General features: G+C 43.7%; 5 protein-coding genes across 20 annotated transcripts; all 5 read left to right on the top strand.

The window, feature by feature from the left end:
- Positions 1 to 10846: 10846 nt before the first annotated feature.
- Positions 10847 to 118603, top strand: pik3c2b (phosphatidylinositol-4-phosphate 3-kinase, catalytic subunit type 2 beta). 2 transcript variants are annotated; one of them, XM_052034875.1, is made up of 34 exons: positions 11029 to 11159; positions 22622 to 23713; positions 32824 to 32924; positions 34752 to 34906; positions 37355 to 37475; positions 45915 to 46026; positions 47181 to 47260; positions 47556 to 47619; positions 49484 to 49630; positions 52613 to 52646; positions 54083 to 54136; positions 55188 to 55380; positions 62537 to 62659; positions 65753 to 65920; positions 71055 to 71166; positions 79495 to 79637; positions 85642 to 85830; positions 89505 to 89598; positions 89836 to 89930; positions 95862 to 96042; positions 96618 to 96725; positions 98067 to 98159; positions 100051 to 100180; positions 101741 to 101877; positions 104108 to 104277; positions 104717 to 104873; positions 104967 to 105076; positions 105857 to 106058; positions 106519 to 106643; positions 107264 to 107375; positions 112695 to 112776; positions 114149 to 114255; positions 114873 to 114998; positions 115264 to 118577. In XM_052034875.1, the coding sequence occupies exons 2-34, from the start codon at positions 22694 to 22696 to the stop codon at positions 115456 to 115458; spliced, it is 5040 nt and encodes a 1679-aa protein (XP_051890835.1). In that variant the 5' UTR covers positions 11029 to 11159; positions 22622 to 22693; the 3' UTR covers positions 115459 to 118577. The 2 variants fall into 2 exon arrangements, with proteins under 2 accessions (XP_051890836.1, XP_051890835.1); XM_052034876.1 differs by lacking the exon at positions 54083 to 54136 and having other exon boundaries at positions 10847 to 11159; positions 115264 to 118603.
- Positions 118604 to 125013: 6410 nt separating this feature from the next.
- LOC127580743 (protein phosphatase 1 regulatory subunit 15B) lies at positions 125014 to 135192 on the top strand. Its single transcript, XM_052034552.1, has 2 exons — positions 125014 to 126367; positions 131303 to 135192. The coding sequence occupies exons 1-2, from the start codon at positions 125018 to 125020 to the stop codon at positions 131492 to 131494; spliced, it is 1542 nt and encodes a 513-aa protein (XP_051890512.1). The 5' UTR covers positions 125014 to 125017; the 3' UTR covers positions 131495 to 135192.
- An 18293-nt stretch (positions 135193 to 153485) lies between these two features.
- Positions 153486 to 444903, top strand: plekha6 (pleckstrin homology domain containing, family A member 6). Of its 15 annotated transcripts, none has more exons than XM_052034354.1 (28): positions 153486 to 153680; positions 153788 to 153864; positions 153966 to 154023; positions 356683 to 356766; positions 364928 to 365063; positions 366668 to 366772; positions 373612 to 373684; positions 376612 to 376712; positions 388771 to 388886; positions 391158 to 391616; positions 400308 to 400788; positions 402413 to 402493; positions 405267 to 405320; positions 411095 to 411160; positions 414160 to 414240; positions 414997 to 415146; positions 417196 to 417297; positions 417542 to 417656; positions 419381 to 419517; positions 421939 to 422118; positions 425372 to 425486; positions 426820 to 426926; positions 428808 to 429005; positions 431082 to 431243; positions 433339 to 433472; positions 435080 to 435222; positions 436170 to 436274; positions 438445 to 444903. In XM_052034354.1, the coding sequence occupies exons 1-27, from the start codon at positions 153616 to 153618 to the stop codon at positions 436268 to 436270; spliced, it is 3681 nt and encodes a 1226-aa protein (XP_051890314.1). In that variant the 5' UTR covers positions 153486 to 153615; the 3' UTR covers positions 436271 to 436274; positions 438445 to 444903. The 15 variants fall into 15 exon arrangements, with proteins under 15 accessions (XP_051890314.1, XP_051890312.1, XP_051890317.1 ...); XM_052034352.1 differs by having other exon boundaries at positions 426817 to 426926; positions 428811 to 429005; XM_052034351.1 differs by having other exon boundaries at positions 153487 to 153680; positions 425375 to 425486; positions 426817 to 426926.
- A 5099-nt stretch (positions 444904 to 450002) lies between these two features.
- Positions 450003 to 485987, top strand: LOC127581030 (vesicle transport protein GOT1B-like). The gene is made up of 5 exons (XM_052035086.1): positions 450003 to 450027; positions 453236 to 453327; positions 463231 to 463409; positions 466015 to 466096; positions 485850 to 485987. Exons 1-5 carry the CDS (start codon positions 450003 to 450005, stop codon positions 485985 to 485987), a joined length of 516 nt encoding a protein of 171 aa, XP_051891046.1.
- Positions 485988 to 535843: 49856 nt separating this feature from the next.
- On the top strand, positions 535844 to 575473 carry ren (renin). Its single transcript, XM_052035085.1, has 8 exons — positions 535844 to 535906; positions 548435 to 548558; positions 550588 to 550706; positions 552649 to 552845; positions 554644 to 554766; positions 558510 to 558654; positions 571530 to 571628; positions 574075 to 575473. Exons 1-8 carry the CDS (start codon positions 535844 to 535846, stop codon positions 574234 to 574236), a joined length of 1032 nt encoding a protein of 343 aa, XP_051891045.1. The 3' UTR covers positions 574237 to 575473.
- Positions 575474 to 575698: the final 225 nt, after the last annotated feature.

Raw genomic sequence — 575698 nt, 5'->3', positions numbered from 1 at the left:
TTGTCTGACCTAGTTAAATACCTTGATAGACAAAAATCTTGCTCTAATTTTGGGTTTGACTGTACAGGAAATGGAATAGGACCATCAAATCTCTCTATAAAAAATATTGTTTCACAGTTTCTGCTACATTTTGTCTGCATAGAAATGATCAGTGTACTCCAAAATATTTCATACCTAAAGCACTTAAAGTCATTTCAGCAACATTATCAAATAGTGTGTAAATGCACTTTTTATTTGCTCTAGCTTCCATTAGCCATTCTCCCCTAACCTTGAAAATGAACAAACCACAGATGGGGGTTACTGTTAGGGTGAATAAGATAACATAATATAAGATATTTATTTATTAGTCACATTTACATCAAAACACACAGTGAAATGCAAAGATGCAAAACGTCTTTAGTGCTTTAGGTATGAACTATTTTGGAATACACTGCGGGCTGCCCCCAGCACATTCTCAGTAATGCAAAAAGACACATTTCACTGTGTGTTTTGACATATATGTGACTAATACATAAATACCACAGTTCTGGGGGCAGCCCGCAAGTGTCACCACTCTTCCGGAGCCAACATAGCATGCCCACAACTCCTAATCTGTACATCTTTGGAACGTGGGAGGAAATCAGAGCACCCAGAGGAAACCCACGCAGGCAACGTACAAACTCCTTGCTGACAGCGGCGGGAATTGAACCCGGATCGCTGACACTGTAATAGCGTTACGCTAATCACTAAACTACTGTGCTGCCCCACACAGGTAACTGTATAACTGTACAAGGGTTTGTAGATTGCTTATTGACTTAGCTAGTTATCCACGTGAGGGCGAGGAATAGCAACAACATTGTGAACATTCACCTGAACAACTCCTGTTTGACCTCTAACAACCACAACTATCTTCCTTTGTTCAAGGTATGATTCCATTCACTAAGGAACTTTCAGTCCAGCTGAAACATCTCAATCCAAAACATTGACTGTCCGTTTTCCTCCGCAGATGTTCCCTGACCTGCTGAGTTCCTCCAGCAGTTCGTTTTTTGCTCCAGATTCCAGTATCTGCAGTCTCTTGTGTCTCTAATGAGGAACTCTCCCCATGATTCCCATTGATATAAGTTTTACCGGGGCTCCACTCAGTCAAATGCTGACTTAATCTCACACCTCACTGCACTCTCACCCCATTTGTTCATATTTGGACCAAGGCAGGAATGAGTTCTGGGCTGGATGTGTTGTCCCGATTTTATTTCCCACTCCTGCCTGCTGCAAAGTTACACAGTGCCACAAGGTTGATTCAGTAAAAACGTGGCTATTAGCAGTATACCGCTCGTAAGAATCCTCGTCAGCATTTGTTGAGAGTCGCTACCCAAGGCCTCCACAATACAGAGGAACAGACAGTAATTTATACAGACATTGTCACGTACACTTAATGAATGCGGCTCCGCGAGTTTCGGTCAGGCCTCAGAGATTCAAAGACAGACATCGCACTTATTGTTCAGTATAATTGATTTACAATCAAGAGATTCAAAGACAGGTATCACCCTCATTGTTTAGGACAAGCTTCCCACTTACTGTTTAATGCAACCATCACCCTTATTGTCTAGTATAATTGGCTTGCAACCAAGTTCCAGACATAGTAATTACCACCTAGTCCTGAGTCAGGGGCTTGCTTGCTCTTGCTTTCGAGGTATTTTTTCATCAGTTATATGTACAGTCACAATTTCTTAACCCTTTATTTCCTCAGATGGACCTATAAAACTCAAAATGAGCATCTTTGTGTAGACCTACTAATGAGTAAGTGCTGCTTGATAACACAGTCAAAAACACCGTCTATCACTTTGCCAGAGATTGAGAATGAACTGATGGAGTGGGAATGAGCCAGATTTACTCTGTACTTTGTGAACAGGAGATACCTGGGCAATTTTCCACAAAATATCAAGTAAATGCTAGTGTTGTAGTTATAGTGGAACAGTTTGGCTAGAAGCGAGTCTAGTTCTGGAGTGCAAGTCTTCAGTATCACAGCCAAGTCCCATTGCTTTGCTTTATCAAATGCCCTCCACCATTTCTTGATATCACAAACTAAAGTGGCTAAAAACTGACATCTGCGAAAAAGAGGGAAGCCGAGATGAATCAACCACTCGGCACTTCTGGCTAAAAGGTGCTTCAGCCTTGCCTTTGGCACTGATGAGTTGTGGATCTTCTTGGAGCCGAATCCTACCATTAACTGTCCATCACCAGTCATGACTGTATGTGGCTGGACTACAGAGTTGCAATCTCATCTACTGGTTGTGGGATGATTTAGCTCTGCCTATAGAATGCGGCCTTTGTGTTGAGTGTTAAGCATGCACTTTGCAGCTTTTTGAACCTGGCAACTTACTCTGTGGGTCAGAAGTTGCTTCTACACTTGTCATGAAAATTATGTGGGAGGACTTCACTTTGTCACAAAGTTTGAAACGACCTGTAGGGAGCCACCACCCTTCTTTCGCAGTCCATGTGCTCCTTTTGTTCTCTACTGCCCTAACTTTGAACTCACACATTCCTCTATCACCTCCTCTCGTGCCCGCTGCAACGACATCTGAACCATGTTGCTGCCCACCCATTTCCCATTAAAGTTCTGACCATCTGTCTGTCTTTGCTGGCCACCACACCAGCTGAATTAGTGAATTGTTTCCTGTTATACCAGAACCTCCTCATCCTCAAAACTCTCATCAGCAACTCCTTCTGTGGAAAACCCTAACCTTATCCTTTTGCCTTTGCAAACTTCCACCTTATCTCCCACCTCTTTTTCCTCTCCATTAACTTTTGAGGATGTTGTCACTTCCAAACTAGCAACTAACTTTTCCATTATTCTACATTTGAGTTTCTTCAATCAGATTGGCAGGCAGAGGGCAGGCACAGTAGTGTAGTGGTTAGCGTAACGCTTTACAGCGCCAGTCACCCGGGTTCAAATCCGGCCACTGTCTTTAAGGAGTTTGTACGTTCTCCCCGTGACTGTGTATGTTTCCTCCGGGTGATCCCACATTCCAAAGACGTACGGGTTAGGAAGTTGTGGGCGTGCTATGTTGGTGCCTGAAGCGTGGCGACACTTGTGGGCTGCCCCCAGAACACTCTACGCAAAAAGCTGCATTTCACTGTGTGTTTCGATGTACATGTGACTAAGAAAGATATCTTATCTTATCTTAGATTCCAACCCTGCCCTACCATTTGGAGCAGCTCTAGGCTAATTCCCGGTAGAAACAAATTCCATCCTTTGTGATTCTCATTTTCCCTTCTCATAAGGCAAAATTCAAAGGGTAAAGGTGAGATAATGATCCTCTGTGGATCACAAACTACGCTGGTGTGGCTGTTAAAGAATTGCATCAGTGGTATCTATGGTTTCCGGCCAGCTCTCTTTCACTACAGAGTTTGGCAAGACCTGTTAGGAAGTATAGGAACTATTATGTAAATTGCTTCAATCTCTTTACAGACATATTACAAGAAGCATGTCAACATAGTTCCATTATGATTAAAACACTGAAACAAATCTGTGTTGCTAACTTTTCAATCCTGAGTCTAAAAGATTTCAAAACATTTTTGTATGAAAACTATATCTTCTACGAGGACACAAGAAATTCTGCAGATGCTGGAATCTGGAGCAATACACAGTAAGTGCTGGAGGAACTCAGCAGGTCAGGCAGCATCCGTGGAGGGAAATGTACAGTCGACGTTTCGGGCCGAGACCCTTCATCAGGATTGGAAAAGAAGAGGGCAGAAGCCAGAATGAGGTGGGGGGAGGGGGAGGAGTACATGCAGGCAGGGGATAGGTGAGTTCAGGTGAGAGGGGGAAGGTAGTGGGTGGGGGAGGGGGAGAAGATGTAATAAACTGAGAAGTGATAGGTATTGCCATTGTTTTTAATTTAGATAGCCCCCATGGCACTAGACTGTCAGAATCTGTTTGTTCAAGTGCTTTTATTGGTCATTCACAACTCTTATTTTGCTCCATTTCTACTCACAAAAGGTAAGAGGAAGAACTTAATTTTGTTCAGATATTTAACAAAATGGAAATATGAATTTAAGACATATTTCCTTCCTTGATGCAGTGTCCAGATCCTGGAACTCCTTGCTCAATAGTACAAAGAGAGTACTTTCACAAGAAGTGGTTCGAATTAGCAGCTGATCAGCACCTTCTCAAGTTCATTAGGAATGCGCAATAAATGTTGGTCTTTCTGCTAACACCCACATCCAACAAAGAATGAAAAGAAAATGTGGAATCATGCTGGGCATTTCCCCAAGATTGTTGTTCCAGTGAAGAAAATACAATTTTTTTGCAAATTAATTACAGGCGGAGGTGTCCATTTCTGAGTAAGACCAATGCTCAGCCTTTTCTCAGTGAGTATCATTCTATGCTTCGAAGTCAGAGGTTGAGGTCTGCAGCTGAGAGCTAAGCACCTTGTGTAGACTGACAGTCTAGTGCAGTACTAGGGGAGTTCTGAACAATTGGAGGTAATGCTTCTTGGACGAACTACTAAACAAAAGCATCAAGTGCTCTCAAACAGACATAAATGGCAGTGCTGCTTCACTCCCTGACAAGCTCAATGCCTGTTATGCCCGCTTTGAAAGGGAGAATAACACTACACCTGGGCTAATTCCCACAACATTCAGCGACCCTGTGATCTCTGTTTTGGAGGCCGATGTCAGAACAACCTTCAAGAGGCTGAACCCTCACAAGATGTCAGGCCCCGATGGTGTACCTGGCCGGGTACTGAAATCCTGTGCCGACCAACTGGCTGGAGTGTTCAAGGACATCTTCAACCTCTCACTGCTGCAGTCTGAGGTTCTCACCTGCTTCAAAAAGGCAGTAATCATTCCAGTGCCCAAGAAGAACAAGGTGAGCTGCTATTGCCCAGTAGCACTCACATCTACTGTGATGAAGTGCTTTGAGAGGTTGGTTGTGGCTAGAATTAACTCCTGCCAGACAAAATATTCATTGCAATTCACCTACCGCCACAACAGATCTACAGCAGGCGCGGTCTCACTGGCTCTGCACTCTGCTTTGGAGCACCTAGACAGCCATGAAATATACATCAGGCTGCTGTTTATCGATTACAGCTCAGAGTTCAACACCATCATCCCCTCAGTACTAATCACCAAGCTTCAAAACCTGGTCCTCCGTACCTCCCTCTGCAACTGGATCCTCAACTTCCTTATCGGGAGACCACAGTCAGTGCGGATCAGTAGTAACATCTCCTCCTTGCTAGCAATCAACACAGGTGCACCTCAAGTAGCCCACTGCTCTAATCTCTCTACACTCATGACCATGTGGCTAAGCACAGCTCAAACGCCATCTATGAATTTGTCAATGATACCACTGTTGTTGGTAGAATCTCAGATGGCGATGAGAAGGCTTACAGAAGTGAGATAGATTGGCTGGTTGAATGGTGTCACAATAACAACCTCGCACTTGACGTCACCAAGACCAAGGAACTGATTGTGAACTTCAGGAAGGGGAAGTCAGGAGAACACACATCAGTCCTCATTGAGGGATCAGCAGTGGAAAGGGTGAGCAGCCAAGTTCCTGAGCATCAATGTCTCAGAGGATCTATCCTGTGCCCAACACATTGATGCAATCATGAAGAAGGCACGCCAGTGGCTCTACTTTGTTAGGAGTTTGAGGAGATTCGGTATGTCATGAAAGACTCTTGCAAATTTCTATAGATGTACAGTGGAGAGCATTCTTACTGGTAGCATCATAGCCTGGAACGGAGGCTCTGATGCACAGGATTGAAAGAGGCTGCAGAAGGTTATAGACTCAGCCAGCTCCATCACGGCAGAACCCTCCCCACCATCAAGGACATCTTCAAGAGGCGGTGCCTCAAGAAGGTGGCATCCATCACTAAGGACCCTCACCATTCGAGACATGCCCTCTTCTCGTTACTATCACCGGAGAGAGGTACAGGAGCCTGAAGACCCACACTCAACATTTCAGGAACAGCTTCTTCTCCTCTGCCATCAGATTTCTGAGCAGTCCATGAACCCATGAACACTACCTCATTTTTCATTTTTTTGTACTTTATAGTAATTTTATGTCTTTGCACTGTACTGCTGCTGCAAAACAACAAATTTCACGTGATATAAATCACTGATAATAAACCTGATTCTGATTCTGAACAGACATAAAAGAGCTGGGGAGGTTTTCCCATGGTTGTGGTCAAAGTTTATGCCACAACCAGTATCAATAGAATCATATACCTGGTAATTCTAACAGGAGCTTGCTGGGTGTCAGTGGGCCGATGTCTTTCCTGCACAACAACAGCAACTGAAGTTCAAAAGCTTGGCTGTAAAGCTCTTTGACATGATGTTGTGTGGTAGGGGCAGGTTGGTGAAGGAGCTTTGTCTTCCATTTACTTAGTGCAAAACCTACCCTCTGGTGTGCTTCAAAGAATGAATCAGAAATTATTTGAAGCTCACCTTCCAAGTGTGCCTATGACTTTAACAACCTATGTTCCATCAAACAGGAGGTGGAGGATGGTGTCCAGGTTTGGGAACAGCCTTATTTAAGACGAATCCTCCATAATCCCACTCAGAGTTAAGGGCTCTTGTGAGGTCTCTGCACATTGCTTGGAATCATCTGAAGATGCAGTTCAATTCCACCGTGCATCCTAATGGAAGGAATCTACATTGCGACTCTGGGAAGAACTCTTTGGCCACTGGGTGAGGAAGGGGCTGAGGATGGTTCTTGCAATAACATTCTCTGTGTCAGACATCAGGGTCACTCCTCGGCAATTACTGCAATCAGACCTCTCTCCTTTCTTGAAGATGGTCGTGATTATGACATCTCTGAAATCCCTTGGCTCTCTTCTTCCTACATGAAAGGGATAAGGTCAGCAGCTCACACCAGATGTACTCCCAAGTTTTAGTGTTGCAGCAGGAATTTTATCTCCTGCAGAGGTATTTCAGCTGATGGACAGTCACTAGGGGTGGTGCTGAGGTCATCATGGACAGCACATTGTGTAATGGAGGACCATCAATGCTGTCTCCACAAAATCTTCCAAGTTCAATGGCAAGACTGACAAATCAATGTCAGCGTTTTCAAACAAGCCTACATCCCCATTTGATAAGAAGGCCACACTATCCACATGCCTCCCAAAGCAAGTGTTCTGTCCTGGCAAGACAGGAGAACAGGGAAAACACTGCAAGGATGTTTTCAAAAGCTCCTCGAAAATGTCACATCCTCAAGATCATGGGAATCCCTGGCTAAGACTCCTCAACTTGGCAGAGAAGCCTCTACAAAGGCAGTTTCTTTGACAGAAGCCCATGAAGATCAACTGCAAACAGTAGCAGGCATATGCAATAACCCAGTCAACCTTCCCACCAGCTGTGTCAAGCACCACTTATCCTACATACGGCAGAGTCTGCCTATCTCTCATGGGACTCGGCAGCTACCACAGAACCAGAGAAATGTGGTGAAAGTAAGTCAGCCTTGTGACTGATAACAAAAAACGAGCTGCTGCAGGAACTCAGCATGTCAGACAGCATCTGTAGAGTGAAATGGACAGTCAATATTTTGGGTTGAGTTCCTTCGTCCAGATGAAGGGTCTCGATCCCAAATGTCGACTATCCATTTCTCTCCATAGCTGCTGCCTGACCTGCTGAGTTCCTCCAGCAGTTTGATTTTTGCTCCATATTCCAGCATCTGCAGTGTCTCCACATGACTCAGAGACTGCCTAAGAAGAGAAGATAGAGAGTGTTTCCAGCATTTTCTCTTTACATTTTTGATTTCCAGCATCTGTAGTTTCTGTTTTGATCTTTAAGGACTTTTTAAAATGACAGAATCACAAAAATGAAGGCCAGTACTGGTCTCATGGAAGATCAAACCAGCTGCTCCCACCCACTTGCCCTGTCTACATGGCCCTGCAAAGTCAGGTACTTATTCAGCTCCCTTCTGAATGCTACAATTGATTCTGTATCCACCACTACCCCTGGCAATGCAATTCAAATTCCGAGCACTTTTTTTTTCCATACCAATTTTTATTCTTTTTATCCTATGGTTTTTGACCATTCCACCAATGGAGATAGTTTCTTAGTTCAGCAAAACGAGCTGCTGGAGGAACTCGGCAGGTCAGGCAGCATCTGGAAAGGGAAATGGACGGTCGACGTTTTGGGCCGAGACCCTTCATCTGGATTGCTTCTCCCAGTCTGCATTTGGCCTCACCCTCGCAGTGGAGGAGACCGAGGACAGGCAGGTCGGTGTGGGAATGGGGAGGGAAGTTGAAATGGATGACAACCGGAAGGTCCAAGTGGCCATGGCAGACAACGCAAGGGCTCGGTGGGGAAGGACTACAGTTTAGGGTTCTTCTGCTACTGGAGAGGGAGGGGCGGGGTCAGGCGAGAAAGCCCCTTAAATACGGTAAATACAGGATTGGGGTAGCACCCCAGGGAGCCACACGAGTGGCATCGGTGCTGTGCTTTTTATATAAAAAGGTAACACTAAGGATTGATCCATACACAAATGTAAAGGTTTGCACTGTTTTACTGTTGAATATAGAGTGTTTTTTTAATGATAAATAAAGTTTATTTTGGATTTTAAAAAAAGACAGAGTGCAGGTGTGGAGGATGCCATGGTACTTGGTTCATCCCCAGCAGCTGCATAACAGTCTGACCCATGGGCTGTTCCCAGGAGCACACACCAAGACAGACATCAAGTGCTGCTGGAAGGTCATCAACTCGGTGAAAGATGCCCTTTGGTCTGCCCGAAACTTGTTGGTCTTCCAGCACAGCGAGGTGTCAGTAAGGGGACACTGCCGACTGGCACATTCCAGGCTGCAGGAGTACGTGCTGAGGGACGCACTGCAGTCAGTGCAAAGGCTCTGTGGGGAAGGACCACAGTCTAGGCTCCTTCCGCTACCGCACACAGAGGAGCTGTGTTGGGTGGGGAAGCCCCTCAAACAATGAAAGGTTTATCACCGTAGGGGGCCACATAAGTGGCAATGGTGCTATGGTTTAAAAAAAAGTTAACACTAGTGAATGTAATGACCATGAATGTAAAAGTATTGCACTGTTTCTTCTTTTGCATATATTTTTTATTATGAATAAAGTTTATTTTTGAAATATAATAAAAAGTTGCCTAGTCTGCGCCTGGTCTCACCGATGTAGACGAGGCCTCATTAAGAGCACTGAATGCAACAGATAAGGTTGGAGGAGATGCATGTGAATCTTTGCCTCATCTGGAAGTTTAGGATCCTGGATGGAGGTGAAGGAGGTGTAGAGACAGGTGCTACACCTTCTGTGGTTGCAGAGGTAAGTGCCAGTCCAGATGAAGGGCCTCGACCCGCAACATCAGCTGTCCATCTCCTTCCACAGATGCTGCCTGACCCACTGAGTTCCTCCAGCACTTCGCTTTTTGCTCTGGATTCCAGCATCAGCAGTCTCTTGTGTCTCCATAGTTTCTTTATTATCTGGGACCTTTCTTGATCGTAACTACCTCTATCTGATTCCCTCCCAACTTCTTCTGTGCCAAGAAAAATGGCCCAGCTTCTCCAGTCTATCCACCTAGAATTACTCTGATACCTGGAATGGGCAGGTTGCCTTTTGCGTTTGGTAAACTTGTATCTGCTGGAGTTTAGGCAAGTGGGAGGGTACTTGATTGAAACATATCACATCATGAATGGTCTTGAGAGGATGAATGTGCAGAGGATGTTTCCTCTTCTAGGAGAACACATAACTAGGGATCACTATTTAAAAATAAGGTACTGCCCATTTAAGAGAGAGGAGGAAAATCTTTTCACTCAGAGGACTCTGAGTCTTTGAAATTATCTTTCTTAAAAGGAGCTAAAAGCTGAGCCTTTGAATATTTTTACGGCAGATTTAAATATATTCTTGATATGCAATGGAGTGAAAGGTTGCCAGGAATAGGTGGGAATGAGGAGTTGAGATTACAGTCAGACTGACCATGGAATGGCAGACACAAGAGACTGCAGATGCTGGAATCTGGATCAATAAACAATCTGCTGTGAGGAACTCAGCGGATCGAGCAGCATCTGTGGGGGGAAAGGAACTGTCAATGATTTGGGTCGAAACCCTGCATCAGGACTGAGAGTGGAGAGGGGAGATAGCTGGTATAAAGAGGTGAGGGGGAGCGGTGAGACAGGAGCCCGAGGTGACTGGTGGACTGAAGAGGGGTGAAGGATGACGGGCAGATGGAGCCAGGCAGAGGAGGGGTGGAGTTGCGTGTCAGACACAGGTGGATGATATATGGAAGCAGACAAAAAAATAAGAGGTAGATGGAGGGAGGAGAGGGGGAAGGTGGAGACAGCAAGGGGGGGATAAGCAGGAACACAAAGGCTATTGGAGCTGGAATCTGATGAATAAAGGAGGTGATAATGGGGACTAGGACAGCACGGTAGTGTAGTGTTAGCATAACGCTATTACCGCCCCAGCAACCCAGGTTCAATTCCAGCCGCTGTCTGTAAGGAGTTTGTACGTTCTCCGCGTGTCTGCGTGGGTTTCCCCCGGGTGCTCCGGTTTCCTCCCACATTCCAAAGACGTAGGGGTTAGGAAGTTGTGGGCATGCTATGTTGGCGCCGGAAGAGTGGTGACACTTGCGGGCTGCCCCCAGCACATTTTCAGTAATGCAAAAAGACGCATTTCACTGTGTGTCTCAACGGACATGTTACTAATAAGCATCTATTGAATGGCAGAAGAGGCTCAAGGGGGCCAAATAGTTTCCTGTTCCTAAATTATAAACTTGTATGTCCCTCATCCCTGTGATCATTCCAGTCATTTTTTCTGCCAATTCCAACAGCATGGCAATCAGAATTAGACACAATACTGTACTCCCCTGGTGGCCTGACTAGTGTTTTATGAGGGTTCAACGTGACATCACGATGAGCCAGGGTTCTGTGCACGACTCGGGGAAGGAACGTTGTCCTCATTGTAGCTCCTGTGAATGTCCAGCAGAGGCCAGCTTTTTCCTAACCATCTCTCGGCTGTCACTCATCCAACCCCTCCAGGGGCTTTCTGTAAACCGGAAAAGGTTTCGCTCTCTCTCTCACACATACACACAGACTCTCCGAGTGTATGCTAATTGTGAAGCCGCAGGAATGGAGAGCGCAAAAGACCTGAGAGATGTTGAGATTGCTTTAATTCATCTGGAATTTTAAAAGGCGATTTGATTGTTTTGAGAGCGACAGAGACACCAGGTAAAATATTCTTAGCCCATTCTGGATGGATCTGCTGTTTTTTTGCTCTCAGTGGGGTTCATGTGATATTGATGTTGTTTCACATTGGGGAAAGGGTAGGGTGTGGGTGTGGGTGGTGCGAATTCGGGGTAGAGCAAGGGAGGGATTTTCCTTCCCTTCTGGGAGTCTCCTCGATCAAGCTTCCGAGCTGCAGGTGGATGGATGGATACTTGGTCTGATACATTCATTTCATTGTGTCGTTGAAAAGAGGGAGCTGGCGGAGGTTCCTCCTTCTTTCTACCCCGGAGTGTGGCAGTGAATTTGGTTTACAGCAGCTCGGCTGGAGTTGAATGTTGTGGGGTTAGATCCCGCATTCATGGTTGGGGGGGGGGGGGGGGTCGCTGAATAAGGCAAGAGCACTTTTCGGGAGGTCTGCTAATTTTGGAGGGGCTGCTGTTAAAATGACCGGGAGATTGTGTGTTTGTCTGTGAAAGAAAGAAACAGAGGTGAAAAATGAAAGGGTTGCCCTGTTAGCGCAAGGGACCTTAATCAATTGCTAATTTCAGGCACGAATTCATTGCTGGAATAAAGAAATGGGATGGGGAGTGCTTATTGAGCAATTGTTTTAAGAACGAGCGAATATACTGAGATTAAAAGGGAGAAACCGAGATATAATTTTAAATTATTTTTCAGAGTGTTATTTTTTAACGCAGTGAATTGGAATGGATGCCTAAAAGAATGGAAGAAACGGATCCTTTAATAAATTTCGGCGGAAAATTGGACGTTTACTTGGAAAGAGAGAGTGGGGGAAACCTGCAAGGCTGTAGTAGAGGGATGCAACTAATTGGATAGTTTAGTCAGGGAATCAACACCACCTCGATGGCCAGAAAAAAGCTCCTATGTTGCTAGTATCAAGAAATAGTAGTTAAATGATTCAAGAGAGGGTGCTTTCGAGTAAATTTAAAGAGAGGTTTGAAACTGTGCCTGCCTTCAAGATCCTGGGAGTAACCAATTACAGTGCGAATACTTTTATTTCTATACAATGGCGTGTGTGAGACAGGAAGGCCGGGTTTGATTTAACTGCACCATTCTCTTTATCTCCTTGTGAGAAAGTGCACTTTTGACCGATTTGTCTTATAATAATGGCTATGTGTATAGCATTTTATCACATTGTCAAAATGGTTTGACGGTGCTTCACACAATAGGGTAAGACATTGAAACTATGAATAGTATAAAATGAACAGTAGTTAGTCTGGCAGCCTCTATCTTATTTCTGATATTTTATTTCTATAAACTTCAATGGAAGTAAAACAGAAAGATTCAAAGGGGCTATTAATTATTAACTAGTACCATATTATTAAAATTAAACCCAGCCACCTATATTGTTCAAATGCCTATTGTTAAGTGAACGACATGGACATGATGTCTCCTTGTTATGTCATGAAAAACCAGTGCATCTTTTTTCTTTACAAAGACAGAAGGTTGCAGATTCTGGAAATCTGAAATAAAACCAGAAAATACTGGAAATACGCAGCAGGGCAGGCAGCATCTGTGGAGAGGGATTGGTTAGCATTTTGGGTCGTTGGTTTTTCACCAGAAATTTCTGATTTTGCTGGTTAGACTGTGGTCAGAGTGCTGGCACATTTGAACCTTCTCTAAATTGTGTTGAGTCTTTCCCACACATGAGCAGGTGGACTAAGTTCTCAGTTTTAATCATATGATCTTTGGGAGGAATATTGAAGGCATTTTATTTTGGCACATTTCGTTCTGACTTCCTGTGTCATGAGAAGTCACAATTGTTTGGAGTACGTGAACAACTTTCCATTTGAAGTCCTGTTTATGTTTGGTGTTCAGAATGACTGTCATTCATTGTTATAGTGGAGTCACAGGTTCATTGTGAATGGTATTACATTGATTATTTTAATTCAAGCTTGATAATCTCCTACGAAAAAATATTGTGCACTGAACCAGTTTGATCTTCCCCTTTTTTATTTTAATTAATTCATGAAATGGCAGTATTATTGGTAAGGACAGCAATTATTTCCATTCCCTAACTCCCCATGAGAAGTGATGGTGAGCCGGCCTCTACAACTGGTGTCTGACGGAACACAGCATAGGAAAAGGGCCCTATAGCCCACAATGATAAGACAAGATATCTTTATTAGTCACATGTACATCACAACACACAGTGAAATGCATCGTTTGCATAATGTTCTGGGGACAGCCCGCAATTGTTGCCACGCTTCCGGCACCAACATAGCATGCCCACAACTTCCTAACCTGTACATCTTTGGAACGTGGGAGGAAACCGGAGCATGTGGAGGAAACCCACGCAGACACGGGGAGAACGTACAAACTCCTTACAGACAGCGGCCAGAATTGAACCCGGGTCACTGGCGATGTGAAGCGTTACGCTAACCGTTACACTACTGTGCCTGCCCTATGTTTGTGCTGACCAAGATGTCAATTTAACCTACACAGTTGGTACACATTGAAGCTATGGGGAGAAATGTTTAACGTCATTGGGATGTCAACCAAGCAGTTACTTTGTTATGGAGTTAGGCTTATTATGTGTTGTTAGAGCTGTAGTCATCGAGATGAGTGGGGAGTACTCCAGCATACTACTGACTTGTGCCTTGTAGATAGTTGCATGGCTTTAGGGGGTCGGGAGGTGAGTCACTCATTGCAGGATACCCAGTCTCTAAACTGTATAGCTACAGTATTTGTGCAGCTGTTCTAGTTATGATTTTGTCTGCTGATGACCAGCTTGTTGGTGGGAAATACAGTGATGATTATGTCACTTAACATCAATCACAGGAGATTACATTCATGAGATAGTCATTATCTGTTGCTTATCCAGCACCTATTGCTTACCACATCTCAGTCCAAACGTAAGCTTTGTCTTGGTCTTAACTATATGTAGACAATATCTGCGGAATTGCAAATAGAATTTAGCAATGTGTAAGCATCACCACTTTGGACCTTATCAAAGATGGAACGTCATTAATAAGGCAGTTGAGATAATCGGACCAAAGATACTACCCTGAAGAACTCTACGTTGATGTCCTGGGGTTGAGTTAATTGGCCTTCAACAATGACCACTCAAGAGAATCCAAACATAAACCCTTGATGTCCAATGCTATAACCACCATCTAATTCTCTGCCACATAACAGCACCGAGTAAGTCTATTTTGGACAATGTGGTTGTGCATTTACTGTATTCTGAACTGCTGTTCAAAAACACAAGAAAATAGTCGGAGTAAGCCATAGGCCCTTCAAGCCTGCCCCCAGCATCCCGATTTATTCAGTTCCTCCTTCACCCATCACCCTGTTTCTTTCCCCTCCTCCACACACTTCATTGGCCCCCGACCCACACACTCCTCCCACTGGTTCCCCTTCACCTGCAGTTCCCATCTGCCCACCCCATCTCCCTTATTTGTCTCCATGCTCCACCTTCCTTTCCTATCAGGTTCCATGGTCTGCAGCCCTTTGTTGCCTCCATCTATCACCTCCCAGCCTCTGTCACTATTTCCACTCTCCCCTCCTCCATTTGCCTATCACCCCTCCTCACCTGGATCCACCTATTGTTTGCCACCTCTTGTTCCACCCCTTCATCTCTTGCCTCTTTATACTGGCCTCTATCTTTTAGTCCAGATGAAGGACCTTGACCTGAACCGTCGACTGTCCATTTCCCTCTACAGATGCTGCCTGACCCACTGAGTCCCTCCAGCATTTTGTTTGTTGTTCCACATCCAGCATCCACAGTCTCTTGTGTCCCCAACCTTTAATACGATCATGGCTGGCCTCAACTCTTCTTCTGTGCCATTTCTGTGTACCCCTCTGTTCCTTGATTTATCAAATGTTTATTCAACCATATTTTAAATACTCCCAATGACCCACCACCCACCAGGGCAGCGAATTCAGGAGATTCACCAAACTCTGCAAGAAGAAATTTCTTCTTACCTCAGTTTTAAATGACTGGCCCCTTATCTTGTCATTATGTCCTTTGGTTTGAGACTTGGAGGCAATAATCGCACACTACTTTTTGTATTGGGAGTTTCTTGAATCTTTTTAGTATTGAGTAGAGGTCAAGTTTTATAGAGAGTGCTTAAGGGAATATTTGAACTACAGTGTTGGTTTGTATACTGTTGTCATTTTGTGGGCTGCTATTGGGCAAATTTAATGGAACAAGAATATAACGTTAGCAGGTGGAGCTATGGCTTGAATTCTTGCAGGATACTTGTCTAATGGCAGGAATTGAGTATTTTGGGTGACAAAATGCCATATTGTTCAGGATGGCTAATTGTATTGATTTTGTGGCAGGTTCCCTTTCTGTAATGCACTTCCTGGAAGATATTTGGATTTGGCTTGTATGTAGGCTGTACTGATGAATATTGCTTTGCATTAATGGATCATGGCTTTTTTGGTGTATTGCTTGAATGAGTCTGTCATGCAAAAGATTTTGTTGAGACGTGTTCACTGTGGTTATGTTTTGCTGTATTTCCTCTGCTCTACATCCACCACCACCCAACCCCAGGGCTTTGTGGTGAATAGTCAGTGGCTCTTTCATTTACCAGTGAGCCTGCCTCTGGTTGCACAGAAGCCTGTGACGATTACTGGCACTGACTTTCAGCAATACTGTAGGTAGACTGGACTACCTTTTGGCTCAGTGTAGATGTGCTGCATCCAAAGTGTATCAGCCCTGTTTCAGGTAATTCCAGTGAGTGGAGAGTGGGATATGGTTGGCGTGCAAGGGGTCAATGCTCCGAGTAGCCAATGATGCGTGAAGCTGAAAGCATCAGGCCTGAATGTAGTGTTGACATCAGAGAGGTCCGTTCGCACTGAAGATCCTTGGCCTTGGTTGCTGCCACACCATTTTAATGTGAACCTTCGAGAAATTCTGTGATGAATGCAAAGAAAAGCAACTTCAACTATTTAAACTCGGGTGGCAGGGTTGTGAAGGATGGAATATTAGAGAGAGAGAAGAGACTGCAGTGGCTGGAATCTGGAGCAATCAGTCCTGATGCAGGATTTCGACCCGAAACATTGACAATTTCCACCACCCCCAGGTTATCATTTGTTCTTATGCCCCAAGATAAGCTTGCCAGATGGGTGCAAGCATTCAATTGATGCACATTACCAGAATGCAATTAACAGTAAATGATGTAAAGCACGTGATACAATTAACAAGGGAAGTTGCATCTCCACAGGTAGTGAAAATTTAATTAGTTTAGAACATGAATGGGTGTAATATGGTGGCCATGTAAAAATAAAACAATTCAAGTTTAAATGAACAATTTAAAATGCTCATTGGTGCAATGCTCATAGCCATTTTAGGAGTTAATGAATAGAGCTGGAGTGAAGAGCAGGTGCTCCACCCAAAGTGCATTGATGCTTGTACAACATAAGTGACAACCACACTAGAGTTAAACATCTGCAGTTTTTGGAACTCCTTTCACAAGGACCGGTGACAGGCCAATTGTCCCCTGTATCTATCATCACTAAGTGTGTAATTTTTAAAATGTTTCCTTTGTCACTATTAGTTATGGCTTCTTTACGGCAGCATGGTAGTGTAGTAGATAGTGCTACTGCCACACACTTCCAGCAACCTGGGTTCGATTCTGACCTCTGGAGCTGTCTGTTTGGAGCTTATGTGTTCTCTCTGTGACTGCGTGGGTACAGTGTGCTCTGGTTTCCTCCCATATCCCAAAAACCTGCAGGTCGGTGGGTTAATTGGGACTGTAAATTGCTGCTAGTGTATGGCATGGGGGGGAAGTTGATGCCTATTTGAGAAAGAATAGGTTAAATAGAGTCATAGAGTAATACCACAGGGAAACAGGCTCTTCGGCCCATCTGGTCCATGCCAACCCATGCCAATCCAAGCTGGTCCCATTTGCCTGCGTTTGGCCCATAATCCTGCTATACCTTTCCTATCCATGTACCTGTCCAAGTGTCATTTAGAAGTTGTTAAAGTACCTGCTTCAACCACTTCCTCTGGAAGCCCATTCCATATACGTACCACCCATGTGGAAAAACATTACAAAAAAAGTTGCCTCTCAAGTTCCTATGAAATCCTTCCCCTTTCACCTTCAACCTGTGCCCTCTAATCTTTGATTTCCCAACTCGGGGTGGGGGGGGGCGTTGGTGGGGAAGACTGAGAGCATTCACCCTATCTGTGCCCCTCATGATTTTATACACCTCTATAAGGTCACCCTTCAATCTACACACCAAGGAAAAAAGTTCTAGCCTACCCAATCTCCCCTGCCAGGGCATTAAACTGATGGGATTGCTCTGAGAGCAGATTCGAGGGGCTCAATGGCCACATGCCTTCTAAAAAGATACAAAATTAATATTTATTTATATAATTTATTTGCCAATTTGCCTCAACCACTGTGCTAAAACTTTGAACGGAAGTAGATTTCACACTGATATTTCTTGCAGGAATGAGTGTGAGGGTAAACTAGAGATCAGAGGACTTTATCCCACCCGCACTCTTGCTCGTACCCTATCGTTCATTGGAATAGATTCATGCAGCAGACTCCTATCAAAAAGAGTAGTGTGGTATTGAGAATCTGCAGAATTTCTGCTAAAGATTTTAGTAAGGCAAGAAAACTCCTCTAGTAGCTTTAACTAACTGAAAATATCCAAAAGCAGTGACGGATTTGTGAAGCAGAGGTCAATTTAGGTATCGAAATTTAAAACCCAACTTGAGACCAAAGGCACAACTTTTCTGATCAGCAACCCAACATGCATAGGCAGACTCAAGTAGACAGACTCTATCCACTGACAGCTTTAGGCTGATAGTCATGTCCCATTTCTGGTGGCATCCGTTAGTCTCGTGAGACCATGATATAAATCATATTAATTCAGACAAACCCACAGAAAAGTTACTAAATAGTAATGATCTGTGTGCAAAAATAACATTTGATATAAATGATCTAAAGATGCTTTGGATTTATGTCTTTTCAAATTTTGCACTTACTAAAACTAAAACTTTAAAACTCACCGTGAGCCATTATTATAGATGCCTGTTAAACCAATCTTTTTTTTAGGATATTTGTCTTCAATGTTTAATGCTGCAGGTGGAAAGGTACCAGGCTTCATCAGGTTGGGAACTCCCAGTGCCTTTCATTGTGAGCATTGCCCTAAGGGCTCCCATCCCTGGGCTACTCTTTTTGGTCATGTGCCCAATTTAAAACCACCACCTGGTCTCAGTTGCTTAGTATTTCCTCCTAGCTTGCCAGTATGTGGGCTCCCACTATCACACATACTATCACCCATCAATGAAGTCAAGCAACAATGATTTTTACTTGTAAATGAGCTGGTGTGGCCTGATCTGTCCTGAGCGCAAAGGTTAAGGTCAGATGGCCAGGATCAATTTTGAAGACTGGATGCTGTTATAGTGTAGAAAATGCAGCAGCCAATTTGGAAATTTATGGGTAACTATAGTCTTTATAGATCAGAAACTTTATGAAACACTATAGTTGCTGTGTTCTTGAAACAAAAAACATTTCAACTGGTCCAATTTGAACAAGTGTTTTGTTTTGAAACTTTGTGCTTTCTTTCTCTCTTTTTGGTCACCATGTTTCATTGATCTTGACATCTGAGCCTTTTGCTGATGACTTCACCTTATTTAAACCAACTTCCTTCACTCTATATATGGCCTCTACTGTGGTGGCTGAATCACTGCATTGTTACTTCCACGTTCTTTGAGCAATAGAGGTCTTTTTAATCGATTCTTCAAAGGCTGATTCATGTCTCTCAAATCTAATCAGTGACTATATATCTTATTCTTGGCTGGGGCCCTTCCTAATATTTCTACATCTTTTAGGTTTTTATCTCGCTCACTCCACTGTACTCAAATGGAACACCCACATGAATTAGGTTTTATTTTGTCTTTTCCTTTTTTGTTTCCATCTATCACCCAGCAGTCCCTGTCTCTTAACTCCCCCATCTGACTCCATCTGCCCGTCATCCCCCACCTCACCTGGTTCCACCTATCATCTACCAGTCTATCTTACCCCTCCCTCTCACCTCTTTATTCTGGCTATCTTCCCTCTACGCACATTCCTGATGCAGGGTCACAACCCAAAACGTCGACTGTTCCTTCGCCTCCATAGATGTTGCTTAATCCGTTTGTTTTTAACTCATAATTCCTGGTTTTCTCTTGTGCTGGACTCTTTGCTCACCTCTTTAGTTTTCATTTTGTTTGGGTGACTGTATTTTTATTGATAGAACTGTTCTGTGAGCCTTGTTCCTTCTGATCACCCATGTGTTTTCCCCCTTCTTGCACCCTGGTCTGATTCAACAACAATCTCCATTTATGTAGTGACTTTACTGTAGTAGGAACCCTCCTCTGCACTTCACAGGAGAGTTGTCAAATTAAAGTTCATGCTGAATCAGAAAGGAGATATTGGGATAGGGTTCCGGAAAGCTTGCTGTAAAAAACAGGTTTTAAGGGGGACCTTAAAGTCAGAAAGAGAGTTTGGGAAAGTTTAGGTGAGGAACTCTACAGTTTTAATCCTTGGCAGCTGAAGGCAAGGCTGCCATTGGTGGAACAAATGAATTTGGAACTGAGCAAGAGCCAGAATTAGTGGAAGGTTGAGACCTCCAGAGGGTTATAAAGCAGGAGGAGGTAGCAAAGATAGGAAAGCCTGACATCATGCAAGAATTTGAATACAAGGATGATAGTTTTAAAACTGAAGCATTGTTGAACTTTAGGCTAACGTATGTCAACGAGCACAGTGGTGAACGAGTCTTAGTGTGAGGTGGGACATGTGGCAGAGTTTTGGATGAACTCTGGATTACTGAGTTTAATTCAGTCAGTCTCTGGGCATCTGTCTTTTCTTCCCACAGATAAGTTGTTGCTATTTTACCCGGGGTTTTTCTGCGTTAACCTAAGCAAAATGGTTAACGCATCAAATTTCTGTAAGATTTTTCATTTTTGGAAATTGAATTTGGTAACTAGTTACTTGGATGATGAGAATGGGGAGGATCCTTAACTGTGTAAAGTATGCATTGTGGTTGATTCAGCAAAGATGTGCATTTGTACAAGCAATTAAATTTGCTTGCCATTTCCAACACAGAATCATGGTTTTGTGGATGAACGTTAGCAGAACTGCTGGTTGCCCTCCTTGTCATTAGTTACACTTCTTGTGTTATGCTGCTGCCATCCGTAATGAAATGCTGCTGCACATTGTGGCAGGAATTCTTGAGATTAGCAATCCTTGCCCGTAGCATTCATTGACATTCACTCACTCAGACAGGCAGTAATGGGAAGCAGAAGCTGAGGAGAGACTGAGAGGATTAACTAGAAGTCGTGCTGAGAAGGAAAGTGATCCCTATTGGGAGGTGGGTGATGTGGAAAGGAGAAAAGAAATCGGCAAGTGTGTGTGTAAGAGAGAGAGAGAGGCAGATGGGGGCGCTGGGGCTGGAAGGTCAGAAAACAATACCAATCTGAATTAGTTGGTTCTATTAGAAGGAAGAGGAAGATGATGAATTTACAGGAGGAAAAGGCATTATTGGTGTGAATATATAGGGAATGAAGAAAAAGGGATTGTCCAGGTAAACTGGAGAAGGGAGAAGAGTAGCAGTGTGAAATGCACAGAGGAGATAAAGCTAAATAAAATGAAAAAGCCAGCACTAATCCTGGAGTGTTTGGGATGGCAACTTGAGATGGAAGAGGAGGAGACAGCAATTTTGAAATGGGATGAAAGAAAGTTGTTAGCCAGGGGGTGGAAAAACGTAATGCTTTTCTTCATTACTTTTCGCAGTATTGGTGAGGTGCCGTACAAGAAGCTGGTAATTGTCAGTGTGTGGGTTCAGGTAGTATAGTGGTTGGCACATGGTCACCAAGCAAGAAGCAAGATGGGTGCCAAACTGTGTGATGGTGGGGAATGTTCTCATTCCAAGGGCACTGTTGGTGGAATCATTCCGAGGGCACTGTTGTTCACCTTGCACATTAAATACCTGGAGTTGGGAGTTGCAAGTCTGGTGTTAAAATTTACAGATAACGCCAGACTGGATGGTTTAGATATGATGCAGAAAAGTACAGTGAGATGTAAAATGGGTTACAGGATAGACTCTTAAAGTAATTGGATTTTTGGGAAATTGGTATGTTGCAAGCATATTACCTTTGCTTCCCAGCTGAAGAATCTTACTGTTTTTAAGTACTGTGCTAAAATGTAAGCAAAGTACTCTATCTTACTGTAGAGGGCCCAGTAATATTCTTAGGTTCCAATCTTCTAAGTGCATCTTCCCTTTCCCAGATGCCCTGTGGCGGTGAGATTCTCAGTTTGCCATAGGGTTATTTAGGGCTGTAAGCACATCCCCACTAGAAAATGGATTGGACTGAGATTGCTTAAATGGGACTCCTGCAGCCAAGAGACACTTCAGTCAAGTCTGAGTGACATTTAAAACAGAATGAGTGCCTGATCCATTGCATCACAGTGTTACCCTTGCTGTGGAAATAAGATGTAGGAATAGAATTAGGCCTTTTGGCCCATCGAGTCCTGGTCCTCGGCACTGATTTGCGATGAGCATTGCGATAGGGTGGTGATGAAGGTGTATGCCATGCTTGCCTTCATTGATCAGGGCATCGAGTATAAAAGATGGCAAGTCAGCTGCATAAAACTTTGCTTATGTCACATTTGGAGTTTTGTGTGCAGTTCTGGTCACCACACTGATAGGAAAGATGTGGAGGCTTTGAAGAGGGTGCAGAAGAGGTTCACCAGGATATTCCCTGGATTGTGGCGTATTAGCTAAGGAGAGGTCAGACAAACTTGGATTGTTTTCTCTAGAGCATCGGAGGCTGAAGTGTATAAAATTATGAGAGGCATAGATTGGGTCGATAGTCAAGAGTCGTTTTCCCAGGGCGCAAGTGTCAAATATTGGAGGGCAGAGGTTTCAGGTGAAAATGGGAAAGCTTAAAGGAGATTTGCAAGGCATGTTTTTTCACACAGATAATGGTAGGTGCCTGGAAGGGCAGGTGGTAAAAGCAGATGTGATAGTAATATTTAAGGGTCATTTAGACAGACACATGAGCAGGCAAGGAATAGAGGGATATGGACCATGTGCAGGCAGATGGGATTAGTTAGATTGGCATTGTGGTCAGGACAGACTTTTTGGCCAAAGGGCCTGTTCCTGTACTGTACTGTCTATGTTCTAATTTTTTTGTATGTATTTTTCGTCTATCTGAAGAGAGAAGGCTAATTACACCTTGCATTCAAGACTTGGCCTCCATTGACAAATCAGAATTTCTTGAATAGGTTTCCTGCTTCTATTGCATCAGCTGCTAAAGTGAGCACTTTATTACAGAATGAGGAGGAAGGGGTGAAAATATTCCATTGTTTTATGACTCTCTTGATACTCTTGCAAACATGTTACTTTCTGTTTTATTTTTGCTGCTAACATTGTCTATTGTCCTTCACCTCCCCAACTACACAGAAATAGATGATTTACAGCCTCAATTGTATTTTGTTTAGGTTGAATCCACAATGACCTCTTCGCTTGGTGAACCATTCCAGAAGTAAGCTTCGCCTATACCAAGCATTAGGATGTCTCAACCCACGAGCAGCAAGGAACATTGGAAACCATGGGAGTTTTCGGGAATCAGCCGGCAGGAATTGGCCTTGGCAGAAGCTCTTCAGATGGAGTACGATGCGCTTTCAAGACTTCGGCAGAGCAGCACGACAGCAAGGGACGATGGCAAGCCCAAACACATTAACAGCCTGCAGTTGATATCGTTTGAGGACCCTTTGTTGGAATACAGCCAAATGAGAAATGACCGTAATGTCATTAAAGGATCTCATGGTCTGTCAGGGTCAGACCCTGGTCTCAATTATAGCAAAGGATCCCCGCTGCCAAGTGAAGGCACTGCTTGTTCTTCTACCTCAGCTCCTGGGCCGCCAGATCAGTGCCAAGAGGACCAGGAATACTATCCATTGTGGAAGAGTGTGTCCACAGCTACCATTACCACAACCACCACAAACTCCTTCAACAGTGACTCAACTCCCCAACCCATGAGTACAGGCCTCCTTGCCAGCGAGGGGACATCTTGCCAACAAGGAGATTGTTCCATCACTGACTTTGTTCCACCAGTCCCACCACGAGTTCCTCTCGGCCCTAGTCAAAATGCCACATTAATGGACCATTGGCCCAAGGGGTTACCCAGCGAGAGCATTGAGAAATTGAATATACCTAATGATATCAATCTCTTCTCCCCCAGCAACGATGATTCAAATGGAAAAATCGTTGAACCTCCAAACATTTACTCTGGCCAGAAGTTTTCTGATGATGATTTTGAATTGATTGACTATGATGATTTGAATGACGCCATAACAAAGCTGAATTTAATGTCCACCTACGGGGAGAATACAAAACTGATACGAGTTGGGAGCATTGGCCCTAATTCCGCCTTCAAAGGAAAAGACAGAAAGGGGGAGACATCTGGGAAACCTGTCAGCAGAAGTAAGACTCTCCCACCTCAGGTCCCTCCAAGGACCTATGTGTCCAGAAATGGGAACCAGAACAATGCTGTACATCAGGCCAAAAATCGAAGGGTCTCCATTGATCCGGTGAGATTTAAGTCTGAAAAAGGATGTAAGCGTAGCATGTGAAGAAAGTTGCATTGTGTGGCTGGATAAAGGTTTAGTCTGGGTTCTCTACCCAGCAGGGTAGTAGGAATACCATCAGTAGTGACTCTTAAAGGGATATTGGATAAAAATTGTGAAGAACAAACATTTACTTACGGATTTATGGGGAAAGAGAGACTAATTGGATACTTCTGCCAAAGAAGGGACCAGTGTCTAAATGTGTCAAGAGTCATAAAGGGAATAGACAGGGTGAAAGCACTTCGATTTTTCCCAAGGAGGGGTTGCTAAGAACAAGAGGGTACGGGTTGAAGATCAGAGGCAAGAGATTGAAAAGGGTCATCAGGAGTCGCTTCTCCACGCAAAGGGTGGGGTGTATTTGGAATGAGCTGCCAGAAATAGTGGCAAATCAGCAACATTTAAAAGCCATCTAGATAAGTACATGGATAGGAGGGGTTTAGAGGGCTATGTGCCAAACACGAGCTGATGGGACGAGCTCACTGGGCAACACAGTCAGCATGGATGAGCTGTGCCGAAGGGCCTGTTTCCATATTCTATGGCTCATTGAGATGTATAGCACGGAAATGGGCCCCTTCAGCCCACTGAGTCTGTGCCGACCATCAACCACAGATTTCCAGTAATCAAACATTTGGCTCAAACCCCCACTCCCACCACCCCCCCCCCCCCCCCCCCCCCCCAAGATTTAATCAAATCTACACACTAGGGGCAGTTTACAGTAACCAGTCAACCTACCAGTGTCTTTGGGATGTGGGCAGAAACCCTGCAGTCATGGAGGAACATGCACACTCCACACAGACAGCACTCAAGGTCAGGATTGAACTTGGGTCTGTGGCCACTGTGGGGAGGCAGCTCTACTCGCTGCACCCTTGTGCCAGCCTAAGATTCTCATCTATGATTGTCTCAACCTTGTATTTTTGTTTCACAGAACATTGTCAAGTTTTCTACCTCTTGGCTCCTTGATTTTTTTTCCCCAAGAGTCTTCATTCTCCTTTGTTGGCCACAGGTGAAAATTGCCTTTTGTTGTTTGCAGAAAGGCCACTCAGTTTTGGTTCCTCTTTACTGTGTGCACTTCACCTGGTGTCACTTGTATCAACCACGCTGATGCTCCTTCCTGTTATACTGGGCTGCATATTCACACGTCTCCTCCCTCCAATTCTACCCATCCCCAAGTTTTACCCCAATGATGAGCTCAGCCCTATCTCTCCCCTGCCCATCCATCTTTCCCTTCTTTTCTCCAGCCATCAACCTCCATACCTGCTGAATGTTTTTTCTATTGACTAGTGACTTCACTGAGGAGTGGCATGTTGGAGGTTGCAGAGATGGTGAGAAAGTTAATCGGCACATTTCTCTGGGAAGTTGGCAGCACCTGCTGACAGTTTCATTTCTGATTTTTGTAAATTCCTGGGCAATTTGGGAGGGTTTGATATCTTGAGTGAAGGAAGTAGAGTTTGGTCTGTTATAAGGTGAAAAGATTGTATTGTCAGCTAAAACTGAGTTCAGAAGTCACTTGTATAGCCCCTTTTCTGACCTTAAGCTAGCTCAACAGAATGAGTGGTGACTTTATTCAAATATATAAGATCCTAAGGGGGCTTGACAAGGTAGACACAAAAATATTTTCACTACTGGAAGTCTCAAACAAGAGAACGTAGCTACAAAAGAAGGGGTCAGTCATTTGAAACAGAAGTATGCAGAAATTTCTTCTCTCGGAGGGTAGTGAATCTCTGGAATTCTCTGCACCTGAGGGTGGTGGAGACCAGATCATTAGATATATCTAAGGTGAAGATAGATAAATATTTGAAAGATTAAGTGTTATGGGGAACTGGCACAGAAGAGCAGTTGAGGCCAGCATTATTATATTGAATGGCAGGGCAGGCTTGAGGGGCTGGTGGCCTATTCCTGCTATTTTCTTGCGTTAAAAGTACTGTAGAGCCAATCAAATATTTGGTCTGTTATCTGTAATGTCACAGGGAGGGACAGAATTCTGGTGCATGCATATTAGCTTTCATAGCTGCTTTGTTGCAATCAATGGGCATGGGTGTACCTTTGAGAATTGCAGTAAAGGGAAATTGAATAGTATCAAAAGTGGCGCACAGCATTCTGCACTGTGCAAGAATCCAAAGGAGACATGGAACCTCGGCATGAAGTCTAATCTGTCACAGACTTAAACACAACAAGAATGGCAGCAGCACGTGCCAACGTACCTTTACAAATTCAAATCTCAGCAACATCACTAACGTGACTTGGCAGGACTCCTGACATTTAAAAACACTATTAAAATCTCCAAATGCTGGGTGGAAGGAGCAAAATCATTTTGGTGGTATACCAAAATCCAACAAAAATCTAATCTCTTGCCAAGAGTTTTACTTATTCATTCTTTGTCGTTAGAAGCTGCTCTGTTTGCAGTATTTAAATCTTCACTCTTTAGTTGTCTGAGTGTCAGTTCTTTTGCAATGATTTTTACCTCTTGGGTTCCAGACAATTGTGAAAGATGTGGGGGCGATAGTTTTAACTCTGATCTTTTACCACTCCACCTTTCCATACTTGAAGATCATGGTTGGAGTATGAAGCTTTTGAATTTGTATCATACTTTCATAAATTGTGCACCCAGCAATACAATTACTTGATTCATTCATGGAATAAAGGGGATGTCTTATGAGGAAAGATCAAGAAGTTTGGGTTACACTGAGAGATGATCTTATTGAAACTAGTTGAATAGCAAAGCAAGCTTAAGGGGTTGTATGGCCTACTCCAATCTCTTTGGAGTTCAAATGCATCTCATTATTTGGGCTATACCCCAGATTTACCCCTTGACTGCAGAAAATGTGTAGGGCTTTGGCATTATCTTTTGTAGAATAATTTCAGGCTGTTGTGGATACCTTATTTCTTGTTCAGTTGTCACAGTGACATTAGAGTACCTATCTTTTTGTTCACACTGCAAGTCTTTCACGAGTCGTTCTGTTTCTCCTTCACCTCAACCCCCAGCAGTTTATACTGGCACTCTTCTCCTGCACTCCAGTTTATCCTGGCACTTCTCTCCTACCCTTCCAGTTAATGCTTATTACCCTCTGCCTTCATCATGGCTTATATTGCAACACTAACTTTCCCCACTAGTTTACTCTATTGCTGTTCTGTCCCAATTCTACATTTGCCTAACCAATCCTGGATAGCTCACAAGATCAAACTGTGGATTGCTGTGTTGGCAGGAAGTTGCATTGCAAATCTGTTCACAGTGTCAACTAGGAATCTGTGCCTGGGATCTTTACCACCTGATGCTGTTTTCACAGTTGGACAGTGCATTTAAAACCAGGAGATTTTGGTTGGGGAAGAGAGTGGGAGGAATTGCAACTTGGAAAATTGTCTTTCTAAATTAACCCTTCGAATAGTCCATGATAGTTGGCTGTCTCTATGCAAACTTTGCCACTTTGGAATTGAGCCAAGCTACAAATTTCCATTCCCCTTCTGCTTGCTGTTACTGCCTTGGCAACCTACTTCATAGAGACGGAGATGGGCATTGTACCAGCTCACATACTCCCCCTCTCATATTTTCTTAGACATGATAATGTGTTATTGCATGTGATTTGGTGCTTATTCTGTGTAACTGATGCTGGTATTTCACCATGAGTGACGGGAACCAGAGATTATCTGACGTAAGGCCAACTTTTAATTGGATTTGACCAAACCGCCCTTTCACTAATGCTATCGTACGTTGTTGAACAAACTCTGGATGATTATTCTCCCTTTGCCTGGTCTGCTCTTTCTGGAGATGGGCCAAGCCACATAAGTTTCTTCTTTCTGTTTGACCACACTGCTTCAGTAATGCATTGTATAAAGAACGGGAAGTGCTATGTAGCAGATGTGTATCAGCCCAATATGGTCATCATAGAGCTAACACATTATGGCCCTAGAAACTCGAAATATCGGCTCTTCTCCCCACTGCAAGTTTGCTGAATCCACCACCCCAATCCTGCTCAGTTACCAAAGTCAGCAAGAAATTAGCAATATTTTTCATCAAATCAACAGACTAACTTTGCAGAAAGTAAAATATCATTATTTGTTGGGATATAGATATCGATTTACAGTGAAACCAAGCAACAGATGTTTCTGTTCAAGCTAGTCTGCAAAATAAACAAATTGATCAAATGAGGCTGGATTTTCTTTCAATCGCTGATTTTCAAAAAGGGCTATTTAGCATGACTACTTCTGTCAAAATGTTCCCTTCTGCATAATTTTATGGTTTAGAGTAACCACTAATGCAACAGACAAATCTGAAGCCTCATTATACTAATATTTTTTCTAATGAATGATACTCTGCAAGTATGATCACTCGCATTAGGAAAGTGATGCAGTACAACTTTCACTGGACCTTAGCTCAATAAGCTATGAGCCCAAACCAGCTGTGCTTTCAACTCGCTTATGTTGACACACTGGCGTGAAATCTCTGCTGTGCTCAATGTGTGACTTGTGTTTTGTTACAGTGTCACCTACCAGATATGTGACATTATAGTCTCATTTCATAATTAATAATGCTTTTGATTGCCACATTATTCCCACTATCACTTAATTATGTATTCAGCATTGAACTGTGCCTTCTAATCTACGATTTCAGTTGCTCAAATGTGTATCACTATAATGCATCACTACAATTAGCTACCATTTGCTTGTGTATGCAACTCTGCTCATGATTACCAATCACCAACCCACCTGTCTAAAATTGTACGGCACTGTTGCCTGCATCCTTGTATTGCAATGTTCCTCACCAATGCCTCTTGTAACCCACCCATTCATCTACGAATCCGAAACCTCTCACCAGCCCAAGCATGCAATTAAATACATCCATTATTGCTCCTGATATTTGCCACTGCTCAGGTGCTGGGCAATTGCTGATGATTTGGTTTGCATCCCTCTTCTGCATGCTTGCATATCTTCTGGATTAAGCTACCTGCTCAATGAGCTGCATTAGTGTCCCTTCCAACTCTCCTTTTGTACCATCTTCTGCGCAGGATGTCAAGGGTACAATCTCGTTTCTTCTTCTCCTCCAGTTTCCCTTTCTCCCAGTCATAAATTCGTAACTCTCCCAGATCACACCCCTCCCCCATATTGGCCCCACTTCTTCTCCCTCCCCATCTCCCTATACACGTACCCTCCCCCCTTCCCACCCCCTCTTACCACCCTCTCTCGCTCGCTCCCCTCCTCCCCCTCTCTTCCCCCTCCCCCTCTTCCCCACTTCCCCCTCCCCCTCCCCCTCCCCCTCCTCCTCTCTTCCCTCCTCTCTTCCCTCCTCTCTTCCCTCCTCTCTTCCCTCCTCTCTTCCCTCCTCTCTTCCCTCCTCTCTTCCCTCCTCTCTTCCCTCCTCTCTTCCCTCCTCTCTTCCCTCCTCTCTTCCCTCCTCTCTTCCCTCCTCTCTTCCCTCCTCTCTTCCCTCCTCTCTTCCCTCCTCTCTTCCCTCCTCTCTTCCCTCCTCTCTTCCCTCCTCTCTTCCCTCCTCTCTTCCCTCCTCTCTTCCCTCCTCTCTTCCCTCCTCTCTTCCCCTTCCCCTCGTCTTTCCCCCCTCCCTCCCCTCCCCTCCCCTCCCCCTCCCCTCCCCTCCACCCCCTCTCCCCCCTCCTCCACCCCCCCCCTTCTCCGCGGGCGGTCAGATCCTCGCCCGGGTCCCTGTCGGGTGTGGGCGCCGGAGACGTCCCGCTGATATGCTGGAGCTTGCGGCCGCCGTCACCCTGGCCGTGCTGGTGCTGAGCATCGCGCTGTTGGTGTTCCCCGCGGCGAGGTGGTGGGGAGCGCGGGCGGGCCTGGCGTCCGCCTGGTCCCTGGTCACCCTGGTAACGGCGGGGCCTAGGCCCGACACTTGCTGCAAAACTCACATTAATCAATGATTTCTGTAGATTTCTCTTGCAGGTGTCTAAAATCAGTGCGCAGATTCGCTGCAAACATCAAGGATACTGCAGAAAAAGATGTTTTAATAGGGTTGTTGAATTAGAGAAATATTGTCTTATTCTTGTAATTTATACTTAAAGTTGAGCCCAACTGATTTGCATCAACGTGTATTCTCCTCCAGCCTCTTCCCACCCTACTTGATTGAATTCTCGTATCAACATAACCATTTATTCTTTTTCTATTTAATGTTTAAAGTAGTTTAGTTACTTTCCTCTGAAGTGTAAAAGCACAACTGGTTCGTGCCAGTGCAAATTCTTGATCACAATCTCCTTTTATCCTAGCTGACCCAAAGTGATAATAAAACGAGTCATTCCTTCTTCTCTCATTTGTTTCCTCTTAAAGACATCTATTTGAGGTATTTGCTTCAACTATATCTGTAGGTGAAGATGTTCCTCTTGAATACCATATTGACTTTATTGGGTCTTGTATTCATAAGCCCTAGTTCTAGTTTCAGCCATAAATGGAAACAGGCTTGCATCTATCTTATTAAATTCTTATATAATCTTAAAAGGCCTCCTACCATGGTTTACATTTTTTTGTGAAAACATTTTCTTCCTGCTGCAAATGTCAAAGTTAACTTAAATCTTGGGCCAATCATTTGAAAGCAAACACTCTGCATCACAGCAGTTTCTGAAAAAAATCAAATTGTGATGCCAAGCTCTTGATTTTTGAGCTGTAATCTGACAAAAGTTTGTTCAAAGGATGTGATTAAAACATTCTTAAAATGATTGCAATCTTGCAAGGTCATTGGATTTTATCACAGTCTCGTTGTCAGGCACTACTAAATGTCCCTTTTTTGTGGGGACATTTGCAAGCAGTAGAGAAGGGTATTGACTCGATTTTGATGTCTCGAGCTGAACAGCTTTTGAATAGACTTGCAAAACATTCAGTGGAGGAATGGGGTGGAAGCTAATTAGACTGTAGGTCCTTGTTTTAAATAAAGCTCCTTATGAGTTGAAATTAAAGCCTCACCCTTTTGTTAATAAATCTCACTCTTAGGTTTTTTTTTGATTTTTGTGTGATGTTCAGATCAAATCAACAACTGCTTTCTTGGGGTGCAGTTTGTATGTCAGTTGCCCATCACTGTCCCATGGAAAACTGTGGGAGTTCTCTGTACGCTTGTTGACTTTGATGAATCATATTAGACCCATGTGACAAACCACATTAGATCTACGATCCAGTGCACCATTTTATGTCTGGCAGCTCTGATGCACAACTCTGTAGCATGAGCCAGGTCATTTGTTTACTAACTCTTTCTAGCCACATTCTTGCTGTTTGTATACAAACTACTGTTTGAAGAGCCTGTGTTGATTCAATGGACTGAATGGTCTCTTGTTCATTGCTCAATAGTAAAACTTGTGGATGGGTATCACGTTCAGTGAGGGGAAATGCCTCGGAGGTACAAGAAGAAATGTGATTGTCCATTCGACAAAGTATGTCTTGGACAAGATGATCAAAACTCCTATTGAGATTGATATTAGTGGAAGGTGAAGAAGCAATGGGATTACAGAGGCCTATTTTCTAAATATGAATACTAATGGTTGAATACAAAGCTTCTCACTTTTAGTGAAGAGAGTATCAGGTGTTTAATCTGAGAATTAGGGGGTATGGTCTTGGGTTAAGGAGACAGCCACAAGGCACATATTACGGGGATGGTTGAGAATTTTTGGAATTCTACACAGCAGAGAGTTGTGAGTGCAAACTCACAGTGGGAATGAAGTAGAACAACAAAAGTTGGATTTTGTGGATGGGGATAGTGGAGGAAGTGTACCAAGCAACTAGAGAAAGATGTTTGCAGTATGATATCTGGTGATAAATATGTGTTAGCGTCAGAGATTCTATAAGTTATTCACATTTTCAGAATAACTGCATACTGTGGTTATCTTTGCTCTTTAACTAAGGTTGTGTGCAAGTTTTTCATTTCCTCCTTGCATTTCTGTTGTACACAGCGTAAAATTGCAGTAATTTTTTTGCCATGCTTTTCTCTACAATAACTGCTATTTTTATTGCTTTGGTATTTAAATGTGTATTTACCTTCTGAATTCTTTGAGAATGATTGCATTTGTTGATCTATTTGTTTGGATAACATGTTACCAATGTACTCTAACAGCTCTGTGTCAGAACATTATCCCATCTAACTTTCATCAAATAGCACAATACGGAAGCAGGCCCTTTTGCCTTGTCAGTTCATTGCAGCATTTATGCTCCACTCATGCCTTGTCCCATCCTTCTCCATTCAGCAATGAACATAAACCTTTATTTTCCCCTTGTGCTTATCTACATTTATTTTAATTTAGTGCTGTTTGTAAATTTCCTTGTTATTGCTCAATTTTTAACAGCAAGTCATTTCTGTATATAATAAATAAAGCCAAGATGTGAGTAAGCCACTGTTTGCTTTCTAATTGTTAACTATCTCATTCCAATCATCGTGTATCATAATGTTCGCCATATGTCTCTTTTTGTGTGGTATTTTAGCATTTGTGGGTTAGGTTATAGATAATACTGCTTACTGAAGCTGATCTAAAGGAAACAACAGTATTATGAGCTGAAGTAGGTTTTTTTAAATCATAAATTGAATTCACATTCTTCAACACTTTAAAGTTCTGCATGAAGTGTGGCTTGATGAAGCATTACTTATGTATGTCTAGTGCTAAGAAGAGTAGTGCTAAGAAGAGTCCCACGCAGTTAAGTGCAGGGATATATATAAAAACGAGACTGCAGATGCTGGAATCCGGAGCAAAAAAAACAAGCTGCTGGAGAAACTCAACAGGTCAGACCGCATCTGTGGAGGGAAATGGACGATCAACGTTTCAGGTCGTGTCCCTTCATCTAGCAGCGTTTTTTCTTTTGCTGCAGTGATACATATGTGTAAAGGGGGGAAGAATATTATTTTCCGGGCATCGCACAAAACAAATTGGATTTCCTTGAAGCACTTGTATTTGCTGTAAAATTTGACAAAATACAGCTTTCTTACTGACTGTGAACCTTTCAAAGTTAAGCGGTTATACCTCCCTCCCACCACAAAAGAACCAACTGAGGAGCCACTATCAATTTTCCATTTTATTCATGTCTGTAAATAAAAATGTTATTAATAATTACATTTTAATAGCAGTTGCAGTATTGTTAAATTTCTTCTGTTACAGAGCTCCTTTAACCAAACCTACGAGACAGGAAGTTACGAGCTACTAGAAGTCTCAGAAGAGCGGAATGAAGAGGTTGCAGCATTCTGTCACATGCTGGATGTGTAATTATCTTTTTTATTGGCACACTTCCACCTTGTTGGCCTTGAATAGTGCAGCAAATTTAGTGCTTGTGTGATAACGTTTGCGTTATTTCTTAATTTTGTAAGAATGTCTAACTGGCGTACAAATACACTTTACACCTGAAAATTCAAAGTTCTTTATTTTTCATCTTGGAAGTATTGAATTAACAAGAATTCACATTTTCAGTAATGCAATAAGGTGTGAGTTCAAAATAGTTTGATTAAGGAGAAAGAGCATGAATTCAATTCTGTGAGGGATCCTGCTCTCCCTTATTGGTGGGGCCGGGGGAAATATCCAAAAACAAAATTGGAAATATGATATATGTTGAGAAGACTATGTCTGGGAGTAATGGCATCAGACATGCATTTCATAAATTTGCAGACTTTGCAAGGAAAAACTGGAAAGCTTAACATTTCCACAGTTTTAATATCCTAGATACAAAAGTTGGATTGGGATTTCAAGCCAGGGGCAATTTGGATAGAGAACAGAAAAAGTTAGATTGTCCTATTTAATCTTCTCAATTTTATTCAGTATACTTGTAAGTGATGGAATTGTTCTAATGATCTACAATGCCCTGATGATGATGATGATTTTAGTAATGAACAGCAGGAGTTCTTGGATGCAGTTGGATTGCACAATGCTTTCAACAGTCTCAGTCTGGATCTTGTTCCGATTGGAATAAGGTTCCTTATTTGAGTTGTAGTAGTTAATTTACTTCCTAATCGGTTTTGCTCCATCAACAATCATTGACTGAAGTCGGCACAGTTTAGCAAACTCACTCAAAGATGCTGGTCTAGAAATTGGGAGCCTTCACATTGTAGTATTGGTATTAACATTTTCAAAATAGGAGGAACCTTGCATATCTATCCTTGCATTTCTTCATGTCATATCTCTTAATCCAGGTGACATGAATGCATTGTTTTCCATTCTCAATATACATTAAGTTAGAAGAAAAATAGTTGTAGCAAATAGCAAATGAGGAAGCGTGAAGTAATGGTACTAAGCAAATACATGTTCAGCAAGCAATAATTCAACACTGGATTTTATAGAACTTCTGTTTGAGGAGAGTTTCCACTTCAGATGCAGCCAGCAAACTCAGAGAAGTTCTCATTAACACCATAGCCTGAGTAAAAGATTGTGCTATTTTATACCCTTGTGCTTGCAGATGCTGGAAATCAGAATCAGATTTATTATTACTGACTTACGTGACATGAAATTTGTTTTGCGGCAGCAGTGCAGTGCAATCTAAAATAAAAGCATAAAATGTTGGATATAGCTAGTTCAAAACATCTGTGGAGAGAGGAACAGGGTTAACATTTCTCTTGAAAGGCCATTAACCTGAAAAGGGGAAAGTTCAAAATCAAGCTAGTTTTAAGCTGCATGCAAGAAGGGGTGGTGAGAACAATGGGCCTATCTGTGGTAGGGTAGAGAATGTCTGTGGTAGGGTAGAGACCAAGGGAAAATGAACAGTCAAGTGGTGGTGGTGTTGGCTGAGTGAAGGTAGTGAAGGTCTGTTAATTTTCTGTGTTCATTCATCATCAATTTGAGTAATAATGCAGACTCTGTGGTTTGATAACATGCATTGGTCAATGTCCTGGCCTACTCGTGAAGAATTCTATGAACTATTGGAGAACAATGGGGTTCCCTTGTTACCAATTGGCAAAGAGTTTTTCAGTAAATGGAAATACATAGTTAAGAGGTTAGTTTTTAAACATCTGTGTGACACAATCAGTATGATAATGTGAAATTTCTCGAGAAAGTCAGTGGAGTAAAGTTTAAAATCTTTTTTTTCCCCCTCTTTTTATTAGGCTTCGAGATGGCTACACCTGTGGAAGTGGCGAGAACGTGGGATTAATCTGGAGTCCAGTTGTCATCCGAAATGACCAGCATGGAGATGGCATCAGCGTGAAAGTTACTGTGTCCGCTAGCAGTCTCTCAGAGCCACTTACGTTCACGTGTGATGGTGAGTTTCACATTTGGCACATAGTTATTCCGTTGTTAGAAAACATCTAATGTATGTAACAAGGATTACATATTGTTTAATTGAGCCATGTGGATTTTTTTTACTTTGTTTATACTATTTGGAACACACTAAATGAGCTCATTGTTGGGTGCATTCTAGTCCAGTTCAATAAAATGTCAGCAAATGTGTTTCTTTTGTTAAATGATCAAACCTTTATTGACAAGAGACTCCATGAAATGTTGTCATTGTGCTTTTTGCACTTCGAACTGTACTTGTCCTGTGATTCACATGACATTTAATCCATTGCATCAATGAGTTTTATTCATGGACATCAAATCTGGCTTTTTTATTTGTTCATTGCATGCTGCGTTGAAATGGCTAATATTTATTATTAATTTCCCAATTGTCCTCTGAACTGAGTGGTTTGCAGGGCCATTTTAGAGCCAACCATTTGGTGAGTATGGAATCATCTACAGGATAAAATCAGATTTCTTTTCCTGAAGGACATTAATAGGCCACATGGCATTTACAATAATCCAGTTGTTTCGTGGTCTTCTCTATTGATGCTTGCTTTTTTTCTCAGATTTACAGTTGCATGACTTTCAATGCCCCAGCTGCTTTTGTGGGATTTGGAAGTGTGTAATCAAAATCAATAGACCAGATCTCTTGGCCCTAGTTCAGTAATTCAATCACTATAATTCCAATAACCACTTGAAAAGGTGCTGGTCAGTGATTTGTTTAATCAGCTGGTCCTAGCCAGTTTGGAAACATTTGAGCAAAACATTGGCCCCTGTATGGGTATTTAATTGGGACAAGATCGATTTGGCTCCTGATTCCCAGCCCTGCTGGGACTCTCCATTTATGCTTGCAGTTGGATAGGCAACATTGTGCAGAGTTTAGAATGTACACAAATGGGCTTCAAACTGTACACTACTGAGAGACAGTCCTTTCAGAGGAGGGAACAAACTGGAGGAAAATGTTTTCAGTTTCCTCGGATTCACTTTAATCAATCTTTTGCAAAAAAAAATTAAAACATTTTGGTTTATTTCTAATACTGAGAGATAATGAAGAACCTCAGTACGATACAGGACAAATTCACCTTCTTGACTGGCATACCATTGGTCACCCTTAATATTCTCTCCTCCCAACATCACTGCAATGTGTACCATCTACAAAATACACTGTATTTATTCACCTAGGCTACTCTGACAGCACCTCCCAACCCCGCAACCTCTGCCACCACAAACAGCAAGCACAGTGGATGCATAGGAACACCACATCAATGCTTCTCTACTAGATGCATACCATCATGACCTGGAAATAAGTTACTAATTCTTCATGATCACTAGGTTGAAATCCTGGGCTACAGTTGCTTGCTTTGCCAATGAAACCCACGACTCATTAATGAATTAAGTAAAGGTGAGGCCCTCATCAGGGAAATGGGTATTAATCTCATCTGGGAAGGTTCCATTACACTAAATTATCTTAAAGTAGACACAATATTAAAATACTAAAGTGGAGTTACTACTTCATTGCAGATTAAATTGCATTTAGAAGCAAAATTATCAGATTGTCATCAAGGAAAATTTGTTTGCAGGTCACGAATTCTGCTCTATACCTTCCTAAACTAATTTATTAACATTGTTACAGTACACTGCCCACTGAGGTATGACTGTAGATTTTTCATTCTGCCCTTCAATATTTCAATATGCTCAGCCTTCTCTGTAATCTAAGGTTCTTTACAGATTTACATGTTGGGACATTATGTATGGGTCCTTTATTTACAAATGCAGAGTTCATGCTATTTAAAGGCTGGAAGTCCACTCACTACCATTTGTGTATCTTAAAGTGCCAATTCCCACTCGTGCGAGTAAATAAGGCAAACTGTACATCCTTTTTAACTGAGAAGCTGGGATTTAATGAAAGGTTATCTGATGCTGCAGGACCTTAAATTTTTATCTCATCTAAGGTTAAAAAAAAAATTGCCATTTACAAACCTATTATCTCTGCAGGTGTGGCTTTGGGAAATAGCAGACCTGATGTGCCTCGTGGGGTCAATTTGGTTTCCTGATGCAGGATTTTTAATTCCACCTCTGTAGCATTGCCTGTATCAATTTATTTGATGTTGAAACTCTCACCTGTGCTTTTGTTACCTCCTAAATTCTTTTGGCTGGCCTTCTATATTGTCCACTATGTAAACCCAGGCTTACTTAAAATTCTTCTGCCTATGACCTAAGTCACATTCGTCCATCACCTTTGTGTTGAGACAGTCTCTTAATTAAGAATATTATTCTACCTTTCAAATATTTCAATATGCTCAGTCTTCTGTATAATCTAAGGTTCTTTACAGCTTAACATGATGGGACATTTTATAGCCAATTGGTAAAAGACCATTAAGAGCACTTAATGAAAGTTGTTCATTGGTTGTGACTTTGCCTTGTTTTCCAGGGGGCTCCACGGTGGATCTTATTATCTATCAAACTCTCTGCTATATTTATGACGATCTCAGGGGCATAAACGTTGACAATTTTGTCTTGAAGATCTATGGATTGGAAGAATTTCTACAGAAGTAAGTTGTTTGTTAAAGATTTAGCATGTAAGTGAGTGGTCCATGGGTGGACATGGAAAATCCATAAAGGATTCGGTGTACTGCATTTGCAGAATGCATTGAGCCATGAATGGTTAAAATGGCTAGTTCGTTTTGAACATCTTTCTGTTAATTGTGTCATTCTATAATTGGAATTGGTGACATGCTTAGAATGTGAGGATCTTTTTTTCCCCTAATTTTTCCATTTAGTTTTTTTCATTCTTGCCTGAAATTGCTGACTCTTCCCTGGATGATTACTGACTCTAGTCCACACCATTCTTCATTTGTGAGCCCAAGGGAATACAAAGCATTGTGGTTAAGTTACTGGGCTAGTATCCAGACACGAAAGCTATTGATCTGGAGGAAAGAGTTTGAATCCCACCATGGAATCTGCTGTGGAATTCAAGTAATTAAATAAATCTGGATTAAAAAGCTAGTAACAAAATGGATATCACCAGTTGGGGCCATGAAGAGACCAGATCATCATTTCCTTCTCACTAGTCTTGCTCTTAATTTATTTACAAATACCTTGAAATGAGAGTGTTTGCTGCAAAGTCCTTTGAGGCTGATTTAAATAGTCATAGTGCTATGCTGCACAGAAACGGGCCCTTCAGCCCAACTTGTGCATGCTGATTAAGTTGCCTGACCGAGCTAATCCCATCTTCCTATGTTTGGCCCATATCCCTCTAAACCTTTCCTATCCATGTAACTGTCCAAATGCCTTTTAAATGTCATAATTGTCATTTGCGGGCATTAATCCCTTTGTTGAAAAATTTGCCAAGCTTATTTTCTGCATGTAGCGATACTTTAAGGGCTTGAGAAAGATATGACAGGATGTCAGAATGCAGTGACCTCCTTAATATAGTTAGAGATCAACTGGCGCACTAAATTGAAAGCCACGCTTACAATAAATTTGCCAACTTTTGCTAACTCCCCAGGTCAATTTTGGACTGGTGTGATGGATCTATTACAAATACTCTGGGAGTTTTGGTGACTGGATATCATTCCACTTTGGTAATTAATGACCTAAAATTGAACAAGTAGTGAGTACTAATATGTAGAAAAGTTTGCAGAGATCTGCAGAGCTGTTCCTCCTATGTGATACTTTCAGTTTCAATTGGTATCATGTAAACACTAGAGCTTGCTTGGCAACTTCTCATTTCAATTTTTTTAAAACAAGATTCTATTTGCAGTTTTTAATTTTTCAGTTTGTTTAGTGTGCAGCAGTCTTGAATGCAGCTGTTAGTTTTTATTTTGGAAACAACACTAGTAATAGGCAGCTGGTGTGCATCGTACTCTCTTTGTGTGTACATGGATATTTCTTAACCTTAATTTCTTAATCTTCTTTTGTCTGCCTGCCTGACAGTGTATACACTTCTATACACAGGAACATGTGAGCATAGATAAAAGCGCACAGGCACCATATGCACATGTAGACTGAAATATGACACTGGTGTGGACAGACACGCACATGTAGAAAGATGCACGTGAACCAAAGAACAGGACTTCTTTCTCCATGAGCATGTGCCTTGTCTTTTTCTCTGGGTGCACATGAATTCTGTTTTGTACTTGCAAGTGCTCAAGTGGTGATATTTTCCCACATGTACATACAATAATTTTGTGTAGTGTATACTAAATGCTATTGTCTCTGACAGAGTACTGCTTGAAATACATGTAGTCCAGTAGAGCTACTTTATGGGGAATGTTCTGATCACAATGCAGTCAAAGCATTTTAGGGAGTGTGCAAGGGGACTTCCATTCAAACATAAACAAAATGTTAAAAGTAGGTAGATACGTCTTTGTGGCTGCCAACCACACACCCAAATGAACAACTTTTCAGAATGAGCATATACAAAACATTCAGCAAAAACTGCAGAAGCTCCCCAGACTCTGTTTTCCTTCACTGTTCTTATTAATGCAGAAACTGAGTGTAGTACTGAACCACATGGGCAAGGACATCCCAGACATAGTTGTAAGGGAGTTTGGGGGCAGCAGCATATTTGTGGCTAATATTGAGCTGAATGGGAAAGGTGCATTTAAGTGGATGTAACATTAATGTGTGGGAATAAAGATTAGAATAATATATTGATGGGGTTGGATGAAAAATGGTGAGAGCAGGTTTCCGTGAAACATTAACGCTGTTGTGGGTCTATAAGGTTGCATGAACAATATCTATATTAGGTACTACAAGATAATTCAATTCCCTGCTCCAGGACTAAGGGAAAGGAGGAGGAAAGGAATCAGTCCTGATCCTAAGTGGTGTTCAGTCCCCCTTCCAGGACAATTTGTATATGGATGTGAGATAAGGACAGGTTTTTCTGTGAGGGCCTTTCTGATGTAGCATTTGCTGGCACCAGAGTTGCAAAATTAAAGAGATTATCAGTAACTCTAGTGCCAGCCAGCTCCTCGTGGAATCTCACCTACTGGAGGATGCCATTCAAAGCTAAGGAGGATAACTAACTATGAGCACATGAAAATAAAATTTAAAATTTATGAAATTCCCCTTCTCAGGCTGGGAACAAGAATAACTCTTTAACCCCTCAAACCTGTTCAGTCATTCAGTGTTAATCATACATGGCTAATCTATGCCTTGAAGTGTTTCTTTTGGATAATAAGGGAATCAATGTATATGAGGAGGTTGCAGGAAAGTGCAGCTAAGGTCAATCAGATGTAATTTTATTGGTTGGTGCAGACTTGAGTGACCTAGTGGTGTTCTCCTCCCATGTCTTTGTTTTATTCCTAAACTTAGGCTGACGGTTGAGTGTTACTGCTTCTGTATTCTTTCAGGATATGCATTGCTAGATATGCTCATGTGATTCAGGCATCCACTGGGGCAATTACTGGTGCTGTGTGCATGTGCAGCTGAAACTCTGTTACTATGTGAGAGGGCTGCAGAGATTAGTCATGCAGCTTCCACACACAAACCAAAATACTAGCATTTTGACCAATGTGTGCAGTCATGCCCAGCAGTGGAAGTAGACCTCCTCCTCATGACAGGATATGTGGCATTGAAAGATAAGCGCAGATTTGATTGTTACTCACAGAAGCATGGTAGGTGCAACATCCTGTGTTTCAAGCAGTCCCACTGGGGAGGTGGCAAAACACAACCCTTGATACCTCCCCTCAATAAACAATTTTTAGAACTCAATGTAGAGTTCAATTATTGTCCTATTTTAAGAGCACTTTCCCCAGCACTGAAGAATTTGCATTGGTACTGAAGTCAGAATCACTAAATACATAGAGTTGCTTTTCCCTTTCATGGCATCCAAAGGACAAGACTTTCTCTGTCAAAGTGTCGCCAAAATGTTGTCCATTGTCTGACAAAGCACTGATGGTCAGAATTTTCGTTTCTTTCAGTATGTATTTAAGTAATGAGGAAAGATTGCAGAATTTCAGGGATAGAACAGGAACATTAAGTAGGTAGCTCAAAGAAAGTAGTACGAGCCCGGTAAACCAAACGCTCTCCTCTCTGCTGTACAATTCTGAGATCTAATTTATTGAATCGCACATGGTAGAAAGAGAAATACTTGTGTGAAATAGGTTATTTTAAATCTTATTTAGTTCACTTTGAGGAAGTTCACTTATGACCAACTTGTGACCCAAATCTTACTGAAACAGCCCAATTCAAACATCCCCAGAGAATCTCGTACCCCTGCTTGAAATAGATCAATGAGGCCTCAGTGTAAAGAGTCATTTGGAAGACATCTCCGCTGACAATGCAAGACATTCTTTGTACCGTACTTAACTGTCAGGCTTAAGTTACTGTTCTCAAGTCTGTGAATGGAACTTGAGCCCATAATGTCAGATTCATGTGAGAATGCCAAGGCAGATAAACCAAGGTGATTTCAATCAGCTGATACCATAGGGTAAAAGTTATGGACTAGAAGTTCATTCAAGTGTTTATAGGAATTATGATAGGACTCCTGCTGAACTTCAGGGTCTAAATGTTATGTGTAGAGCAGAGAATGTCTTGCTTCCAATATAATTTTCCAAGGTGATGATCAATATAGATTCAGTCCCCAAATACTTGCCCTCCCTTCTCATGAGCAGCTGCCTCTATCAAGTAAATCACACTGACCATTTACCATTCTTACTGAGACTGTTGATTACAAAGGTATCGCTTGCGACACTTTAAGGGCATTGCCAGTCTTGGCAGAACTTTGTTATTTCACTTCTTTACTTGTCACTTCAGTTTCCTTGCAGTTAATTAGATAACTACTTTCTCTTGTCTCCCCCCTCCACCCCCCACCCCCCACCAACCAAGAACTTCCTTGCAGTATAGTCAATCTATTAAAATTGAACTTTACTAGTATTCTTGGTCTTATAGTTGCATGAATGACAGTGTAATGAGAATTCAAGAGTGAGCTGTGTTATAACTACATATATCCTCTGTGATAACTGGAAAATGCATCAAATCTAGGACTGCAAATTCAAATGGTGTTTTCCCTGTTTTGTAATGAAGAGTCTCAATGATCACTTATTCAGAGGGTCACAAATGGGAGTAGTGGTACACAGCTCCATGCCTGCAATATCCCACTTCTGACTTCTAGTACCCTACATCACATACTCATCAATTCCCCTTCTCCTGCTTCCCACCTTCACTACAGGTAATTTACAGTAGCCAATTAACCAGCATCTCTTTGAGATGTGGGAGGAAGCCAGAGCACTAGAGTTGGGGGGATCCCACATGGTCACAGGAAGAACATGCAAACTCCACGCAGCACTCGAGGTTAGGAGCTGTGAGACCCTCCTTCTAGGACACAACCATAACATGAAGCTTATAATGAATACTCTGGAAGGGATTCAGTGGGGAATGAAAAAAAAAGTAAACAACAGTCCTTGCTCTCTGATGAAGGTTTCTGAGGCATTACCATGTCAGCAGTCATCTCTCCCCTCTTTTTCATTGTTTTATTGCGACAATAAAAGTGTTCAAATCAGTGCAGCAAGAAAATAGATCCCAACGCAGAACCCAAAAACACTCCTCCACCCATGTGATGTCAGCCCAAAAAAAAGTACCCTGTCCCTCTGTCTTGTATCCCTTCTATTTCTCTGCTGCAGCTTTGCTTCCTTTAACAGGTGTTTTAATTTTTTTTAGTCTGCCTTTTGCATGGCATCTTGTCAGACCCAAAACCCATATGCACATACTACATTTTTTTTAACAGTAGGCAATTCCTTTGCAAAGTTCCATTAATCAGGCATGACCTATCGTTAAAACAAAAATCTGTGCCTGGTTACTAATTCAGTTCAAATAATGCTTTACTAAAGCTCCCAATTTCAATCCAAGAGCTGGACTCCCAAAGATTGTCCACAATCAGGGTAATAATAACTGGTGAGCTATGTGCTAACATATCCCTTTATCTGTTTCTGAACATGATACAACAGCTACTAACCTACAGAATGCCATTTTCAAAGACTTTTAGGGAAGTTATAACCGATGAATTTCCTTCCCGACTATTTTCAGCATTTCTCCTTGATGTTAAAGCTATCATCTATTGAATGTGGCTCTATCAAATCTCCCTTGAAAATCTGGATGGCTCAATTTCCGAATGTTATTTTGAAACCAGTACTCCATTATGTTCACCAACCCCACATTAGATTATTTTGCTTGCAACTGGTTTAGTCAAAGTGACTGATATTAGGCTATGTGATTAGAGGAATGCACTTTTAATGTAGTTCTTAGAAATCGTGCCTGCACTGTCCCATGTTGTGTCACTTCTCTATTACTGTTGCTGATCTTACAATAAGGATATGTTAGAAGGCAAAAGGACATGATGCTGATCCTATTCTGATTAACATTTTGCATTTTCAAAGAAAGATGATTCATAAACAAATTAATTGAATTCATCAAATGTATTAATCTATGTGAGTTGAGAATTAGTTTATTTGGGTACCTAAGGTTCCTTTGGGAATAATTTATTCTGATTTTTGGCTATTAGTTAAAATAAATTTGGTTGCAGTAAAATTCCCACATCTCTCTTAAATTAAAGTTAAGCGGTTGCTTATATGAAGACTTGTTCTTTTTTTATAAAAGATGTATTGTAATAGTTGATGGGAGTGGCTAAAGATTTTCTTACTTTGTTTTTCCTGTAATCTAGGTACTATGACGTAGTCTCTCACCCCACATTGTATCCAGGCAGTAAGCTATTGTTCTAAAACTGATGTCTGTCTTATTACTTCAGTCCTTTGACCTGGTGTTTCTAGGGTTTCTTAAACCTGCCTGCCCAGTCTCATCTGGCACTTGAGTTCAAAGCCATTAAAATGGCTGGTAATTGGAGGTGAACACCTGCTTATGGCAGTTGCACAGTCTCTCAGCCTTCCTTTACTGTTACTATATATGCATGACTCATAGCAGGAAATATTGCCCTTTACTGCCAAATTGCCTTTCAAAATCTAAACATGAGCATTTTTTAAAAAAAACTATTTATTTTCACCATTTTATTTAAATTTGAAAGATTTTGGAGATAATAACCTTGCATATTACATATTTAGGCACTGGAATAGTGGCAGGTAATGCTTGTGAATCTGTCAATTAGAATGTGGAACTCAGTGCCTGAAAAAGTGGTGGAGGCTGAAATGCTCATCACATTTAAAAAGTACTCAAACAGCACTGGGCATGCAGTTGTCTGCAGAGCTAAGACCAGGGAACTGAGAAGAGAGATTAATCCAAGTATTTTTTTTGGCTTGGGGTCCATGATGGTATAAATGGCCTAATTCGGTGCTGTAATCTTCCGTGGTTCTTTGAATTTCTTTCACATCTTTTAGTTGAACAGCATTCAAATATACAATCCTTTGGAGGTTGAAACCTCCTTCCTTATCTTCCTGCTTAGAGGATTTTAGTTGATCCTTGTTAGTCAAATACTCTGGTGTATCTCCCTTTTTCCACCCTAAATTAGCTTAAGCTCATCTGCAGCTGTGCCTGTTTGGGGGGGGAGAACAAATCATGCCACATTGACCCAACATCCCATTTATATTGGCTCCCAGTCCACTTGTGTTCGAATTCGTGACCTTGTCCCCTGTTTATCTCTTTGACCTGTAACACCCAACATCTCACCATAACCCTGAGAACGCTACAGTTCTCAAATTCTGGTTGCATATCCCCCATTTTTTCCCCACCATCATTGCTGCCATTGGTGACTTCGTCTTGAGGTGTTGAGGCCCTGAAGGGAGCTTCCTCCCTAAACCCTTCCACTCCCTCCCCCCTCTTTCCTTGAAGATACCCGATGAAACATACTCTGTCTGAGATGTTGGTCACTTCTGCTAATGTCTTATCCTTTGGCCTGATGTTGGCTTTTGTAATGATTACATTATCATGAAGTACAGAAGTAGACATTGTCTCAGAGGATGTTTCATAAGGATGACAAAATGCATGGCCATGATCCTGTTTCTAAAGAATACCATTGTTAGGTCATTGCTTTTTTTTAGTGTATTTGCAATGGAAGATGTTTCTTAAATATTTAACTTAGCAGAAGTGAATTAACCTTTTTGACTATTTTGTTTAATGGACTGATTTCAGTGAAGGCAGTGTTTATGACTAATATTCAGGTAGGTATGTGAATGGATTGAGGAAAAAATAAGGGAAAGGGTTATTTGTTAGAGACCTGGGCTTGCAAATCACAGAAGTTTAATGCAGCCTTACCTTGGGACTATTTTATTTATTATGGCCCAAACCATCAGCTAGACTTGTAGACCAGAAGTGGTTGCATAGAAAGTCAATGGCACCATGCTGGTTTTTAGGAAGCAAGTTATGTGTCTGAATATACAATATAGTCAACTTGTTATTTGTACTACCAGCTATGTTAGTAATGGCAGACAGAGGCAGAATTTAGGGCCCTGGGTACAGGTGGCCAACCCATTGCCTGTGCCAATTAAGACTTAAAACTGGTCATGGACCACCTTTTATGTAATTGGTTTGTGATGAATGCAGCTGGCACTAGGTAAATGAAATCTGTTAAGTTACTGGATACTCAACAGTTGTATTGCTTAAGTAAAATAACATCAAAATTGTGATAGGAAAAAAAGCTCTTTTACCAAATGGTGTTTGAGGTACTGAAGCAAGAATTATTTTATAGTACGCTTCAAAAGCCATTTAAAACAGGAGATTGGTAGCTCTAAAGGTGCATGTACTGATCCACTGAGCTGAATTGCTTCCTTCTATGTTGTATGATTCTCTGAAAGACCAAGTGCCTTACCCTGAACCTTGAACACCGCTGAACAAGACTGGCATCAACAGATGAGACATTGGTTATTTTTGTTTTATTAAAAATACGTTGTACGTGAAATTTCTGTTAGTGGGTTAAAGGGTGATAGTTATCAATGGTTGAAATATTCTATAATAGCTATTGTTGCAATTATCTTTTCCAAATTATCTGAGAAAGGAAATAATTTTTACCTTGGATTGTGACTAAATCCATTCTTTTATAGTAAACACACAATCGGAAGCCACAAATATGTTCAGTTTTGCCGCAAGTTTGATGTGGACATTAAGCTTTACTTGATGGAGCTTAAAGCAGTTTGCAAGGACTTGATGCGCATCGTAAGTGATTAAAAGTTTTATATTCTGATTCCATCAAAATCTTTATCTTAAAATCACCAATGGTATAAGCTGAAGAATTCAGTTGCATAATTGCTTGCTTATCCTAACACCTGGTTATTGAACAGATTGAGAAGGAGGAGATTCAAGTGCATCATCCATGTTTCACTAGTAATCCTTTTATGTTAATGCGATTTTGAATGTGAATCATCTGGGGATTCTACTAATTCTACTTGCATGCATCTCTTGAGATTTCAATGCATGATGTCTTGCCTCCATATCTTTTCCAATCAAGTAGTCTTCCTTCTCAATCTCTAATTTTCTCATAAATAATATTTATCTGAATGTATTTATTAGTTATTTGTGCCCCGATAATCTTCCTCCTGGGCTGCACCCAGCCATGTGCTGACTGGCCTTCAATTACTGGAGAACTGACAACTTCAGAGTGCTATAAGATAGCAGATTTCATGGTTAGAAACTTGTGAGTTGGTGCACTTAATTTAGTAAAATGCAGCTGAAGCTCAACGTGGCAAGTTGTCACGTCACACAAAGTGTCCGGCTGGCATGGCTCTTAAGCGAGTAGGCTGATTTAACCATTGCAATTTAAAGTGAATGGAGTAGATTTTAAGTGCTAAATGATTTTGGGGACAGTGGAGCAATTTATATCCCAGTTTTCTTGCTGGGTGTCATGGCAGAGTAGTGTCTGGCATGGAAATAGTAACTAATTCACATCGGGGGAGTGTGCTTGGTCATTCATTCTGCAGAGGAGATGATTCAGCAAGATTGTAAAAGGAGAAAATGCAGGAAAGGCTCAGCAGGTCGGGCAGCCTCCATGGAAGGGAAACAGAGTTAATGGTTCAATTCTGTTGAAGGGTCTTTGACTTGAAACTTTAACTCTGTTTTACAGGTGCTGCTTTACCTGCTGAGTGTTTCCAGCATTTTCTCCTTTTATTTCAGATTTCGAGCCTCTGCAGTTTTTGATTTTTCAATCAAGATAATAAAAGGGTTTGTTAATACTACCTTAATTTTGTGCCTCTTTCGTCTGTCTGCACTGTCCTTAGTGCAATGTTCCTCCTTCTTTATTTTCCCACTCTCACCAAAGGATAAGGGGTGTAGACTGATCTATTTTAGTTCCAACTAACGCTTTGTTTTCACAGGCCAGTGATGACAAAAGTCCATCGACTCTTAATCATTACATACACCTACAAGAGAGACCCTTAAAACAGACCATAACCAGGTGAGACTGTGCTGCAGACTGCAGTGGTCTGTCAGTGTGTGTTTCAATATTGTTACTTGAAATTGATAATGATTGATGTTTTATCAGTTTCTCTGTATGTGTCAATGTAATTCCTTGTGTGTCCTACTCCTATCTTATCCATAAAAGTGACTAGTAGTTACCAAATATCTCATCTCTTCATACTGTTTATGCACATGTAATGGCCCGAATAACAGAACAGTTCTGTCCACCTCAATTTACCTACATAGGATAATGTCACTGCTTGTTTTATAATATTTTCTTTTATTTCATGCAGGCAAGCTCTGACCCTTCTCTTTAACACCTACCAAAACGAGGTGGATAGCTTTCTGCTGGCAGAGGTATGTTGTGTGGCAACAATACAATGCTTTGAGGGCCTTTTATTTTCTGTCCCGCTAGGCCTGTGCTTATTATGCTGGATGCATGGCAGTCTTGGACAACTCGCTAACCTGTAACACTGCTCACGGTCAACAATGTGAAGAGATATTTATTTGATCATTTTGTTCCCCTGAAACATCCTTTAATTCTCTCTTTCTTTTCTCATAAAAGAGCTGATTCCTTCAGGTTTTTAAAGCATGGGTACCTCCAGGAGTGACCTTTTTTTGTGATTTTTGTATTTGGCATTGAGTATTGTCAGAAAGAGAGAATAGCAACAGAGTGAGGTCCTGCCTTGCATTGATCTAGCCCAAGGTCTAGGTTTTTCAGCAGTGGCCACTAGACAAGGTAACATGCTGTCCAGTCACTCGCAGTGTATGGATTGAATTTCAAATTTCAGTTCAATCAGAAAATTTTATACAAAACGCATTTGAAATTGTGAATGTGACTATTTGCATTAAAAATGGTTTTGCTTGAGATTTAAAGACCGGTAATTGGTGCAACTGTATTAAAACAAGTAAAAATGGGTTTGAACCATTTTACCCATGATCTAAAATCACTGAAAATCATTCAAAAACTGTCCTGAGCTTTGAAATAGTCTTCTTATTGTGCACTAATTATTTTCTGTAAATTTTCTCAAAATTGTGCCCATTAGTTAGTACCTGAGTGTCGTCCCGAAATCAATTTCCCTTTCCGTCTGCTGTAAATAACTCAGTGCCACGAGGTCGATTCGAACAAATACCTTTATTAGCAGTGCACCGCTAGGAGAATTCTCTTCAGCACTCACTAAGAGTCGCCTCCCGAGTTCTCTCAGTACAAAGGGGTAGACAGAGATTTATACAGGTATTGTCACGCACACTTTAATGAGTCAGGTGCCGGAGTTCTTGGTTGAGCAGGAAACGGACAAAGGGCTACTGCAGATGGACAAAGAGCAGCCTCACACCACAGGCTCAGCTAATCATTTTGCAATCGGGTGAGACAAAGGCAGGTATCACCTTCATTGTTTGAGACAGCCTTCCCATTTCCCGTTAAGATTGACCATCTCCATAGTCAAGCATAATGGGAATCCAATTAAGTTCCAGACACAGCAATTACCACACAGCACCCAGCCCAGGTAAGCAGTGGTGTGGCTGTTCTGGCCTGAAGGACACTTTTTAAATCAGTATTTCGAGCAGCCATAATTCTCATCCGTCTTAAGATATCAATACAGTTATAGTTTATTAATCCTACACCTCCTCATGAGTACCTAAAACAAACTGTACAATTTAAGAGGCTTCATAACGGCGCAATCAGCTGATTCTCGGTTTTGAAGGCAGGGTTTGATTCCAGTGAATTAAAATGTAAACCAGTGCTTTCTCACAAAAGTGAGATTGTGGAATATATACTTAATCTTTCCTCAGTGTTTTCTGCTGCTCTGGTCAGTTCTACCTGTATTGCACTGACCCTGCCAGCTTAATCTAGCAGCATTGCTACATGAACAACCACTCTTACTATGGTGTTTGGTTCAAAGGGGACGTGTAAATTTTAAACTAGCCATGACTGTGAGATTACTGAGGAAAAAGTCCTCCTGAAGAAAGCTATTATTGACACTGAAGTAGTCTGGCTTGGATATTTGCACAAATTTTGGATTGAAGTTGGTGTGGCACATGACCTCTGGTGGATGGGGATCCACCTACAATGTTAAAGAGGCGAAAGATTACTCGTTCACTGTGGCAGTAATTCCAGTAACCCTATGAAGAGACTACTATGCACGCTGTGTTCAATTACTGAGTAGGAAAGGGTTTGGGTAATCTTACTCTTGTTTAGCTAAAGTATTTTTGTTATTTGCAGGTTGATCATTCACAGAAAGCTGAGAGAGTGGTGCAGTCTGTGATGGCAATTTGTAATGCACTTGCCTTAATTGAAACACAGGAGATAACCAATGCCTTGAACCAATTGCCACCCTGCCCTTCACGGCTGCATCCCAGGATACAGAAGGTGCGGAAACCCTCTTCCATTTACTTCCCATCTCCCAAGAGCTGTTGTTGCTTTCATCAGCACATCATTATCATTCTTTAAATTCAATAATTGAATAAATATCTGTTATTGAAACTTTTAAGTTTCTTCCTCTTATCTATTTTAATCTCGTGCTTCTATTTCTGGGTGACCAGTTTTGTACTGATTAGTTAGACGGAGATGACACATAACATGCTGTGTTTCCGGCCGGCTCATGTCATAGAATGAGCTATGTGCTTCCTGGCTGTTGACAGAAAACCCTTCAATCTTTAAGCACTGTGTGAAATAAAGAAACTTGCCGTTTTCCATGCATTTGGCAAAACCAGCAAGCCCCAGCCTGCTTTACAGTTAGTTAAGCATTTTTGAAGTGTAGTCATTGTTATCAGTTTAAAAAAAATAAGAATTATAGTTTGTCCATGGTGTCTTGCAATGAGGTGCCAACCAATCTGCTTTGTTAGCGATTGTTGATGAAGGGATAAGTTTGGTTCAGGACATTATGGAGGGGAATGTGGAACAGACCTCTTAAAAGTAGCGTTAAAAAATATTTTGCATTCTCGCAAGAGTACAGGCTCAGAGTCTTATCCAAAATATGTTAACTCCAGCAGTGCAGTATTCCCTTATTCCTGTACACAGTCATACTGGATTATGTGATGAGTCTCTGGAGTTGAAACTCTAACTGACAACCTTTGATCCATTGCTACTACGCTACAGTTGACACCCTGTTACTGTAACGTTTTTCAAGACTCTTATCTGAATTTAATTTTCCTCGGTTTTGTCATTGTATCTACAGCTGTTGGTTCATCTTTAGGGCAAGATTGCACAGGTCTGTCTTCTCACACCTTACATGATTATTCTTCATGAGTCATGTGCAGCTTGAAGCATTATTGACTCACCATCTGCCGTATACTAAAGATAAACTGCGTTTCAATTAGAATTTTTACAACCAGCAAACAAATTGGACCTTCGTCCCTTATGTCTAGATTGAACCTTGGGGGAATGGTGAGCTGTTGAACTCACTTTGCCACCTAATAATCAATTTTGCACCCAGATTAAGTAATAAGTCATATGTATTTATGAATTCCTCAAATAATGAAGAAATCCTCTGCATTTTTTCCAGGATTTATGCTTTAAGTAACTATTATTCTCAGCTGTTGTGCTTTGAAAACTCTTCACATTTTAACTACTGGAAGAGTCGTCATACTTCCAAACCATTAGCAGCACAACATTAGTGCTGTTTGAGAACAGAGAAGGTTGATTCAGAATCCATTTCTTCCCAACCTATTCCCCCCCACCACCATCGCAATTTTTGGAATTGGTAATTTGTGGGACTCCTCAGGAAGTTCTACCATATTCTTAGCCAGCAATACTCGAGGGTGTAGACTTAAGGTGAGAGGAGAAAGATTTAAATGAGACCCGAGGGGAAACTTTTTCTCACAAAGGGTGGTGGGTATATGGAATGAGCTGCCAGAGGAAGCTGTAGAGGTAGGTTCAATCACAATGTTTAAAAGACATTTAGACAGGTATGTGGATAGAGAAGGTTTAAAGGATATGAGCCAAATGCAGGCAAATGGGACTAGCTTGGATAGACATCTTGGTCAGCATGGACAAGTTGGGCCGGAGGACCTGTTTCCGTGCTGTATAATTTTATGGCTCTGACACGGGCCTGTGTTTCAGTTATAGAAAGTGCCATCAGATTCTTCTTGCCTAGAAGTGAATGTTTTGATGATGGACCTATTCCTATTGTCCAGAAGCTCTTTTTAGACCATGTCCTTTTCATTTGTGGCACTTACCATACCTGTCCTTCATGAGCATCTCAGGATTTTGACATTCTCACTTTCATTTGGATTTCCAATAACAGACTTTAAGAAATCACATGAGGAACAAAGACATTGTGTAATAATCAGAAAGTTACTCAGTCTATTTTAGTTAGTTGTGCCAGCAAATTCAGACACGTATGTCTCCTCCTCCACCACCACCGTACCCCCCCCCCCCAACCCCGCTCTCCACTGTATTATCTTTTATTATTAAATGAATACCAAGGTTTTCACCTCCATGATTCCTTCATGGAGTTTATTCCACGTTTTAATCACTGCTTGTGTGGAAAAAGTTGTACCTGGCTTCAAGTGCCTTGGGATGTTTCACTGTGTTAAAGCAGCTTTCGAAATACTGTTTTATGTTTCAGTCCCCAATTTGCCCTTTATTCTGTATCATCACTTGCCTTGGCCTTTTCCATGATATTTATTAGCTTGTATAAATCTATAAGATAATGTTTGAGTCTTTTGGTTTCCTTTCTAAAAAAAAATTAAGCCACTGACTCCAGGGATCAATCATGTGACTCTTTGAAGTCCTGCTCCAACGAGGCGGATGACTGTCCCAGCTAATAAAATGACCTATTAACATGGAACATTGTAGTAAAACAGCTGGTCCATTTCATTTCTTATCCTGACCATCAGGAAATGTTTCTCCTCCATGTGACTTGTATTAGGAGCTCACTGTGTAATAGATCCTATGGCACAATTTCAAACAAGTGCATGGAAATTCAGCTGGTTTGCTGGCCAAGATCTATCCTTCAATTAGCACCTAAAGCAGATTATCTGGTCATTGCTATTTATGGAAGCTACATGTGTACAAGATAGCTGTGGCCTTTCCTAAATAAAAACAACACTGACTTCACTTCAGAACTGGCTTTAAGTTGCATTGGAACATCCTGAGGTTGTGAAATGGAACTAAACAAATGTAAGTTTTTCATTCACTCTTCACTGGAAAGGAATCAGGAGAATTTTCTAATGAAAAATCTGGTGTGTAGTTTAGTACTTTTAAATGTACAGGTACATATATATACCTGAAACTATCCACATTGTTGTGGAAGTTGAAAGAATCATTTGGTAGTGAAAGGCTGAAGCCCAAAGTATTATGTGTCCTGCAGGCTGGCTAATTAATCTGCATCCTTTCATATTTCTGCAGGATCCTAGCATGCTGGCAAGAAAAGAGAATCGAGGTATGTGATTAGACTTTTCATTAGTTCTACATAGGATAGTTGATTTTGTGAGTGCAGTCCATCAGGAGGAGGAAATAACAGACATAGAATGGATTTAATTACCTCATTCTGCAATGGTTTCTGTTCTCTCCCAAGGGATCTTTCATGTTCTGAAGTGTTAATGATTATTTTGTTGTAACTTCAGAAAATATCTCAATATTGTTCCCAGCCAAGACTTGCTTCACACGTCTTCTCAGTGGAGTGGTGAATATAAATTGTTTTTTGGGTGCAGCCATTGAAAAACAAACCTTCATTCCTAGTGTCAGCCTTACAGTGAATGGACACTTTATACGTATCAATTCCATTGTTCCCTTGATTTCATTGTGTTGCCCTTAATTACAGACTATTTTCTATCATGTTTTTGAAATTCATTTCACCTCTGCTTCAAACTCTTTCCACAAATTTCTTCCTTTGACCATCATTGGGATACAGATCTGTGGGCATTAGCAATCTCATCTAATTAGTCATTCGTTGTCTGAGGTGTACGAGGTTGCTTAGCTGTTGAAGACATGATGTGGAAATGTCATCTAATCCTCACTTGACGTACAAATGTGAATTTTCCAGCAGGAGTCACTAGTGATTCTTCATGGAGAATTGTGCACTGTGTCAGGGGCCTTCTGTCACACACCAACTAAATCAGCACGCACATGGATCTTTACCTGGGATATTCTAGCTTAAACAACCATGTACAGATGGCATTGGATAGTTGGCATACTTAAGTTTCTTATATGTTCAGCAGTGGAAAGTGAACTGAGAGAATGTCTTTTGTGCACAGAGCTTCCTGTTAAAGCTGCTGGAAGGAAATGATTGAGTTCAGGAAAGGATTAAATAATCAGCTTTGTTTCTGAAATTCACACCAAAGGAAAAATTGAAAAAGATTTCCTGTACCAGTTTTTTTGCCATCTGGATAAGTACAAATTATATACAACTTGGCAAACTGTAGCAGCCCACCCAGCCCAGCTTTGCAATGATAGAATGATTCCTCCTTATTTCCTCCCTGCTTTTTCTGGCTGGGCTGTTGGATTTTTACACAAACCTCCTTTTGCCGAAAGAAAGAATAGGTTAAAGGCATCTTCTAGTATAACACAGGCTCTAGATGAAGCTATTAGAGTTGGTTGTTGTCCAGACCATGTGTCTGTGGATGATGGAGCCAGCTTTACTGCACTATAGATTGTCATCGAATGCCGACAACCCCACCCCCACCCCTTCAACACTGAATGTTAGGTAAAAGATAGAACAAAATCCGGTTCTGAGGAAGGATCTCAGACCTAAAATATTAAGTGTTCCTTTTTCTTCAGATGATGTGTGTTTCCAGCATTTCCTGTTTTTATTAAACAATAGTAAAACCTTAGTTGCAATGACCTGTTTGGATGATAAAGAACCAGTTCTCTTTGCAGAGGCACTTGGATGTCTGCTGGCACCAAAGGAACTTTTTTTCTGTAGTGGGACAGGTAAGGGCAGTTTATGACTTAATTCATCCTGTAGGAGGGCTAATTTCACTTGAATCATGATTACTGTCACTAATTTTGAGGCGTAATCTCTGTAAATCAAACAAGCCAAGGCAAGCCTTCGATTTTTGCATTCAAAAGATGCAGCCAGGCTTTGTGCTTCTGATTACACAGAGGGTCTATTTCACAATCCACCTGTTTGCCCCCACTGTGGGAAAGGCAGTTTTCTAGGGCTAAATGGGACTACATTTTATTTGTTCTTTCAATTTTAATGTTGTATCATCTCAAGAAATCTTATATAATTGAAAAATTTTGAGTTTTTCTGCCTTGCTTCAGAACCTTTTATGCAATGTGGCTTTCAGAGTACAGATATCAAGCTAATAATGAATACGTTAGCATAAAAAGTGCATCTTGACGGTTAATTAACCGAATACAGTTAATGAAATCCATAATTTTCCCATAAAATCGCATTCAATTTTTAGTCTTTCTTTTAACTAATTTATTTTTCAAGTTTTATTTGCCACCCTAAAAGCACTTATTGCTGTTACTAATATTTCCATGGAAATCAGTCACCTTGTAGCATCTCACTCAAATAGTCATTCTTCCTGTATGTGAATAGTGAGTGGGTGCAAGTCATTTTTTCTCATAATAACTGTGCTTGCAGTGCTGCATAGGAAAATTAACCCTTGTTGGAGCTTTCTTTCCACAGCCTACGAGTGGTGTTGCCGGTGATGAAGACACTGCTGCAGCCACTCTGAGATGATCTGAAATAATGATTCAACTGAATCTAACAGCTTCATCTAGAGCCTATGTTATTACTGGAAGATGTTTTTAACCCATTCTTTCCTACTGCAAAATAAGGGAGGAAATAAGTTGGAATCATTATAGAGGGTTATTACTGGGAATCCTATACTGTGCCAGGGTGAAGGAAGTCAAAATCCAGGACGTCAAATGACCCATTAAAAGAACCCCTCCATCTAGCATAAAAATAGCATGATGTTCAGAAACGCAATGATAGAGCTAGATTCCTTACTGTCTATTTTTCTCATAACAGCTATAATTGGGGAGTCTTTAACGGCTGCCATCTTGGACCTGGTGGAACTCTACTGCAACAGCTTCAATGCGGATTTCCAACCGGTGGCTCCAAGTCGGAAAGATACTCAAACACAGAGTGCTCGCCTCATTGATAGTCCTCTCACTTTCACCATCTATGCAGCTCACAGGATTCCTATCACATGGGCAGCTAGGTAATTTATCCTGTAACGTAGACATTGGCTTCATCCTGTTTGAAGAGCATCAGTGGTCTGGAAAAATGTTGATTGTTTCTGTTAGGGATGGGAGTTTTTCCTTTGGATTTCCATGGCTGATGAACTGTTGCTTTCTTGTTTTTGAGGAGGAAAGGATTTGTCAATAAATGTGAGACTTCCAAGTTGAAAATGAAGAACCAAACAAAAATACTTGTATTTATATGGTGCCTTGTCCAAAAGCATCCTAAGGTTCAACAGTGGGTGTGATGATGGTGCAACAGCTGAAATACTGGACTAAGTAGGAATCCAGAGGCCATTATTAACAAAAGAGACCTAAATTCAAACTCTTTTAGTTAAATTCAGTTAATAATCTGGAATTTTAAATGGGACTGGTTATTACACCCATATCCTTTGATTCCCTTAATATCTAAACATCCATCAATCCCTGTCTTGAACATGATCGCAGCCCTCTTGGGTAGAAAATTCCAAGGTCTAACAACCTTTTGAATGACAACATTTCTTTTCAACTCTGTCCTAAATGGCTGATCCTTCATTTTGAGACTGTGACGCCTGGATCTAGAAACCATAGCGATCTACCCTGTCAAATTCTAGACCTTTACCTGTTTCATTGAGAGCACTTTTCATTCTTCTAAATTCAAGGGTATAGGCCCAGTCTGCTTAATCTAAGTGCTACCATGGCATCTGGGGAATTTAAAAAAAAAATAATTTGGAATGAAAAGCTGGTGTCAGCAAACAATGACCATAGAATTACTGGATTGCTGCAGAAGCCCATCTGGTTTATTAATGTCCTCCTTCAGGGAAGACATCTGCCACCCTTACCCGGTCTGGCCTATATATGACTCTAGGCTCTTAAATGCTCTCTGAAGTGTCCCAACAGGCCACTCGGTTCAAGGCTGGTTAGGATGGGCAATGAATATTGGCCTTGACAGCAATGTCCAGATCCTGGAAAATAACTAAATATACATTGAATTATTTTTTTAAATAGCAGCATCCCACACAGAAGCAAGAAAGAATTCTGGATCCAGTTTGTATACCCTACTTTAAGAAAAGTGTCAAAACAATATCGAGGAGGCAGAAGAGATTTATTGTGGTATCAGGAATGAAGGATTTTGGTTATCAGGATTGACTGGAGAAACTTTCACATTTTCCATTAAAACAAAGAAGCTTGAGGTACTTTGACAGAAGCACATTGAGAAACTGTTTCCACTTCACCGTCAGTTAAGAAAGAAAGACTAAAATTCAAAGTCTTCAGGAAAAACAAAGTTCATTATGCAGGGGGGAGTTAGCACACTGAATGATAGAAACAGAGGAACAGAAAAATATATGGAAAAATTGCAAAGGACAACAAGAAAATGCTGGGCAGTGCTACCAAGTGGTTACTTTTTACTGGACACCCAGCTTGGGCACTCTGTTGAATGGTCTCCATCAATGCTATTAGATAATGTGAGCCCAGTGGTAGAAGCCTAGATATTGAATTATGTTTTATTTGAGATGAGTGAAGAGGTGAAGTGGAACTGACCTGAAAATGATCTAGTCTTGTAGGTGCAGAGCACTTCAGAAGAAAGTTGAAGGTCAGTGCTTTAATGAATGAGAGGAATTACATGTGGGTACTGATGGAAAAGACAAGTGGGTTGTTTATGGTACTCCAGCAACTTCAGGGTTAATTTTACAGACACTAGACTTTTATTGCCAAATCTGGCCTTTTATTACCTACTTTATTTTTTAACCAGTATTTTAAATTCTCAATCTGCCATGGTATGACTTTAATTCTCTGAATTATTAATTCAGTAACAGAATCAGAAAAAAAAACAAGTTTCAGCACTGCAAACCTCAGGAATTTGAATCCAACAGACATCTTAATTAATTGGGCCATCTGATCTTGATAGTGCCTTAACAGGGTTGGTGTTTGATCCCTTCACGTGAAATTAAGGTGTAAGCTATTCAGTTGATGGTCAGCCAATCACAGTTCCAAGTGCGACATCTAAGCAACATTGACTGTCCACTCAACAAGCTGACGAAAGCTTTGATGAAAGCATGCTTGAAGCTAAATTATAGGCAGAGAGCATAGGAGGGGTATTCTGGAGGACAGACTAAATTAAGTTTTTGATCATATGAACAAACTTTTTCTTGCCTTCATGCCCAATGTAAGTGCTGATCTTATGCATGTTATAAAGACTAACTTATTGGAAATCTAAAATGTTTAGTCGTTATCTTCATGTTCCTCCATGGCTTCAGCATTCCTTATTCCTGTCTCCTTCAGCCTTCGGAAATCTCTGAACTCCCCCAATTCTGCTCTTTTGATCAATGTTAATTTTTATCATCTACCATTAGCAATTATGCCTTCAGCTGCCAGGGTCTCTGGAATTCCCCTACTAATCCTCACCAGGTTTCCACTTCACAATCCTCAAAGTGCTTAAAATTTACCTCTTTAATCTTTTGGTCATCTTTTCTAATATCGATTTATGAGGCTCGTTGTCCTATGAACCACTTTGGGACTTTTAACTCTTTTAGAGGCTATATAAATACAAGCTGTAATTGTTGAGCTTGAGAGTACTGCTGGGTAAACTGATGTGGCAGCAGTGAACAATAAAGATGAATTCATCAGTAAAATCTTCTTGCTATCAGTTAGTAGTTTCCCTGTCTAAAAATTGTGGACAGATAACATAGCCACTTTTTCCATGTACAACTTATTTCCTTAAGAATATTCTCATACTGAAACATGGTGGTGGTGACAATGGGTGTAGTGTGGTGGGGTGGGAAGCTTGAGAAGTGATGGTGCGATGGAGTTTAAGCAATGATTGCATTCCAGCTGATTTGCACAGCCTCGTTACAATTATGTTTGTTTGCTTCTGAATTCAAATTCATGCAGGACTGAAAAGATGGTGTTTTCTCCTCTGCTGTTGGAAGTCAGCACCAGTGATGTGGCAATGCTCCCTCACTGCTGCATTGGAGAGTTGGCATAGATTTGAAACTCAGCTGTTGAAATATAACAGAAGAGAAGTGTAACATTGAACCAGGGCAAGAATGATTGTGGCAGAAAGAGGAAATAACAAAAAAACTTGCATTTCGTTATGGCTTTCACAGCCTTGTAGTGTTCCCCAGTCACTTCACAGGCAATGAAGTACTGTAGTTAGTGTAGGAAACATGGGAAATGATTTTTGCCCAGCAAGCTCCCATTAACAGCAATGTAATAATGATCACAAAACATATTTAAATGTTAGTCAAGGGGAAAAAAAACTACTGAGGAAGGCACCCCAGCTCTTCTTTGAAACAATGTCTGGATACTTTTATGTCCACCTGAGGTAACATTTGGATTTGGTTTAATGTCTGATGTGAGAGACAGTACCTCCCACAATAAAGCACCTCTGTATTATACTGAAGTGTCAACCTGTATTAGGAGTTCTAATTTCTGGAGAGGGTCTTGACACCATGGCATTCTGTACAACATGTAATATAAATTGGGGGTGGTGGCTGGTGAAACTGCAGTTGATGGGGACTTTAAACTTGCAACAGATTAATGGTGGTAGGCAATCCTGGGATAGAAAAGGTGATACAGTCCGAACTCCTGTTCACCATCCAGTGGTACTGTTGAGGGGATAAAAGGAGTTTTCATTGGCAGAGGCTTGCATCAAGTTTGGATAAGCTGCCATTCACGTTCATTTAGCCTGCTTTCTCTTACAAGACCCACAAACACAAAAAATTGGTCGCCACAACCTGGTTCCTGGGAATCTGAAACTGCAAAATCAGTGCCTTTCAGAGAGGAAGGGAGACACAAAACTAAAGGCATTCGGTTCAATTGCTAACCAATGCTATCCGCATAATATCCTGGGAATGAAATCCTAGGAGAGCAGATGGTGCCCAGTAGGTGCTTAGCGACACCGTCAAATAAAAAGAATCAAATCACAGACACAAGGTGAACTGTCCAAAGCAGAAGTCCGTGTGATCCTGTGAGCATCTGTGTAATCACAATTGGCTGGTGAAAGGGTTAATCCTCTGCACTGGCCTGTGGCTGAAGCTGCAATGTGAACAATAGACCTTCTTGCTGTTTTTTTATTATTTATCCCCTCTTAACAAATGGGAGACAGCATGACTCAGTCTGAAGGGTAAAGGTATCAGCCAATGCCTGTTGACCTGCCACTTGCTTTGGAGTAGCCGAAGGGGTTTGTTCGAATCTTGGGAAACTTCCCACAGTGTTTTTTCTCCCCCTCCTCTTTCCAAGGCCCCGTGTGATAGAAAAGGCTGATAGAACTGCCGTGCCCCTTGGGACCTCTGCCATTGTGTTGCTCTAATATATGCTGATTGACGATTGGCTCTGATAAATGATGTACCCTGGGAAACTCTGTTTGCCCTTTGGCCTTTGTCCCCAGATGTAATCCGCCCCCCTACTCGTCGCCAGGCACCTGTCACATGCTTGGTCTGTGCTGAGAAGTATTTTCTGTGCAGGCATCTTGAATAGACAGATGTCCTTCTGCCTCTTGCTGGCTCCCACACCCCTTGAGGTATGGATTTGAGGAGGAGGGGAGGGGCAGCAACTGCTCCTGCACTTTTTTTTCTCAACGTGAAGTGACAACTCTGAGAACTATGGTATAATTTCAGAAGCAGTTTGTTTCACCACTTTGTAGTAAATGTGTAAAATTTAAAACTCTTTCCTTCCACCCCCTCCCCCCCCCCCCCCCCCCCCCCCCCCCCCGGCAAGGAATCGAGGACCACTTGTATTTTATCAAATCACTTTTTATAACTAGCATTCAAAGTCTTTACATTGTCCCCATTGCAAGAATTTCTTTAACTGGGATCCAGCCTTGGTGCTAAATGATCTTGCATTTTTTTGTTAGCTGTCTAGGGAGCCATAGAATTGTTAGGGTGCAGAAAGAACATCAAATGTCAAAATTTATTTGATTATGCTCCTGTGAAGCACCTTGGTATAGTCTGTATAAATGCCACTATGTAAATATGTTGTAGGAATTTGTGCTCCATCCCTGTAGGGATAGTCAACCCAGAGTTAAAACTGCCCCAGTAAGTTGGTTTGTTATGCTCAAAAGTTGGTTAACTATTGTTTTTGTTCATCCTGCACGCCTACCATCATTGAAAAACGCCTGCTCGGTACCTTTAAAAAGAACTCACACTATGCAAAAGTAGAATGAAGTTACATTGTGAGTCATCGTTGCCCGGCAGAATTGACAGAACCTCTCCATTTACACCTTAATTCAAATTTGTTTTGGAGCAAAAACGGTCTGCGGTGTTGTTTGATTAAAGTTGTTCCTGGTTCATAAAATTGACAAAAACATAAGTTTGGATTTTAATAACATTATGAATAATCCTTGGTTTGTTTCATAACTAGCACAACATGGTTATGCAATCAGTAGCCCCCACCCTGCTAAATAAATAACTCCCATAAAGAAGTACTCAGCGATTAACCCTCGCATTGCTGTTATACATTTATTCATTTCATTCTTCAGTCCTCTTGAAGAAATAGTTTTTCCAGTTAGCACAAGGAATGATTAGTATTAATACCTTAGAGAGGAGCACTCCTGAATGGAATGAGTAATGACCTACTAGCCCATGATAGAAAGTTGTTGTAGTTTGCTAAACTACCAACCGTATGGTGTGCAATCCAGTATGTTTAAGTTTGCAACTCCGAACATGTGAACATAAGTGTGCTATTCAGTCCCTTGTACTCCCGCATCATTCATTTAGATCTTATCTGATCTGCATCTTGGCTCCATTATCCCGACTTTGCCTGATACCTGTGCTCGACAAAACACACCTTTTGGTCTTGAAAGCAAATTTCCAGCAAGCTTTTGAGAAGGAGAATTTGAAATTTCTCAACCATTTCTGTGAAAGGGATTAGTGTCCTACTTGCATCTACCTTTGTGACAGAGAAAAGGAAATTTCTCACACTGAATATCTCACAGCTTGGCCGTGTGGATTCAGAATTGGCTTGCCTGTAGAAAGCAGAGGGTTGTGGTGGAGGGAGTGCATTCAGATTGGAGGGCTGTGACTAGCGGTGTCTCACAAGGATCAGTTCTGGGACCTCTGCTTTTCATGATTTTTATTAATGATTTGGATGAGGGGGTAGAAGGGTGGGTTGGCAAGTTTGCAGACGACACAAAGGTTGGTGGTGGTGTGGATAGTGTGGAGGATTGTCGAAGATTGCGGAGGGACATTGATAGGATGCAGAGCTGGGCTGAGAAGTGGCAGATGGAGTTCAATCCGGAGAAGTGTGAGGTGGTGCACTTTGGAAGGACAAACTCCAAGGCAGAGTACAAAGTTATTGGCAGGATTCTGGGTAGTGTGGAGGAGCAGAGGGATCTGGGGGTTCATATCCACAGATCCCTGAAAGTTGCCTCACAGGTGGATAGGGTAGTTAAGAAAGCGTATGGGATGTTAGCATTCATAAGTCGTGGGATCGAGTTTAGGACCCGCGAGGTAATGATGCAGCTCTACAAAACTCTGGTTAGACCACACTTAGAGTACTGTGTCCAGTTCTGTTCGCCTCATTATAAGAAGGATGTGGAAGTGTTGGAAAGGGTGCAGAGGAGATTTACCAGGACGCTGCCTGGTTTGGAGAGTATGTATTATGAGGAGAGACTAAGGGAGCTAGGGCTTTACTCTTTGGAGAGAAGGAGGATGAGAGGAGACATGATAGAGGTATATAAAAATATTAAGAGGAATAGATAGAGTGGACAGCCAGCACCTCTTTCCCAGGGCACCAGTGCGCAATACAAGAGGGCATGGCTTTAAAGCAATGGGTGGGAAGTTCAAGGGAGATATCAGAGGGAGGTTTTTTACCCAGAGAGTGGTTGGTGTGGTGGTGGAGGCAGGTACATTGGTCAAATTCAAGAGATTGCTTGATAAGTATATGGAGGAATTTAAAATAGAGGGATATGGGGGAGGTAGAGGTTAGATAGTCTTCGGCAAGGTTTAAAGGTTGGCACAACATTGTGGGCCGAAGGGCCTGTATTGTGCTGTACTGTTCTATGATGCTGAGATGCAAGTTGAGATCAAGCGTGAAAGGTTGTTGATCTGAATTGCTGACCTTGGATGTTTGGTGAAATTTGGAGCAGAACAGATACCATTGCTAATTTTTGTTAACGGGACTGAAAATAATCTTTTTAACCCGTCCATCCTTTTACAGTTATGAAGATTTTTATCTGTCGTGTGGCCTCAGCCATGGAGGGAAGGAGCTTTGCAGTCAGCTGCAGACAAAGAAAACTCACATCTACAAGTACCTCTTCCATCTTCTCATATGGGATCAGAAGTAAGTAAATTAAACCTACTTTTCCCACATGTAAATGTTTATTTATAAAAATTATTCTGGGAGTATTAATTTTGGTTTGCAGCACTTGGGTCAATCGGCCTGTCTCACGTTCCCACTGTTCTTGGAAGTTATTGTCCAATCCCACATCCTTCAACAAATTCCTTGACTAGGTTGTCGGCTGTCCTTGCCCAACTTTACTGGAAATGAATGCTTAATTCCTCCATTCAAATTGCTCTTCCTGCTACAGTACTGAAATGATTCTCATCAAAGCATACATGATCATGGTGAGCTATCTCTCTGCATTCCGCTTAACCTATCACCAGCCTAGAGAGCATTCTGTTATTAGTGGGCGAGGATAATGCTGGGAATACTCAGCAGCTGGAGTGGCACCAATGGAGAGAGAATTAAAGAAAAGTCAATGATTTCAGCTTGATGACCTTTCATTACAACTGGAACCAAAAATAGAATTCAAGCATGTCTTAAGTTGCAGAGACGTGGGAGAGATTGAGAGAACATAGGGAATGTCTTTGGAATGGAGATCGGGTGGTGGTACAGGCTGAGAGTGGGTGACAAAGGCTCGTTAATTAGAGTTGATCTGTCCAGAGGAGATGTAAATAGGAGGACCTGAATTGAAACAGAGGAGGAATGCAAAGAGAAAAAGTAGAATGCTGGAAATACTCAATGGGTCAGGCAGTGTCTGTGGAGAGGGAAGCAGTTAATTTTGCACCTTTCATCAGCACTGACCAATTCTGATTTGATCTACAAGACTAGTGGTCTGAAATTGTTGGAGACAATGGTCCCATCAGAGTGCTGAATGAGGGGAAGATGTGTCTCGTGACATCAGGTTGAAGGTAGTTGAAATTTATGGAGGCTGGTGGAATGAGACAAAGCAAATGCCATTTTCACCACTTCTCTTAACTACAACTTAGAACTAACTGTTCTCATTTTCTGTAGGGTCATCAACCTGAAATGTTAATTCTGTTTTCCTCTCCACAGATGCTGCATAACTTGCTCAATAGTTCCACACACACTCCATTTTAATTTCAAATTTCCAGTGTCTGCATTTTGTCTTCCCAATCCATTGCCTCCTTTGACCAGCTGAGTAGAACTGCTCATGCCTGTTTCCATAATCTATTGATATAATTTGAAAGGTTCTCTTCCTGTTCTTGCACATCTGGAGTTCCCCAAGAACCTGTCCTTGCAGATGTGAAATGGAAGGGGTGGGGGTGGGGGGGGGGGGGACATGCTGATCCCAGTAGCGTCAAATGAAAATGCACTGGACTCAAGAACAAATGCAGGTGCCACAGTCCTAACTCGCCACCAACTTTCTTGGCTCTTCTGCTGTCTGTGGTTTCTAATACTGGTGGTTTGGCATTCAACAGTAGATCAGCAAAAGTTCTTCCAACTAAATACAGGAAAGACAGAATCCATTGCCTTTGGTTCTTGTCACAGACTACACTCCCTGATCATTCCTTCCATCCCTGGTAACAGTCTGATGCTGAGTCAGATCACTTGAGAGCTTGCTGTTGTGTTTGGCCCAAAGATGAATTTCTGACTTTGTATCCTTTCCATCATGAAGACCACCTTCATCCACAATTGAAATGTGACTGGACTCCATGCCCCCTCAGCTCATGTGGAAATCCTTTACCATCCCTGCGTAACCTCCTTTACGTAACTATTCCCATTTTCTCCTGATCAGCTTTCCTATTTCCACTCAAAACATTTGCTCCATAGGCTCTTCGTCCACTGGAGTTAACCCATGCAGTCCTTCCCACTGTATGGTTATTCCAGTTTGCTTTTCTAGTCCACACCCCTCTTCTATCTCATTAGTAAACCAGAGTTGGTGGAGGCAGTTCCTGGGTTACAAGCACCTGAGTTGTGGACACCTCTATATTCGAACGAGCTCCCATAATATTATTAAATTCAAAAGTCTGACATAAGTATATATGTCCATTCGTATGAATAGCAGAACTAGTCCCTCTTCCCCCCCCTCTTCCCCCCCCTCTTCCCCCCCCTCTTCCCCCCCTCTTCCCCCCCCTCTTCCCCCCCCTCTTCCCCCCCCTCTTCCCCCCCCTCTTCCCCCCCCTCTTCCCCCCCCTCTTCCCCCCCCTCTTCCCCCCCCTCTTCCCCCCCCCTCTTCCCCCCCCCTCTTCCCCCCCCCTCTTCCCCCCCCCTCTTCCCCCCCCCCTCTTCCCCCCCCTCTTCCCCCCCTCTTCCCCCCCCTCTTCCCCCCCCCTCTTCCCCCCCCCTCTTCCCCCCCCCTCTTCCCCCCCCCTCTTCCCCCCCCCTCTTCCCCCCCCCTCTTCCCCCCCCTCTTCCCCCCCCCTTCCCCCCCTTCCCCCCCCTTCCCCCCCCTTCCCCCCCCTTCCCCCCCCTTTCCCCCCCCCTTTCCCCCCCCCTTTCCCCCCCCCTTTCCCCCCCCCCTTTCCCCCCCCTCTTTCCCCCCCCCTCTTTCCCCCCCCCTCTTTCCCCCCCCCTCTTTCCCCCCCCCTTCCCCCCCCTTCCCCCCCCTTCCCCCCCCTCTTCCCCCCCCTTCCCCCCCCTTCCCCCCCTTCCCCCCCCTTCCCCCCCCTTCCCCCCCCTTCCCCCCCTTTCCCCCCCTCTTCCCCCCCCCTCTTCCCCCCCCCTCTTCCCCCCCCCTCTTCCCCCCCCCTCTTCCCCCCCCCCTCTTCCCCCCCCCCTCTTCCCCCCCCCCTCTTCCCCCCCCCTCTTCCCCCCCCCCTCTTCCCCCCCCCCTCTTCCCCCCCCCCTCTTCCCCCCCCCCTCTTCCCCCCCCCTCTTCCCCCCCCCCTCTTCCCCCCCCCTCTTTCCCCCCCCCCTCTTTCCCCCCCCCCTCTTTCCCCCCCCCCTCTTTCCCCCCCCCCCCTCTTTTCCCCCCTTTTAGTAATTGTTTTTATCAGTCTTGTGTGCTATTGATGCCATTCATTACAATACTGTGGAGGTTTGGTGACCATATTGACTTATTTTTGTGCATTTTCTGACTTGCAGACAAAATTGACTTTTGGATGTCTGTAAAATCGGAACCCATTAGTTACCCAGTGATTGCCTCTAGTTCAACAGACTGTTACTTATGTATTCGTATGTCTCTTCCAGGATCTGTTTTCCCATTAATATTAACCAGCTGCCAAGAGAGACCCTCCTGACGCTGACACTCTACGCCTTTCCTGTTCCTCCTCCTGGGAGCTCGTCAGAAGCCAGCAAGCAGCGGCGCACCCCCGAGACTATGGGATGGGTGACTATGCCACTCTTCAACTTCAGACAGTAAGCACTTTATTTTGAGTAAGAGTTGGGCTTCTTTGTAGGCCATCCAGAGAAGGATAAGTCACAAACTAATGCCTTTTCGCATGAGCACACTGGTTGGCTTTACTCATGCTTTGTCTTGGTGTTCATTTGCTTACTACATTGCTTACAATAAAAGCCAGTGTGGCATTCTAACTGATTTGATCCTTAAAGACTGCTGGTTTATGCTGCATTGCTAACCCATCTTCTTATGAAGAGCTGTATTAATGTTGTATTTGGCCACATTGATTAGCTGCAGCAGCACTGACTTGTAATGGTAAGACTGCCCCTGGCTCACTGCTGCCATGTGCCTGTGAAACGGATCCTACAGCATTTCAGGCCAGTGATGGGACAGCCAACCCTGCAGTGATTCTTACCAGTGGTGCTGATTACATGTCATTGTGGAAGGATCACAGATCACTTATGTTGGTTGTAAGCTATAAAGTTGCAGGCTGCCATCTGCTGAACTCTGTCAGACACACCAATGAAGGGTTTCAGTGGGACTGCCTCTCAGCAGTATACATGATGTCATTTCTTTATGCATCAGGAGATTTGAAGGATACACTGTGGCTGTCAATCTGAGTAACTAACCCTTGGGGTGTATTGACTGCTGGTTGACTGACTGATCTCAGAGGAGTTCAAACTATTGATAAACAACTGATTTGGCCAGAATTCAACAAAAGTAGCAGAAGTGCTGTTCAGTATTGCTACTTACTCACATATGTGTGTCTTGTGTCTTTAAGTTGCTACTTTCATAGTCTACAACAGCAGTATTTAGTTATGGTGTTTCTCACATTGGTTTTATGGTCCAATATGTTAAAGAAAACATATTTTTGAACAAACAGAATCAAAAATTGAGAGAAGCCTGCAGCTGTTTTCATATGTTCAAGTTTGGATGTTACTTGGTGAATATTAATAAATCTACTGCCCCAGATGAAATAAAGATAGAGGATACAGGAGGATGGGGCTGAGCATACAGTTGTAACAGCCTTGAGAAGTTGGGAAAATGAAGGAAAGACTAGCATAATACAATGCCATCATAGCAGTAGGATGTAATTACATTGTGACATCTTTATGTGGGCAATTTCCATTCTAAAGGTTGTTATACGGAATAAAATGAAGCAAAATTGTAACAAAATACAATTTCTCAAGCAGAAAAAGAGCTTGCGGACCTAATATACAAGTACAAATTACAACTTCTTGGTATTTGTGTTTTCGTAATCACTGCTGTGGATCCCGATGAATTACACTGCACTGCTATGAAAGCTGCAAAATAATAATCGACAGTTTCTCCCAGAGATGTATATTTCTCCATCCTCTCTTGAAAGTACAGGGGTTCCCAGAGTAACAAATGACCTGACTTACAAATTCTCCCATACATTTTTAAAGCATTTGTCAGAATCCGGTTTATTATCACTGACTTGTATGGTGTGAAATTTGTTGTTTTGCAGCAGCAGTACAGTGCAAGACATAAAATTACTATAAATTACAAAATAAATTGTGCAAAAATAAAAGGAAAAGGGTTCATGGACCATTCAGATATCTGATGGTGGAGGGGAAGAAACTAGCATTTTTCATACTATTCATTAATGTCTGGGTAGAGTATATATTCCATTAGTTTAGTTATGTGTACTGTTGGCGTGAAATGAAAGAATTATAGCAAGTGTATGTAGAGTGATACAATATGAGTAGCTATAGAAAACGGACATTTCTAACTTACAGCAAAATTAGCTTACGGACAGTTCTCTGGAACGGAACCCTTGGGTAACCTGGAGACTGCCTGTACTGACTTCTGCTGGGTTTCTGTTGCATGGGCACTGGCAGCCCTTCAAATGAACTTTGTCCATGGTTAAGCTTAGAGTCAGTATCACTATGCTGTTTTACTTTGAAGAACATTACAGCTTGCACATGTTTGCTGCATTTAACACAATATTTGATCCCAGGGACCTTTAACACAGAAACTAACAAACCTGGTAATTGTCCAAAAGCATGTTTGGGAAATGAAACACCTTTCAAAGATGAAAGGGGGAATAACAAAGCAAAAGTTTTGAGAAATGAGTCCCAGAGAATATTCACTGCCGCCCACACAAGCAGTGATTTGGAGTCAGAGGCAGGAGTCAGTTCCCTCTCAGAGGACACTGAGATCGGTTGTAGCACTTGAATGAAGACCTTACCTCCGTCTATTTCAAATGTGTAATATCTTGTTCAAAGCCGATGCAGTCAAAGTGGTTAAATTTAGAAGTTTCTGCAGAGAAATTAGTTTTTGGCCCTCAAATACTAGTGCCCCTTGTTGCAAACCCCGAATAACAGGACACTATGGAACTGGGTGAAATAAACAAACCAGTCCCCACCGTCTTCTTGCCACCCCCCCCCCCCCCCCCCCCCCACCTCGTCAGGCAGACCAGGAGCATTCCTTGTTTGGATATTAGACATGCAGACCGTATGTCAGTACACAGTCCAAGGACAGCTGTGGTGCATAAAGCTCCAGTTGAATGGTCACAAGAGGTTTTCACAAAAATGGAGCAAAGCATTAGTAAAGATACAAAAGAGATCAAGGGGCCCTGTTTCTTTGTAGAATAGAGATATCCAGAATTCCAGCCAACTTTTTTATATTTTAAAAAAAAACTTTTGGTGATTTTTTTTTTATTGGTTGGCTTTAACAACAGTCAGAATGTTTTTGACCTTCGCACCCCTCATCAACATCATCAAGTATAGATAACAAATCAGAAGCAGGACAAAGTTCTGTGCTCTTTTTGCCAACAGTGCTCCTCTTCCTGTTTGACTGAGGTCTCCAATTGATTTGAACTGTAGTGTTTTTTCCCGTTATGTACCTGTAGAAGATTTTTATTTCTTCATTTCTTAGGTTGTTGGCATCACTGGCAAGCCTAGCATTTATTGCTGGTGCCTTTTTGCTGTTGACCAGATATATCCAGAGTGTTGCTAGGGAGGAAGTTTCTGAGTTTAGACTTGGCGACGACGAAAGAATGACGGTCTATTTCTAAGTCAGGATGTCCCGTCACTTGGAGGGGAAATTGCAAATGTTGATGTTCCAAGACACCTCTCCTGGTCTTCACCAGTGTCTCCCAAACCACTGCAAGTTTGGAAGGTGCTGCAGAAGAAATGTTACTTAGTGCACTTTGTTTGTACGTACACCAACCAAAGCCACAGACCCCTGATGGTGGAGGGACTGAACGTTTAGGGTAGTGGCTGGGATGCCAATCAAGCTGCTGCTTTTTCCTGAATGGTGTTGAGCTGCTTGAATGTTGTTGGAGATGCACTCATTGAAGAGGGCTGCAAATGTTCGGACTTGTGTTTTGTGGATAGTGAAAATGTTTTGGGTGAAAAGGTGAATCGTCACTAGGCCCTCGGACTTGGATTTGTTCTTGAAGCTGCAATATTTACGTGGCTTACAACAGAACACAAGGACTAATGTTTTGAGTAGGACTAATACAGTCAACAAAGAAAATTCAGTCTTGCCGATCCCAGTTTAAATCTGACTTGAAGAGATTCCCCCATATACAGCCGATCACCATTGGACTGCTAATATTGTTTACTTTCTTAATAAGGAATAGAACGGACAAAATTCTTTAAAATTAAATCCAGGATTTGTTTTCAATTCCTATTTAATACCTTCTTGGTGATTATTCAGGTCTGCCATATATCCTCTTGTCTTTAACACACAAACCCCACCCTAACAGAAAGCACGTAATGAATTCAACAGGATGATGGCAGAGATGGGAAATCGCAGTCATGTGGAGGAATCTGAAATACAATGAAGCAGAGAAAGATCAAGGGAGATTTATTATAGAATGGTATGGTGAAAGAGGAGGCCATTCAGCCCACTAGGATTGTCCTGGCTCTTTCTCCATATCTGTGCAGTTGTTCTGCTTTAATTATTTATGCAATTCTTGCTTGACAGCTGCTATTGAATGCGTTTCCACCATTCCATACAAGGCATGCACTTTATCTTAACGTGAGCTCTGGTTCATGTATCTGTGCCCTTCGGTGGTGTTTTTGTCATTAAATCTCTCCTGCCTTCCACCCTATTGCAGACCTTCCCTCTCGTGGTCTCTGCCCCTTCCCCTCCCCTGGTCTGTATCTTAACATCTTTATCTGTAACTTCTTCTAGTTCTGATGGTCTTTGACCTGAAAAGTTAACTTTTTTTTGTCTCCTTGCAGATGGTGCCTGACTTGCTGACTATTTCCCAGAATTTTCTGTTTTTATTTTAGATTTGCAGCATCCAGTGTTTTGCTTTTAAATTAAAACTGAGCCCTATGGTTATTGATCCTTAAGTCATTGGAAGCAGTTTTACTTTAATATTTAATTGGCTTTGAAAATAAAGTAAGGATTTTATCTGAGTAAATATTTCCTTCTGGTTGAGGAGGCAGTGATGAGTTCAAAAATTATAAATGTTACTGAGAGTGGGAGAATTTGTGTTACAGAGGGTTGTTGATACGCAGACTGTTTTGCTACAGGAAATAATTGAGATAGAGACCATTTTCATCTTTTAAGGTATAATTGAAGAAATACTTGAAGCCAAAAAAATAGACAAATCTCTGTGAAAGCAGGCAATGGGATCAGTTTTGAAGAGTTATCATAAAGAAACTACACAGATGCAATGTGTTGAAAACTTGTATGGTTGTATGTTTCTGTAGTCTCACTAAAAACCTAACAAATAAAATGTTGGCCATGTGTAGGGCGAAATTGTTTGATTTTCATTCTTTGTAATGTTGAATAACTTAAATAATTTTGTTTCTCAGCCATTGAGTGGAAATAATTTGAAGGGAGTTGGGCAAGACTGCAGGAGGAACAAGATCATTGGATTCTTAGTGTAGGAATTGGGGGGAATGCTAATGGGGATGAAGGAAGGGATTTGTATAGAGCAGTGGGTGCAGGAAAGAGATGAGTAGCTTTGTTGCACAAGAATATTGCAGTTTGTGGGAGCTTGCTATGTACAAATTAGCTTCCATGTTTCATGCAGAACAGCAATGGCAACACTTTAAAATTATTTTAGTTTGTTGTAAAGTGGTTTGTGACATCCTGAAGTTGTGTGAGTTGTCAAGTATGTGGTTTTGACACATAATTCAGTTATGTTTTTCTTGCCCTGTTCTCCAGTGTACTGTCATGTGGTAGAAAGCTGCTTGGATTGTGGCCATCCTGCCAACGAACCAGCCTCACCACGTCAACTGACTGCAATTTCATCCAGCCAGACAGTGTCATCATTCAGGTAAGTTACACAACGTCAACGTCAAACCAAGAACTGCTTGTCAGTGTTTGAAAGCAATTTACCTCATGATAGTTCAAAATCTTTCATCGTTCAAATTGTTTATTGCATGTACTTTTTCAAAAATTCTGCCCATTTATTACCACTTGTTTTTTATCTTCGAATTTATTTGGCTGTATTCATTTTAAGGAAATGGTAACACTGCAGCAAAAGCGTAATTCATACTCAATATAACCCTCAGCATGAACCGGTTGGACTTGTTTCTGTGCACTGCACGAGGTGAAATTCAGAACAATGCACTCTATAACTTCCTTGCTCAAGGATTTAATAGCTCTAATAGGAAAGGGGATCCATTAATGTAATGGCAAGACTGGTAAGGAAAATGGTACCAATTATATACAGCAGCAATAACAAATATTTGTAACACTCCTGTAATGTGCATATGCCTTGAAGAAAAGGAAGTGGGGTCAAAGAAAAAAAAAATTAAGAATGAGTCTTGTAGGTTCAAGGATGGAGACTTCTAGGCAAAAGATTTCCAGACAATGGGGGTCTCAAGACACAGCTGCCGGGAGAAAGTAAGGCAGTAGGGTCAGAGGAATGGAGGCTATATGTGGAGAGCAGTAATACTACAGTGGCATCTAAACATGAAGGCGAGGGTGATAGAGGGGCGAGACATGATATGGAAATAACCATGGTTGAATGACTTTTGGACATGCTGAAATTTATGGAGATCATGTGGTAAGTAGGAGGGCACAGAGTACAAATGATTATGGAGAGCAAGAATAGAGGATGAAAATAGAGTTGGTAGTTCAGATAGTAAATCTAGTGTTCTCTTGTAATTTATTCCCTCATGCCCTTTCATTAGCCAATGATAAAGTAGATAGCAAAATCCTCTCAGACCTTTCCTCTGTCCAGGTCAATGGATGCTATTGCCTGGTTCCGTCCTCATCCATTTGATCTATTTTAACTTGATTTCTAATTTGCTTTTAGAGCAGCAAGCCATTTTGGCTGAGATGTGACTTGGTAAGATTTGGCAGTGGGTGGCTCAATTGTTTGCATTCCAGATATACTGCTTGGAATTTGATATTAAAAATTGAAAGTTGGTAGTAATTGAATATGGAAGTGATAAAGGCTTGGGTGATGTTTTCCCCAGTGGATGGGTTGAGTTATGAATGGGGCTGGTAATGCAAGAGATGGAAGTGTGTGATCCTTGTGATGGAGTGGATGAGGAGTCAGACACCCCACTTCTGGTCAGGGTGAAAAATAATCAGGTTCAGCCTCAGACAGATGCCGGGGTAGGGTTGGTGGTAGTTAGACTTTTCATAGTGGAACTGAAAGTGATGGCTAAACTAAAACTGAATGTTGAAAAACCAGTCTGACAGCACCAAAGTAGTGGAAGGAAGAGTGAAAGAAGTGGTAGAGGTATAAACCTGGATGCAGTGACGTCAAACATGTCAGATATGGGCAGGGCAGATGATAAAAGGGGAGGCAAAGAATCAATGCTTAATGGTTTCCTGAAGTAACTTAGGTGGGAAGAGAAGCCATTAATAGGTTGCTGCTTTGATAGATCAAATGGGAGAGAGTGGAACCAGGCAACAGCAGTCCATTGACCTGTACAGAGGAGAGGTCCGTGTGGATTTTGCCATCTACTTTGTCATTGATGAAAGAGCATTGGGGAATAATCCATTTGCATTCTGAAGGTTCTCAAACTTAATGTACATCATGTTCCAAATGTGCCAGTTGCCCGTGGGTCCCTATTAGCTTATATTGTTGGGGAGGAGCAATAGCAATGATGTCAGTCAGGAACCAGCCTCGATGGCCTTAAGTGAAGATAGCAGAGGACAGGGGAACTCCAGGGAGCTGGGTTACATAAATGGTTCACCAGCCACATCCTCTGAAGGATGTGGCAAGATAGGTTGTTCATTAGGTTGGACTAAAGAGTGACCACAGTTGATTTGTCCAGCCCTGGTTCTCTGCCCTACAATGTTCTGCCCTTGACCAACAGTGGGCCATACAAGTGGAATGAATGTCAGAGACAAGAGGCTAGTGAGTCAATCCTGGACACTCAGGAAGTGACAAGGGATTGGATGAGGATTTTGTCAGCAGGCGGGTTGAGTTGTGAACGGACAGGTGATGCAAGAGGTGGAAACAGGTGATCTGTGTAATGGAGGGAACAGAGCCGTACGTTCCACCTCACCAAGTCTGACCAGGGTATACAGGCTTTCCTGGATCTAGAGAGCCCGGTGATGACCTCACCACCCACTTCCCCTCCCAGGCCTGTCAGCAAGGACCAGGTCAGCTTGCTGGTAAGTATCCATAGCCTTGTGCAATGATGAATATTATATCATTGCTCAATTGCTCAAGTGCATTTGCCACCCCCACCCCTACCATCCCCAACCCTGTTGAAGACCTTTGTATCCTCAACAATTTGGAACTTCTGACGTACATTTGCTGTTTAACCCCTGAAGTGAGGCTTGAAACTACTTCTTCTGACTTGGAGAAAAGTTCTACCACAAAGCCACGCTGGCATTTAACAATTTAGCTTCTCAGCATGAAGGTTGTACCTCCAATTAAGTAAAATTTTACCAGCACCAAAGGTGAAATGGTGAGACAGAATTGTTTGGGAACTGTACTCAGACTTGGTCTTGAACTGGTAACAAAGTGGGTAATAAGTGAAGCGCTCAGTATATCATGTCATATTTCTGAGGGGACATTATTGCTTCCATATTCTGATGTATATGCTGGTTAAGATTACAATACTATCCTAGGCTTATGCTTGTGCTCATAAAGTCTTTACAACAAATTTCTGGCACCTAAAAAGAGTACTTTTTATTTATGAGTTCAATTCTTTGGAAAGTTCAGCGTGCACTGCAGCTGGAGAACGCACTGACAGAAATGATTCATGCCCTACACCCAGTGTATGGGGAGAGAAGTATATTCCTCTAAAGATACATTCTTCCAACAACGCCCCCAAAACAATGAACGTTTTTAAAGAGGGGATCCTCCATGGTGAAATGGAACAATCCATGACTTTACAATCAAAAATGTCAAACTTCTGGCAACAGTAAGGCTTCAGAAATATTTCTGGCTTGTCATTAAAGATACCAAAATCCTGAGGTAGTTTTGAAAACAGCTGTTTTCTGTTTGGAATGAAAGTCAGATTCACATAAAAAGGAAAAGTGTTAACCATATAGACATTCAATTTCTTTTTTAAAACAAAGGACAAATTGATTTCTTATGGCATTGCAATGTGCGAAGTAAAGACCCAAGTGTTGTCTTCAGGTGAAGCAAGCTCATGGTATAATTGGACTGGGTTCTGATGTAATATTTTATATATCTATATGACATAGAGAGAGACCATTTGGCCTATTTGAGTCTTTGCCAGTTCTCAGCACAATCCCATCAACTTGCTTTATTTCCCTGCAACCTATTCTGTCTCACACATGCCCAGGTTGCAAAGGAATAATTCATTTAATGTTTTTGAACTTTGTGCTCAGCATATTTTTATATAACACTTCTGGTTTGATATTTATAATTACTAGCAAAACCTGCAATGGTTTTGGAAGCAGAAATATGGATTTGGTCGGAGCCCTCAAGGAAGGCCTAAAGCTAATTGCCACAAATCAAGTTTTGCATTGCTGCCCAGATGAAGGGTCTCGGCCCAAAACATCGACTGTCCATTTCCCTCCATAGATGCTACCTGACCCACTTGAGTTCCTCCAGCAGGTTTTTTTTCGCATTGCTGCCACTGATGGAAAGGCAGAACTGCAGTGTGATAGTTTAACATGGGCATCTTCAGTTGTGAGTACTGACACGATACTTTTATAGAAAACATTAATCTTTAAATTATAGCAAAAATATGGCAACAGGAAGCTTTGCAGACCAGAAATATGGCCCAAATAATGCTTTTAATATTAACAAATTAATTCAATCTCCCCATCTTCATCTCACATTCTATTACCAGATGAAGGTGATAGATTTTTAACTTGCACAAGTCTTTACTGGAAAGTGATTAAATGCAGATATGCTCAAGAGGTCAGACTTGGAGGACCACCAATATGTCGAGGATTATGCAATTGGAGAAAATCACAGAGATAAAAGGGTTAAAAGCACAGAGGTAATACATAAGATATCTTTGAGTCGCATGTACATCAAAGCACACAGTGAAATGCATCTTTTGCGTAGTATGTTCTGGGAGCAGCCCGCAAGTGTTGCCACGCTTCTGGAGCCAACATAGCATGCCCACAACTTCCTAACCCATATGTCTTTGGAATGTGGGAGGAAACCCACAGAGAACATACAAACTCTTTACAGGTAGCAGCGGGAATTGAACCCGGGTCGCTGGCACTGTAATAGCGTTACGCTAACCAGTACACTACCAGGAAGCTAACAGGTGGTGGGTTTTGGTTCAAGTTCGAGGCTGTTTGGATGGGTTTGTTTATGAAAAATAATAGGAATACTTATTTTTGGAAGTAACTGTTAGTCTTCATCATGTCTCCAACCTGAAACTATGATCAGATTATTTTTTTCAAACATTTGAGGTTGTGTCAGAGGGTGGAATGAAAATTTTGGTATTTAACAAATCAGTGGTGATTAACAAATACCAATTTCATGAAAATCTGAAATGAAAAGCAGAAGTAAGAAAAATTCTGGTCAGGTAGGACCTGTGGAGAGAGAAACAGTTAACGTTTTCTGATTTAAATACTGTTTACAATTGAAGAAAGTTCTTTACCTGGGAACATCATTCCTTCTACATCAGCAGGGAAGGACTTGTGTTTAGAACGCACCTTTCATAATGGTGGTTGAGCTGGTTTAGCCACTGCCTCTCGGCACCAGAGATGGAAGTTCAATCTTAACCTCTGATGCTGTTTGTCTGGAGTTTGCACATTATGCCATGACCATGTGGGATTCCTTTGGGTTCTTCCATTTTCTCCCACATTCCAACGATGTGGGTTGACAGGTTAATTGGCCACTGTAAATTGCCCCAGTGTGTAGGTCATTGGTAGAATTTGAGAGGAGTTGATAGGAATATGGAGGAATAATAAACGGGATTAATGTAAATGGTTGGTTGAAGGACCCTCCAAGCGATCCCTCTCCAAGACCCCATCACTATAACCATGAGAGGTCCAAAGTACTTTACAGCCGATGAAATCCTATGAAGTATAATCACATAATGTGAGGAAAATAAAAACCAATTTGCACAAACTAATGAAGTAATTAGTATTCTTGATAAGTGGAAGCCAGTACTACATCAGGAGTGTTATACTCAGCTGAGAAAGCAGTACTCTTTTGCTACTCATTGAAAGAATCAGCTTGAGTGATGTGCTTGAGTCTCTGCAGTGGAACTTGCACCTTTTATCTCCTGACTCAGCTGCAAGTCATACTCAGCTATGTCTAACCTTCCTGTCATTTTGAATAAATAGGACATTCACAATTTCTCTGTTCCTTTCCAATCAATATCTGGACATTATTGTGGCTTTTTTTTTAGGAGTTTGTTGTGTGCAAATTAGCTTCCATCTTGCCCATTTTGTAACAGTGACGGCAAAGCGCTTTGAGACATGCTTTATTTAAAGTAAACTTCAGCCAGTAGATACAGTAAGTGAAACTTGAAGCTGAACAGCTCTTGCATGCATTTAGCTTCTGATGGTGGTTCCAAACCAAATTAACTGAGTTCTGGCACAAGACCCCACACATTCTCTCCACTCTATACGATGTATGCCAATCTATGAAAGAGAAAGAAAAATAGAAAGTATGATGGTGGGGGTGGGGAAACTGAATCTTTTAAAAGTATTATTGGGGCAAAATCTACTTTTAAGCCTCAAGAAAAACAAAAACTTTGACAGGATTTGTCGAGAAAACATTTGTGACCTAAAGTGTATTGTTCTCATATGGGTCTGATAAAGCAGGCTGCAAAGATTCCTGAATTGCTTGCTCTGGCTCTCTCTGCCTCGTGTGCTGATGTGGCACTCAGTTAATGAGGAAGATCAACTACAATATCGTCTTTCAGAAAACTTTTGTTTTAGCTCTTTGTTTGGACTTAAATTTAAAAATAGCAAAATAGAATCAATCTGGAATCTCATTTGTAACTAGAATTTTTTTTAAAGGTTAACTCTTTCCACCTCTTGCCTTCTGATTAAGTGCAGTTCTGATGTCATTCAACCAAGGTGATTTTCAGTCATTATATTGTCGACATGCTTTTCTCCCCCGAGTGTCACTACAGTAGCATTGTAGTCATGTTTGGGCTGCAAGTTGCACTCAAGGGACTTTTGAGTGTATGTTACAGGCTGACCCTGCTGTACTAGAAAAAATCGTGCACTGTTGGAAGTGCTGTCTTTGGAATGAAACTTTAAACTGAGGCTCCTTCTGCCTTCGTGGGTGAACGTGAAAGATCCCATGGCACAACTCCAAAGACAGGAGAGTGTTGGAGGCAACACCTTAAACACTGATGTCATGATGCAGGGTTTCAACCCAAAGCTTCCACCCCCCCCAGATGCTGCTTGAACCGCTGAGTTCCTCCGGCAGATTGCTTGCTGCTCTATATTCCAGCACCCGCAGTCTCTTTTATCTCTAAACATGGATCATTTGTATTATGACGAGGCTGTTTGTGGTGTCATACCGTGCACGAATTAGCTTGCGCCTTTACATTCATAACAAGTGACTGTGCTTCCAGAAGTAATTCATTGGCTGCAAAATATCTGGTTCTATCCAGGGATGTGCAAGGCTCTAGATAAATGCAGCTTCTGTTCCTCCACTGATGGTATTAAGGGGGGGGGGGGGTGGTTCTCAAATGGGAGAAAAACCTTTCAAAGGTGAGGAGGAATCCTCAAATCAGATCCTTCACCTTCATGTAGATGTATATAATGCAAAGCCACAGGGTGATCAAATAAAAAGAGGGTTAATTCAGTTCAAGGAAACTTTTTTTTGACAATCTTTGCCAGTTCTTGCTAACTGATTCCATTCACACTGATACTGAATTGCTTATTTGTTTGTTTTAACCCTGACTGATCAGAGGGGCCATGACTAGCAACTGATTTTTAAAAACAGATGGACTTCCTGTTATCTTTCCAAGAATCCACCTGAACTTTTTCCTTTGTAATCCCACTGATACGTGCAATTTCTGATTGGTTGGTCCAGGTCCAAGACTTGCAGCAACAGAATCCTGTGGTCAACTTGTAACTTACATAGTAGTTGTGTCCATCAGCTGTGTTGGACAGTGTTCTAACTGATACTCATCCTGTAAAAACACAAGCTGAAATACATCCAGCAACAACTAACCTTTGCTTTTGAGGCATGCATAGAACAAGTTCCAAGAAAGGAGGAATGGTTGCTTCAAGAATGAAGTTTTACTTGTAGACAAAAGTGACTGCAAGTGCTGGAATATGGAGCAAAAAAGCGTACTGCTGGAGGGGCTCGGTGGGTCATGAGTTTTGCTTGTGTGCATTGCATCTTCCCGCAGACTTGGATGTACCTTACCACACAGAATATCTGTTTCACAGCTATGGCCATGAACAGTTCCCTTCTCTCATTTTCGTTTAGTCCCCGATTTCTCTAATGTCCCATGAAATGAAGAGATAATAGGGCTGTTTAGAAATCCTTGATTGATATCTTTCCTTTATCACCAGACCCTCTTCCTGCAACACCATCTATGTGTTATGACCAAATCTCTTGCTTTGCCATAACCACCTGACCTGGTAACTAATTGTGGGATGGGAGATGGTGTGGAAGCTTTCAAATTTACTCTTGTGAATAGTTGCTTCAGTTGCAGAGCTTTGTTCACCCAGCCATTCAGTTTTAATGGACGGCAGATCTTGGGGCATAATGCAGATTGACTATGGCCATTGCCAGTGAGCACACACACTTAGCATTTACTCTGCATCTTTGATGCTTGAGGACCAATATAATTGGTTGGATGCAGTTGAAAGAAGGTTACTGGACTAATACCTGAAATAGGTGTAGATTAAACATGGAATTTACAACACAGAAGATGAACATTTGACGTATGCAAGCTTTAACAGACCTCACTTTACAATATTTTTTATCTTTTAAAGTTTATGAATGAATCCGTTTCCACCAAATTCTCGGACTGCTTATTCTACTCCATAACAATTCTCTCTTCACAAAAAAAATCTCCTCGTACCCCATCTGACTTTTCTAGCCAATTGCCTCAAATCCATACCATCTGTGACAGACTCACCTGCTCTGTTAACCCGAAAGCAGTGAGGTTGTTCACTTGCTTCACTACTTTTTGCAACATTTTTGTTGTTTGTTTGGATCTTTGGTCAGCACTGTAGAGGATAATACTTCAGTGACCTTTCATCCTTTTATTTACAGATTGATTTCCCGACCTCGGCATTTGAAGTCAAGTTCATGACACCTCCTCCAGCAGAATTCAGCCCCAAATACGAATTCAGTAGCCTGGATAATGAGTCAAGGAAACATCTGAAGGAAGTGATGCAGAAGAAGTCCCTCTTCTGGTAAACATGTTGTTATGATGATGATTGTTGATATTCTGTGAGGAAATGAAGGAACAGCTGTTGGAAGTTGACTTTGCCAAAGTCCTGCTTGGAGCCTTGGTGTATATGAAACAGAGTGTTTCAAGTGGTAGATGCGCCCCTTCGTATCTAGATGTTTACAGAACATGGCAGGAATGACACAACTGTGTAGCCTATTTTAAGAATTATTTATTCTGATTGATTAAAATTAGGATCTTTTTTCTTGGAGTTCTCTGAAACTTATGGTAGATGGACCTAAGCAGTTTTTTTTTGAACTTGAGTCCCACACTTGCAATTAAAGCAGGAAATGTTGGAAGGAGTAAGAAGGTTGTGAAACATCCACTGCAAGTGAAACGGCATTGATGTTTTGGGTTGATGACCTTGTATTGGATCTGGAAAAAGTTAGAGGTTCTACAATTTTTAACCAAGTGCAAAAAAAAAACAAGTTTCGACCAAGGAAAAGAGTAGGTAGTGAGGTGGGAAGCTGAGGAGAAAGGTCTGTGATTGAGTGGAGAACCTAAATGGTCGAGTGAGCTGGGATGATGGTATAAGGCTAATGGACAAATAAAGAAACGAGGGATGTTTTTAGAGAAGGTGTAAATGGTTGCAGGAGAACAATTATAGCGCTTGCAGTTTATGTTGGAAATCTTAAAATGTCCAATTAAAAGATGAGTTACTGTTTCACAGGTATCATTGCGACAATGTATAAGGTTGAGGGCAGTGTGGGCTCCGTGGGGGTGGAGTGGAAAATTAAAATGTCAAGCGACCGGAAGCTCAAAGTTGTGCTTAAAGATTAAACAAATGTGTTAAATAAGTTGTCGTCCAATCTGCACTGAGTTGATGGTAAATTTGATTCATCTGAATGAAAACAGAGCAACTCAGTCATTCCATTGACGATGTAAAGAATTACAAATGATGTTTGAGAGACTGCAAAGAAGCCAGTTGTGCCTTCCCCTTTCCTTTTTTACAAAAGTGTTGGGTGGAGGGGGGGGGTGGTTATATTGGGTTTAGATAGTAGAGGTTCAGTTTTAACTCCTTCCTTGCCCCAGAATTAATAATTTTTAGAACATAGAACGGCACAGGAACAGGCCCTTCAGCCCACAATGTCTATAGCCAGACGCGATGCTGAATTAAACTAATTCTCTTCTGCCTGTACGTGATCCATATCCCTCCATTCCCTGTATATCTGTGTGTTGATCTAATAGCTTCTTAAATTGCTATCATATCTGCTTCCAGCACTGCCCCTGGCAACCTGTTCCAGGTACCTAGCACTGCGTTTAAAAAAACTGCCCCACACATCTCCTTCGAACATTCAACCTCTCACCTTAAATGCATGTCCTCTAGTATCTGACATTTCTACCTGGGGAAAAAGATTCTGACTGTCTACCTGATCCATGAACCCATGAACATGACCTCATTGTTCTTTTTTTTTGCACTATTTATTTATTTTTGTAATTTATAGATTTTTATGTCTTTGCACTGTACTGCTGCTGCAAAACAACAAATTTCACATCATGTGTCAGTGATGATAAATCTGATTTGATGCCTGTCATAATCTTATAAACTTTTAAACCTCTTTTCTTCAGAATATTTCTAGATTGTGTGGAGATATGATCATATGAGCAATTAATATTAGCTTGGAAGTAACACAGCCTTTCTGTTTTCTCCCTATAAACTATGTCTACTTTGTAACTATCTTCAGTTCAGCTCCTTGTTGTGCAGAATAGACTCTTCCTTTTCATCCAAACTTGAGAGCCCACAATGCTAGAAGTGCTTAGCCGGTCATTATCTAAAGGAGATATCTCATCCAGAATGTTAATTTGCGCATTTTATCAGGGTAATATATTTATGCTTCATCCATGTTTAAATTGGTTAAATTCTGAAATCGCTTAAGAGGTTGAGATACCTCATCCAAACAATTATTGCTCGGTGCCCACACACTGATGTAGGTAGCTAACACTATTTGTTCACATAAATCACTTTGCAACTTCTTGAAGAATTTGTATAGAGGTAAAAGCTGACGTGCAGGGGTTGGCCTTTTCTCCATGTTGAGACTCTATTTCTGTGCTTGTAATTCTGTTAGTTCATATGACTTTCAATTCTGTCCTTATTTTTGTGAAATGTTCCTTGCAGAGTGGCCTTGGTGGTTATGAGAGGGCTTGAGTTGGATGGATTGTAATGGTGATGATTAGTAACGATGCACATTAATCTTCCTTGTGTCACAGGAACTGCTGATTGCACATTCTGAGTTACAAATGTAAATTGCCATAAAATAATGGATTATGTTTTGATTGTCATCCCATATTTTTATGAATCATGTAACTTGGCCAATTGGCTGACTCTGCATTTTTTCTGCAGCAATTGTGTAATTTTTTTTCTGATGAGTTGCTGCATGCATTAACCATCAGGTAGCCAGGCAAACCTTGGCCAGAAGCTGCACCCAATTATACACTAAACCCAGCATCATTTTTCAGAGATCAAATAGCTGAAGCAAGTCACTAAAATAGCTAATGGGATCAGGTGTATGTGCAGTAGCCCTGTGGGTTGTAATTGGATCAAGCTCTAATGTGCCAAGGAAGCAGAGTAATCCAATAACTTCTGACAGATAGGGTAGAGACTAACAATGAAGGACCAGACACGTGAGCTTTAGAACTGCCCAGCTCACCGCTCACCAGCTGTGTTCCTCTCCACCTATTCCTACATATATATTAAATGCTTGATTGTAAAGTGAAATTGATTGAATAATAGATTCATCTCTCATGGCCTCAAGATGTCCTGGAGTGATACGCAACCAATGGAGTGCTTTTGAAGTGTAATCTCAGTTGTAAAGCAGGAATAATGGGGAAAGACGTGGCCATTCACCCAGGACAGAATGGAATCGAGTGTTCATACATGCCAACTGATTTAATCCTCTGCAGTATCCCCTAGCTGGCATTACATACCTCTGACATATGAGAAGCTAGAGCTCTTCATCAACCCATACTTGTCACAAGGAAACTAGAGATGTTGAACAGGGTTGGGGATGTGGAAATGTACTCTTTTTTAAACGAAATTAGCAGCTGTACTGCAGATATCTTTCGCAATGGAATTGGGAAGATCATGCTCGGAGAGGCTACAGCAGTAGGCAAGCAAAACCATGGTGTTAACCTTGCTCAAACCAGAACGTTTGCACTAAAAATAAGTCAGTATTCTAATGGTTGCTGTTGGTGCATACAGGGGAATTGGAGTATGTTCTTGTTCAGTGTTGACATCTGTGGAAGAGACTGCCCTCCAGTGTGGAAGATGACTTTTGTGGAAGACACTGCCCTCTAGTGTAGAAGATGACTTTTGCTGAGTTGCAACACAAAAGAGACAGTCAGCAAAAAGCATCAGAAAATGAACTTTGAACAAGAGGACGCAGGTCACGGGACAAAATGCTATTGATCTGATCAGTAGACTGTGGTGTCAGAAGCAGCTTGCAATGTTTTATTTTGTTGTTAATTTCTGATTAAAAATGCTCTTTGTATATCAGGTTAATTGAGACCTTGTATTCTTTTTCTTACCTTTCTTGGACTCCTTGTTTCTTTAGATTCTGGGATGGATTCAGATTCTATTTCCAAGGTAGAAGACAAGTTATTATTTTGTTAGTTGTAGCATTCACTGGCTAAGAATAGTCTTGGAAAAGCTGCAGTTATTACCTGTACCTAGTTGCCCTGACAACCTCCATTGTCAGTAAGTTTTAAGATTCAGTCATGCAGTTGGAGTCAAATGCAGGTCAGCGAGCTGGAGTGTCGAGCTCTCTTTAAAGGACGAGTGGGCTTTAATGGCAGTCTGGATGCTCTCAAGGTCCCTATTTCAGCCTAAAATTTTCAATATATTTAATTTGATCACTTGCTATCAGTTGGCTTTGAGCAGTTAACCTCTGGAACTAGATCATTACTGTAACTACTGTACCTCTACACAATTGAAGGGTTAGGAATCCTCAGGTGCTGCAGAAAACGTAGTATTGGATTGGCCACCCATTGTGCTCAGTGCCCAAATTTAATTTCATTGATTAAAATGGAGTTAAATACCTAGTGGTGTGGTTAATAGGTGGTTTATCTCGTGCTACTGTTTTTTTCACCCTCCCCCATTGCAAATTTCTACCCCTCAAGAAGTTTTGAAAATAAAAGTAATTTTCCTTTGTACATATTCCTTCCTTCCTTCCCAACACATTTTAAATATTCCCTCCAAACCCGTATCATTCTCCAGCTGGGAGAAATGGGCACACAGAAGGGTCCCAGACCTGAAACATGAACCATTTCTCTTTCCAGAGGCTGAGTGATCTGTTGAGTTTCTCCAGCATTTTATATTTTATTCCTGTTTTTTAAGTCCTGCTGCTGCCTTGTTGGTTCAGCTGACAGAGAGGGACTGTTAAGGTTTATAGGTTGCTTGTTGTTGAGGTACTATTCCTGCAAGAGTTGCTGTGATGAAACTTTCACGGAAAATATTAATGTTTCACAGTTTTTGTTGCTTGCTGAATTGGGGGAGGGGGAGGCGGGTAGGAAAACAAAAGAATTGCAAATAATGTCGGATTAATGTAATACAAAAGTGCTGACCTAAGAATTTTGTGTCCTGTGAGGATAGTAAAACTGATAATCCAGCACACTTCGGGTGCTGGACAGGCAGACTTTCCAGACTATGGGTTGTTGCTACTCTTATTACTATAATACACTTTTAATTCCCTTTGTTTGTTAGATGCTACACAGTATTATTATAAAATTTCCAGCAAACAATCAGTTTTAGGGGAGGAAGGGAAATGCTGCTTGTGAGCCAGATGCTGAATCATCATGATTTCCGAACAGTCATATGGTGGATTATTGGAGTTTTACTGTGTATAGTTTCTATCAATGGCACAATCTATATTTTCCTTAACATGCTCCAGCCCAATGAGATAAGAACGTAGGAAAGAGCAGAAGTAGGCAATTAAGCTCCTTGTGCCTCTTTTTTTTATTTTAACCTCTGCATATCCACACTACAATAACCCCTTGATTCCCTTTATATTTAAAAATCTACCAATCTGTCTCAGCAACTGAGCATCCACAGTCCTCCAGGCAATGAATTCTAAAGACTCTCCACCTCTGGGTGAAGACATTTCCTCTTGGCTCAGTCCTGGGTGGCCAACCCTTTATTTTGAGATATGACATCTGATTCTAGATACTCCAGCCAGGGGGACTATCAACTCTGCACCTACCTTGTCAAGCCCTTTGAAAATGTTGTAAGTTTTAGTGAGATTCTCTCTCATTCTTCCAAACTCCCAGGGAGTACAGGCCTCATCTGCTTGATCTCTTCTTGTACGATAAGCAGACCATTCTAGGAATCCATCTGGTGAAGTTCACTGCATTCCCACTATTGTACGTTTATTCTTCCTTGGATATGGAGAGCAGATCTGTGCACAATATTCCAGATACAGTCTCATTTAGGCTCCATGTAACTGGGCTACGATCTGTGCTCCACCAATTCTGACCTGTGGTGCATTCCTGGTTTAATAACTCCATTATTGGTGGCTGTCTCAGGCTGAAAATCTGGAATTCCTTCCACAAACGTTCCTTGTTTTCTTGTGCTCTCTCTCTGTCTCTCCCTTTCCCTTTCCTGTTAGTTGCCTATTTGTCCACACTATCATCTCCTCATAGATTTGGTAGAATGAGGGTCTGATTCATTACCTTTTTTCCCAGGCCAGATTCTGACCAGTCTTTGATTGATGATAAGTGTGGCCTTTGGTATAACATTTTGCAGGATTTCAAGTTGGTGCCTTTCGTGTGAACCTTGTATGAGCATTTCTAGCAATGAGCTTGACCTTGACTCACAAGACTCAGCGAATGTATCTCGGGTGACACTTCTGTTCTCTGGTTACTCTGAGGGTATCTACAGCCAGCTGGCCTCCTGCAGTAATTCTGTTGTGTCTTTGATGTCTGCCACTGATTACTGACCCCTGTGCTTCTCTTCACCCCCAACCCCCTCCCTGCAGGCTGACTGAAGCAGACAAGAAGCTGTTGTGGGAGAAACGATACTACTGTCACTCAGAATGCAACTGCCTGCCGATGGTGCTTGCCAGTGCCCCCAGCTGGGAGTGGGCTTGCCTGCCTGATATCTACACCTTGCTCAAACAGTGGAACTGCCTAAGCCACCTGGATGCCTTAGGGTTACTCCACGCTGCGTGAGTACTAGAAAAGTATTACCACACTAAGATTAAAGTTCATGCCCTAAAATATCGTGGTGGGGCAATCACTTAAAAAATATTGGGAACCATTTGATCTGTTATGTTTATGAATCCATTGTAATTTACCATCCCCAACCTCCACAATAGTATTTAGTGGCTTCTGAAAGGATTCTTTGCCTCCTTTCAGAACATGGAATTTTTCACTGGTGTCCTGGCTAACATCTATCCTTCGCCTTGGGTTATCTGGACATTTATCTGCTTAAAGTTTGTGTGACATTACTGTATGCAGATTGTGCTGCATTTTCTACATTATTGTACAAAGCATTGCTAACTGGGCTTTAAACTGTTTTGGAACATCCATATGAGTGCAAGGTTATTCTTTAGTCCTTTTTTTTATTGCAAAGACACAAGGCCAAATAGCACTCCCACCCCCATTCTGTACATTTTTATGATTCTCTGCTTCTATTGCAGCTTTTGATAATTTTTTTGTTGCTGTATTAAAGCCATCCTATAACCAGTACTAAGCTTATCTTTTACTGGTTTGTGCCACGTGTCTTATTTACCTCATTTATTTACTGCATGTGTACATTCTGGAATTCTTTTCCTAAGATCCCAATTTTTTGATTACATCTTCTCTCTTTTCTCCCCCACCATCTTTTTCACTTTGCTATCTCTCTTGCTCGCTGACTAGTTACAAAGCCCTCTTGTTATCTTCTTTCCAATGAAGAGATTACATTAGTGGCTGCTGCCGCTCATCTACACTGTTACCCTCTTTCCCCCATGTGAGCTTTTGCTCTGAGAAGTTCAGCTGAAGTGCAAAGGAAATTTTGTTTTGATTAGTTGCAATAAAATGTTGTGGTACCCCTATGCGATTAAATTTGTCATGTTAAAGGTTTGGCTTCACAAGCCACATGAAGTACTAAACTCACCTTTGCATTAAATGTACTGGGCAGCAGAGTGAACTGAAACTGCTCTCCTAACAATAGTATTGAGTACCAACAAGGTAAAGGTCCCAGCTGAACTTAAACAAATCTTGCTGTTGGAAGTGAAACCCTCCTACAACATAGGTTGTCTAACAAATGATGCAGCTAAAAGTTGTCATGGTGCTATGGCAACTGAAAGAATCGTCAGGTCATACATGGAACTGTTATTAAGTGTGACCTCTAAGGCCACATTCATAGTTTCCATATGCAGAAAGGCGTGAAGTGTTTATTAACATCAGCACTGGCTTGCTGAGTGATTGTGACCAACAATTAGCACTCCCTGAGTGTGCATGCCTACTTTGGCTCCCAGTTGACGAGAGTTTCAACCTTCATTTTTCCTTTCAGCCTACTCTTACCTTCCACTCTGACCCTCTATATCCTGCTTTGAGATCTCCCCACTCCTCAGTTCTGACCTTGTACATTTCCCCGCTTCCTTTGTCTTGCTGTTTGTGGTTATTTTAAATGTCTGTGTCCTGTATTCTGGAATATCAATCCTATAATTCTATGTGCTCCTTAAAACTTATCCTTTTTACCCAAGCTTTTAGTCACTTGTCCTTGTACCTCTCTGTGGAGTTTTTGTCTCAACATTCCTCTGCAGTGTCTTGAAACATTTTACTATGTTCTGACTGTCTCAGTTGTTATTAATGATCATGCAAGGCCAAATAACTTGCCAGCAGCCACTCATAAAGGATGAAACAGTTGTTTAAGGGGTTTGAAAATTCCAATGAAATTGTCTCAATGAGAAGTTGATGCTTTTGGAAAAGGAAGTTACAAAATTGATGAGGTGTTGAGGGGTAGAAATAGATGGATGGCTATCTTTAGAAGGATAGGAACAGGACAAAGCCAAGCTCCTCAAGCCTTCTCTAGTTTTTAATTAGATCACGGCTGATCTGTATCTTCACTTCTGACTCCCTTCTTGCTTCCATTTCCGACATACCCTAGCCTAACAAAATTCTGTCAATCTCAGTTTGTAATTTTCAGTGATCTTAAACGTTTCCGGGGAAGTGGTTAAAATTCCTCATTTCCTATAACTACTGCGTGAAATGAGTGCTTCCTGATTTTGCCCTTAATAGCTTTTATATAATTGAAAAGTTCTGCCTCTTTGCCCTGGACTGTCCCACTAAAGGAAACCACCTCTTTTTAGATGGAATTGGAGTTGGCTTATTATTGCCACATGTACTGGGGTACAGTGGAAAAATTTGCCTTGCATACCATTCATACAGATCAATTCATTACACAGTGCATTGAGGTAAAACAATAACAGAATACAAAATAAAGTGTAACAGCTACAGAGAGTGCAGTTCAGGCGGACAATAAAGTTCAAGGTCATAACGTGGTAGATTGAGAGGTCAAGAGTCCATCTTATCGTTCTAGGGAACCATTCAGTAGTCTTATAACAGTGGGATAGAAGCTGTCCTTGAGCCTAGTGGTACATGTTTTCAGGCTTTTGTATCTTCTGCCCGATGGGAGAGGGGAGAAGAGAGAATGTCTGGGGTGGATGGGGCCTTTGATTTTGCTGGCTGCTTTACTGAGGCAGCAAGAAGTGTAGACAGAGTCCATGGAGGAGAGGCTGGTTTCCATGATATGCTGAGCTGTGTCCACAACTCTCTGCAGTTTTTTGCAGTCACGGACAGAGTTGTTGCCATACCAAGCCATGATGCATCCAAGTAGGATGCTTTCTACGGTGCATTGATAAAAATTGGTGAGGGTTGACAGGGACGTGCCAAATTTCTTTAGCCTACTGAGGAAGTAGAGGCGTAGGTAAGCTTTCTCGGCCGTGGCTTCTACCTAGTTGGACCAGAACAGACTGTTAGTGATGTTCACTGCTAGGAACTTGAAGCTCTCAACCCTCTCAACCTCAGTATCGTTGATGTAGACAGGAGCATGTGCACCGCCCCCCCTTCCTGAAGTCAATGACCAACTCTGTTGTTTTGCTGACATTGAGGGGAAAGGTTGTTGTCATAACACCATGTTACTATGCTCTCTGTCTCCTTCGTGTACTCCGACTTGTCGTTATTTGAGATACGGCCCACTACGGCGGTATCATCTGCAAACTTGTAGATGGAGTTAGAGCAGAATCTGGTCACGCAGTTATGAGTGTATAGGGAGTAGAGTAGGGGGCTGGGGACACAGATTAGTGGGCACCAGTGTTGAGAATAATCGTGGCGGAGGTGTTGCTGCCTGCCCTTACTGATTGCAGCCTGTTTGTCAGGAAGTCAAGGATTCAGTTGCAGAGGGAGGTGTTGAGTCCCAGGTGTTGGAGTTTGGTGATGAGTTTGCTTGGAATTATAGTACTGAAGGCAGAGCTGTTGTCAATAAACAAGTCTAATGTAGGCGTCTTCTTTGATAGTCAGATCTTTGAATCAATCTTAACCATGCAGCCTGTTTGTCAGGAAGTCAAGGATTCAGTTGCAGAGGGAGGTGTTGAGTCCCAGGTGTTGGAGTTTGGTGATGAGTTTGCTTGGAATTATAGTACTGAAGGCAGAGCTGTTGTCAATAAACAAGTCTAATGTAGGCGTCTTCTTTGATAGTCAGATCTTTGAATCAATCTTAGCCATCCATTCAAATCATCCGAAAACATTTACACTTGAGGAAGTACAAGCCCAGTTCATACAAGATTAGTGCCAGTTAAAGATTGCGCTAAATGCAGCCAAGCCACAACGTTGATTCCTTGACTGTTTTATGTAGGTTCCCTGATCAAGAGCTTCGCCGCACTGCAGTGCAGTGGATGGACACCATGTCCACATCTGAACTTGTGGATTTTCTACCTCAGTTAGTACAAGTGAGTATCTTACAATATTAATTTGAAAATCTGTGCAAGTAAAATTTATTTACAGGACTGATGCAGGGTTTTGACCCAAAATGTAGACAATTCCTCCCCGCCCCCCCCCCCCCCCCCCCAGATGCTGCTTAACCCAATTGTTGCTCAAGAGTCCAGCATTTTCAGTCTCTTGTCTCTGTGGCTACAGAAGGAGTCATTTTGAAGTACTTCTGAGATCTGTGCTTTTACGTCTTGCAGGCCCTGAAGTTTGAGTGTTACTTGGACAGCCCCCTGGTGAGGTTCCTGCTGCGGAGAGCCATCTGTGATGTGAAAATTGCTCATTATCTCTACTGGTGCGTAAGTTGAATGTCTCTACAATCTACCACATTTTGGCCAGAATTGATACAAACACAAAGACGTATACTTTTAGGCTGCTTCTGGACTTTTAAAGAAGCTTCCTGACTTCTCTCCGGTTCATGTGATTTTTGATTTGGGGAGATTGTACATTCTCCAATGGTTCAGCACTTCTGAGTTAGTTGGTTGTGGGCTGCCCTCGCGTCGCCAGTGACGTACAGGGCCTATTCCTCAAGAGAAATGTTCCATTTTAACAATAGAAATGGGACAATTGGAGGTAGTGAATAACCATTGATTTTGGGACAACGAGGAGCTTTTGCATTTGGTCAGCAATGTTATGATGGTGGGATAGCAGGTAGTGGGGAGTACTGAAGTAAATTCCAGTGTTGCACTTATCCAAATTCCTCCCATGCAAACAGTGACTGAGGCTGGTAGCTGCCGAACTCTTTCTTAAATCCAATGGATATTTGATGTGACCTCAGTTCCTCTAAACCTCTTGATTGCTGCACCTTGCACATTGATTTAATGCTTTGTCTGTGCAATCAATATAATGTGCGTTTTTATTTGCCATGATGTGAAGGTGTACAGTGCTGCCCCTGGAACCAGTAACCCGTCTTATAATGGGCTGAAGCTCCACTCTAACTATGATGCCCAGTCATGAATCAAGCTCATTAATGAACAGTGATGTAGATTGTAATTTGGCTTGTGTTCAGAATTATGATTCCTTCGTTGTTGAATGTTAATTTTGCTATACTATGATTTTTTTGTTTGTTTGAGCCACTCCATCCTTAAAACTGTAGTGGCTGCCATTTAATCTGTCTCTGAAGGAATACCTTCAATCAGAACTGTAGTGCCCATTTGGTGGTGTACCTTGAACTCCTCATTTCCATCCTTCTGCTTTAGCATTGCTCACCAACTGGAAGCAGCATCTGTGCACCAGGTGTTAATGGGCAAGGTTGCCACTCAGCAGAGAGTCATTGTTTGCCAAACTGGGCAGTACCTTGTAAATTCCCAAAATGGTTGGAAGTCTTATAAGCCGGCAGGATATTTGAGTAATGAATTGGAAACATCAAAACCCCATCCGGGCAATGTTAGGTGTACTTGTTGATTGTATGTGATTCCTTTCCCACTGCTACACATCTCCTGAGGCTGTCTTACTTGCCTAAATTTTTGAGTCAGTGGCAAAGTAACAGTGCTTAACTCAGAACAAAGCCCTCAGAAAGCTGTGGTGCGGACTTCCATACTACCAACATCTACTTGTGTCAAACACAGAGATTCCTGGCATTCAGCAGCCATGATGTCATTGACTTGGCTGAGTATTAAAAGAATTCTCGCAGACGCCAAACCAGGAAGGGAAAAGAAAAATTTTTTTGGCTGATATTTTGACAATTTAACAGAGCTTAAGTAGAGAATGGAATATGTACTTAAGACAAAGGTAGAAAATGAATACCTGAGCCTTCCTACTTTGAGCTGCTGACACCTATACGTGATTCATTTTGTGAAAGGGTCCAGGTTTCAAAGCATGTTAAAAGAATGTAGATGATAATGTATGTCCTACGCTTCAAGGCCAAATTAATTCCGAACTAGCCCCAATTTAACAAGGACGCTTTTATGTTCTTGACAATATGATAATATATTTTCCAAGAATTGGAACAAAAAGTTTTGATCAGTTGTTGCATGGACTTTAAGGGAGAATGCTTTAACCAGTTTCGTTAGTGTTTCAGAATTTAAGCATCTCAGGCTATTTTTAACGTAACCTTGCCTGGTTTTATTTGTGTTTGCTACCAGCTACAGTAGAAAATGGTGACGTCTAAATCAAATGCAGCGAGTTTTGGAAGCCTTTTCCTCAAGAATGGTTGCTGAGCTGCCTTTAGTAGAAGTAGGACACAAATTACTTGATAAACTTTTTTTTAAAAAAAACACCCGGTGTAATGTGAAAGACAGGAGTACTCAGAGTGCTATGCAAAGTGCAGTCAAATGTTATTCCTCCTGCACGTGGACCTCGGGGTACATGCAGTGTTCGCCAAGTCTCCATGAGAAATACTTCATGCTTGCATTTGCGTAACATCCCATGTAAGTTTAAACAGACACTCCATGTGCCCTCATGGTGCATGTGAAAATTTCCATGGCAGTATTCCAAAGTCAACCAGAGAGATTCTTATCAGTGTCCTGGCTGATATTCATCCCTTAGATAAAATCACGAAAACAAATTGTTTCAAAGGCAAACTACTGCAAATGCTGGTGATTTGTCAGAAGATGTTGGCAATACTCAGCAAATCAGCTGGTATCTGTGGAGAGGATACTGGGGTTAAAGTTTCAGGTTGTAGAGTCACAGAATTATACAGGCCCTTTGGCCCAACTCTTCCATGCTAACCAAGACATCTATCTGAGCTGAGGTTGATGATCTTTTATCAGAAGTGGGGAAAAAGCTAAAAGTGAAACGAGTTTTAAGTTTCGGACAAAGCAATGGGGAGTTCAGAAAAGGTAAGGGAAGATCTTTATAGGGTGGGGATTGAGGGAGGTTGAATGACATGAGTGGTGGCAGTGCTGGCAGTGAAGGTACAGCTGAGGGAGTTTAAACTGGAGGAGATGATTAAAAGCAGAAATTACGAGAATAGAACAAAAAAAAGTTGGAAATGTAATAGATTTGGACTGGTTGATCGTTTGTTTGAAATTTCTGAATTAAATACAGAGTCTTGAAGGGGGCACAATGGTACAGCTAGTAGAGCTGCTGCCTCATTGCTCCAGTGACCTGGGTTTGATCCAACCTCTGGTACTGTCTGTGCGGAGTTTGCACGTTCAGTGTCTCTGTGTGGGTTTCCTCCACATTCTCTGGTTTCCTCCCACGTTCCAAAAATATGCTGAATAGTAGGTTAATTGGCAACTGTAAATTGCCCCTAGTATACAGGTAGGCGGTAGAGTCTGAGGTAACCTGATGGGAATCTGGAAAGAATAAAAATGGGTTGGGGAAGGATTCATATAAAAATGGGTGCTTGATGGTTGGCATGGACTCGGTGGGTTGAAGAGCTTGTTTCTGTGCTGTATCTCCCCATGACACTCTGGCTGTAATACACAGACTTGTAAGATGAGGTTCTATTCCTCACTTACGGCAAAATTTATTGGAGCAGCGTAGGAGGCCCAAAGTAGGAGTGGGATGGAGTGAAAGTCAATTGGAAGCACTAGGTTACCCTTGCAGACTAAATGGAGGTGTTCATCAAAGTGGTCACCTCATCTGCATTTAATTTTCCCCCAATGTAGGGGAGACCAAATTGTGAGTGCTGAATGCAGATTACTAAATTGAAGTAAGTATGAATAAAACTCCGCTTCACCTGGAAGAATTGTTTGGGTTCCTGGCTGATGGGAAGGGCAGGTATCTCCTGAAGTCTAAGGAGAAGGGGAGTAGGTGTTGCTGGAGATGGGAGAGTGGTCCAGAGCATTATAGAGGGAATGGTCTCTTCAGAATACTGAAAAGGAAAGATGTGTCTGCTGCTGGGTGTCAGAAATTTTGGTGGGGGTTGTATTGAACGTGGAGGGTGGTAAGATGACAGATGAAGGACAAAGGGAATCCGATTCATGTACAGGGTGGGAGGCAAGGTTGTGAGAGCAGATGTACAGGAAATGGAGCAAATGCAGTTGAGAGATCTGCCAAGTATGGTGGAGGGGAAACCACAATTGAGGGAAAAGGAAAACATTGCGGAAACACTGGTGTGGAAGGTGGCATTGTCAGAGCAGATGTGACGGAGGCGTTGGAACCGGCAGAATGGAATGAGGTGAGAGGAAGTGTAGTCAGGCTGGCTGAGAACTTATAATGGATATGAGTCACGAGCCGAGATGGAGAACTTGAGAGGGGAAGGTTATAATAGACCAGATGAAGTTGGCATCAGAGGTGATGAAAATTTTAAGTTCTGTATAAGAGCAGGAAGTAGCGCTAATACGGTCTTCGATGCCCAGTTTCTGTCTCCTCCCTAGAAAAGCTGGCTTTTGCTAATAGAAACATGACCAAGAACCCAGCCCTTGGAGCTGATGTATTAAATGTACTGGCAGATAATTCCGCCCTTCCCCCAATTGTCTCTGGTGATATCACAGTGATTCCACCCATTGAATAAACAAAGTCACTTTGGTGGAGAGCAAATGTTCCAAAGAATTAATAGCCCAAAGATATCAGTCGTAGGCAAGAGCTACATTATAAGCCCCACAGTAACACACTTCAGTAGTAACCTCATACTGACCACTGCTTGCAGAATCAGGTTTGTTATCACTGACGTATGTCGTGAAATTTATTGTTTTGTGGCAGTACAGTGCAAAACATAAAGACACAAAAATTACTATGTTACAAAAATAAATAGTGCAAAAGAGAAATAACGAAGAAATCTGATGGCGGAGGGGAAGAAGCTGTTCCTGAAGTGTTGAGTGAGTGTCTTCAGGTTCCTGTACCTCCTCCCCGGTGGTAGTAACGAGAAGAGGGCATGTCCTGGATAGTGAGGGCCCTTAATGATGGATGCTGCCACCTTGAGGCACCGCCTCTTGAAGATGTCCTTGATGGCAGGGAAGATTCTGCCTGTGATGGAACTGACTGAGTCTACAACCCTCTGCCACCTCTTTCTATCCTGCACATTGGAGCCTCCATACCAGGTGGTGATGCAACCAGTCAGAATGCTCTCCACCGTACATCTGTAGAAATTTGCAAGAGTCCTTGGTGACATACCAAATCTCCTCAAACTCCTAACGAAGTAGAGCCATTGGCGTGCCTTGTTCATGATTACATAAACCTCAGGCAACACAGAGTTTGCAGTGATACAACAGAACTGAAGGAAAACTAGGTAGTACTGTAGACTGTGAAAGTGTGTAAATGTGTTGCCGAACACAATGAGTTAAAGATTTCTCACCCCATTCTAAACTGGGGCATACGGTGAGAGTGTCCTAGGTACAGAAGTTAGAACACGATGATAATTGTAAACGTACAATGTGGCAGCAGCTGCATATTGTACTCCACTTTCAAAATTCACTTTCTTTGACTTCAGGACAAGGTGCAGCTGCTGCTGTATGTGCACATTTACAGTAAGCAAACGAGACTGAATTTCCAACCACCTATGTTGGTTGCGTAGCATAAATCAGAATTAATGGATTTTGAAAGGGAGTAAATGGGAGAAAATGGCTGCCAAGGATTGATCCGTGTTGGATGGAGGTCAGAAAAGATTTTGTGGAGATAAAAAAAAAATCAAAGTTAGACCTCACTAAGCTTCTGATATTCCTCCTTAGTAAATCTCTGTTGGACCTTTCATGAGCAGGGTGTGAGTTATCACCTGAGATTTGTATTGGTGAAGATGAAAGTAGTTGTAATAGTTATCCTGCTGGTAATAAATGTCCTTGATAAGGAGCTACTGACAAACAGGAATAAATTCAACATTATTCCATGTATTTACAACAGTAGTGGCAACGTGGCCCACTGGCTTCAAGCAGCTGTTACTACTCTACATTAGCTTCCAAACACATTTCTTCAACTAACTGTATTGGCATTTCCTTCCATTCCTTTCTCCCTCAGTCTGGTTAGCTTTTTCTTCAGTGCATCATGCAGCTTTCTTTGACTACTCTCTGATTGCAAGTTCCAGTAGCTAAAATATTTTCCTGAATTCTCTATTGTATCAGTCAGTGACCATCCTATGCCTGTGGTTACCCTCATTCTGGTCTTGTCTTCAGATGGAAACATCTTCTCCAAGTTGACCTTTCCATAATCTTAATGGCAGGTTAACAGCACATTAAATTTGAAATACTCTGCACTAGGCTGCAATTAATAGAACAGCAATCAGTATTTAGGATATGGAACCAAATTTGTGAAACCATTATTCACTATCACATGACTTTCTCAGTTTAATTGTGCTATACTGTTTGTAATGTTATTGGTGCTTGAGTATAATTTTATTTCTTTCCAGGTTACTGAAGAATGCGTTAAATGATTCCCACTTCAGTGCCCGATACCAGCATCTTCTCGGGGCCTTGCTTTGCTGTGTGGGGAAGGGCATGAGGGAGGAGTTTGATAAGCAGACCAAACTAGTTCAAATTCTGGCCAAAATAGCACAGAAAGTCAGAGACACTACTCTCTCCGCTCGCCAGGTAAGTACACAAAGGGTCTATGTAGCACTGCCATATTCTAGCTTAGTACATGGAGGGTTGATATAGTATTGACTTCTTGTTGTGCTTTTGCAGGAAGGGTTATAGAGCACTAACTTCATGCCAGATAATTATACCAAGGGTTAATAGAGCCATATACTCAATTTGTTCAATACCATCCACTGTTAAATTTCCCCATGGTCACAATGCCACCTCTTTTTCTATTTTTACTGACTTTAAAAAAAAGAATGTTTGAGCTAAATCCCCAAATTCCATTGCTGTTCTGATTTGTACTAAACATTGATAGAAATGAGACCAGTGTTGTAGACCCCTTGAAATGCATTAGGATTGACTGATAAAACTGGGGTCATCTTCTTTGCTCTGTACCTTCCTGGTCTTACTGGTTGTTGCCCCTCTCCTAGAATACCACATTGACACCATCTAATCAAGGGGGTGTGCGTGCTTGGGGATTACGCGTGTTCTGCATTGTAACTGATGTGAAGTGTTGTGTGCTGCCTCAGATTTAACAGAACAGAAATTCTGAATGCAGTTCATTAATCCTTTTATCTCTGCTGCAGACTGTTCTGCGTGAAAACATGGAGGTAGTGCAACAGTTCTTCAGCTTTCAGAATCACTGTCGTTTGCCTTTAAACCCCAGTCTTTTAGCCAAAGGTGTAAATCCAAGGGTACGTATTTTTCTGTAAACTTATTTTAAGTTTGCATTTTCTGTATGATCATTTCCTCCTCGTATTCATTTCTGTTTTTCTTCAAACTGTTTCTTGAGCTTCCAAGGATTTTTTAGTTAATTGTAATTGTACCACCCACAGGAAGTCTATCTGACCCATCACGCCTGGCTCCCTCATGTTTTCCCCATCCCCTTTGGAAGTGTACATCTAAGCATTATCTCCTCATCGGTTCCAGGCCAGAACCATACACGCAACGATTCTGTGTCGAGGACTGGTTTGTTATTCTGAATGCAATGATCCAAGAATAGGTCATTGGAGTTTGCATGTACAATGGCTTATAATATGTCAATGCCTAAATAACCATGGAGTCTTCAACACAACCCAGCCTGTAAAATCATTATTGAGGATGTAAAGGGTTTAATTGAACATGACTTGGAAAACTGTAATAAGCTGTTCAGGCCCTGAATCATCTCTGTTGGACTTGCTGATATTGCGTTACAGCAGATAAAGGGCACTGTGATTGTTCTCAGCATCTTAAATGTAGAGTTGCAAAAACTTGACAGAGTTCAGATTCCTGCGTCATTGTCTAGTGAATGCTGCCAGGAAGTTCATCTGCGTGAATTTTGGCAAAGTGTAATCCTCACTGGATCTTCTCTTTGACTAATAGTCTGCTGGCACTCGGTCAAACCTTGCACGTGAATTATCTTCACCAGAGAAGAAGGTGTACTAGAATGCAGCCATCTACGATTGAATCCCAACATGGATCACTGAGTATAGCCCTTGGTTGTTTGTTAGGTGAAGGGTGACGGCCCATCCCTTAAAGGGGGACACCTTTATTGTTCTGTCTTATCACTGAAGATAAGATCTCTTTATTAGTCACATGTACGCCGAAACACAGTGAAGTACATCTTTTGCATAGTGATTTGGGGGGCAGCCCGCAAGTGTCACCACGCTTCCGGCGCCAACATAGCGTGCCCATAACTTCCTAATCTGTACGTCTTTGAAATGTGGGAAGAAACCGGACCACCCAGAGGAAACCCACACAGACACAGGGAGAACGTACAAGACTCCTTACAGACAGTGGCCAGATTTGAACCCGAGTCGCTGGCGCTGTAAAGCATTATGCTAACCACTATGCTACTGTGCCTGCCACACAAGTGAAGGGGGGGTGCCTTTGAAACTTCATTAACACTGTCTGTAGCAATCACCCTGCCTTTGGATGTCTATCTTTCCAACTGAAAAGCATCAGTACAGATTTGGATTGCAAAATTTTTTTTTAGAGAATTGGAGGAAAGCTAGTTACTACCACGTGACAACTGGTTATTATTATTGCATCTGCAGGCTTGCTCTTTCTTCAATTCCAATGCTGTGCCTCTGAAGATTTCCTTCCTCAACGCAGACCCTTTGGGGGATAACATTAACGTCATTGTTAAGGTAAGTTTATCTAATTTGGGATGCATTTTGAAACATTGAGATTGAATCTGTGCTAGTTACTTGGGACATGGCCAGAAAGTACAATTCATCTCAAGGCAATGATTTCATGGGTACTGATTGACTTTGAATAATTTACTTGGCACAAAATGGTACGATGCAAGTTGGTACTCGCGATTCCTCACACTGAGATTTGCCAGGCTTGGCTGGAGTGGAGGAAAGTGAAAGGATGATTGTAAAGCCAGTCATCTCCGATTACACTGACAGCTAAAGAAAGACACTGACTGATCTGGAAGCAGTTCCTCTCACTGTGCGTGTCGATGAGCATTGTGTATAGAGCCACACAAGTGAAAAGAGGAAAAATCAAATGCATTGCCTCTTGGAGATCGAACAGTAAACAGAATGGATTGATTTGTTCTTGTACGTGCTTGGCTAGTAAGCACAGACGGAGTCATAAATGAATTTCTGAGAACCTGTTGTGACAAGTCAGGATTGCATTTTTATTGGTCCAGTGGCTAAGAATGTAATGGAGGTGACAGCAGCCAATAATTATATTTCTGAATTAAATAAGTTTAAGATCTCTTGGGTTGGAATCAAGTTTTTCTGTTCTTGTATTCTTTACAATAATAGTCCTCCTCTTGTTGATTAGATCCCAGAAACACAGCCAGGTCTGGCTAATGTGAAATCAACGGTTCTTGAAATAAACACATACCTTTTGCTAGTGATTGCAAAAAAAGTGATTCAATGTATTTCTTGAAATTTAAATTATTTCTACCAATCTGAATTGCTCATCTGATTGGAAGGGGTGCAATATCCTTGGACATAGAAGCCAAAAAAATTCACCTAGGATTAAATTTCACAATTTTTAAAAATTCATTCATATGCTCAAATTTATTGCCTGTCCTTAACTGTTCCTGAACTGAGTGCTTGCCTGTGCACTGCAGAGGAAGAGTCGACCACATTGCTGACAGTAAATGTTGGGGAAGTGGAAATTACCTTCCATAAGAATATTAAGGAATTTAGTGATTTACCTTTTAGTGTTCTGGTAGATCTGTGCTTATCATTTAGCTGGTGCTTTCTCATTAGTTTCTAATTAATTAATTAATTAATTGGCTTTAAATTCCCCAGCTGCTAAGATGGGGTTTGAGTTCATGCCACCAGATCATTGGTTTTCAAAGTGGGAGTCATGACCTTCAGGAGGATTGCGGGATGTTAAAAAAATGTGTGGCCAAGATTGATTTTACTCACGGCTCAACCCTGCGCAGAAGGGTCAGAGTGACTGCACGTTGTGTGACGTGTCACCAACTGGTCTAATAGAGGGTGATATTTGCTTACACAGCTGCACTTCGTGACTTTGAAATGTATCACTGCTTCTAAGTATCAACACATTCATTCATTCGATTTTACCTACCATTAGATTTACAATTAGCTTGGTTCTTTTTTGAGTTGTGTGGGTGTGAACTAAAGTTGGTTGCCTATAAAAACCACTGTTCTAGATTACTATTCTCCAAACAATTCTACAGTGAAGGTACGGAAAGAAGCACATGTGCAGATGTTGGTAAGATTAGCAGTGGGAGTCATTGACACAACCCCTTTGAACAGCCAACCAAACTTTGCAGTCTGGATGCAGAGATGCAAGATGATGAAGCTCTGTTCCTGTAGAAACTCTACCCCAATAACAGCTGCCGTCAAGGGAAGGGGGAAAATTGAAGGATACTAGGTGACTTAGACTTGCTATCTAGACTCAGGCACAATAAAGGTTGCGTAGGCTCAATAACATAGACCTGCTGTCATGTATGGAATTGAATATCTTCAAGAATCACTGCCTCAGGAAAGGAGGAGAGAAAACTGGGATAACCAAATGTGCTTACCCTTTTTCATGATTATTGTCCAGACTGGGGATGACTTGCGGCAGGACATGTTGACGCTTCAAATGATCCACATCATGAACAAGATCTGGATTCAGGAGGGCCTGGACATGCGCATGATCTTCTTCAAGTGCACCTCAACAGGATGGGGACGAGGTAAACCTCATATTCTTCTTAAGCAGCCCCTCAGTATCAAGGAGGTGACTGATGAGGTCAACGTGAGATCTACAGACTACCACAGATGGGTGGGGAGGTAGCTTGTAAAGTAATGCTCTCCTTCCACTGTTTACACTGGGCTTCTATGTGATTCTGAAACATGGACTTAAGGTTCTCAAGGGTTTTTCAGGGACACCTTTTAGTGGCATTTTTCCATTGCCTTGAGTTGCCTGCCATAGTTGGTCCAGGCCTCAGAAGCATATGAAGGCAAGGATCATTGTTGGTTAATAGACCCATCAATTAAGGCAAGGTTTGAGGGCTCGGTCTTTGCACACTCTTTTCCTCTGCCAACCATGTTGAATTTTATCATTGATGTCTGCCTTTGCTGAGAGTAATGTGATCAGGAAAGTCCTGTAAAGTTCGGAAGTGATGGGGAAACTTGGCTGCACCCAGTAAATTTGGCTGAACTAAAAGCTCCCCCCAATAAAACTGGCCCAGGTTTACTGGTGCTCTTTATAATGTCTATAATACTTACTGAACCTATCAAGTGACACTAGGGCAATTTTAACTAATCTGGCTCTCAAATTTGGTTTTGCATCCTACCCAATATTTCTTTCCATTAAAGAAAATTTTTTTCACAGGAGCAAAACCAGCATTCCATCTGATTCAGTGTCTTTTCCTAATTTAAGTTAAGAAGACCCCTTTTGACATTTGTTGTACATCATATTAAATATATCCAACAGCCGGACTCTCAAAATATTTTACAATTCCCAAATCTAGCTAGATATTGCAACTTAAATAATATCTAATAGATTTGCTCTGTCAGCCCTCAACCAAGTGACCAACCAGTCTGATCCTAGTCATGGTCTGTCAGTAGGAACTTGATGGGGGCGATTACAATGTGCTGTATGTGTTGTGACGTTTGACCACCTTCCACCTCCTTGGTAGTACTCCTTAGTGTTGAAAGAGCATTGTCTTTCAGGTGAATGTAAAAATTCCCCCGAAGTTTTACTTCGAAGAAGGACAGATACTTTGCCCAGTTTCTTGGCCAATAATTATGCTCAAACAAAATAGTAAAAATGGATTTGCTGGTCATTATTTCATTACTGTTCTTGGAACTTTATATGCAAAGCAGGTTGTCATATCTCCTGCATTAGAATGGTAATTACTATTCAAAAGTACTCTTTTGATTGTAAATTGCTCTGAATAACCTGAGATTGTGAAAGGCACCATAGAAATGAAAGTTTTTATTCTTTCAACTGGCCTTTCCCATTCAGTTTCCTGCTGAAATCAGCTAATTTAGTGCAATGCAGGGATTAAATCTGCCAACTCCCTATGTATTTCACTGGGTCTAAGTTCTTCAGCATCAATGATGCTAAATTGGACATAGTACACCAAGAAGGCAAATGTGAAACTAAACTGCAGCAATAGTACAATCCATGGAAATGATGCAATATCCTGAATTCATCAATTATTTCTGGAGTTTAGCAAGGTAATAGCCCTTGCCTGCTGTGTACATTGTTGCATGCCTGTTCAGTTGCTGCTGTTCGTGTTTTTCAGGAATGGTGGAGTTGATTCCACATGCAGAGACTTTGCGGAAGATCCAGGTGGAGCATGGGGTGACGGGATCTTTCAAAGACCATCCGTTGGCAGAATGGCTGCAGAAACATAACCCAAATGAAGAAGAGTACGAAAAGGTGAAAAGAAGCTGTCAGTTTCTTTCCCTGCATTTTGGATTTTCTCCTTTCCTTCCATTTGCTTTTCACCCGACAGTTGTGTGCAGAACTGAATGACTGTGCAATCTTGTAAACAACTGCAGTGGGCTTGACGTACCTGCCAAACTTCTGTTCGTACTCAGCCCAGCTTAATAAAACAGTAGTGTCCTCTTTGTACTGCCTGAGAAAATCAAATAATTTTCAATCTATTTGCATGAGGCTTCAACTCTTTCTCATTTTGGCAGTCTGAGTTAGGGAAATGGAAAATATTGAGACCCAGTTACATTGCCGTAGCATAATGAAAGTTCTGCTCTGCAGCTGGCTGAGTGATACTTGGCTGGCAATGCATTGTTGGGCCTGGTCTCTGAAATGAAGTGGATTCATATCACCATTCTTCATCGTTCATGTTAGTGAGCATTATAAAGACAACTGGTATTTCCAACTGCCGCACGCTCACTGTGGAGAAATAGCCAGCTCCCAGTCTAGTGTGGTAATGCCTCTTGTTTGATATTTCTACCGACCTGAAATTACCATCTAAAGCCCGATTTCATGATGCACTTTCTATCGTCTATCACCTTTGGTAAGGGGGTTAAGGGTTACGGGGAAAAGGCGAGAGAATGGGGTTGGAAAAAAAATCAGCCATGATTGAATGGCAGAGCAGATCCGATGGGCTGAATGGCCTAATTCTGCTCCTATATCTTATGGTCTTATGTGGGACCCAAGTTGGATCATTATTGTGGGAAATTCAAACTCCCCACTCATAGTTGTATAATACCATCCTGAAAAACCTTGCTGTCTTTGTATTCTGTTCCAACATAGGCATAATGGTTGAAGTGACCTTCTCCAGATTTGTTTAACTTGGTCTAGAGCAAAGATGTTAATAACTAACTTGTGATTGCTGATAAAGTTTAATTCCGTGCTCCTGGATAAGTTACTGATGCACTTGCAGCTCAGTCCTAATCAGCGTGTAACAGAGGTTGGCTTACCCTGTTTCCCCCATGCTTCTCAGTAACTTTATTTGCTCTGTTATTCTCTCATTGACAACTTTCCAACTTTCTCATCTTCCCCATACTGTTCTTAGTGTGCTAGCTGCACAAAGTACAGCTGTTGGAATAATTTAAGAAATTGTTGCATGCTACAATTGGGATTTTTATTTTGGATTGATGATGTTGTATTTTTGCTTATCAGTATGTACTTGTCATCTTTCAATGCAAATAACAGACCATCGGATCACAATGTCATACAGCACAGAAACAGGCCCTTTGGCCCAACCAGTCGATGCCAACCAAGATGCCCATCTAAGCTAGTCCCATTTGTCTGCGTTTGGCCCATATCCTTCTGAACCTTTCCTAGCCATGTACCTGTCCAAGTGCCTTTTAAATATTGTTAATGTACCCACCTCAACCACTTCCTTTGGCAGCTCATTCCATATACAGACCACACTCTGGGTGGAAAAAATTGCCCCTCTGGTTTCTATTAACTCTCTCCCCTCTCACCTTAAACCTATGCCCTTAGTTCTTGATTCCCCAACCCTGGGGAAAAGACTGTGCATTCATCCCGTCTATGCCCCTCACGATTTTATACATCTCTATAACATCACCCCTCATTCTTCTACACTCCAATGAATAAAGTCTTAAGCTGCTCAACCTCTCTCTATAACTCAGTTCCTCAAGTCCTGGGAACATTCTCGTAAATCTCTTCTGCACTCTTTCCGGCTTAATGGCATCTTTCCTATAGTAGGGTCATCTGTGTATCACAGCTCCAAAGTGTGGAGGTTACAAGATGATAAGGGGCATAGATCCAGCGGACAGTCAGAGACTTTTTCCCAGTGCGACAATGGCTAAGACAAGGAGACATAATTTTAAGGTGATTAGAGGAAGGTTATAAGGGGGATGTCAGGGGCAAGTTTATTTTTTATACAGAGTGGTGGGTGCGTGGAACGTACTGCCTGCAGAGGTTGTGGGGGGCAGATACATTAGGGACACTTAAGTGACTCTTAGATAGACACATGAATGATAGAAAAATAGGGGGCTATGTGGGAGAGAAGGGTTAGATAGATCTTGGAGCAGGATAAAATGTCGGCGCAACATTTTTGGCCAAAGGGCTTATACTGTGCTGTAGTGTTCTATGTTATGCTTGAAGGGCTTTTCTCTAGCTTCTCAGACAGGACAGCACTGAATTTTGTTTTCTGCTTTTCTCTCCCTCCCACCAGGCTGTGGAAAATTTCATTTACTCCTGTGCAGGCTGCTGTGTGGCCACTTATGTCCTGGGCATATGTGACCGACATAATGACAATATCATGCTGAAGACCAGTGGCCATATGTTCCATATTGATTTTGGCAAATTTCTCGGCCATGCCCAGATGCTGGGCAACTTTAAGAGGTGAGTAGGTCAATGGTTTTCAGTGATGATCTCATCTGTAGCTGATGGGCTATTCTGCGTACAAACGACCCCGGGTTGCGAGGGTTGGGGTTACGTTCCTAGAAAATGGTCCATATCATGATTTTTCCATAACGTGAAGCTGCATCATCGGTGCATTCATCAAGAAATGCAATTGAAAAACATAAATTTTGGGTTTACTTACTTATTCTTTTTCCCTACCTAAATTCTGTGAGAGTGAATTTTATTCTACATCTCAAAGTTTTGAGTAGTAATTTGTGAATTCTGTAAGGGCGAATTTCCACAACCAAAATGGCCGTAATGGAGGGGTCACCTGTATTCAGTTGTCTTCCCAATGTATTCTTCCGTACCTTCTGCAGATGTATCAATGTACAAAAATAAATTCTACTGCTTAAAACAGTCTCGCCTTCTAATTCCACAGAGACCGAGCTCCATTTGTTTTCACCTCTGATATGGCCTACGTCATTAATGGTGGTGACAAACCTTCCAGCCGGTTCCATGATTTTGTTGACCTGTGCTGTCAGGCATACAATCTCATCCGCAAGCACACTGACCTGTTCCTCAATCTCCTGGGACTGGTATGAAGACGTGCCTTACATTTATTCGAGAAAGTATTGATTTTTTGATAAATTAAAAATTTGGTAATAACTGGACATTTTTCCTCTCTGCAGATGCTTTCCTGTGGAATCCCAGAGCTGTCTGATGTCCATGACCTGAAATATGTTTATGACGCCCTTCGACCACAGGAGTCAGACGCTCACGCTACCACCTATTTTACAAGGTGGGATTTCTTATCTAAATCTGTACTTTTAGTAGTCATATATTCCTTCACAGGATGCAGATGTTGCTGGCAAGACTTGTATTTATCTCTGTTGCCCCTGAGATTGGCGACCCAACAGACTTGGGGTGCTGGAATCTGGAGCAACAAACAATCTGCTGGAGGAACTCAGCGGGTCTAGCAGCATCTATTTGGTGGGGGTGGGGGAGGAACTGTCATCACTTTGGGTCAAAATATTGACAATCCTCATCTTCCACGGATGCTGCTCAACCCGCTGAGTTCCTCCAGCAGATTGTTGAAGCTGAGATTCCGCTATTATTTCTAATTTTCTTAATTGTATGCGTCCACTAAGCCACAGCAGATACACCAAACCCAATTTTCTTCCAAGTGACTTCATTAAAAGTAAAATAAAAAGTAAAAATTGCCATGCTGATCTTTGTAGTCTTCTGGAAAGAAATAAATAGGGAGCCATTCATGGATGTTGAAGTGAGGAGGTTTTCAGCTGTATGGTGGAATTCGGTTTTCGGTAGCAATAGCTATTATTGCTCCTGAGATTACAATTTTAGTAACTCAATTAACATCTATTATTTTAACTAACCTCTTATTTTCTTACGCATTTAAGGGCAAGCTAGATGAATGAAAGAAAAAGTAGTTGAAAACAATGCTGGTTGGGTTAAACGAAAAGATGTTGAGGAAGCCTTTGTGTAAGATGAAAGTGTACGTGCACCAAATGGGCCCGTGTTGTACTTTATACTCTGTAATTCTGTTCTCCCTAACCTTCAGGCTAATCGAATCAAGTCTGGGTAGTGTGGCAACCAAGCTCAACTTCTTCCTTCACAACCTGGCCCAGATGAAGTTTGCTGGGAGTGATGAACATCCAACACTCTCCTATGCTCCAAAAACATTCACAATGAAGACCGATGGGAAAATCAAGGAGGTGTTTGTGTGTCAACATCAAAAAATATTTAACCCCACTAAAGGATATGTAAGTGAATTCCTTGTATCTGTATTAGTTTATTTAAACCCACACTTTTGTACACTCATTTATCTACACTCAGATCCACAGAACTGGTTTTGATTCGGATCCTCTACTTGCCTGTCAATTATTAAACTGTGGCTCTAAGCTACAAATGCAAAGAACATTGACCTTAGGGTGGCCAAACTGCTGCCTTTTAGATTTATCTTGATGGCTAATTTAGCCTAAAGGAGTCAGTGTAGACCATTCAGCCCGTCGAGTGCCTTATGGTATTAGATCTTGGCTGGTCTGTATTTTGTCTCCATCTATCCACTTTGATTCCAGGTCCTTTAAAATCTTGGCCCAACAAAGCTCTGTCAGCCTCGGACTCAACTGCCTATGGGTGCCAATTATAATTTAATGGGAACTGAATCTTCTTGCACGAGGAAAAAGCTTTAGTTTAACAGTGCGTGTATTCTCTTCTCTGAAGGCTTATGTTGTTAAAGTGGAGCGAGAAGGACAGCACGATGCTACATTCATACTGAGAACCTTTGAGGAATTTCATGAGCTCCACAATAAACTCCGCCTCATTTTCCCATCGTCCAAACTGCCAAGGTAGGAAGTTACCAGGGATCTTAGGAGTGTCTTGGTAATCATCTGTCATTCACCAATGTGTCTTTTTGTCCTAATTCATTCCCTGAGAAATGGAAAGGTTAGAAGTTCAGTATTTGAGCGAGTTCCACACTAAAAATTAATTTGGGAGAAAAAGAAAATCATTGTGTAGAAACTGAAGAGTGGAAACAAAAAATGAAAATACATTTTTATACTATTCTTGATATTAAACTTTCTAAAATGTTTCATGGTGAATTTTGTTTGAGTTGCAGTGAACAATCATTGAATGTGGTACTAATAAAGTGAAATGAAAAGATCAGAAAAGACTGAATAATTACCACTTCTGTGGTATTATTTCTGAAATGCTTTGTTTCCAGTATTACCCTAAAATCATCAATGCCTTGCTATGATTTTTCTTTTGGTGTGTGCCTTTGACTTTACCAGTGTTATTTCTGCCCGCTGCTTCCCGAGCAGGTTTGTGCTTGGTCGAGGTGCAGCAACGGCAGATAGATGCAAGGAGGAACTGGATGGTTACCAGTATTACCCTAAAATCATCAATGCCTTGCTATGATTTTTCTTTTGGTGTGTGCCTTTGACTTTACCAGTGTTATTTCTGCCCGCAGCTTCCCGAGCAGGTTTGTGCTTGGTCGAGGTGCAGCAACGGCAGATAGACGCAAGGAGGAACTGGATGGTTACATCTGGCACTTAATACACTCCCCCCCTGAAGTGGCTGAGGTGAGACTCTCCCTTCTGATCAATCAGAGGTCAACATTAGCTGGATCTGTAACTATTTACCAGTAGATCTCTTGTGATGTTGCAACAAGTGTGGTTGAAGGCTGAAGCAGGGAATCAGACTAAGATTAAGAGAGAGCTGCGAGAGTAGAGCTTTAAAGCTAAAGAGGTTCAGGTGGAGTATGCATAGCGGTGAAAAGGAGGAAATTAGAAGATCAAGTTAAAGGAGGTTCAGGGGATTAGCAGAAATGGAAAGTGTGAAAGTGAACATAATAGGAAGCAGGACAATAATCAGATGTCCAAGATGTTTGGGAGGGAGGGAAATGAAAGTTTTTTTGGTTCTGATGCTGGGTCTTCATCCAAAACATCGACCATCTCTTTGCCTCCACAGATGCAGCTTGCCCCGCAGAGTTCCTCCAGCATTGTTTGCTGCAAGTTTTTGAATATTGTCAGAGTACAGCTGAAGAGCTTGCATTGCAGAAAACAGTGATGCAAGTAAACATGGCCAGAGCAGAGGTGGGAAGAAGGCTAGAAAAGGAATGGGGTGGGGGACATAGAGAGAATGCAGGAACAGGGCAAGAAGAAAAGGTACATAATTTAAAAAGAACTTTAATTTATTAAACAATAGGCATCATCAGATGGTACTGCTTTTTTTAATAAGGAGATAATCTATGACAAAAGACATTGGCATCATGGTCGGCACAGACATTGTGGGCCGAAGGGCCTGTTCTCGCGCTTTACTGTTCTATATTCTATGTAAAAGATCCCCAGTGTTAGGCACTACTGGAACCAGGGGTGGCTGCTGTATCAGAACACAAAAGAAAATGTTGGGGGGGGGGGGTGTGGTGTGGGGAGGGACGGAGGCAGTATTTAATCTTTCAGCTGCTGTCAGAGCTTACACCAAGAGAACTTAGTGCTTTAGTGTCATCAAATAACAATGTCCAGTTTTCTGCACAAAAATCTGATAACCTGTTTACTGTTTCATTTTCTATATCAATGTGACCTGTGTTTCAATGTGTTTAACTCCAGGACAATTTGGTTTAACTTTCCTTTGATGTACGGCACATTCCCTCTAAGGTGATGTGCGAGGGGCTGAAGGATACTAATAATTTAAAATTATTAGTAAAATTTTATTATTAGTGCCAGGTGCAATGTCAGATTTGTTTTTAAAATGCATAGAAAAAAAACATAAGGATTTTGTTGAGAAAGGAGTAAGGGGATGCTAAATAAATGAAATAATACAAATTCCTACCTTTTTAATTTTAATCAAAGGCTTGGGGAATTTTTTTATTCTCTCCTGGGACTACAAAGGCTTTGGAAAGTTTGGTGTGCTTCAGCTGCAGGGAAATGGGTCTTCTGAAACTCCATCTTGTGGATGTGCAGTTCAAGGCTCAGTCTGTGTGTGGCTTGTTCACTTGATGGGAAATCCTACCAATGTGCCACCTAGAGGCAAAACAGACATAGCACGGCATGCATGGTGTATTCTAATGCTGTCCAGTACATTAAAAATTGTATATAAACTGCATAGCTCAATGTCTTCAAGTACTACATCTTGAAACTTCTTCCTAATCACAACAGTTGGGTTCCGATTGAGCTAAGCCTCTGTTTATTTTATAAATTCTAGGTGCGAGAAAGAGTATTATTTAAGCAGGTTATAATATTTTGTTGGCTTGCTTCTATATCAAGACTGCATTTCTAATTAACAAGAGCAGTGCCATAAATCTACTAGATATACAGCTTACATTGGTCAGTTATAATACATCATAAGGTGTTAAAGCATTTAAAAGCATTTTCTAATGTTATATTGAATTGGACAATGTATAAGCAGTGGAGATTTATAATATATGGAGATGTGTTTATAGCTTTGAATTCACCTTAGGGATATGTCTTATTCAAACTATTTTACAGCAGAAATGTACAACCCATGATTTGTGTTAAACACAGTTCCCTTATAGCCACTAAATGTGACAGTGATGCTAGTAACCCCATTGGGAATTGGCTAAGTAAACGATCCAAGGCTAATTATGGTCCTGATATAAATGTATTGATGTTACTGTGCAATTTGATCATGTCTGAATATTTACAGGTTTAATTATTTCTGATTCCCAAGAAGATGATTATAAGGAATGGCTTCAATTATAAGAAGGACCTCTTTTTTTTCAAAAAAACATATCATGGAATCATACAGGATAGATTAGGCCATTCACCTGTATCAGCTGATTATAAGTAACCACTTCCCTCTTTTTGAAAGATTCTGCTTCATTCTGAATCACTGAAATACTTGCATTTATATAGTGCTTTCCAATACTTCAGTGTCCCATGGTGCTTTATGTCAAATGAATGTACTTCTGAAGTGTAGCCTTTGTTATGTTTGACACAAATAGCAGTGTGATGATGATGCAATATTCTGTTTCTGCAATGTTTTCTGAGAGATAAATTAGCCAGGGCACTCCTTTTCATAACAATTTGTGCGTTTTAAGAAAAACTCTGTCTACCATCTGATTATACCTATAACTGTTTTGTGAAATCTTGTTATTCATTCATCTGCCTTAGGAAATTTTATTGTTTTTAAATTGCTCTTCAGTATGTGCTGTATGGACTTGGCCAAGGGTTGCATCATGCCTCTGTTCTTATCTTTGTTTGTTCAGAGTCCGGCACAACTGCTCTTGCTGAGGAATGTAAGCGCCTGTAAATAAACTCCTGCCAGACCAATAGACATATTCTGTGAACAGTTTACACAGAACTACCTGTTTTATTGGCAAAAGATGCAGCGTTATATTGTAAATTCCCTTGTTGCAATCTGGATGTGAGAGAGAAGTCAACAGTGCATTAATGTCAAAATTATAAGGTCAGGCAGTGACAGAAGTTTTTATGAGCACAATTGTTCTGAAGAGCACACCTTTTACCTAAAGTCTTTGTAGATGCACGATTCATCTGCATTTTTGTTGATGACATTAATAACCTCAAGCAAGCTGTTTATTTCCTAGTTGCTGACTCATGGTGCAAGTGTGAATTGGGCAGGGCTAACCACTTACTATTTAAATGTCGTCATAATATTCAAAAGCACCCCATTATCCCCTGGCTAACTGGAGTGAAGTTGTATCACTGGTTCCTCTTGCAGGGTGTTGGTGGGTGGATTTTGGATACAAAGAAATTTTAAAATTGCATTTAAGCAAGGTTAAGCTAAGTTAACCTTGGAGGAACATTGAGATGACACAGAGGGTGGTGGCAGTCTGGAAATAGTTCTGTCAAAAGACCGTAGGTACGATAAACAATTGAACCTACAAATCAATCTATGTTTGTTGGCATTGTTTCTGTGGAACAATGTCATGTAAATGGAGCTGATTCAAGATCGGATACCACCTCATTGAAAGGTGAAGCAGCTTTGGAAATTAAATTACCTCCTTCTGTTCTTAATATTCCCATAAACTTTTTACAATGTTCAGGATGGTCCAAGACAAGGCTCAAAGAAAAGCATAGTGGGAGTGTGGGTTTGGTACCATGAATTCTTTGGGAGAGTCAGGGTAAATATAGTGTCGTAGAGTTGTACCGCATAGAAACAGGCCCTTCAGCCCACCAGATCTAGGCTGACCATTGTGCTTATCTATATGACTCCCACTTGCCTGCATTAATTCCATATCCCTCTATGCCCTGTTCATTCAAATACCTGTCCAGATGCCTCTTAAACGTTGTTACTGTTCTTGCCTCTACCATCTCTTTCCAGATGGCAGCTCATTCCAGATGCTAGCTACTCATTGTGTGAAAAATTTACGCCTCAGATCTCCTTTAAACCTTCTCCCTCTCACCTTAAACCTGTGCCCTTTAGTTTTAGACACCCCTACTATGGGAAACAAACTCTAACTATTTACCCTATTTATGCCTATCGTAACTTTAGATACCTCTATAATGTCACCTTTCGGCCTCCTTTGCTCCAAGGAAAACAGTCCCACCCTATCCAATCTCTCCTTGTAACTCAAGACCTTCAATCCAGGCAACATCCTTGTGAATCTTTTCTGCACTCTCCTTAGTTTAATCACATCTTTCCTGTAGTTTGGTGACCAGAACTGCACACAATACAGCAGTGTGAGATAACCAACCTTTTGTTCAACTGTAAAGTGACATTCCAATTCTTGCACTCTGTGCCTCGATTGATGAAGGCAAGCATACCATACACCACCTTCACCACTCTGTCTACCTGTGTGCCACTTTCAGGGAACTATATACTTGTCACCTAAGGTCTCTCTGTTCAACAACACTCGCCAGAGCCTTGCCACTCACTGTGTATACCCTGTCCTGCTTTAACTTTCCAAAATGCATCACTTTGCATGTGTCTGAGTTAAATTCCATCTGCCACTCCTTTACCCACTTGCCCAGTTGATCTATATCCTGTTGTAACCTTGGGCAACCATCTTCACTGTCCACTATACCACCAATTTTGGTGCCATCTACAATCAATCCACTTGCATTCTCAACCAAATCATTAATGCGTATGACAAACAGGAGACCCAGCACCAATCCCTGCAACACACCACTGGACATAGGCCTCCAGTCTGAGAAACAGCCCTCCACTACCACCCTTTGTCTCCTATCACCAAACCAATTTTATATCCAGTTGGCTAGTTTACCCTGGATCCTATGTGCCCTAACCTTCCAGACAAAGTGTACCATGTGGGATCTTGTCAAAAGCCTTGCCAAAGTCTATTAAGACAACATCCACCACCCTGCCCTCTTCAATATTCTTGGTCACCTCTTCAAAAAAAAAAATTCAGTCAAATCTGTGAGACATAATTTCTCACATTTCAAGCAATGCTGAATGTCCCTTAACTGTCCTTGCCTTTCCAAAGGTAAATAAATCTTGTCTCTCAGAATCCCTTTTAATAACATTCCCACCACTGATGTAAGGTTCATCAGCCTGTAGTTCCCTGTCTTATCTCTGCTGCCCTTAAGTAAAGGCATAACATTAGTTATATAAAGAACAACAGTGAAAACAGAGGGTGGAACATTTTAAGAATGCTGCTAGTGGGAATGTAAGGTGGTGAGGAACATTTTCTGCATCTCTTATCTTTTCTTTCTTGCCACCGTTTGCATCGTTTATTTTTTTGCAGGTCAAGTGAGATGTACTTGAAAAACAAAAAGCTTCAGATGCTGGAAATCTGAAATAAAAGTAGAAATGCTGTGGATACTTGTAAGGTCAAGAAGCATCTATAGAGAGAGAAGTAGATTTATTGTTTGAAGTTGATGACCCACCATCAGAACTGGAAGATCCTTTAGAACTTTTTGATCACATCACACATTAATGTCACTGTTTTTTATCCTTCTCAGTGTGATCTGGTCTACACCTTCTTCCACCCACTCCCAAAGGACGACAAGTCCATGACTGGAAACACGTTGCCAAAGCCAACAGGTGTGTTACAGCTTCTGTATCTCAGGAATGTATTTGTACAGCTTGTGATCTGAGACTTGAGTTTTTAATCTTGCTTACATTAACGCAATCAAGGAAAACGATAGTGGATTGTGTACATAAAGGCACAGCTGGTTCTCCAAAAAAGTGTCTTGTACAGAGCACAAGTAGGAGTTTGTAATCATTATACCCATGCATCGAGTTTCGTACATGAAAGAGTGCAAGGCCGAGGCACAGAGGCAGCTCCCTGCCAGAGAGTGAAGACTCACCTAAGTTACTTCCGTCCACCTTTGAGACTTCAAAGGCTGATTTTGTTAATATTTCATTGGAATATTCATACAATGTGCTAATTAAATTCAGAGTCTGAACAGCAATAAAGTACATAAGATGAGGAGATTTGTAATAATGTTTTTTATTGAACTTTCAGTTTTTATTTTCCCCCTCCTGTGGGTCAGTCTCAAGCCTACTTCAGTGAAATTTTGCATTTAGAATATGACCATTCATGATTACTGCATGCTGCTGTGAGTTATTCTCTCTGAATAATGTCTCACTAACTTCTCCTTAAAATGTAATTTACTGCTTCATTCTGGAATCTAATCCTTTCACCCCACCTTTCTACTTCCCCAATGCTGTAAACTGTCTTCTGCCTTGGTCATTTCTCAATGTCTCTGTGCTATTTAATTGAAACTATCAAATAGCATCTTTTGTAAGACTTCCTTGTAACAGCACGTTATAGAAGAATGTTGCTCAATGATGCCTTCTAGTTTCAAACACTTCCTGGTATTGAAATGTTACTGTTTCAGTACATAAACAAAGGCCCCAATCTCCTACCTGTTTCAGTAATGAATTACTGGATATGGTAACATGATAGAGTTACTGGGCTGACATCCAGAGGCCTGGAACACTGATCCAGAGTTTGAATCCTACTTTTGCAGCTGGGGAGTTTAAATTCAAGTAATTAAATAATAATCTAGATCAGTACTGGTGACCAGGAAACAAAATAAATGTAAAGGCCCATCTCTCCTCTTGAAACTGGCTGGCTTCCTTCTCAGTCCTGATGCATGGTTTCAACCCGAAACATTGACAATTCCTTTCTCTCCCCCCCCCCCCCCCCCCCCCACACCCTTACCGATTGCTGTTCAACCTGCTGAGTTCCTCCAGCAGATTGTTTGTTGCTTCAGATTCTAGCATCTGCAGTCTCGTGTGTCTCCGTGACGAAATTGGCCCTGGGCCTGCTAAATATGTTTGAACTAGCAAGGCTTAAGAAGAGAACAAGCTCGTGGTTTTAAATATTAGATAGTTAATGTTCTAGGATTGTAATTATTTGAGTGCAGTATTAAAATTTGATCTATCTTTTATTTTTATCACATCAAAGATGGACCACCAACACCACCAATGGGGAAGGTCGGAGGAGAAGTGAAGCTGTCTATCTCGTACAAGAATGATAAGCTTTTTATCATGGTGATGCACATCCGAGGCCTAGTAAGTACCTCGGTGCATACCATTTGCCTTATTATTGGCAGATGAGTATGATTACAGATTATAGCAAATTAAATTGAAATAGGGGGAGAAGACAAAGAACAAACTGAACAATAGACAGGGTGATAATCTGAAAGAAAAAGATCTATTATGTTTTTGTAATTTTAACTCACCAGCCCAGCAAATGAATGGAAAGAAACTGATTCTTTTCGTTCTTTGTATAGTACCTGTTATGAAGCTAAGGATTCACTGAAAGACTCGCAGTGTGTTACATGCAAGTACATGGAATCCAATGCCCGTTCAGTACTTCCTAGCTAAAGGACTGTTATGAGTGATTCACGGAGTGGAGGGCTGCCCAACTATACTTTAGAATGGAGTCCGTACTCGTACAGATTCGTATTTGTGTCATAGAGTAGTACAACACGGAAACGGGCCCTTCGGCTCAGCTCATCCATGCTGACCAAGCTGCCTACCTGAGCTAGTCCCATTTGCCCACATTTGGCCCATATCCCTCTCAACCTTTCCTATTCATGTTCTTATCCAAATGTCATCTTAGATATTTCTGTGTCTCAGTCAAAAATCCTGAACTAATAGTGCTAAAATTCATTGCCATCCCACAGGTTTTGCAGGATGGGACTGATCCAGATCCTTACGTCAAAATTTACTTGCTGCCAGATCCACAGAAAACAAGCAAAAGGAAGACTAAAGTGGCACGAAAGACTTGTAACCCAACATACAATGAAATGGTAAGTTTGGATGGATATTCCAGGAGAATATGGGATGGGATATGATGTTCCCGATGTAAACTAATTCTCAGTACATATACATGCAGAAACGTACGACTAAACTTCTGTCACAAAGTTGAAATGTGAATGGGTGGTGCTTTGAAATAAAATGTAGCTAAGGTTCCATGGCACAGTACCAGGAATGAAATGCTAGTCCACTTCCAGAAGATTTCACATCTTTTTGGCATTTGGACATCTGAAAAGTTCATTGTCATTTGTTTTCCAGTTGGTATACGATGGCATTCCGAAAGGAGATGTGCAGCAGCGGATTATCCACTTGCGAGTTCTGAGTGAGGAAGCGTTCCGGGAGAACATTATGCTCGGGGAGGTGCACATTAACCTCAAGGACTTCAATCTAAACCAGAGAATGGTTGGTTGGTATCACCTGGGATCGACAGCCCCACAATGTACTTCATTCTGAGCATTCGGAAACGTCACTAAAGGCTGTCTGTTGGACCTCGCCGAGATTGGGGTTAAGGGTGCAGAACAAGGAATAAGCAATTTGTGTTTCCTCTATTTCAATTTTATTTGTGAACAGACATGAGGTTAAAATATTCAAACAATATTTTTGAGCCTCTTTATATTGGAACACGTTGAAGAGACACTGCCCTCAGACCCGAGGATTACTGGGCATGATGTTGCATGCGTCAAGAGATGCAAACTGTTTGCTCCCAAGTTGTGTATTATTACACTATGAAAATGAAGGTAATTATTTGAACTGTTTATATGCTTTTAAACTGTGCTGTGGGCGACCATGTCGTAAAGAAGGACTTACTGCAACTTTTTTTTGCACTAAACATAAACAAGAGGAAGGATTAAACCCTTCAGGAATTGATCAAAGTTCACTAATAGGAAAGTAGCATAACAGACAGCTTATGTCAATTCTCTATATTCCTGCTACTCTATTCTCTCTCATGTCCCCAGATGAGAAGTGGATAGTTCATAGTCTTTTGGCTTTGAGATGTGAATGAAGCCTTGTGAAAGAAACTTTCTGGGGCGAAATTGCCCACTGTGTGTTATGTGACATCTTGGAACATGAGAACAGAAGTGGACGATTGAAGCTACCTACATGCTGTCCTACCATGCAAAACCCACTGAGTTTGAGATTGGTCTTGGTTGACAGCACTAAACAGATGTTACGCACTCACTCAATATTCGGTTGCACTGAAGAAAATGGAACCAACTGTTGGGTGGGGTGCACAAGAGGCAGCTCATGCAATAGTGCCTAGTTAATGCTACTGCATAAGATTCATTTCTTTCATTCTAAGGAGTAGAAAAATGCAAGAGCAACTTCCATTGGTTAGAATTGTATTTGATGCAAATTCAAAAACACACTGTCTTAACTAAACCATCAGATTATCTGGGTGAGCTTGTATAGCAGTTCTGCAAATATTGATGCCCTGAGAAATTAATAATAACTCCTTCAAATACCCTGGAGGTCTCTTGCTAAGTCCTTGTGTAAAAAAAAGATACGAATTAATGCAGAGTTGGTCTTCATCAGTTGGCCAGAAAGGTGAGACACCAAAGACCAAGACAACCCACGTTCAGTTCTCAGTCTATCCGAAGTTATTTGGTTTCAGCTGGGTTAGAAATCGGTGCAATCAAATTGACCTGTGATATCTTGAACTATAGAAAACAGCAAGGACTGGAGGATGGTGGGGGGAAGAGAGGTTGGTGGGTCTTGTAGCTGATCACTGGTCTCTCCTCCCTAATGCATACAATGTTGAAGATGGTAAGGTGGTGTTGGACTTAACTCCCTGGACCTTCATTGTCTAAACATTCACTCATTTCAATTCACGTGATCAATTTAGGTGAAATACTAGAGGATACTAGCACTTAAATGACAATCCTTCTGTATCTCTAATGATTAATGGGTTCTGTAGATGACGCTGTGCCAACTCACTGTTGCATTTAATTAATCAGATTAGGTTCTACCATTTGCTCAATGGAGGGAGCGTCTTTCTAAGTGACTTCATTGCTTTTGTCACCTGATTTTTGCAGGATTAATCTTGGAAGACATTGAGTAAAGTCTTAATTGCAGGATGTGACCAGCATTAATTGAAACCAAGTATTTGACTCCTAAGTGCTCAGATTGTAAGCCTGACCTGGTTTAAAATAACATTATAGAACCATAGAAATATAACAAACATGAGGTCATTTGGGCCACTGGAAAAAGTGCTGCCTGGTCTAAACCCACCTCCCTCACTAGGTCTGCAGCTTGCAGCTGCGCACCCAAGCAATCTTAACTAAACCATTGGAATATCTGCTTGAGCCTGTATAGCAGTTCTGCAGATATTGATGTCCTGGGAAATTAGTAGTAACTCCTTCAGGTATCCTGGTTAGTTTCTGTTGAGAGTTTCTGCTTCTATCGCCCTTCCAGACCCCTGTCAACATCTGCAAGAAAGAATTTTTCCTCATCCACCTTCTAATTCCTTTAAATGTTTTGGAAGACCTCCATCTTCTCTAATGTTAAGAGTCCATTAAAAACACTTATTGCGTCTTCAGCTTTCCTCATCTACCTGCATATGTTCTCCATAGGCTGCTGCTGTTGCAGAGAGGCATGGATGACAGGAGCTCCTGATCCACATAGCCACAGGAGCTCCTCAAGTCTGCCCTATCTTTCAGTTAGATCTGATTTTTAACTCCATCTACCCACCTTGGTCCAAATGCTTGAATCTCCTTAATAGAAAAAAATCTGTCCATCTCCTCAGATTAGATTTCATTTGGCTCCCAGCCTCAGCAGCTTTTTGTAAGAGGTTATTCCATGCCACCACTACCCTGTGTGCATAGAGGATAGAACATAACATTGGGAAAACAGAGTGCTGTACTCAATGTTACTTAAAATGGAGAGCAAAGTTTACGACCAAATCACTTCAGCGCTGGCTGTCATTTACAATCAAGTGCTGCCACTGCTCTGGCGATCTCAGCTCTTATTCCTTTCTTTGGTGGTGGGGGGATGAGGTGTGAGGGGTGGGTGATGCACCAGACCTTTAAGTGTCCACAACATATGCACTTTACTTTTCAAAGCAGCCAACTCCTGTTGCTCCCTCTTGCACCATTGTTTTACTGATAGGAACCCTATTGTTGTAGTACTTGGTAATGCTGTATCTAGGGCAAGTGTGGCCTTTCCTGTATTGTAGGATGTGCATGAGTAGGACACATTCACTGCTGAATCTCGGGAACTGAGATGAAGTTGCACATGTCCTGCCTCTGTCAGTTCCTGCTTGAACAAAGTGGCTGCTGAATTGCCACTTTCTGTATAGCTCAGTTGTAGTTAATGATGAGGACATTGTTTCTGTTGGGAAGGAGATTCCAACCAGCTGTGTTCCTCATTTATATCCTTCCTCCCAGTCTCTTTAACATAGGCAGCTAAGGAAGAAACTTTGTGAAATTCCCAGGTCTTGTTTCAGTTTACCCTTGTACATAAGGAAAGGCACCATTGACTTCTACTGAAATGTCCTTTTTATTAACTAATGAAAGTTATACTGTAAGATTTGTTTGCAGATCTTTTTTGCCTGTAAGTAATTTACTTTTGATTGAATGATACGCAATGCTGTTGAATATTTAAAAAAAATTTTAAAAAAAGTACCTCGTCTATTGTTTATGTAAACTCCATCTTATTACACACATGAATGTTATTGAGGAAGAGTAACTAAAAGGTTAACAAAACATCCGCATAACAACAAGGCTAGTATTTTAATGACACCTTTTTTTTAAAAATTGTATTTATATTGACCCCTTTTAACAGAGTAAAACATCTGATTATTCAACGAAATTTGACTCCAAGCCAAAGGCAGACAGTCGAGAACTTGTACTTTAGGAAGGAGTTGTGGTGTGCAGATGGAGTCTTCTGGAGTTGAAATGAAGTTCTGTGGTTTCTAAGAAGGTTACAGAAAGGGTTGAGGAAATGGGTGGGGGTGTGAATTTCAAAATAACTTTTTTTTAAGTGTGATACTAGACTACAAATCAATGCAGATCAACAAGAATAATCAGTGAGTGAGTGAATGGATCTTGATAATGGATTAAGAATTGCTTACAGCATGATTTATGTTGGGACAGAACTACTAAAATTCTGATGTGGATTCAAAGAAATCATTTTCCAGTCGAGGAGAGAGGTGATTCACAGCAGTGCCACCTTTTTTGCGATAGATCAACCCATCACTATTAATAGGTGTTCCCAGAGCTGGTCAAATTTTAGATGTCATTGAGGGAAAATGTCCAACGAGGTGTGGTATGTTAACCAGATGTTTTATAAAGATACTCTTCCACTTCCCAGTATTTCCTGTCCAGTACAAATGCCACCTCAGAATCAGAAAATGCAACCCATGGCCTTTAGCCCTTCGTGCTGATACAAAGTTCAGAATGAAGTAATCTACTCTACAATGCATTAATGTTTCTCATCCAAGCCTGAGAAACACATGGTGACAAATGTACACAAGAACATAAGTAGGAGTAAGAATAGATCTACAAGTAGTAAATATTGACCTGATGCCGGGAAAAACCTCCCTGCTCTCCTTGGATAATGCCATCCAGTATTTTGTGTCCATCAGAAAGATCAGGTCAGTTTAACATCTCACTGGAAATGCAGCACTGCCTCAAAGGTGCACTGAAATGTCAACCTCAATTATGACCTTGGATTTCTGGAGTGGGACGTGCCCATAGCTTTGTGATCTGGCAATCTCCAATCAAAAGGCGAAATCTAAAATCCGTGTGCAATATTTATAACTTATGAGACTTTACTAGAGACGTGAAATAAAAGAAGAAAACTCATGGACATGTAAGATTAGAAAAACATAGAGTTTTATTTGATTTGCCATGGCTTTTTTTTTATCCTGGAATAGGGTAAAACTGCCCTTGATTGAATGGACTAAGAAAAGTTTATAATGCAAAGAAACCTTTTTGAGTATTACTGCTCCTTTTTCATTTCTCCCTCCCCCATTTACAAATAAGTCATGCTAAACCTATGCTAATTATAAGAAAGTTCTTTGGTACAGCTGTGCATATTATCTCAATTGCCATTAGAATACACTTCGTGGTTTATCATCTTTTCATTGTGTTTTTAAGCTCCAGTTAAGTTCTGATGGTCGTAGACTTGAATCGTTACAGCACAGTAGGGCTTTTGCCCCATTGAGTCTTTGCTGGCTGCTAACAGTAATCCTGTCTGTTCCATTCCCCAGCTTTTTTTCCCCCACAACCCATCCAATTTCCTTTTGGAAAGCACTAACTGTTTCTATCATCCAGACAGCCAGCGAATTCTAGATCATAACTACATTGTGTTTTGATTTTGATGCGGGGGAGGGGGGCGCGGAAGCTAACCTTCCATTCCCACTCTTGAATTTGTTGCCCAAAACTTCAAATGTGCCCTCTGGTCCTTGAAACCTCCACTAATGAGAATAGCTTTCTTCTATCCTATTTTAACCTCTCATGATCTTGTACACCTCCATTGAATGTCCTCTCAACTAATGAGAACAACTCAGCTTGGCCCACCTACACTTGGAACTGAAATCTCTCATGCCTAGAATCACTCTTGGTCATCAACCTGAAACTTTAATATTTCATAGAATTTTGTCTTGCATGAATTGTCTTCAATTTCTGGAGACTTCACAGTAGTCCAGGTAAGTTAGCTTCATGATCTTAAGGCTCAGTCCGACTTTTCCCTCTGCTTTCTTAAAAGTGTACTTTTCTCTCCTTGTATGTCTGGCTTTTGCCTCAGTATTGTGTTTGTTCATGTGCATTAAACCTCAGTGGTAATAGTTGGAATAAAATCCCAGAAGGAAACCATTTGGCTCATCGTGCTGGTACTAGAGGTTGGGTAGAGATGGCCTTACTATCCTGGTGCTACCTGTATTTTTTTGTTTCTCTTCAAGCAGGTATTCAATTCTTTTTTAAAATATAACCACTAAATCTGCCATCATTCTTCCAGGCAAAATATTTCCAATGAAATCTGTGCTTCAGTTATTCTATGAAAAAGCTGTATTTCTCATGGCTATCTCATCCTTGCAATACGATAATGTGATCTGGTGTATTCTGAAATGCAATTACACCTTAATTGGCTTTCAGTAAGTACTAAAGCTGTAATGGCTGCGAAGTTTCCCTTTGACAAATGCACTGTAGCAAGGCTCCTTTCTTGCTTCCTTCATGGCGTTTCCCAAACCTAAGATATCTACCTGCTTATTACAGTGCCTCCAACCTTTGAACAAAAGCCACCTTTTGCTTGAATTTAAACAAAATACAATCAAACCCTTTGAAGTTGTGGTTGCTGCAGCAGGGATGCCTGACACTTGTTGCCAGTTCTATGACTGGGGCAGTTAGTATGTTTAGAAAGTTCACATTAAATAAAAAAATGACTTCAGTGTCATTAAAGCCTCCTGGTCATACATACCAGTTTAGTAACTGCTGACCTACAATAATTCTTGGAAATGATCCTTTATCAATATTCCCTCATTGTCACTGGGTCCAAATCTACCTACGCAACCCAATGCATCAAATTGGGTGAAAAACACTATAACTTTGGAGGAGCACAGCAGGCCAGACAGTATCTGTGGAGAAAAGGAGGTGGTCAACGTTTTGGGTCAGGACCCTTCTTCAGGACTGAAGATAGGAAAAGGGGCAGGACTGGTCTCTCTGCGATTAGCTAGTTCATTCCTTGCCCACACCACCCCCCCCCCCCCCCCCAACCCATCCTGCTCCCTCCCCGGGAACTTTCCACTGGCCCCACCATAGGTGCAACACCTGCCCCTACACCACCTCCATCTAGGGACCCAAACAGTCCTTTCAGGTGAGACAGAGATTCATCTGCACCTTCCTTAATACCATCTACTGCATTCGGTGCTCCAAGTGTGGCCTCCTCTACATTGGTGAGACCAAACGCAGACTAGGTGACTGTTTTGCAGAACACCTGCGCTCTGTCCGTAACCGTGATCTGCATCTCCCCGTTGCCAGTCACTTCAACTCCCCCTCCCACACTATCACTGATATGTCAGTCCTCAGCCTCCTCCACTGCCAGAAGAATTCCAAGTGCAAACTGGAGGAACAGCACCTTATTTTCCGTCTTGGAACCTTTCAGCCTAATGGCAGGAACATTGAATTCTCCCACTTTAAATAATCCCCATACACCCACCTACCCACCCCCAACCATGTCTCTTCTTTTCTTCCATTTCCTAGCTTATCTCTCTAGCCCCCTTTTTTTCCTCCTGACCTTTGACCCAGCCCCTGGTGGATCTGCTCTCCCCTCCTTCCCCCACACCTGCCTATCACTATCTCTTACCTGCATCTACCTATCACCACCTGGTGCCCACCCCGCCTCCCTTCTTTTGTCCACCTATCACTGCTCTGCTTTTCCTTCCTATAAATCAGTCTTCCCCTTTTCCTATTTCCCTATCTTCAGTCCTGAAGAAGGGTCCTGATCCTGAATGTTGACCGCCTGCTTTCCTCCACGGATGCTGCCTGGCCTGCTGAATTCCTCTAGCACCATAGTGTTTTTCATCTAGATTCCAGCATCTGCAGTCCTTTGTTTCTCTAAATTCTTGAGGATAGTTAGTGATTTGGACTTCTTGCTAACCTTTCCAATGATGCCCAGAGCCCTACGAATAATGGAGTGTTGCTGCTTTTTGAGGGCTGCCTTCCTCTGCTGCGCAATGAATTCGTTTGCTGAAGAGCTCCACTGGCCTCCTGCTCCCTGAAAGTTGATTCCTTTCCCACATTAAATAATTATGATGCTGGAAGTGGGTGTGTGAATGTTATGTGAGTATGGCTGTGATAGACCACCTTCATTGTTGCTGAGGTTTGCTGCCTTGGAAAACAACAATAAGAGGGCTAACACATGTTTCAGACAGACAAAGACATTGAGTACATGTTCATGTAAGGAGTTGTCATTGGAAAGAAAAAATAGACTGGAAACCTTCATACAAGTCTTCCTACCCTGGAGTCTACAGACATTGAAAGTAATTTGTATGCAGCCAAATATTAAAAGAAAATCCAGGAAATGGGCAGGCAACATTTATTGTTCATAATTCCAACATGTTTCTCTTTTTTTTATTTATCCTGTAACACTGAAGGATAATTATTAAAGCATGAATTGCCTTTGAATACTTAAGTTATTAGAAATAGGAGAGAGGCTGTTTGACCTGGTAAGTTGTCATTGGAAGGTGTAAGAAAGCACACGAATGCCTCTATTTCCTCAAAAGGCTAAGGAAATTTGACAGCTCCTGGATGACTCTTACCAATTTTTATGATGCACCATAGAAAGCATCCTATCCGGATGCATCACAGCTCGGTATGGCAACTGCTCTACCCAAGACCACAAGAAATTGCAGAGAGTTGTGAACGCAGCTCAGTCCATCAAGCAAATCAACCTTCCCTCCATTGATTCTGTCTACACTTCCTGCTGCTTCAGGAAAGCAGCCAACATAATCAAGGACCCCTCCCACCACAGTCATTATCTCTTCTCCCCTCTCCAGTTGGGTAGTAGATACAAAAGCCTGAGAGCATATACCACCAGCCTCAAGAAGAGCTTTATCAGACTCTTGAACAGACCTCTCATACACTACACTATGAACTCTTGATCTCCGAATGAACCTCATCATGGCCCTTGCACTTTATTTTGTCTACTTGCACTGCACTTTCTCTGCAACTGCAACAGCATATTCTGCATTCTGTTTACTACCATGATGTACTTAATTATGGCATGATCTGTCTGGATGGCACGCAAAATAAAAGCTTTTCACTGTATCTCAGTACATGTGATAATAATAGTAATAAACTAAGAGTTGGCAATGAGAGTCATAGTCATACAGCACAGAAACAAGCCCTTTGGTCCAACTGGTCTGTCCTGACCAAGATTCTCATCCAAGTTAGTCCCATTTGTCAGCATTTGGCCCATATTCCTCCAAACCTTTCATATCCATGTACCTGTCCAAGTGTCTTTTAAATGTCTTTGAACCTTCCTCAACCACTTCCTGTAGCGGCTCATTCCACATACATACCACCCTATGTTTAAAAAATGTTGTCCCTCAATTTCCTACTAAATCTTTCCCCTCTTACCTTAATCCTGTGCCCTCTAGTTCTTGATTCCCCAACCTTGGGAAAAAGACTGAGTCCATTCACTCTATGCCCCTCATGTCACCTCTATAAATCACCTCTCGGTCTCCTATGCTCCAAGGAATGAAGTCCTAGTCTGTCCAACCTCTCCCTGCACCTCAACCCCAACTGGAAACAAAAGAATTTTAAGAAGTGCTGGGGAAACTAGGCAAGTGATGAGAATTATCAGGAAAGCCAAAAAAAAATGAAAAACACGATGATGCTGGAGGAATTCAGCAGGCCAGGCAGCACCCGTGGAGAAAAGCAGGCTATGTGTGTGTGTGTGTCTATATATATATATGTATATATAGACACACACACACATAAAATAGCCTGCTTTTCCCCATTATATATATATTTTCTCCATTTTATATATATATGTAGTATTATATATATACATGTAATGTTATGTATATAGTATATTTAGTAATGATCAGAACTTGCTTAAAAGAATGTCACTGCAGCTCCCACTTGTCGCCGTCCTCCTGTGTAGGGGGCGTCAGCGTTCAGGGCCGCGGGTGGTTGGGAAGCCTGCTTGCGGCGCGGGCCTCTCGTCCGCAGCTGATGAAATCCCGGCGGTTGGCGCTCCCGCCCTTCAGTCCGCCTCGGTGACGGCGGAGAGCAGGGGTGGGGGATTCTCGCTGACAGGGATGGCGAACGGTGCGTGCGGGAGCTGGCGACGACCTCTTCATCAGCGTCACCACTCGCATCAGCACTGTGCCCACCTCTGCCTCACGCCCCACTCGCGGGCGGACTCCTGGGCGGCCGCGAGTTGAGGGGAACGGGCGCCGAGGCTCTTGTGTCCACAAAATGGCGGCGGCGATAGTCGGCGTTTAACGGGCCGAGTGGCGGGCGTACAGTTCATCCTGACGACACGTTTTGGGTTTGTTTTTGTTTCCTAAATGAGTTGCGAAGCTTTCCCCCGCGGCGGGGCTTCGGCGGCCGCCGGTTCCTGCAGCGACGGCGGAGCCAGCGAGCCCCCCGCCTTCTACTCGAAGCTGCGGACGAGGCTGCTGTCGGCCTGGGCCTGGCCCAGCTCGGTGCTGTTCCACCGGCCTCCGGACGTGCCCAGCCCGCTCGGGTCGCTTCTCCCGAAGATGGGAGGAGGTGGCTTGGGAGCCCAGGAGACCAAGGGCACCGGCCCGGCCGGAAGCCTCCTGCCCGCCATCGGGCAGTGGCTGGGCGTCTCCCATTACTGGATCCCCGAGGCGGATGGCGGGGAGGAGGCGGCGCTCCCTCTGCGTGACTGCCAGCCCTCGGCTCCCTGGTCTCAGAGCCTGTTGGGGAAGGTGTGGGGCAAGGTTTGGCTCGGGGCACTGGAGCCACATGGCTGGTATGGCTTAGCCCGCAGGGCGGCCTGTTACCCCCAGGGCCTGAACATGCAGACGTCGGACCAATGGCCCTGTCACCATCCAGCATCTTCTCGATATCACGAAAAGCTTGGCTTCAGCATTTGGGCGCATTCTGATCTGCCCTTTTCCGCCGTCCAGAGAATGGAGAAGCCCGCAGAACTTTCCCAACCTGACACCATAGACCAGGACCATGGTTATTTTAGTCTGGAAATAGATCACACTTTTCACAAAGAGCAGCAGCTCAATGCGGGCAATGTCGTCTCCCCTCCATCCGAATGTGCTATGGATCATTGCTCTGAAGCCGATGATATGAAGGAAAAGAAAGACAATTCTGTAGAAAATGAAGAAGCAGTTTTGTTGCACCTTGTTGATGTGGACTTGACCACCCGCCATCTTTTGGAAATTGAGAATAAGATTATTTCCTCGGGAGGTGATGAGTGGGGTAGTAGTGATGATGAAAGTGAGGATGATTCCGAGGAAGAGGAAATCAACCTTTCCATATCCAGACCACAGTGCTCCAATAAAACAATAGCCTATATTTTAGGAAGCCCAGGCAGCAATGACGATGACAGTGAGGATCAGGAGAGTGACTGGGACAGTGATGGATTTGACAGTGATGAAAGTTCTGAACTCTCAGACAGCAATGTAGATCTCTGGAATCCTTTTGCAGAATTCTCTGATCCATACAACCCTTTGAATTTTCGAGCTTCCATTAATACTCGACACAAGTTAGAAACTAGAACCGTGTTTGAGCCCAGTAATCCCCAGCAACCTGTGTCGTGCTTCCCTGTAATAGAAGACCTTGAAGACAGACTAGACAGTGGGTTTTCTGAAGTAATTCAGGACGAGCCACTGACACCACACGTGGAGCTGCCTTTGCGAAGAAAATGTTCCAAAAGGGTAATTATTTTCTACATTTTGCTTGTAATACATTCTCAGTGCCAGTGGATGTGTATTGGATCATGAGGTGGGGGTAATAGTTTTCAAACGTGGGTATTCAGTGCAATGGATTTCTGGTCTTTTGGTTTCCTGAGATTCCTTGATTAAATGTTTCAAGAAACTAACACAGTAAAACTCTGATAATCTGCTGTCCAACCGTTCAGAAATCCTGGTGATTCAGCACCTGGCTCACCAGGTGATGTTTGCCATTTTCCCCCTTCCACTCACCTGGGCCTCCGTTCCCATGCTCTTCCCCTTACTGGTGTCCCAGTTTCTGCGCTCTAAATGTACCTGGTTCACTGGGAGATGTATTCTAATACAGTGCAATATCTAAAAGAAAGTGAATTAAATGTGTGGTGGTATAACACGAATAAGTCTAAGGGTGTTGAATTATTGGAGCTTTACTGTAGTGTGGAAAGAACAGTTGAATTGGTTTGTAATGAAATCTAAATCTTTTACAAACTTATTTTTGTCCAAATTTGTTACTTGCAGGGCATTACTGAAAATGAAGTGTAGGCAGTGGCTGAAATATTGCTAGTTAAAACGTGTTCCTTTTTAATGTTTTGCTATATTGTTCAATGTGATGAATGCAGTTTCAGAAATCCAAAGCAATATATGTGTTGAGATCTGTATTGTATAAATCTTGATTCTCCATTTCTGAGTCCTGTAGACTTGTATCTGCCTTAGTTCTTGACTTCATGATATTGTAATGTAGTCAAGTTCTGCTAAGGGGGAAGAAGATTGCTATGTATTTTTTTTGGTGTTGCAGGGGTCTAGAGGGAATGCATTTCAAGGCTTCCATTACGTTGAATGTTCCCTTATGCAAGGTTTTTTCCCTTTTTAAAGGAATATTCTGATGTATTTGGTATTCTCTTAATCCTTCCACAGAATTTTTACATTGTGCCATTATTCCCTTTATTCCATTATTTCAAGAATGCCAAGCTTATCTTTCATCCGTCCTTGCTATTGATAAGTTGGTCATCTGTTTTCTGGGACTGCTGCATGTATAGAATGCTCCTGCGGTGCTTTTGGTCCAAACAAAACCCTTCACAGCTTCAGCATAAAAACAACTTTTACACCCCTTTTAATAAAGGCCAACCCAGCATTTCTTCGTTGCTGTACCTGCATGTCTATTTTAGTTATTCATTCTTGGGACAAGGGCATCATTGGCAAGGACAGCATTTTAATGCATACTCTAATGCTGTTGCCTCCCAAGTTGCACAGAGTGTATAGTATTGAATGTTATTGCATTTTTAAAAGTCTAATTTGGGACATTAGGATGTGTTTACAGAACAACATTTTCTATTTATTCACTTTATTTTTACCTTTGCTATTTAATTTTCATAGGTTTTTAGACACTTTGGTCTAGAATGAGCATTGGATGGTGATTTATATTAAAGACCAGTACATTTCTCTCACTAATTCGTCTGAGGGCTATGCTAGTGATATTTCAAGACTCAATCTGCTCTGTTCAGTTTAGTAAACCATTACCCTAGCTGATTCTGTAGTGTAGGTAAAACTTTTGAGATTCTAGTGAGCTTCAGATTTCAATATTTAAGTTTTGAAGTCATTTGGATTCCACTTCAATGAATTACATTGAACGTTTGGATTCTGCAAAGTTGTATTTCATTTTTTCCTGAGCTTGGCACTGGTGGCCAATTTCAACACTACTGTCTCTATTTCTGTATGTATAATTTAATCACAGTATCCACTTCAGACATTTCTTGGGAATGGCCTGCGTGGGTGTAATTTTAAAGTTTGGATATTTTAGACTCTTTGTGCAATGGTTTCTCAGTGTGAAGAGAGAGCCAGTTAATACTGATTTGTGGTTCACTTGGAGTTGATTTGCACAGTAGTAAACCTATATGGTTTTGCTGACACACGTTCCAGAAAGCAATATTGTAGACCAGCTGAGTCAGCTCCAGCAAACTTGCTGTATATTTTGAATGATTTAAGTCGTGCAATACATTTTCAGCATTGTGACACATTTTTAAAGACAGTTCATAATGCTTAATGCAATGTATTTTTCTGCATACTTCAATATTATCTGCTGTAACACAGCTTTCTTAATTGCAAAAATCAGATCATTTGGAACACTGACCATAATCAAAAGAAAATTTCTCAATTTCATGTCGTTAAAGGCCTTTTCCCATTTGAGAGCTTGATTTATATTCTTTCCAAGCAAAGTGCTTTTGTTAGTAGTGTTACAGTGGTGTGAGTTATTTTGTGATAATTTGAAAGCTTATTGAAATGCAGTTTCCTGAAATATGATTCATAATGAAACTGATAGCTGTTGCAGTTAGGATTCCGGGAAACCTGCAAGTTTCCTAATCTGAGTTTTGTACACAGCTTTTAAATTAAAACACACCCTAATCTGTAATGAACCCTGCTGCTATTTTAAAAATAAATACCCCAATTTCACAGAATCTTGCCTTCTGAATTCTTTTCCATGTTTACAGAATTGGAGATGCATTTCATAAATCAATTGTGAAATAGAAAACTGTTCAACTGACTTTAATGGTATTTGAAAGGCTGGTTTCATTGCATAAATATTCCATGTAACAATGTGGTGTGAAATGGTTTATTTATTTTATCAGGAACGGGTAAAAGTAACTTGCTTCTTGCTGGTATAGTCTGCTAATATTGCTGATTTGCAAAGGCCACATAGTGCACTGTGTGACTTACTTTCACCTCTGAGTAGTAATGAAGTGTGAATTGGGAGACTTTGGGGTTCATGCCGCTCAGACAGAAGCTCTTGTCAGTTGAGAATTTTTATAATTGCTATTTATTCTGCTTTTTACTGCATCCTGTGTTCAAAACACATCCTCTTCTGAGGTGGTCCAACCAAATTGAAGCTCACTTTCTTCCAGCTCAGTTTTGTAAATTCCAAGATGTCCGATGAGGGCAATGTTGTCCCTGCAGACACTGCCACAGGTGAAGCTGGGAATGCTTGATGGGTGGGTGGTGGCTAGTTTGGGAGATGATGAGCTTCAGCTGGTTACTCTGTTCTGCTCTCTACGCTTCGCTTTTTACTCCTGATGAACTGACTCGTGATCCCCAATGCCATCCCAAATGCTCCTCTGTTAATATCCTCAGACGGCCAGAAGCTGTGTCTGTCTCTACTGAGTGTGTCGCATAAGATAATAAAGTGGTCCTTGTTTTAAAGGATGTTGTTGTGCACCTTTATTGCTGGAAGACTGTGTTGAACGGTGTGGACAAGTTGGTAGGGGCCTTTGTTTTGGCGACGTTTAGAGAAAGCCCCATCCTCTTGTGTACTTTCCTAAATGAGTCCGTGATGACGTGGAGCTCATCTTTTGAACATGAAGGCATTATCTCTGCACCAGAGTTTAATGACTGAAGTTGGCATGGTCTTGATTTGGGCTGTAGAGTTGCCCATTTGTCCTGTAGATTAGTTCCATTTCCAGTGGAAGCTTATTGGGGGTTAGATGCAGTACACACATCAGAAGTCGATGTATCTATTTTCTTTTTGGGGATTAAACACTTATTTTTCGATCTCCCTCTACTTCCCAAGTTTGTGTTTCTGATACTGTGCTTGAGTGGCAGGCTTATTGTTGGAGCTTAATCAGTTGACTCATTTCATTCTTGTCCAGTACATCATTTCAGATTTTGTTCATGGTGAGCAATCTAATTGTCATCCCATAAATATTTCACCGAGATCAGCTAACTTGTGATAAGCAATTAATAAAACATGGAACCTTCTGATATGCCTGGTTTTGTATTATGTTAGCCTTAACCAAGTAGACATTGACAGAACTGCTCTAAGTTTTTAAAATTGTCTCCCTGCTTGAGCTGAGCACAAAATATTAATTAGTGTGTATTTTTATTCCTGTGTGTGCTTAGTCATTGTATAATCATAGTGTTACTTTAATTAGGGAGTATGTGCTGTTGGTGACAAATAGCATGCTGATTATTACTACAGGAGTACTCTTTACCTGACAAATGTCATCTGTAATTATTCATTATTAAGCCTATTCTTATTAGTGGGTGTTACTACATTGATGGTAATGGCTACAACAGCAGTACATCTGTTCCTCTTGCTGGTGTGCTGAGTTTCCAGCGTGCTGTTAGTGATGTTACAGAATTTGCAGTGATGCACTTAACAGCTAGGCTTGACTAATCTGGAGCATTCATCCAGTTTTACCCGCTCTTCTGTTTGTTACTTTAATTTTTACACGTAATTACCATGCAAAATCGCTGAAGGTCCTGGGGAGGGGGGTTGGATTCTTTCCTTGCAACAGTAAAATTCCAATAATCTGGTATGCTGGGGGTTTTAGTGGGCTGGCCTGGTAGATTTTCTGCATTATTCGATACCATTTGTTATAGTTATCTCAAGCACTGAAGTCTTGAATTGACTGTTAAGGAGAAAGAAATTGAGTTGAAATAGGATGCTGTTTGAGAAGGACTAAGAATTTCTTTAAAAGCAGGGAAGTCTTGGTGTTCTGGCATGTGCAACATATTTCAGTGAATATTGGAGTTCTCACCAGTATGGAACTCCAATTAGCCTCTGCATTTTCATTGTAGTATTGTCGCGAGGTCACATTTTTTTCCCCTTGTTTGTGGATGAGGGATTTGCAATTTGTATTACATTTCTAACTTTTTTTAATCACTGGTATTCCAGAATGCTAATGTGAGTTATGGATTAAAGCCATCTTGGCTGCCACATCACTAATGATTTCTGATTCTCTGTGAAGGAAGCTTGTTTTCTAATCACTTATCTGAGTTGCATAATGGACTGATCACTGTACTTTACATCTCAACATGCGTTGATATTGGGGAGTAAATTACATAGGAACTTGATTTTCAAAATCTGCCGCAGCTGCAATATTAAATATCTACAACTGCTAAAGCCACTTTTTTTTTCCCTCTTGCATTTAGGTTGCCTTTGATGAACATGTCACAGAATATTATGTAAGCAGCGAGGAGATCCGTAAAGGTCCTTGGGAAGAGTATGCTCGGGATCGCTGCAGATTCCAGAAGCGAATCAAAGAAACTGAAGAATGTATTGGCTACTGTTTTACCCTTAAACACCGATGGACTGTGCTGCAAAGAATGCAGCTGGGCAGCTAGTGATTCCCGAGCACAGATAGCATTGAGAAAAAAGAATTCACCTCTTTTGCTAATTAAAGACTAATGACAAATTAATCCTCAAGTTTGCCCAAACTGTGCAATGTCATTTGACGGGATGGTTGGGTGTGGAATATTTTGCACAGCCGCTGTGTGACTAACTTGGAGTAAAAAGCAGCCTATTATGAAACATGTCCCATTTGAGGTTACAGAGAAACTTCAAAGAAGTCCAATATTATTTAGGCACTATTTTTAGATTTAGTTCTAACTATTATCTGGTCTGATGCTTCAAATAGTTTTCACTTTTTGTGACCCATCTAGAGAGATTTATTTTATTACTCGTGGTGATTAAGCAAGTTTGTTCAATAAGTTACCCAATACTGGTGTGATATAGTAATTAATTCACTCCCCTTTTATCCCTGGAATTTGGATTAAAACCCAATCTGGATTGATGTAAGAACCATAGATCTGTTGACTAAATCCTGTCTGATATTCACTTTAGACAAAAAAGTAAATGTAAAGTTTATGGCATTTGGAAGATGTATTTCTGATTCAATATGGTGCTCAACTGCAATGGGACTGAGGCACTTTATCAAAGCAAAGAAGTTGAGGGGAAAATAATTTATTAAAGCATTTGAAGCTCAGATTGCATCAACCATCTGAGTTTCATTCTGAAAGTCACAAGTGTTTTAGGAATAATGTGGGGCAAAACCATAAAGGATCCTACCCAATTTTTAAAAAAAAAATTTTCTCATGACACTGAAGGAAGCCATTTGGCCTATCATGTCCATTCTGGCAAACTTTAAATTTCAGAGCTGCTATCGCAGATTTGATTTGGGCCTCAGGTTATTGGTACAGTAACTACACCAGACCGCGTTACTTAAGCTTATTTTTGTGATTGTTGGGGGGGCTCTAAAGTTTGAATCTTTGAAGGCTGGTCTTCACAACTGCAGTCTGAACAGTGGGGTGCTAGAAGCTAAGCTAAAGACCAGCGCTCATTTTAACAATTCATTCTTCAAAGCACAGAGATGGCTACTTTTATTTTAGAGGTCAACTAAAAGATTAAGTTTTAAATTGCTTTGGCCTTCATTATTCCTTTAAGCCTTCTTGTTAATTTTTAAATTTCTACCGCATTGAATTTCCTGCTGGTTCTGTGCTTATACATTTTTCCCCTTGTTGAAATATTTTACAATGCATTCCACATAATAACCAGATTACAGTGTAACAACACCAGGATCATTTCATTTTTCAATTTTATTTGGTGACTGTTTAATTTCAGTTCACAGCTATTGATTTGAACAAAATTAGTTGCACTAATGGGTCTTCCCCTTTCTCCTGTCCCCCAAATATCTTTAAGGATTTGGGTATTGTTCACCTCTTCATTTGATCATTTTGTAAGCTCTTTCAAATATGTCAGGCGAAAGGGAAATCTCAATTTGAATGAGTTGCTGAAACAAATATTTTGTGAATTATCAGGACCAATTCTTTTTCATTTGTCATTGCCTGGAATTGTTGCTTCAAAGCTGTCTGGTTCGATTCCTTTTTGGAGCTGATGTGTACCTTGTTTAAAAACTTTTTCAGTGCATTACAGTTGGATCATTTACCTATTTGGTTCAACTAGAATGTCCAGGAGGAATTTCTCACTGTTTCCTATCAGCAGAATTATATACAACAGAAGGAGACTATTTGGTCCGTCTCCCTTAAACCAAATGTTTGTAAGGACTATCGAGCATGTCCCACTCCCCTACTCTTTCATTGTAGTCCTGTAATTTTTTTTTCCTGTTTTGAAAGATAACACTGTATTTGCTTTCAGGCAATTCATTCCATGTCGTCATAACTCATTGGATAAAGGATAGCCTCTTCTTATTCTCTTGGGTGCAAAAAAATTGTATGATATTTTGATGCTGCCTGATTAGAAACATAAGATATAAAGGGAATTGTGGTGTAAGGTTGGTTATGTGGTCTGTGAGATACAGTTTTAGGTATTTCTCAGCTACCTATTCAACAGCTAATTTGATTAAAAAGACACCAAATATTGCAAATACTCCTGTAAGGAAGCATTTGAGGGAAAGAAAACTTTAACGTTTCAGGTCAATGGCCTGATAAAAGGAAATTGACCTGAAACCTTCATTCTCTCCACTGATTTTGCCTGATTTCAAGTATGTTGAGCATTTTCTGAGTTTATTTCAGATTTCCAAACTACCTACCCAGCTGTAATGCACTGTTGGTAACTATAAAATATTGTTACATGTCATCTTACAGCTTTTGTAAAAATTAAGCACTATTTTGTTCTAATAAGCACTAATTGGTTATACACATGCAACAAGTGCCATATTTTTAAATGTGGTACAAGTCGCATTCAGAATCCAGGTCTGTTTCAATCCCTTTCAAATCTTTATGAACTGAAAAATATTGGGTCACTTTTCATTATTTCATTTTTAAATGCTTGCTATGGGCAGATTATTGCTAAATCTGAGCTACGTGTAATTGATTTACTCTTGTGTTTTTAATGAAACTCTGCATAGCTACTTCCTCACTCATTTAGAAATTAGGGATTCCTTTTTCAATTTGTTGGAGATTGGGAGGGCATCAAATAATTCTGGATTAAAATCCGGAGGCTGCCAAGTATTTGAACTTTTGACCTAATTGAAGTCAAACTGAGATCAAACTTATTAGAATTCTTGTTTTGAAAATAAAATTCACAAGTGATACTGGTTTCAAAAGCAAGGTACAAAATCCAAATCTGTAAATTTTGTCTTTATGGATTGTGGCATAATGCCTTAGGAATTTGTCATTTCATTACTCAGAGCGTATAACAACCACTTTTAAGCTATCTTACTCACATGCTAATGGTGAATGGTGCTTTAAGTACCACTTGGGTTTCATTTCCAGTAACTAATGTGCAGACTTGGAGTCTAAAAATCCATCTACCTTTTTGGCTTACTGAAGTGCTACATTTCTCACAAACTTAGTGGCACTTGGACAATGGACTTTGATACTTAAGGTGCTCCTTTTTAAAAAAAAAGGGATTGGTGATGGAGTGTTGTCTCATTGATGGAGAAACATTTGTAAGCAGTCCTCTACCCTGCATCGGGGCACCTCTTGCCAGTTGATGAGTATCTATTGGTGAGTCTGCTCACCTGAAATAAGAGTCGTGACACTCAGACTAAAGGAGATGTAGGGAAATGCTAGCTGAGCATGCATTATTTGCAGCCATTCACATTGTTCACTTGACAAATGTGCAACCTTACTCTCTGATTTTTTTTTTGGAGAGAATTGGGTAAGCACTTGTAGCAGACCTCAGCAGTCAAAATGATCAGAATTGCCATGACACAAATCCACTATCGGTATCTGTTTTTCTTGCATTCTGTAATCTCCGTCTTTTATTGTGTGAAAGTATCAGGTATGGGAGTTCTTGAAGACTCTTGCAAGAGATGCAGTTTTGCACCATTTACCCTCAGTTTGTGGATTTTAATTTACCAAGCAACTAATTATTTTTATAATTTTTTTCCCAATTTGTAAAATGTGTAAAGAAAATTATAGTCAATTCTATTTTGTGTTAGATTTGTTAATTATTGGTAAATGGCTATAAAATTAATTTATAATTCCCCATCAAATTGTGTTTAAAATGGGAATCGCAAATGGTGCATTAAGCACTTAAAACAAAACCCTGAATTTACAAATAAAAGGAATCTGAAGCATGTCAAGTTATTGTTTCACTTTATGCTGTATTCCTGCAGATCCCTGCACAGTGATGTAGCTGAACAAAGATAGTATTTCCTTTTCACCAGGCTAAGTGTTGGTATTAGAGGCCAGTCCTATGACGAGACACTAAATAGTTTGGGTCTGTACTCCTTGAGGTTTAGAAGAATAAGGTGTGAGCTTATTTAAACAAAATCCTAAGGAGCCTTTTCGGAGCAGATGTTAGATGTTTTCTCTCATGGGAAAGTCTTGAACAAGGGGACAAAACTGCAAGATAAAGGGCCAGTCATATAAAACTGAAGTACGTAGAAATTTGGGAGAACTTAGTGGGTCAGGCAGCATTTTGAGATGAGATCCTTGTATGCCCAAAGCTAATAAAGCAAAAAATATCCTGGAAAATTCATCCCCAAGTCACAACACCCTCTCCCATCTCAAGTGCTGGAAACCAACCCAGGAAATCACATTTCACAGTGTCATACAGCATGGAAACAGACCCTTTGACCCATCTAAGCTAGTCCCATTTGCCTGTATTTGGCCTGTATCCCTATAAACCTTTCCTATCCATGCACCTGTCCAAGAAACTCTTGCTTTATGTATGATGTAATCACTATCCAAGGCAAAAATGAGGGCATGTAGACATTCGGCACACACCAGACCAGCTCGCTGTCTATTCCAGAGAGGCACTACCACCTGGGAAAAGAGTGAATAGCTGACACCCAGTCTATTCATTCTTAAGTGATGTAAATGCATGTTTACTGCTGCACTTTGATCTGTTAATCTGGATTACCATCAAAGAGGCCATCAAATGAAATAATTCGCATATGGCCATGTACTCTTGACAAATTCAGCCAATAATAAACTGGAGTGCCTTTGACTCAATTCCTTGCCAACCAAATTATCCCAAACTCTAATCTGATTCTTTTTAATTGATCATTAACAACTATTATTTTAAGGTCTTTGTTTTTATAGATGTCCTGTACTGAGACTACATATAGGACTTTCCATCTGTTAAAATAAAAAAGCAAGCAACAATGGCTGTTCAACCCATTGTGTCCACCTCTCTATCATGGATGAAGTGCAGCCCATTTAGTCTCCTGAGGAAGGTTTCTTCCCTTCAGAGAAAGATAAATGAAGGGTAACTCGACAATGTAACCCTGCAATATTTATCTTTGATGGTTATGATGTGGACTTCTCAATTACCCCTATATTTGTCCACATGAAATTTTGATTTTCTTAGCTACCTGACTATGATGAATTGTCTAGCCATTCACTGCTTATCTTTAGGGAAACATAACTAACATAGAGGCAGGGCAACACCACCATTTGCTGTTATCGTATGACCTCCTGTAATTCTACAGTTTCCCCCACTGAAGTAGAAACGGCAGTGATTTTGACACTCCCAGTGGGATTCCAATTCATTCACACGTTGCTCATTAAATTTTTCATTTGTAGCCAAGTTTGATGCAGGCACATTAGAAAGATGTGCTGAACCTTGGGTTCTTCATTCTATTGCAATTGTTACTGAAGGTCCCATTTTGGAGGAATGATACATTGTTGAAAGCTCTTTCACTGTACCTTGGCTGTATTGAGTTAATGCGCTATGTTGTCTTAAGATCAGAAGTTATAAATGCTGGAGTTGTCACTAGAAATTGTGTATTACATTCTCTTACGTATAAGATTGTTATTCTTAATTACTCATAAACACTATTTTAGAGAGATTTTACAGCATCATCAAATATTAACCAGAATAAGAGAGATTCCCTTTTGATTATGGCCTTCATAAATCAGGATACTGAGTACAGGAGTTGGGATGCTATGTTAAAGTTGAAAAAGATGTTGGTGAGGCCAAATTTATAGTATTGTGTGCCGTTCTGGTCACCTACCTGCAAGAAAGATGAGCTTGAAAGAGTGCAGAGAAAATTTACACGGATGTTGCCAGAACTTGAGTTACAGGAATAAATTGAATAGATTACGACTTTAATCCCTGGAGCGCAGGAGAATGAGGGGAGATCTTACAGAGGTATGCAAAATTATGAGGGGTATAGATAGGGTAAATGCATGCAGGCTTTTTCCCCTCAGGTTGGGTGAGACTGGAACTAGAGGTCATAGGTTTAGGGTGAAAGAAGAATAAGGGGAATCTGAGGGGGAACTAATTTACTCAGGGTGGTGTGAGTGTGGAACGAGCTGCCAGCGGAAGTGTTGGATGTGGGTTCAATTGTAACATTTAAGAGAAGTTTGGATAGGTACATGGATGAGAGAGGTATGGAGGGCTATGGTCCAGAAAACCAGGCTAAGCAGAAAACCAGGCTGACATGGACTAGATGGGCTGAAAGGCCTGTTTCTGTGCTGTAGTGGAGGATGGGACCGTTTTGTATAGTCAGTAAGGGTTTGAATGGTGTATCAGAAGGTATGGAACAGGTGAAAGATAGAGGACAGTAGTGATTGTCTTCATTTCTGTTGGGGCTGGAGACTGGCTTGTGTGAACAGAGAGGTAAGTACAGGAAACACCTTGAGGGTAATAAGGAACAAAAACTCGATTAACCCATGCAGTCCTGCAAGCCCTTGCTACGATTCAATTTCTAAACTCTCCTTCAACTCCATATGCTTTGATAGTTGTACCCAACAAAAATCTACAATTTCAGACTTAAATGTTAACTCTGTTTCTCTCTCCACAGATCCTGTCCGACCTGCTGAGTGTTGCCAGCATTTTCTGTTTTTATTTCAGACTTACAGCATCCACAGTACTTATGGGGGGGAAAAAAAAACTATTCTTCCGTTGCCCTCACCTCACCAGCTAATAGTGATCGTCTAAAACAGCTTAAAATTTTTTTTCATATTCCACCATAATTTTACAGTGTCTCAATGTTTGATAATACTATGGGGCGCATGATATGTAGATCTTGCTCACTGAAGCATCATTACATGCATGCTAAAAATTCTATGAATATAAATATTTTGATGATCAAATTGGTATTTATAAGCCTACCTAAAATTTTTCAGGAGAGTCGTGACGTATTTAATATCTACCTGACAAGAACCCTCACAACCTTTCAGAAGCAGTTGGACAAGCACTTGAATCACCAAGGTACAGTAGGCTACAGACCAATTGTTGGGAAATGGGATTGGTATAGATAGTTGGTTAGCATGGACATGTTGGACTTCTTTCTGTGCTGCATGACTTTATGACTATGACTCTGAGGACCTTGGTTTATCATCTCATTCAAAAGGTGGTACCTCTGACAGTGCAGCACCCCTGCATGGAGTCAGCCCAGATTATGTATTGAAGATTCTGGAGTGGGGCTTAAATCCACAACCTTCTGATTTATAAAGCAAGAACTTTACCCACTGAGGCAAGGAGAAACAACATTATTATGATCAGTCACTTGCCCATAGCCGTCCTTAAGAGATGGTGCTGGTCAATCCTATCTTGCACTTGGTGCCATTTGAGTACAAGCCAAAACCATGAGGTTTGATGTCAGCCTCATTTGTGTGTATCCATCTCAGCTGGGTCAACTCCAGTCTCGCAACAGACCATCAAACATGGGTGTGAAGGGATGTGATGTGATTGGCTAAGTACCTACATTGGCAAAATGTCTAAAGAACTGGAATTTCCTACCTTTGACTTGTTTCGGACAGAGCCAGGCATGTTGTTTTGACCTCTGTAGTGATGTGCTCATTGAAGTAGAGGAATGACCCCATCTCTGATCCATAAGACACTGCAGACAGGATATATGTGCTGTAGAAGGGGTCTTTATCACCATGGTGAAGCTGTGGTGCCAAATATTTCTGGTAAACTGTTCTCATGCACAATCAATATTCTGACTGTTACAAATGTGTTGGCATTTGCTGTTTGTACTTCAGGCAAATAGTTTGGCTGTTAATTAACGGTGTGTATTTTAATTTTAGCTCAGTTGATTTCCAGGATGAATTGGAGAGACTCATCTTGATCATCTTCAAAGCAAAGAGAACGCTTCAAGCATCTTGCCTAGCCAGGCAACACCCTGCATGGTCCAACTTGGTGGATACCTCTGCCTTGAGTTGCTCCCACCAAACCACAGTGAAGTGTGCAGTGCTGGATCAGGTCTATAAGGCTAAGGAAGAGGTCCATGGCAGTGGTGCATGATGCTGATGCTGGCAAACCACGGGAAAGAAAACAAAGGAATCAACTAATAAAATATAATTGCCCTTCTCCAAATGTGTACAGACCTGATTTCACCATTCAACTGAGCTAGCAATGACATTGTACCCTAAACAAATTCACTCAATAAAATCTGAGCTTGTTTTCTTTGGAACAGAGGAGGCAGTGGAGACCTTAATTGGTTTATTATTGTGACATGTACCAAGGTACAGTGAAAACCTTTGCATGCCATCCATACAGAGCATTTCAAAACATATCTACAGTGAGGTAGTATAAAGGGAAAAGCAATAACAGAATGCAGAATATAGTTACAGTAACAGAATCTCTTTAATTCATCTTGGAAATCAACTGGGCTAAAATTAAAATACATTGTGATGTGTAAAATTATAAGAAGCTCAGATAAAGAGAGCCTATTTCACTTAGCGGAGCATCAAAGAGGCATGGATTTAAAGTGGAAAGAACAGAAGGGATATAAGGAAAAGTGCTTTCATCCAGAGGGTTGTAAAGGTCTGGAACTCTGCCTGATAGGATGTAAGCGCAGAACCCTAAACACTTGTAAACAGGACTGGATGTACAGCTGAAGAGCTGTGACCTACAGAGCTAAGGACCCAGTGCTGGAAGGTGGGATCAGGTTGGGTAGGTCTTTTACGAACAGCACAGACGTGATAGACCAAATGGCCTTCTGTATTGTTAATTTGCTATAATTCTTTCTCAGTCCTCCACTTCAGGGGTTTCTTCATCCTCTGTTGACACTAGGGTGATACTATTTATTAAAGAGAAGCTTTACTTAAATATTTACAACATTTTCAAATTAAAATGTGATTATCCTTGTCCTGTCAGTGGTTAGAGTTCCTGCTTCTGTATCAGTAGGTTCTGGGTTCAAGTTACAGGCCAGAGACTTAAGCATTAAATCTAGGCTGACACTCGAGGGCAATGCTGAGCGAGGGCTGCACTGCTGGAGGCGTATCAAATCAAAACTCTGTCCTCTCAAGTAAATATAAGAGTTCCCCTGGCACCATTCAAAGTATAGCAGGGGAACTTCCAGTGTCAATATTTCTGGCTCAGTTCTGGCCAATATTTAACCCTCAACTGACGTTACTAGGTATTTGGGTCATCATTATAGTTCTGTGTGTGGGATCTTGCTGTGCACAAATCAGACACCTCACGTCTACGTCAATACAATGTTCAAGTTACCAAAGTACTTCATTTGCTGTGAAATACTTTGGTATGATCTGATATCATGGAAACCATTACAGAGACACGAGATTCTGCAGATGCTGGAGGAACTCAGCAAGTCAGGCAGCATCTACGGCGGGAAAATAAACAGTCAACGTTTTGGGTTGAGACCCTTCATCAGGAGTATAAGTGAAGTCCTGATGAAGGGTTTCAACCCAAAATGTTGTCTGTTCATTTCCCTCCATAGACGCTGCCTGACCTGCTGAGTTCCTTCAGCATTTTGTGCACATTAAACCATTGTGGAGATTTGCTCGAATCCTGAGCACTTTGATGTGAAATTAAATCATCCCTTTCATGGAGTTAGTCACAGTTACACACCAGCTCAGGGAGCAGACAGTGCTGATCTTTCCCTTTGCCCTCCTGGAACAGATCGTTCCTGTGGGTTTCATTTTCCAGAACGCCTGTTTTTGCTTTCAACTGTTAGATCATTCTTCCTCAGCTCCTTGGGTCCATTTGAGACAAACTTTAATTGGCCCCCTGTCACAGACAGCTGCTTCTCTCTGCAGCAATAAACAATCTGCTGGAGGAACTCAGCAGGTCGAGAAGCAGCTGTGGGAGGAATGGAATTGTCAATGTTTCAGGTTGAAACCCTACATTAGGACTGACGTTGTCTAATCCCCAAAACCATTAACCAACCCAGAGGTGAGGCACAGTCCTCAAGGAAGATGCATATTGCCTGAAAATGAAGAGGTTGCTGAAAACTGATCAGGCTTTGTTGTTTTGCTTGCGTTTATTGTTCAGGAATCGAAGAAAACATTGACTATTAACAGGAATATTTCCATGTGCACAACCCAGCTCTGTGTCCTGGGATTGGTAGGAGGATGCCAGTCCAGATGCAGGGTCTTCACCCGAAACATTGACTATTCCTTTGCCTCCACGGATGCTGCTCAACCTGCTGAGTTCCTCCAGGAGCATACTTCTTTGTTCCAGATTCCAGCATCTGAAGTCTCTTGTGACTCCATTCATTTTTCTGGTAAAGATATGACCTTCCTGCTCCTTCCATTCCGCTCTTTTTCCTTCCTTTACTTTCTCCTGTCCCACCCTCTGCTTTTTCCTCCCACAAATCACCATCTCCCCCTCAATTTCCCATTCTGTTCAGTTATGCTGGTTCTTTCTCCCGCAGACTCTCTCTGGCAGTTCCTTCTCATCTTGCCCTCTGTTGCTTTCCTTTGACCCTCTCTTTGGCCATTCACTTCTGTCCTTGCTCTTTATTTTCTCCTTCCTCTAGCCTTTCAGTCTTCCTACTGCCTACCTTTTGGACGATGAATCAGACTGATGTCCCGTCTGCCCTCAAGGAAGCTCTTAAGGGAGGTTCCCAAGCATCGTGGGACCATATTTATCCCACAACCAACACCTGAAAATTAATAAAACTGCAGATTCAGGAAATTGGAAATTAAAACAGAAAATGCAGGCAATACTCAGCAGGTCTGAGGGAGTGTCTTGGACCTGAAACATTAATTCTGCTTCTCTTTCCTTAATAGCAGATGGTCTGATCGTTAACACATTGCTGTTTTGGGAGTTTGTTGCGAACAGCTTATTTATCTCTCTTACAACTGTGACTTTTATTACTAATTTGCTTGTGAGGTGTAGTTATCACAGGCCAGGCCAGCAGTTATAATCTTGCTGGCCATTTCAGAGGGATAGTTATGGTCTGAAGTCACATACACCAGACCAGGTAAGAAGAGCAGATTCCCTAAAGGATGCGAGTGAACTGGGTGGGTTTTTAATGAGATCCCAGTAGTTTCATGATTGCAGCTTTTTATTCCAAATTTCTTAACAGAATTTCCCAGTTACCATGGTGGAATTTTTGGTTTTGGTATTGGTATTGGTATAGGTACAGTGAAAAACTTGTCTTGCATACCGATCGTATAGGTCAATTCATTACACAGTGCAGTTACATTGAGTTAGTACAGAGTGCATTGAAGTAGTACAGGTAAAAACAATAACAGTACAGAGTAAAGTGTCACAGCTACAGAGAAAGTGCAGTTCAATAAGGTGCAAGGTCACAACAAGGTAGATCGCGAGGTCAGAGTCCATCTCATCATATAAGGGAACCGTTCAATAGTCTTATCACCGTGGGATAGAAGCTGTCCTTAAGTCTGGTGGTATGTGCCCTCAGGCTCCTCTATCTTCTACCTGATGGAAGAGGGGAGAAGAGAGAATGACCCATGTGGGTGGGGTCTTCGATTATGCTGGCTGCTTCGCCAAGGCAGTGAGAGGTAAAGACAGAATCTAAGGAGGGGAGACTGGTTTCCGTGATGCACTGGGCTGTGTCCACAACTCTCTGCAGTTTCTTGTGGTTAGTGTGCCTGAAGGTAAATGAGATCTCACTCTGTTTTTGTTAAGTCCCTGCTCTCTATTTGTGATCGTCCCTGCTCTCTATTTGTGATCTGCCTTTGTGTCAGATTTCTGATTAACCTCTGGAGAAGCTTCAATCTCAGGCACCACTTATGCCTGCACGGAACTGTTGGATCACTGCAACACACAAGGTGCTGGAGGAACTCGGCAGGTCAGGTTGCATCTATGGAGGGAAAAAGGCAGGTGATGTTTCGGGTCAAGACTCTTCGTTTGAACCTCTAGACCCTCTGCGGAGGCCGATAAGCCCTGGGCTGGGGCAGTGAATTGAAAAGGCAGACAGCACTCAGTGTGCATTGGGCTTCCAGAGTGAACTCAGTAAATCTGAAAACAGCAAGGGATCTACCTGAGCTCTGTACTGTTGGGACACAGCAGTAAATACTTAAGTATTAGATATTAGATAGACCCTGCAACAATCATGACCTGAGGTATTAATATCAAGGATAATTTAAAATGGCCTTTAAAATAAAATTTGCATCTGCAGAGTACTTTCTGTGGTCACATGATGTCCCAGAGCATCCCCACAGCCAATGAGGTAATTTTGAAATGTGTTCAATGTTTCCATGCAGAAAACACCACATCAAATTTGCACTCAGCATGTCCCCACCGAGCAGCAGTTCGTAATGACTCAATAACCCGCTTTGTTTCTCGTGCAGTGAGGTCTTTTATGTGCACGAGAGATAGGCATCAGTTTAACGCCTTATCCACAAGACAACACCTTCAACAACGTAAGCATCTATTTTTATGCTCTTGTAAATTCACCATAGCTGTGAGCGAGCACCATAGCTACCTCAACGAAGAAACCTTTAGACAAAGAACACCACCAGCAATGCCTTTCATTACAGCTACAGCTGATTTTGGGGGGAGTGAGGGGTGGGTTGTGCTGCATAGTTGGGTAGGAGGAGAAATCATTGTTAATCTGTTGGGGGGAAAGGAATTGTTGATGTTTCGGGTCCTGATGCAGGGATTTGACCCCTAACAGTGGTGCACCTCACTGAAATATTTCATTGGTTGTAAAGTACACTGGAACTTCCTGGGGCTGTGAATTGAACTCTGTGAATGCAGGTCTGTCTACTTTTCTGATCTCCTTCTCTCCCCGCAAAGTAATTTGAATATCTTCATCTGTTTTGGTTAACTCCCTGCTAATGAGCGGAGTTGGTCTCAGCTGCCTGAACCCTTCTAACAATAAACAAGCCTTCATTTCTTTCTGCTTCACAAAGGAACTTTCGGAGACAAATTCCACCTCCCACTGCATGCCCTGACCTGCAATCACTTACCTTCAGGCACACTAACCAATTACATTCTGAGTTTGCAGCTGAGCTCTCCTTGTGTCGTAAACGAAACTCCTCGCTGACCACACCCATCCAGCCCTAGTTTGAATTTTGTGCTGAGAATTACAGGACTAAAGTTGCTTCTCTGAACGTTGCAGAGCCGAGTGTCCCAGAGACTGTCAACACCAACCCCAGTGTTAATTCAGACTTGCTTTGATAAGTTTCCTTGGTTTTATCTTGCATCATTCTTGTCTCTGAGTCAGTTAGAGTCTCAACCAGACACCTCACCACATTGTCTAGGTAGGCACTCCTGCTCAGTGTTGAGGCAGCTCTGCACCTTTGGAGATGCCACCTCTGAGCAAAGGCTATTCTGAAGACTACAGCACCACATGACTTACTTCACATATTGTCAGGCTCTATGTTCTAACCAATTTTTAAACTCCATTCAGTACCTGAAAAGCAAATTATTGGATTAAATTCATGCTATTTGAGGGAGCTTGCTTTGTGCTAATTATCTGAGGTGCATTCTTCATGACAGGAAAGACTACATTCTTTATTGACTGTAAAGTGTTTTGGGATGCAATCGATTGGAATGCAACGTGATAGATGATGGTTAAGATTAGGGAAGAAAATAGGAAGGAAGGAAGGATTATAATCTACAACTGGAGATTTTTTTTAACAAAATTAAAAACTAGGTAATTCTGAAGAGTTTATTAGCTAATTTAAGGGAGTGCTGTGTTGTGATAGCTGTGGTTTCTGGCTGAGCTGGTACAGATCGCCATCTAGGGGAATAAGTACAGACTGGATTGGTCATGAAGCATTTTAGTGCAGTAAAGAACTACTGTCAGTAGTTGCAGATTGGAACTCACATTGGGTTAAATGTGGACTTGGTTTGAATAGACTGCAGACTAACTCAGTAACTGTGAGCTGAAGGGAAATATTCACAAGTGTTATTCATGCAATGTCATTTTAGTGTAACACTTTATTCTGCATTCTGTTATTGCTTTTCCCTTGTACTACCTCGATGTACTGATGTGATGAAATGATCTGTATAGATGGCATGCAAAACAAAGTTTTTCACTGCACCTCGGTACGTGTGGCAATAATAAACCAATTTACCAATTTTGATCAGCAGGTTTTAAATCACTGTGGAGGGAAATGAAAATAACTTAAAATGCTACAAGTGGACCCTAAGAGATTTTCTCAGATTCTCGTACTGAATGGGTTTTTACGTCCATCCAGTTATGATCATAATGTTTTATATAGACAATATAGACAATAGACAATAAGAGCAGAAGTAGACCATTCAGCCCTTCGAGTCTGCACCGCCATTTTGAGATCATGGCTGATCCTCAACAATCAATATCCTGTTCCTGCCTTGTCCCCATATATCAAGCTCCTTCTTGAAAGTGCCCAGAGAATTAGCCTCCACTGCCCTCTGAGGCAGTGCATTCCACAAATTCACAACCCTCTGGGAGAAGAAGTTTTTCCTCACCTCTGTCCTAAATGGCCTAGCCCTTATTCTTAAGTGCCCCCTGGTCCTGGACTTCCCCAACATCTGGAACATTTTTCCTGTCTCTATCTTGTCCAATCCCTTAATAATCCTGTATGTTTCAATCAGATCCCCTCTCAATCTTCTCAATTCCAGCATGTACAATCCCAGTCTCTCCAACCTCTCAGCATAAGACAGTCCCGACATCCCCGGAATTAACCTCGTAAACCTACGCTGCACGCCCTCTATAGCCAGGATATCCTTCCTTAACCCTGGAGACCAAAACTGTACACAATACTCCAGGAGTGGTCTCACCAGGGCCCTGTACAAATGCAAAAGAATCTCTTTGCTTTTGTACTCAATTCCCCTTGTAATACAGGCCAACATTCCATTAGCCTTCATCACTGTCTGCTGCACTTGCTCATTCACTTTCAGTGACTGATGAACAAGGACTCCTAGATCCCTTTGTATTTCCCCCTTACCTAACCCCACACCATTCAGATAATAATCCGCCTTCCTGTTCCTGCTCCCAAAGTGGATAACCTCACACTTATCCACATTAAACTTCATCTGCCAAGTATCTGCCCACTTACCCAACCTATCCAAATCACCTTGAATTCTCCTAACTTCCTCTACACGTCGCACTGCCACCCAACTTTGTATCATCAGCAAACTTGCTAATGTTATTCACAATGCCTTCATCTAAATCATCAACATAGATCGTAAACAGCTGTGGTCCCAGCACCGAGCCCTGTGGCACCCCACTAGTCACGGCCTGCCATTCTGAGAAACATCCATTCACCCCTACCCTTTGTTTCCTATCCGCCAACCAGTTTTCTATCCATGTTAATACCCGCCCCCCCAATTCCATGAGCCCTAATTTTACCCACCAATCTCCTGTGTGGCACTTTATCAAATGCCTTCTGAAAGTCGAGGTATACAACATCCACTGAATCTCCCTCGTCTATTTTCCTGGTTAAATCCTCAAAAAACTCCAGTAGATTAGTCAAGCATGATTTGCCCTTGGTAAATCCATGTTGACTCGACCCAATCCTATCATTGCTATCCAAATATGCTGCTATTTCATCCTTAATAATGGACTCTAGCATCTTCCCCACCACAGATGTTAGGCTAACTGGACGATAGTTCCCCGTTTTCTCCCTCCCTCCTTTCTTAAAAAGTGGGATAACATTAGCCATTCTCCAATCCTTAGGAACTGACCCCAAATCTAAGGAACATCGGAAAATGATCACCAATGCATCCACAATTTCTAGAGCCACCTCCTTTAGTACCCTGGGATGCAGACCATCTGGACCTGGGGATTTGTCAGTCTTCAGCCCCATTAGTCTACCCATCACTACCTTACATTGAAAAAATCCTTTTAAGAAAACTTAAGATAATTTATCAAAAACAATTAAATGTAACTTTTAGGCAGATGGGCTGATATTTCATTCAGCCCTCATGTATGCTTTACTGTTCAACTAAATCTAAGCTTAATCCCCATTTGCCTATGTCGGCTCCAGATCCCACAGTACTCGTATTTAGCAAGAAACTGATCAGATGCACTCTTGAAAGCTTTGATTGCTTCTTAATATCTGCTTTAGCATTTACACTGAGAAGTTCTTTCTGATTTCACATCTGAAACTGCCTTTAGATTTCTTCACTTGAAGATGCAAATTTTCCATATCAGCCCTTCCCTCAATGAAAAGATCTTGATTAAAACTAAAGCATTGGATTAGCCTTTCTTTCTCCATTAGCACAGCCTGAACTGCTGGGTATGTCCTACAGCCCCACATTTCACAGCTTTTTAAGCTCTGTTATTTATATTCCCTTATCTTCCCTTATCTCCTGGCTTTTGTTAATTTTCTAACAGCCCCAATTAACCCTTTGACCAGATGATCTCCATGACTTATCCCCATGGCAGTCCTGCCCTCACCCTATCAGAGATATTTGCTTTGCTCTACCCAACCTTCCCCCACCTTCTCTGCAATGTAAAATGAAGAGTCCCATACTGTTTCTCTTTCTGCAGATGTTTCCTGAGTCTTTCTGTTTTTATGTCAGATTTCCAGAATCTGTTTTTTTTATTTTAATTAAAACTCTCCCCAATATCAATATTCAATGGAATAAAACCATGTTTTTGCAGTTCAGTTGCCCTTCTTAAGGAAAGGTACAGAGGAAGTACAGAAGAAATTGACTCATGAATGAGAAGCCTTCGTTGTGAAGAGAGACTGGGTACTTTTCATTGGTATTGGTATTGGTATGGGTTTATTATTGTCTCTTGTACTAAGTAACTTGTCTTACAAACTGATCGTACAGGTCAATTCATTACACAGTGCAGTTACATTGAGTCAGTACAGAGTGTATTGATGTAGTACAGGTAAAAACAATAACTACAGAGTAAAGTCTCACAGCTACAGAGAAAGTGCAGTGCCATAAGGTGCAAGGTTTCAGATGAGCTCTGATGGAGATTTAAAATTGATTTTTTTGTGTTAAACTGGGGAGGCTATCTCTATTCATCAGTGTGGTGATCTGGTGATCACTACAGAGCCACAGAAAGTGTAATTATCCTTTTGTAATGAGTCTAACAATGATTCTATTTTCCTGTACAGATGCAGAGCTTATTCATTGTTATACAAAGGAAAACACAGGGATAATAGTGAAAGGCTTGAGTTCAACCCTAATACGACTAAGCGGGGCTTAGTACTACTTACTACCGTTACTACTTACTAAACTGGGCTTGGAGGGATGTGGGCCAAATGCAGGATGTTGGGACTTTACTCTGCATTCTGGATTGTTTTACCTTGTACTACCTTAATGCACTGTGTAATGAATTGATCTGTATGAACAGAATGCAAGACAATTTTTTCACTGTATCTTGGTACATGACAACAATTAACCAATTCCAATTCCAGCTGGGTGGACAACGTGGTCAGCATGGACTGGTTGGGCCGAAGGGCCTGTACTGTGCTATATTGCTCTATGACACCACAATGAGTTTCTAACTCAGTGCTGACATAGGGGAGAAGATAAAGAGACCATCAATTCCCAATTTTAGAAGAGGGAGAGAGAGAACTCACATTGACTAAAATTACTCCTCAGTTTGATTTCCATCTATTTGAAAAATAGTGATGAAGGAGTAATAAAGTTTGTAGCACTCATAAGAACTTCTAAGCAGGTTGCACTGTCAGAAAAGTCCAACCAGTCCTTGGCTTTTCCTCATACCTTGCAAAAATGTCCACTTTCAAATACTTATTTACTTTTAAAATCTTTGAAGTATTCAGTTTCCGTTGTTTTAGGAAGGATATTCCACAGCCTAGTAACTATCTGAAAGTACAAAAAGTCTCCCTCTTGTATCTTCACTGACATTGCTGGTGTAAGATTCTCAAAACAGGACATAATAGTCCTAACATTTGGCATAATAATTACATTTCTTCAATGCCTTATTAAAATGAAATACCTCAGAGAGCACGGAAAAAAATTGTTATGAACAAATAGTTATTTCTGAAGGTCAGTGACTTTTATTTGGGCTTCCTCCTCGGTTGTAAGAAAACATGAGAACTACTATTGATACTCGGGTTTCGGCAAAAACATCTGACCTGCAGGGATGAGATAAAGGCTTCGGCCTACGTTGGTTTTGTTTTGGTGGAATGGTTGTGGGAGGTATTCTGTGAGAGGGAGAGAGGGAGAGAGGGAGAGAGGGAGGGAGGGAGGGAGGGAGGGAGGGAGGGAGAGAGAGAGAGAGAGAGAGAGAGAGAGAGAGAGAGAGATTCAAAGTCAAAGTGGAGATTATTGTCACATGCACAAGTCCATGGGTGCACGGGTGCAATGAAAAACTTACTTGCAGCAGCATCACAGGCACATAGCATCAGATAAGTAACATTCACAAGAAAAACATAAATTAAACATAAATTATACACAATTTTTACAAGAAAGAACACAATTAGTACAAATAAAAAACCAAGTCCATTGTAGTGCAAAATGATCAAAGTGGCCATATAGTGTTGCTAAACTTTAGTGATTAGGGATGTGCCAGTTGGTTCAAGAACCAAATGGTTGAAGGGAAGTAGCTGTTCTTGAACCTGGTGGTGTGGGACTTCAGGCTTCTGTACCTCCTGCGAGAGAAGATGCCATGGCCCAGATGGCCATGAGTAGCTGCGAGAAGATGCCATGGCCCAGATGGTGGGGATCTTTGATGATGGATGTTGCCTTCATGAGGCAGCACCTCCTGTAGATACTTCCGACGGTGGGAAGGGATGTGCCTGTGATGTATTGGACTGAGTCCTCTACTCTCTGCAGCTTCTTACAATTTCAGACAGTACAATATAAATTTGACGTTCCCTAGACCAAGGAATCTTGGATTTCTGTCAAATTTGAATGATGTTACCTATTAACAATCTGGATACCCAGTGAATGTGTCTTTCAGCTCCAAACTTAAACTGTCCTCTGGCTAGAAGGAAGAAGACATTGCCTTGGTTTGTGGTCTGTGCATCCTGACGTGCTTGTGACTGCAAGCTCCTTGACCAAAGGTGACCGCAAGAAACTGCAGAGAGTTGTGGACACAGCTCAGCACATCATGGAAACCAGCCTCCCTTCCATGGACTCTGTCTACACTTCTCGCTGCCTCCGAAAAGCAGCCAACATAATCAAAGACCCCACCCACCCCGGACATTTTTGCTTCTCGCCCCTCCCATTGGGCAGAAGATACAAAAGCCTGAAAGCACATACCACCAGGCTCAAGGACAGCATCTATCCCACAGTTATAAGATGATTGAATGGTTCCCTAGTATGATAAGATGGACTCTTGACCTCACAATCCACCTCGTCATGGCCTTGCACCTTATTGTCTACCTGCACTGCACTTTTCCTGTGGCTGTTACATTTCATTCTGCATTCTGTTGTTCTACCTTGTACTACCTCAATGCACCGTGTAATGAATTGATCTGTATGAACGGTATGCAAGACAAGTTTTTCACTGTACCTGTGTCAATATTAAACCAATCCCAATTCTTTTCTTATAAAAATTAACAATACATCAGATGGAAAACTAATTTTGGAAATCAGTCATTTGTTACACAGTACTGGAACATCCCTTTAAGCTCAATGATTTCTCTTCAGTCTCTCAGATAGCCATTGTTATGCCCAGTTATCGAGATGATTAAGTGTGACAGTAAGGCATGATGTCCATCCTAGAACCCTTTGCCCATCATTTGAATGTCAATGGCAATCACATCTGGCAGGACACGCCAACTCATACCTCCGCAGTGTAGTGGGGCAGCAGTTAGTGCTGATGTTGCATGGCTCCAGTGCCTCAGCTTTGACCCAGTCTGTGTGCAATCTGCATATTCTCATTGTGACGGCAGGGGTTTCCCCAGGTGCTTCCCCTCCTCCCAACACCACACCCCTCCCAAAAGTTAGGGATGTGCTGGATTAATTGGCCTCGGTACATTCTCCCAGGTATACGAGGGTGGCAAAAGAATTGACGGGGGGGAGGGAGGGTGTGAGAAACTGGAGACACAAGAGACTGCAGCTGCTGGAATCTGGAGCAACAAACCATCTGCTGGAGGAACTCAGGGGGTCGAGCAGTATCGGTTGGGGGGATGGGGGGGAGGAAGTGTTGACATTTCAGTTCGAAACCCTGCATCAGTGGAGAGGGGAGATGGCCAGTATACAGAGGTGAAGGGGAGCTGTGAGACAGGGGCCCGAGGTGATTGGTGGACTGAGGAGGAGTGAAGGATGATGGGCAGGTTGTGCTAGGTGGAGGAGGCGGTTTGGAGTTGGGAGATGGAGGGATGATGGGTGGAGGCAAACAAAGAGGAAAAAAATGACAGGCAGGTGGAGTAAGGTGAGGGCGAGGGGGGAGGAGAGGGGAGATTGGGGAGGGGAAGGGGAGGGGGCGAGGGGGGGAAGGGGAGGGGGGACGGGAAGTGAGGGGGATGGGAGGTGGGGTTACGGAGGGGAAGGGGTGGGGGAGGAGGGGAAGAGGAAGGGAGGGGGTGGGGGACGAGGGGATGGTGAAGGTTGGAGACAGCTGCTAGAGGAAGATAAGCAGGAACTCAAAGGGCTACCAGTGCTGGAACCTCTGAGAGAGGAAAATAAATAAGGAATGGAATAATGGGAATGTTTGAAAGCCAGCATGGATTTGATGGGTTGAACAGTCTCCTACATTACAAGGAAACATGAGAATTAGTATTGAAACTATTGCAACAGAGCTGTGAATGGAGGACTGTAGGACTGTTGAACTCAACCAGCACTGAGAGTGAGAAAGACGCTATAATGTCTGGCTTTACAGAAAGGCAAGGATTGATGAATCTCATTTGGAACAAGGGGTAGGAAAGACTGAGGTGGCAAATATTGGGAGGGGAGATACAGGTGTTCCCTGAAATATGAAAGAGACCAGAGACAAGCTTGGGGCACCTTACAAACCTCATGACACACAATTTACAGCAATAAAATACCTCAGAGCCATCACTGCTGTAACGTGGCAGCCAATTTGCATATAGGAAAATCCCAAAATAGCACCGTGATAATGGCCCAGGTAATCACATTGCTGTGGTCAGTTGAAGAAGAAATATTTCCAGGGGAGGTGCAAAGAATCATAGGGATGGGAAACTATCATCCAAGTGACTGTTTCATTGGCACGTGAGCACAGTGGTGGGCAAACTCTCCATGTCCCATCACCCGTTCCCACACCACCCCTTCCTCCCAATCATCACCTCTGTCGGCACAACATTGTGGGCCAAAGGGCCTGTACTGTGCTGTAGTGTTCTATCACCACCCCTCCTCCCTCCTCATTAACTCCCACACTACCTCTACCCCCCATTTCCCCTCCCAGCTCCCCCACCCACCCCCCGCTCACTCCCCCGATCACCCTCCCACCATCATCATCCCCCCACCACCACAGCCACCCCTGTCCCTCGGGACCCTTCCTCTCCCTTGGTCCCCCTTCCCTCCCCTCCCCCTGGTTCCCCTCCCCTCCGTCCCCCTGGTCCCCGTCCCCTCCATCCCCCTCCCCCCTCCCCTCATGCCCCTCCCCTCTCTCCTCGTCCCTCCTTCCCGTCGTCCCCCTCTTCCCCCTCCCCTCTCCTCTCCTCCCCATCCCCCCTCCCCCTCCCTCCCTCATCCCCCCTACCTTCCCCCCTCCCTCCCTCCCTCCTCCCTCCCCTCCTCCCCCCCTCCCCCTCCTCCCCTCCCCTCCCCCTCCTCCCCCTCCCCTCCCCCCCTCCCCCCCTCCCCCCTCCTCCCCCCTCCCCCCTCCTCCCCCCCTCCCCCCTCCTCCCCCTCCCCCCTTCCCTCCCCCTCCCCCTTCCCTCCTCCTCCTCCCCCCTCCCCTCCTCCCCCTCCTCCTCCCTCCCCTCCTCCCCCTCCTCCTCCCTCCCCTCCTCCCCCTCCTCCTCCCCCTCCCTCCCCTCCTCCCCCTCCCTCCCCTCCTCCCCCTCCTCCTCCCTCCCCTCCTCCCCCTCCTCCTCCCTCCCCTCCTCCCCCTCCTCCTCCCCCTCCTCCTCCCTCCCCTCCTCCCCCCTCCCCTCCTCCCTCCCCTCCTCCCCCCTCCCCTCCTCCCCCTCCTCCTCCCTCCCCTCCTCCCTCCTCCCTCCTCCCCCTCCCTTCCTCCCCCTCCTCCCCCTCCCTTCCTCCCCCTCCTCCCCCTCCCTTCCTCCCCCTCCCTTCCTCCCCCTCCCCTCCCTTCCTCCCCCTCCTCCCCTCCCTTCCTCCCCCGGTCCCCTCCCTTCCTCCCCCGGTCCCCTGAGGGAGCGGAGGGAGACAGACAGAGACGGTCCCAGCCCCGAGAGCAGCGCCCATAGTGGGCGGTGACCCCAACAGCTCGCCCATCCTTCCACACTCGGAAGCGAGATCCAGGGAGGGAAGAAAGAAGGTGAGCCGCTCTCCCTTCCCACCTCCCAGTTGGCTCAGGACCCCGGAGGACTCGGGACAAATGGAGGAACTGCCCCAACCCGGGAGTTACGGTGTTACCCAGGACGGCCGCGTGTTTTTCGTAGAGTTGAGTATTTGTTACTGTGCAGCCGCCTCCTTTGAAGTCGCAACAAGAATAGCACTGGTTTATTCATAACTTCCACACACATTCATTCTTTGGTTTGGTTTTGCAGCGATTTGACCCGTTCCACCACCTGGCTTCATCCCGGGACGGGACAAGCGCTCCGGACCGGACACCGGCGCCGCCCAGGTAAGCAATGGTAGCAAATGTGTTGACGTGCTAATTAAAAAGTTGCAATTGTTCGTCGCAACTTTCAAATATGTTGTATTTCTTTATATATTGAACCGCAGGACTACCTCGTGGGTGGGAGCAAGGATTCACCTTTGAAGGCGCCACCTATTTCATTAAGTGAGTGAAAATGCCTTAATTTAACCCAGACTCTCCCAGGTCAGAGTTTCTCCCGTCAAGAATGTTTTTGTTCTCAGTGTCTCTCTTTGATAAGATTTTGTCCTGTAATATTTTAGCCTCGGCTAGCTATTTGACTTTGGAGTGCATCACAGTTGATCTCAATCCTGATGTTGACATTTGGGGACTTTTCCAGGAAGGGTCAGAACTGGGAATGGAAAGAATTAACCTGACTATAATGGCTAATCCTTTGCTTCACTTGCCTGTTGAGTTTTGCGAACTGCCCCCAGGATTTATGTGGTAAGGTGTTCAGTACTTCCCATTCGCCCTTTCGGGAGTGAGATCCCAGTTTATTTACAGGCTGTCCAATGTCGAATAGTGAAGTGCTGGTCTATGTAACTTGGACACACACTGAGTATGGCAGATCCTTTTGTCATTGCAGGTAAAAGTGGGAAGGAAATATTCGAAGAAAAATATTCGATTGAACTCTCACTGCAGACAGAAGTACCTCTCTTTTAAAAAAAACTAATTATTTAAAAGCATCAGCAATTCCGGTGTAGTGTGTTGTGTCATGTATTTGCTACAAGTAGGATGCCTTTGAACCTTGGCTGTGTTTATTCTTGATTGGCCAGTGTTTGAGAGGGACCAAGTTTGGTTTTGCATTTTACCTGTAATAGTCAAGCACTCAATTCCATTTGGCTATACTTCATTTAAATTGACTTTGGGATCTTTAGTTAGGGACAAAAGGGTATGAGGACAGGCTTGTGTTCCTCCTTGAGCACACAAGATTGGGTGGTGGGCTGGAGGGCGACTTCATTGTTTGATATGATGAATGTTGACATGGCCATGTGTTTTCTGTGGAGGGGGGTGGTCCTGATCAAAGGAAGACAGTCCTCAAGATGGGAAACATCCTTACTCAAAAAATATCTCTTTTTGCCATTCAAATTCTTTGAAGCAGTGGGCAATATTTTAAGTGTATGGAACCAGAGAATGGCGGTTGCAAATCAGCTGTGAAGTAATGTGACGGTGGAACAGGTTTGAGGGGTTGAATGTTCTCCGTGTGTTTTTTGTCTCGTTCATTCTGATACTTGATTTGCTATTGTATATTCTTTGATGTTTCAGCTATAGGTTGTGGAGACAGTTGGAGCCGGGCTTCCAGTGATATTATCAAGAACATTTCCATTTTAGATGGTTTTTCAGGGGTTGGAAGGTAGTCCTGCTGCTCACACAATAGGAGCGTGATTGATTTGCACAGTAGCTTTAATGGGTTATGTTTCTTTTGAACAGGGGATTGCATATCAATGTATCTGTGTCTGAGCTCTAATCCATGTGCTGTAATGTCTGGCTCTGGCTCATTAGTTTCTTGAGATTTGCCACATAGATTGTGCAACTTTAAAACTATTTATAGAGAAAAAAATCCCTCAGCTAGAGACAGAGATTTGTGTAATTAAAGCTTTGCTTAAGAAACACTTGGCTATTCTCAGTTAAACCTTTTTGATGTTTGTTTGTTGTACAAATGAAAGAACCTGAACAAATTCTTCACCCCCCCCCCCCCCCCAAGCCTGCTGAATAGATTGCATAATTTTTTGTAGAATCAATTATTCTATTTAACATTCATTTTTCCTATATGTGTTGAAAAATTATACAATTAATAGTTTAATTTGCACTATTGTACTGTGGTTTAAAAATACTTTTAAGTGGAAATGACTTGCAAAGACTAGTCATGGTGCTTTCAACATAGTTGGATCATTGGTACTTTGTGAATTAGTGCTATGAGTGTTAGGTGGAGAAGAGAGGTTGGTCAGAGTGAGTGGTTATTGGTGGGTTTGGATGTAGTATTGGGTTGGGGACCAGAGATGATTGGGTGTGGGTTGGTCAGAATGAGTTCAGATGTAGAATTGGGAAGGGGGATGAAGGATGGCTGGGATGTGGGTTTTCATGAGTCTGATAGGAGATAGCTGGTATATTAGGACTTAGTGACTTGGGATCCCAGATAGTGGGGATTCTGGTACCCAGGACAGAGGGATTGCTGGGAATGATCTCTGATTGTCTGGAATTTCCTGCATTGAAGGAAGAATGCAATCCTTGTCCATGTACATGGCTAGGTTGTTGCCCACCATTCTGGGAGGAGAGAGAATGTATTATTCTGTGTCTAGCAGTCAGCATTGAAGCACTTGAACTCACCCCATCTCATGACCTTCTACGTGCGCCAACCTTCCTCTATTTTCCAAGACGTTTAGACTGCAGTACCTCTCTGAAGATAACACACAGTTAAACCGCACCACCCACAATATGCCAGTGCATCTGTGGTGCTCAAGACATCTCAGTTGGGTGGGTGAGGGCTTGGCAACGCTGGAACAGTCTGTATGAAATTTTGGTTCATTGTGGGAGAGGTAGGGATTGTCGGGTCATGTTTCAGTCAGGGAGGGGGAGCTAGATAACTGAAGGAAAAATATTAAATATTTTCAGAAGTGTAGGAAATGCCTGCCATGATGTGGTGAAGAATTTAACAGCAGCAAGAACAGGCCATTCCCTTACAGTGCATTTAGAGAGGCAGGAGAAAATAGTCCCAGGCCAAGTTTTGTGTGCAGACATCTCATAAAGAAGCAAGTTCTTGCAATGCTCATTCTCATTGTCCCCTGCACGCCAACTTGTGACCCATGTCCAACTAAATTCCCCTGTCCCATGTGCCTATCTGTCTACCAAGCTGGCTTAACACCCCACCCCTGACGGTTGAAAACAGGAGTTTGTGGCCTTTCCTTATGTAAGGCCCATTCCCTGTTCACACGATGTCTCGGACCATGTGTGTTACTGAGTTTCCCAAAGATGGGCTCTCAAACAAGATATTTATTGGCCTGTCCTGAATCAGTTGTAGAGTCAGAGAGTCATGGAATTGTACAGTATAGTTACAGGCCCTTCGGCCCACATCATCCATGCTGACCATACTACCCCAGTCCCATTTGCCTGCATTAGGCTCGTATCCCTCCACTTCTTTCCTATCCAAGTAACTGTTCAAATGCCTTTTAAACGCCATAATAATATTCACCTCTACCACGTCCTCTGGCAGTTCGCTCCATATGCCCACTGTCCTCTGTCTGGAAAAAGTTGCCCCTCAAATCTCTGCTTGTTTCGTTGCGACTTAATTTTTTTTATTTACAGTGTGGTAACAGGCTCTTCCGGCCCAACGAGTCCGTGCCGCCTATTTTAAACCCAAATTAACCCACCTGTACGTCTTTGCAATGTGGGAGGAAACCGGAGCACCTGGAGGAAACCCATGCAGACACGGGAGAACGTACAAACTCCTTACAGACAGCGACGGGAATCGAACCCCGATCGCTGGCGCTGTGATAGCGTCACGCTACCCACTACGCTACCGTGACACCCCAACTGGCACCTTTCAATGTATTGGTGTTGTAATCTAATCGCACACTTTTCAGATGCAAAACACCCCAAAGTCAGTTTGAGTGTGACACTGCTGTGCTGTGGGAAATGGGACTTCACAGCAACTGGGCACAGCTGTGAGATCTCCTCCGAGCCCCATTTTACAAACTTACTGTTGTGCTGTTGTACTTATTGTATGAGGAGGGATAGAGAAAGGGAACAAGGCTGACAGCTGATCGTTGAAACTGATGCTTGCGCTTTGGAGGCAAGAGCTGTGAACTGCTAGCTACGCTATGATGCCTCAACCCTTTATTTTTTCTGCCTCTCCAGCATCTTATACAGAGTTGACCTTGTAGCGGTCTATGGGTGTTTAATGATGTAGAGAATCCAGGCTAGGGCAAGGGCACCAAATTCAGGTGTGCAGCAACACTGTCATCCTCACGTGTAGAGGGAGTATTGTCAGCTTATTAAAAATCTCACAGGCAGCAATATGAATGCTCCTCCCTTGGCTGTAACCTTCTCCATACCGGTTGATAGACGACTCAGTCCAACACGGAAAGGGGGTTTATTGGTGCCACAGCCCAAATGATGAGGGGAGATCAATGTATCCGCTGGACTTGGATTGTCACCCTGTGGAACATCCAGAACTTGGAGCTGGAGATCTGGCATCCATTCACTGGGGCTTTCTGAAGTGGGGTTCGAACCCTCCATGACTCCAGTCTGTCTCCAAGGCAGGAATGCCTCCTCTAGTCCAGTGACTCGCGCTTGGTGAGATGGTGGCAGCTGACAGTGTTTGAATGCAGGGTACTCAATCAATTTTAAGATATCTTTAGATGTTGTGATGGGAACCTGGTGTTCTGAAAGAAATAGGTCAGATTAAAGTACTTTCTTCGTCTCAACCTCTGTTGTACCTAAAAACTATAGTTTATTAAATGGAGTACAGAAACATCTGTGGAGGGTATGGGATCGGATGATCAGACTGAGTGACAGAATCTTGTTCTGTTTTTGTGTATCTATGACTTGGGTCACTGTGCATCCACAGAACAATATGTTTGATTAAGTTCATCAGCACTGGTTTAAATTTCCTTACGTACATTGTGTGGAATTTGTGAGCTCTGTCTCTGTCCCTTGGTTCTAACCATTGCTTGTTGAAGGCAATGCTGGCGGGATTAAGGCACACTTTATTTTGGTGCTTTCAATCAAATGGCAATAAATTGGTGCTTAAACAACGTGTCACAGACATGACAGGTGATTGTCGAATCAAGAGCTGTGAGCTACTAACTATGTTATGCCTCAACCCCTTACTTGCTCTGCCCCTCCAGCACTCGATACAAATGGGCTTAATGGCCTCCTTATGTGTTGGAATAAGTAAGATCGTGAACTGTACAGTATTCAGCAATGCTGAATGATCTTTCTTGGGGATGTTGGGGAGGATGAAAGAGGTATGAGAGGCTGTGTCTATTATACACAGTGGATTTAAATTATGAATGTTTCTCATTACATTTGGAAAACTTGATTTTGGTTTGGTGGGGGGGGGGCGAGGAACGAAGGCAACAAAGAGATTTTACTTTGAATGTCAACTGACTCAAAACTCCTAAGGTTGCCATGGTGATCTCTGTCTGTGCCTGGTCTTGTCTCCTTGTTACACAGGTGGTGGTGTGCAGGTTGAACAGCTTGTAGTGAAGTCCTGTAGCAGGTGATGCCAGTGATGGCTGGTCACTCCTGGTGTTAGGTAGCTGGGATTTTCATCGAAGAGCATTTCAAAGAAAAAGCATTTAAATTTAATAGTGAATAGCAGAGTGGGATCAATGCTCACTATTGTGGACAGCATCGTGTTGCAATGGTTAGTGCTGCTGCCTCACAGCTCCAGCGACCTGGGTTTGATCCTGGTCTTGGGTGCTATCTGTGTGGCGTTTGCATGTTTTCCTGTGACTGTGTGGGTTTCTCCCAAGTGCTCCAGTTTCTTCCCATATCCTGAAGATGAGCTCGTTGATATTGCAAATTACTGTGAGTGTGGGTGGGTGGGAGGAGAGTCTGGGTGGAGTCGATGAATGTGTGATTAGGGAAATAAGTGAGGGGATGGGATTGATGAGAGTGAGAGCTGCAAAGACTCGATGGGACAAATGGCCTCCAATGTCATGGGAAACATGAGATATAAAGGACTGTATGACCTGCTCTTGCATCTAGTTCTTACGAGATTTCTGCAAACAGACTTTGAATTTCTAAAGAATTGGAACGGGTTGTGATGAGACAAGAGAACACCCAAATAAGAGCAACGAGGCCTGGCAACGCTTCAGGGCTGATGTAGGGACACCCGATTTGGGAGATCAGTCTCCAGAACACTGCCGTAAGCAACCCAGGCAGCAAATCATTGAGACGTTAAACATAAGACAGGCAGGTTTGGCTGTGGGTTGTGTAGATGTGGATGCATTTGTTCGTATTCAACGGGGGTTCTGTCTCTTTTCAATGTGCTTTGTGACAGTGAAACTACAGGGGGTGTAGTAACACCTTCCCATCACAACATCTAAAGATATCTTAAAATTGATTGAGTGCCCCCCTTATTCTTCTAACCTCCAGCGAGTACAGGCCCAGAGCCATCAGACGCTCTGCACACATTAATCCTTTCATCCCTGGGATCATTTTCGTAAACCTCCTCTGGACCCTCTCCAACGCCAGCATATCCTTCCTTAGATATGGGGCCCAAAATCTTGGGTGGCATGAACAGTTGAATTCTCCCACTTTAGGTAATTTCGCCCCCCCCCCCCCCCCCCAACCACCACCCTCCCCCCCAACCACCATGCTTCTCTTCTTCCCTTTCCTAGCCTCTTTTTCTACTTTTTTGTTCCCTTTCTCTCCTTACCTTCCACCTATCTTCTGGTGGATCTGCTCTCCCTTCCTCCCCCGCACCTCCCTATCACTACCTCTTGCCTGCATCTACCTATCACCAACTTGTGCCCACCCCGCCTCCCCTCTTTTGTCCACCTATCACTGCTCTGCTTTTCCCTCCTATATATTGGGCTTCCCCTTTTCCTATCTTCAGTCCTGAAGAAGGGTCCTGACCTGAAAAGTTGACCGCCTGCTTTTCTCCACAGATGTTGCCTGGCCTGCTGAGTTGCTCCAGCATCATCGTGTTTTTCAACCAAATTCCAGCATCTGCAGTCCTTTGTTTCTCTTGGTGGGTGTAAATTTTGTTACAAAGGATTTGATACAACACTTGGGCTACTGGTCTTCTTTGGTAAGGAAGGTTTTGCTTGTCAGAGGGAAAGCTCGATTGGTTACTGAGGTGATGAGAATGGGATTCCTCAGCTAAGGAGTCCTATTGAGCAAAAAGTGCCAAACTCTCTTGCACTTTTGAAAAATGAGAGGTTCTCAATGTAACTGCCCTGTGTAATGAATTGACCTGTACGATTGGTATGCAAGACAAGTTTTTCACTGTACCTCCGTACAAGTGACAATAATAAACCAATACCAAAATGTATAAAGTCCTCAGAGGGCTGGGGTAGATGCAAGGCTGTTTCCCTTGGCTGTAACTTGGTCCCTGTTCTCAAGGAAAACAGGTTGGCCATGTTGTATGGAGCAAGCATTTCTTTTCTCTCTCAGGGTTTTGAGTTTCTGGAATATTCTGCCACAGGGTTGTGGACGTGCAGTCGTTTTGTAGTTTAAAGGCTGATTTTTTTTTGGACACCAAGTGATACAAGGCAAGTGGAACTGAGGCAGAAGACCTTATTGAGAGTTGGCTTGGGATAGGGCTGAGGCTACTGTTGCTCCTATTACTTGTGTTCTCCTGTTTGCTTTCATACATTTGAGAGGCTGCCAAAATATTTGAAGAGGTGCAGTTGAAAGCAATAGAGAGTGAGGGCTGGGACTCTAATCTTGTTCCTGGGTGAAGGAAGCAGACCTGTCTGAACACGATCTGCAGAGACAGGCTGTGCCCTTGACTGGCTCCAGCTTGGTTTATTCTGACATTGAAACCTGTGACTTGAAAGCATACCTGGATAGCAAAATTGTTAGTGTAGCTGGTGAGAGCATCATCTTCACAGTTCTTTCCTGTATACTTGGTCTTTGTGTCAAACTACGGTGCCACCATTGAGCAAGAACCAAACATCCAGAAAATACACGGCAGTCTTTTATTAACTTGGAGTTACAAAGGTTTCGTGATGACAAGATAGAAGGTTCATTCATTGCACTATTTTCCATTGAAAGATATTGAAGTTCAGAGGGACCTTGTTACTTTTGTACACAACTCATTGAAAGTTAAGGTCCAGCAACATCAGACAATTAAGTGGCAAGTGGTATGTCGGCCTTTATTGCAAGAGGATTTGAGTGCAATGGAAGGGATACATTGCTGCAATTATATAGGGCCCCGGAAAGACTGTAACTGGGATATTGTGTACTGGCTGGGCTTCCCCACTCAAAGAAGGATCTCAGCTTTTTGGGTGACAGAAATTTGTCCTTATGGAATTCACAAATCAGTACCCAAAATCCAAGACACCGAATGAAATTTGCTCTCACCCATTTATGTGGGGGAAAATTAAATAAATAACCAGAAAATGCAAGGGAAATGACAAATTTTGTCTAATTTGACTTGGTTCAACCTGCATTTCTTGATGCATGCACAAATAATGTGGTTTTTGTTTAGTATGGTAGGTTCATTTTGCTATTTAGCAGTTGTATTTTCAACTTTACCATATTATTTAACCTCAAGATATCTGAGGCAGAATCAGCAAGTTTAAGTACAAGTTGTAAACTGAAATAGAACATAGAACCGTACAACACAGGAACAGGCCCTTCAGCCTTCTATGTTGTACACATACCTGTACTGACCATGATGCCAATTTAAGCTGCACACCTCTCTGCCATGGCCTGTATTCCTCCATTCCCTGCCTGTTCATGTGCTTGTCTAAATGCCTCTTAAAACGTTGCTATCATATCTGCTTCCACACCACCCTGGCAGTGCATTCAGGCACCTACTACGTAAAAGAAAAACTTGCCAAGCAAATTTCCTTTAAATTTTCTCCCTCTCACCCTGAGCCCTCTAGTATTTGACATTTCCATCCTGGGAAAAAGTCTCTGGCTGTTTACCTTATCTATGCCTCTCATAATTTTACCTACGCGTATCAGGTCACCCCTCAGCCTTCGATGTTCCAGAGAAAACAATCCAAGTTTGTCCAACCTCTCCTTATTGCTAATATTTGCTAATCCAGGCAGCATCCTTGTGAAACTCTTTTGTTTGCAACCTCTTCAAAGCCGCCTTCTAATGCGGCGACCAGAACACACAATACTCCAGTTGTGACCTGACCAAAGTTTTATTCAGCTGCAACGTAACTTTATGACTCCTATACTTAGCATCCCGACCGACGAAGGCAAGTATGCCGTACGCTTTCTTTACCACCCTAACATACATCTTTGCCACTTTTAGTGAGAAATGGACTTTCACCCTGACTTGCAATAAGTAGCCACTGTTATTTGTTATGAGTTATATCATTAAACTGTCTTATTTGGTATGCATTTAAAAGTGTATGTCTCTTGTTACGTGCCAGCAACAATAGAAACACAACGAGCCAAGTATAAGTGTCAGAAACTATTTTATTAATAGTTTCTTATTAATGTAATAATAAGAAAAGTAAAAACGTTAGATATTAAACATTGACCCCTCAAATATAAACTCTATGTGTGTCTGTCAATGGGAAATGGGGTTTTGTGTTAAAACTCTCTGTATCATAACTTTGTTTCTAGGAATGCAATCCCTTCATAATGTGGGGGTTGCTGCTACTTTGCAAAAGAGGGAGTGTAATGAAGATTAAGTCCTGGGGTGGTGGGTTTGATATGAAGTTGGAATTAAGTACACTGAGCCAATATAGTATTGAGTTTTGAAGAATGAGAGGTGATCTTATTGAATGATACAAAACTTGTATGAAGTTTGAAAGATGTAGGTTATGTTTCCCCTGGTGGGGGTCTCTAGAACCAGGCGTCACAGTTTGTCTGATGGTCTCTGGCCATGCAGGACAGAGATGAGAAGAAATATCTTCACTCAGGTGGTAACGAATCTTTGGAATTCTCAGCTTAAGATTGCTATGGAGGATCAGTTGCTGAGTATATTCAAGAAATTAGGAGATGTTGTTGATAATGAAGAAGGTTATTGTAGTTTACAGGGGGATCTTGATCAGTTAGGGAAGTGGGCCAAGGAGTGGCAAATGAACTTCAATATAGATAAGTGTGAGCTGATGCATTTTGGAAAGTCAAACCAGCGTAGGACTTATACTGTGAATAGTAGGGCATTAGGGGGTGTAATGGAACAGAGGGACCTAGGAGTACAAGTACATAGTTCGTCAAAAGCGGGTGGTGAAAAGGGATATAGCGTGCTGGGCTCCATCAGTCAGGGCACTGGGTATAGGAGTTGGAACATTATGTTGCAGTTGTATAAGTCATTGGTGAGGCTGCACTTGGAGTACTGTGTAGAGTTTTGGTCACCCTGTTGTAGGAAAGACATGGTTAAACTGGAAAGAGTGCAGAAAAGATTTACAAGGATGTTGCCAGGGCTAGAGGGCCTGAGTGAAAGGGAGAGGTTGGACAGACTAGATCTTTACTCCCTGGAACGTAGGAAAATGAGGGGTGACCTTATAGAAGTGTTCAAGTTATGAGAGGCAGAGATAAGGTGGATGGTGGCAGTCTTTTCCCCAGGGTAAAGGAGTCCAAAGCTAGGGGGCGTAGGTTTAGGGTGAGAGGGGAAAGATTTAAAAGGGACCTGAGAGATAACTTTTCCACACGGAGGGTGGTGAGTACATGGAACGAGCTGCTGGAGGAAGTGGTTGAGGCTGGTACAATAGTATCATTTAAGAAGCACTTGGCTAGGTACATGGAGGGGATGGGGCTTGGAGAGATATGGACCGAATGCAGGAAATTGGGACTAGCTGGGCGGGCACTGTGGTCGACATGGACTGGTTGGGCCGAAGGGCCTGTATCCGTGCTGTATTGCTCTATGACTCTTTGACTGAGATTGATAAATATTTTGGATATTATTGCGAAACAAGGGATATTGGGTTAGTGCAAGAAAGCGGCACTGAGGTAAAAGGTCAACCGTGATCTTATTGAGTAGGGAGCTGGCACAAAGCACTGAATAGCCTCACCCTCTCCTCTCTCCACAGACGCTGCCTGACCTGATGAGTGTTTCCAGCATTTTATGTTTTTATTTCAGATTTCCACCATTTGCAGTTCTTTAATTTTGTTCTTGTTTCTTGTTATCTTGTTTGCAAGCTGGAAATTGTTTTCAAGCTGTAGCCACTTTATTCTTCCAAAAATGTAGTTCTAGATACCTTTTAATGATATTTCACTTCTGTCACTGCTGGTTGTTCAATACAATCCAGCAATCTGAAGAGAAATAACCCTCTGGCAGAATGCAATATTTTCGTTAAATTGCAAAAATGTGAAGATGTTGGAGGTTATTTTGTGTCAAGATTGAGGACTGATTGGAAAAGTGTGGTGTGTTCTTTCCTTTTCTTAAAGGACCAGTTGGATTGATTGAACAGGGTCATTCTGGTTCAACTGCTTCTGAAACACTGGTTGATTAAATTCACAATGGGTTACTCGGTTTAATAACTTTATTGAACAGTGCTGAGAGAATTTAAAAGTTAACCTCAATTTCTGGGATCAGGGTTACAGTGCTTTTCACCAGCACTTTTCATGTCGTTCTATTAAGTCAGCAAATCTATTGTTGGTAGATATACAACTTGCATAGTTATCTGGCTAACCTCGTTTCAGCTAGAAATCCAAAGAGTGGAGCCTGCGGTCTCACAGCTCCTGCAGTTGGATTCAGTCCTGACCTCCAGTGCTGTCTGTGTGGAGTTTGCATGTTCTCCCTGTGACAGATACGATATCTTTATCAGTCACATGTACATCGGAACACACAGTGAAATGCATCTTTTGCGTCAAGTGTTCTGGGGGCAGCCCGCAAGCGTCACCACACTTCCAGTGCCAACGTAGCATGCCCACAACTTCCTAACCCGTAGGTCTTTGGAATATGGGAGGAAACCGGAGCATCTGGAGGAAACCCACGCAGACATGGAAGACATACAAACTCCTTGCAGACAGCGGCTTACAGACTCCTTACAGATAGAATGGGTTTCCTCTAGGTGCTCTGGTTTCCTTCGACTTTTCAAAGTTGTGCAGGTTGGTAGGTTGACCCAGTGTGGGGGAGTGAGAATTTGAGGGTGGGGGGGGAGGGGACTTGATGGAGTGTGGGGGAGAATAGGTTACAGGAAAATTAGTGGGACGGTGGAACTGCTCTGTGACCGGGGAAATGAGCAGCAGTACTTGGTGAATAAATGGTCCCAGGTCATACCTGGCTTTTGGTTCTCATTGAAGCTTTCTCTGTCATTCTGCCCTTGTGGGGAGGGATAGCCCCTTGACTTCATGGTCAGAATCGGATTCCAATGTAGGCTCAATAATGGAAAAGACTCTTCGATCTCCCTCCTCCTGATGGGCTTCACTTTGTGTTTAGTGTGTTCGTGGATGTATGATCTGAGCTATTGAGATGCAAGTCCAAAGGGTAAGGATTACCACGTGCCCTCCATCCCACACAGAACCATTCGTATGTCACTACATCGATTAAACTTCTAAATTATGATATTGTTTCTCTCCTTTTTGTTATTTCCATCTCTTCTTTTCTCCTCCTCTCTTTTCTCTGTCTCTCTATTACTTCTCTCTCGCTCTTGCTCGCTCTCTTTCCCGCTCTCTTCCAATTTGGATATATATGTCTGCTCTTGCGTTCCTCTACCACCAGGGAGAGCCATGGCTTCATTAAACTCTAGTCAGTGGTAAGAACACAGGAACTACTGCCAAACTCATGACAGTCAAAGGTCTTACTGCTAAGACCCTTCCTAAATTGTGGGATGGGCATAAAATAATTATAAGAAGGTTTCAGACAAGATGGAGAAAATTGCAGGAATGTAATATTTACTTTTATTCATTGTGGTAATTTGCAAAAATCAGCAAACATTTGTTTCAGGAGGGAAGCAACTTAATCTACATGAACGCTTTACATAATATTTTCCCCCTGTCCTTATTGTCCATGTGCACTGCTGCAGCAGATCAACTGCTTTGCAAAAAAGCAAGAGAGCCAGCAACACAGTAAGTGCACTTACACTGCGGTGCTGAAATTACAGATAACACAGTTAAAGAGCGTCGAGGGAGGTTGTTCAGCCTGTTGTACCTGTTCTGTGGTTATGTGGGTTCTTTTTCCAGGTACTATTTTCCCTTTAAATTGAATCCATTCCCACCACCCTGTCAGGTACCAGAGGGTGCACATTTAAGGTTAGAGGGGGTAGGTTCAGAACAGACGTGAGGGGTATGTTTTTTTACTCAGTGGCATTGCCTGATAGGGTGGTGGAGGCAAATTCATTGGGGGCTTTTAAGAGGGGCTTGGATGGGCACATGAATGAGAGGAAAATAGAGGGAGATAGGCATTCTGTAGGTAGGAGGGAATAGATATGTCGGCACAACGTTGTGGGCTGAAGGGCCTGTTCTGTGCTGTACTGTTCTATGTTCCAGATTGCAATAACTCATGTAACTTGAGAGAAAATGTTTCCTTGCATCACCTTGGCTTGTTTTGTCCATCACCGATCTCCGTCCTCTGATTACAGTGCCCATTGTTCATACAACTTAAGGTGCCTCTGATGTAACATGGCACAGAGCACAAATCTTAGTACCCAAATGACTTCAAGCCAAAGAAGTAGATGCAAAACATTGCAATTGGTTCCACAGAAAGTGACTAAATTGCATCATCTGGTGAAAGATCATCAACCTGAAACATTAACTCAGTTCTGATTCTCCGGATGCTGCCTGCCCTGCTGACTATTTCTGGCACTCATCATTTTATTTCGGGAAATTGTGTGGGGTACTGCGCACTCCCAGCGTGGAGTTTTGCGCGCTTACTGCGCGGAGTGACGTGCTGGTTGGTAGGTTAATTGGCAGGCTTCAAGTTACCCCTAGTGTTAGTGTGGGTAGGAGGAGAATCGAGGTGGAGTTGGTGGGCGTGTGAGAGTGAATAGGTTACAGAGAAACAGATGAGGGAATTGGATTGATGAGGTTGTTCTGGGATCTGGCATGGGCTTGATGGGCCGAATGGCTTCCTTCTATGCTGTTCATATTATAGTATGAAATAATATAAATGTTGTGGAAATGGGAGGGAGGGATGGAGATGAATTCCATGCAGTGACTGGTTGGTTGGCTTCTTTGTCCTGGAATGGTGGATTCCAGGGGAATGCCCAACCACTCCTGTGGTTATTAGTTTTGTTGGTCTCGGGGAATTGTTAATAACAGCGGTTTGATCCACCAGCCAGCTGACAGAATAGTGTCGGGCCTGTGGCCTCTCAGCATGCTGCTGGCACACTTGGCACCTGCAGTCATTTGTGGTTTTGTGGCTGATGAGAAAATGTTGGTTTTCGTTTAAAAAGGAAAATCACTTTCCCGGAACATGATGGGAATCAGTGGGGGAGACCTTGTACTGAAGACATTCTGGGAGTTTGTTTATGATGCTTAAAAAAAAATTGATGGAGGTTATTCTATTGGTGTTGGTTCTTTCTGTGAAAGACCTGTCCAATTAGCAAATGTTTTCCAGATGAAAAGTCTCGACCCAAAATGTCAACTGTCCATTTCCCTCCACAGATGCTGCCTGACCCGCTGAGTTCCTCCAGATGCTTGTTGTTTGCAGCAACCGTTTTCCCTTTAATAATAAATCCATTTCCCTGTTTGTTAGCTATTGTTGGATCCCCCCTCCTCCCGTCTCCCCCCTCCTCCCGTCTCCCGCCCCCCACCTCTCTCTCTCCCCCCCCCCCACCCCCACACTCACACTGTGTGAGTGCGTCAGGTTGTGATGGATATATTTTTTGACACAGGTTCCTGTGTGTGTTCTTTTCACCACCCAAGCATAGAATGAACAGAGGGAAAGGGACATCCATTCAATTCATTACGTAATGCACCCTTGGCTAAGGGAACAGAATATATCACCTTGCTGTGTCAGAACTCTGGACCTCCTCAATAGATTTATGGTAGTGAGTGCCTTCAGCACACTGCAGTTCATGGTGAGGGAAGGGCAGTAAACACTAGCTGGGCCCAATAGATTCAGAAAGAATAAATCTTCCCAACGATTTGTAGTACCAACACCCTAGGGTGGAAACACAAGAGACTGCAGATGCTGAAATCTGGAGCAACACACAAAATGCTGGAGGAACTCAGCGGGTCAGGCAGCCTCTGTGGAGGGAAATGGACAGTTTCGGGTGCAGCCCTTCATCTGGTCTCCCTTCACCAACCTCAAACCAACCCCCATGCCTAGGGTGGGGGTTGGTTGTGAAGTTGGTAGAGGAGAGGGGAAGAGATACAAAAGTGTGACCAGCACTCGGATAACTCAGGAGAGGTTCAGTCCAACACTAGAAGAAAAACTTGCTGTTACTTTCACAAAGCACTCTATGATTAGCAAGGAATTTAATAACGTAGCAGTCAATTTGCACACAAACAGTGTAGTGAGCACCTGTTCATGTCCCTACCAATGGTAGTGTTGCAGTTTGCTTGTCACGGGCCAGCCAGGCGGTTCTGGTAAAGATGGGCAGTTAACAAGGTCACTAGATGAGTGATTGATTGTTGTTGCAGAGATGAGATAATTATCTCCCCTCCTCCTCTTGACCGCACCCAAAAACTGCCCTTTGGACCAGACCCAACAATGATTCCAAGTACCCCGTGTGACACTGTGGAAAACGTAAGTTGCTGGAGGATACATTTTATTTAGATGGATGCTGTAGCATCACAAGAAAATAAGACTTGACCCTTCCTGCATGGTTGGCTGCACTGTTTGTTTTCCAAATTACGCTGTATATTCAAGAAAGATGCATTTCCAAAATTAAACTTAAAAATATTGTCTTCATTAACTCCACCTCCTCCCCCAACTGCCTTTCCCACATGCGGCCCCTTATCATTAGCTGAAGTCCCTACAAACTTTGAACTTCCCTCTGTCTTCACTCACTGGTTCAAGTGGGCAGCTCACCACCCTTCTCCAGGGCACTTAGCTGGGGCATTAGATGCTGGTCTTGCCAGTGATGCCCACATCCTGGGAATGAATTAAAAAAAATCACTGACCTCTCCATTTTTTTTCAAGAGGGTGGATATTTGTTCAGTCCGGTGCTCGTCCTGCTGAAGACGACTCAAGATTGTGCCAGTTTTTTCCGAGTTATCACAGGTCTTTCAGCCTTGAGCCTAATAGCTCTGTTCTGCAATAAGATCATGCCTGATCCGTAACCTAGCTCCACATCCCTTTGTACTTTGATTCCCTTACTGCTCAAGAATCTATTGATCTCATTCAATGGATTTGGCATCTACAGCCCTCGGGGGCAGAGAATTCTAAAGGTTCACAACTCAACCCTGAATGACTTTGAGGAGTTAAACACGGCACTTGTTTGGCGTACAATCCGGAAGCAATTGAGTTTCCTGTAATCCGATAGTGGCGTCTGCATTATCGGCCAGTACCGACCAATGGGACACACCCAAACATGCGGTCTGACTGATGGGGACAGAGCAGTGAAGAGCAGGCACGACAGCATCCCAAATTTCTGTGGGCTTGTTGTATCACCCGCATCAGGCACAGCATGAAGCTATGAGTTCTGTCAGGGACTGGGAGGGCTACTGTTTGTCAAACACCAACCAGCATGTATTTTTCCAACTTCCCACCTGCATAAGCATTAGGAGAGTGAGAACAATAATCCAGCTGCTTTAGTTTGTGATTGCACTGTTAGTATTTTTCCCCTGTACGGAAGTGGACGGTCATGCATTTTGAAAGAAGGAATAAAGGTATAGACTATTTTCTAAATGGGGAGTGAATTCAGAAATCAGAGGTGCAAAGGGACTTGGGAGTCCTAGAGCAGGATTCCCTAAAGGTTAACTTGCAGGTTGAGTCGTTGGTAAGGAAGGCAAATGCAATGTTAGCATTCATTTCGAGAGGACTAGAATATAAAAGCAAGGATGTAATGCTGAGGCTTCCTAAGGTGTTGGTCAGATCACATTTGTATTGTGAGCATTTTTGGGCCCCATAGCTAAGGAAGGATGTGCTGGTGTTGGAGAGGGTCCAGAGGAGGTTGACAAGAATGATCCAGGGAATGAAAGGTTTAATGTATGAGGAGCATTTGGCTCTGGGCCTGTACTCACTGGAGTTTAGAAGGATGAGGGGGGATCTCATTGAAACATACTGGATACTGAAAGGCCTGGATAGAGTGGACGTGGAGAGGATGTTTCCAGTAGCGTGAGCGTCTAGGACCAGAAGGGCATCCCTTTAGAACAGAGATGAGGAGGAATTTCTTTAGCCAGAGGGTGGTGAATCTGTGGAATTCTTTGCCAGAGACAGCTGTGAAGGCTGTCATTGGGTATATTTAAAGAGAAGGTCGATAGTTTCTTGATTAGTAAGGGCATCAAAGGTCACGGGGAGAAGGCAGGGGAATGGGGTTGAGAGGGAAAAATAAATCTGCCATGATTGAATGGCGGAGCAGACTCGATAGGCTGAATGGCCTAATTCTGCTCCTATGTCTTATGGTCTTAGAAGATTGTCGGGCTGAAGGAGGTTACAGAGGTAGGGCGGGGTGAAGCCAGTGAGGCATTTGAAATCCAGGGCAAGTTTAAAAGTGAGAGCTTTACTGGGGATGCGAGATAAACAGTGATGGGAAGTGACCAGTGTTGGTGAATCACAGAGCACCTGAAACCAGTGGTGGCCCTTGGGGAAGGTTTACAGTCATCAGCCATCAGTGCTGTACTGCAGTATTTAACAGGGACCTTTTGGGATTTCCAGTGTGGTTATGATGAAGTCACTGTTCAACTCTCACTGTAACCCAGGTCGCTTACACACCTGGAACAGCTCAGGGTCTCAATTCATCACTGATATTCTCCTCTCTTTACATTTTTCTTTCTTTTCCCCTTGATCTTTTTCACAATCCTTCTTTTCTTTCTTTGTTTTCCAGTTTCTCTTTCTCCCTCTCCTCTTTCCCTTATCTCTCATTTTCCTTTCAGTTTCTTTATTCTTTGTTGCTTAGAACTGTGGGTTCTGTCCTCACTTCATTATTTTGGTTTTGCCCTAATGTTTTCACCAGGACATCAGGCCACCTTCATATCCCGTGTTCTCTCGCGCTCCCCCTCTTTCTTGCGCGCGCTCCCCCCCCCACCTCGTGCTCTCTCCATGTTTTTGCCTCATTCTTAGCATTTCTCTCTCTCTCCATCACTGTGGGTGTACGTGCATGTGTCACTCTGTGTTCTTGCTCACTTTGTGTGATGCCGCTCACTCAGTGCGCACGTGTGTGTCTTTCCCTCTAAAATTAAATTTTTAAATTTAAATTTTTAAAATTTTATTTACAGCATGGTAACAGGCCCCTTCGGCCCAACGAATCCGCGCCGCCCATTTTAAAACCCCAAATTAACCTACCCGTACGTCTTTTGAATGTGGGAGGAAACCAGAGCACCCAGAGGAAACCGACGCAGACACGGGAGAATGTACAAACTCCTTACAGACAGCGACGGGAATCGAACCCAGATCGCTGGCACTGTAATAGCGTCACGCTAACCACTATGCTACTGTGCATTTGCACGCGCAAGTGTGTGTGTGTGTGTGTGTGTGTGTGTGTGTTTGTATCACTCTGTGTATCTCCCGCTCTGTGTATCTCCCACTCTGTGTGTGTGTCTGTCTCTCAAGCCGTATATTTGTATCACTTTGTTTGTGCCTCTTATCCTTCACATGTCCCTCAGTCTGTTTCTCTTCCCTTCCCTCTCTCTCTACATCTGCCTCGGATTTCACCCATCCCTCCTCTTCCCCACCTCTCTCTACATTTTGCTGCCGCCCATCGCCCATCCCCCATCCCACTACTGCTCACGTTCATCATTACTGGGGAGGGGGAGCACTTCCAACAATGCTGTAATACTTTCTCCTGACTGTTCTCCGGCTCAATGACTACAGTAGCAAAGATTGATAGATAGCGAAAGGATCCTGACAATTTCAGTAGCTACGAAGGCAGCACAGCTGAATTTTAATGCCCATGAGTAGATGGTGACATTGATTAGTGCATGGGACTAAGAACGGAAACGTATAAAAGATTTGTCTGATTATCAGCACCGTACGTGAAGCTATTATTGAAGAGCAAGTCAAATACTGTGATCTTTCTCAAAGTTTTTTGATTACACTCCAAATGTTTCTCTTAACCTTCATAAGGCTGTACTCCAATTTTGTGTGAGTTTGCTGCCTCGAGGGAGATGATTGAGGGAAGTGGTGAAGATTCTGGGAATGAAGATTAATGTCAAACCCTCTTTTGCAAAGTCCAGTGTATTGACTATCTTGGAAGTGGAATTGGTTTATCATTGTCACATGTACTGAGATACAGATGGAGATCTCCATCTGCCCAGCACTCTCATACCCTTCCCACTGTTTTCCCTTCCCACTTCCCGCCCTCTATTCCATATTTATTCCTCTGCTATCAGGTTCCATCATCTTCAGCCCTTTGTCACTTCCACCTATCACCTCGTAGCTTCTGACATTCCCACTCTCCCTCCTCATCCAGTTGCTCTTCATCCTCCTCACCTGGATAAGACCATAAGACATAGGAGCAGAACTAGACCATTTGACCCATCACCTATCACCTGCCAGATCTTGCTCCACCCCTTTCCTCCACCTTTTTGTACTGGCTATCTCCCCTCTATCTTTCAGTCCAGGTAAAGGGTCTCGACCCGAAATGTTGACTGTCCATTTACCTCCATAGACGCTGCCTGACCCGCTGAGTTCCTCCAGCACTTTGTGTATTGCTCCAGATTCCAGCATCTGTAGTCTCTTGCGCACAGTAGCAGCCATGGAGAATTTCCCAAGCTTCCTCACTCTCAGTAGATTGAATGCGCAGGAATGTGACCACTTTGATCACTTTGCACTAAAATGGACTTTGTTTTGGTTTTGTTCTAATTGTGTTCTTTGTGGTTTTAAAAAAATGTGCATAATTTATGTTTTACTTGTAAATGCCGCTTATCTGATGCTATGTGCCTGTGATGCTGCTGCAAGTAAGTTTTTCATTGCACCTGCGTACACATGTACTTGTGCATAGGACAATAAACTCGACTTTGACTTAACGTCCATTTTTAAAATTAACTGAAGGAATTTGTGTTTGTCCACAAATCATCCCACCCTCTGGGAGGTGTGGGGTCATGGACAGTACTGCTCCACTCCATGTGCCCCCCCCCCCCCCCCCCCCCGCCCCCATATCAGTCGTGAAGTCGCACTCAGTCAGTCATTGTGAGCACAAACTGCATCTTGTGTGGGTATAAATTATTGTTTTAACAAAATACTCAGTCTGAAAAATGTGTTCAGTGGCCATTCAGTGTCGTATCTCCTTTGCATCACTCCTTCCATTCTTTTCTTATGTTTACACACTCCTGCTTTCCATCTTGTCTCCCTCCATGTGGGTGAGGGAGTGTGTCTGTCCTGCTTCTCAGTCTGAATGTCTGCCTGTCTGTTTCTCCTTCCCTTGTGTCTCTGTTCTCTGTTTTTCTCCCTTCCTCTCTCATGTTCTCCCATCCCTCTCTTTGTGTGTGTGTGACCATGCTCTCTCTCCCTTGTGGGTGTGCGCTTCTCATAGTCACTCCTTCCTCAATGCTGTGCACGCTTTTATGTTTATGTTCCTCTGCCTCGCCCTTGCATTTGTGTGTGTTTGTTTATTTTTGTGTCTGTCTTCTCTCTCTCTCATTCTTCTGTTGTGCCTGTGTGCCTCTCCCTCCCTCGCTCCATTGCATGTGTCCCTCTCTCTGACTTTCTTTCTCTTATCTCTTTTCATCTTCCTGGTGCTCCCTCTCGTGCGCTCTCGCTCTCTCTGCCGGATTATCACAATCTGCTGCTCTTTTATTTGTGTTATTTTGCACCTTCCCTGTCTGACGCCTGCTCGTGCCAGCTCTCTCAGATTATGGCATTTAGTTGCTCTTTTATCTGTCTCATTATTTCACGTCTGTGCATTCGTGCTTCTCGCCCCAACTCTCTCTGTCCCTCTTCAACTCTTGGATTATGCGATTGTGTTTCTCCTTTTATATTAGTGTCAGTATTGTGTGCGTGCACTCTTTGCCCCCATTCTCCTGGACGCTGTGTGTCTTTTTCCATGAGCTGTAAGCACTGCTTTCCATGGAGTCGGAGAGAAGCACAAAAGTCAGCCATTAAGTGAGCCAGTGTATCCTTCTGTGCCCGTCAAATGACAGAGGCTTTTGATGAGGTGTGTGTGTTATATGGCTACAATTGTCACACCTTTTGGATGTGCCTCTTCAACAAACAGTTTAGTTATTAATTGGCCTCTTCTGAAGGTATTTACTCATCTGACTATTGCTTAAAACCTGGTAACAGTTACATTGTAAGAACTACCGATGACCTTCACTCGATGCAACGTAAGAATACTCTTACTGAAGTGCCTCCAGCTACCTTGTAGATTTATTGTCTACAAGATTCATTCTCTCCTGATTTTTATTTGAGCCCTGGATTTTCCAGCTTGAGGTTGTGTTCACTGGTGGTGTTATCCAGGTTCGATCCCTTGGGCTGAGTTTTCTGCTCCACCTCAAACCAATTGGTATTTAATAACTTGCCTCCAGCCACTTCCTGATCCCTTCTCTGACTCGAGGGAAAGAGCCAGCATGCTGCTGACTGATTCCTCCCTGAGGAGGCAGTCTGTTAGTGAAACTGTTACCCTGTGGCCATTATCATTGGATTGCAGGAATTATAAACATAGAACAGTACGGCACAATACAGGCCCTTCGGCCCACAATGTTGTAGTGACCTTTAAACCTCGCCTAAGACTATCTAACCCCTTCCTCCTACATAAGCCTCTATCTTAAATTCCTCCATGTACTTATCTAGTAATCTCTTGAATTTGACCAATGTACCTGCCTCCACCACCGCCCCAGGCAGCGCATTCCATGCCCCAACCACTCTCTGGGTAAAAAACCTTCCTCTTATATCTTTCTTGAACTTCCCACCCATTACTTTAAAGCCATGCCCTCTTGTATTTGAGCATTGGTGCCCTGGGAAAGAAGCACTGGCTGTCCACTTTATATATTCCACTTAATATTTTGTACACCTCTATCATGTCTTCTCTCATCCTCCTCTCCAAAGAGTAAAGCCCTAGCTCCCTTAGTCTGTCCTCATAATGCATGCTCTCCAATCCAGGCAGCATCCTGGTAAATCTCCTCTGCACCCTTTCCAACGCTTCCACATCCTTCCTATAATGAGGCGACCAGAACTGGACACAGTGCTCCAAGTGTGGTCTAACCAGAGTTTTATAGAGCTGCATCATTACCTCGCGGCTCTTAAACTCGATCCCTCGACTTATGAAAGCTAACATCCCATAAGCTTTCTTAACTACCCTATCCACCTGTGAGGCAATTTTCAGGGATCTGTGGATATGGACACCCAGATCCCTCTGCTCCTCCACACTACCCAGAACCCTGCCATTAATTTTGTATTCTGCCTTGGAGTTAGTCCTTCCAAACTGTACCACCTCACACTTCTCCGGATTGAACTCCATCTGCCACTTCTAGCCCAGCTCTGCATCCTATGTGTCCCTCTGTAATCTTCGACAATCTTTTACACTATCCACAACACCACCAACCTTTTGTGTCATCTGCAAACTTGCCAACCCACCCTTCTACCCCTTTATCCAAGTCATTAATAAAAATCACGAAAAGCAGAGGTCCCAGAACCGATCCTTGTGGGACACCGCTAGTCACAGCCCTCCAATCTGAATACACTCCCTCCACCACAACCCTCTGCTTTCTACAGGCAAGCCAATTCTGAATCCACACGGCCAAGCTTCCCTGGATCCCATGCCCTCTGACCTTCTGAAGAAGCCTACCATGTGGAACCTTGTCAAATGCCTTACTAAGATCCATGTAGACCAGATCAGTCTGTCTGGTCACTTCCTCAAAGAACACTATCAGGCTTGTGAGACATGATCTTCCCTTCACAAAGCCATGCTGGCCGTCCCTGATCAGACCGTGATTCTCTAAATGCCCATATATCCTATCTCTAAGAATCCTTTCCAACAGTTTGCCTACCACAGACGTAAGGCTCACTGGTCTATAATTCCCTGGACTATCCCTACTACCTTTTTTGAATAAGGGGACAACATTTGCCACCCTCCAATCCTCCGGTACCATTCCCGTGGAGAAAGAGGACTCAAAGATCCTAGCCAAAGGCTCAGCAATCTCCTCCCTCGCCTCGCGGAGCAGCCTGGGGAATATTCCGTCAGGCCCCGAGGACTTATCTGTCCTAATATTTCCTAACAGCTCCAACACATGCTCTCTCTTGATATCAACATTACGGAAAAGGGCAGACGCAGGAAATATTTACTGGGATGAATGTTATAGTCATAGAGCGTGGAAGCAGGCCCTTCAGCCCACTGAGTCCGCACCAACCATCAACCACCCATTTTAAGTTAATCCCATTTTTTATTCACCCCACATTCTCATCAACTCCCCCCAGATTCTCCACTCACCTACACACTGGGGGCAATTTACAGTGGCCAGTTAACCTACCAGACTGCACATCTTTGCGATGTAGGACGGAACCGGAGCACCCAGAGGAAATACACACAGTCACGGGGAGAACCTGCAAACTTCACACAGCACCAGAAGTCAGGACTGAACCTGGTTCTCTGGAGCTGGCTGCCAGGGGAAGTGCTGGTAGCAGAAAAGATAGTGGTGTTTAAGAAGTTATTAGAGAGATGCATGAACATGCAGGGAATGGAGAGATATGGATCATGTACGGGCAGGAGAGACTTGGTTTAATTCAGCATCATGTTTGGTGCAGACGTTGTGGGCTGAAGGATCTGTTCCTTTGTACTGTTTTATGTTCTATGTCCATTCGATGACTGGGTCTATGCAGGCAAGGTGCACCACCTTGTAACCTACCCACCTGTCTGCCTGTATGGTACTGGGTGTCCCAGCTGTGGAAGAGTCCCATATGGGCCTCATCAAGCATCTCAAAACTCTCAAAATGGAAGCAGGTCATCCTTGATCTCGAAGGGCTACCTAAGATGAAGGCTAGTGGGTTAATGACCAGGTAATCGGTTGTACTTCAGTGATTATACCTGACCATTATCAAAATATTGACTTGGCCACAAGGGAGATAATGGCCTGGAATCTTGGCATTCATCCAAGAGAGGACATAGCATTCCTTCAGTGCTGCACTGGAGAACTAGGCTCAAGTGTCTGAAGCAAAAAGTTATTGGTTCAAGATGCATTCCCTTTGACTGATGGTACTGAAGAGAATATAGGCAGCTAAAGCATGCTGAGATCCATGGAAATGATAAGTCGGTCCAATAAGCAAGTTGCTGATTTCTGGATTTTCTGGATGAATATCAAAAATATGGAGTTCCATCCAGCTTGAACTTTTACTTCCTTTCGGTCATTGTGAATTGTCAAAGACCACAAAACAGCAATTGGACAGAATCATTGAATGGTCGTCCTGAAATAGACCTGAAAAGTCCTGGAGTTGTTTCTGACCATCACCTCAGTGATGGCCCATCATGGGGGGTACAGTTAGGGTGAATGCACACGGTCTTTTTTCTAAGGAAGGAGAGTTTAAAAACTGGAAGGCATAGGTTTAAGGTGAGAGATCTAAAAGGGATCTGAGGGGCAACTTCTTCACACGGGGTTGGTGCGTATGTGGAACAAGCTGCCAGAGGAAGTGGTGAGATAGGCACAATAACGATAATTAAAAGACATTTGGATAAGTACAGGGATAAGGGGGGTTTAGAGGGATATGCGGGCAAATGGGACTCGCTTAGATGGGCACCATGGTTAGCATGGACCAGTTGGGCCGAAGGGCCTGTTTCCGTGCTGTGTTACTCTATTACTGTATGACCATGGGATTTGGCAAATAGTTCATATCAGAGAGGAGAGGGCTAAATGCGATGCAGCCGTTTCAATCATCCTGGCTGTATTCAGGAGTCCAGAAAGAATTATTATCAATGAGATGCAAGGTTTTGGGGTGGGTGCGGTGGAGGAGTTGGTGTGTGGTAGTAAAATATATTAAACCAGCATGTAATTGAAGACACTGAGCTTCTGTCCTTCATAAAGAAATGTATTCATTCATTTATTTTTTTTAATGATGAAATGCAAGGATAAATGAAGCAGTGTTTAAAAGCTGGTTCGTTGTGTGCGGAAGGGGGCTGAGCTCGGAAGGCAGATGTGAGCCTATTCTTGTGAGAGATTTATTGATGTTTGTATTTCTCCCCAGCAGGTGTTGGAAGGGTCTGGATCAGCCTGTTCCCCTGGATCTAGCATGAATTCCAGTTCAATTACAGAGTCTTTCAAACCACAAAACTCAACAAGCAACCAATTCCTTACAGCAACTTGCACGTAAAGAGTTGCAAGTCGTTGCAAGGACACAGTTTTTATGTGTTGAGCTTTGCCAGAGCAAAATACTTTATGGTACTTTGGAGGGGTGTAATCAGATGCAGTTTGATGTTTTACTAATTGGTAAATGTAAGTTCAAGTTTACTGTCATGGGCGTACATACCCAGGGTGTAAGTGCCCATGAAAATTAGCATTTTGCAGCAGCAACACAGTATTTTACAAACATGTGACATAAATTATACTTACACAAAAGTAAACAAAACAAACATAATGCATATCCATTGTATTGAGTTTAAGCAACTAAAACATGGCGTAATTCCTAGAACTGACATTTACAAAGTTGAATGGACCTTCCTTTGATGTGTTTGACCACTGCTTGCTCCATTTCTGTGGTATGTTGGATGGCCCAGTAAAGCTGCCGCCTTAATAGCTCTAGCAACTTGGGTTCAATCCTACAGCAGGGAAAGCAGGCCCCCGGCCCAACTTGTCCACGCCGACTGAGTTGGGGGCAGGCATGGTGGTGTAGCGGTTAGTGTAACGCTTTACAGTGCCAGTGACCCAGGTTCAATTCCAGCCACTGTCTGTAAGGAGTTTGTACATTCTCCCCGTGTCTGCGTGGGTTTCCTCCGGGTGCTCCAGTTTCCTCCCATGTTCCAAAGATGTACAGGTTAGGAAGTTGTGGGCATGCTATATTGGTGCCGGAAGCGCGGCGACACTTGCAGGCTGCCCCCAGCACACTATGCAGAAAGATATATTTCACTGTGTGTTTCGATGTACATGTGACTAATAAAGATATCTTACCTGAGCTAGTCCCACGTTTGGCCCACATACCTCTGAACCCTTCCTATCCATGTACCGCTCGTGGAGGTTTCACATTCTCTCCGAGACCGTGTGGGTTTCCTCTGGGCGCTTTGGTTTCCAACCACATCCCAAAAATATGCAGATTCATAGGTTAATTGACTGCTGTAAATTGCCCCTAATATGTAGGTGATTGGTGGAATCTGAAGAGAGTTGATGATAATACAGGGAGACTAAAATGGGTAGGGCTAAGATTGCTGTAAGGTTCAGTGCAGAATTGGTGGGACAAAGGGCCTGGTTCATGCTGTGTCTCTCTGACGCCATAATAACCATGATCTGAGTTTCAATTCTAAAATCTTACTGAGGGAGGTCATTCAGTCCTTAATGCACGTTCTGGAATAGAAGGAATTATCCAATTGTCCCTCAACATTGCTTTCTGACTGTACATTCCTCACTCCCAAGTACCTGTTCTGCTTCCGTAAGTATGGAATCAGCTTCCATTGTCTTTTTAGTTAAATTGCCCAGATCTGGAGCAAAAGACAAAACTGCTGGAGGAGCTCAGAGGGTCAGGCAGCATCTGTGGAGGCAAGGGGGTAGTTGACGTTTCGGGTCGAGACCCTGCATCAGGACTCAAATTACTCGTAATCTTGCCGCCTTTTTAGATCATGCCTCGTATGATGATTTTGTATGTGGACTGATACAGTCAAAGCTGATAACAACACAAGACCTGAGACTCAAACTTGCGTGTAAAATCGCTGTATTGATTTAAATAGCATCCAGGAATGCTGGAGGATTTCAGCTTGACGGTGCTTTTCATTAATGGTATCTGGCTCAACCTGCTTGAGTTTAACTCATTGTCAAAAAGTCTGCTGCAGTATCAGTTCTTATAACAATGCACTGGTTGTGAATCAACACCTTTACATGAAGACCTATCTATTCGCTGGTGTTAATGCTTCTGGTGTTGGTACCGTACAATCATTGTCTGAATAAACTGTCAAAATGTGAAGTCTTCCTTTTGTCTGGTCATTTTCAAGTTGCCACTTTAATTATTTTTGTTACCTGTCCTAGGCTTGGGACAGCATATTAAAGTGTGAACATTTCATTAGCAACTGAAATTCTTTGCTGTTCTAAACTGAGAAGACTATGGTGAGTGAGAACCATTGCAATAATATCAAACTGGTATGGTTTGGACCCAGGTTGGCAGCTCTGGAGATTACTGTGGCTCTCTGACTGTGAAACAGTTGCACTCATTATTTGTTTTGGACAAAATACTCCAGGCATTGCTGCTTGACACCTCCAGTGACCTGGGTTCAGTCTTGCCCTTGGGTGCTGTCTATGTGGAGTTTGCATGTTCGTACTATGATTGTGTGTGTTTTCTGCAGGTGTCCTGGTTTCCTCCTACATCCCAAAGACATGTGGATTGGTGGGTTAATTGTCCCTTGTGTAGGTGGGGGAATTGACGGGAATGTGGGGGGAATAGGTTAGGGGGAGAATGGGGTTGACCTGTGAGCTAGATTAGACTCAATGGACCAAATGGCCTCCTTCAGTGCTGTAATGAAATATGAAATTACCTACTGATGCTTGCATGGGAAATAATTCTTAAAGTTCTTCAACAGACTGGCGAGAGGGTACATTATGTCAAACTTTACATCTTCTGCAAGAAAATTTCCATTCCTTTCAAGTAAGACAGAAAGTACAGGGATCACGGCATGGTCCAATAACAGTCTAGAATGCCAGAATTTCAGATGTGCCTTGAACCCTTCAAAGGAGTCCAAGTGAGGCAGAATCTTGGACTCCCTCCCTTGACGGCCTAAGTCCAACTTGTACAACTTTCTGAATACGTCCGACAAAAAAAATGAACCATGACAACCAACTGGGATCAAGAAAGAGGGCTGAGAGCTCAGACTTGCCATTCTGTAGAAATGCTGGCACCTCCCTCTGTTCTCACAGTCTTTCGGCACCCTACCACCCACCCCCGCCCCCCCCACCCCAAACCTTGGGAACAGTAACTACTCATGGGCAGCTGCCATCTCTAAGAGAGCACTGAATGACCCAGCCTGCATTAGATGCCTCCTCACCGGGTTCACTATTTTAATCTAACACTTCACCTGGGTTAAACTGCAATGATTTGGATATGGGCTTCCTTGTGCAAAATGCATTAGTCACTGTTTCACCTTTAGTACTAGATTATAACCAGGAATCTTGCTCACAGCCTTCCATATTCTTGGCACTATCTGAATGCATTCCCACTGCAGTTCCTTTACTTTGAATCCACTAGTCTGCAAATGTCCTTTCCTTGTCGACCTCATCACAGGGAAGAAATTCCTCTCGAACATCTCCATCACCCATAAATACCAAAAACTAAGGTGGTCCTGATGCGTCTGTTGGCTCATTCGTCTGAACAGCAATTCCATTGTACCACTGCACTTCCTCCACAAGGGCTTTCCGAATAATCACTGGAAGTGACTTGCAGCTGTATCATTTGTAGGGGAATAGAATCCATTTTCCTGATGTTTCTTCATCTTGAAGCATTTTATAGGCATCTTTTATGCAAGGCCTTTGATAATATTCTCTCCTACAGCACGAGGTTTCTTCTCCTTTGCTGTGTGTAGGCTAACTTGGTGGGATGCTTTTAAGTCTGCCCTGTTTCCTTGGAGTGCCTTAATAATTATTAAGTGTAGAAGAATGTACTAAAAGTTGCAATATCTTGGCTTGGTAAACAAAAATGTGTTATGTTCATAACTCTAGCTTGCAATACAAAGACAAAATTTGGACCTATCTGCTCAAATCAAAGCAACACTCACTAAACGATACATCTGAACTCTCATTTAAACCTTTGCACTGTCAAGGTATTGTTTGCTGAGGTCTGTTTGGTTCTTGAAGATCAGGAGGATTTCCTTCCTACTTTGAATGCTTTGCTGCCAAATGTTGCTTCAGCTTCTTTGTATTTTTTATTTGACAGCACATTACCACAAAGCGCACATTGTGGACACTCTTCTGAAATATGAATCACTTTATAGAATTCGAGGAGCTTTTGCAACACCCTCCATTTTTACTAAACAGTGCCTGAAGCGGACTATTATACTCGACCAAATTTAAACATTTAACGCTCAGTAATTGTCCTTCAGCCATTCATAGGGGTCATGGTCCAAGATGTGATTGGCTGCAGTTATAATCATAGGGAGCACAGTCCGAGATGTGATTGACAGCAGTTTTAATTTCAAATAGCTTGTCAATTTCAGAGTAACTGATTGTTCAGCAATTTCAGTTCAAGGGCTAATCTTTAGATTAACAGTAAGAAGAGAACGCAAAATATAACTGAGAGGGAGGAAAATTGTAGGGCTCAGAGAGAACAGTCAGAGTTTTGCATACAGCAGACACCAGCTGGTATGGTAGGCTCCATTGTGAAAATCAAAAAAAAAAGCTGCGGATACTGTTAAATCTGAAATAAAAACAGAAATAGTTGGTAAACCTCAGCATATCAGCCATAAACCATATGGTGGATGATGAACAAGAGAAACCTACCATATTCACAACACACACTCTCACGAGGAACGAGTGTAATTATGTACAAATCAAGACCAGAGCACTTGGAATTGTGTTTGGAATCAAGAAATTCTATGAACTTTTACTGGTCAGATACTTTACCTTCAGTAACAGGTCAAAAGCTGTTACCAATGATATTAGGTCTCAGATTAATGGTGCCTACATGTTGGCATTGGGGGCGGAAGATGGGCAATCCTACTGCAATACGACAAAGTCAGGAGCTGCAAATGGAGCCCCATTGTAGATGCTCCATTGTATCTTCTACATGAGAACTCTGGTGTTGGAATTGAAAATGTGATCTATATCTGTGATGTTGGAAGTGAAAAGTGAGGCGGACTTTCCAGCAACTCTGCCTGAAATTGCAGTGTTGAAAAAAGGTCTATGAACAGACATTGAAAAGATGGATAGAAGTTGACCAACGTACAGACAAGGAGCTAAAACTTCTTCCACTTTCATCACAATGAAGACGCCATTTAAGCAGGAATGCAACAAGTGCCGGTGATACCTACTGCACTGAGTGAAGAAATTTGACTAGACTTCCTATTGGATGCACAGAGGTAGTCTGTATATAAGCAGTTACAAGAAGCTTTGTTTACTGGCCTCATTTGGACAGTGATGATAGATTATCGGTAAGCAAAAGCAATATTTGCCAAAAGTTGTTGGAACAAGTCACCAAAAAAAAACTTGTCGCTGACAAGTCAGCTAGTCGTGGACCTGGCTGACTTGACTTTTCCAGAGACTATCTGTAGACTTCAGTGGGAAAAAAAAGATGACAACTTCCTGCAACTGGTCAATAGTCGCTCAAAGTAGTTTAAACTTCCAGACCACCACTGAACATTCTGTAGATCTGTAGTGGTCTATACAGATAGATCATTGCCTTAACTGAAGAACTTGTTTTGCAAGATGGTCGACAGTTTTAATCTACTGTGCTCGAGAACATTTTGAAATGGAATGGTACCAGATGTCCTTTTTTTTTCCCTTCATGTTATCAGGTTTTAATGGATAGTTGAGAAGTCACTCAGAATGGTTAAAAAAAGCTCTCAGGAAACAAGAGATGGAGGGAGATTCAACACAATGAATCATTGCGTGGACGAGTATAGAACATCTCTTCAGACAATGACTGGGTAGGTATCTGTAGAACTCTTGAAGAGAAGATTGAGAATGCACTTAAGTTTCATTTCTAGTAGAGGTCTCTGAAGTTCACAGAAGTAGTTGACTCAAAAAACGTTGAACGTCAAAAACTGCCGATGCCGGAAATCGGAACATGCTAGAAACACCCCAGAGATCAGGCAACATCTGTGAAAAGGGAAACAGTTAATGTTCCAGGTCATGACTTCTTCATTTCTGACTCTGTTTTTCATTTGACTCCAAAACATTCTTCTTGCATTATAAAGATGGAACATTGTTTCAAGTCCTTAATGAGTTTGTGTTCTTCATCTCCCTAGTAAGTCAAGGTCATGCAAATGGAAGATAGAAACCGTAATGGAGGTTTGCAGAACTGAAAGGTGTTTGGCTGAAAGTGGTGACAAAATCTGAAGTGTTCTTGTGGATCAAAAGATCTAAAGATGAACCCAATCTAGATGGTTTGATGTGACATTCTGTCCAAGTTGGATCCAGCGCAGTCTTGAGGAAGTGAAGCAGTCTGACAAAGAAGCAGAACTAACTTTTGAGTTCAAATCCAGAGCCAAACAGTCAAAAATGTCGAAATCTGTAAGGAGGTCAGGAAAACTTGAAAACTCAACTCTTTTGCATTGCACTTACTCTGTAACTGCAACATTTTATTCTGCATTCTGTTTTCTTTTTACTACCTCGATGTACTTGTATATGGAATGATCTGTCTGGATGGAATGCAAACAAAATCTTTTCACTGTATTTCAGTACATGTGATGATAATAAACCTATACCAATACTGGTTATGAGACTCTTTTCAAAACTGGTGATTATATAAAAGTGAAATCCAGTTATAATACGTGAAACCTGCATATTGATTAGTTACTTGAACCAAAAGGGATATATACAAAAATACTCGCTACTAAAAATAGAGGGAGGAAGCAGTGTAGCTATATGCATGGACATAATTTATTCTGTGTGTTTCTTTGTGCGGACGTAATCTGATCCTTTTGGGCAGGAGAGTCATCTTGTAAGCCTGGTTTGAAACAATGCAGTCGGTCTGCAGAAAGAGTTTGAAGATTCAGCATATATAGATCGTATATTCTGCCGTACAGATAAACCGCTGCCTCTTTTGAAGTTTGGATATTGTGTATTAATGCATTAGTGATGGTGTTACAGGCATAAAGAAAGAGGTTATTGTGTTTTATAATTCTCAATGAAGTTAGCAGTTTGTGAAAGATTTTATATCTGTGATTATTGCAAATATGTTTCAGTGGAAAATTTCAGGCACATTTCCCTGACTGTGTCCAAATGCCAGCCTAATTACTTAATCTAATGCTGCCAGAGTAAGAGATAAGGGAGGCTCACTGCCTGAGGCCCACATCAGAAACTATCAGCAACTTGCACCATTGGTCTGTCTGCTTTTTAAAATGTACAAAGAGTTAACTAGACTCATCCAAGCAGTGGCAATGGTAGTGCCCCAGCCTGAAGGAAATGCTCTGCTTTGGCTCAGCAGGGCAGTTAGGGTGGCTGGTGATTTAGAAAGATCCTAACCATAGTCTATGGTGAGTTGATCGCTGTCAAGTGTATACACTCCTTATTATTCACAGCAGACTGGGTTAGTGCCCCTCGAGGTGTCCTTGTTGGAAGGAGTGCTTGAAGGAAGATTCAAAGAAGAAAGAACATAGAACACTACTGCACAGTACAGGCCCTTGGCCCACAATGTTGTGCCAACATTTTAGCCTGCTCTAACCCTTCACTCCCACATAGCCCCCCCCCCCCCCCGTTTCTCTATCATTCATGTGTCTATCTAAGAGTCTCTTAAATGTCCCTAATGTATCTGCCCCCACAACCTCTGCTGGCAGTGCGTTCCACGCACCCACCACTCTCTATGTAAAAAAAAAAACAACTTACCCCTGACAACCCCCCCCTCCCGTACCTTCCTCCAATCACCTTAAAATTATGTCCCCTCATGTTAGCCATTGTCGCCCTGGGAAAAAGTCTCTGACTGTCCACTCGATCTATGCCTCTTATCATCTTGTACACCTCTATCAAGTCACCTCCTCATCCTCCTTCTCTCCAAAGAGCAAAGGCCTAGCTCACTCTACCTATCCTCATAAGACATATACTCTCCAATCCAATGAGGATTTGGACAACAATCTCATTCATTCCCTGAACTGGTTTTAGTCTCAAGAAGTTGCTGAAAGGTTGGCAAAGCCTTACAACTGAACCCAATGCCTTCAGAGGGAACCCAACAATCAATACAAAATAATTCTTTGCAAATGGGAGTGAGTCAAGGAGACTGTTTTGCCTAAACTGGTACAGATCGTCCCTGGGTTACGATCGCCTGACTTATGGACATCCCTACATATGAGCGAGCTCCCATATTATTAAATTCAAAAGTCTGAAGTACGTAGTACATCCATTCCTATGAACGGCAGAACCAGTTTCCTTCCTTCTACACTTTTAGTAATTGTTCTTGTGTGCTTTTAATATCTTCCATTACAACACTGTGGAGGTATGGTTACCATATCGAGTGACTTTTTTTAGTGTATTTTCCGATTTATGGACAAAATTATGGACATCTGTAAAAGTGGGACCCGTCCATTACCTAGGGATGGCCTGGTCCTTAAAAAAAAATTTAATTCTCCTCCATGTTACACCTCCTCCAGTATTCACCATTTTCTCTCAGCCAGCACCACCAGTATCTGTTTCACTCACTCATTCTCTCCTGTCCCTCGTCCTATCACAGCCCTTCCCTTTTATTTGCTCTGCAACTTGAAACTTGTTTTATTTCTTACTTTTCCTAATTCTACTGAAATATCATCGACTCAAAATGTTATCTTTGTTTCTCTCTCATGGATGCTGCCTGATCTGATTCAGATTCAGTTCAGTTTATTGTCATATACACCAGGGTGCAAATGAAATTCCTCACTCACAATGAAGCTCATAGACTACACAGTACCCATGGTAATAATAATAAGCGAGTGCAGAATGGTGCAAAGATTGCAGTGCGATCTGAGGTAGTGCAAGAAGGAATGCTGAAGTGGCAATAATGGAATAACTGAGAGGGGTAGAATTAAGAATTTAAGAATCTGGCAGCACCGCTGGGGAGGAGGTGTGAAAGAGGTGATTGGGTCAGAAGTTTAATAGCACTGGGCAAGAAGCTGTTCTTGAGTCTGGTTGTCTGGGCTTTCAAGCTCCTGCATCTTCTCCCAGGAGGTAGAAGAGAGATAAGATATCTTTATTAGTCACATGTACATCGAAACACACAGTGAAAATGCATCTTTGCGTAGTGTTCTGGGGGCAGCCTGCAAGTGTCGCTACGCTTCTGGCGCCAACGTAGCATGCCCACAACTTCCTAACCCATACGTCTTTTGAATGTGGGAGGAAACCGGAGCACCCAGAGGAAACCCATGCAGACATGGGGAGAACGTACAAACTCCTTACAGGTAGTGGTGGGAATTGAACCCCGTCGCTGACGCTGTAATAGCGTTACGCTAACTGCTACACTAAGAGTAGCCAGGGTGGCAGGCATCCTCGACGATACTGTTCACTTTCCTGATGCAACGCACCGTGAAGATGGACCGAATGGAAGGAAGTGATGAGCCTGTGATGGATTGGGGAGTGTTTGTTGCTCTCTGCAGGTTCCATCGGTCCAGAGCAGAGCAGTTGCCAGTACCAGGGCTGAGATGCAACCGTCAGAATATTTTCTAGAGCACGAACTGTGGGAGAATCTTCGTATACAAGCTGAATCTTCTTGGATGCCTAAGGAAAAGTACATGTGCTGGTGTGCCTTCTTGATCACTGCATCAGTGTGAGGGAGCAGGTGAGATTGCTGGTGATATGGATTCCAAGGAACCTGAAGCTGTCTCCAGGATTTTCTGTCTTATTTCCGATTTTCAGAATCTTGGAGCATTTTGGCTTTTGTGTTCGTGATCCAGAATTCTACCAACTTACCCCACACTCAGACTCAACAGGCTGGGGATTGCTTTAAGGTTCAATGGGGGGAAGAATCATTGCTTTGCAGAATAAAGTGATATTTCTTCCTGATGTCTGTGTCTCATTAGTTGGAAGGGGAGATGGGTGCACAGCAGAGAAAGGGTTACCATGCAGCAGGTTTATGTGGCACTACTCCTGGTTTATTGTAGATCATGTGACAACCCCCCCCCCCCCCCCATGGAATACCTTGGGATTTTCTCAGCCACTGAGCATGCTCAGAGTGTGTGCCTCTGTGCGATGCTGTTTCTGCAGCATCCACCTTCCAGCTCTTCCCGCTGGGTGGGAAACGCTGTTTCCCAGAAAGAGACGGAGCATCACTGGTGGGGGTGCAGTGTTGGGGGTTGCAGAGGGATTTCCCCTTTCATCATGGAAGAAGGATGCAGGGGGAAAGCTAAAGCCCCTCTTGAAACCAGCCACCCAACAGTCCACAAGCAGGTGCCCGGTAAGTCTTGGCGCTCACTGGGAGGAGAATTTTAACAAAGGTTTTCCGCTGGATTTGCTTGTTTGGGGGAATGTTTATCCATTGCATTAATTATTCGTGATGGCTTATTTTTTGTCGTAAGTAAATCAATTCTGGACCATGCTTACGGGATGGGTTCCTGCTGTGTTTCCTGCCGTGTATCCATGGCAAACCAATTAGTATTTGTCTCTTTTTGAGCTCTTGGTGTAAAGAAGCAAAAGAAGCTGGTTATTAGACTTTGGAAAATACTAATCGGATTTGAGAGGGCATTGACTGTGGTAATGGAGAGGTTGGAATGTGGAAGAGTGCCAGACATTGGCTGTCGAGGAGAGTGCTGACAGCTGATTGCATTCATGGCTCGGCTGATTACAGCTATGCTTGGTGATGAGGAGTAGAAAGCACAGAGCTGATGATTTGTATGGTGTTCAGGAGATTATGTGTCCCTCTCGGTCTTGCTCGCTTTTATTCTGTCTCTATCTCTCTTTCTTTCTCTGTCTCTATCTCTCTTTCTTTCTCTGTCTCTATCTCTCTTTCTTTCTCTCTTTCTTTCTCTCTCTCTTTCTCTCTCCCTCTCTCTCTCCCTCTCTCTCTCCCTCTCTCTCCCCCCTCTCTCCCCCTCTCTCCCCCTCTCTCCCCCTCTCTCCCCCCTCTCTCCCCCCTCTCTCCCCCTCTCTCACACCTCTCTCCCCCCTCTTTCTACCCCTTCTCTCTCCCCTCTCTCCCCCCTCTCTCCCCCCCTCTCTCCCCCTCCCTCTCTCCCCCCTCTCTCCCCCCTCTCTCCCCCCCTCTCTCCCCCCCCTCTCTCCCCCCCTCTCTCCCCCCCTCTCTCCCCCCTCTCCCCCCTCTCCCCCCCCTCTCTCCCCCCCTCTCCTCCCCCCCTCTCTCCCCCCCTCTCTCCCCCCTCTCTCCCCCCCCTCTCTCCCCCCCTCTCTCCCCCCCCTCTCTCCCCCCCTCTCTCCCCCACTCTCTCCCCCCCCTCTCTCCCCCCCTCTCTCCCCTCCCCCCCTCTCCCCCCCCCTCTCCCCCCCCTCTCTCCCCCCCTCTCCCCCCCCCTCTCCCCCCCCCTCCCCCCCCTCTCCCCCCCTCTCCCTCCCCCCCCTCTCTCTCCCCCCTCTCTCCCCCCCCCCCTCTCTCCCCCCCTCTCTCCCCCCCTCCCCCCCTCCCCCCCCCCCCCCCCTCTCTCCCCCCCCTCTCCCCCCCCTCTCTCTCCCCCCCCTCTCTCCCCCCCCTCTCCCCCCCCTCTCTCCCCCCCCTCTCCTCCCCCCCTCTTCCCCCCCCCTCTCTCCCCCCCCCCTCTCCCCCCCCTCTCTCCCCCCCCCTCTCTCCCCCCCCCTCTCTCCCCCCCCTCTCTCCCCCCCTCTCTCCCCCCCCCTCTCCTACCCCCCCTCTCCCCCCCCCTCTCTCCCCCCCCCTCTCTCCCCCCCCCTCTCTCCCCCCCCCTCTCTCTCCCCCCCCCCCTCTCTCCCCCCCCTCTCTCCCCCCCCCTCTCTCCCCCCCCCCTCTCTCCCCCCCCTCTCTCCCCCCCTCTCTCTCTCCCCCCCTCTCTCTCCCCCCCTCTCTCCCCCCCCTCTCTCCCCCCCCCTCTCTCTCCCCCCACTCTCTCTCCCCCCCCCTCTCTCCCCCCCCTCTCCTCCCCCCCTCTCTCTCCCCCCCCTCCTCTCTCCCCCCCCTCTCTCCCCCCCCCCTCTCTCCCCCCCCCTCTCTCCCCCCCCCTCTCTCCCCCCCCCCCCTCTCTCCCCCCCCCCTCTCTCCCCCCCCCCTCTCTCTCCCCCCCCCCTCTCTCCCCCCCCCCCCTCTCTCCCCCCCCCCTCTCTCCCCCCCCCCTCTCTCCCCCCCCTCTCTCTCCCCCCCCCTCTCTCTCCCCCCCTCTCTCTCCCCCCCCTCTCTCTCCCCCCCCCTCTCTCTCCCCCCCCTCTCTCTCCCCCCCCCTCTCTCTCCCCCCCCCTCTCTCTCCCCCCCCCTCTCCTCTCCCCCCTCTCTCTCCCCCCCCCTCTCTCTCCCCCCCCCTCTCTCTCCCCCCCCTCTCTCTCCCCCCCCTCTCTCTCCCCCCCCCTCTCTCTCCCCCCCCCCCCCCCCTCTCTCTCCCCCCCCCCTCTCTCTCTCTCTCCCCCCCCCCCTCTCTCTCTCTCTCTCCCCCCCCCTCTCTCTCTCTCTTTCTGTCCCCGCTCTCTCTCTCCCTTTCTCTTTCTCTCTCTCTCTCCCTTCCTCCCTCTCTCTCTCTCTCTCTCTCTCCCCCCTCTCTCTCTCTCTCTCTCTCTCCACTCTCTCCTCCCCTCCCCGTCTCTACACCCCTCTACCCCACTCCCCTCTGTCTCTATTTCTCTCAATCTGATTTCCACTCCCAGCCAGCATACCTCCCAACTCCAGAATGCCCAATGTAGCTTTTAATTTTAATTATTTTCCCTTAGTGGCTGTGTGCTGCAGGACTCAAACCTATGAAAGCTTGATACTTTTGTCTGAAACGCCTCTGGTAGTAATCTGATAGAACTATTTATTTTAAGTGGGATAATACATTTCCTATATCAAGCAAGGGAATTTTAAAGGGGGCCCTTCAGTGTTTATGCCCTGGTGACCCTCAGATGCTGGTGCCTCTTGTTGGAAGCCTGGCATTTGTTAATATCTTACCACTTGAGTTGGGTGATGATTGTATGAGGCTGTATGTAACCAGATTACCTGCAGTAAAAAGTAAACCCAGGCTGACTGCAGTCAATTATCTTCCCACCCTGAGACTGCCTAAAGGAGCAAGTGACTCATTAAAGTGTGATAACTATCTTACGTGCTGCTTGTGATTCGTTGTACCCTCAGATACCACGGTTCTGGATTATAAAGGCTGGAGATTGCAAAATGCCAAGGGTATCTTTGAAGATAACCCATCACCTGACACACTCCTGCCACTGGGATGTAGCAGCTCCATTCATGTTCCTGCTTGCTTGCCCAGAAAGGGAACAGTGTCATCCTCTCTGTCACACTGTTGCTCGTGTACTGCTTGTCCTGTGAGAAATCTTTCACTACTGTGGTGGTGGGGAGGGTAAGGAAAGAGTCGATGACATCCAGTGGCAGATAAGTGGCAAAGTACATTCAAGCACACAGGTGCCATGCAACAATCATCCCCAACAAGAGAGTCTAACCACCGACCCCTGACATCCAACAGAATTGCCATCACTGAGCTCCTTACCATCAACATCCTGGGGTCATTGCAGACCAGAAACTCCACTGGACCAGCCACATAAGTCCCATGGCTACAAGAGAAGGCCAGAAGCTGTGTACCTTACAGTGAGTGATTCACCTCCTGACGGCCCCACCTTCTACAAGGCATGAGTCTGGAGCACGATGGAATACTCTCCACTTGTCTGTATGAGTTTGACTATCATTCAAGATGTTCAACAATTCTTACAATGTTTAAGAAGCATCTGGACGGGAATCTTAAAAGTCAAGGCATAGTAGGCTATGGATCAAGTGCTGGTGAATGGGATTAGTATAGATAGGACTCGACAATCAGCAAAGACGAGGAGGGCCAGATGGCCTGTTTCTGTATTATCTGACTGTCCTCCAGGGCAAAGCAGCCTCCTTGACTGGCACCCCCCACCACCCTTAGCGTTCATTCCTCCACCACCTCTGTCTGCAGGGTGCACCGTCTACAACGTGCACTGCAGTTACTTGCCCAGGTTACCCCGACAGCACCTCCCCCAACCCACCAATAGGGAAAGAGCAGCAGCTGCATAGAAGCACCACCACCTGCAGGTTCCCCTCCGAGTTGAATCCCATTCTGACTTGGAAATATATTGCCGCTCCTTCATCATCACTGGGTCTAAACTTTGTAACTCCCTGCCTCATGGCACTGTGGGAACACCCTCACCAGAAGGACTGCAATGGTTCAAGTAGGCAGCTCACCACCTTCTCAGTGGCAATTAGTAATGTGCGATGATTGCTGGCCTTGTCAGTAATGCCCAGATACCAGAAAACGATTGATTACAAAATACTTGTCAGGTCGCATGGAGACACAAGAGACCGCAGATGCTGGAATCTGGAGCGACAAGCAGTCCGCTGGAGCAACTCAGTGGGCTGAGGAGCCCCTGTGAGGGAGAGGAACAACTGTTGATGTTTTGGATCGAAACCCTGGATTGGGACAGTTTCTCTCCACCCTCCCCACAGATGCTGCTCAACCCACTGAGTTCCTCCAGCAGATTGTTCCTTGGATCACATGGTGGCTCATTCCTCCCCATACATTTTAATTCCTTCCCCATGAAGCTTCTGATCAACTCCCACCTTTCCCCTCTTCTTCCTTTGCTCCCCTCACTTTCTCCCACCTATTTCCCCTCCCTCTATCCTCTTTGCCCCTCTAAAAGACAGGTACATGGATAAGAAAGGTTTAGAAGGTGATGGGCCAAATGCAGGCAGTTGGGACTAGTTTGGAATGGGCATCTTGGTCGGCATGGACCAGTTGGGCCGAAGGGCCTGTATTTGTGCTGTGTTACTCTATGACTCCCCTCCGCACGGGTGCTGTCCGGTGTTGTTAGAGAAAAGCAGAAGGCTAAAATAAATTCTGCCTGTTCACTGCCTGTGTAATGCTCACTGCTGATGTACGGCTGTTTAATATTAATGTGATGTTGCTGGAGTACTGCTCTGATGTATCATCTCTTTAATCCTGCGCCTATTTGCTGTGCAGTGCTGTTCCCTTTACTGGAATAGTTAATGGTGCAGAGTACCAGGTGCATGGATACCAGACGTGGTTATGGTCTGTAATTGACACCGTGAGGCGGATCTTCCCTTGTGGCACTGTCTCCCTCTATTACAATACTCTGCAGAGATCTCAGACGCTGACCGATGATTTAAGTGCTTCCATTTCGACACAGCACTGATGGCAGTGTTTGATTATTTTTGATGTTCATTGTTCAGTGTGATGAGGACCACAATGCATTGTGTCCGTGTGTGAGCTGAACTGCCTTCTCTCTGCTGTAAGGAGTTGAATTTTCAGTGCTAATACTGGTGGTCACGGACCTGTTAACTCTTTGATGCCACGGTCATATGAAGCACAACAGACAGGTGACAGAAAGGAATCAAAGTCCTGGAACTTCCTACCGAGCCATAGTCAGCAGCGTCCCTTTGGCGTAGGGACCCCTGGGCAAGCAAAAGGGGGTAGCAGGAACATGAATGGAGTTGTTACATCTTCAGTGGCAGTCAAAGAAGGTGGCTCCTCAACACCTTCCCAAAACCAGCCAGGGTTGGGGAACAAGATCACAAGACAAGGGAGCAGAAGTAGGCCATTCGGCCTATCGAGGTCTGCTCCAAGGAAAAGGGAAAAAGAAATGGGGTGGAAAAAAAACTACTCTAATCCCATTTTCCAGCCTTATCCCCATATCCCTCGATACCCTGACTATTTAGATATCTGTCTATCTCCTCCTTGAACACCCCCACTGATCTGGCCTCCACTGCTGTGCGTGGCAAGGAGTTCCACAATTTCACCACCCTCTGGGTAAAGACATTTCTCCTCATCTCTGTCTTGAAACTGTACCCTCTAATTCTAAGATTGTGCCCTCTGGTCCTGGACTCGCCCACCAAGGGAAACAGCCTAGCCACATCAACTCTATCCTTTCCTGTCAACATTTTAAATGTCACTACGAGGTCCCCTCTCATCCTTCTGTACTCCAGTGAGTACAGTCCAAGAGCCGACAAACGCTCATCATACGTAAGCCCTTTCATTCCCGGAATCATTCTCGTAAATCTCCTCTGAACCCTCTCCAACGTCAGCACATCCTTCCTAAGATGTGGGGCCCAAAACTGCGCACAGTATTCCGAATGAGGCCTCACTAGTGCCCCGTAGAGCAAATGTGGACTTGCTGGTGACTCCCACATCCACAGGATGTTAGGGGTGGAGGGACAGTCGGTGAGATGGGAAGGGAAGCAATGTTCTACACTATCCAGAGACACGAGAGACTGCAGATGCTGGAGTCTGGAGCAGCACACAAGGTGTTGGAGGAACTCAGCGGGTTAGGCAGGAAATGGACAGTCGACGTTTCGGCTCAAGACCCTTCACCTGGACTCGTGAAGGGTTTCAACCCGAAACATTGACTGTCCCTTGTCCCTCCGTAGATCCTGCCTGATCCGTGGAGTTCGTCCAGCGCCTTGTATGTTCCTACACTATCTGACTGGTTGGTGCATCACAGCAAGTGTTCTCCCCAACCACACGGAAGCTGTGTGATCTCCCCGGTTAACTGGAATTGGGGAAGTGTGTGACAGAAGGCTTGAAGGTTATGAATAAAATCTACGAATCCTCTCTCTGACCCTGTTGGGACACCAAATCTGCTACAGGTCTCCCAGGCCCTGATCTTAATCTTCTCTAGCACCTACCCCTCATACAGAGGGTGGTAGTTGTCCTGGCCAGAAACAGGTCTGGCTCTCCTTGAAGGAATTCTGTGAATTGGCTTCAACACATGAGTTGAAGCCTTTTCCAGAGGTCTTTGGACAAGATCCAAGCCTTGAACTCTAATTCAGGTCTGGTGTTGTGTGTCCAGTGCTTATTTTCCATTCATTTTTCAAGACGTGGGCTTTGCTGGCAAGGCCTGCATCTACTGCCTGTCCCTGATTGACCTTGGGAAGGTGATTGTCAGCAGCCGCTTTGAACCATCGCAGTCCTTCTGGTGAGGTGCTGTTGGTCAGGCAGTCCAGACTTGGATCCAGCTACGACGTGGTATCTATGCACTGCTGTTGGAAAATACATGGAGACAAGGAAATATCAGAGTGGGCCTTTTGGATCTAACATTTCTATAGCACCTGTCCCAACCTCGGTACCTCCAAAAGTGCTTCACAGCCAATGGGGTACTTCTGGAAGCAATGTGACTGTTGTAATGCAGGGAACACAGCAGCAATATGCACAGCAAGATCCCACAGAAAAGAATGCAACAATGATTGGGGTGGGGGCCGTCGCTCGGTAGGTAGTACTGCTGCCTCATTGCTCCAGCGACCCGTGTTCAATCCTAACATCCAGTGCTTGTCCTTGTGAAGTTTGCACATTCGCTCAGTGACTGCATGGGTTTCCTCTGGGTGCTCCAGTTTCCTCCCACATCCCACAGATGTGCTGGATGGTAGGTCAATTGGTTACTGTAGATTGCCCAAACATGGTAGCAAAACTCAGGTGGAGTCGGGCTTGTGAGAGAGAATAAATTAGGGAAGCAAATGGGGGGGGGGGGGATGAGTTTGATGGGATTTGATCTGAAGAGCCAGCATAGACTCGATGGGGTGTAAGGTCTATGTCGCAAGAAGATATGAGAATAATAACTGTCCTGCTCGTTGGCAATCCACCCGAGGGAGCAGACTTCTCAAAGTCAAATGGTGTCCATTTGGCCCCAGTCTCTGAATTTGCCAACAACAGCAGCTTGTTCTAACACCCTGTACCCTGGTTACACCACCTCTGTACATGAGGGGCAATAACAGTTCTTTACACTTTGATAGTGAGTCACTCCAACTGTGTTGTGTGCAAGATAAACTTTGTTAGTGACATTTCTTTCCACTTTTGTTTTAATTGTACTCCGATAATTCAGTGAAATCTTCTTTTGACCAAGTCTGTTCACTTGCATCAGATGGTGCTTCTGATCCGCAAAGCAGCAAGACAGCTAAACAGCCCCTTGCTATAACTGTTGGAGTTTTTTCCTTCACCATGTTAGCCAGTACCTTGCTCTTCCAACAGTGCGAAGATCTGTCTGGCCCAAGGCTTGCTAATGGTGTGTCCCTTCTTCAGCTTGTCTGAGATAGAAGGGGCTTTCTTCTGAGTGAGTGTGAAAGAAACAAAGCTACCTTACAATTGCTAACATGGCCTAGACTGCCATGCCAAGCTTGGGCATTGCCAGACTGTAGTGATACATTGTAAACCAAGCAGACCAAGCCTCCACAGCCCTTTCAGAAGAAAATTCCAAGGTACACCACACATCGGAAGAAGAAATTCTTTGTCCTGAATGGCCAACCTCTTATTTTGAGACTGTGACTCTGGTTCTAAACACCTCATCCAGGGGAAACATCACCCCTGCATCAATCTTCTCAAGTGCCAGAAGAAGTTTGTGTCACTCAATGAGTTCACTTCTCATTCCTCTAAACTCAAGAGAATACTGGGACATCTCTTAATCTCCCAGGGAAAGGGAATCAAAAACTAGAGGGCGTAGTTTTAAGGTGAGAGGGGAAAGATTCAAAAGGGACCTAAGGGGCAACTTCACGCAGAGGGTGGTGAGTATATGGAACGAGCTGCCAGAGGAAGTGGTTGAGGCAGATACAATAACAACATTTAAAAGACACTTGAACAGGTACATGGATAGGAAAGGGTTAGAGGGGTATGAGCTAAACACGGACAATGGGACTGGCTGAGATGGGCAACTTGGTCGGCATGGGCAAGTTGGGCTGAAGGGCCTGTTTCCATGCTGGACTATGACTCTCTGCCCCTCCTTGTACAACATAATCACGCATCACTCTGGTGAACCTTCACTGCACTTCCTCTATCGCAAAAGTTGCCTTCCTCTGGTAGGAAGACCAAACCTACACACACACTTCCAGATGTAGTCTCATCAGTGAAATTTTACAGGGCCCTGGAGACTTACTGCAATGTAGTTATAGTGATCTTCACCCTTTTCTGGGTTGAGATTATTCTTCAGTGTGAGGGAGTCAGTACTAAATGCAACTGACTCCCACTCAGCTGTCTTTGACAGCCTTATAACCATCCCTCTTGCCTGCTAACCTCATTGTGCCTCCTGCTAAGGAACCACATGCGGCAGGAAATGATGGACCATATAAAGAGCCATACTCTCCCTTTTAAAATGCAGTTAGGGCCAGTTCATCTCCAACCCATTACCTCCTGTCCTGGTGGTTAACTGTGAGGTAAAGCTAAACTAGATTCAGTCAGCTTGGGGTTATTAAGCCACAGTTGCATGTTCTAGATCTCTTGTGGTAATTGGTTTATTATTGTCAGATGTACCGAGATTCAGTGAAACTTTGTTTTGCATGCCATCCATACAGATCATTTCAAAACATAAGTACATTGAGGTAATACAAAGGAAAGCCAATGATAGAATGCAGGAGACAGTGTTACAGTTACAGAAAGTGCAGTGCAGGTATACAGTAAGGTGCAAGGCCATGATGAGGTAGATTATCAGATCAAGTGTTCCGCTTTATTGTACAAGACGTCCGTTCAAGAATCATAAAAGAGGGATAGAAGCTGTTCCAATCTAACCAGATTTGAAGTTGAGACATAATCAGTGCGATGTGGTTGGTATGTGTGAAAGAATAATCAGCGCCAGTGTTTTCAGAATGTAGCAAGTCCTTGCGTGAACAGGACATTCTCAGCTATAGTTAACGTGTTAGTCAGCTGGGTCGTGAGTAATGGGTTGTGGTGGTATCTCAGAACCTTTGGAGGTCATGGAGAGATGTGTGATTTAAGAGCAAGTACATGGTTAAGTGTGTGAGTAGCCTGCGGTGTGTGAATCACTGCGACAATGTGGAAGGAGCTATTAAGCCCACCATGTTGATGCTGACTCCATGCGAGGCCAATCCAACTAGTTTCACTTCCTTGTCCTCTCCCTGTAACCTCCAATTGTTTTTCTTACCTTTCAAATATTTATTCAATTCCCCTGTGAATCCATTGATTGACTCTGCCTCCACTGTTCCCCCGACCAGTGTACTCCAGGTCCTCTGTTAACTCCCCACTGGTTCTTAAACCTTCTGCCAGTGGGATAAGTTTCTCTCTATCTAGACCCTTCATGATTTTAACCCTCCCCACCATCGGGAGTATCTACAGGAGGCGCTGCCTCAAGAAGGCAACATCCATCATCAAAGATCCTCACCATCTGGGCCATGCCATCTTTTCACAGCTACCTTCTACTGATCACTTTGCACTAAATTGGACTTTGTTTTTTGTTCTAATTGTGTTTTTTTTTGTAAAAATTGTGTATAATGTATGTTTAATTGTTTTTCTTGTGAATGCTGCTTATCTGATGCTAGGTGTGCTTGTGATGCTGCTGCAAGTAAGTTTTTCATTGCACCTGTGCACACGTGTACTTGTTTATATGACAATAAACTTGACTTTGACGCCTTGGAACCTCTGTCCTAACCATAGGTGCCCCAGCTTCTCTTGTCTATCCACTTAAAAGAATTCCTTCATTCCAAATTCATTATTATAAATTTCTCCTGCACCTTCTCTAAGGCCCTCTCATCTCTCATGATGTGTGGCATCCAGAAAAAGACAAAAAAACCTCCTAGTTGTGACCCAACCAGTGTTTTCTAAAGGTTCCTCATGACTTCCCTGAACTTGCCTCTATTCATAAAACACAGGGGCCCAAATGCTTTGATAACTGCTTTCTCAATCTGCACAGTTGATGTGAATTATGCATTGATAGTCCCAGATGTCTTGGAATTGTGCTTTCTAGTTTTTATTGGCACTCCAGTAGCATCTGGCCACTAGTGCTGGAGGCAGTCCAGAAGAGATTCACTCAGTAAATTCCTGGGATGAGATGGTTGTCATTGAGTCACAGAGTTACACAGCATGGAAGCAGGCCCTTTGGCCCAAGTCGTACATGCCAACCAAGATGCCTTCCTGAGCTAGTCCATTTGCCTGCATTTGGCCCATACCCATCTCAACCTTTTCCTATCCGTGTTTAAACATTGTAATTGTCCCGCTTCTACCACTTTTGTCCTATCGAGAACGACTTGAATAGTTACATCTGTATACTTTGGAGTTTAGAGGAATGAGGGAGCAGTTGTACTGATACAAATAAGATCCTGAGGGGGCCATGACGGTAGATGTTGAGATGTTTCCACTGGTGGAAATGAGCCTTGAATGAGGAGACAGTTACAAGATAACGACGTGACTTAATTTAAGACTGAGGTGCATAGAAATGTTTTCTTTCAGTGGTTGTGAATCCCTGGAATTGTGGAGACTAGATCATTGGAAGTATTTAAAGGAATACACTTTTCAGTGATTGGGGAATTGAGGGCTCTGAGGAACTGGCACAGAGCAGAAGCTGAGGCCTGGGATAGATCATATTGAATGGTGGGAAGTTTGAGGGCCGAGTGGCCTGTTCCTGCTCCTATTTCCCTGTGTTGTCATCTTCTACTTATTCCTCCCACTAAAATACAGCCCCTGTGAATCTTTCCTTTCCACCAGTCTGTCTATATTTTCTAGAAGTTTATTACTGTCTTTAATCATAGGATTTAATGCGAGGTCAGTCACTTTGGAGCTAAGAAAGATGAGCTAGAATGATTTGAGATACAGATACAAAAATTAATCAAAAGGCCTATAAAGTCTTGGATTTTATTCAAAATAGCTGGAATTAAAAATTGAAGGACTAATCCTTCATTTGATTAGACTCTTGGTCTGATCCTGTGTTTGGGGAATGGTAGTAACCTGGTTCTATTACTGGGACAGATAGCTGGAGGCCTGTTCAGTAGGAAAATTTTAATTCAGTTAATTACCAGTTTTAAAAAAAGGTATTCTTTGTATATTGTAAAGGTATGATATAAGACCACCAATGTCCTTTGCAGTCCCGCAGCAGAGTTGCAGAGGGGAGTGCATCAACAGCAGTGGCACAGTCTGCATTGCTGCTGTCTCAGTGACCCTGGTTCGATCCTGACCTCGGTTGCTGTCTGTGTGGAGTTTGCACGTTCCCCGGGTGCTCTAAATGGGAAGAAAATTCAGAAATCCGAGGTGGAAAGGGATTTGGGAGTCCTAGTTCAGGATTCCCTCAAGGTTAACTTGTAGGTTGAGTCAGTAGTAAGGATGGCAAATGTAATGCTAGCATTCATTTTGGGAGGACTAGAATATAAAAGCAAGGATGTACTGCTGAGGCTTTATAAGGCAATGGTCAGACTGCATTTGGAACATTGAGCAAATTTAGGCCTCATATCTAAGGAAAGACGTGCTGGCCCTGGAGAAGGTCCAGAGGAGGTTCACAAGAGTAGTGTAGTGGTTAGCATAACACTATTACAGCGCCAGTGACCCGGGTTCAATTCTAGCCGCTGTCTGTAAGGAGTTTGCACATTCTCCCCGTGACCACGTGGGTTTCCTCCATGTGCTCCGGTTTCCTCCCGCATTCCAAAGACGTATAAGTTAGGGGTTGTGGGCGTGCTGTGTTGGCGTGTACATTTCACTGTGTGTTTTGATGTACATGTGACTAATAAAGATATCTTAAAATCTCATCTTAATGATCCCAAGAATTGCAGGGCTCAACATATGAGGAGTGTTTGATATCTCTGGGCCTGTACTCGATGGAGTTCAGAAGGATGGGAGGGCGGGGATGGAAATCTCATTGAAACCTATCGGATACTGAAAGGCCTGGATAGAGTGGACATGGAGAGGATGTTTCCACTAGTAGGAGAGTCGAGGATCTGAGGGCACAGTCTCAGAATAAAAGGACGTCCTTTAAAACTGAGATGAGGAGGAGTTTCTTCAGCCAGAGGATGGTGAATCTGTGGAATTCGTTGCCACAGAGGGCTGTGGAGGCCAAGTCATTGGACGTATTTAAGGCAGAGATTGGTAGGTTCTTGATTGGTAAGGGGGTTGAGGATTACAGGAAGAAAGTAGGAGAATGGGGTTAAAAAAAATCAGCCATGATTTTTGGTGCAGCAGACTTGATGGGCCGAATGGCCTAATTCTGCTCCTATATCTGATTGTCTTATGGTCTCTGCTTTCCTCTCGCATTCAAAAAAACATCCTGGTTGGTAGATTAATTTGTGACTGTAAATTGGCCTAGGTGTGTAGGTGAGTGGTAGAATTTGGGTTTGACACATGGGAGAGAATAGACTACAGGGAAATAAGTGGGGCAGTGGGATTGATGTGAGAGTCAGCATATACATGTTGGGCCAAATGGCCTCCTTCCACATCATAAGGAAATATGATCTGATGAAAAGGCTAGAAAGCAGAGTCATAAAGCAATACAGCACAGATTCAGGCCCTTTGGCCCAATGAGTCCATGCTGACCACGGAGCCCACCCAATTGCTGAGAGCCCACCCCAGTTAAAGGTAAGGAATAACTGCTGCCCTTGCTGTCGAACTTGCTGGAATTTATTGGCCAAGGATAACAAGGGAGCTGGAGTAAGGTTGAAGATGATCCAATTGAATTGGTATTGGTTTGGTTTTGGTTTATTATTGTCACTTGTACCGAGCTACAGTGAAAAACTTGTCTTGCATACCGATCGTACAGATCAATTCATTACACTGTGCAGTTGCATTGGGTTAGTACAGAGTGCATTGATATAGTACAGGTAAAAAACAATAACAGTACAGAGTAAAGTGCCACAGCTACAGAGAAAGTGCAGTGCAATAAGGTGCAAAGTCACAAAAGGGTAGATTGTGAAGTCAGAGTCAATCTCATCGTATGTCCACATCAGTGTTGATTCCCTGGTGCTGGTCAGGTACGCACTGTGTCCGGGTGTTCCAGTGTGTCCGGGTGTTCCAGCACAACCGGATACAATGCACTTGGTCCGGCTTTCTCTCCTTTGTTGAGCTCTCACTTTCACTGAGACCCCTGTAGTCAGGTTGTTAGTTGTCAGCTAAAGATTACTCAAGTAGTCAAATAGCTGCAGGGAGCACATAGAGCAGCAGGAAGTCTAATTACATTGCTTCTGTTTTCTCATTGTGAAAAGTGTCGACTGACATTGATGCAGGGTTGAGTGTCCGAGACTGCATCTGATCCTTGTTGCTAAAGGCATAAAGCAGGATGTAATGCAGTGAGCGAGCACCACATGACACCAAGTGTAGCCATTGTATGAAGTGGTGTGAATGGGAGAGTTTTTACCTCATGGTTTATGAAGACATTGTTTCTCCAGGAGAACCCCTATAGTTGTGCGGATTGTGTGGTCAGTCAGCAAATGGAGACAATTTTGGGTCGTGACTAACATTGACCTCCAACCCTCATTGCTGCTATTGCATTTTCTTTTGCTAATGCTTCTTGCATCGGCTTTGGGGTGTGAGAATGCTCACCCATTGGCGTGTGAGAGTGTTCATCACACGGGGAAATCAGTAAGATATTGATTGAGCCAAAAGCTCTCCCAGGGAGTGTCTGAGAGTTGAGGAAGGGAAGGGATTTAGGCAGGAATTCTGGAGCATGAGGCCATTGGGAGAAGGAAGGAAGGGATGGGGAAGAATTGCAGCAAAGTGCTCTCTGAATATGTGTGGTGAGGGGTTTGGAGGGGTTGGGACCCTACTGGAATTTCACTTGAAGGAAGAGCGAAGCTGGAATTGTGCAGTGACCTCAGGGTCTGAGGTGTAACAATATATTCAGTAGGTAGAGAACTATATTTTTCATTTCTGTTTTAATTGGAGATTAATTTTCCTTAGAATCTTCAATGCAAGACTTTTTACTGGAAGGAATTTTGCCTTTTAGTTAGGTTGGGAAGGTAATGTATTTGTAAAGGTTTGCTTACAGAGCAGTTTGTCAACCATTATATTGGACATTAGTTTATTGTTATCACCTGTATTGAGATACAGTGGAAAGACTCTTGTGTGCGTGCCATCGAGGCAGATCATGCCATACGTTAGTACATCGAGGCAGTAAAAAGAAAACAATGCAGAATATAGTGAAGCAGCTGCAGAGAATATGCAGTGCAAGTAAACAAATAAAATGCACGGGTTGAATCTTGTCATGCACTGACCAGGTTGTGTAAGAATGACAAGTTTTCTTCTCCCAAGGACTGTAGTCGGCTTTGTTGCAGTAGTGGCAGATGAGCCCTGATGAAAAGTCATTGACCTGACAGGTTAATTCTGTTTCTCTTTCAGCATATGCTGCCTGACTTGCTGAGTATTTTCAATGATTACAGTGTTTTGCATTTCCACTTTGACTCCCGTCTTAAGCTTATGATTGTATTCCTTCCCATTTAGGGTAGTGTTGCTGGTGTTAGAGGGGGTGGGGTTGGGGTTGTGGTTGGTGGTGTACAGTAGTGCAACGTAGTTTAATGTGGAGTGAGATACACAGATCCCAGAGGCCAGGAAGTCAGTTCTTGCTCAACACTGCTGCAAGATTTTCACATCCCAAGAATGAATTCAAAGTCAAAAGGACATTGCAAGAATGTTTATAAGGAATCACAGTTTTATTCTTGCAAGCTTCCACTGCCTGATCTCAGCTGATATTACAGGAGTTTGTTGGTTCTGGGAATGAAGGATCTCAGCTGCAAAGCTGCGAATGACTGCAGTATGTAACATCTACAAAATGCACTGCAATTGTGCACTCAGGCCGCTCTAGCAGCACCGTTCAAAACTGTAACCTTTACCATCAAGGAGGATAAGACCAGCTGGTGCATGGGAAAACCACTACTTGCGGGTTCCCTCCTAGTCGCATACAATCCTGACTTGCAAATCTATCACTGTTCCTTTATCATTGTTATCGTTGATTTAGGTCCAAATCCTAGAACTCCCTCCCCAGCAGCAGTGAGAGCATCTTCACCAGAGGGACTTCAGTGTTTCAAGAAGGCGGTTCGCTACCAGCTTCTCATGGGCGCCAGGGATATGAAATAAATTTGGTTCTTCCAGCAGCCTCCAGATCCTGAAATGTGAATAAATTAAAAGAAAAGAAAAAAAAGATTAACTGGACAAACTTCCCATGGAGTTTGACAGAGTAATTGCAGGGATGATGTTTTTCCTAGCTAGGGTGTTTAGAATCTGGGATCACACTCTCAAAATAAAGGAAAGGCCATTCACGTGAAGGATCTTGACCCCAAAGTGCCTACTGTCCATTTCCCTTCACAGACGCTACCTGACCCACTGAGTTCCTCAAGCAGTTCGTTTTGTTCTCCAGATTTCAGCAGTCTCTTGTGTTTCCTGAGATGAGGAGTAATTTCCTTACCCAGAGGGTAGTGAACCTTTTTGGAATTCTCTATCCAAGAGGGCTGCAGAGGCTCAGGTGTTGATCATTTTCTTTCTTTCTTCAATCTTTTTATTGAATTTCAAATTAATTCAAATTGATGTACATAACATTAATAATTATACGTATGATACAAAGAGATCGGGATAACAATAATAGTTAATATTTATACTCACAAGGAGTAAAATATGTAATCTAGACCTCCCACACTCTTGCTGAGTGTACATGACGGGAAAAAAATTGAAAAGAAATTTAATTATATGAAGAAAAAACCCCCCAAATCAAAAAAAAGTATAATATTAAACAAAAGCAAACTAAAAACTTCAAGGAAAAAAAAACTGGACTGATATTTTTTCGATTTAAAACAAAAACACATTCTTATGTCTTCAGCTCTGCTCCTCTATATTCAAAGGTTATTGAAGGGTGATCATTTTCAAGGTGGAGATTGGATGGAAGATTGCAAAATTTGGACTGGTTTAGATATAACCGTTCCCATTAACAGAGGGACCGAGAATCAGAGGAGGGAGGTTTGCAGTGATTGGCGACAATGTGAAAGTTATTTTAACGCATGATGTGGTTGTAATCTGGAATTCACTGCCTGAAAGTGAGCTGGATGCAAATTCAGTTGCGACATTTGCAGGTGACTGGGGAAGTATGGGGGAATGTGACTGATTGGGTTGCTCAGCGGTTTAACCATCATATGCTTGATGGTTGAATGGCCAACTCCTTTGATGTGAAGTCCTATCACTCGATGATCTCAACCTCTTGGTGAGAGACTGCTATCCATTGATCAATGCTGGATAATACATCTGCCCACTGGGTAAAGATCAAATGGTTGTCTGGCCAGACTGTAGACTCTCACCGTCCGCTGCCAGGGTATCCGATCAGGGGCAGCTCACTGGAACCATCATCCCAGCAAGACTGCAGGGGAAAGTCTGGTATTTTTATCTGGTGATTGACAAACTCAGTATCTGGAGCTGTTCACTCGTATAAAACATAACCTCTCTACCTACACAGTCCACCTACACATTGAAACAACAAGACAAAATGTTTCTATTCAAAATACTGTGGTGACTTGGCTCCACTCAGACTCCAAATGAAAACATCACCAAGGCTTCCTTTGTTAAGAAGGCCACAAGCTGTGCCATTACCTTCTACCTCCTTCATTCCAGACAAGACTTTAAACAAATTCAAAATCCCCAATAGCCTAGACGCTCCAAATGAAAGGAAAGGCAATAGTGCAGGCCAGCAACAGAGCTAATGATAACCAGACTCTAGAGATGCAAGAAATTCTGCAGATGCTGGAACCTGGAGCAATACACAAAAAGTGCTGGAGGAACTCAGCAACAAACAGTCGCCGTTTCGGGCCGAGACCCTTCATCAGGACTGGAAAGGAAGAGGCCAGAAGCCAGAAGAAAGTGGGGGGGGGGGGGAGGGGGAGGAGCACACAGGCAGGGGATAGGTGAGTCCAGGTGAGGGGGGAAGGTAGTGGGTGGGGGAGGGGGAGAAGTAATAAACTGAGAGGTAGAAGAGGCAAGGGGCTGAAGAAGAAGGAATCCGGTAGGAGAGGGCAGTGGACCATGGAATAAAGGATGGGGGAAGGGAGGGGAGGAGATGGGCAGGTCATCAAGGTGGGGAAGGGAGTTACAGGAATAAGGGAAGATGAGTGGTGGGGGGGGGAGAAAAAGAAGGGGTGGAGTTACTGAAAATTATAGAAATTGATGCTGAGGCCATCAGGTTGGAGACTCCCAAGGCAGAATATGAGGTGTTGTTCCTCCAACCTGCGCCTGGCCTCAACGTGGCAGTAGAGGAGGCCGTGGGTAGACATATCGGTATGGGAGTGGGATGTGGAATTGAAGTGGGTGGCCACCGGGAGGTCCTGGCTGTTGCAGCGGACGGAGCGAACCAGAGTCTGTTAGGAAGCGGCAGAGCATACAAGCATAAGGGCACCAGAAAATAGAGCAAGGAAATGGTAAGTTAAAATTAAGGGCCCTTTATATGAATGACCGTAGCAGCTGTAACAAGAGCTGGTGGAAATAAATGGGTGTGGCCTGATCTAGGGTTTCAACTGGAAATGTTGACAATTCCTCAGCATTCAAAATGTTGAAATGGAATTTCTATGTACAACTGAGAGGGCAGAGATCTGAAAGAAGGTACCTCCAGCAATGGGGCACATCTGCTCAAATATCAGCTTTGTGTTTAGGCTCGGATCTCTGGAATGAAACTCAGGGGGGCTGTTGCCACTAACAAGTGTTAGTGGCACTCACGCACCTACAGTGTGTGTTCTTCAGAGCAGCAGGCGAAAGGGAGCTTTATTGACCATCTTCTTTGTCTTCCCACTGAACCTTCCACTTCTCCCCATTTTCTATTGGAATTTTTATTGATATCTGAAGTCCAAATAGAAGGAGCTTCTGCATGCTTTTTGCTGCCACACAGACCTTTTTAAATTCAGTGAGTACATCTCTGCGAAGTGGGAAAACAGACCTTGCCAAACTTCCCACAATGGTGAGTAATTTCAAGCAGAGTTGGCATGTTCCCACTGCTGTTGAGAATTGGGTCCAGGGACAAGTTCTGAATTCCCAGCAGAAGACGCAATTATTTCTTTGCAAATTTGTTCTGGGAAATTGAGCACACTGGCAAGATTGGTGTTTATTGCCCGTTCCTCTTTGCCCTGAGATAGTGATGGTGAGCCCCTTGAGCCACAGAGGCTCTTGTACTGCAACACTGGTGTTGTTAACAAGCTGTGTGGCACTAGACTGTTTAACCTGCCTGTCCATATTGATGCTTATTCAAATAATACTTTTTTACTTAGTTGTGGTTCAGCTTATTAGCAGCTCTTGCTTCCTGAGTCCTGACGCTCTGGCGCACAGCACTATCGGTGGTACATTTCTTTCATTTGAGGCACTAAAATGACGTCTTTCCTTTCTCGGGTGGATATAAAAGAAGGATTTACATTATTTTAGAATTCTCTGGGAGAGAATTCTGACCAATGATTATCCCTCTACCAAAATCACTAAACAGATTATTTGGTCATTACTGTATTTTTTTTGTGTGGGAGCTCAGTGTGCATAAATGGGCTGCAGCAATTCCAACACTGCAGCAATGTCTACGTTTCAAAAGTATTTACTTGGCATAAAAGTACTTTGTGAAGTCTTTAAAGAGATGTGAAAGGTGCTATAGAAATTAAAGACAGAGAGACAAGAAATTCTGCAGATGCTGGAATCTGGAGCAATACACAAAAAGTGCTGGAGGAACTCAGCAGGTCAGGCAGCATCCGTGGAGGGAAATAAACAGTCGACGTTTCGGGCCGAGACCCTTCATCAGAACTGGAAAGGAAGAGGGCAGAAGCCAGAATAAGAAGGTGGGGGGGGGGGGGGGAGGGGGAGGAAGGGGGGGCTGGGACTGTCTGAGAAATTAAAGGCTGTCTTCCATTTTTCTTTATGTAGATAATAGTGCATGTGTCACATTGGTACCCAGCCAGAACAAGGATAGGGTTCCCCTTGTCCTCACCTTCCATCCCACCAGCCTCCACACAAGATGGATCATTCACTTAATTTCTTCCACCTTCAACAAGATTCCCACACCGGACAAATCTTTCCCTCCCCTTTCATCATTCTGATGGGATTATTCCCTTTGCTCATTCATCTCCACCTTCTCTAATGGCACTTTCTCATGCAACTGCAGGAGATGCAACAACTCTCCTCTTGCCTCTTCCCTTCCCACCATCCAGGGTCCAATGCACCCCTTCCAGGTGGAGCTGCAAATCACTGGCATGTTTTCCAATTTAGTTTGGGGTGATCACTCTGCAGAACATTTTAGTCCCAATCCACAAGGGTCACCTGAGCTTCCAGTCACCTGTCACTTTAATTCAGCTTTCCTGTCCTACTCAACCTCTCTGCCTTTGGTCTTTTACAATGGGGTGTTAATTCCTCGAGCTTCCAAGGAGTTGTACAGCATGGAAACAGGCCCAACTAGCTGACCAAGATGCCCATCAAAGCTCAGTCCCATTTGCTCGCATTTGGCCCATATCCTTCTAAACCTTTTCCTATCTATGTACCTGTCCAACTGTCAAATCTCTCCCCTCTCACCTTAAGCCTATGCCCTTCTAGTTCTCGATTCTCCAGCCCTGAGAAAAAGACTTGAGTGCATTCACCCTATCTGTGCCCCTCATGATCTTATAATCTTCCCCTCAATCTTCTCCCCTTATAATGCCCCTCATGGTTTTATAACTTTCCAATGCAAGGTTGAGGAACAGCACCTTATCTTCTGTCCAGGCACATCATAGCATTGGGACTCCATATTAAAGTTTAACAATCTCAGATAGCCAGCCTTTTTCTTTATGCATCAGAACAGGACAGTTCATCCCCCTGTAACATTTAACACAATCTTCCTCTCTCCAAAGAATAACCTGCTCGGTATTTTCAGCATCCTCTTCTGTTACAGAGTTCTGGAGACTTCTGTGTTCTGCATTGCACAGTTTCCAATGTGATCCTTTGTTTCTTTTTACCGTCTAATGGCAGGCATTGAGAGGAATTATGTTACCTGGACAACATTGGCATCCCCCCCCATTCAGAGACAACCCCCTTTCCACCCTTCCCCCTCTTTACAACTTCAAACACACTTGTCTTCTCACTCTTCCAGTTCTGATGAAGTGTCGTTGACCTGAAATGTTTCTGTCACCACGGATGCTGCCTGATCTGCTGAGTGTTTCTGGCACTTGGTTTATTTTTCTGATGCCTCTGTCTTCTCATTCCACATTCTTCCTTTCTCTAGGGTCTCTTTCTCTGTCAAAAACTAACTCTGGACTGCATTCCAACCTGTCATAATCATGTATTCTGAGCTATTAACACCTAATATGTATTTATGGATTTTTAAAGGCCTGTATTGATAACCAATAAGCTTGCTGCACGGTTTTCAGGTATTTGTATTTTTTAATTGGGTAGGTAGAAATGATGAATCAGAAAAGCAGCCAACACAATTAAAGACCCTTCCTACCCCGGTCATACTCTCTTCTCCCCACTTCTATCAGGCAGAAGATAGAAAAGCTTGCAAACGCATACTACCACGCTCGAGGACATGAACTCTCAATCTACTTTATCATTGCCCTTATTTGTCTACCTGCACTGCACTTTCTCTGTAATTGTAACACTTTATTTTGTGTTCTGTTAGTGTTTTCCTTTTGTACTACCTCGATGTACTTGTGTTTGGAGTGACCTGTCTGGATGGCATGCAAAGCAAAACTTTTCACTGTCTCTCAGTACATGTGACAATAATAAACCAATTACCATTCTCACTGAGTAGTGACTTTGCCTGGCTTCAGAATTCAGTTCCAGTTCATATGAGTTCTTTCTATTCATGCACCACAGAAGAAGTCCATTTGGCCCATCAAGTTTATGCCAACTCCCAGAAGAAATCCCATCGATCCCATTCCACCACCTTCTTTCTCTGTAATCTATTCTCTCTCGTATGCCCATCTACTCCCCACTGATTTTCCTACCACCTACCTAAACTAGGGATAATTTTACAGCAGCCAACCAACTTGCCAACCATATCCTAGATCATCATCTCCCTGGGTCAATTTGGGCTTAAATTTGGAAATTATAACGAAAGCTTATCCTTTGCCCAGCTGCTTCCTGTGCATTTGCTGGCAAGTACATGAGAACATTGGGAAGGGGAGAATGCTGCCCCTCAACTCTTCGGCAGGTCATGACTGACCTTCTCCGTCCACTCCACCTTCATCTCAGCCTCCATATCCTCTGATTCTCTTAATCCTCAAAACTCTTTCAACAACTGAGCGTGCACAGCCATCTTAGGTAGAGGATTCTGAAGATTTAAAACCTGAGAGCTTGAAACATCTGTCATGAAAATTTGTCATCGCTCAGTTCTGCCAGACGCAATCTATTCAGGAATTTACAAGTATATGTCCAAACCCTTCATGGCAGTTGTTAGGATGTTATTTTTCTTAAATTCTGAAATTCCTTGTGGTATTTATTTCTATATGCATTTTTATAATATGCTTAAATAGTCTCTCCCTCTCTCCCACTCTTCCACTCACTCCCTTTCTCCCACTCACTCACTGCAGCAATGACTTCCTGTGTCAGGTTAAAATGAGACTGATACCCTAATTTTCAGATCTGTGTGTCTAATTCCTATCATACACCACAGGGCTGCACTTTATGATTTACAATGAGGATATAATGAATTGATATAATTCTGTTGGTGCAATGTAGTTGGAATGTGTTATGCTGTTTATGTAGTTCAAGCATCTGAACATTCTAATCTTGTTATTCTTGGACACAATGCTGACATTTCCCCATACTTGAATTGGCCACACACTTGCAGGAGTGAAGACATACATGTGTGTATTCCAGCCGAGGAGGTGTGTGCACAGCATGGAATCTCACCAAGCCACATGCCGAGTAACATGTCACCCAGCACATGCATCACTGCCGATGAAGTATGACTGGCTTTTGTAACGCAGGAAATGGAGCAGCTAGTTTATGCCCAGCTAGGTCCCACAAACTTCATTGTGGTAATGACCAGCTGGTCTGTTTTTAGGTGCTTGATGGAAGAACATCACTGATTATTGGGATAACTCCATTGCTTTTCTGCATAATGGGATCTTTTATGACCTCAAGAGCAGACAGAATCTGATTTGGTGTCTTCTCCGAGGCAAAGCAACGCTGAGAGTGCAGCACACCATTAGATATTTGTTCTCGTGTCTCTGGGACTGGAACCCGTTCAGGTGCAACTGCAAGTCACACACCATCCTGACTTGGAAATATAACCCTGTTCCTTCGAACACAGGACATAGAACAGTACAGCACAATACAGGCCCTTCGGCCACAATGTTGTGGCCGACTTTTAAACCTCACCTAAGACTATCTAACCCCTTCCTCCCACATATCCCTCTGTTTTAAATTCCTCCATGTGCTTCATTACTGCCTGGTCTAAATCCTGGAACTCCCTCCCCCCGAGAGCACTGTGGGAGCACCAGAAGGACTGTAGTGGCTCAAGAAGGCAGCTCAGTGCCGCCACCTCGGGCAAAGTGGGGGTGGGCATTGAATGCTGGCCCTTCCAGCAATACCCGAATCCCACAGCCCACCCTTTGGTAATTGGTTTATCATTGTCACATGTACCAAGATACTGTGAAAAGCTTTTGTTTGCCTGCCGTCCACACAGATGATTCCACGCATGAGTACATTGAGGTAGTCCAAAAATAAAACAGAATGCAGCATATAGTGTTGCAGTTACAGAGAGAGTGCAAGGGCCACAATGAGGTAGATTGAGAGATCAAGAGTGCAGGTGAATTAGCTTTTCTCCTTCATCTCACCCATGCTGTTGTGAACAGCGTTGCCAGTTCTGCTTTTGGACATTTTCGTTAAGGTTTCTGTACAAGAGCTCCCAATCCCCTCCATCCCCACATACCTGGCACTGGGTTCCAATAACTGAATCCTCGTGGCATGTTAGCAGCCTCCTCACCTCCTGAATGCAGTGATCCTAAACTGTTGTTGCAGTAGCCTATATTCCTCTACAATATGCTGTTATCATTTTGGAATGACAGTGTTGAAAGAGTACAGAACCCCCCCCCCCCCCACCACCACCAGTCTTTAAATTCTTCATTGATTGTGCTTTGTGGAGATTAACCTTGTACAGTCACATAGCAGGGAAACGGGCCCTTCGACTCACAAAGTCTGCAGGGACGATCGAGTGCCCACATCTGCACTAATCCCATTTTATTCTCCCTTCATTCCCATCAATTCCTCCCCAGATTCTATCACTTTTCCGCGCAGTAGGGGCAATTTACAGTGGCTAATTTTGCTCGTCTTTAAGAATTGCAGGAGGAAACCAGAGCACCCGGAAATCTGTGGACAAAGGGAGAACGTGCGAACTCCACACAGACAGCACTGGAGGTCACATTTGAACCTGGGTCACTGGAGCTGTTAAGACAACAACTCTACTAGCTGTGCCATGGTGCGACCCAGTTGTATTTATACCTTTTCTGGAGTTTCCAGTGCAATGCACTGCACTTTCTCTGTAGCTGTGACACTTTACTCTGTACTGTTATCGTTTTTACCTGTACTACCTCAATGCACTCTGTACTAACTCAGTGTAACAGCACTGTGTAATGAATTGACCTGTACAATCAGTATGCAAGACAAGTTTTTCACTGTACCTCGGTACAAGTGACAATAATAAACCAATACCAATACCAATGCAGTCGTGGATGGCATAGGAGAGCAAATGGCTTCCTTGTAAGGCAAAACTTTCTGTTTTGTTTTACTGTGCTGTGCCCAAATTATCAGCTGCATTTTCTGCATTACAGCAAAAAAACTTTATTGGCTGTAAAGTACTTTGAAGTAGCATGGGAATAAGCCTATATAATTTCTTGTTAATAGAGTTTTTAATTTTGAGGAGATTCAAATAGCGGATAGCAAGAGGTTCTTCCCTTCAGGGAGTGACTGAATGTCATGGGGCCAGGAGACTATCAATTTTTACAAATTCTGACCATGGAAGCAGCAGAGAGGTTAGCAGAGATTTCTTTACACAGATGGTTGTTCAAACATGAAGTGCTTTGCCTTAGGGAGTAATTGAGACAAAGACACTTGCAGCTTTCAGGGGAAGAGTTGATACAATGCAAAGCAGAGAAAGATACTGGTAATGGGGAGAGGGCAAGGAAGTGTGATGTGTTTGGATTGCTCTGTGAAACAAGCCAGCCGCAGATTCATGAGCCAATAACTTAATTTCTGTACTGCAAAGCTCAGTGGTTCTATAACACATCACCAGTGTGCTGGAAACAATGTCCAATTCATTCTGCGTTACAATCCCTCCAAACTGCACCTTTTTAAATTCCTTGCCCCTTCAGTCTTCATACTTCCTTCAAATTCAAGTCATTCTGATTTACTTCATGTTATTATTTTAAAACCTGCTTTTATTGGGTCTGCCCCTTCCCCTTAAGTTTCTAATCTTTTAAAAAAAAGAAGCAGCTCGACGTTGCAGCTTGGATTTTGTGGCTGCCTAGCAACAGAAGCTGGTCAGATTTGCTTATCTGACTTGATCCACGTTGGTTGTCTTAGAGCAGTAGGTCTATGCCACTTATCTAATGATGCGGAGGGTAGAGTGGGACAGCTCAAAATAAGACCATTGAGTGGAGGAACTGGCTTCTTGTGAGAAACAATTCCAGCATTCCCACATCATTCCTGCAATTCTTTGTTCCAGACCAGGTTGGTGACAGGCTTCCTTTCCCTGTGCCACCTCAACCGTCTCTGTTCCTATAGTGAGAGAGGTGAAGGAGAAAGTTATCCAGGGTCAGCGCTCCTCACTACAATTGGCTAGTTTACCTGGATCCAGATCACGTCTGGACTGATTTGGTCTTGGCTTTGGTGATTGTGGTCAGGTTTCCTCCTAACTCTAAACTATGGATAAATATTGACCTACCAGTTGGAGTTTCATTTAACAGTATCATCCTTTGCAATGTCCACCAGTTCCAATGGGATTCCATCATTAGATGCATGTTCTCTTCCCCCTCCGCTTTCACCGTTGTGAAGGGATAGCTTCCTTCATGAGTCCCTGACCCACTCTTCCATTCCCACCAACTATTCCTCGTTTTGTGGCACTTTCCCATGCAACTGCAGGATTGGCAACACCTTCCGCTTCTTCCCTTCCCACATCGAGGTGAAGCAGCAGTATCATATATCTGTTTCAAAGAGTCCAGGATTTGTATTCCTGTTCAATCTCTTCCGAGGTGAAGCAGCAATTCACTTGCATTTCTTCCAATCTAGTGCACAGCATTTTGGTGTTCATAATGTGGTTTCCCCTACATATGGAGAAAGCAAACACAGGTTAGGTGATCACTCAGTCCACAGGAGTGACACTGAGCTTCCTGTTGCCTGTCACTTTAATTACCCATCCCATTCAATCTGTCTATGACCTCCTGCACTGTTACGAGACCCCAACAGAAGCTTGAGGAAGAACATCTCACCTTCTGTGTAGGCTCGTTGCAATATTGAGTTCTCCAACTTCAGGTAACTTGCTCTTTCTTTCTCTCAGTCTCAGAACTGGCCATTTCTGCCCATCATCCATCTGTGATTTTAGCTCTTTACCTAAGGTGAGGGGGGAATATTTAAAGGAGGTGTGCGGGACAAGTTTTTTTACACAGAGAGTGGTGGGTGCCTGGAACATGCCGCCGGGGGTGGTGGTGGAGGCAGATACGATAGTGGCATTTAAGAGACATTTGGGCAGACACATGAACGTGCAGGAATGGAGGGATATGGATAAGATAAAATTTCTTTATTAGTCGCATGTACATTGAGACACACAGTGAAATGCATCTTTTGCGTAGAGTGTTCTGGGGCAGCCCGCAAGTGTCGCCACACTTCCGGCACCAACATAGCGCGCTCACAACTTCCTAACCCATACGTCTTTTGGAATGTGGAAGGAAACCGGAGCACCCAGAGGAAACCCATGCAGACACAGGGAGTACGTACAAACTCCGATGGATTAGTTTCATTTAGCATCGTGGGTGGCACAGACATTGTGGGCTGAAGGGCCTGTTCCTGTGCTGTGCGGTTCCTGTGTACTCTCTCCATTAGTCTAGCCGAGCCTGCTGGGCATGTCCCAGAGCCTGTTACTACCAACATGTAACACTGACAGAGGCATGATCAGCTTTCTCACCGTCACACTAACCTGCTGAGTGTTTCTAGCAGAGAGACAGGAGACTGCCGATGCTGGAATCTGGAGCAACAAACAATCTGCTGGAAGAACTCAGCGGGTTGAGGCAGCTTTTATAGGAGGAAAGGAACTGTTGACATTTCGACCCAAAAACGTGGACAATTCCTGTCCTCCCACAGATGCTGCTCGACCCGCTGAGTTCCTCCAGCAGATTGATGAGTGTTTCCACCATTTCTGTTATTATTTCAGATTTCCGCTTCTGTAGTTTTTGTTTAGATTTTCAAAGAAATGCCAGAACCCCTTGTCTACCATGAATTTCCTTATGTAGACAATTTGCAATGCCTGCTAGTTCATAGTATTATAATGGCTTCATTTAGTGCATGCAAACAATGCTCACAGTTCAGTAGTTTTCACTATGTTTGTGTTCAGAGATTATTCCTTGTCACCATTCAACCACTAGAGGGAGTTGAACAATGGGATCGCAACAATTCTTTGAGTTTTTAAAGTCAGCTTCAGGCTTTGACAGTAGATGAAATATCACATCACAAATGGAATAACCCTTCTCCCTCTATTCTTGTCTTCCATTGCAAGAACAACAGAAAGAGATTGACAGGAATATAAGATCTGGACTCTTTGAAATAGACATGTGATATTGTTTTTTTGTAACTCCATTAAAAAAGGAAAATAATCCATCTCGATGAAACCAACCTGTGTAATTGCAGCGAGATCTTGAAATGCTGTGGTAATACTGTCTTCAGTCCCCCAGGCAGTATGGATGGAGTGTCTTGTCTCCATTCTCTGGGGCCCACTCACAGTAACCATTTCATCGAGATTACCATGAATATAACAATCGCTTTAGAATAAGATTTGAACACCGCAAACCACAATTTCTGGAGGAGGAAAAGAAATACAAAATTAACAAAATCACCTTAGCATTTACAAATGAATTTATTTTGTAAATGGTCGAGCGCTTTTATTATTCTGGTATTTAGTTTCCTCGAAAAATTGTGGTTTAAGGGATTGTGTTTAAATCGGATTCTAAAGGAAAAATGTGAAAGGCATAACTCGCTAGGAAACAAAATGAGGGAAATCTAAATCAGTACAGAGAGAGGCACTGTTCACTGGGGACCATGGTCTCTGTGCTGCTCTGCAGTGGGGTGTTGTGAGTATGTTAGGGGACAGCACAGGTTGGGTTAAATATTGTAGTGAAGAGAGTAGTTGACTATTTGAATTTTAATATTTTGTCTTTTGTGTTGAGGAATTATTTTGGAGAACTTTCCTTTGTGAAATTAACTACTGCATGCAACTTAACTTGAATTGGTAAAACAGAAAGAGTCGGAGAGTCATCGAGCACAGAAACAGGCCCTTCCACACCTGGAGGACACAAGAGACTGCAGATGCTGGAATCTGGAGCAACACACAATCTGCTGGAGGAGCTCAGCGGGTCGAGCAGCACCTGTGGGAGGAAGGAATTGTCGATGTTTCGGGTTGAGACCCTGCATCAGGACTGAGAGTTGTGAGGGGAGATGGCCAGTATAAGAGGACCTCTCCTCAGTCCATCAGTTACCTCCAGCTCCTGTCTCACCACTCCTCATCTCTTTATACCATCCATCTCCCCTCTCCACTCTCAGTCCTGATGCAGGGTTTTGACCCGAAATGTTGACAGTTCCTTTTCCCCTACAGATGTTGCTGGACCTGCTGAGTTCCTCCAGCAGATTGTTGCTCCTTCAACACCCTGAGTCCACACTGATCATAAAGCACCCATTTGCACTAATTCTACACTAATCCCATTTTTCTTCTGCTACGTTCCTATAAGCAACTCCCCAGATTCAATTTACAAGTGTCCAATTATTCTACTAATTGGCACTTCTTTAGAATGTGGAGGGACAACTGGAGCACCTGGAGGAAACCCACACAGTCACAGGATAAAATCTACTCAGCTGCAGATGTCTTATTTTTTGATCGAAATAATGCAAATTGGTTTAAGGGAATTGGATGCAGACGGGTCAAATTAAGACGCCAGAATTAAAAGAAAATAATGTGCTGGATCTGTCTTGTCTGTCAGATTGGATGTAAGGAGGGAGGAAAGTTTTGTTGAGATAAATATTACCCGTGACCCATCCCTTGGTCTCTGCATGTCTCTCAAAGTCTCTCCCTTTTGGCATTTGACATTCAGAATTTGCTAGCTTTCTTTTTAAATGTCACAGGGAACTTTTTGATCTTTGTATAGTTAGATCAATGTTCTATATATTTGGCATTGACCCCACAGAGAACATTTTCTAAGTGGATTTCCATAATCAATTTCCACAATAGAGATTTATTTCAGCTCCTATTGCAGATCGTTGTTTGTGCAGCGAGATCAAAAAATTTTCTATTTCCTTCATTTCTGGAATGTTCACGAATTGCTTTCCAGTCCCTTCTTTCAAGTGTTTAACTCGCTGTGGTTTAAGGGATTGTGTAACTATGTGTTCTCCTGAGAATGAAAGACCTGCCTTTTTTTTCCCTTCCTCTAGTTTTCTCTTTTTCTCACTCATTCATGCTCCTCATCTTCCCTCTTGTCACCCCCTTCCCTGCATATCTCATTCCTTCCTTCAGATATACTGTATTTAACTGCTATCTGTGCTCCCTGTTCTGTTTCCCAATTCTGTTTCCTCCCTTCATCCACCTGAGGCAATTGGTCTTTTGTCAATTAACAGAGGCATGTTTTTGTCCTTAACATTCATCCTCTCCTAATTTAAAATTCAGCAACATTTTTTGAACATTGTACTGACTGAGCCAGAGACAATTAGTGAAGGTTTTCTTTTCCCTGTTTTTTTTCTCTTCAGTTGTTGGTACTGAATGAGTTAATCACACTCCCTGATGGTTTGACTTTCTCGACATTAATCTTGTTCTGTTCTTGAACACTTTGCATGATTCCTGGGAAGCAGACGGCTGCGGATTTTATAAGTGCCAGCTGTTAGCGACATGGTAGATCGAAAGTTATTAACAAGACTCCGAATGAGACTTGATGGCCACTGAGATGGGAAAGGAGGGTTTAGAGTGAGGGCAGAGGAAAGAATGTGTGTAAGTCTGCGTTAGCAAGAATTGAAGCAACGGCTACTGGATCGTTAATATCTTACAGGAGGAACCTTGGGATACAATCCATGGATCCCTGAAAGTGGCAGCACAGGTAGTGAAGAAGACATATGGAATAATTGCCTTCATTGGCCGTGGTATAGGTTAAGAATTGTGATGTCACGGTACAATTTTATAAACCATGGTTAAGCGGCACTAGAGTATTGTTTGCAGTTCTGGCCGCCCACACTATTGGAAAGGATATGGTTGCTCCAGAGAGAGTTCAAAGGAGATCACCAGGATGTTGCCTGGGATGGAACATTTCACTGATGAGGCGAGACTAGATTTGTTTTCCTTGGAGCTGAGGAGGCTGAGGGGGATCTGACAGAGGTAGACAAATTTGAGTGGCAGGGAGAGTAGCAAGTTTCTCCCCATGACGGATGTCAAAAAGTAGAGGATGGGTTTAGAATAAAGGGGAAGATGTTGGGGGGAGGGGTCTGAGGATGAATTTGGTTCACCCAGACAGTGGTTGGTATCTGAAGTGCAATGTCTGAGTGGCTGGCGGAAGCAGGTTCTCTTCAACAATGAAGAATATCGAGATGAGAACTTGAATTGCCAAGGCATGGAAGGCTATGTTGCCTGGATTGGAGCATTTCTGTTACAAGGAGAGACTGGTTAGGCTGGGTTTTGATTCCCCTGCAGGGGAGGAGGCTGATGGGTGACCTGATAGGGGTATATAAAATGAGGAGGGGGGATAGATGTGGTACAAGGTCAAATCTTTTTCCTGTGGTGGGAGTGTCTTGAGACAAGAGGGGATAGGTTTAAGGTGAGAGGGAGGAATTTAGAGGAATTTTTTCACTCAGAGTCTGGAATGTGCTGCCTGAAGAGGTGCTGGAGGCAGATACTCTCACGGCATTTAAGAATTGGTAGTCGGTTTATTACTGTCACACATACCGAGGTACAGTGAAAAATTTTGCTTTGCATACCATCCATACAGATCATTTCATCACATCAGTACATCGAGGTAGTACAAGGGAAAAGCAATAACAGGACGCAGAGTAAAGTGTTACAGTTACAGAGAAAGTGCAGTGCAGACAGACAATAGGTGCAGGCTATGACAAGGTAGATCATGAGGTCAAGAGTCAAGTACCTAAATTGCCAAGTCATAGAGAGCTACAGACCTAATGTGGGTAAATGGGATTAGTGTAGATAGGTACAATGGGCAGCATGCACATGGTGGGCGAAGGCCCTGTTTCCGTGCTAGTATAACTCTATGAGGAGAGAAAAACAACCATCCTTACTCAGCCTGGCTTCCATGTGACTCCAGTCTCACATCGAGGTGATATGTTTTTACTTGCCTGGCAAGTCACTGGGTTTATAATCAAGTGGCAAGGGCAGTTTTTCACAGGCTAAGAGTTGGGGCATCTATCCTGCAACGTAACCATTACATCCATTTGCCACTCTCTGTGCACTTGTCCCAGTAACTGATCTAATTTAACCGTTCTCTGAGCCAACTCTATTCTCAGATGTGGCTTGATTTTATCAGGGTAGTCATTGTAGTGAACATGTAGCAGCCCTGAGTTACTGGTCCAAGTTAATTAGGGCTGTAGCTGGAGTGACATTGAAACCCGATTCCCACAGATTAATCACAGCCAGGTGTAGTGTGTTCATCTGTTGCCTCGCTTGTGAAATCAACACGCTTGTCAGTTTCCGTTTAGTGACTTGATGGTTAGCCATTTAAATTTTGCAGAGATCTTAAAGCAACTAATCGGATATCCCTAATACTCCCAGTGGGATACTAGTATTTTCCTTAGATATGGCGAAGTGCTAATCAAGCTCCTGTTTAGTTCCCCCTTCTTAAAAAAAAATTAGAATGAAGCAGTGATCCTCCAGTTTGATCCTGTTGTGATTCTGTTTCAATAAACTGTAATCTCGTGTGTTTCATTGGATTTAATAGTCCATCAAAGAAGTTATTATACGGAGCAGGGTGTGTCGCAGCAGCTATATTAAAATGGCTGGTAAAATTACACAGCTGTATATTTGCATCACAGGTGGGCCCCCTTTACTCTTTCTTGCAGTGTACCTCTGCATCCTGAATTGTCCTGTGTGTATGTGACATTTGTTTCAGCCTAAATCCTCCCCTGTATGTGTGCATGTTTGGCTTTGAAACAGCTCTTACATGTGGGGGTGTCTTCCTTCAACTCTTTGCAACAGTGATGTTTTGACATAAACTGCTGTCTTGGCTTTTATCCCAGATCCAAAGGGGTTGAACTGGTGCAACAGCCTGCACTGAGCTCTGCCAGTACAGTCCAGAGCACAGTGTCCCAAGAAGAATATATTGGCTTTAGAAGCGGGTGCAGTGAAGATTAAGGGGGAGACAGGCTGCATAGGCAAAGCTTGTATCCCTTTGAATGTAGAAGATTAACACTGATCTCTTTGTGGTATTGAAACTGATGAAAGGATTTGATGGGTTTAATAGAGAGAATCTATTTCCACTAGTAGGGGAGTCCAGGATTTTTAGTCATAAGCTATTCAAGGCTGATATCTGAGGACAACTTCTTTTCAAAGGAAGGTATGGCAATTGGACCCTCTTCCACCTAGAATGTATTGAGCTGTAGAGTCATGCTTCACTGAAACTGGTCCTTTGGCCCAATGAGTCCACGCCGAACATCAAGCACCATTCACACAACAGGGAGCAACAGGTAGTGTAGCAGTTAGCGTAACATCACGACAGCGCCAGCAACCCGGGTTCAATTCGGCCGCTGTCTGTAAGGAGTTTGTATGTTCTCCCCATGTCTGCGTGGGTTTCCTCCCGGTGCTCGGGTTTCCTCCCACATTCCAAAGACGTACAGGTGAGGAAGTTGTAGGCATGCTATGTTGGCGCCGGAAGCGTGGCGACACTTGCGGGCTGCCCCCAGAACACTATGCATTTCACTGTGTATTTCGATGTACATGTGGCTAATAAAGACATCTTATCTTAATCCCATTTTACTCTCCCCACATTCCCAACAACTGCCCAGATTTACCATTTGGCTAGACCCCTAGAAACAATTCACAGTAGCTCATTTGCAGTCTTAGGGACATGGGAGGCAACCGGAGCACATGGAGGAAATCTACAGGGACGCAGGGAAAATGTGCAAACTCCACATACACAGACAGTACTGGAGGTCGGGATTGAGCTCGGATTACTGGAGCTACGAGATAGCAGTTCCACTAGCCGGGGTCAATTAAAGTGTTAAATTAAGGATGTCAATTTTAGTTAAGCACAGGGTCACAGAATAAATGTGAGTTGTTTGCAGATGCTAGTGGAAGGAAAGGATCAAGGGATGAAGGATCTATTGTTTCTTCACCAGCTGTGGCTACAGCAACTCTATGAGTCATCAGAGGTGAATGCCTTAAACACACAAATATTGAGCAATCATCTGCCATTGTCAATGATCAAGAAAGTAAAACACTCAGAGTATGAAAAATATCACATACCTTTTAATGAATAATTGCAGAGGAAAGGTTGAAGTTGACATGTTGCCCTGTGTAAATGAATATTAAGATGAAAGAAATCGCAGATGCTGGAATTTGGAGGCGACAAATGATCTGCTCAGGAGCTCAGTGGGTCGAGCATTGCACTTGTGGGGGAAAGAAAATGGTGATGTTGCATTCCCGGTTTCGACCTGAAACGCCAGCGAATCCTTTCCCCCACAAATGCTGCTTGACCTGCTGATTGTTTGTTGAAGGAATATTAAGATCATAAGGTCAGTGTTGGTAAAACTCAAAAAACTGCAGATGCTGGATGTGGACATTAAAGCAGAATGGCTGAAAGCATGTCGGACGTCATATGCAGAGAAAGAAACAGCCAGTTCAGATATTTTTCCCTTACTTTACCTCATCATAATTTCCAGTCCCTGTAATCTTAGGGCTTTCCTGTGACACTGCCCCCCCACTATTGGAGTCATGTTCTTCTGTAGCTAAAGCCTTTCACCTGAGCATCAACAGAATGAGTCTCTGCCTTGCTTTCTCCACTGCCTTGGTTCTTTCTTCAGCAGGGTACAGGAACAAGGCAGAACGTTCCAATCATTGGTTCAGGCTTTGCATTGTCTCTCTGCTCTTGTAACTTATTACCAATACAGAAAACTAAGGGGATTTAATAGATGTGTTCAGAATTGTGATGGATTATGAAAGAGTAGAGGGAAAGGAATTATTTCTACTCACTGGAAGGTTTGGTAACTAAACGCGTGGTAGTGTAGTGGTTAGCGTAACGCTATTATAGTGCCAGGGACCCAGGTTCAATTACGGACACTGTCTGTAAGGAGCTTGTACGTTCTCCCCGTGTCTGCGTGGGTTTTCCTCCGGTGCTCCGGTTTCCTCCCACAGTCCAAAGACGTATGGTTAGGAAGTTGTGGGCATGCTATTGTTGGCGCCGGAAGCGTGGCGACACTTGCGGGGCTACCCCCAGCACATTCTCAGTAACGCAAAAAGATGCATTTCACTGTGTGTTTCAATGTACATGTGATTAATAAACAAAAATCTAAAATATCTAAAAAAAAAGCAGCCTTAGGCATACAACCAATCCCCAATTACTAAAAGATCTAAGAGCACTGTCGCACTTACAGTATTTCCTGATCAATAATAAGATTATAAACACCGTTACACATACAGTGACCCCCAAATACTAATAAGATCTACTAGCACTGTTATACATACCGCACTCCCCGATTAATAAGATCTAATAACACTGCTACATATACAGTAAATCCCTGATCAGTAAGATCTCAGAACACCACTACACACAAGTAATCCCCGATCAATACTAAGATTTAATAATACCGCTGCACATACATAATCCTGATCAATAAGATCTAATAACACCGCTAGATACATAGTACTCTCCAATCAATAATCAGATCTAATAGTACTGCTATGCATAAGTAATTCCCAATCAATCATAAAATCCAGCACCGCTATAGGTAATAGAATCCTCAATGAATAAAATGATTTAATAGTTCTGCACATACAGTAATATCTGATTAAGAAGAAAAATGCACATTGCTATAATTACACATGCTAGCACCAATGAGTTGCCACTTCAATAGTAACAAGATGTGGCGTTTTTAACTGAAAGCTGAGCAGGTTGCCTCTCCAATTGCAATGTGTGCAGCACCTTTTGTTTCCTGCAAAACTGAGTTCTTATCTGTGAGTTCATTTTCCTTGCAAAAACATATGTTCCTTAAAATCATGTGACTTCTAGAATTCAGTCAAGCAGTCAAAGAGATCCCAATATGCAAGGGACCCCAGCCTGCAATTGAGTCTTACAATCCCATAATAACTTTCATAGAAACATGAAAATTCTTTTCTCTAACCCAGATAATGTGCACTGTAGGATTGAGCTTGTATCATACTGGGCTTTGCCCATTAAGTCACTGGGGAAGTAGAATAATTACTTTGATATTTTACTGGGAAATGAATGCATGTTGTGAATTTTGTACTGCAAAGCACATTGCTGATTCACTGATGCTCCACTATATCAGAAGAGTTGCTATGAATGATGCCCAGATTGCTTCCAACAGTGGAGAATCCTCAGATTGGTTACATTTGTAAAGTGCATGAAAGAATTATTCAGGGAAAATCACAACTTTATTTTCATGAAAGCAAAAACCTCTTTGTTTGATCAAGTAAAGCAAAGATTAGATGAGATTGTGACTTGATATTCTCTCTGATCCTTAAATAAAGTTCCAAATGTGAATTTGCATCTCTTTTGGGAAGAGATTACAAATGGGAGACTTGTATTCTCAGGAACATCACGGATATTGGATTCCTATTCCCTGTAGGCTGGAGCCCTCTAACACGTCCTCCTCTTTCTCTGACCACTACCCCCAGGCACCTAATATCCTTTGCTGTATTAGCAGGGTTCTTGAACCTATTAGTTTTGGACTAGGAAACAATAGGTTCCACATAATGTGTTGGGGGAGGCATCCCAATGATGATTGACAACTTTGCCAGGTGATTCCAGAGTAATTTGGCAGCTCTCAAGTGAACTTGCCAGTTTCACAAATGTGTCTCTCTTTTGTCTCCTTCCCAGTTCTGATGAAGGGTCTTCAACCTGAAATGCTATCTCTGTTTCTCTTGACACAGATGTGGCCTGACCTGCTGAGTATTTGTAGCATTTTCTGTTTGTTATTTTAGAATTCCAGCATCTGCTGTTTTTTTTCCTGATTTTTTGCAAATGTGTTTCTTTTACTGAACTGTATTGGGGCATCTGCAGAAAATTGTGTGTTAGGGCCTGTTTGTAAACATTCAGTAATCTGTCTGCTATTATGGAGATTTGTGGTATTACAGTAGAAGGACAAATTGACCAAATTGAGTTGATGCTCACTGGAATTGCAAAAGAATGTTTCTCAGTTCTTTAAAGTCGTTTGAACTTCAGCAATGTGGCAGGATTAGAGGACTCGCGGTGAAATTAGAGCATCAAACAGAAGTTTGAATCTATTAGAATAGTAGATTCCTGGATCAAATTGTTACCAGTGTCAGTTGGTACAGTATTGATGGAAAGATTTGAATTGGTCGGGCGGAACTTGCTTGTCTAAAGAATTAGAGATGTGTAGGTGTTGATGACATTGATTCTACATAAAGAATTATTCTGGTCTGATTGGGAGTGTGGAATGAAATCTATTGAATTGAATAATGTTATAATGGTGTGTTGTGGTTTTGGCTGGATGCCATTGGAATTGTATCAGGATTACCACTCCTGTGATGTAGGTGTCATCTCCTTCAAGAGGCTAAAGCTAGGATGAGTCATTAATGGTGCGAGTTGGACATTGTTGCTTAAAAGTTCAATGGCCCAAATCCATGAGGAACAACACTGCCAAGATGAGGCTAAACGCAAATAGAAGAACAGCACCTTATATTCTGCCTGGGTAGCCTACAACCCAGCAGTATGAGCATTGAATTCTCCAGCTTCTGGTAAACTGCTCCCCCTCTGTCCCTTTTCTCTCTCCTCCTGATGCACCTGGCCCCCATCACCCTGTCTCTTTCCCCTCCTCCACTCTCTCCATCTGCCCACCAGCCACGCACTCCCTTCACTGTTCCCCTCCCCACCTCCCTCCCTTGATCCCAGGGCTCACCTTCCTCTCCTGTCAGATTCTATCATGTGCAGCCCTTTGTCACCTCCACCTATCACCTCCCAGCCTTTCTTGTAATTTCCACTCTCTCCCCCTCCATCTGCCCTGTCATCCCACCTCACCTGGATCCATCTATCACTTGCTAGGTCTTGCTCACCCCTTCCCTTGTCCTTTTTTATACTGGCTATCTGCTCTCTATTTTTCAGTTCGGATGAAGAGTCTGGACCTGAAACATTGACTGTCCATTTCCTTCTGCAGATGCTGCCTGACCCGCTGATTTCCTCCTGCATCTTGTGCATTAAATTTATATTTGAGCCTAGATAGAGAGCCTTAGGTTGCTTAACTGCAAAAGCTTCAATTTCATTGTTTCCAAAATTCGTATCATGGTGTGTTGAAAGGTGATGCACATACAACTATAGGAGAGCTGGTGGGAACTGCATCAAGTATACTCTGTTTGCAAAAATCAATCTCAGCTTCTCAATTCTGCTGTTGAGAATGATTCCACAGAAGGAACTTCAGTTTCATGTGAATGTGCATCAATAAGGACTGGAAAGCTGTCATTGCCTTGTGACCAAATCGATATGAACTCACTAAAATGGATGTATCTGCCACCCCACAAAGACACTTTGCAAAGGTGTCTGGTGTTCTAGTTCTGCACTCCTGAGTGGCTGTAACTGTTACAACTACATCTGCTTTATCTATACTTTCTCCTGTATATGGAGCTGCTTGCAATGGCCTTTATAGAGTCATAGAGACATACAGAATGGAAACAGGCCCTTCGGCCCCAACTAGTCCATGCTGACCAAGATTCCCATCTAAGCTGTCCATTTGTCTATGTTGGACCAATCCTCTAAACCTTTCCCATCCGTGTCCCTGCCCAGTGCCTTTTATATGTTGTTAATGTACTTGCCTCAACCATATCCTCTGGCAGCTCATTCCATATACTGACCACCCTCTGGTGGAAAAAGCTGCCTCTCATGTTTCATTTAAATCTCTCCCTCTCATCTTAAACCTTCACCATAAGGACAGCTTCTACACCCTCTTACTTAAGGACAGCTTCTACTCACTGTGATAAGACTATTGAACGGTTCCCTTATACGATGAGATGGACTCTGACCTCACGATCTACCTTGTTGTGACCTTGCACCTCTATTGCACTGCAACTTTCTCTGTAGCTGTGACATTTTACTCTGTACTGTTATTGTTTTTACCTGTACTACATCAATGCACTCTGTACTAACCCAATGTAACTGCACTGTGTAATGAATTGACCTGTACGATCGGTATGCAAGACAAGTTTTCACTGTACCTCGGTACGTGTGACAATAATAAACCAATACCAATACCTACGCCCCTCTAGTTCTTGATTCCCCAACCCTGCGAAAAAGACTATGTGCATTCACCTTATCTATGCCCTTCATGATTTTATACACCTCTATAAGATCATCCTCATTCTCCTGCACTCCAATGAATAAGTCCCAACCTGCTTATCCTTTCTCCATAACTCAATCGAGTCCCAGCAACATGCTCGTAAATCTCCTCTGCAGGTTTTCCAGCTTACTGGCATCTTTCCTATAGCAGAGCGACCAAAACTGAACACAGTTGCCAAATGTGGTCTCACCAATGTCTTGTACAACTGGTAACATGACATCCCAATTTCTATACTCAATACCCTGCATACATTTACAATGGTTGCATGGAATGAGCAGAATTTAACCTAAGATCTTCTCAAGACAGTAGGATGACTATTGATGTCCAGCTTCAATTGGCTTACCAGTCACCTTTACAAATGAGGGGGTGGCTGACACATCTATTTAGAGAGTTCCCATCAATTTTGCTGCTGTGCACAGTTCATAACCTCTGTTGTAAAATGTTTGCATTTCCATAGTGGACACTTTGAGAGTGTGCCATAGACTTGGTTCAGGAGCATACCTTGCTGTGTTGTGTCAGTGGTTTTCTGCCACCTGTAACTGTAAAGTCACCATCCATAAGTTATAAGGGAAATATTCTTTTGCTACCTGAGTGGTGTGGTGATGAATAAAGCATCAGCAATTGCTTTTACTTTCAAAGATCTATACTCACTTGTATTGGGATAACAGAATGGGGAAAGTGGGATATACAACTGAATCTGGATATTGGGATAACAAAATTGCCTGTCTCTGCATTCTAAGAGTTGGAATCGTTAATTTGAATGCAAAGTTATTCAAGGTTTCTGAACTGTGACTACAGTGAAATATCTTCCTAATGGAAGCCGGTGAAACTTCTTCACTCCAAAAACTTTGCCCAGAACTTTTTTTCCACCTGCATGTAATCTGTCTCAATTTTCTTTAAAGTGGCAGATGCAAAAGCAATTGGTCTCTCGATGTGTAATGCATGAAGAGATTGGTACAGGCACCACTCCTTAGTCTCAGCCACTGCATGTGTCATGTCATAATGTACTAATAAGGATCACTGCTAATTACTATTGGCGTAGGGTGTTGTGTTCCCTGCGATCCTCATTCTATCCCCATTTCTAATTTTTTTTAAGCAGTTACTATAATAGTGTAAGCACCATTGCTGAACCTCGTAAAATCTTGAGAAATACCGAATTGTATTATAAAAAGATCAGTGCCCTGTCTAGTTTTCCAGTTTCTTCATGTTGACAATAACTTTGACTTTGTTGCTTTTAGTCAAAGTAGACAAGTTCTGCTTGGACATAAGTTCATTTCCTCTGTTTGAGTTTTATTTTGTGATGATGTAGTTGTTTGAGAATTTGTCATCCCTTATGCTAGTCTATCTTGTAGGACCTAGTCCTTTGGCAACTGGAACGTTTTTGGTGAGAACTTTGAATAAGAGTAAGATTTATGTTTATTAATGAGAAAATATTGACTCTATTTGTCTACATTGAATTGAGCAAATGTGTGCCGCGAGTCTAACTTTGTGAAGAACTTAGCTCCTGCCAGTTCTGTGTGTGTAACAAAAATTCAGAGGCGTTGCAATGGGTCACCCACCTTCTGGTTGAAGGTCACTGTATAGTTGCCACATAATCTAACCATCTTCCCAGCCATGTGTATCACCACAAATGTGGTTATCCATTCACAGTCAATGATTTTTACAAGGACTCTTTTCCTCTCTAGTCTCTCCAACTCTTCTTCCATCTAAACTTTTCAAAGGTCATAGTACTGGTGGAGGTTTGCAACATGGTGGTTTGGCATTAGGTTTGAAATTGGCGTGTGCCTTAATACAGGCTGCCTTGGGTAACGGATGGGTTCCAATCTTACAGATGTCTATTAGTCGATTTGTCCCGTAAATCGGAAAATACACAAAATCAGTCAATGTGATTACCTCAGTATTGTAATGAATGGCATCAAAAGCACATAAGACTGATAAGAACGAATGATTACTGAAAGTGGAGAGAGAGAGGAAACTAGCTCTGCTGTTCATAGGTACAAATGGATGGGCGTACATTGACCTTTTAAGTTTAATAATATTATGGGAGCTCATTTGTATGTACAGGTCTCCATAAGTCGTAACCTGGGGACCAGCCTGTATTGCGAATGCCAGTATAAGTATTGGTATTGGTTATTATTGTCACTTGTACCAAGGTACAGTTAAAAACTTGTCTTGCATACCGATCGTACAGATCACTGAATTGCACAGAGCAGTTACATTGAGTAAGTACAGAGTGCACTGAGGTAGTACAGGTAAAAGAACATAACAGTACTAATTAAAGTGTCACACGACAGAGGAAGTGCAGTCCAATAAGGTGCAGGTTCACAACCAAGTAGATCGTGAGGTCAGAGTCCAATTCGTCGTATAAGGGAACCGTTCAAAGAGTCTTATCACAGTGGGATAGAAGCTGTCCTTAAGCCTCTTGGTACATGATCTCAGGCTCCTGTATCTTCTACCTGATGGAAAAGGAGAGAAGAGAGAATGACCCAGGTGGGTGGGGTCTTTGATTGTGCTGGCTGCTTCGCCAAGGCAGCGAGAGGTAAAAACAGAGTCCAAGGACGGGAGGCTGGATTCCGTGACGCGCTGGGATGTGTCCACAACTCTCTGCAGTTTCTTGCGGTCCTGGGCAGAGCAGTTGCCGTATCAAGCCATGATGCATCCAGATAGGATGCTTTCTATGGTGCAACAATAAAAGTTGGTGAGTGTCAAAGGGGACATACTGAATTTCTTTAGCCTCTTGAGGAAGTAGAGGCACTGGTGAGCTTTCTTGGCTGTGGCATCTGCATGATGTATTCTTAAGGATGTCTCCATATTTGTGTAATAGCATGTCCGTGGATGATCATCCATCTCATTACTGTACTCTCACTCTCTCTCATACCCCTTATTGCGTGTAGAAATTTATCTACCTCTTTCTTAAACATATTGAGCAATTTGGTCTGTAATGCCCCCTGATACAAGTTCTGCAAGTTTTCCATCCTCTGAGTGAAGACATTTCTTTTTGGCTCCATCTTAAATCTCCTGAGACTGTAATCCCCTCGTTCTAGACACCCCAGCCAGGAGAAGCATCCTCCCAGAATCTAGTCTGTCTAGACCTGTTAGAAATTTCTAAGCTTCAATCAATTTTCCTTTTGTATTTCTTAATTCTAGTGGAAATGAGCCTTGTTGACCTCAGCTCTTCTCATACAGCAGTCTCACCATCCCAGAAGTCAGGCTGGTGAACCACTGTTGTGCTCCCTCAACAAGTACAGGCAAACCCTGTGGTACTGCCATTTGGGTTATGGAAGTTGCCCTTATAGAATTCACAAATCACTACCCAAAAATTTGAGATCCAGAATAAAACTCGCTCTCAAGGAATTTGTAGGGGGAAAGAAAAGTAAATAAATCAACACAAAAATTTTTTTTCAACTCGCATTTCTTGATGCATGCGTAGATGACGCGGCTTCGTGTTATGGAAGATCACGATATAGACCATTTTCAAGGAGCACAATCCCCAGTAATGTGAGGGTCGCCTGTGTGTCCTTCCTTAGGAAAGGAGACCAAAATTGCACACGACACTCCAAATGTGTCCACACCAAGGTCCTGTGTAATTGAAATTCTATTGCATCTTTCTCTCAACTCACAATCCCACCCAGTTTAGTGTCACTGACAAATTTTGAAATATTACATTATGTTCCCTGATCCAAATCATTGATGTATATGCTGAACACGTGAGGCCCAAGCACTGATCCCTGAGGTACCCACGACTTACTGCTTGCCACACTGACGAAGACCAATTTCTATTCTCTGTTACTTTAATTTTACACACTGACCTTTCTAAAAATGCAAGTACATCCACTGGTTACCCTGTCTGTTCTACCTGTTATATCTTCAGAAAGGTTTGTCAAACATGACTTCCTTTCAGAAATCCATATTGACCTTTCTGTTTGATATTTTCCAATGCCTTGTTATCTCAATCTTTATAATAGCCTCTAGCATATTTTGCACTACTGATGTTAGTTTAACCAGTCTGTGCTGCGGTTACATCTGCCACCCTCCAATCTCTGGGAACTATTCCATAATTTATAGAATTCTGGAGGATGATAACCAATGCATCCACCATCTCCAAGGTTATCACTTTTGGTACCCTAGGAAGAGAATTATCAGGCTGTGGGGATTTATGGCTTTCAGTGCCATCGATTATTACCACACCATTCTCTCAGTAATATTAATTTCCATTAGTTTCTCATCTTCTTTGGATTCTTGGCTCCCTAATGTTTCTGGAAGTTGCTTGCGTCCTGCAAAGACAGAACCAAATGATTTATTTAGTTACTCTGCTGTTTCCCAGTTCCTCATGGATCCTCAAGTTTCTGACTCTGTGGGACCCGCAATTGACTTAAATGAATCTTGTTCTTTTTGTATATTTGTAGAAGCTTTTGCAATCCACTGTTATGTTCCCTGGAAATAGATTCCCAGGCCGCCTGTGTGTTCTGTTCAGGCTTGAGCTGCCATTTCATTCTGTTTTCCACCTACCCAGTGGCACAGCAGTGCTCAGGCCTTCTCTGCACAGTCTCCACTGGTTGAACTCTCCTGGCACTGTGCTGCTGACTGCTGTAGACACTGAACGTGCGTTTACAGATTCGTAGAGTCATGAGAAACAGGCCCTTCAGCCCACAGAGTCATGCTGACCACCAAGCACCCATTTACACTGACCCGACATTAATCCTATTTTTATTCACCTCACCTTCCCATTAAGTTCCTCCAGATTCTACCACACAACTACACATCAGGAGAAATTTTCAGTGGCCAATTAACCTAACAACTTCCATGTCTTTGGAATATGGGAGGAAACCAGAACACCTGGAGGAAACCCATAGGGAGACGTGCAGACTCCACACGGACAGCACCTGAGGTCGGGATTGAACCTGGGTCTCTGGCTCTCTGAGGCAACGGCTCTATTACCTGCGTCACTGTGCCAACCATTCATTGTGGCATCACAGCCTCTTACTCCTCCGCCACTGTAGGATGCAGGAAATGTATTGGTATTGGTTTATTATCGTCATTTGTACCGAGGTACAGTGAAAAACTTGTCTTGCATACCAATCGTACAGGTCAATTCATTACACAGTGCAGTTACATTGGGTTAGTACAGAGTGCATTTAGGTAGTACAGGTAAAAACAATAACAAAGTACAGAGTAAAGTGTCACAGCTACAGGGAAGTGCATTGCAGGTAGACAATAAGGTGCAAGGTCACAACAAAACCCCTTTGGTGACTTCAGTGCGTCGAGACCCTGGCCATTTTTCCAGGTTGTGTGTTTATTTTAATTTTGCCCCTCTCTCCTCTCCAGTTCTGGGGTACTGAGCAGTTCTTTTTGAGATTGGTGAATATTGTAACTCACCAACTCGATGACGCACAGCAAACTTCAGAACTTGAGCCAACTCCTTCATTGAAGACTAGCGTCGTGAAGACATATCACATGTACAATGGTGTCATTATATTTACATACACTCATGACTTATACGCATATTTATGTATAAATACACCAAGACAGACCAGGATTTCCCAGTGGATGAAGATCAAGAGCTGGAAGCCTGGGACATAGAGTTTTAAGGTTGGAATTCGACTCTCTATATTCTGGGCCAGATGGCTCAGCGTCACAGAAGTTCCTGCATTGAATCAATTGGGAAACTCTTATAACACTCTTTCCATGTCAATCTTATTTGTTTACCACAGGTGTGGCCTGTGACCTGTGCATTATTTGCATGAATGCACAGCTAACCTCATCTTTGTGACTGCAGAAAGAAATAGGGTGTAGCATTAATCTGAATTACTGCTCAATTTTAATTAAAATTGCTTTGGCTTAAACTGTGTAATCTACTTGGTAGAAAGCTTGTATCTTATCCCGGCTATCAAATTTAGGGACTGGAATAATAATATGTACACCTGCCTCAGAAGACCTCGTTTGTTAAGTAGAGCTTCAGCTGAACATCTGAATAGGTGTGGTTATTGTGAATGCCTTGTTCAATCTCCGAGGAAATCAAATGAAACCCAGTGGGTTTACAGAGAGGAGAGGCAACAGCTCTTGATCCGGATTGGCATTCTCATACCACAAGCTGAATTGTTGTTAGCATTCTATGATAATTCTTCCTGGTAGATCTGTAAACATATCTTGAGGCCTTTTGACTGCCGAAGCTAACTAAGGCCTTAGCCACTGATTTGAAACTGTCTCTGATGAAATACATTTGTATAATTTAAAATATGTTTACAAAATTGATTAAGAAAATAATAAGAATTCATTTTAAACCACATTCATCTTGTGTGTTCATTAAATAGATTAATATTAAGTTAAGTTTAAAAAAAAAACAAGCCACGTTTTTAGTGAAAGTCAATGTGACCTGATTCAAGTGAATGGAACCACAATATAAAAGCCAACCACTGCTGGTGTAAAGCTGAGAGGCCTGATATGAAGAGAGATTGGATCAATTAGGCTTATATCCATTCGAGTTTAGAAAATTGAGAGGTGATCTCATGGAAACCTATTAAATGTGCAGCTAGCAGAGCTGCTGTCTCACAGTGCCAGAGACCTGGGTTCAATCTTGACCTTGGATGTTGTTTGTGTGGAATTTTCAAGCTCTCCCCATGACGGTGTAGGTTTCCTTGGTGTGCTCCAGCTTCCTCCCACATTCCAAAGAAGTGCAGGTTGGTAGGTTAATTGGCTACTGTAAATTGCCCCTGGTGTGTTGGTGAGTGGTAAACTCTGGGGGGAGTTGACAAGGATGTGGGGAGAATAAAAAATGGAATTAATGTAGGATTAGTATAGATGGTTGGTTGATGCCTGGTGTGGAGTGAAGGGTCCATTGCCATGGTGTATCTCTCCATGACTCTATGTCATTTAACTCTGCACTGCAAAGTGTTGACTCGTTACAGCATTACGAGGCTGCAGATGTGGAATCTAATAAGTGAGGAAGGGGATAAGGGGAGCCAGATAAAAGGAAGGGGTGTGGTGTTGGGAATGATGGGCAGATGAAACCATTTGAGTAAGGGGATGGGAGAACCAAAAGATGTAGTGTGTGGGTGACAGCCCGAAGGAGCCAGGCAGGGGAGGGAAATGAAGCAACAAAGGGGGAGGGGTGGGGAACCAGAAGAAGAGAGAAAGGAGCACAGAGTGTGGGTTACCTGCAGTTGGAAAAATTGGGTGGTACACTGCGGCAAATTAGCTATGTTTAAGTTAGAACTTTGAAGAGTTTATCAGCAGTTATTTAATTATAATCAATGTCAACCAATAGAACATATATTCTTTGGTGATACTTGCAACACAAACAACTATAACTTGTATGGCATATTACAGGTCTTCCCCAGTTTACGATGCCCGACTTGTATCCAGCCCTTACATACAAGTGAGCTTTTGGGAGACTGGTGGGATGGATTTGCTAGCTGCTGTAGTGCTGTAGGCATTTCTGCCATGTGGGAACTCAGTTCATGGCTGCATTTTCAACTTGTGGAACAGAACCTGTCGTAACCTGGGGAGGACTGTTAAGTCCTCCAGGTATTCCGGTTTCCTCCCACATTCCAAAGATGCACGGGTTAGGAAATTGTGGGCATGCTGTGTTGGCGCCGGAAGTGTGGCGACACTTGCGGGCTGCCCCAGAACACCCTACGCAAAAGATGCATTTCACTGTGTGTTTCGATATACATGTGACTATTAGATATCTTTATTAATCTTATCTTATCTTGTTCTCCAGCCCAAACTCTCTCAGGTACATTTTATGAAGGCATTCTCTCAGGCTGTGCTGCTGCACTACAGGAATTCCTGCCCTCAGCTGGCATCCTCACAGCAATGAATGGCTTACAGCCCGCTGTGGGAGGCTGCTGAAGTGCAGGGGCCGTTGTTGAGCAGGCTGAGGGGAGCAATGCGGCCGCTCGATGCTGAGACGTGGGGCTCGAGCTGCAGCCACTCTCCCATTCCCTTTGACTACACAGCCTTCCCTGGCCCAGCAATTTGTCCATGGAGCAAGCAACCGTCAGGGAGAACTGAGCGGACAAACAAAGAGAGCAGCTTCCATCACATCCAACAGGAGGTGTTGAGAGAAACCGTGGGATCCGGGTGGTCTGTCAACACGTGGAGAAGGTGCTGCCAGTCGCCAGCGATGGCCCACACTCACTGTCAGCATTCTCTGTCCTGTGGACCCATTCTGAATGCTACACAAGGTACCAATGTATGTGACTCCAGACCCACCATTGCGGCTGACTCCTACGTGGCCTACCAAGTCACTCAGTTGTACCATATGTTGAATCAGAGAAGGAATAAACTGGATGGACCACATGGTATTGACCTAGGCAACAAATTCAGACACAGCAACATTGCTGCAGCACAATCGACTGTGCAAAGGCTTCCTTTGATGCCTAAATTGACAGAGCCATTCTACAGACGAGTCAAACAACATCGTCTTGCTCACAGAATTAAACCTTACAGACAGTGTGCAAAGTGATATGTGTTTGTAGTTAAATATTCCAGGATATTTAACTTTTGGATAACAACGGGCAAAGTGGGCAAGGAGTGGGCCTGATTATAAAGGAAAGAATGAAAGCAGTGGAGAGAAAACATCTTAGCTCCACAAATCAAGAAACAATCAGCTTGGGCAGAGATAAGAAACCAGAAGAGGCAGAGAACATTGGTGGGAATTGTCTGCGGGTCCCCCAAACAGCAATGTTCGCTGTTGTGTAAATGGGTAAATTGGACATGCGTGTCACAAAAATCGCGGGGAACTTTAATTTACACGTGATCAGGGTAACCAAAATTATCAGTGATAGTGCGATGGATAAATTCATGGAATGTATAAGAGATGGTTTTTGAGATCAATATGTTGAGAAACCAATGACAGAAGAGGCTGTTTTAGATAAAATGGCACAATGAGAAAGAGCTGATTGCGAAAACTTCAGAATTCAGCAAAGAAGGGCCAAAATATTGTAAAGAAAAGGGAAAGTAAAATACAAGAGTAATCTAATAAGAAATATAATAACAGGCTATAACAGCCTCTATAGATATGTAAATAGGAAAACATTAGTCTGGGTCCTTTACGTATTGAGACAGGAGAAATTATATTTGGGAAAAAGGAAAGATGAGTCTATCTTCATGGAAGAAGACACAGAAACCACCTAGGAAATAGTAGAGAAGAGCAGGGCTAGAGTGAAGGACAAGTTGAAAGAAATCAGCATTTGTAGGGGAAGAATGTATAGGAGAAATTAATGGGACTGAAAGCTGATAAATTGTCAGGAATTGGTGGTTACATCCCAAGGTTTGGAAGGAGATGGCAATAGGGGTAGTGAGTACCTGGCTGTCACGTTCCAAAATTCAATAGTATCTAGAATGGTTCCAATACATTGAATGGTAAAATGTAACCCCATTATTTAAGAAGGGAAGGAGAGAGAAATGGGGAATTATGGATCAATTATCTTGACATCAGTGGTAGGAAAAATGCTGGAATCTATTATTAAGGATGTGGTTTCAAGGCACTTGGGAAAATAATAATAGGACTGGGCGGAATCAACATGGATTTATGAGAGGGAAATCGTGTTTGACAAATCCGTTAAAAGTTTTTTGAGGTTGTAATGAGCAGAATAGATTATGGGGAGCCAGTGGATATGGTGCATTTAGACTTTCTGAAGGCCTTTGATAAGGTGCCATGCATTAAATTATTAAACAAATTAGAGAGCATGTGACTTGGAGTAAGGTACTGCTGTGGTTTGAGGATAGAGAATAGAGAGGAGAAATAAATGGGTCATTTTTAGGTTAGGAGTTTGTGGCCAGTGGGCTGATGTGGAGATCAGTGCTTGGACTTCAGGTTTCCACGGTCTAACTCAACGTTTTGGATAAGGAGACCAAATGTAATATGGAAAAATAAGAGGTCATCAACTTTGGTCGAGAAACAGAATGGTGGCGTATTTTCTAAGTGATGAGAGATTGAAAGGTGCTGGTCCTCAGGGTGTCCTTGTACGTGAGTCACTCAAAGGTAATGTGCGGGTTCAGCACACAGTTAGGAAGGTAAATGATATGTTGGCCTTTATTGAAAGAGAATTTGGGTACAAGAATAGAGACGGTTTGCTCCAATTATACAGGACCCTATAAGAGATTGATAGAATTGGTTATCGAGGGATCTGGGTCAGTGTGGGCAAATGGAACTGAGGTAAAAAAGAATTGGTGACCTTACTGAATGGTAGAACAGTTAAGATGGGCTGAATGGCTCTGCTTCTATTTCTTATGTTCTTATGATTCCTCCATCACAATCTCTGGGTATGTCTTGCCCCACCCGGAAAGGGTTGAGCAGTAGTATTGGTTTATTATTGTCACTTGTACTGACGTACAGCGAAAAACTTGTCTTGCATACCGTTCGTACAGATCAATTCGTTACACAGTGCATTTACGTTGAGTTAGTACAGAGTGCGAGGTAGTACAGGTAAAAAAAAAGCAATAACAGTGTCACAGCTACAGGGAAGTGCATTGCAGGTAGACAATAAGGTGCAAGGTCACAACAAGGTGGATTGTGAGGTCAAGAGTCCATCTCAACATATAAGGGAACTGTTCAATAGTCTTATCACTGTGGGATAGAAGTTGGCCTTGAGCCTGGGGGGTATGTGCCCTCAGGCTCCTGTATCTTCTGCTTGATGGGAGAGGAGAGAAGAGAGAATGACTTGGGTGGGTGGGGTCTTTGATTATGCTGGCTGCTTTACCAAGGGAGTTAGAGGTATAGACAGAGTCCCTCGAGGGGAGGCTGGTTTCCGTGACATGCTGGGCTGTGTCCACAACTCTCTGCAGTTTCTTGCGGTCCTGGGCAGAGCAGTTGCCATACCAAGCCGTGGTGCATCCAGATAGGGCGCTTTCTGTGGTGCTTCAATAAAAGTTGGTGAGTGTCAAAGGGGACATGCCAAATTTCTTTAGCCACCTGAGGAAGTAGAGGCACTGGTGAGCTTTCTTGGTTGTGGCGTCTATGTAGTTGGACCAGGACAGGCTATTGGTGATGTTCACTTCTTGGAACTTGAAGCTCTCAACCCTCTCGACCTCAGCGCAGTTGATGTTGTTGATATCGTGGTGTATAGGTGGGTGGGTGGCAATGCTCAACATTGGCTTCAAACCCAATGATATCTCATGGTATTGAGCCAACCACAAGCAAGGAAACCTCCTCCTGATTACCGCCCACTGCCCTTACTCTGCAGGTGAATCCATGCTCCTCCATGTTGGACATCAGTTGGAAGAGGCACCAAAAGTAGCAAATGCACAGTAGGTACTTTGAGTGGGGGACTTCAACTCATCAGGACGCATTGCTGTGATTATAAGTCCCCTAAAGTGAAACACTGCCATCATACACTGCTTTCTTTTCCTCAGACAAAAGTTGGAGATGGCGTGTATGTGCTGAGCATGGGCTCCCTGGAAGCTTTCCTTTGATGCGAGGGCTTTATTGACTGCAACATAATGGGTATTCACTGTAAAATCTTCTGCCTCTTGGCTTAATGGCTCCAAATGAAATGCACCCCGCTGATGACCTCCAGATAAGCCGTCTGTCAACTTCTGTGGTTATTAAAGCGTGGTTGCTTTGTGAAAGCTCTGTGCTTTTTGAAAAAATAACATGCTGTGGGCTCATTTCTTGCTGGCTTGGCAGCCTGTTTTCTTCTGAAGGGAGCCAGGCTGCAGCAGCCCACCATTGTGAAGACTTCAAAAGATGCAGAAAGATAATTCAGCTGAAGGCTTTGTGCTAGAAACCAGGTTATGTAGCACTCGTAGTCTTGAATCTCGGTTCTTTGGTTACATAAGTCACACAAAAATACCTGTTAGAGATCGACAAAGATCGGCATCCATATTCCAAATATATCAGCAATTCAAATATTCTCTAGTCCCAAGGAATTTGGATTGGAAATCTGAGAGTCTCAAGAGTCATAGAGTTACACAGCATGGAAACAGGCCCTTTAGCCCAAATGCTCCATGCTGATCAAGGTGCCTTCCTGACCTAGTCCCATTTGCCTGCATTGGGTCTACATCCCTTTAAACCCATCCTATCCATGTACCTGTCCAAATCCCTTTTAAGGGTTGTAATTGTAAATTTTTTTATGTGTCTCTACACTTCCTCTGGCAGCTTGTTCCATCTACCCACCAACCCCTCTGTGAGAAAACCTGCCCCTCAGGACCTCTTTAAATCTTCCCCTTCTCAACTCTCTGACCCCAGGAGAAAGACTGTGACCATCCGCCTTAAATATGCCCAACGTGATTTTATAAACCTTTATAAGGTTTCTACTACACCAGCTTGAAAATGCAAGTAGCAATAGAACAAGTGCAGCTGGTAGAGCTGGTGCCCCTGTGGTACGAGTTTAATACTGACCTCCAGTCAACTCAAGTCAAGTTGAGTTCGTTGTATAGTGAGGTGTGCGTATAATGAAAAACTTGCAGCAGCAACGTCACATGCACGTGGGTTCAGACAATACACATAAAATATACAAGAGAGTGAAGAGGAAAAATAAGACTGCAAAATAAGGCATTAATGCAAAAAAAAACACAATCAGGGACAAGTCCATCGTAGTGCAAGAAGTGGCCCATAGTGTTCCATTGCTGAGGTAGGGTTAAGGTTGTGCAGATTGGTTCAAGAACCTGGTGGTTGTAGGAAAGTAGCTGTTCCTGAACCTATCTGCATTGGAGTTTGCACATTCTCCCTGTGACCAGTTGGGTTTTCCCTGAGTGCTTCTGTTTCTTCCCACAACCCAGAGACATGTGGGTTGGTAGGTTAATTGGCCACTGTAAATTGCCTTTACTGTATAGGTGGGAGGGAATTGACGGGAATGTAGGGAGCATAGGTTATATGAAAATTAATGGGAAATAGGATTGCTCTGTGAGCCAGTCTGGATTCAATGGGCCGAAGGAGCTTCTTTCTATGTCACAAGGAAAATAAGTAAAGGGGGGAACTAACTCACAGAGAAAGATTTTTTAAAATTTATTGCTAATACATTTAAATTGCTGGTAGAAGTCATTACTGGAGCATTTTGAAAGGCGGAAAATAATGAGGTTACGGTAAGATTACTTGTAGCAATGGAAGAACAGACAGAATGGTCTAGCGGGATATGGGCCAAATGGGACTAACTTGGATGGGCATCTTGGTCGGGATGGATGAGTTGTGCCAAAGGGATTACTCTTTAACTGTGTCCAGGGTTATAGAAAACTGCAAATTATTTCATGTTTAAACTAAAAATGAAGCAAGCTGTGGATTGGTAGGAAGAAATAGGTTTGTGGTGGCGTTTCCATGTAATCTATTAATTGGGATAAGTTTGTTATATGTTGTGACAGAAGTTCTGCATTCCTTTTTTAAAAGAACACAATTTTTGTCTTTGTACATGTTGACACGCTTGCTGCATATTTCTGGAACTATTTCCATCTATTTTTGGCAAAGCTACTGTTAATCCCCATGACTGAAGTCCCTTCCATAGCTTGAGAATGGGTGTTGCAAGAGCTGACAGAGAGGCTTTTGAGTTTTGCCATGAAATATTCATCGGAAAAATCCTCAATAAACAGCTCACAAAAGGAATTTGAGGAAAAATTGGTCTATTATTGTTGTTATAAAGGATCTAGACTTCAGATGCATATTTACTGATTTGCAAACCCTTTGGTCAAAAACTGTCTGATGAAAAGCTGTTGGTTGCAGCTATTTACTCCTCTTATAATGCATATTTATATCTCTGAACAACCCTTCAGGAGTTGATGAAAGATGTACGCTTTCCAAATGTCAGTACAGTAGTGGTTGGTGCCAGCGAATTACTGGATCAATAGCTCTTGGCTATATTTGCAACTTCTGGAGCGCCACAGAACTTGACACCATAGCTGGATACCCTACTAGAAAGGTCCAAGAATACAATCAGATACAATGGCCACCACTGATTGGATAGGACAGAATTCACATAATAGCACAAACAACTGTAGGGGAATTTATGAGCTGGGCTAGGGTAACTTCTTCAGCAGCACCCTCCTAATCTCTGGTCTCTACCACTGAGAAGTGCACAATCATCTCCTCCAAGTTCTGCACCATCCTTACTTGGAAATACAATGCTGTAGTTGCTGGATCAAATCCCAGAGCATCTTAATTAATATCACTGTGGGTGTACCTTCAAAACAAGGTTCAAGAAATGACTCCTTAGCAACTTCTCAGGGTAACTTAGGGATGGGCAAGGTGCTGATCTTACCACCTTTGGGGGAATGAACATGAAATGACCCCTTATATAAACTGAAAATGCTGGAAGCAGTCAGCAGGTCAGTCAGCGTCTGTCGAGGGAGGAAGAGAGGTAATGTTTCAGGTTGTTGACCTCCCATACGTTCTGACTATTCACTGGCTGCAGTGTTTCAGAATGTCCCCTTATAAAAGCCAGTTGTCTTAACATTCCTGATAATCTCCATGGTAGCCATTCTAAAGATTTGCATCTATCATTCCTTTGTCCTTAATATTGTAATGTTTAAGTAAGAAAAAGGAGGTAAGTTGCCAATAAAATGAAAAAAAAATCCAGATTTTGACATGGCAATATTTATATTAGGAAGGAACTTGGAACCAAGCTAAGAGCAAATGATCTGAATAGAATTTCTTTGTGACCTTAAATAGTGGACTTCGCTTGGTAAGCTGAATGGATTGCGATGGTTAGGAAGTGCTGTGTCATTTAATATTAAGAAGTCTGCCTACCTTAATTAGCTGGCCAGAATATGTAAGACTCGGCAGGAACTTGCCACTGTGGGGGAACTGGCTGTCAGAGACAGTACATTTTTTTCAGACAGATAGATCTCAATTACAAGTAGAAGCCATTTACTTAGGCTTTTTCGCCATCCTGAGCAGGAATGATGCTTGGGGCAGTGGCCAATTGGACGTGTGGAGCATTAGGGTGAGGTTTAAAAAAGCTACTATTTCTTTTGGCCTCACTGGAGGGTACGGTACAGAAGCCTGTTGTTCATGTACTGGAGATAAGATGAACACTTGGGGACCTTCTGAGGTTTAATCTAGCTCCCTGCGTGATTTTCTATTTCAGACTGTAGACTTGCATTTTCGTATTTGTTTACCACATAGACGGAAGCTATTCCAGCCCATTGAGTCCATATTGGCTCACTGAGCAATCCCATAAATCCCAGTCCTGGAGTAATTTTCCCCATAAACTGTTCTACCTAAGTTCTCATTAACTCCCCAGGATTCGACCACTCATCGACACTTGGGAAAATTTACAGTGGTCAATTAACTCACCGACCCACACATGGAAGGAACATGGAGGTGGCACAGTGGTGCAGCTAGTAGATCCACTGCCTCACAGCTCCAGAGACTCGGGTTCAATCCTGACCTCTGGTGCTGTCTGTGTGGAGTTTGCACGTTCTCCTTGTGACTGGTTGGGCTTCCTCTGGGTGCTCGCTTTCCTCCCACAGCCCAAAGACATGCAGGTTGGTAGGTTAATAGGCCTGAGTGTGTACATGAGTGGTAGAATCTGGGGGGAGTTGATGGGGATGTAGGGAGAATAAAAAATGGGGATTAGTTAGTGTAGGATGTGTAAATGGGTGGTTGCTGGTTGGTATGGACTCGGTGGGCTGAAGGAGAGCTGTATGTCTCTTTAATACTCAGAGGAAACCCACCCAAACTCACAGGGAGAACATGGATGCTCCACATTGACAGCATCGGAGGTCAGGATTGAACCTGGATTGTTGGAGCTGTGAGGCAGCAGCTCTACCAGCTGCAACACTGCTGCTGCCCCGTGTATTGGAGTTGTTGGGGGAGGTAGCAAAGTACAACAAGTTAATGCTCCATCAAATGAAGACTGCTATTTTGGCTTGTGAAAACATTTAAATAAAATATGATGTGCAGCTGGAGAAGGTGAACCAGAAAATTTAAGGTTCTTCCAAAATCCACAGTCAAGAGAATGGGACAATTCAGTGATCTAATTATGGAAACGATTGTGTTTTTCTTAATCACTAGGCAGTGCTGTATTACTCTGTGTTGAAAGCCATATCCTTAATGGTGGAGAGGGAGACTATGCTTGTTCTTTAGCAAAAACTCCAGTGATCAAGAACTTTGGTGCTTATCAATTTGTAGGTATGTTTTATTCGATCCTAAATCCACATTTTTTTTCCTGCAATATCAATCGTTCGTTTTCAATCTAACTGACAGTTTGTTACAAACGCTCAGTAAATGAAGGCTGACATTTCATCCAATGTCCTTCTAAAGATGAAGCCTAAAATCTTCAGGATGGCTTCTAATTGACCTCTGTCCTCTGCTAATGATTCATTGAGTCAAAGAATAGGGTACCAGCGGAGGATGTTTGGCCCAGTGAGTTAGTCCCACTTGGCAATCTAGTTAGTGCCAGTCTCCAGCACTTCCCTCATACCTCTGAAATTTAATGCTTGCAGATTTGAATGATTGGGTCATCTGAACTGAGCAGAATTATCTAAGAATCTGTGACCAGTTATTTGGTAGGTAATCTAAATCCCAGCTAAGCCTCATAATAGTATTCTTAATTACTTGCGAGTAAATCAATAGGAAACCTGCTACTCATAATATAAAAATGTGGGTGACTTCTTTAGGGAAATTCAATATAGGTTGTTACTAATAAAATATCCTGCATAGATGACCCTTACTAAAAGCCCTCATTTAAATCCTGCAACAGCATCAAGCTGTGTCACAGCATGGTTATAATATAGTGCTAAGTTTATGTTAACTTATGTTTGCCATGCTTGTAATGTACTGTGCTGTGCTGCTGCTGCTAAGAGCTAACTTTCATGGCATTTATACTCTGGGTATGTATGCCTATAACATACAATATTCAATAAACTTGAACTAGCTTCTCTGTGGCATAGCACCAATTTGTTGGAATAGAATTCAAAAGCAAAGAGGGTATGTTAAATGGAAATAGGCCCTTGGTCGGGGTCTCCTTAAAGGACAGTGAATAGTTCTGGTCTCCATAATGGAGACATTGAAGAAGATACATCTAACAATTATAAGTTGACAGCAGGACTATCAGAAATATGTTGGGGCTCCTCTCTCTGGAAGGCTGAGAATGATCTGCTAAAAGATCTTTAAAACTGTGAAGGATGTTAGACCTGGAGAATTTCTTTCTACCTGCTGAATTCTAAACCTGGGGGCTTGAGTATCATATGGTCACTATTTAAATGTCCAATAAGGAATTCAGTGGAAACTGCTTTACTCAGAGTGGTGAGAATGTGTATCTCTCTGTCTCTGGGGCAGTTAAGGGGAATAACAAATCCATTTAAGGGGAATCTAGAGGGAGAAAGTAATAGAAGGTTGTGCTGATAAGTTGAGTTAAGGGACATTGGGAGGAGATGTATGTTGGCCTGAATGGGCAGTTTGGACTGAACGGGCTGCTTTTGTGCTGTGAATGGTTCATCCACTGGGGACACAAAGCCCTTCTAGACAGAACACAACAACAGATATAATGTTGAGCTCCTAATAGTGTACACAACTGTTACACCTACTGGCAGCTTCTCCCAGGGCAGGTATATTCATTACAAGAACAAATGGTAAAGAAATGCAGCAGCTCGCTCACCATCTGTACAGAGAAAGGAATATTTAACATTTCAAACAGAATGCTTTGCACAAGCAAAGGATAAATGAGCACAGTTTTAGAATTGAGAGGTCACTTAACTTCCTGATTGGAGTCTCATGCTCCCTTCCTTAAAATCTGATGCTGTCGTTAAGCTGACGAATCTTTCTGAAGAACTCTTCGATCAGAACTGTAAGTCTTTGTGTTTTCTTACTATCTGTGTGGCTGTCTGATTGTTCACAGCTGTACATCTTCATTTCCATTTTGGATTTCCAGTGTACTTTTCCTCTTTATTGTACTTGCCGATTGGATGTGGATGTCGCTGGCAATATTAGTCTTCATTGTCCATCCCTAATTGCCCCTGGACTGTACCCTCAAGTATACTCCAACCAAGGACCTGTTTCAATTTAACATACCCTCTTTGCTTCTGAACTCTATTCCTACCAATTGGTACTATGCTATAGAGAAACTAATTCAAGTTTATTGTCATTCAAGTTCAAGTTTATTGTCATAAGCATATATTCACAGAGTATAAATGCCATGAAAGTTAGCTTTTTGCAGCAGCAGCACTGTATATTAAGAGTGAACCATGTTGACAGGTCAGGAGCCAAATCTGGCCATACTGGGTGAGAACGGCAGAGTTTTTTCCTTGAAGGAAACTGATGAACCAGATTGATTTACTGAGTTCACATTTATTTAAGATCCAGGGAAGGATTCAAACTCATGTCTTTGGATCAATGGTCCAGTGTTCTGGCTTCTAGTCCAGTAATTTCAGCACCCACAAAGGCAAATGCACTTATATATATTCCTTCTGGCAGTAGAACTAAGTGCCACCGCAGAGGATTATGTCTCTTCTCTCTGTTGACCCGCCTTATATCTCCAACCAGAAACAAACAAAGGGACTTGAAGGATACGCAGACAAAAACTGGAGATGGAGTAGAAGATCTGCTATGATCTGATTTGAAAGCCAGAGCAGACTTGCATTGTCTCCTGATCCTACTTGCTTTCTATGTGTTCTTATTACCTGGGTGGTCCCCATTGTGTGCCTCTTGTGTGAGAGTATGAGATGCCTTTGAGTATGCACATGGATCACAGACTATGCCTTTTCTGTGGTTTTCTCTAGAATCTAGCATCCAGATCCAACAAACTTGAGAATGGACTCGTTCTTGAAGCTCTGCACTGCTGATGAGGAAGAAAGCAATAGAAGGGTAGGGTGGGAGGAGGATCGTGTTGAACATTTTGCACCATTGTGAAATGGAGGCAAATAAGACGAATCTGAGGGGACTTGACTGGGTAGATGCTGAGAGGGATCTATAGCCACGGGGCATAGTTTCAGAATAAAGGTCTCCCATTTAAGATGGATGAGTGGAATTTATTCTTTCAGTAGGTTGCGAATCTTTGGAATTCTGTACCCCAGGAGATATGGAGGCTGAGGTAGGCAGATTTTGGTCTATAGGGGAATCAAAATTTATTGGGAGGGGGTACGAAAGAGTGGAGATGAGACTGTGTGATAAGACAATAAGATCAGCTGTGGTCTTATTGAACAGTGGATTTGGCCTGAGGGGGTGTTTGGCCTTTTTCTGTTCCTATTTCTTAGGTCCTCATGGTCCACAGCTAACATTTCAGACTCATGGCTGTTGACTACTTTCTGATGATTTTGTATCTCCATTCACACATCCTTCAGTTTTGCAGAAGGTCACATAGGCCACTCTTCTGAAGAGATATCCAGCTTGTTCTCCTTTGGATGGACTGGTTGAAGTTTTTGAAGTGAGGTCTGAAAGGATTGGATGTATTTCACCCTGGAGAATATTTTGCTGTGGTAAGAGGAATTCAAGCACAATTTAAGAAGTAATGAGTAAGATATCACCCATGACTTTTCTCGGGACACAATGACGGATGAGTTGTTTTACAACAGTGTGACTGCGAACATATGATTTTCCATTGGTCTTTGTACATTCAGCTGCCTCAGATCTAAGTTCCCCAAACCATCTCTTTTAAGTTCTCTCTCCCTGTTTAAGCCTCTCCTTAATAAATATGCCTCGTGGCTCTAGTATTTGATAACTTGTTTTTATATGCAGCTTGTTGTCCAAATTTCTTTTATAATATAATTGTGACACTTTGATACTATGCTGAGGATGTCAATATAACCCAAGAGGCTACTATATTTCTAGACTGAGAACTGCCTGTTGTTACTTGACACTATTACTGTGGAAACTGGACCTTGGTCTAACTGGGATGCAATCCACAAGACCATGAGCCAAAGCTATTACAGGATGACTACTGCCCAGAGATGTTCTGTGACATAAAAGCAGCCGTGTGAATGAACATAATGGGCGGCCAAGAACTTTGAATATAACCGTGCACCGTGGGAAATCTTGAGCTTTCTCACATATCCCCCGGAGAAGATTTCTCTCTGTTGTCAAATGCCACCCATTTTGCTTTTCTTTGAATAAGACTCCATTGTCAGTGTGATAATGAGACGCAGAGACTGTTGCTGGCTATAGATTAGTAATCGACTTAGCCAGCACAGTGCTTTAGGCATGAATTAAAATCTCTCTTGAAAGAAAGAGGAGACACCCTGAATGAATGGGTGGCAGTGGTTTGTGGCGTGTGTCATAGGTTTAATCTGTGCTTTTAGGTTATCAGGCTCCCTATCAGACTGAGCTATAAATAACCAATCCTGGGGAGGTTCAGCATCAGTGCTCTCCTCTCCCATGTTGTAATCTCTACATAACCAGTATACCCCTAGGACATAAGTTCCACCCCACTGATCACAATTTATGCCTCAGTTCATGTGTGTGATTACCCCCTGGATCCAAAACCAACTAATGATGCACAAGGAATGAAATCAGGAGTTCTGCAGGAGGGTCCTAGAAGACATTGTAATTTCATACAAATATAAAATTCCCAAAGGTTTTGTGCACACATGCCTGTGCTTGTTTGCATGTATGTACAGGTCTTTTTCTGAGAGCGTGTGTGTGTTTTGTGTATGATGTATTTGGTATTGGTTTATTATTGTCACATGTAGCAAGGTACAGTGAAAAGCTTTTGTTTTGCGTGCCATCCAGACAGATCATGCCACACATAAGTACATCGAGGTAGTAAAAAGAAAAACAGAATGCAGAATATAGTGTTGCAGTTAGGGATGAAGTGAAATGCAGGTAGACAAAGTGTAAAGGCCACTTGAGGTAGATTGGGAGATCAATAGTTCAAGAATTACACGGTAGTGTAGCGGTTAGCGTAACGCTTTACATTGCCAGTGACCTGGGTTCAATTCCCGCCGCTGTCTGTAAGGAGTTTGTACGTTCTCCCTGTGTCTGCGCGGGTTTCCTCCGGGTGCTCCGGTTTCCTCCCACTGTCCAAAGACATAGGGGTTAGGAAGCTGAGGGCATGCTATGTTGGCACCAGAAGCGTGGCGACACTTGCGGGCTGCCCCCAGAACACTCTACACAAAAGATGCATTTCACTGTGTGTTTCGATGTACATGTGACTAATAAAGATATCTTATCACCTTCTAGCACATGAGAGGTATTTGTGTATACTGTATGTGTGTAGTATGTTAGTGTGTTCACATTCTATGTTTGTGCCTGCATGTGTGTGCATGTTTTTGGGGTGTGTGTCTGTGTATACTCTGTTAGTATGTGCATTAGTATTTAATGTTATGGAAATATTGTGCTAGGTTTTGAAGCTGGTTATTCCTGTTCCTCCTGCTAGCTGAGTAGGCACCTTACTGAGGAGAAGGGTTTCTAAAATCATGGGAGTAATGTGGATTATAAAAGGAGTAGGAAATGTCTGCGAGATGGGAGATTAAAATTTGCTGTACAGTGAATTTACTTCAAGTGAGCCCTCTTGGTTAGGACTGTGACAACAGGTGCCCATGGGGTTAGCAGACTGGGAAACTGGCTAATTCTTCATATCGCAGCCGGAGCAGCCTATGCTTGTTTGTCAGATGAGGACAGAATATAGGCTGAGCAGTGAAGCCACGCACTGTTGAGTAGACCGCTGATACCAACTCTCCAGGCTCACAGATCGAAGCTGACTCTCTTTCCAGGTTGATTCTTTGCTCCAGCAACTTTAAGCATCAGGACATAATTTATTTTACATGCACTATGTGAGTTTGGTGACCATCTGTCTGTACATATGTATTAAAATGAGTAAATGAGGACCATGTCTGCTTGTACAGGTTCCTGTACCAGGTGTGCGGCAGTAAATGGCCAGGATTAGCCTTGTTGGTGGTGATGGAACTAGTATTTGCCTTTTTACAAGTTTATGTCCTGCTTGAGTATTTACATGGCTGTAGAAGTAATGTGTTTAACATCTCGTTTGATAGAGATGTACCTCACTAACTGGTATAAACCAATAAAATATTGCATTTATATAGTTCTGTTAACATAGTAAAATGTCCCCAGATGCTTCACAGGAGCATGATCTGACAAATATTGACTTTGAGCTATGAAAGAATATTGGGATAGGTAAGGGCTATGTTTTATAGACTGTAGGAGAAGGATAAGATAAGATATCTTTATTAGTCACATGTACATTGAAACACACAGTGAAATGCATCTTTTGCGTAGAGTGTTCTGGGGGGCAGCCCACAAGTGTCGCCACACTTCTGGCGCCAACGTAACATGCCCACAGCTTCCTAACCCGTACGTCTTTGGAATGTGGGAGGAGGTGAGTTTAAGGAAGAGAGTTCCAGAGCTATGGCAGTTGACCTTGGCAATTGAAGGTGTGGATAGCCATGACATGTAAGGGACCAGATTTGAGGATTGAAGGATAGGAGGAGGTTAGAACTGAGGCAGGGAGGGACTAGAACATGACTGACAATTTTAAAATCGCACTGGGTTGTCACTGTAGTGTATGGGGTGAAGGTCTGAGTTAAGCTAAAGCTATCTCTTCTTGGGTATCTCCCTGTGATTTTTGTTCTGCTCCCCACCTTACAGGAAGGATGCGATGGCACTAGCAAGGACACAGCAGAGGTTTACAAGGAAACTGCCAGGGCTAGAAAATTATACTCACGTGGAGAGAGAGTCCATGCTTGGGCTGTTTTCTTTGGAGCAGATAATTGAAGTAACTAAAATTATGAGATGCCTTGAGAAAGTGACAGGAAAGGATCTTCTTCTTCTATCAGAGAGGACAGTAAGATTAGGTTAATTGGTAAGATTGGGGTGGGGGGTGGGGGGGTTGTGTTGAGGAAAAGAACAATTTCATTCAAGGATTGTTTGGGGTTGGGAGCTCACTGCCTGAAAGAATGAGACCATTGCCACCTTTAGGAAATACTACTTGCAGGGTGTGGACCAAGAGTTAGGAAATGTGGTTAACCTAAAGTTCATTTTTAATCTTCATGGATACAATGGGCTGATACCCATGGGTCAGTAGTCGAAGCCTCTGGATTCTGGACCAGTAAATTAACCACTATGCTGTTGTACCCACACACCACACATGTATGATTGGAAACCTCTCCATTGTAACTTTCAAATTTACAGGCCAAAAAGTTAATGGTGAACAGTCTAGTTTATTACTTTTACAGGTGATACATAGGCTTCTATGACTCTTCATTGATGATATGTTTGTGCTTTACAGGAAGGACTGCCTTAATGTCTGTTTGGTGGGTAGTGGTTGGGGTAAGGGCAGGGATGGCAGTCTAGGAGTTACTCTTCCCAACCTTTCCTCAGTACCCCCTCCATCCTGCTCAATCTACCTTACATGTCACTTAAAATAAGCTTTGATGACTACATTTAGCTGACTCCTTAAAGCTGTCTTTCTTCTGTGAGTTATGTAGAGATTATTGCATGTTTCTCATCTTAATGCTGGCCCAAATTGTTTGATGCTCTCCTTCAATTGAGGGTTGGTCTTTCTGTCTGACTGGGAAAGGCCTGTTTTTTGAAATGATTATCTTCGTAGCCCACCCTTGATTCCTGGTTATGGTCAATATCTAAATTCCATAGTCTGCATTAACTGATAATTTGTTGGAAAAGCTAACTAAAAGAATAGAGATGGGGATGAATCAGAAAATCTTTGGTGGTCCACTAATTTGTGGGTGTGTTAAGGAGACAATGATCATTAAAGTAGATTTGTGACTATTTTCTGACTTCTGAAGCCTACTATTCCACCAATTATTCCCAACATCTGCCTGTCACTCTGAAATTTTAGCATAAACAAGGAAAAAGAAATCCTTTTATTTGTGGTTGGAGTGGGTATAAAGTGCGTCTGACTTCTCATTTCCAGACTCTTGAAGATAATTAATAACTTGGGCTGCAACACATCTTTGAATGAGTCGTTATAGTCTCCTTGTCCTGAATATGTTGTCCAACACTGGGGTATGATTCTATTGCCTCTATTCACCCTGCATAGTGTCACAATCGTGAGGGGTTGTGAACAACTGCAAGTTACTTGCTTACATTAGCCAAACCGGATCTTACCTTTACCTAGCACAATATGCAGGCACATTGTGTAGAATAGCAGCCAGGGGCTGCTAACATTTCATACACAACTTGTCTATCAGTTTGCCACTATTGCCAAGCTTGTGCCATCACCACCAAGGTTCTTACGTTAGTCCTCTCCTCATCCTATCTGTTTGGTGGTATCATCCTCGGACATTGGGTTATTCCTATTTAGAACTGTCTGTGGCCCTCCTCCACCTTCCCACCACTTCCCTAGGGCTCTGTTTATTTGTTCTAAAACGCTGATATCAAATGACAGATGTTCTCCAATTGAACATTGGTAAAATCATCATTCGCCATTGATTTCTCTCACTCTTGGCCACTTAGACAGAACCTAGCTAGAAGAAGCATTGTTGTTAAATCTGGTCCCGAGCTTGGCATTGAGATCTTCAGCCTTTCCATTACTCTCTCTCTGTTGCTAGAACCCCAGTTTATTTTTTTTGTCATCGCTGCATTCAAATTCTCTATTGTTCTTTCTCTTTTTCCTTATTCATGCAAGGGATGTGGGCTTTGCAGGCTGAACCAGCATTTCATTGCACATCCCTGATTGCCCTTGAGAAGGTGGTGGTGAGCTGCCTTCCTGAACCGCTGCAGTCCTTGAGGTGTGGTTGTACCCACAATGGTGTTAGGGAGGCAGTTCCAGGATTTTGACCCAACAATGGTGAAGGAATAGCGATATATTTCCAAGTCAGGATGATGTGTGGCTCGGAGGGCAACTTCCAGGGGGTGGTGTTCCCCGTGCTTTTGCTGCCCTTGTCCTTCTAGCTGGTAGAGGTGGTGGGTTTGGAAGGTGCTGAATAAGGAGTTTTGGTGAGTTGCTGCAGTGCATCCTGTAGATGGTCCAAACTGCTGCTACTGTGTGTCAGTGGTGGTGTGAGTGAATGGTTGTGGATGGGGTGCCTGTCAAGCAGGCTGCTATGCCCTGTATGGTGTCAAGCTTCTTGAGTGTCATCCAGGCAAGTGGAGAGTGTTCCATTACAGTCCTGACTTGAAACTTGTAGATGGTGGACAGGCTTTGGGAAGTTTAGGAGGTGAGTTATTCTCCACAGGATTCCCAGCCTCTGACCTGTTCTTGTAGCCACATTGACCTGTTCTTGTAGCCACATTGTGTATATGGCTACTCCAGTTCAGTTTCTTGTGCTCTAACATTAACAGAAGAGAAAGGTTTAGAGGGGGATATTCCACTGCATGGGGCCTCACTGCCTAAAACTAGCTGTCAGTGGTGGAATGAAAGAAAATTGACACAGGAGTGGAAAGTTTGGAAGGGGTGCAGAATGGTTATGAAGCTGTGGGGGGCTAGGATTAAAGGGATGAGTATTGGGAAGAGAAGTCCATAATTTCCAGGTAGACTGGAGGAAAAAATGAGGTAATGGAGTGAATCTCCCTTTCAACACAGTGTAGTGAGAACAACAATGAAGCTTCAGAGAAACCAGACAGGGAGCGTTCAAAGCACCAGTGATCGTATAATTATTGATGATATGGAAGGTAAGCTGAGAATGATCATGACAGAAAGTCTTTATTTCATTCAATGAATTTATGTAGGAGGGATTTTGTCAGTAATCTGAGTTGGACCCTTTTGATTCAGAAGAAACTCACTTCCATTGAACATCTTGAGTCATGACTCACTTGGCTGGTTCTCTTCTGATTTTCAATCCCCCCCCGCCTCCCCATCTGCAACAACAGTTGGCCATTTCCTCGAGCCTTAGTGGTATAATTATCCACCAATAACACTGGTATTACTCTAAAAGCTAATCCGTGTTTACGTGGGTTAGAGTGCTGAACTCTTTTGTGTATTATTGAAGATTAGTTTCATTTAAATATTTGCTGCTTTTCCTACGCATTCAAACTTGGTCAAGTCTAAGAATGTTTATGAAGGCAAGATGCTCGGAGTATGTTTCCCCTGGCTGAAGACCCTGGGACTGGAGGTACAATCTCAGGAAAACAGACTCATTCACATAAGAGCTTAAGAACAGAAGAACTAAGAGCAATAGTAGGTTATCTGCCCTCTTGAGCCCGATCTACCATTTAGTAAGATTATGCTGATCTAATTCTGGTCGTGGCTCCACTTTCTGCCTGCTTCCCATAATCGCCTACTCCCCTATAAACCAAAAATGTATTCCTCTCAACTTCAGATATATTCAATGATTCAGCATCCACAGCTCCCTGGGGTAAAGAATTCCAAGGATTTGCGATCCTGTGAGAGAGGAAATTCCTTCTCATTTCCAACTTAAATAGGTGACTCATTTTTTTCTGAAAATACGTCCCTAGTTCTAGATTCCTATGAAAATTCTCCTAGGATCTCCCCTGTCAAGGCCCTTCAAGATCTTATGTTTAAGTCAGCTCACCTCTCCTGAACTCCAATGAGTATAGCCCATTGCTGAGGAGAAATTTCTTCACTCAGAGGAGCTGTGAATCTTTGGAATTTTATGCCCTTGAATGGGTGAGAATGTACGGTGACTGCTGGAGGAACTCGGAGGGTTAAGCAGCATCTGTGGAGGCAAAGGGATAGTTGACATTTCGGGACATGACCCTGCATCAGGACTGAACATTAGCCATCCCTTTGCCTCCCCAGATGCTGCTTGACCCACTGAGTTCCTCCAGCTGTTTGTTTTTTGCTCCTCATTCCAGCATCTACAGTCTCTTGTGTCTCCAGAATAAACTTAAACCATCTTCACAAATTTCTTTCACTGAAAGGTCAAGAATTAGTGTGATCTTATTAAATGGCGGAGGATGCTTGAGGGGCCGCTTGGCCTATTTCTTGTGTAAAATGGAACCAAGTCCCAATGGCCAAAACGGTTAGTTTAACCTTCAATATTTCAAGCCAACCAAGTTGCTTCTAAATAGCCAATGCTTGGAAGCAAAAGAAATGGTCTATTTTCTTCATAGCAACGTCCTGTGAAACTGGTGAAATAACTAATAGCTTCACCTTGTCTTTTTATTTATTGAATTACTTTCACTGAGGGCGACTTCTCCACAGCTTGTCCATCAGAATGAAAAGTAAACATCCTGAACAGTGTTTCCAGCAACTGGGGAGTAAAATTATTTTTTAAAAATGCTTCTTTTTATTTTGTGTCACATCTTTCCAATTGTGCAAATATTGCAGATGTGTAGGTTTTGGGGTGGGGAGGGGACAGTAAAATGTCTCTGGTCAAGGAACGAAGTCTTGTGATTAAAACCTCTGGACTTGCAGTCAGTCAAGATGGCAACTGTACACACCTACTCTGAGCAGGCTTCACTCTGGGCACACATAAGTTGGGTCCTTGTCCATGGCCACTGGTTAAGCCATGATTAAAGAGCCAGCTGCCTGCCTGTGCAGAATTGACCATTGTTTTAGTGGGAATGGTGAGACATAGATCCCAATTTATCATTCTATTATTAGAAACACCACATCATTTCTCACAATTGTATAAATCCATGGCTTAGTGCTGTTGAGTGGTCCCTTTGTTTCTCTGTCCACTGCACTGTGTGCAGAACCTGCACCTGTTTTTGACCACACATTACGAATTTCAAGTCCCAAATCTTGCCTCAGTTCAAAATTTGACCTTAATTGCCTTTTATTCCTCTCTCATTATGAGCTGGCAACATTTTTTGGCTTTGCGAAGTCCCTTGGAGAAGTTTATGATATTCAGGTGCGATGTAAGACTGTTGTTGTGTTGCTATACCAGACATCAACTCCATCATGGAGATTGGTCCAATTTGATCAGTCATTTCATTATCCCAGGGCAAGTGCTACCTCTAATCAAAATGCTTTTTTTTATACACAAGCCAACAGTTTCAATAGCATAAAACAGAACCTACAGCATGGAAATAAGTCCTCAGCCCAATATGTCTGATACTTATTCCACATGGGTGCCTTTTTCTATGCCCTTGACATAATTCTTTACTCCTTGCTTGTCCTTAAATACATCTTGGTAATTTACATTCAGTAATCACCTCCCTCTCATCACTCTCTGGATGAAGAGATTTCTCCTTAGCTTTTGCTATGACTGTCTTATAATTATGAATTTTAATTTTGATCTCCCTACAAGTGGGTACAACTCCACACTTCCTGTTTCAGAATCATAAAGCTTATCAGGTCCATGGTAAGGAGATGTTGTATTCAAGTTTCTTAGAACTTTGACAGGGGCACAGACTATTTGCCCAACATCTCATCCACTCTTCTAGATGCAATAATAACTTAAGGCCAGATATATAAACAACAACAAATAAGTGAACAACAGCAATTATATGCTATAGGTTTCACAATAGTTATTACATTTAATGATCTCCTTGGGAAAATAGAAAATGACATGTAGCCGTAGCAATTGCTGATCATCATGGTATCTTTTCTCCCACTCTCTGGCCATATTAAATCTTTCTAAGGCTTCAGAATGCTCTTCAATTTAACCCGGACGGGGTGAGAAATATCATGGAAAGAAAATCACAACTGAAAAATTTACACAACTGTCTGTGAACCTCAAAGTGAATGAGCCAAATATATCTCCAAACTACTTCGCTAAAGTGCAATTAAATATGACGCCTCCGATGTTCTGTCACACACCTGTCATGGGCAAGCAACTGACTGAATAACTTTTCCTAGTTAAGCTATTTTGTTGGAGTGAAACTATTTCTTTCTAAAGCCAATATGTTCCTTGACAGTATCAAAGCAATCTTTTAGTCATGTGGTGAAGGGTTAGGAAGATGGAGAGGTCATATTACACTGGAAATATAAACATAATCTCAGTAACCACCAGCATTTATTATTGAAAATGCAACAAAAACAACAACGTACCATCTGACATACTGCGTGATACAGTGGGGGGGGAATCTTGCATATATATTGTGCCTTTCAGGATGTTCTTTCACAGCAAACAAATTACCCTTTGAAGTGTAGTTACTTGCAATGTGGTGCCAATCTGTGCACAGCAAGCACCCACAAATAGTGATGTGATTACCTGAATGGATGCTGTGGTTGAGGGATTAATGTTAGTCAGGGTGTCTGGGACAGTCCTAGCCTCTTTCAGAGTGGTGGGTTGGGAAATGTCCATCTACAAGAGAAGACTGGCCTCGGTTGGTGGAAGGGTAGTCTCTTGCTAGCTGTCATTCGGTAGAATTGGACACATGCCATGTGGCATCATATCCATTGGGTTGGGTGAAACATTCCAAACCTTGGAACCAAGGTGCAGTAGTTGTGGAGCGTACATGTTTGTTTTCCTCAGGAAAAGTAGCAGTTCCATTTGACATTCTGCTTTTATGTGTTTTGTCCGAGAACCCACTCCTGAAGTTACTCTCTGTGATTGCTCTGGCAACAGTTGAGGATGGAGTGCTGTGGTCTTCCAGTGATAGCCAATAGCACATGAACAGCAGCAGAAAGTGCAGGGGGCCAAGAGAGGGTGGGGACAGGGCTGCCAAGGTGTTGACAGGCACTCCTGATGTTGGTGGCTGGTGGTTCCCTTTGGCAAAATGTACCATCACATCAGCCTCTGCTTTGGTGGCCTATGTGACCAGGGGTCAAGGATTTCCTCTGAGTGGGGATGACACCAGCTACCAATATACTGAATCTAGAGCTGATTTTATGGTCCATTTGGAATGATGAAAGGGAAACATTATCTCAGATTTCCAAGTCCTGGTGACAGGTTACCTTGGTTTCCTTCTCCATGTGTTGCATAGTTCCAACATTTTGTGTTTTTATTTCAGACTACTGAGTTATAGCCTGATACGGGCCTAATTATAGGGAGAAGTTGGCCAGGCTGGGTCTTTATTCCTCGGAACATAGGAGAATGAGGAGCGACCTTAGCGAAGTGTTTAAAATTATGAGAGGCAGAGATAAGGTGGATGGTGACAGTCTTGTCCCCAGGGTAGGGGAGTCCAAAACTAGGGGGCATAGGTTTAGGGTGAGAAGGGAAAGATTTAAAAGGGACCTGAGGAGCAACCTCTTCACGCAGAGGGTGGTGAGTATATGGAACGAACTGCCGGAGGAAGTGGTTGAGGCAGGTACAATAGTATCATTTAAGAAGTACTTGGATTGTTACATGGAGGGGTGGGGCTTGGAGGGATAGGGGCCAACCGCAGGAAATTGGGACGAGCTGGGTGGGCACTGTGGTCGGCATGGACTGGTTGGGCCGAAGGGTCTGTATCCGTGCTGCATTGCTCTATGACTAGGCTTCAGCAGGGTGGTTTGTCAGATTGCTCGTGCAGTTTTGATCCTGCACTTTCAAAGAGGAGCAAACATGAATTTACTTGCTCAGCCTACTTGATGAGAGTGAAGTGGATAAGCACTTGAGAAAATAATTCTGAGGAACAGAAAAGAAAGGGGGAATGGGACCGATGGAATTGCTCAATTAGGCACTGGCAAAGACTAGATAGGCTGCGTGATTTCCTCCTACGTGCCGATTAATTTTATGCGAGATTTTTAACCTTCCTGTTTTTTGAATGTCGGAGCTTCACTTCCTTGGGTACATGCCAGCAATCTGTGCAGATAAAATCACGTTGTTGTTATGTCCTGACACATGAATCCATAAAGTCAGATGACACTGAGGAGCAGCTTACAATTTCCTTGACTTAGTTGACACAGTAGTGTCATTAATCGGGGTAGTAACAAGGATTGTGTGCAAGTGATACAGATATATCAGGTACAAATAAAATAAATATTTCTGAATTGGGTGTAAAAGCTTCTCCCCCATGACCTCGCCCAGGGTTCAGCAGGATCGGGGGAGTGGTAAGGGGGACTTCGGTCTCCTTACCTAAGAAAGGATATAGTAGCATTGGAGGCAGTCCAGAAGAGATTACTAGGCTAATTCCTGGGATGAGAGGTTGTCCTATCAAGAGAGGCTAAACAGCTTGGGTCTTTTTTGGAGTTTAGGAGAATGAGAGGTGATCTTATTGAAACATTTAAGTTCCTAAGGGGGACACGGACTGCAGATGCCAGAATCTGGATCAACTGGAGAAACTCAGTGGGTCGAGCAGCACCTGTGAGTGGTGGGGGGGGGGGGGGGGGGGGTGGTGGGAAGCGGGGGGAGAAGGAAATTTTATGTAAGAGACAGTAGTGGGAAATGTGAGGTTGGGGCACTCTCAGGTCAGAGGCTGTGGAGGGGAGATCTCCTGATGTGATGAGACAGTGGCCTGATGATCGTTGGTGAGGTCACGGTCCAGGGGTTGACCCTTACAAAACCTGTTCTGGTGCAAAATTTTGACCCCAAATGCCAACAGTTCCTTTCCTCCACAGATGCTGCTTGACCCAATGGGTTTCTCCAGCAGGTTGTTGGTTGCTTTAAGATCCTCGGGGGTGGGGGGGGGGGCATTTGGGGATGCTTAACAGGGTAAATGTTGAGAGGTTTTCATTAGTAGGAAAATCTTGAACTGGGGGCATGGTTTCAAGATAAGGGAGTGGTCATTTAAAATTGAGATATGTAGACATTTCTTCTCACAGAGGTAGTGAATCTCTGGAATTCTCTGTCTAGACAGTTGTAGAGACTAGATCAATAGAAATATTTAAGCTAGATGTTGATAAATTCTTGAAAGATCGGGGGATTGAGGGTTATGGGGATCTGGCACAGAGAGGACTGGGGCAGGTCCGCCAGATCACATTGAGTGGTGAGACAGGTCTCGGGGGGCTAGGTGGGCTACTCCTCCTATTTTCTTGTGTTGTTGTAAGGTTTATCCTCTCAAGCAAGGCCAGTGAAAATTAAACGAAAACTTGCACGTTGCAGATCGTTTTCAGGTCATCCCAATGACCTGTTGAGCTAATGAAGTATTTTAGAAATGTATGATATTGGAATCGTAACAGTCAATCTCTGCAGAGCAAGATCACACAAAAGCAATGCGACAATGAGTAGATAACCTGCTCTGGTGATGTTGGTTGAGGGGTAAATAGTGACATGACAGCAGAGATAACTCCCTGCATCAAAATAGGGCCAAGGGGTCTTTTACATTCACCCAAAGAGTGGTCTCTGTTTAATACCTCGTTTGATGGACAAAAGTGTTCATACCATGAAGGTACCTTTAATTTGGCTGATCTGTGAGATGGGATGACTGCAGATTGATAGGCTCGGTTCACAGCTTCTTGTACTTGCATCCTTTAGGATTGAGCAGTCAGAAAGATGCAAAACAGGCTGCTTTTTCACACAGTCATAGTTACTCTGTTGTACACACTGTCACCTCTCATCCCAGTATCCTGCATTCAGGTAGCCCACTGGACCAAGCCCTTGTGTATGGATAAGAAACTCAGGACAGATGACGGTGTGCCAAATGAAGTTGGTATCAACTATAAGGAGAATGTCCCAAATAAGGAAGGTTCACCAATGGGGAATGATTGATGTGATACTCAGTGCTGATTGGTTCATTGCATGAAGACATACAGAATGGTGAAGGTGCAGAGGAAATTTCCAAGGACGTTGCCAGGGCTGGAGAAGTATAATTATGAGGAGAGACTGACTTAATTGGGGTTGTTTTCTCTGGAACAATGGAGAATGGGGGGGGGGGGGGGGGAGGGAGGGGTAGGAATTAGGGTGTACAAAATGGAGAGACCTATGCAGGGAGGACCTGTCTCCCTTACTAAGAAAGTCAAAAACAGATAAATAGATTTGTTAGCTGGTAGGATTAGAGGGGAGAATTTTTCATTCTAAGATTATTAGAATCATTTATAAGATTATGAGAGGCATAGATAGAGTTGACAGCGGGTATCTTTCTCCCAGGATTGCAATGTCTAATACTAGAGGGCACGCATTTAAGATGAGAGGGGATAAGTTAAAAGGAGATGTGCAAGACAAGTGTTTTTACACGGAGAATGGTGCATGCCTGGAATGGGGTGGTGGTGGAGGCAGATACGATAGGGGCATCTAAAAGCCTCTTTGATGGGCACATGAATGTGCAGAGAATGGAGGGATATGGACATTGTGTAGGCAGAAGGGATTAGTTGGGCATTTACTTACTAGTTTAACTAGTTTGGCACGACATCATGGGCCGAAGGGCCTGTTCCTGTGCTGTACTATGTCCTATAAGAATGGAAGGGGTCGGCAGCTCGCTGTCTGAGGTGTTGGTGGGTGCAGAAACCCCTCCCACATTTAAAAAGTAGCTAGATGAACACTTGAAGATCTATAAACTCTCGGGCTAGGGGCCAAGAGCTAGGACGTCAGAGTAAACTAGCTAGTGCATATTTGGCCAGCATGGGTACAATGGGCCAAGTGGCCTCGTGGGAAGTTGATCTTAATGGCTTTGAGATTAGTATTTATACCGTTGTAGGAGAGAGTCTGTTGAGGAATTTCATGGTTGTGGGAGGGACGCAGGGGTGCAGATGTTTCTGGTCATGCAGTGGTATGGAGGATTGGGTCAGAAGATTCTGGAGGTGTTTCTTGTGGTTAAAAAGCTTTGAATTGCACAGCTAGATGCAGCTGATTTAAACTGTGAGGCAGATTGCAAAGCTGTCCATTGAGATAAATTACCCAGGTCATTCTGAGGAGCAAGAAAATACTGTTGGACTTCACACTCTCTCATCAAGCACCCGGGAATGCTGAGATCGTGGGGGAGCCTTCACTGCTGGTTGGGAGTTATATGGGAAGAAAAGTTGGCCACTTGGCCCATCCAGTCTCTTTAGCCTTTCAATTGTCTTTAAAGTGAGATGTTAAACGAGGCTTGCCTGTTATCTGAAGTGGGTAATAGATCCCGCTTTATTATATTGATGTTCCATAGAAAGCATCCTATCTGGATGCATCACCAAGACTGCGAGAAACTGCAGAGTTGTGGACACAGCTCAGCACATCACAGAAACCAGCCTCCCCTCCATGGACTTGTCTACACTTCTCGCTGCCTTGGAAAAGCAGCCAACGTAATCAAAGACCCCACCCAACCAGGACGTTCTCTCTTCTCCCCCCTCCCATCAGGCAGAAGATATTAAAGTCTGTAAGCACGTACCACCAGGCTCGAGGACAGCTTCTAGCCCACTCTTATAAGACTATTGAACAGTCCCCTAGTATGATATGGTGGACTCTTGACCTCACAATCTACCTCGTCATGGCCTTGCACATTATTGTCTGCCTGCACTGCACTTTCTCCATAACCGTAGCACTTTATTCAACATTCTGTTATTGTTTTCCCTTGTACTACCTCAATGCACTGTTGTAATGAAATGATCTCTATGGACAGCATGTAAAACAAAGTTTTTCACTGTACATCTGTACATGTGAGAATAATAAACCAATTTACCAATTTAGGTAGTTCTGCTATAAGGTTACATTCCTAGGAAACTTTGCATTATCGTAAGTTGTTATAGCAGAACGGGCTGTAGTTGCCTTACAGATTTAAACAGGTTTTCCTGATGGTGATCGCATTATAACCAGTGTGGCCCGCATAATGCAAATAATGTTCCCTAATCCATCAATCACATTGTAACCAATTTGCGTTATAGCAGAACTACCTGTACTTTTTGCAGGGGGGTTCCCTCCTTTGTATCTGGCCAATTTATCTCCAAAGTAGGTCTCACAAAATTGGGATTATCGCATCATTATCGCTCTGCTGCTGTGGGATCTTGCTGTGCACACACCAGCTGCTGCATGTTCTACGGTATTGTACTTTGGGATGGCCTGTGGTCGTGACAGGTGCCAGATAAATGCAAGACTTTCATGGCTTGTAGGTTGCTCAGCTTTTCTTGGCGCCACAGGCACCTTGCCCAACAAAAATCTATCAACTCGCTTCTGAAAGCACCAATTGTACACCCAGCATCTGCAGCCTTGAAGAAAGAATTGTTATTAAGATGGACAAAGCTGTGTTTATATCCAAGGGCGAGGATAAAGGACCTAACGATCTTGTGGAGCACAGTGACTCATCGTAGTTCTACCTCTCCTTCTGCCATCACTCCTCAACCACTTTAACTGCCTCCTCCCCTACTGGGGAGTGAAGAGCACTGAGAATCCCCTTGGAAAGTGGTGGAAATTTCGGTAAGTGTGGGAAGGGATTAAGCACAGCAAGCAGCTGTATTATTTGAAAGTGTCGTCCTTATAAAGGAGCCAAGTTCTGCTCGCTTTTTTTGAGCTGCGTTGTATTCAAGAAACAAACCATGCCAATGGATGCATATCATCAATGTTTTAACATTGGTTTGGTTCCTCTTGTTCCATAAATCTTCAGTGTTTATTCTCAGTGCTTATTGTGTGCTTTTAATATATGTTTGCTCCCTTATCCCCTTCAATTTCATCTCTTTTTTTGCCCAAAGATTGACTGAGTTGCACATGTGTGATATGGTTTGCCCACTAATTGGCCATTCTGAATGTACGAATGTAGATCACCAGGACTCTGAATAAGCAGGAAGCAGAGAAGAGCCTCATGGTTGAGGTTGTTTGCAAACCTTGTCATCTTTGTGTTTAAATTCCTCTATGTGTAGTCCTACTGCTGTGATCAGTGGGCAAGGATCCAGGGTTGTGTTATAGCCATAATCTGTCAGCCTATCTCTGTCACCTCCCTCCTGTGTGCCTGAGATATCCTCCACTTACGCTCCTACCCTCCTCTTCCCACAGACGTCTGAGCCCCTTCTCTCACCTTTGGCAAACTTCCCACCTGCCGTATATGTTGCAAAGCATTCCCCCTCCCTCGCTCTCTCAATCTCATTAAATCAAGCTCATTGCCCAAGTTCTCATCCATCTTAATATCTCATGTGGCTTGGTGTCAATGTTTGATTGAACACGTTCTTGTGTGAAACCTCTTTGGGATGGGAAGGCTGCTAATTGTTCTATACGTAGGCTCAGACATTTGAGCTATTCGCTAGTGTTGGGCTTAGTACAGTGTAAGGTCATTTCACCGGCTGCCCTTTGGCAGGCTCTGGTTATCTGACTCAGGACAGATCAGCCACCAAAGGTGGGCACTCACAGTCGGATCTCACATTTTGGGAAGGTCTGAGTTCAGTACATGAGAACCTGAATTTGGAGCCCATGATGTTGAACTCTAAATGGTGATGGAGTAGGTTAGGACTGTGCTGAGCACTATATGACTACTACACAATGCATGGTGCATACAATATGCTGACAAGTTGATCCTTAGGCCTGTTCAATGACCATACCTGACTGATAGTACCTGTACTATGACCCATGGTGCCTGTACTGTGGTCCTCCTATACAACCCACGGTACCTGTAGTATAGACATACATGGCCTATGGAGCCTGCTGTATGGTCTTCTGCTCTCACTGTACTTAGAGTCATACAGCACAGAAACAGGCCCTTCGGCCCAACTAGTCCATTCCGACCAAGATAAGATAAAATATCTTTATTAGTCACATGTACATCGAAACACACAGTGAAATGCATCTTTTGCATAGAGTGTTCTGGGGACAGCCTGCAAGTGTTGCCACCCTTCCAGTGCCGACATAGCATGCCCACAACTTCCTAACCCGTACGTCTTTGGAATGTGGGGGGAAACCGGAGCACCCGGAGGAAACCCAGGCAGACACGGGGAGAATGTACAAACTCCTTACAGACAGCAACGGGAATTGAACCCGGGTCACTGGCGCTGTAATAGCGTTACGCTAACCGCTACAATACCGTGCCTACCCCTAAGATGCCCATCTCAGGTAGTTCCATTTGCCTGCATTTGGCTCATGTCCCTCTAAACCTTTCCTATCCAAGTATCTGTACAAGTGCCTTTTAAACATTGTTATTATACTTTTCTATTGCTTGACCCACAAGCGCAAGGAGCTCTGTCCTATTGATTTCTTCTGGATATTTGGAAAGCTGCTGATCTTAGCTATTGGCTGCTTGTGATACCGTCACTGTAAGCAAACTGTGGGGAGTCAAGAACAAGGTGACTCCTGAGAGGCCATTTTGTGGGAACTCAAGATGCAAAGGACAGCAGAAATCTGAAAGGCTGCAGGGACATTAGCAGCTTCCAAAACTGATTGTGGCATCTGGTGCCAAGTTGAGCCTGTGCCAGTCTGCACTTACCTGGGCTGACGGTGGAGGGGCTTCTGCACCCCTCAGGGTCAGACAGTAGAACATAGAACACTACAGCACAGTACAGGCCCTTTGGCCCACAGTGTTGTGCCGACATTTTATCCTGCTCTAAGATCTATCTAACCCTTCCCTCCCACATAACCCCCTATTTTTCTATCATTCATGTGTCTATCTAAGAGTCTCTTAAACGTCCCTAATGTATCTGCCCCCACAACCTGCAGGCAGTGCGTTCCATGCACCTACCACTCTAAAAAAAAACTTACCCCTGACATCCCCCTTATACCTTCCTCCAATCACCTTAAAATGATGTCCCCTCGTGTTAGCCATTGTCGCACTGGGAAAATGTCTCTGACTTAGCAGTGCTAAGTCGTCAATGGTGAATAGGCCTCAGCTACTGCCGAGGTCACCTCTCTGAAACATCCTGACGATCTTGAACACAGGGCAAGATTTGGGTCACAGCCTGCAGCGCGTGACATCCACATCCTTACCTCTGAGCTGCCCAATGCCAATAGTTCCCTGTGGAACCACCAGTTAAATCCAGCACAATTAGCCCACGGGTAAGAGTTTCAAACTGATATAGAATGACAGTTAATGGGGCTAAGAAACAGATCTGTCATGATAGAATAGGCTTGATGGGCTGAATGGCCTCCGAAGCTTTTGGCTAATACCCTCTGGCTGCCTAAGATTTGCTACAAAGTTGAGCAACGTCTTTCACGTGAGGTAGTTGGGGTGGAATGGATGTGGGTACACACAGACACAGAAAAGGAGGATTTTGCTGATTGTGAAAAAAAACTGGATATATTGCCCAGATTAGGATTCACATCCTGACCTGGGATTATCCTAACTCTGTTGCAAGTGGCTCTTTGTTTCTCCATTCAGAGGGAGTGGTGCTGTCAGGAACTTTTCCGTCCCCTGTGAAATCATCAGGAATCATGATTAACTTCTTGCAATCTCCTGTTTTATTTTTGACCTCCTCCTACACTCCAGAATAACTTTGGTTTGATGAACTATTTTTAGTGCTGAACCATTTCCTGAATAAGTCAAACACGGGTTTCTTCCTCTTTTGTGTCTCAACAAATCGACCACCAAAAATTAACCCTTTCAGTGCCTGAACCCTGTCTTTCCAAGTCCAGAAAATGCAGGCAAGTTATTAATCACAAATTCTGGTGTTTCGTAATCAACCGTGTGGAAGCAACTGGTTGTGTTACTAATTTCAAATTGACGGAGAGAGAGATGATCTCGGGATGCAAATATTCAGATCTTTACAAGTGTCACTGCGGTATGTAAAATTAAATTCTTAAAAATATTTTTATTTACAGTGTGGTAACAGGCCCTTTCGGCCCAACGAGTCTGCGCCGCCCATTTTAAACCCATATTAACCTACCCGTACGTCTTTGGAATGTGGGAGGAAACTGGAGCACCTGGAGGAAACCCACGCAGACACGGGAGAACGTACAAACTCCTTACAGATAGCGACGGGAATAGAACCCCGATCGCTGGCGCTGTAATAGTGTCGCACTAACCGCTACGCTACCGTAGTGAAATGAAAGTTAAAACGGATTTTTGTGTGGAGACATTTAATATGGAAAGACAACACTGTTGATGAATCTGTATATTGCATGTAAGCATTCCATAATGGTCTGGGTCAAGTTTCCCCAACAAACATTTAGTTAGTAATTCATGGATAAGGTTACATGTCTTTCATTGAGTCACTCAGCACAGAAACAGACCCTTTGGCCCACAAGTCCCTGTCAGCCATCAAGCACCTGTTTGTTATTAGTCTTACACTAATCACACTTTATTCTTGTCACATTTCCCCATCTTCTCCATTAGATTCTATCTCTTACCTACAGGCTAGGGGCAATTTACAGTGGCCGGTTAACCTACAGATCAGCGAGTCTTTGGGATGTGGGAGGAAACTGGAGCATCCAGAGGAAACCAGAGCATCCGGAGGAAACCTACACAGCCGCAGGGAAAATCCAAACTCCACGCAGATAATACCGGAGGTCAGAGTCAATCTTGGGTCACTGGAGCTGTGAGACAGCGGCCCTACTAACGGTGCTACTGTGCTGGCAGATGAGGCTTTGGTTTAATGGACTATCCCAGAGGTGTTGGTATCTACATTGGTTTAAGTGAACCCTGCTGATCCTGAGACTCTGGTTAACCACTAATGGTGAAGCTCTCTCAAAAGCTGTTTTGATAACTATTGCCCAATATTACACTGAGAATACTTGCATTTTCCAATATATTCATTTCACGCAGTGAAAGATTAGGTAGTTTAACATTTTATCTGAAAGAAAGAACCCTCAAAAGGACAGTCCTCCCTCAGTATTATAGATTCACTGAGGCATGGAAACAGGCTCTTTGGCCCACTGAGTTCACAATAACCATCAACCATCCATTTACATTAATCCTACACCAATCCTATTTTTTTTCTCCCCACATCCCATCAACTACCCCCCAGATTCTACCACTAGGGCTAGTTTACTATGGCCTGTTGATCTACCAACCCCTGCAGATGTGCCAGCTGTCCAGGATTGCCTGCTGAAGCCTCCATAGGACCATAAGGTATAGGAGTATAATTAGGCCACTTGGCCCATCAAGTCTACTCTGCCATTCAATCATTCCGCCTTCTCCCCTTAACCCCCTTACCAATCAAGAACCTATCAATTTCTGCCTTAAATACACCCAATGACTTGGCCTCCACAGCCCTCTGTGGCAACAAATCCCACAGATTCACCACCCTCTGGCTAAAGAAATTCCTCCTTATCTCAGTTTTAAACGGACATCCCTTTATTCTGAGGCTGTTCCCTTTGATCCGAGATTCTCCTACTGATGTAAACATCCTTTCCACATCAACTCTACCCAGGCCTTTCAGTATCTGGTAGGTTTCAATGAGATCTCCCCTCATCCTTCTGAATATCATTGATCAAGGGTCACCTCCCCCATTTCCAGGTCAGATCTAACTCACCCTGGAGATGGGGGAGGTGTCCCTTGATCAATGATCCAATGTTGTATGAGAAGTGGCTTAGTGCAGTTTCACGAACCCTGTGGTTTCTACCTCATTAACCTGCCCCATGCTCGCTTTGTATGTATTACGTTGATTCTCATCCGTACTGTTACTTCTTGATCATAATCCACTTCCACTGATTGGTGGGGCTACTTCTCCTATTGATTGCTCCCTGTGTTCCGTGCTTGAACCTGGGTCATTCGATGAATATACATCATTTGGCTCATTTAATGCATGAGCCTCCTCATACCCTATAACTCCATCAGCAACAACTTTCACTCTCAAGTGTTTCCCAACCACTCCAGAAATGCATCCATGCTGTTCACCTGCACCACTTGCTGGTTCTAACCACTGCTGGATCAAGGATGTCCTCCTGAATTCCACATTGGATTTATTAGGGAATTTATTCTCTTGCCTTTACATGTGAGATTGCTCCTTTCTTGTCCACCCACTACAGCAGCTGCTGCTTGAAACTGGAACTTGTGGAAGTTCTGTTCAAACTGAATGTCAGACTTGATGGGGTTATGGGTCCTGTTCAAACTGAATGTCAGACTTGATGGGGTTATGGGTCCTTACGTATTCCCTGGGGGACTAACCACAAATCAGGGAATAGAACATGGAACATTATAGCACAGTACAGGCCCTTCAGCCCACGATGTTGTGCTGACATTTTATCCTGCTCTAATAGCTATCTAACCTTTCCCTCCCACATAGACCCCCCCCCATTTCCCTATCACTCATGTGTCTATCTAAGAGTCTCTTTAATGTCCTTAATGTATCTGCCCCCACAACCTCTGCCAGCAGTATGTTCCACGCACCCACCACTCTCTGTGTAAAAAAAACTTACCCCTGACATCCCCCTTCCTCCAATCACCTTAAAATTATGCCCCCTCGCGTTAGCCATTTTCACCCTGGGAAAAAGTCTCTGACTGTCCACTCAATCTATACATGTTTTAAGTTGGATTAAACGTTTGACGTCAAAAATCACTGTTTGTATTTGTTTGAATGAAACTTGGGTTCTCCCTCAGACATTGCAGATATAGAGTTAGAATTTTCATCAGTTCGATTGGGATTAAACCTAACAGTTTAGACTTTTTGGTTCTGTAGTTAATTACGGTGTACAAACTCCAAGCCTCTTTGTCTTCATTGATCTCACAAGGGCCACTGACAGAGTTTAGAGTTTATCTTTAATGTGCAATTAACGATACTAAGTGATTTGCCTGAGAACCAATACAGGATGTGTCAAGGTAGGAGCAATGCTTACAGCCCTTTGCAATCCTCCAGTAATGAAAAAAAACAGACATGCTTTGGAGGGAACATTACCCAGAGGACATGGGTCGATGGTTCAGAGTTCAGGGTCAATGGGTAAAGGTTAGATTTATCCTGAAACAGGGACCAGGAATGATGGAACAGAGCTTGTGGCAGCAGCTGAAGTTAGTGGCTGCAGTCTGCCAATATCTCATGGATAATTTTGGCTTGTCCAGGCTCCACCATTAGATCGTTCTGACAGCAGAGAAACAGTGGAGGTGGATTGTGGTTGGATAGAGCATGACATGCCTGGCATTGTATCTTCAGATATCACCAAGAGGAGGCATCGAGCTGAGACAAGGGAAGGATTGACTTTGGGGTAACAGTACAGGTGTGAGAGCGATAGGGAGAGCCATTGCTTTAGACCACTGGGTGTGAAGGGTTAGGACAGTCACAATCTGAGAAACAATGCTGGTAATACTCAGCGAGTCGGGTGTGTGGAGAGAGAAACAGACCGGCATGAACCTGTTCACCAAGTGTGAGGTACTCTTGGAGTTGTGTATGTGGCTCAGGTGTGGCCCATACCCCGCTCCTCCGCCATCTTCCGTTTATCTGGGGATCTGAGATGAAACATGTCCGAGGGGTTGCGATGCCCAAGTCCCCAGACAATGGGGAAATAGGTACCCTACATCGCCCCCATTCTGATGGCCATCTTCATGTGCAGCTACATCAAGCTGTGCGTAGAACCGAAGTACACAGGCACCAAGTGTCACAACGTCCTGAGGTTCCACTCTCCCTAATGTTGCAAGGGATGGTTCTGGTCTCATTACTGCGCAATGTTCCATTAAGCTGGACCTTGCCTCACTGCTTGTCCTTAGTGGGAAAAGTTCTTTCAGAAAAACACCTTTGACCACAAGTCCATTAGGCAGTGGTCAGCTCAGAGCTTCCTGCAGGCACTGCGGGAGAAGGAAATGACGGATCCTGTGGGATGGTTCCCCAAGCAGGCTGTCCAAACCATTTGGCAGAATGCCTCATCACCAGAACTTGCCAACAAGCACCAAGACCTCGTCGTCAGGCAGTAAGAAGGACCGTCATCGCCAGATCCTTCCTGCAGAGCCGGAGTCTCACTCCCAATGCAAGATGCCTTCGGGACAGCTGCGATGAGGACAAGATGATTGCTGGCCTCTTTGTGGACTGTGCATTGGCAAAGAAGGTCTGGGAAAGGATGCAGGGGCCCTCGTCGAGGTTCATCCTCTGCAGCTGCAGAACAGAGGACTCTCTGATCTACAGGCTGTTCCCAGGGACACACACCAAGACAAACATCAAGTGCTGCTGGAAGATCATCAATGTGGTGAAAGATGAACCTTGCAGTGCCTGAAATCTGTTCGTCGTCCAGTACTATGAGATGTTCATAAGGGAATGCTGCTAACTGGCACCTTCCAGGCTGATGGAGTATGTGCAAAGGGATGAACTGAAGCTCGGTGCAACCAACACAAAGGTTTTGTGAGGAAGGACTGCAGTGGAAGGTATTGGTTTATTATTGTCACTTGTACCGAGGTACAGTGAAAAACTTGTCTTGCATACCAATCGTACAGGTCAATTCCTTACACAGTGCAGTTACATTGAGTTTGTACAGAGTGCATTGATGTAGTACAGGTAAAAACAATAACAGTACAAAGTAAAATGTCACAGCTACAGAGTAAAGTGTCACAGCTACAGAGAAACTGCAGTGCAATAAGGTGCAAGGTCACAACAAGGTAGATTGTGAGGTAAGAGTCTATCTCATCATATATGGGAACCATTCAATAGCCTTATCACAGTGGGATAGAAGCTGTCCTTAAGCCTGGTGGTACATGCCCTCAGGCTCCTGTAGAAGAGAGGATGATCCGGGTGGGTGGGGTCTTTGATTATGCTAGCTGCTTCACCAAGGCAGCGAGAAGTAAAGACAGAGTCCTTCTGCCACTAGACATTGAGGGACTAAACTGTGCAGAAGCCTCTCAAACACTTGAAGTGTGTGTCAGCTCAGGAGGTCACGTGAATGGCAACGGGGCTCTGTACACAGAATGTCTGAACACTGCAAATGCATGGACCCGATTACACAATGAATGTACAAACTAAACGACACTGTGGATGTACAGAAAGCCATGCATCTCTTTGTATTTCTTGTAACTATTTGAAATAATAAAAAAAGAATTAACATTTCAGCTGGATGATCTGTCATCAGAACTGGGAAAGATTAGATGTAAAATAAGTTCTGTGATGTAATGAAATGGGGCAGAGAGAGTACAAAGGAAGGTCTGTAACAGGGAGGAAACAGGAGTGCTGAAAGCCAGCTCTATTGTCCCTTTGTTATTTAATCTCTCTTGTCTTCCACCTATCACAGTCCTTTCTTTGCATACTCTTCCCCTCCCCACTTTCACTGCACCTTGAAACTTGATTTACCTTTTTCCAATTTAAGTGAAAGGTCTTTGACTTGAAACATTAACTCTGTTCCTCTTTCCATAGATGCTGCCTGACTTGCTGGGTTTTTCCAACATTTTCCATTTTTAACCATAGCTACAGGCCACTGCTTCAAGGAAAGAGAGATAACTGGGGGAAAAATACATGGCTATGAGACAAAGATCTTACAATAGTGTGAGGGAAACGTAACTCGATTAGCTGCTGAATGAGAGGGATGTGAATGAGCCAGTGTTCTGAGGGGAATGTTCCATCCAATCTTTTAAATGTTACATAACAGAGCCTTGTGAAGTTAATTTCCAATGTTGTCCCTTAATTGGTCTGAAACCTCTGTCCACATGTTGTTCTTCCAGTCAGTCCTTGGTGCCAACTGTCCCAGTGCATTGGAAATGTGGCTTATTTTACAATCTCTGCAATGGGTAGAATTTCATCACTTTCATTTATCAGTGACTTCCAGTGTCGGGTCGAGACAGGACATTAGTGACTTCCTTCTCTTTTGGCTACAGGGCTGTATAGGCAGCTTGTGTTCCAAGACTGAGGTGTCTTTTGATTATATAAATTACCTGTCAATGTAAAACTGAAGTTTCTCGAGGGTTGTTGATAAAATCCAGTGCAAAGTGACCTCATGGTGAATAATCTTTGGACTGTTCTGGGCAATGTGTATTTGTTTTAAAAATATTATGTGCTCAGATGAGAAGTCTCATTTCAGAAAACCCCCAAAGTCTCTAATACACTAGAGCCTGTATCTAGCCACTTTACCATTTCTATTTGACCTTCTGTTGACATCTGCTTCATCAGACTGTCAGTGATTCACCCCGTGTCTTGACACCACCTTCTCTGTAGCATCACCATCCAGATGTGTAACATTATAAAGGAACTAAACGGAGTGTGCTTTCCATTGGAGAGAAGTCAATAAAAGCAAGGCCATTAATTTAAGGTAATTGGTGGGATCAATGGGGTCAAGAAGAATTTATTTTCAACCAGGTGGTAATGAGGAACTCACTGCTTAAAAGGGTGGTAGAGCTAGAAATCTGTGTTGTATTTAAAGTGTCCTTGGATGTATACCATTAACCAATAGCTGGGAAATGGGATGAGGTTGGATAGTTTTTTCGGCAAGTATGGGCGTGATGGATCGAATGGCCTTTTATTGTCCCATAAATTTCTATAATTTCCATGGGCCACAACAGGATTTTTTTTTCATGTGGTGTTCAAGTATGGATGTGATGGATCGAATGGCCTTTTATTGTCCCATAAATTTCTATAATTTTAATGGGCCACAGCAGGATTTTTTTTCATGTGGGTGTTGCTAGCCAGAGCAGAATTTATTGTCCACATTTAATTGTTATGTTTTGCAAATATATAAAACATTCCAATGTCACCATTCACAGTACTAGGCAGGTCAGTTAGTGTTCAGAGGGCATTCTAGAATCAACCATTGCTGTAGGTCTTGAGTCATAGAGAAGTCATACTGGGTGATGGAGATAGATTTCCTTTCCTGAAGGAGAACAATAAGCTGTAAGGCAGAACCAATAAGATGTTTACAAAGGCTTCCTCATTACTGTGTGCACATCTCCAGGTTGCAGGCTGCAATATTAGAACATAGAACGGTACAGCACAGGAACAGGCCCTAATAAAATAATTAAGCTAATGACGCCTAATCCCTTCTGTTTGCATGTTGTCCACATCCCTCCATTCTCTGTATATTCATGTGCCTATCTGAGAGCCTCTTAAATGCCCCTATTGTATCTGCCTCCATCACCACCACCCCTGGCAGCACATTCCAGGCACTCACCACTCTCTGTGTAAAAAAAACTTGCCCCGCACATCTCCTCTGTATGTTCCCCCCTCACCTTAAATACATGCCCTCTAGGATTAGACATTTTGACCCTAGGAAAAAGATATCAGCTGTCTATCTATACCTCTCATAATTTTATAAACTTCTATCAGGTCTCTCCTCAGCCTCCACCACTCAAGAGAGAACAACCCTAGTTTGTCTCACCTCTCCTGAAAGCACATGCCCACTAATCCAGGCAGCATCCTGGAAGACTTCTTCTGAACCCTCTCCATAGCCCCTACATCCTTTCTATGATGGGGTGACCATAATTGAATGCAGTACTCCAGGTGCAGCCTGAGCAACGGTGATATTAAGATCACCTTTCATACACCTGGTTGTGTCATTCAAACGAGATGTTAATTTAGAATATGTGAGACAGATCTTGTCGTGATATTCAAAAAAGAGCAGGGGTCATTTTACCCAGGCAACATTTATTCCTCAGTTATCAGCATTACGACAGAATGAACATAGAACATAGAACAGTACAGCACAATACAGGCCCTTTGGCCCACAATGTTGTGCTGACCTTTAAACCTCGCCTAATACTATCTAACCCCTTCCTCCCACATATCCTTTCATTTTAAATTCCTCCATATGCTTATCTAGTAATTTCTTGAATTTGACCAATGTACCTGCCTCCACCACCGTCCCAGGTAGAGCATTCCATGCCCCAACCATTCTCTGGGTAAAAAAACCTTCCTCTGATATCTCCCTTGAACTTCCCACCCATTACTTTAAAGCCATGCCATGAAGTGCCCATTTATCTTGTATCTGTTTGCTGTGCAAAGGTTGCCTGCGACATTTATCCACCAAAGTAGAGCTGCATGTAAAACACAGTTATATGCCATATAAAGAATGAACTTTGAATTCTATAGCCCCTTTTGTGATCACAGGATGCCCGAGGTTTTACACCCTATCACATTCTTTCAGGCATGGAATGAAGATGAGTTATTGAAGCATTTTGATCTAGGGGGTGAAGTTGACCACAGCAAGACCATTGGTTTCTAGTCCTTTGTGCAGAGCAGGACGTGGGCAATGGAGTTTCAGATAGGTCATTTGTGCTCAGGTTGGTGAGGTCAAGACTGGAGGTGATGAACGCATGAATGAGATCTTCAGCATCTACGGGCCAGCTATATACAATTGTGAAGGGATAAATAAGGTGAACGGTTACAGACTTTTTCCCAGGGTAGTGGAGTCTAAAACTAGGGGGTTTAGGTGAGAGGGGAAAGATTTAAAGGGGACCTGGGGGGCAAGTTTCTCACACAGAGGGTGGTGGGTATATGGAATGAGCTGCCAGAGGAAGTCGTAGAGGTAGGGACAATTACAACATTTAAAAGACATTTAGACAGGTAGATGAATAGAAAAGGTTTAAAGGGATATGGGCCAAATGCAGAGAAATTTGACCTGTTCAGGTAGGCATTCTGGTTGTCATGGAGGAGTTGGGCTGAAGGGCCAGTTTCCGTGCTGTGACTCTGAGAGTGGAGGCAGAGGGAAAATGTCCAGGTACTGAATGGGTCATAGAGTTTGGAGCTCAGCTCAGTGTTCCATCAAAGAATAAAGCAGGAAATGCTGTGAACACTCAGCCTGTCGAGCTGCATTTGTAGACGAAGAAACAGTTGACTTTTCAGGTCAATCCTCAGGCAAACTGTCTTTGACCTATCACTCCACAGACATGTCTGACCTATGTCCATCTCTTCCTGTTTCTTTCTCAGATTTCCTGCTGCTGAAGTATTTTATGCATGTAAACAAAGGGTGGTTGTGTTTATGTAGAACCTTACATGAGCTCTGACACCTCCTAGTGCATTACAGTCAATGAAATAATCACTGATATCACATAGCGGTTAGCGGAACGCTATCACAGCGCCAGTGACCTGGGTTGAATTCCAGCTGCTGTCTGTAAGGAGTTTGTACGTTCTCCCCGTGTCTGCCTGGGTTTCCTCCGGGTGCTCCGGTTTCCTCCCACATTCCAAAGACGTATGGGTTAGGAAGTTGTGGGCATGTTATGTTGGTGTTGGAAGCGCAGCGACACTTGTGGGCTGCCCCCAGAACACTCTACGCAAAAGATACATTTCGCTGTGTGTTTCGATGTACGTGTGACTAATAAAGAAATCTCATCTTATCTCCTCTAAATTGTGGATGGAGAGATCCCACAGGCAGAGTTGTGAATGTCTGTTTACATGATGCTGATTCAGGGATAATCACTGATCGGAAGACCGCGGGGAATCTCCCGGTTCTTCTCCAAAGTAGCACTGTGGGCAGATAACTTTGACTGAACAGGTGAGTATGGGGAGCCGTGTCTGAGGTAAGGGTGGGTGCTTGTAGCTGATCTTGAATAAGACGAAGGGATGACAGAGGTGCTAACGGACCTGGAACTAGACACTTCCACGCGCGTTTCAACCAGCCCTGGAATCCAAGGTGGTGCGGAGGTCGATCCCTGGTTCCTAGATGGTCTGCCGATGTCAGCTGTCCCTATGGAGAAGAGCACAGCCCCAGGGAGTCAAGAGGGGGACAAAAAATGATCAGAGGTACTTGGTTCTGAAAGCTGCCCCACCCCACTGCTGGTGGGTAAACTTCTGTAGCAGGATCTCTCTGTGGTTGATAAACTTACTGGAACTTGCCACCTGGGCTCACATAAAGAATAGGGTTCTGTGTCGGATACAGGGTGACTAACTCTATGACAGAGACGCAGACTGCAGATGCTGGAATCTGGAGCAACAAACAATCTGCTGAAAGACACGATGATTCTGCAGTTCCTCCAGAATCCTCATGTTTTTCATCTCGATACCAGCATCTGCAGTCCTTCTACAATCTGCTGGAAGAACTCAGCGGGTCGAGAATTGGGGGGGGGGGAAGGAATTGTCGACATTTCAGGTCAAAACCCTGCATTGAGTCCTGGCCCACTGAGTTCCTCCAGCAGATTGTTTGTTGCTCCTGGTTGAAACTATTACTGGTCGTTTCATCCTGTGACTTCCTGCTTCCAACTGCCCACCCCCACACTCCAGCCATTGGCTGCACAGCTTGTCCATCATTAGATTGCACCATCTATTGCTGGCTTTCGGAAAGATAACTGACTCTTCAGTATCTAATTGGATGATTCTTTGCTAGTCAACAACCTTACATACCATGACTGGTAATTAAGAGAAAGCTCATGGAACAACTTGAGGTCTGTTCCCTGCTCCCAGCAAAAATCTTTGCAGATGAGCAGTCCTGCAGAGCTGTTGATCAACCACTGGCCAAGCATGGGGCAACTTGTTCTAATACTTCAAAAGAATAATACTCTGGATGCAGGAAAACTCAAAACAGAAACTGTTGGAAGCAGTCAAGCAACATCTGTAGAGAGAGCCAATGACCTAATATTTCCCTGTGTGGCTCGGTGTCAGATGTCTGATAATCTTGTGAAAGGGCTGCAGGAATACAAGTTGTTTGAGGTCTCTGTCTGGAAGCTGGGGTAGGGTGGATGCATGGGGAAATGGAGTGGTTGAGTGGGGAGGGGTTTTGTGGGTGAGTGTGGAGACGGCAGGGTGGGATTAGTACATGGGGAGTGGGTCGGAAGGGGTTGGGGTCATGGGGAGAGGGGGGTTGGGATGGGTGAGAGGGTGAGATGGTGTGTGGGGAAAGAGGGTGGAGGGAAAGGTGCGTGGGAAGAGACTGGGGAGGGTTTGGGATCGGTGGGTGGGGTGGGATGGATGCTTAGAGAGGGAGGTCAGATCAGTGTGTGGGGGGAGAGGTGGGTTGGATGTGTGGGGGGAGAATGTGGGTGGGAGGGTGTGAGGTGGGAGCGAGGGGAGAGGGCAAGGTGGGGAGAAGAGGAGGTGTGGTGGGGTGGGTGTGAGGGAAGGGGCTGCATCGTGACGGGGGTCGGAAGACCCTTGTAAAAACCTTCGCCGGTCTTGCATTTTCCGCCTTGCTGAATGACATCCTGTTTTCACTGGCGCTCACCTGCCGAGCTGACTTGCTGGCTGCGTCATGCGTGAACACAAGAGCCCTTTAATTACGAGCCGCGACTGTTGCTGCCTGCCACAGTATCTGTTCCTTCTCTGCTCGGCTCAGAGCAGAAGACTCGGCTCTGGGCGTGTAGGCAAGACCTTGAGGTGTCGGATTTCGGAGCAGGCTGCAGAGAAACCTCTCTCTCACACACACATACACACACACGCAGAGCTTGCATGCCAGCTTCTCTGGAGTTGTTGGTTCCACAGACACTGGCCAGAATCTTACCGGTGTGATTCTGAACAACTGGAATTTATTATAGTACAAGTATTATTGGATTGCAGTTGTTCGAGAGAGGGAGCAATCCTGGAGACCACAGGAGCTGACAAGGTATGGTGTGTCATGTTTTACAGTTTATTCACTCTATGTAGGGTATTTCTCTGTATGTCAGGTTACCAAACTCAGGAGCAGCAGCAGGTGTTCGTGTGTGTGTGTCTGACATCTTCAAAGGCTAAATAGGGTAGTCTGTAGGGATTTTGGGTTTTGCAAGTCTGCTCAAAGCTATATCCAGAATGTGTTGTGGTGAAGAGGAGATGCCTGAAACAGGATCACCCTGAAGTCGACAGTGTACACCTGGCCAGGCAGGTTCCAATGGCTGCGAGGTGTCCTGACAGCTTCCTGCCAAACACATCATCACTCTGGAGTAGTGACAGTCCGTGACCTGAAACCTTCCTCTCACTGGAACAATAACTTTTCCTTTCTCTTGAGTTTGTTTTTGTTTCTCTTGATAAATGGCAGGAAATTTATTTTGTTGTTCTTAATTTTTGTTATATTAAAAGTAAAAGGCATTCTGCTCTTTTATTGTGTGGTCCAGCCTTTAGCAGTCACAGAGTCGTGCGTTCAAGCCCCAGTCTTTTTCTTGGGGAGTCCCTCTGGACCAAGGAGACTTCCACTCTGGTATTGTGGGCTCGGAGGTTGCTGATGGAGCCGATGTGGGAACGGCAAAATCTTCTTCTCGAGTCTATGCACTGAGGTCCTCAATTCTATCCTGAATGTTCCTTCTCCACTTGGAGCTTCTATTAGATATTTATTTATTCGTCACACGTACATCAAGACACACAGTGAAATGCGTCTTTTTGCGTTACTGAGAATGTTCTGGGGCAGCCCACAGGTGTCACCACTCTTCCGGCGCCAACATAGCATGCCCACAACTTCCTAACCTGTACGTCTTTGGACTGTGGGGGGAAGCTGGAGCACCCGGAGGAAACCCACGCAGTCACGGGGAGAACGTACAAACTCCTTACAGACAACACCAGAGATTCCCAGGAGTCTGTGGGGATGTTGCCTGTTACCTAGAAGGCTTTAAGCACATCCTTGTACCTTTGTCTGCCTAGTAATCTCTTCCTATGACGGAGATCGGAAGAGAGTGCCTGCTTCAGGGGTCTGGTGTTGGGCGTGCAAACGATGTGGCCTGTTGACCTGTGGCGAATTGGCCACAAAGGTCCAAGCAGCACTGAGGGAGTGCAGCAGGGTCAGAGGAGAGATGTTAAAACATCCTCCATGCTTTCAGGTGGATGTATAACATCCCAAAGGAGACAGGGAGTTATTATCCATCGAGTGCCGACTGATATTAATCCACCAACCTTCCCTGAAGCAGATGACCTGGTGGTTATTACATTGCTCTATGTGAGATTTTGAACATTTCCTGCAATACAACACTGTCACCAGCAGGAAGGACTCTTAGCTGGTGGTAAAAACGGAAAATGCTGGAACTACTCAGCAGGTCAGGCAGCATCTGTGGGAAGAGAAGCAGGGCTAATGTTTCAGGTCGAAGACCCTCTGTTAGAACTGGCCTGAAACATTAACTCTGCTTCTTCTCCCTCATATGCTGCCTGACCTGCTGAGTATTTCTAATATTTTCTGTTTTTATTTCAGATTTCCCACATCTGCAGTTTTTTTTTTATTTTTGACTCTTTGCTGGTTGTAACACACTTTGGGGTGACCCAGTATTCAGAAAGGTGCTATATAAATGTAAGTTATAGAGTTATATGGTACAGAAACGGGCCATTTGGCCCAACTTGTCCTTGCTGACCAAATTGCCTACCTGAGCTGGTCCCATTTGCCTGCATTTGGCCCATATCCCTCTCAACCTTTCTTATCTATGTACTTGTCCAAATGTCTTTTAAATGTTGTAATTGTATCCACCTCTACCACTGTCTCTGGGAGCTTGTTCCATAGACCCACCACCCTCTTGTGAAAACATTCTCAGGTCCCCTTTAAATCTTTCCCGCTTAAACCTATGCCCTCTAATTTTAGACTCCCCTACCCCGGGAAAAAGGTTGTCACCTTATCGACGCCCCTCATGATTTTATATATCTCATTAAGGTCACCCCTCTGCCTCCTAAAAGCCCCAGCCTATCCAGTCTCTCCTTATAACTCAAGCCCTCCAGTCCTGGTAACAGTTAGTCCTTTCTAATTAAATCCCTCTGGTGTGGCAGCCAAGTAATTCACAGTAATTTGAGAAGGTGGCCCTGGTTGTCGAGGGCAGTGGGGCCTGGCCAGTGATTGGTGGTCATGCTGGCAAGCTACACCCTGACAACGTGGGACATGGTGGTGGGGAGAGGTGTTGAAATGGTTCCTCAGAGTGGGGAAGTTCCTGGACAAAGGGGAAGTGTGTCCCTAACCATGTTGATCTGTAACTGACCAGTCAGACTTGTGTGCCAGTGACTTGGGTTGGTTCAGGTCAAATACAGTCCATTTTGTAGATGTTACTATGGTACAACAGTGGTGTGGTGAGTCAGTGTGTTGGGTGGTGGTCTTGTCAAGCTTCCTGAGTGGGTTTTGGGTTTAACTCATCCAAGTAACTGGAAAATATTCCATCACACTCCTGATTTGAGTCTCGTAGACGTACAAGGTAGAGCCCTGTTCCCTGATCCAATCCTACTGGGATCCAACGATGTGTTTTGGTTTGGGTTAGTTTGGAGTGAACCAGTTGTATATTCTGATAAAGCATTCAGATATTGGTTGGAGTATACCAGCCTGATTACCCAGGTCAGGATGGTTTGTTTAGCAATACCACATGTCACCTCTTCTTGATAATTAGTAATGGATGTACAGGATGGCAAATACTATTTTCCCCATGTTTCTATCGAAGCTTGAGAATGAAAAGATCTATAAATTTACAAATTAATAGCACTTGGTCGAGTTTGGATTGGTTGCGGTTGAGTCAAGTTTTAATTTTATTCTCATGTGGACTTCTATTGGTACAGGAGTGGGAGCTGGTCCAGTTGAGTTTCCTGCATTACAACAGTGACTTCGCTATAGAAGGGGCTCATTGGCTGTAGAGTGCACTCTGTGGTTGTGAAGTATACAGTATGTCATCCTCATACAATACCCAAGTTCTTACAGTATATCTCCAATCCTCCTTCTCTTTAGGCAGTCCCTCGCGATCGAGGATGACTTTATTCCATTCCAGTCCTGAGGGTTCTGAAATGGCTGACGAGGCCAGTGAGGGAACCACAGACTCCTCTACAGAAGGGGCAGAAGGTGCCTGATAGGGCCAGGCTGCTGGCTTGTTTGTGAGGTGGTGCACTCCTTCCACCACTGATATGGGGCTTCCGTGTGCACAATACCAACTCATGTGCTTATTCTTGACTTTGGCTGGTCATGGGCCAAGTTTTCCAGGAGTTAGTGGGGAATTGTCAGTTTTCAAGGAGGATCTGAGTACAACTTTTTCTGTGTCTGCTTGGTAATCTTTTCCCATGACAGAGCTTTCAATGTGGCCAGCTGGTTTTATACTGTCCCTTTAAAGTACACTACCCTATTTTAGAATAACTTAGGATATTATCCCCTGTCATACATTCCTCTGATAAGGTTTCCCTGATATAAAGTGTGTCACTTAATGTAAGAAACCCTTTGTATATGATTCCAGTGTCACATGATATCTTTATAAAATGAAATGCTGCTTGTTCAACTCACATGCAGTATAATCCTGTAACTTTGTAACTTTTGATGGCGTATCTTTTAGAACATGGTACTGCGGTCTCACAAGGAGGTGGACAAAGGAGTGAAGGCTGAACTATACTGAGACAGTGTACCTTTAAGATCAGTAGATTGGAACTTTCAACCTGAGCGATTCTGTTGAAAGTTCATTAACATGCCATGTCCCAGCAGCAGTGCCCTACATATTATAAAATAACACATGCATATAAAATAATAGAGGTGTCCCATATGTGTATATATTTTATTTATGTATAGGTGTTGTCACCACTGTGGAGGGTCTTTGTTAATGGAATACTTAAACTTTATTTGAAGTGAATAGTGCCGATCTCCTGAGAGTTTGTTTTTAATATGCAAATACTTTACTGCAGAGTTAACTGCTATAATCTGTTGCCATGACTGCAGCAACTTCCTTTGATTATTTTCAGGCAAGTGGGCAGTGGAATAACAGCAAAACAGCAAGGGCTGGGAATGCTCAGCAGGTCGCGCAAGGAACAACCGGGAGGGAAAGAGAGTTTCAGGCCAATGATCTTTCACCTGAAGTGGTCCTGCTTCAGAGGGCTGTAGTGCTGTCTGTGAGGTGGGAGGAGTGGGGGGAGGTATCATTTGTCATTTTGACCTTTGGCATTGTTGTCCCCCTTCCCCCGGACGGCAGGCCATATTGGGTGAACAAGGAGCAGTGAGGGACGTGGGGACCCTCTGGGATGGGGAGGGACGTGGGGACCCTCTCGGATGGATGTGGGGACCCTCTGGGATGGGGAGGGATGTGGGGACCCTCTGCGACAGGGAGGGACGTGGGGACTGTCTGAAGCGGTGAGTGATGTGGGATGATGAGGGATGTGGGGACCCTCTGGAATGATGAGGGGATCTCTGGCGGGCCTGTGTTCCTGTGATTCTTTCTCTGCCTTATACATTGAAGTGATTAAGTGTAATTTAAGGGCAGCTGGAAATGGAATTCAAAATCTTTTCACAAAGACAGCCACAACCCCGAGGGAGCGTGTGCTAGATAACTTTAATTAGGTTATGGAGTTCAGAAAACCAGGCTCCAGTCCTTGGGTAACCTGTCCCTCACTAACCCTGAGTCTAACCCATACAACGTGTCCTCTCCTTTACCTCTTGTCCTCCACCAGCCCCCGACACAGTGGGAATTTTCAAAGTATAATTTTATTTTGAAAAAGTACAAATAAAAAGCAAGAACCGAAAATAAAACAGTTTCAACATCCAGGATATTTTTCCTGTAATCAATTTGCGGATCACCAAAGGTCAGGATAATTGGAGAGTGGTGACTAAGCAGTGGTGGGAAATGCTCTTTGGATCAACGTATAACGTATAACATAGAACATAGAACATCGTGCAGCACAGGAACAGGCTCCCTGGCCCACGATCTCTGTGCCGATCATGATGCCAAACTAAATTAATGCCATCTGCCTGCACACAGTCCATGTCCCTGCATTCCTTGCCTCTTCGTGTGCCTGCCTAAATGCCTATTAAGTATTGCTGTTGTATCTGCTCCTACCACTTCCCCTGGCAGTGCATTGCAGGCACCTCCCACTCTCTGTGTAAAGCAAACTTGCCTCGCACATCTCCTTTAAACTTTCCCCCTACTCACCTTAAAGCTATGCTCTCTAGTATTTGATATTTCCCCTCTTGGGGGGGGGGGAAGAAAAGCTCTGACTACCTACCCTATCTATGCCTCTCATAATTTTATATACTCCTATCAGATCACCCCTCCAACATTTAAAAGGGCTAGATGGGAGAATAGTTTAGCTCATGGTGAAGTGGCAGAGCAGACTCGAAGGGCCGAATGGCCTACTTCTGCTCCTTTGCCTTGTGATCTTGTGGTCTTGTGATCTCTGCCTCTGACATTCAAGAGAAAACAATACAAGTTTGTTCAACCTCTCCTTATAAGTAATACTCTCTAATCCAGGCAGCATCCTGGTGAACGTCTGTGTCGGGGAGGGACGTGGGGACTGTTTGAAGTGGTGAGGGATGTGGGGACCCTCTGGAATGACGAGGGGATCTCTGGCGGGCCCGTGTTCCTGCGATCCTTTCTCTGCCTTATTCTCTCCAAAGCCTCGGCATCCTTCCTGTAATGAGGCGACCAGAATCGCACACAGCACTTTGAATGTGGCCCAACCAAAGTTGTATACAGCTGCAACATAATTTCCTGACTTTTACACTCAACACCCAGACCAGTGAAGGCAAGCGTGCCATTTGCTGCCTTGACCATTCTATCTACTTGTGTTGCCACTTTCAAGGAGCTATGGACTTGCGCCCCAAGATCCCTCTGTACATCAATGGTCCTTTATGGAACGAGCTGCCAGAGGAAGTGGTTGAGGCAGGTACAATGCCGACATTTAAAAGACAGTTGGGCAGATACATGGATAAGAAAGGCTTAGAGGGATATGGGCCAAACGCAGGCAAATGGGACTAGCTTAGATGAGCATCTCGTTTGACCAGTTGACAAAGGTCCTGTTTTCATGCTGTATTATTCTATGACTTCTAAGGGTCTTGTCATTTACTCAGGTTACTGCACAGCCCAAAACCCTTTGAGTGAATTAGTGGCACTATAACACGCAGCTGTCAATGCATTCTTCAGCTGATCAATAAACGTCAGCGATAAGTATGACCCGGATTTGTAGAGTGCTTTTTACATAGGAAAAGATCTTAAGGTGTTTTGCAGGAGAGTGACATGGATCTTCCAGGAAGCTATCAGGGCAGATGTCCAAAAGCTTGGTCAAAAAGAGATTTATAGTCGTTTTTAAGGAAGGGTGAGGTAGGAAGGGTGAGGTGGAAAGGTGGGAAAGATTAGGGGGACACTGCCAGAGCTCAGGGCTTGGGTAGCTGAGAACATGGCCACTGTTGGTGGAGTCACTACATTCAGAAATGCAAGATGTCAGATTTGGAGTAGGTCTGGGTTCCAGGGGTTTGGGGGAGGGAGGGTTCTGTGAGCACAGGTCATGACTGAGACGGGGTGATGAGACCCTAAAGGGATTATAGACAGGTATTGAGGTGTTGCTGGACGGATGGGAAGCACAGAGTTGATGCATCAACACAAGTTGGTGGGAGTTAAGGCAAGGGCAGCATTGATTGCTATTCCTCCCGGTCATTTGTGGATCTTCCTTCTCCTAAAGACTGGGGAATGGGCTACCTGTGGCTTCAGGGTCTTGCCCAAGGGGGTCACGATGTTGAATGGTTAACACTGACAATTTTCTAAGCTTGATACTGGGTTTAACCACTCTGCCATTTCAAATGATGCTGCAGTTATTGATCAGGATGAGAATCTCCAGCCTTTTCCCCACCCCTCTAACCCAGAGCACCGAGGAAATAGAACTGTTGCCTCTTGTAATCCAGTGGAAAACTGGGGTCAAACCTGTGGAGCTAGGTGAGGTTTAACTCTGTGTAAAAGCTGACTGAATACCTGGACAATTTACTCCCTCTATCTAACATTACTCTTTAGCTGAGCACTACAGAGCACATTGACCATAGACAGTCTGCCTTCAGGTAACTTCAGTTACACTGTGAGATTAGAGAAGCTTGGACAGTTTACTTTGGAGCAGAGCAGGTTCAACTGAGATTCAATAGAGAATCAGGAAAGTTTTAATAGAGGTGTCTCTGGGGCACATTGAGGAACAGCACCTCATCTTCAGACTGGACACGATGCAGCCTTCTGGACTCAGTAGGGAATTCTACAACTTCAGGTAATTCACTCTCTGAGTCTATATCTGGACTGGCCATTTCTGCAATAAGTCATTCATCTGTGATATTGGCTCAGATTTTCCCTGTCTCTGGAATGTCGGAAGAGCTGAACATACCCCACAACACTGCATTTTTAATACTTTTATGTTTCTTTGTCTGTATCACTTTAACTGCCCTCATCAACCCATTGACCAGATGACATCTATGACTTATCTCTACAACAATCCTGGCCTCACCCTATCAGAGATTTTCCCTTGTCCAATTAAACCTCCTCCCCACCCCCACCCCCCATCCTCTCTGCAACTTAAAACTAACTTGTTTTCTCTCCTTTTGCATTTGGCCAGAAACATTAATTCTGTTTCTCTTTCCACAAGTGCTGAGTGTTTCCAGCATGCTCTGTTTTTATTACGGTTGCCATGGCGTTGAGTAGGGTGGGGTGGGTGGGGAGCATGTTCAGTGTCGAGGCAGTAACCAGAGGATGCAGAATTAAGGTAATTGGCAAAATAATCAGCAGGAAGGTGGGTGTTTTTTTAAGGACAGCAAATTAAAATGAATTTCCTGGAAGATCAGTGGAAGCAGATTATTTTTAATTCTTCTATGGGCTTTAGGTGTTGCTGTCATTTGTTGCCCGTCTTTAATTCTCTTTGATAAGCTGGTGGTGGGCCAACTTCTTGAACCATTGTAGTCCTTCTGGTGAAGGTTCTCCCACAGTGCTGTTGGGAAGGAGTTTCCAAGGTTCAGACCCATGTGTTTACTGCTCTTGTCAGAGTCAGGTTTATTACCACCGACTTACATGATGTGAAATTTGTTGTTTTGCGGCAGCAGTATGGTGTAATGGAGGTAAAAGGTTTGGGAGGTGCCGTCAATGAAGCCTTCGTGTGTGACTACAGTCTATTTTGCGGATGAGACAGCATGAATGAATATTTGGAATGTTGTCATGGATGGTGTCGAACTCCTTGGTATTGGTATTGGTTTATTATTGTCACTTGTACCGAGGTACAGTGAAAAACTTGCCTTGCATACCGACCGTACATGTCAATTCATTACACAGTGCAGTTACATTGACTTAGTACAGAGTGCATTGAGGTTGTACAGGTGAAAACAATAACAGCACAGAGTAAAGTGTCACAGCTACAGAGAAAGTGCAGTGCAATAAGGTGCAAGGTCACAACAAGGTAGATTGTGAGGTCAGAGTCCATCTCATTGGTATAAGGGAACCGTTCAATAGCCTTATCACAGTGGGGTGGAAGCCGTCCGTGAGTCTGGTGGTACAAGAGTTAATGGAGCTGCTCTCATCCAGGCAAGTGGGGAGTACTCCACCCTGCTCCTGACTTGTGCCTTGTAGGTGGTGGAAAGGTTTTGGGGTGCCAGGAGGTGAGTCACTTGCTTCTGACTGTTGTAGACGCATTGTTTTTGAGACTGGTCCGGTTAAGTTTCTGGTTCTGGATAATTTCCAAAGCAAACATGCATGGAATGAGATCAGATGAGATATCTTTATCAGTTACATGTACATCGAAACACACAGTGAAATGCATCTTTTGCCTAGAGTGTTCTGGGGGCAGCCCGCAAGGGTTGCCGCGATTCCGGCGCCAACATAGCATGCCCACAACTTCCTAACCCGTACGTCTTTGGAATGTGGGAGGAAACTGGAGCACCCGGAGGAAAACCACGCAGACACGGGGAGAACGTACAAACTCCTTACAGACAGCGGCGGGAATTGAACCCGGGTTGCTGGCGCTGTGAAGCGTTACACTAACCGCTACACTACCATGCCTGAACATTTTCATGGTTACGTGGGAATAGTTGGACAATAGTTTCAAAGAGCTGTTGCAGGAATGATAGGCCAAAGGGGCCTTTTCCCTTTGGTTCTTAGCAAGCCTGGGATACAACCTGTGCATGCCCGTGTATTCTGCTTGGGGTTGGATCTGGCCCTACAAAAGGTTTGAGAGTCCCAGGTGACTCCAGGTAATACCAACTCAGCATTGGAGTGCCACCCAGTGGCCAGCCCAAGGAACTGCAGCTTCATATTTGACTACAGGTAGAGCTTGTCACAGCCTCAGCCAAGTGCCAATGAACTGCACATCCAATGAATTGTTTTGTTTAGGCACGCCCTTGCTGTTGTCTATGTAAACTTGGAAGGCCTTTCCACATTACACGGTTTGATGGTTGAGTTTGGCATGCTGGCCGTGATACCACTGGATTCCTCTTTGTGAGTGAAATAATCAGGAAATACCCTGGGTCTTACTGAATGGTTCACCTCAAAGTTTGGATACCTGAGCTCCAGCCCCGGTCCTGCACTCAGCCTCAGGCTTGAACCCAAATACTTACAGCTCACAATGTAATCAGAAACTCAGCAGGTCAGGCAGCATCTGTAGAGTGAGAAGCAATGTTGACACTTCAAGTTGCTGATGTTTCATCGGAACAAGTCTTCAAAAGGCAGAGGGGGCCAGAGAGAACACAGGGATAAATAGAAAATGCTGGAGATACTTAGTAGGTCAGGCAGCATCTATGAAGAGAAAAACAGTGCTAATATTCCAGGGAGGTGACCCTTCATCATTGACCTGAAATCTTAATTCTATTTCTCTCTCCACAGATGCTGAGTATGTACAACATTTTCCATTTTTTTACCTTAGATTTCCAGCATCTGCATGATTTTGCTTTTCAAGCACAAAGGTTGGTGATAGGGAGGAGGCAGGAGAGATGGAAGTCAGCTCTGTCATCCCTTTTGTCCTTCAATCGCTCCTGCCTTCCACCTGTCACAGCCCTTTCTTCGTGATCTCTGCCCCTCCCTACTTTCTCTGGATCATTCTCAGCAGTAGTTTGCTTTTGTGTTCACGTCAGGGCGACTTTATTGTCAGTGTTACGTGCACATACGGCAGCAACATTACAGGCACATAGATTCAGACAACACACAGAACGTAAATTATATATAAATTATACAAGGCAGTGAAAAAAAAGACTGCAAAACAAGACATTAGTGCAAAAAAACACAATTAGAGACAAATCCATGGTAGTACAAAAGGTGGTCCATAGTGTTCTGTTGCTGAGGTAGGGTTAGGGTTGTGCAGGTCAGTTCAAGAACCTGATAGTTGTAGGAAAGTAGCTCTTCCTGAACCTGGTGGTGTGGAACTTCAGGCTTCTGTACCTCTTGCCCAATGGTAGCAGTGAGAAGAGGGCATAGCCCGGATGGTGGGGATCCTTGATGATAGATGCCGCCTTCCTTCCATGTAGATGCTTCCAAAGGTGGGGAGAGCTGTGCCTGTGATGGCTCGTAGTGCAACAGCATTGGGTCACCTATTGACACACTCATTGTTCTGTCTGTGGTGTCTCCCATGCAGAGATCACCAACTAAGGCTGGCACTGTACCTGATCTGACGTTTTCCACTCTAAGCCACACTGGATAGGCAGTCTCTGGTTGAAGCATGTGAGCAATAGGTTTTACCAATGGCATACTGTTCTACTCTTCCTGTGTTTTGTGAAAAGACCCAGCACGCTTGGTTGGATAACAGTGAGTGTAATCCTAAAGAAAGCAATTAAGTTATGTAAAAGGGTTTCCTTTTACAGAACTGTTTCTTTTCCCACACGTGGCCTGACCTGCTGAGTGATTCCAATGTTTTCTATTTTTGTTGTAATTGTTGTAATTATTTGCTCAAATAATTTAATTTGGGTAATTAAAAATAAAAGTTAGTTTTCGTAATGCTGACCACAAAACAATGAGGTGTTTGTAAAAAAAAAATCTAGTTCACTAATGTCGTTCAGGTGAAGAAACCTGCTGTCCTTACCTGCTCTGACCTATGTGTGATTCCTTACCCACCTCATGTGGTTGACTCTTAAGTGTCCTCTGAAATGGTTGAAGCCAGGGGCAATTAGGGATAGGCAATAAATGCTGGTCTTCCTGGTGAAGCAACAGACATGATTTCTAAACCCTATGCTACATAAGCATAGACAGTAATATTTTTGACAACCAGAGGAGATCTGAATCATTGCAGAGCCATTGAACTGTTTCTGAAGTGTGGTTAGAGAGATACAGCACAGAAACAGGCCCTTTGGTCCATCAAGTCCCTGCTGACCATCAACCACCCATAGAACCATAGAACACTACAGCACAGAAAACAGGCCATTCGGCCCCTCTAGTCTGTGCCAAAACTTTATTCCGCTAGTCCCATTTACCTGCACCCAGTCCGTAACCCTCCAGACCTCTCCCATCCATGTATCTATCCAATTTATTCTTAAAACTTAAAGAGTGAGCCCGCATTTACCATGTCAGTTGGCAGCCCATTCCACACTCCCACCACTCTCTGAGTGAAGAAGTTCCCCCTAAATCTTTCCCCTTTCACCCTAACGCCATGTCCTCTCGTACTTATCTCTCCTAATCTAGGTGGAAAGAGCCTACTCGCATTTACTCTGTCTATACCCCTCATAATTTTGTAAACCTCTTCTATCAAATCTCCCCTCATTCTTCTGCGCTCCAAGGAATAAAGTCCTAACCTGTTCAATCTTTCCCTGTAACTCAACTCCTGAAGACCCGGCAACATTCTAGTAAGTCTTCCATTACTAGAATTTTCCATTACTAAAATATTCCATTTCTGTAAATCACCCATTCACACTAATCCTGCATTAATCCCATTTTATTCAACCCACATTCCCGTCAACTCCCCCCAGATTCCGCCACTCACCTACACACTAGAGGCAGTTTACAGTGGCTAGTTAACCTACAAACCCGCACGTCTTTGGATGTGGGAGGAAACCCACAGGGTCACAGGGAGATGTGCAAACTCCACACAAACAGCACCCAGGGTCAGGATTGAACCTGGGTCTATGGTACTGTGAGACAGCAGCTCTATTGTTTGTGCCACTATGCCGGTGGTTGTTATAAAAGTGACAGCCAATTTGCTTACAGTAAACACCCTAAAACAGCAGTGCGATAATGAGCAGCTAATCTGTTTGAACTGTGGTCCTACATTACAAGAATGCCTGCACTTCAGAAATTTTGACTGTAAAGCTCTGGTGAAATCTGAAGGTTGTGGAAGGTTTTTATGACTGGGGGAATAGATCTTGGCCAGACGTTATGGAGAACTTTCCAACTCTTCTGATTGTAGTTCTTACAGAAAGAAATGATCCTGGTAAGGAGAGTAGGGAGTTGGATAGGTAGTTTGCTGATCTGTGTTACTGGAGCTTCCCCGAGGGGTCACTAATAGTTCTTGAACTGTGTTGCAACTAGGGAGTGTGTAGAAAGGGCAGTTGGAGTGCATCTCAAGCCTCTTAATTGGATGCTGAACTTTTGTCAGATTACAACACACAGCTGTTGGAGTGAGTTTGCATAATGTAAAACAAACAGGCTTTAGGATAAGGGCCAGCCACATAGTTTGTAACAAAGCCGGTCTGTTACAAAATAAGCACAAATTGGGATAAAAACAAGATAAGAGGAAATGAGTGAAAAAACAATAGATTCAGCAAAACTGTCAGCATCCAAAAACTGGAAGGGTATGTTAACCATTCAGATATTGGTGCTTTATATCCTGACCGACTTGCTTTACATTTTTTACACCATTTTACAATAAAAGCCATTTGACCAGTAAAGATTTGGCAGTAACCCAGGCTCATAATGGCATTGGGTAACCCATTTGTTTAATCTAACGGGACATAGTGTGTCTGTCTGACTGGAGCAGAGTTGACTCATTGAGTGCAAGGTTTTTCCATCTGCATGCTTGAGAGATAAGATTTCAAATGGTGATGTGTCTTGAAAGCCCTTTTCAATGGGATAAGCATCAAAGAGTATCTGATATCAACATTGACTTGGACTATTTGGAGCAGGGGTGAACAAAGTACTTGGGATTTTTACTGAGTTTCTTATTAACCATGGGTGGGAACAAAATTGCAGTCTGTGTTTATGTGTATGCATGTGTTTCTTAGGTTGAGGTTGGCATTGGTAAGTCCAATATTTGTGACCTTATTTGCAGCCGTTCTGAGAAAGGGGGAGAAGGGTTGCTGCCTTCGAACTCATCCAACTCTGCTGTTGACCCATCCATGAAGGGGCTTTGGGCTGGAATTTGGCCCCCTAACGATGAAGGAACGGAGAAAGATATTTGAGAGTGGCTGAAACCAAACACAGAAAATGCCGGGAACACGCAGCAGGTCAGGCTGCATCTGTGGGAAGAGAAACAGAGTCAACATTTCAGGTCGAACAGCTGATTTCGGGTGTGAGGTGTGATCAGGTTTCAGGTTGAGACCCCACAGATGCCGCCTGACCTGCTGAGTATTTCCAGCATTTTCTGTTTTTGTTTTAGAACATAGAACACTACAGCACAGTACAGGCCCTTCAGACCACAATGTTGTGCCAACATTTTATCCTGCTCTAATATCTATCTAATCCTTCCCTCCAACATAGCCCTGCATTTCTCTATCATTCATGTGGCCACCTAAGGGTCTCTTAAATATCTCTAATGTATCTGCCTCCACAACCTCTGCCGGCAGTGCGTTCCATGCACCCACCACTCACTGTGTAAAGACCTTACCCCCGACCACCCCCTTATACCTTCCTCTAGTCACCTTAAAATTATGCCCCCTCATGTTAGCTATTTTCACCCTGGGGAAAATTCTCTGACTGTCCACTCGATCTGCAGATTTGCATTTTTTTTTGATTTTCACCGATGCCATCTGATTTGGAGAAACCATAATGATGTTGTTGGGGTTTTGGTGACATTGGACCATTTGGGTAGTGACCGTCCATCCAATAGGTTCCTGCGGTGCCTCCTGAACAACATAGCTCAAGTCAAGATTTTGAACAAGTCTGATGCAAGGATTCAACTGGAAATGTCGACAGTTCCTTTCCTCCCACAGATGCTGCTCGACCCGTTGAGTTCCTCCAGCAGGTTTCTTGTTGCTTTGTTCATGTTTTACAATGCTTTTTGTTTTGCTTTACTTGTCATTGGCCCTCTGCATTTAGGGTTTAGTAAGATTTTTAAGATATCTTTATTAGTCACATGTACATCAAAACACACAGTGAAATGCATCTTTTTATGTAATGTACTGGGGGCAGCCCACAAGTGTCGCCACGCTTCCGGCGCCAACATAGCATGCCCACAACTTCCTAACCCGTATGTCTTTGGAATGTGGGAGGAAACCGGAGCACCCGGAGGAAACCCACGCAGACACAGGGAGAACGTACAAACTCCTTACAGACAGGGGCCGGATTTGAACCCAAGTCACTGGTGCTGTAATAGCGTTAGGCTAACAGCTACACTACCGTGCCTGCCCAGAATCAGATTTATTGTCACTGACATATGACGTGAAGTTTGTTGTTTTGCAGCAGCAGTACAGTGCAAAGACATAAAATCTTTCAATTACAAAAATAAGTAGTGCAAAAAACGGAATAATGAGGTATTGTTCATAGGTTCGTGGATCATTTAGAAATCCGATGGCGGAGGGGAAGAAGCTTTTCCTGAATTGTTGAGTTGGGTCTTCAGGCTCCTATACCTCCTCTCTGATGGAAGTAAATGTCCTGAATGGTGATGGTCCTTAATGATAGATGCCGCCTTCTTGAGGCATCGCCTCTTGAAGATGTCCTCGATGGTGGGGACGGTTTACATGCGGAACAACAATAAGGCTGAAGACTGCAGACAACCACGTAGATTTGGTCTAGCCATTGGGAGATACCAAGCTGGGGTTTAAAGGATTTAGATTGCAGGACCAATGTGGAAGATTGTTAAGGAGTTCCAATAATGAAATTTTGGGAAAGATCAGGAATGGGAAGTTTTATATTGAGTTTTGATTTAAATTCAGTGTATGTGGTAGTATTGATTGACAATGTGTTAGGAAAAGAAGGACTCTTGAGATCATTCTGAGTTTTTAAGTTCCCTTCTCCACCTCCAGCCTCTCACCGAGACACACTGCATTGTAATTTTGAGGTGGTTAAACACTGGTTGTCAGTCTGGAGTCCAGGAACTAAAAATAAAGCTCCACTGCCCTCAGAGTAGAGAGTTGTGGGCAGCTCACTCAGACAGCCGCCTGTTAATAGTAGGTTTTCTTCCTCTCAGTTGCCAGGTTGGGCTGATTCAGGAACCTCTGGATGTTGTGGGAATGGATCTGAGCGTCTGGTGGAGGAAGATGCTACAATTTGGGGGCTTCTCCTTGGCCACTAAGTGTAATTGTAAGAAGCTCAATGCACACTTTGAATTATCTGACTGTGTGAAGCCAGAACTGGCTCTGATTCATGGTTTCACTGGAGTTCTTTTATGTGAAGGGTAATTGAAAATCTCCCTCTCATGTTGTCCTTTCTGGGATCCAGTAGAAGTTCTTGGGGAACAAAAAACACATAGTTTTGCAGAGAGGAACCTTCAGGACTAAGGATGGCACAGTGGCAAAGTGAGTAGAGCTACTACATCACACCCCAGTAACCCGGGTTCAATCCTGACCTCCCGTGCAGTTTGCACCTTCTGCCTGTGGTTGTGTGGGGTTGGTAGGTTAATTGGTCACTATAAATTGCCCCCAGTGTGTAGGTGGCTGGTGGCTGGTAAGTAGTCACAGCCCAGCACGTCACGGAAACCAGCTTCCCCTCCATGGACTCTCGCTGTCTTGGTGAAGCAGCCGGCATAATCAAAGACCCCCCATCCCACCCGGGACATTCTCTCTGCTCTCCTCTCCCATCAGGTGGAAGATACAGGAGCCTGAGTGCATGTACCACCAGACTTAAGGACAACTTCTACCCCACTGTGATAAGACTATTGAACGGTTCCCTTATACGATGAGATGGACTCTGACCTCACGATCTACCTTGTTGTGACCTTGCACCTTATTGCACTGCACTTTCTCTGTAGCTGTGACATTTTACTCTGCACTGTTATTGTTTTTACCTGTACTCCCTCAATGCATTCTGTACTACCTCAATGTAACTGCACTGTGTAATGAATTGACCTGTACAATCGGTAGGCAAGACAAGTTTTTCACTGTACCTCGGTACAAGTGACAATAATAAACCAATAGCAATACCAAGAATCTCGGAGGAGTTAGTTGGAAGCTTGGGAGAATAAAATGAGATTACTGTGAATGGGTGTTTGATGGTCAGCACAGACTCGGCGGGTCAGAGGGCCTGTTTCCACACCATAGGACTCTGTGACATAGGACATAAACAAAGTACTTATCATGCACTCCCCTAGTACCCTATGATTAGGCATTACTGGACAGTTCAACGGTGATGTCAGTGCTCTGGTACCTTATCCAATGTCTATTCTTATGATGAGGGATTTGACAATGGGTATCGTCTGCCTTTTCCATGAATGGTTTGGAAGGACATCACCATAACATCACCACCCTCCATGCCCGCACCATGCCTGTCACAATAGAGCATTGCATAGTAACAGACTTGCACAGGCAGATGGATCTTCCAGCTGTGCCTATTGGATAGTGCTTAGCAGCAGGCATCCTATCCCGCTCCCAAGGTCCAGACCCTGGGCCAAGTGCTGCGCCTTTGCCTCGGTTGGCTGAGCCGCACTAAGAATCGGTTCTGGGATCCCTGTGTGTTTTGGTGGGACGGCACGACCTGTTATTGCTGACCATACTCGTATTCTAGCTGCCTTCTAACCACCCCCACCCTCCCCGATCTCTGTCCGTGAGAACAGGGTCCTACTTCTGGCTGAGTTGCAGAGTGGACAACACAGTGAAGAACCAAGCTATGCGGAACCTGAACATATCAGATACGAGGTTGGCTAGTGGTAAGAGAAATAATGTTCTCAGAGCCTTGAGCAAAAATCAGGTGCAGTGCTGATAATCCAATGATTCCCTCCACAGCATGTGGTGTTTATGTTAATTTTAGTTTGTCAATTTCTGTGCTGCTGCAAAAAGCTAATTTTCATGGCATTTATGCCCTGGGTATGGATGCCCATGACAATAAACTTGAACTCGCTTGTGTGAGGACAGACTTGGTTGTGAAGCTGCCACTGCTGAATAGCTTGCATACCTCTTTCTCCTGAAGATTGGATGGCTGGTTGACATTCAAGGGTGAAGTTGCATCCTGTGCTTTAAGATGAGGAGGAAATGGGTTGCGATTTTGATGATTGCGATTAAGAGCTCCCATGGAGCGGAGGACGCTGATGAGAAACCTGGTAAACGTATACAAAATTAAGGGCACGTCGATAGGATAAGAAAACTTTTCCACAAAGCAGAGGTGTCTAAAACTAGAGGGCATAGGTTTAGGGTAAGGGACGAGAGGTTTAGAAGGGATCTGACGAAGAACTACTTCTTCATTCAGAGGGTGGTTGGAATCTGGAATGCACTGCCTCATGGAGTGGTGGGGGCAGGTACTCTCGTAACATTTAAGTGGTATCCAAACAAGCACTTGACTCGCCAAGGCATACAAAGCAATGGACCAAATGCTGGTAAATGGGATTAGTATGGATGGGTTACTTGATGGTTAGCATGGACGTGGTGGGCTGAAGGGTCTGTTTCTGTGCTGTATGACTCTGACTCTAAGAATTCATCATTATAATTTCTGGAGAAAAGAGACAATGGGTATAACAAATTGAGTGAAGAGTATGTGTACTTTGTTCCATCTACAGCTGGACACTTCTGCTGCGATCTGCCTATCCGTACTATAAACTGATGAATCTAGACTTCTGCCGTCTGCACAGAGCCCCTGTTGCCATGAGTAACATCCAAAGGGATGCTTAAATCCAAAGATTAACCTTCTGCAATCACACTGGAAAGTCCTTAATTGTTAAATGAGGGAATTAGTTAAACCCAAGGCTGCAATTAGGGACAGATCCATCTTCTACAGAATCCATAAATGAGGCCCACAATACACATCTTGGGTGTGCATTATTCTGCAGCAGTCAGTGATACTTAGTGCAGGAATGACGCTAAGATTATATTTTTAATTGATTCTCGACAAATGGGCATGGTTGGGAGGTTGGGCCTTTATCACCCATCCCCTATCATGCTTGAGAACCTTCCCTTGCTTGGTCAAGGCAGGAGGCCAGTGCAGGGCTGATGACACAACTCCAGATTGGAGAAGGATCTCCCTCAGAGCTGATGTCTGAGGTGGAGGTGGTTGTGAGAGACCCCTTCCACATCCTCCCAAGCTGCCCCTGTTGTTCCCGCAGGCTTCCAGCCGCACAGCTAGATTCCTTCCATCTACCTGCTCTTTCTGTCAGCACTGGGGCCCCTTTTGCCTCCAAGTCATACCTACCCTCCACTTCCTCCCTATAAACAAGTACGAGTGGGATTTGCCCACTGGTGTATCTGTTAGAACTGCTGCCTCACAGCTCCAGTGACCCGGGTTCAATCCTCACCTCCGGTGCTGTCTGTGTGGAGTTTGCACGCTCTCCCTGTGACTGTGTGGGTTTCCCCTGGGTGCTCTGCTTCCCTCCCACAGCCCAGACGTGGATGGGCTGGCCACTGTAAGTGATCCCTCCTGTAGGTGAGTGACAGGAGAGTCAGCTGGTAGTTAATGGGCAAGTGGGGAAGAATAGTTTACAGGGAAATAAGGAAAGGAATTAATAGGATTGCTCTGAATGATAGCATGAATTCGATGGGATGAATGGGCTTTTTCTGTGTCACAAGGAAACAATGAATGCCAGGAACCTCCTGCAGAATATGCCTCTCGGCTAGTATCTTGTTGTAGACCTACATTATTCTCTCAAATAATGTGAAGACAGCGAAATATTTACCTTTCTGAATTAGCCCCAAGTGCAAATCTGTCATTCTCAGTTATTGTACTGCAATTTCCATGTTACTGGGAAATGTTTGGGATCTTAGCTCACCAAATAGTCTGGTGAGCTCTGAGGTGCACCTGCAGCCAATGCCCCTTTCTGAAGGTGTGATCCTCTGGGTAAAGGAACACGATTGGTTAAAATCAAGCTTCCAGATATCCGGAACGAATTCCAGTTCTTGCCTGATACTTAATGAGGCTGCTCTAACCATTTCTGTTTATACCAGAGTATGTGATGAATGATATCTGCCCACAACTCTCCCACATTAATAGAAAGATTCTGGCATTTCTGTGACCTAGAATGCCCCTAAAGGCTTGATGGCCAATGAAATATTTTTGAAGTGAAGTCCAAACAGAAACACAGGAACTTATTTGTGCACAGCAAGATCCCAAAAACCCAGCTTTAATGATTATTAAATGGGAATTTAAAAAAATCTGCAGAGGCTGGATATCTGAAATATAAACAGAAAATGCTGGGGAAAAAAGCTCAACAGGTCGGGCAGCATGTGTGGAGGGAGAAGCAGAGTCAACATTTCAGATCAGGGGCCATTTGTCAGAACGAAAGGTCTTTGATTTGATCTCCACTTCAAAGTGTGTGGGGCTGAGAGAAGATGAAGGCAAAATTGAACTTGCCTCGTCATCTCTTACAGGTGAGATGTGGAGGTCATCGGTAGAGGATAGGGAAGAATCTCTATTTCTATACAGCCTCATGAGACATCACTGAGCAGTCTCTGGCCAAGAGATTATACTTTGGGATGGAATCACTGTCCTGTGATGAACATGACAACAAAATGAGTTGATGCAGATTTGATTTTGGTGGTTTTGCTTTAGAAAAGAAAATGTAAGAACCATAATGTGCCTTTCACAAATTCACAGTATCTTTGTCTGTGTAGTCAGGGTCTATTTGTAGGAAATGCAGCAGTCTGTGTTGTGCACAGTAAGATCCCACAGACAGCAATGTGATAAGGAGCAGGTAACATTTATAGCATTGCCAGTTCATCTATAGGTGGCAAATGCAGCAGTCTGTGTTGCGCACAGCAAGATCTCACAAACAGCAGTGCGGCAAAACCAGATAATGGTTTATAGCACTGCCAGTTGGTCTACATGTAGGAAATACAGCACTCTATGTTGCGCACAGCAAGATCCCACAAATAGCATTGTGATGATGACCAGATAATGCTTTTAGCACTGCTAGTTAGTCTATACGTAGGAAATGCAATGGCCTGTGCTGTGCACAGCAAGATCTCACAAAGAGCAATGTGAGAACGACCAGATAATGTTTTTTTTTATCGCTGCCAGTTCCTCCAGGAATAATGACCTCACACCATCTCCCCCACCGGCCTCAGTAAAACACCTCGTCCACAATACCTGTGCCAGTGCAGGGCTCCCTCGCTTACTGAATTGTTGGCTAGGGACGGGTGTCTCTGCTCGTTGAATGAGAGGCTTCCTGACCAGGGACTGGGAAAGGAGAGAGGAGGGTTAGCAAGTAACAAAAAGCAGCTGTGTTTATGTTTTCGGTGACTGGATAAGATTCGGGTGACTGAAAAATTCCACACCCCAGGATTAGCAGCCCTGGGTGGAATGTTTCAACACAGGAATATTATGCCACTTGTGGCTTCACCCCACCATCCCTCTGATGAGACGCTCTTCAGTTCTTCAGAGCAAAGAATTCAAATAAACAGATGTTTCTCATAAGCGTTCTGTGTTACAACATACTGTTTCCGTGACTCATTGTCTGAGTGAGCCTGTTAGGTGAAGGTGGGGTGATGGGAGGGTTTTTACCCTGACAATCTTGCCGCCCCCCCCCCCCACCCCCGTCTGCGTGCAGCATGTACTCATGTCCCCGTCTTCATTTACTCAGAACCACAAGGTAGGGCCAGACTGTGGTGAGTGGAAATGCATAGGTGCTGAGGGTTGCTGTTTGCTCTCGTATCGCAGCGCCTCCTGTTTCAAGTCAAATCAAGTTTATTGTCATGTGCACAAGTTCAGTGAGGTACAGGTACAGTGAAAAACTTGCTTGCAGCAACATCACAGGCATGTAGGTTCAGACAGCACACAGAACATAAATTATATAAGACTGTGCAAAACAAGACACTAGTACATTTGGGGGAAAAAATACTCAGCCAGCTCCATCACGGACACAACCCTCCCCACCATCAGTGACATCTTCAAGAGGTGGTACCTCAAAAAGGTGGCATCCATCATTAAGGACCTTCACCACCTGGGACGTGCCCTCTTCACGTTACTACCATCGAGGAGGAGGTACAGGAGCCTGAAGACCCACACTCAATGTTTCAGGAACAGCTTCTTCCCCTCCGCCATCAGATTTCTAAACGGTCCATGAACCTTACCTCATTATTCCTCTTTTGAACTATTTATTTTTGTAATTTATAGTAATTTTATGTCTTTGCACTGTACTGCTACCGCAAAACAACAAATTCCACAAAGTTCAACCCGGATAAATGTGAAGTGATACACTTTGGGAGATCGAATTTGAAGGCAGAATACAAGGTTAATGGCAAGACTCTTAACAGTGTGGAGGAACAGAGGGATCTTGGGGTCCACGTCCATAGATCCCTCAAGGTTGCCATGCAGGTCGATAGGGTTGTTAAGAAGGCGTATGGAGTGTTGACCTTCATTAGTCGGGATATTGAGTTCAAAAGCCGCGAGGTGATGTTGCAGCTCTATAAAACTCTGGTCAGACCACACTTGGAGTATTGTGTTCAGTCTGGTCACCTCATTATAGGAAGGACGTGGAAGCTTTAGAGAGGGTGCACAGGAGATTTACCAGGATGTTGCCTGGATTAGAGAGCATGTCTTATGAGGATAGGTTGAGCAAGCTAGGGCTTTTCTCTTTGGAGAGAAGGAGGATGAGAGGTGACTTGATAGAGGTGTACAAGATGACAAGAGGCATAGATCGAGTGGACAGTCAGAGACTTTTTCCCAGGGTGACAATGGCTAACATGAGGGGACATAACTTTAAGGTGAATGGAGGAAGATATAAGGGAGATGTCAGAGGTACGTTTTTTACCCAGAGAGTGGTGGGTGCGTGGAACACACTGCCAGCAGAGGTTGTGGGGGCAGATACATTAGGGACATTTAAGAGACTCCTGGAAAGACACATGAATGATAGAGAGATGGGGGGCTATGTGGGAGGGAAGGGTTAGATAGATCTTAGAGCAGGATAAAATGTCGGCACAACATTGTGGGCCGAAGGGCCTGTACTGTGCTGTAGTGTTCTATGTTCTATATGTCAGCAATAATAAACCTGATTCTGATTCTGAAAAAAAGTGCAAAAACAACACAGGAGGCACTGGAGGAACTCAGTGGGTTAGGCAGCATCTAACCTGACCCTCTGACCTCCTCTAGCATCTCTTGCGTTGCTCCAGATACCAGCATCTGCAGTCTCTTGTTTCTCCGCTGTGCCAAACAGAAATGACGCCATCAGATACAAGTCCATGGTCGTGCAAGAGGCGGTCGGTAGTGTTCCGTTGCTGAAGGAGGATTAGGGTTGTTCAGGTCAGTTGAAGAACCTGTAGCTGTTCTGGTGTTCAGTAACATCTGCCTTCCCTTCTTGAGGTGGAGTTGTTGCCTGTGCTGGCCAAGGAAATTAATACCCCACAGAGTTCCAATTATACCAACTGGGGGAGAAATGAAACTGGAAATGGCAGTTTAATTGGACAGGCGGACATCAGCGTGAGGTTGGCTGTGCAACACACAATCTGTCACGTTCCGCCATCTTACCAAGAACCTATTTAAGCGTTGTGTGGGTCATGCAGGGATCTGTGCGCTGCATCTACAATGGGAGTAGGTTGTTAGAAGAGCTGTTGGTACAAGTAAGGCATGGTAGCTGTGAGCTTGCTCTCACTCCTGTGTGTCCAGAACCTTGAGCACAGGAATCTGGACTGTGGGTGCAGGGATTGCTGCATTATTGGTATTGGTTTATTATTGTCACTTGTACCGAGGTACAGTGAAAAACTTGTCTTGCATACCGATTGTACAGGTCAATTCATTACACAGTGCAGTTACATTGAGTTAATACAGAGTGCATTGAGGTAGTAGAGGTGAAAACAATAACTGTACAGAGTAAAGTGTCGCAGCTACAGGGAAGGTGCAGTGCAATAAGGTGCAAGGTCACAACAAGGTAGATCGTGAGGTCATAGTCCATCTCATCGTATAAGGGAACCGTTCAATAGTCTTATCACAGTGGGGTAGAAGCTGTCCTTAAACCTGGTGGTACGTGCCCTCAGGCTCCTGTATCTTCTACCTGATGGAAGGGAAGAGAGGATGTCCCAGGTGGGTGGGGTCTTTGATTATGCTGGCTGCTTCACCAAGGAAGCGAGAGGTAAAGACAGAGTCCAAGGAGGGAGGCTGGTTTCCGTGATGAGCTGGACTGTGTCCACAACTCTCTGCAGTTTCTTGCGGTCTTGGGCAGAGCAGTTACCGTACCAAGCTGTGATGCATCCAGATAGGATGCTTTCTATGGTGCATTGATAAAAGTTGATGAGAGTCAAGGGGGACATACTGAATTTCTTTAGCCTGCTGAGGAAGTAGAGGCGCTGGTGAGCTTTCTTGGCCGTGGCATCTACGTGATTTGACCAGGACAGGCTATTGGTGATGTTCACTCCCAGGAACTTGAAGCTCTCAACCTTGTTCACTTCCAGGAACTTGAAGCTGTCAACCTGGGTTACCGGGTACTATCTGAGACTGAACCACTGTCTGTCCTTAACGGTTGATGTAACGGATCCCAGGAAGACTAGGGAGGTCCAACCTGTTGTCCTGCCTATTCCTCAGCCACATTATTTGGTCATTATTGCATTCCTGAAAATCAGAATGACTGCAGGTGCTGGAAATCTGAAGTGAAAGCAGAAAACGCTGGAAAGACTCCGCAGTTTGGGCAGCATCTGTGGAGAGAGAAACTTTATGTTTCAGGTCTGAGACCCTTCATCAGGATTGTGTGGGGAGAAAAATGAAGGCAGTCAGTGTCCCATTGGCAGTGAGCAATGAAAAGATTCAGAGATTGTAAAGGGCCAGAGGGAGGGGTCCAGTAGATTGGATGTTCTGGAGATCGGAGGAAGAGTCTGCAGTCTGGGGTGAGGACTCCTGGCGGAAGAAATGGGCACAGAGGTGGGGGCGGCAGAAGAATTCAACGTTGTCAACACAACAACTCAAGAAAATAGAAGCAGGAGTAGGCCACTCGGCCCCTCAAACCTGCCCCTGTTCAGTATTATCACGGCTGATCTATGTTGGTCTCAACTCTTCTGTGCTGGTTCCCCTTAGGCTTCAATTCCTGACTTTTAAATATTTATCCATCTCCATCTTAAGTATATTCAGTGATCCGGCCTCCACCACCCTCAGGGGGCAGAGAATTCCAGAGATTCACTACCTTCTGACAAAAGGCCTCGGACCCAAAGCATTAACTGTTTCTCTCTCTTGATCTCTCGGTCTTAAAAAAAAACCATAGAACCATACAGCACAAAACAGGCCCTTCGGCCCACCGTGTTGTGTCATCTATCAGACCACCCTCGCACTACCTAACCCCTTCCTCCCGCATATCCCTCTATCTCACGTTCCTCCTTATGCCTATCCAACAAGCTCTTGAACCTGTTCAATGTATCTGTCTCCACCACCACCCCAGGCAGTGCATTCCATGCACCAACCACTCTCTGGGTGAAAAACCTCCCTCTGACATCTCCCCTGAACCTCCCACCCATAACCTTAAAGCCATGACCTCTCGTCTTGAGCATTGGTGCCCTGGGAAGGAGGCGCTGACTGTCTACTCTATCTATTCCTCTCAATATTTTATATACCTCTATCATGTCTCCTCTCATCCTCCTCCTTTCCAGTGAATAAAGCCCTAGCACCTTAAGCCTCTCCTCATATTCAATACTCTCCAATCCAGGCAGCATCCTGGTAAATCTCCTCTGCACCCTCTCCAACGCCTCCACATCCTTCCTATAATGAGGCGACCAGAACTGAACACAGTACTCTAAGTGTGGCCTAACTGGAGCCTCGCGGCTCTTAAACTCAATCCCGCGACTTATGAAAGCCAACATCCCATTGGCCTTCTTAACTGCTCTTTCCACCTGTGAGGCAACTTTCAACGAACTGTGAATATGAACCCCCAGATCCCTCTGCTCCTCCACACTGCCAAGTACCTTGCCGTTTACCCTGTACTCTGCCCTGGAGTTTGTCCTTCCAAAGTGTACCACCTCACACTTCTCCGGCTTGAACTCCATCTGCCACTTGTCAGCCCAGCTCTGCATCCTATTAATATCCCTCTCTAAGCTCTGACAGCCCTCCACACTATCCACAACACCGCCTATCTTAGTGTCGTCCGCAAACTTACTAATCCAGCCCTCCACCCCCTCATCTAAGTCATCTATAAATATCACAAAAAGTAGAGGTCCCAGAATCGATCCCTGCGGGACACCACTAGTCACTGCCTTCCAATCCGAGGGCACTCCCTCCACCACAACCCTCTGCTTTCTACATGCAAGCCAATTCCTAATCCACACAGCCAAGCTTCCTTGGATCCCTCGGCCTCTGACCTTCTGAAGAAGCCTACCATGAGGAACCTTATCAAATGCCTTACTAAAATCCATGTAAACCACATCCACCACACTGCCCTCATCAGTCTTCCTGGTCACCTCCTCAAAGAACTCTATCAGGCTTGTGAGGCAAGATCTTCCCTTCACAAAGCCATGCTGGCTGTCCCTAATCAGTCCATGATTCTCAAGGTGTTCATAAATCCTATCCCTTAGAATCCTTTCTAACAGCTTACCCACCACAGACGTGAGACTCACCAGTCTATAATTCCCTGGCCTATCCCTATTACCTTTTTTGAACAAGGGGACCACATTCGCAACCCTCCAATCCTCCGGCACCACCCCCGTAGACAACGAGGACTCAAAGATCCTTACCAGCGGTTCAGCAATCTCCTCCCTAGCCTCTCGAAGCAGCCTGGGGAAAATCCCGTCAGGCCCCGGAGATTTATCTGTCTTAATATTATTTAACAACTTCAACACATCCTCTCTCTTGATATCAACAACCTCGAGAACATTACCACTACCAGCACTCCCTTCCGCATCATCAAGACCCCTCTCCCTGGTGAATACTGAAGAGAAGTACTCATTGAGAACTTCTCCCACTTCTGCCGCCTCCAGGCAAATTCTCCCACCTTTGTCCTTAATCGGACCTACCTTCACCCTAGCCATCCTCCTACCCTTCACGTACTTGAAAAAGGCCTTGGGATTTTCCTTAACCCTACTAGCCAAAGCCTTTTCATGTCCCCTTCTAGCTCTCCTCAGCCCTTTCTTAAGTTCCTTCCTCGCTACCCTATATTCCTCACAGGCCCTGTCTGAACCTTGCTGCTTATACCTCACGTATGTTACCTTCTTCTCCCTAACAAGTCGTTCCACCTCTCTCGTCACTTAGTAATTCCGGCATTTTCTGTTTTTATTATTTCATTTCTGTTTGTGGGAGCTTTCTATGCGCACAATGCATGGAACATTTCCTTTATGACAACATTACCACATGTCAATAAAGTATCCCAATAACTGGACCATCCTGCAGTCTTGGAAAGTGCAATATAAACATGTCTCTTTTAGGTAGGATTTACGGTGTTCAGTTTTTTTAACATTCAGTGCTTAGCTGAAGCTCTGGTAAACCTTTTCTTTGTCCCAGTGCTGCTCTCATGCACGGTACTGCTCCCAGTTTTGGGCAGAGTAATGCCTCATGAATCACAAAGTGTCCAATGCATTTCCAAAATTACCACAGTGACCACACTTCAGAGAGACTTCACCGGCTGTACGTGCTTTGAGATGTCATGAAAGAGATGTGAAAGGTACTCTATAAGTTCAAGGATTTGATGTACAGGTGGATCTTGGGGTCCAAGTCCATAGCTCCCTGAAAGTGACCACACAAATAGATAGGGTGGTAAAGAAGGTGTATGGCATACTTGGTCAGGGCATCGAGTATAAGAGTAATGAAGTCATGCTGCAGCTATTCGGTTAGCCTTACTTGGAGTATTGTGTGAAATTCTGGTGGCCCCATTACAGGAAGGATATGAGGCTATGGAGAGGGTGCATAAGAGGTTCACCAGGATGGTTCCTGGGTTGGAGGGTATGAGCTATAACGAGAGGTTGGACAAACTTGGGTTGTTTTTCTGGGGCATTGGAGACTGAGGGGAGACCTGATAAAACTTGACAAAATTATGAAAACCTTGGATAGGGTAGACAGTCAGAATCTTTTTCCCAGGGTAGGAATTTCAAATACTAGAGGACATGCATTTAAGATGAGAGGAGGAAAGTTCAAAGGAGATGTGCAGCCCAAGGTTTTTTTTTACACAGTGGTGGGTGCCTGGAAGGGGCTGCAAGGGGTGGTGGTGGCAGCAGATATGATAATGGTGTTTAAGAGACCGTTAGACACATGAATATGCAGGGATATGGATCATGTACAGGCACAAGAGATTTGGTTTATTTTGGCGTCATGTCCGGCATGGACAGTGCGGACCAAGGGGCCTGTTCTTGTGCTACTTTCTATGATTTGCTTTAAAATCAGCCAATGCCAGCCATTTTAAAATTGGAGAACAGTTGTGTGGCATGAAATCAATCCGGCTCAGTAGCTGTCTCTAGATTCTAGGAGATGGATGCTGTGTGTAAATAATTAATGAAAACAAACACACAGTAATGCATCATACATCCTACTGCCACAGTCCTGCTCCAATTTCTGTGATGTGTTCCATCCAATTAGGTTATTACTGGCAGTGGAGTTTGGGATACTGGATGATGTAATCTGTTTACAGACTGTGTGATACAGAGAGATTTCAACACCAGCCCTCATGGAATATGTAGCTTGTTTGATCTGGCACAGGGAATGCCTTCCACAGAAGCCACATATAAAAAGGTCCCAGTCGTTACCTCTGTACCCCTATGTCTGTTGAGGGGGTTATCATAAAGATATCCCCCTTTACAATGCTACACAAGCTGGGCATGACCTAAAAACAACAGCAAGATGTGCATTCACAGCATATATCAGATTGTTCCAAAGCTCTTTACAGCTGTGGACAGGTCTGCTTTGAATTATAATCACTGCTGTAATATGGGAAATGTGGCAGCCAATTTGCACACAGGAAGCTTTCATAAACAGTCTCGTGATATTGGCTGGATTATCTAGTTTTCAATGTCCATTGAAGAATATTGAAGAACAGGGCTACCCTGCACCCCTGGAATCCTTTGTATCTGACTGAGGGATCGACAAGTCCAACATCTTTCCCCATGTGTGTGAGTGACGGATGTTGAAAAAGGTGTGTGTGTGTGTATGTGTGCATGCAAGTGAGAGAATGCATATGCACTTTGTATTTATGGGTTTCACAATGTATATGTCTCTGTATACATTTATATTGATATGTTGGTGTGTCTGTGGGCCATATCCATATGTGTGTGTGTCTGTCGGTCTGGGTTCCTTACATTGCTGATGGAACAAGCTTTTAATGACCCCTTAACGTTTATGAACACTCTGTAACCTGATTCTGTAATCTTGTTGTCACACGGACAATATTATTTTTCACGATAAAACAACTGGCATCTTGCTTTGCTTCTGAGCACCATGAATGACCAAATTCCAGTTCCCCTGTGTATAGCACCCTGTGCTCGTGAGCTCAGTATTTACACAGAAGCAAGGAGTAGCAATTGGTTCCAGCTCTACACTCATGATTGGCAATTCATTGACGTTTTTATCTACCTTCTTTGAATTGGACAAATACCTTTTGATCTGTTGAAGGTCCTAAATCTTTAGCCTTGCACCAGGGGTACTGAGGTCAATTGTAACAGCCAACAACTAATTGAGATCGTCTGACGAACATGTCCTATCAATACCCAACAAGCAGTGCCTTAAATTACTGGGTCCAAGGTCTCCAAAGCAGTGGGCATGGATGCTTATATTCCCAATTTACGGACTATCTAGTTCTCAATGTCAGTTGAAGAATAAATATTACCCAGGACTACCTTGCGCCCCTGGAATCTTTTGTTACTGTCTGATGGGTCAACATCTTTCCCCATGTGTATGAATGAGAGACGTTGAAAAAGGTGCGTGTGTGTATGTGTGCAAGTGAAAGAATACATATGTACTTTGTACGTATGGTTTCACAATGTATATATCTCTGCATACATGTATATTGATATGTTGGTGGGTCTGTGAGCCATATGCATCTTTGTGTGTGTGTGTGTGTCGCTCTCTCTCTATCCTGTTTGAATGTTCTGGAATAGAAATTGGGTCTTCTGCCAAAAATTTAGTGATGGGACTTACTACAAACCACTTGTGCTAGTATTGATCCTAGTGACACATATCTGGGACCTGTTCTTCAGGTGACTTGGGTGGGTCCTGATTATATAAAATAGAAGCCTTGCTCCTGCTCAAGAAACGAGTGACTGATGAGAAGAGTCACCGACTGGAGGAGAAGCAGAGTGATCTCACCTCCATCCCCAAGCAACTCTGCGTAGTCCTTGTCCTATCCTCCGTTCTCCTCCCAGAACAGATGGTTCAGAAGTGGCTCAGAGTCGACTCCTCCTGTGAGAAGAGCTGCTCACTGAGCCAGATTGGTTCAGCTGGTTTGCAGGTTTGCAGGAAAACCAGCTCTGTTCCTCCTTGGACCTCTTGCTAGGAATTAGTGCTGCAGGGACTGGGTCCAGGATTGCCATCTCCAGAAGGAGCTCAACCCTGGGAGTTGTAGCATTGAACAAGCCCTGCCTCCTATGGTCTCGCCCCTACGTGCTCCTCATTGGTCACCTGACATGCCCCTCTCCCCGTCCTGGCCTTCCTAACTCAATGAACTCTTCGTCATCCCTGACTGGGCGATCTTTACCTGTCAGTCAAGCACTTGGTTGCGCCAATGCCTAATACTTCTATTAGTATTAATTGAAGTATTTAAATAATCTATTCAAGATAATGCATTTTATTTCAGGATCTGAGAATTTAACGGCACACCAAAGGCCATTCAGCCCACTAAGTCAAAGCTGTTCGAATAGCTAGCCATCCAGTCTGATCTCCTTTCACAGTTATTGTTGTGTAGTCTTATAGGCTATGGCACTTGAAGTGCTCGTTCATATATTTCTGCTCCCATGATTTTACCTCACCTCCACCCCCCCCCCCCCCCCCAAGTTGGTCTTAACAGGAAAACTCCAAGGTAGTCCTGAATTAGAATCTGGGTCAGAAAGCGATCCCATTTTGAGTTCTCTCCCCTTTGGAGCTTGGAGGTTTCGAGAGGGCTGTTCTTACAGTTGCAGTCTCAATGGGGGACATGAGCCTTGCATCAGAACACTGAAATATATCGGTATTGTTTTTATTCTTATTACTGAAACAGTCCCTCAGGATTGAGGATGGCTTGCTTCTTCTTCAGTTCTGAATGAAAGATGCCAATTCTTCTGCACACTAGTTACTATGCGGTCTTGACATTGAAAGTCCTTGCTCCATTTGTATGGAGATGCAAGATAGTTGGAGACCAGGCTCTGGTGAGAAGACTTCATGAGTGTTACAGATTTGATGACAATTAGTTTTCAAGGGGAGATGCTTTTCATGTGAATCTTGAGGCTCCACTGTGGATTAGTGAAAACTAGAGATTAAATATGACTGCTAGGATGGGAGCAGAGCATCACTGGTGGACTGGTAATCCAGGGATCTGGTGTGAAACAAAGTACCTGGAATCAAACCCCAGGCAGCTCAAGGAGTGGAGTTCAGATTTCAATAGAAAATCCAAGGATGAGAAAGCGACTTTGGTTCAAAAAAACAGGCCAAGAAGGTAAAGGCTGATCATAAGTATGTCAGCTCAGTGGCCAGCATTCTTGCCTCTGAGTCAGATGGTTGTGGGTTCAATTCCCACTGTAGGTACTTGAGCAGAGAAATGTAAACTGATGCTCCAGTGTGGGACTGAGGGAGATGTTAAATTGTCTTTCCTTGCAATCCCTGCAGCTGTTTTGAGGAATATCAGAGAGTTTAGCTCTGGTACTGTGACTAATCCAATATCATTCAAATAGATTATCTGTTCATTATCATTTCTTCCTGTTTATGGGATCTTTCTGTGTGCAAGTTGTTGCTGTGTTTCCTGCATTGTAACAGTGATTGCACTTCAAGAAGTACTTCACTGCCTACAAATTTGTCTGGTTCATTCTACAAGTGTTGTGGAAGGTGCTAGAGAAACGCAGGTCTTTCTTTCAAATACGTAGACGTGCCTTTAAGAATTAATTGAAGTTTCACCGCGCGTGATCTGCTTCAAGTGACCCCCTGTGCAGGTGACAGGATTAGTTCTAAATGTTTAACAAAGTGCTTGCTCCAAATCAGTGAACGAGGAGTTAATGAGCAGCAGCCGCCAAGCCTACTCTCGCTGATAATTGGCTCGTTGTAGCTGAGCGTGCTCAGAATGACAGGTAGCAGGGTGTGTGAAAGAGCAAGTTGGCTGGTAGCCTCGGTATGTGTGTGCTGTTTATAGTGAGAAGGGATCCTGTTTCAAAAAGCCCAACCATTGCAGTGTTTGACACATGCCGGCCTATTAAAGGACGTACTAGGAGCCACCGATCCCAGGAGGTCTTGGACTTGCAGGGTAAGTTGGTGAAGACTCTTCTGTCATGTGTGTGCACCCCAGGTGCTGCTGCAGTTACAGCTGACACGGCATTGAATTGTGGACCGTGAGCCTCGGTTAGTGCATGGTGCTTGTCAGCTTGACACAATTCCATGCTTAATTAAGAACTCTTGCACCTGAGTTTTTCTGGGAGTTTGAAGTTACAGGAATAGGTGTGGGATGTTGAAATTCTGTGCACACATCCGGTGTATTTTAATCCAGACTCCGTTCTGCTCGGGAAACCTACCTGGTATAAATGTACTCTAATTGCAATGGGCGATGTGATAATGTGCTCCTGTCAGGATTAGAGCTACAATAGGGTCCCAGCAACAACTGAAGCACCACCTACAGTTTAGTACTTATTAGCTGAGGGCACCCCTCTGTATGATGATCACTGCAGCCTTGGTAGGGAGGTGTAATTAAGCCGGGAATAGTCTTTGGGGACGGGACAGCCAAGTAGTTTAGCTAGCTCTCCTTTCATCTCTGAGACTTGAATAAAATCCAGATGTGGGATAGAAAGGGCTCCCTCTGACAGATATTTGGATCTTAAATAGAATATGTGCAGGCGGTCTTTTCTAAAAGAGAGGATTCTGCAGCAGGCTCGGAGAAAAAACTCTGACTGGAGTGTGAAGAGGAACAATTTGTAAGAGTGTAGGGAAGGCATGGAGGGAGCACGTTCCTTGCCTTTAACTAGATTGTGGTGGCAAGTACTGGGAAAGGTTAACGCCACCACTGACACCCATTGCATTAGGGCAACAGAATGAAATCTCCAAAGGAACAAACCCATCTGACTCACCAGTGTAAAATTTTTACATTATATTCATTCTCCTTGTGCATTCCTTGTCAGTTCTCACTTCAGTTAAGCATCCCTCTGAAGATTAATGGAATGTGAGTGACAAAGAAGCGCATTGTTTGTGAGTAAAGAACGTGAACATTTAACTCGTGTGTCATTGTTCCTGCTGATCCAGGTTTTCCGAAGCTGTATGTGGGTGGTTGAGATTCATCTTTTAGATCCTTTCTTCCCTTCGTTCCCTGTTTTACATTTTACCTGTCACACTAGGGAGAGACTTCTGCACCTAATGAGGATGGCACTGTTTATCAGCACAGTTGGATTTCACACCAACTTTCCATTCTCAAAGTCAAGTTTATTGTCATATGCACAAGTACATGTTGCACAGGTGCAATGAAAAACTAACTTGCAGCAGCATCACAGGCACATAGCATCAGATAAGCAGCATTCACAAGAAAAACATAAATTATACACAATTTTTACAAGAAAGAACACAATTAAGACAAAAAAAATCCATTTTGGTGCAAAATGGTCGTGGTGTTGCTATACTGGGGTAGCGATTAGGGATGTGGCAGTTGGTTCAAGAACCGAATGGTTGAAGGGAAGTAGCTGTTCTTCAACCTGGTGGTGTGGGACTTCAGGCTTCTGTACCTCCTGCCCGATGGTAGCTGCAAGAAGATGGCTTGGCCCAGCTGGTGGGGATCTTTAATAGATGTTACCTTCTTGAGGCAGTGCCTCATGTAGATACTACCGACGGTGGGGAGGGATGTGCCAGCATTGGGCAGAGTCCACTACGCTCTGCAGCTTCTTGCATTCTTGTGCATTCAAATTGCCATACCAGACCATGATGCAACCAGTAAGGATACTTTCAACAGTACATGTTTGGAAGTTTGTTAGAGTGTTCGGTGACATGCCAGGCCTCCTTAACCCTCTAAGAAAGTAAAGTAAAGGTTAAATGTACAGTTGGTAGCCCTGCTAATGTCTGATGAACCCATTAAAAGTTCTAAGCAAGAGGGAGTCAGTAGATGGTGGGATTGGTATTGAGGCTGGTGTCTCTCTGCCTACCCCCTCCTGTCTCAGCCCTTCCATCACACCTTTACTTGTAGCAGTCAGAAGAAAGTGTTTGCAGTTTCTTTTGCTTCTGCAGTCTGGGCACACTGCTATCCATGTATCTACGCTCTGGCCCACTCTGTACAGATGATCTGTGATTCTGTATACTTACTCCTGAGGCCTATGTTTTCTCTTGTATTTCTCAAGTCGCAAGCTTGATCTGCTTCAGTTTGTAAGGGCTGAGAGGCTAGAGAACGTCTGCTCGCAGAGCTGCTTCCCAGATGGAATGCTGACATCTGTTGGATCAGCTACTGCAGCAGATGCAGGTGAATGGGAAGCAGGATTTAAGCACCGTGCTCCACTCTTGCAGGCTGAGGCAAATTCTTTTGCTCATGTTTAATTGGGTGAAAAGCCTCTGTGCCACCCAACTGCAAAATACCACAGCTAACGGAGTTACTGCCTCAGCTCCAGCAACCTGGGTCCAATCATGCCGTCTGCAGGGAGTTTGCTCATACTTTCTGCAACTGTGTGGGTTTCCTCCGGGTCCTGCAGTTCCCTCCCACATCCCAAAGACTTGCTGGTTGGTAGGTTAATTGGCTGAATCTGTTTGTTGGCCGAGTGGTAGAATCTGGGGGAGGGAGGGAGTTGACTGGAAGGCAGGGAAGAATGAGAATGAGATTATTGCAGATGGGTACTCGATGGTTGTTGCAGACTTGGTGGGTTGAAGGGTCTGTTTCTGGCTGTATGACTCTACAAAAGAGCCAGCAGAGAGAAAAGTCTGATTGAAATGGTACGCTGATGCCCCGGCTGTACCTTGAGGACTTGGCCGTGGCACTGTCAGCAGCACACTCACATCAAATTCAGAAGGTTGTGGATCCAAATCTCACTCCATGCGCTTGCTTATAATACAGCTGGAGTGCAGCACTAGGGGAGTATAGCACTGTCAGAAGTGTCATCTTCAGGTGAACCATTAAACTGAAACCCCATCTGCTTCTTCCAATGAGATTTTCTATTGAAGAACTCTCTCCAGTGCCCCAACCAAATATTTATCCTTTAGCCACAAAACTAGTTACACTGCCTTAGCTCATTGCTGTTTGTCGGAGCTTGCTGTAAGCAAATTGGCTCTAAGATGAGGCAAACTGCAGCAGTGTTGTCAGGATTTCTGTACACTGTGTCCTTGGTGTGTAACGTGCTTCCAACTTCATTTTGGTTGTGCTTGGACTGAAGATTTGTGTGATACAATACCAGAGTGAAGTCCTGATACCGGTCAATGACAGCAGTGTGAAATTCAAATGGAAATCCAATCTCGACCCTCTCTGTGGAATCTTCCTAGTTCATTCACCTGTCGTACGGTACCTTGTACATTTTTGCATAATTGACGATAGTATAACTGCCATGAAATTCATGTGAGGTTATCCACTTCGGTAGGAAGAATAGAAGAACAGAAAATGCTGGAAATGCTCTGTAGGTCAGGCAGCAGCAATGAAGAGAGAGAAAGCGGTAACGCTTCAGATTGATGGCCTTTCATAAGAACTGGGAAAAGTAAGAAAACAAGCGTATTTTGATATGTAGAGGAAGACAGGTGGAGAGAAGAAAGGGAGTGTCTGTGATAGAGTTGGAACCAAGAGAAATCAGTGACACGGATACTGGGTCTGAGAGAGGGTGGTGTAGGCTTGTTAATCGTAGCTGATTTATCTGTAGGAAGTCTAAATGGAAGGAGATGAATGAGAAGAGAGAGAAAAAACTGCTGGAATGAGATACAGTAAGTGCTGGAAACCTGAAATAAAAGAGAATGCTAGAAATACTCAGCAGATCACATAACATCTGTGGAAAAAGAGAAAATGATTTAATGTTACAGATTGATGACTTTAATGGTGAGTCCTGACACAAACTGGAAAGGCTCATTATCTGAAATTATTCAATGCATTCTCAGATTTTCTGTCCTATCAGAGACTTTGTTCCCTTCACACCTCCCTCTTCTCTGCAGCTTAACACAATTTATGACTCACTTCCTTTGCACTCTTTTCTAATTCTCATGAGTCACCCTGAAGTATTAACTCTGTTTCTCTCTCCACAGATGCAGCCCAACCTGCTGAGCATTTCCAGCACTTTCAGTTTTATTTCAGATTTATAGTTTTGGTTTGCTGTTCGACAGAAGGTCAGCATGCTGAGTAATTTGCTGTTGTTGCTCATTCCATTTGTTTATTACATTTAAAGCAGCATCTCCCACTAAAAGTAAAGTTCTGCAGAAAAATGCAGTTAATGGAGGATAGTCATGCATAAATTATGTGCCAAAGGTCATTCTCAATCACTTACGTCAATGTGTCACTGGGCTTGATTGACTATGGAAATAGCCAATCACCTCCACTCTCTCTGGGATTACCATTGCCAACAAATGCAGCTTTACCAGAAAGAGTCAAATAAATGAATGCTTTAAGGTGATCCAAGTACAAACTAAATAAGTAATCAATATTAATTAACACCATTTTTGAGTCTTGAGTTCTTGCCGGATCACTCTTAATTAATCAAGAGTGACGAATAGGTGAGTTGGAAAAGAAAAAACAAATGTACATTTAGGACATCCTAATGTCTTCCATGGCTGATTAAGTTATTTGAAGTAGATTCACCGCTGTCATGTTGGAATACTGCTCACAACGGTTAAGTTGTAAGTTTGCAGATGACACAGAAATTGATGGAGTTATAGAGAGTGAGGAAGGTTATTATGGAATATAGATCAGTTGGAAGTGTGGGCAAGAGAAATGGCAGATGGAGTACCATAATAGGGAAGCCTACAATACAGTGTGTTACTGGGATCACATCTGGAGTATTGCTCACAGTTTTGGTTTCATAGTCATACCTTGTAGAAACAGGCTCTTCGGCCCACCTCGTCCATGCCAACCTTTTTGCCCATCCACATGAACCCCATTTGCCTGTATCAGGGCCGTATCCTTCCCTGCCTTCCTATCTGTGTCTGTCTAAATGCTTCTGAAGCATAGTGATTGTATCTGATTACACCACCTTCTCTGGCAGTGTTACAAGTATCAACCACTCTCTGTGTTTATAAAAAAAAGTTGCCCATGACATCCCCTTTAAAACTCCTTCCTCTCACTTTAAACCCATGCCCATTTGTTTTTGATACCCCTACTATGGGGGAAAAATTACTATCTACCTTATCTATGCCTCTCGTAATCTTACATACTTTTATTCCTCAGTATTCTTTCACTAGGGAAATCAAACCCAGCCTGTGCAATCTCTCCCCATAATTGAAGTCCTCCAATCCAGGCAACATGGAAATTGGTTTATTATTGTCACAGGTACTGAGGTTCAGTGAAGAACTTAGTTTTGCACGCCATCCATACAGATCATTTCACAACATCAGTACATTGAGGTAGTACAAGAGAAAAGCAATAACAGAATGCAGAATGTAGTGTTACAGATATAGAGAACATGCGGTACAGGTAGACAAGAAGATGCAGAAGAGTTAGATTGTGAGGTCAGGAGTCCCACTTATCGTACAAGTGATCTGTTCACTAGTCTTATAACAGGATAGAAGACTATTGAACGGACCTCTTGTATGAAATCCTTTCTGCACTCTTGGCAGTACAATTACATTCTTCCTATGGTGTGGCAACTACAACTGCACACAAAAATTCCAAGTATGGCATAACCAGTGTTTTGCAAAGTTGCAATATAATGGTCTTTAATGAGGGATATACTTGCATTGGAGCCAGTGCACTGAAGGTTCATGAGGTTGGTTCCTGGGATGAAGAGTTGTCTGAACAGGTTGGGTTGGAACTGATTTGAGTTTCATCTTGTCACAACAAATAAAGAAATACAGGGAAGCTTATAATATTCCAAGGGGGCTTGATGGATAAATGGTTCCCCCTGTCGAGCAATCTAGAATCGAGGGGAATTGTCACAGAATAATAATTACCCATTTTCTCCCACAGTATTCACTTGTTTTAGACACAGATGAGAAGGATTTTTTTTCCTTTCAGTGGTTCATGAATCTTTGGAATTGTCCATTCCCAAAGGGCTGAAGATGTTGAATCATTGATAAGTTGAAGGCCAAGGTAGATTATTGATCTGTAGGGGAGTATTGGGTTATGGGGAACGGGCAAGGAAGTGGACCAAGGCCGTGACCTCATGGAATGATGAAGCAGGTTTGAGTGGCTTATTCTCTTATGTACGTCTTCCAGTTAATTCCTGTGTGAAATTCATTAAATGCGAAAATGTTTAGGTCCATCCAGAAGTTTGAAAAGGATAATATATCAACACTAGTTCCTTTTTACAGGAATTCACACTGAGGTGTGGTTGAGACAGACAGGACTAATTGTTCCTTTTCCGTTAGGGCAGTTGAGCAGGTCTTTGGGCGTGTGCTGTGTGTGATTGCCGAGGTTGCAAGCAGGCCATTTGTTAGTCGAGTTTGGTGGGGCTAATTTTTCTTTTGCGTACCTACTTCTCTGTATTTCCTTCTTTACGTGTTTCAACCCACGTTAGTCTGAACACTTCAAAACTTGGAACTATATTTGTTGTGTAATGCATCACTCTCTTGAATATGTGCAATGCCCGGCTAACAAAGGGAGATTTAAAACAAAAATGCAGCTGAATCATTGTGCTTAGCTGCAGTAAATTACTGTATTATACGACAATTATTGAAAATCCCAGTTAATGAACTTGGTATGAGTCATAAATTCCTATTCATTCTTTAATGTTGCATGCACTCCCTGGTATTTGTGCATTACACATTGATATAATGGAAACAGCATGCTTTGATTTAAATCTGTGCTGTTGTCAAAAAATGTCTGTGTGGGTGTGAACATGTTGCAATCTGATTTGACCCTCCTGTTAGAGATATATTTATAGTGTTTGATCTTTAGCTGTTCCTGCCTTTAAATCCATATTTCCTACTGACTGATTATGCTAAACTTTGACATCCACATTTACATTGGGGTCTACCTTTGTAAACTGATCAAGCTCTAGTTACGCTGATCTGCATTGTGTTGGTGCTGGTGTGTTTCAATTCCATCGCTCCCAAACTCTTGACACATATACATCAGCATGGGAGCAGATTTTTAGTTAATTGTTTTAACTCCAGTCTTCTGAGAAGCACACTTGTTTCATGACCCTATAGTAACAAAGCAGCTCCATCCACGCACACGGCATGGTGACAATAGTACTCCTGGGTTCAATGTATTTTGTTTGCTTCTACATAGTCTTCTCAGAGCAGCCAACTAGAGAAATTGTTAACCAACAACTATGAGATGACCTTCGGAAAGCAAAATACAACATATCACGGAAACCGCAAATAAAATATTGGATTGAAATACTCAGCAGATCAGGCTGCATCTGTGGACAAACATTTCAGTTCGATGACCTTGGGGTGCTTTGAAAACCTGTTCAACCATTTGATGTTGTGTTTGTTTCTGAGGTTAAGATGTTTTACGATTAGATGCTTGAAGCACAGAAAGAGGCCATTTGTGCCTGTCCTGTCTGGGTATTGAAAGACCTATCCAGAAAAAAAGCATTTTTTCTCCCCAAAGCTCTGAAAACCTTTTCCCTTCGAATGTACATCCAAAGAACATGATTGCATCTGCTACACTGTCCTTTCTGTCAACACGTTGCAGATCATCAGAACTTATTGCACAAGATGATTCCTACCCTCCTCTCAGTTTTCTCAATACGTTAATTCTGTGTGCTCTGATTAAGAGCAGATACTGAATCTCCCCAATCAGTCTAACACCATGATTTTCTGTACCCTTAAGCCGAACAAGGATTCTTCCACGTAATATCATTCTGATGATCACTCAGGTTACTCTCCGTTAAAGTGGGCTACGCAATGCTTGAGATTTGTTGGGCAAGTGGAAAGTATTCTATCGAGCACTTCCCTTCTGCCTTGTAGATGGTGGAAAGGTTTGGGGATATCAGAAAGTGAGTCACTTACACCTGAATGCCCTATCTCTGACCTACTCTTGTAGCTTCAGTATTTATGTGCTGGTCCAGTAAGTTTCAGGTCAAGGGTGACAACCAAGATGTTGATGGTTTGAGACCAGGTGATGATGAGGCTGTTGAGCACCAGTGTGAGGTGGTTAGATCCTGCCTGTCTTCTAACAGGATTCAACAATGTGAGGAGCTGTGTTGGAACCTTCTCCTCCTCATTTAGCAATGGACAAATACTATATATATATATATAGCTTTATGGATGTAATTAAAATGTGATGTTATGGTGACTTTGGGCAATTGGGGCTTTGCCACAGAAGGAAAATATTTGCACTTCAGATAGAAACTGAACTTGGGCAGTGAAACAAGAGGGGTTGTTAGAATAAGCAGTTTTACAGACAACCTCAAATTCATGGTGATAGACTACAATACTTTGTATGACTCCTTCCAAAACTGTCACCTGCTTACAACATCATTATCTCTGGACTTGCCCTGCATACTCACCTGGTTATGCCATCTCAACCTCTCTTCTTCGCTTTGTCCTCTCTATTGAATCAATCACTTTGTGTGTGTGTGTCTCTGTGTGTCTCTGCAATTTAACCATGGAAGTTCTCAGTTCCCTCAGCCTTACCCTTAAAGTTGTTGGAGGAAGGGATTTTAAATAGATTTTTGATTCAAAGAAAATGTTGGACTGTGAGTCTGCAGTGTGTGTTTTTTTTATGGAATCATATACTGAATCTAAAGGATCTCATTCATCCCATTTGTCATCTCTTCTTAGCCTAATCAAACTTGACTTCAAACCATCATGCCTATGAAAAATCTATTCAATTACTTCCACAGTCCCTGTTCTTTTTCCAGTCTCTTTCTCTCTCAGTTATTTATACAACTTTTCTATAAAGTTCTTATTGGATCTGCTTTCACCACCCCTTCAGGCAGTACATTTCAGGTCATAACAACTTGGTGCACAATAACATTTCTTTTTATCTGTTCTCTGGTTTGTTCTTCTCAAACTTACCCTCTGTTTGCCAAATCTCCGCCATTGGAAACAGGTTTTCCTTATTTATGCGATCAAATCTGTTCAACAGCTCTCCTAAATCTCCCCTTTGCGCTCGAAGGAGAACAATTCCAGTTGCCCTTGTCTGATGAAACCTCCTGGAATTTCATTGGTATTGGTTTATTATTGCAGCTTGTCTTACAAACTGATCGTACAGGTCAATTCATTACACAGTGCAGTTACATTGAGTTAGTACAAAGTGCGTTGATGTAGTACAGGTAAAAACAGTAACAGTACAGAGTAAAGTGTCACAGCTACAGAGAAAATGCAGTGCAGTAAGGTGCAAGGTCACTAGCACTGCCATCCCTTCATGCAGGTAGTGTGGCAGATGGAGTTCAACCCGGAAAAGTGTGAAGTGATACACTTCGGGAGATCGAATTTGAAGGCAGAATACAAGGTTAATGGCAGGACTCTTAGCAGTGTGGCAGAACAGAGGGACCTTGGGGTCCACGTCCATAGATCCCTCAAGGTTACCGCACAGGTCGCTAGGGTTGTTAAAAAGGCATATGGTATGTTGGCCTTCATTAGTCAGGGTATTGAGTTCAAGAGACACAAGGTGATGTTGCAGCTCTATAGAACTCTGGTCAGACCACACTTGGAGTATTGTGTTCAGTTCTGGTCATCTCATTATAGGAAGGATGTGGAAGCTCTGGAGAGGGTGCAGAGGAGATTTACCAGGATGCTACCTGGATTGGAGAGCATGTCTTATGAGGATAAGTTGAATGAGCTAGGGCTTTTCTCTTTGGAGAGAAGGAGGATGAGAGGTGACTTGATAGAGGTGTACAAGATAATAAGAGGCATAGATCGAGTGGACAGTCAGAGGCTTTTTCCCAGGGCGACAATGGCTAACATGAGGGGACATAATTTTAAGGTGATAGGAGGAAGGTATAACGGGGATGTCAGGGGTAAGTTTTTTTTTACACAGAGTGTGGTGGGTGCTTGGAACGCACTGCCAGCAGAGGTTGTGGGGGCAGATACATTAGGGACATTTGAGAGACTCTTAGATAGCCACATGAATGATAGAAAAATGGAGGGCTATGTGGGAGGAAAGGGTTAGATAGATCTTAGAGCAGGATAAAATGTCGGCACAACATTGTGGGCCGAAGGGCCTGTACTGCGCTTTAGTGTTCTATGTTCTATATCTGGAGGCCTGTGGGTTTGACCTGGAGACCCCACCTCTACCAGTGCAAAGGACAAGAGCAGCAAAAGCTGGGAACACCAGACCTGGAGGTTGCTCTCCAAGCAACACGCCGTCCTGATTTGGAAATATATCGCCATTCCTTCTCCGTCACTGGGCCAAAATCCAGGAACTCCCTCCCTGATAGCATCGTGGGTACACCCACACCTCAAGGACTGCAGCGGTTTAAGAAGGCAGCTCACCACCACCTTCTCAAGGGCAATCAGTGATGGGCAATTCACTGCTGGCTCAGCCTGCGAAGCCCACATCCCTTGAATGCTTAATAATGAAAAAAACTGAACTTGGATTTACTCTGTGCTCCTGCCCTCTGGCCAATTCAAAATGGTGATTGTGGACCCAAGATCAAAGGTTGCTGCCTAGAAAGTTTCCCAGGTTTGGCATTGAGGCTGGAAAGGATGGTGCTCAGGTTGTCTCCCAGAATGATCGCAGCTGAAAGAGGCAAGGAAGTTGCTATGTGTGGGGGAGGAAGTGAAGGAGTCTCTCTCAGTCTGGTGTAACACTAGAGCAACAACTTTATTTCTATGTTTGGGTGGTAAAGCCAGACGATTCCATCTGGGATACCTCTTTCTCATTTACCAGTTGCATATTGATTGTTATGTGTTTCAAAGTCTGTTCCTAATCATCTCAGTCTATATTCGTTGGCCCCCATTTGTGATCGCTCCTGTGGATGAGATTTGGAGATGATATGGGAGGGCAAAGCCAGAGAGCTTCTGCTGCTTATTTAGTGACCTCTTGTCAATTCTATTTGGCCTTCTGAGTTCCATCAGTGTTGAAACTGAAGGAATGTCAATAATACAATGTTCTGAACTTACCGGTACAAAAAGCACTCTGTGGTAATCAGGGCTCTGAACTTGAAAAGATTTATTTTTAGAAAAGACGAGATGAAAGAAAATACAAAAGCACAAGTGAAAATCTGTGGCATTTTAATATGGTTATAAAAAATCCCACGTTAATCTGGACCTTGGCCCAGGAGATGTCGATCCGCAGCACCAGAGAGATCCTTGGCTCTCTGAGTGCGTTTCCATGGTGATTGTGGCAGTCTGGCCTATTTGTGGGGATTCAGTCACCTCATTGGGTGTTAATTTTATGAAGGTTGCAAGGTGTCAGCCAACAATGTTCACATTCTGCAAGGAAGAAATGATATCCTATAAGTAATTCCAGAGCAGTTGAGAAAAGATAAGTCATCTGGAGAGAGGGAGTGTGTGGAACTTGGAAGCCTTTTGCACATCCCTGAGTGTAGTAGCTCCGTTGTTGATGGCTCTGCCGTCAGCTGCCAAGGCCCAAAACTCTGCATCCCCCCAAACCCCTCCCAGTCTCTCTCTCCTCTCTTAAAGAACTCCTTCCAACCTGCTTCTTTTGCTACTCGTCCAGTCACCTGCCCTTTGTGTGGCTTACAATTGGTTTGTCTGTTTGGTAGACTTGGAGAGCTTTTGTTCTTGTGCATGTGCAAAATAAATGGTCTTGTTTAAAAAAGGGGGAAAAATTGCTTTATTATTGTCACATGTTCCGAGGTACAATGAAAAACTTTGTTTTACATGCCATGCATACAGATCATTTCATCACATCAGTACATCGAGGTAGTACAAGGGAAAAGCAATAACAGTATGCAGAATAAAGTGTTACAGTTGCAGAGAAAGTGCAGTGCAGGCAGACAATAAGGTGCAAGGCCATGATGAGGTAAACTGTGAGGTCAAGAGTCCATCTTATTGCACAAGAGGTCTGTTCAATGGTCTTATAACAGTGGGATAGAAACCTGGTGGTATGTGCTTTCAGGCTTTTGTACCTTCTGCCCGATAGGAGGGGGGAAGAAGAGAGAATGTCCGGGGAGGGTGGGGTCTTTGATTATGTTGGCTGCTTTACCAAGGCAGGGAGAAGTGTAGAAAGAGTCCATGGACGGGAGGCTAAGATGAGTATACATCAGGATGGCATGGAGATATGCAAGCAAGAACACTATAAAAGGCAATATAGATCTTACAGGGTCAAAAAATGATGATGTGGGGGAGCAGTATGAAATGGAGGGGAAGGGACTGAGGATATAGGGTGGGTAATGTTGAACTCAGAGGGGTACAAAGCTGATATTGAGGAATGGAGCCACAAGAGACTGCAGATGCTGGAATCTGGAGTAACAAACAATCTGCTGGAGGAACTCAGCCGAGCAGCATCTTCAAAAGGAAAGGAATTGTCGGTGCTTCACGTTGAAACCCTGCATCAGGACTGGGAGTAGAGCGGGGAGATGGCCAGTATAGAGAGGAGAGGGGGAGTGGTGAGGGGTGATGAGAGAGAAGACCCTGGATGTCTATCACAGAATCATAGAAAGTTTCCGATACAGAGGAGACCATTTGCCTCATTGCATCTGTGCCAACTGAATAAGAGCAAACCCTGTCTAATCCCACCTTCTACTCCTGCTGCCCATGGCTCATCAAGTACACATCTCGGTGCTTTTTAAATGTGCAGAGGTTTCCTCCTCTTTCACCATTTCAGGCAGAATTCCAGATTCCTACTACCTCTGGGTTAAAAGTTCATTTTGTTTTCTCTTTCCTGACATGCTGAGAGTAAAACCTGGAGATGACTCTTCAGTTCTTGAGCATTCCAGGAGAATCCTGGAGGACCAGCAGTTCTGTTAGTATACCTGACTCTGACCCAAAACCAGGATTTAACTGGGCAGTGGTCAAAACCAGTGATTGATGTCTGTTAAAATGATAGGGCTGGCTCTGGTTCCGCAACTGTCAGAGAAACAAAATGAACACCACCTACCTGGAGGATTGACGTCACAACTCTCCTGAGATTGATGGCAGACACTAGTATTTGTTTTCTGCTTGAAGTTAGTGACCTCTGAAAACCGCTCAGACAAATGCTTGGGCTGCTCTCAAAGCCAAAGTCAGGGTGACTGTCACTTCAGAAACCTTGCCTCAGGATCCTTGCGGCCTGTCTTTGCTGAGAGGGGCCACACATAGTTAAAAGCGGCTCCCCTGTCAAATTGGGCAACCTTTCCTTTTGGGTCAGACCTTTGCAGTCGCACTGAGAGCAGAGCATCAGATTGTAGTGCAGAATATATGTGCAGGTGTTCACAGAGAGGGCAATCATGTCCTCGGAAACACCTCTCTGCACAAGGAAGCTTCCAACTGCAAACACTGTGCAGGCCCCTCAATACCCCTCTGCAGCAGAACTCTGACACTCTTCTCATTGTTATAGCCCACACTATTTCTCAGCAGCATTCCCCACCTAGTTGGTTGTATTGTGTGTGACCCTATAAAGATTTCTGAAGTCAGAGCTGTTGAGAAAAGGCAGAGAAGGTGTTGGACATCACCTCTTTAGTCAGATGTATTCCCCCTTTTTAACTCATTTCTGGTGGACCCCTTCTGGTCACTTCTGGCCCCTTAGTTTTGAGTGGAGGGGGGTCCTGCTGTGAGTACCTGGAGGTGGGGCAGCTGGTTTCCTTGGGCCGGTCTAACTGAAGTTGCTTCTGCAGGGAGTTGTACAGCACTCTACCTGTAATTGCAGGAGGGATGTCTGACACTGTAAAGGTTCAGTTTGAGCTGGTGAAAGCTGGCTCTTCTGTCAGTGGTCAGTTGTGACTCAGATCAATGCGGGTGACAACCTTGGTGGAGATGAACTTTGGTCTTTGCACCACTGTTGACATCATTTGGACATAAGAACGCAAGGAAGTAATGTTAGGATATACATAAGGCACAGGCTAAAGAGGCTGTACGATATTAGTGCCTGCTGTTAACTCTTCCAGAAATGTGCACAAAGTTGGTTGACGTGATTTTTGACTGATCGATTTTTGTTTTTTCTGACCTTTACGCAAACTAAGTTCCAGGCCATAGTTATGTCAATTTTATTAATGATTCGTTTTATTAACCATTCCTCATTATGGTAAATTTTATTAACTATTCCTCATTAATAGCCCTTCTGTCAGCCTGTGGATCCTGGGGAGCAGTTGGTGTTATATGGGAGATTGCTAGAGTTTTGTTATGTAAGGTCATCAAAGCACAAGGAATGGGTAAGTAAAGTGGGGGGACAGATTCGCTATATTCTAATGAAGTCAGGTGAGCATAGTGGACCAAAATGGCCAATTCCTCTCACCCTACACATTCCCAACCAGCCACAAAATCACCATGCTTAAAGAAAGCTGTTCCTGGAGGCACAATCTCCACAGTTGCATCAGTCCCAATAACTCAGTAAAGGATTGCTAAATCTGTCATTCCTGATCAGCATGGTGTCAATAATTCGACTGTAATGACACCCACCTTTTACAGGCTGTTTCACAATTCAAATTGGCTGCAATTAGTGGTATGATTCAAACAATGTTGGCACAAAAGTGTCTTTGAAATCTCTGGAGGGGGTACTTCAATTCGCTGTATGAAGCAGACTGCACACCAAGTCAGGCTTCAAAGACAGCACCACAGGGTTCCAATTTAAAATAAATATTAGTTCCAGTACATTGAGATGCAGTGAACTCTTGAATCTTGGGGCTCATCCTTATAGTTGTGAATTAGCCAAGAAGCAGCATTTTCTTGTGAATGCTGCTTATCTGATGCTAGGTGCCTGTGATGCTGCTGCAAGTAAGTTTTTTATTGTTACGAGATAAGATAGGTAAGGTATCTTTATTAGTCACACGTACATCGAAACACAGTGAAATGCATCTTTGCCTAGAATGTTCTAAGGGCACGCTTCTGGCGCCAACACAGCATGCCCACAACTTCCTAACCCGTATGTCTTTGGAATGTGGGAGGAAACCGGAGCACCCGGAGGAAACCCACGCAGTCACGGGGAGAAATTCATATATTTATTTAAATGCAAAATTACAGCAGATTAGCTACAATCACAACTGCATTATCAGAAAATAATGAAATTACACAATACATAACTATATTTTTTAACTTACCTTTTTGTGTATTCCTCTGCTGCCATAATGAAGACAATTACTCTTCTGTGTGAAGGGTAAAATGGGGACACAGTACATTGCTAAAGGTGTTTCTCAGTCAGTGTCATTTATATTGTCATTTAGATCATTTCAGTTGTTCTGCCAGTGACTTTCCTTCAAAAAAACATTGAAATAGTTATATGAAAAAGCATCAGCAGAAATCTTCATTTTTGGACAATAGTTTCAGATTTATCTATGTTTATAGGTAACTAATGCAAAATAAATCTAGAAAGTGCTGATTTCAAAACTGAAATGAAGAATTGAATTGAAGTAAGTTTTCCACTTGTGCATATGACTTGACTTTGACTTTGATAGTAGCACAGTGGATGTGGGGTTTCCTAACAGAGTAGACGCTGCCTGCATTACCATGCTTCAGAGAGGATGGGGAGGCTACTGGGCAGGTGTACCAGATTTCTACTGGGGTTGAAAGGGTTAAATGTAGACAAGGTGTGTATTCCCTTGAGAACAGATCCAATTGTGGTGTTTTAAAAGAGCTGGGGGAGGGGGGAAGGAGTAAGTCTGCTTGATCGGTGGGGGGGGGGGGGGGGGGGAGGGTTAATAGCAGAACGAGGGTCATACTATTAACATTGGAGTCAGGCTGTCCGTGGGTGACATTAGGAAGCAGATCCTCCTGTGGCTGGTGGGAATCAGGGACCCTGCTCCTCCCACTCTGCAGCCCCCAGTCTCCTCGCCAAAACACCTGCCCTCATTCCTTCTTCCCTATAATCCCCAGCCCCCCCCCCCCAACAAATCACGCCCTCCTCCCTATGCCCTATTACACATAGCAACCCAACCTCTGCCCTCCACCCGGCACCTCACTCGCTCCTCCTCCCCCTACTCCCTCCATCGCCACAGGACTCGCCCTTCTTCTTCCATCCCAGCAACACCCACCTCATTGCCACAGCCTTACAACACCCACCCACTTCCCCATCAACACGACCCAAACCCTTACCCATAACACCCATACCCCCACCTACACGTCATCCACCCTCCTTCTCCCCACCCCCCCCCACCTCCCCACCACCAACAGGACCCTCCTATAGGAAAGATGCCATTAAGCTGCAGAGGAGATTTACGCGGATGTTGCCGGGACTCAAAGGACTGAGTTATGGTTGAGCAGGTTGGGACTTGTTTCATGGGACCACAGGAGAATGAGGGGTGATCTCATAGTGTATAACATCATGAGGGGCATAGATAGGTTGAATGCACACAGTCTTTTCAGCAGGGTTGGGGAATCATGAGCCAGAGGGCATAGGTTTAAGGTGAGAGGGGAGTGATTTAATAGGAATCTGAGGGGCAACTTTCACCCAGAGAGTGGTCAGTATGTGGAATGAGCTGCCAGAGGAAGTGGTTGAGGCAGGTACATTAACAACATTTAAAAGGTACTTGGACAGGTACTTGGATAGGAAAGGTTTAGAGGGATATGGACCAAGATAAGATAAGGTATCCTTATTGGTCACATGTACATTGAAACACACAGTGAAATGCATCTTTTGTGTTGGGTGTTCTGGGGACAGCCTGCAAGTGTCGTCACGCTTCCAGCGCCAACGTAGCATTGGTATTGGTTTATTATTGTCACTTGTACCGAGGCACAGTGAAAACCTTGTCTTGCATACTGATCGTACAGGTCAATTCAATACACAGTGCAGTTACATTGAGTCAGTACAGAGTGCATTGATGTAGTACAGGTAAAAACAATAACTGTGCAGAGTAAAGTGTCACAGCTACAGAGAAAGTGCAGTGCAATAAGGTGCAAGGTCACAACAAGGTAGATTGTAAGCTCATAGTCCATCTCATCATATAAGGGAACCGTTCAATAGTCTTATCACAGTGGGGTAGAAGCTGTCTTTAAGTCTGGTGGTATGTGCCGTCAGGCTCGTGTATCTTCTACCCAATGGAAGAGGAGAGAGGAGAGAAGAGAGAATGTCCCGGGTGGGTGGGGTCTTTGATTATGCTGGCTGCTTCACCAAGACAACGAGAGGTAAAGACAGAGTCCAAGGAGGGGAGGCTGGTGTCCATGATGCGCTGGGCTGTGTCCACAACTCTCTGCAGTTTCTTGCGGTCCTGGGCAGAGCAGTTGATGTACCAAGCCGTGATACATCCAGATAGGATGCTTTCTATGGTGCATTGGTAAAAGTTGGTGAGAGTCAAAGGGGACAAACCAAATTTCTTTAGCCTCCTGAGGAAGTAGAGGCGCTGGTGAGCTTTCTTGGCCGTGGCATCTACGTGATTTGACCAGGACAGGCTGTTGGTGATGTTCACTCCCAGGAACTTGAAGTTCTCAACCCTCTTGACCTCAGCAGCATTGATGTAGACAGGTGCATGTACACTGCCCCCTTTCCTGAAGTCAATGACCAGCTCTTTTGTTTTGTTGACATTGAGGGAAAGGTTGTTGTCATGACACCATTCCACTAAGTCTCTATCTCCTTCCTGTACTCCGACTCATCGTTATTTGAGATACGGCCTACAACGGTGGTATCATCTGCAAACTTGTAGATGGATTTAGAGCAGAACCTGGCCACACAGTCATGAGTGTATAGGAAGTAGGGTAGAGGGCTGAGGACGCAGCCTTGTGGGGCACCAGTGTTGAGAATAATCGTGCCGGAGGTATTGCTGCCTATCCTAACTGATTGCGGTCTGTTTGTTAGAAAGTCAAGGATCCAGTTACAGAGGGGGGTGTTGAGTCCTAGGTCTCGGAGCATGGCCACAGCTTCCTAACCCGTATGTCTTTGGAATGTGGGAGGAAACCGGAGCACCCGGAGGAAACCCATGCAGACACGGGGAGAACGTACAAACTCCCGACAGACAGTGGCCGGAATTGAACCTGGGTCGCTGGCACTGTAAAGCGTTACGCTAACTTCTACACTACCGTGCCTGCCCCTACACTACCGTGCCTGCCAAATGCGGGCAATGGGACTAGCTTAGATGGGAATCTTGGTCAGCATGGACCAGTTGGGGCGTAGGGCCTGTTTCTGTTCTGTATGACTCTATGACCCATCCCCTTTCCCCCACTCCTGTCGAAAATGGTTACACTGGTATCATTTGAAAATGTCAAAATTGAAATGGGTTACAGGCGTTAAGATATGAATCAGGGCAACTCAAAGGCTGGGTGTCTATTCCTCCCTTCCTTCCTGTACATTTCAATGAAGTGGTGTAATGTACTTTCTGGGTTGGAGTTTGGATAAACATTCAGCGTACAATTCAACTGACGCTGGTAGTTTCCACCACCCCATACTCTTGCCACCAGTGAAAGTCCCTTCACCAACCCCTTCTTTCTCCTCTCTGTCTTATTGTGGTGATGTACTGGTGTGGGGTTGGGGCAGGGGGAGGGGGGGAAGTTGGATTGAAAGTTCCAGCATTTTCCATTTCCTCAAAATAAAAATGATCCTCTTAAGTCATGTGCTGACGGTAATACACTGTCACTAAGCACAAACTTCCTGTGCTTTCATAGAGTACTACAGCGCAAAAGCAGGCCCTTCGCCCCATCTAGTCCATGCTGACCTGATCTTCTGCCTAGTCCCATCTACCTGCACCCGGACCATATCCCCCCCAACCCCTCCCTTCCATGCACCTATCCAAACTTCTCTTAAATGTTACAATTGAACTCGCATCTACCACTTCCACTGGCAGCTCGTTCCACACTCGCACCACCCTCTGAGTGAAGAAGTTTCCCCTCAGATTCACCTTTCACCCTAACCTATGACCTCTAGTTCTAGTCTCACCCAACCTGAGGGGAAAAAGCCTGCATGCATTCACCCTATCTATACCCCTCACAGTTTTGCATACCTCTGTAAGATCTCCCCTCATTCTCCTGCGCTCCAGGGAATAAAGTCCTAACCTATTCAATCTTTCCTTATAACTCAGGTCCTCAAGTCCTGGCAACATCCTTGTAAATTTACTCTGCACTCTTTCAAGCTCATTGATATCTTTCATTTCTCTATCTTGTTCTTTTCAAACATCACAAGAAGTTAATTGAGTTTTGTGTGTGTTGTGTAGAGGAGCCAGATTGCCTTGAGTAATAATATGCACACTGTGTCATTATTTATCTGCTCAAATATTAATTTCCTCATCTTTCAGTAAGTATTTCCCACTTAACCAACAGGGCTATGAAATTCACTGAACATTGTGTGTGCACGTGTACGCCCCATTGGCAGGTCAGACTAACTGAAACCCAGACAGTTGATTGGATAGATTCACTTTGAAATGTTCATTCACCTGGAATCGATAACTGGCCTAATTTGTGTCTCAATGATTAGCTCCAATCAGCAGGGCTTGTTTTTATTCCCCCGCAGTCGTGGCATCGTATGATCGAAACCATGATGTGAAATAGCCTGCCTCTTTCTTTTATTTCAAATATTTCTTAACCAAGCCTGCGAACTTTGTTCTCTGGCTCGGTAATAATTAACTTTCTCCCGGTTGATGAGAGCAGGTAGTGTAACAGCAGCGGGGTTGGCCAGCTATAGAGCATTGGTGAGTCTCAGGCAGAACCACATCATTTCTGCCTTGGGTTTGTCATCTTTGGCAAGGATTGGGAGGTTGTGACTTGTTGGCACGGCTGGTAGGGCTGCTGCCTCACGGCTCCAGTGACCCAGGTTCAATCCTGACCTCCTGTGTGGGTTGTGCACGTTCTCCCTGCGACCTCTGGGTGCTCCAGTTACCTCTTACGTCCCCAAGGTGTGCAGATTATAACTTACCCCAGTATGTGGGTGCCTGGACTGCGCTGCCAGGGGTGGTGGTGGAGGCAGGTGCGTTAGAGGCGTTTAAGAGGTTCTTAGATAGGCGCATGAATATGCAGAGAATGGAAGGATATGGACCATGTGCAGGCAGAAGGGATTATTTTAATTAGGCACCGTAAGCTTAATTCAACACAATATCATGGGTCAAAGGGCCTGTTCCTGTGCTGTACTGTTCTATGTTTTATATTCTAATTTTAAGTAAATTTCTGTGTCCACACCTAGTCTTGCACCATTAATGAAACATTTCCAGATCTGTCTTTCTCCGTTGTAAAGTGGGTGATCTAGTGTTCCTCCCAATTGAGCTCTGTCTACCCACCCACTTGGCTTGTCTCTTCCCCTTTATCACTGCTTCCATTTAGTTTCTGGCAAGATTAAGGTGCAGCCCAGGTTATTTACATCCTTTTATAGAGACTAGCTCATTAGAATTTAATAGATCTTGCACCACAACACTATTCCCTTCAACTGGGGTGTGTTGTGTTTATGCTCTGTTGTAGCCTTCTCCCATTCCTCTTGGTTGTTGTAACCTTTCACCCTCTAGTGTTTCTCTAGGTTTCTTTTAAATTCATCACCTGACTTCCCAAAACTATTCCACGTGCACACAAGTCGGCAGTGTGATGGAATACTTTTCCCTGGTCTGGATGAGTTCAGTTCCAACAACTCTCAAGGAGTTCGACACTATCCAGGACAAAGCAGCCCACTTGATTGGCACCCCATCCACCACTGTAAACGTTCATTGTCTCTGCTGCCACACACTGTGGCTGCAACATATGCCAGCTACAAAACACACTACAGTTACACACCCAGGGTCCACCAACACCACCTCCCAAACTTGCCATCTCTACCAACAAGGACAAGGGCATTGTCAGAACACCACCACTTACAGATTCTTATCTAAGCCACGCACTGTTCTAACTTGAAAATGTATCATCATTTCTTCACTATTGTTGGGTATAAATCCTGGAACTCCAAACTTAGCAACACCCTTCACATTATTTATTAATTTTTTTGGAACCGTATCTTCGCCGGCAAGTCCACCTTGAGAAGGTGGTTATGAGGCACTACCATGAACTGTTACAGTCCTTGGTCATACAGCAGGGAACCAGGCCCTTCAGCCCATCAATCCATGCTGACCATGGTGCCCACCAAGCTAGTCCCCATTTTCCCATGTTTGGCCCATATTCCTCTGAACCCTTCATATCCATATGCTTATCCAAATGTCTTTTAAATGTTATTGTACGTGCCTTGTCCTTCTGGTGAAGCGACTCCCACAGTGCTGTTGGGCAAGGAGTTCCAGGATTTAGACCCAGCGATGGTGAAGGACCTTTGATATATTTCCAAGTCAGGATGGTGTATGCCTTGGAGGGGAACATATAGCTGGTGGTGTTCCCAAGCACCTGCTGCCCTTGTCCTTTATGGCGGTAGTGGATGTGAATTTGAATGGTGGATTTGAGGCTTCAGTTAGTTCAAGAAAGGTGCTCGCCATCATCTTCTCAAGGGTGGTGGGTGATGGGGAAATAAATGCAGCCCTTGACATCCTGGAAGATGGAAACACAGATACATATTGTCCACCTCCTTGAAGTAGCTGTCTCATGTTCTTTCACTGCAGGGCTTAAATCATTAAATTTGTGTGTGCATACATAAGAACATTAGAATTGGGAGCAGGAGCAGGTCACACAGCCCCTTGAGCCTAGTCTGCCATTCATTAAGATCATGTTTTAGCCAAGCTTTGACCTCAACACGTGTTTTCCTGCCCAGTCCCCATGACCATCAAATTCTCCTCAGTCCAAAACTTAATCTCAGCCGTGGATAACTCAGCTAAAGTGCTTGTGCATTTGGAAGCATCAAGCAACTTGAAACTCACCAAGTAATTTGATGAAATGCCATCAATCACTTTACTATCCACGTCTGACTAATTGCAGCTTCTTCTCTCCAGCTCTCACTGAATTTGCTTCCAACTGTTGAACCGTATCATATGCCATTGTTGGGAAAAAAAGAGGCTTGACCTAGTTTGCTCATGTTTCAATATCACCAGCAGAATTGAATTCTGTTACACGACAGCATTCTGTTTATGGTTCAAATGCACACGTGTTTCTATTAAGAAAATAATTCGCAATAATAACTGACCAGGATGGTGAGGGGGTTTGTGTGTCTGTGTGTATACCATGCAATGTATTGTTCTAGCATTATATGAAGTCATGTGTGAATACCTATTTGCCCAAGGTCTCAGCTTATATACTTTGTATTACCTTTTGCGATCTGATTCTGCATTGCATTTATTTTTTTGAGGTATTTTATTGAGAACCTGAATGTGCTGCAGCAGTGGGCAATCATTTGGTGACTGGGTGCCATAATAAAAACGAATTGTTTGTTGGAATAACGGAACAAGCTGTCCCAATATTGAGGCTGGTGATTTGTTACTGAGCTTTATCATACTGGAAATCATCCAAGTTCCTGCATTTACCTTGTGCCAAGGTTTACTGCCTCTCTCTCTCTCACTCTCTCTCTCACTCTCTCTCTTCCCCCCCCCCCCACCCCTTCTCTGTCTCTCTCCCTCCATCTCTGTCTCCCTCCCTCTGTCATACGTACCTACCTCTTTGACCAAGTTTTTGGTCCCCTCTCCTTGTATCTTCTTATGTGCTCAGTATCAAGTTTTGTTTGATAATCAGTCCTGTGCAGCAAGTTGGGCCAGTCTGCAGTGTTAGAGGAGCAAGTTTTTTTTCAAAGGCTAACGGATTGCTGTCTATTATTTCTAAAGTATGCGGATGGACCGAGATGATGGGGGAGCTGGAAATTGTCAATAGTTGTAACGTCAGACTGCACTGTCAACATTCCTGGTGCACACTTCGGAGAGGGAACACAGCATAGGTTTTCTAGAATAATACCAGGACTGCAAGGATTAGCTTACAGAAACTAGAAAGTTAAGGGGTGAGTTAATTACAAGTCACCAATGGGGAACTAGTTGGGGAGTCTGGGATCAGGAGAGACAGTCTAAAAATTAGAGTCTGCCATATCAAGAGAGAAGTTAAGAAACACTTCAACACACAGGGTGGTAGAAAATTGGAACTAATTTCCAACATCAAATGTTTATTTTAAAACTGAGATGGTTAGATTTTTGTTAACTAAAGACATTAAGGGATATGAGGGAAAGGTGGATATTTGGAACTGGGTCACAGATCAGCCAGGAACTCACTGAATGGTGGAACAGCTGGAGGGAGTAAATGAACCACTCCTGCTCCCGTGGCGGTCGATGTCCTGCTTAACTACATCACTATTTTAGTTTTCATAATTGTGGAAAAGTAGTAAGGAAACCCTACAATTACTGGAAGTTTAGTAAAAAGAAAAATATTTAAGTAAAGACACGATATTGGTGTCTTAAGAGTGTGATTCTTCAGGCCTTCACAGGGTTGAGCAGTGAGTGATGGTGAATTATATACCAAAGCCTAGTAATCTGCTTTTGGTCTTGAAAGTTGTTTACCTACCTACTCACTCCATACTTCCAATGTAACTTTCTGTCCGTCTCTTTCTCCAATGCTCATTATTTCTGTTTATCTCTTTGTCTCTCTCTTGCTCTGTCCCTGCCCCTCCCTTCCAGCACTTCCCCCTCCCTTCCTGCCCCTTGCTCCCTCTCTCCCCCCCTCCCCCTTCTCTCTGGTTACTTCTGTATCTCTATATTACCTTATTGTCTGCCTGCAGTGCACTTTCTCTGTAACTGTAACACTTCATTCTGTTATTGTTTTCTCTTGTACTCCCTCAATGTACTGATGTGATGAAATGATCTGTATGGATGGTATGCAACACAGTTTTTCACTGTACCTCGGGATGTGTGACAATAATAAACCAATTTACGTTAGGACAGAGAAAAAGGCCATTCGACCCATTGAGTTTATACTGCCATTCGACTCTTTGAGTTTATACTGCCTCACAGCTTTTCCCTGTGACTATTCTTCCTACAATCCCATTAGCATACCCCATATTGTATAACCCAGCTATACTGAGGGGAAATTTACAGTGGCCAATTAACCCACCAGCCATTTGTCCTTGGGGCGAGGGAGAGAATAGGAGCACTCAGGGAAAACTACATGGTCACGGCGAGAACTTGCAAACTCCACACAGCAGCGGAGGTCAGGATTGAACCTGGGTCGCTGGAGCCGAGGAGGCCACAGCTCTACCAGCCGCACCACTGCCACTGCACTCTTCTGTCTCCCTCTGTCTGTGCCTCTGGCTCGCTTACTCTTTTTACGGATTTGTATATTTTTGGCATGTCTTCTGCAAGTGACAGGCATTCATTTATGTTGCCTGTTATGTGCTAACCCACCACAACAAGATATAGATTTATTCCACCTGTAACAGTGACAGTAACTCCAGCAGAAAACTGAGGGAGTGAAGACTGGGTCACCAACAAATAGTTCAAAATAAAACCAGAACGTGTTGGAAATAATCAGCAGGTTAGGCTGCATCTGTGGGAAGAGGAACAGAGTTAACGTTTCGGGTTGAAGTCCTTTCATCAGAGCTTCTTCGACCTGAAACATTAACTGTTTCTCTTCCCACACATGTATTGGTTTATTATTGTCACTTGTACTGAGGTACAGTGAAGAACTTGTCTTACATACCGATCATACAGGTCAATTCATTACACAGTGCAGTTACATTGAGTTAGTACAGAGTGCATTGAGGTAGTACAGGTAACAACAATAACAGTACAGAGTAAAGTGTCACAGCTACAGAGAAAGTGCAAGATCACAACCAGGTAGATCTGTCCTGACCTGTTGAGTATTTCCAGCATTTACTATTTTTATTTTAGATTTCCAGCATCTGCAGTTTATTTATCGACATTAAGGTATCTCTGAAAAGTGATGCGGCAGTATCTCCCTCCACCTACACCTTTCCTCCATCAACCTCTGCCCTGATTATTTCCCGACTTGGGCCTCAGCATCATGTACATCCACAACATGTGCCTTGACTCTGGCCACTGGCAGGCTATTTGACTGTAAGAGTCTGCCAGAGCCAACCCAACCCTCTCCACCCCAAAACTGCCAATCGCCAAACACCTCCACCTTTCATCCAGGGCCACCGGACAGTTCCACATGCTGCAATAGAAATAATGTAATCGTGTGTAATCACAGCTCAAAATGCAATGAGCCACATTGTTAAAAGGGTTGTAAAGTGGAGCTATAGGAGGCCTCAAATCTGCTCTGCCATGCGGCTGATCTACTTCGCCCACTTGCCCGCCCATTCCCCATGTGAGTCCTTTACTGTTGGAAGTCCTACGTCTCTGAGTCCTGAGCATACTCATTGACAGAGCATCCACAACGTTCTGCAGGAGAGAATGCCAAAGATTTACAGCATACGGAGGAAGGAAATCTCTCCTCAACGCAGTTCTCATATCCCAAGAGAAACGATCTTTTGGCATCTACTTTGTCAGTTCCTCGCAGAGGCCTTTGTTTCAGTGAGATCCATTAAACTTCATCTCTCCATCACTTCAATTTACCAGAAGTCAGTCTTTTGCATTCCATTTCTACTAATTTTAGGGGGACTGAGACTGGTTTTAAGCCTCTGTTGTTTACCCGACAAAGAAAGATGAACTTGCATTTATATAGTGTCTACCACTACCCTTTTCACTTTTCACTGAAAGTGGCTACGCAAGTGGATAAGGTAGTAAAGGAGGCGTATGGCATGCTTGCCTTCATTGGTAGGGGTGTTGAGTGTAAGAGTAAGGAAGTCATACTGCAGCTAGAAAAACTTTAGTCAGACCGCACTTGGAGCATTGTGTGCAGTTCTGGTCGCCCCACTGTAGGAAGGATGTGGAGATTGTGGAGAGGGTGCAGAAGAAGTTTACCAGGATGCTGCCTGGATCAGAGGGTATGATCTATAAGGAGAGGTTGGACAAACTTGGGTTGTTCTCCCTGGAACGTTGGAGGCTGAGGGGAGACCTGAGAGAGGTTTTTAAAGTTGTGAGAGGCAGAGACAGGGTAGACAGTCAGAATCTTGACCCCAGGGTAGAAATGTCAAATACCAGAGGACATGCTTTTAAGGTTAAAGGGGGGAAGTTTAAAGGAAACGTGAGGGGCAAGTTTTTTTACGCAGAGGGGGGTAGGTGCCTGGAATGGGTTATCAGGGGTAGTGGTGGAAGCAGGCAGTTTGGTGGAGTTTAAGAGGCTTTTAGATAGACACATGAATATGAAGGGAATGGAGGGATGTGGATAATACACAGGAGGAGGATATTTAGTATAACTTGGCATCAAGATCGGCACAACATCACGGGCCGAGTGGCCTGTCCTGTGCTCTACTGTTCTACATATTCCAGGATTCCCATTGCACTTTAAAGGCAAAGAAGTACCTTTGGAGTGAAGTCCCTTTTGAAAACGTGACAGCCCAGCGTCTGTAATAAGGATATAGGCCTGGATACTGGGGAGAACTTCCCCGCTAAAAGTATTGGCGTGGGATTTTTGGCCTCTAGCTGGGGTAGAATTTGGTACCTTCTCAATTTCTGCAGCTAAGTGACAGGTTCAATCGCCAAGCCGTGGTAGAGTAGTGCGGGCCACTGACGTCGGCCAGTGCAGGCCACTGACGTCGGCCAGTGCAGGCCACTGACGTCGGCCGGTGCGGGCCACTGACGTCGGCCGGTGCGGGCCACTGACGCCGCCAGATGCGGGCCACTGATGCCTCCCGGTGCTATGACCCTTTTGTGATTGTACAAAGTCAACTGCTCTTTATAGCACTGCCTGCAGATCCCACCGACCCTACATTTAGTGCCTTTTGCTGTTGCTTCTTTTCCTCTTGATGTGTTGAAGGTGTGGGACTTAAAGGGTGAACTATTTCACACAGTAATTCATTAGTGCAAATTGGAGGAGACAGCAGCAGTTGACGGCTTTGCAATCACTGTCGAGGATTAGGCAGGTCTTACCACAGACTTGCAAGCAGCGAGTTATTATAAAATAGCTTTATCGGCAAGACTTGGTGCTTCATTACCGAGACAGGTTGCTGGCCACTAAGTCACCAGTACCTGACTGATTCCTGTGTCCTTCAGAGGTTCCCACGAGAGAGGTGGTGGTGGTGGTGTTGTGTTGGGGGGGGGGGGGGCGGTGGGGGAAGCGGTGGGGAGGTCTTGAGTCGAGAAATCTGCGTGAGGAATTCTGTCTCCTGACTTCACCTTGCTGCCTGCCTGCCTAGGTGTAGGCTTTGTCTGGCTGTTGATACCGGAGGCTGGGGAATGAAGCTGCTCCGCTGCCCGCCTCCGGCAGTGGAATTCCGACAAGGAGCATGAGGATGTGCTGGGAATGATCCCCAGATCCCGAGCCTGCGGGACAAAGGACACTACAAACATCCCGGGGTGTTGATTTTACAGGAGCTGACTGTGATTTTAAAAAAATGCTAAAGTTCAGGGCAGATAGGAAGAAGAGGTAGGTCTCTGTGTTAAGGACAATGTAACGCTGTGCAGCCTGATTAACTAGATTGCACTCTTGTCAGGATAATGCTGCATTGCAGTGTTCCTAAGGAGCAGGCAAACAGGCCTTTCTGAGATTGTACAGCAAAAGCAGGTTCAGAATTGTTCTCCTGGATGTTTGAGGTTGAAAGGGGCAAAGGTCTGTGTTTTGGGAGGAGAAGTGTGTTTTTGGCTCGGTCTGTTAAAAGTCCCTGGTTGTCATATGGTTAAATGTGTGAGCGAATTCTGTGTGGTTTTGGTAGCGTTGTGTTGACATGTTTGATCTCTGCGGGCAGATTCCATTTACGTGGATGCTATAAACACACACATTCTCACTCAGACTCACATTTTCACTGTGTGTGTGTGTGTGTGTGTCTCTCTCTCTCTCTCTTTTTCTTTCTCTTTCTCTCTCTCTCTTTTCTGTGTCTGTCTCAGTGTGGGTCTTTCTCTCTGTCTCTCCCTATTTCTCTGTATCTTTCTCTCTCTCTGCCTGTTTGTTTCTGTCTCTCCCTGTCTCCGTCTGCCTCTGCGTCTCCCGTGCTTTTCCACTCTGCCTGTCGCTCGCTCTCCCTCTGTCTGTCGCTCGCTCTCCCTCTGTCTGTCTCTCTTGTCTCTCCCTCTGTCCCCCTCTTTGTTTGTCTCTCCCTCTATGTCTCGCACTCTCTCTGTCATGCTGCTATTTCTAACCAAGTGAAATACCAGCTCTCCGTCAACCACTGCAGATTGTCCCAATCTGCTAGAACTGCCAGATGTTCATATACCTCACTGAGATTGAAGTACAGCTGTTAAGGGAGGCATATTGCTGTATCCACTGATGGTCCATCAGTGAAATATAAGGCTCCGTGTAACACGGTGTACTACATACACAATGTGGTAAGTGTGATTGAATGATTACCCATTGGAGTCAGCAGCAAGATTGAGCTGTACGTGTTCTTTCACTGTTTTATATCATAAGTCTATTATTAAGATCTAAAGTGGCAGATGTGCCTCCTGTGCTGAGCTGAGCATGTATGTGAGGTTGTACCCTGCACCTTGCCTCACTATCTGTCCCAAGAATCTTTTGGCTCACAACGTTTAGACAGGCTCTGCTGGCAGTACCGCGGTGCACCCATTTCCCAGTGTTGTCCTCTCTCCAGAAAGTGCTAGCCTTCGCTGGATACATTTGTGTGGATCCTGAGCAGCACCCTCTAATATTTTAATCAATTCGTACGTGAGTCGAGATATTGATCATCAACAAGCTGTTCAAACCTAGGCAAGTCCCTCTTGTTACTGAATAGTAAATGGCATGGAAACTTCTCTGATATTGATCCCCTGCTCGTCCCCATCCTCACCCCCACTTTGGCATTGCTGCCCCACACCACTCCAGCCATAAGACATAAGATATAGGAGCAGAATTAGGCCATTCAGCCCATCAAGTCTGCTCCACCATTCAATCATGGCTGATTTTTTTTTCTCAGCTTAATTTCCTGCCTTCTCCTCATAACCCTTAACCCCCTTCCTGATCAAGAACCTATCAATCTCTGCCGTAAATGCAACCAATGACTTGGCCTCCACAACCATCCATGGCAACAGATTCCACAGATTCACCACCCTCTGGCTGAAGAAATTCCTCCTCATCTCAGTTCTTTAAAGATGTCTCTTTAATCTCTTTATTCTGAGGCTGTGCCCTAGGATCTTTGACTTTCCTGCTAATGGAAACATCCTCTCCACATCCACTCTATCCAGGCCTTCTAGTATTCAGTAAGTTTTAATGAGATCCCCCTCATCCTTCTGAACTCCATTGAGTACAGGTCCAGAGCCATCAAATGCTCCTCGTACATTAAGCCTTTCCTTCCCGGGATGATTCTTGGGAACCTCCTCTGGACCCTCTCCAGGGCCAGCACATCCTTCCTTAGATATGGGGCCCAAAATTGCTCACAATATTCCAAATGCGGTCTGACCAATGCCTTATAAAGCCTCAGCAGTACATCCTTGCTTTTAAATTCTAGTCCTCTCGAAACGAATGCTAACATTGCATTTGCCTTCCTTACTACCAACTCAAACTGCGAGTTAACCTTAAGGGAATCCTGAACGAGCACTCCCAAGTCTCTTTGTACCTCCAATTTCTGAATTCTCTCCCCATTTAGAAAATAGCCTACACCGTTATTCTTCCTACCAAAGTGCATAACCTGACACTTCCCAATGGTCTGTTCCATCTGTCACTTCTTTACCCACTCTCCCAACCTGTCCAAGTCCTTCTGCAAGCTCCCTGCCTCTGCAACACTACCTGTCCCTCCACCTATGTTTGTATCATCTACAAGCTTGCCCACAATGCCATCAGTTCCTTCATCCAGACCATCAACATATAAAACGAAAAGTTATCCCAACACTGACCCCTGCGGAACTCCACTGGTCACCGGCAACCATCCTGAAAAGGACCCCTTTATCCCCCCTCCCTGCATTCTGCCAGTCAGCCAATCCTCTATCCATGTGAGTACGTTGCCTCTAACACTATGGGTTCTTATCTTGTTTACCAGCCTTGTGTGCAGCACCTTGTTGAAGGCCTTCCGAAAATCCCAGTAAATGACGTCCACTGACTCTCCTTTGTCCAAGTAACACCAGTTATAGCTACCAATTAGCTACGCTGGTTAACATCAGCTTAGCCTTCAGTGATCTGATCTGGGTGTCCTTGTGTTGCTGGGCCTCGTGCCTGATCCACATACACACCTTCTCCCTAAATTATTTAATATATTTGGTAACAACTTCATGTTTACAATTATCTATTGAGCCAGCATCGTTCACTGCTTGTGGAAGAGAGTTCCAACTGCTTGCCCCTTTTGTGTGTCACAGAATTTCCTCCCTCATTTCTCAAAGGTCTGACTTTTACACTAAGGTCCTGGTACTGGACACAAACCATCATGTTTTGAAAATGTAAATTAAACCATTATTGTCTCCCAGCCTCCTCTTGATCTCCCTCCCCACTCTCCCCCCATCTCCTCTGTCTTCCACCTTCCTCCCGCTTCTCCTCTCTCTCTCCCCACCACCCCACCCTCTTCTCCTCCTGCTCCCACCCTCCTTGCTCTTCCTAAACACTTATGATATATTCCAAACAACTAACTCCCCATTTCTGATATCAGTCATGTGATACTTCAGAACTTGGTCCTTGGTGAGAACTCTGTTTTTCTTCCCTCAGATCAGAATCATGCAAGGTATTTCACAGTTACATTTTGTCAAAGCTGTATCCATGATGGTTTTACGACTGGAATGATGGTTAATTTGTGATGCATTATAATTTTAAACATAGTAGTAAAACTAGAAAAACTCTGGTTGTTTGACCAATGAAATGCTAGTGCCTCTTGTTGTTCTGCAGGCTGTTTGACTGAATTCAGCTGACCTACACACACAGGATTCATCTTCTATCATTTGTGTCAAATGCAGACCATATGGTTTTTATCTGCTTTACGAGTATAACAAGCACACTGTCAGCTTTGATGGACCCATTCCAGTGCATATTAAACAAAAATCTAACTGACATTTCAAAGCAATTCTTGGGACTGCTGAATGATCAGATGTACCGCCTTTTAGATGAGATATTAAACCGAGGATGAAAAGCCAAAAACTGCAGATGCTGGACATCTGAAATTAAAACATAAAATATCCAGAATTTCAGGCTGATGATCTGAAACATTAATTCTGTGTCTGTCTCCACAGATGCTGTCTGACATATCGGGCATCCCCAGCGTTTTCTGTAAAACCAAGGGACTGTTTACTGTCTATGGTATACATAAAGGACACTATGATTTTATTTTGTAAAAGAGCAAGGGAGTTTGTTAACCTCCTTCAATATTTGTGGGAGCTTGCTATGCGCAAATAGGCGGTCACATGTACTGTGTTTCAGTCACCTTTTCTCTGACATGGAAAGCCTCACACCTCTGTGTCCAGTCAAACCATGAGGAATGGAGAACTGAGATGCCTTCTACAACTGGTCTTGCTGGGCATGTTGATATGTTGTGATCCGTGGTTGGAGACTCATTGATGCAGCCGTTCTTTTGGTCACCCACTGTCTTCCATTCACAGAGTCGGAGAGAGACACAGAACAGAACCAGGCCCTTCGGCCCACTGAGTCCATGCTTCCCATCAAGAACCCGTTTTCCCCTAATCCTACCCTACCTCATTTTATTCTCACTATATTCCCATTAGCTACGCCACACCCCAGATTCTACCACTGAGCTAAACCCACACATTTTTGGGATGTGGGAGGAATCCTAGCTGGTCACAGAGAGAATGTGCAAACTCTGCACAGTCAGCACCAGAGGTCAGGTTTGAGCCTGGATCTCTGGAGCTGAGAGGTAGCAGGTCTACTAGATGTACCACTGCCTTCATTGAGCAGATGGCCCCGTTGTTCATTCCCTATACGGATTCCATAGAGGGCTGTGCACTGGTTTTGAGCGAGGATTGCCACTATTCCTTCCAAGGGGTTATTTTAATAGTTATATGGAAGTTTCTTTCCACTAGAAGTTCAGCACAGTCTAGCCATCTTAATATTTTGTTATCACCTTAATACATTGGTAGTGACCACGATCCAGTCGGAATGTTATGGCTTGTTTCTTGATGCGTGTCTCCATGTCAGACTTGTAATTGGAATGGGGAGTTTGACATTATCTACTGTTAAAGATCGTGTAACTGGGACGGGAAATATTTAGCTTAAACCATTTCAGTATAATTTGGCAAAAAACTTATGATTGAAGCAACAATATATTTATTGGAACTATATAATTCAGCCCATATCTGGGCCCATTAAGCAAGACTTTACAGAAGTTATACAACAAGGAAAGACGTTATCAAGCTGGAGAGGGTACAGAAGAGGTTTACGAGGATGCTACCTGGACTGGAGGGCCTGAGTTATAGTGAGAAGTTGTCCATGCTGGACCTTTATTCCCTGGATAGGAGAATGAGGAGTGACCTCATAGAAGTTTATAAAGTCATGAGGGGTATGGATAAGGTGGACGGTCAGGGTTGGGGAGCCCAAAACTAGAGGATGCAGATACAAGATAAGAGGGGAGAGATTTAAAAGAGACCTAAGAGGTAATTTCTCTACGCAGGGGGTAGTGAGTACCTAGAATGAGCTGCCAGAGGAAGTGGTCGAGGCGGGTACAATTGCAACATTAAAGAGGCATTTGGATAGGTACATGGAGGGGAGGGGGTTGGAGGGTTTTGGGCTGAATGCAGGCAACTGAGACTAGCAGGGAGGCTGCTGTGGACAGCATGGACCAGTTGGGCTGAAGGGCCTGTTTCCATGCTGTATTACTCTGACTCTATAACTCTATAACAAAATACAAGCCTACACTTAACCTGTTGTTGATTGGATTTCTCTGTGACCTCCTCTAATTCTATCCTTCTGGACAATCTTCATTTCCATCACTCCCTCTGTTGGTGGACATGTTTTCAGGGGCCTCATTCCCTCCTCACACCTCTAGCTCACCACCTCTCTTTCCTCCTTTTAATTCTTCCTTAAAATCTACTTGTTGGTATCCAGTCAAATGGGTCGAGTCAATATTGTTGGAAACCAGTCATGGTACAGTTCAGGAACAGGCCCTTTGGCCCACTGAGCCAGACTCGATGACCAACCACCTATTCACGCCAATCCTACACTAGTCCCATTTATATCCCCCCCCCCCCCCCCCCCCCACATTCCCATCAACATCCCCAGATTCTACACAGTAGGTTAAATTTACAATGGCCAGTTGACTGAGCAACCTCTGCACCTTTGGGATGTGGGAGGAAACCCATGTGGTCACAGGGATAACACGGATAGCACCAGAGGTCAGGATTGAACCCAGATCACTGGAGCTGTTAGGCAGTGCTATTGATAGTGCTGCCCTGCAGTACTATTGAAACAACTTGGGGACATATTTAAAGGCGCTGAACAGAGATTACAGCTGTTCCACAACGAATGGAGCGACTGCTGGCTAATATAGACAGTTCTGGTAAACAGTCTATGCATGAGGGAGCTGGGGCTCAGCTGGTTGGTACTTTCAGATGAGCCTCAGTGAGTCTGACAGTGTTACATGCGGTAGGGATGGCCTGAAGGTGAGCAACGTGGCTTCCTTCCAAAATACCTTTCATTTTCTCACATGGTAAACAGGGACAAGTGGAAGGCAGATTTGCAGGCTTGATTAAACTTGTCATATTTAATAATTTAAACCAGTGAAAGAAATTGCTTGAGTATGAGTGAGAGGAACAGAAGTCATACGATCTGATGATACAAGTTTTTACAATAAGGGTGTCAACTGAAATTAATCCTCTTGGCATACGTTACATAGAATGGCCTCATAATTCTGACATTGTTGAAACATGACTGTAGGCTCCTGTGGACTGTGGTCTCGTACTGTTATTGATGCTCTACAGAGAGAACATGCTGAAGCTAATGTATTTCCTGTGTACTACTAAGAAAAGATGAGATGAGAGTAGGAAAGATCTTCCACAGCTTGCTGTACAATTCAGTGAGATCATGGCCAATCTGACCTTGGGCTCGGCTCTACTTTCCTCTCTGTTCCTCATAGCTCTTGACTCCTGTTGGACACGCATCTGCACTTGGTTTACTGTGGGGCAGGGGCGACAGTGTGAACTCATGAACTGCTGACTGTACAAGGGTAAAACCCAGGGATTTAGTGAGTGAAGGCAAACCAGAATTTCTTATTCTTTGGTAGTCTACCTGTACTTGAGTGATTACATAATGGCTGCTAATTCAACTGCTGAAACTTTCTCTCTCTTGTGAAACTTTACCTCTCTCGTGAGTTTAACCCCATGTACACAATGGTCAATCTGCCAGTGTTCCAGGGATGTGCTCCTCCTGTGCCTGAATCCTTCCTGACTGCTTTAGCAGAAGAAATCTCTGCCAGTTATTATCAGCTGTCTCTCCAGTTTACCTTTTGCACCAGCAAAGTTCATTCTCTTTCCACATTCCCCTCCCACCACATGTAAGCCCTTGAGCCACAGTCTGTAAATCCTGCTTGACAAGTCTCTGGACATCTACCCTCCCCCACCCCCACCTTGAGTACATTTGTACTTGTATAATTTTTCTGTCTGCATTTATTGTATGTCCTCTGTTGTGTGAGTCTGGGGGAAACAACATTTCGTTCCTCCATGTGTTTTACAGCATATGGATGAATGACAATAAAGTATAACTTGAACTTGATTAGAAGTCATCACCAACTACTGTATGTTATCTTGTCTATTTTGTGTCAGCCTCATGTTTTTCCCTATAATGTTCAGTAGATCACAGATCTGCAGTTACACTTTATGTGAGAAATACATAGTGTGAGTCTGCATGTCTATTTACACACACTAGTTTCATTAACTCCTGCATTATTTGTACTTTCTTTATCCTGTTTGTTCTAAATCCATATGAAGGTAGGAGTATGATTAGTAAGTTTGCAGATGACTCAAAAATTGCCAGTGTTGTTGATGGTGAGGAGGATTGTCTTATGTTACAGGAAAATACCGATCGGTTGGTAAAATGGGTAGAAAAATGGCAGATGGAATTTAATCCTGATATGTGGGAGGTGATGCATTTGGCAGGACTACTAAGGGTAGGACGTACACAATGAATGGTAGGGTCTTAGGGGGATTCTATTGAGGAACACAGGGACTTTGGTGTATATGTCCAAGGATCCCTGAAGGTAGTAGCACAGGTAGATAAAGTAGTGGAGCAGGCGTACCGGATACTAACCTTCCTTACCTAGGGCATCGAAGGGATAGTGCAGGGAGGTTATGGTACAGCCTTATAAACTATTGGTTAAACTACAACTGGAGGACTGTGTGCAGTTCTGGCCACTTCTCTGTAGGAAGGACTAGTTTGCATGGGAGAAGGTCCAGAGGAGATTCACCAGGATGTTGCCCGGGATGGAACGTTTGTGAGGAGAGGCTGGATTTGTTTTCTTTGGAGCCAAGGAGGCTGAGGGGGACCTGACAGAGGTAGACAAAATTGAGTGGCATAGACAGAGTAGAGAGTAGGAAGTTTCTCCCCATGACTGATGTCAGAAACTAGAGGACGTAGGTTTAGAATAAAGAGGAAGGTATTTAGGGGGGATCTGAGGATGAACTTTGTTCACCCAGAGAGTGGTTGGTATCTGAAGTGCAATGTCTGAGTGGCTGGCGGAAGCAGGTTCTCTTCAACAATGAAGAAATATCGAGATGAGAACTTGAATTGCCAAGGCATAGAAGGTTATGTTGCCTGGATTGGAGCATTTCAGTTACAAGGAGAGACTGGTTAGGCTGGGTTTGATTTCTCTGCAGGGGAGGAGGCTGAGGGGTGACCTGATAGGTGTATATAAAATTATGAGGGGGATAGATGTGGTAGATGGTAAAAATCTTTTTCCTGTGGTAGGAGTGTCTTCAGGGGTTTAATGTGAGATGTAGGAGTTTAGAGGGGACCTGAGGGGGATTTTTTTCATATGGAGGATGGTTAGAGTCAGGAATGTGCTGCCTGAAGAGGTGGTGGAGGCAGATACTCTCACAGCATTTAAGAAACTCTGAGACAAGTACTTAAATTGGCAAGGCATAGAGGGCTACAGACCTAATGTGGGTAAATGGGATTAGTGTAGATAGATACAAAGGGCAGCATGCACATGGTGGGCCAAAGGGCCGGTTTCTGTGCTACATGACACTATAACACTACACACCAAGTGTTGGTCAATGGGATTCCTGTAGATGGGTAGTTGGTGGTCAATATGAAGATGGTGGGCCAAAGAGATGATTTCTGTGCTGTGTGACTCTACAACTTTATGACTTAAACCATTCAGTGAACCAGCCAATTGTCATTGAAGGAAATGTCACTTTGCATGATGGTCAACCTTTATCACACAGAAGTGCTTCGATGGGAAGGGTGAGGGCACATCAGTCCAATGAATGGGTTTAACTTCAGTAACAATCTCAACATCAACATTTCCAAAGTCCTTTGGAGATGAATGCAGACTTGATGGAGCCAAAGTTATTACTTGGTTGTGAACTTAGAGACCTTGTTGGTTTAGGGAAAGAAAATGATAATCAAATTCAACAAATATACATCAGCTCCTTTAGCTTTCTGCTTGTTTTGATATGTTATTATGGAGTTTTTTGTTCTTCATGGCACGTTATGTTATTTAGCTAGGTCAATATTTATGTGAGGAGGCCAAAAAACTGCCCTTGAGGTAAAGTTGCCTGACTCCATAACATTGGCTTAGTTAAATGTGTTCTTGCTGTGGGTTTGGCTATACTCTCCTATGGATTAAAATTCAATCTCCACAGCTCTCTAGAGTAGACAACGCCAAGGCTTCATGGCCCACTGAAAGAAGAAATTCCTCCTCTATCTCCATTTTAAATGGGCAACACCTTATTCTAAAATCAGGCCCCTACTTCCAGATTTCCCCACAAGGGCAAACATCTGCTCAGCCCCCTCAGAATCTTATCTGTTTCAGTAAGATCACTCATTCTTCTGAACTCCAGGGAGTACAGCCCAACTTGCTCAACCTTTGTAATGGCTCTGTCCCAGGAATCAATGTAGCTAACCTTGTCTGGACTATTTGCAATGTAAATGCATCCCTCTTTTCATAAAGAAACCAGGTGTGCAGTACTCCAGGTGTGGTCTCACCAGTGCCTTCTAACATTCCAGCAAGGTTTCTTCACGTTTATACTCCATGCCTTCATCATCTCAGACTCCCTTCCCGGCACCCCTTGCCCTCCACCCCACATTTGATCCCTGGGGCACAAAGATCATCAAAGTGATTTTCCAAGATGGAACACTGCAGGGACATTTTGCTTCATTCATGGTGTTGTTCACACAAAATGGCTGTGACATTTCAAAATAGCCACACCCATTCTACTGAATTGAAAGTATTTTACAAACACACGTTGATATATGTTGTTGCTGAAGAGCTTGTCCAGACCCTATATACCTCCATTCCCCATCATGACAGCTTCACTGCCGTCTGCTTTTTTTCTTCAACAGAGACAGAACCAGTCCCCTTCCACCAACACTCTCCTCCGCCTGGCTGAACTTGTCCTCACCCTAAACCACTTTCGATTCCTCTCACTTTCTACAGACCAAGGGCGTAGCCATGGGCACTCGCATGGCCCCAGCTATGCCTGCCTCTTCATTGGCTACGTTGAACAGTCTCTGAACCAAGCCTACTCCAGCCCCATTCCTCAACTCTTTCTCTGCTATATCGACGACTGCATTGGTGCCACCCCTTGTACCTGTGCGGAACTCGACAGTTTCATAAATTTCGCCACTAATTTTCACCCCGATCTCCAATTCACTTGGACTACAGTATCTCTGACACCTCTCTCTCCTTCCTTGATCTTTCCATCTCCATCTCAGGAGATTCCTTATCCACTGACATCTTCTACATACCCACTGACGCCCACAGCTACCTCGATTACAGATCCTCCCACCCTGTCCCTTGCAAGGACGCTATCCCTTTTTCTCAATTTCTCTACCTCCACTGCACCTGCTCCCATGACGAGGCTTTCCACTCCAGGACGTCCAAGATGTCCGACTTCTTTACTAACCACGGCTTCCCCCTACTGTGGCCGAGAGAGCTCGCACTCTCATCTCTGCCATTTCCTGCACCTCCGCTCTCACCTCCACCCCTCCCAGACCCAACAGGGATAGGGTCCACCTTGTCCTCACATTTCACCTCACCAGCCTACGTATCCAATACATCATTCTCCGCCACGTCCACCATCTCCAACGGGACCCCACCACCAAGCATAACTTCCCCTCCCCACCTCTTTCTGCCTTTCGCAGAGACCGCACTCTCTGCGACTTCTTAGTTCACTCCTCTCCCACCATCCATCCTGCTCCCACCCCGGGAACTTTCCACTGCACCTGCCATAGGCGCAACACCTGCCCCTACACCACCTCCATCCAGGGACCCAAACAGTCCTTTCAGGTGAGACAGAGACTCACCTGCATCTCCCTTAATATCATCTACTGCATTCGGTGCTCCAAGTGTGGCCTCCTCTACATTGGTGAGACCAAAAGCAGACCAGGTGACCATTTTGCAGAAGACCCGCACTCTGTTCGTAACCGGGATCTGCATCTCCCCATTGACAGTCACTTCAACTCCCCCCTCCTACTCCATCACAGTTATGTCAGTCCTCAGCCTTTCCACTACCAGGAGAAGTCCAAGCGCAAACCGGAGGGACTCCACCTCATTTTCCATCTTGGAACGTTGCAGCCTAATAACATGAACATTGAATTCTCCCACTTTCAGTAATTCCCATACCCCTCCCCCCAACCATGCCTTTTCTTCCCTTTCCTAACCTAACTCTCTTTATTCTAAACCCCCCCTTCCTTTTCCCTCCATACCTTTGACCCATCCCCCGGTGGATCTGCTCTCCCTTCCTACCCCGCACCTGCCTATCACTATCTCTTACCTGCATCTACCTATCACCACCCTGTGCCCACCCCGCTTCCCCTCTTTGTCCACCTATCACTGCTCTGCTCCCCCCCCCCCCATATGTTGGGCTTCCCCTTTCCTATCTTCAGTCCTGAAGAAGGGTCCTGACCCGAAACGTTGACCACCTGCTTTTCTCCACGGATGCTGCGTGGCCTGCTGAGTTCCTCCAGCATCATCGTGTTTCTCATCTAGATTCCAGCATCTGCAGTCCTTTGTTTCTCCAGAGCTTGTCATTTATAGGTGACAGATGTGAATTGGGGAAAGTGGTAGTCCAGAGGTTACATAACATTCAGCCTATGGGATGGTTCCACCCAGCACACCTCAGTGAGTAGTACCTATCACTCCCTTAAGTGCATGTACCAGCAGTGAACTCCCACTGCCGGCTCCTGATTGGTGAGGTCCTGCTGAAAAACACTATAAATGGCAAATTCCACCCCAGATGTCCTTTGAAAGCTGGTTAAGGCACATTCTTGTCCTTACTGATTACAACCCTGCCTCAACTTCTGACATTCACAAACACAAACAAGTATTTAAAAATACTTTAAAGCTATTAAAATAAATCATGCAATCAAATTCTAAAAAGGTTAAGATATTAAAACAATTAAAACACAGGAAGTAATTGAATTTACTCCAGTTCTTAATACAAACTTAAATTACCCAAAACTTGCCTTTCTCCCTTGCAGCTGTTCTTCTCCTATTGAAATGAATGGAGATGCTAAACCTATGCTAGATCTCATCCGGTACAAGTTGAGCATTCCGATTATCCCAGTGTAACTGCTGGGAAACTGCAGGAAGTTGGAACTCTGCTGCTGCACTTTGGGGTGAATCCAGCAGAACTCAGTTTGAATCTTTGGCAAGGATCACTTCATGATTGGAACTTTGCATGCGTGGCCTTTTAAGGTGACTTTGAAAGGTTTGTCAGTCTGGGCCTCCCTGCAAAAACATTTCACACTGCTGGTCCGCACAGAGCTGATGGTATTGTTCGTATCTTTCTGCTTGTGGCTGAGAACTTATCCATGAGAACTTATCTGGAGCTCTGAGATTTCGTGACTCTTCACATTGCTTACTATATCTCCACATTGTTCACTCACACACTCCTCCTAGTCCTCAGCCTCCTCCTGCTTGCTGTACAGTAGTTTCAGTCTCTCCCATCATCCTTCTCGTGTTTGCTCTCGTTGTGAGATGTGAATCTTCACGGCAGTTAGGCTGTTCCTGACGCAAAGGGAACTGGGTTGTTCCCTTTACTAGCACCTGTGCTGAACAAGAGGCCCAGGGTAGGGAGGTAGGTATTGCTGTTTTGATCATCAAATCCCAAACATTGCCAGGTGTTGGTGTGGATCTGATAACCACAAGGCCTGATAAGCTGCACAGGAGCGCTGTCTGTAATGGAAGACTTCAGCTGAAGTCTTTGAATGTGGTGGGTGACAGCTGTGACTAAGTGATGACAATCTCACCTTGAGTTCAGAGAGATGAGCACAGATTCCAAGCTGACTCGCTCAATGCAGTGCTGAAGGAGTGTGGCACTCTCAGAGGGGGTCTTTCAGATGAGACATGCGACCAAAGATCTCTAAAGTAAAATATTTCAAAGAGTAGCATCACTGTGCACAGAAAGCTCCCACAAACAGTAATGACTTGACCACATAAATCTGTTTCCTGAGTGAGATGGTTGAAGGTTAAACATTGGCCAGGTGAATCAAGACAGAGTTGTTGATTATGGTAATCCTCCCGAACAGATTCATCGCATGCTGTTGAATGGGGAAATTCTCTGAAGGAAGACCTGGTTTTATGTTCGGTCTTTCCTAACTTATCATGGTCTCAATGTTAGAGTCAGTCTCGAGCCCTCTGCATCCACTGGGATGTGTATCATGGGTGAGTGAGTGACCTGTTGGCCTCTCTCTCCACCTGGATTTCCTCAGCAGTCTCTTCCAGGTACTATCCAGGCCTGAGTCTGCACAGTTTCCTTGTTCTAAAACATTGTTAGCCATTTTCAGCAAGCCACAAGGCTGTGCATCCAAGCCCTCTCTGGAGGTGAGGGAGTGCTACACCGTCCGAGGTGCTGTCTTTTACACGAGATGTTAAACCATGTAAAAGAATCCAGAGTGTTGTCTGAGGGGAAGCAAGGGAGCTGTTCCCATTTCCTGCCCAATAATTGTCCCCACAATAACCAAACATCACCAAAACAAATTATTTTGGTCATTATCTCATAAGGCTGTCACATTTCAAATAACGCAACAGTGAAAACTCTTTGGGGGGGTGAGTGGGAAATAATTCTGTTGTTGTAAGGCACTGTGGCCAATTGGTACGGGCTTGGATTGTTGATCTCAGATATGCCAAGGGTTGTTAACTGCAAACTGATGTGACTCACAAGGGTGCTATGGATCGACAAACCAACAAAAAACAGAAAGTGGTGGAACAGAGAGACCTAGGCGTACAAGTACATAGTTCCCTAAAAGTGGCGACGTGGGTAGACAGGATGGTAAAGAAAGCATTTGGCACACTTGCCTTCATCGATCAGGGCACTGAGTACAGGAGTTGGGATGTCATGATACAATGGTAAAAGATGTTGGTGAGACCACACGGAGTATTATGTGCCGTTCTGGTTGCTTAGCGATAGGAAGGATGTCATTAAACTGGAAGGGTGCAAAAAGATTCGCAAGGATGTTACTGAGACTGGAGGTCTTGAGTTATAAGGAGTGACTGGATACGCTGTTTTTTGACCCTGGAGTGTAGGAGGCTGAGGGGTGACGTTGTAGAGGTATATACAATCATGAGGGGTGTAGATAAAGTGAATGGCCGCAGTCTTTCTGCCAAGGTAAAGTAGTCTAAAACTTTTTCCCAGGGAGAAAATGGTTCACATGAGGGGGCACAATTTTAAGGTGATTGGAGGAAGGTATAGGGTGGATGTCAGAGGCAAGTTTTCTTTACACAGAGAGTGGTGGGCTTGTGGAATGCACTACCTGCAGAGGTTGTCGGGGCAGATACATTATGGACATTTAAGAGACTCTTAGATAGCCACATTAATGATAGAGAAATGGAGGGCTATGTGGGAGGGAAGGATAAGATAGATCGTAGAGCAGGATAAAATGTCGGCACAACATCATGGGCCGAAGGGCCTGTACTGTGCTGTAATGTTCTATGTTCTAGAGAGCATAGATTTAAGGTGAGAGGGGAAAGATTTCAAGGGGACCTGAGGGGCAGGTTTTTCATATTGAGGGTGATAGGTATGTGGAACGAGCTGCCAGAGGAACTGGTAGAAATGGGTACAATTATAATGTTTAAAAAACATTTAGACAGGTAAATGGTTTAGAGTGATATGGGCCAAACCCAGGCAAATGGGGCTATCTCAGCTAGGCACCTGGGTCGGCATGGATGAGTTGGGCCGAAGGATCTGTTCCCACGCTGTGTAACTCTATGACTATATAAAGTTGGAATAAATGTCACTTGTAGATTGCCAAACAGTATCTGGTGGGGTATCAGCCTAGACGTTAATTACTTACGATCTCTGTTAATGACTTAGATAAAGAAGCCCTGTATATTATAGTTGCTGATGACTTGAGATATGGCCTACAACGGTGGTATCATCTGCAAACTTATAGATGGAGTTAGAGCAGAATCTGCCCAGACAGTCATGAGTATATAGGGAGTACTGTAGAGTAGAGGGCTGAGGACGCAGCCTTACGGGGCACCAGTGTTGAGAATAATCGTGCCGGAGGTATTGCTGCCTATCCTCACTGATTGCGGTCTGTTGGTTAGAAAGTCAAGGATCCAGTTACAGAGGGAGGTGTTGTCCTAAGTCTCGGAGTTTGGTGACAAGTTTGCTTGGGATTATTGTCTTGAAGGCAGACCTGTAGTCAATAAACAATAGTCTAACGTAGGTGTCTTTACTGTCCAGATGCTCCAGAGCTGAGTGTAGGGCCAGGGAGATGGCGTCCGCTGTAGACCTGTTTCGGCGATGCGAGTTGCAGTGGGTCAAGATTGTCTGGGAGGCTGGAGTTGGAGGGGGATTGACAGAGTAGATGGTGAGAGGATGTTTCCCCTAGAGAGGTATCTAGAACCAGGGTTATAGTTCCAGAATGAGGGAATTTCTTCTCTGAGAGGGATGTGACTCCAGAGTCTCCATCCCAGAAAGCTCTGGAGGTGGGTGGGGGGGGGGGGGGGGGGGGGTCATTGAATATATTCAAGGTAGAAGCTGACAGACATTTAGACTATGAGGGAGCCGAGGAAATGCAACTCAAAAAAAACCCCACAGTGATGAACAGTCTGCCGGAGGAACTCACTGGGCTGAGCTGCATCTGTGAGAGAAAAGGAATTGTCAATGTTTCGGGTTGAAACCCTGCATCAGGAATCCTCTTGGTAAGAATGTGATCAAAGAGCTGGAGAGCAGTGGAAACCATGGAGCGGGAGCTTGAGAGAGGGTCTCGCAGAACTCCCGTTGGAGAGAGGAGAAAACTCTGTCAAAGTCGGCATACCGTGATGGGACTTTGCAGTGGCATCACGAGAGATCGCAGATGCTGGAATCCGGAGCAACGCTCAATCAGCTGGAGGAACTCGTGGGTCGAGCAGCATCTGTGGGAAGAAAGGAATTGTCGACGTTTTAGGTCAAAACCCTCTCCAGGATCCAGCATCTGCAGTCTCTTGTGTCTCTCTCAAGAAATTGGAAAATGGAAATAGTTACAGAAATGCTCATCGGAATCAGATTTATTATCACTGACTTGTATGACGTGAAATTTGTTTTGCGGCAGCAGTACAGTGCAAAGACATAAAATTACTATAAATTAGAAAATAATTAATTTATGTAGAAGAATAAATAGTGCCAAAAAATTAATGATAAGGTAGACTGTTTCATGGACTGTTCAGAAATCTGATGGCGAAGGGGAAGAAGCTGTTCCTGAATCATTGAGTGTGGGTCTTCAGGCTCCTGTACCTCCTCCCTGATGGTAGTAACGAGGAGAGGGCATGTCCCCGGGTGGTGAGGGTCCTTGGTGATGGATGCTGCCGCCTTGAGGCACTGCCTCTTGAAGATGTCCGCGATAGTGGGGAGTGTTGTGCCCATGATGGTGCTGGCTGAGTCTACAACCCCCTGCAGCCTCTTGTGATCCTGTGCATTGGAGCCTCCATACCAGGCTGTGATGCAACCAGATCAGTCAGCATCCGTGGATGGAGAAACCAGGAGTCAAGCTCATAGGACTGCACAGTGTATAAAGGATACTGTATCGATGGCTCTGCTACAAAGTCCAGCAAAAGCCCTTAATGTCCACTCACCATCACGGGACCAGGGAGAAGCTGCAATGAACATTTTCACGTATAGCGACAGTGGTGGGCTGAGGTGTGAAGGATCCTGATAGACGAGACGGGCTGTAACAGAATAAATGACCCAGCAAGGGGGTGGAGGGGTGCGGGTAATATGACAATGGTTTGATGATTGCTGTCAGCACTACAATAACAAGTGGGTAGTGAGGAGGTGTTTACAGAATGAGTAACCAAGCGTGGAATTTTCAGAAGAGTTAGCCAACGTAAGGATGTGCTTGGCAGAGTGCACCACTCATTACAGAGTTAAGATGCAATTTTGGGAGATGTTTTCTAAATGGAACAACAGTTTAGAGGATTGCAACATTGAGTCCCCTGAAATAGGATTTCAGAGATGCATATTTCTCTTTTTTTTGATGCGGTACAGGAAATATTCCTGTAATTCTTTAACAAGGTAAGTGACCCTTACATGAGGAACTGTTGCATTCTTTTCATGAACGTGTGCCAGCCGTACAGAACTTCTTGTTCGGATCCTTGATGCTTTGGTATTTTTGGAGGTTTTTAAGGAATCCATTTTATTTGAAGCTTAGAGGAAACTAAAGACTGCTGAGCAGTGGGAGTTGGCTTGAGTATTGGATGTGGGCGTCACTCCTTGTCCTCGTAGAAGAGACTGTTATCATTTCAAGTCTTTGTTCTGCCTTGGCAACAATGAGCAGTGACGGTGTAAGACGAGTGTTTGTTTGCATCTCACTGTGTTTGAGTTAATTGGTGAGCTGGGGCAGTCCAGCTCAGCTGACTAAAGCACTGATTTTGGTCTACCTGTAATATGGGGAAAGTAATGATTGAACCAGCACTAACAAGGCTGTTAGACCCAATGTCCTTGCACTGGTTCTTTCTAATTGCTTTCCAGTTCCCCCTTTGCTCTTTCTAAGGTTAGTGTAAAGCTATTACAGTGCCAGCGACCCGAGTTCAACTCCAGCCACCGTCTGTAAGGAGTTTGTACCTTCTCCTGTGTCTGCGTGGGTTTCCTCCGGGTGCTCCGGTTTCCTCCCACATTCCAAAGACTTACGGCTTAGGAAGTTATGGGCATGCTATGATGGCGCTGAAAGCGTGGCGACGCTTGTGGGCTGCCCCCAGAACACTCGACGCAAAAAGATATATTTCACTGTATGTTTCAATGTACATGTGACTAATAAAGGTATCTTATCTTAATGCCATTTTGAAAGCTACTCTTGAATCTGCTTCTACTTCTAGGCAAATCCCTCCATGGTAAGGTACTGCATTTAAAAAGAAATATCCTGCCGGCGTTTCGGGTTTTGACCCAAAGCATCAACAGTTCCCTTTTCCCCCACGGATGCTGCTTGACCTGCTGAGTTTCTCCAGCAAAATGTTTGTTGCTCCAGATTCCAGCATCTGCAGTCTCTTGTATCTCCAAAAGAAATGTCTTCTCTGGTTCCAGCTGCTAGTTTTGTTTATTTTTACACATGCATGGAATGTGGGCTTCATACATGGAGATATGTCTCCAATCAATGGTTCAATGACCGATAAATCGGTGGGGGGGGGGGGGACCTGAAAGGTATGCAAAATTATGAAGAGGCATTAATAGGGTAGATGGTGGGAAACTTTCCCCCATAGCAGAGGAGATAGAAGACATAGATTTAGGGTAACAGGTAAGAGGTTTGATGGGATTTCATAGAGAACAGCAGGGAAACAGGCCATTTGGCCCACCACGTCCACGGTGACCAGTGGGCCCCCAACCATATTAATCCCATCTTCCAGCACTTGGTCCATGACCTTCTATGCCTGGGTGATTCAAGTGCTCGTCTGGACACTTCTCAAATGTTGTCAGTGACTGCTTCCACCCATCTCTCAGGCGGTGCATTCTAGGTACTCGCCACTCTCTGGGTGAAACAGATTCCCTCTAAATCTCTTGCTCCTTCCCCTAAATTTAGGGAAGAATTTTTTTCACTCAGAGGATGGATGGTATCTGGAAAACACTGATGGATGGGGTGGTGGAGGTAGAGGCTCTCATTACATTTTGGCATTGTCCAGGCCCTTGAATTGCCAAGGCATAGAAAGCTACAGTAAATGGGATTAATATGGATGGGTACTTGATGGTAGTCATGACCATGTTGGGCCAAAGGGAGTTGTTTCTGTGATATATGACTCCATGAATAACATTATTTCTGCTCAACTTCATCCCTACTCCTGCTACTCATCCTGTCTCCAATGGCAGGACTACATCATTCAAGCAATAGCTGGTAAATTGGTTTAGTTGCCTTACAGGAACGCTGTGCATGGTTTCTGTCATTCACTGATAGGAAACATGTCACTGTTTTTATGATGCGGGGTAATGTAGTGATAGTGACTCATGGTACAGAAACATAATCTATGTACGATGGTTCAGCAATTTTGACTCCAGAATTACTGCCCTTGATATCGAGGCAGCATTTTACCAAGTGTGTCATCAAGAAGTTAATGGGCATCAAAGGGAAAATTGGAATTGGTTTATTATTGTTCCATGTACTGAGATGCAGTGAAAAACATACAGATCATTTCATACAGCCATCCATACAGATCATTTCAAACCATCGAGCTAGTACAAGGGAAAAGCAATAACAGAATGCAGAATATCACACTCCAGTGGTTGGAGTCACCACTTGCTTAAAGACAGACTGCTGAGGTTTTCGGAAGTCGGTCATCCTGTCTGTAGGACATCAATGCAGGAGTTCCTCAGTGCAGTGTCCCTGTCCTGCCCATCTTTAGCTGCTTCACCAATGACCTTTCTTTCACCATCAGGTCAGAAATAGGGGTGTTTCCTGATTGCACAATATTCAATTCTATTGGTTAACTCCTCTGCAAATGAGGCAGCCCATGTCTGCATGCAGCAAGCCCTAGACAACATTTGGGCATAGATTGATAAGTGGCGTTACATTCCTGCCACAGCAGTGCCAGGCAATGATAAGATTTCTTTATTAGTCACTTGTACATCGAAACACACAGTGAAATGCATCTTTTTTGCGTAGAGTGTTCTGGGGGCAGCCCGCAAGTGTCGCCACGCTTCCGGCCCCAACATAGCGTGCCCACAACTTCCTAACCCATACACCTTTGGAATGTGGGAGGAAACCGGAGCACCCGGAGGAAACCCACACAGACACGGGGAGAACGTACTAATTCCTAACAGATAGTGGCCGGAATTGAACCCGAGTCGCTGGTGCTGTAATAGCGTTACACTAACCGCTACACTACCGTGCTTGCCCATCTCCAACAAAAGAGTCTAACCATCTATCCTCGATTTACAATGGCATCGCCATCATCAAGCTCATCATTAAGCTCTCCATCATTAATATCCTGTGGGTCACCATTGACCAGAAACTCAACTGGTCCAACCATATAAATACTGTGCCCACAAGAGGAGGTCAGAAGCTGGGGGTTACCTGCACAAAGTGACACCACAAGGCCTTTCCACCATCCACAAGGCACAAGTCAGGAGTATGATGAACACTCTCCATTTGCTGGGGTGAGTACAGATCCAACAACTCTCAGGTAGCTCAACACCATCTAGGATAAAGCAGCCCATTTGATTGGCACCCCATCCATCACCATAAATATTCACCCTCTCCATCACCTCGTGTCTGCAGTGTGTAGCATTTACAAAATGCATTGCAGTTACCCTGACAACATGTCCCAAACCCACAACCTCTGTCACCAAAGAGGATAAGAGCAGTAAATGTATGGGAACACTGCCATCTGCAAGTCACACACCATCCTGACTTGGAAATCTATCATCAGTCCTTTATTGTCACTGGATCTAAATCCCGGAACCCCCTTCCCAACAGCACAGTAGGAATACTTCCAGAGAAGGACTGCAGCACTTTGAGAAGGCAGCTCATCACACCTTCTCATGGGTAATTGGGGATGGACAATAAATGCTGGTCTTGTTAATGATGCTCAGGTCCCAAAAGTGAATTGGAACAAAATCCTTTGGGATAATGGTAATCTGTAATCCATCACCCATGTACTAACTGATGTACATTGGCCACTGACTTGTCGATGCTTTTATTTTCAAATTCTTGGGCATTTTCAGGTCCCATGTGGAAGCTGAGAGATCCTACGATTTCTCATCTCCTCTCCCAAACCCCGATAGTCCAGTAACACTGGCCTCTTGCACATCCCTTATTTTTCATCACTCAATGATTAAGACCATGGCTTTAACTGCCCAGGTCCTAAGCTTTGAAATCTAAATTGCTCTGATTCTACTGCCTCTTCCCCCCTCTTCCCCCCCCCACCAAATTGCCCCTCAAAACCTACCTCTTACCAATCTCCCGGTCACCCGTCCTGGTATTGCTGTACTTCTGAGGACCATCTTGGAGCTCGGTGAGAGTTTTGTTGGAGCCTGGTTAAAAACCTTAGCAGGCCGTGGTTCCCAGGTCTGCATGTTCCTAGAACCTCCCCTCATGAGCCCCGAACCCCCTGCTCTGTAGTCAGCCTTTTACACAATATATCTAATATTTTGTCAACGAATGTTCAACCATAAGTGGGAAGTGGTTCTCACCCAGTGTTGGCAAAAGGGATAAGTCACATCCTTAAGATGTGGCAACTAAGCTGTCAAACGTTTAGAGTTGGTGACCATAATGTATGTTTCTCACTGCAAGGGTTAACCATTAAAGTGAATGCTGCTGTTTTAATGAAACTCTTCTTTTGTGTTTCAGCCACAATGAAAGAACTACCACATTCCAGGACCCAGTGACAGGGGTGGTTCCCATTGAGAACTGCATCTTCAAATTGGAAGACAAGTAAGTCCCTCAGGATCTGGTCTCCTTGTATTAGCGGCCAGTTTTCTGTTTCTCTGTAAGGTTCCAGTTCTCGGGAGTTTGCTCCCCCTCCCTCAGCCAAATGTATCTGGTTCTATGGGCCCTGGTTGCCTCCCATTCCACTTGTTCTTTCACCTCTCTCTCTTTCTTTTCATTCATTTCCCCACCCACTCGCACACTTCCATCCACTCACCTTTCACTGCTTCTTTTACCCAACCCCATTCGCTCGCTTGTCCCCTATTTACTCACCCAGTTAGCCACCCACCAACATTCGCTCAGCCAGTCAGTCGCTCACTCACTCACTTGCACGTCCCTTGATTGTTCCCAGTTGCATTTCTTTATTCTGCTCTCCTTGAAGCAGAACTACTCCAGAGACTGTACAGCAACACAGTAAACTTGCTCATGTTGACTATGATTCAGACATGTTGCTGCAACTTGGCAGTTAAGGTGAAATCGTTGGAACGTTATTTTAATCTGGCCTGTTATGTCACCCTGACATTGTTTTTGCACTATTGGTACCTCCAGGACCAAATCCCCTCACGTCAGTGATTCTCTCCGTAAACCCCTCTGCTTCTCCACCATGCTGACTTTAAGACACCCCCAAAGACTTACCTCTTTCAACATTCTTTTGGCGCATGCTCTATTCTCTTGTCACAAGACTCCATATTAAACTCTGTTTGGTGGCTCACCTCTTAAGCACCTTTGGGTACTTCACTATACGGAAAATACTTCATAGATGCATGTAGTTGTTGTTGTTGTTAACATTGAGGAGCTGAGCTGAAGGAGCAAAACCATGAAGCAGTAATTTTGAGGCCAAGTGCTGGTGTAAGGTGGTTGATATTGGATTAGCTGTGCTTTGCAGAAATGTTCCCATGCGGATCTTCCCAATTGATAATTATCTCTGGAACTAATGGGAACATTTTTTAAGACCCAAAAACCATGCTATAGCCATCGGTAGATCCGAGAGTCGAAGAGTTGTACAACACAGAATGCCCATGCTGCCTGCTGTACCCATCCTCACTAATCCGATATACCTGCATTAGGTCCATAGCCTTCTATGTCTTGGTGACTCAAGTACCTGTCAGGATGCTTCTTACACATACATTCATTTGTTATTTTTAGTGGCTTGAAAACCTTTTGGGCTGTACAGACTAAGCATGCCAATAAATGAGTTTGTATTTAATGTAGGAAAACCCTTAAAACTACGTATGCTGGGAACTGAATGTAAGCAGAAATGCTGGAAGAACGTAGCCAGTCAAGCAGCATCTGTGGAAAGAGAAACCAGTCAACTCTTCCTCGCTGACCCGAAACATTGCCTGGTTTCTGTTTCCACAGGTGCTGCTTGACTGGCTGAGTTCCTCCAGCAGATCGTTTGTTGCTCTAATGTTTTAGGTTGATGAGTTTTCATCAGAATCTGTGGTGTTACCCGATAACCCAAGTTAATGCCCAGTCTCCTGACCTTTTGAGACAGATAACTGCCAATAATGATGTAAACCACAACGTGATGAAACTTGCTGTTTGTCTCTCTCACACACACCTGTTTGCCAGGTTGGCCAGCTATGGGATATAGGTGTGTGTGTGTATTTGTGTGTTTATGTTAAATACCCTGACAGTAGTTTATTGTGTGTGAACTGTGGTTTCGATAAATCATAATTGACATTCATGGTTTAAGGCAGAACAAGCACCTCAGCCTTTCACACTCTGAAGCAATGTTCTCATCGTGAAGGCAATTATGAAATCCAAATATTTTTGTAGGAACTGACTTGGGCACTGTGGATTGAACTTGAACCCATGGTGCAACTAAATCTTCACCATCGACAATGAATAAGTTGGTTTGGGATTTTGGTAGAAATTGGAAGTTTTATCAATTGAAGTTACATTTCTTTAACATGAAGATGTTGCTTTGTAATTTAGCTGAGCCCAGTGCTGAGAGAACTGATCGACCCATGGTTCAGTGAATAGCACTCTTCCTTCTAGGGCAGGAGTTTGTGGGTCAAGTCTCTCTCTAGAGAACCCAACACAAAACCTAGACCCTCTCTAGAGAACCCAACACAAAACCTCAACCAGTCATTCAGAACTGATGGAGTGCTGTGCTGTTGATAATATTAATGAACTGTAGACTGTTGAATCCCCCTTAGTTAGATGTAAAAGGTCTTGTGAGGCTATTTTGAAACATTCTAATTATGTCTTTTGCACTTTGGCATGTCCCAAAACATCTTGCAGCCAACAAAGTAATTTTGAAGGGTACTCACTGTCACTTTTTACAGGGGCTCCCCAGTTTCCGACAGGGTTCTGTTCTTGTGAACTGTTTGTAACCCGAACGGTTCGCAAGTTGTGGCCGTGAACCGTGTTCCCACTCGGCAAAAGATGGTTGCAGCCAGCAAATCCATTCCCCCAGTCTCCCAAATGATCCAGTTGAGTTAGACCAGGGTATCAGGAGAACGAGAAGAGATCTCGCTGTAATTTACAAGGCTTGCCAGGTTGGATGTAGGAAGGATGTTTCTCCTGACAGAGGAGTCTGGAACCGGGTGCACAGTCTCAGAATGAGGAGTCAGTCATTTAGGGCTGAGGAGAGGAGAAATCTCCTGACAGTGGGTGGTAAACCTGCAGAATTCTCTGTCCCGGAGTGCTGTGAAGGCTTGAGTCATTGAGCTCATGAAAAGCAAAAATCTTTTGGATATTAAGGAAAGTGTGCGGTGTGGGGATAGAGCTGGAAAATGGTGCTGACATGGAAGATCAGTCAATGAATGGCAGAGAAGGCTCAGAGGGCTGACTAGCCATTGGTGGGCATGGACAAGTTGGGCCGAAGGGCCTGTTTCCATGCTGTATAGCTCTCTGACTCTATGTATGTTAAGGCTGTGCATAAGTCGGGCATTCGTAAGCTGAGGAGGACCTATATGTGTATTTCAAAAGTATTTAAACAAAAGGGTGGCATGGTGTACAGCAGTTAGTACTGCTGCCTCACAGCTCCAGTGACCTGGGTTGGACCCTGTGCTGTCTGTGTGGAGTTGGTTCCCCATTTGCTCTTGAGTTCCTCCCATATCCCAAAGATGTGCTGGCGGATTAATTGGCTCTTAGTGAAAATAAGTGGCATAGAATCAAAGGGGAGCTGATAGGTATGTGAGAGAGAATAAGTGTCAGGGGAAAGGGACCAATGGGCTTGCTCTGTTGGGAGCTGGCATGAACCCAATGGACTGAATGGCTGCTCTCTGCATCATAATTCGTAAGCTATAATGTAGGGAGCACTGCAGGCTCCTGCAAACAGCAGTGTGACAGTGATCCCATCATCTGGTTCAATGAAAAACACGATGCTGGAAGAACTCAGCAGGCCAGGCAGTATCCGTGGAGAAAAGCAGATGGTCAGCATTTCGGGTCAGGACCCTTCTTCAGGACTGAAGATAGGAAAAGGGGAAGCCCAATACATAGGAGGGAAAAGCAGAGCAGTGAGAGGTGGACAAAAGAGGGGAGGTGGGGTGGGCACAAGTTGGTGATAGGTAGGTGCAGGTAAGAGATAGTGATAGGCAAGTGTGGGGGAGGAGGGGAGAGCAGATCCACCGGGGGATGGGTCAAAGGTATGGTGAGAAAGGGGGAGAATAGGTAGGAAAAAAGAGGCTAGGAAAGGAAAGAAGAGAAGAAGCTTGGTGGGGAGGGGTGTGTGAAGAAGGGGGGTGGGGATTACTTAAAGTGGGAGAATTCAATGTTTCTCTAGTTCAGTGATGTTCACTGAGGGATAATTATTGGCCAGTGCACCGAGGAGACTCCCCCCGCTTCTCATTTGGGTGGTGGCGTCAGATCTTTCAGGATCGTGCAATGGTGCTGCAGATGGAGCAGTTGTCCCACAATACCAGTGACCTGGGTTCGATTCTGACTTTGGGTCTTGTCTGTGTGGAACTTGCACGTTTTCCCTGGTTCTCTCTGGTACTCTGGTGGCTTCTCTACATTCCCAAAGACGTGCTCATTGTCACATTAATCAACTCCTGTAAAGTCCCCCAGGTGTGGGTGGCGGGCGGTAGAATCGCAGATTGTTAATGGGCATGGAGCAACAAACAAAATGCTGGAGGAACTCAGTGGGTCGGGTGGCATCTGTGCAGGGAAATGGACAGTCGACATTTCTGGTCAAGGCCCTTCACCTGGACTTGGCACGTGTGAGGGAATACGTTGCAGGGAAGAGAGTGGGGATGGCATTGATGGTATTGCTCGGAGAGCTGGCGTAGACTTGATAGCCTGAATGGCCTCCTTCTCTAACGTAGGGAAAATATGAAACAAAATGAAAATTTAAAAAAATTGAAAGTTAATTTTTAGCAGATATAAAATTTGGGTTAGAAAGTGGTAGTGAGAATGAACTATAGTTTCTGCCATACAGTGTGCTCCCTTCTGGGAAAAATGTTTGAAGAAATGAAAAATAGCAAAGAAAATGTGTTGGGGGGTGGAAGGAAAGTGTTTATTTCATTGAGTTGTGAGCACAGAGCAGTGAAGAAGCTTTACGTGTGTGTGGGTGTCTGATTTCACAGAGAATTGTCACATTGCTTTTATTCAGAGCACATCTCCACAACAGCTATCCGACAGTCTTTGATTGCAGGTTACAAAATAAAATGGGAGAAGATTCAATATGAGTCTTTTAATATTTCTTTTTGACTTAATTTAACTTGAAACTTGGAATCAGAGTTGGGTTTAACAAAGCATACAGATACGCTGCATGTTACATACCAATATAGCATATCCAAATATAGTCCCTATTGGATCGAAACATAACAGATGTACAAACACAGCACATTCACACACCTGCACTTGGATCTGTTCTTCCAGCTCTCTGCTCAGCTAAGCTACAAAGCAACTTTATGCAAAAGAAAAGCAATTTTAGTCATTGAAGCCTCCAAATTTCTCTAAAATACAACATTGCAATTTGGATCTGTGCAGGTATCTCACACCAGAACTGGAGGGGGACCAACAATCCTGGCGGGAAGGTTTGCTATTGCTGCCTGGGCGTGTGGGGGGGTGGTTAAACTAGAGTCACAGGGGGGTGGGAACCAGAGTGGCAGGGCAGCAAGTGGAGGGGCTGTGGGGAAAGTAGATGTTAAGCCTACAAGAAATCGACTGGTTGACGAGCATGGTAGGACTAATGTTCTGAGATGCGTCTATTTCAATGCGAGGAGTACTGTAGGTAAGGCAGATGAACTTAGAGCATGGATCAGCACGTGGAATTATGATGTAGCCATTAATGAAACTTGGTTGCAGGGGGGCAGGACTGGCAGCTCAGTGTTCCAGGGTTCTGATGTTTTAGACATGATAGAGAGGGAGGGAGGTATTAAAGGGAGAGTGGTGGCATTACTCATCAGGGAAAATGTCACAGCAGTGCTCAGAGAGGACGTACTGGAGGGCTCGTCTACTGAGGCAATTTGGGTGGAACTGAGGAATAAGAAAGGGATGACCACGTTAATGGGACTATATTATAGACCTCCCAATAGTAAGTGGGATTTAGAGGAACAAATTTGTTGCAAGAAATATAAGGTTGTGATAGTAGGTGATTTTAACTTTCCATGTATTGACTGGGACTCCCGTACTGTAAAGGGCTTGGATGGGATAGATTTTGTCAAATATGTTCAGGAAAGTTTCCTTAATCGAGGGCCTGTATTGTGCTATACTGTTCTATGTTCTAATATGTAGAGGTCTCAACTAGAGAGAGCGCGATACTGAATCTCCTCTCAGGGAATGAGACAGGGCAGGTGACAGAAGTGAGTGAAGGGGAACACTTTGGATTCGGTGATCATAATTCCATTAGTTTCAAGATAATTATGGAGAAGGATAGGACTGGTCCTAGGGTTGAGATTCTAAACTGGAGGAAGGCCAATTTTGATGGCATCAGAAGGGATCTGGCAGGTGTGGATTGGGATAGGTTGTTTTCTGGCAAAGAGATGCTTGGTAAGTGGGAGGCTTTCAAGAGTGAAATATTGAGAGTACAGAACCTGTATGTTCCTGTTAGAATAAAAGGCAAGGCTAACAGGCTTAGAGAACCTTAGTTATCGAGGGATATTGAGGCCCTGGTAAAGAAAAAGGAGGTGCATATCAGGTATAGGTAGTTAGGATCAAATGAGGCGCTCGAGGAGTATAAGAAGTGCAAGAGAACATTTCAGAGAGAAATCAGGAGGGCAAAAAGAGAACATAAGGTTGCTCTGGCATACAGGGTGAAAGAGAATCCCAAGGGTTTCTATAGCTATATTAAGAGCAAAAGGGTCAAAATTGGTCCTCTTGAAGGTCAGCATGGTCATCTATGCATGGAGCCAAAAGAGATGGGGAAGATCTTAAATGAATTTTTTGCATCCGTATTTACTCTGGAGGCGGACACAGAATATAGAACTGAGGCAAAATAGTAGTGAGGTCATGGGCCATATCCAGATTACAGGAGAGGAGGTGTTGGCTGTCTTGAGGTGAATGAAGGTGGATAAATCCCCAGGGCCAGACAAGGTGTCCCCTCAGACCTTGTGGGAGGCTAGTGCAGAAATTGCAGGGGCCCTGGCAGAGATATTTAAAACGTCCTTAGCCACGGGTGAGGTGCTGAAGGACTGAGGATAGCTAATATTGTTCCATTGTTCAAGAAAGTCTCTAAGAATAAGCCGGGAAATTATAGGCTGGTGAGCCTGACATCAGTCATGGGTAAGTTATTAGAAGGTATTCTAAGGGACAGGTTATATAAGTATATGGATAGGGCCTGATTATGGGTAGTCAACATGGCTTTATGTGTGGTAGGTCATATTTAACTAATCTTAGAGAGTCTTTTGAGGAGGTTACCAAGAAGGTCGATGAGGGAAAGGCAGTGGATGTTACCCACATGGACTTTAGCAAGGCCTTTGACAAAGTCCCGCATGAGAGGCAGGTCTAGAAGGTTAAGTTGCTTGGCATTCAGGATGAAGTAGCCAATTGGATTCAACATTGGCTTAGCAGGAGAAGCCAGAGAGTGGTAGTAGATGGTTGTCTCTCTGACTGGAGGCCTGTGACTAGTGGTGTGCCGTAGGGATTGGTGCTGGGTCCATTGTTGTTTATCATCTATATTAATGATTCTGATAATGTGGTAAACTGGATCAGCAAATTTGCGGATGACACCAAGATTGGGGGTGTAGTGGACAGTGAGGAAGGCTATCAAAGCTTGAAACGTGATCTTGACCAGCTGGGAAAATGGGCTGAAAAATGGCAGATGGGATTTAATGCAGACAAGTGTGAGGTGTTGCACCTTGGGTGGACAAACCAGGGTAAGACTTGTACAGTGAATGGTAGGGGTCTGAGTTGTGTGGTAGAACAAAGGGACCTGGGAATACAGGTCCATAGTTTCATGAAAGTGGCATCACAGGTAGATAGGGTCGTAAAGAGACCTTTTGGCACATTGATCTTCATAAATCAGGGCATTGAGCACAGGAGTTGGGATGTTATGTTGAAGTTGTACATGACGTTGGTGAGTCCGAATTTAGAGTATTGTGTGCAGCTCTGGTCACCTACCTACAGGAAAGATATCAATACGTTTGAAAGAGTGCTGAAAAGATTCACAAGGATGTTGCCGGGCCTTGAGGACCTGAATTATAGGGAAAGGTTGAATAGCTTAGGATTTTATTCCCTGGAGTGCAGGAGAATGAGGGGAGATCTTATAGAACTATACAACATTATGAGGGGTATAGATAGGGTGAATGCATGCAGGCTTTTTCCCCTCAGGTTGGGTGAGACTAGAACTAGAGGTCATAGGTTTAGGGTGAAAGGTGAAATATTTAAGGGGAATCTGAGGGGGAACTACTTCACTCTGAGGGTGGTGCGAGTGTGGAACGAACTGCCAGTGGAAGTGGTACATGCGGGTTCAATTGTAACATTTAAGAGAGGTTTGGATAGGTATGTGGATGGGAGGGGTTTGGAGGGGTATGATCTGGGTGCAGGTAGATGGGACTAGGCAGAAGATCAGGTCAGCATGGACTAGATGGGCTGAAGGACCTGTTTCTTTGATGTAGTGCTCTATGACTCTGGGTGTGTTATAATAATTCATCAAGAACATACATTTGGCATGTACCAATATGACCACACTAGAAAGACGTCAGCTACTAAATCAGTGTCTGGGAATTCTTTTCTTTCAGTCTATTTTCTAAGGATGACACATTTGACATTTCAGACCTTTGTCCAACATGTCAAACCGGACAGAAGTGCAAGGAGAAGGAGGAGGAGAAGGGCATCGCCCAATCAGCATCGCCAGTGAGGTGTCCAATCACACTTTGGTTTCGGAGAACTCCCAAGAGCAGCCACTCAAGGTAGGTGTGGTATTTCAATGCAGTACAGGTTAGTGCTCACCTGGAGATGGAAAGCTGGATATGCTGACAACGCTTATGTGATGCAGGATACAGTTGAACAACTGACAAATTGGGGGATGAATGTAGGTTCTGTTTACCTGCAGACACACGAGTGAATATAACTCTTACAGGCACGTATTTGCCTGTCAAAATGGAGTATGAAGCTTCCACCAAAAGAACAGAGGATCATTTAGTGTACTGCAATGGGCTGTTTGGAAATGTACCTAAAACTGGTTTAATCCTATATATTCCCTGTTCTTCCTCAAAAAGGGTCTCATAAAGCTCATTTCATGTCAACCTGAACCACAGTCTCTCCAGCTTATAGTCGTACAGTATAAATTCAGCTATTCCTTTAACCTTTTTGCTTTTTACCCATTCCTTCTTACCTATTATTCCTTTACCTTTTGTAACAGGCATGTTAAATGGATGTTATTAAGTAGGTTATGGGTTTTATGATCTTGAGTAGTTGCCTGATGCACTTTCACAGTTGACTTAATTTAAATTGTTGTTTGGAATTTCCACGTGCATCTATTGATGGTACAGCATGGATTCTCTCTGCTGCTCGGAGCTTTGAGCTAGTAAAACACCAGACCTCCTTGTAGTAGTCTTGCTACAGATGTATTAAGTCTTGTGTTTGCCTGTCACTCCTGCTTCATTGATACAAGGATAATACAATATTTGGCTAATCATTCCAACAGTCTCTATCAGTTATTCTACAACAGACCAAACAGTATGGTGTAACTAAGGTAAAACTGATCTGAGACTATACACGAGGTGGTGGAGGGTATGTCAGGGAGTGAGCTGTGAAAAACTTCCTCTGAATGATTGACGAGCACCAGAGTTTCAGGTCAGTTGGAACTGTCGGGAACTATCTGAGTTTGTTGCTGCCTTATTGATGAAAATTGTTTGGTGATGTCAGCTGATTTCATTCCATTAAAGTCACAGGGTTTATTTTTGCACTGAGAAGTATTAACACTTTGTTTTCCTCCAGGGAATAGAGGCATAGGGTTCCAGAGAAGGGCGATTGCCCAGACCACTTACACTGGGTGTGGATTCTGCTGTCTAGCACGGGAATTCTTCTACCTACTTCTAGTAGATACCATTTCTAAGGTAGAATTCACAGTGTGGAGGAGAATAGATGAGTCCAGAGTGGTGGTGGGTGGTGGGGGGTGGGGGGTGGGGGGGGCGGTGGTGGGGTGCGTGGGAGACAGGTCTGTTCCTGGCATGAGAAAGTGGCCATCAATTGGTCCTGGTTGGGCGTGGTCAGTTTGGGGGAGAGTGAACATCCTTCTCCTCCCACTTCTAGTCCACGTCCAGCTGTCCCTGGAGATGAAGCTTACAGTTAAACCAATAAGGATATCTGCAATGGATTGGCACCTCAGGGATAATAGGCTGCAGTGAATTTTATGCAAGTTTCCTTTTCATTTTATGATTGAAGTCCCAATCAATTTCTCCCCTTTAGAAAGGGTGGTGAGCATATTTGATGACAGTGGAAGAATCTAGTGCTCTTTCAGAAGAAGTCTTAATTTGTGACCCCAGTTGTTTTCACCCCTGTCTCTTTACAGTCTTCCAGGGGATCAAAGAAGAATGCTTCCTTTGGCAAGAGGTCGAACTCCATGAAGAGGAATCCAAAAGCCAATGTCCTGAAGTGTGGCTGGTTGTTCAAGCAGGTACGGTGTACCCGGTACTGAGAGAAAATGCCAATATACAGCATCATTACAAAAACATCTATCAGATGAAAGTCTCTTGAGCAAAACATCATCTAAATACATTTAAGTTCTTGATAAATAAAGTGTGTTAAAGATCAAATCTACACCATCTAATAATCTGGAGACACCAGTTCAAATTGCATCATGCCAGATGGGGAACTTAATTTCAGTTAATTAAATAAATTTGGAATTAAAATTCAGCTGACCATGAAACTGCTGCACAGTTATTACAAACCCATCCATTCATTACTGGTCTTTAAAAGGAACATCTGCAGTCCATATTTGGTATGACTTAGTAAGGACAGCAGATTTCATAGTAATGTGGTTGGCTCCTAACTTCCCTCTGAAATGGCTCAGCAAGCACATTTGTATCAAAAACAGCCAAGCAAGGCTGGCGTATAATCATCTTGTGATCATGGGTGCCTTCTTGTTGTGTGCTGGCATGCTTGTGACCTGAAGACCAATGAGAAAGTTACATTAATGGCAGGGATAACTCATTTGAAATAACCATTACAAGAAAGCTACAGAGAAATGTTGGCCTGATGTACAAGTCATTGGTGAGACTGCACTTGGAGTACTGTATAGTTTTGGTTACCATATTATAGAAAAGATGTGGTTAAACTGGAAAGGAAAGAGTACAGAAAAGATTTAACAAGGATGTTGCCAGGACTAGAAGGCCTGAGTTATAGGGAGAGGTTGGCTAGGCTAGGTCTTTACTCCTTGGAACATAGGAGAACGAAGGGTGACCTTATAGAAATGTTTAAAATTATGAGAGGCATAGATAAGGTGGAAGGTAACAGTATCTTCCCCAGGTTAGGGGGTAACAGTCTTTTCCCCAAAACTAGGGGGCATGGGTTAAGGGTGAGAGAGGAAAGATTTAAAAGGGACCTGAGGTGCAACCTTTTTGCACAGAGGGTGGTGAGTATATGGAATGAGCTGCCAGAGGAAGTGATTGAGGCAGCTATAATAGTGTCATTTAAGAAGCACTTGGATAGGTACGTGGACGGACAAAGCTTAGAGAGATATGAACCGAATGCAGGAAATTGGGACTAGCTGTGTGGGCACCGTCATCCGCATGGACCAGTTGGGCCAAAGGGCCTGTATCTGAACGGTATTGCTCTATGATTCTGTCTGTCCACACAGCCAAGAGAGCAATACAGAAAATTTACCTAGGCCCACCTCCAGCAGCTCGCACTTCTCCAGAAGCAAGTTAGTCTAGGTCAAACAAGTTTTTCTTGATTTTAATTTCTTATTGAATTCTTTGCCACTTCTCTTCCAGGGACACTAACTTTCAAGAAGTTCTCTGCTCTCCGACATGATTTCCATTTGTCCCTTTTGCCTTGTTCATCCTCAGTGGTTTTTCTTGCCTTGATTAACTCGTTTTTCTTGCCTTGACTAACTTGTTTTTCTCTTTCTCGGTTCTGTTGAAGGGTCTCAGACCTGAAACATTAACTATTTCACTTTCCACAGATGCTGTGTATCTCCAGCACTTTTTGTATTTACTTTAGGATTCCGGTACCTGTTTCATATTAGATTTTGATTTGGACATGGACCTCCCTGGCAACTTCCTACCAGGTGTACCTGGCTGTAGATTGGAGGGTCCTCTTGGGCCACTTACAGAAAAGTCACGCCTCACTTGGGCACTGTTCTTGAGGAGCCTGTCAAAGTCCTTCTAGCATTCTAAGACTAACCCTCCCATCATTAAAACATTTATTGATGCATCGGCAACACTCCACAGTAGCTGGAGGAATGAGGCTTGAAACATGGTGGTATATCCCTTTAAGAGTTAGACCCTGAGGTCACAGCTGCAAGGTAGGGTGATGGTTGTGTGAGGAACAAGTAATGCCTGCTGCTTCTAAAGTGGAATGAAGGCGCTGCTACTTCTTTAGACAGGCTGTTACTGACATTTGCGATCTTTTAAGAGTTTTAAGTAGTGGAAGCGTTACAATGCCCAAAAATCAGAGCATAATTAATATGGAGCAAGTCAGAGAGAAATAGAAAAAAATCTCAACTCCTGTCGTCGGAGCTGGTGAGGCTGAGATAAAGTAAGTTTTTTAAAGAAAGTGGCAAGGGGGGTGGGGTGAACAGAAGGGAAAGACTGATGGGATGCAAGGTAGGAGAAATTAAATGGCAGAGGGTGATGGTGCAAAGTGTTTTAATGAGGTAAGGGAAGAATGGAAGAGATTGGAGAGCTGGCGTAAGTTTGATGGACTGAATGTCCTCCTCATGACAGAATATAAGATAATGAGATGAGATGTGATGAGAAAGATGGGTCAAGAGGCAGTATAAAAGGGGGAACAGAATCATTATCTGAAGAGGTTCAGTTTCTCCCTTTTATACCTCTTCTAGATCTCTCCGAGTACTTCAGTCATGTGGCTGCCTTGTGGTTCCAGCTGCCCAGCTTTGATCCTGACCTCTAGTGCTGTCTGTGTGGAGTTTGCACAATCTCCCAGAGACCTTGTGGGTTTTCGCTGGATGTTCTGATTTCCTCCCACGTCCCAAAGATGTGCAGGTTTATTGGCTGCCTTAAGTTACCCTGATGTAAGGGTGAGGGGCAGGGTAGGGTGGGAAAATTGATGGGAATAGGATTGCTCTGCGAGCAAGCATAGAGTTGATGAGCCAAATGGCCTCCTTCCATGTTGTAAGAAAATTTGGAAATCGATGGACTCGATGCTGAGTGTAGAAAGATTATATCTAGGGCGCTCCAAGGAATTGTTGTGTGAGGAAGATTCAACCAGTAACTCAGGCCTATATTTGTTCTGTGTATCAGAATGTTAAGGTGGGTCCTTTACATCTGCGTCTGTGATTACACCACACACACCATTCTGTGTGTCAGTGAGTGGAGTAAGTACTTAACAACAGTGTTTCGGCTTCTCTCTTCGAGTCCCATTCTCCTGCCTCATTTTCATTACTTCTCTCCTGCTGAGCAAGCAGCAGCTGACTGTGCAGTTTACTGCTTTGCCAGCAGTGGGAGGGTCAGTCACAGTATGCCTCGCTGCCCAATCAGCAGATCCAATGTGACTCTAAATTATGATGGTTGAGCTGGTGCTTATTCAGCGGGGTGTCAGTTGGACAAAGAGTTTTATTAAACTGTGCCTCTGTATATGCTTCAGCCAAATCAGAGGATTGGGTAGAGTGGATAGGAGAGACCTATTTCCCTCAGCAGAGATGTCAGTAAACAGCAGTGTAGTGTTAAGGAGATGAGAGAGCAGATAACATGAAATATTTTCACTCCCTGCCTGAAAGGGTATTGGAGGTAGAAACCCTCATCACATCTAGAAAGGACTTGGATGTCCATTTTGTGAGCTGTTATCTACAAGACAATGGACCAAGAGCTGGGAAGTAGGATTACGTTGTCTTTGGTCAGCATAGATATGATGAGTGAATGGACTCCTTCTGTGTTACAAATTTCTGTGATTCTGTCTACTGTTAAGACCCAGAGAAATGGGCTTGAACCAAAGATCTTCAGAACAGTGTTCTTTCTTAAAAATAATAAACTAAAGGGATGGAGCTTAAATTTAATTTTTAATGGAAAAATTAAATCTTTGATATTTCTCTTGAAATGACATAATATGAAAAGATCTAGAGTAAGATCTTGGTCGGTTCAAACTTCAGCTGTATTTAAGTCTTCGAACAGATATTATGAAGAGGTCTAATATGCCCATTAGTGTCTACTATGCGCTCTTAAGGTCAGTTATATTTATACCAAATATTGAATTTCCCAAACTCTTCTACTCTGGAGAATACTTCCCTCCTTTCCAAAGAGGACCCCACCAACTGGGACCGTGGGAAATATTTCACCAATTTTGCAGTGTGTTCTTTTTTTAAAGTGTGTTTTAGTGAACAGAACCTTTTCGTAAATTGAGAGACTTCCAACAAATTCTGAGCCAACTGAACCATCTACCAAGTTATCGAGCCCAGTTTATTAAAACGATGACAAGATCATTGAGGCCAAGACAATTCCAGAGCAGTTGGGGGAATGTATTGAGCTACCATTGCTCACCTGTGCATAGGAGAGGGGTGGGAACAGTGTTGTTTATCTAACATTGGATGTGCATCCCTCCAGGAATGTAGCATATGGCCAACTGTTCTCTGTACGTTGCTTCCAATGTTTCAAGTCAAGTCGAGATTATTGTCTTGTGCACAAATACGGTGAGGTACAGGTACAATAAAATATTTGCTTGCAGCAGCATCACAGACATGTAGGTACAGACAACACTCAGAATGTAAATTACACATAAATTATACATAAAATTATACCATACGGTGAATAAAAAAGACTGTGCAAAAGCAAGATCTTGTGTAAAAAACCCCACAAACAATTAAAAACAAGTCCATGTTAGTGCCAGAGGTGATTCATAGTGTTCCATTGTTGAGGTAGGGTTAAGTTTGTGCAGGTCAGTTCAAGAACCTGATGGTTGTAGGAAAGTAGCTGTTCCTGAACCTGGTAGTGTGGGATTTCAGGTTTCTGGACCTCCTGCCTGATGGTAGCAGCGAGAAGAGGGCATGACCAGGATGGTGGGGGGTCCTTGATGATAGATCCTGCCTTCTTGAGGGAGCACCTCCTGTAGATGCTGTCAGTGGTGGGGAGGACTGTGCCCATGATGGGCCGGGCTGTGTCCACTGCTCTCTGCAGCGTCTTGTGTTCCTGTGCGGTGGAATTGCTGTACCAGGCCATGGTGCAACCAGTCAGGATGCCTTCAACATTGCATTTTGTAGAAGTTAGAGTATTTGGTGACATGCCAAATCTCCTTAAGGTTCTAAGAAAATAGAGGTGCTGGCGTGCCTTCTTCGTGATTGCATCTATGTGCTGGGTCCAGAACAGGTCATCTGAGATGTTAATACCCAGCAATTTGAAGCTGCTGATGCTCTCCACCTGCGACCCACCAATGAGAACTGGTATGTGGTGTCAGTGTAGAAATGGGCAGAACTGGTTTGCATGGCTGGGAGTAGACCACAGTAAGGATGCCGTCCCTCACTGCAGGCTCCTGTTCCTTAAAAGTAGTCCCGTGTTTAATTTGAATCGCTGACTGTTTTTCAGCATCTTAGAAGATCCTGAGACACATAGGACTGCTTCTGGCCCTGACCAGGCTCGGGGAGGGCAAGGTCAAGTGGGGATGTTCAGCATGTTTGAGTGGGTATTCCTCGAGAGGGAACACGTGGTGTGTGTTGGTATGCAGATTCCGGTGGTAGAAGATTTAAAATTGGGGAAGCTCAAAAGACCAGATCTGGGGCAAAAACATTAGAACATAGAACAGTACAGCACAGGACAGGCCCTTCGGCCCACAATGTTGTGCAGACATAGCTATTCCCTTCTACCTACAGAATGCCCATATCCCTCTATTTTCCTCTCACTCATGTGCCCATTCAAGGCCCTCTTAAAAGCCCCCAATGAATTTGCCTCCACCACCCCATCAGGCAACGCATTCCAGGCATCTACCACTCTCTCAGTAAAAAATGTACCCCTCACGTCTGTTCTGAACCTACCCTCTCTCACCTTAAATGCGTGCCCTCTGGTATTGGATCTCTCAATAATGGGAAAAAGATATTGATCTATGCCCCTCATAATTTTATATACTTCCAACAGATTAGCCCTCAGTCTCTGTTGCTCCAGAGAAAGGAGCCCAAGTTTGTCTGGCCTCTCCTGATAGCACATTCTTGTAAAGAAAGTGTGAAACGAATGAAAAAATTGATCAAATGAATTCCTCATGATCTGAGTCCTAATCACCTCCCTCCTGGTCTGGTGTGCCGTCCCAGTATCAGGAAGGTCATGTGATGTGATCTCATCCTCCCTGCCTATCTGGCACCAAACAGTCAAGTTCAGCAATGACTTTGCCTCTCTCTCTATTTCCCAGTCTGACAAGTTCTCCCTACCCCTTACCTGCTCCCCCAACATTAAAAGAGCATAGTTTCAAAGTTGAAGACTTTTCATTGGAGCTCAGTGTTACTCGTGTTTTCTGCTTTATAGTCAGATTTCTAGCAATACTTTGCTTTTAACATCTTTGATCTTTTTATAGTCTTTGACTGTAATACAAATTGCAGTGTGGAGAGTAATAAATTGGTGGCGTTTCATTGGGATGCGGAGTGATATATTGGTGTGCAGAATGTAATATTGATTTGCAGACCAGCATGGACTCAATGGGGTGAATGCCCTCCTCCTGTGCTATAACAATTCTATGCTTCTAATTAAAGCCCCACCCACAAGCACCCTGATGGTCTTCTGACAGCTTGTGCTGTCAACGAGCCATTTCACTGCTTCCAAAATTTCTGGTGATCAGAGATAATTTGAAAGAGTTGCAAAATATTAAATAATTTAAAGAAACAACAAGTATTTATAATTAAAAATGAAGTAGAATAATAACTGACGGAAATGATTTAAAACATTATTAATTTAATAATAAACTGTTCGTCTCATTGAAAAAGATACGTTAAACTTGGTGGATTTATTCAGATTATTCAGCCAATGGCTGATGTGAAGTTGAGGGGCCAGGTTCGAAGTGTATGTTGCAGTGAGTCGGGGGTGGAGTGGACTTGACCTTGGAGGCGTTCTGTTCCTCTGCATTGCAGTGCTGGAAACAGAAATCCAGAAGGTGTTGATGTTGGGACTGCAGTAAGCCGGCTGTTTCTCTATAGACTCATTGACTGGCTATTCCTAGGATCTGGCCCAACATCTGGCAGCCCTTGGGTGTGTCTGCACCCCGAGGGAAACATTGGGCGGCAGCAGAATGTTGAAGCATTTTATTGTGAGTTGCACATTTTGAACAAATACGAGGATGTGACACTCTGATTGTGTTTGGCAGGCAAGCACGGGAGTGAAGTCATGGAACAAGCGCTGGTTTGTCTTGGCGGATCGCTGCCTCTTCTACTACCGAGGTAATGCCTCTCTGCTTTAACTGTGCTCTCGCCCTGCTATAGCCCAGCACCCTTTGAAAACTCTGCTATTGTGCCTTGTAACAAGAGTAGGAAAGAATAGGAGTGCTAGTCATTGGAAACTTTGCTGGGAATGTCAGATTTTTTGTTGTGGGTACCAAGAGATAAAGGGAAGAGAGGTAAACGTGGAGGTTCAATAACAGTTTGAATGGAAAAGCAGACAGAAGGGGTTGGATGGTCACCCCATGCCCGTGCTTACTACTTAGTTATAATGCATGGGATGAATTTGGATGCTTCAATTTTGACTCCTTGCTTTCTCCACCTTTATACGCAAGGTAGATAAACACATGGAATCAACTGATGGGAAAATCTGCTGTCATTCTCTCCCAGGCTATGGTTCTGACTCTGGCATCACACAGAGCACAACCTTGTTCCCATATTTCATATTTATTCCATCCTAATGCCACCTCATCCTTGCCCGGAATGGGGAAAGGGGAAAAAAAGCCATCTCCAGTTTTCACTGTTTCTGGCCTGAAGCTGAATCCTAGAGCCTGATTTTAACTCTGGGCTGTGAGTGCGATGTATGAGTCCACAGGCCAGACAGGAAACACCCAGATTTGTTGTAGGGCTGAGGTAATTCATTGGGTTGAACGACTTATCCGATAGAAATGATTAGAGTACTAACAGCACAGAAACAGGCCCTTCGGCCCAACATGTCCATGCCGACCAAGCTGCCCATCAAAGCATGGAGTAATACAGCACAGACACAGCAGGATTGTCAAACAATATTTAACATTGGGCCACATGAGATATTAGCACAGTTGACGGAACTCTTGCTGGAAGAGGTGGGTGGTAAAGAGATTTAATGGATGAGGGAGAGGAGGAGGTTTTGAATGGAATCCCAGAAGTTCTTCTGTCAGGTGGGTCATTAAACAGGTACTATCTGCCAAATGAACATGAAGATCTTGGGAACTGTTCAGGAAGCACAAGAGCATTCCCAGAGCCCTGCCCTATACTTCCTGCTCCACCAACATCATTGAGAAAGGGTTGAAGATAAAACGTCTGCAGATGCTGGAAATCTGAAATAAAAGCAGAGAGTACTGGAAGCACTCAGACCGAAGGCCTGAAATGTTAAATCTGCTTCTCTTTCCACTGATGCTGCCTGACCTGCTGAGTGTTTCCAGCATTTTGTGTTTTTGTTAAACTGAAATTATTTGATTGAGATTGCTGTGTGTGGGAGCTTGCTGTGCACATTTTGGCTGCCACGATTCCTGCATAATGCAGAGACGACACTTCCAGTAGCACCTCATTGGCTGAAAAGCATTTTAGGATATCTTGTTGTGAAAGATACTATCAAATTGCAAGTCTTTTTACCATGAAGCTCCTTATTGATGACTGATGATAACAGTTAACAGAACAGAAAGCACCGGGCAACAGTAGAGCCACTACCTCATCACGACAGTGACCCAGGTTCGATTCTGACCTCGGGTGCTGTCTGTGTGGAGTTTGCACGTTCTCCCTGTGACCACATGGGTTTCCTCCCAGTGCTCTGGTTTCCTCCCACATCCCAAAGACGTGTAGGTTGGTAGGTTAATTGGCATAAAGCCATAGTCACAGCGAGACACAGCATGATAACAGGCCTTTCAGCCCATCAAGTACATGCCGACCATCAACCACCCATTTGCACCAATCTTACATTAATCCCTTTTTTTTTGCCACACTCCCTTCAACTCCCCCCAGATCCTACTACTCACCGACACACCAGGGACACTTACAGCAGCCAATTGACCTACCAACCCTGCACGTCTTTGGGATGTGGGAAGATACTGGAGCACCCAGAGGGAACCCACGTGGTCACAGGGAGAACGTGCAAACTCCACAAAGACAGCACCCGGGGTCAGGATTGAACTGGATCTCTGGTGTTGTGAAGTGGCATCTCTACTAGCTGTGCCACTGTACCATCCCAAATTGGGAACTGTGAATTGTTGCAGATGAGGGGAGAATAAAAGTAGGATTAATGTAAATGGATGCTTGATTATCAGCTTGGACTTAGTGAGCTGACGTGTCTATTTCTTCTACGACACTAATATACCCCCTAGCTTAGAGCTTTGGCTCTGAGCGTACATTCTAGCTCCAGGGGAAATTGCCTTACTTCACTGAAGATATTTGCTTGAAGTGATGTTGAACTGCTGACCTTTGAATCATTTACCCCTTTATTAAATTTGATCTCCAGTTGGACTTTCCAGTGAGAACTTATGTCCCTGATGAACAGAAGCTTCGAACATGATTAGATCACAGAGTAATCTCGGAAGAAAGGAAACCACTTTGGCTTCTGAGTGTGCCGTTTCTCCCCAGGTCTTGTGCTGATGCTCTTTAGGACTTAATCAGATACGGCGACAGACTTTCTGGTAATGAGGGATCACAACATGGGAGCACCGGCTGTTCATTTCAGTGGCAGTCTCCATGTATTATATCATACAGGGTGTCTGAACAAGTCAGGCATGGGGAGGGAAGGAGTACTTGAGCTGTTTTCTCTTCCCATCTAGTACTGAACAATAAAAGCCTGCTTTTATATAGCACCTGTAGGATTGTAAAGTGACCCATGGTGTTATTGGACAGTAATTGACATTAAGTCTTGTGACCTTGAGCTAGACCTTAGTCAAAAAGGTAGGAGTTGGAAATGGAGAGAGAGCTGTGGACGTTTAGGGAGGGAGGACCAGAGAGTTTGACCTCTGCATCTGAAGGTGCGGTCACCAGTGGTGGATCAGACGTGTGTGACTCTTGATTGACCAGTGGTCAGGCCAAGTGAGGTGGGGAGGGGGGTCAGAGTTGCCATCCTCTGTCAGCTGTTGCCTGTTAACGCAGACTGAGTGTGTGAGAGAAGACTGCAGAGATGAATCAGTAACTGTGTTCCTTTTCTTCACATCCAGATGAGAAAGAGGAGGCAGTCCTGGCAAGCATTCCTTTGTTTAGCTTCCGAATAAGCCCTGTTCAACCTGCCGATAACATCACCCGCAAGCACGCCTTCAAGGTGACGTGATGCCCTCTCTAAACTTTCTGGTGATATCCCTGATTTTGTTATTAGTGCGCGCTGAGTTTTTGTGCGGTAGTGCTGATAGATATCTAACGGCGTACCCTCTGGTTGTCTAGATATTACAAATGAATTCAGGGGCCATTCCATTCTTCCTGGTGACCCACACGTGAGCATCAGCTGCCTTGTACAAAGCTCAAGGCTGGAGGTTTCATGACAGGGAGCTCTGCTGGCCATCGCCTCGCCCACACACTCCCATCATCAGTCCCTCCTGACACACCCTCCTCCCGTGTCATTGGCCAAGTGAACAGACGTTACCCATCTGAATAACCAACAGACAGGGCGATTTATATAAGATAAGATCTTTATTAGTCACATGTACATCGAAACACATAGTGAAATGCATCTTTTACATGGAGTGCTCTGGGGGCAGCCCGCAAGTGTCGCTGCGCTTCCAGCGCCAACATAGCATGCCCACAACTTCCGAACCCGTATGTCTTTGGAATATGGGAGGAAATCGGAGCACCCGGAGGAAACCCACGCAGACACGGGGAGAACGTTTCACAGTTTCTTTTCCTTTAGCTAATCAGAAGTGTTCAAAGAAGAATGGTAGGAAATAAAAGCACAATTATTTAATTGTGCTTGTGATTGTTCTCCTGGGTTTAATTCTTGGCACTGATCTGGATACTAATCTTCATTCTCTGGAGGCTCCCAGGGTGTTGGCAATTCTACAACTGGGAGCACGTGGCAACGAATACACTGTGGGATCTGTGCCTGTTTAGACTCCTGTTACTACAGACACGGTCTCCTTCCTGCTTGAATGTTAAACAACAGACCTGTGATGTGGAAACTGAACAGACTGCAGGTGCTGAAACCTGGAGCAAGAAACCAATCTGCTGGAGGAACTCAGTGGGTCGAGCAACATTTATGGTGGGGAAAGGAATCGTTGACGTCTCAGTTCGCAACCCTGCATCAGGACTGAGAGGTGGAGATAGCTGGTATAAAGAGGCAAAGGGGAGTGGTGAGACAGGCGCCCAAGGAGATCGGTGGATTAAGGAGCGGTGAAGGATGATGGGCTGGTCGAGTCAGGTAGGGGAGGGGAGAGTTGGAGCTGGGAGACAGGAAGGTGGATGATGGATGGAGGCAGGGAAAAATATCACCTTCCTGTTCATGTGTAAATGTCCTTGGAATGAAGAGGGAATTGCCCTTGTTTTGGGGCATCGCTGGGATTATTAAACTGCTAAACAAGAGTCCAGGGCCTCCTGAGGTTTACAGTGTTTAACCACACATCCTTCCCACTTAGGAAACGAGCACACAGATTTGGTCCTTCAATTGATGTGCTCACAGTGAAGTGGGAATTTCTGTGGTCTTCATTCTGTTCAAATTTCCCCTTTTTTTTTCAATAAAATTTTTTTGTCAGCTTTCCCCAGCATATTGCTCAGTTATCTGTAGTGTAGAGAAACCATGAAGATGAGGATGTGCCAGGGCAATAGCATTAAAACTTTCCCTTTCAAGAGTTGGTAGATGGGGGTTTGGAACCTTGAGGAAATGAATCTCTCAGCCCAAGGAAGTTCCAGGTTAAGGGGAAGATGGGTGAGTGCATGAGGGAGAAAGGGAGCAATGTATGTGCTGAAGAAAGGAACGTTCTGTAGTACATGACCACTGGGAGATACCGTTTTGGCAGGTGGCTTGTTATATGCTTAAAAACTTTACAAAATTTAACTAGCCATTAGGGTAGTGTTTGAAGGAGCTTCCTTACTGCAATGCCCATATTGTGAAGTGACTTCACTTCAAAAATACTTCACCTACTAACAAATCACTTAGTAAGTCCTGTCAATGGATAGAAATGCAAGTCACTCTGCTTAAACTAGTTGTGGGATTCCAGTTAACCACAAGATAGGATTGCCATTTTTGGTGGTCACCAGTCCCGCTGAGAAGTGGGTCCATGTGTGGAGTTTGGTGCGGCCCTTTTTATGTCAGGGTGTGAGGCCCTCCACAGTTGGTTGGCCCAGCAATGATGCACATCTGATTTTTACGTGAATGGGTCTTTGCTGAAGTCACTGAGGCTTTGCTTCTGCCACCTGTGCATTTCTGCCTTTGGGTACTGGGCTTGGGGAGTGGTTGGGGAGGGGAACCTTGCTTCCCAGCTCTGTGGACCTGAGGTGTCCTTCACAGTGGACCTGGTATCTCCACTGGCATTATGCCACACAAAGTAATGACTTTCAATTCTGCAGCCAAGTGTTTACAAAATCAGGATTGCGCAGTCCTCTTGAACCCTGCCATAAATTCCATCAGTTGATCAATTTCCCACTTACAATTTATCTGATTCAGCAGCACGGTGGCTATGTTACTGTACATATCCAGAAGTCTGGACTATTGATCTGAAGAAGAATTCAAATCCCACCACAGAAGCTGGGGAATGGAAATTCAATTAATTAAATAAAATCTCTGATGCAAACAGGTTGTCATAAAGAGCCATCTAATGTCTGATGGGGAAGGAAATCTGCCTCCCTTACCCAGTCTGGTCTAAATGCAACTAAGATATCTTTATTGGTCACATGTACATCGAAACATACAGTGAAATGCATCTTTTTGCATAGAGTGTTCTGGGGGCAGCCCGCAAGTGTCGCCACGCTTCTGGCGCCAACACAGCACGCCCACAACTTCCTAACCCGTACGTCTTTGGAATGTGGGAAGAAACCGGAGCACCTGGAGGAAACCCACACATTCACGGGGAGAACAAAATGAAGTGGTTGACTGTTAGATGCACGTCACCAATAAATTCAGGGGATAGGCAATTATGTCAAGTCAAGTCGAGTTTATTGTCATGTGCACAAGTACGGCAAGGTACAGATACAATGAAAAATTTTCTTGCAGCAGTATCACAGGGTCGTAGGTATAGACAACATATAGAATATAAATTATGCATAAATTATTACAAGACAGTGAATAGAGAGCGGGAAAAACAGACCGCTGTGTAAATAAACTCAATCAGAGATAAGTCTGTGGTAGTGCAAGGAGTGGTCCATAGTGTTCTATTGCTGAGGTGGGATTAGAGTTGTGCAGGTTGGTTCAAGAACCTGATGGTTGTAGGAAAGTAGCTGTTCCTGAATCCGGTGATGTGGGACTCAGACTTCTGTACCGCCTGCATGACGGTAGCAGTGAGAAGACCCGGATAGTGGGGATCCTTGATGATACATGCTGCATTCTTGAGGCAGCACCTCCTGTAGATGCTGTCAATGGTGGGGAGGGCTGTGCCCGTGATAGACTGGGCTGTGTCCACTACTCTCGCATCCAATGAACAAATAAATGTAAGATGTTACTTTCAGTGTTAGGAGGTGACAACACTGATGTTGCTAATCTTCCTTCAGGAACTGAAGATTAATCTCCAGGATGTGCCAAAATGATTGGAGTATTGAGCAGAATTTCCATTGCCTTTGAACAGTTCTATTTATTGAAGATGGTGGTGCAGCAGAAAGACTGCTTCACTAATCAAAATTAATCCTTAGATTATCGATCTTTATTACCTTTCCAATTGGGCACGTGGAGAGTGCACCAATGTGGTGGGTGTGTGGTGGTTCAGAGTGTGGGATTGGTCACAGCGAGAGATCATGTGATGAAATCTCCAGGTATACAACCAGGCAGAGTTGAGAAACCAAGGTTTCCTTTGTGATTCTGGGAGATATAATCTGTCTCCACAAAGACCACGAATCTCAGAATGCATTGTCAGAGATCACTGCTTAATTGTTTGAGTTTAGTGTTGTTTCTCAGACTTGTCCTTGTCTCATTTGTTGTCTGTTTCAATGTCTTAAGTTGGTTTTCGTCTCTTTTTCCTCATCAATCACAAAGTGGCACCACATTTGAAAATGTCCAAATTTCCTTAACTTTATAAAATACAGGAGAAAGTGGGAACCCAAGCTCCTTCTCCCTTTGAAAACTGGGCAATTGTTTTCTAATTCACTTCCAGCAGGTCATCTCTAGATTAACCAGTGACCCTTAGATGCACCAGTTATAAACATCTTTGAGTGTTTCCCAGGAAATGGGCCGCCACTTTGTGATGTCCAACCCCGTCAGCTTGCTTTATACAACATGACCTAATTTCCAGATACCAACTCCTGGTCAGTACAATCCTGCTTGCTGCATTGCTTTGCTTTTCATGGTTTATAATTAGTTATGATAATGTTGGACTCTCCCCAGCACTCCCACGCACGTAGGACTTTGGGCTTATTTTAGACATTTGTCACTTGTAGTTGCTGTATTTTCTTTAAAAAGTAATCTCCTCTCTGTAGACCATGAGAATCTCCCTGGCAAAACATGGAAGCTTCAGAATGTATGAGCATTCTTTCTAATAAATCACTGTCTCAGTTTAGCAGAGCATTGATTTCTCGATGTATGGGAGAGATATAGACCTCTAGAGATAGCCACTAGTCCATCTGTGTGGCCACTGATCAGGGAAATAGAATGCACTCCATACCTTTGCACTGTGAGTCACTGTTGACGCAGAGCAAGGAATGTTGTACGACAAAGTGGACCATAAAGCTTCAAAACAAAAAGGCCACATGAACTGATGTCAAAACACCAATCAAATCTATTGATTATAAATGACTCTTACAGTTTATTTATTTCAACCCTACAATTATATAGTAATTCACACTGCAGTATTGTGTGTGTGTGTGTGTGTGTGTGTGTGTGTGCGCGCGTATCGGAATCTGTTGAATTAGATTGCAGCCTGAAATTAGCTCTTGAGCATCCATTAGCCTGTATATTAAATCCTTGGATTAGATTCCAGGCTCTAACTTGCTCCTGATTATTCATTACTCCACATATAAACACTCTGATCCTCTTGACTAGATTCTAAATTACAGTTCAAATGGATTCTTCTTTAAATGACTTGATGTTGATAAAACAACCTGTGTGCTACACTTGAACAGTCTTGAGTCATGCCCCACTGATTCTCACATCACGCCTTAGCCCTTCCACCCTTGACAACTGGACAAAGATGGGTCAGCCTCTGCAAGAGAAGGGAAGCAAAGTAAGGCATCTCTGCACAGCCACCTTAAACTGGAATTCTGCAACTCCATTGAAAAATCTCCCCCAACTCCCTTAAAAAAAAAATTCTTGTGGATTGAGTTGTGATACATTCACTTGTCGTCCTGTTGGTTGCAGGAATATATATTAATGGGCTGAATTGCCTACTTCTTTTGCTATGGTCACTTGCCCATATACATCAGTGATGCAAATACACAGAGGGTGTCAGAGGAGGACAGACATCATCTCATCTCCTTAGATTTTCTTCAAGTTAATTGGCTAATTTAGCATGATCTTCTGATACATCAAAGCCCAATGTGCCGTGGTTTAAAGTTAAACATTTCCAACTCCACTTGCACATCTACAATCAGTACATATAGTTGAACAAAACATGGAGTATAGAGAAGCTCACCAACATACTGACATACCGTGTGACAATGTGATCTGTTGTCCATGTCTATTGCGGGTATGTGTCTGTCCAGAGCTGTGTGTTTGTCTGGTATTGTTCAAGTCAGAGGTATTTTTTTCTGTTTGTGAGTGAGGTTTTGTCTGTGTACTGTGTGGCAAAATTGTTTATACCAGAATGTGACTACAATTTCATTGCATGGAAGAAATCTGCCAAATGGTCTGCTGAGCTGTAGTGAAGGTGAATTTGGTCATACTAGTAAGGTGAAGAGACCCACACCAAAATGTCAAATGCCCAGAATCTGAACAGTGAGCAGAAGATAGTAGAAATACAAACCCATCCACATCTGGAAGAAGGCAAGGGTGTAGACCCTTCCATTCATAGGTCCAGACATAGAACTTGCACCGAAACTCTTTCCTGCAAAGGCTCACAGTCCAACTGTTTTGTTTTGAGAAGTAAAACCCAAATTTTAATCATTGAGAAATTGATGATTTGGAGGAATCGGAACCGTTAGCTGAAGAATTACAATGAGTTGTTACAGTTGTAATGTAACTCAAGGATTAACCATGGGCAAGGATCCTTCAGCAACAAAACAAAAAGGTTACTCAAGAATCATGTAGTGACCATTACTGCTTTCTGAAGATTATTAGAGCCTCTAGGCTGTAGGGCTGATGTTTGAATAAGCCAATCCTCATGAAAATTGCTGAAGTTATATTTCCAATGGCTTTTGTAACATGTACCCTAAGCAAATGTTAGTTGCAAACCTGGGCAACTGTTTGGTGATCTAACTCCAGACTTTTCTAGTTAGATCACAACTAAATGCTCAGGGTGGTAATGGCTAGTGGAAGGGAAAAGGTTCCCCTGCCCCGGATCTACTGCCTGTGAGGACTTCACTTTTGATGTATCATTTTGAACCATTGTCTATTCAAATGCCAACCAATTCTCTCGAGCAGCATGTTCATTCTCTGTAGCCCTCTTAAAACCAGTGACCAGGAGGGCTATCAGAGGTGAGAGTGGATGGTAGGTGAGAAGTAGTTATTCTCCTAGCCTGATGATTCATAGTTTTATATTTGAGTAAGACAGTAGTAGCAAGATTGGAGCAATTGGGTTATGCATTGGGTTGACCTCTGTGTGCTTTTGGCCAGATTAAGGCTTCTGGATGCTTCTCTTGTGACACCTCAACAATCATTGAAGGATTTGGTATATTCCAGTAGCACTGGAGGAGAATTAGCCCAAATGTATGAGCTATGGTTTTTAATATGATCTAATTCACTGTCTTCAATTAAGTAACTCCCAAACAATTAACTCCCAAAAATATTTCTTAGCACCCAACTGAACCAGGCTCCTGTCATGAGTGTGACTGCAGAAATGTTCTATATTGGCTGGAAACTCTTGTTCATGTTCTGGAAGATGTGTCTGTTCTCTGAGTGCAAGGTGACTGAGTTTCAAAGACTTGGCAAAAATTCATGCCCAACCTTCCCTCTCCTCTTCTTTTCCTCACCCCAGTTCTCTCTCACCACTTCACATCCTTTCCTTCTCATGTTATCTCTTTTCTCCTCCACCTTCTACCCATCTCACCTCTTCCTCCTCACCTCCTCTTCCCCAAACACTCTCCAATCTCTTTTTCCCCAACCTCTTCTCATTTCCGCTTTCATTACCTCATCCCTTCCCCTTACTCTTCCATCATATCCTCTAAACCCAGCCCCAGCAGTCCCATCCCCTCATCACCTCCTCCTCACTTTTATTTGGACCTTTTAGCCATTAGTTGTGGGAGGAAGACACCCTTCAGGTGCAGTGTTGTTTGATGTGTGCCATCTGGTGTTCAGAAACATACAGAGGAACTCTCTTGGGCATGTCTTTCTTGAAGGAGACGATAGTTTGGTGGGATTCAAGAGAGAATGGGCAATTCATGATAACGCTGGCACTGTATTTTCAACCTCCTATAACTGACAGCACCAACTGTGTGCCCAATGCATTTCACTTCTGAAATAAATGACCACACACTTTCAACCAGTCGTTCATGCCTCTGATTGTCTTTAGAATATCTTACAGTGTTTTTCATTCAGTTTCTTTAATGCCACCTCTCCACCCCACCAAGCAAACACTCACCTTGGCTTTACATGTATCATCTGTAAAACAAAATTCCAAACAAATCCTGACAGGCTTGTCAACACTCAAGGAATTTAAAATTAATCTGCAGTAGAACACGGCAGCACACAGCCAAATTCTAATCCATTAACCCAAATCCTCACTTTGGTTGGGGAATGAATGAGGATAAATCGCTGTTTGAAGTGGTTGGAAACGAGATGTCATGTGATGAAGCCTCCAGGAAAGTGTCCAATCAGAGCCAGCAACCCTGATTTCCTAGCAACCGGCTTTCAGAGATGAAGGCTCTCAGCCTGTTATCAGCTGGTGATGGGGAATGTGGAGGCTAGGAAAAAGGGAGAAAATAGCCTTTATAATAAAAATGGCTTGTCTTTTTTTTCAAAACAGAAGTTATAAATTAACTAATTTATGCCCTGAGTATTAAAAGCCAGGGGAAAAAAAACAGAAACATTGCTCCAATCTTGCCCAGCCTGTCAGTGTAGTAATTCTCGACGCTAAGCTCTGGTGGTTGACCTGATGTTTTATCTTTTCCCCTTCCGGATGAGGACCCCCTGCACCAGAAGTGTCTGCATTGTTGCTGTCTTGAATTTCTGCAGGATCTCAGCTAGGTACAATTTACTGTTCTTATGATAAACTGGGGTGAGAACAAATCCACAGTGCACCTGGTCGTGACAAAACACAGACCATGTCCTCCAAAACCACTGGAGGGTTGCCATGTACAGCATTCTGGAACTGAAGCAGAAAATGTTGGTGATACTCGCCAAATCCAGCAGCATCTGAGGAAACAGAAAGAGAGTTAATGTTGCAGAGTCTCAGACTCATTAATGCCCTGCCAATACGTTTTCCATCAAATTCGGGCTGAAGGGTGTCCTGCACCATTCACAATCATCTGAATTAACTGCCAGGCACCCAAACTCATTGGAATATTTCAGAATTCCATAGCCAGCCACCACTTGCTCCAACTCTGTTTTTGCTTAGACCTCAATTCTAACATATTTGTGTCGCACCCTTATCAAAGAAAAATGTCCCAACAAGTTTCATTGAAATTGGTTTACTATTGTCACATGTACTGAGGTACAGTGGAAATCTTGTCTTGCTTCAGGCCATTCATACAGATGCATTACACGGTGAGTTGAGATAGTACAAGGTAAAACAATAACAGGGTGCAGAATAATGTGTAGCAGCTACAGAGAAAGTGCAGTGCAGGCAGACAAAGTGCAAGGTCATAAACCAGTAGATTGTGAGGTCAAGAGTCCATCTTATCGTACTAGGGAGCTGTTCAATAGTCTTATAACTGTGGGATAGAAGTTGTCCATGGAGTGTTACCAAAGAGCATTTGACATTGAGTCCCATAAAATAATTTGAGCAGAAACTTGGTCATAGAGAAAGGTACACACACGCACGCACGCACGCACGCACGCACGCACACACACACACACACACACACACACACACACACAAAAGACAGACTTCACGAGTGAATTCCAAAGCCTGGAGGCTTAGGCAATTGAAGGCATGGCTTCTGATAGTGGAGTGAGTAAATTCAGGGAGCTGGGGCTACACAGCAGGTCATCAAGCATCCGTGGAGAGGCACCACGTTATTTTTACTGGTTGGTGGTCCCTCATCAGAAGTTATTCAGCCTGACCTGCTCTGCATCCCCAGCATATTCTGTATTTATTTCAGATTTCCAGTATCGACAGGATTTTTGTTTGCTTTTTAAATTAAATTCAGGAATGCTGCAGCTAGAATTGGAGGAGAGTAAATACCTTCGAGGGCAGTGGGGCTGGAGGGGTTTAGAGAGAGAGGAAGGGGTGAGGCCATGGATGGTCTTGCAAAAGGCTAAAATTTTGCAAGCAAGATGCTGGTTAACCTGCCACCAAAGTGGGTCAGTGGGTGGGAGTGAACAGAGTGGTGCCATTTCACCTATGGCAGTGGATGGCCCTGTCTTTACTGTGGATCATAGTGGGCATGTGCCCAGGGGTAGCAACGCACAAAAAGCTGGAGGAACTCAGCGGGTCAGGCTGCATCTTTGAGCAGAAGTGGCCGGTCAAAATTTCCCGTCGGGACCCTTCATCTAGACTGATAGGTAGAGGGGAGTTGGCCAGTATATAAAGGTGGAGGGAAGTCAGGGAGCAAGAGCTGGCAGGTGATAGGTGGATCCAGGTGAGGAGGGGTAATAGCCAGATGAGGGAGAGGGGAGAGTGGGAATAGTGTCAGAAGCTGGGAGGTGATAGGTGGAAGGGCTAAAGATGATGGAATCTGATAGGAGCATGGAATAAATGGAGGGAAGGGGAGGCAGAGGAAAGTAGTGGGGGAGGGGAACCAGTTGGAGGTATATGTGGTTGATGGGCAGATGCAGAGGGTGGAGAGTGTGCCCAAGGGTAGACTGGTGGCCTCCCATCACTTACTATTCATGAACCCAAGGTCATCGAAGACCTTATTGACTGTGCCCTGATTCCCATCGTCCTCTGTACCCAAAGCCCTCCCACAGTATTTGCTGGCCTACAATGGAACTCAGTTAAGCAAAGCCTTTTCAAATCCCTCCGTGGTCTAGCCCTCCCTATCTCTGTGACCTCCTCCCGCCCTACAACCCTCGGAGGTATCTGCTCTACTCCAACTCTCAGTTGTCAGCAGATTTATCTGCTACACAATTAGCAGCCAATTCCTTCGGTTGCCAGCCTCAAAAACTTTGGAATATCTTCCCTACACTTCTCTCCCTCCCTCCCTTCCTTTGACAGACACCGTATATGTTACGCCCTTAGTCCTTTGCGGGCTGGTGTCTGATTTTGTTTGTTACCTTGGGGTGTTTAGTGATGTTAAAGGTGCTAGATCAATTCAGGTTGCATCTGTTTAGTGTCGGTCTTGAGTATGCAGTGCTTCCCATGATCAAGTACAACATTGTGTCTGGGCTTCCCTATTTCCACATTAGCTCACTTCTGGGGAATTCCTTATCTTGGAGATGCCTGACAGCTAGCTCTTTCCCCCACTCTGCAGAAGAGGCGGAGTGTTGTGCATTGCAAGGCACTGGTGGCCTGGAAACGCAGACTAAAAATTCATTTGGGTAATGTGGCACAAGCTCCTGGGTCTTGGAAGCTTCATAAATTCTGGCTCCTTATCCAAACTTTGCCTGCCTCTGCTGCACCTTAACCTGATTTTATCAAAACAAGCTTGGCAAGTAAATCCCTTGATCTCACATACCACCCAAGGTTATGTTTTTGAAGAATACAAATGTCTAAAGCTGCCCTGCAGTTAATGGATGCATTTTGAAGCTGCATTTAATTTACATTTCAATCCAGCTGATCTCGTGCTTCAAGGAATGAGAGATTTTCTGCATTTCTTAACTTCTTGCATCCATTCATTTCTTGGTTTGATGCATTTTCATAGTTGCATAATTTTTGCACATTTAATAATCCCATAATTTTAATTTCAAAAATATATTTTAGATACGTCAATGCAATTGTCTCTTGTGACAGAGAGGTCACAGTGCAAAATAAAAAACGAAGGACATAGGAAATGTCCCTAGACTGGGCAGCCTGGAATCCTGCTCCTGCTCATTATCCCGTGATTCCTACTTGGACTTGGTTCAGGGGTACGGTGCCTCCCGTGGTCAAATATGCCTCCGCTGCCCGTACTGGCACTTGGTCATTCAAGCTGAGTTCTGGAGAACCACTTTTGTGTGATGTCTCAGATACCAGTGTGGGATGCTGAAGTCCAGAAACCAGCAAAAGGGAAGGGATTGGAAGGAAGCAACGTCCATGTTAAAGATACTGCCTTTGAATATGTATATTAACAATTATACAAAAGGAACATTTTAAAAGCAAACTGATAGCAAAGGAGAAGTGTTTTGGTAAAATAGCTTCCCATTCCCCACTGAGATAAGGGACCGGTGAATTTGTCAGAATTATGTGCATGACTTGGGCTTAAATGTAGTTCCAAAGGTGGCAGTTACCAGGGATACAACTGGAATCACTGGCAGGTTTCTTAGTGACTTGCTGGGACAACTGTGAAGCAGTCCTCTTCCTTTTTAACATCTGGAGCTGGGTGACCTGAAGAAGGATGCAAAAGGTGACACCTCCTCGAGAGGTTTCCGAAACAAGACGTTGCCCAAAACCGACACAGGTTGGCTCTGTGCTTTCTATAGTGGGGTAACCGTTGTGAGTCACAGTTAGACCAGGTGATTATATTGGCTGTGGGAAAAGGGCCTCGGGGTTGCCAACCTCCTCCCTTTTGGTTGATCTACAGTGCCCACGGTGGCGGTGCCCAGTACGGATATAGATCTGTGACCCACAGAAGTTTGGAGTTGGCATTGATGCCAGTCTCTAGCTGCGGGATGCACCGCCCAAGCATGCGTACGGCGTGTTGTCTCCTGGTTGTGATTCTCTCCCGGTTTAACTCTCTTTCTTGGAGCAGCCTTGTGATCTGACCACGCAATGATACCTTTCCTCTCTCTCCTACAGCTGATTATAAACAGGCAGGCGGAGATTTTTCACAATAATGACCGTTGCGTTAATTATCAGGCTGAGCACGCAGGTATCCGGACCTACTACCTGAGTGCGGAGAATAAGGCAGAAATGGAAGATTGGATCAATGCAATGAACGAGGCAGCAAGCATACAGACTGTGCCCTTGACCAGGTGACGTATGCCTCAGAGCCACAAGCAATGTGACCCTGACTGGATCCACTCATTTCTATCATTGCTGAGAAGTATGCACCGTCTTACTTCTGTGAGCTTGTACATGCGCAGTTTCAAAATAGATTCATCAACCCTGAGCAGTGCTCTTCTGCTATTTGTTCATGGGATTGGGCTGACACAGTGGTGCAGCTATGAAGCTTCTGCCTCACAGCCCCAGTGACCTGGGTTTTATCCTGAATGCTGGTGCTGTCGGTGTGTGCACCTTCTCTCTGTGACTGTATGCATTTCCCTGGTTGGTCTAGTTTCCTCCCATATCTCAGAGCGCGGGTTGGTAGGTTAATTGGCAACTGTAAATTGCCTCTTGTGTGTAGCTGAGTGGTAGAATCTGGGTGGGAGCTCATGGGAATGTACGAGAACAGTTTATAATTAGTGGGGGGGAAGGGATTGCTATGTGAGCTGGCATAGACTCAATGGGCCGAAATGACCTCTTAAGTCCAAAGGAAATATGGCCGCAAGGTTCTCTTGCAAGGCCAACAAGTAATGCCCGTCCCCAATTGAACTTTGTTTGATGTGCTGACTGGATCATTTCAGAGGGCAGTTAAGAATCGATCACATTCCTGCAGTCCGGATGGCAGATTTCCTTCCCAGTGGGACTTTAGAGAACCAGATGGGTTTTTGCAACAGTCCAGCAGTTTTATGGTCACTGTTACATGTTATTGGTGCTGCTCCCTCACAGCTCTAGCACCTCGGGTTCGATCCTGACCTCTGGTGCTGTCTGTGTGGAGCTTGCACGTTTTCCCTGTGACTGTGCAAGTTTCCTCTGCGTCCTCCGGTTTCCTCCCACTTCCCAAGGACCTGCTGATTGGTCAGATAGTTGGCCACTGCAAATTGCCCCTAGAGTGTTGGTGAAGGGTAGAATCTGAGGGAGTGAAAGAAATGTGGGGAGAATAAAATAGGATCAGAGTAAAATGCTTGATGGTCAGCATGGAGTCAGTGGGTCGAAGGGCCTGTTTCCATGCTATTTAACTCAATGGTGTAAGAAATAGGTGCAGTAAACACCATTTGACCCCAATGAGAGCAAGGCTTTGCCTCAGCTCCACTTCCCTGCTGTTGTCCCTTAACCCTTGATTTCCCAAATATCTTCCTCTAGAAAATACTCAGCAACTAAGTCCTGAGTATAAGGTATTTATTTATTAGTCACATGTACATCGAAACACACAGTGAAATTCATCTTTTTGCATCACTGAGAATGTGCTGGGGGCAGCCCGCAAGTGTCGCCAATCTTCCGGCGCCAACATAGCATGTTCACAACTCCTAACCTGTACGTCTTTGCAATGTGGGAGGAAACCGGAGCACCCGGAGGAAATCCACGCAGACACACGGGGAGAACGTACAAACTCCTTACAGACAGCGGCGGGAATTGAACCCGGGTCGCTGGTGCTGTAATAGCGTAACCCTAACCGATTCCTTCTTACTGTCCAGAATGGTCAAACCCTTATTGTGACTCTCTGACACTTGGTTCTGCACACCCCAGCCAGGGGAAACATTAACTCTGCATCTACCCAGTCAACCCCCTTAGGCCTTTTGCGTTTTTCACTCATTACTTCTCATTCCTCTAAACTCAAGGGTATGGGTTTAGTCTGTGAAATCTCTCCCCATGTGACTTTTGGAGGATTCAAACAAGTGGAGCAATGGTTTATTCCAGGGCAGATTACACCTCATCCATTTTATGGAGTCAGGCTTCCATTATGTCATTGAGAGCGGCTGAATAGACTCATAGAGTCCTAGAGAGAAACAGCATGGAAACAGGCCCTTCGGCCCACTCAGTCCGTGCCAACCATCCACCACCCATTTACACTCATCCCACGTTAATGCCATTTTTTTTATTCTCCCCACATTCCCATCAATTCCCCTCAGATTCTATCAGTCACCTACATGTGAATGTCAATTTACAGTGGTCAATCAATCTAGCTCCCCACACGACTCCGCAATATGTGCAGAAACTGGAGCACTCAGAGGAAACCCACGCAGCCACAGGGAGAACGTGCAAACTCCACACAGTCAGCACTGAAGTTCGGGGTTGAACCCGGGTCTCTGGCGCTGTGAGGCAGTGGCTCTACTAACGGCACCACTGTTGGGTGTTGCCTAACATTAGGTTGGGCCTCGTTCCTCCACACTCCCAACCCGTGAAGGTAAGAGGTGATGGTTGCAAGCTCCATGAAGTTCAATTTAACACAGCCTCTAATTTGTCACTTTTTTTCAACTTGGCAGGACCGGGGTGAATTTTGAGAAACAGCCTCCCTCAGAATCGAACCACATGAGTAATCATAAGCGATTAATTAAACCCGACCTGGAAAAGACTGGCAGTGAGGCAGATGGGTTTGAAAGGTACAACAGGGCGAGCGACAGGAAGGACTCCAGCAAGGAACCGGTGGCCAAGGTTAATGGTCTGTCAGGACAGGATGGCCCTTTTGACCCCAACAGTCCTGGTCCAGAGCTGAGAACTCACCTGGGATTCGAGAGGCCCGCCCAGCCCAATGGACACAACTGGCAGCAGGCGTCTCCTGGGGAGGGGTACTTGCAGCAAGAGGGGGGGAATGTCGTGCATCGGAGGGGCTTCGTTCCACGAACCAACACCGAGAAGATGGCCCAGCGCCAGTCCTCGTTATCTCAGCTGCAGCAGTGGGTTAACATGCGTCGATCTGCACTACCGACGGATGAGCTGAGGAGGTGAGAGGCCAGGCCTCAAACTCTATCCTGTTCTCAATGAATGTTTTGTGTCTTGGTAAAAGAGGGGGATGAAGCTGAATGTGGTAGTTAAGGTTAAGGGTGTGAAATATTAAATGGGGTGAACACAGTAAAAGAGGAAGTATTAAAGGTTTTAGTATCTTTGTAAGTGGCCAAGTCATCAGGCCTGCTTGAAGTAAGACACAGGCTGTTAAAAGTGATGGAAGTAATTGCAAAGGCTCTCTCCCCCACTTCTCAATCATCCCTGACTGTAAGAGTGACCATAAGAGCAGAACTAGGCCATTTGGCTGATTTCTGTTTCAACTCCGTTTTCCCACATTCTCCCTATAACCCCTAACCCCCTTACTGACCAAGAACCTATCAATCTCTGCCTTAAATACACTCAATGACCTGGCCTCCACAGCCCTCTGTGGCAACAAATTCCACAGATTCACCACCCTCTGGCTGAAGAAATTCCTCCTCACCTCAGTTCGAAAATGACATCCCTTTTTTCTGAGGCTGTGCCCTCGGATCATGGACTCACTTGGAGTGGTGCCAAAGGACTAGACCACTGGTAACATTGCACCGTCATGTATAAAACAAAAGAGATAAATCAAGCAATTACGGGCCAGTTAGTGTAACTTGTGTCAGAAGGGACAGAGGAACCACTCAGGGTGAACAAAACAAATGAATAAAAATCCCACTGGACAACAGAGAACTTATTCATTATTGACATTCTGAGACCAGAAGTGGCAGTGAATTCTTGTTCTGTTTTAGTTTAACTTGGGTGAAGGGCAAGTTATTGGGACTGATCCTAAGAGACAATAGAAACCTATTTAGAAAAGCACAGATTAACCAGAGACAATCAATGTGGATTTGTTAAGGGTGGGTCCTTGTTGACTAATGACTGAATTTTGAGGAGAGGTTAAAAAGGGGGGTCAATGAAGCAGTGCACTTGATGTAGTCGGCATGGATTTTAGCAAGGCTTTTGACAAGGTCATCCATGGCAGGCTTGTCAAAAAAATTATAAGCCCATGAGATTGGATCTGAAATTGATTCAATGACAGAAAGCAGAGCAATATTAACAGGTGTTTATATGACTTCAGTACTTCTACCAGTGGGGTTCCTCAGGGTCAGTAGCATTTTTTCCTTATATCCTATATATTATAAGATAATGAGGATTTAGACTTAAATGTAGGGGGCATGATAAAGAAATTTGTAGATGATACAAAAATTGGCCAAGTGGTTGACAGGATGGAGAGAAGCTTCAGATGGTAAGAAGATATATGTAGATGGTCTGGTTAGTTGGGCAGAAAAGTGGCAGATGGAATTTAATCCTGAGAAGTGTGAAGTAATGTGCTAGGGGAGGTGCAGCAAGCCAAGGGAATAGACAATAAAATGGGGATGTTGTGTGGTGGAACAGAGAGACCTTAGAGTGTTCATCCACAGATCCTTGCTGGCAGCAAGGCAGGTCAATAAGATGGTTTAAAAAAAAGTATTCAGAATACTCTCCTTTATTAGCAAGGCATAGAATATAAGAACAAGGAGGTAACGCTGGAATGTATATGACACTAGTTGTCCATAAGTTGAGTACTGTGTTCACTTCTGGTCACCACATTACAGAGAAGCTGTGACTGCATTAGAAGGGGTGCAGAGGAGATTGACAAGGATGTCGCTGCGATGTTAGCTGTGAAGAATGATTCAAACAGCTGGAACTGTTTTCCTTGCGACAGAGGAGACTCCAGGGAGCCTTAATTGATGTATAAACTTATGGTGGTCTGAGGTAGAATAAATAAACTTAGCTGAGAGGTCAAAAAGTAGAGAGTATAAATTTAAAGTAATTAGCAGTAGGATTGTGGGGGGTGGGGTGAGGATATTGTTTCACACCAAGCGGTCTAGAACTCTGCCTGACATCCTAAATGCTGTTAAACAGCATTGGATGTGCAATTGAAGGAAAGCTTCTTGTTAACCAGCATTGACACAATGGGCCAAATGGCAACCTTTTTTTTATATAAATCTTCTGTGAGTTCATGAATCTAAACTCTTTCAGACAAATCCTCTGAGTTCCCTGTTGAACTTATTAGTGACTGTCACAAACCAGCAACAAAAGAAACACACTGAGCATGATTCAGTGTTAAAAACTATTTTATTAATCACTACTTATGATAATACGTAAAATAAAAGTAAAAATGTTAGTATGTTAGAATTCAAAAATGTTAAACCTCGAACGTTAACCCCAAAACTAAACTCTTCGTGTGTGTGTGTGACAAAGTCCAAAACTTCCAGTTCCGGAATGGTTCTTAAAGTTCAGTTCCGCAAGCCATAAGGTGAAACATGAGCAAGGGCTTCTTCAACAACCACCGTTGTCTGAAGATAAGATGTAGATGTAGAAAAACATAGAGAGAGTACATACGAAATCCAAATGTTCCACGATGGAACCCAAACGACACTTCAGTGTTTACTCGGTAGTGACTTGCTCACCCTGAAAAGCATCCGAACCGTGGTCGTCCACACACACAAATACCTGTTTCCTTCTACAGGTCAGCAACAAAGTGAACTCCACCGGATTACTTCCAACTTCCATACATGGATTTCAGTGGCAAACACAGTTATTGTTTCTCATCCATCGATAGAGAAAAACAAGCAGGCTGGTGTCTCTCTCCCTTCTCTCTCTCTCTTCTTCTTCTTCTTCAACAACGTCATTACGTCCTTTATCTTCTATTGACGTAAGCACGCCCCACACACACATACACACACACTCTCTATCTTAAAGGGACTTTCACTGAGTCCGTAACAGTGACTACCTTACAATTATGGTCTCAACTTTTAGCTTCCCTTGCAAGTGGAAGCATCTTCTCCATTACGGTTGCATCAAATCCTTACAGAAGTTTAAATACTTGTGTTGGGTCATTCTCCTGTCCTCTTTAATCAGCAGAGACGATCCATACCATTTAATGTTCATGGTCATGTGATCTCCCAGTTCTAAAGTCTAAGAATCCTCTTGTGATTTGGACCAGAGCTGTATATCTGACTCTAAAATGTGGGCTAACCAAGGCTCAATAGCCAAACATAATGCCAGATATCATGGGGAAATGCTGGCAGTTCTGTGCATAATGTACAACAATCCTTCCATCAGTGCCAGGTTCGGGATTTCTGCTCACACATACATGAATGTGGAAGTTCCAACCTGCTTATCAGCTTGTGGGGTCCAGTGGTGAAGTTTTGCTAGATCTCAGGCACTCATGGTGGGGGATCCGGTGAAAAAACATTCACCAAGTAAGGCTTGGCATAGGAAGATCCTTCCATTGGTTCCAATGGAGGAGAACAGATATAAGTGATAAAGTGGTTGTGTTTTTATTTTGTTTTTATTTTATTGTTTATTTAAATGTTCTAAAGTGTTTTAGTCTTTTTTTTTGCTTTAAATTTAATAGTTTAGAAATGTCTATCAATGGTTCTGAAAGTCAGAAACATATAGAGTATTTTGATAACTTTGCCAGATGACTAAGCTGGGGGCATGGTGCAGCTAAAATGTCAGTTTTTACAGCTGTTTCATGGGCAGGGCTTGTTCTGGGATGGGAATTTTAAAGAATACTGTTCCTCAGGCTCAGCAGTTTTTATTATCCTACGTACTATATTAATGATTTTGACCTATATGTAACCACAGCTACATGCTGTGTCAGTCTCGTGGTGCCAAGGTAACAGTTCACACTTACAGAGACACAAGAGAGACTGCAGATGCTGAAAACTGGAGCAACACATAAAATGTGCTGGAGGAGCTCAGCAGGTCAGGCAGCATCAATGGAAGGAAATGGAGAGTCGACACTTTGGTCTGAGACCCTTCATCAGGACTGGAAAGAAAGAGGGTAGAAGCCAGAATAAAAGGGTGGGGGGAGGGGGAGGAGCACAAACTGGCAGGTGATAGGTGAATCCAGGTGAGGGGGGAGGGAAGGTAGGTAGGTGGGGGAGGTGGGGGGGAATGATGCAAGAAGCTAGGAGGTGATAAGTGGAAGAGGCAAAGGGCCAAAGAAGGTGGGATTGATAGGAGGGGACTGGACCATGGAATAAAGGGAAGGAGATGGGGAACCAGAGGGAGGAAGGTGTAGGTGATGAGCAGGTCGTGAGGCCAGAGGAGGGGAAAGAGAAGGGGTAATGGGGCCAGAGGGATAGGGGAAACAAAGTGGTGGGGTGGACAGAGGGGAGTGGTTCCCAGAAGTTAGAGAAATCAACGTTGATGCCGTCAGGTTGGAGACTACCAAGGCGGAATATGAGGTGTTGTTCCTCTAATCTGCCTCTAGCCTCAACTTGGCAGTAGAGGAAGCCATGGACAGACACGTCAGTGTGGGAATGGGAAGTGGAATTAAAATGGCTGGCCACTGGGAGATCCTGGCTGTTACAGCGGACAGAGCGAAGGTGTCCAATGATTACAGCTGTCCAATGATTCGTTACCACTGTTGATGTGGTAACAAATTGGCTCGCCCATAGAAGACAGAGGGTGGTTGTAGATGGAGCATATTCTGCCTGGAGGTTGGTGACCAGTGGTGTTCCGCAGGGATCTGTTCTGGGACCCCTGCTCTTTGTGATTTTTATGAACGACTTGGATTAGGATGTGGAAGGGTGGGTTAGTAAGTTTGCAGATAACACAAAGGTTGGTGGTGTTGTGGATAGTGTAGAAAGTTGCTGTAGGTTACAACAGGGCATTGATAGGATGCAGAGTCGGGCTGAAAAGTGGCAGATGGAGTTCAACCCGGAAAAGTGTGAAGTGATACACTTTGGAAGATCGAATTTGAAGGCAATACAAGGTTAATGGCAGGACTCTTAGCAGGGTGGAGGAACAGAAGGATCTTGGGGCCCATGTCCATAGATCCCTCAAGGTTGCTGTGCGGGTACAGTAGATAGGGTTGTTACGAAGGCGTGTGGTGTGTTGGCCTTCATCAGTCGGGGTCCACGAGGTAATGTTGCAGCTCTATAGAACTCTGCTTAGACCACACTTGGAGTATTGTGTTCAGTTCTGGTCACCTCATTATAGGAAGGATGTGGAAGCTTTAGAGAGGGTGCAGAGGAGATTTACCGAATGCTGCCTAGATTGGAGATCATGTCTTATAAGTATAGGTTGAGTGAGCTAAGGCTTTTCTCTTTGGAGGGAAGGAGGATGAGAGGTGACTTGATAGAGGTGTACAAGATGATAAGAGGCATAGATCGAGAGGACAGTCAGAGCCTTTTTTCCCAGGGCAAAAATGGCTAACCTGAGGGGGCAAATTTTAAGGTGATTGGTGGAAGGTATAGGGGAGATGTCAAAGGTAAGTTTTTTTTACCAAGAGAGTGGTGGGTGCATGGAACGCACTGCCGGCAGAGGTGGTGGAGGCAGATGCATTAGGGATGTTTAAGAGACTCTTAGATAGCCACATGAATGATAGAAAAATGGAGGGCTATGTGGGAGGGAAGGGTTAGATAGAGCAAGATAAAATGTCGGCATAACATTGTGGGCCAGAGGGCCTGTACTATGCTGTAATGTTCTATGTTCTATATCTTGTATTTTTGTGTATACCACTTCAGTGTTGGATTGGCAAGTTAACTGACCACTGTAACTTGCCCCTTGTGTGTAGATAACTGGTAGAATCTGGGGGAAGTTGATAGGAAGTTGGGGAGAATAGGTTACAGGGAAATATTATTGTAAATTTACAGGCCATCTCTGGGTAACAAATGGGTTCCGTTTTCATTGCTAACCCTCTGAGAATGCTTCTTTTGAATTTTTACAGCCACAATGAAAGCTATGGTAGCGTAGAGGGTACACTACTGGACTAGCAGTTAATCATTTGCATCATTGATCCAGAGATTTGAGTTCAAATCCCACTGTGACAGCTGGGGAATTTTGGGTTCCTTAAGTCGATTTTGTCTATGAGTTGAAAAGTACATAAAAATCACCTGATTTGGTAACCATACCTCCACAGCATCGTAACAAATAGCATCAAAAGCACATACAATTAATAAGAAACAACAATGACTAAAAGTGGAGGGAGAGAGGAAACTAGTTCTGTCGATTGTAGGAATGAATGTATGTATGTATACAGAAGTTTTGAATTTACTGATATTATGGGAGCTTGCTCGCATGCAGGAGTGTCCATAAGTCGGACATTTGTAACCCAAGGCTGGCCTGTATATCACTTATAAATTATTTCCTGCTACCATACAGGACCTCGCTGCCGATCTTGGAAAGGGAGCATTGCGGTAACTTTTCAACTGGGGAACCATCCAATGTAATGGTGAAGTTTTCTTGCAGATGAGCAGTGAGTGTGGATAGTTACTCAAAAAACACTGGGCCAGTCTCTCCGCTATCCCATAAGAATGCTTTGTTTGAATTCTTACAGCCATAGTGAAAGCTATGGTAATGTAGTCCATTACTGGGCTAGCCGTCAGTCATTTGGATCATTGATCCAGAGATTTGAGTTCAAATCCCACCACGACAGCTGGGGAATTTAAATTCAGGTTATTAAAATAAGCCTGGCTTTCAAATAAAAACAAGCTAGTCTCAGTAACCTACTAAGATTATCGTAAGACCCATCTGGTTCACTAATGACCTTCAGGGAAGGAAATCTGATGTCCTTGTCCTGTCTTTCTGATACATGACTATAGATCCACCAGTATGGTTGAATCTTACTACAGAGGCAATTAGGGGATAAAAATGTGAGTGATATCCCCACCCTTAAACAAATAAAACATAACATTGACTTTTTGGGAGTATGACACTGAGTGGAAACAACCCTCTGAATTTCTTTAAGTGTTCTGTGTGCTAGAATTTTAAAGACATTTTGTAGGAAGGCTAAACTTGTTTCAGTTTTTTTGTCTGATCAATAATTCTGGGCTATGATTTTAAAAACAAGCACAAGCCAAAGAGAGAGAGGCCAGTCACGTAAAGTAGCCAAATGCATGTCAAATAAGGGTCTTGACCCAAAACGTCGACTGTCCTTTTCCCTCCACAGATGCTGCCTGACCTGCTGAGTTCCTCCAGCATTTTGTTTTTTTGCACGTCAGACAACTCTGTCAACCAACACTGTCTCTGTAGTTCACCCACCGAGAGAGCGTGCGATGAAGTGAATAGGTAACTCTGCTGAATGCTTAGCACCCCTAGGAGAGTGAAAGGAAATCTCTGACCGTTCTCCAATGCTCCTTGCCGTGAGCATGTACGGCAAGAATTGGTCACCCTCGTGATACCCCCCGGTCGAATGCCCTGCCAGCATGATTGGCAGAATGACAGCATGATGGATGATTAAAGGAAATACCTGCTCAGACATGCCAAAAGGGGTTCGATAAATTTATTCTCAGGATCAGGCCATCAGTGTGAAGTTCAGCAAAAATTGCCCATGTCTGGTTTCTTACTTAAAACCAAAAAATGCTGAAACACTCAACAGGTCAGGCAGCATCTGTGGAAAGAGAGAATTATGGTTTTGGTCCTGGCAAAGAGCCTTTAACCTTCTCTTTGCCTGACCTTGGAGTATTTCCAGCAGTTTCTGTTTTTGTTTCAGATCTCCAGCATCTGCACTCTTTTATTGATTTTTATTTACTTGGTTTTGACCTGATCTGGAGTTGCACGTGTAGGCCAGATTGGGTAAGAGAGCCAGTTTTCTTTCCTGGAGAACACTGATGATCCAGTTGGGTCTTTGCAAAAATCCAATAGTTACCATCTTTTCATTCCAGATGATTTATTCTATTAACCGGGTTTAAATTTCCCAATTGCTGTGGTGGGATTTGAACTCTTGTCTCTAAGTTCTTAGTCCAGCCTTCTGGGTTATTGAACCAAGCAAGAAACAAGAAGCTGGAGGAACTCAGCGGGTCAGGCAGCATCTGTGGAAGAAAATGGACAGTCGACATTTCAGGTCAAGACTCTTCATCTGGACTTGATCTTCTTTCACCTGGACATCCAGAAGAAGGATCTGAAACATCGACTGTCCATTTCCCTTCACAGATGTTATTAAACTGGAAAGAGTGCGGAAAAGACTTACAAGGATGCTGCCAGGACTTGAGGGACTGCGTTATTGGGAGAGGTTGGACAGGCCAGGACTTTATTCCTTGGAGCATAGGAGACTGAGAGGTGATCTTATAGATGTCATAGATGTTATGAGGTCATATTTCTTATGAGGAGCATAGGTAGGGTAACTGCACTCAGTCTTTTTCCCAGGGTTGGGGAATCAAGAATTAGAGGGTATAGGTTTAAGGTGAGAGGGGAAAATTTAACAGAAGCTTGAGAGGCAACTTTTTTTTATACAAAGGGTGATATGTGTATGGAATGAGCTGCTAGAGGAAGTCGTTGAGGAAGGTACAATATCAACTTATAAAAGACAGTTCAATAAGTACATGGACAGGAAATGTTTATATGATGCTGTGTGCCTGCAAATAAGTTTTTCATTGCACCTGTTCATACATGTACTTGGGCATAGGGCAATAACCTCGACTTTGACTTTAGAGGTATATGGACCAAACACTGGCAAGTGGGACTAGCTTGGATGGGCATTTTTGTCGGCATGGATGATTTGGGCTGAAGGGCCTGTTTCCGTGGTGTATGACTCCATGACTCTATGCTGTCTGACATGCTGAGTTCCTCGAGCTTCTTGTGCGTTGCTCCAGATTCCAGCATCTGCAACCTCTCTTGTGCCTCCGAACCACTGTTGTTGTGGTCCTGATTGTTTCTCTTCTCTTCAGTTCACAGGTATACCACACTCCAACCAGAGAAGTGCCGGAATATTATAATCTGCTCTCACCCTATTACCAAGAGGAGTACCCCCAGTTTATACAACCTGGTGGACGTCCGGACAGCATTTGCTCTGTGCCCTCATACAACAGGATGACAGCCCGGTGGTCAATCAATGAGCGACAGCCCTCGTATCCGATGAGGGACTGGCAGGGCCGCCAGGCGTACAGTGGGCAGGGCTCGCCTGTTTGGCATGGGGTGCAGCAGCCTTACCCTCACGAGGTTGACAGTGTTGCTGGCACTCTGCGGAGGCTGTCCCTCCAGCCCCGCTCGCGTTCTGTGCCACGCTCGCCATCCCAGGGCCCGTTGGTGGTGAACCATATCTACTCTCCGGTGAGGTCTCCGGGTGGCCGGCTCGAGAGAGTACCCCCCCAAAGGGACGAGGGTCTTGGAGATCCCGGTTACACGCTGCGTCGCTCTCGCAGTGCCAAGGTAACAGTTCACACTTGCAGCTGTCCAGTGACTTGTCACCCTGTCGGTGCCTTATATTTTTGTACGTACCAACTTCACTGTTGGGTGGGCAGGTTAGTTGGCCACTGTAACTTGCCCCTACTCTGGTGGAGTCTGGGGGGAATTGATGGGAAGATGGAGATAATAGATTGCAAGAAGGGTCATGTGGTTAAGGGGGAAAGTGTTTGAAAGTTAAGAAAAAAACGTGAGAACTATGATGGAGTTTGAGAGAAGAAATTCTAGTTCGCTTTGGGAAGGATTACTATAGGGAATGTGGTGGGAGAGCATATGATGATGGGAAAAGGTTACAGGGAGGGTGGGCTGGTTTGATTGGAAATAATTCAATAGGGAGGTTCAACCATTAAAAAGCAATGGGTTTGTTGGACAAAGATGACTTATTTGACATAATAAAACCTTTATGTTGTTTATTTCCCTAGAGCAAGCAGCATTCAGTTAGCCTCTTAGCTTCTGGAAAGGAACAGGAAATTTCAACAAAGCCGCATGTTTGTTTAGCAATATTCAATTTTAAAAATAAATCAATATGACAGGGTTAAGTGATTTTCCTGAATAATTTTATTGCTTACACAGATAGATTTGCTTATGATAAATTGCAGAATAATGAAGTACTATTACTTTAAGAGTTTCACAGGTATAGCGGACCTCATAGATCATACATGCTATTTGAAGGATAATGATGCTTGTATTTTATTCTCAACAGTGTCAATATTATCATTGGTAGTTGCACAGTTTGACAGATAGATACGGATCTGATGGAATTGATCACAAGGGCCACGGAAATGAATTTATGGATCATATATTTTCATACTAAAGGAATAGGAAGGAGACAAATAATTTGCAATTGCATCTCTCCAAAGATGCCCAACAATAAAATGAGGTAGCTTTTGCAATAGTCTTTTATTATTCTGGAGCTAAGGGACAGCATTGAATCAGACTGCAGTGACTAACCAGTTAGTTTCATCACAGTGTTGTTAGTTGAGGAAGCATTGCTGGTGCCAGGACATCTCCCTTCTGTTCAAATATTACCACACCATCTTCACAACACATTGGAAAATATAGCCAGGATCTTAACTTACAGTCTTGGTGTCAGCAGTGCTCAGTCGTGTAGCAATTTTGCCTCCAGTTCCATGCCAGAACTGAGCACAAAAACCTAGGCTGACATTCTATGGGGAGTACAAGGGGAGTGCTGCACTCTTATGGGTGGCATCTTAGATTTGAGATGTTAAAACAAGGCTACATTTGGTCAAATAGAGATGAAAAACCCCATGCCACTATCTTGAAGAAGAACAGGAGATGTATTTCTGGTCAACATTTATCCCTCAAATGTCGCCATTAGCAGACCAGTTTACTTGATCGTTGGTAGTGGTAGATGCTTGGTTTGCTCAACATGTCTGTTGTGTTCCATACATTGCAATGGGAAATGTACCATTCCTCACTATCTACAAAGCACTTTAGGATAGACCGAAGTTTCAGGATGTGCTATTTAAATGCAATGTGATTGGCATTGCTGAAAAGATAGTCCTCTTTGTAAAGCATCCATTGCTGGGACTGGTTTTAACATAAAACTTGTTCTCCTTGTTCCCACCAGTACGAATATTCAGGAGAAAGAAGACCACCTGGAATACACCCATACCACTTCACTGCCTCTCGTTCAATGCAAGACAGGATGGTAAGTTCCTAAAACCACAATCTGCAAACTCGGTTGATTTAATACATTAACAGATTAATTTGCCTTCAAGAAAATGGATTGCATGATCTAATTGTGCCCGCTTATTAAACCCCAGCTCCTGGAATCCATCTGCTTTCCTGTCTCTAATGTTTAACCATGTGAATATCTTTTTTCTCCTCACCATGTTTACATAGTCTGCCCTCCATTCATAATTTTTCTGATTTCCATTCCTAATTCCCATCTTCAAACATTGGAAAAGGTGTTAGTTCCCATTTTTGGCTCTTAGCTCTTTTAAGTCCAGGTTTCTAGTTTAGGGACCATGGCAACCAGGCCTAGCAACTGTCTAAATCTAGGAACACAACCGTCCTCACCAAATGACAACTGCAATCAGGGACACTTTCTCTCCCAGTATTAAGCCTAATCTCTGCTTTACTGACTGAAAATTCAAAACTCAATTTTTCTCCAACATTTAAAAAATCTCTGATCTCCAGAAAGGGTGGGGGAGGGATGAATAGAACAAAGGAGTATCTCTGATATAGTGAGGCCAAGGTTGCCATAGTGATAAGCTGTTGATGAAGCCTACTGGTTGATAGATTAATTCTGCAGAGTAGCTCTTTCTGAACCAGCACAGACACAGTGGGCCAGATGGCTGCCTCCTGTGTCATAAATTTTCTATGAATCTATACTACCTTATCTTCCTCTGTCTGTAGAATCACATGCTAGATGTTTCCCTCATACCTTTCCCAGCTCGCTAGATTTCAGCTGTAAAATCTACAAAGGTCCACACAATAACCATGTACACAGGTCCTCCCCAGCTTACGAAGGAATTCTGATCCTGACAGCTGTTCGTAACCTCGACAGTTTGCAAGTTGGAAATGTGGCCATGAACCAAGTTCCCACACGGCAGAAGATGCCTGCAGTCCGACAGCAACTGGCAAATCCATCCCGTCGGTCTCCCAAATGCTCGTTCATATGTGCGGGCTGTACAAAGGACGAGTGCTCATAATCTGGGGAGGACCTGTAGACAGTCTCCACCTTAAACTCATCTTTTTACTCTGACCTAGACTTTTGTTGTAGGTTTATTCTTGAATCTATAGGTTGAGTTGTCATTTTTGAACATAGAACATTGAACAGTACCACACAGGAACAGGTCCTTTGGTCCACGATGTCTGTGCTGAACATGATGCCACATTAAACAAATCCCTTCTGCCTGCACGTGATCCATATCCCTCCATTCCCTGCATATTCATGTGCCCATCTGCAAGCCTCTTGAATGCCACTATCATATCTGCTTCCAATACCAATCCTGGTCGTAGCTCTAGGCATCCACCAGTCTCTGTGTAAAAAAAAACTTTCTCCCTCTCTCCTTAAAGCTATGCTCTTTAATATTCAACATTCCTACCCTGCGATAAAGATTCTGGCTGTCTACCCTATCTATGCCTCTCATAATCTTATAAACTTCTGTCAGGTCTCCCCTCAGCCTCCTGCGCTCCAGAGAAAACAGTCCACATTTGTGCAACCTCTCCTTGTAGCTATCCTCTAATCCAGGGAGCATCCTGATAAATCTCTTCTGAACCTTCTCCAAAGCCTCCACGTCCTTCCTGTAATGGGGCGACCAGAACTGTATGCAAATACTGCAAGCGTGGCCTAACCAAAGTTTTATACAACTGCAACGTGACTCTTATATTCTGTGTCCCTAATGATGCAAACATGCCATACGCCTTCTTTACCACTCTATCTACTTGCGTTGCCACTTTCAGGGAGCTATGGACTTGGATCCCAAGATCCCTCTGTACATCAGTGCTGTTAAGGGCCCTACCGTTAACTGTATTCTTTCCCCTTACATTTGACCTCCCAAAGTGCAACACCTCACACTTGCCCAGATTAAACTCCATCTGCCATTTCTCTGCCCATAACTGGAACTGACCTGTATCCTGCTGTATCTTTTGACAACCTTCCTTATGTCCACAATGCCACCAATTTTTATATCCTCTGCAACCTTACAAACCAACCCATCTGCGTTTTCATCTGTTATTTTTATATATATCACAAACGACAAATGTTTATGATATAAAGTGGATGTCCATGAAGGGGATCTCATTGAAACCTACCGAATATTGAAAGTCCTGGATAGAGTGGACGTGGAGAAGATGTCTCCATTAGTAGGAGAGCCTAGGATCCAAGGGCACAGCCTCAGAATAAAGGGGCATCCCTTTAGAACTGAGATGAGGAGGAATTTCTTCAGCCAGAGGGTGGTGAATCTGTGGAATTCATTGCCACTGTGGAGGCCAAGCCATTGGGTGTACTTAAGGCAGGGATTAACAGGTTCTTGATTGGTAAGGGGGTTAAGGGTTACAGGGAAAAGGGTGGAGAATGGGGTTGAAAAAAAAATCAGCCATGATTAAATGGCAGAGCAGACTCGATGAGCTGAATGGCCTAATTCTGCTCTTACATCTTATGGTCTTATGGATTTTCTGCACTAAATGCCATTCCCACAAATCATTTTACATTCCAGAGGCCATCACATTTGGTTTTACTATTACAATCCTATTTAGTACGAATTATACAGCACTACCTTTGCAATACAAATGAGAAGGATTGTTAGATGTGGAAGTCTGGTTTATTTATATGTCCTTCCTTGAGAAATACTGTCTGTCAGAAGGTTCTCTAAGAAACTTTAATGAACCACTTCTTTCTGCTCACTAACTCTTTGCTTCCTTCTGTGTTCTACATTCTGTAACTGTTCGACTCCTTTGTCCCCGTGATGTGGCAGGATGAAATTCTAGACCTTCAGTTGCAAAGGAAACTAGATTTTTTGGATCAGCAGGTGGGATTCAATGTGCAAAACGGTACTGGTATATGTTCCTCATTGGTCAAAGGTGAAGTGACAAGGTTTTAAGTCCGGTCGAACTCTTAAGTAAGGAAATCAAGTCAAAGACCATGAGAAGCCAAAATCACCTAATGTTCAAAATTTGAGGTTACTCAGCACATCACAGCCTTGACTTAAATAACATTTAAATGAAGTTGTTCAATTATCAAAATGCACAATCACATATTTATAATGACCTCTCATAATATAGGTCATTATAAGTATGCAATTGTACAGAAGCAGATTAGATGGAAGAATGTCAAGGAAATGGTTAAAAGTACTTCAAAGGAGTGTTTTATCTGTTTACTTTACACATGAATAATTTCTCAATGTAAAGACTTTGAATTAATTCTATTAGAGTAATTATTAACAAAGTTGACATTGTAAAGTTAAGTATCAGGATAGTTGGAAGCAAAATTATATTTGAAAGTGGGAAGGAGTGAGCCTTTGGCCTAGTTGTGATTCTCCTTCTGAGGGAGAAGGTGGACAATTCAATCCTCGTTCTAGACACATCTGCTGATTTGCTCGCATGGTGGGTGTAAGGAAACGGCCACAGGGATGAAGCCTGTTGCCCTGTGAATTCCATCCCCAGGGAAAATACAAAAATAATAGCAATATTTATTTGATCAAGGGCATTGTCTGGACTGTATGCACTGACATGATGTACCATGTGACAGGATGTACTTGAAGACGTTATGATTTAGCTCTTTTCTAATGAAACAATTAAAAGGGATTAGTTATTGGAAGGCAAAACCCACATGAAAGGATATGTTAATAAGAGCTTAAAAATATTAAAGGAATGTCTCTCTCAAGCAGCAGACCACATCAAAAGGGTTTTTTTCCCAATGGGGATTTGATACTTATCAGAGAGCTTGCCTCTTCGAAGGACAATTCATGCTAAAACAGTCGAAATAGTGATGAATGCTGTTATAATGGGGATTACAATTATTAACCTGGGCCGTACTGTCTCCAAGACTGGGGCAAACCTTGATACTTCTCCTATGGCCATTTAATGTTTTTTGTTTTCATCGACATCCTGTTAATGTACTCACAGAGCACACTGATCTCTATTAAGTTCTGGTAACATCATTGAATAAATCCTCAGTAACCTTACCAAAAATCCAGCAGGCTACCTGATGTGATATACGCTCTGTAATTATACAATCAGACAGAACCCTCCGATTGCTTTGTTTATATAAATTACCTCTTCCCTGTCCTGAGACCATGTTCATTTGGAGCAAGTTGCTTCCCTGATGCCTCCTGGAGTTTGGAGAGATTGCTTGCATCTTTGTGAATGAAGTCTAATCCATCAAGGCAGACTAAACAGGCTGGTGATCTCCTTGGGAAAGTCTGAGGGGCCACCTAATAGACCTCTTTAAAACAATAAAAGAGGGTTGATAGGTAAGAAACAAGAACATGTTACCATATGGAGGCAGCGACTGGAACTTACAGCTAAAGGCAAGAAAAACAAGGTAAATATGAACTAATATAAAACAAATCCAGTGGAAAATTCAGATGAAACTTTTCACGGAGAGAGTAGTTAGACCCTGGAATTGCTGCTTTGTGCGACAATTAAGGAAAATAGTTCTGATGAATTTAATGGAAAGCTAGATAAACGTGGAATAGAAAGGTATGCTCCTTAAATTGAAGAAGTACTGTGGGAAGAGGTCTGTGCATCAGCATAGATCTGATAGGCCCTGGTAGTCAGAATCAAGTTTATTATCACTGACATAAAATTTGTTGTTTTGTGGCAGCAGTACAGTGCAAAGATATAAAATTACTATAAGTGACAAAGACAAACAAATAGTGCACAAAAAAAGGAATAATGAGGTAGTGTTCGTGGTATATTCTATATAATGTAATAACTGGCTATAAAGCAAGCTCATTTTTTTGGGAAGTGGTATTTAGTTGGTTGTCCTTAAGGCACTGATGCCGTCAATGAGGTCAACAGACCCAGACCAATCCCTGTTAACCTTCTGAATGGAAATTTCCATTTTATCAGCAAGGTTTAGGATTAAAACAAATGAAAGAAATATTGATTATGGTTGATAATGGTTGAACTCAGACAATTTAATTGGTAATTGGTTTATTATTGTCATATGTATTGAGATACAGTGAAAAGCTTTTGTTTGCCTGCCATCCAGACAGATCATTTCATACATAAGTACATCAAGGTAGTACAAAAGAAAAGAATGCAGAATATAATGTTACAGTTACAGAGAAAGTGCAGTGCAAGTAAAAAAAATAAAGTACCAAGGTCCACGATGAGGTAGATTGAGAAATCAAGAATTCATTTTTATTGTATAAGAGGTCCATTCAAGAGTCTTATTACAGTGGGATAGAAGCTGTCCCTAAACCCGGTGGTACGTGTTGATAAACTTTTGTATCTTCCGCCTGATGGGAGGGTGGAGGAGAGAGAGTGACCGGGGTGGGAGGAGTGCTTGATTATGTTGGCTGCTTTCCTGAGGCAGTGAGAAGCTTTGAATAGTTGATTCCATTGTTCACTTCCATAACCAGTAGCTGGTATCACATAGGAAGCAGGGACTTGCATCAGAGTCTTACACGAATTCCAAACTTACAGTGTATTTGAGTGTGGATGTTGCAGGATATTTTGGTGTCTGTTGCTACGATACATGTACAGCATCTTAAAGCCATTGTAAAGTGGAGTTATCGCTCTAAGTAAACAAGTTGTATACTTGGAACCAAATGTTACGTTCAACCCTCCCTGACATTTGAAATTAACTTGATGAGAGTGTTACAACTCACGAGGTGCTGCTGTTTTGTCAATGTTACACCACTCATTTGAGCGGGGAACTTAATCTACTGCTTCCATGTCAATTCACTAATGTTTTTCAAACCCTGCTTACTAATCCAGTTCGTAAAAATCTTTTGAGCAGAACACGGATTCACAAGCAATATATTTGCATTCACTTACCAATTTTCACTACGTAGGTTGGAACAAAATGAAAACTGAGGCATTGTGAAGTTAAATAATGACCTGTGATAACTCAGATTTTCTGTTATCAGCTTAAATATTACAGGAGAAAAACATAATGTGGTGTATTTATCCCATTATGCAAGAATCCTCATTCAATATTCAGTTGGTAATAACCAAAAGGAAAACCTGCATTCATGTGACACCTTATCACATCTCCGAAACATCTCAAAGATCAAAGTTGTAGAGTGACGCAGGACAGGAGGAGGTTGGTCAGGCATTGGGACTTTGAAAGATCTGTCTAATTACCTTCACACCTGCATTCTTCCCCTTAGCACTGCAAAACGTTCCCTTCTAAGTATATTCCCTAAGTATATTCCCTTCTAAGTATATCCCTTCTAACCATTCTCTTTTAATAGCTACCATTGAATCTGCTTCCACTTCAGTTTTATTCTAATTCTCTGCTTAAAAAGGAAAAATTCCTTGCTTCCTATCTGGTTCTTTTGCTAGTTGTCTTAACTTTGCATCCATTAGTTGCTCACCTTCATCCCCTGTTTGAACAGGAAATAAGCCGACACTGGTCAGGCAAATAGATTTTAATCATCCAGTTATTAAAATGTATTTGCATTTTTACTTCATACGCAAAATGGCATGGATGAACATATCCCCCATTCCACAGAGCAGGGTAAAATGTGCCATTATCAGCAAACTCATGCAGTCAATGCCCAAGGTCAGGATTGAACCCATCATCTCTGGCGTTCCGAGGCAGTGACCCTACTGGCTGTGCCACTGTGCCGAACTTGGTTGTTTTAAATTAGGCATCTTTAGAGTGGCAATATCTGGCATCAACTTTATCCCTCCTAAACTTACATTTAATTAATACCCAGTCTCTGGGAATGAGTGTAGATTGATGGAAGACTATCTCCCTGTGGAGACAATGGGGTTAAGCAGAGTTCACTGTGTTTAATTTCTTGAAGCTAAGTATTCAGGGAATTGCGCAATTTGCACATATTGATAGATGTGACTGTTTAGAATATGCTCAAAGAGGTTAATTTTGATTAAAGCTCTCTGACTTTCTCAAGACCTTCTGTACAAATCAGGGTTAACTGACAAGTTTCAGTACACAGACTACTTATTCACTTGGCAGCCCATCTAAGGAAAAATACCACAGAGCACTAAACAAAGACCTGTATTGTACAAATGTGCTGCATGCATAAGGTGAACTGTGCTGTATGAGTTAACAACATGGTAGTTTCTAACTAGTAAGTGAGAAGAAGTTTACTCATCTGGAGTATTATGTTCTAGCTTTAGGAGGGAATGAAAAATCATTGAATCTATTGGGATTTTGTACAGTTGTAATTGGAGTGAATCAAAAGGAGATGGTCCATTGGAATTCAATGCAGTGAAGGCCTGGGGATTTGATTCATTAGGATTCAAACAATACCAATGGATAAGAAGGGGCTGGTTCATTGGGATTCACACAGTGCCAGTGAATTAGTAATTAATTCATGCTGTTGAAGTAAGGCCTTTGGTATGAAAGAAGCAATATGTGCATAACTAAAGAACACATTCGATCTGAAGTTGTCCTGGATGTCAAGGTGGGAGACCCTACCCAATGCATTGTGGCTTGTTTAATATGTTAGCTAACTAATTCGGGTCAATTGAAAGTGAACTTATTGAGGAAGAGCTCATGCTTGGGTTTGTGCCTATAGTAATAGAAAAAAGCCATATAATTTCAAAGTGTAAGTCACTGGTGGTGTCATTGCCTTGAACGGACTCTGATATAAATTATTCGTGGCCAGTTCAGTGGGCCATGTTACCAGTGCAAGGAATAGGTTTCTGTAATGCTCCCTGTCAGCAGAGAAGTATGAAAAGATGAGCACAGCAGATGAAAAGATGAGTGGGAATGAGTTTAAAAAATGTTGAACAAGAATGGAAGGAAGCATTGGGAGGGGGCAGCAGAGAATACGGTTCACAAGGACAGATATTGAGGCCAGGGTGGGAGGTGCCAGGAAGAAGGGTCTTGGGAAAGGGTTCCAGAGTCTGACATACAACAAGAGTGGCTGCAGAGGAAGCAATGGCTGAGGTAGCCCAGGAGCAGAGCAGAGCAGTGGATGAAGAGCAGCCAGCATTGAATGGTTGAAGACCCAATTGGCTAGTGTGGCACAGGGTGGCCTAACTTGAACACCACCAAGAGACAGGTCCAATCTAATAGCACTGCATATGGGATTTTAACAGTAACCTTCCCTGGAAACTCACTTTGAACTTTCCCCTGCGTTTTCATGCTGCTCTTTAAAGACTACGACATCACTCAATCTCCCTCAGAGTTCAGACTCTTTTCCACACCAAGTCTGTCCTGGAGAAGTTTTATTCCAAAGATCTTTACCTCCACTTGCCTGTTTTATATATCTATATATATCTATATCTATATATATACACACATACATACACACACATATACACACTCTGTGCATGCAGGGAGCTTCAATTCAATGCTCCCTGGATCAGTATCAGGCAGAGAAGGTGAAGCAAGCTTGCACTGCACTGGATCGCTCCCAGTGTGTTTTCCTGGTCTAACCCGGACCTTTGCTGCGTGATGCTCCCATTAGATTGAGGAATGTGACATTGAGTCCAGCAATCAGTAAAGAGAAAAGGCTGAGCAACGCTCGATGACCATTAAGAAACCAAATCAGAGACAGGCAGCGATAAATTGACTGTGCGACAGTGCAGTAATGATCTTGATGGGTATGTCCCTTACAGCAAGGTCAAAGCCCTTAATGATTACTGATGTTTGCAGGTTCCATATCAGGACAGATACCAGGACGGTCTGCACCATTACAAGGTCGACGAGGTGGAGATTGATGTAAGTTTTACCAATTAATTACCTGTTTGTTTGAAAGATTATTTCTGTGTTGCTGGAATCCAAAGTCCTAGTCAGGGATAAATGAATCCACAGGATTTCAGTTCTGTATTTACTATTGTCCATCGGGAGGAGGGGCCATGTGCAGACAATTCATAGACTTGAGGCAAGGGATGGTGAGGATACGAGGAGTGCTGTGGTGTGGGAGGGGGTGATTTCTATTAACTCCTCCTCTTCCCTGAGAGGTTTCAACTGTGTAGCTGGACATTGGTCGAAAATCTTCCCCGTTATAAACCATGTGAAGGATGCCCATTTAACCAAGTTTACCTCAGGTTTACCAACAACCAGTGAAATAAGTCTCAGTAAGAATCAGTGTTCTCAGGAAATGTGACGAAATTAAAGGTTGGGGGTAGGGAATGGAACATTATTTTATGAACACTGCGTTCTTGGTTCTTTTACTTCCCTTTCCTTCTTAACGTCAAAAGTAAAGAGTTTTGCTCTCTGCGTGTCTCAGGTCCACCCTCCAATTATTTCATTCTTGTTTTTATGTTTCCTTACAAAATAAGAGGCCATTTGGCCCATTGAGGCTATGCCAGCTCTCCTAGCGTTTCCACCAGTTTTGTTCCCTCATTTATTTCCTTGTAACCTATTCCCTTTCACATGCCCATCCACTTCAGCCTGATTCTGCTGCCAGCCATCTACACTAGGGGTAATTATCAGTGGCCGATTAACCTACCAGCACAACTTTGGGATGTGAGAGGAAAATGGAGCACCCAGCAGAAACCCATGCAAAGATGGGAAGAATGTGCAAACTTGACTTAAAGGTCCTAGGTTTGGCCTCACTAATTAATGCTGGGGACTCACAAAATCCCTCAGGCTGCCTGGCTTGGGGAAGAAGATGGAGGGATGGGGGGGGGGTCAAGAATCGTGGAGGAGAAAATCCAAGTTTTCACAAGAACATAGGAAACTGGGAGCAGGAGTAGACCCCTCAAACCTGCCCTGTCATTCAGTATGATCATGGCTGACCTATGCTGGCCTCAACTCCACTTCTGTGTCAGTTCCCCATAACCCTCAATCTTTGAAAAATCTGTTTACTTCCACCTTAAAGGCTTACGAAGCTTCAGTTTTGAAATTTCCTGCTTCATTTTGATATTTATTGAGTCCTGCTTGTCAAGAAAAATGTGTGGATATCAGATCTTCTGGTTCAGTGTTGCCCCTGTAGTTGAATAGCCTGCTGCCCCTTCTTGCTTAGATTTGGACGTAGAGAACAGCCCTTTGGTGCAGAGGGTACCTCAGAGCAATGCACGACTGGTGAACAAAATCTCATTGGGGACTGGTGACTTCAGGAGAAGAGAGAATATTGGGGGTGGGGTGGGCACAGAGGGTAAACAATAATTTTGTCTTGATTTAAGAAGGCAATGCAGCCCCCAAAGCTACTCCACCATTCAGAGAGACCATGACCTTGACACCACTTTCCTGTCTAAACCCAATATCTCCATTGATCTTAATGACTAAGCATCTACAGCTCTTTGAAGTAGCAAATCCCAAAGGTTCATAAGCTTCTAATGGAAGAAATTTCTCCTCTGCTCAGTCCTGAATGGCTCACCCGTATCCTGAGACCCTAACGCACTTTCTTTCCATCCACCTCTCACTCTTTTCTATCCTTTTTCCAAATGGAGGAGCCACCAGCTGTAATACAACCTGGCCCCTCACCCTGAGCCCTTCGGGCCCTGGCTAAATGTGCCATGTTCGGGTCAGGTGAGGTGCACATTATGATGAAACATTTGGTTGTAGGTCAGGTCAACCCAACTCAACTACTCAGGCCTGAATGATTTACTGTGTGTGTGTCCTTTGACTTAATCAATATTTGCTTTTTTTAATCCTCAAACAGATTAGTAGTGTGTTTGAGATTGTTGGATTTATCGAATCGTAAAGTCATACAGCATAGAAATGGACCCTTTGGCCCAACTGGTCCATGCCAACCAAGATTCCCATCTAAGCTAGTCCACTTTGGCCCATATCCCTCTAAACCTTCCCTATCCATGTATCTGTCCAAGTAGCTTTTAAATGTTGTTATTGTACGGGCCTCAATCACTTCCTCTGCAGCTCACTCCATGTGCGGACCACCCTCTGGGTGAAAAAGTTGTCCCTCAGATTCCTATTAAATCTTTCCCCTCTTGATTCCCCAATGGTGTGAAAAAGACCATGTGCATTCACCCTATCTATGCCCCTTATGATTTTTATACACCTCTATAAGATCACCCCTCATTCTCCTACACTCCAGTAGTCCCAATCTGCTCAACCTCTCCCCATAACTCAGTCTTCTGCACTTTTTCCAGCGTTATGGAATCCTTCCTCTAATAGGGTGTCCAAAACTGAACGCAGTATTCCAAATGCAGCTGCACCAGCGTCTTGTATAACTGCAACATAACATTATGACAAGGGTTGGGTATGGAAAAATATTATAAGTGCTTGGTTGTCTTGGCTGTGTCAAGTTTTAGCTTGTACTAGAACAGACCTCTAATCTGTAAGTGTTTTTCTAACTTGGGAACATATCACCATTCTTTTATTGTCACCAGGTCCAAATCCTGGAACTCCCTCCCCAACAGCACACCAGTGCAGTGGTTCAAGGAGGAGGCTCATTAACACCTTCTTGAGGGCCGGTGGGGGTATTCATGAAATACTGATTCTGGCAGAGCTTTGACATCCCAGAAATGAAGTAAAACGTAAGATCTCCATATCAAAGTATGACAGTCGTAGCAGTTAGCCCACAACTAGCTCCCCAGTGACACAGCCCTGGGTTGCCTGCAATTATCTTCTCACAAGCAGGGACAATTTTCCCCAAAGGGATTTTCATGCTTCTTGAGCAGCAAGATGTAGGCCATCACTGGCGTCATTCTTGAGGCCGACAGCTCTTGCAAGCGGGAACTCCTGCCTCTCTGTAGTCTCAATTAAAGGTGCACCTGAAAATTAACTGCACTCCTCTTCTTCTTTTGAGACAGAAATTGCTGGGTCGACTTTGTGAGCAGACCAAGAACCAGCGGGAACAGGAGAAGTGGGTCCTCCAACTGCGGAAGGAGAAGGTAGAGTTAACACTTTTGCTCTCGTTCTCAAGCTCAGCATCTTGGCCCATTTGTGTAGGGAGACCCTTGCACCCTGTAGCTCTCTGGCCCTTCCTTGCCCAGCATCCAGGCAACTGGGAAGCAGACCACTGATTGAATTGGGTTCCCTCCTTGCTGTACTTGGGCAGTATGGGCCCCACACACATTGACACCAGAGGCCAGTGGAATAAGACTGTGTTTGGGTCAAACAGGTTATTTTGTTGTAGATGGGAACCGAAGAGAAGCCGTGAAGTATTGTTGATTTACGATTGTTACACATTACACTATTTCTCCTTACGAGGCAGTCGTATCATCTTTACCAAACTGCACCTGAATTCAGTTCTGATGGAAGTTCATTGACCTGAAACGTTAGCCCTGTTTCTCTCTCCATAGATGCCACCTTACCAATATTTCCAGCATATTCTGCTTTATTTCAGACCTTGACCATTATTCCTCTTTCAGCCCATCTTCATCTTCTCCTCCTCTCTCTGTCCTCTTTATCCTTTATCTCTCCCATCTCACCCCAGTTTGTGGCATTTAAGCAGTGTGCAAGTTCCAGAAGGCCATTGGTCCTCAATAGCTAATTTGTCACCTTTCATTTCACTTATCAACAGTGGTTAAAAACCTGGCTTTGGGTGTTACTTTGTTTTGTTTTAGTTCTTTAATCTTGTGTCTAGGTCATTTTAAACATTCTTGTGGATCTGGTGAATTTTTACCTTTGCTTCTATTGCACTCCAGGAGTCTCTGGAAAGTGCCTTGGAAACAACCCATCGGGAGATGGCAATGTACCGTAACCAGCCGAGTTACACTGAGCAACTCGTGCAGAAAAAGGAGTCCTTACAGAACCAGTTGGTCAATATCCGCGGAGAACTCTCACAAGCGACTACGGTATGGGAGCAGTGTCGGTGTGAGGTGGTTCCTGTCTTGATTCATCTTACTGCCTTAAAATTTACATAAACACATGCACAGTCAAAAGGATAAGGTCACAGAGTTATACAGCAAGGGAACAGGCCCTTCGGCCCAACTCATCCATGCTGACCTACCTGAGCTAGTCTCACTTGCCTGCATTTGGCCCATATCCCTCTAAACCTTTCCTATCCATGAACGTGTCCAAATGTCACTTACACATTGTAATTGTACCTGCCTCTACCACCTCCTCTGGCAGCTCGTTCCATGTAACCATCACCCTCTGTGTGGAAAAAGTTGTCCCTCAAGTCCCCTTTAAATCTTTCCCATCTCACCTTAAACCTATGCCCTCTACTTTTAGACTTCCCTACCCTGGGGGAAAAAAACCTGTGACCATCCACCTTATGATTTTAGACCCTCATAATTTTGTAAATCTCCATAAGGTCACCCCTCAGCCTCCTTTGCTCCAGGGAAAGCAGTCACCTCTTATCCTGTCTCTCCTTATATCTCAAGCCCTCCAGTCCAGGCAACCCATGTATGTCCTTGTGAATCTTTTCTGCAGCCTCTCTAGTTTATTCACATCCTTCCTATGGCATGGTGACCAGAACTGCACACACTACTCACCAACATCCTATACAGCTGTAACATGATGTACTCTTGTACTCAGTGCCCTGACCAATGAAGGCAAGTGTGCCAAACACCTTCTTCACCACCATCTCTACCTGTGTCGCCACTTCTAAGGCAGCCTTAAGCACAAACAGACACATACAGTACAGTACAGTGGGTGGTGGCATAATGGTTAAGTTACTGGTCTAATATCCAGAGTCCTGTTCAAATGAGTTCAAATCCTGTCAAGGCAGTTGTAATGTAAGCTCAAGTAAGTAATCACATAGTGTCAGTAATGGTGATCATGAAACTTCTGGATTGTTGTGAAAAACCATCCGTTTCTCTTCTCTGGCTTCAATATGGCTCTAGGGACACCAATGAAGTTAGTGCTTAACTAAGGTGGAGGGGCAATTAGGGTTTGAAATGCCGGTCTTGCTAGTATCGCAGGAACAAATAAAAGAAAGAGGCACCTAGACACACCTCGATAAAGAGACATATGTTCACAATATAGGATCAGGACATTACTGAACTCAATTTTCGTGATTCCCTCGTGAATGCCCATTATACAGATTTACACTTAAGCTTATGGACCAGTTATTTCTTTGATCACCGTTTTCCAGAAAAATACTCTTGTTAACCAGATACATTAAATTTTAACAGAATAATGATTGTGATTTCAGTAAAACAACAGATCCCTTCTAGTTTTTGTTAGTCAATTTTATTGCCTTTTCAACCACACCTAGATTATCCATATAATTGCTTGTCCCCAAACACCCCATCAAGGCACCAAGTTTACAATCACATGCTCATCCAAATGGTGTTTCGACTCAACGTGCAGATGATCCAGGCTGTTAAGGTTCTTCTGTAGGGAGGTCGATTGTACCCACTTAAGGACATCTTGCCCAGAATACTCAAATGTCCTGGCAGTCAATGGGAGTTTGATCTATTGAAAAGGTGCACAGGTCTGCGAGCTGATGCCATCTAGAGCTGGCTTAAGGTCACAGACTGCAGCGAAGTAGAAAGAGGGATTGTCATTACCAGGTTGAATGGGAAGATCCAATGGATTGCAAATAAGAAAATAAATTGACAGGTCTGTGCTGAGGTGGGTGAGAGTGCTTCAGCTCCTTGGTTGCAAATCGGATATGGTTGCCCCTGTGATGCCCAAGCCTTTTTGCAATTGTGCTATCAGCCACGATGCAAGTAAAGGCCACCAATCAGTGGTGAATACTTCACACACGGGGAATCGTTCTTTGTTACATCCACTGCTTGCCTTCAGTGATAAATGAAGTTGTAGATTTAAGGCCAGTCATTAATTTAAGAAAAAATCTTTGATCTTTTCTATTGAGTATACTTTAGGCATTAAGAGTTTGAAGACATGTATTGACTTGTATTCTGGTCCTGCTTTGCACATTACACTTGTTTTAGGCCTTTGCAAACACAAAAATGGAGTGCGATGCCCTCAAAATGGAGTTGTCCATCATTCACAATGACTTGTGGGAGCAGCTGAACAGCCCCATGGGAACGCAGGTAACACTGCCATCAAATCATAAATATAGAATGATCAGTTATCATCCATGCTGAGAGAAATTAATCTGGGACTGAGGTTAAACCAATAATCTTCTCATCCATCCCTAACTCATGACAACATGCATCCTAACCATCCAATCACATCTTTAAATGATTTTGGATATTGTCATCTAACATAAACGTCTTAATATAAAAACTGATTGCATGTTGAGGGATAGTAAATGGCTCTGTGTTACTTTTTCAGGTTGAAGTGGGGTATAAGCACATTCAGAAGGAACTCTGGAAAATCCAGGATGTCATGGAGGGCCTGAGGAAGAACTATCCCGACAGGGTTACAGCAGAGCCTGTCAAACAGAATGGTACGGGATCTCCTATGGCCATTGTTTCACAGATAGTATGCAAAGAGCTCAGGGCCCAGATGTAGCTATTGCAGGGCCTTGGTGTCATGAAGGGTAACGGATTTACCTGCTGAAAACCATTACTGTGTCCTGCCCTGTGACCAAGATCAGGATGAGTTCCTCTGTCACGCAAAGTTCTGCTCCAGGAAAATTAATTCATGATGTACCTGGTACGAAATGGTTATACCTTTTGAATTTTTGATCACAAGCCCTGGAGCACCATTCTCAGATGCTGTGCTTACCTTGGATTTAGCTCATTAGTCTGAAAGTCAGAAGGTTGTGGGTTGAACTCTCACTATGGAAGACTGAGCACATAACCGACAGAATCTGCCTCTTCTCGGCACCAAAGCCAAAATCGAGTTTATTGTCATATGCACAAGTACATGCATGCACAGGTGCAATAAAAGACTTAATTGCAGCAGCATCACGGACACATAGCATCAGATAAGCAGCATTCACAAGAAAAACATAAATAAAACATAAATTACACACAATTTTTACAAGAAAGAACACAATTAGAACAAAAAAAAAGTCCCATTGTAGTGCAAAATGGTCAGAGTGTTGCTATACCGAGGTAGTGATTAGGGGTGTACCAGTTGGTTCAAGAACCGAATGGTTGAAGGGAAGTAGCTGTTCTTGAATGTGGTGTGGGACTTCCAGGCTTCTGTACCTCCTGCCCAATCGTAGCTGTGAGAAGATGGCATGGCCCGGATGGTGGGGAACTTTGATGATGGATGTTGCCTCCTTGAGGCAGCACCTCATTTTGATACTACCGATGATGTATTGGGCTGCATCTGCAGCTAACATTGGTCAATGATGAACCCTGCCCCTTTCTGCTCCCTTGGAGGAAGACCACTGCACTGACTCAAAGAGCAACAGGGGAGTTCTTCCTAATGTCCTGGCCAGCATAAGTAAAAGTAGGTGACCAGAACATTAGTTTAATTGGAGTGCAGAGCGGTGTAGCTGGTAGCTGCTGCCTCACAGGACCAGTGATCTAGGTTCAATCCTGACATCTGGTGCTTTCTGTGTGTTTATACATTGCCCCTGTGACCATGTAGCTTGCTCCAGTTTCTTTCCACATCCCAAAAACATGGGGGTGGTAGGTTAAGTAGTCACTCTCATTTGCCCTTATGAATGCTAGAATCTGTGATGGGGTGGGTTGTTGATGGGAATGAGGGAAGAATAAGTTCTGGGGAAATTAGTGAGGTAGTGAGATTGCTCTGTGAGCTGGTACAGATTCGATGAGCCAAATAGACTCGTATGTCGTAAGGAAACAAGAAGTTTATTGTACGAGTGTGTCCACTGCCTTTCCTGTATTACAACAGTGACTATATTTCAGACGTACTTCATTGGTTGTAAAGAATTTTGAGATGTCCTGAAAGATGCGATATAAGTTCAAGGCTGTCATTAAAAGTGCTGCCACTGGGCTGGTTTGTTCCTCAATCAGTTACAGAGGCAGCTGCCCTGAACTGCGGTGATCAAGATGCAGGAGGTCCAACACCGGGTCCATATGCTGCGGTTTCAGGAGATCATGAGGAAGTTGAGTAGGGTCAGCTTCATTGAAAATGCATGGAATTCAACTCAACCTGGTGACTGGGTGGATTGCATGAAAACAGGGAATGAAGGAGTGTTGATACTCATGGCAAGTTGGTCCTGTTTTTATTAATGTTTATCATTTTTCGTAGTGCCAAGCACCCAGATGGGCACCTTCAGCTCCAACAGTCCTGCCAGTCCACTGAGCTCCAACAGCCTCGCCAGTCCCATGAGCCCCTTCTCTCCTGTCTCCGAATCACAATTGTCGGCTCAGCAAGCAGTCAGTGAGGTAAGCACAGTCCCAATCCATGGCGGGCTGACCCAGGCCCACTTACTGTAATGGGATGGAGAGTCTGGATGATAGAGTATCATCCAGACTCTCCATAAGTAATATGAATTAATCTCAGTTTGATTCAACATCACTGTAAGTGGCTCTCACCTTGCAATATTCTGACTCAGTTTCCTCATACTGTTAGTTTTTGCGGTAATCACTTCAACAGAAGATGGGAAAGTAATCTAAATTAATGAGATCAACTCGCATTATATTTGACTATCTTTTTCCAGCAAGTGTTTCCTGACTTTGAAACATGCTTTTATCTCTATCTATTTGTGGTTAAACGCAGCTGCGTCAATATTGAAATGAGCTACAAAGAATGAAGTTCAGGTACCAGCTAAAGCAAGAGATTAACAATGTGAAATAGCAGGGATTGTCAAACTGCTATCCGGCCCACCTCTCCATGCCATCAACCTGACTCTGTCCCATTTCATCTCCGAGGCAAGTTTGAGCACAAATAGACCCAGATCTCCAAAAGTAGTAAGGAAAATCTATAAAGCTCATCATTTCTCCACTTTCTTGATGTGTCCAGAGACATCATCCCACCTCCCTGTAGCTGGCACCTAGCAACAGAGGACCACTCTATCCATTGGATTAAGGGATTATTGCAGTACCCAGTTTTATAAACCCTCCGGTCCTAATGCTGATCAGTCTTTATCCCAGTTGGTGGTCTGTATCTTCTCCAGGGAGAGTTAGGCCCTTCTAATCCCTGTATTCCAATTTCACTTATAAACCAGACACAAAATCTATAGTCCCAGCAGCAGGAGAAAGGGACAAGTGAAAAATAAAAACAATCAAAAAGAAGTTGAAGCAAAGATTAAAGTGGACACAAATTAAGGAAAAGGAAATTCATGTCTCTTCACCAGCAAGGTGTAGGAAGGGCTAAATTTGCCAAACCATCCCTGTGGTCCTGTGGTGTTTTAATGTTGGGTCTGAAAGAATTTTTGCCTGTTATTTTCTAATTGCTGCCTTTTGCCTCTGCCTCAGTTCTGCTTCATTTTGCACTAACAAATCGGAACTGGGTGGGGTTGGGGGAGTAGTCTGTCCTTCTGTCTCCGTGGGGTCTAGATATCAGGATATCTCCAAGGTCATTAGCTTCTGACTTTCTCCATTGGCTCTCTGATATTGAGGAATAATTTGATTTCTAGAAATCCACCCTCAGTCAGCAGCACTGAACTGGCTGTATAGTAATGGCTGCACTGGGAACTGTTTCTGAATTTCCTTTGGAAACAAGTGAATCAAGTTTTGGAAACGTGAGATGACAGCTACTATACAACACAGATAGCCCTACCAACCAGGGCTGGATATCTAAGCCTTGTTTTCCTTTGGTTAGTTGGCACTACCATTTAGAATGAAAATTCTGGGAAGTGGGTCAAACTCGCAAGGGTTCTCCATATAGAAGAGTTTAACATGTCTGTGGAAAGGCATGTCAGTGCTGAAGAGCAGGAGTTTATCACTGCTCCAAATTGTACAACACCCACTTAGGGATTATCTTGCACTCCAACTGTTACGGAAGTCTAAGAGTATCTGGGCAGCAGTGGAACACCGTAGCTTGTCTAGTTCTTATCCCCCTCAAGACAAGTTGAACCTGTTCAGGTTTCATTTCCTGATCTCTTCCAAGTAACTCCCAGCTGCAGAGCACACGTCATTGGATCAGCAAAGATAAAGTGGCAGTCGTTCATGAATGGTAGCCATTGATTACAGTGCAGGAGCGTAATCAGTCCATCATTGAAGCTAATCTCACTTTCCACTGCAGGTCCATAGCCTGTACGGGTTTCTTTAAGTGTTCATTCAAAAATCTTTTGAAAGTAATGTAGGTTTTTGTCTCTGCCCCCCTTCTGCTGTGATGTAGTGATTTCCCCCAGTGTTCGAATAGCCTCCGCAATGTTGGCTGGGCATGCACCACCCACACTGCCAGAGACAGTGGGGGAAGCAGAGTCGCTGACAGCATTTAAGAAGTGTCTAGATGAGCACTTGTATCACCCAGGCTTAGAAGTCTATGGACAAAGTGATGGAAGATGGGATTAATATGAATGGGTGCCCACTGGTTGGCATGGATGTTGTGGGCAGAATGGCCTGTTTCCTTACCGTATGACTCTACGATCCCGGTGATAGGTAGTTGGCCAGTGTCTGTGGGACCAAATAACAGTGAGGGGGGAGATGTTAGCTACCTTCAGGGAGAAAGGATAGAGAGGGTAGGAAGTGCTCCAATTCCTATTAAAGCAATAAACCACCAGTGATCAAGGATTCATTAGGTTATGGCCCATGCTTCTAGTCTGAAGGGGGAATCCTTCCAAACACTAACCTCCTCTTGCTCACTCACAGTCTTGCTGGCTTTGCAGTTACTCTTTATGCTTTGCTCGCTCTTTGTCTCAGGAGACCCGGCCGCCTCGACCACCCCTTCCACAGTCCTACCTGCAGCAAGGGTCGCTGCCTGTAGTCCCTCCTCTTCCCACTGAGAGCAGCCTCTGGGCCTATTCTATCGAGGACATCTGGGAGCAGGCGGAGAAAGGGAAGAACACCTTGGATACGAGGAGAATTGAAGGAGTCACGGCAGTAAGTGGCTAGCCAGGCCACTGTCTACATCACTCCCGAGTCTTGTGGTTTCCCATCTGTGTCAGTCCTGCTCATGATCTTGAGGCATGAAATAAGTTGTAGGGAACCAACGAGATTCAGCATTGACCCCAAGCTCCCAGAGAGGCAAAATGGTGATGGCAGTTCATGTCAGTCTCCAACTGAAGTGTGCTAAACTCCCATCGTACTTTGTATCTCCAAACATGCATTGTGAGACAGATTATTTCTAAGATGAAATTTATGTCTTTATGGGTTAGTCATGTGTCAACTATGGTTCAGTTGCTCAAACTGAGGGTGTTCTGCAGTACTGTAGTTGTTGTCTTTCAGACCAGCACTAATTCAAGCCCTTCTCAAGACCATGTGAAAGATCCCAAGACACTGTTCCAAAGAAAAGCAAGGTTTATTCCTCGACTAATCTGGTCATTGTCACAACAGTCTTGATGGGAGTCTGCTGTGCACAAATCAGCTGGTGCAATTCTTACATCACAACAGTGCCTACACCGTAATTCATTGGTTTGATGCACTTTGGGACATCCTGAGTCATGATAGTCACTGTATAAAGGGTTTTTGTGCTAAAGGCAATGGACAATTTTACTAGACTTAATTAAGATTGTCACCGAATATTAAGTATTTCTCTAAATGTTCATGAAATATTAAGTATTTCTTTAAATGTTCTTTCTTGTATCAGTAACATATTAGCCCTCAGAACACTGCACCGATACAAGACCAATTGAAGGATACAGCAATAATTAACAAAAGACTGGATTTCAGAGATTAAAGGTCTTTTATTATTGAGGTTGTTTTTACACGGGCTATCTTTTATTTTTGCTTTGGGAAGGGGATCTCCTAAGGGGACTGTATTTTCTCACGGTACAAACATGACTGTAAGGTGCATTTCAGTAAAATTGATGATGGGGCTTGGTGTGTCTGTCAAATTGAAGATTCACATGAGATTTGGGTGGTATAGTGGTGCAGCTAGTAGAGCCCAGAATCAGAACTCAGGTGACCCAGGCTCAATCCTGCCTTCCGATGCTGTCTGCTTAGAGTTTGCATATTCTCCCTGTAACCGCATGGATTTCCTCTAGGTACTCCAGTTTCCTCCCACATCCTAGAGACATGTGGGTTGGTAGGTTAATTGGCCACTGAAAATTGCACCTAACATGTAGATGAGTAGTAGAATCTGGGGAGAGTTGATGAGAATCTGGGGAGAACATGATAGGATCAGTGTAAGTGAGTGCTCAATGGTTGGCACAGACTCAGTGGGCTGAAGGGCCTTTTACTATGCTGTATGGTTCTCCTACTCTATGTACCATTCATGGGATAGTGCTTACCCTTTTCAATTATGGAGTGATTGTGAAGTGTTAAATGGAAATTCTTCTGACGTCGCAATAACAACTTGTATTTACGTAGTGACTTTAACAAAGTAAAAATATTCAGGCCACTTCAATGGAGCATTGTTAAAAACATTTAACACCAAAGTAGAGGGCTTGTTCAGTGAGGTAGATTTGAAGGACCATCTCAGAGGTGGGTAGAACTTTGGGAGGAGGGTACTTCCAGAGCTTGAGATCTTGGCACTTGAAGGCACGGCTGCCACTTGTGAAACAATTAAATTCAAGAGGCCAGATAGAGGACTGGAGTTTCTCAGAGGGTTGTGGGGCTGGGGGAGATCTAGGTGAGAGGGAGACACAAGGCCATGGAGGGATGCAGATCTTAAAGTCACATCATTGCCAGACCTGGAGTCAGGGTAGGTCAGTCAGCACAGCGTGTTGATTGTTACTTCACATGTTTCTGTTCAATCAGTCACAAGCTGACTTGAGACTCCTTATTTCATGCCTCTATTTTTGGTGGCCAGTCTGGTGTATTTGGTGTATCCCATTCAGATCTATTGTATGACATAAAAATGTTGTCTCTTCAAACAGGGAAGTTTCATATGTTCAGTGGGGCTATGAGAGCAAGTCAACGTAACCTGTAGTCAGGAAACAGGGACGTCATGCACCATACCTTACCTATCTCTATCCAGTTCAAATTCACTTCTCTCTTCCTCTGCAGCTTCTGGCCATGAAATGGAGAGAATGCAATGAATGTTGATGAGTATTTTGCTTTTAAGTTGCTAGTCTTTTGAAGGGAAATGCAGAGAGTAGCCATGTTATACACAGGGGGGTGCACCCTTCTCCTTGGCTACAACACACTGTGAGACAAAGGAGCTGTTAGCTCTTGAGTGATGCCAGTCCCTTCCCTCATTGTCCTTAATGGATTAGAACTAATCATACTAGCAGGGGCACACTGGCTTTATAATTCTGTCCTTTCTGTTGTGAAATACCAATAATGTAAATGCTATTTGTTCATTCCCTTTGCTCCTATGGTGTCCCGCCAAGCGGTCATAGTTAACCATGAGGCTCAACAGCATCACTGTTGCCCCTGGACTAAAACTGAAGACTCTTCAGTTTCTGTGGCATTGATGTATCCATTATGGGTTCACTGGATGATAAGCAAGGGCCAATTTCCTTCACCAATGTCTTTCTGCCACACCTACCCCACAGCCATTGGCACTGAGGCCAACTTCAGCATCCTCACTAGACTAGGGAGGCATCAACTCGTATTGATCTGGAAACCTTCCTGCTGAGAGTTCAACCTCCCACAGGTACACTGAGCAAGTGAGCTCCCTTCCCTATTCACAGTCTGAGACAGGATACGTTTGGGCAGGAGTAAGGATTATTAATCCCAAGGGGTGAGAATTTCCCAGGAAAAGAAGTGAAACTTACTCCAAGAGGATATCTCTCCTCCACAGGTGACTTGATTGAGATTCACAACTCTTCCTCTGTACTTGTATTCAAAAAATGAATTGGAACTCATGTAAATGGTTAAGAATGCAATCCTCCAGCACGTTAAATAGTGCAAAAGCATGGATTTTGCTTCTCTCCAGCTGAATTTTATAGTTTTCTCCTATCATTTTAGAAATCTGGATTCATATACTGAGGGTTTGAGAGAGGCACCTTTTAACACCAGCCCAATGCGATTGCCCAAACTCTTGGGACTCTCTTTAGCCAGTGAGGGAAATGGAGCTTTCTTCTGGACCTTGTCTGCTTTTAACCATGCCCTAGTAGAGCTGGGCACATTGCATCATTCAGTAACCCCCAACCTCAGCCACTGTCTTAGACCAGGCAGTACCAAGTGCTGGGACCTTGGTCACCTATCGGATATCACGGAGCTGATATTTTCTCGTATTTCCCTCCAGCAGAAGTCGGGTTTTGATGGTTCCAGGAAGGAAGGCTGTCCAGTGTTGCAACCCAGCTCTGAAGGCAGCACGGGACAGAGTAAGCAGGACACAGAAGTGGAGAAGCAGAACAAAGGTATCGTCTGCCTGGGAACATTGGGCATATGCCCACAGGTTAAGAGATATAACACTCAAAGGTTTTATTTTGTTCATTAAAGGGATTCACAGGCTACGCCAGCATTTAATTCCCATCCCTAATTGCCCTTGAAAAGATGGTAGTGAGCTGATTTCTTGAACCCCTGCAAGTCCTTGAGGTGTGAGTCTGCCCACAATGCTGTTAGGGAGGGAGTTCCAGGACTTTGACCCAGCGACGGCGAAGGAATGGTGACATATCTTCAAGTCAGGATGGTGTGTGGCTTGGAGGGCAACTTCCAGGTGGTGGTGTTCTGATGCTTTTGCTGCCTTTGTCCAAGTTTTTTAACTGGAAGATAAGCTGGTTTCATTTTACAACTGTACCTCTCAACAAATGTAATTCAGAACTGAGCACAGAGTTAAAATATGGCAAGGTTTTTAATAAAAGATGAACTCTGTTTATTTCAGATCACACTGCACTGATATATTGTACTTTGATAATTAGGACTTGCATTGATAATGTAGATGTACAACAGTAAAACTTTGTAAGAGCAACGGTGTGTTCTTACACCGTAAGAACTTTGTAAGAGCAACGGCTGTGTGTTCACAGCCTAACGGTGTGTTAGGCTGAGGGGAAGAAGCAGTGGAAAGATGAGCATACGAGTAAGGATTTTTAAATCGAGACATTGCTCAGTGTGGATGAGTTAATGAATGTGAAACCCAGCAGTAACTTGCATCCAAGTTAAGAATAATGTGTTAGGCATCTCTGATCGGTAGCACTTCTGCATTGTGTCAGATGGGAGTGGAGGAAGTGAACATAACTAATAGAGTGGGAGTAAAGTCCTTTCTGTTTGTAGCAAGACTTTCCTGTCTTATTCCAGATTAAATATATGACTAGTTCTGACTCACTGGTGCAATACTGAGGGAGTGCCACCACACTACTGTTTCCAGAATTTCCTGTTTTTACCTCAGATTTCCAGCATCATCTGCAGTTTTTTTATATATACATATATATATATTCAAGGAAATCTGCTGTCCTATTCACTCTGGTGAATGGACCCACCAAGGTGATTTGCCCTTAACTATTCCTCAAGTGGAATTAGGGATGGACAAGAATTGTTGGCATTACCAATCATGTCCTCGTCCTACAGGTGAATGAATAATGAAAAAAACTAATGGGAAGAAATGGTTGTTATTGGTATTCTGACTGAGTTATGACAGCGGAGAATCATTAGTGGAATTTCACCCTCTATGTGTATGGAATATTTTTAATGAACACTCTCGAGGTTGACCGGACAGTGTTTTCTGACCCATATTCCATCTTGGTTCTACAGTAGGTGTTGTCCCTCCAAGGACCAAATCGCCTCCAGAGGATGCGTCTCCAACTCCATCCAATCTTGCAGTTCGGAACAGCGATAAAACTAACTGTGAATTCCCGTCAAAAGTAAGTGAGAAAGTGGCTTGCGACTGATGAAACCACTCATCCTCCGCAGTTAGCTTTTCTAAACATAAAAGATGAAAACTTGCAATGATTTTTTTTTAAGTAAGGAATGGTGGCCAGTAACACTTTTGGCACCTGTAGCTGACGTTGCTTTTGGAGGCCAAAGCACACCAAGTTGCAAAAAGTAGTGTTAAAATGAAACTTTGACAAGCTTTTTAACTTTTTGATATGCCTCTCAGACTCAAAGAAATGTGGATTCTTTTGTAAAATACCATAAAACACAGCAATTTGGCAAATTTATCTGTGTCATCAGGCATTTTGCAGGGTCGGTCTTGTAAACAGTTTTGTTAACGGAAATTTGCCCTTATAGAATTAACAAATCACTACCAAAAGTCTTGAGATACAGAATAAAACTTCACTCTTTATGGAACTTATGTGAGAAAGAAAAACTTAAGTAAACACAAAACGCAAAGGAAACAACAAATTCGGTTACTTTTTGTCAAGGGTTTATGTTACAGAAAATCGTGATATGGACAGTTTTCTAGCTTTGCAACCTTTCCATAACGCTGGGCTTTCTCAACTTGCAACTGAATGTATAGTATTCATGAAGCTTATCACTAAAGTTAGCATTATTTGTTGGGAGTTGAAGCGATTTGAAGAATTTGTGTTTTGTTCGAATAGGCGTTACACATTCAGTCTGTTTTTCCAGTTTCTATCATCTCACCTATATGTATAGATTCAGTATGGGATGGTGTCCAAGAACTACCTTCGGCATCTGAAGGCCATCGATGACATTCAATAAGGTCTACAGTTTGAAATCTTCACAATTACCTTCACTCTTCTAATCCTTCAAAGATATCAGTGCTCCTTTCATTTTGACCTCATGCTCCACAACTGGAAGCTGTGCCTTTATCTACCGATTCCCTCCATACAACTTCCACCTGTACTTCCCAGGAAAGCAAGCTAGTGCTTAAAGAACTCTTAATGATAGGTCAGTATAGTGGCAGTAAAGGGTGCTGTGGAGAGGGGGCACAACAAACTTCAGTATCTCTCAACACCACACCCCTCCCACCCTCCCTTGCCCCACATGTACACAATGCACTTACCCAATCAGCTTCTGGGCTACAAATGGCACTGAGCCACTGTGAGTGGATCAATGGATCACAGGTCACAAGAGAATTTGAAAAGAAGGCTGCAGTCAGTAAAGAGAGTTCTAGTGGATCATTTAACATTGGGCTTGCCATTGAAAAGTGAAGCTGACAAATGCTGTGTACATAACATCGATGTGACAATGTGAGGTCAAATGAGTGCAATATCTAGAGATATTTCTTCCGATATGGGGAGGGTGCAGAGCAAAGGGGGCTTGAATATAAAATTAAATCTGTGCCTTTTGGGGTGATATCAGCAAGCTTTTATTCACAGAATGGCAAAAATCTGGACCTCTTTCCCCCTCCATTCCGCACTCCCCTTAAATAGATACTTTGAAGGCTGAGGGTGAAATAAAATGTCAAAACTGAGATTGGTAGAGCTTGTATTGGTTTACAGATCTGAGGTTGGAAGATGGAGTTAAGATGGGGATCCACCAAAACTTAATTGAGTGGTGAAGCAGGGCTTAGGATCTGATCTGCTCCTGTTACCCCAGTGAGCTCCCTTGATGAGTTGGCATGATGGAAAGGTAGTGAAACAATCTCAGAAAGCAATCTCGGAAACCTGCTGAGCATTTCGTGAAGCAATCCATACTAGCCTGTGTGTGTGAAGCAATCATACTAGCCTATTACTTTAACCAGTGGATGAGCCACTGGGGTCTGTCCCAGTGGACCTGTTTATTGCCTTTGTGTCCTTGCCTCTTTTCCTGACTGTGCCGACTTGTCTTTGTGTCCTTAGCAGGAAAGGGTGAGAGGTAGCGTGCACTCTAGTGATGCAAAATCCAAGATGAGCGTGGAGGAACAGGCTGAGCGCATGAAGAGGCACCAGAATGGGTCATTACGGGGCCATAACAAGAGGCGGAGTCTGACCCTGACTTCTGGGCAGCTGGCAACTATGGATTCCAGCAGCCCAAAACCCATTGTTCGGAGAGTCACGGTACGCTGGGGCACTCACTACTACAGTCACCACGTTACAGGAAGGGAGTGATGACTAAAGAAGGAGTGCAGAAGAGGTTCACCAGGATGTCGTCTGGAATGGAGGACTGTAATTATAAAGAGAGCTTAGATACACTGGGTTTATTCTCACAAGAATGTAGGAGGCTCAGAGGTGATCTCATAGGGGTTTATAAAATCATGAGGGGCATAGATAGGATAGATAAGAGGCTTTTTCCCAGGGCAGGGGAATCTAGAACTAGAGGTTTAAGGTTAGAGGGGAGATATTTAAAGAGATCTGGGGAGGGTGGGGGGGGCCAAGTTTTTTCCACACAGAGGGTGGTGAATATCTGGAATGAGATACCAGATGGATCGTCTATGAGGATGTGGTAGAGGCAGATACGATTACAATGTTTAAAAGGTATTTAGACAAATACTTGGAAAGGAAAGGTACAGAGGAATACAGGCCTATTGCGGGCAAATGGGATTAGTGTGGATAGGCACCTTGGTTGGCATGGACAAGTGGGCCAGAAGGGCTTGTTTCTGTGCTGTACAATTCTATAATAGTGGTCATGTGACTCAACTAGTAAGACAGGCATCTGGACTCCTCCACATCAGCTGAGGAATTTAAATTCAATAAATTAAGAAATCTGTTATTTAGTTATCTGTTATTTGTCTGTTAGTTAATAAATAGAACATAGAACAGCACAGGAATAGGCCCTTCGGCCCACAATGTCTGTGCCGACCATGATGCCAAGTGAAACTAATCCCATCTGTCTGCACAGGGTCCATGTCCCTCCATTCCCTTCATGCTCATTTGTCTAAATACCTCTTAAACACCTCTATTGTGTCTGCTTCCACCACCACCTCTGGTAGCCTGTTCCAGGCACCTCTCACCCTCTGTGTAAAGCAAACTTACCCGCATGCAAGGTCGGGGCTCAGAGGGATATGGGCCAAACGCAGGAAATTGGGGAAAAAAGAGAGTTCTTCCCGGTGTACCGGTCAGTATTCCTGTATTCTGAAATTCCCCAAACAACACCATCAGAACAAATCCAATCATTAACACAAAGTTATCCTCAAATTGTCAGCTGGGATTCCCAAGTTTCAACAGTGCCTCCACTTCGAAAGAGATTGACAGCGTCTCTCTCACTCTCTCCTCTCCCCTCCTCTCCCCTCCTCTCCTCTCCTCTCCTCTCCTCTCCTCTCCTCTCCTCTCCTCTCCTCTCCTCTCCTCTCCTCTCCTCTCCCCTCCCCTCCCCTCCCCTCCTCTCCCCTCCCCTCCCCTCCCCTCCCCTCCCCTCCCCTCCCCTCCCCTCCTCTCTCCTCTCCTCTCCTCTCCTCTCCTCTCCTCTCCTCTCCTCTCCTCTCCTCTCCTCTCCTCTCCTCTCCTCTCCTCTCCTCTCCTCTCCTCTCCTCTCCTCTCCTCTCCTCTCCTCTCCTCTCCTCTCCTCTCCTCTCCTCTCTCTCCTCTCCTCTCTCTCTCCTCTCCTCTCTCTCTCCTCTCCTCTCTCTCTCCTCTCCTCTCTCTCTCTCTCTCTCTCTCTCGCTCTCTTTTACTCTCACTCTTTCTGTCTCACTCTCATATCTCTGTCTATATCTTACACACACACTTGTATGAATAGCAAGGGGCCACCTCATTATAACCCCCACTGTGTGCAACAGAAAACATCCATGGCAGAGGTGTCTAAAACTTGAGTATAGAGTAGGTTTAAGGTCAGGGGTTAGAGGTTTTGAGGGGACCTAAGGATGAATTCTTTCACCCAGAGGGTGCACTGCCTGAATGGGTGATGCAGGCAGAGACTCCCACAACCTCCAAGAAGTATCTAGACGAGCACTTGAATTGCCAAGACATAGAAAGTTACAGACCAAGTGCTGGTAAACACATTTATTATACTGTAAATAAACATCTGAGAGTCAACATGGTCAGGGTGGGTCAAATGTCCTGTTTCTGTGTGACACTGTGACTCAATTTTTTTGACAATACAAAACAGTGAAATTTTAGGTTGCAGAACTGTTGGCTTCCATGGGATTGAAATCCTCCTCTGTGATTCATCCCCACCCCTTCCCTCCCCATGACTAGGTTCCCCGCCGTAAGACCACAGAGATCAATATCTCTCAGCTGGAGGCAGCTGTCCGGGAGGACTTTACGGGCAACTACCATGAGACCCCCAGGGAGGAGATTGCACGATTGAGAAGAATGGATCTGGAGCCAGAGCACTATTCATTGGACATCAACAAGGAGGTGTGTGACCCGGAGTGATGGTGAGAAAGCAGTGTGAGTGTCAGGGCAGTGAGGAAGTGGGTGTGCCCTGTGCATGGGGAATTGTTGGAGGTACGTAGCTGTATTGATGGTCCTTCACCACTGACTTACTTTGAAGACTATTAATGGTTATATAAGATAAGATCTTTATTAGTCACATGTATATCGAAATACACAGTGAAATGCATCTTTTGCGTAGAGTGTTCTAGGGGTAGCCCGCAAGTGTCGCCACACTTCCAGTGCCAAAATAGCATGCCCACAACTTTCTAACCCATACGTCTTTGGAATGTGGGAGGAAACCGGAGCACCCGGAGGAAACCCACGCAGACACGGGGAGAACGTACAAATTCCTTACAGACAGCAGCCAGAATTGAACCCGGGTCACTGGCGCTGTAAAGCATTATGCTAACCGCTACACTACTGTGCCTGCCTGGCAGATATGCTCATGATCATGGGGCAGTTCAGGCAAATGGGGGAGATGCACTTATTGGGCAAGTTGGAAAACATGAGAGAAGTTGAATGGTGGTAGTGTTAGGCGAAGTGTGTGGGAGAGGCTCACGTGGAGGATGAACCCCAGTATGGACCAGAAGGGCTGAATGGCCTTTTACCATGCTGTTCACTCTATGTAACTGAAATTGCTCAGACCCAAGGTCATGGGATCACAATGCCATCAGCATTAACTCAGTTTCTGTCTCCACAGAAGTTGCTCAGTGGTTGCAGCAATTTGATTTATATTTTCAACAGCTGCAGTATTTTGCTTCTTTGCGCCAGTATTGTTGACTGCTCCTTGTTGATCAGACGTCACACTCTCGCCATCAGTCCACTGCTCTCTGCTGAGTCACAATTGGAAAGCTTAGGGTCATCACGAAGCCCTCCTTGGAGGGTGGAAGCGGCACGTGGTATGGGGACATTTGGGAAGGGGATGAGGTGTATTTTAAGGCAACAGACCCAACCCCCATGTGAACAGTTAGGATGCCCAAACACATTTTTGGTGCACCTGGACCTCAGTCACATTGACCAACCAGAGTGGGCTCTCCAGTTTGATGACATTGCCTATTTGGTGCCTCTCGGTGGAAGCAGTGATACTGTACACAACAATACAAGAAAATAGGAGCGGGAGTAGGCCACTGGGCCCCTCAAGCCTATCCCACCATTCAATATGATCATGGCTGATCTATGCTGGCCTCAACTCCTCTTCTGTTCCAGTTCCCCATAAGCCTCAATTCCTCGATCTTTCAAATATTTATCTGTCTCCAATTTAAATGTCTAGTGATCTGGCCTCCACCACCCTCAGGGATGAAGAATGCCTGGGATTCACTACCCTCTAAGAGAAGAAACTTCTACGCACCTCAACTTTAAATGACCGGCCACTTATTTTTCAGCTATGTCCCCTTGTTTATGACTCTGCCACTAGTGAAAACTTCTCAGCGCCAACCCTTTAAACACCGCTCCTCCCCGATCTTATATTTTTGAATAAAGTCAGCCCTCATTCTTCCGAACTCCAAGGAATACAGACCCAAAGAGTCGAGCCTCTCTTCTTTAGAACAACCATCTCATTTCAGCAGCTAGTCTGGTGAATCTCCTTTGGACTGCCATCAATGCTACCATATCGTTTATTAGGTTAGGGGGCCAAAACTGTGCATGGTATTCTGGGTGTGGCCTCACCAACAACCTGTGCAATTATAACAAAACCTCCCTATTCTTGAACTCCAATCCCTTTGCAATAAAGGCCAACGTGACATTTGCTTTGTTAACTATTTGTTATACCTGCCTGCTAACTTCTTATGGTTCATGCACAAGAACGCCTAGATCCCTCTGCACTCATTTTGCAGTCTCTCTCCTGTGTGAGGCGTAGTTGTGTGGTTATAGCTGAACCGGCTTGGTTCTAGAACCTAACACAATGTGCAAAGAATATTCAATTCCCCAGTGCTGACATTCATTTTCCAAGGCATTTACATGTCACTGTTCATCCCTGACCTGATGCTATCGAGACTTTGCAAAGGACAAGTCATATTCCACAGTGTCCAAGCTATAAATAGTTACCTGTTCTCGTCCTGATTGTCTGTCTCTCATTCAGTTGTCCACACCAGATAAAGTCTTCATCCCAGAGCGTTACATCGAGTTTGAACCAGAGCTCCCTCTTAGTCCAGAGGAGATCAAAGAGAAGCAGAAGAAAGTGGAACGAATCAAAACCCTCATCGCAAAATCCAGGTACCTTGTCACCACGCGAGAGCTATAAATCGCAGGACACGGAGTTGGGCAGCAGAGCAGACACTCCTGGAGCACTCCAGGTCTCGTCTGTGGTAACCTCAGCTGGCTCACAATGCCCCATTGTTGAAAGAAATCGTCCATCCATACCATCATAGTCAGTCTATGACTGCACAAAAATTATGAGAGGCATAGATAGAGTAAACAGTCAGAATCTTTTTCCCAGGGTAGAAAGTTCAAATACTAGAGGACACACATTTAAGGTGAAAGGGGGAAAACTTAAAGGAGATGTATGGGGCAGGGGCAAGTTTTTTTAAATTATTATTAGACCACACTTAGAGTACTGTGTCCAATTCTGGTCACCTCATTATAGGAAGGATGCGGAAATGTTGGAAAGGGTGCAGAGGAGACTTACCAGGATGCTGCCTGGTTTGGAGAGTATGGATTATGAGGAGAGACTAAGGGAGCTAGGGCTTTACTCTTTGGAGAGAAGGAGGATGAGGGGAGATATGATAGACGTATACAAAATATTAAGAGGAATAGATAGAGTGGACAGCCAGCGCCTCTTTCCCAGGGCACCAATGCTCAATACAAGAGGGCATGGCTTTAAAGTAATGGATGGGAAGTTCAAGGGAGATATCAGAGGGAGGTTTTTCACCCAGGGAGTTGTTGGTGCATGGAATACGCTGCCTGGTGTAGTGGTGGAGGCAGGTACACTGGTCGATTTCAAGAGGTTGTTAGATAAGCATATGGAGGAATTTAAAATAGGGGGAATATGTGGGAGGAAGGGGTTAGATAGTCTTAGGCGTAGTTTAAAGGTCGGCACAACATGGTGGGCCGAAGGGACTGTATTGTGCTGTATTGTTGTATGGTTCTATTATACACAGAGTGGTGGGTGCCTGGAACACACTGCCAGGGGAGGTGGTAGAGGCAGGTACAATAGTGGTGTTTAATAGGTGTTTAGAGAGACACACGAATATGGAACATGTGCAGGCAGTAGAGATTTAGTTTAATTTGGCACCGTGTTCGGCACAGACATCGTGGGCCGAAGGACTTGTTCCTGTGCTGTACTGTTCTGTATTCTAACGCAGACACTTAGTTGCCCTCTGAAATGATCTGACAAGCCCTCGTGCCAGAACGCATCAGTTCAAGTGGAAGGCCACTGTGATCTTCACCTCCTGGGTATAATTGGGGTTGGGAAAAAGACCCGTCCTCCAGATTCCAAATGATGCACTCCCCAAAGTCACAAACCCTCCCCAAGCTTCTTTGAGACAGTGAATGCATAAACAATTTCATCTCCTCGTCCTGAAGTAGGAAAGTTTGCTTCTTCCTCCCGACGAGAAGTTTCAGCATCTAGTTCACCATCATTGTGTGAGTTGTGTGATCAGTTAATTTGTACGTGTAACCACATTGCAGCTGGGGGTCTCAATGTGGATTCTGTAGGTGGTCCCAAATGGAGTCCAGCTGCCCAATGAGTTCCAGGGACTGTGGAGAAAGCACGAGGGATTTTCTTGCAACACAGACCTTTTCCTGGAATTGGGCATCAAGTAGGAGGGTGAGAGGGACTACCTCTGCATTGGACGGTCCTCGTGACTGCTGTTTCTTGTTAGTTTGCAGAACATTGTCCCACTGACAGAGGGGCTCAGTGACAGTAACATGGATCCTGAGCTTCAGCTGCAGGAACAGGAGAAGCGGATTGAGATCTCATGTGCTCTCGCCACAGAGGCATCCAGGCGAAGCCGGCTCATATCAGGTAAAGGTGATTGGTTTGGTTTATTATTGCTGTCGCATATACTGAGGTTTGTTTGCATGCCATCCATACAGATCATTTCACAACATCAGTACATTGAGGTAGTACAAGGGAAAAGCAATAACAGAATGCAGAATATCATGTTACAATTTCAGAGAAAGTGCAGTGCAGACAGACAATAAGGTGCAAGGGCCATGACGAGGTAGATTGTGAGGTCAAGAGTTCATCTTCAACATACAAGAGGTCTGTTCAATAGTCTTATAACAGTGGGATAGAAGCTGTCCTCGAGCCTGGTGGTACGTGCTTTCAGGCTTTTGTATCTTCTGCCCGATGGGAGGGGGGAGAAGAGAGAATGTCTGGGGTGGGTGAGGTCTTTGATTATGTTGGCTGCTTTGCCAAGGCTGTGAGAAGTGTAGACAGAGTCCACGGAGGGGAGGCTGAGCTGTGTCCACAAGGGCAGCAGCTTACTATGGAGAATGGGAGGGAAGTGCGTGAGACGTGTGGGGTTTTCACTTTCTTCCCATGACCCTGTGGGTTTCCTCCGAGAGCTCTGATTTCCCTCCCCACGTTCCAGAGAGATGCAGGTTGGTAAGTTAATTGGCTGCTGTAAGTTGCCCCTAGTGTGTAGATGGGGCGAGTTGGTGAGAATGTGGGAAGATAAAATGGATTAGGGTAGGATTAGTTCAAAAGTGGAAGGTTTGATGGTGGGCCTGCACTTGGTGAGCAGAAGGACTGGTTTCCATGCTGCATCTCTCGATCGGTGGGATCGTGCATGTAGGATTATGATTGTGGAGAGAGCAGGAAAGATTACAGAAATATGGGAGGAGAGTGAAGGATGCAGGACTGTAGAAGAGCAGGTCTCTGTTGCAGGAAGATGGGAGTGAGGGTGTTGTAAGAAGGATCTTGTCATGAAGTCTGCTTCATTTATTCCACCCTTTCATTCCATTTAGTTCCAGCATCGGGTGCATCAAGTCCATCAACCCAGTCATCATCACCCCTCTCATCACCGCCACCACAGGTCACTGATGGAAGCCATTTAATGTGTGTCTGAAGAAGTAAGCACTTTAAGAAAATATTTGTCCTTTTTAATTTACTTGTGTTTTTTACCTGGTGTCAGCAGTTACAGAATGATGCAAGCTACTGACACCTCTTATTCTTAGGATGACCAATTCTACTGACATTGGATTGCATGACGTCTCATCCAATGACAACAAATCATGTGATTCTTAATCATATCCTAGTCGCAAATGTTAAGTTATTTCCCTTGATCACATTATCAGAAAGCCTTGAATGAATGCACGTCTCCCATAATAACACAGTGCATTAGCAGACATCAGCTTTAACTCCGCCAACCACAGTTTGTATCTCTGTTTCACTCCCTCTCTGTCCCCTCTGCCCCTCACTATCCTCTGCTCTCACTTGCCCCTCCTCCATCTCCCATCCCTCCTCACAGTGTCCTTGCCCAACTTGTCTCAATTCTCCTCCTCCCCTCTGCTCCCTTTCTTATCTCCTTCTCCACTCCTCCCACCGCACGCCCTCTCTCTCCCACTGCGCTCTCTCCCCCACCGCTCCCTCTCCCCCACCGCGCTCTCCCCACACTCTTTCCCCCCAGTCCATCTTTCCCCTTTCTTTCCCAACCCCTACTCCCCATTTGTCCCCTTCTCTTTCTCTCTTCTCTCTTCTCTCTCTCTCTCCCTCCCTCCCTGCTCCCCATTTATTTCTCTCTCTTCCCCTTTTGTGTGTGTTTTTCTCACTTCCTTCCCCAGATGTACCCTGGTGCCTCTCAGAGTTTCCAGCTGATCTGTTTTGGCCTCAATGCTGCCATTGTCTCAACCACTGGTGAAGCTGTGTTTCCATATATTTGGTGATGGGGTTGATGGGAAGCAGACACTGGGACTTGGTCACAACCTGTTGTCCATGTCCAAACTCCTTATTCATGGAACCTTTCTCCCAAATTGCCACCAACAAAGTTCAGGAGACCAGTTACTTCATCCAATCAAATCTCATAGAAAAAGGACTGTGGATCTACTGCTGTTTAATTTTATGAAAATTCTAACATCTGTGGGCTGGATAAGGTCCCCCTCTGAATTTTGCCTATCATATTTGAAGAGCTCAAGTTTCCTGAGGTTTTTCTTGAGCTTGATGTTCATTAGGGCAGGGATCAGCTTTAATAAATATTTCTAATCTACCCGCCGCCCCTCTGAGACATTATTCACCCAATCCTTTGTGCACACAATCATACCAGTTCACCTCACCACTACATCCTTCTGCCCCTCAACCATCCCTAACCGCTTGGTGACGTTGTACAATTCCTCCAGCAAAATGTGGGAAGACTCAAGCCATTGTGTTCAATCCCCACTGCAAACTCAGTTCCATAGCTATCCCTCTCCCTGCCATCCTTCCGAAACTGAGCCGGATAAGTAGCAACAGTCCGAGAAGAGCTTTGGACAACAACTCTGTACCATCACTAAGATCATCGGTTCTCACTTCCATAATATTGCAACCTCTGACTGCACCTCCACGCAGTGACTGAAATCCTCATTCCTGTCTTTGTTACCTCTATTCCAGACACACGCCTGGGCAGCTTCCCCTGTTTATCCCCTTAAACAACTTCATGCAAAAGTCTGCTGCTCACATCCCAACCCTCACGAAGTCCAACCCTGTGCTCGCTCACCTATGTGTCTCCTCCAGCCATACAACAATCTGCAGTCCCAGTCACCCTACTACTCCAATCCTTTGATGATCCCAGGATTTAATCATCCCCTACCTTCAGCCGCCAGGGTCTTAAGCTTTAGAATTATTGTCCCTGGACTTCTCTGCCTCTATCTCTTCCTATCAAGTGACTCCCTCCGACTCACAAGTCATTGACTTGGTCAAAATGTGGAACTCCATAATTCCTGGGAGCACGTTCAACTTGGGATCAAGAAGACAACTAACACCTTCTCACAGAGGTAATTACGGATGGGCAATAAATACTGTTCATGCCATGGATGCCCACATCTGCAGATGAATAAAATATCCCTCCTTATAGAGTAGACTGTCTCAACATCTCTTGGCTCGAAGTCAACTTGTAAAGCTCGTACCATTGTTACATTAAAGGGCTGGGTGTTACATAAATGCAAGTGGTTGTAGTTGTATGATATCTTCCATGAGGTGGGGTTCAGTGCCAGTCAGCTGAACCACATGGCGAGACGTCCCCAAGTTCATTGAACGTTCTCTTTGCAGCTCAAGCTATCGCTGCCATCAAGTGTCACGGGTCAACGTACTGAAGGCTCGCTGAGGTGTAACGACACTACCTTCAGGCGTGAGCTGAGGAATAACAAGTCTTATCGGGGACCAGCTGAGACCCAGAAACCAGGACTGAGTGGCTGCTTTACATTCAAAGAAGGCAGCCCCTCCAGAGATGCAGTATTTACTGAAGAGTTTCTTATTTTACTTCTTCACATAATAAGTTTTTTATTTGACCGACTGAGTTCTCAAAGGAAGGAAAGTCTGTGAAGGAGTATTTTAATTTCTAAGCTCTCCCACTGTGTAGTGGAGAAAAGAAATTCTAATAATGTGGAGTGACTTTTTAAAAGGAACTATATTGGGATCCAAATTTGCTCGTCCTCTGACAGGAGGAGAGAATGGGAATGGGATATTATGGGGTGCGTCATACTGAAGGTTGGAAACGTCCACTGAAAAGAGATGCGTTAGCCTTTGACTCGGTGGGGAGCATTCTGACTCAAAGGTTGTGTGTTTGAGTCCCGTTCCCGAGACTCAAGTAGAGGATTCTTGCCTAATGCTCCCATTGCATGACTGAGTGATGAACTGTTGGAGGTGACATCTTTCAAATGAGATGTTAAACTAAGACCCTGTCTGACCTCTCAAGTTCAGGCATCTTGAAGATCAGGGGAGTTTTCTGAGTACCCGACTGCTAATTATTCCCACACCTAACACTGGAGTGTGACATTGCTGTCTACAAGAATGGGCTACGCTAAAATACAACACCAACTTTCCACTTTGGATGACCTGAGATCATGTAAAGTGCTTTGGCAATGAAATTCTTCTTTTAGAAAGGGGCCGGTGAAATTGACAGTGGGTTGTCTAGTGGTGACCCTGAAGATGGTAAACTAATTCTGGGATTGCTTGAGTGTGTCCCTGCCCCCACGAAAGTGCACTTAAGAGAGACTAGGGCTGGGCACCCAATGTGGCATGCTAGGCAAATGTTATTACCCCATGTTGACCCTGCCAGAGGTTGGCAATAAAAATTAGGAGTTTGGGGTGATGGGAAGATGTGGCTAAAGGCATTTGCTGTTGATAGGATTATACCTCCATCAAGGATCAGGCTTTTCTCAAAGGGTCAATGGTTCCACCAATGGTGAACAAGGGCAGGGGCAAAATTCCATCACTGGGGTTGGAAGAGGTTGGAACAGAGACTACATTCTGAGTGCTCTGGTGGTCCATCTCATCCCAGGATCAATGTGATACCAGCAGCGTACTTCACAAGGTTGTCTGATGACATCCTCACCAAAGCTTGGCAGCTCCAAGTTAGATCATCAACTGCTCAAAAGTGGTAATTGTCAGTACAATTGGAGGAATCTCTCAAAGGCATCTCCACCATGGAGCACACTCAAGGGAGAGGCACAGAGAACAAGAACTCCCAATTTAAACAGAAGTCCCTTCCTAGACTTTCCTTCTCTCCCAGACCAGTTGGTGTCACAGCTGTTACTTAGTAGAAAATCTGAGCAAAAATCTGCGTCAAAATAATCAAAAAGCTTGGGGATAAAAAAAAAATTCCCCTTTGGCTCTGCTTTTATGTCTAACATGTTTGGCAACTAATTTGAAGAGGCCTGAATGTGGACCTGCTAATATGTAACCAGCTAATCCACACAACTTGCTAGCCATGTGGCCAAGCCCATTGTCTGAACAGTTGCCGCTCATTTGCACAATGTGATGCATTTTCATGGCAATGGCTCAGCAACTTGCATTGCAACTTAGGGTGATAGTTCCATCTTCCAGAACTTGCATCAAGTGCAGTGCCCTGGCTATTGATGAGTTCTTGAGTAATTCATTGAATATGGTATTGGATATTTGAAGTGATTGTTATATTGACACTCATTGCAGGATATTACTGAACTTTTGCCCTGTATATATGTGTTTTATTTTGTTATATCTCTGTATAAAGATGAAAAGTTTATGGCAGAATCTAAAGGGGCTGAGCTCCTTCCACTGGTCCTGATGTGCATTTGCAGTCTTGTCAGTCTGAAGTTCCACTGTGTGTAGATATGAGATACATTGTGAGACAGTGGGGCCAAGGTCTCTCTACGCAATTGAATTAGCTAGTCTCACTGGCCATCGATCAGTAACATGGTTTTGATCAGGATTTATTTCTAGGACTCTTAAGGCACTTACCTATTTAACTGCTATCACAGTCAGCAGACCGTCCTTCAGGGTGGTGAGAAGATCCAAATTCTCAAAAGTTAGTCTCCTCTGCAGAGTTCCCTACAGTAGAACAGACAGCTCACAATCAGTCTTGCTTTAGCACTTTGTCCAAGGTTATAGTGAGGCTCTGGTTAGGACAGCCAGCTAGGGTGAATGTTCAGAAGGGGGCAAGGATTGCACAGGGATACTGCCTTTTGTCTGCGGCAACTCTGAATGGTTGAGAATGTTGGTTTGACTGCAGTTCAAGGACCCACAGGATGAACTGTGGGACAACTTTGCATCTCGCAGTCTCTGAAAATCAGCACAGAGCCACCCAGGCACCAGGCCAGTTAACCAGGATAACTTTCCAGCCCTGGTTTGATCTCACAGGTCTGATGATTGCGGCATCTCTGCTGAGCACACGTTATCTGATGCCCCTTCTATACGGGCTCTATGTGTGATAGTTGAGGATGAAATGTAAAAGGCACCCCCATAATCATGTGAAGGGCTAATCATCAGCAGGGTTGTAGGATTTCACTGCATTAGTTCTGAGACAACAAACCCTCCTCTCCCCTTCTGTCCTTTCTGGCTTATCGTGTGAAAGGATTAAAGCAACATTCCTGTAAAGCAAAACAAATCTTCACACTGACTTCTTTCTGCTGGAATAATTGCAATATTGCTGCTCCGATCCTTACTTTGCCTCAGTCGTCCTTGTAGTGGAGGATATGGAACAAGAGGACAAACAATGTTACCAATTCTGCTCCAATCAAATGCCAAGTGTGGGTGCCTAGAACTGAGGTGGAGCCAATAATTGAGGGATCTTATCGCTAAAAATGTGAGTGGCATTGAGAGATAACATTGCATTTAAGCATCAATGCCAAAGGAGTTTGAATGCAGAGCAATGTGAAAAAGCAATGTCGGTTTGGGAATCAGCTCATGTAATGCTCAGTCTGAGTTTGCAGCAGCTGCAGTGTAGCTCCAGTCTAAACCTAGAGGGATGACAAACATTGGGAGGCTCGCATATGCAATGGTACATTGGCAAGTGAGCTTATGTTTCCTGGGATGTTGGAGATGTACTTGAAGAGAGACTGATTAGGATTATCAATACTCACTGGAGTTTAGAAGGACGGGAGAATCTTAATGAGATACAAGGCTGGGGGAGGGGTTAACAGAGTGCATGCCAAATGGGTAGTTCCTCCAGCTGGAGAGACGAGAGCCGGGGGTTAAGGAGTTGTCCCACTAGATTAGAAATGAGGAGAAACCTTTACGTTGAATATATTCAATGGATCAGGTTTTAAGACGGAGGGAATCGGAGGATAGGATAGGAAAGTGGAGAAGGAAAAGGATTACTGAGTGGTGAAGAAAGCCTAACCCAACTTCTCTGTCTTATCCACTGATGCTTTGCAGCTGCAAAGATTGCACAGATGCCTCCTCTCTAATAGGCTGGTATGCGTTTCACTTTGGTTTGGTCTTACAGCTGATTCTAGTAACATCTCTGGAAATAAAAACATTCCTGTGACAAGATGATTCTTCACATTGCTCTGTCTCCAGTGTGAAGGATTTTTCTGCTTGAATGATTGCAGTGTCGCTAATCAGAGTCTCCACTTTTCCCCCATTCCTTGCATCATCAGTGAAGTTATCACACTTCACCTTTAATCACACTTCCATTCAATGCATGAGACTGTTACATGAATTGTCAGCTGAATCGAAAGAAAAGTTTGCAAAGCAAAAAAAAAGCTGCAGATGCTGGAAATCTGAAGTTAAAACAGAAAATGCAGGATGCACTCAACAGGTCAGGCAGCATCTATGAAGAGAGAAACAGAGGAAACAATTCAGGTCGGTGACCTTTCACCAGGACTGATAAAGGGACATGGATCTGAAAGGTTAACTTTGTTTCTCTCGCCACAGATGCTGCCTGACCAGCTGAGTATATCCAGCATTTTATGTTTTTATTTATGAAAGAAAAGTTTTATTTTTTAATAAAAGGAACAGGAAGTTTATGTATAATGGCTCTGGCACTAATAATCGTACCTCGTTCAATCTGTTTTTAAAAGTCAGAGCTAACTGTTACAGAGGGTTTTGCAGTAGTAGTTGTAATTTACTTGGTGTACTTCGGTGTCTTACGAGACTCTTATTCCACATAGTTATTGGGGATATTAGTTTTCGTGCAGTGAAGTGCAGGGGTTGTGATCATTTGGATGCAGTTTTGTTCAGCAGTATCACAACAGCAGGACCTCAGCTGCTGAGGTCACAAAGCACATTGAGAATAATGGAATGAGGAATCAAAACAAGCAGGGCGGCCATGAAGGAACAGAGACACAGGGAGAGCAGTGTCAAGGAGCCCTCCACCAATCCCGAGGGTGCAGCACAGGCTGGGGGTATGTAAGCTGAGGTACAGAATGAGTAAGATGGACAGGGGAGGTGGAGGGACGTGACGGTATGGGAATGTGAGAGCTTGCATCGGAATGAGTCTAATGGTTGAGAAAGTGAGGATGGAAGTGTAGGGGTTGTACATCAGGTTAGCAGAAGATGAAGTGGGAAGAGGATTAGACTGGAAGTTGAAACGCGGGGGAGAGTTAAGCATAACAAGAATCATTCTGCTAGCAGTGAAGTTGAGCCAAGTGTGTACGTTGCATTGTGAGCTCCACAATGGTTTCATTGAGGGCTCACATGTGAATTTGCCCCCTGTACAATGACTAAAGCCAGCAGCCTATTTTTAATCATTGTCCAGGCCCCATTTTTTTCGCACACTGACTCTGATTTCACTTTATGCTAATTTAAAATCCCAGTAACAGCCTAGGCAGACTGCTATGCGGCAGTTAGTATCCACTAGCTAACTTCTCAAAGCACCATAACGCAAAGACAATATGTGTAGAAGGTGCAAAAGCAATTCCAATTTATTTAGTCAAACAAAGCACAAACTTGAGGAGATTCCAGCAAAGAATCTTTTAATCTACTTAAGTGCAAACAAGAATGTAATATTTATGAAACAATTATCTAAACACCAATTTGTGGGAGGTAGAGGAGGACTGCTCTCTGCCCTTGGTGATTATCTTATCTTCTCATAGACATCACTTCCAAGCACAAAATATTCCCAGGAAGCCAAACTGAGGATCACCTTGGAACTTCCTTTGGTGTTTTCCTCCGATTATAACCCTAGCAGCAGCAGGCTACTGGCACTTGATCACTTCCAAAAGGCATAGGCTTTGTACCGGTCAACAAACTGGTTTCACTATTTCTGTTTGTCTCAGGGCAGAAGGATGTATGGAGTTCAAGATGGAATAGTGGCCATCCATAGACTTGAACCAAGCACCCTCTGTGCCCCCTGCCATCTGCCTGTGACCGAGGATAAATACCCAGCATTCATGATTCCCTTTGAACTTGCATGTTGGACCGGGATGATAGACTGGTCTTGGTCTTACCTGGTGTAGATTTCTCCCTCTATCATCTTCATCTCAGTGCAGTTACTTACTTTGTTGCATTTCACTTGGTGTGAACCACTCTCCAGAACTTCATAGCCATGTGCAGCCTGAGGCAATTAATGTTGATTATAGGAGGGTACAGTCCTATCTATGCTTAACATTGTCCTTCAGGCAAGGGGGCATTAATTAGTGACCATCCCTTTTATTTTGATACCCTCTTCAACCCAAGTAGTATTAGAATGCTACTAATTTGTTACACAAATCATGACCTTGCTGGGTTAAGGCTTCAATGCAAACACTCCTGTAACTGACCCACACTTTCACATGTCTGTCTTCTTCAGAGGAGGATGAGAAGTTTCAAAATAGTCAGGCCTTCTATGCTCCCACCAACATTCCTAACTGCACCAAAGGTTGGTTGAAATGCAATCTCACAAATTGAAACATCAGAGCAGTCCAGGGCTGGAGGGAATGGATTGCTGGCTCCAGCAACCGTGCCTCCTGTTCAAAGGAAGGTTTATTTCGACAGGGTTGGGAAGCAGCAGAATCGATGGCTTAATGAGAGAAGGCCAAGAGGTGGAGACTTTAACATTTGGAACCTCATGACATGGAGTTCTTTTCACCTGTTTTGTTCCCATTTCCTTTTTGACAAAGCAGGATATTTTTCATAGACTATAAGCTGTTTATTGCGTGACTGCTAACGTTTTTGGGGGAAGGGTGTTTTATAGCTCACATTGGTTGTTTGGGGATTTAGACAAGAGGTATACCCTATAATGTACATCAATGTATTGTAATAAAGAAATATCAAAAACTATTATGAAAAATATTGAAACTAACCAGAATAAAAAAATGAATGTAAAAATGTCTTTGTTGCTTTTATAAATCATTCAAGATATGTTTTAAAACTTATGCCAATTTTGATGCTTATTTAAGCTCCCTCTGTATCTGACAAAATATTTGCCAAGCTATCTTGAAGAATGCAGCTTTAATAATGCCGAGAATTAGATGGCTGATTTTCATATCATGAGCTCTTTACCCATCAATGTACACATTGTTTTGCCAATTCTACTCAGTCCTGGTCAAGAACAAAGATTTGTATTTAGATAGCTCCACATACAGTATGTGATAATGTAAGAGTTCCAGTGATTGCCGCTCTTCGATTTATTTTACATTTTGGGGATTTGAGTGTTGCTAGCAAGGCCAGCGTTTATTTCCCACCCTTAGTTGCCCATGAGAAGTTGGTGAGTTCCTTTCTGGTGAAGATACTCCCACAGAGGCTGTTGGGAAGTAAATTCAAGGGTTAAGACCCAATAATAATGAAGGACCAACAATATATTTCCAAGTCAGGTTGGTGTGTGACTTGGAGGAGAACCTGCATGTGGAGGTGTTCCCTACATTTATCTTGTCTTTGATGATAGAGGTTGCAGACTTGGGAGGTGCAGTAGGAATAGCTTGGGTGAGTAACTGGTGTATTTTGTAGATGATATACACTGCACCCACTGTGCACTAGTAGTGAAGGGAATGACTGTTTAGGGCGGTGTATGGGCTGCTTTGCCTGGATGGTGTCAAGATAGTTGACTCATCCAAGCAAGTGGAGAGTATTCCATCACAGCCCTGACTTGTGCCTTGTAGATGGTGGAAAGACATCGGGACGTCAGGTGAGTCACTCACTGCAGGATACCCAATTCCTAATCTGCTCTTGTAAATCATGGTATTTATATGGCTGGCCCAGAGAAATTTCTGATCAACGATGTTCTTAGGAATATTTAGGCATCCTGCAATTATTGCTTGCTTCAACTCCTGCAGAAGTGTCAGCATTTGATAAACTGAAACATGACCTAATATATAAACTACCTCAGAACCAATGGCACAGGGAAGATAGTGATTAGTAAACACTAGAAAGAGTGATGTATCCTACTGTATACATCTGAGACAATTTGATTCAGCAGAAATACATTATGTTTACTGACCACATATATCAGGCAAAACAAATGAAGCACATTTATTAGAAGAGGTAAAGTTATACAGAGGCAAGTATAATTTAGATTAGATTTTGATATTGCATTCGTAGTCACACATAATGAACTAACCCTCGATGTTTGGCTAGTTTCAAAATGGGAAAATGAGGGTTCAGTTTAATGTCTAATCTAGCCAAGAAACAGTGCCTCATAGTGCACTGTGGTATTCTCTACTGTCACGTTATAAGGCATCGTAAGATGGCTGTATGGAAATGTCACAAAGTGGGAATGCACTCATGTAGAATGAGAGGCATGTCAAACTTTTACATTTTTTTTAATGTAGTGAAGATGACTTAAATGTGCAAAATGACCTTGGAGGTTGATTCTTGGAAGAAAATGCTAATTTGCACAAGAGGAGCTGTGAATCTGTGATTCGTCACCCCATATGGTCAGGACTGAAGTGATAACGGTACCAGTGGTAACACTCCATGTCTTCAGTAACCCTTTGAAGAACTGCTTACCTTATGCACTGAAATAACAAACTCATTCACCAATTCCCTGTGCCTCAGAGTGGATGAAGGCAGAGGTTGAATCCCTAAAGTTCTGAAATTGCATTTTACAATGGACAAACAACATCTCACAAATATGGAACACCCTTAATATGGTAGAACCTGCCAAGAACTGTGGACGTAGACTTGGATTAAAGAGCTGACCATTAAGGATGGAGATGAGGAGAAATTTATTTGCTCAGAGGGTTGGACCTAGACAGTTTAGGAGGACCTAGACAGATTAGGAGAATGGGCAAGGAAATGGCAGATGAGATTCAATGTTGAGAAATGTGCAGTTGTACACTTTGGAAGCAGAAATAAGCGGGTAGACTATTATCTAGAAGGAGAGAAGATTGAAAGTACGGTACTACAAAGGGACTTGGGGGTACTCGTACAAGATACCTTAAAAGTTAACCACCAGGTTGGATCGGTGGTTAAGAAAGTGAATGCTATGTTGGCATTCATCTCGAGAGGTATAGTGTATAAAAGTAAGGAAGTGTTGATGAGGCTGTACGGGGCACTAGTGAGGCCTCATTTGGAATACTGTGCGCAGTTTTGGGCCCCACATCTTAGGAAGGATGTGCTGACGTTGGAGAGGGTTCAGAGGAGATTTACGAGAATGATTCCGGGAATGAAAGGGCTTACGTATGATGAGCGTTTGTCAGCTCTTGGACTGTACTCACTGGAGTACAGAAGGATGAGAGGGGACCTCGTAGCGACATTTAAAATGTTGACAGGAAAGGATAGAGTTGATGTGGCTAGGCTGTTTCCCTTGGTGGGCGAGTCCAGGACCAGAGGGCACAATCTTAGAATTAGAGGGTACAGTTTCAAGACAGAGATGAGGAGAAATGTCTTTACCCAGAGGGTGGTGAAATTGTGGAACTCCTTGCCACGCACAGCAGTGGAGGCTAGATCAGTGGGGGTGTTCAAGGAGGAGATAGACATATATCTAAATAGTCAGGGTATCAAGGGATATGGGGATAAGGCTGGAAAATGGGATTAGAATAGGTTTTTTTTTCCCACCCCATTTCTTTTTCCCTTTTCCTTGGAGCAGACTCGATGGGCCGAATGGCCTGCTTCTGCTCCCTTGTCTTGTGATCTTGTGACCTCAGAGGGATGAGTACACGGAGCTTTGTACTCCAGGGAAATGGGATTTGGGCAAGAAAGGTGAAATAGATTATCCACGAGGGGCCATTTAACCAGCCCTTCTTGTTCACTAACACAATATGACACTAAGTTACAGAGAGGTATTAGCACATGAGCAAGGAGGCAGCAAATGCAACAGAATATAATTTGAAGAAGGTTTTTGCATGTTACCTTCTAGGGGACTTTGGTATTTCCAAATGAAAAGGCTATTGGCAGAAACATATTCCTGTGGTGAGAAGGATTCAGGAGTTGAAGTCATTGACACCAGCTAATCAAAAAGCAAAGTCTATAGGTGGTGGAAACCCTACAATGCAGAAATGGGCCCTTCCTGCCCATCTTGTCCATGATGCCTATCTATGGTAATCCCATTTGCCCACATTAGGCCCATAACCCTTTTCTGTTGAAGTATCTGTCCAAATGCCTTTTTGAAATAAACAGAAAATACTGGAAATACTAAGTGGGTCAAACAGCATCTGTGGAGAGAGAAAGAGATAGTGTTTCTTTCATCTCAGGCTCTGCGGTATTTGGTCTGATGATGACACCTTCTAGCCAGAATAAGAATATGGTTCCCCTTTCCTCCTGCCACCACATTTCAAAGTCAAAGTCGAGTTTATTGTCATATGCACAGGTGCAATGAAAAACTTACTTGCAGCAGCATCACAGGCACGTCGCTTCAGAGACACAACATTCACAGGAAAAACATAAATTATACAAAATTATACAGGAAAAGGACACAATTACAACAAAAGTAATCCATTGTAGTGCAAAATGGTCGTGGTGTTGCTATACTGAGGTAGTGATTAGGGATGAGCCAGTTGGTTCAAGAACCGAATGGTTGAAGGGAAGCAGCTGTTTTTGAACCTGGTGGTGCGGGACTTCAGGCTTCTGCAACTCCAGCCCTATGGTAGCTGCGAAAAGGTGGCACGGCCTGGATGGTGGGGATCTTTGATGTTGCCTTCTTGAGGCAGCGCCCCCTGTAGATTGGGCTGAGTCCACTACTCCCTGCAGCTTCTTATGTTCCTGCACATCCTCTAACTTTCACCTCCTTCAACATGATACCACCACCAGACGTGGCTATTCATCCACTACCAGCACTCCCTCCATGACTCCATGGTCCACTCTTTCATCTCCACCAACAACCCCTCCTCTTCTTATGCAACTGCAGGATATTCAGTGCCTGCCCTTTTCACCTCTTTCCCTTCCCACCATCTAGGGCCCCAAACACTCCTTCCAGGTGAAGCAATGATTCACTTGCACCTCTTCCCATATAGCGTGCCCTATTCAGTGCTCACAATGTGATCTGCTCTACAGGAGAAACCAAACACAAACGGTGGCCCTGAGGTTCTAATTGCCACTTTAATTCTATGTCTCACCCTTCACAAAAGACCGCAGATGCTGGAATCTGGAGCAACAAACAATCTGCTGGAGGAACTCAGCGGGTCGAGCAGCATCTGTTTGGGGGGGGTGGGGGGGAAGGAATTGATGCAGGGCTTCAACCTGAAACATCGACAATTCCTTTCCCCCCCACAGATGCTGCTCGACCCACTGAGTTCCTCTGGCAGGTTGTTTGTTGAACCTGAACCATTACCTCTGTTTCTTTTTCTGCAGATGCTGACTGACATGAGTATTTCCAGCATTTTTATTTCGGGGTTACAGCAGCTGTAGTTTTTGGGATTTTCTGAGGCACTTCTTATGGAGCTGGGGGTCTGGTGACACTGAAAGGTCAGATTCCTTTCACTGAAGCATATTCGTGACCCATTGGGTATTTACAATGAAAAGGAATGCTGCTGGCTTTTTATTGCAAGTTTATTTCATTTTTGTGAACTTGAATTCCAGGTGCCAGGATGGGATTTGAACTCACACCTCCTGACCATATCTAAATACAAGCCTAGTAGTGGAACAGCTAAAATATTATAAACCCTAGTTTCTTCCCAATTTATCCACTGCATTTTTCTTGTGGAAATCACCACCATAGGCTGTGATTGAGGAAAATAGATTAGATGCTTTCTTATGTAATTTGATGCATGCATAGGGAAAAGGAAATCAAAAAAATATACTGTGTGCCCTGGGTTGATGACTGAATTTACAACTAAGATTACAAATTCTGATTACAAAGGTTTATTGTTTCTACATTGGGATAATGGAGTGGACTTTTGCCACACTCCCTTGGGCTGTGATTACCTAGTAGGTATTCCCACAATAAATCTGACTAGTGGCTGGAACAAGGGTCACCTCCTGCAACAACTCACTGGGAGGCAGTCAGAACTCTGAGTCATTATTAATTTTTGAAGAAAATATATCTGAAGAAAATGATTTCTTTAACAGACACACAGAGTAAGTAAAGGCATCGGAAGGGTGGGTGACGCGCGAGGTATGATGTGAATGGTTATGGTTCAGTAAATCAGTGAATGTTTCCCGAGCTATTGATTTGTATATGGAGTTGGATTAGCTGTCAGTCACCTGATGGATACTTAAGGAGGAATTCACCAACGTGGAAACAAGTTGTTGTTTCTCCTGCACGTAATTCCCACTTGCTTTTTTTTCCCACTGACAATCTGTCGCGATTTTTACAGAACTGGATGTTAAGTCTTTCTTTGCTTCTCTCTCGCATTCTCTGCGAAGTGATTTGCAGCAAGCCAGCTTCCTTCAACACACTTAGCACCCGTCAGTGCTTCACTCAATGCTGTGAGGGCTATGGAAGTGACTTGACAAGAAGCTATTTGACTCTAGGAAGCATCACAGCAGAATGGCAGTGTATTCCTCCTCCTCCCCAAGTCATATTTGCTAAATGGTGGTCAGGAACTGGGCCCATGGCTGACACTTGGGATCACCAGCTCCAAACTCCCCCATTCCCAACTCTACCCGAAATGGACCAGTAACACTGATCCTGTATTGTCAGTGCCTCAGCACTCCAGCACTCTCTATCTAACACATTGCAAGGGAGCACCATCCCAAGGGTCGGAGCTGTTCAGACAGAAGTCTTGACCAATATGCGTGCCTGTGATGCCGCTGCAAGCAAGTTTTTCATTGTAGCTATAGAACCACAGAATATCACAGAGAACATAGAACAGTACATTACAGGAACAGGCCCTTCGGACAACAATGTCTGCGCCCAACACGTTGCAGAATTAAACTAATTTTCTGCCTGTACATGATCCACATCCCTCCTTTTCCTGCATATTCATGTGTCTAACAGCCTCATAAACACCACTATTGTATCTGCTCCCACCACTCCCCCCTGACAGCTGTTCCAGGCACCCACTGCTCTCTGTGTAAAAAAAACTTGCCCTGCACATTTCCTTTAAACTTACTCCTCTCACCTTAAATGCATGTCCTCTAGTACTTGAAATTTCTACCCTGGGAGAAAGATTCTGACCGTCTACCCTATCTATGCCTCTCATAATCTTACAAACTTCTGTCAGGTCTCCCCTCAGCCTCCGACACTCCAGAGAAAACAACCCAACCATACTTATGCATATGACAACAAACTCGACTTGACTTGACAGCAGCTAATCTTCACAGGGCAACCAGAGCTGCCAGCTAACCTTTGGAGGCAGAAAGGGCAGATGCTAGTCAGGTGCATGAATGGGAGGGAGGCTTTGGTAGTTGCCGTCAGGGTCTCCATTTGTTGGTCTCAACCAATCAGGGTGCCGGAAGCACATTTGGGGTCATGAATGAAATTGGGAGGTTGAAATTGACGTTTTGGGGGAGAGTGAGGGGAGGGGTCAAAGTACATAGTGGGGTTACAAGCTGTGTAATGAAGACCTAATTGTCTTGGGGGTGATTAATGATGGTTACTCCCAGGACACCTTGATCTAATTTTTGTAAAATGGCACATGTTTAGACTTACTGCACGACCAGAGATGGTAATGCAAGCTTAAATCTCCAGCCTGTTGAAGTTTCCTTGTGGATTAGTAGATAATGCCTGCTAAGCCATTCAGCACAATGAGAAACACTGTTCACACTTGCTAATGCTTGCAGTGGGATGGAATCTGGCTTCACATTGCAAGTGGAATTCAAAGGGCACCATAGAACCCAAACATTTTTCACTCAGCTTCTCCTTCAACTTGAAGGTCAAGTGATATACAGAGAGAGCAGGAAAGACAAAATATTATTAAAGGAACACACATACAATGCATGTGCATGTTATTGGCTGCTTCCGCTGCCTGAACAATTTAGATAAGATGCACACTGAAACACACAGTGAAATGCATCTTTTGCGTAGAGTGTTCTGGGGGCAGCCCGCAAGTGTTGCTGTGCTTCTGACGCCAACATAGCACGCCCACAACTTCCTAACCCGTACGTCTTTGGAACGTGGGAGGAAACTGGAGCACCTGGAGGAAACCCACACAGACAAGGGGACAACGTACAAACTCCTTACAGACAGTGACGGGAATTGAACCCGGGTCACTGGCGCTGTAATAGCGTTACGTTAACTGCTACAGACCCTGGAATTGGTCATTAAGACCGAAGTGAGAAGAAATTTCTTCTCCCAGATGGTTATGAATATGTGGAATTCTCTGCTCTGGAAGACTGTGCATGCTCCATTATTGGGTGTGTATTCAAAACTGAGTTCAATTGGTTTTTGTATACCAGAGGAATTAGAGCATATGGGATAAAGCAGAAAAATGGATGTGCTCAGAACCTACCACAAACTTATTGAAAGGCAGAGCAAGCTTGACCTTCTTCTAATCCTACTTACATCCTTAAATGGATTCAACATGTGATTAAAATGGTTAGAGAACTTTTCCCTGGTCTCATTACAGCTATCCAATATTATTTGATCCTTAATGCAGCAACAGGATAAACAGGGTAAAGACCAGGCTTGAGTAATCAGAATCAGAATCAGATTTATTATCACTGACTTTTGTTGGCTTGCACAGCAGTACAGTGCAAAGACATAAAATTATTATGTTACAAAACTAAATGGTGAAAAAGGAATAACGAGGTAGTGTTCATGAATTCATGGACTATTCAGAAATCTGATGGCGGAGGGGAAGAAGCTGTTTCTGAATCATTGAGTGTGGGTCTTCAGCCTCCTGTATTTCCTCCCCAGTGGTAGTAACAAGAAGAGGGCATGTCCCAGATGCTGAGCGTCTTTAGTGGTGAATGCCACCTTCTTGAGGCACAGCCTCAATGGTAGGGAGGGTTGTGCCTGTGATGGAGCTGGTGGAGTCTACAGCCCTCTGCAGTCTCTTGGATCCTATGCATTGGGAGCCTCCATACCAGGCGGTGATGCAACATTTCTTCAGACATACAAATGGGGGGGAGGCTGTGCTCCCTAAAATCCTGTCCATTGCAATGCTGCCATTTGTTTAGTGTTTGGGGTGATTTGCTTACTGAGACTTGTCCCATTTACTGTGGTGTTTTCAATGAAGATTGAACCATGGCCTGCTGTTGAGGGTAAGACCCATTGACCTCATTATGACTGAAGATAACTTGTCCATCAGAGAGCTTATTTTTTTGTTTGAAAATAGAGCACACAGTAAGGAATTTTGAAAACATAGAAATAGTCCTTCAAATAGATGTGATTTTGTTGTAGGGATCGGAGTGGGATTGATGGGATTCGGTGTGTTTTTCCTCCTGTTTGGCATCCTCTTGTACTTTGACAGAGTGCTCCTCGGATTTGGAAACGTGAGTATTCACTGTGTATAAAATGGATAGTAACTTGCAAGGAATATGGAGGAGCCGGTGGTTCATGAAAGAATGTTGACAGGAAAGCATAACTGAATAATTTCAAGAGATGGGTGCAGCAAATTAAGGATACAGCAACACAGGAAACAGAAGCAGGAGTAGTCCAGTTGGCTCATTGATCCTGTTCCATTATTCACTGAGATCATGGCTGATCCAGGCTTGGCCTCAACACCTTCTCTTCTGAGGCAACCCTTTGGGATCAAGGATGACTAACTTCCACTTTAGTTTTGTGGGTTAATGATGTCAGTGTGGGGACTGTGACATTTCCAGAGATGGGGCAAGAAGTGGCTAAGGGATGGGAATATGGGTATTTGTGAGGTGGGATCACTCCTTCCCCCACTAATGCAGGGCTTCTGCGTGTTCCCAATGCAAAGACTTGAGATTTGGAATGCCATCCCAAATGCTCCTTTGCCTTCTTGTGCGCTGGAGGCTCCCTGGATTCAACGGAATGTTGCGCTTCTTGAAGCAGACTTTGAGCACATTGTTGAATCTCTTTCTCTAACCACCGGGTAAGCACCTCCCACAGCAGAGCTCAAAATATAGTGTGTTTCGGGAGTCTGGCATTGGGAGTGATGTGATGACCCAGTAGAGTAAACTAGAGCCTCAGTGCTGGCCTGGGAGAGAGTGCCAATGCTTCTCCTTTTGATGAATTTGGGGGACTTTGCAGAGTTGGTGGTATTTTTCCAGTACCTTGAGACGCCTGCTGATGGTTGGGCAGGTCCCAGAAGTATAGAGGATGTGGATCACTGCTGCCCTGTAGACCATGAGTTTTGTGCCAGGTCTGAGCTCTTGATCTTCAAATAATGTTTTTCCTCAATTGAACAAAGGTTGTGCTGGTGCATTGAAGTGTTCATCATCAACGGCTGTCTGCTGAAAGGTGGCTCCCAAGAAGTGGTCTACATTTCCCAGGGACCTGCAGTGAACCTTTATAGTCAGACCGGAGTCTGGTACAACGAGGGCAAGTTGGTAGCAGATCTTTGCCTTACTGATGTTCAGTATAAGGAACATCCCTCCTATGCTTCGGTGAATGAGTCAATAATGTCTTGGAACTTGACAACTGAGCAGGCACAAGTGCAAGTGCAAATGCTCTCTGCTTGACCACTGAGGTTGATTCTGTGGTGTAGCTGCTGTAGATTGAACAATTCTTATTTGTTCAGAAGATTAGCTCCACTTTCATGGGCAGATTTGCTTTTGAGCTTCAACGTTATGGCAAGAAGGAGAGAGAAAGTTGTTGGGGCAGTGATGCCTCCTTGTTTGACACCAAATTGATTCTGTTGTGGACCTGTTGGTCGGCATCATTGTTCACATGCCACCATGGAGCAAGTGTAAGATGGAGATGAACTTCTATGGCCAGTTATATTCAAGGAAGGTGATTCAAAGTCCATCGTGATTTTTGGAGTGAAGTAGTGAGGTTGAAGAAGGCCATGCATTGAGGAAGGCAGATGCTGCTCCCTGAGTTTCTCGGTTTTGTTGGACAGTGAAGATCATGTCCAATCTGCGTCTGGATGGATGGAATCCACACAGTGATTCAGAAGGCAACCCTTCAGTAATTAAGAGGAGGAGGTTGAGGAGGACCCTGGGGATGACCGTCCCTGTGACCCAGACCGCTCTGTTGTTACCACAGTCAGACCTGTCTCCTTTCTTGAAGATGGTCATGATTACGGCAGCTCCGGGTTCCTCTGCTGAATCCAAGATGTGGAGGATGAGATTGTTGACCGGTAACTCCAGCTCTTCATTGCTGAGCTTTAAGATTTTAGTGGGGATACCACACAATTATAGAATAATACAGGATAGGAACGGACCCTATTGACCAACCTCATCAGCCAACTGTGATGCCAATCTACGTTAATCTTATTTACCTGCCTTAGGCACGTATCTCTCTATGCCTTTCCAATTTAAGTACCTGTCCGAATGCCTTTTAAACCATCTGCTCCTGTTATTTTGGAGTTGGGACTTCTTGTTGGTCAGGAGTGGCAGTAAGGCTGGCCAGAATGGTTGGAGTCAAGGGCACTTACATCAAGTACAAAGTCACGGTGGAGGAGGTCTTCGAAATGTCCCCTCCAGCGGAGGTTGACTATCTGACAATTGTGACTTCACCCCCATTCTTAGCTCTCAGTGGAGTGGGGCCTTGGGTGTTTGGACCATAGATGGCTTCTACAACAGTGAAGAACCTCTGCAATTCATAGCTGTTGGTGATTTGCTGAACCCCCTAACTGCTCTTAGATCATGGGTTTTCTGCTGGACCTCTGCCTTCAAGGGCCTGCCGAGCTGTTTTTCCTTAAAGGTGGAGCTTCCAATCCAGAAAATGTTTATATTTGCAGTTGGTTAGAACCTTGACCTCCTTGTCATTCTCATCAAGCCAGTCCTGCTTCTTTTTGGTTGAGAAACTTCACAGATGCCAATTATGGTGGACTTCAGAACAGCCCATAAGCTGGGGACCCTTTGTGGCTCCTGTAGGCTGTAAGTTGATGGGTAGGCTGTAAGGTGCTGTCAGAGAAGAGCTGCCTTGGTGGGGTCCTTGAGAAGGTCAACATAACCTCCTTGTGGCTACACCACTTTCGCACTTCTCCAGGTATCCCTTGGATCCCGGGTTGAAGAAAATAAAAACTGTGTTGTTCACGACTGATTATTGAGTACTATAGCCACAGAACCATAGAACACTACAGCAAAGAAAACAGGCCATTTGGCCCTTCTATTCTGTGCCGAAACGGTATTCTGTTAGTCCCATTTACCTGCACCCAGTCCATAAACCTCCAGACTTCTCCCGTCCATGTATCTATCCAATTTATTCTTAAAACTCAAGAGTGAGCCCGCATTCACTACATCAGATGGCAGCCCGTTCCACCCTCCTACCACACTTTGAGTGAGGAAGTTCCCCCTAATGTTCCCCCTAAACTTTTCCCCTTTCACCCTAAAGCCATGTCCTCTCGTACTTATCTCTCCTAATCTAGGTGGAAAGAGCCTACTCGCATTAACTCTGTCTATACCCCTCATAATTTTGTAAACCTCTATCAAATCTCCCCTCATTCTTCTACGCTCCAAGGAATAAAGTCCTAACCTGTTCAGTCTTTCCCTGTAACTCAACTCCTGAAGACCCAGCAACATTCTAGTAAATCTCCTCTGCACTCTTTCAACCCAGAACTGCACACAATACTCCAAATTTGGCCTCACCAATGTCTTATACAACCTCAGCATAACATCCCAACTCCTATACTCAATACTTTGATTTATGAATGCCAGGATGCCAAATGCCTTCTTTACAACCCTGTCTACCTGCGATGCCACTTTCAGGGAATTATGTATCTGAACTCCCAGATCCCCTTGTTCCTCTGCACTCCTCAGTGCCCTACCATTTACTGTGTATGTCCTACCTTGATTTGTCCTTCCGAAATGCAACACCTCACACTTGTCTGCATTAAATTCCATCTGCCATTTTCTGGCCCATTCTTCCAGTTGGTTCAGATCCCTCTGCAAGCTTTGAAAGCCTTCCTCGCTGTCCACTACGCCTTCAATCTTAGTATCATCAGTAAACTTGCTGATCCAATTTACCACATTATCATTTTGATCATTGATATAGACAGCAAACAACAATGGCCCCAGCACAGATCCCTGAGGAACACCACTAGTCACAGGCCTCCAGTCTGAGAAACAATCATCCACTACCATTCTCTGTCTTCTCCCACACAGCCAATTTCAAATCCAGTTTACAACCTTTCCATGGATACCTAGTGTCTGAACCTTCTGAACTAACCTCCCATGTGGGACCTTGTCAAAGGCCTTACTAAAGTCCATGTAGATAACATCCACAGCCTTTCCTTCATCTACTTTCTTGGTAACCTCCTCGAAAAACTCTACAAGATTCGTCAAACACGATCTACCACGCACAAAGCCATGCTGACTATCCCTAATCAGCCCTTGGCTATCCAAATACTTGTATATCCGATCTCTTGGAACACCTTCCAATAATTTACCCACTACTGATGTCAGGCTCACTGGCCTGTAATTACCTGTTTTACTTTTAGATCCTTTTTTAAACAACGGAGCTACATGAGCTACCCTCCAGTCCTCTGGCACTACACCCGTGGCTAAGGACATTTTAAATATATCTGTCAGGGCCCCTGCAAATTCTACACTAGTCTCTCTCAATGTCCGAGGAAATATCTTATTCAGGCCCGGGGGATTTATCTACCTTTATTCGCTATAAAGCAGCAAGCACCTCCTCCTCTTTAATCTCTAAATGTTCCATGATGCTATTGCCTGTTTCCCTTCCTTCCATATCCACTATGCCAGTTCCCTGAGTAAATACTGATGCAAAAAAACTGTTTAAGATCTCCCCCATCTCCTGAGGCTCCACACATAGACGTCCACACTGATCTTCTAGGGGAGCAATTTTGTCCCTTACTATCCTTTTACTCTTCATATACTTGTAGAAACCCTTAGGGTTTACCTTCACATTATCTGCCAAAGCAACCTCATGTCTTCTTTTTGCCTTCCTGATTTCCTTTTTTAGTGTTTTCTTACTTTTTCTATACTCTTCAAGTACCTCATTTGTTCCTAGTTGCCTATACCTGCTATACGCCTCTCTCTTTTTCCTAACCAGATTGCCAATATCCCTTGAAAACCAAGGTTCCCTATGCTTGTTAACTTTGCCTTTAATCCTGGCAGGAACATGCAAACTCTGCACTCTCAAAATTTCACCTTTGAAGGCCTTCGACTTACTGAGCACATCCTTGCCAGAAAACAACTTATCCCAATCCACTCTTCCTAGATCCTTTCTCATTTCCACAAAATTGGCCTTCCTCCGATTTAGAACCTCAACCCGAGGACCAGACCTGTCCTTATCCATAATTAACTTGAAACTAATGACATTATCTTCACTGGACCCAAAATGCTCATCTACGCCCTCTGAGTTCCGGAAGCATGAACACAGTGAATGCCACATTTGTATTGCCAGTGGCTACAAATGTGACTGCTTATTCATGAGTTAACCCCCTCCTAATCTCATGCCAATGACAGCAATATCTCATCGATTTCTACCCACAGTTGTGTAAAGGAGGTCCCTGTGGCTCTGTATTGACAGGTAGGTGGACGGGGCAACTACAAGGGCTTGCTTAAACTGCAGGGATCCCCACAAAGCAGGAAGCAATAGTCTTCTGTCGCGCTACGCCAGTCATGAAAGAGGTTCCACTCTCTCAGGCTCTAGCTGGTATGTAACCATGCACATCATGAAGGGCACTGCCTGGTGTCCTGCCAGTAATTACTGTGCCATCATTCTGCAGCTCTTCCAGCTGCCTTTCTACAGGGTGGACCAGGATGATCTGCTGTCAACGTAACTCATGACCCTGGTGTGCCCAATATTGGTTTATTATTGTCACTTGTACCGAGGTACAGTGAAAAACTTGTCTTGCAAACCGATCGTACAGGTCAACTCATTACACAGTGCAGTTACATTGAGTTAGTACAGAGTGCATTGAGGTAGTACAGGTAAAAACAATAACAGTACAGAGTAAAGTGTCACAGCTACAGAGAAAGTGCAGTTCAATAGGTGCAAGGTCACAACAAGGTAGATTGCAAGGTCAGAGTCCATCTCATCATATAAGGGAACCATTCAATAGTCTTATCACCATGGGATAGAAGCTGTCCTTAAGTCTGGTGGTATGTGCCCTCAGGCTCCTCTATCTTCTACCTGATGGAAGAGGAGAGAAGAGAGGATGTCCTGGGTGGGTGGGGTCTTTGATTATGCTGGCTGCTTCACCAAGACAACAAGAGGTAAAGACAGAGTCCAAGGAGGCAAATGTACACAGAGAGCCAGGCTGCCATTGCAAAAGTGTAAAAGTGTGCTGCAAGAATGTTTTAGCTACCTGGACCACTCTGGGGAAGATCTGCAGTACTCAACTGATACCATGAGGGGGTAGTCCTCACCAGCAGCTAAATGCAAAGCAGCTGAGATGGAGAGGGATGCAGGGGAGAAGGAAGGGAAAGAGCAGAGGTAACCCAGACCAACCCCATCCTGCCAAACTGTTCACTGGGAAGCCATCTGAGTTTACAAACAATAACTGCAACCCCAAATCTCCATTCACCAACAGCCCCATGATCATAACTTTTTTCCTTCTCTGTCACTGGCCAACATCGTTCTCTTGGCAAAACACAAACTGCCAGAGCAACTCAGCGGGTGGAGCAGTATCTGTGGGGGTGGGGCCGGTGAGGAAAATGTTGACATTTCAAGTTGAGACCCTACATCAGGACTGAGAGTGGAGAGGGGAGATAGCTGGCAGCTGGTAGCAGGGAGGGGCGAGATGGGGGCCAGTAGGTGACAGGTGGACCGAGAAGGAGTGAAGGAGGATGGACAGAAGGAGCCGGGAGTGGGAGGGGGAGGGTGGAGTTTGGAGTCAGAGGTAGGTGGCTGATAGGTGGAAGCAGACAAGGGAAAAAAAAAGAGGCAGGTGGAGCCAGGTGGGGGGAGAGGAGGTGAAGATAGAGGCAGATACTGGAGGGTGATAAGCGGGGACAGAAAGGCTACAAGTGCTGGAATGTGATCAGTGAGGAAGGTGATAACGGGAACCACTGAGGGAGAGGTGAAAGGCAGGTAGAACCAGATGGGGGAGGGGATCGGGGGGGGTGGTGGTGGGAGGGTGAAGTATCTGGGTAGTAGGTGGATGGCACCAGGAGGAGGAGGGGGAGGGGGATGACAATGGGTGATGGGGGATTGGGGTGGGGTGGGCAGGCATGGTAGTGTAGCAGGTTAGCATAACGCTATTACAGCGCCAGTGACCCAGGTTCAATTCCAGCTCCTGTCTGTAAGGAGTTTGTATGTTCTCCCCGTGTCTGCGTGGGCTTCCTCCGGGTGCTCCGGTTTCCTCCCACATTCCAAAGACGTACGGGTTAGGAAGTTGTGGGCATGCTGTGTTGGCGCCAGAAGCATGGCGACACTTGCGGGCTGCCCCCAGAACACTCTACGCAAAAGATGCATTTCACTGTGTGTTTCGATGTACATGTGACTAATAAAGATATCTATCTATCTATCTATCTATCTATCTATCTATCTATCTATCTATCTATCTATCTATCTATCTATCTATCTATCTATCTATCTATCTATCTATCTATCTATCTATCTATCTACCTACCTATCTATCTACATGGGAAAGGGAGCAAAAGTAGGAGGACCAGAGGTGGATCAGAAGTGGCGGGGGGGCACACAGGAGGTAAGGGTGACCTGAAACTGGAAAATCCACTGGGTTGTAGACTACCCATACAGAATATGAGGTGTTTTACTTCTCGTTTGCATTGGGCTCCCAGCAGTTTGCTTTTTGCTCCAGATTCCAGCATTTTATAGTGCCTTCTGTTTCCATCCAAACAAAAGCAATAAAAAGATATTAAGGCATCTTGCATACAACAAGAAGTTCGCCATCCTAATGCACCCTCTTGGTGACTTCCTTCCATCTGCCTCCGTGTCCACTACTGCTACCTGCCCAGAGACTGCAGAAGGGAATGGGAGAGTCTGGGACCTTTCAGCAGAGGAGACTGCGTGTGACCTTGGAGGATCACCTCAAGTAATTCAGGGCTTAGAAAGACCTGAATTTGTATAGTGCCTTCGACCTGCCTTTCAGAATAGCACAAAGCACCGCACAATGAAATAGTATAGTGTCTGTTGTCATGCACAGAGCAAGATGCTACAAGCAACAGCCTGATAATTGTTGCCTTATGCTGCCACCACTAGTTCCTACTTTAAATAACGTACCTCTTGTCACTTTCTGTGGATTCTTGGTTAGTCGTGATATGTTTATTTCAGAGTTACTTATTTGCCTGCATGTGTGTTTCTGCCCCCCGACAACAACCTCTGACCCAGAAATGGTTAGTTCCTACAATTGCTGTACTACCATGAGATGACACTAGATGGTGTGCATCTCCTACTGAAATGACCTGTTAATCTGGATGAGGGACAAGTATTGACAGGGGCGTCCAGGGTAACTACACAGCTCTTCTTCAAAACAGCCCCAAGGGGCTTTTTACATCCACACGAGAGGGGAGACAGGGTCTCAGTTGCAAAGAATACGAAAGTTGCATCTCTGACAATGCAGTGTTTCCCTGGAGGCTCAGTTCTTAAGGAGTGGGTCTTGAACCCAAAACCAACAGACTCGGAGGTGAGAGAGCTACAGGCTGAGCCACAACAGACCCACAAGGCTTGGGTTTAATCCAGCTATGCTGAGAAGCAGTGGCAAGGCTACTGTGGCTGTGGCAGAAATGGTCTTCCTGAGAGGGGAGAGCGAGTTTGTGCTCCATGGATCCATGGCTCCATTGCCCTGGTGTGTGGGGACCCTACTGGTCTAGTACTTTGGTGGACGGCAGAATACTGCACTGGTGTGAGATCCTGCAACCCTCCCTATACGTAGATATACGGTGGAGAGCATTTTGACTGGTTGCATCACAGCCTGGTATGGAGGCTCCAATGCCCAGGATCGCAAGATGCTGCAGAGGGTTGTCGACTCAGCCAGCTCCATCATAGGTACAACCCTCCCTGCCACCGAGGACACCTTCAAGAGGTGGTGCCGATGGTAGTATTGAGAAGAGGGCATGTCCCGGGTGATGAGGGTCCTTGGTGATGGATGCCAGCTTTTGCATCCATCACTAAGGACCCTCACCACCCGGGACATGCCCTCTTCTCGTTACTACCATTGGGAAGGAGGTACAAGAGCCTGAAGAACCACACTCAATGATTCAGGAACAGCTTCTTCCCCTCCACCATCAGATTCCTGAACAGCCCATGAATCCATGAACACTACCTCATTATTCCTTTTTTTGCATTATTTATTTATTTTCGTAATTTATGGTAATTTTATGTCTTTGCACTGTACAGCTGTTGCAAAACAACAAAAAATCTGATTTTGCTTCTGATTCTGATTCTGAGATATCCACAGTCATTTTCGCAACAGTTTTACCAATCCTAATCTCTCATTAACGATAGTTTTCTCATACTGCTTCTTACAAGTCACCTTAAATCTGTCCTCTTTAGCTGCAAACCCTTTAGCCAATGGAAAATGTTTCTCTTTCTTTACAATTGCTGTGGCAACAGTACCTCATTGTAACCTTAACTCAGTTTTGCTGCTCCACAGTCGCCGCTGGCCATTTCAGGCAATCTCCTTTGGTTCCAGCTTTCAGTAACAGTCAGAGTTTTAACATGTCCTTTTGAATGATTTTTCTCTCTCTAATTACCCTCACTAATCTAGTAACCAGATGGCGCCATTGAGATCACTTGAGTAACTCTAGTCTCACCCTATCAGAGATATTCCCTTTATCCTCTCTACCACTCCTCCACCTTCTCTGCAACTTAAAACTAACTTGTTTTCTTACTTCTTTCCCACTTCTGATGAAGTCAACATTAACCCTGTTTCTCTTTCCACAGATGCTGCCTGACCTGCTGAGTATTTCCATCATCTTCTGTGCTCGTTTCCCTTTATTTACTTGGTTGGAACCTTTACTACTATCAAATCTCTGTTTCGTCTTCTCTGTTTTCAATGGATCAGCTACAGTTCACTCAATCCATTAAACTGTAATCCCTATGATATGATCAATCAGTCTCTTCCGAAGGGAATTGGATAGGCACTACAGGAAAAATACTTTGCAGAGATATGGATATAGAACAGGAGAAATGGATTGCTTGAGGAACTTCCTTAGACTTGATGGGTTGATTGTCCTCCATCCATGCCTCATCAGTTCTATGAATCCCTAACTCTATGCCAATAAATTCCCTCCATATCCTTTTCAAAGCCTTCCTGTCCTTCCTCGTGAGGTGGCTCACCATGTTCCACCATTGACATTTTGTTTTCTTTTCCCCCTTATCAGATCCTCTTCATTTCCGGCCTTCCCTTCATGACTGGGCTGCAGAACACCTTCAGATTCTTCTACCAGAGGCAGAAGCTGAAAGGTTCGAGTTTCTTTCTAGCTGGGATCCTCCTGGTACTGCTCCGGTGGCCTGGAGTCGGCATGCTTTGTGAAAGCTATGGACTTTACCTGCTCTTCAAGTAAGCTTCACTTCCATTAAAATGCTTGGGTTGTCCAGACTTCTTAATGTCCCACTGTCATAATGATGCCCCTCCCCTTCCCCTGCTCCTATCTGACTTGTCCAGGGAACACAAGAAAGAGAGAGCTCATGAACTCCTAATGGCTGGAAGTTGTTGGATAATTCTAGTCATTAACCTTGCAGTTCTTCTGTCCCTTAATCTATTATTTCTTTCTCTCTCTTCATTTCTCTTTCTGCATCTAATCCAACTTATATTTATTCTAGTACCTTTCCCTTCCCTCTATCTCTTTTTAAAATCCCATTGGTTAAGGAGATGGATTAATATCTAAGTTCTCCATTGCAACATTCCAACTAAATCTGGACCAATATTTTTACTTCTCACACAAGTCTTATTCAGGTAGATATTTGTGGAGGTGAATGTTTCCTAAACTACAGCCAGCTTCTCTGGCACATGGCTTTTTCATGAAGTTGCTTCATTCGTTAACCTTTAACCCACAATAGCCATTAAGTCAGGGAGATTTTAATAACTTTGCCGATACACCTCCATAGTCTGACAAGCAACCAATTGAAACTATGAAGTTTCATTCAAATAAGTGCTACTCATTAGAAAATTTTAAAATTTAAAATATTTATCTTTTTATCTAGGCTTTAATATTTTTTCCCTTTCCATAATCTAATTTTACTTTCTTTTTAATTTTTCTTTCTTTATTTAATCTCTTCACACATTTATACTGTTATCTTGTCTGCCTTCCTTTATTTCTGTCTCTTTTAAGAGGCATTTAGACAGACACATGAACATGCAGTGAAGGGAGGGATACAGACCATGTGTAGGCAGATGGGATTAGTTGGACTGGTGTCATGGTTGGCGCAGACATTGTGGGATGAAGAACCTGTTCCTATGGTGTACTGTTCAATGTTCTATGTTGTAAATCCTGTTGGCTAAGTCATAGAGTATTGCAGGACAGAAACAGGCCCTTTGGCCCATCCAGTCCATGCCGACCTGACCTTCTGCCTAGTTCCATCTACCTGCACCCAGACCATATCCCTCCAAACCCCTCCCACCCATGTACCTATCCAAACTTCTCTTAAATGTTACAGTGCTAAGGAAGTGGATTAATATCTAACAGCCACATTCTAACAGACTGAACCAATGTTCTGCTGATAATATTAGGCCTTATTTATATATATGTATAGGAGTTGGAGTGAATGATTTAGGTAAATTACAGCAGTCTTCTTAACCAAGTGGCCTTTTTAGCCTCTTGTTGGGTTGAGGTAGTGGTGAGATGGTTGGGATGAAGACAAGGATGTTCACATCAAGGACAGAATTATGACCAAGGAGTTCTTCAGAGCGGTCTTCTCGGCAGGTATTGACCACCTCTCCAACCTAACCACGACAGTGAACACACTTCTTTGTTCGTAGAGCACTTTGGAAAGTTATAAAATAAACAAGAAAGGAACGATGGAAATGCAAGACCTCTTTTTCTTTCTTCTATGACCACCTGGTTTCTGGCTACTTTAATTGTGGTCAGAATATTCACAGAGAAATGAGAGCAATAAATTCCACACGTAGGTTTAACACCTCATACTAACTGCCTGTGCGTAAGTAGATAAGTTTGATAGTGCAATGTACTGTATATGTTGTGGACCTGTTGAGCTAGAACCTTGAATAATAATCCATTTAGTACTTTGGTTCAAACTTCAGCTATGGCACACTGTGAATTTTAATCAGGTTCAAACGGAATGAGGATATCAATAACCGCAATCAATAGGAGTAACTGATGTTCTTGTGTGGTCTAAAACCCCACCTGGTTTACCAATAGCCTTCAACAAAAGGAATTAGCTGGGATGGCTTATATGTGACTCCAAACTCATAACAATATAGAGTCATAGAGTCATAGAGCAATACAGCACGGATACAGGTCCTTCGGCCCAACCAGTCCATGCCGACCACAGTGCCCGCCCAGCTAGTCCCAATTTCCTGCATTCGGTCCATATCTCTCCAAGCCCCATCCCCTCCATGTACCTAGCCAAGTGCTTCTTAAATGACACTATTGTACAGGCCTCAACCACTTCCTCCGGCAGCTCGTTCCATGTACTCATCACCCTCCGTGTGGAAAAGTTATCTCTCAGGTCCCTTTTAAATCTTTCCCCTCTCACCCTAAACCTACGCCCCCTAGCTTTGGACTCCTTTACCCTGGGGAAAAGACTGCCACCATCCACCTTATCTATGCCTCTCATAACTTGAAACACTTCTATAAGGTCACCCCTCATTTTCCTACGTTCCAGGGAGTAAAGATCTAGTCTGTCCAACCTCTCCCTTTCACTCAGGCCCTCTAGCCCTGGCAACATCCTTGTAAATCTTTTCTGCACTCTTTCCAGTTTAACCATGTCTTTCCTACAACAGGGTGACCAAAACTCTACACAGTACTCCAAGTGCAGCCTCACTAATGACTTATATGGTTGGCTTCTGATATTATTTAGGTTAATTGAGGATGTATAATGACGTGATGCCCAGTACTGAGAACGGGAAGGGAACAGCTCTGTTTAAAGACAGACACGTGACCAAAATGTCTTAAAATTAATTCAATGTTCAACTGTATTTCCAGGAGTACTCTGCCACTTGTGTCAGAATTCATCGCCAGCATTCCAGTTCTTGGAATAATCTTTACATTACCTGGACTCAGCACAGTAAGGCACTTAGATCTTCCCTCTCACTTTTATTTCTGAAAAGCCTGTGTTGTTGTTTAAGAAAACTGAACTGCAGTAGCCATATACACAGTGTGGCTACAAGAGCAGGACAGAGGCTGGGAATCCTGCAGAGAGTAACTCACCTCTTCACTCCCCAGAGCCTGTCCACCATCTACATGGCTCAGGTCAGGAGTGTGAGGGAATACTCTCCACTTGCCCTGATGAGTGCAGCTTCAACAACACTCAAGAAGCTTGACACCATACAGGACATATCAGCCTGCTTGATGGGCACCCATCCACAACCATTCACTCACTCCACCATCCACGCACAATAGCAGCAGTTTGTACCATCTACAGGATGCACTGCAGCAACTGACCAAGACTCCTTAGACAGCACCTTCCAAACCCACCACCTCTACCAGCTAGAAGGGCAAGGGCAGCAAAGCACGGGGAACACCACCACTTGAAAGTTGCCCTCCAAGCCACAGATCATCCTGACTGAGAAATATGTCACCGTTCCTTCACTGTCACTAGGCAAAATCCTGGAACCCCCTCCCTAACAGCACTGTGGGTGTACCCATACCCTAAGGACTGCAGCAGTTCAAGAAGGCAGCTCACCACCATCTTCTCAACGGCAACTAGGGATGGGCAATTAAATGCTGGGTCAGCCTGCAAAGCCCACATCCCTTGAATGAATATAAAATAAAGGAAGATTTTGAATTTGCTTTGAATGAGATGTTTCCATGGTTTCTTTTGTATTTATTTTTGGTACCGGGGTAGTGGCAGCAAAACCCACGTTTATTCCATGTCCCTACTTGCCCTTGAGGAGATGACAGTGAACTGCCTTTTGAACCACTGCAGTTTTTCTGGTGAAGGTACTCTCACAGTGCTGCTGGGTGGCGCATTCCAGGATTTAGATCCAGTGACAATGAAGGAACAGTGATATATTTCCCAGTCAGGATAATGTAAGATAAGATAAGATAAGATATAAGATTAGTCACATGTACATCGAAACACACAGTGAAATGCATCTTTCGCATAGAGTGTTCTGGGGGCAGCCCGCAAGTGTCACCATGCTTTGGATCCAACATAGCATACCCACAACTTCCTAACCTGTACGTCTTTGGAATGTGGGAGGAAACCGGAGCACCCGGAGGAAACCCACTCAGACATGGGGAGAACGTACAAACTCCTTACAGACAGTGGCGGGAATTGAACCTGGGTCGCTGGCGCTGTAATAGCGTTACGCTTACTGCTATACTACTGCTACAACTTGGAGGGGAACCTGCAAGTGTTGGTGGTCCCAATCACCTGCTGGCTTCCTCTTTCTTGGTGGCAGATGATGAGGGTTTGAGAGGTGCTGTCTGAGAGCGAATTATTTCATTGATGGGACACACTATAGCCACTGTGGACGTACAATGGGTGGCATCCAAGATGATGCCAGAATGTGGTGACTACTTGCAAGCAGATCCCAGCTGATTCCCTCATTACATTTATTGTAATTGTTCTACACTTTTAAATCTCAGTTCTAAATCTGCCAGAATCACTAAGAATATTCTGTTTTAGAGAGTATGCATTATGAGGAGAGACTAAGGGAGCTAGGGCTTTGGAGAGAAGGAGGATGAAAAGAGACATGATAGAGGTGTACAAAATATTAAGAGGAATAGATAGAGTGGACAGCCAGCTCTTCTTTCCCAGGCCACCAATGCTCAATACAAGAGGGCATGGCTTTAAAGTAATGGGTGGGAAGTTCAAGGGAGATATAGAGGAAGGTTGTTTACCCAGAGAGTGGTTAGGGCATGGAATGCGCTGCCTGGGGTGGTGGTGGAGGCAGGTACATTGGTCAAATTCAGGAGATTACTAGATAAGCATATGGAGGAATTTAAAATAGAGGGATATGTGGGGGGAAGGGGTTAGATAGTATGTTTAAAGGTCAGCACAACATTGTGGGCTGAAGGGCCTGTATTGTGCTGTACTGTTCTATGTTTCTATGTATATTCTCTTTATTCTCCTTACACTATATTCTGTATTCTGTGTTATGTTTTCTCTTTACTACCTCAATGTACTTCTGTGTGGAATGATCTGTCTGGATGGCAGGCAAAACAAAAAGTCTTACACTGCATCTCGGTACATGTGACGATACTAAACCAATGCTACCAATAAATATTTAGTGTGGTTGATGGGATGTCAATCAAGTGGGCTGCTTTGTCCTGGGTAGGTGATAGGATGTTCTACACATCAACATTGACTTCCAATCTCTTCACTATTTCATCTTTTTCAAGATGTTGCATGCACTGAGCAATTTTAGTAAATCCCATGTGAGGGGGTGTCCAGAATTAGCAGTCGGTGCTGGTGACTGCATTTGCTTGTGAAATACTCTCCCCAACAATCTAGCAATCACTTCCCATTTTCCAACTTCAGCTGGTGCCCAGAAGAGGTGATTTCTTCAAGATGGCTAAGCAGTCAATTGCAATAAAGAATTTTCAAAGATGGTAAATAATGAGGAAACAATTTTTAATTCCCTTTTTAAAAACTTTTTAAACTTTATACAGCCTGCTAAATAAAAACTAGAATACACATTTTTTAAAAAAGAAATCAGCTCTTTTTTTCTTTTTGAAAATCTCTTCTGAAATATTCATGTTAGGAAATTACAACCTATAATAATAAACTTTTAGGGCCAGAGGGAGTTTGCTGAAATTCAAGACAGTTAGTTTCTCTTGATTGCTCTGCAGAGAATTGCAAATAGCACAGTCTGTGTAGGTGTACCAACTTTAGGATTTCCTGATTGATATAACGTGCGTGAGGATCCTGAAGTTACTCTGAGCCCCACAAAGTAATGGCCTCAGTAACTTCGCTGTCATATCTCTCATTAAATCTGTGCAAATAAATATATGGCTGTTACATGAAATGATACTTTCCTGTCTGCAAGTTCTTGTAGTTAAAGCTTCCTAAATGTTCAATATGTTTAATCTTTGTCTCTCTGTCTTATCACTGCTGAAGTAATTGTTCCCATATTGTCAATTCATATTTGCAATGAATACAAAAACAAAGAAGTGATGCTAAAACTCAATAAAAAATTAGTTAGACCACAGCTAGCGTACTGTTTACAGTATGATCACCTTATAACTGGAAGAACCTGACAGCACAAGAAAGAGAAAGAGAAAGGGAGAGAGAGAGAGAGAGAGAGAGAGAGAGAGAGAGAGAGAGAGAGGAAGACAGAGAGAGTGAGAGAGAGAGACAAAGAGAGTGAGAGAGGGAGACAGAGAGAGAGAGAGAGGGAAACATGGGGATGCTTCCAGACTGTGGAATAGTCATGAAGAAAGACTGTCTTGATTGGGTTTGTCATCTTTGCAACAAAGGAGACTGAGAGGAGGTTTAATTGAGATGTATAAGATTATGAAAGGTGTAGACAGGGTAAACATCTATTTCCTTTACTCACTAATAAGAAGGCATAGAGTTAATCGCTACAAGGTTTAGAGAGGAGTTGAAAAAAATAAAATCCATTATTAGCTATCATGGACACAATGGGCAAGACGTCCTCCCATTCTGTAAAATTTCCATTATCCTATAATCATTGTTAATTTAATCAAAGGATGGACACTGGTTCTAGTTTTACTCTGAATTCACAATCAGACCATCAAATAATCTCTTCATTGTCTATTAAATTTTGGGGCGTCTGTCTGAGCATTTGATGTTATTCTTCAATGCATTTTAATTAAAAGTTCTTGAAAATTCAGGGAAATGTCCAAAATGATTGAGTAAGGATTGAGAGTCCTCGAACTTTTAGAGTTAAAATATGTTTGTAGTAGTCCTATTAAATAAACATGTCCTTTTCACTGGATGATATTCTGCAGCTTTCTTTCCAGAAATATTAACCTTTTGTCTTACTGTACTGTACTATCAGTATTAATATTAAAATTACACCCACACAGAGATTTCAGGATATTGAGAAAGGTGACAGGCAATTATTCTAAAATACAGCATCAACAGTTAAATAAAATATAACAAATAAATCCTGACTCCTGACGTCAGGAATCAATCGACAGAGATCTGATTGCAGCAGGGGGTTAACACACTGCCTTTTCATCTCCAGAAACTCATACCACATTGCACAAATTGGATGAATGTGCTTCTTCTCTCTGACAGGTCCACCTGTCCCCCTCCCTGCCCCACCATTGTCACCACCCCAACACCAGATGAGAAAATCATTGAAGCTTATGGCATAGACATTCAGCGCATCATATCTGCTGGCCAAAACGCTTTCCTGGCCATCAAGAACACAAGACAATAGGAGCAGGAGTAGGGCACCAGGACCCTCAAGCCTGCCCCACCATTCAGTATGAACATGGATGATCAATACTGGCCTCAGATCTCTTCCTGTGCCAGTTCCCCGTAGCCCTCAATTGCCTCATCTTTCAAGTATTTCTCTGTCTCCACCTTAAATATATTTAACGATAGGACCTCCACCACCCTTGGGAACAGAGAATTTCAGAGATTCACCACCTTCCGAGAGAAGAATTTTCTACCCACCTCAGTTTTAAATGACCAGCCCCTTATTTTGTGGTTGTATCTTGTTCATGACTCTCGCACTAATGAAAACATCTCAACATCTACCTTGTTCAAGCATGTAAGATCCTAAGGATCTTACATGTTTGAATAAGGTCGCTCATTCTTCTAGAGTCCAAGGAATACAGACCCAATCTGTCCAGCCTCTCTTGATAGGACAGCCCTCTCATCCCAAGAATGAGCCTGGTGAATCTCCTTTCCACTGCCTCCAAGGCAGCTATATCCTTTTATAGATAAGGGTGTCAAAGCTGTGCACAGTGTTTGAGGTGTGGCCTCACTGACACCATGAAGAACTATAACAAAACCTCCCTATTCTTAAATTTCAACCCCTTCGCAATAAAGACCAACCTCGTGAGCTGGTTGTTGGACCTGCCTGCTAACATGTTGTAGTTCATGCACTAGAGCACCTAGATCCTTTAGAACACTCATTTGCAGTCTTTCTTGATTTAGATAATAATCTGCCTTTTGATACCTCTTACTGAAGTGCATGACCTCACACTTCCCCACGTTAAACTCCATTTGCCAGGCTTTTGCCCCAATCTATTTCCTCATCGCAACATACTTTTCCGTCCATTTTTATGTTATCAACAAACTTGGAAACCTTACATTTCGTTCCGTCTTGTGGGTCATCAATGTAAATAGTAAACAGCTGAGGGCCAAGGCCATTCCCTGGGGTACTCAGGTAGGTTTCCTCCAGGTGCCCTGGTTTCCTCCACCCATGACAAGCAGGTTGGTAGGTTAGATGTCCAGTGTAATGAGTAGTGGAATCTGGGAATGTTGGGGGAATAAAATGGGGTAGTATAGGATTAGTGTTAATGGGTGTGGACTCAATGGGCCAAAAGGCCAGTTTCTGTGTTGTATGTCTTTATAACTCTAAGATTATGACTGGACAGATAGTCACTCCTATTTAGAAGAATAAGAGACAATCTTATTGAAATATATAAAATTCTTATGGAGCTTGACAGGATGGACGTGGTGACGATGTTTCCTCTGGGTGAAGTATCGAGACTCATGGGTCACAGTCAAAAAATAAAAAGTCATCTATGTAGGAATAAGATGGGAAGAAATTTCTCCACAGAGCAGGCTGTGAATCTAGGATTCTCCAGCCAAATGTGGAGACGCAGAAGCTGAGTATGTTCTGGAGAGGGACCAATAGAATTTTAGATATGAAGCAAGTCAAGTGATGGGTTGGTGCAGGAAAGTGGCCCTGAGGTAAAAGAACAGCCATTATCTAATTGAAGGGCAGAGCGAGAATGAAGGGCTGAGTGGCCTACTCCTGCTTCTATTTTTTTTTGTTCTTATAGCAACTTTCTTGGCTGCAGAATGCCCTTAAACATCCTCCAACCAAGTGTTGTCATTGAGGAAGTGGAGCTGTCAGTTTATGCACGGCAAGGTCTACACCAATGAGATAAATGACTGATGTTAGTTGTGGGAATGTGGGGAAATATCAGACAGGCATAGTTCCTTCTTCTTTCCTGAATTAGTAGTCTTTTACGTCCAACTCTGAGTGAGAGCTTTCCTCTCTGAACAAGACCCTGCTTCACATTCGCCAACATGTGGTCTGAGCTGACGTAACATGAAGGGGGCGCTGCACTGTTACGGTTGCCATGACTTGAGTGGACTGAGACCAGTGTTGTGTTTAATGGAAGGAGACTGTCCATCAAAAGCGATGAAAATGATTTTTCTTTCCCACTGAATATTCCAATTTCTCTCAATTTCCTCAATACCAGAGAGTCCAAGTAACTTGGTGTGTGATCCAACAAGCTTGCTTTAGGAAATGGTTTATAATAATCTTATAGTCATAAAATGATAGTGGACTTTTGGTGCATTGATTCCACAACAATCATCAAACACCCATTTACACTAATCCTACACCAGTCCCGTTTTATACTCCCTACAATCCCAGATTATACTACTTATCACATCTGAGAGACATTACAGTGAGCAATTAACCTACAAATCTCCTTGTCGTGGGTGGAGGAAATCAGAGCATCCAGAAGAAACCCACATGGTCACAGAGAAAGTGAGCAAACTCCGCATAGATTGAACCTGAGTTCCTGGAGCTGGGAGGCAGCAGCTCTACTCGTTACGCCATTGTGCCACCCCAGTCTCCTTCCACAAGACCTTTGCTGTGTGCTTTATTATTTTTATAATCTCAGAACCTCCTTTGTTGAAGGTGTGGTAAACCATTGCAGCTTTGCTATCCACAAACCACTTTGCAGCCATCAAAAAGCTTAAAAAACAGTGTCAATAACATCTATGTTTACTTCTATAAGTATGCATAGACTGTGTTAGATAAATGTAGGGAACTTTGCCTGAACCTACATTGCTGTACGCTATCAGACCGCTTAGGGAGGAAAAGCAAATTAGTAATTACATAGCACCTTTCACTGTCATCGTAACCAATGAATTTCTGTTCTAGTGTGCTCATTCTCGTGAGAAAATGAAGCAGCCAATATGCACCTGTCCTGGTCCCACTAAGAGCAAGATGATAAATGACAGAAGGATGAAGTTTTCATCTCCTTTACAAAAGGATTGATGGTGTCACTAACATAGACAGGGTCCTGGTGAACAGTTTACTCAAAGAGTGGACTATCTACAGCATGCCAATCTCTTGTCATTTAGTAGAAGAATCACCTCTGGACTGTGTGATCATAAGGCACTGTTTTGAGAGTGGGTTGGTATTTTGTTTTTTTTTCACCTTTGCAACCTGGGTTTGGAATCCAATCCTTTCTTCTTCTGATCATAGTATCTGCACTCGAGGACAAAGGTGTAACCAATTCACAAGGAGACCCATACCAGAATAGTTCTTAATTGGGTACTGAATTGGGAACATGAAGTGATTCAGCAATGTGGAATGGACACGCAATCTTCTTTCACCTTTATATACTTGAATAAGGTAGCAAAATGTAAGTGATCTCCAAGTTGGGACCCAAGGAAAGGGGAGATTGCAGAAAGAGAAAAATCTAATCAATGCTGCTTTCACATCTCATTGTTTTGTTTTTTTAGGTATTGAAGAGATTCAGTGAGAGAGGCTCTAAGGTGTGAAGACAAACCAAGGAAACATGAATAAGCAATTAAAGAAAAGCTTTACCTGGTTATAAAAACAGCTTCACTGCACAGTATCCGGACCTGGGCTGCCATTATCTATAAAATGAACATTGGTCCTGTCTAAGTTTCAGGAAAAGCTGTGAATTCCAAAGGCTGATCAATGGTTTCCCTCTCATTTCCAATCACACAAAACTCCTTGCTCACTTACCTTTGTTGGTTTCTGGCTTAGCTACCGGAATTTTAAAATTATCATCCTTGTGTTCAATCCTCTCCCTGGCCTACAACTCCTCCAATTACTTCAATCTCTTCCTGCTTTGGAAGCCTTAAAGATTTCTGAGTGCCTCCAGTTTTGGTCTCTCATGATTTTCGTTGCTCCACCAACTAAGCCTTCAGTATTGGGTCCTAACCTCTGAAATTCCCTCCATAAGTTGCTCCACATCTTTTCCTTTTCTAGTCCTGTAAGGTGGTCCTTAACATCCACCTCTCTTACCTACATTTGCTTACATGTCCAGGTACTGCCTAATGTTCTTTGATAATTGCTGCAATGAGGTGGCTCAGTCATTTTGTAATGTTAAAGATGTGATGTAAAAGCAAGTTGCTGTTGTCACTGAATAAGTCACTGTAGGGCAGTAGACAAGGTAGGACTGTGGGGAATAAAGAGGCTTTGCTATTATAGATGTTGAGTCCGACAGGGAATAAAATTGGAACCGTGATGGGTGAGGAACGCAAAAACAGTTGGGACCATGCAATAACATAAATGAGAATGCGAGTTTACACAGTAGGCTCCCGTCTTCATGAAAAACATGTGTCATTGGAGTATGCAGTGGGTTTTGTAGGCATACAATAAATAATGAATCATGGTTGCGTACCATAATTGAATGCTAGTAACAAATATAGCATTGAGTGCCAGTGGCCAATTCATCATTGAGTGCAAATGACCAACTCATCATGGGGTGCCAGTGATCCAAAGCATTACTGGGTGCCAATGATCAATATGTTAATGAATGCCAGTGACCCAATTATCTCCATTGGCAGGTGAAAGGCCATAATGTATTCTATCAGCATCTATTTGGCCTCCTCCTGTACCATATCATTCTGGGACACTAGAGTTACAGAAAGATACTGCATGGAAACAAACCCTTCAGCTCACTGAATCCCTGCTATCAACCACACATTTACACTAACCCTACATTAATTCCACTTTTTATTCTTCCCACATTCTCATCAACTCCCTCCAGATTCTACCAATCACCTACACACTAGGGGCAATTTACTGTGGCCGATTAACTGACCAACCAACATGTGGGAGGAGGAAACCCACATGGTCACAGGGAGAACCCACTGTGCAAACTCCACATAGACAGCACCCGAGGACAGGATTGAACCCACGTCTTTGGCACTGTGAGGCAGCAACTCCACGAGCTATTTCCAAATTTAATGATTTGTGGGTCGCATTCTTACAGCAGAGAATTTAGCGCTAATATCCAGATGACGGTTCACTGCTGTTCTGTCTGAGGTTTGATGATATATTAGGCCGAGGCTCCAGCTATACTTGCAGGTAGACATCACATAGCACTAACTTGAAGAAGAGCAGGAAAATACTTACCTCCATGTATCTAAAAAGGCAGTTTAGTAACCATGTGTAAATTAGCTGCCAAACTGCCCACTTCACTACAACGATGAGTGTTTGGTTCATTTTTAAACCAAATCAAACTGATCATTTGAAGGAATAGCACATCATGGATAATTGATTAGAAGTAACTCTGTTGGATTGACATTTTCTTCAGCACAAAGCCACTTAGACAAGGCATGGACTCAAATTATAAATTGTCAGCCTCATGTTTATCGTTGTTTCTTCTCTCAGAGGGTAGTGCATTTCTGCAATTCTCTGCCCCCAAGGGTGGTGGAGGCCAGATCATTAGATATATTTAAGGTGGAGAGAGATAAACATTTGAAAGATCGAGGAATTGCGGGGAACTGTCACAGAAGAGGAGTTGAGGCCAGCATAGATCAGCCATGATCATATTGAATGCCGGGGCAGTCTTGAGGGGCAGAGTGGTTTACTCCTGCTCCTATTTTCTTGTGTTCTTGTCCCTGGGTAGTAGAGATTAGAACAGGATATACTTAAAGGCCTAGTGTTATGCACAGCCTTTTCTATCCAAGGCATATCATTACTACATGCATGTAAGTCTATGTTATTTTAATGGACAAAGCAAATTCTGCAGTGATTTGGAGGGGAGGCTGCTGTAGTGGATTGTGGGAATATTCAGGCCTGAAGATGCCTTAGGGGACCAAGCAATCTTCAGAAAACATGCTGCTAGGTGTTCAAACCATGACAGTGTAGACTGATAGAAGAAGGGTGTTTTGAGGATGAAACGATCTCCCTTCTATCTGGTCCTTGGATCACCCATTGCTTGGCAACCTTCCCACCCAGTACCTTCACGACCCCACCAATTCCTCAAGTTAAGAATGAGGGAACATGAAAATGATCACACATTTTATACAGCAAAGAAACTGGCCATTTGGCTCAACTGGTCTATGCTGATCCTTTCATTCCACTCGACCCCTTGTCACTTCATGCTCTCACCTTCAATTCCCTTCCCGCTCAAGTTCAAGTTCAAATTCAAGTTCATTGTCATGGGCATACATACCCAGGGGATAAATGCCATGAAAGTTAGCTTTTTGCAGCAGCAGCACAGCACATTACAAACGTAACATTTATAAACTTAAATTAACATGAATGATGCATGTTCATGTTAGTACATGTTCACTAACATACAAACATGAACATGCAGAACTTACACGGCAGAATAAACAAAAATAAACACAATGACATGAGTGCAAGTTGAGGGAAATATAGTCCAAGGTAGAATTAGGGTTTTTCAGGTGGGTTCTAGAACCTGATGGCAGTGGGGAAGAAGCTGTTGTTGAACCTTGAGGTGTGGGTCTTCAGGCTCCTGTACCTCCTGCCTGGTGGCAGCAATGAGAAGAGGGCATGGCCCGGATGGTGGAGGTCCCCAGTGATGGATTTCACTTCCCTGAGACATCGCCTCATGTTTCGGCACAGACTAGAAGGACCAAATGGCCTGTTTTCTGTGCTGTAGTTTTATATGGTTCTATGGTTCTATGTACGAGTGCAGACTTCCCTTTAAATGCACCTCCACTACGTGCCTCAGCTACTCACTGTAGAATGAGCTTTGCATTCTAAACACTCTTTTAGCTAAAAAATACTTCCCAATTTGCTATTGGATTTGCTGGTTTTATATTTAGAGTTAGTTTTGGTCTTGCCTGCAGTTGGAACATCATTGGTCATTTTTGAAAAGATCTTTCTCAGCTCACTCCTTCCTTCTATAAAGAACATAGAGATCTGGTCTCCACCCCACCCTGCTCCTTTGTCTTCCTTTATTCCTGTGGCTCCCTTCCCCCACCTTGATGACCTGCCCATCTCCTCTCCTCCATCCTTTATCCCATGGTCCACTGCCCTCTCCTACCAGATTCCTTCTTCTTCAGCCCTTTGTCTCTTCTACCTATCACCTCTCAGCTTATTACATCTTCCCCTCTTCCCCCACCCACCTACCCTCCCCCTCTCACCTGGACTCACCTATCACCTGAAGTCACCTGTCCCCTGCCTGCGTGTGCTCCTCCCCCTCTCCCCACCTTCTTCTTCTGGCTTCTGCCCTCTTCCTTTCCAGTCCTGATGAAGGGTCTCGGCCCGAAACGTCCACTGTTTATTTCCCTCCGTAGATGCTACTGAGTTCCTCCAGCACTTTTTTTGTGTATTGCTCCAGATACCAGTATCTGCAGAATTTCTTGTGTCTACATAGAGATCGGTATTCTCTTTGTTCCACTAAAATCCTTCCAAATCTATTTTATTCTCTCTCAGGTACCTGCATAACATTTTCCTAAGATCATGACCAGTGCTGTGTCCCAAGCAAGATTTTTACTACAAATTAGTTTCCTTTACATACAGAGAAATAGAACATAGAACACTACAGCACAGTACGGGCTCTTCAGCCCACAGTGTTGTGCCGACATTTTATCCAGCTCTAAGATCTATCTAACCCTTCCCTCCCACATCGCCCTCCATTTCTCTATCATTCATGTGTCTATCTAAGACTCTCTTAAATGTCCCTAATGTATCTGCCCCCACAACCTCTGCTGGCAGTGCGTTCCACCCTCCCACCACTCTCAGTGTAAAAAACTTACCCCTGACATCCCCCCTTATACCTTCCTCCAATCACCTTAAAATTATGTCCCATCGTGTTAGCCATTGTCGCCCTGGGAACACGTCTCTGACTGTCCACTCGAGCTATGTCTCTTATCATCTTGTAGACTCTATCAGGTCACCTCTCATCCTCCTTCTCTCCAAAGAGAAAAGCCCTAGCTCACTCAACTGATCCTCATAAGACATGCTCTCCAATCCAGGCAACATTCTGGTAATTCTCCTCTGCGCCCTCTCTAAAGCTTCCACATCCTTTCTATAATGAGGGGAACAGAACTGAACGCAAACACTCCAAGTGTGGTCTGACCAGAGTTCTATAGAGCTGCAACATCACCTCGCGGCTCTTGAACTCAATACTCCACCTAATGAAGGCCAACACTCCATACACCTCCTTAACAACCTTATCGACCTGCATGGCAACCTTGAGGGATCTATGGAAGCAGGACTAGCCCATTCAGCCCTTTGAGACTGCCTCACCATTCAATATGATCATGGGTGACCACCCACATTCCTTAAAGACACAACTGACTGTAATTGCTGTAATCTGGAGCAAAAAACTGCTGGAGGAATTGTTGTTCAGGCAGCATCTGTGGAAGCAGAGGGATTGTCAACACTTCGGGTTGAGGCCCTGCTTTAGGACTGAGAGTGTAGAGGGGAGAGAGAGTACAACAGAGGGATGAAAGGAAGGGCTGAGGCAGGAGCTGGCCGGAGATAGGTGGAACCAAGTGAGGAGAGAGACGGTGGGCAGGTGGAGTCAGGTGGGGGAGGGAGGGGGACAGCGGCTGGTGGGTGATAGGTAGAGACAGATCAGAAGAGAGAGAAAAGGGGGCAGGTGGAAGGGAGGGGAGGGTGGAGGTAGAGACAGAGGTTGGAAGGTGATAAGTGGAGACAAAAGAGGCTGCAGATGCTGGAATCTGATGTAAGGAAGGTGATGTGGAACCAGGTCAAGGAGGGATGGTTGGCAGATGGAACCAGTTAGGGGAGGGATAGGAGACCCAGTGGGTGATATGCAGGTGGGGGAAACTGGGTGATGGGGGGGTCTGGTGTTTTGGGAAAAAAGAGGGGATGAGAGAACCTGGGTGGATCAGAAGGAAAGGAATACGGGGGTGTGGGTTACCTGAAACTGGGAAATTCAATGTTCATACCATTGGGTTGTCAGCTACCCAGGCAGAATATGAGCTGGTGTTTCTCTAGTTTGTGTTTGGCCTCAACATGGTAGTGGACAAGGTCAAGGTTGGTGTACCCTGTTCCAGCTTTCTCTCCATATCCCTTGATAACCTCGAAGATTCCTTCTTGAATATATTCAGTGATTCGGTTTCAACTGCTTCCTGTGGTAAAGAATTCCACAGTTTCACCACTTTCTGGAAGAAGGAGTCTCTCATCACAGTCTTTCACAGCTTATCCTTAGATTGTGAAATCTAGGAATCTGTGAAACCTATCCATCCATGTCCTGAATATATTCAATGACTGAGGATTCACAACCCACTGGGGCTGAGCAATTCAAAGACTGACTGAAGAATATTCTCATCTCAGTCATAAGTGCAATTGTCTGATGTGAACTGTGACCCTAGCATGTCCCCTTTCTGAATTTAATTTGCTTTAATGAGATCACCTCTCAGTTGACTAAACTCTGGACAATATAGGGTCAGTCTCCTGAACTTCACCTCTTAAATTTATCTCCTAATTCTGGAAATCAGAATAGTAAGCCTGTGGTAAGATAATATAAGATAAGATAAGATAAGATAAGATAAGATAAGATAAGATAAGATAAGATAAGATAAGATATCTTTATTAGTCACATGTACATTGAAACACACAGTGAAATGCATCTTTTTTGCATAGAGTGTTCTGGGGCAGCCCTCAAGTGTCGCCACGCTTCCGGCGCCAACACAGCATGCCCACAACTTCCTAACCCGTACGTCTTTGGAATGTGGGAGGAAACCGGATCATCAGGAGTTCCACTTCCACAGTAGAATATTTTTTCTTAGGTAAGGATCAACATCGAAACAAGTAGGAAAAAGAATAAATTGAACCAGAGAGAGAAAAATTTTACCATGTGTTGCCCATTATTTGCAGGCTGTTCTGCTTTAAGTGTGAATGTCGATACAGCACCGTCTGAAGCTCAGAGCTTTCAGGCAATGCTTTATTATCAAGGCAGTTTCTAAAAGGGATGATGTCAGATAATACTGGGTGGATGGATGTCTACAAGTACAAGTGGGATGGTGGGCTTCAGGTAGATGGGTGGTGGGTGGGTCTGAATTTCAATATCCTCCCACCTCACAGCTGCAGGACTGACAGGTCTGACTCAAGGACGCTCACTTTAATGAAGCTCACAGACTGGGGAGGACTCCTGGTGTGGTGACGTGTGTGATTGGTTGTATTAGAGAGGCTGGAGGGAAGTTGGAGTGAATTTCCAACACAGAAACCCAGCACAGAGCCTGTGTGAAATTGAGAATCAGTGTGTAGGACCTCTTGGCCACATTAGGCAAAAGTAATCTCACTGCATGGGATTCTTATCCACACCTACATGAGGAGAGGATTGGAGTTCCCACAGGTACTTTGCAACAGAGGATTGTTTGAACAGCAAAAATCTGAGGTATGTATTTCAGGTTGTTTTTTTTTGATAGAGGATTTCTTTTTCATCATGTTGTCATTCAGATTTACTGCACCCTGCAAATCATTTCTTGTCTTGATTATAAGTAGGGAGCTTAGCTAAAAAAGACTTATGCATCTTCAAGTAGCAACTATAAAATGGGTGATTATTCTAGAAATTTTAATCATTAATTGTGGCAGAGCAGATTTAACCACAGGCATAGCTGCAAAGGAATACTTGGAGTGTTGTATCATCTGAATGATTTTAAGATTTCTTTGTGAGAGGGTGATGAATCTCTGGAATCCTCTACCCCCAGAGGGATGTGGAAGCTAGATCATTGGGGGGCACAGAGAGAAAGTTAATCAATTTTTGAAAGATCAGGGAATTCTGGGGACCTGGAACAGAAGAGGAGATGAGATGTGAAGCATGATCATATTGGTGAGTCAGAGGTGGGGAGCTGAGTGAACTATTCTTGCTCCGATTTTTTTTTGTTCTTAGATACCTTCCTGCTGCAGTTCAAACAGCATTAAACCATTGCCTGGCATTTGTGAAATTTCAGGACAGTGCAAATGACTAGTTGGTCAGAAATCACTTTCTATTTCAATTCCAATTACAGTCCAGTCACTTGAAGAGAATAGGATTGATTGCCTGCCAGTCAGAGAGAGAAACACTAATGTTATGTAGAGATTTTAATGTAGCATAATATTCAAATCACTTCACAGGATAGTCCAAATCTATATCCTGTGGGTCCAAGTGCATAGCTCACTGAAAGTGGCCATGCAAAAAGATAGGATTGTAAGGAAGGCGTATGGTGTACTTGCCTTCATTGGTTGGGGCAATTAGTATACGAGTCAGGAAGTCATGTTGCAGCGCTATAAAACCTTGGTTAGGCTGCACTTGGAGTATTGTGTGCAATTATGGTTGCCCCATTATAGGAAGGATGTGGAGGCTTTGCAGAACGTGCAGAAAAGGTTTACCAGAATGCTGCCTGAATTAGACGTGTGTGAGCTGTAAGGAGAGGTTGGATAATCTTCGGTTGTTTTCTCTGGAGTGTTGGAGGCTAAGGGGAGACCTGATAGAAGTTTATAACATTTACGAGAGGCATAGATAGGAGAATCTTTTCCCAGGGTAGAAATGTCAAGTACTAGAGGACATGCATTTAGAGTGAGAGAGGGAAAGTTTAAAGGAGATGAATGGGGCAAGATTTTTACACAGAGAGTGGTGGGTGCCTGGAATGGGCTGCCAAGAGGAGAGGTGGAAGCAGATACGACAGTGGCGTTTAAGAGGCTGTTAAACATACACATGAATATTCAGGGAATGGAGGGATATGGATCATGTACAGGCAGAAGAGATTTAGTTTAATTCGGCAACGTGTTGGGCACAGACATTGTGGGCTGAAGGGCCTGTTGCTGTGCTGTACTGTTCTATGTTCTTTGACTGCAAACCAGCCAAAAGTGGTGGTGGAGGCTTGAAGGCAGATAGCCAAAAGTTTCGTCAATGAGAATGGTCATATCAGAAGAAAGGTCGAGAGATAAACAGTTTTAGGGAGGGAATGGCAGAACTTGGGGCCTTGGCAGCTGCCAATGGTGGCGCGATATATAGTGAAGATGGACACAGTTGCAAATTGGAGGAGCCCAGTGAATTGAGAAGGCAGAGAGCAAGGGGAGCTGGAGAGGGATGAGGCCATAGAGGGGTTCAGAAGCAAAGGGAAGTTTAAATACAAGGTGTTGCTTAACTGGACTGGCCACTCCAGTGTCTAGGATGACTATCAAGGAAACTAGTAACTCCTCCATTGCCACATCCTAAAAAACGACCCCACTTTCCTGAGTTTAAAAGGACAGAGCCTATTGAAACATACAAAATTCTTACTGGGCTCGACAACATAGATGCAAGATTGGATTGCTCTACTACTTGGATTCAATGAGCCAAATGATCTTCTTATGTGTCTGAACAGTTCAATGATTCTATAAATGATCATTTCATAGAAATACTCTGAAAAATAATTCCAGGCACTCTATGATAGGGACTAACAGTTTGGCAGAACAGACCTCAGATGAATGGCCCACTGTTTCCATGCACATAAGTCAGGGGGTCCAGGGATATTTATTGTGACGTTCATTCAAGAAAATACATGTAGCTCTGTGAGAATTCACACCCGTCCTGCAAATTTCTCTCTCTCTCTCACTCTCTCAGTCTCTCTCTCTCTCTCTCTCTCTTTCTCTCTCTCTCTCTCCTGAACATCACAGCCTTTCTGCCCTTCTTCTCATTTTAGCAGTCAAATTTCAATCATTGCCCCTCTGAATTCTGCTTGAAAATATTACTGACATCACTCTGTACAGACCACCTCCTCACCCCAGACCTCTCCCTGTTAGTTATCTTTGTGTCAAGATCGAGCCATTGAATACCTTTGTTTTTGCCACAAGCTCTTGTACAATGGAAGCCACATTTGTCGCCTTGCTCTATCACAAATAACATTAACAGAGTGACATGCATCACAGCTCAGCTGCTACACACAATGTTGCTTAATTGACTCTTTGTAAAGTGTCTGTTTCAAGTGTTGTTTCAGTTATATCATGCGCCTCATCTTCCTTGAATAAAGATTCCATAGCTGGAGACTGACCTTTACAAGTAGTGGAGCACAGTCAGTGCCCATGCATTATTTAGGAATCATCTTCTTTAAATGTCAAATGTCTTTCATCATTTAGAAGACAGGCTGGAGTTTGTTGGAGGCATGAATGGTGTAGGAACTACATCAGGTAAACTGCACTAAGCGGAACAAAATGCCTTCATGGTTTAAGTGACTGTCTGTTCGGAGGTGGTGAGGACCCTGTTGTATGCAAAGAGTGGGGAGCATGGCAACTTCCTTGAGTTGGGTCGATGGGTCTGTTTCTGTGCTGTTTTACTCTTATGTTTCTCAGGTTGAAGCTCAGTGTTTCTCCACACTGACTGCTGCAATGGGCAGACCCAAATCTGTTGGCTTCTTAAGTCCCATCCTGTGAAAGCTGGCAGAACCGTCGCCGACAATAGACACGGCACACTCTTTACCAGTCTGGTACCCTCGTATCTCTGGACAGAGGACTGCATGATGGAGAGAGGGTCCTGTATTGAAATAAAGAAATCAATAAGGTGGCACGGTAGCGTAGCGGTTAGCGTGACGCTATTACAGCGCCAGCGATCAGGGTTCGATTCCAGCTGCTGTCTGTAAGGAGTTTGTACGTTCTCCCGTGTCTGTGTGGGTTTCCTCCGGGTGCTCTGGTTTCCTCCCACATTGCAAAGACGTACGGGTAGGTTAATTTGGGTTTAAAATGGGTGGCGCAGACTCGTTGGGCCGGAAGGGCCTGTTACCACGCTGTAAATAAAAATTTTTTTAAAAATCTACTGTTTTAAAATATAATTGTCGGCAGGTAAGACCTCGTGGCAATGTGGAACCAGACCAATACTCGGAAAGATTTTACATTTGTGGTCTGTTTGCTTGTGACAGTTGATTGCTGTGGGCACTGAGATAAATTAGGCCAGGCCCTTACACATATTTTCTGCCCAGTGACACAATCTTAAAGAAGTTATGTGTACAGGTAGATCTGATGTGGAATAGGGTGGGACTTGACACCAAGGCCAACACTAGTAAATAACCTGAAGGACCCTGATTCATTGCTTGGCCCCAGAGTACAACTAGTAGAGATCTCTTTACATACGATGAGCGTTTGTCAGCTCTTGGTCTGTACTCACTGGAGTACAGAAGAATGAGAGGGGACCTCATAGAAACATTTAGAATGTTGAAAGGACTGGACAGAGTAGATGTGGCTAAGCTGTTTCCCTTGGTGGGTGAGTTCAGGACTAGAGGGCACAGTCTTAAAATTAGAGGGTACCGGTTTAAAACAGAAATGAGGAGAAATTTCTTTAGCCAGAGGGTAGTGAATTTATGGAATTCTTTGCCAGATCATTGGGGGCATTTAAGGAGGAGATTGATAGGTATCTAATTAGTCAAGGTATCAAGGGATATGGGGATAAGGCCAGAAATTGGGGCTAGATTGGAATAGTTTAGTTTAGCTCATGGAGCAGACTCGATGGGACGAAAGGCCTAATTCTGCTCCTTTGTCTTGTGATCTTGTGATCTCATGATGATGGTGGCACTTCCCACTCTTTCCTGTTCATCTAAACTGGATGGGTGGACAATGGTTGACAGTGTCCATGTCCCCATTGAGTCAGTCCTGATGCAGGGTCTTGACCCAAGATGTCGACAATTCCTCTCCCCCCACAGATGCCGCCTGACCCGCTGAGTTCCTCCAGCAGATTGTTTGTTGCTCCAGCTTCCAGCAGCTGCAGTCTCTTGGGGTCTCCCCATTGAGTTGATTGACGCTGCCTGCATGCAGGACTCTACCACTGGCAGAGGCTCCCATTGCTGTTCATTGCCACACACCTGGGTGAGGTGCGTTAGGGTGGATTGAACAGGGCCTCAGAAGTGATCAGAGATGGTTGAGAGGGAGAAATTGAAAGCATGAGGGAATGAATTAAAAAAATACTGAAAACAGAATTGGAAGATGCAGTGGCACAGCTAGTGTGGCTGTTGCCTCACAGCTCCATCGATCCAGGTTCAATCCTCACCTCTGCTGCTTTGCGTGTAGAGTTTGCATGTTCTCTCCGTGACTGTGTGGGTTTCCCCCGGGTGCTCTGGTTTCTTCCATCATCCCAAACACATGTGGATTGTTAGGTTACTTGGCCGTTGTAAATTCTGTGTAAGTGACGGGGGGGGGGGGGGGGGGGGGAGGAATCTGGGGGGAATTGATGGGAAAATAAAATGGGATTAGTGTAGGATTATTGTAAATGGGTGGTTGCTGGTCAACACAGACTTATGGGCAAAAGGGCATTTACATACTCTCTGCCTCTATGTAAAATGCAGGACAGTGCACGTACTTTTATTTCATCATTTCAAAGCAGAGGAGAACAGGCAGTGGGCATAGCTGGACACATCTGGTTAACAGGATCTCTGTAGGTGCCTTTCAGTGTTACTCATGGAGCACAGGCGGGAACCACATTACTCAATGCTTTCATCACCCACGTCCCAGTCACTTCTGAGAGACGCACGCCACAAATCCATCTACTCTGAATTTGCAGAAGTGGGGTTTTACACAGGCACTTACTTTTTCCAAAAATTGTTTAATAATGTATTTACAATATTTATATGGTTCTCCATTCATATTTACAAAACTTACATCAAATTAAAACATTGCCATTCCCATCCAGAATGCACTCCAGCCCCGTGATGCCCACCGGTCCCAGAAGCCCTCCTGAGAGCCAATGGACACCGCTTGCTCTCTCTCCAGGGACACCCGGGCACGGATGTATCCTTGGAAGAGGAGCAGGCAGTTGGCTTGAGTGGAACACTCAATGGACCACTGCCTGGACCTGTGAATGGCCACCAGGGCCAGGCCCAGGTGCAGACCAACGAAGAGGTCCCTTGACCGACTCACCTCCCTTCTGCACCGCGCGTCCAAAGGTCAGGAGAGTAGGGCTGAAGTGCAGCCAGAACTTGAGGAGCAGCCCCTTCAAATACACAAACAGGGGGCTGCAAACTCTCATACTTGGTACATAGGTAGAACACAGACTCCTCTGGGCTGCAGAAACAGCAGGTGGCCTGGGAGTCCATGAACCAACTTAAAAACCTGTTTCATGGTGCTGCTCCGTGCTACACTCTCCACTTCATGTTCTCTGTGTAGAGGGATTAGGACTCCTCTGTCATGAGACCTCCACTGGGGACCCCCTCACTGGTGGACTAGGCTGCAACAGTGTGTCTGCAGGTGTCACCACGCTTCCGGTGCCAACATAGCATGCTGACAACTTCCTAACCTGTGCGTCTTTGGAATGTGGGGGGAAACCGGAGCACCTGAAGGAAAACCATGCAGTCACAGGGAGAACATACAAACTCCTTACAGGCAATGGCTGGAATTGAACCCAGGTCACTGGCACTGTAATAGCGTTACGCTAACTGCTACACTGCCGTGCCTGCTACTTGGGTACGGACACACACCAGCTCCTCAATCTGAGACTCAGAACCACAGCAGAGACTCCATACTTCCTCTTGCTCCAGAGGAAACCCACCAGCTTCTTCTTGGCAGCAAAGGCAGGGAGGTGGACCAAAGTGACCAATCAGCAGCTCAGATTAAAGCAGCCCCTCTATTGGTTATTTTAATCTGACTTTCGGAAATACCATCTCTTTAAATTGAGCTGAGTCTCGGTCAGTCCTTAGGGTTTTTTTATTTATTCACAGGATGTGGATGTTGCTGGTAATGTTGACATTTATTGTCTGTCCTTGGTGCCCCAGACCAAAGAAGATAGTTCAGAGTCAACTGAATTGTTGTGGTTGGGAACTGAACTGGATGTGACTGGGAACTGAATGTCCAGGGGTACACAGTGTATAGGAAGGATAGGCGGGTAGGCAGAGGGGGAGGTGTGGCCATGATGGTTAGTAGTGATATAAAATCAATAGAAAGGAAGGACATTGGGTCAGAAGAGGCGGAATCCTTATGGGTGGAGCTAAGAAATAGCAAGGGTGAAAGGACAATAGTAGCAGTCATATATAGGCCCCCTAATAGCAGTCAGGAAGTGGACCATAAGTTGCAGTTCGAGATAGAAAAAGCATGCCAGAGTGACAACGTGAAGATAATTATGGGGGATTTTCACATGAAGGTGGACTGGGAAATCCAGCAAGGCAGTAGATCTCAGGAGACCGAGTTTGTGGAATGTCTACGGGATGGTTTTTTGGAGCAACTTGTTGTTGAGCCCACCACGGGATCGGCTGTTTTGGATTGGGTGCTGTGTAATGAACGGGAGGTGATTAGGGAACTAAAGGTAAAGGAACCATTGGGAACTAGTGATCACAATATGATTGAGTTCAGTTTCAAATTTGAGAAGGAGAAGCTGATAACTGGTGTATTGATATTTCAGTGGAACAAAGGAAATTACAGTGGTATGAGAGAGGAGTTGGCCCAAATTGATTGGAAGAGTAAACTAGCTGGAGGGATGGCGGAGCAGAAATGGAAGGAATTTCTACAAGTAATAAGGAAAATACAGGATAGATATATTCCAAGAAAAAAGGTTTGGAATGGAAAAAAGGCACTGTGGATAACGAGAGAGGTGAAGGCTAAAATAAAAGCAAAAGGGAGGGCATACAAGGAAGCAAAAATTAGTGGGAAAAGAGAAGACTGGGAAACCTTTAAAAACTTGCAGAAAGAAACTAAGAAGGCCGTTAGGAAAGAAAAGATGAATTATGAAAAGAAGTTGGCAGATAACATTCGAAAGGATACTAAGAGTTTTTTTTAAATATATAAGGAATAAAAGAGAGACACGGGTTGATATAGGACCAATCGATAACAGTGCTGGAGAGATTATAATGGATGATAAAGAGATGGCAGAAGAACTAAATAAGTATTTTGCATTGGTCTTCACTGTGGAGGACATCAGCAATATACCAGTTAGTCAGGGGTCTCACGGAATGGAACTGAGTTCAGTTAAGATTACTAGAGAGAAGGTGCTAGGAAAACTAAATGGGCTAAAGACTGATAAGTCTCCCAGACCAGATGAGGTGCATCCCCGGGTTCTGAAGGAGGTGGCTTTAGAGATAGTGGAGGCATTGGTGATAATTTTCCAGGAATCGATAGACTCCGGCATGGTTCCGGAGGACTGGAGGGTCACAAGTGTAGTTCTGCTGTATAAGAAAGGTGGGAAGCAGCATAAAGGAAATTACAGACCTATTAGTCTGACATCAGTGGTGGGAAAGTTATTGGAATCGATCCTCAAGCATGAGTTTATGGAATACCTAGAGGTGCAAGGCAAGATAGGTCCTAGCCAACATGGCTTCGTGAAGGGAAGATCCTGCCTGACCAACCTATTGGAGTTTTTTGAAGAAATCACAGGTAGGGTGGATAAGGGAGAGGTGGTAGATGTTGTGTATTTAGACTTTCAAAAGGCCTTCGACAAGGTGCCGCATAAGAGACTGATTAATAAGATGAGAGGTCATGGAATTACAGGTAGGATAACAGAATGGGTGGAGCATTGGCTGGTCAGCAGGAAGCAAAGGGTGGGAATAAAAGGATCTTGTTCTGGTTGACTACCGGTTACCAGTGGTGTTCCACAGGGGTCAGTGTTGGGGCCGCTTCTTTTTACCTTGTACATTAACGATTTGGATGATGGAGTAAATGGTTTTGTGGCTAAGTTTGCGGATGACACCAAGATAGGTGGAGGACTAGGGAGTATTGAGGAGGCAGGAAGGTTGCAGAGAGACCTAGATAGCTTAGGAGAATGGGCAAGGAAATGGCAGATGAGATTCAATGTTGAGAAATGTGCAGTTGTACACTTTGGAAACAGAAATAAGTGGGCAGATTATTATCCAGAAGGAGAGAAAATTCAAAGTACAGAAGTACAGAGGGACTTGGGGGTACTCGTGCAGGATACCTTAAAGGTTAACCACCAGGTCGGATCGGTGGTAAAGAAAGCGAATGCTATGTTGGCATTCATTTCGAGAGGTATAGTGTATAAAAGTAAGGAAGTGTTAATGAGTCTCTACAGGGCACTAGTGAGGCCTCATTTGGAATACTGTGCACAGTTTTGGGCCCCATATCTTAGGAAAGATGTGCTGATGTTGGAGATGGTTCAGAGGAGATTTACGAGGATGATTCCCGGAGTGAAAGGGCTTACGTATGATGAGCATTTGTCGGCTCTTGGACTGTACTCACTGGAGTACAGAAGAATGAGAGGGGACCTCATAGAGACATTTAGAATGTTGAAAGGACTGGACAGAGTAGATGTGGCCAAGCTGTTTCCCTTGGTGGGTGAGTCCAGGACCAGAGGGCACAATCTTAGAATTAGAGGGTACCGGTTTAAAACAGAGATGAGGAGAAATTTCTTTAGCCAGAGGGTGGTGAATTTGTGGAATTCCTTGCCACGTACAGCAGTGGAGGCCAGATCATTGGAGGTGTTTAAGGAAGAGATAGATAGATATCTAAATAGTCGGGGTATCAAGAGATATGGGGATAAGGCTGGAAATTGGGGTTAGAATAGTGTTTTTTTTTTGCCCCCCCCACCCAATTTCTCATTTCTTTTTCTTTTTTCCCTTTTCTTTGGAGCAGACTTGATGGGCCGAATGGCCTACTTCTGCTCCCTTGTCTTGTGATCTTATGATCTTGTGAACCACCTTGATGTGTGTGGAGTGTTATTATACTCTGGCCTGACCATCTGAGAATGCCAGATTTGCATTAATGAACCAGATGGATTTTTATGATAATCGAAGAGTTTCAAGGTCACCGTTTCTGAATCTAGCTTTTTTTAACTTTATTTTTAGATTTTATTTAATTACTTAAATTTAAATTCTCCATTTGCCACGGTGGAATTTGAACTTGTGTCTCTGGATCAATAGTCTAGAACTCTGGCTGCTCGTCCCATAACTTAACCGTACACCACCATAACCCTTAAAAGAAGAATGTAGTCCCAGGGCACTACTTGAGAAAAAATAAGGGGATTATCCCAAGTCCTGCATAATATTTATTCATCAATCAATGTTTCTAAGAGACATTTCCTAATTATTGCTGTATGTGGGAGCTTGTTGTGCATAAATTGCCTTGTTTCTTCCGTTACAACATTGCCCATGTCTAAATTCTTATTATCTGTAAAGCACTTTGTAATGTCTTGAAAGAGACATGAAAGATGCAATATAAATACGTCTGTTGCTCTCTTTGGAGTAATGCAGTCTTTCCTAATGCAAACCCTTCATACAGTTATTGCATTATCATCCCTTGCCACACTTTTTCAAACTGTATAATGACGTTTAAGCCATTTTTGCCATTTCTGAATATTTCCTTTAATGTCAATCTGTTTTAAAGCCTCTGTCTCACGCATCAACAATTCTGGTCAATCTGTGCTTGGCAGCTCTTCACCAAATGTAAACATTGCTGAAGCAAGATTCTGGGAAACTCCTAATTCATTTGATACGTCCTGTCCATTTCCTTCACAAAGAGCAAGACTGTACTGGCCAGGACTTGAAGGTCCCAAGTAAAGGTCAGCAAGACACAAGGGTGGGAGTACCTGACATCTAACATCCGAAACCAAACCCTCTAACCTAACCTGACAAGCTTCCTGATATTTGCATGACCAAGTGTATCTAATTTATTGGACTTACAGGATTAAAATATTATGTTCCTCTCAACAAGCCGAACTGTCAGGTCAAACAACAATGGCAAGTCTGAATATGTGTGTGATAGTCAACGATCAATTCTCCAGGCTATTCCGACTGTGATTTCAAAGTTGGCCTCTAATCTTGCGAAATGTATATCTAATCTTCCAGTTTTTATACGTAATCCTTCCAGTGCTGCAACTCATCATTCAGTGATTGATAACATCTTTAATATGCGTCATGATGATTATTGGAATTATTAGTGTAATTGAGAAGATTCTAATGTCCTCACGCAGTAAGACAAGAAACTCTCGAAAGCCATATGCTGAATCTCTGAATGGAAGTAATAATTCCTTTGAAGCAATGACCAACTGTAGCTCTCTTGTATCATTGCAGTTCATCAGATCCCTGCCATGAATGTAAGCATGATGACTCTCCGCGTCTTCCTACTGATTCTCTTCTTTGATGGACAACTTGGGATTCCCTTGGACAGGGTCCGGGATGAGGACATGAGAATCCGTGGCCTGCTGTCTGCAGGTAAATTAGTTTTGGAGGAGACTTTGTGCTCCACATACTTACTGTATGGAAGTGAGGTTTATAGGACCTCTTGATAGGGTCAATTTTGACTCTGTTTCATTGTAACAAGCACAAAATGGTGGCATTCCCAGCTCTGAGAAAGCCTCAAGTATGTTTTAAGGGTCTAAAGTTGGCACCCAAAGCACCTGGCAGTTTGGAGTGGAGGGTCCCATTAACTAGGCAAATTGGGTTGTTAGGATCTCGACAAACATTTTAGGTTGGAATGTGAGCCATCCTATGTGTTATAGTGCATCAGACCTATGGAAATCAAGTCACTACAAATTAAATGTTAGAAATCAAAAGTGCTCCTCTAGGCACCCAGCTGTAATCAGGAGCACAGTTACCACAGCTCCATCCCTGTGATCCTGATCCTCTTTTAGTATTGGCTCCGACAACTGAGGCAGCTAAATATTGGCCAGCCTTTCACTCGTTAAGCCTCATCAGCGTGCTCTGAGTGGTGCCTTGCAGCTCGTCACATCCTCATCCTCAAAATCACGGCCACTTTTATACAAGCATGGATCACCTGTCTTCTCTGCAAGGGATTGCATGCAACCTATCTCTGTGCATGTGTATAATGCAGCTGATGTGACAAGGGGCTATGTTTTAGGATATGCCTCCACAGCTGGTGGTAAAGCATGCCTGTGACAGTGTAGAAGGACATTCATTCTGCATAAAACCTGTCCTTTCCATGTGTTGGGAAGGTGTTGAGGGAGCATGCCTGCATGCATGAACTTAGTATATACACTCCATCATTAACGTGCACTGCAATTATGGTGCAGATTCAGATACCTGTACAATGTACAAGGCATGGTTAGTCAGTCTGCAGATGATACTAAAAGAGGTGGTGTTGTAGATGGTGTAGAAGGTTATGAAAAATTATGGGGGGATCTTGATCAGCTGGGTATGTGGGCTGAGGATGGGCAAATAGCTTTCAATCCAGATCATTGGTCAGGGCATTGAGTATAGGAGCTGGAGCATTATATTGTATAAGTCGTTGATGAGGCCACACTTTGTACTGTGTACAGTTTTGGCCACCCTGTTATAGGAAAGACGTGGCTAAACTGGAAAGAGTGCGGAAAGGATTTATGAGGATGTTGCCAGGAATAGAGGGCCTGAGTTATCGGGAGAGGTTAGCCAGGCTAGGTCTTTATGCCTTGGAATGTAGGAGAATGAGGGGCGACCTTATAGAAATATTTAAAATTATGAGAGGCTTAGATAAGGTGGATGGTAAGTCTTTTCCCCAGGGCAGGGGAGTCTAAAACTAGGGGGCATAGATTTAGGGTGACAGGGGAAAAATTTAAAAGGGACCCAAGGGGCAAATTTTTCATGCAGAGGGTGGTGAACATATGGAACGAGCTGCCAGATGAAGTGGTTGAGGCAGGTGCAATAGTATCATTTAAGAAGGAGGGGCGGGACTTGGAGGGATATGGGCCGAATGCAGGAAATGGTGGCTAGATAGGTGGACAATGTGGTTGTCATGGACTGATTGGGCTGAAGGGCCTGTGTTGCTCATAGAGCTGTATTGCTCTACGACTATGACTCTAAATGTGAGATATTGCATTTTGGGAGATCAAACCAGGGTAGGACGTATACTGTGAATGGTTGGGCCCTGGGGATGTAATGGAATAGAGGGACCTAAGAGTGCAAGGTCACAGTTCATTGAAAGTGGTGTCACAGGTAGACAGGGTGGTGAAGAAGGCACGCTGGCCTTCATCATTATAGGAGTTGGGAAGTTATGTTGCAGTTATATAAGACATTGGTGAGGCAGCACTTAGATAATTGTGTACAGTTTTGAACACCTGTTATAGGAAAGATGTTATTAAACTAAAAAGAGTGCCGAAAAGATCTATCAGGATGTTGCCTGGACTTGGGGGCCTGAATTACAAGGAAAGGTTGCATAGACTTGGACTTTATTCCCTGGAATGCAGGAGATTGAGGGGTGACCTGATGGTGGTATACAAGATCATGAAGGGCATAGACAGGGTGAAAGCACATAGTCTCTTTCCCAGGGAGGGTGTGCTAAAAACAAGAGGGCACAGGTTAAAGATCAGAGGGGAGAGATTTAAAAGGGACATCAGGGGCAGCTTCTTCACACAAAGGGTGGGGCAGTGGAACGAGCTGCCAGAAATAGGGGTTGAGGTGGGCACATTAGCAACATTTAAAAGCCATTTAGATAAGTACATGGATAGGAGAAGTCTGAGGAGTCTGGGCCAAAGTGGACAGATGGGACTAGCTCACTGGGCAACACAGTCGGCATGGACGAGTTGGGCCAAATGGCCTGTTTCCGTGCTGTATGACTCGATGACCTTTATAGAAGTATGTTATATTACTTGCTATTCTCTTCTCCAGCAATCTCTTTCGCTCTTTCTTCATCACATATTTTTCACTTTACACTTTTGTGTCTGAGTTTAGGGATGGTGAGCAGTATCTGGAGGCTTAGGGGTTTCTGGGGCACAGGAGAGGTGACTGTACAAATTTGGTAACAGACAAATGTCTGTACCAAAATACCAGCCACCAATTTCAGTCCATGAATGACATTTCCTTACGGTAACTGACATTTATTGCTGCTGAGATGGGTCGTTATAAGATATATAAGAGATAAGATATCTTTATTAGTCACATGTATATCGAAATACACAGTGAAATGCCTCTTTTGCATAGAGTGTTCTGGGAGCAGCCCGCAAGTGTCGCCACGCTTCCGGCACCAACATAGCATGCCCACAACTTCCTAACCCGTACGTCTTTGGAATGTGAATTTGAAACTGGAGCACCCGGAGGAAACCCACGCAGACACGGGAAGAACATATAAACTCCTTACAGACAGCGGCGGGAATTGCACCTGGGTCGCTGATGCTGTAAAGTGTTACACTATCTGCTAGTCTAGTTCGGAGACTTAGTCAAAGCTGGTTGTTGCAAACTGATCAGAACCATTCTTTCATCAGGGATTGGGTCCCACTACGGATCTCAACAGCTAGAGTGAGAATCAAGTAAAGATTAATTTTAATCTGAAAAATTAGATTTTAATTATATGTATTGCTTGTTTGAGATATTGCTTTGAATTTGACTCATCAATTATCCTGTATTTCTGTTCATTATTACTTACAAGGGGAGACTGGATAGGCTGGGACTGTTTTCCCTGGAGCATAGGAGGCTTATCGAGGTTTATAAAATCAAGAGGGACATGCATAAGGTGGATGGTCACAGGGTAGGGGAGTCTAAAACGAGAGGGCATGGGTTTAAGGTGAGAGGGAAAGATTTAAAAGGGACCTGAGGGCCAAGTTTTTCGCACAGAAGGTGGTGGTACGTGGAACAAGCTGCCAGAGGAAGTGGTAGAGGCAGAGACATTTAAAAGACATTTAGACAGGTACATGGATAGGAAAGGTTTAGCGGGATATGGGCCAAACTCAGGCAGATGGGACGAACTCAGGAAGGCACCCTAGTCCGCATGGACGAGTTGGGCCAAAGGGCCTGTTTCTGTGCTGTGTACCTCTCTGAATCTATGACTCTATTTTAATAGGGCTCTGTGAAGTAAACATTGTAATTTAGCAGTCAGTTTGCACACAGCAAGATCCCATAAGTGACAGTGAGATAAGAACCAGATAACTAGTTGGTTGAGGCAATGGTGGAGCTAGCTTTTCCTGGCGGGAATAGGGTGTGAGTGTTGATCACCTCTCTCCCTCCAGCCCATCCACCCCCACTGCCCTCTCCTTGTGGGTTGCTTGATATAGATTGGCTGATGCACAGGTGAGAACTTCCTTGCTCATCTTTGAAGTTCCATGGATTACGTTTGTCCATCAAAGATGGGCAAACGGTAGTGTAGCGGTTAACACAACAATATTACAGCACCAGCGACCCAGGTTCAATTCTGGCCGCTGTCTGTAAGGAGTTTGTATGTTCTCTCCATGTCTGCTTGGGTTTCCTCCAGGTGCTCCAGTTTCCTCCCACATTCCAAAGATGTACGGGTTAGGAAGTTGTGGGCATGCTATGTTGGCGCCAGAAGCGTGGCGACACTTGCGGGCTGCCCCCAGAACGCTCTATGCAAAAAGATGCATTTCACTGTGTGTTTCAAAGTACATGTGACTAATAAAGATATCCTATCTTATCTTAAGAGGCAGAGTGGACCTTGGATTTAAAGGCACATTCAAACAATGACACCTCTGAATGACCAACACTGCCCTCATAGCTGTACAATGTAGTTTACGCACTGGGGTTATGCCTGGAGTGGGTATAAACCCACAACCATCTGATTGCAAATGGTACAAACTGAGCAATGGCTTATATCTGGAGGTAGTGACCTCAAAACCCCCTCTGAATGTTAAAAACCTTAATAAATTTGCTCCATGTGCATGAAGGGCTTGAAAGGGAGTTAAACGGTAGCACTTAAAATTTTGCCTTTCTTAAATAGAGGGTGTAAGAGCTTGAGGCATCTGAGCTTATTGAGACCAATTTTATGTTGTAGCTCCTTTTTCTTTATCTACAGTTGGTACCTTCAAAGATTTGAACTCTGAATTGTTTGTCGAGGAACCTGGGTCTCCCTGTCATGGTCAGTATGGGAGCTTCAAATGGATGCAGAACCCCAAGAAACCTTTCTACAGTCTCTTCAGAAAGCATCTGGACCTCAAAGGGGAGCCATGTGAAATGACGGTCATCCCACACAAGTTGCTGGACAAGAGGGAGAAGGACGTCTCCACGTACAACTGGAATTCCTTCGGATTAAGATATGGCAAGAGGGTAGCGGAGAGCGGGAAGAAATGAGGAATGTAACAGCAGGAATCCATCTGCCCTTCACCTCTCCCCTAATGGTTCCCATTATCACATCCTTTACTCATCAGATTCCAGCACTGGTAGACCTTGCTCATCACCCACCCGCTGCCTTCACCCTCCTCTCCTTTCCCCCACCTGACTCCATCTGCCTCTCCTTTTTTTTTGTCTGCCTCCATCTATCATCCACCTGCCTCTGTCTCCCAACTGGACCCTTCCCCCACCTGGTTCGATCTGCCCATCACCCTTCACCCCTCCTTGGTCAACCCATTTCCTCTAGTCCCTGTCTCACCACTCCCCCTCTCCTCTTTATACCGGCCATCTTCTCTCTCCTCTCTTAGTCCTGATGCAGGGATTCGACCTGAAACGTCGACAATTCCTCTCTCCCCTCAGAGGAGCTGCTCGACTCTCTGAGATCCTCTAGTACATTGCTATTTGTAGCAGGAATTATTACTCTGTGGGGTAAACTTTCTTATTTGAGATAGTTTAAATTTATCTTTCCTGCGTTGTTGGCATCAGAAAGCATGCTGATCATTTCCTCTGTATCTTACCAAATTTAACTTGATATAAAATATTAAACAAAGCTTGACTTCTGAGTGATTTTGTCAAGGTGTCTTAACATTAGAACAAACCCCAGAAAGGTATGGAAATTACTGTCCTCCACTCAAGGACCAACAAAGTGAAAACAAAACTGAAACAATAATCAGGCAAATTATTTAAATTGCTACCTTTCTGCTTTCATAAATTCAGCATCTTTCTTGGTCTTTGGAAGTGCCCAAGACCTTTTAATGGTCCAATGGCTGCACTAGTATCTGCTGCCTCAGACAATGATCTGGAGATCCCATCATGATAATGAGGGAATTTAAATTCAAGTTGGAGACACAAGAGACTGCAGATGCTGGAAATCTGGAGCAACACACAAAAGAGCTGGAGGAACTCAGTGGGTTAGGAGGGAAATGGACAGTCGATGTTTCAGGTCAAGACTCTTCATCAGGACTTCATCAGATCCCGATGAAGGGTCTTGACCCGAAACATCGACTGTCCATTTCCTTCCATAGATGCTGCCTGGCCCGCTGAGTCCCTCCAGCTCCTATGCGTGTTGCTGAATTAAACACATCTATTCTTTTAACATAGAAAAGGGAGAAAGAATAATGGTGATCATAGAGCAACAAAATTGTTGTAAAAACCCATGTTCCTTCAGGGAAGAAAACCAGCTATCCTACTCTGGCCCATGAGTGACTGCAGATTCATTAAAATGTTGTTGACTCTTGTCTCCCATCTGAAATGGCTTGGAGAGCTGTATAAGTTCCAGACCGGAACCTGGACAAAGTGTTTTCTGATTCTTTTCTCGCAAGAACTTGAGACTGCGCAGTGAAGAGTAGAACTCCAAAGCGCTATCAAGAGAGCATGGGTTTAAAGTGAGACGGGACCTGATGGGCAACTTCTTCACACAGAGTGTGGTGGGTATGTGGAACAAGCTGCCAGAGGAAGTGGTACAGGTGGGTACAATTACAATGTTTAAAAGACATTTAGACAGGGATATGGATAGGAAAGGTTTAGAGGGATATGGGCCAAACAATTGGGACTAAATCCGGTAGGTGTCTTGGTCAGCATGGACGAGTTAGGACTGTTTCCAGGCTGGATAAATTCCATGACTCTAAAAATGCCTTATGGAGTCCATGGAAGGTACTTTAGGCCAGATGGATAGAGATTTATACCCTCCTTGTTGAAAACAGTACATTGTAATGCCTTAGTCAAGGAATTAAGTCTTCAGGAGTAAATGAGATGATGTTGCTGAGGTGCTGAGGGTGGGTGTGCATCTTGAGAAAAGTTATTTGCAACGTCAGAGTACGTGAAGTTAGCTCCAAGCTTTATCTTCAGAATTGTTCAATCCCCTGCGCTTTCACCATGAATAAAAATTGGCTTGGTTTGTGCGAGAGTCCATTTACCTTCCATGGGTGCTGCCTGATCTGCTGAGTTCCTCCAGCAGCTCGTTTTCTGCAGTCTCTTGTGTCTTAATCACCTATAGGTTCCCCTTCGAGGCGTACCCCACCCTGACTTGAAAATATGTCACCCGATTTACAATGTTGCTGGGTCCAACTCCTGGAGCTCCACTGTGGGAAACCTTCACCAATGGGGCTGCAAGTGGTTCATGAAGGCAGCTAGGCACCTCCTTCTCAAGGGCAATTTGGGATGTGCAACAAACGCTGGCCTTACCAGTGCCACCCACAGCCCTAAGAAGGAACAACTAAAAATTCTATGTGTCTACACATGAATGTTCACTGGTGTTCAGTCCAATAGTTTAATGAGTTTGAGCTGACAGCATGCCAGGATCTGATTCTGGAAGAGGAGCTGAGAGCAAAAATGAAAATAATTAACCAGAGTGTATGTTGGTAAGATTTTCCCTGAAGTATTTGGAATTTTTAATGGAATGAGCCCAGGGATAAACTGGAGCAGACCAGTTATTCCCTTTGGAGCAGAGAAGGTCAGGAGAATTGATAGGGGTGTCAAGACCACAAATGCTTTGAATAGACTAAGTAAATAGTAGCTGTTTCCATTAAGCAAGGGATCGGCAACAAGACACACAGGTTACCCAGTCATGTCATTGACTAGCATATTCTAATCCATTAACTAACATGATTGAGCACTAGTCCATGCACAATATCTGTCAGTTGAAAATCACATGTTTAAAAGAATATTTATAGCAGTCATTACAAAATATAGTGCCAACACAGCATTTTACTAGTGTAAAAAAATGAAATGAATTTTAAAGCAATTCTTCAGGGATGTCTTCAGTTATGATTGGTGAAGAACAAAATATTCAAACCCCAATGATCTTACATCCATGTGATTATCTAACATTTCTATAGCTACGCTAAGGATTAGGGGAGGCTGTACCAAAAGCAAAAGAATGGGATTACCAACACACATCAACTTCCAGTGTGACATGTGTGAGAGAAGCAAATTGGTATTGGTATTGGTATTGGTTTATTATTGTTACTTGTACCGAGGTACAGTGAAAAACTTGTCTTGCATATCATTCGTACAGATCAATTCATTACATAGTGCAGATACATTGAGTTAGTACAGGGTGCGTTGAGGTGGGAAATGATGCCTTGATTGAAATTTAAGACTTAATAATTCATTGTTTCTTTTGAGAAATGGGAAAACAATTCTAATGGAGATACAAGAGACTGCAGTCACTGGAATCTGGAGCAAAAAACAAGATGCTGGAGAAATTCAGCGGGTCGACCTGCATCTGTGGAAGAAAATGGGACATATCAGGTCAAGACCCTTCATCTGGACTGTGTGGTCCTGATGAAGGGTCTTGACCTGAAACATCAGCTGTCCATTTCCTCCCACAGATGCTGCCTGACCTGCTGAGATTCTCCAGCATCTCGTTTGTTGCTCCAAAACAATCCTGCTGCTTTTTTTTAAAGAGGAACAGGAATAATTCAAAGTGCAAGTGACACATTTTTGTTGGATTTAAGATAACCCAAGTCAAACATGTCTGAATTTAATTGCTTTGTGAATTTGGTGCAATCAGGAAATTGTTGAAATTTACAGCACAGAAGGAGGCCATTTGGCTTATTCTGTCTGGTCCATCAAAATGGAGCTAGTTACGTAATATTTTGCTTTGATTTTTTTTGTTGTTTTTAAAATACAAATCAAAGCAAGATCTTTTCTGTGTTAGAAAATGGACTAATTTCTTATTTCACTAGGCTGATACCAATATTAAACATTCCCAGGTCAGCTTTGGCTTTGGTTAGTTACAGAGTGGAAGTTGCCAGGATGAAGTTGCCAGATATGGTTCCAGTGGGTGTGAAATCACATTGACTGCCGTTGGCACAAGGGTGTTCATACCTCTCTAGGTTAATAACTTCATTAAAAGAGCAAGCAGAATAATGCAGTGAAGAGCAATTAATTTGTTCACCTGCTGATAGAGTAAATTGTCTTTATTAATCTGCTATCATCTCACTTTATTGGAAAAGCTCTTGTAATAACAACAGACTAAAGAAAATATATAATCAGAGCCTTTGGCAGAAAAGGGAATAAAAACAGGCTTTTCTTAATCAGACTCAAGTTGAACTTAATGCAAGCGAGCCCCAAGGGGATGAGACTGTAGTTAATGATGGCATCAAGACAGAAAGACTGAACAGAGAAATTCAAGACATTTTCCAGAGACTTTTTACAATTCCAGCTTTCCCCTCATATCTGCCTCTGAACAATTAATTACTCATTCATTTGCTGCCCTCCAATTTCCTGCAATTATTACCAGAAGCTCTTCAGATTTAATTGAAGTGCAGCCAAAATCTTGGTGGTGTAAATTGGCAATTTGATAAACAGCAGAGCAAACAAAAAACTGTTCTATCTGAGATGACCTGCAGCTGTTCCTTAGTAGTACTTGCATGTTTTGAATTAACATTGCACAGTTTATTAAATGAAAAAAGACAATGGAAGGAAACCAAATGGTTTGAGATTTGCAGGTAATAGAAAGAAAGTTGCATTGCTGATTCGATGGTGGTAAGTGGGAGAACTCGTGTGTACCCTGGTTAAAGCAATAATCTTAAATCAAGGATAAAAGGGAACCGAGACTGAAACCAGAGAAAAGAAAGTAGGCTGGTCATTAATTTAAATGAACCATTAACGTCATCTAAGTCCATGTCATCTAAATCAGTGATAATAAATCTGATTCTGATTCTAACTGATCAAATTTGGGAGAGACTGTATGAAACCGTAGTGTAACGGTTAGCGTAATGCTTTACAGTGCCAGCGACCTGGGTTCAATTCCGGCCACTGTCTGTAAGGAGTTTGTACGTTCTCCCCATGTGTCTGCATGGGTTTCCTCTGGGTGCTCCAGTTTCCTCCCACATTCCAAAGATGTACGGTTTAGGAAGTTGTGGGCGCGCTATGTTGGCACCGGAAGCATGGCGACACTTGCGGGCTGCCCCCAGAACACTCTATGCAAAGATGCATTTCACTGTGTGTTTCGATGTACATGTGACTAATAAAGATATCTTGTCTTATTTTTAAAAAATTACTGGACTCCAAGGACCTTGTGGCAAAATCATGATCACCTGACCTCCTCCATTCAAGACCACAGGTTCCCCTTTAGTTTGGCAAACCTGACATCAGGGGTTATGCATACCTGCGAATGCATCAATTATGAGCCTTGAACTAGAAGATCATTGTATTAACTCAGGTAGGTCACTAGCACAGGGATAGGTTAAAGCAGAGAGTATTAATGCATTTAAGGGAATTCCGCGGAGAAATAGAAGGATGAAACAATAATGTGGGGGGTGGCTTACGTGGCCTGATAATACTACATAGACCTTTTGGGCTCATGATCTGTTTCCATAATCTCTACTGTATGTGTGAGAGGGGGTAGATAGTTGAAGATAACCAATACCGGCCCAATCCCCAGTATATGCTCTCCTCACAATTCGCATTTCCATGGTAATTAAAGGATGGAAGGGGAGGGGAGTGAACCTCCACAGGAGCAGGTTTGATGAGAACAAGTTCTCTCCATCTTCCTAAGAATATACAATTTATTAAATGATTTTTGAATGGGGCAGAAAGTGCTGGAAATACTCAGGTCAACAGAGAGAGAAAACAGAGTTAACGTTTAAAGTCAAAGGCCTTTTATCGGAACTCAATTCAAAAGTCACTGACTTGAAATTCTCAACAAAATTGCTGGAGGGACTTAGGGGGCCAAGCAGCACTTTGACATTTTGGGTCAAGACCTTGCATAAGGACTGAGAGTGTAGAGAGGAGATAGCCATTAGAAAGGTGAGAGGGAGGGGTGAGATAGGGGCTGGTAGCTGACAGGTGGAACAGGTGAAGAAGGAGATGATGGGCAGATGGATCCAGGTGGGGGAGGGAGAGTGGGGAATATCAAGGTTCAAGTTCAAGTTCAAGTTACTTTATTGTCATTCATCCATGCTACAAAAACACATGGCAGAACGAAATGTCATTTCACCCAGACTCACACAACAGAGGACATACATAGAACAGAAGACATACAATAAACACAAACAAAAAACAAAAAATCAAAAAGAAATAGTGCAAGTACAAATAGTGCAAAAAAACGGTATATACAAAATACAATTTAGTGCAGAGTTAGTGCAAAACCAAGTTGGACAAGAGAAATACAAGCTCAGTGTGTTGTACTCATTGTATAAACATGTTTAGCAGCAGCCAAAGCTCTTATACGCCGTTGTGCAAACCAGAGCTTTTGACGTGGCATTTATCTACCAGGGTATTCAGGAGCCTGACAGCCTGGGGGAAAAACTGTTGTGCAATCTAGTAGTTCTGGGCCGGATGCTCCGGTACCGCTTGCCAACAGCGGTAGGACAAATAGGTCGTGGGAGGGATGAGAAGGGTTGTCTATAATTCCATAAACCTTACGTGTGCATCGTGTATTGTAAGTATCCGAGATGGAGGGAAGAGGTACTCCAATGATCTTTTTCGCTGTACTCACAATTCTCCGCGAAGACTTACGGTCAGAGATGTTACAGTTACTGTACCAGGCAGAGATGCAGCTAGTCAGGACACACTCAATGGTACCCCTGTAGAATGTAGTGAGGGTGGGGTAGGGCAGCTTTGCTCTTTTCAGCCGCCAGATTCTAGCACCTGTAGTGCCTTGTGCCTCAACTTGAAACACTAACTCTGTTTCTCTCTCCATAAATGCCGCCTGACCTGCTGAGCATTTCCAACAGTTTTGTAGACTAAATCACAGGAGTGATGATGATACAACTTGAACAGGGCTGGCATTGGGAAGGGTAAAGGGACAAAAGCTGAGTCATGAAGGTGGTGTCCCTGGGAACAGCAGAATCAACATCAACAGCTAACATTTGAGAAAATGGGAGTGGATGTAATGACCTGAAATTATTCAATTCATTGGGGAAGCCATCAGGCTGTAATATGCATGAGGTACTGTACCTCAGGCTGCATTGGTGAGTGTAGGAAGACAAAGACAGACTGGGAGTGGAGCCAAGAATTAAGGTAACAGGTGACATTTGCAGTTGAATGGATGGGGAGGGTTCCCCAAAGCAGCCACCCAATATTCATTTGGTTTCCCTGACATGGAAGAGAGAAAAATGCTATTTGACATAAAGGAATAACTTGTCCATTTCCATGCATCCTGTCTTGAACTGCACGGCTTTGCTTGGCTAGAAATACCAGCTCCCTTGAAATCATAGTTATAGGGAAACCAAGGATGGGAGAAGCGCTATACAAATGGTAAAATCTTTCTTTCTTAAACAGCTATGTTGAAGGCACAGCATTATATTCAAACTGCAAAAGAATCCAGCTACAATAAGCCACATCAAACAACCAGAAACAGCTGCAAACTATATGTTTACCCAGCCAGTCTGTAATCAAGGATCTTTGTGGTGAGGTGGGGGAAGGATTGTAAGTAGATCAGACAAAATAGAAATAACGAGAAGGGGAAGAAGGTCCTGCAAGATAACCTTCAACCTTCATGCCCGAGTAAGCTACAACAACGATGGACTCTGACTGAATGTAGTCATCAGTTGCAATCAATAAGTGTCCCATAGATCCAGACATGAGGTGAGGGAAGTCACCTGTTCCTTACTTATCTTGACTTCATACCTCCAAGTAGTGTGTCGCAAGATGCTATTTTTTGGAAGCAATCTATGTAATTTGGTTGTGAATGAATCAATGCCACCTCCCTCCACAGTCACCGTGTTGATCCTATTCTTTAGGTTGTATAGTCATTCTCTAAATCTTTTCCCCACTTTGCTTCTAATATTTGCAGTGCCTCTTTTTGTTTTTCTGACTTATAGCAGGGTCTTCCTACTCTATCTCCCAGCACTGCCCTTCTATATACTTAACCAAATGCCCCCTACTAGGGGAGGTACGGTAGTGTAGCGGTTAACGTAACGCTATTACAGCACCAGCGACCCAGATTCATTTCCGGCTACTGTCTGTAAGGAGTTTGTACGTTCTCCCCGTGTCTGTGTGGGTTTCCTCTGGATGCTCCGGTTTCCTCCCACATTCCAAAGACCTACAGGTTAGGAGCCATGGACATGTTATTTTGGTGCTGGAAGAGTGGCAACACTTGCGGGCTATCCCCAGCACAGTCTCAGTAACACAAAAAGACACACTTCACTGTGTGTTTTGATGCGTATGTGAATGTAAGTAAATATTTTATCTTATCTTCATTAATTCACCCCTCCCACCCAGTCTCATATTGCACAACACCAATTACATACATTACCCATCCCAGCAGCTACCGGCTGGTTTGGCAAATATTTCAGTAAGTGGGTAATGGAGTACAGGCTCCTTTTATTCCTGAATGTTATGAGGCTTGCAAACTTGGGTGGTTGAGGCTTTAATGGCAAAGCCAATCAAGTCTCTTTGCTCTATCATCAGGATCACATGAAGTAAGTTCAACATTCAAAATACCTCTGTGGGAAACAAAACACAGCATCCAAATAAGATAAGTTATTGCAGTAAGATGATATAACACTTGGCAAAGAGATATAGGGTAAAAATTCTCAAACTCTTGGACTTATTTTTTTTAAAAGACATTATAGGATAATGGAATTTTTCAAGATCGCAAAGTATCTCCTGCCAAATATTCTGCTTGCTGTACTTGGTCTAATGAAAAGAGACCTTTTTCTTTCACTCCCTGCACAATACTAAAGCTTTTCATCATTGCAGTCATTTAGTGAAGATCTTAGGCACTCTTTGGCTGTGAGATTTGTATCCAGCTCACATATTTTTCCCTCTCTCCAGTTTAATGAGGGCATCAAACCAAATGGTTCAAACAGAGAGGTAAAATTGCCAGCATGTTGAGTCTTGTATGAAAATATTATTTCAGCTTCAACGTAAAGTCTCCTAAGCAAATTACAAAGCTGACTCTGAGAAACTTCTTCTATATTTAAAATGCTTTATAAAGAAGCTACATTTATATAACATATTCCTCAATCTCACAGGTATCTGGTGTTAAATAAAATGGCCTACTTGGTCTCTTCTTGCCGTATCCAAATAATCCAATCCATTTTTTTGCCATTAAATTGTTTCCACAAGTACTTTTCTTTTATTTAAAAAATCTTATCTAAATTTTTACATAACAATTTTTAATGTTTTTAAGTTTTAGCACATAGAGCATAGAACATAGAACAATTACAGCACAATTCAGGCCCTTCGGCCCACAAAGTTGTGCCGAACATGTCCCTACCCTAGAAATTACTAGACTTACCCATAGCCCTCTATTTTACTCAGCTCCATATACCTATCTAACAGTCTCTTGAAAGACCCTATTGTATCCGCCTCCACCACTGTTTCCGGCAGCCCATTCCACGCACTCACCACTCTCTGAGTAAAAAACTTACCCTGACATCTCCTCTATATCTACTCCCCAGCACCTCAAACCTATGTCCTCTTGTGGCCACCAATTCAGCCCTGGGGAAAAGCCTCTGACTATCTACCCTATAAATACCTCTCATCATCTTATACACCTCAGTCAGGTCCCCCTTCATCCTCCGTCTCTCCAAGGAGAAAAGGCCGAGTTCCCTCAATCTGCTTTCATAAGGCATGCTCCACATTCCAGGCAGCATCCTTGTAAATTTCCTCTGCACCCTCTATGGCTTCCACATCTTTCCTGTAGTGAGGCAACCAGAACTGAGCACAGTACTCCAAGTGGGGTCTGACCAGGGACCTATATAGCTGCAACAATACCTCACGGCTCCTAAATTCAATTCCCCGATTGATGAAGGACAATACACCATATGCCTTCTTAACCACAGAGTCAACCTGCGCAGCCGCTTTGAGCGTCCTATGGACCTGGACCCCAAGATCCCTCTGATCCTCCACACTGCCAAGACCCCTACCATTAAGACTATATTCCGCCAACATATTTGACCTACCAAAATGAACCATTTCACACTTCTCTGGGTTGAACTGCATCTGCCACTTCTCAGCCCAACTCTGCATCCTATCTATATCCCTCTGTAACCTCTGACAGCCCTCCAAACTATCCACAACACCCCCAACCTTCGTGTCATCCGCAAACTTACTAACCCACCCCTCCACTTCCTCATCCAGGTCATTTATAAAAATCACAAATAGTAAGGGTCCCAGTACAGATCCCTGAGGTACACCATTGGTCACCGACCTCCACTCAGAATACGACCCCTCAACAACCACTCTTTGCCTTCTGTGGGCCAGCAAGTTCTGGATCCACACTGCAATGTCCCCTTGGATCCCATGTCTCCTCACCTTCTCCATAAGCCTCGCATGGGGTACCTTATCAAACGCCTTGCTGAAATCCATATACACTACATCTACTACTCTCCCTTCATCGATGTGTTTAGTCACATCCTCAAAAAATTCAATCAGGCTCGTAAGGCAGGATCTGCCCTTGACAAAGCCATGCTGACTATTCCTAATCATATTATACCTCTCCAAATGTTCATAAATCCTGCCTCTCATGATCATCTCCATCAGCTTACCAACCACTGAAGTAAGACTCACCGGTCTATAATTCCCTGGGCTAACCCTACTCCCCTTCTTGAATAAGGGAACAACATCCGCAACCCTCCAATCTTCTGGAACCTCTCCCGTCTCCCTGGACGACACAAAGATTTGAAATGTTGCAATTGCTCTGTTGGATAATTGAGCAGCTGGAGCTATTTATCTGAAGTGTCATTGACAATTTGCAGTGTTATTTGTTTATTAATTTTTAGTAGATTTACTAAAAAGGAGACAGAGTGATTCTAGTGTGGTGGTTATTATCCAATAATGTATTCTCAGGACCTGTGCAGCTTGTGAAAAAGACGCATAGAGTCATAGAGTAATACAGCACCGAAACAGGCCCTTCGGCCCAACTCATCCATGCCGACCATAGTGCCCACCAAGCTGGTCCCATTTGGCTCATATCCCTCTCAACCCTTTCAATCCATGTATTTATCCAAATGTCCTTTGAATGTTGTTATTGTAATGTTGTTGGTGTAAATGTTGTTACACATCCCAAAATTTGTCTCTGAACACAGCCCAATATTTGAAAACAGATCTTGTGTTAAGAACCAAGACACAGTAGTGGCGGCACGGTAGTGTAACGGTTAGCATGACGCTATTACAGCGCCACTGACCCGTGTTCAATTCCCGCCACTGTCTGTAAGGAGCTTGTACGTTCTCTCCATGACTGCATTGTTTTCCTCCGGGTGCTCCGGTTTCCTCCCACATTCCAAAGACATACAGGTTAGGAGCTGTGGGCATGCTACGTTGGCACCGGAAGAGTGGCGACACTTGCGGGCTGCCCCCAGCACATTCTCAGTAACACAAAAAGACGCATTTCACTGTGTATTTCGATGTACATGTGACTAATAAATACATATCTTATCTTATATCTCCCAGGAGACTGCAGATGTTGGAATCTGGAGCAACAAACAATCTGCTGGAAGAACTCAGCAGGGATGAGTCCTGATGCAGGGTTTCGACCCAAAACGTTGACAGCTCCTTTCATCCCACAGATGCTGCTCAACCTGCTGAGTTCTTCCATCAGATTGTTTGTTGTGTTAAGAACCATTCTATCCCCCTCTGTTGTATAGCAGTATAGTGCCGGTGTGGCCAAGCATCTAGGAAAAATGGCTTGGAGCTCAAGGGCAATGTCAGAACAGTGGAGGGAGAAAGATGCGCAAAGAGTTAAGCTGAAAGAAACTGGCAGGGTGAAACATTTCAGGAAAGGCAAGTCATCATTTCCTCTGGTCTTCCTACTCTTCTGTGTATGCTTGTCAGTTTGGACCTTTGGGCAGGAATTACAAAGAAATTCCTATAATCCATCACCCTTGAAACTTCAGTGGTGCCAGGTTAGCATATTTTTCAGGTTCTTCCTATTAATACCCAAACACATTTTTATTTTACTTTTTTTTACATATTATACAGTAATATAAAAAGTTTTCCAGTGAACTTGGCGAGATTAAAGGAAGTAGGAAGTAGAACCCAGTGAGGTTCAGCTTGCAAATTTCAGCTTGTCTGTTTCGGATTGACCCTCAATTTTCCTGACACTGACCCTGGGTCTGTATGGACACCCATCCCACAATCCTGACCCTGTCTTTGGCTTTGACCGCACACGCACTTCCTGAGACATCAACAAGAGGGGATGTGTCAGGAAGATGGCCTCCATCATCAGGGACTCTAACCATGTGGGCCAAGCCCTCTTCTCGATGCTGCTGTCGGGCAGGAGGTACAGGAGCCTGAAGACCCACACCTCAAGGTTCAACAACAGCTTCTTCCCCACTGTCATCAGGTTCTTGAACCCACCTGGAAAACCCTAATTCTACCTCAGACTATATTTCCCTCAACTTGCACTAGTGTCGCTATGTTCATTTTATTGTACACTGTTTTGCATGCTTGTGGGTTGTGTATAATTTATGCTGATTTAAGTTTATGTTAACTTATATTTGTAATGCACTGTGCTGCTGCTGCAGAAGCTAATTTTCATGGTGTTTATACCCTGGGTATGTATGCCTCTGACAATAAACTTGAACTTGAACACCCGGCCCACGGTTCTGACCCTGGCCCTAGCTGCACTTGACACCTGGCTCTGGCTGCACATCTCACTCACAGTCCAGATCCCCAGCTCACACTCTGGGATAACATGTGAGCCAGAGGATGAACCATTAGGAATTCCGAACCATTGGATGCCGGATTATTGAAGTTTTACTACAGAACATCAGACAAGATATTTATTTATATCTGAAACACACAATAAAATGCATCTTTTTGCATTACTGAGAATGTGCTGGGGGCAGTCCACAAGTGTCGCCACTCTCCCTGCGCCAACATAGCATGTCCGCAGCTCCTAACCTGTCCATCTTTGGAATGTGGGAGGAAACCGGAGCACCCGGAGGAAACCCACGCTGACGTGGAAAGAATGTACAAACTCCTTACAGACAGCAGCGGGAATTGAACCTGGGTCGCTGGCGCTGTAATAGCATTATGCTAACCACTACACTACCGTGCCACCCCTAGCCCTTAGAGTGAAGTATTCTCCTCTTTTGGCCCTGCTCCAGCTTGCTCCTGGAATTCCAATCCTCTACATATTCTCAGTTTTAACCGCACCACCACTGGCATGCAGTTTTCACCTACACCTCTCTGCTTCTCTCTCCTCATTTAAGACTCTCCTTGGAACTTACCTCTCTGTCCAAGCTTCTGTGTACGTGAGGGGAGATTAAATGTTGTTTGACACCGGTCCTGTGAAGCTTTGCACTGAAGCCACTATATAAATATAATATAGAGTCATACAGACTTTACCTTTGAGTTTGGTTATGGTTAATATCCTTTATTTATCAAATCAATAATAAAACACCATTCTTTGCAAATTGTGCTCATGAGATTAGTACTGGATCTGAATGATTAGGAATACCATAACCACATCTCCTTGACTGTTCATGGTGGTCTCAGTAAGGCCACATTGCACTCCACAAACAACTCTGAAAAGATGCTGCATCTTTATATTATTATTCCCACCTGTCTAACATAAGCCAGTTTCAGCATCCCCACCTCCTGTCTGGCTAATCTCCCTTTAACTCATCTATGCTTTGTCACCTGTTTCTTGTCACTGACGTTACTGGTGAAATTGGGTGGGCACATGACAGATGGAATTCAATGCTGTGAAGTGTAAGGCTATTCACTGTGGTTGGAAGAAAGAGGAGAAACAATACTTCTAATCAGAGGACAGTTAAGTACAGAAGGAGGCCATTCAGCCCATTGTGTTCATGCTGTGTCTGTGACCCTTCTACCCCACAGGTGTATTGGTACAATTGCGAGCACAACCTTTCAGAAGCAACATGAACCCTTTGAACACAGACAGAAGGTATTTTACAGAAAAGTTCCAGGGAAGAAGGATTATATTTGCATATTTAGTTTGGAGAAGATGGCTAACAGGAAATTAAATGGAAACAAGAGAAACAAAGGACTTCAGATGCTGGAATCTGGATGAAAAACACTATAATGCTGGAGGAACTCAGCAGGTCAGACAGCATCCGTGGAGAGAAGCAGGTGATCAATTTTTCAGGTCAGGACCCTTCTTCAGGACTGAAGATAGGAAAAGGGGAAGCCCAATATATAGGAGGGAAAAGCAGAGCAGTGATAGGTGGACAAAAGAGGGGAGGCGGGGTGGGCACAGGGTGGTGATAGGTAGATGAGGGTAAGAGGAGGTGTGGAGGAGGAGGGAGAGAGATGGGTCAAAGGTAAGGAGAGAGAGGAAAAAAAGGTAGAAAAAAGAGGCTAGGAAAAGGAAGAAGAGAAGGAGCAAGGTGGTGGGGGTTACCTAAAGTGGGAGAATTCAATGTTCATGCCATTAGGCTGCAAGGCTCCAAGAAGGAGAATGAGGTGCTGTTCCCCAGTTTGCGCTTGGAATTCTCCCGGCAGTGGAGGAGGCCGAGGACTGATGTATCGGTGACAGTGTGGGAGGAGGAGGAACATTTTCCAATTTAATGGAAATGTTCAATGTCATGCAGGAAGTTGTGATCACTGACTGAAGGGTTGAGAACTAGTGCAGAGGTAGGTTTGAGATAACTGAAGACAGAAAGGGAGGTAACCTTGAGGAAAGCATTTTGAAGTAATGGGGTTTGGAATGCATTGCTTGACAGGGCAGTGAATATAGGTTTAGTAGCAGTATTCAGAATGGCTTTGAATAAACACTGGGAGGAAAGTAAAATGCAGTCAAATGTGGCAAGAACCAAGGAAATGGAGCCATCTGGATTGCTGTTCAACAGATCGTATAGAAGCAAAGGCTCAAAGGGCCTTCTCTCTGTGAGGAACTGTTGTAGGACAATCATGAGAATGAATTATGGTTTTCCTTTCTTGCCTATACATCCACCGTACATCCAGAACTAACTTCCTTCTGACTGACCATGCCAACCTATCTGCCTTTGTCTTTTAATATTTTTCCCAGATACTGTAAGTACGTAATGTTTCTATGCTTGAAAAATTAGTAAAAACGCACAAACTTTTGCAAAGGTCTCTGTGCCAAAATCTTCATTCCCTTTTAAGGAAACCAATTCTTCATCTTGTTCAGTATTTGTTAGCTGTCACCATGTTTGTTGTGTAATGGTTCACACATATCGTCACTGCAACCTTAAACTCCCTGTGCTATGGTCATCCAAAAACGTGGGAAAATAAATGTTCCAGTGGGTATGAACATAGCACTGTTGTGCTGGCACAGAATATGAATCTATTAAACCTGCTTCACTCTGGTCTCTGCCAAGATCTACTCTCTGGTCTCCATGCAATGGGTCAAAGAAAACAAATTCTGAGATGTCTCTCTGAAGGCAGAAACTGATGGGAGAAATGATGGGATGCAGGCAGACTTGCATATGAGTTGTTCATGAAAGATTTGAGTCAGAGATTATACAACACAGAAACAGGCACTTCAGCCCAACTCGTCCATGCCAACCAGGTTGCCTACCTGAGCTAGTCCCATCTGCCTGTATTCGGCCCATATTCCTCCAAACCCTTCCTATCCATGTGCCTGTCTAAATATCTTTTAGGTGTTGTAATCGTACCCACCTCTGCCACTTCCTCTGGCAGCCCTTTCCATGTACCCACCACCTTCTATGTGAAAAAGTTTCCCCTCAGGTCCCCATTAAATCTTTCCCCTCTCACCTTAAACGTATGCCCTCTAGTTTGAGACTCCCCTACCTTGGGAAAAACTGACCATTCACGTTGCCTATAGCCCACATGATTTTATATAAGGTCACTCCTACAGGGAAAACAGCCCCAACCTATCCATTCTCTCCTTATAACTCAAGCCCTCCAGGCTCAGTAACATCCCTGTGATTTTATTCTGCACCCTTTCCAGCTTAATGACATCCTTCCTATAGCTAGACGACCAGAACTGCATACAATACTCCAAGTGTGGGCTCATCAATGTTTTGTACAGCTGTAACATGACGTCCCAACTCTTGTACTCAATGTCCTGACTGATGAAGGTAAGTCTGCCAAGTGCTTTCTTCACCATCCTATCTATCTGTGTTGCCATCTTCAGGGAAATATATACCTGTACCCTTAGGTCTCTCTGTTCTACCACACTCTCAAAGGCCCTGCCATTTACTGTGTAAGTCCTGTCCTGATTTAAGTTCCCAAAATGCAACACTTTGCACATAGAACATAGAACATGACAGCACAGCACAGGCCCTTCTGTCCATGATGTTGTGCTGACATTTTATCCTGCTCTAAGATCTACCTAACCCTTCCCTCCCACATAGCCCTCCATTTCTCTATCATTCATGTGTCTACCTAAGAGTCTCTTAAATGTCCCCAATGTATCTGCCCCCACAACCTCTGCTGGCAGTGCGTTCCACGCATCCACCACTCTCTGTGTAAAAAAACTTACCCCTAACATCCCCCTTATACCTTCCTCCAATCACCTTAAAATTATGCCCCCTCGTGTTAGCCATTTTTACCCTGGGAAAAAGTCTCTGACTGTCCACTCGATTTCTGCCTCTTGTCATCTTGTGCACCTTGATAAAGTCACCTCTCATCCTTCTTCTCTCCAAAGAGAAAAGCCACAGTTCGCTCAACCTATCCTCATAAGACATGCTCTCCAATCCAGGCAGCATCCTGGTAAATCTCCTCCGCACCCTCTCTAAAGCTTTCACATCCTTCCTATAATGAGGTGACTAGAACTGAACACAATACTCCATGTGGTCTAACCAGAGTTCTATAGAGCTGCAACATTACCCCACAGCTCTTGAACTCAATACCCCGACTAATGAAGGTTAACAGACCATACGCCTTCTTAACATCCCTATTGACCTGCGTGGCAACCTTGAGGGATCTATGGACGTGGACCCCAAGATCCCTCTGTTCCTCCACACTGCTAAGAGTCCTGCCATCAACCTTGTACTCTGCCTTCAAATTCGATCTTCAATGCATCTTTAACATATGTCCATGTTAAATTACATCTGCCATTCCTTGGCCAACTTTTCCAGTTGATCTTGATCCTACAGTAATCTTAGACAACCTTCTTCACTGTCCACTATACCATCAATTTTGGTGTCAGGCGCAAACTTACTAACCATGCCAACTACATTCACATCCAAATCGTTAATATAGATGACAAGCAACAGTTGACCCAGCACTGACCCCTGTGGCATACCACTGGACGCAGGCCTCCAGTCTGAAAAACAACTCTCCACTACCACCTTCTGACTTCTACCATGAAGCCAATTTTGTATCCAAATGATGAGCTCACTCTAGGTGCCACGTGATGTAACCTTCTGGACCAGCTTACCATGCCGGACCTTGTCAAAGGCCTTGCTAAAGTCCATGTAGACAACATCTACCACCCTGCCCTTGTTGATCCTCTTAGTTACCTCATCAATTATTTGTAAACAGTTGTAAAGTCACCATTTTAAATGGGCATATATTGGAAGGGGATAAAGACTTGTTTGTGAAGGTGTTGCATTTAAGGATAGATTACACAGACTAGGATTAGGTTCACTTCAGTACAAAAGTTTAGGGGGTGATTTACTAAATATGGTGGAGGTGGAGAAGGTATTTCTATCTGACAATTGCAGCAATCCAGATCCATGTCCAGACTCTGGACAACAAGAATCACTTCGCATACCTCGGGAAGAGTCTCCAGTGAGAGCAGACATTAATAACATAGGAGCAAGAATAGTCCACTTCACCTCTTCAGCCTCCTCTGCCTTTCAATAAGATAATGGTTGATCTGATTATCATCTCAACTCCACGTCACCATCTACCCCTAGTAACCTTTCACCTCTTGCTTATCAAGAATGTATCTCTGCCTCAAAAATATTCAGAGACTCTGTTTCCACTGCCCATTGAGGAAGAGAGTTCCAAATACTCATGACCCTCTGAGAGAAAACAAATCACTCATCCCTGTCTTAAATGGGCAACCATAGATTCATGGATTAACTACAGCACGGAAACAGGCCCTTCAGCCCAACTCATCCATGCCAACCAAGGTGCCCACCTAAGCTTTTTGCCCATGTTTGGCCCGTATCCCTCTAAATCTTTCCTATCCATATACTTATTCAAATGTCTTTTAAACGTTGTTCTTGTACCTGATTCAACTACTTTCTCTGGCAGCTCGTTCCACATACACTCCACCCTCTACGTGAAGAAGTTGCCCCTCATGTCCCTTTTAAATCTTTCCCCTCTCACCTTAAACCTATGCCCTCTAGTTTTTGATTCCCATTCCCTGGGAAAAAGACTGTGCGCATTCAACCCATCTATGCCCCTCATGATTTCATACATCCTTTATGATGAATCGGTCGCTCCCTAGTTCTAAATTCTCCCACAAGAGGAAACATTCCAAGATAAGATAAGATCTCTTTATTAGTCACATGTACATCAAAACACACAGTGAAATGCATCTTTTGCATAGAGTGTTCTGGGGGCAGCCCGCAAATGTCGCCACACTTCTGGCGCCAACATAGCACGCCCACAACTTCCTAACCCAGATGTCTTTGGAATGTGGGAGGAAACTGGAGAACCTGGAGGAAACCCACGCAGACACGGGAAGAACGTACAAACTCCTTACAGACGGCGGCCGGATTTGAACCCGGGTCGCTGGCGCTGTAAAGCATTACGCTAACCACTACACTACCGTGCCTGCCAATAAGTCTCCACATCCACCCTGTTAAGACCTCTCAGGATCTTGAGCAACACATACAAAATGCTGGAGGAACTCAGCAGGTCAGGCAGCATCTATGGAGGGAAATAAACAGTTGACGTTTTGGGTCGAGACCCTTCATCAGGACTGGAAAGGAAGAGGGCAGAAGCCAGAATGCTGTGTTGTGTGTTGCTTCAGCATCTGCTGAGTCTCTTGTGCCTCTCATGATCTTATATGTTTCAGTCCTTCCCTCTTACTTTTCTAAACTCAAACAGATAGAAATCTAGCCTGTCCTAACTTTCCTCATAAGATCATCTGTAATTCCAGATATCACCCTCGTAAACCTTCTCCGAACAGCTCCAATACACAAAGATCCTTCCTTATATCAGGAGAGCAACACTATCCATGCTCCTCCAGATTTGGTCGTGATGTCTGTGCCGAACATACCAATGTTAACTAATCCCATCTGCCTGCACGTAGTTTACGTCCCTCCATTCCCTGCCTGTTCATGCGCCTGTCTAAATGCCTCTTAAACTTTACTATCAAAGCATCGTCCAACACTTCCCTTGGCAGAGTGTACCAGGCACCCACCACTCTCTGAGTAAACAAAAATGCCTTGTAAATCTTCTTTAAACTTTCGCCCTCCCACCTTAAAGCTATGCCCTCCAGTATTTGACATTTCCACCCTGGGAAAAAAGATTCTGATGAACTTCCCTATCTATGCCTCTCGTAATTTTATAATTATAGGTCTCCCTCAGCCTCCGACGCTTCAGAGAAAACAATCCAAGTTTGTCCAACCTCTCATAGCTAATACTCTCTAATCCAGGCAACATCCTGTTGAACTTCTTCTGCACCCTCTCCAAAGCCTCCATATTCTTCTTGTAATGCAGTGACTGGAACTGCACGCAATACTCCAAATGTGGCCAGACCAAAGTTTTATACAGCTCTAACATGGCTCCCCGACTTCTCTACTCAGATAGATGAAGGCATGTGCCGGATGAAGGGGTGCACAAAACAGCTGATCCTTCATCAGCAACTAAAGACCAGCAAAATTGATCCCTGTAATAAACCCACAGTGGAATTTTGGAGAGACTCCTTTACCTCGAGAGTAGTTGCAATGTAGAACTCCCTTAGGAAACATCTGAGGCAGATAGCAGAGTGGAATATAAGAGGAATCTGGATAAAGATACAACATAAGGAAAGGAGATAGGGTGGAAGGAGACCCCTTTGGAATTGTCTCCACGAGAGGTAATAACTGCACTTAAAATTCAGCAATACATGTAACCTTGTGTTGAAATGTTGTTTAGTCCCTGTGGATGTAAACGATCATTGAATGTGGGTTTGTGGGAAATGGGTCAGATGGCTTGGAAAGGAATGCACTCTAGATCCTCTATATCGCTGAAAGCCAGCTCCATGTGTAATAGGAGCTTTGCCGGAGTTGATCCGGTCTCCAGATGTTGGAGGAATTCCAACTTTCCCTTTTATTTGGATTTCTCAGCATTCCACATACAGCTGAACTGATGTAAAGTCTATCTCATGCTCCAGGGGTTGTGGGATTGGAGAGAAGCGTTTGGACCCTCCTAAACCCAACTATCGGAAGAAGTCTTCCCATTCAGACACAAAATGAAACCTGCAGATTCTGGAGATCACAAAATGCTGAACATACCCAGCCGGTCAGAAAGAGAAACAGGTTAATGTTCCATGTCAGAACTGAAAATAAGTTTGTTTTCAATTGTAGAGAGGAAGGGGGAGGGGTAGAGAGGACAAAGGGAATATTTCTGAAAAGGTGTGGCCTGGTGACAAAGCTCTCTGATGATAGGTTGGGCCCATATCCCTCTAAGCCTTTCCTACCCATGTACCTGTCCAAATGTCCTTTAAATACTGTTATTGTACTGGCCTCAACCACCTCCTGTGGCATCTCGTTCTGTGCTCCATGCTGGAAGGTGTGGGCCACTGGATAATGAGACTATGCTGTGATGCATTTTATGAACAAATAGTCACTTGTAATTCTTGAAACATAAAGCAGGGAATAGGATTAGCAGGAGGCCATTTGGCCCTTTAAGCTTGCTCTGCACTGAGTACCATCATGGTACCATTTGTCTCTTTACCACGCTCTAGCTCTCTCCCCCTACCTCTTGATGGCATCTAGAAATGGACGTGGTTCTTTCCTAAGTATATTCAGTGACTTGATCACTACAAACAGTGTGAGCTAATACCACAGGTTCACCACCTTCTGGGTGAAGAACGTTCTTCTATCCCAGACCTAATCCCTCACCCTGTAGCCCGAGACTGTTACCTCTGTTGCTAGAGCTCCACTCAGGGGAAATATCCGCCCCACCCGCATTCTGTCCAGCCTTGTCAAAATGTTGTAATTAGATTCCCTTCCATTCTTTTAAACTCTAGTGACTCCAGGTCTAGTCAACCTCACCTCTCTTCATGTGGCAACCGCACCACTGTTGCATGTAGCCAGGGTGGTGAAGAAGGCTTTTGGCACACTGGCCTTCATCAGTCAGGCCACTGAGTATAGTAGTTGGGACATTATGTTGCAGTTATACATGACATTGGTGAGGCCACAGTTGGAATATTTTGTTCAGTTTTGGTCGCCCTGCTGTAGGAAAGACGCCATTAAGTTGGAAAGAGTGCAGAGGAGATTTAAGAAGATGTTGCCAGGACTTGAGGGACTGAGTTATGGAGAGACGTTGCGCAGGTTAATGGTGTTCTCATTGGAGCATAGGAGAATGAGGGGTGATCTTATAGAGGTGTATAAAATCATGAAGGACATAGATAGGGTGAATGCACACAGTCTTTTTCCCAGGGTTGGGGTATCAAGAACTAGAGGACATAGGTTTAAGGTGAGAGGGGAGAGATTTAATAGGAGCCTGAGGGGCAACTTTTTCACCCAGAGGATGGTCAGTATGTGGAATGAGCTGCCAGCGGAAGTGGTTGAGCATTCACAATATTTTAAAGGTACTTGGACAGGTACGTGGATAGGAAAGGTTTAGAGGGATATGGGCCAAACTTGAGCAAATGGGACTAGCTTAGATGGGAATCTTAGTCAGCATGGACCAGTTGGGCTGAAGGGCCTGTTTCCGTGCTGTATGTCTCTATGACTCTACCTCAGGAATCAGTCTGGTGAACCCTCTCTGTGGGAAGTATATCCTTTCTCATTTGAGGGAGCAAACCAGCGCACAAAACCCCAGGAGTGGCCCCCACCAAAGCCCTACATAACTGTAGCAAAACATCCTTGCTCTTGCACTCAAATTCTCTTGCAATGAAGGCCAACATACCTCTTGCCTTCTAACCTGCTTCCTACACCAGCATGTTTGCCTCAAAGGTGGCAGAGAATTCGACTGGGAGCTGTGAAAACATGTCCTGGTGATACTCAGAACTGTCAGCAAATGGGAGAAGTGAAATATACAGAACTGGATAAACATGTCACATGCTGAGCAGTGGATTAGGAAGATAATCCACCTCTCAATGCAGCTCCTTAAAACTCTGGTTAGACCACACTTAGAGTACTGTGTCCAGTTCTGGTCGCCTCATTATAGGAAGGATGTGGAAGTGTTGGAAAGGGTGCAGAGGAGATTTACCAGGATGCTGCCTGGTTTGGAGAGTATGCATTATGAAGAGAGACTAGGGGAGCTAGGTCTTTACTCTTTGGAGAGAAGGAGAATGAGAGGAGACATGATAGAGGTGTACAAAATATTAAGAGGAATAGATAGAGTGGACAGCCAACGCCTCTTTCCCAGGGCGCCAGTGCTCAATACAAGAGGGCATGGCTTTAAAGTAATGGGTGGGAAGTTCAAGGGAGATATCAGAGGAAGGTTTTTTCCCCAGAGAATGGTTGGGTCATGGAATGCGCTGCCTGGGGCGGTGGTGGAGGCAGGTACATTGGTCAAATTCAAGAGATTACTAGATAAGCATATGGAGGAATTTAAAATAGAGGGATATGTGGGAGGAAGGTGTTAGATAGTCTTTGGTGAGGTTTAAAGGTCGGCACAACATTGTGGACTGAAGGGCTTGTATTGTGCTGTACTGTTCTATGTTCTCTGTATAACTTCCTCTTGCCTGTAATGTTTCTTTATCAGTGCTAGAGTCACAATGGAGTATAACTAAATGGATTTATAAATGTGGATCAATAGACTAAGTCATAGATTCATAGAGCTATACAGCAGGGAAACAGGCCTTTCGGCCCAGCTCGTCCATGCTGACCAAGCTGCCTACATGAGCTAGTCCCATTTGCCTGTGTTTGGCCCATCTCCCTCTAAACCTTTCCTATCCATGTACCTGTCTAAATGTCTTTTAAATGTACCCGCTTTTACCACTTCCTCTGCCAGCTCGTTCCATATCCCCACCACTCTCTCTGTGTGAAAAGGTTGCCCCTCAGGTCCCCTTTAAACCTTTCCCCTCTCAATTTAAACTTATGCCCTCTAGTTTTGGACTCCCCTACCCTGGGGAAAGGACTGTGGCTATTCACCTTATCCATGCCCCTCACAATTTTATGAACTGATTTCGTACCTTGTAGTTTTAGCCAAGGTAGTCTTGGTATCGGGAATGGTGAGTGCAGAACTAGAGGATTGTTGTAAAAACTCAGCTGGTTCATCGATGTCCTCCAGGAAAGGAAGCTTGCCGTCCTTCCCTGGTCTGACTGATACGTGACTCCAGACTCTAACGAGTGATCCACCCTTATCTGCTTCTCAGTTCAGGGCCAATTCATGACGCACAACAAATACTGTCCTTGCCGGTGATGTCCACTACCTGTGACTGAGTAAATGGACGAAGAAGGGTGAAGGTAAACTCTTAACATTTTTGCGTATTTTGAACATTTCCAAACTGTTCCTTTGATTCTTCCTGGAGACACATGGAGTTGTGCAGAGTTTTTAATGGACAAAGTGATTCCGAGGGACTGCGTCAGGAGGAGATTAATGTGAAAATAACCTTGTTCCTCACTTTATCTTCTACTGTCTGCTTACAGCATTTAAATAATTCACTGACAAGCCACCTTGTCACTCATAAAGTGATTATTGCCTCAGTCCGTGCCTTTAAATGGATCTCTCTGTCATCCAGTATAAAATATGAGCGGGCACGGTAGATGGGCAGACACAGAAGTGTAGTGGTTAGCATAACACTATTACAGCACCAGTGACCTGGGTTCAATTCCGGCTGCTGTCTGTAATGAGTTTGTACGTTCTCCCCATGACTGCATGGGTTTCCTCCGAGTGCTCCAGTTTCTTCCCACATTCCAAAGGTGTACAGGTTAGGAAGTTGTGGGCATACTATGTTGGTGCCGGAAGCATGGCGACACTTGCAGGCTGACCCCAGAACACTCTACACGAAAGATGCATTTCACTGTGTGTTTCGATGTATATGTGACTAACAAAGAAATTAGAAGTGAGGATTAACCTCTTATTTACAGTTCTTACTACATAACACAGCAGGTAGTATCGTGAAGATCAGCTCCATTGGAAAAAGGAATGGTTAAATTTTATCCAATGAAAATTTACAGATTTACAGTGTGGGAGACAATCTGTTGTGTCTGGAATAACTCTTAGGCTATACCCCTGCTCATTCAACACAGCCCTGTAATGTTTTTCCAATCAAGTTTTTATCCAATTTCCTTTTGAAAGCTATGATTGAGAGTGCTGCTATCAGGAAGAACGATCCTCATACTACTCACAACATCAAAGGATGCCATTTGGCCCATTAGGTCCATGCAAGCTCACAGTCCCATCAGTCCTATTGCACCCAGCAAGTTGTAGGGGGAGCGAAGTGCCACAGCAATTATTGTTGCTGCCTCACACTCCATTGGCGTGGGTTCGATCCTGACCTCAGATGCTGTCTGTGTGGAGTTTGCATGTTCTCCCAGTCACCTTCACACGTCCACCATCAGCAGCTATGGAAAGAGAAACAATGTTTCAGGTCTAAGACTCAGTTCTGATGAAGAGTCTCTGGTTCTCCCTCCACAGACGCTGCTTGACCTGAATCAGAATCAGAATCAGAATCAGGTTTATTATCACTGACATTTGTCGTGAAATTTGTTGTTTTATGGTAGCAGTACAGTGCAAGATATAAAAACCATAAAAATTACTATAAGTCACAAAAATAAATAAATAATGCAAAAGAGGAACAACGAGGTAGTGTTCATGGGTTCATGGACCATTCAGAAATCTGATGGCGGAGGGGAAAAAGCTGTTCCTGGAAGGTTGAGTGTGGGTCTTCAGGCTCCTGTACCTCCTCCCCGATGGTAGTAACGAGAAGAGGGCATGTCTCAGATGGTGAGGGTCCTTAATGATAGATGCTGCCTTCTTGAGGCACTGCCTCTTGAAGATGTCTTCAATGGCAGGGAGGATTGTGCCCATGATGGGTCTGGCTGAGTCTACAACCCTCTGCAGCCTCTTGCGATCCTGCACATTGGAGCTTCCATACCAGGCGGTGATGCAACCAGTCAGAATTCTCTCCACTGTAGATCTGTAGAAATTTGCAAGAATCTTTGGTGACATACTGAATCTCCTCAAACTCCTAATGAAGTAGAGCCACTGGCATGCCTTCTGCGTGATTGCATCAATGTGTTGGGCCCAAAATAGATCCTCTGAGATGTTGACACCCAGGAACTTGAAGCTGCTCACCCTTTCCACCGCTGACCCTTCAATGAGGACTGGTGTGTGTTCTCCTGACTTCCCCTTCCTGAAGTCCACAATCAATTCCTTGGTCTTGCTGACGTTCAGTGCGAGGTTGTTGTTGCGACACCACTCAACCAGCCGATCCATCTCACTCCTGTACGCCTCCTCATCGCCATCTGAGATTCTGCCAACAACAGTGGTGTCATCAGCGAATTTATAGATGGCGTTTGAGCTGTGCCTAGACACACAGTCATGAGTGTAGAGAGAGCAGAGCAGTGGGCTAAGCACGCATCCTTGAGGTGTGCCTGTGTTGATTGTCAGTGAGGAGGAGATGTTACTACCGATTCATACTGACTGTGGTCTCCTGATAAGGAAGTTGAGGATCCAGCTGCAAAGGGAGGTATAGAGGCCCAGGTTTTGAAGCTTGGTGATTAGTACTGCTGAGCGTTTCCAGCATTTTCTGCTTTTATTTCAAACTTCTGGCATCTGCAAGTTTTCAATTTTCATTTTTAGATCTCCGTTCTAAAATGCCACCAGCGAACCAGATTTTTTTTGTATATGACAGTCCAACAGTTTCAACTCCTGCATATCCCTAATTTGCTACCCTGGTAGCTTCCATTTGTTCATGAAGGTCAATAGACACATTTTATGCTGTTACCTTTTCATACATTATTTACAAGATGTGGGAAAGGCTGGCAAGACCCAGTATATATTGTTCACCCCTAATTTCCTCCTGAACTGATTATCTTGGTGGGCTATTTCAGAAGGCAGATTAGACACAACCCCACTGGTAGATCTGGATTCACGTATAGACCAGATCACATAAGGATAACAGCACTCTTTCCTTCATGGGCATTAGTGAACCAGATGTTTTATTTTATGAGTCTGATAGCTTTACGGTTACCAGTTTGTTATTCTAGATCTCTCGAATTTGAATTCCCTTGCTGCCAAGATTCAAACTCGAGCTTTTGGATATTAGTCAGACAGGTTAACCACTGTGGCACCAAGTGTTAGTCACACATCACTGGTGGTCTCAACTTGTGGCCGAGAATGAGTTCCTTAAAAAAGAATAAAATGGACTTTGACCCAGGCTGTCCCTGGTTACGAAAGGGTTCTGTTTTACAGACATTTGTATGTCAAATTTGTCCATGTCGGAAAATACACAAAAGTCACTCGATACGGTAACTGTACCTCCACAGTATTGTAATGAATGGCATCAAAAACACATAGGACTGATAAAAAAGAACTACAAGACGTGGAGAGAGAGAGAGAGAGAGAGAGAGAGAGAGCGAGAGATGCGCAGAGAGACACAGAGAGAGAGACAGAGAGAGAGAGATGCAGAAAGAGAGGGAGAGAGGGAGAGACAGAGAGAGAGAGAGAGATACAAAGAGAGAGAGACACAGAGAGAGAGAGGAGAAAGGAAGATGCAGGGAGAGAGATGCAAAGAGAGAGAGAGAGACGCAGAGACAGAGAGAGAGAGAGAAGCAGAGAGGGAGAGAGAGACGCAGAGAAAGAAAAAGAAAGATGCAGAGAGAGACGCAGAGAAAGAGATGCAGAGAGTTGCAGAGAGAGAGAGAGAAAGATGCAGAGAGAGAGAGATGCAGAGAGAATGAGAGAACTAGTTCATAGGAACAAATGTATGTATGTACATTGGACTTTTGAGTTTAATGATATTATGGGAGCTCACTCATATGCAGGGGTGTCCACAAGCTGGGTGCGCTTAACCAGATAAAACACTTTAATGCTGTCATTATATCCACTGCACAACCCTCCTAAATTAACTTTTAGGAGCAGAATAATTGAAATAATAGACAGATTTTATAATTACCAAAAGAAGGTGGCAATTGGTCAGCCATGGTGCTACTGTGGTGACAAAATATTTTGGAACATTATCTTTCCCTTCTAGTGACTTCACAACCTATAGTTTACCCTCCAAGTCAGACACCATCCAACAACACCTCATATTCCGCCTTGGTCGTCTCCAACCTGATAGCCTCAACATCAATTTCTCTAACTTCCGGTAACCCCACCCCTCTTTCCCTCTTTCCCTTTTTACCCCCCATTTTTTTCTTTTTTTCCCCATTCTTCTCTTTTCCCCACTTCCCCCCCCCTTTGTTTCCCTCATTTCTGTGTCCCCTCACCCCTTGTCTTTCCCCTCCTCCGTCCTCGTGACCTGTCCATCTATTCCCCACCTCCTTCCCTTTTTTCTAAGGTCCACTGCCCTCTCCGACCAGATTCCTTCTTCTTCAGCCCTTTGCCTCTTCCACCCATCACCTCTCAGCTTCTTACATCACTCCCCCACCCACCTACCTTCCCCCTATCACCTGGACTCACCTCTCACCTGCCAGCCTGTGTTCCTCCTCCTCCCCCCAACCTTCTTATTCTGGCTTCTGCCCTCTTCTGTTCCAGTCCCGATAAAGGGTCTCGACCCAAAACGTTGACTGTTTTTCCCTCCACAGATGTTGCCTGACCTGCTGAGTTCCTCCAGCGTTCTGTGTGTGTTTTACTCCAGATGTCCTCCTTACTGGGAAATAAATCCTAAATCCCTGCCTGACAGCCTGTGGGAGCACCTTCACCACAAAGGCTGCAGTGGTTCACGAAGGCTGAGCACTGATCCTGTAAATGAATATCATTTTTAAAAAGAGTAGTAGAAACTGTTTTAAGAAAGAGATATGTTTCAAGGAAGACTCTGACAAACTTCTACAGATGTACAGTGGAAAGCTTTCTGACTAGTTGCATCATGGCCTGATATGGGAACTGCAATGCACAGGAACATCAGAGGCTACAGAGAGCATGGTGGACTCAGCCAGTTCCATCATGGGTACAGCTCTCCCCACCATCAATGACATCTACAAGAGGCGATGTCTCAGGAAGGCGACATCCATCATTAAAGACCCCCAACATCCGGGCCATGCCCTCCTCGTGATGCTGCCATCAGGCAGGAGGTACAGGACCCTGAAGACCCACACCTCAAGGTTCAACAACAGCCTCTTCGCCACTGCCATCATGTTCTTGAACCCACCTGAAAAACCCTAATTCTACCTTGGACTATATTTCCCTCAACTTGTACTCATGTTGTTATGTTTATTTTTCTTTATTTTGTCGTGTAAGTTCTGTATAATTTATGTTCATTTAAGTTTATGTAATTTATGTTTGTCATGTTTGTAACATACTGTGCCGATGCTGGGAAAAAAATAGCTTTCATGGGATTTGTACCCTCGATGTGTATGCCCATGACAATGAACTTGAACTTGAGGTGTCTGAATAAGTATGTTTAAAGTGGAATATTTAGATTAAGATATCTTTATTAGTCACATGTACATTGAAACACACAGTGAAATGCATCTTTGCGTAGAGTGTCTGGGGGCAGCCCTCAAGTGTCGCCACGCTTCTGGTGCCAACATAGCATGCCCACAACGTCCTAACCCGTACGGCTTTGGAATGTGGGAAGAAAACTGAGCACCCGGAAGAAACCCACGCAGACCCAGGGAAAACGAACAAACTTCTTTTCAGACAGTGGCCGGAATTGAACCCGGGTTGCTGGCGCTGTAATAGCGTTACGCTAACCGCTACACTACCGTGATTATAACAAAATTCAGCAAATTATAAAAATGTATTTTCCTGCCTTTTCTAAGTTGAAGGTCAACAGAAGTATTCCAGAAGAGATATGTAATTTTCCTGAGGCTTGGTTTACTTCAGTAAGACCTGATACCAATTGAAATAACATCCTTGACAATATTTACCCTTAACATAACAAAGAAGACATATTATCTGGGTGTTCATCACATTTATCCTTGTGGTAGCCAGCTATGTTTCCAATGTTATAATAGTAACTGCATTTCATAGAAGTACTCTGTTGGCTCTTGGTGACTTTGGAATGTCCCAAGTCTCTCTTTCCCTGGCTTTCTCTTACTTCCACTTTTTTTTTGAGACATGGGCTCCTGGCCAAAGAGTAGCAAGGCATTCTTTGGCAAGGTAATAAGCATGGAGCAGTAAAATTGGAAAGAAGTCTAATCCTGTGTATCCATGTCAGTCATTTTTGTTTTCCTTACTGACAGTGAGAAAGATTAGGAGACCCAGCTGTGAGCTCATCTGGTTCTGTGGCTGATGTCAAAGGGGGAGTTCTCACCCCATCTGCTGGTTATTGAAGGGACTGCATTGTACAGCATCACTGCCTTTTGTCTAATGCCTGGGAAAATGGGAAAGTCCAGAGAATGGCCTTGCTGGTGAGTGCTGGGGCAACTACTGATATTTACCTGTTTAAATGGAAGTAGGTTTGGGACTTAGGAGCACAGCTTTACCAAACATGGAAGTGCCAAGTTAATGACAAGCTTGGAAGCCCAGCAGTGAGGCCACATCATTTGGAATTGGAATTAGTTTACTATTGTCACTTGTACTGAGGTACAGTGAAAGACTTGTCGTGCATACCGTTCATACAGATCAATTCATTAGGCAGTGCATCAAGGTAGTAAAAAGTAGATCAATAACAGAATGCCTTTCGTGATTTCCCCCAGCATTTATGCTCAGGTCCTACACTAGCACACATCTACAGCAAGATCTGTGACTGCATTCATTTCCATGGTACAAATATGGAGATGAAGCAAATGGGGAGGCAAGCCTTATTAGAAATTATAAGACCGTAAGATATAGGAGCAGAATTAGGCTATTGGGCCCATCGAGTCTGCTCCGCCATTCAATCATGGCTGATTTTCAACCACATTCAACCACATCTCCTGCCTTCTCCCCGTAACCCTTAACCCCCTTACCAATCAAGAACCTATCAATCTCTGCCTTAAATACACCCAATGGCTTGGCCTCCACAGTCCTCTGTGGCAACGAATCCCACAGATTCACCACCCTCTGACTGAAGAAATTCCTCCTCATCATAGTTTTAAAGGGACGTCCCTTTATTCTGAGGCTGTGCCCTCGGATCCTGGACTTGACCTGTTTCAGCTTGTAGTTTTTAAGTATTTTTAAGTTATGGAGCCATACAGCAAAAAAAAGCAGGCCCTTCGGCCCAACTTGTCCATGCCGTCCAAGGTGCCCATCTAAGCTGTCCCATTTGCCCATGTTTTAGATTATTTAATCTAATTTCCATTTGAAACAAATGTGATCATTTTTAATTCCTTATTCTTTTTTGGGGGAAGTGGGAATTATTAGCAAGGCCAACATTTATTGCGCGTCCCTTACTGTTCTTCAGAAGGTGGTGGGGAGCTGCCTTCTTGAACCACCACAGTCCTTCTGGTGAAGGTGCAGCTGGGAAGGGCGTTCCAGCAGCAGACCCAGTTGTTGATGAGAATGGGAGGGGAACCTGTAGCTGGTGGTGTTCCATGTGGTTACTGACCTTGTTCTCCCTGAACGTAGTGGTCATGGGTTTGCAAGGTGCTGTTGAGGTAGCCTAGGCTAGTAACTGCAGTGTGTTTTGTAGATCTTACGTACTGCAACCATGATATCCTGGTGAAAGCAGAGTTTGAATATTTTTAAGGCTGTAGAAGATATACTTGATAAGCAAGGAATGAAAGGTTACCACAGAGAGAAGAGATCACACAGATCAGCCAAAAATTAAATAGTGGAGCAGACCGGAAAGATTGAGTAAGCCTCAAATTTGTATGTCAAAGTCAAAGTTGAGTTTATTGTCATGTGCACAAGTACATGTACGCACAGGTGCAATGAAAATCTTACTTACAGCAGCATCACAGGCACATAGCATCAGATAAGCGGCATATCAGAATCAGGTTTATTAGCACTGACAGATGTCATGAAATTTGTTGTTTTGCGGCAGCAGTACAGTGTAAGACATAAAAATTAATATGTTATCAAAAGCAAATAATTAAAATAGTGCAATAGAGGAATAATAAAGTGGAATTCATGTGTTCATGGACCGTTCAGAAATCTGATGGTGGAGGGGAAGAAGCTGTTCCTGAAACCTTGAGTGTGGGTCTTCAGGCTTCTGTACCTCCTCCCTAGTGGTAGTGATGAGAAGAGGTCATGTTCTGGATGGTGAGGGTCCTTAATGATGAAAAACATAAATTAAACATAAATTATGCATAATTTTTTACAAAAAAGAACACAATTAGAACAAAGAAAACGATGTCCATTTTAATACAAAGTGGTCATAGTGTTGCTAAACTGTAGTGGCGATTGGGGTTTGCTGGTTGGTTCAAGAAACGAATGGTTGAAGGGAAGTAGCTGTTCTTGAACCCGGTGGTGTGGGACTTCAGGCTTCTGTACCTCCTGCCCGACGGTAGCTGCGAGAAGATGGCATGGCCCGGATGGTGGGCATCTTTGATGATGGATGTTGCCTTCTTGAGGCAGCACCTCCTGTAGATACTACCAATGGTGGGGAGGGATATGCCCACGAATTAATGGGCAGAGTCCACTACTCTCTGCAGCTTCTTACATTCCTGCACATTTGAACTGCTGTACCAGACCATGATGAAACCAGTCAGGATACTTCCAACAGTGTATCTGTAAAAGTTTGTTAGAGAGCTTGGCGACAAGCTGAACATCCTCAACCTCCTAAGTAAGAATATTCATATATTTATATATGATCATGAGGGAATTCATGTTTTGGATGGTGGGATAGGGTGCTAATCATGCAGGCGGCTTTGTCCTGGATGGGACTGAGTTTCTTGAGAGTTGTTGGATCTACACACATTACACACTCGCAGGGAAGTGCAGAATATTCCATCACATTCCTGGTTTGTGACTTGTAGATAGTGGAACATCAAGAGGTGAATATCCAGCCTCTGTGGCCATGGTTTTTATGTGGCTGGGCCAGCAGTGTTTCTGGACAATGGCATTCCCCAGGATGTTGATAAAGGGGCACAAGATGATAGCAATGCTATTAAGTATCAAGGGTAGTTAATCAGACTCTCTCGTTGGGACAAGCTATTGTTTGACATGCTCAGGGCGGGAAGGTTACATGCCTGAATGTTGTCTAGGTCCTTCTGCATGCAGCCATGGGTTGCTTTATTTACTGATGAGTTCAAATAAAGTTGAACCTTATGCAGTCATTGAGCAGCATGAAGATAGAAGAAGCAGCTGAAGATAGTTGAGCCCAGGACACTGCCCTGAAGAACTGCTGCAGTACTGTCCCAAGCTGATGTGATTGACCTCCATTCATCGTCTTTAGTGCAAGGTACGACTCCAGCCTTTGAATGTTTTTCTCACTTACTTTAATCTTACCTATCTCCTTGATGCCACACACTGCCTTGAAGTCAAAGTTAGTCAGTCTCAACTTAGGTTTGGATCAAGGTTGTTATGATATCAGGAGATGAGTGGTTCTGGGGAAATTGGGCATCAGTGAGCAGCTTATTAATGACCAAGTGCTGCATAATTCATATGTTTATATATCCCCCTGAGGGGATTCATGTTCTGAATTGTACTCTCAACCCATCTTCCGTCACTTCACTGAGAATGGACATATTGGGTGTTAATTAGTCAGATTGGGTTTCTCCTGGATTTTTTTTTTGTGAACAGACATTCCAAGGCAATTTTCCACAATGTTGAGTAGAAACCAGTGCTGTAACTCTCCTGGAACTGCTTGGTTAAAGGTGTAGCTAGTTCTGCAGCACAAGTCTTCAGTGTTACCGGTGGAACATTGTCTGACCCCATCACCTTTGCCGTATTCAGTTTTCCCAGTATTACTTTACGTTTAACAGTTTTCAAGTGTTTTTGAATTACAAGGATAATTCTGTTAAATGTCTGAGACACAAGAGACTGTAGATGCTGGAAGATGGAGCAAAAAAAAACAAGATGCTGGAGGAACTCAGCGGGTCAGTCAGCATCTGTGGAAGGAAATGGACAATCAACGTTTTGGGTCAAGATCCTTCATCTGGACTGAAAGACAGAGGGGAGATGTTCTTGATCCTAAATGTTGACTGTCCATTTCCCTCCACGGATGCTGCCTGACCCACTGAGTTCCTCCAGCATCTTGTTTTTCTCCCTGTTAAATGCCTCCATGTCCAAAATTTGTCCATCAGTGAGAATAGCAAAGAGATTGTTTGTCCATTGCTACTTTGCTCTTGTGGCAGCTTGCTGTGCGTAGTGTGACTTGTGCACCATATGCTGCCGTGTCGATGCCCACACTCCAAAACTATTTTGTTGGTGAAACATTTTAGGATGTCAAGCAGTGATGAGAGGAGCTTCAGAAAAGCAAATCTTTCTTTGTCCCCTTCCCGTTAACAGCTCCTGCTCTGAGAATATTACTGTGCTTCTCTCATCCTCATCTCCAAGTGCAGCCCTGCCTTTCTCAACAGCCTCCTGTCCCTTATCCTTTGACCTGGTTCCTGACCCTTATCCTTCAACCTTTGACCCCGGCACCTCTGTCCCACTCTCTGGAATTCTTCTGTCAAACTCTCTGTGTTGGTACTTCCCTGACCACTCAGTGAAAACCTCCAAACCTACCCTTCCGACTGAATTGCTTTCCTTACGTTCAATGCCTCATGGTAAACTCCTTCTGTTCTCACTGCCCTTCCTCTTTCCACACACATTGCATAAGGTAAGCTGGTAAACTTAGTTTAGGAGTCCTGATGCAGGGTTTTGACCTGAAACGTCGACAGTTCCTTTCCTCTCACAGATGCTGCTCGACCTGCTGAGTTCCCCCAGCACATTGTTTCTTGCTCCAGATTGTAGCAGTTGTGTCTCTAAGCTGGTAAACTTTCTATTTTTAGAGATACTCTTTAATGCAAGTTATATCATCCTAGATCCTACTGGATTTGTTGGAGGGTGTTTAAATTAGAAGCAGTTTGGGTGGAATGAGCAGGGAAAGGGTTTGGGGATAACTCTGAAGGAAGCAATAATGTGGAACAGATGTAGTCGAACTCACATGACCATTAATGTACCCAATTTTGCTCTTTATAAGATATAAGATACCTTTATTAGTCACACGTACATCGAAACACACAGTGAAATACATCTTTTGCGTAGAGTATTCTGGGGGCAGCCCGCAAGTGTCGCCTCGCTTCGGGCGCCAACATAGCATGCCCACAACTTCCTTCCTGTCTTTGGAATGTGGGAGGAAACCAGAGCACCCGGAGGAAACACACCCAGACGTGGTGAGAATGTACAAACTCCTTGCAGACAGCGGCGGGAATTGAACCCGGGTCACTGGCGCTGCAAAGCGTTACGCTAACCGCTACACTACTGTGCCTGCCTTTCCACAGAGTTACTTTCCACAGAGGTGCCCTAATCAACCTTGGTACATTAATTTTGGAGCAAGATTCCCTTGAAAAGAATTGTGACCCAGCATTTAAAGCTAGGTTCAAGCACAGTAGATGATTCGCAGAACTTAATGTCCTTTGCCATTCAGTCCAGTTGTTTAACACAGGGTGTTTACATCCATCCTCTGAAGTCCAGTTTGATAGGGGCAGGACAACAGGCAGCAGGGATGAGCAAGAACCAATGGGAAGATGAACGGTGAATCTGCAGGCATTGGCAAGGGATTATAAAAGTCGCCAGAGACAGAAACTTTACCCAGAGGAAAGTTTGAAAAGTGAAACAACGAGGAGAGGGAAGCCTGCAGTGTGAACCTTGCAATGAAGTGGCTGTTGGTTCTCTGTGGCCTTTACACCTCAGCAACATTCGCATTGATAAGGTAGGAGGCTGTGCTGGTGACTACAATTAGCAGTTCTAACTCGTTAGTGACATTAATTAAGATACAACCATTAACATTACTCCAGCTATTTAATAACAAGTCAGTATTCTGCTAATCACTGTGAATACACTTAAAAGATTCTGTGTGTATACAGAGTCAGCAAACTAAAGATTGGGACTTGCAAAGTGAAGGTTTTTAAAAACTTAGTGAAGTTTCTGAGGATTTGTTGAAGTGAAGAGATCACTTCATAGTGACCTATTTGTTGACTACATTGTTTTTTTTTGTTGACTACATTGGAAGGATAAATTAATGTAATGGAAGCTAAACTGGTTGTAGTTGGTCTCTGCCTGTTGTGAATTTGTTCACTTTGTGTGAGCCTTCGAATCCCCACACTGTTTTACCCTCTGTGTTTTACTGTCTCCCATTCCCCCTGGATCCACTACACTACAGAGGTGGGAAGTAGATAAGATAAGATATTTATTTATTAGTCACGTGTACATCGAAACACACAGTGAAATGCGTAGAACTAGAGAGTCCATGTTAATTCTGGGGATATAGGCATTACCACCCTCTCCTTTCCATCCCTAATTGTCCTTCAGAAGGTGGCGGTGAGCTTCCATGAACTTCTGCGGTGACCAAAGTTCTCTTCGGTTACCCTTGCAAGAGTTTGACCCTGCGATCGTAGCCACAGAAATGTGCCCTTCAGCCCATCACATCCATGCTGACAGTTTTGCCCATTTACATTCATCCCATTTGCCTGCACTGGGTCCATATCCTTCCATGCCTTGCCTTTCCAAGTGCCTGTATGAATGTCTTTTAGGTGTAGTGATCCCACCACCTCCTCTGGCAGCATGTTCCAGATATCAAACACTCTCTGTGTGAAAAAAAATTTGCCCCTAAATCTCCTTTAAAACTCCTTCCTTAAACCTATGCCTTCCTGTTTTTGATACGCTTGCCATGGGTGAAAGATTTTTACGATCACTCATATAATACCACCATTATAAATATATGTACACACGTATGAGGTCACCCCCAGCCTCCTTTGCTCCAAACAAGCCCAGCCTGTCCAATCTCTCCCCATAGCTAAAGTTTTCCAATCTGGGCAAGATCCTGGTGAATCTCCTCTGCACTCTGTCCAGTGCAATCACATCCTTTCTATGGTGTGGTGACCTGAATTGCACACTTTACTCCAAGTGTGGCCCAACCAGTGATTTGTAAAGTTGTAACATAACCTCCCAAATTCTTATATCCTGTGCTCTGACCTATGAAGGCAAGCATGCCATATGCTGCCTTCACCACCCTATCTATCTGTGTGGCCACTGTCAGGGAACTATAGACTTGTGACCCTAAGTCTCTCTGTTCATCAACATTCCTCAGTGCCCTACCATTTACTGTATATGTGTACCTGCTATTTGACTTCCCAAAATGTCTCACCTCATACTTGTCGGGATTAAATTCTATCTGCCATTACTCTGCCCAACTTTCCATCTGATCTATATCCTGCTGTAGCATAGACAACCTTCCTTACTATCCACAACACCACCAGCTTACTGATCATACGTCCAAATGATGATAAATGAATGGCAACGTGTCCAGTTCAGGACAGTGTGTGACTTGGATGATAGTACTCCTGAGCGCCTGCTGCCCTCTTCCTCCTGGGCAGTGAATTTGATAGTCACAAGATAAAGCAGATGGGGAGTGAGCTTCCCTCTGCCTTGGGAAGCAGCCAACATAATCAAAGATCCCTCCCACCCTGGTCATTCTCTCTTCTCTCCCCTTCGGTGGGGCAGAAGATACAAAACCTTGAGAACATATACCACCAGACTCAAGGACAGCTTCGTTCCCACTGTGATAAGATTCTTGAATGGACCTCTTGTACGATCTTGTTCTCTCAATCTACCTCGTCGTGTCCCTTGCACCTTATTACCTGTTTGCACTGCAGTTCCTCTGTAACTGTAACAACTATATTCTGCATTCTGTTATTGCTTTTGCCTTTGAACTAACTCATGTACTTATGTTTGGAATGATCTGTCTGGATGGCATGCAAAACAAAGTTTTTCACTTTATCTTGGCACAAGTGACAATAATATACCAATTACTGATCTCCTTGACATTAAACTAGATGTCCTACAGACATTGGTGGAGGTTTGATGGACAGAGTGGCCTCTTTATGTGCTGTAGTAGACTGTGGCTAGGTATCCAATAGAAGGGATTGCTTGAGGCATGACTGAAGGGAAATGTGAAGGTACATTTTCAGTCAGTACATCTTATTGTCACAAAAGTTCGACCTAATTGTACAAATACCCTCCCACTAGGTTTAACCGGGCCAGCGCTTGTTGGATGGCTGTCAGAGCAACACAAACATTAAAAAATACTCGCTCAATAACAGACTTGAACGTAAACAAATGAGAGAAGAACGATAATGGGTTTATGCACATTTCTGATGTTTCTGATCTCACCCTGGGGAGTTTTGGAATAGAATACAGAACATAGAACATGTTTTATTGTATTTGAGCTGACAGTACCCAAAGTAGGAAGTGGGGACTGGATTCGTGGCTGAAATAATTCCCTGGGTCTGTTTCCAGGAGAGGCTTCCAATCAGGAATAAAATGTTGGAAAATCCCTCATTACACAGCTGGCTGAAAAAGGACCTATTCCTCTGGCTGTCCCACATATCCTGATGACCCCACCATGACCACAGAATGACATAGAAGGCAGACTTTGTGAAGAAGGAGTTAACTTGAAATATAGAACATAGAACAGTACAGCACAGTAACAGGCCCTCCGGCCCACGATGTCTGCGCTGAGCACGGTGCCAAATTAAACTAATCCCTTCTGCCTGCACATGATCCGTATCCCTCCATTCCCTGAATATTCAACTGACTATCTTAAAGCCTCTTGAATGCCCCTATTGTACCTTCCACTACCACCCTGGCACCCACCACCCTCTGAGTACAAAAAACTTGCCCCGCACATCCCCTTTAAACTTTACCCCTCTCACCTTAAAGCCGTGCCCTTTAGCATTCGACATTTCTACCCTGGGAGAAAGATTTTGACTGTCTACCCTATCTGTGCCTCTCATAATTTTACAAACTTCTGTCAGGTCTCCCCTCAGCCTCCGAACCTCCAGAGAAAACAACCCAAGTTTGTGCAATCTCTCCTTATAGCTCATACCTTCTAATCCAGGCAGCATCCCGGTGAACCTCTTCTGCACCCTCTCCAAAGCCTCCACATCGTTCCTGTGTAATAGGCCGAACAGAACTGCATGCAATACATCAAGAACTTGGGAGAATTTGAAGTGGTTTTCCTCGTTGTCGTTTATTTTTGGAATGAGGAGCAAGCAAGCAAGCATCTCCTCAGGGAAGGGGCAACATTAGGAGGGTGAACCAGGGCAGGGAGGCAGGAAGCCAAGCTCTCCTGCATCTCCTCAGGGAAGGGGCAACATTAGGAGGGTGAACCAGGGCAGGGAGGCAGGAAGCCAAGATCTCCTGCATCTCCTTAGTTCCCAGATTGGAGCTGAACCCTGGACATATCCTGGTGCCTGAGTGTTCTACAATGGGTAGTGTATGCACTATTGAGTGTGGGGTTGGTAAGAGTGCCAATTTCTGTCTTTAATAAGGGATTGAATTAAAGATGTTTTGAATAGCAGCACCTCCTCACTAACTGGATGAGTGACCTCTCTAGGAACTATCAAACTCTCTTTTCCCACTCCCACCAACCTGTGGCTGAAAAAGAAACATGAGACAGCCAGGACCTCTCACACCATTTTGGATGCGTGGGAGAATTTGAAGTGGTTTTCCTTGTTGTTGGTTATTTTTGGAAGACCATGTAAAGCTGGGAGTGTTATTTTTGTTCATGTCTATGTGGTTCACTTCACCATCTGGCTAATGATACCACTGACGTTTTATTACTTGGGTCAAGTTCCCACTTCTTAGACACCAGAGTGCTCTTGACACCAGTCCTATTGTCGAAGTTCAGGCAATAGATGCCAGATTTCACCACGTAGATCAGCACTCTTCTCCTGGGAATTGCTGCTCTTGACTGGGTACAAATGTGGGGAAAGAAATAGGCCATTCAGCCCTTCTAGTCTGTTCTACCCACCTTCACTCAATGTTTAGTTGTTAACGCAGCCACAGAAAAAGTTTACATTTATAAAGCATCATTCACAATCCTGGCCTTCCCAAACTACTTTACAGCCAACTGGATGTTTTTTTGATGTGTGGTCTGTTGCTCTGTGGGAAATCCAACACCTCATTAGCACACAGCAAGGTCTCCTAAGTAGAACTAAAATAAATGACCAGATAATATACTTCTGTTAGTGATGCTGGTTGATCCATTAATTGTATCAAACTACTCTAAGGAGAAATGCCAATTTCTTCTCTGAAACTTTGCCATGGGGCTTTTAATTTGAAAGATCTTATGGCCTTGGATTAACATTTCATTCCAAAAATGACTCGCTGAGAGAGTAGTGCAATGGGAGGGTCAGGCTAGATTAAAAAAAACCACAACCTCCTAACTGGGATCTAATTAACCCAAGGCTGACACAGTAGCATAAGACACGATGAGATGGACTCTTGACCTCACAATCTACCTTGTTTGACCTTGCACCTTATTGTCTACCTGCAATGGACTTCCCTGTAGCTGTGACACTTTACTTTCTATTCTGTTATGGTTTTTACCCTGTACTACCTCAATGCACTCTGTACTACCTCAATGCACTGTGTAATGAATTGATCTGTATGAATGCTATGCAAGACAAGTTTTTCACTGTACCTCAGTACAAGTGACAATAATATACCAATACCAATAGCACCAAATCTGGAGAATGGAGCTAGCAGAAGAAATCAGTTTGGGTGGTGTGTTGTAAGGGGAGTTGGGGGCTGACGATTAGATTGGGGAGAAACGTAGTGGTGGGGAGCCATGGGGAGGAGAAAGAGAGACCATTCTGGCAGGGAGTTGGTTGGGTGAAGTCAGCTGAAATGGGGAAGAGGACCATTTATGCACAGCGGAAGTTTTTGGGCTTTGCACCTGAGGATATTGAGGTGAGGGAGTGAGAGCGATCATTATGAGAAGCAGTTAGAGGAGGACCTATCCAGCGAGAGATGGATAACTTCGATTACCAGCTGCAGCCCAGGAAAGGTGGGGGCTCCTCTTGAAAGATGTCAAAGGATTCCTCAACCATCTGGGTTTCTTCAGTCAGTTTGAGTGAATGGAAGTGAGCTGCCCATGCACTAAGGACACAAAATGTGTTGATAAAAGAGGGTCTTAACCGAATTAACACATAAAAGTGTGACCCCCTGTACGATAACTTTCACCAGGATGTTGCCTAGATTGGAGCATTTCGGTTGTAAAGGGAGATTCTTATTCTTGTAAGGAGAATGCCTTATGAGGATAGGTTGAGCGAGCTCGGGCTTTTTTCTTTGGAGAGAAGCAGGATAAGAGGTGACTTGATAGGGGTGTACCAGATAACAGGCATAGATCGAGTGGACAGTCAGAGACTTTTACTCAGGGCGACAATGGCTAACATGAGGGAACATAATTTTAAGGTGATTGGAGGAAGGTATAAGGGGGATACAGGGGTAAGTTTTTTTTTCACATAAAGTGGTGGGTGTGTGGAATGCACTGCCGGCAGAGGTTGTGAGGGCAGATACACTAGGGACATTTAAGAGACTCTTAGATAGACACATGAATGATAGAAAAATAGGGGGCTATGTGGGAGGGAAGGGTTAGATAGACCTTAGAGCAGGATAAAATGTCGGCACAACATTGTGGTCCGAAGGGCCTGTACTGTGCTGTACTGTTCTATGTAGATAGGCTGAGTCTGTTTTCCTTGGAGCGGAGGAGGCTGAGGGATAACCCTCAGGGTCACCTGCTCAGGGGCACAAGGATGACCTGCTAGAGGTCTACAAAATCTTGAGGAGATAGATAGGGTAGGTAGTAAGAATCATTTCCCATAGTGGGGGGGGGGGGGTGTCTGAAACAACAGGGCACAGATACAAGGGCAATGGTAGAGGGTTTAGAGGGGATATGAGGGGGATTTTTTCACGCAGAGTGGTTGGAGTCTGGAATGCGTTACCTGAGGAGGTGGTCGAGGCAGACACTCTCACAACATTTAAGAAGCATCGAGACAAACACTAGAATTGCTAAGGCATAGAAGGCCACACATAAAATGTGGGTAAACGGGGCTAATGTAGGTCAGTACAACGGTTGGCATGGATGTGGTGGGCTCAAGGGCCTACTCCTGTTCTCTAACTCTATTTTCCAGGCCCAGATTCTTAAACGTTGCGCAGTCCAGTCGATTAAACAGCTCTTTAATTTTAAAGAAAGATGATAGGATCTTTCAACACATTGCAAAGTGCTTGACAGGGAGTGAATATTTTGTTGGAACTTGCTTGCTGTTATAAATTATAGAGTCACAGAGAGCAAAAAGCTCCTCCCTCCCTCCCTCCCTCCCACAGCTAACTCTATGTGCCTTTGTTTTTCCTTGTCTGCTTCCACCTATCGCTCACCTGCCTCTGTCTCCCAACTCCACCCCTCCCACACCCGTTTTCTGCTGCTCATCATCCTTCAACCCTTCCCGGCCCACCTATCACCAACTGGCCTCCGCTTCAGCCCTCCTGCTCTCTTCTTTATACCTGCTACCTTCCCTCACCACTTTCAACCTGATGCAAGGTCTCGATCCAAAACGTCAAGGATTCCTCTTCTCCCACAGCTGCTTCTCGACCCGCTGAGTTCCCCCAGCAGATGGTTTGTTGCTCCAGCTTCCAGCATCAGTAATCTCTTATATCTCCAGTCATAGAGGTACAGTACAGTAAGAGGCCCTTCAGCCCACTAAGTCTGTGCCAGCCATCAAGCACCCATTTTTATACTAATCCTACCCTAAGCCATTTTATTCACCACATTACCATCAATTCTTTCTCAGATCTTTCACTGTAGGGGCAACTTAAAGTGGTCAATTAATCTATCAACCTGCACATTTTTGAATGTGGGAAGAAACCAGAGTACCTGATTCTGATTCACTTTAAGGTTAGTTTATTCAGATTCCGATCAGTTTATCGTCATACATACCAAGGTCCAATGAAATTCCCTGCTTGTGTGAAGCTCACAAAGCAAACAGTGTACATGTTAATAATAAATACAACAATAAATGCAGTGACAAGCACAAAAGAACAGAATGGTGCAAAGATGGTACCACAATCTGAAGTAGTGCATAGAAAAATGCCAACGTGGCCCCCACAGTCACAGAGAGAAATGCAAACTTCATATGCATAGCACCAGAGGTCAAGAATGAACCTGGGTCTCTGGATCTGTGAGGCACCAGCTCTGTATTACTGCAGACAATTTATACACTGCAAGTTTCCATGTGAAACAATGTGATAGTGACCAGATATTCTGTTCTGCAATAAAATGACGTAAACACTCAGCAGGTCAGGCAGCATCTGTGGAAAGAGAACACAGTTAACATTTAAGGTCGAAGAGCTCTCATCAGAACTGTAAAAGAGAGAAAACAAGATGGCCAAGAAGGTGGGGAGAATTGCTAAGACTAAAGGCAATATCTCTGATGGGGTGAGACCAAATGGGTTAACTTGGCAGCAAGCGGCGGTATGTGCTTCCTTGTCTGTGTTATGTGTTGCTAATCGGACCGTGGGACATGCCCAGCAGGTCAGGCTGTATAAATAGAAAGAGAACAACTGAGCCAATAGCAGAGATGGATGACTGGCAGAAGTGGCCAGTTCTGAATCCGAAAGAAAGAGCAACTTACCTGAAGTTGGATAATTCAGCATTAAGCCTGAAAGGCTGCAACATGCCCAGATGGAAGGTAGGGTGTAGTTCCTAATATCTCCTGGGTGTCAGTGCCAAATATTTTTTGGAAACACTCTTAAGGCACTCTGAGGCAAATATGGAAATGCACAGCACCGCAAAAGGCTACAGAGAGTAGTGGACTCAGCCAGTTCCATCGCGGGTACAGCTCTCCCCACCATTGAGTACATTTACAACAAGCAATGACTCAGGAAGGTGACCTCCATCATCAGAGACCCTCACCTTCCAGACCATGCCCGCTTCTTGTTGCTGCCATCAGGCAGGAGGTACAGGAGCCTGAAGACCCACGCCTCAAGGTTTAACAACAGCTTCTCCCCCACTGCCACCATGTTCTTGAACTGACCTGAAAGTCCCTAACACTACCTCGAACTATATTTCTTTATCCCTCTCTCAACCTCCACTAGCGTCCTTATGTTTATTTTGTTGTTTAATTTTTTGTGCCCATGTAATTTATGTATAATTTAAATTTATGTTAACATGTTTTAATGTGCTGCTGCTACAAATAGCTAATTTTCATGGCATTTATACCCTATGTATGCCTATGACAATAAACTTGAAAGCATTATATAAACACAAATTCCTGTTTTACTGTCATTGCTGTTTGAACTGTAATTGCAGGATTATATTTTCAAAAGTTGATTGAATGCTGGGAAATAGTTTGACTGATGGACTCTGTGGTCAAACAGCCAGTTAACAATCATGCTTGAGCTGGGGCATTAAAGCTTCAGGCATCACTGGAGTTAGAACCGATGCACTCCTGGTCTGAGACAGGACTCCAGGGGTGCCTGGATGAATAAAGAGCGATTGATCAATAAAAGAGGGGTTAGCAGTAAGTATTAGCTAAGCTTATGAAAGACTGATGTGATGGGTCCAAGCTGGTAGCCAATACAACACACAGGCACAATGAGCAGAATGACGTCCTTGGTGCTGAATGATTCTAGTGATATTCATTGTCTGACTGCTGGTACCTTATGAGTGATAGCCTGTAAAATAATCAGACTCTTTTTAATCCATGGATAATCATTAACCAGCAGATCATATTAGCATTTAAATTGATCTTGGTGCAAATATAATCTGTATTGCATAGCTAAATATGTAACCCCCAGATGTACATCAACTGCCACAGCATATTTGCATTTAAATTGGCTTTATATTAATGCAACTAACATCATATAAATATATCCCTTCAGGTAATGAAATATTGAAAATCATAAATGACTTTGCATTTTGCATTCATTCTGCGCGTGGGTCCCTGTATCACTGCTGATTGTATATCTTTTGCTTTCATTTAACTGGGCAGTCCAGTCCCTAATGTACTAATGCACTGATCTGTACTTCTCTGCTGTAATAACACACCACTTATCACTCCTGGGGATTTCTGATCTTTGAACAATTTCTGCTAATGTTTTAAAACATTTCAAATGTTTTACATGCTTTCTTCATGTTTATTTGGGTAATTGCTCTGTGAGTCAAGAACTAGTCTGAATGATGAAAGTATCACTTAGTGTTTTATCTATCTTATTCCTTTGCTCCCAGTATTGTTATTTAACAGTAAAGCCACTGTGTAAATTGAAGTAACTTTCATGTCCTTTTGGATAACCTATCACAGGGCCTGGGTATGGAAGCATTTTGCAATTATCATCCAGAGATGTGAGTTCAAATCCCACCATGAAAGCTGGAGAAATTAAATTCAATCTTTTAAAAAAAGTTTAGGATTTAAATAAAACCCACTATGGTGAATGTGAAAACTACTGAATGTTACAAAAACCCATAAGGTTAACGTTACTCAGTTTTATCTGGTCCTGCCTAACTATGACTCTGGATGCAGCAATGGAGAGAGGGGAAGACAACTTGATGCAGGGTTTATGTGGTAAGGTGCAGAGTTGGCAGTCCTGCCTGTATTGAGGATCACTGAGGAATTTGGGTGCTGGGTAACATGGAGGACGATGTCCAGGAGTTCAGCAAAGACACTTTTTCACCCACCCGCCACTTTTTACTAGATAAAGTGGTGAACACAGGGATACCGACAGAATTTAAGAGGTGTCTAGATGAGCATTTGAATTGCCTAGGTGTAGAAGGCTGTGGGCCAAGTGCTGGAAGGTGGGATTCATGTGGATGGGCGCCCACTGGTCAGCATGGAATCGGTGGGCCAAATGGCCTGTTTCCATGCTGTACGACTATTGTGGAAAAAGGTTCTTTCAAGTCTCAAAGGCAGAGGAATCTGGACACAGTCTTTGGACCTTAAAAAGGATTTATTTACAAAGACAAATGTGGGAACAGAATGAATGGAAGCGGATGGACACTCACACACATGCACTCGGGTAATCACGACACATGAGTGGAGTCACAACGGGGGTGAAGTGCACACACAAAGTAAGCTAGTTACAAATGGTCGGGGAAAAACACAATACGGTGCTTGAACCCTCCCTGTCTCTGGATGAGCAATGGCTCTACGCTACTGGGAATCTACTTAAAAACGCCCCTATACCCCTGGATGCACACACTCTTAGCAGTGGTCCCTCAACGTGGTTTTGACCCCGGCAGCAATCAAGAGAGGAAGAGCCACACACATGTGGCGTCCTTTATTGTGCTGGCGAGCTGGGTGGAGCTAGCTCAAGTAATTCAAGAAGTCTAATGGGTCGTGGCCAGGTATGAGAGGTGTGCACGGGGACCAATGGTCAGAGTGTGCTGCTAATGGCTGGGTGGAGCTAGACCCTGATTGACAGTGGTGTTACTTTCGACCAGTACTCGATGTTGTCACATGACAGCCATGACCTTTCACATTACAATGACTCTGTGACACCTGGAGTCTGAGGATTAGCAAAGTTCATATCCATATTATTATGTATTTTCTTATGACGTAGAAGTAGGCCATTCAACCCACTGAGTCTATGCTGGTTTACAGAACAATCCCATTCTCACATCGATTTTCCATGTCACCTGTTCTCCTCATATTCCCAACAATTCTGCCACCCACCTACACTGAGGGGCGATTTACAGCGACCAACTAACCTGCCCATCTTTGGGATGTGAAAGGAAACCGGAGCTCATGGGGGAAACCCATGTGGTCATAGGGAGAATGTGCAAACTCTGCACGGACAGCACTGGAGGTCAGGATTGTACCTGGTCTGTGAGGCAGCAGCTCTACCAGATGTCCCACTGTGCCGCCCCAAAGTTGTGGCTGAGGGTTTCAGCAAGAAGGGATGGACCAGGCAAGGAATTTAATGTTCAGAGCTGACAACTTTTACCCCTCAGGTTGTCCATGGTGTGCATCTACCAAAAGGAACATGGGACTGCAAACTTCAGCTGCAGAGTTTGCAGTACTAGTCATTAGCAACAGGTCAGTGCAGTGTCAAGCTTGCTGTAAATGGGGCTCTTTGAGCCATGTATGTTATATATAGCCCCAAGGAATTATAAAGGAATGGGAATGACACATCATATTCTGGATTCCCTGTCGACTTGTGCTTGTCCATTACTCTGCTGCTTGTGCCCTGACTCACAACAAGACCCCTTCACACTTCACACTTGTGCTCACTCACTTCCTCTGGTTCCTGGACCAAAACGTCATGATGTTAAAATCCTCATTGCATTTTCAGCTCCCTCCATTACTGCACCCCTTCATATCTTTGTCACTGCTTCCACCAGCTCTGAGATCTCTCTGCTCCTCTAATTGCGGCCTCTTCAGCGTCCCTGATTCCTTCCATTCTCCCTGGTACCCAGACCTTGAGCTGCCACAGCCTTTAAGCTCTGAAAGTCTCTCCCTAAATCTTGAAGCCTCTCCAACGCTGTCCTCTTTTAAGTCACTCCTTAACAACCTTGTTGACCAAGCATTTTGTTTGTTCTATTACATGGTGTTAGTTATGCTCTATTTACACCACTGTAAAGAGCCTTTTGATGTTTTCTACATTAATGGTGCTACATAAATGCAATTTGATGTAGATTCTACATGGGTTGTGTCGGTATTGTAGCTGACAGACTGCTTCCCTTGATCACTAGTTTACCTTGTTATTCAACCATTTAAACCTTCTTCTTGCCCCAGGATTCCTCTCCATAAAATGCCATCAATCCGCCAATCACTGCGCCAGTTGGGACTGAACCCGACCATCATCTCCAGGGAAAACGATAAATCCTTTCAGAGTGTACATAATGGCACAGCACCGATGATCCTTACCAACTATATGGATGTAAGTATGGTCCTGCTTAAACTCTGTCCCTCAGGGCTTGTTTATTCACTTATGCACTTGAGCGTCACTGACAAGGCCAGCATTTAAGATAAGATATCTTTATTAGTCACATGTACATCGAAACACACAGTGAAATGCATCTTTTTTGTGTAGAGTGTTCTGGGGGCAGCCCACAAATGTTGCCACGCTTCCGGCGCCAACATAGCATGTCCACAACTTCCTAACCCATAGGTCTTTGGAATGTGGGAGGAAACCGGAGCACCCGGAGGAAACCCACACAGACACGGGGAGAACAGACAGCGGCGGGAATTGAACCTGGGTCACTGGCGCTGTGATAGTGTTACGCTAACCGCTACACTACCGTGCCTGCCCATCTCCAACTGCCCATGAGCCTTGAATTGTCTCTCTGTGTGTGATGAAGATCCAATTGTGGAGTTATTGTGGCACTGAATGAGGCCTTTTGGTCCATCGATCCTTTCCTGGCTCCTAGTAGAGCAATCCCATCAATCCCAACCCAGACTCTTTCTCCATAATCCTCCAAATTATTCTCTCTCAAACGCTTATTCAATTCCCATTTACGCCACTGATTCCTGATTACAATTATTCTATGATTTAAAACTGTTTCTTCTTCAACACCTGCACCACCTCCCCCCCCATAACCTCTGCCCACTATTCCATAAGACTCTTGAATGGACCTCTTATATGGGAAAGAACTCCTGATTTCTCTATCTACCTCGTCATGGCCCTTTGTACTTTATTAGTCTACTTGCACTGCACTTTCTCTGTAACACTATATTCTCCACTCTGTTATTGGTTTTTCTTTTGTACCATCTCGATATACTTGTGTATGGAATGATCTGTCTGGCTGGCATGCAACTAACAAAAGCTTTTCACTGTATCTCGGTACATGTGGCAATAATAAACCAATTACTGACCCCTGATTCTTGAACTATCTGCTGGTGGCTAAACAGCTGATCTTGTCTACACAGGATGGTGTTTAACTTAGAGAGGAACCTATATCTGGTGTTGCTTCGCTGTTGTATATTTTTCAGGTTTGGGAAATGCTGTCGGAATAACCTAAGAAAGTAATTGCAATGTATTTTGTAGATGCTACATATATATTTATTTATTAGTCACATGTTCATTGAAACACACAGTGAAATGCATCTTTTTGCATTACTGAGAATGTGCTGGGGGCAGCCCACAAGTGTCGCCACGCTTCCGGCGCCAACATAGCACGCCCACAACTTCCTAACCCATACGTCTTTGGAATGTGGGAGGAAACCGGAGCACCCGGACAGACACGGGGAGAACATACAAACTCCTTACAGTCAGCGGCAGGAATTGAACCCAGATTGCTGCGCTGTAATAGCGTTACACTAACCTCTGCACTACCGTGCCACATTGCCAGTAGTGAAGAGAATTATGTTTAGTACGGTGGGTGGGGTTGGCTACTTCGTCCTGGTTGGTGTCAAGGGTCTCAAACATTGTTGGAGCTGCCTTCATCCCGGCAAGTAGAGGATATTTCACTAGTTGTGGCTAGTTGAGACAGAAGTGGATAAACTTTGGGGAATCATTAATACAGGACATCGGCCTCTTTGGTGTTAGGGTGAGGTGTTGAAGTTCTGTGGTATGGTGAGGAACAGTTTTATTTGTTCACATTGTGAAGGTTTTTGAGTCTGCATGTCAAGGGAAGGAAGGGTTCCTTCCTGTCTTAAGGAAAAGCAGAATAAGCATTAGACTGCTGGGGTTGGAGCATGTTAGCCACACACTCTCATAGACTGGTGGCCAATGGATATTGAAGGGAGAGAGAAAGTGGATTGTGGCTTCTCTGGTGTCTACTTTCGTGTCCCATCCCACTGGATCCTGAGGCTTGGTTTCATAGAGTCATGGAGTCATGCATAAAAGGAAATGGTCCCTTCGGCCCAATGAGTCCATGCCAACCCATTTATAGTTATCCCATTTTTTTAGTTCTCTCCACATTATCATCTACTATCCCCCCCTAGATTCTACCACTCATCTACATACTAGGGGCAATTTACAGTAGCCAATCAATCTAGCAACCTGCACATCTTTGGAATATGGGAGGAAACCGGACCATCTAGAGAAAACCAGCATGGTCACAGAGATAACATGCAAACAACACACAGACAGCACCCGAGGTAAGGATTGAACCCGGGACTCTGGTGCTGTGAGGCAGCTGCTTTTCTAGCTGCGCCACTGTATCACCTGGCTTGTGCTTGAATCATTGGTCCTCCTGCACCTCACTCTGTCCTCTGGTTTTGGTTTCTGTCTTTGCTCCTCTCCTTGCTGTTGTCTATTCTATCTACAAAGTAAGCACTCTAGCTAAACTTGAACACAGAGCTGCTGTCAGTGGTCTTAAACTGACACCTTCCCCAACCCCCCCCCCCCCCCAAAACTTGGACCTCCTCCCAAAATAACAGCAGCAAAAAATATAACATTCTGAAACAAAAGAGAAAATGCTTGTCAGAGACTGCAGATGCTGGAATCTGGAGCAACAAACAGTTCTGATGCATGGCTTTGGCACCAGTGCCTCTACTTCCTCTGGAGGTTAAAGAAATTTAGCATGTCCCCTTTGACCCTCAACAATTTTTATAGAAGCACCATTGAAAGCATCCCATCCGCATGCATCATGGCTTGATATGGCAACTATTCTGCTCGAGACTGCAAGAAACTGCAGACAGTTGTGTACACTACAGTTGTGTACACTACAGAAACCAGCCTCCTCTGTCTGTACTTCTCGCTGCCTCGGTAAAGCGGCCAACATAATCAAAGACCCCTCCCACCCCAGACATTCTCTCTTCTCCCCCCTTCCATCAGGCAGAAGATACAAAATCCTGAAAGCATGTACCACCAGGCTCAAGGACAGCTCCTCTCCTGCTTTTATAAGAATATTGAACGGCCCCCTCGTACAATAAGATGAACTCTTGACCTCACAACATACCTTGTTATAGCCTTGCACCTTATTGTCTGCCTGCACTGCACTTTCTCTGTAACTGCAACACTTTATTCTGCATTCTGTTATTGTTTTCCCTTGTACTGCCTCAATGCACTGATGTGATGAAATGATCTGTATGGATGGCATGCAAAACAAAGTTTTTCACTGTACCTCCGTACTGAGTTCCTCCAGCAGATTGTTTGTTGCAACAGAAACACTGGATGAACTTAACCCAGTCAGCATCAGCATTCTAACTTTTTAACAAGTAACTGACTGGGAACTTAATGTGCTGCAGCCTAAAAGGATAAGGATTTGGAGCTGGAAAATGGGATTATTCTTGCTTTGTGATTGGCACAGTGGGCCAATGCAAATTTCTAAATGGGAGGGAGTAACCTCATATCTAACCTCATAACTAACACGGAGCAGCCTTGCTTTTTTTCTGATAATTTACCCTTGGACTATGATTGGATGCTTTCTGTTGTTTAAAATGTAACCAGCTGGTTCTGAGCTCAAGTCTCAGTCCATAACCTTGGGTCCCCGTGCAGGGAGAGCTACACTGTTGGCAGAGCTGTCCTACAGCTAAGATGTAAACCAAAGCCCAGTTTGCTCTCTACAGTGCAAGTAAAATGGGTGCTGGAGCAGAGTGATTAGGTCACGGAGTGAGCTTTCACAGTTCCAGACCCCTGAACTGGAATTCAAGCTTTCACCACAGCAGCCAGGGAGTTTAAGTTCAAGTTATTGAATAAACCTGATTAAAGAATTACTTTCAGGCTGTTGTAAACATCCATCTGCTTCACTTTTATTCTTCAGGGAAGGAAATCTGATCTCCTTGCTCAGTTTAGTCTACACAGTGACTCCTGACTCCAAGGTGGTTGAGTCCTAAGTGCCGTGTCAACTCAGGGGCACTTGGGATGGGCAATAAATGCCAATCATACAGCTCAACAGGCCCTTCAACCAGAGTCCATGCTGACCATTGAGCACACACTTATGCTTGTCCCACACTAATCCCGTTTCATCCTCCCCGCATTCCCAATAGCTCCCTCACCACCACCACCTAATTCCACTATTCACCACCTCCTCATCACCACCCCTCACCACTGCTCACCACCACCTAATTCTACCACTGATCTACACGCTACAGGCAACTTATGGTCAATTTCACATACCAATCCGCAGTCCCTTGGGATGTGGGCAGAAGCCAGAGAGGTCACAGGGAGAACGTGCAAGCTCCACACAGACAGCACCGGAGATCAGGAGCAAACCCCGGTCGCTGAAGCTGTAAGGCTGCGACTCTACCAGCTGGAATTGATTGTGCCATCCATGTCCCATGAATGGAAGAAATCCTAACTAGAAGAAGAGCAGAAGAGTTCGCTCCATGTCCTGGGCCACTATCAAGTCAAGTTTATTGTCATGTGCACAAGTACAGTGAGGTACAGGTGCAATGAATAACTTGCTTGCAGCAGCATCACAGGCATGTAGGTTCTGACAACACGCTAAACGTAAATTATACATAAAGTATACAATTTATTTCATTTATCCATTTATTTATTAGTCATGTGTACATTGAAACACGCAGTGAAATGCATCATTGTGCGTTACTGAGAATGTGCTGGGGCAGGCCGCAAGTGTCACCACTCTTCCGGTGCCAACATAGCATGCCCACAGCTCCTAACCTGTAGGTCTTCGGAATGTGGGAGGAAACTGGAGCACCCGGAGGAAACCCACGCAGACACGGGGAGAATGTACAAACTCCTTACAGGCAGCGGTGGGAATTGAACCTGGGTTGCCAGTGAAGAGAAAAGAAACTCTGCAAAACAAGACATCAGTGCAAAACAGAGACAAGTCCATGGTAGTGCAAGAGGTGGTCTGCAGTGTTCCGTTGCTGAGGTAGGGTTAGGGTTGTGCAGGTCGGTTCAAGAACTTGATACTTGTAGGAAAATAGCTGTTCCTGAACCTGGTGGTGTGGGACTTCAGGCTTCTGTACCTCCTGCCTGATGTAGCTGTGAAAAGATGGCATGACCCGGATGGTGGGGATCCTTGAGACAATGTCTCCTGTAGATGCTGTCAATGGTGGGGAGGGGTGTGCTCTTGATGGACTGGGCTGTGTCCACTACTCTCTGCAGCCTCTAGTGTACCTGTGCATTAGAAATGCAATACCAGGCCATGATGTGACCATTCAGGATACTTTCAACAGTGCATCTGTAAAAGTTTGTTCGAGTATTTGATGACATGCCAAACCTCCTTAAGCTTCTAAGCAGAGACGCTGGCATACCTTCTTCATGATTGCATCTATGTGCTGGGCCCAGGACAGGTCGTCCGATATGTTAACGCCCAGGAATTTGAAGCTGCTGACTCCCTCCACCTCCGACCCAGCAATGAGAAGTGGCGCGCGGTCTCCTGACTTCCCCTTTCTGAAGTCAATGACTGGGTGTGAGCTTGTTAATTATCCCCTTTATTACCCTCATTAAAAACAGATTGTCATTTAGATGTTTGTGGGAGCACGCCATATATAAATTGGTTCCTACACTGGAAATGTACCTTAATGGTTGTGACAGATGATATATAAATGCAAGACTGTCTTTGTTATTGTGTCTCATCCTTCTCAGACCCAATACTTCGGGGAGATCAGCATCGGGACCCCTCCACAGAGTTTCAAAGTCATCTTCGACACAGGATCAGCCAACCTCTGGATACCTTCATCAAACTGCTCACCCATCTTTGCTGCCTGTTGTAAGTGCAATGTAAAGGGCAGGAACCATGACATGGTCGCAATTCAATAAAAAGAACCCAAATCAGCTGAGTCATCACTTTATCACAGCTCGGCAAGATAGATTAGTATAAATCACAACTGCCAATTAATCACTGTGAGCAGATAAGATTAATGTGCAAGCAAATTACTCAGTTACTTTTTTAATGTGTTAATTGTGCGCACTAAGGAGGTTTAACAATCATTCAGTGCTGTTCCTGCAGGCTACTTTTGGCCAGATGCCTGGCTTCAGTGCTTGCACCTCCACCCCCCACTCTTGGCGGGGAGGACCTCAGGTATTGGGTCGGGTCCTCTGAGACTCCCGGTGTCAAGCTTTGGACTGGTTCACCCCTCCTTCCTGCAGTGTTGATGGCAGGAATGGTCTTCTGCCTGAGTTGTCCAGTCAAAGTGAAGAAAAGGGTTCCGATTCCTGCAACCAATGGACAGCAGGAACAGACTTTGAGGGAGTGCTGCAGGATGTGAGATACAGAGTGGAAGGGTAGGCATGGTGATTGAAAACATGATTAACTTGCGATTAATTGTCTTTTTAATTCTTTAACTCTGTCCCGTTGAACAACCTGCATCTGACCAAACCAATCAATCCCTGTAATAACTGGGGAAGAAAGAAATCAATCAAAATCAAAGAGAAAATGCAAAAATTTTAAAATTAAAACAGGTTTAAGATTAGATGAAACAGAAAAAATGTGAAACAGTGAATTGTGAAGCTCAGAGAGAAAAAATACAAAATTAAAACTGATGCAAGAAATAGGGAAAGCAAGACATTCCCTATAAGAATTTTTTAGTCTTAGGGATAAGAACTGACTGACAACACCATAGATATATTTAAATGTTTTTTTGTGTGCTGATAAAAATGTCAGCAAAATATTTTATAAGTTCAATCGCACATTTTGCTTTAAGAATGTAATTTTCAAAAATACAGATACTGTGCACAGGTAATTGTTTGCTGATATGTAATAAAAGATGCTAGTTGGTGATATGACTGAGAGGGGAAGGGACGGGGAAAGCCCCAGTGTAGTAATGATACGGGAAACAATTGACATCTTTGAATGGATGGTTATCGTTTATTGTCATTGCCAATTTGGTTGAAATTTAATAAGGAAGCCAAAAGCTGATGCATTTGCTTAAACATTTTTTTAATAACTGAAAATACGTTATTTTGCCAAATACAATTGAAAAAAATATTGCTGAAGTGAACCAGAAGATAAAAATAAAAAATGTAAAATAATCTGATTGTTTTTAAGATTAGTGAATTTTAGCCACTGGGTGGTGCTATAGACCAGCAGTGGATTTACATGAAGCTGGACCGTAAATGTTCCTTGGTTCCTTCAAGAGTTTCTGTTTTTATAAAAGTTTTTGAAGTACTTTCAATTGTTTAAAGAAAAATCTAAAGGCATGCATCAACTTTTGTTCTCCATAAAGCAGAATAACATTGAAATCAGTAACAGTAAAATCATGTGTGCAAAATCATTCCAAGTTTAAAATTTACCACTTTCTCTGTCTTCCAGTTCTGCTGAAAGGTTCTGGATGTGAAACGTTGGCTGTTTCTGTTTCCACAGATGCTGCCTGACCTGCTGAGTGTTTCAGCAATTTCTGTTTTATATCCAGCATCTGCAGTTATTTGATGTTCATTAAAATTGAACAATGCCTGCCTGGTCACCGACACCACGAACCAACATATTCCACACACACACATGGGATTTGTCTCTGGTCTTTGCATGTGTTCTGAAAGTCACATGTAGCATTCTCAAAGCAAAATGAAAAGTGAATTCTGAACAATAAAGATTTATTGCTGGCAGAGAGCTTTATTGATTGGGATAAGCAACCAGTATATTTTTTTGAGCAGATTTCTGGGATTGATTCTCTTTCCTCTTTTCATTGGTTCCAACCTAAAAGGCAAACTCCTGATGCAATACATTTTAAATTAGAACAAAGAGAAAGTAATTAAATTACTTGAAAGTAAACAGTTTGCACCTTGTTTTTTTTTCTTTGTAGTTTCCCATAACAGATATAACTCTTCCAGATCGACAACATATGAAGCCAATGGAAAGAGATTTGCTATTCATTATGGATCTGGTAATGTCAAGGGAGTCCTCAGTCAAGATATTGTAATGGTGAGAAGCAGGCAACTTATTGACATTCATCTTTAAGGATAAAGGTTAATTGTATTGTTTACAAATCCTCTTTATTCGGGATTGCTCACAGTGTGTCCAGGGACCACTGAGGTGTCGCTCAGTAGGATCTGTACCTTTAATGAGAGGAGCTGCCCTGTTAATGTGCAAAGAGTGCTGAATTGCAATATTTAAGAATAGCAGAACAATAAATTACAATATTGTCTTCTCATCATCCTATTTCTCTGATATCCAGGGTAATTTTGTTAACTGTCATATTAGCACAAAGAATGGGCAGGAAAGAGTGCAAAGAAGATGCCTGGAACTCGAGGGCCTGAGTTATAGGGAGAGGTTGGGCAGGCTAGGACTTTATTCATTGGAGTGTAGGAAACTGAGGGGTGTGACCATATAGAGGTGTATAAAATCACGAGTGGCATAGATAGGATGAACGCGCACAGTCTTTTTCCCTGGGAAAATGAATCAAAAACTAGAGGGCATAAGTTTAAGGTGAGAGGGGAAAGATTTAAAAGGGACCTGAGGGGCAATTTCTTCACGCAGAGGGTGGTGCGTGTATGGAATGAGCTGCCGGAGGAAGGGGTTGAGGCAGGAACAATCACAACATCGAAAGGACACTTGGACAGGTACATGGATAGGAAAGGTTTTAGAGGGATATGGGCCAAACGCGGGCAAATGGGACTAGCTTAGATGGGAATCTTGGTCGGCATGGACAAATTGGGCCGAAGGGCCTGTTCCTCTGCTGAATTATCCTATGATTCTATGACTCTAATATCCACAACAGGATTGAAGAGCTTCGAACTGCTTGGAACTGGAGGAATATTTATGCAACATTGGAAGGAAAATAAACAGATCCCTCACCCAGAACACATCCCATCCCATCCTAGTGTATACCCATTCCTGACCTCATTCCAGCCCTGGACCATCCCATCACTGGATCCTCTGGGGCTCCGGTTGAAGAATGACTGACCCTTGCTCATAAGCTGTGACATATAAGCAAAAGAAGTAGTTACAGGAGGAGGCCATTCAGTCCTTTGAGGCTGTTCCATCAGTTAAATCATGACTCGTCCTCTTCCTTAACACCTTCCTGCCCAGTCGCCATATTCCTTGATTCCCTTCGTGGGCACAAAACAAACTGACCTCCATCTTACAAAAGTAAAAAACTGCAGTTGCTGAAAATCTGAGATAAAGCTGCACCTGCAGGCAATAGTAAGCAGGTTGCAGAGAGAGAAATATAACAAATATTTCAGATCAATGACTTTTCAGTGGTTTACTGTGTAGATTTTGATTTCCATCTTGACTCAGCACCCACTGCCTCTGAGGTAGAGAATTCCAGAGATCTACAGCCCCCTGAAGGAGGAGCTTTCTTTTCATTTTCATTCCATGTGGCTGACACTCTTACGCTGAGATTATGACCAGAATCTCCAGTCAGACTAAATGGGAAACTGTCTCGTCCACTGACCTTGTCAATTCCTTTAGGAATCACACCTGTTTCAGTAAGGTCACCTCTCATTCTTCTAAACCCTATCATCCGGGCCATGCCAACTTTTCACAGCTACCATCGGGCAGGAGGTACAGAAGCCTGAAGTCCCACACCACCAGGTTCAAGAACAGCTACTTCCCTTCATCCATTCAGTTCATGAACCAACCGGCACAACCCTAATCACTACAGTTTAGCAACACTGTGACCACTTTGATCACTTTGCACTAAAATGGACCTTGCTTTTGTTCTAATTGCATCATTTCTTGTAAAATTTGTGTATAATTTATGTTTAATTTATGTTTTCCCTGTGAATGCTTCTTATATGATGCTACATGCCTGGAATGCTGCTGCAGGTAAGTCTTTCATTACACTTGTGCATACATGGACTTGTGGATATAACAATAAACTTGACTTTGAGCTCAGAAGACCATGTTCTTTTTTTGATAGATGGCCAATATCCCGGTAATCCAGCTTTTTGCTGAGGCCACCTCATTGCCTGCGTTCCCTTTCATCTATGCCAAGTTTGATGGTGTCCTGGGGTTGGGATTCCGGACCATCGCTATCGATGACATCAAACCGGTGTTTGAACGGATCCTGGACCAACACATCCTCTCCGAAGACGTCTTCTCTGTTTATTACAACAGGTGGGTCCACCTGCTACCTGATCTGCGTACAGAGAGGCGAAAGCCAACGAGGGAATATGATATGGGGTGTAATGTGAAGAAGGGAGACTGAGAGAATTTGCAAAACAGGAAGATAGAGTGACAACGTATTGGGATATGGAAAGTTGCAGCTGATCTCGGTGGGACTGAGTCTTGGTAGGTGGGTTCTCGGTTCTTGGGTTTTATAGGGGACAGGGTCTTAAATGAGTAGGGTGTTGGGAGCAGGGTCAGCGGTTTGGATAACGTCTCAGGGCATTTGGGGTTCAAGAGATCAGGATATGAAGGGTGGGTTTCAGGGATTTCTTTGGGGGAAGCGAGATACTATAGTATCAGTATGTATGGTATGATCTGTCTGGACGGCACGCAAAGAGCTTTTCGCTATATCTCAGTTCATGTGACAATAATAAACCAATAACAATAGCAACGTGTTGTATCCAAGACAATGAAAGGGAGGTGAAAGTGGGATATTAAAATAACAATTAGAGCTGAGGTAACGGAGAAATCGATAATATACAAATGTGTGATCTGAGATAATGTGCACAGTCTTTTTCCTAGAATTAGGGAGTCAAGAACTAGAGGACATAGGTTTAAGATGAGAGGGGAGAGATTTAATAGGAACCTGAGGGGCAACCTTTTCACCCAGAGGGTGGTCCATACATGGAATGATCTGCCAGAGGAAGTGCTTGAGGCAGGTACGTTGACTACATTTAAAAGACACTTGGACAGGTCCATGGATGGGGAAGATTTAGAGGGATATGGGCCAAATGCAGGCAAATGGGACTAGCTTAGATGGGAATCTTAGCCAGCATGGACCAGTTGGACTGAAGGGCCTGTTTCCATGCTGTATGTCTCTATGAGTCTATACTGGAAATAAGGTAAAAGATTGGATTAAGTAAAAGAGGAGGGGATAACACTGAAATGGAGTAATGAGGAGATGGAATAACCCAGAAATTAGGGGATAATGGGAAGGATGAGTGGGGAAGAGCTTGTCAGAATAACAGATGGGCTAGTGCAATGAGGAGGTGGATTAATGGACCAATGGGAACATAGGATAACACGTCTGAAAGGCTAGCATGTTGGATGCAAAGGTATGCAAAGTGAGGGTAAAATCATGCAAGAAGCAGAGGCAAGAAATGAGTTTAATGCTTTAAGATCAGAGATTTGCTTATTTAACCATTAGTCGATCAGTAGGATTTTAGATGCTGTGAACCTTGTTGAAATTAACAGGCATCAGATCTCTCTTCCCTACCTGTCACCCAGCGTCAGTTATGAAATCTCCGTGGTTACCTCCAGGAGCCAAAAGCATGAAAAAGTCCACTGTTTGCTGTTAGTTTTATTGAACAATTTTACTTATCATAAAAAATTAAAGAACGGAAAACTGAGGTTGCTTGAATGATTCTTAATTGTTATTGACCAAAAATGAGTTTGACCAGTGTCCAATCAGCAAGCGAGGTTGGCAGCCATGAGGATGGTGTCCATAGGGGTCAGTGGGAATGGAGTGGTTGGAGGTCATATGCTAAAACCTTTAGGGTTATGTCTAACCAAGAGTTAGCAACCTTTGTTACACCATTATTACAAGTGTAAGATATCCTTGTGGGTTTTCTGTGTTTGTTGGTCAACTTAATGATTAGTCCTGGACAGTCATGGAATGAATGACCAGGCATCATCCTAAGTGAAGAGGTTGACTTCCTTCTCTCCTCTCCACCTTTTTCTCCGTTTCTTTTTTTCCTGTTAACACGCGGGTTTTGTTAACTTTGTCTTGTGCTCTTGATTCACGCAGAGATTACCGTGAGACTCCAGGCGGTGAGGTTATGCTGGGGGGCACCGACCCTTCTTATTACACTGGAGAGTTCCACTATCAGGAGCTGATCAAGGAAGGCCACTGGCAGATTGGGATTCGAGGGTGAGCCATGCACTGTGGTTCTGCATTCACACCATACTGTGCAGTTAACAAATGAAGGATTAGCTTTCTCAAAGGAAAGAAGGTTGATATTTAACTCTTCTATTCAACCAACTGCATAACTTAATCGAAATGGCTTGGGCGCTTCAGAAGGCATTATGTTTTTCTATAGTTATGAAGGTATTTATGCAGAAAAGGAATGACAATAAACAAAGTCTATAACACTTTTCCTTTTAAATCAACATAACCTAATAAAATCATTGATGCTGCCACCCATTCAATCCATTAAATCAACAGACAACCCTGCATTGGATCATGGCTATTGCTCTTACAGTCTCTGTAAGTGTCCCTCCTTCAACCTTTGATAAACCTTTCCAGCAACACCACACGGATCTATAGAACCGTTACAGCACAGATCCGTCACTGTGGGCTCTCAGCAGATTAATCCAGTCACTCTCATTCCCCCATTCTCTATATGTAGCTCTGCAAATTATTTTCCCTCTGATGCCAACCCCATGCTCTCTTGAAAGCCCTCATTAACCATGCTCTCACTGTGAGTTCTAGATCAGGAACACTTCCTGCACTGAGAAGTTGATCTTCGCGTCCCCTTTGTATCTTTCACTCTTCACTTTGAATCTGTGACCCCTGGTCCTTGAACCACCGCTCATTGGATCAGTTCTCTCTCTCTCTCGCTCTCTCGCTCTCTGAACTCATCGTGATCTAGCATACTGTTCTCCAGTTCACTCACAACCAGTGTTTCTGCCCCATGGTTCAGTTCCCTGTTTGTTGGTGACAGTCATGCTGTTGCCTCTGAGTTTTTAATTCACAGGGATTTGAAAGTGGGTGAGTCAAAGATGTGTACACAGCCCTTATACAACAACCCCATCCATGTCCCCCACATTTTCACCCCAATAGTTGATAGTCAGTTACAGTTGCAACAGCTAGTAAGTTTCCTTATTTTGATCCAAAGTCAACGTCAAGTTTATTGTCAGATGCACAAGTACATGTATGCACGGGTGCAATGAAAAACTTACTTGCAGCAGCATCACAGGCACATAGCATCAGAGACACAACATTCAGAAGAAAAACACAAATTAAACATAAATTATACAAGAAAGAACAGAATTAGAACAAAAAAAAATCAAGGTCCATTGTAGTGCAAAGCGGTCATAGTGTTGCTGTACAGAATCAGAATCAGGTTTATTATCACTGACATATGTCGTAAAATTTGTTGTTTTGCAGCAGCAGTACAGTGCAAGATATAAAAATTACCATAAGTTACAAAAACAAATGAATAGTGCAAAAGAGGAACAACGAGGTAGTGATCATGGGGTTCGTGGACTGTACAGAAATCTGATGGCGGGGGGAAGAAGCTGTTCCTGGAAGGTTGAGTGTGGGTCTTCAGGCTCCTGTACCTCCTCCCCAATGGTAGTAATGAGAAGAGGGCATGTCCCGGGTGGCGAGGGTCCTTAATGATGGACGCTGCCTTCTTGAGGCACCGCCCCTTGAAGATGTCCTCGATGGTGGGGAGGGTTGTGTCTGTGATGGATCTGGTTGAGCCTACAACCCTCTGCAGCTTCTTTCGATCCTGTGTATTGGAGCTTCCATACCAGGCGGTGATATAACCAGTCAGAATGCTCTCCACCGTACATCTTTAGAAATTTACAAGGGTCTTTGGTGACATACCAAATCTCCTCAAACTCCTAATGAAGTAGAGCTGCTGGCGTGCCTTCTTTGTGATCGCATCAATGTGTTAGGCCCAAGATGGATCCTTTGAGATGTTGACGCCCAGGAACTTGAAACTGCTCACCATTTCCACCGCTGACCCCTCAATGAGGACTGGTGTGTGTTCTCCCGACTTCCCCTTTCTGAAATCCACAATTAATTCCTTGGACTGAGGTAGTGATTAGGGTTGTGCAGGTTGGTTCAAGAACTGAATGAAGGGAAGTAGTTGTTCTTGAACCTGGTGGTGTGGGACTTCAGGCTTCCGTACCTCCTGCCCGATGGTAGCTGTGAGAAGATGGCATGGCCCGGATGGTGGGGATCTTTGATGAAAGCCCATAATTGCTTGATATACCTCTTCCTCTTTTGTTAAGGATGACGATGCAATGTTACCAGTCCTCTGGCACCACTCTTACAGTCAGGGACGATTGAGAAACAGGGGGCAGAGCCTTTACAATTACTTCCATCACTTTTAACAGCCTGTGTCTTACTTCAAGCAGGCCTGATGACTTGGTCATCAAAGATGTTAAAATCTTTAATACTTCTCTCATACTATGTTCATCCCATTTAATATTTCACACCCATCACCTTCACAACATCAGCTTCATCTCCCTCTTTTATGAAGACACAAGATATTCATTAAATCAGAATTAGGTTTATCATCACTGACATATGTCGTGAAATTTGTCATTTTGCGGCAGCAGTACAGTGCAAGACATAAAAATTACTGTAAGTTACAAATAAATAAATAGTGCAAAAGAGGAATAATGAGGTAGTGTTAGACAGGGTAGACAGCCAGAATCTTTTTCCCCAGGGTCGAAATGTCAAATACTAGAGGGCATAGCTTTAAGGTGAGAAGAGGGTAACTATAAAGGAGATGTGCAGGGCAAATGTTTAAACAAAGAGTGGTAGGTGCCTGGAATGCGTTGCCAGGGATAGCGGTGGGAGCAGCTATGATAGTAGCATTCAAGAGACTTTTAGAAAGGCACATAATTATACAGGGAATGGAAGGATGTGGATCACGTGCAGGCAGAAGGGATTGGTTTCTGTACCTTCTGCCCGATGGCAGCTGTGAGAAGATGGCATAAACTTGAGAACAATAATGTCCGAATCTTCTCCCCAACTTGGATATCTGAGAAGGGTGTATATCCTACAGACCGTCCAGATTGGCGTTGCAGATTTGGAAGCATCCACCTGGAATCTTCAATCAGGAGATCAATGGGATCTTTTCCACTAGTTTATAAAACGTAGCTGGTAAAGTCAGCACTTATTATTCATCCTGAGTTGCCCACGAACTGAGTCGCATGCTAGGCCAGTTCAGTGGGCACCTGAAGGTTCAACCACATGGCTCCATGGGTCAGGAGTTAGGTGAAGGAGAGCAAGTAAGGACAGCAGAAATACTTCCTAAAGAACATTAGCGAACTGACGGGTTTTTACAACAATCCAGTGGATTCTTGGTCACCACATTTTTGTACTTGGAATAAGTGAATTTAAATGTTTCACTGAACATTGTGAGATTTGTACTGATACTTCTCAGTCATCTGCCCAGGATTGCTAATCCAGTAATAACTAGGCCACTTTACAATATATGATAGGATAGAGAAGTACATTGAATGTGGATGACTGCATTTAACAGAGAGAATGGCTTTCCAGTTTTGGTCATTCTTATGTGATTGACACTCCCCCCTCCACTAACCATTTACATGCACAGCACATAACAGGTGCAGAGGGCAACTATTGTGTCTCATTTACTTTGCCAGCTAAAATCAACAAGCATAGATTAAACCACATTGAAGCTGGAATCTTTTCATCCTTTTTGACCCCTCTCTTTCCTCTTGTTAATAATTACACAGGAATTGCAGTGAAGAAATACTTACACTCTGCACATCTACTCACGTTATGACCTTCAGGATTTATTTTCCTTAATCGCTAACAGTTTTAAAAGAATGTAGATTTTTACTTCATCACCTTTAGTAGATGGAAGGTTACATTGCATTCATTTCTGTTTTCTTTTTGTTCTCCAGAATTTCCATTGATGGGGAATTAATGCTGTGCAGTGCAGGATGTGCGGCTGTTGTCGACACTGGTTCCTCCTACATCACTGGACCAGCTGCTTCTATCTCCACCATAATCAGTGCTATGGGGGCCACATCATTGGCAGAGGGAGAGGTAAGGGTTGCAGTAGATATTGTCAGTTCATGTGATGGTTCCCTTGCCTGTGCTTCAGAAGGTTGTGGATTCGAATCCCACTCCTGACACATGAGAGATAAATATTGGGGGAGATACTTGGAAATAGCCTGCTTTTCTTTGAAACGATTTGCTGGGCAGTGCTGAGGGGGAGCTGTACTGTCAGCGGGGTTGTCTGTCGGATGACACATCAAGTCAAAGCCCTGTCAGCTTCTTGGGAAGATATAAAATGAACTCATGGCAATAGTTGAAGAAGAGCAGGGAACTTTGCCAGTTGCCAGTATTTATCCCTCATCTAACTGCTCTTAAAAAAAACATGTATTCATCTTCAGGTTTCTGTATCGTGATATAGCAGTGTATGCATTCCAATTCTGAAATTCAGATCCATTCAACAGGACACATACTGGAGATAAAGCCCAGTCTACATGTGCTGCTATTTAACACACTGTAACTGAAACTGAACTGGAGTAGCCATATACACAATGTGACTACAAGAGCAGGTCAGAGGCTGGGAATCCTGCGGAGAGTAACTTCCCTCCTAACTCCCCAGAGCCTGTCCACCATCTACGAGGCTCAAGTCAGGAGTGTGATGGAACACGCTCCACTTGCGTGGATGAGTGCAGTTTTAACAACACTCAAGAAGTCTGACACCATACAAGCCACATGATAGGCACCCCATCCACAACCATTCACACAATCCACCACTGACGCACAGTAGCAGCAGGTTGCACCATTTACAGGATGCACTGCAGCAACTGACAAAGACTCCTGAGACAACACCTTCCAAACCCACCACCTCTACCAGCTAGAAGGACAAGGGCAGCAAAAGCACGGGGAACACCACCCCCTGGAAGTTGCTCTTCAAGCCACACATCATCCTGACTTGGAAATATATCACTGTTCCTTCACCGTCACCAGGTCAAGATCCTGGAACTCCCTCCCTAAAGGCACTTTGGGTAAGCCACACCTCAAGGACTGCAGCGGTTCAAGAAGGCAGCTCACCACCACCTTCTCAAGGGCAACTAGGGATGGGCAATTAAATGCTGGCTCAGCCTGTGAAGCCCACATCCCTTGAATTAATATAAATAATAAAAAAACAAGTATCTGAGGACAAATCTCTGTCCCAGGTTATCTGATCATTATCAGATTTCTGTTCACGGGACCTTGCTGCGTGCAAATTGGGAGCAGGGAAGCATTGACGGACCTGCAATCAGTTTGTGTGAGACCATGGAATCATAAACTTTAATGGACATTACAGCACAAAGAAGGAGGCCACTCAGCCTATGAAGCCTGCGCAGGCAGTACATAACTACTTGCTGCCTGAAATGTTTATCCTCATGCCATTGGGTGTCTTTGCTAACCCTCTTAACTCTTTGTCCTCTGATTCGCAATCCTTTTGCCAGTTGGGTAAGTTTCACTTTTTTCACTCTACTTAGTCTCTTCATGACTTTGTGCTCCTCAGTCAAAGCTCCTCCCAATTTTCTCTGTTTCATAGAGAACCATTTCAGCTCCTCCAGTCGACCTACACAACTGATATCTCTCATCCCTGGAACCGACTACTACATCTTTTCTGTAACCTCTCTAAAGCCTTTACATTCTTTCTTCAATGTAGTTCCCTGGCTTGGCACAGTATTCTGTTTGTTGACAGACCAGAGTTTTGGAGATAGTTATGTTTCAGTTCAGATTGTTGCCAATTAAACTAAATTAAGTGCAGCACACGACAAATCACACCAGACAATGACTTTGCCTATTAGCTGTATTTTTTTATTAGTTGCGATTAGTTCAAACGGTTCACTATGTAGAACCGAAAACTCTTTAGTTACGCAACTCTTTTAGCATTTTCACAATCTCCAAAACTCATTAAGTCTACTTAGATATTACCCACTCCAGATGAATCTGGCCAGGGATCAGTGTGGTGAGTTCCTCTCCGAGTCAGAGACTTGGGGTCTTCTTGGGGTCTCCGGAGTTATTGTTGCTGATCATCTCATGAGGCACCTTTTTATACACTTAGTAAACATTCAGACATTGCTTTGATTTTATAGCCACTTACAAGGTTATAAGTTGACTCCTTTTCCATCTAAGTACTTGTTGTTTGATGCTTTCAAATTCTTGTCTGTTCCCATAATCACCTTGGCGACCTGGTCCACAGTTATCAGAGTTTAGACTTAGAACAACATAGAACATAGAACAGTACAGCACAATACAGGTCCTTCAGCCCACAATGTTGTGCCGACCTTTAAACCTCACCTAAGACTATCTAACCCCTTCCTCCCACATATCCCTCTATTTTAAATTCCTCTATATGCTTATCTAGTAATATCTTGAATTTAACCAATGTACCTGCCTCCACCACCGCCCCAGGCGGCGCATTCCACGCCCCAACCACTCTCTGGGTAAAAAATCTTCCTCTGATATTTCCCTTGAACCTCACACCCATTACTTTAAAGCCATGCCCTCTTGTATTGAGCATTGGTGCCCTGGGAAAGAGACACTGGCTGTCCACTCTAGCTATTCCTCTTAATATACAATATTTGTACAATACTGCCCCAGTACACAGTATCTCAAAATCATCTGTGTCTCTCGGTATCAGTAATAGTGCAGGAAAACACAGCACTGTAAAGCTGTCTCAGTTGGAAAATTACTGCAGCTACATTCCCACAATGACACTAATCAGATGTTCAAATGTCAGCGTGACCCCACTTCACATCACCTCTTCAGCTTCATACTGACCAAGTCTCTTCAGCTGTTTTCAGTTCTTCCACTTAACTCTTTCTTCTCTCCTCTACTGTCTACAAGATGGAAGGTCATCGACCTGAAGCGTAGACTCTGTTTCTCTCTCCACAGATGCTGCTCAACCTGATGAGTATTTTCAGTATTTTCTGTTTTTATTTTAGCTTTCAAAAAACCAGCACAGGCAGAGTGGGTCAATTGGCCTCCTCCTCTGCTTAATGGTTCCAAGATTGCCAACACCTACAAAGTGACAGGACCATTCTGGGTGAGGAAAATATTCACAGGGAATTGGGATATAACGTTCTGCCCAATCCAGGTCAGTTGCTTGCTGTTTAGAGTGGCAGTGATATAGAGACATCAACTTCTCCACTGACTTGGAGATAATCCAGCAACAAGCCCTAGCATTGCACTGGCAAACACTAGAATTATACCATCAAATTAATATATCACCAAGTTTTGACCTGCTGTGAGCTCGTCCCCTGGTATGTAGTTGGAACTAATTCCAGTGAAGTTTATTTTGTTAAAACCTACCCAGAAGTATCTTAAGAATGCCTCTTCCCTCTGAAGAGTTAACTCACTCTTTGGAGCCTTGAGTACATAGTTGAGGTTGATACTCCAATACCAAGGGAATGGTTGGTGATGCCATCTTCAGATGAGGTGCCAGATCGACCTTCTCCTGCTCTCTCAGCTGGGACATAAAAGATAACACGGCACTTTTGTAAAGATCAGCGATGTGATTTTCCTAGTGTATCAAATAATGTCACAGAAAATGATTTCACAGTCATTCTTGTCATTGCGACTCCTGGCACCATGTTGTGTAGGAACTTAGGAACACTGGAATGGGATTTAGTCCCTGGAACCTGTTCTCCTGTTCAATGAAATCATGACTGCTCTTCATTGGCTCAACTTGCTAATATCACTTTGTACACTAAATGTTACGCTCGTTACAAGTATAACTACCATTTTAAATTTTTTAATGGGAAGTATGAGATTGCCAATGCCACCATTTATTGCCACATTCCTGAATCCCTACCTAAGCTTTAGTATCTTGCTGAGCCATTTCAGGGGGTAATTAAGAGTCCATTGAAGGGTGTGGCATCATGAATATGCTGGGTTAAGGTGAGACGATTCCTCTCCTGAAGGACATTAGTGAACCAAAGGTTTGTTTTATGATAATCCTGTACTTTCATGGTCACCATTTCTGATAATAGCCTTTCAAATAAGCTGCTACATTCTCCTATACTACAGCAATAATTACAGTTCGTAATGTACTTAATTGGGCTGAATCATCTCGGGATGTCCTGAGGCAGGAATAGGTGTTATAGTTCTGTCTCAGTTTATTCAAATTCAAGTTCAAGTTATACTTTATTGTCATTCACTCATATGCTATAAAACCACATGGAGGAGCGAAGTGTCATTTCCCCCAGACTCACACAACAGAGGACATACATAGGACAGAGGACATACAATAAATGCAGACAAAAAAATTGTGCAAGTACAAAGAGTGCAAAAAACGGTATATAGAGAATACAAAATTAGTGCAGGGTTAGTGCAAAACTGAGTTGGATGAAGAAAATACAGAACTCAGTGTGTTGCACTAAATGTATAAACATGTTCAGCAGCAGCCAAAGTTCTTGTATGCCATCATGCAAACCAGGGCTTTTGACGCGGCATTTGTCTGAAACTGCTTCCAGGGTATTCAGGAGCCTGACAGCCTGGGGGATAAAACTGTTGTACAGTCTAGTAGTTCTGGCCCGGATGTTCCGGTACAGCTTGGCAGGCGGCAGTGGGACAAATAGGTCGTGGGAGGGATGAGAAGGGTCATCTATGATTCTGCAGACCTTGCGCGTGCATCATGTGCTGTAGATATCCAGGATGGAAGGAAGAGGTACTCCAATGATCTTTCCAGCTGTACTCGCAATTCTCTGCAAAGTCTTAAGATCAGAGGTGTTACAGTTACCGTCCCAGGCAGAGATGCAGCTGGTCAGGACACTGTCAATGGTTCCCAGGGATGTGACTGCGATGACATTAAAAAAAGCTCGTGTTAGAAAGATGGGTAAATATTATTCATGAGTGTAAGTTTAAAAAATATCTACCTAAGCAGTAAAGCACTTACTTCAACCAAAAAAAAAATGAGGGGCTCTTTTTTCATCTTGCCAACAAATATGCAAAAAAAAGTGAACATTTGCAAACATCTACCATTCTAAATTGAACTTTGAGATCACATGCTTAGCAACTGTGTCTGTGACGGATTATTATTTGTTAATCAGAAATGCACAGTTCCTTTCATCTGGATTCCCAATTTGCCACATATGAATATATCAGACAATACTGTTTTATATTTTACAGAGGGACAAGACCAATTAATATACTTCTGTAGTAATTATGCATACATACACCTCCATTTGACTGACTTATTTCTTCATTATGGGGTCTGGGTGTTCTGATAGGCCAGCAACCATTGCCAATCCACAACTGTTCTTGTGGTGAGTTACTATCTTGAACAGCTGCAGTCCTTCAGGTGAAGGTACTCCCATGGAGGGAGCTCCAAGGTTTAAATCCAGGAATGAATGACAAGGGACTGGCAATATATCTCCAACTGGAAGTGGAGTGTGACTTGAGGAGGAACCTGCATGTGGTGGTGTTCCAATGCTCCTGAAAGCTTCTTGCCAACTTATGTGGACAGGCTGACTAGAGGAGAGGTCATACTGGACCTGGTACTAGGCAAAGAGCCTGATCAGGTTTCAGATCTCTTGGTGGGAGAGCATTTTGGAGACAGTGGCCATAACTCCTTGACCTTTACCTTAGCCTTGGAGAGGGATAGGAGCAGACGATATGGGAAGGTAACTAATTAGGGGAGGGGGAATTATGATGCTATTAGGCAGTAACTTGGGAGCATAAATTGGGAACAGATGTTCTTGGGGAAGTGCACAATGGAAATGTGGAGGTTGTTTAGGGAGTACTTGCATGGGGCTCTGCACTGAGGCAGGGTAAGGATGGTAGAGTGAAGGAACGATGGTTGACACAAGATGTAGAATATCTTGTCAAGAGGAAGAAAGAAGCTTACCTAAGATTTAGAAAGCAAGGATCAGACAGGGCTCTGGAGAGTTACAAGGTAGCTAGGAGGGAGCTTAAGAATGGACAGGAGAGCTAGAAGGGGGCATGAGAAGACCTTGGCGAGTAGGTTTAAGGAAAACCCCAGGGTGTTCTATATGTATATGAAGAATAGGAGGATGACTAGAGTGAGGGTAGGACCGATCAGGGATAAAAGAGGAAACATGTGCCTGGAGTCGGAAGAAGTAGGGAAGGTCCTGAATGAATATTTTGCTTCAGTATTCATCAGTGAGAGAGACTTTGGAATTGGTGAGAATGGCATGCAACAGGCTGATCCACTAGGGCATGTCGACATGAGGAAAGAGGATGTGCTGGAACTTTTGAAAAACATTCAGATAGATAAGTCACCAGGGCCAGATGGGATATATCCAAGGTTATTACGGGAAGCGAGGGAAGAGATTGCTGCGCCTTTGGCGATGATTTTTGCATTCTCACTGGCCACAGGAGTAGTACCAGATGATTGGAAGATGGCAAATGTTGTTCCTTTGTTCAAGAAAGGAAGTAGGGATAACCCTGGGAATTACAGACCAGTGAGTCTTACCTCAGTGGTGGGCAAATTACTGGAGAAGATTCTTAGAGACAGGATTTATGGGCATTTGGAGAAGCATAGGCTGATTAGGGACAGTCAGCATGGCTTTGTGAGGGGCAGTTCGTGCCTCACGAGCCTGATTGAATTCTTTGAGGATGTAACAAAGCACATTGATAAAGGTAGAGCAGTGGATGTGGTGTACATGGATTTTAGTAAGGCATTTGATAAGGTTCCTCATGGAAGGCTTATTCAGAAAGTCAGGAGGCATGAGATCCAGGGAAACTTGGCTGTGTGGATTCAGAATTGGCTCACCCATAGAAGACAGAGGGTGGTTATGGATGGAATGTATTCTGCCTGGAGGTCGGTGACCAGTGCTGTTCCGCAGAGATCTGTACTGGGACCCCTGCTCTTTGTGATTTTTATAAGTGACTTGGATGAGGATGTGGATGGGTGGGTTAGTAAGTTTGCAGGTGACACGAAGGTTGGTGGTGTTGTGGATAGTGTACAAGGTTGCTGTAGGTTGCAATAGGACATTGATAGGATGCAGAGCTGGGCTGGGAAGTGGCAGATGGAGTTCAACCTGGAGAAGTGTGAAGTGACACACTTTGGAAAATCGAATTTGGAGGCAGAATACAGGGTTAATGGCAGGACTCTTAGCAGTGTGGAGGAACAGAGGAATCTTGGGGTCCACATCCATAGATCCCTCAAGGTTGCCGCACAGGTTGATAGGGTTGTTAAGAAGGCGTATGGTGTGTTGTCCTTTATTAGTCGGGGTACTGAGTTCAAGAGCCACGAGGCGATGTTGCAGCTCTATAAAACTTTGGTTCGACCACACTTGGAGTATTGTGTTCAATTCTGGTCACCTCATTCTAGGAAGGATCTGGAAGCTTTAGAGAGGGTGCAGAGGAGATTTACTAGGATGCTGCCTGGATTGGAGAACATGTCTTATGAGGATAGGTTGAGCAAGCTAAGGTTTTTCTCATTGGAGCAAAGGATGAGAAGCAACTTGATAGAAGTATACAAGATGATAAGAGGCATAGATTGAGTGGACAGTCAGAGGCTTTTTCCCAGGGTGACAATGACTAACACGAGGGGACATAATTTTAAGGTGATTGGGGGAAGGTATAGGAGGGATGTCAGAGGTAAGTTTTTTACCCAGAGAGTGGTGGATGCTTGGAACATACTGCTGGCAGAGGTTGTGGGGGCAGACACATTAGGGACATTTCAGAGACTCTTAAATAGGCACATGAATGTCAGAAAAATGGAGGGGTATGTGGGAGGGAAGGGTTAGATAGATATTAGAGCAGGATAAAACATCATGGGCCAAAGGGCCTGTACTGTGCTGTAATGTTCTATGTTCTTCATTCCTGGTGGCAGAGGTTGTGGGTTCACAAGATGTTATTAGGGCATCTTGGGCGAGTATCCGAACTGCAGCTAATGTGCAGCAGTGATAGAGGGAGTGAATGTTTAGGGTGGTAGATGGGACTTCAATCAATCAGGCTGCTTTGTCCTGGCTGGTGTTAAGCTTCTTGAGTATCGTTGAAGCCGAACCCATCCAGCCAAGTTGGTTCCATCTCGCTTCTGACTTATAATTGGTGGAAAGGATTAGGGGAGATGGTAGCTGAGCCACTTGCCATTGATATCTTGGTCAGCTGGTAGCGCAGTACTAAAGATTGGACAATGCCGTCTGTTGTGCAAGAAACCTCCCACCTCACTCTAATGCTTTCCTGTCCGTCAATCTTTTTCTGTTTTCTTTGTTATGTTCACCCCTCTGTTTCATGGATCCGCTCACAGAGAACATTGCTTCATCTGCTGGATCTAGCTGGTCTGTATGGTATGGGCTATTATCCCCAATTTGAAATGCAATTTGAAGCCAATTCAGAGCTTCAGTTTATTCTTACAAATGGAGCAAGTTATAGGAGGTTTCTGTTCAGAAAACCCAGCACTGAATCTCTGAAGGTTTGCAAACTTTACGTTGAATTTCTGCTCTTGTTCCTTCACCACCTCAGGTGATGGGGTCTGTCTGGAACAAAGGAAGGGAAGAGTTAACGCAAACGGCCAGCACCAATCTGAAAAACTTTCCCAGTGCTGTACTAATACAAAACCATGGCTCATCCAATAACAGGGTTTCTATAGCAGAAATGATTTTGACATTAAATTGTCAAACACTTCCTTACTTTTATTTTATTTGCGGTGAAATTGAAAACAGTGCTGCAAAGGGAAATGACATTTAGCTGCAGATAGTGAAATGTTCCCTATTAACAAGACAGCTTGAAGGAAGCCTTAGTCTGTGTTTAACCAATGCTATCCCTGTCCTGGGAGCATCTTCGTTGCGCTCCCTTTGCCTTGTGAGTCCGTCACTGGGAACACAAAGAGAGAGTCATAGAGTCATACAGGCCCTTTGGCCCAACTTGTCCATGCTGACCAAGATTGCCATCTAGGTTAATCCCATTTGCCCACGTTTGACCCATATCCCTCTAAACCTTTCCTAATACATCTGATACATCCCAATATATCACAGGCACATCCGCCCCACACCATCAGTAGTATCTGTAGGAGGTGCTGCCTCAAGAAGGCAACATCCATCATCAAAGATCCCCACCATCCTGACCATGCTATCTTATTGCAGCTACCCTCGGGCAAGAGGTACAGTAGCCTGAAGTCCCGCACCACCAGGTCAGGAAGTTGTGGGCATGCTATGTTGGCGCTGGAAGCGTGGCGACACTTGTGGGCTGCCCCCAGAGCACTATGCAAAAGATGCATTTCACTGTGTGTTTCGATGTACATGTGACTAATAAAGATATGTTATCTTATCTTATCTTATCTTAAGAACAGCTACTTCCCTTCAACCATTTGGTTCTTGAACCAGCTGGCACTAATCACCACCACAGTTTAGCAACACGATAAGCACTCTGATCACTTTACACGAAAATGGACTTTGTTTTTTTTTGTTCTAATTGTTTTTTCTTGTAAAAATTGTTTTCAATTTATGTTTAATTTATGTTCTTCTTATGAATGCTGCTTCTCTGATTCTATGTGCCTGTGATGCTGCTGCAAGTAAGTTTTTCATTTCACCTGTGCACACATGTGCTTGTGCATATGACAATAAACTCGACTTTGACTTTGATCCAGGAAGAACAGGCTTAACATTTTGAGTCAATGACCTTTTATTCATGCTGATGATAGTCTACTAATTCAAAATGTCAACTCTGTTTCTCTTTCCACTGATGCTGCCTTTCCTGCTGAGTTTTTCCAGCATTTTCTGTTTGTATTTAAGATCTTTCAAAGAGCCAGTACAGAGCACAATGGGCCAAATGGCCTTCTTTTCTGTTTGTTGAGCCTAATATACTGAGACCCAGAAAGCAGCTGGGAAAATTCTGAGAGAAGTATTTATAGGCAATAGGTAAAAAAAACCTGTACTCCACCCAGGTTGATGTTTTGTTTAGATAACAGCTTGAGTGACAGCCTTATAACAACATGACCTTTGCTAGCAGCTCAGAGATCATCCAACAATGCAAACTGGAATTGCACAGGTAATCACTGGGATGACGTCATTAAATGAATATATCTCCTGACTCTACAACCCAACCCATGTCCTGAAAGTTAAGATCCAGGTGTACCTCCCACTTTTCTGCTCCTCAAGATTTCAGACCAACAGTTACATTATTCTCATGATGGTAAACTGGTATTGGTATTGGTTTATTATTGTCACTTGTACCGAGGTACAGTGAAAAACTTGTCTTGCATACTGTTCATACAGATCAATTCATTACACAGTGCATTGAGGTAGTACAGGGTAAAACAATAACAGAATACAGAATAAGAGACACAAGAAATTCTGCAGATGCTGGAATCTGGATCAATACTATAGAACTCTGGTTAGGCAGCATTTACAGTATTGTGAGCAATTCTGATCACCTCCCTACAGGAAGGATGTCAAGGCTTTAGAGAGGGTGCAGAGGAGGTTTACTAGGATGCTGCCTGGATTAGAGGGCATGTGCTATCAGGAGAAGCTGGACAAACTTGGGCTCTTTTCTCTGGAGCAGCAGAGGCTGAGGGGTGATCTGTTGGAAGCGTATAGAATTCAGAGTGTATAAAACTCCTTCCTTAAATGCCTCACTCCTTCCTTCTTCCAATGATCGCTCCTGGCTCCTCTGTTATTCATGAATGACTGTTTTGTATTGAGCAGCAACCCAAGTAACGCTGTCTGACTCTATTACTCTATGCAGTAATTGCTGTACCAGGCTGTGATGCACCCAGTCAAGATACTTTCAACAGTGTATCTGTCAAGGTCATTCAGAGTATTCGGTGCCTCAAGGTGAATTTGATGCATTTAATTTGATCCGGAATAGGTGCATAAGGGTGCAAGGGAAAGAATATGCTGATAAAAAGAGTTGCTGGGAGGGTTGTTTTTGTGATGTCTGTGTTTGTCAAAGATCTCGTGTGTGGTGAGTTTTACAAACTCTCAACTCTGAATGAAGAAAGAAACAGAATCTGATCCATGCCGTGAGAATGTAGACTGCCCTAATAGTTTAGAAGCTAGCAAAATTCAAACAAAAGCAAAACACTGGATGTTGGAAAACTGAACTGAAACGGCATAATACTGGAGGTTCTAGTGAGTGAAGGGAAAAAGTACAAGTAAAGACCATAATAGGGCAGAAGACTGTGGACAGATAGAAAATGACCATTAAAATCTCAGCCATCTCCCACCCCCACTGAGTCACCATTCCCAATCTCTGGATCTGGTTAAAAGCCAGCATGTCCAGAACATTGCTCATTCTGATGAAAAGTCGTTGACCGAAACAGTAATTGTTTCTTTTTCCACAGTTACATTTTGATCAGTTGAGTATTTCCAGTATTTTATCATTTTAAATTAATTTTGAAAAGGAAGTCCTCCCTGCCCTTCCATTCCTGGTCTCCTGTGCCTCAGCACCACCAGATTTAAGCAAGTATTTAAATGGCATAATCGACATAGTAAGACATCTCAAAATGTTTCAAGGGAGCAATTTCAAATGAGATTTGATAATGGGCCACAGCAGATATTAGGGCAGTAGTTCAAGGGCTTAGACAAGAGGTAGGTTCCAGGAAATGTACAAAGGAAAGTGGTGTAAGGAGCAATACACAAAAAGTGCTGGAGGAACTCAGCAGGTCAGGCAGCATCCATGGAGGGAAATAAACAGTCGACGTTTCGGGCCGAGACCCTTCATCAGGACTGGAAAGGAAGAGGGCAGAAGCCAGAATAAGAAGGGGGAGGGGAGGAGCACACGCAGGCAGGGGATAGGTGAGTCCAGGTGAGAGGGGGAGTGGGTGGGGGAGGGGGAGAAGATGTAATAAGCTGAGAGGTAATAGGTAGAAGAGGCAAAGGGCTGAAGAAGAAGGAATCTGGTAGGAGAGGGCAGTGGACCATGGAATAAAGGATGGGGGAGGGGAGGAGAGGAGATGGGCAGGGCATCAAGGTGGGGGAAGGGAGCCACAGGGATAAGGGAAGACAAAGCAGTGGTGGGGGGAGAAAGAAAAAGAAGGGGTGGGGTTACCGGAAGTTAGAGAAATCGATGCTGAGGCCATCAGGTTGGAGACTCCCAAGGCAGAATATGAGGTGTTGTTTCTCCAACGTGCACCTGGGCTTAATGTGGCAGCAGAGGAGGCCATGGATAGACATGTCAGTATGGGAGTGGGATGTGGAATTGAAGTGGGTGGCCACTGGGAGGTCCTGGCTGTTGCGGCAGACGGAGCGAAGGTGTTCGATGAAGCAGTCACCCAATCTGCGCCGCGTCTCACTGATGTACAGAGGCCGCACCGGGAGCACCGAATCCCATAAATGACACCCTCAGACTCACAGGTGAAGCACTGCCTCACCTGGAGAGGTGCAGAGGTTTAGGGAGGGAATTCCAGGGCTTAGGATCTCGGCAGCTGAAGGCACCATCACTAGTGGTGGGGCGTTTGCATTCAGGAATGCTCAGGAGTTCAGAATCAGAAATGAGTGCATGTGGTACAGGAGGCAGGTTCTATGGGGTTTACTTGGGTAGTTTCCTGGATGCAATGCATCATCACCAGCGCTCTTTAATGTGGCTTGGAGCCAAAATAAAAGCAGTTTAAGAGACACTAAAAATGATTTGTGTCTTCAATCAATGAACTATGAAGACAGAAGGAGCTAACTTCTTACTTATTGTGAAAGAAACCCAGTAACTTTGAAGAGAATCACCAGGACACCTTGCAAACATAATTTGTGTTTTGAATTAAATGAAAATTCAGAGCTGACAGTTTAGGGAATAAGAACTCGATTTAGATTTGCAAATTTATGAATCAGATTTCATTTGCTTTAATAAAGTGGAGCATTCAGAATTGAGGAATACTGATTCCTTAATTGATGGAGAGGAGAGGAAGCTTGGGTTAATGTGAATGCTGAAGGAAGAAGAAATTGGGAGAAGTGCTGAAACATTCCAATTCTAACCTAGTTGCCTCACTCTCTTTCTTTCACATGCAGTATATCGTGAACTGTGACGAAGTCCAAATCTTGCCTCACATTTCTTTTAACCTGGGAGGAAAGAATTATGTGATGAAGGGTGAAGACTACGTTGTGAAGGTGAGCTCAAATTATTTTTGGATGTGATGCTAAACCAGGTGAATATAAAAGATCCCATGGCACCATTTTGAAGAAAAGCAAGGCAGTTGTTCATGGAGCATGGGTCAATATTGATTCCACAACTAACTCCATTAACTGTAGACTATGAGCTCATTAGCACATTGTTGTGTGTGGGAGCTCACCGGGTGCAAAATGGCTGTTGTATTTCCTACATTAAATGATAACTAAACTTCAAAAGTACTTTGGCTGGATACACTGAGGGAACGGGGACAGAGGTGCTTGCCAAGAATTTGGTCAGTGTCTTTAAAGTAGTGCACACAAGAGACCGCAGATGCTGGAATCTGGAGCAACAAATAAGGTGCTGGAGGAACTCATCGGGTCAGGCAGCATCTGTGCAGCTGATAATTTGGGTTAGGAACCTTCATTTGGACTGAAAGATAGAGGGGAGATAGCCAGTATAAACAAGTGAAGGGAAGGGGTAGAGCAAGATCTGGCAAGCGATAGATGAATCCAAGTGAGGAGGGCTTTCTCTCCTCGATCATTTAGTCCGGATGAAGGGTCTCAACCCGAATTGTCAACTGTCCATTTCCCTCCACAGATGCTGCCTGACCCATTGAGTTCCTCTAGCATCTTATCTGTTGCTCTTTAACACTGAAGATATTTCATAACAGCACAACAGGTGTTTTGTTTAAAGGTCTACGACTAAATCTAGCAATGCTCTGGCTCAAGGCATGTATGCTGCTGAACTGTCATTGCAAGACTAAAGTCCTTCGTTCCTCCACCACTGTGGAAGATAACGGGTAACTCAGGGCTGGGGCTAAGACCGGGGTGCTCTGAGGGGAGAGGGGGAGATGGATGGGTGGGGGGTATGGGGTGAGGGTTGGCGAACGGTAGGCAGTAGCTGCTGGAGTCAGTACACGATTGGAGGCTTGGGAGTAGAAGTGTTGGGCAACAGGAAAGGTAGATTAGGTGGTCCGGAGACTAGATCAGCAATCAAAGGGTATGATCAGTGTTGCGGTTGGGGGCAGGGAGGTTTTCATTGCCAGGGAAGAGAATGGACTTCAGTATAGAGTTAATGAATAGGTTAGCAGTGCACGCAAGGTAGAGGAGGAGGTTTCTGATCAATGGTTGTTGGTTAGAAAGAGAGTTAGGAATGACGAGAATAGGGTGTTTGAAGGTTACAAAGATTTGGTTAGAAATACAGCCGGAAAAGTATTTACCTTAAAAGGGACCTGTCTGAAATGGATTCCCATTTCTGGCCTTGGATCTGTTCAGGGTGACTTTTATGTTATGTAGAAACAGGCTTCACACGCAGTGAGAAGATCTGCTTTTAAAATAATGGTTCATGGATGGTTTGGGTCACATTTGTTCAATTAAAAATCATGGAAGTAGTGTATAGAGCGCACTGCATGTCGTTCATGACCCTGCGCGTGCCTGGGCTCCTCTGTACATTTGCGTACCAGACCCATAGTAGACCCTGAACAAAAACTTCAGCTGCAGATGAAGCCTTGGATATTTCAGTTATGTTTGTTTTCTCACTGAAATTTGCACACCATTTTCTGCATTGTGTTTTCTTTTTTGCACTTTCATTGTGCACTGCACTCTCTCTGTAACTGTAACACTGCTCTACATTCTGTGTTTTTTTCCCTTTCGTACTACCTCGATGTACTTTTTTATGGCATGATCTGTCTGGATGGCACGCAAGCAAAAACTTTTCACTGTATCTTGGTACATGTGACAATAATAAACTAAAACCAATATAGTAACAAAGGTCATCATGACACACTCTTGTCAATTTGCACTACTTGCTTGGGTTTTAGTTAAGTAATAAATGTCCTTATTTCAATGAAAGAGTGCTAAATCTGATTGACTACACACATTCAAGTACTGTGGATTTTAGTAGTTTTTTTCAGTGATTCTTCAGTGATGCTTGTGTGGATAGAGAGACAGAAATGTGGAAGTGTGCTCGCAGCAGACAAAGTAACTGATTAGGCTTTAGATAAAATTCTTGTGCGGCACATTAAACTGTTGCACTACATGGTACAATTTCAAGGCTATTATCCTTTTATGAGTTGCTACCAAGTGATTTTGGTTCATTCCTGTCTGAACACCCTTTACTATAATGAAGACAGTATATAAATGGAATTTGCTTTTGATGTTAGTGAAGCTTTGGGCATTTTTCCAGTCACTGTGATTGTGAACCCAGAGCATGAGTTTGGGTTTTGTGTTGGGTCTCCTGCTAAACATGGGAATCTCATGTGCTTGCCCCCCTTCCAACCCGTACCCCCCCACCCCCCAGAGCAGGACTTTGACAGCTAATTAGAAAATCATCACTGTGTATGGAAATGAAGATAGGGAAAATGTGTTTAATAAAATGTTCAAAACCTCAATGTGCTTGTGGGTTGTGAAACAACAGGTCTAATCTGTGGTTTATACTCGTTTACAGGAATCAGAGTCCGGAGAGGAAGTCTGCATAGTTACCTTCAATGGTCTTGACATCCCCCCACCCAGGGGCCCGCTGTGGATCCTGGGTGCCAGTTTTATCGGTCGATATTACACTGAATTTGATTACAAGAACAACAGAATAGGCTTCGCCAAAGCAATTTAAACCAGACAAGTATGGGATTGCTTGGGCTAGGCTTCATTTGAAAAAAAAGTGGCACATACTCCAGTGATAGTGGGAAATATATTCCTTTTTTTTCCAATTTGGGCTGCATGGGGCCAACTTTCACATCCAGTGCTATCAACATTTAGAATTGATATGATAGAGCGGAGGAAGTAGGCATGGGGCAAAGCTGCTCAGTTCCTTCCACTGACCATGCACAGTCTTCATTCCCAACCTTCCCCATTCACTTAGGCTCTGTAGGAATAGGCAGTGCGTGCTCCCATATACAATGAGGTGATGGATGACCACTAACCCAACTCCATGTATCTGTCTATTGCTCCCGATGTGGCCTCCTCTACATTGGTGAGACCAGGCACAAACTAGGCGACTGCTTTGCTGAGCACCTGTGCTCCATCCATCATGCCCTTCTGGATCTCCTGGTTTCTAGCCATTTTAATTCTCCTTCCCATTCCCACACCGACATGTCTGTCCTCGGCCTCCTCTACTGCCAGGGTGAGGCTAAACGCAAACTAGAGGAACACTACCTCACACCCAATCAGTCTACAACCTAACGGCATGAGCATTGAATTTTCCAATTTCAGGTAACCTGCTCCCCCTCTGTCCCTTTTCTCTCTCCTCCTGATCTACCCAGTTCTTACTACCTTTGCCCCAGTCCCTATCACCCTGTTTCTTCCCCCTCCTCCACCCCACTCCATCTGCCCATCACCCACACACTCCTCCCACTGGCTTCCCTCCCAAGCTGTTCCCATCCGCCCTCCCCACCTCCCTTACTTGATTCCATGCTCCGCCGTCCTCTCCTATCAGATTCCACCATCTGCAAAGTGGGAGAATTCAATGTTCATGCTGTCAGTCTGCAAGGTTCCAAGATGGAAAATGTGCTGTTCCTCCAGTTTGCACTTGGAATTCTCCTGGCAGTGGAGGAGGACGAGGACTGACATATCAGTGATAGTGTGGGAGGGGGAGTTGAAGTGACTGGCAACGGGGAGATGCAGATTCTGGTTGCGGACAGAGTGCAGGTGTTCTGCGAAACGGTCAGCTGGTCTGCGTTTGGTCTCACCAATGTAGAGGAGGCCACACTTGGAGCACCGAATGCAGTAGATGGTATTAAGGGAGGTGCAGGTGAACCTCTGTCTCACCTGAAAGGACAGTTTGGGTCCCTGGATGGAGGTGATGGAGGTGGTGTAGGGGCAGGTGTTGCACCTATGGTGGCGGCAGTGGAAAGTTCCCGGAGTGGGAGTGGGATGGGTAGGGGGGCGGTGGGGGGGAGGAGTATACTAGGGAGTCACGGAGAGAGCGGTCCTTACGAAAGGCAGAAAGGGTTGGGGAGGGGAAGATATGCTTGGTAGTGGGGTCCCGTTGGAGATGGTGGAAGTGGTGGAGAATGATGTGTTGGATACGTAGGCTGGTTGGATGAAATGTGAGGACAAGGGGAGCCCTATCCCTG

Source organism: Pristis pectinata, chromosome 20 (genome assembly GCF_009764475.1).
Source record: "Pristis pectinata isolate sPriPec2 chromosome 20, sPriPec2.1.pri, whole genome shotgun sequence".
In the NCBI taxonomy this organism is placed as follows: Eukaryota; Metazoa; Chordata; class Chondrichthyes; order Rhinopristiformes; family Pristidae; genus Pristis; species Pristis pectinata.
The sequence above is the reverse complement of the archived record's forward strand: the minus strand, read 5'-3'. Positions and strand labels throughout refer to the sequence as shown.

Excerpts from the sequence above, each read along its gene's own strand:
- plekha6 (XM_052034350.1), top strand. The coding sequence starts at position 153,616 with ATGGAGGAACTGCCCCAACCCGGGAGTTACGGTGTTACCCAGGACGGC. Across the intron at positions 365,064-366,667 it reads CCCAAGAGCAGCCACTCAAG|TCTTCCAGGGGATCAAAGAA; the intron begins GTAGGTGTGGTA and ends GTCTCTTTACAG. Across the intron at positions 425,487-426,816 it reads AGTGGAGAAGCAGAACAAAG|TAGGTGTTGTCCCTCCAAGG; the intron begins GTATCGTCTGCC and ends TTGGTTCTACAG.
- pik3c2b (XM_052034875.1), top strand. The coding sequence starts at position 22,694 with ATGTCTCAACCCACGAGCAGCAAGGAACATTGGAAACCATGGGAGTTT. Across the intron at positions 62,660-65,752 it reads CTTCTCATATGGGATCAGAA|GATCTGTTTTCCCATTAATA; the intron begins GTAAGTAAATTA and ends TGTCTCTTCCAG. Across the intron at positions 105,077-105,856 it reads GCTACCACCTATTTTACAAG|GCTAATCGAATCAAGTCTGG; the intron begins GTGGGATTTCTT and ends CCTAACCTTCAG.
- LOC127580743 (XM_052034552.1), top strand. The coding sequence starts at position 125,018 with ATGAGTTGCGAAGCTTTCCCCCGCGGCGGGGCTTCGGCGGCCGCCGGT. Across the intron at positions 126,368-131,302 it reads GAAGAAAATGTTCCAAAAGG|GTTGCCTTTGATGAACATGT; the intron begins GTAATTATTTTC and ends TCTTGCATTTAG.
- LOC127581030 (XM_052035086.1), top strand. The coding sequence starts at position 450,003 with ATGATTTCTTTAACAGACACACAGA. Across the intron at positions 450,028-453,235 it reads TTCTTTAACAGACACACAGA|GGATCGGAGTGGGATTGATG; the intron begins GTAAGTAAAGGC and ends ATTTTGTTGTAG. Across the intron at positions 463,410-466,014 it reads GGACTTTACCTGCTCTTCAA|GAGTACTCTGCCACTTGTGT; the intron begins GTAAGCTTCACT and ends CTGTATTTCCAG.
- ren (XM_052035085.1), top strand. The coding sequence starts at position 535,844 with ATGGGGAAGAGGACCATTTATGCACAGCGGAAGTTTTTGGGCTTTGCA. Across the intron at positions 535,907-548,434 it reads TTGCACCTGAGGATATTGAG|ACCCAATACTTCGGGGAGAT; the intron begins GTGAGGGAGTGA and ends CATCCTTCTCAG. Across the intron at positions 552,846-554,643 it reads TTCTCTGTTTATTACAACAG|AGATTACCGTGAGACTCCAG; the intron begins GTGGGTCCACCT and ends TGATTCACGCAG.